General features: G+C 39.6%; 2 protein-coding genes and 2 pseudogenes across 10 annotated transcripts; 2 read left to right on the top strand and 2 right to left on the bottom strand.

Annotated features, from left to right (window-relative positions):
• Window positions 1-19,825: 19,825 nt before the first annotated feature.
• Window positions 19,826-90,018, bottom strand: PGAP1 (post-GPI attachment to proteins inositol deacylase 1). 3 transcript variants are annotated; one of them, XM_022567305.2, is made up of 27 exons: window positions 89,815-90,016; window positions 77,092-77,245; window positions 74,412-74,587; window positions 68,946-69,117; window positions 65,374-65,531; window positions 61,466-61,518; window positions 60,520-60,586; window positions 58,614-58,719; window positions 57,887-57,942; window positions 56,367-56,450; window positions 52,875-52,921; window positions 51,824-51,875; window positions 48,015-48,092; window positions 44,081-44,156; window positions 40,290-40,363; window positions 40,131-40,182; window positions 39,575-39,641; window positions 39,035-39,143; window positions 37,322-37,360; window positions 33,581-33,674; window positions 30,326-30,416; window positions 29,315-29,512; window positions 28,239-28,374; window positions 26,914-26,964; window positions 26,250-26,437; window positions 24,790-24,894; window positions 19,826-23,723 (listed from the first exon to the last, which is right to left on the bottom strand). In XM_022567305.2, exons 1-27 carry the CDS (start codon window positions 89,959-89,961, stop codon window positions 23,585-23,587), a joined length of 2,769 nt encoding a protein of 922 aa, XP_022423013.1. In that variant the 5' UTR covers window positions 89,962-90,016; the 3' UTR covers window positions 19,826-23,584. The 3 variants fall into 3 exon arrangements, with proteins under 3 accessions (XP_022423013.1, XP_022423014.1, XP_089772675.1); XM_022567306.2 differs by lacking the exons at window positions 57,887-57,942; window positions 58,614-58,719 and having other exon boundaries at window positions 89,815-90,018; XM_089916549.1 differs by lacking the exons at window positions 65,374-65,531; window positions 68,946-69,117; window positions 74,412-74,587; window positions 77,092-77,245; window positions 89,815-90,016 and adding an exon at window positions 63,150-63,252.
• A 1,643-nt stretch (window positions 90,019-91,661) lies between these two features.
• LOC149748544 (elongation factor 1-alpha 1 pseudogene) lies at window positions 91,662-103,964 on the top strand (annotated as a pseudogene).
• A 14,255-nt stretch (window positions 103,965-118,219) lies between these two features.
• ANKRD44 (ankyrin repeat domain 44) lies at window positions 118,220-445,410 on the bottom strand. 7 transcript variants are annotated; one of them, XM_089916545.1, is made up of 29 exons: window positions 445,219-445,409; window positions 443,925-443,997; window positions 323,018-323,101; window positions 285,141-285,219; window positions 260,379-260,449; window positions 246,309-246,509; window positions 245,859-245,946; window positions 243,233-243,375; window positions 241,988-242,200; window positions 234,115-234,193; window positions 224,018-224,132; window positions 214,962-215,044; window positions 213,721-213,838; window positions 211,419-211,487; window positions 209,827-209,967; window positions 208,119-208,199; window positions 205,007-205,118; window positions 157,017-157,088; window positions 148,348-148,549; window positions 144,350-144,437; window positions 142,953-143,070; window positions 141,441-141,657; window positions 137,816-137,903; window positions 131,849-131,932; window positions 130,680-130,825; window positions 130,117-130,199; window positions 128,077-128,159; window positions 127,117-127,208; window positions 120,473-124,730 (listed from the first exon to the last, which is right to left on the bottom strand). In XM_089916545.1, the coding sequence occupies exons 3-29, from the start codon at window positions 323,051-323,053 to the stop codon at window positions 124,483-124,485; spliced, it is 3,150 nt and encodes a 1,049-aa protein (XP_089772671.1). In that variant the 5' UTR covers window positions 323,054-323,101; window positions 443,925-443,997; window positions 445,219-445,409; the 3' UTR covers window positions 120,473-124,482. The 7 variants fall into 7 exon arrangements, with proteins under 7 accessions (XP_089772674.1, XP_089772671.1, XP_089772670.1 ...); XM_089916548.1 differs by lacking the exons at window positions 120,473-124,730; window positions 443,925-443,997 and adding an exon at window positions 118,220-118,565 and having other exon boundaries at window positions 445,219-445,410; XM_089916544.1 differs by lacking the exon at window positions 443,925-443,997.
• On the top strand, window positions 376,557-378,022 carry LOC111171689 (eukaryotic peptide chain release factor subunit 1-like; annotated as a pseudogene).
• Window positions 445,411-459,613: the final 14,203 nt, after the last annotated feature.

The following is a 459,613-nucleotide window of genomic DNA, read 5'->3' as shown; positions in this document are numbered from 1 at the left end:
AAACAGTGCTCACCTTTACGTTCCCCCAGTACCAGCATTGAGCCCAATGCATAGACAATGAACTTTTTAAATGGGAGAGACTGAATAAATAAGAAAAGATTTGCATAACCATTTACCTATGAATAATTTCTAACTTTAGAACCGTTTGTATGAAACCATAGCTCATTTGTTTTAAGAGCTCCCCATGTAAGAAATATTTATAGTTTCTCAAAAGAGCAATGGACTAAAAGTAACACACACATATTGTCATCTTGTTCACTAAGACTGGAGTTTTCCTGATTGTTAAAAGAAGTTATATATTTAAATAAAACTATCTTAAATTCTTGTAATTGTTTCTTAATTTCAAATCTCTGTCTTGAAAGGCAAAAACTGATGACATTTTTTTCAGAATGTATCAACACAGCACTAAGTAGGTATTTTGCAATTATTCAGTTGATAAGTTCAATCAAAAAAGAGGAAAAAAACCCAGGAGAGTTCAGGTTCCCAAACCATTAATTTCTAGTCTAAATGGCCCCACTTGGCCTCTTCATTAAATAGAGTGTGTGTAAAAGTAGCAGTTGGGATATTCAGCCTTCCACACCTAGACGCATCTGAATGAAGATCTTCGCTGGCATTTCTCAACCAGAAATTAAGAGGAAAATAGAGTACTCAGCACAGGGCTTCCACATAAAGGAAATCCAAAAAATATGTAGTGACTGAATCACAAACTTAATTAGATTATAAATTCAAACATAACGGTAGAACTACCATACGACCCAGAAATCCCACTACTGGGCATATACCCTGCGAAAACCATAATTCAAAAAGAGTCATGTACCACAATGTTCATTGCAGCTCTATTTACAATAGCTAGGACATGGAAGCAACCTAAGTGTCCATCGACAGATGAATGAATAAAGAAGATGTGGCACATATATACAATGGAATAGTAACTCAGCCATAAAAATAAACGAAATTGAGTTATTTGTAAGTGAGGTGGATGGACCTAGAGTCTGTCATACAGAGTGAAGTAAGTCAGAAATAGAAAAACAAATATCGTATGCTAACGCATATATATGGAATCTAAAAAAAAAAAAAGGTTCTGAAGAACCTAGGGGCAAGACAGGAATAAAGACGCAGACATAGAGAATGGATCTGAGGACACAAGGAGGGGAAAGGGTAAGCTGGGACAAAATGAGAGAGTGGCCTGGACATATACACACTACCAAATGTAAAACAGATAGCTAGTGGGAAGCAGCCACATAGCACAGAGAGATCAACTCAGTGCTTTGTGACCAACTAGAAGGGTGGGATAGGGAGGGTGGGAGGGAGGGAGATGCAAGAGGGAGGAGATATGGGGGTATATGTATATGTATAACTGATTCACTTTGTTATAAAGCAGAAACTAACACACCATTGTAAAGCAATTATACTCCAATAAGGATGTTAAAAATAAATTCAAACATAATGGTAAAGATGAGGAGAGGAATGAAGAGGACATTGTGGCAGGCACAGAGGGATTTTAAAACTATTGGACTGTTGGACTCTATAACCTATTCAAACCCTTCTTGTTCTTATTAGGAAAAAAAAAATGACAGAGCTGGTATAGCTATTTAGCTGTATCATGAACAGGGACGAGAATTTTACCTCCTTTTTCTTCCCGCTGGTCTGAGTAAGGGAAAGGGAAAATTACTGTTTATAGACTGCTTCCTCAGTGATGATGAGAACTTCAGAGATAAAAGAAAGGTTGCTTACACGACTAATAGAGTGTGCGAGGCAGCTTTCTGCTCACAGCAATCGTAACCGCTTTTTGTGGCAGTGGGCAGATTTCAGTTTGAAAATGACTAAAGAGAAGAGGGGGAAAAGGGATAAGCCTCTTGCCAAGCACAGAACAGACGCAAAGAGAACCCACTGTGACCTCGATGGATGGGAGAGGCTCACCCCTCATATCCTGGGGCCACATAAAGTTTCCAGATCCTGTGAGACCCTGGGGAGGTGACGGAAGGTCCAGAAACCGCTGAAATTGGATCTTTGCTCCCCAACCCCATTCGGAAAGGGGCTTAGAGCAGACAAGTTGGTTTTAAAAAACCCATGACATTCTCTAACACCTCCACAATACAGCTGACTGTTCCTTTCGGCAGTATCAGTACAGGGTAAGTACCTCTGACTGTAGAGAGTTGACCCTCAGAATTCTCTAGCTATTCACCATGGAAAAATCTGTTTTATTCTTTGCTATCCTCTATTTTGTTTAAAAAATGTGAAAGGAGTATTTTGAAGAGAAAAAGAGATCTTCCTCCAAAAACATGTTACAGCTGTTTAGGGCCAGGGTGTGTGCCAATCCTAGAAGCCAAGGCCAAGTGGGGTGGCCATCCTTCCCTGAGAGCATTTGCTTTCAAGCCCAGCTTGGTCTCAAGGCCTCTGCTTTCGTCAGGTCTCCGTTATCATCAGCTGGGGCTTCAGCAGTGGCCTCCCTTCTTCCCAAGGTCCCTCCCCTGGTTGGTCTTCCTCCCTGCCACCAGCCTTCCTGAAACACAAACACCATGGGCTAGTTAGAGAGGGACAGCCAGCACATATCTTTCAATGCTGCCCCAAGTTCCAGCTATTTCTCCTGCAACTAAGATGAAGGAGTAGAGGCAACAAAAGGTAGAAATTATAACAATCATGCTTGATCTGAAACCAGCTGGGAGACACAGAGCAAGAAAATGGACATCTAGATTCACAAGGTGACTGAAGTATCAACCAAACTCTCTCAGCCTGAGTCTGAGAACCAGGTCCCCAAACCCTTGCCACCTCAGGCCACATTGGTATCTCCAAAGTCATAAATAAGTTAAGGATTTTTCCTAAAATATAAAAGGTTAAATCATTTCTTATGACTTTGCAAAAAGCTTTTCAGCAGGCAGTATGTTTTTGTAGCAGAGAGCCTGAGGTAGTTGGTAACAAGTTTGTTTTTGCAACTGACCCTGGTGGAGAGATAACAGAACAAAAAGGTCACACAGCTCAAAAAAAGCTTACTTGCATCCCGTCCACCTCTAGTGGCTTCAGGATGCCTATAAGATAAAGTCTAAGCTCTTGACTATGATGTAAAGACCCTCAATATGACCCAGTCCTACCATTCAAGCCATTTGACCTCTCTAATGGACACCACCCACACATATACCTCAGTGCCTTTGAACACACTGTTGCTTCTGCCTGGAATGCCTTCTCTAACCCTTGTGGGTTCTCAGAACTTCTCCCTGTCCTTCAAGGCCCACCTCAAATGTCACATCTTCTGAGAAAAAGAAACCACTTAGTTACTTCAACAGCTTTTACCTTGCTGAATTTGGACGATGATATTTGCTTCCACATGTCTCATTGTTCCAAGGTGAGTTCCTTAAAGTTGGCATCATGTCTTTTTTATCATTGATTCTTCAGAGTTTGGCATAAGGCCTGGCATAGAATAGGCCAGCATATCACAAATGCTTATAGAATTAATCATTCTTTAGGTAAAACTTGAGTTCAGATTCTTGCAATTTTCTTTTGAAATTTGAGCCTTGTTACATTTCTATTTTGTACTGTCCATCTAAAGATTTACATAATGCCATATTTTAATAAGGAGGGAAGAGATAACTGTAGGTAGGCAATAAATATTTTTTGATTTGTCTTGAATATTCAGTGGACTAGTAAAGTGTAAATTAACATTCAGTCTAGCTGTTGCACACAAACCAACGGAGACTGGAGTGTGGCACTTTTATGACCACACATGCCTTTCTATTTAAATTGTTCTGGAGCTGAGGCCACAAGCCAAGGAATGTGGGCAGCTACCAGATGCTGGAGAAGGAAAGGAATAGATTCTTCCCTAGAGTCTCCAGAGGGAGCATGGCCTTGTCCACACCTTGATTTTGGCTCAGTGATACTGATTTCAGACTTTTGGCCTCCAGAACTGTGAGAGAGTAACTTTCTGTTGTTTTAAGCCACCCACTTTTTGGTAATTTTTTACAGTAGCCATTGGAAACTAAGACAAGGAATGTCAAGATGTCAGGCCAATCACAAAGGAGAAAGACCCATACTCACCACAACTGCTTTAGCCTCTACTGAATACATTGCACCATGGAGACCTAGAAGCTGTCTCTATTCCCTTTTAAGAAAGGTGAAGCTTCTTCTGTCTTCCAGTTCACAATACAAAATGGATTTGGGTTGAAATGTCTATTATGAACCTGAGGTTCTACATGAGGAAAACTATACTATAAAATGTCTCTTTGATATGAAAGGGATGAGAAAAGTTTCCATCTTAGACTATTAAATTAGATAAGACCCCACCCCTGAGTTACATAATTTTGTAATGGACCTCATATTTTAACCCATTGATAAAATTATTTAAACACCTGGAAGAAACACCATTCTTAAAATACCACCTAAATTTCCAGGTGCATATTTTGCATGATAAAGGGAGTAGTTTCAGAAAAGGGGAAAAATTGAGGACAATTCACATGGGTATTCCTTTGGATATTTTGGGGCATAATGGGCAAATGATTCATTTTCTTAGTGCTATTCATCAATTGTGAGCTCTGAAATAGAGCCAGTGAGTTTTTATTTAAAAAAATCAACAAACCCCGCTCCCTCAAACAATCCCCCCCCCACAAATCGATGGTTAGTTCCTAGTATTCTGGGAGCTCTTTAGTTCTCTAGGTGCATAAAGTGTTATACAGTTATTTTAAACAAAATAAAATAAATAGCAGACCTTTACTCTTCCAAAGTGCATTCTGTAAGTCTAGCCCTGGGGAAACTCCCAAGAAATCTCAGCAGCAGAGATGATGTCATCTTAATCCTCCAACAATAATGTGCTTCCAAGTGGCAGTGAGGACGTTCTAGGTTTCTGCTAAAAATACTACCTCCTGACTTCCGTCTTTAAAAATTCTACTTCTAAAAATTGGGTTATTTGAGGTTTTATGATTGAGTTGTAGAAGTATTTTATATATTCGGAAAACAAATCCTTTAGAGAAATATGTTTCTCTGTCTGTGGTTTGCCTGTATACTTTCTTAATGATGTCTTTTGATGAGCAGCAGTCTAATTATGATGAACTATTATTTAACAATTTTTTTTTTGGCTGCGTTGGGTCTTCATTGCTGCACGCGGGCTTTCTCTAGTTGCAGAGAGCAGGGGCTACTCTTAGTTGCTGTGCATGGGCTTCTCATTGTGGTGGCTTCTCTTGTCGTGGAGCACGGGCTCTAGGTGCGCGGGCTTCAGTAGTTGTGGCACATGGGCTCAGTACATGGGATCTTCTCGGACCAGAGATCAAACCCGTGTCCCCTGAATTGGCAGGCGGATTCTTAACCACTGCACCACCAGGGAAGTCCCCTATAATTTAACAATTTTTAAATTGTCATTGCTTTCTTTAACCTAACTATGCACATTTGCCTACCATCACATCTCAAAGTTTTCTCCTGTATTTTCTTCTAGAATCTTTATAGTTTAGCTTTTACATTTAGGTTTATGATTCATCTCGTTAGTTTTGTATATGATGTGAGGAAGGTTCCAGGCTTATTTTTTTTCCCATATAAGTATCCAGTTACTCCAGAACTGTATGTTGAAAAGATTTGCTTTTCCCATTGGAATGTTTTGGCACCTTTGTCAATAATCAATTGACCATAAACACATGGGTTTATTTTTGAACTCTTTGTTCTGTTCCACTGATGTACTTACTACTTATCTATCCTTTTGCCAATACCACACTGTCTTGATTACCATAGCTTTATAGTAAGTCTTGAAGTCACGTATTGGTGTGATTCTTTTCCAAAATTGTTGTGACTATTTGAAATTGTTTGCTTTTCTATATACATTTTAGAATCAGCTTGTAGAGTTTTAGAAAAATAGCCTGCTGGAATTTTTATTGAGATTGCATTTAATATATATATCATTTCGGAGAAAAATGACATCTTAAAAATAGTGAGTCTTCCTATCAATGAATATTATCTCTCTTTATCTTAGGGCTTTAAAATTTTCTCTAAGCAATATTTTGTAGTTTTTGGTGGAAAGACCTTGTACATATTTTTATTTATTCCTAAGTATCTTATAAATGGCATTTTATAAAAATTATTTTACAGTTGTTTGATATTTGAATATGGAAAATACTTTTTGTATATTGACCTTAAATTCTGTGACCATACCAGTCCTAGTAGTTGATTTATATATTCCTGAGGGCTTTTATAAATTACTGGATTTGATTTGCTGGTATTTCATCAAGAACTTTCACATTTATGTTAACAAGGAATGTTGGTCAGTAACTTTTTGTAATTTCTTTGTCATGCTTTGTTATCAGGCTATGCTTGCCTCATAACATGATTTGGGAAGTGGTCCCTCCTCTTTTATTTTCCAAAAGAGTTGTCAACATTGGTGTTACCCAATGTTCAACAGAATTAAAACTTCAATACAATTCACCACTGAAATAAACTGGGCCTGGAGTCTTCTTTGTGGGAAGCTTTAATTTTTCTAAGTCAGGTTTATTAGCATGTAACTTATATATCCTTTTTAGTAAAAAGTTCCACAAATTTTACATAGTTATGTAACCACCATCACAATCAAGATTTAGAACATTTCCATCACCCCCAAAGCTCCCCTCAAGCCCCTTTGGAGTCAGTTCCCCTGTAACCACTCTTATGTTTTCTGTCACTACAGTTTTTCCTTTTTCTCTCACATAAGTAGAATCACACAATATGGCATGTTAGCATACTGAACTTAAGAGTCATCAATATTATTTCACATATCAGCTGTTCACTTCTTTTTACTTGCCAAGTAATATTCTATTTTATGGATGTGCCACAAATTTTCTATCCATGCACCAGTTGGCAGACACTTGGTTTGCTTCCAGTTTGGGGAAATTATTAACAAAGCTGCTATAAATATCTACATACAGGTCTTTGTTTTGACATAGGTTTTCATTTCTTTTGAGTAAACATATGGAAGTGGTATCGCTGGTTCATATGCTAAAGGTATGTTTCACTTTCTAAGAAATTGCCACACTGTTTTCTAAAGTGACATTCTCTTTTGCATTCCCACCAGCAATGTACGAGAATTCTAGTTGCTTCAAATCTTTATCAGCACTACTGCCAGTTTTTGAAAATTTTTATTTTAGGTACTGTGGTTATAATTAGCATTCTTCTAGTGACTATGTTGGGCATCTTTTCATGTACTTAGTTTGTCACCCATGTATCTTCTCTGGTGAAGTGTTTAAGTATTTTGCTCATTATAAATTTAGTTGTTTTCTTGTTGGTGAATTTTGAAAATTCTTTATATTTATTTTAGATACAAGTTCTTTATCAGATGTATGTTTGGTTTTCTCTCACTTGCGAATTGTGTTTTCATTTTCTTAACACTGTTTTTGAGCAGTGTTGAAGTTTTTATTTTTGGTGAAGTCTAATTCATCAATTTTTGTCTTTTATGATTTGGGCTTTAAAATATTTAAAAATTTCTATTTTAATTTCTCCATTGGCATTCTAGCTATACCTCTTTGAATTATTATTTTAATGGTTGCTTTAGGGATTATAATATGTAATCTTACACATAGGGAACCACAGGTAATAATACTTTAAAATTAGCTGGGGTCAATTGTAAAAAGAAAAACTTCAATTATTTCTTAAAGTTTTTCTAAATGTATATGTATTAATCTATTTAGTAAATATAATAACTGGACCATAATTAAAATTTCTGTTATATAAAACGCCAATATATACAAAAGTAAGGAGAAAAGAATAATGCAAGTCCACGTACTTATCACTCAGCTTCAACAATTATCAACACATAGGCAATTTTGTTACAGACATAATTTTTGTTGTTAAATCAGAATTTTGAATTATCTTGGGTCACTGTTATGATTACTCATTTGAAAAAATATTTAACAAATTTCTACCATGTAAAATATGCATTGCTAAGTGTGGGACTACAAATAGGTGTATGGAAAGGGACACGATCCCTGACTGCTACGAGCAAACAATCTATATGGAGAAACAGCATGGTGTGGTGGAGTTTCAGAACCAAATTTAACCATGTTCAAAACTGGACTCTGCCATTCTCCTGGGCAAATATTATTTAATCTCTCTGCACCTCAATTTCCTCATCTGTGAAGTAACCCTACTTTGCAGTGTTGTTGTAAGATTTAGAAATGATACGTATAAAGGGCACCTGACATGTAGATGCTAAATGTCACCATTAAGAACTGCACATAATGTGACCTAATGTGATGATTCCCATAGGATATGAAACTATGACAGCAAGAGCTAGAAGTAGGGATAAGATTAGTCCTGACTGGCAATTGGTAGATTTTTACGGAGAAAATTTTGACAGCAAAGATGTGGGAAGAAGTTCTTGAGCAAAGGCAGTGAAGCAGCAAAAGGAAGACAAAGGAGATGCAGTAGCCAAGTTTGCATGTGTGGCAGACTTGGCTCATTGTTTCCTTTTATCCCTTTTGTTATGGGCGGAACTGTATTCCCCTCCCCCCAAAGTTTCATATGTTGAAGTCCTAACCCCCTATCAGCTGGCACATTGATCTTGGACTTCTCAGCCTCCAAAACTTGAAGAAATAAATTTCTGTTGCTTAAGCCACGGAGTCTGTGGAACCCTATTATAGCAGCCCAAGAAATACACCTTTCTTCTTAGATGTTGTTTGGGGTAGCACAAACCCAGCTTAAAAACTTGATTCCGCCATCTCCCTTGCATTTCTTTAGTGGTGATATTATTCTGGCCTGTGAGCTGTAAGTGGAAGTCCCTGAGAGTGGGAAAGGGAGAGGAGAGGGAGAATCCTTTCCAAATAAAAGGCAAAATTCCTTTTGCTCCTTTCCCCTCCTTCCTGGAATGGAAATATCATGCAGCCACGGTATTGTTATGAAAGCCACACATTAAGGATGGAGAACAAATGCGATAGAAGGAACTTTGGTTCTTGATGACTTCATGGAGTCTTATCCTGGACTTTCTACCTGAAACTTTGATTGTTTAAGCAACTATTTCTCAGGCTTCCTGTTTCTTGCAAACTAATCCTAACTGAAACAGCCTGTGTGGGGAGGAGATGGGTGTCTTTACGAAACGGTAGGAGAGAAGGCTGGAAATGGATCAAACTGTCAAGGAGTTCAGGCTGTTTCCTATCAAACATGGGGGAAGATTAAAAGGTTTTGAAAAAGAGAGTGATAATGCTAAATTGCTGTTTAAAAAAGGATTAATGGGAATATGCAGGAGAAAAAGGAAGAGGGTGAGACAATGAGAAGATCATTTGTGAAGCTGCTGCAAAATTAGGAATACTAGTAACGATGGTCTGAATTAGGGTGGGAGTCAGAAAAGAGTGAACTAATGTAAGGGTGGCCCTAAAGTGCTGGACTCTTCAGGGCCTGTGGTATGCAAGGAGGAACTAGATGGTAAGCAAAGGAGACATGATCAAAATGAATGGAGGTTCAACTTTAGTAGCTGGAGGATTTAAGAGAAATTTGGAAACTGAAAGGAGTTGTTAATTAGGGAGGGAGAGAAATCATAAGGTTAAATTTCAACAATGAGTTGCAACTGAATTTGTTTAGTTTGGAGGAAACTAGAGATTGCAGAGCTGGAAGAAAGCACCTATCATTTCTTGTACACAAAGGTGTAAGATGCATTTGGTTCATTAACTCATTTAATGGTAATATTTAAGATAATATTATTGTCACAATTTATGGATGAGGATACAGTCTCAGGGAGGCTAAATACATTACCACTGATTCAGAAATACTTAGATATGGAACTGAGGGAGCAAGTCTGTCTGACTTGGTGAATCATCAACCAAGAATTTAACACTGAAGTCACAGATGAAATCTCTAAGGGAAAATATAGAAAGAGTAATAAGGAAAGCTGTGGGCATATCACTGGAAACATTTTCTTCCAAAGCAAAAGGAGTAACTAGTATGGTCAGAAAAGATTTTCAGAGAGTAGGAAGTGAACTAGTATTGATAATTACATATTGCAGAACTCAGACAGTCTGGTTTGAATACTACATACGGCAAATTGCTTAATTTCTCTGAGTCTATTTCTTTTCTTGTAATGGAGGATAATAATCCTCCCTCTAAAGGTTTTTATGGAGAATGAAATGAGAAACTGAACATGAATGTGTCTGGCATGGATTCTGGTACAATAGGTACTTAGTGAATGTCTGCTGAAAGAACAAAGTATAGGTGACAAGGTGGTCTGTAGAAACCCCACAATATGGTCTAGAATGTTTTTATTGAAAGAAATTGCTTATACTTTTCAGTTTTTCTATGATTTGTTTCTTTTCCTTCAAAGTTGAATTACAGAGTATATTTCTGATTAAGGATTCCAGTTAGTTGCATTTTGGCACCTAAAGATCCTACTGCATTTTAGTCTCACTGGAACAATAAAAAAAAGTTAATTTAAAACTATAAGGTACTGCAACAAGACGAAGAAAGAACAAAATGGAGATTCAGAAAATCCATTCTCCACTTGGTCCGCTGTAGTTAAGGTACCTAGGATCTTGGGAAAAATGAAAATTAAGATAGGCTATTGGCTGGCAGCAACTTAAGACATTTTGGTTGTGTTCATAATATGCTACACACAGGGAGTCAGGCAAGGTCCCACGTCAAATCTAACACAGAAAGAGGCTTGTCTACCACATCCAATTAGTTGCTAACCCCTAAAGAGTCCCCTTACATTGTTTCACTCTTTTTTTGGCTCCCAACCTAGTTTAAATCATCATTACTAGTATTCCAAATTTTGTAGCAGTTTGATAAATGATCTCTTTCTCCTCGTCTCACCTACTTCCCTTCTATGCTGCGTATTTTATTCCCATTAATTTTTTTACACACAAAGATTTTACAAACTTCAGTATCAGAAAAGAACTCCCCAGTGCTGGCTCTACCAGTTTCATTCCTGTCTACCCTACCCAATAGATCACAGCTGAAGGACTGTAAGTCATGACGTTTAAGGTGCCTTACTCAATTCCTTTGGTCATTAAATGTTTCTAACAGTAAGCCAGCTTGGAGCGAGGCATTATTTCTGTACCCCAAGAAGGCTATCAGGGAAACAATGCCTCATGTATATTTTCATGTTTCTGCATGGTTTGGCTTCCTGAGCAAAGGAAATTGACATGCTATAAAGACATGTCTCTTTTCCCCAGAAACATTTACTCTCCAGTGCTCTTCCTCCCCATGCCTCCTGTTTGGCGGAGCCACACGCTTACATTCTATGGGAAGATGAAACCTGGAGCCGTCTGTTTACATTCGAAAAGACTGTAAAACATTTGTGAACAAAGGCTTTACTTCCTCTCTCAGGAGGGGAAGAGGGCAGCATGTAGCTTATATAAACTCCCAGATTTATAATTTCAGAGTTCCTTCCCTGTGGTGCAGAACAAAACAGAAAACCCCATTTGAACATTCAGGGTTCACCTGGCCCCCCTCACACTGCCCCAAGGGGGAAGAATGGGGCAAGGGGAACTGCCGTGGTTATTGCTTTAAGTAATAATTTTTGGTTCCTGATCCAGAAACCTCATTTTTTTGCTTTCAGGATAATATAAATATAGCTATTAAAACCTATTAAAGACAATCTCAAAGGCTTACAAAAATATATTCTAAACTAAGTTTCTTCAGAAGGGGGTTGTGTACATTCTAAGTGGTGTGCAAGGCAACATGTTGGGATGTGGGAGGAAAACAATTCATCTTCATGTTTTTAATCTAACAAATTAGTGTACCAGCATTTTATACATGAATTGATACCAATGCCCTTACTCAGCCTTCTTCATAGCTGATCATACATAGAGCGTGAGATATATTCTGAGAGAAGAGTGGGAATTCTACAGTTTGTTGGAGGATGACAGGGCACCCCACTAGTTTTCTTCATTCACTTGTTTAAGCGTATTGTGACATGGTAACATCTATGAGCCAGTTAAAATCCATGCATTATATTAAGTATTTATCACATTATCTAGTTTTAACTAACGTAACTATCACAAAATGAATAAGCAGCTTAAAAATATACCTTACAAGACACTACTCCTTACAATAAAATTTGAAAATAATACCATTAATGCAAATCAACAAAAGAAAATTTACCAGTGTCTACACTTCTACTCTTCTGTCAGGCTCATTAAGCATTAAAAACAACAGGGACTTCCCTGGTGGTCCAGTGGTAAAGAATCCGCCTTCCAACGCAGGGGACGCGGGTTAGATCCCTGGTCAGGGAACTGAGGTCCCACGTGCCACGGGACAACTCAGCCCACGGGCCACAACTACCGAGCTTGCGTGCCTCAACTAGAGCCCACGCACTCTGGAACCAGTGCACCACAACTACAGAGCCCATGCGCCCTGGAGCCTGCCCACCACAACTAGAGAAGAGAAAACCCGCATGCCACAACTAGAGAGAAGCTCACGTGCCGCAGTGAAAGATCCCGCATGCTTCAACTAAGACCCAACACAGCCAAAAATAGATAAATAAATCTTAAAAAAAGAATTAAAAACAATAATTTAACCATATCTGATAAGTTATTCCTCTATTAAAATTACATATATTACTATATACAATAAAATTATATGTAAAAGTTACATATAATTAAAGTTTACATATTATTATAGTAGTAGTATGTTTATGGGGGTAAAGTTCAAACTTTTTTAATGATAAGGGTGTGCAATCAAAAAAGTTTGGAGATCACTGTCCAAAACAATCATATTTCCTTTTACAGTACTGTGTGGATCTGTAATTTATATATGTAACTAAACCTTTTTTTTATTCTACTTAAAAATTAGCTAGAACAAAGATTTTTTAAGTGCAGTGACTGTTACACATTCCTAGTTTAAAATACAACTATCTTGCACACTTTGGTTTTCTAAAAAGAGTAAACCAAGTTCCTTTCTTAACTAAATTCCTTTTTTTCCAGTAGGTCAAACGTTTTATAGAAAGGTTTTCTTCCTCTCTCCTCCATCCCAATCTTGTATCACTTTCTTAAGGGCAACCAACCATCTCTGTAATGTCTACCACATAAAATGCTGTTATTTTCTGTAAGCCAGGGAACAAAGAGTGTGAATCACGAAGTTTCCTCTTCAAACACCTTCTAACTAAATATCTGCAATGCCAGAGTAAAAAGGCCTTTATTGTTTCAGTCAAATCTTACACTCCGGTCCCTAGATCATTCTAGCTGTTTTTCTCCACCTTCTATAATTCTTTCTTGATCAGAATGGCACAAATACTAAGGGTAAAAAGCATAATGATGGAATCTTTTTTAGCATGTGAACATACCTTATAGAACTATTTGATACTGAAGGATAGGCTGATTTACATACATGGATATTCAAATGAGCACACAACTGCAAAACCTGAAGATTTCCATTTACACAGTATACTACGATTTAAGCACATCTAGGAAGTCTAATGAAACTCAATTCTTTCTCCAAACATATTCAAGAGAAAAGCAAATCACCAGAAGCATTTTTAAAATTTCAATTTTAATATTTTATGTAATGTTGTTTGAGTTGATCATTCCTCTTGACCTATACCCAGTATGAACTTATATCTATGTTTCCATTCACTTGATAAGGTAAACTAGTCTACTATTCCTTAATTTCAGGCCATATCCAAGTTCTAACTGTTGAAAAGAAACAAGAAAGAAAACAATCTCTAAACTAATTATAATCTCACACACACACACACACACACACACACTAACCCAGGGATGGGAGACTGTTTTCATCTCTAAGGGTTGTTTAAAATTCAGTCCAAGAATTGAGGGGCTTTTCTTTCCCTGAAATATTTTATATTTAACAGCTCTTTCAATTAAAACTATGGAATAATATTATTTAAGCACAGCAATTATGAAAAAGACTTTAGTTCCCTAATATTGCATGGTAGGCATACTTCTAAAATGGCCCCCAAGAGTCTCGCTCTCTAGTGTATACACCTTGTATCATCCATGCCTCTTGAGTGTGAGCGGACAATGTGTATATGGGAATATGATGTTACCTTATATGGCAAAAAGGATTCTGCAGGTATAATTAAGGTTGACCTTGAGTTAATCAAAAGAGAAACTATCTAAAGTGGATCTGAGCTAACAAGAGACTTCTAAATCTGGGTCTAAAGGTCAGAGACAAAGGAAGTTGAAGAGATCCAAACTGTGAGAGGAATTCTCCTGCTGGTCTTGAAGGAGTAAACCAAACTTTAGTGGAGGGCTACACAGCAGGGAAAGACACAGGGAGCTAAGAAGTTGACAGCCAGCAAGAAAACAGGAACCTCCACCTGTAACAACCTGAATGAGTCTCAGATGGGACTGCAGTCCTGTTACCTTGATTCCAGAAGTGTGATTCTGAGCAGAGAACCCAGCTGGTCTGTGCCCAGACTTCTGACCTACAGAACTGTGAGTAAATAAATAGGTGTTGTTTTAAGCTGTTAAATTTGTAATCTATCTATCTACCTACCTACCTACCTATCTATCTTACAGAAAGTAAGTGAAGATGAAGTGGGAACTGATTAAAGAAGAACTAGTGGGAAAGGCCTATGAGGCTTTCATGCTGTAAACTCTAGTGGCCTCCACGTTGGGTGGTTTCAAGATAATCCTCTAAGTATCCAAGGAAAATATCAATATTAAAGCTTCTAGTTGTATATTTCTCATCTTTAAACATTTACCCTTTGGGGTATATTTAATAATATACACAATGTTAACACATGCAGATAATTTATAAATGTTCATATATTTAGAGATGCTAGTTAAAATAATTTAGAAAACACTGCTCTAATCAATGTGTAAGAAGACACTAACCCCTCAAAAGATGTCCTACCCCATTTGACTCCTGTCATCCATTCTATAATAAAGTTTAGATCTATACTAAATTCTCAAATTATGTAGTGTCACTTTAGTATCTTGTAATCCTAAAGACAGCCTTTCTAGTTGCTTCTAGAGTTCTAACAAGTTAAATTTTATTGACTAAAGCAATGTTTGAGGCAGTTGTTAAAACAGAATCCCAGGTCTCCTCCCCACAGATCAAATTTAGTACTTCTAAGATGACCAGGGAATCTGTTTTCAAAAAATGTCTAAATTATTCTTGCGTAATTTGGGAAATGGGGCACCAGACCAAGTAGAAAGCATGGTCTCTGGGAGAAACATGACTGTGCAATTCTTTAAAATAGAACGTGAACCATAAAATGTCCATACAAATGCATATGGGAAGCTACAAGATATCAAGTTGGGAAATACTAGAAATTACCTTGCTTCCAATATTTACCTGTGATGTATCTTGTTTATCATGTCCCATGCTTAGGCGTTCAAACTTCTGCAATGCTAGACATGCTATAAAGAAATCATTTTAAGGGTTCTTCCTGAGATGGTATTGTGGAGTATGTGAACTGGTAAGCAATTCTGCACCACGTGTTCTTGTTCACCAAATTTATTGTTGAACATTCCGAACACCAGATTATGACAGATAAAAAAGAAAGCACCAAAAATTGCTATACATTAATACCTGAGCAGAGACTGAAGGCAAATATTTATCTATTAAACCCTACACCATAATGTTGAAACACAGATAAAAACATTCACAACACTCTACAGAGTACAATAAATAGCACTATTTTGTGCATTACAACCAGTTAAATGTAATAAAGTTAATTATACCATAAAAAAATACACACAAAATTACACATAAATGTATTTAGTATACCATACATTGTACAAAGTACTGGAGAAGATCATGCATGTTTAAAAAGAAAAATCTGCAAGGTGACAATCATTTTTCAGTATATACTATAGGACAAATTGTTTTTACTGTTAAGTATAATTACTATGCACTGCATTTTCTGGATGAGAGTAAAATTATTGATTTGCAAATAAATGATTACTGAGTCTGTCTCAGTAAAACACATAGTTTGTCCTCTATAAACTTTTAACTATAATATAGAAACTGATGCGAGTTGACAGCCATGTATTTTATTGTATTACATACACTTCCCCAAACTATTTCCATCTCAATTTGACCACGCTTTAAGGAAAGACATGTTTTCTTTTTACATGCTTTTAGAGAAACCTATATTTTTGTCTTTGATGGGAGGCAGTGGAGGTGAAATGAGAAGAAAGAAAAGTGTGGAGTTTATGTTCAAAATTGAAATTGAAAAATATACAAAAAACTTCTGAGATGCCACACAGAGATGTGGGCATCTTTTGGCCGAGACCATGAATGTCCTATGAATGGAATAATTTGTTTTGATAGAAATTGTATGTTATTTTAAATAAGCACAGTAAAAATGTCAGTCTTTACATTAAAAGAAAAACCCACAAAAATCTGAAGCCAGTTCTCTCTTGATACCTTAAAAATAATTAGGAAGGAAAAAGTAAAAGAGAAAATGTTTAAAAATATACATGAATGTGAGTTTATATTTAACTACTGAGAAATTATTATTGACTAAATTAACTTTATCTGATACACAAATACAAGCCTCAATAATCTGAGGAACAATAAGTACAGGTTTTAGGGAAGAATTCATGTTTTTGATAGAGTATTCACTAAAAAGACAAAAAGTTACATTTGAAGATTAATTTTTCCATGTGTAATAAGTTCAGAAGTGCCAGCACCTTCTCCTAAAATAAATTTATTTTCAGAAAATTTAACCAAACTTGATTTTCTACACCTATGAAGTGTAAATCAATTTTAATCTGAAATGGGAACTGTGGAAATTAAAGGAGGCCTCTAGAGCAATAGTTCAGCAGATACTAAGGGAAATACTGATCAACTTTTATTCAAAATTTTTACTTCACAAACCTCAAAGAAAAGAATTTGGGGCCAATTTGAGAAGACCACACATAATAAATATATAGTTATAAAATTGCAGAGCATTCCTTCATCATTTTAAGGCACAGTCTGTTTTATCCCAAACAACTCTAAGTTCAAGGTCACAGTGAAAATATGCATTCAATTTTGGTCTGGTTTCTCATGGGTATGTTGCTACATTTATAGTTAGTCATAAGTTTAAGAAATGGTAATACAATCACTTCAAAATAATACATCTAAGTCATTTTTACAGTTTTAAAAATGTAAATACACAATACAATTTCCTAATATATATACACTAAAAATTGGATTTTTCTGCTTCCATAGTGGAGGCAGAGAAGATTATTTCTACCAATATTCCAACAAATACATTATCTGCTTATGTAGAAAGCATAGTTATGTTAAATACAGGCATCTCCTACTTAGGATAAAATTATTCAACAAAAAGGACAAACTCATTCCAAAAATAATGTTCACTGGATTTTAAGGTCTTGTATATCATCTTTTTATTAATAGCATCCATGTCCCTACCAGATAGTTGGATAAACTGTAACTAAATCAAGGCCAAACATTTTAATGTTTGGCTTTCTCTTTTGTCTCTTTACTTCCAAGGCTACTTATGCAAACTACATCAACATGACTGGGCAGAGAAACAGTTAAGTGACATTAAATTATGAGAAAAACCATAATATGAGGGACTGAAATTCCCTCTGAAAATTTCTGTAGGAGAGAAATTAAAGAATGTCAACCATATAAACACAACAGTTTCTGAATCTATCATATTTCTGCTTTCTCTCATGAGTACACTACCACATCAATGTTAACATTTTAGCATTAACATCTTGTTCTTATATTTTCCTTTAAGATGCATTTTACAATGTTTATTTCATTGTATTATGTTTAGTTCTAGTGGATAACTCTCGCCTATGAAACATGTGACTGTATAGAGGGACTGAATGGAAACACATAGAAAACAACAGAAATTCCACAATAAACTTTCTATTACATAAATGGGAGACACCTGTACTAAAAATGATCTGGGCAACGGAATTTAAACTTTTACAGAATGAATCTGAAGCAAGATTACCTAAATGATTTCTTCAACTAATTACTGAAAGATCATTATTGGGTAAACTAACTTTCACTCAATAAAACCAGAAAACACTATTCCAGAAATCAGAAAAAATATAATACACTATGCTCTAAGCTTTACATATTTTGAAAGAAAAATTAGGATATGGAATACAAGTTTTGATGATGTGTATTTAATATAAGTCCTAGAAGAAAAATACTGAAAAGATTATTTTTGCTTTAATCCCAATATCGTAAGAAAAGTTCATTGGCACAAATATCTGGAGGTATTTTACAGTTTCATTTAGCTTTGGTGGCAAAGTGTGTTTTTGCTAACCATATGAAAACAGTTCTATTTTCCAATGTAGAGTTTTATGCTAAAAAAAATTCAAACGCATCTTTTTTTTCCTAAAAAAGGGATGTAAAAAGTCCAATATGAAACAAAACAAGTGCAACATGAAATACAAAATATGCCTAACACTTAGGCTTTTGAACAGTTAATAGTTCTATGCTTTGTCTATAAATTTTTACTAGTAACATTTCTACTATATAAATACTAAAAACCAAGATAATACTGAAAAAAATAGCATATGAACCTTACAAAAATGGTTAGGTTTAGATTTCCTAAACTAAGATTAATGTTCCAATATGCAAACAAATTTACATAATAAAACTACCTCAACAGATACAGTTTTTCATAAGTGTTCAAAGTTACAATGTACAGAATGAGTACAGAATAAATCTGACTCACATATATCAAGTCCTACACAAAGTCATCAGAAATTAACTGGTTACTTGATATTTTAAAACATAGTCATTTTTGGCAATGTAATATGCCAAACACTTTGAGAAAGTACTGTATCTGATTTAAAATTTTTCAACTACAGACAATGTAATCAAGATGTAGCTCAGAATATCACCTAACTTTTGAAAGCAACATTACCAATTCAGGGGTACTGTTACATTTCTACTGTAAATTAAATAACAGTTTATCCTCACTATTTGCAAATTTTATTCCATTCTTAAGACTAAGTTATTAATTATAAAATTCAGTCCTCTGTATTCATAATATAATTTATTTATCAAAAATGTGAATTCTTGAGCATTTAAGAGTATACATACTCAGATTTGGATTACGGGTCTGACTTTTCTTTCCTATTATCCTTATTAAAAGTAAAGAATGGGGCTTCCCTGGTGGCACAGTGGTTGAGAGTCCGCCTGCCGATGCAGGGGACATGGGTTCGTGCCCCGGTCCGGGAAGATCCTACATGCCGCGGAGCGGCTGGGCCCGTGAGCCATGGCCGCTGAGCCTGCGCGTCCGGAGCCTGTGCTCCACAACGGGAGAGGCCACAACAGTGAGAGGCCCGCGTACCGCAAAAAAAAAAAAAAAAAAAAAGTAAAGAATGTGAGTAGCCTCATAAACTTTCTATTTCCTCAGGCTGTTAAAATATATTGTGAAATAATGCATGATTAATAATGTGTAAGTAAAAGTTCATTATAGAACTTGAAATGTTCTTTGTTCAAAAAGACAAATAAAATTTCAGCTCCCAATCATCTTACTATTTTGTAATAGTATTTTCTACATTTACCTTATGTGGCAAGAAGTTTTCTGTCTGAGTCTAATTTCATAATACAAAGATACTTTTATTGCTTCCTTTTTCCTGGGGAGTGCTATACTCTCCAAATTGACCCCCCCCCCCAAAAAAAACTACACAAGGTAACTTGTTTCCTGTAATTTCACAAATCTAAAACACAGAGAAGGGCTTCCCTGGTGGCGCAGTGGTTAAGAATCCGCCTGCCAATGCAGGGGACAGAGGTTCGATCCCTAGTCCGGGAAGATCCCACATGCCGCAGAGCAACTAAGCCCGTGTGCCACAACTACTGAGCCTGCGCTCTAGAGCCTGTGAGCCACAACTACTGAAGCCTGCGTGCCTAGAGCCCATGAGCCACAAGTGCTGAAGCCTGTATGCCTAGAGCCCGTGCTCTGCAACAAGAGAAGTCACTGCAATGAGAAGCCCATGCACCGCAACAGAGAGTAGCCCCCACTCGCTGCAACTACAGAAAGCCCGCACACAGCAACAAAGACCCAACACAACCAAAAATAAATAAATAAAACAAATTTATAAAAATAAAACACAGAGAAAAAAGTGATGATGAAAAATAATCAACAAATGCCTTAGTCGTAGAAGGTCTCAACACATTAAAAAAAATTTTCCCAACTGATTTTCATAACAAGTTCCTAAAAAATTGCAAATGCAGCACTGTAAGGTTTTGCACTAAACCTCATAATAAAGCAAGATACTACACTAATTTAGACCTAACACTTAAGATGAAAATACAGGCTAATTGAATTGTCTGGGGATTTGGGAATCAACAGCCCTAGTTTATCTCATCATCTTTGTGTTTACCCTATTTCCCCAGAGCTCTCAAGAATAAACCGAAAATTGAGTTTTACCTTTTACTGAGTTTTATTTCCCTTGACCACCTTCTGTAAGAGATGCTAATAAGCAGTGAGGTAAAAAGAATACACTATGCTATAAGTGAAAAGTCTGAAGAGTTTAGAAAAGAATGGGAACTAGATAATGAACAAATCAGACAATCTGCCTCATGTAAATATGTGTGTGTGGCGGAAATGTGTACCATCTGCATGAGTGACAGGATAATCAACAACAAACATTTACTAGGCCTACTATGGTTCTTTATTTCTTTTCCTTACTGTGTAATCATGCAGATATTATAGTGTAGTTCAAACAAGAAAACATATTCCATTATATACATCTGAATTTATCTGAGCAAAATATGAAAAAAAAATTAATTAACACATGATCAATATATATATTGAAGAGACTCAAAATCAGTGTTAACCAGGCACAAATGTTGTGTTTTTTTAGGACTACTGTTTTAAATACTTTCATTCTGGTGACAACCAAGAAAAGAGCTAGCAGAACCTGTGTAATTTCCAACATGAAAAAGATAAAGAAAAGAGAGCATTAATGATTTCTATCATATTATCTGTTCCAAATTATAATAGTAGTAACTCCAGAGGACTCTTTAGAGACACTGAAAATACTCACTGTTTGTCCTGTCCAGTCTATATTTGGTCTAGGTATCAACAATAGGATCCAGGAGTAATTTTTATAAGTTCAAAACTTATTCAAAACTCAAAAAAAAATCTAAATAAAAATGTCATAACAATAGAGCTCAGAAGTTTGCTAAATTAGATAATCCCTAACTGCCAATGAACAATTTCATTTTCGTTAACATTTCTGATAAACCTGTGCTGTTTTGCCAGCTAATAATATAGATTGTAGGCATGGCTGAAATAATGTGAATTTAAAGACAAAGGACTTTCCTCTTCTCAAGTGATAGAAACATCAGTTTTGTTAATCTTCAGACAGAGCCTACTTTCTCATCTCTGGTAGTTATTTGGTTTTAAAGTGCATTAGGACTTGATGAAGACTCTGTCAAAATGTGTGTGTGTGTATACATATACTTATAATATTAAGTATATGTAAAAAAACCCAAACTACTGCTGTTTATAACATGTTTAATGAGAATCCTTTTTGTAGTCCTAAAATAAAATATTTTGTTGGAACAAATAAGACTTTAGGACTTGATGATAATGACACTCACATGAAATTATTTTCATGGAAACTAATGTGCCTAGTCTGCTGCTTTAAAAAGCTAATGTACTACTCACAAATGAGAAATTTAAGCTTGTTACGTTTTATTCATGAGCAGGAATGACTAAACAAGGAGACTTTAGATCATCTAAACACATTGATTATGGCTGTCAATAGAAGATTCAAATTAATGAATTTTCTTAAGTTCTGTATGTGGACCTAAGTTCAAATTCAGAAATAGTTAAATGACATATTTAACCTGTAACTTGAAATATAACTACATATGGGTGAAAACTTGAAATACAACACCATATGTACAAAAGTTGTTATGAGTATATGTGTAAGCTAAACCTAGGCAGATGTGTCCTTGTTTAAATACATATGTGGTACGCCATGGGAAAGTGCATATATAACCTGGTAAGTTCTCTTTCCTTCCAGGTTTCAACACACAAGTATTCTGTATTTTATCCCTTTTCCTGCTTCTGTCAAACAAACAAGAGCCTGGTATGCCTGCCATGTCTACTATGAGGTTATCACTTACCTTTAATGATCTCAGTAAGTGAAAATATGAATACTGAACATGAAGCTGGGAAAGACAACAATGGAATCAAACAGACTTAAAACTCTCATAGATGATAGCAAGACCATCTTCAACTGATGATGAAACAGCAAGAACCCGAAGAACAAATGAGAAAAGAAGTGAGGTAACCCTCTACAGGCAGTAAAGTGGGAGTAACCTTCTAATAGGCAGTAACAGCTGAGAGGCTGTAATGGAATCCAGATGCAGTGGCACGTAAAATGAACCTGGTACTCTAGGACATCCCTGGGCACTAACAAGGACACAAGTTCACAGATACAACTGTGGAGCTACTGGGACTTAAGGACTACACTTGCAAGGTTTTGGGTATTTACAGCATACACATCTAAAGGAAGGGCTCTATCACTCAGGTATACCCCAGCCTTCAGTTAATCCTATCTTTAGGTGAAGATACCTAGCTCCATTACCTACTTCCAAAAAGTGAGCTGAAATCTGAAATGAAATATAAATATTACTCTCTATCTGTCAAATAGTAATCACCTTGGTAAATTAAGACTCCACTACTAAACCTAGTGGCTAAACAACTTATTCAGGAATTCATTGTTTATACTTATGCTATTAATGGGGTAACAATTTTTCCACTGTTATTCCATTAATAGTATAATTTTATACATTAAATGTGGTACTGCACTTCAACATGCTGATTTTCTTTCCATAGTAGATAAAAACTGTGAAAATGTAGAGCTTTTTCTGACCACTGGAATTTAGTTATTTTAACAACCACCATGACCCGAGGCACTTTTGACAACCATGGGGTCAGTGAATTGAATAAAATGGTACAGACTGAATGACTGAACTGCTCCAATGCCTATAAGTAAATATCTATGAAAATTTTCTTCCAATTTAGCAATACATCTCTTCAGTAGTCTCCTGATATTCACTAAGAATACAAAATAAGATTCTTACTTGAAAAGAACCAAGAAAATTTCATTGAGTTTTGAATTTGAATTACATTTCCATTCATCAATCTTGCTGGTTACCAAGAAAACATGTCTCCTTAGAATTTAAAGTTGTATTTTCATAAGTGTAAGAAAACAAAAGATCTACTTTGTTCACTATGGCTGCCAAAAACTGACTAAAGACTGTGGCTATTTCATTTCTGAGAAAGCAAACAGTTTAAATTTCATTAATCTTTTAAGACTTATTTTTCAACATGTATACTGTAGCAAATACAAAGTAACCCACTGTTCAGAAGAAAGTTTCATGAAATGAGAATACGTGAGGTGAGGATACAAACAGTGCTACATTTACTGAGTGTTTAGGAGAAGATCTTGGTATGGCCAATCAAGCAGACTAGCTGATATGCAGAGTCCTCAAAGACAGAGGCTACCATATCCTTTTACTGATTTTTCATAATGACTAGTACACAGATGTCATACCACAAAACAAAACCATGCTTCAACTACTTTCCTCAAGCATTACAAAACTAATTTCCTATTTTCAACATTGTAAAAATAGACTTGTCTTCTCCAAAGGATCTTGCTGCCCACACTGATGGATCTGTGTGTTCCCTCTTATTACTGGACCTAAAGGCATAACTGATCTTTATCATTCCTTAAATCCAATCTTACATAAAGTTGCATAATGCATGGAGTAAAAGAGGAATGAAGACAAAGCATGGAACCCTGTATAAGTGTGCTGACCCAAAAGCAATCACACCAACAGCCAGAGGAAGTGGAAACTGTGAAGTAGTCTTCAACAATTTACTGTAAAGAGACAGAAACACACATTATAATGTAACATATATTGTGAGCAAAAACTGAACATGTCAATCTTTTATACAGTTTTGAAAAAGTGTTCTAAGTGATTTTAGATAAAGTAATTTTTCATATAATGAATTTAGCTGTCCAAAATTTTTTAAAAGATCAATACAAGTCAATTTTGGCTAGAAAAGAGAAAAATATTCTAGTAAGTAAATAACCAGTTTTGTTTATTCTTTTAAATTTTAACCACAGAAAAGTACTAGTTGGACTTTTATTCAGCAATGCTACCTCTAGAGATTTATCCTAATAAGAAAAAAATCAATGTTTACTAAGATATAACTACAGAAATATTTATTTTCACCCTATTTAATATCAGCAAAAAACTTCAACCAAATAAAAAAGGAAACATCTTTAATTCCTAATAGGAGCATGTAAGATAAGACACTATTTTTAAAAGAAAAATACTATCAGGAAAGGCTATCACCTTTTTACTCTGAAAACAGAGAAACTGAGGGGTTAAGAAACTTACCTAAGGACACAGAGCCTTAGATTGAAACCCCAGATCTGCCTGACTTTAGAATATCTGCAGCTATCTGCCAGAATCAACTGAAAAGGCTCCCAGAGCAAACAAGCAGTCAATGAAAAGTAAAGTTTTATTATGGAAAATTTTAAACATATGCATAAGTAGATTAACAGTATAATGAACCTCATGGACCCATCAACCAGCTTCAAAAATTATCAAGTCATGGCCAATCTTACTTTACCTATATTACTGTCCACTTCCACTCCTCCTGTATTTTTTGGAAGCAAACCTTAGATACCATATCTTTCAAGGGTTAACTTTTTAAAGAAAAAAATGATTATATCCTAACAAATAAAATGCATAATTAAGGACACAAATATAATACATTTGCATATAAACTGTATTTGCACATAAACCATAATTACTATTATAGCTTTACCTTCAGGAACAGTCCAAGTAATTAGGAATGAAAGACATGTTTCAGACATGAAAGTATGATAAAGACCAGGAACAGATGTGAGAAAAAAAAAGATTAAAATACTATACCTTGATTTTATTGAAGCAGTGTAAGTATTTCCAAGAACTGCCATAGTTGGAATAAGGATAAATGCCAAAGGTTTACACGGATCAGGATTAAGTTTAAAGTAATACCTATGTCAAAAAGAAAAAAATAAAACATAAATCAACAAAGCATTGCCAATCATTTTAAATTCTCAGAATCTATCAATTAAATACACTTCAAAACGTTCCTATAGCGATATGGATATAAGAGAGCTCTAAACAGCTCAAGAAATCATTGATAAATAAATTTTGCTCTACATCTTTTTTTACTGCTGTGGCCTCTCCCGTTGCGAAGCGCAGGCTCCGGACGCGCAGGCCCAGTGTCCATGGCTCACGGGTCCAGCCGCTCCGCGGCATGCAGGACCCTCCCGGACTGGGGCACGAACCCGTGTCCCCTGCATTGGCAGGCGCACTCCCAACCACTGCGCCACCAGGGAAGCCCTCTACATCATCTTTATACTCAAGGTTTTATATGGAGAATTATGTTCAGAAACTACTAAAGGAAATGAAAATATCCCATCTGGAAGCATTTCCTTTTTACAATAAGTATATGCCTGAAAGGTCATATATAAATAATATTTTATAAAACGAATTATTCAAAACATATTTAAACTGCTCTATTTTAAAAAAGATGAAAAAAATGAAGGTTTGTATAAAGTAACTGTCTACAGCCTTCTAGAGTCATAAATTTGTGCTCCTCAAGTAATTTTCTCCCCAAATCTGCGGACAAAAATTTGCAACTTGATTAAAATAAGGGACAAAGGAAGGATATTAATATCTGGTGACCTGTGATTTAATTTACTGAACTTATTTTGATTCAGCCAACTTAAAAAAAAAAAAATTCCAGTATTTAGATAATCTGAAAGTTTTACATCATTTCTAAAAACTATATTAAGCAGGGATTAACTATTAACTGGATAACGTGGTTTTTTCAAAGACAATTTACCAATAATTAAATATTCTAGAAATAACCTTAGAGAGCATTTTTAGGCTCTCATTTAACCTAGGACACTTATCAGGTAACAAAGCAAATGACAGTTTTCTAGTAAAACAGCTGATCATTTATTTTAGTTCAACGTATAGGACACATCAGAAAAGTACACACTTCCTTCATTATTTCTATTATTTTAAATGAAATCATTTTTCTTCCCCTCAAATCTAAGAAAATATAAAATTGATCGTGAATTGAAAAATATATAAAGCACTAGCATTATGAATACTATAAGTCAGCAAAATAAAGCACATTTTTCACATATTTCTAGGCTCAAAGAAGGTTAAAGAAAATACAATCCCTCCCCTTTTGGGCAGATTTTGGGAAAGTTTATATTCTCACGGAAAAGAAGAAAATGTGAAATGTTATGAAACATTAGGAATCCTGCAAGTCTCTACTTACAGATATTTATAGTTTGAACCACATAAATTATAATTATATAAATAAAACACACCTAAGATTCTTCAGCCAATAAATTAAAGATGGCATGCTGAGTAATACAATCCATGTTAATAAGTTAATCACGGTACTGTGCATGCGAAGACTATCTTCAGCATCGCTGGCAGATAAACGGAGCTGGTATACTGTAGAGTCTTTATGGTGATTGGATTTTTTTTCACTTCTTCTAGAGTGTTTGGGGTTCTACAAAGCAATAAAGTAAAAATATCAAGATATTAAGTAAAATTTAAGTTTATTATTTTATTTAGAATCATACTCAATTATCTAACAGCTAAATAAATACATCTTTCCATTACCAAATTGATATAAAATACTGAATTATCTTGTTTGAAAGTATTTTAAAGCAGTTATCAGTTATAAAATTTTCATTCCTTTGACTTGTTATTTCCACTGCTAAGAATATATCCCCTTAAGTAATTACTTGAAATAAAATTTAAAAGATAATTGTGATAAAAACAACTTAAGGACTGACAAAGATCAAATTAAATGACAATCTAAGTCTTATTTTAATATTCATTAGGCTCGCTTTTCTTAAAGTTATTTAAATTCATAAAACCTTTTAAATACTGTAAAGTTCTAACCTTTTTTTACAAAAATAAACATATTTTTCCATGTTCTTTCATACTAAAGTGATATAGCGTTTTGAAAATAAAACTTACCACAGTCTGGCTATTTTTAAAAGTTGTTAAGCTGGCTTGCAGATGAACAATCTATGAAAAAGAAAAGACTTTAATTTTACTTTTATTTTGAGACAAAAAACATAACCATTTTTACTAAAATTGAGAAGCACTGTAATTTGAAATTTTAAAAACCTAAATAAATAAAAACTCATTTAAACACTTAAACACATTCTTTTAGAAAAGATAAATAATAACTACATGTGCTTGCTATCATGGATTAAAAAACAAACAAAATAATACAAAATTCCAGAGTATGTTGGGGCCAGGATATAATGCTATATCTTCCACACTGTGTGAGCCTATGCTTGAATGGTGCCTTGCTATCGCAACTTAAAGTGTCATGTGAGTCAAAAATTTGATTATATTCAGCATAGTATAAAGAGTTTAACATGTGTTATATAATCTAAATCTTTGAAAATCTGGAACTCAATTATATAGGGTGGTGAAATGTTTACAAGAACCTGAGAAAGTCTATAAATTTACTAGGTTTGCTTAAGTATTTGAGAAAGTTCTGCTAATTGTGTCAGTTGTTTGAAATATCCAGTTAAAAAAACTAAAAATATTATATTTATAAATCAAATTAATTTATATTTGTAAATCAAAATAATTCTAAATAGTTTTTTCTGATGGACATATTTTTCCTTTGTAAACTGAAAGTAATCTATAATGTGCATGTATTAGTGTTAAATGCAGATGCAAATAAACCTTTGTTAAAAAAAGGAAAAAATTATTATCCTTTCCAGTATCAACTGTCTCTACATAAGATTAATGTGGAGAACATGCAGTTGTATAAGGTAGATTTTCCTGAAAAGCTGTCAGCCTTCTTAGAAGTGTTTTTCATTTCCTCAGTAAAATTGTCAGCTTAATTTTATCGTGTCTTGTGATTCTTCAGCAACATTTGTAACATTCTACATTATTTCAGCATGATTGACAGCCTGATCCCACTGACATAACTTTTTGTTTTGTCTATTATCCACGTTGAAAGGGAGGTGTGAATAAAAACCGTTCTAGTAAAATGTTTTTTAAAAAGTTAACATTACTTGCCAGAGCATCAAGCAATATGGAACAGATTATATCTCCTCCCTTCCCTTTGTTTTTAACAAAGAAACTCACTCAGATTAGTAACTTCAGTTCTACAGTTAACTATATATATTTGAAATAGCTAAGATGTTAAAAAAAAACTTTACATGTAGGCCTGTTATATAACAGCAGTGATCAAAAAATTTTTTTAACAACACCCATGGTAAAGTCTATGCCTGTCTGATACAAAGCTCAGGCCTTCTGACTTTACTGATTTGACATACCTTAAACACATAGTAAAGATAAGTAAGAAGGATGGCAAATGCTCCACAAGTTGCCCAACTAACTATGATCAAAACAACTGTCAAAATGGGCAAGTCTGGTGACATTGTCTTCATATCTTTAGGAAGTTCAGAGGGCCTGGAATAACAAGAGTAAAGCTTTCAAAAGCATATTAACAGTTACCTACACAGTCGCATATAAGCAGAAAACAATACAGTGCTCTGCCAGGCTCTCCTTATTAATGTGCAAGTATTACTATAAGGTAAACAGGCTTTTTAAAATAAAGGTGAGTGGTGACACATATTTTAAAATTCTTTTATACATTGTGATAGTTTCTCTTGCATTTATATATACTATGGGTAATACGTGTACTAAAAAAGAAAAAGTATTATTAAAGATAATTATTAATTGTAGGCCCTGTGCCATACAATTCCAATCTTGATAGGAAGAGAAATACTTTTGTTCTTAAAGTCTTGAGGTCACTCAGACATGTGATGGTGTTAATGTCAGAAGCACCTCAGAAGGGTGGAGGAAGAAGCATCATACCATAATCCCCTCTGTGACAGTAAATCACATAACATGGCTGGTGAGGAAATGGAAACTAGATCACTGGTTTACCAAAAGCACATACCAGCAACTTCAAACTGTCTTGGGATCATAATAAACCTCTAGGCAATGTTTTTGGAGCTCTTATACATTTCATCTAATCTGATCCTAAATATCAAGATTGGAATCTCAGGTTTGATTGAAAATCAACATATAAAAGCATTGCCAGAGAAACACTTTGCCCTTGGAAAGATTTACAACAGTGAAATTTAAAAATACTTGTGTAATCTGTCCAACTTTTTTGATTAACTCTTGAGCACTATGGTCAAAATCAAATGTAGCATTTAACTTGAAATAAATGGTTACCTATGACAAAAACATAAGTTTGAACACTAACTCCATGTTTTGCTAGTTATACATTTTTCCTCAGAAATTATAGTTTAGTGAAAGCAAGTTAATTTTAAGGTTCCCTATCAGAATACAGTTTTTTTCTTAAGAGCAATAAGAAAGGTTTTCGTCATTCATTCTTTACCTTTTCAAAGTCAGCCACAATGAAGAAAGGAGTCTCACAGATGTAGAAGAGAGTAGACCACCCCAGTAGGCAGTACATGTTCCAAACAGAAAAAGAATCAAAGATACAAGGGGGAAACACATACTCTGACTAGTTAAAACGATGGCATCTAATTCTGGTAACAATAACATATCCCAAAATTCTTTAAACCATTTGTATCTGTGGATAAAAGAAAACATACAAAAAATAAAAGCAAATAATACAATAAAAGCCAAAAAACCCTGACAACTCTCATTAAAGGATTTAATATTTGAAGTGTTTGACCATTCACTACAGTCCCCAAAGTACCATGATATTTCATTTATAATTATACTGAAAAAACAAACTTCAATTCCTGGTAGGGAACTACTGAGTCTAGTGATCTTCAAGGATCTGAGTCTCAAGTCTCAATGCAGCTTTACTGCTCTCATTGATCCTTGTAATGAAGTAATAACTGGTCTTTTTTTTTAAGTTAGAAAGCCAATAGCTAGTTATAAAGACAGAAGAAAAGACATCTAAGTAATGTTTTTTAACCAAACAAAAACAAAGCCTGAATAAATTAAGAATGCGATGTTAAGTAGGGTAGAGAGATCTAAAATATACTTTGTATGGGAAGTAATAAAAAGTGTTCTGAGGCACTGCTTCACCAATATCCTATATTGCTTTGTGTCCATGAATCTGGGATACCCAAAGCTCATGTACCACATACATTCTTTTGAAAATGTTAAAGTCCTGGTATATTTATAGTCTAAGTTTAGACTGATATATGTGTATATATATATATATTATATATATAAGTTCAATAATTACTTCTAAACTATTGAAGTAAATGTTGATGTACTTATTAGGCCTTTGCCTAAGAGAAAAAGTCCATTTAATAAAACAAGTCAATTGTCTTATTTGTATGGAAATTTATCCTTCATATTTGAGCCAAACATAATACTTTATATATAAAACAAAATTAAAATCATTATCACAGATAATAAAACTTACCCCAACAGAAACTTAACCATAATTACAAAAGGATCAACTTTGTATGGTTTGGCTTCTTTATCCAACATAGCAGCATATTCTAAGCAGTGACCTAGTGATTTAAAAAAAAATTATATGTAGTAGAGAATTCACAGCAATTAAGTATGAGACATATTATATGCTGCATTGTTTGTAAGAGCAACATATTTCATGTCATAGAAAGCAAGGGTCTTTATTACTACCACAGAGACTCCTCTCAAAAGATTAAAAATTACCCTAATTTGAAAGACAAATCAAAACTACAATGAGGTACCACCTCACACTGGTCAGAATGGCCATCATTAAAAACTCTACAAATAGCAAATGCTGGAGAGGATGTGGAGAAAAGGGAACCCTGCTACACTGTTGGTAGGATTGTAAATTGGTGCAGCCACTATGGGAAACAGTATGGAGGTTCCTCAAAAAACTAAAAAATAGAAATAACATATGATCCAGCAATCCCACTCCTGGCTACATATCCAGACAAAACTCTAATTCAAAAAGATACATGCACCCCTATGTTCATAGCAGCACTATTCACTATAGCCAAGATGTGGAAACAACCTAAATGTCCATCAACAGACAAATAGATAAAGATGTGGTACATATATACAATGAGATATTAGCCATAAAAAAGAACAAAATAATGCCATTTGCAGTAATGTGGATGCAACTAGAGATTATCATACTAAGTGAAGTCAGTCAGAAAAAGAAAGACAAATATATGATAGCACTTATATGTGGAATCTAAAATATGACACAAATGAACCAATCTATGAAACAGACTCATGGACATAGAGAACAGACTTGTGGTTACCAAGGGGGAGGGGGTTGGGGGAGGGATGGAGTGGGAGTTTGGGATTAGCAGATTGAAGCTTTTATATATAGAATGGATAAACAACAAGGTCCTAATGTATAGCACAGAGAACTATATATCCTATGAAAAACCAAAATGGAAAAGAATATAAAAAAGAATGTATATATGTGTATGTGTGTGTGTGTGTGTGTGTGTGTGTATAACTGAATCACTTTGCTGTACAGAAGTTAACACATTATAAATCAACTATGCATCAATTTTAAAAAGTTAAAAAAAAGAAAAAAAATAAACATAAACCTACCATAAAAATTTACTCTAATTTACTGGTTCTCATACAAAAGTACATAGTCAATCATCATTTGTGAAACAAATTCAGGAAGCCAAGGCTATGGTTTTGTCATTTGTATTTTTATAAAGCTCCACAGGTGAGCTATTTTTTAAAAACCGTTTTACTGAGACATAATTCTTATAACTCAAAATTCATCCATTTAAAGTGTATCCAATTCAGTGGTTTTTTGTATATTCATAGAGTGTGCATTAACAACCACAGTCAGTCTTAAAACATTTTCATTACTCCCAAAAGAAACTGTTCCCCTTGACTGTCACCTCCAATGCCTCCCCATTCCTAGGCAACCACTAATCTACTTTCTGTCTCTATAGATTGGCTTACTCTGAAGATTTCATAAGAATGGAATCATAAAATATGTGGTCCTTTGTGACTGGCTCCTTCAACTTAGCATATTTCCAAGATTCATCTATCTTGTAGCATTCAGCACATTATCTGTCATCAGTTGACGGACATTTTGGTTGTTTCCACTTTTTGGCTATTATAAACAGTGTTTAGTGTGGATGTGTGTTTTCAGTTCTCTTGGGTCTATACCCAGGAGTTGCTGAGTCATATGGTAACTCTGTTTAACCTTTTGATGAACTGCCAAACTGCTTTCCAAAACAGCTATACCATTTTACATTCCCACTAACAGTATACAGAAGGTTGCAATTCTACAAATCCTCATTAACACTTTTTATTATCTGTCTTTTCTATTATAGCCATTCCAGTGATTTCTAATAAGCATCTTTGGTTCAGAACTACTTCTTTAATTGATTTGGGACACAATCCCACACTTAAGTCCTCTAGATTAACCAATATCATATATCTCCAGGGTCTCTGTGGACTATCTAGATATAAATCCCAAGTGTTTGAAAATCAATTGTCAAGTCACTTAAAACTAAGAAGAATGAGATGTCTCTTTTAAATTTCCAAAAATTATATTCAAGTATAGGAGATGTCATATTGCCAGAATAATCTTTTAATTAAAAGGTTGGATCTGAGCAGATCACATTAAATGTTGCTTACTTCTTCTTGGAATATAATAGGTTAAATCAGGTTAAAATGAACATTAAAGGCAGACTTGAAATTGCAAAAAAGTCACTGAAAGGAAACGAGTAGCTGTGAAAGGATTTGACACCATGGAAACGGTGGAGGGGATTTTTGGACTGCTTTTGTATGTTTTGTCCCCACTCTCTTTCCCTCTTGCCTCCTCTGATTATCATTGTACAAGCCCGGCAAGTGTGTGAGGCTCCTGGGAAATTGTTCTAACTGCTATACTCTAGAGAAGGCTTTGTCCAATGTACTATACAGTCTATATTTTCTTCTCCAGATCCATGTTCTACCCTTTACTTTGCTCTGAATTCTGGGAGGCTGACTTTTATGAACTGGCTTCTAGTTGGGTTCAGTGAATAAAGCACTGGCAGATAGGAGGATAGAAGGAAATAAAGTTAGTGTATTTATTTCCCTGCCTTCTCCCTGCTGAGCCAGACGCTGACAGTGGCCACAGCGTTTCTGTACCCAAGGCTCAGGTGCAGTACTGCTGCTCTCTCCTACAGCTCTCTAGGTTTGCTCCCTCCCTTGCCCTGATACCTAGGAGTATCAGATGGCTCTGTTGCTAATTTGGTATTTTATCATTTGTTGTTGGTTTCCCTTAACCCTATACATACCTTTGAAATAGTCCCTTCAATTAAACTCTTAATTATTCCATTCAGTGTACCAAGACCTAAATGATACAGTTGATACAGCCCAAATATTACACTGAATGCCAACTATGTGCTTGGCCCTATGTCAGGCACCGGGAATAGAACGGAGGACAAAATCCCTGTCAACCAGCTTCTATCTCTTAAGAGATCCTCAGAACAAAGGGAATAAACTTTAGACACAAGGGTATAAAATGCAGAAAACAAGTAAGGAATTTTCTTGGTAATCTCTTAAAATGTAAGAGGATCTCAAACTCCTGTAACCTTGGGAGAGAAGGGTTGTGAATTTTCAAGAAATAGATGTGTCTTCATTAGCTACACGTAGGATAAAAAAAGTAGTAATGAAGCATTGAGGAAGGAAGAGAGGGAGGGAGGAATAGAAACATTCTTACCTGTTGAGAAAAGAGAGTATAACTGTCCTCCATAAGCAAGAAGGATACTAGATATAACATAGGCAGGAAGAGCTCCACCATGAAATCTAACTACCTAGAAAATAGGCAAATCAATGGGCAACTTCTGAATGTTCATGTTAATGAAATAAATATACTTTCACATGAAATAAAAAAGTTTTTCACTTTATACATTTTCTGACATGACTAAAAGATATCTTGAGTAATGGGTATAAAAATTCTAAGCAAAATAAATGCTAAGAATATATTGCATATTAGAAACATGTTACCTGAATTTTTCATCAAAGGCATAATAGAGGCAATATATAATTGTGTAGCACATGCTACAAAATTTTTTACAAGGAATGTTTATTGAGCATTTAATATGTTCCAGGTATAATACTAAACATCTTATATGCATTATCTCATGCTCTCCTCCCCAAAATCCTTTCATATGGTTCTTATCCCTATTTTACAGACGAAGAAATTCAGGTACAGGGGGCCCAAGTAACTTGCACAATTAAGAGACAAGCGAGTTACTTACTTACTTGTTACCTCTCTTCGCTCTTAACAGTAAGATAGGGACAATAATAGTACTTACCTTACAGGTGGTTTTAAGGATTTAAACATGTTCATTTGTGTAAAGCATTTAGAATATGAACTTGAACATGATAAACTATCAAAAATATGAGCTGCTATTGTTAGGCTTTTATGTCCTTCACCATCTTTGGAAATCTTGTGGAATGGAATTTAACTCAAAGCCTAAGTTCATAACCATTATGTTATAGCACCTCAAGTCATTCTATCAGCTGATCCAATCTCCATAAAAAACATACATATAACAAAAACATAGTGTAAATTCTTCTTTTAATGTTAAAGTTTTAAAAGGAAATGACTTTAAAGCATGTTCTCCAATCCACAGAATTTTTAAGAAAATGTACAGACTCCCCTGTCAATCTAATGAAAACTATGGAAATGAATGCTTCCACAAAATGTTAAGTAAAATTTCAGCAAGTTCAAGGTCTCCCTGAAGCTCCTCTGTGGATTCCCAGATTAAAATTGATAAGACTCAAAAAACATAAAGCTCATACTCATGATTTATAGTTTGTAGCTTTGAGTGAAAGGAAAGGAGAGGAGAGTTGAGTGAAAGGGAAAAGGTCATTTTCCTACCTATTACTAAATGATGCTCACTGCCTGCTAATGATATGCTAGGAAATATACAGCATACTTTAGTTATTAAGTGTGTTGGAAAGATAGTTAAGTAGCATAACAGGCTCAGAGTCGTACTCGTGAGTTCAGACTACAGCTTTGTCTTTCACTAGCTCTTAGGCAACTTATTTTACCCCTCCTTCTCTCTAGGCCCTTATCAGTAAAATGGAGTTAAATAGCACTATCTCACAGGGAGTTTGAGGCTTAAATGTATTCATTTGTGTAAATCATTTGGAATAGTAACTGGCACAAGTAGGCTCAGAAAATATTCACTGTTATTTTTAACCTTTAATGCTCTTCACTGTTTTCAGAAATCTTGTAAGAGGTCCTACATAAAATTTCTTTTTAATGACTGAGTGTCATTGTTATGAGTAGTAAGTATGATACTGGGCCACAGATACAACAATCAACAATCATAAACTGGCCTCCATGGGTCATATTCAAATTGTATATGTGCTTCATTTGGTTTAGTATTTGGCATAGTATTTCTTAACATTTTGAATTAGATGCCAACATTGAAAAATTAAAATATTTTATCTAAAAATTCAGATTTCTAGTTTCTCTTAAAATCTAAAGATTGGGCAACACTGGGCTTCATTCCTACATGGAAATGATTTATTAAGAGTTTAAATAATTCTCTTGAGAAAGCAACTTTCAGTTTATTTTCTGTCCTCTCTTTCATAAGAGTAGACTAAACAATATGTAAGTATATTTTCCTCTTTCCTTTTTTTAAAAAAAAATTAATTTTATGAAAAAGTTATCTAATCAAAGGCTAAAGATTCTAAGTGGTTTCTCTTTAGTCCTCTTTCCAGTCTTCTTTGACTGAATCAGTTAACACTGAAAATACGTATGATTTTTAAAAGGCAAATAAGATACACAAAACCAAATTCATTCTCCTACTGTTCTCAAGCTAAATTTTGAAACAAACATGAAGGAAGAGCATCTTATATCATTCCAAACATTTGAGGACTTAACTCAATTGCCATGAATTCTTCAACATTTAAAAAAGTACCTACCTCTGATCCTGCAACACCCACACATCATCATTTTTTAGAAAAATTTCCATGTCTAAACAAGACTATTAGTCTAGATTTTTTTGGTGTATATATAATTACACCTGATTATACAGTATTAAGCAAACTTGACTTTTCTTGTCACTAATCTGAATTATGAGCCCCAGGGATGATATGGATAAGAGAGTGTGTTATATCCTCAGCCATACCACCATGTACAGTGACATACTAAAAATACTATAGCATGAATTCTTCCCTTTTATTCCAAGATACAATTTTTCTTAATAATTGATCTCTTAACATTTTAGAGTATTTATTATAACTATCCATGATGCTATTTTCCAACTTACACTAACTTTTTTTTTTTTTTTTTTGCGTTATGTGGGCCTCTCACTGTTGTGGCCTCTCCCATTGCGGAGCACGGGCTCCGGACGCGCAGGCTCAGAGGCCCAGCCGCTTCACATGTGGGATTCTCCCAGACTGGGGCACGAACCCGTGTCCCCTGCATCGGCAGGCGGACTCTCAACCACTGCGCCACCAGGGAAGCCCCTACACTAACATTTAATCTTCTCTTTCTAATGTAGCACAAAATTTTTACGTATTAGCTTAGAATTTTCTAATGTTCAGAAATTTAATAATAATCACAATCTAGTTCTTACCAGGTTGTTTTCAGGATCAAATGAGATAACATACATAAAAAGTTTCTGATTTACTTTTAACTTGTGAGTTTTATTATAATTATAGAATTAAATGACTTAAAAATTCTGCTATGCCTAGACTTCAAAACACAACAGACTTTCACAATAAAGTGAAAGTAATAAAAGACATGATAAAATTTTTAGTGAATTTTAAAACTATAATTTCTCTGACTAATCAGTATTATCTATTTATGTCCAGATTGCACAATTCTACAAATTATAATGATGTTGAATAATAATATAGTAGTTCTACAACTTGATAAATTATTTTTGTAACAGTATTTGCCTATGAATTTAAGATACTCCCCAAATGAATTTAACCTATTTCAGCATGTTTATTTTTAATATAATTTACTTTTACCTTTTACAAACTGAGCTTGCACAACATAAAAAGTTCTTGGAAAAAGCTCATTTATATGGCAGAGCCCACAGATTTTACTGGATTATGAATTATAGCATCATATGAGCAACATGAAATCTTAATATGATATCCATTTAGCCAAAAATATTAATTTTCTTGAAAATCAGGAATCAACTTTCATTTTTAGGAAGTATCAAATATGAAAGCATCACCTTAAAGCCAGGGGTGGCCAACTATGGCCTGTATGCCAAGAATGGCTTTCAGATTTTATTAACGTGAGAAAAAGAAGAAAAAAGGAGAAAGAAGAAAAAAGAAGTAGCTGCAGTAGTGGTAGCAGTGGCAAGAGACTATATATGGTCTGCTGAAATGCTAATATCTGGTGCTTTACAGAAAACGTTTACAACCCCTGCCTTACAGTTTCTATTCACAAGGCAATAAATAATCGACAAGGAGTCTCTCTTACCTGTCCAAGTATTTGTGAAAAGGAAGTCTTAACTGTCACCTAGTTTAAAACAATTATTAAAAAAAGGTTATTTTCCCTAAACTCTAGTTCACATTTTATTAAACTGAGCACTAAGCATAATCATTAATTTTTTTATAATGATGAACCTAAAGGTACTCAAGATCTTAAAAGAATTCTCTGAACCATCAACATTTAATTTGTATCAACTGTGGTTTTGCTGTTCAATATTTTTTTCTGTAATCTAATTCTTTCCCAATTGGATGAATGCTATGATATGTTGTATCATATGAGACCGAGATATGTGGTAACCCTTTACTAACTAGAATATTTAATTAATCAGAATATCTTATTACCAGATCATACAAGCTAAAGGAATTTATTGAATGATTGAGTCAGAAACTATACGTACGTCTGCTGAAAAATTAAGCAAAAATTAATCAACTTACTTATGTAACTCATACTTTAAAATCTCAAACGTGCAATCATATGGTACTAAATATAGTTAAGCTAAACCACTTCTGAGTAAATTTCATAAAAATAGGTTTCACATGATATAATACCAGGAACAAACAGATCACATGTAATAAAATTTGAGCCAAGACAACACTTTAAAAAGAAATTCATCATTAATTATCTCTGCCATAAATATACCTCTTTTGATATTAGGAAGTCTGGAAAAAGGAAATTCATCTTTCATAGGGAAGTTGTAAAATAACTATATTTTGTCAATACACGGACTTTAAAAAAAATAAAGTATTTGTAAAAATATGGACATTAAGAGAATGTGCAGTACAGGCAAATTACTAACACAATTCTTTCTATCTCTATAGTAATATTAGAAATATGAAGGCACAAGCTGAAAATCATTATATCCCTGCAAAATCCTTCAATGCTAGAAACAGAAAGCAAGATATCAAAGCATTAATAAATTCCATGAAATCTAAAATAACTCACAATATAGGTCAAACTGAAGCTTGTAGGACAGATTATATTCACTTGACCTACCAATTCTAGTTTACCCTAAGAAAGTTAGCTCTAATAAAGAATCCAAATTAAAGCAACTGAGTAGAAATAAGATATTTCACATAAACCAAAACCACCATTGAAATGTATACTTCAAGCACTTAAATCTGGAATCCTTAGAAGCTGGTATGTTCTTATACAAAGAGGAACTCTTTTAGTTCATGAATCTATATGTAAATAAAATGTTACTCTTGAGTCCATTTCCCTTCTCTCAGTGCAAAGAGATCTACTGTGATTGTAAAACAAACCCAACAGCTACTAAACTGCACATATTAATGATTAATAGAGCTTAAAATAATGAGTGAAAATAAGATCCTTAAGCTTATCCAGTAGTGCTGGAGAATATATATCATGCCAGTTACTGCAGTATAGCCATGTCAGCCAGTTTCATGAAGTTCTTCAATTTATGGATTCTGGACTTGGGCTTCCAAACTGAGAAGGTTAATCTGCAGTCTCAACTTTTATTTTATTTTCTATTACTTATTAAGATACATACTTTCAATGGTCCAGCTAAGGAAATACTGAGGTGGTGCTAACAGGCAAAATGGAGACTATTTAAAGTATCATAAGTAACTAACTCTCTCATATTAATTGGCTTTCGCATCACCATATATCTGAGGCAAATATAAAAATATATTTCCAGTTTATTCTATAACTAAATCCTAAAAACTAAGCAAACATATAACTTACCTCATACTGACAGTCTGATGATGTATACATTTTTAATAATGCTACATGGCTGTCATTTTCTGGTTGAGCAATATGGAGTTTCACAGAAATTTCTGTGGAAGATGGAACCCTGAAAAGATAAACATCAGTTCTCAAATACAAACTGCTGTGAAATAACCATGGCTAAGTCAATCCTCAGCACAACACAGTGAAATAACGTAAGGAGGCTAGATGCCACACATGTTACTATGGATTGACACTTTTCCAGTCGTATCACAGCTCCTTCTAGGACACAGAAATTGGGGGAGAGGGTGGAAAGGGGTTCATGTCTGAAGCAAGTAAGGTTTAAATTCTAGGTCGCTTAAATAAGAATACTATATGGTATCTTATAATATTATATTATCTTATGGGCACAATGTTACATAAAGGATACCTACATTTTACTAAGAGGCCCTGTAATAATTTCTCTAAAATTTTATTATGATTTAAATAAACAGTCTAAGTAGAATATGTATTATTCAAAAACAACAAAGTATAAGGTAAATCCTTTTATATACTTACTGTGCAATGGTTAGTGAATCTTCATAAGACCAGGGAATATGAAGTTTATAGATACTAGTAATTTCTTCTGTGGAAACATAAATGAAATATGTATTACTAACCTTATGTTACTAAGGTTACTACTATAATACCTAACTATTTACACAGTACTCATTTCATTAAAAAATAATCAGTAAGAGTTATGTCACACAATAAATTATGGAGATTTACTTAATAATAATGTTTAATTAGACCTACAACAAGATATTAGAGCATATGGGAAGTATAAGAAACTGGAAAAACATTAAACAGCTAAATCTCAATTATTACTACAATAAAACAGCAAGATATACAGTATTTTTAAAACATGGATATTTAAACTGAAACAGACAAAGATGCTTACTGTTAAGAAAGGGTCTATGTTAAATCCATTTGGAAATATAAACAGCTTTGCTATTATCATATATTTAATATTAATTTACATAAAATATATGGAAAAATAAGTATTACAGAAAATTCAAGTGAAGACCTAATGATTCTTCAAATGACAATACTATTTTTTCAGAAATACACTTACCTTTCACTCCTGAGCACTTGCTTACCACGTTGACTTTAAAAGCTTGGTATATCTAATAGAGTTTGACCACAAAAATTAAAAAAAAACCAAGTTTATAAGTTTGTTTAACTAAACAGTAAAGTAAAATCAAGTCCTGTTATTGTCAAGATAATTAATTACCTGTCCAAAGTTCAGAAGCTCTATATTATAGAACAGGCCACTTGTATTTAATATCACTTTCCTTGAAGACAATCCTATTGAATTAAAAGTACTGTATTACTTAGAATCCCCAAAAAAGTTTTTTTAAGTACAAAAGTACTAACTGCTTAAACAATGTCTAAAATAATGCCAACAGATTTTTAACATTAGAAAATAGTTTATAGGTTCTTGCTTTCAGTATGGAGGAGTGAACTCCTAAAAACCCAATCTTCCTTCAATAAATTTTGAACAAAGCATAACATTTATAATGACTTTCAATGACATTTATGTGTTTTAAAAAATCACTACATAGTTCCAATTTCAAAAAGGTATGCTTTCTTGGTAGTTTTTTTTTTTAACATTTTAATAAAATTTTAAAAATCGCATCCACTTACATGTGAATGCCTTTGGATAAGAATATGCAAATGCAAGTGTTCAGATGCTTCTTTGAAAAGAGAAAACAATAAGACAAACCACCACTGTGCAATAGACAGAAAAGGCTTGAAATATTTTACCAAGTATATCACTGAAATTCTATTAATTAAAAAATAAATACTGTATGATGTTAAGATTCTGTCAATCACATTTAGCACCAGTTAAAACACATAACCAGTTTTTTCATAATGTTGCATTATCATAACTATATTATAGGATGTATACTTGGAGTTAAGAAAAAAAAGACTTAGGAAATTTTATCAACATGTAAACAAATTTGCTAAGTACAAGGTGTACCATTAATCTGTGATTAATAAATCACTTTTAAAACACAATGCTAACTTACACATTCAACTACAAACCATTTTAATAAGTACCTAATGTAACCAATATTTTAAAATACAGCACTGAATTTAAGGCACCTCAAAATGAACAATAGGAGAAAAACTAGTAAATATGAAGTATACTTCACATTCTACTTAATCTAATTTAAAATACAATTCACTGTGGTACCCTTCTTCACAAGTAAGATGGTCTAACTTTTGGGTGTTTAAAACATTCTAACAGGAGTTAAGAAATAATTTAAAATTTTGCTTTCCACTATGGCAAAAGGGAAATCAGAAGCTGAACACTTTACTAATTAAAAAAAAAATTTGTTTTAGCCTGACTCACACCGTGAAGATTTTAGAAAGAACATCATTATTAAAATCTTGGGGCTTCCCTGGTGGCGCAGTGGTTGAGAGTCCGTCTGCCGATGCAGGGGACACGGGTTCATGCCCCGGTCCGGGAGGATCCCGCGTGCCGCGGAGCGGCTGGGCCCGTGAGCCATGGCCGCTGAGCCTGCGCGTCCGAAGCCTGTGCTCCGCAGCGGGAAAGGCCACAACAGTGAGAGGCCCGCATACCGCAAAAAAACAAAACCAAAACCAAAATGCTGATAGCCCCATTTGGAAGATTGTTTAACATCAACAAATAAGCCACAAGTGTTCGATTGTATTATAATTTAAAATGTGAGACATTCACCAGTAATCAAAGCATAAACTTCCCTGAATGTTCTCACTTTTAAAACAGTTCAAGTCTTAATTTATTATTAAATCTAAGATATCAAAAGTATTGGTGGACATCAGTTACATACTATTGTCAGAGTATATTTTAGCAACAATAAAATTTTCATTTTGTCACCTGAAGAAATCAAGACCCATTTTTCTTTTAATAGATTAACTTTAAAATTGCTTAGCATATTCCAGAAGCACCTATATCCATTATGTCTAGGAAAGCAGTTTCCTATCATTATACAGTATTAATCAGTTTAGCTGAGCATAAATTAAAACAAGGAGAATTTGCCTCTATGAACATGGAATTGAATATGGTATGTGTAATCATGGAGTCACAATTACAAAAATTTGAGCTAGGGAGGGTAGATCTCTTATTTTATAAGCTTGCTATTTTTAATGAGGTAGGTGGTTTACAGTTGTCATTTCTGTATTGTTCTGTGTATTCTTCAACCAAAAAAAAAAAAAAGGTGGGGGAGGGATAAAAATCTTAAAGGAAGTTTCTTCTCTCAAGTAACAGATTCTTTTCACGAATGGAATACAAAAGAAAAATATTGAAAAAACTGGGCATGCCAAAAGAGCACAAGAGCCAACTTAACAAGAGCTCCCAACATCCAAAGCTGAAGCAACTTAAGCCAAAAAAAAAAAAAAAAAAAGTAACAATATTCCATTATATCCCAATAAATAAAATAAATATCCATAAGTCCATAGTGACATAAATAAAAAATGAATAAATGGGGGAAAAGGGACAACTTTCCCTTAGGAAGAATTCCAATAATTATAAAATGCCAGTAATAATTGCTTCAGACTAGATAAACCAATGGATGCCAAAATTAGTGGGTTATTTTGAAGAAAAACAGGACACTTACACATTCTCAAAGTATCTCCCCCAAGATATTTATTAATCACAAAGAGAAAAGCAAAGCAGTAACTTTACAGTGGAGAAACCTGGCAGACAACACATTAACCAAGAAGTGATCAAGGTCCACATCATTAGTAATGAGACACAGTGACATCATGTATCCTCTGATATGATACACTAGAAGTTCACATTGTTCCTGTGATATTCTTGCCCAAAATGCATAACCTCAATCTAATTATAAGAAAGCATTAGACAAAGCCAAATAGAGAGATGTTCTACAAAATAACTGGCCAATACTCTTCAAGGGCCTCAAAGTTATAAAAGACAAAGGAAGGCTGAGAAACTATCAAAGATCAGAGGAAACTAGGGACATGACAACTAAATGCAATATGGGAACCTGGAGAACACTGGTGGAAAATCCAATGAAAACCAAATAAAACTGTAGTTAACAGTATTGTACCAGTGCTAATTTCTTAGTTTTGACAATTTTATCGTTTATGTTAAGGTGAATGAGAGCTATGTGGGAACTCTACTCTTTCTGTGATTTTTCTGTAAGTCTAAAATTATTTCAAAATAAAATTTAAAGGAATAGTTAGTTATGTGTATGTTACCGCAAGAAAAAAAAAAGGGAAATATTTAGAGCAATCTTGAAACCTTCAGACGGCAGGTAGTAATTTATATCTTTGAATAAACCTTTTATAAAAAGGGCCTATATGTAGTATAAGTTCATGTGAAAACACATACACACAGACAATTACCTGCAAATGTATATGATCATGGATAAGTTTATTTTAAAGTTCATTTCTGGGACTTCTCTCATGGTCCAGGGCTAAAGAATCCGCCTTACAACGTAGGGGACGTGGGTTCGATCCCTGGTCAGGGAACTAAGATCCCACATGCCGTGGAGCAACTAAGCCCGCGCACCACAACTGCTGAGCTCGCATGCCTCAACTGGAGAGCACACATACTGCAAACTACAGAGCCCACACGCTCTGGAACCTGTGTGCCACAGCTACAGAGCCCACGTGCCCTGGAGCCTGCACACCACAACTAGAGAGAGAAAACCCATACGCCACAACTAGAGGGAAGACCGTGTACCACAACGAAGAGCCTGGGCGCCGCAACAAAAGATCCTGCATGCTGCAACTAAGACCCAACGTGGCCAAAAATAAATGAAATAAATAAATAATAAATATTTAAATAAAGTTTATTAAAAAAAATAAGGTTCATTTCTCAGAAAATGAGTGCTGGCCCAGTTAAAAATCAAACCACTGAGCCATATCACGTGGTTATTCTAAGAACTACACTTGAAATACACAAAAACACTTAATGTTAGGGCTCTGCATTATTGCAACTAACTGGCAAAATAAATCAACACTCTTAAAAATAGAAGCAATTCTTAAGATTTCCAAAATCAAAGTACTTACCAAAGGAAAAAAGATGAGTTACAGGAAGCTGTATGGATCTTGTCTCTTTTTTAAAGAATTCACAATCTACAACAAACTGGAATATAAAACATTGATTTATTAGGAAAAAATAGAATTAAATTTATGGTAAAATATCTTCACTTGATATCTGAGTAGAAAACAAAAATCTATAAACTTCAGTTTTGAAGAAGGTATTATCTATTATCTATCACACTCTAACCCTGGTTATATTTAGGGGGCATGAATTCCTCAAGGAGAGATGCTAAGCTAAGAGAATTTGGTGACAAAGCTTAACTTAATAGATAAATTATTAGAGGGTCATTTCTGTAAGAGCAGATGCACAGCAAAGTCTTCTTGCAGCTAGTTTTAGGTGTTTATAGAAGAGGGACCATAAACGATGGATCAAAGCATTAAGAGCCAAGATTAACTCAAGATAATTAAGAATTTAGGTAATATATCTCTGAATTCTTTCATACTCAGAAAGAAATGTGATTTTGTTACATATTTTCAAAAACTGCATATTTAGTATGTTTCAGCAGTCTAATTAGACTACAAAAGGCTTTTGGAGACATACTGCCATTCATCTACAGATGGCTAATGTTATTCATGTAAGATTATTTCAGGCTAAACAGAGATTATAATAAATGGAAAAGAGATTCACTATGTACAAAGGAAAAAAAAACACTATCTCAAAAAAAGTGAACCTAAAATGTGACATCTGCATCACTGCAATCTCTGTAATGGCACTTCTTATCTAATAACATTTCTACAGTGGCATAATGAACCTTGCTCTCAGCTGTCTACAATAAGAACAGTTTCATTAAAACCATTTCCACAATCCAACCAAATTACTCTGATCTATTTATATGAGCTGAGGAAGAAATTAATCCGATGCCTAACTGTAGCTAGCAAGTAGTTTGCTGTCTACAATAAGTGGAAAGTCAGTGGGGTCTATCCTAGGCTTTTCCAGTAACTACACCTTGGATTGTATTTTAAGCTGTGTTATGTTGTTTGCCTCTTGGGTGGAGTTTTGACTGTTTTTGAAAATGAAAAACAGATGAGGGAAAATGAGAATGTACACACACGAGGGAATAAAAGAAAAAAACGAAGGGGCTCTGCTTTTATTTTTCCCTCTTTAATTAGAAGGCAAAGAACACTGTCAGATATTTTCACTACAGAAAACAGCTGTTATAGAGAAATCATTTATTCAACAGGATAATTCATTATATTTTTACAAGTATCTTTGGGTGACACATTGCCTGAGACAGGGAAGCAATTTTAAATCACTTCAACAGGTATTTAAAATAATACAACTTTTATTATTGCTTTAAAAATTTGGCCATTTCTTTATGGAATAAACCCTTACCCAAAAAAGAAAGAATTCAAGAGTCTGTCTCTGAAATATACAATGTAAGTAAATTTCTAATGGACTTAACTATTTTGTTTTCCATCATCAAAAAATGCAAGTAATTCCATATTTACACTTGGAAAACTATATTAAGATGATTAGTTGACTTAAGAAAATTTTGAACTGCCTATTTAAATATATGTATCCTGGGCTTCCCTGGTGGCGCAGTGGTTGAGAGTCCGCCTGCCGATGCAGGGGACGCGGGTTCATGCCCCGGTCCGGGAGGATCCCACATGCCGCGGAGCGGCTGGGCCCGTGAGCCATGGCCACTGAGCCTGTGCGTCCGGAGCCTGTGCTCTGCAACGGGAGAGGCCACAACGGTGGGGGGTCCGCGTGCCGCAGGAAAAAAAAAAAAATATATATATATATATATACATTTAAATATATGTATCCTTCTGATGATGGGCTATAACAGACACATAAAAATTATGAAAGGCCTAAGTTACCATCCTTGTGAGATTGGGTATGCAACACTAGAGTCAGCAGTGTTACTTTCCAAAGAGCGTTAAGACACATTAAGTATTTATTAGGCCACTAAGACTGGCTATTTGAGAAACGCTCATTAATTTCTTGGAATAACCAAGGAAGCCCTTTCCAAGTTTGGGAAGATGTTAAATTCATTCAAAACCAACTTACCTGAAAGAAAAACCCTTAAAGAGAGCTTTTAGTATTGAAGATGCTGAATTACCTCTCACTTGAGCTAAGCAAAACAAAACAATGAATCCATTATAAGGTACTCGTGAGACTCAATCTTTGAGACTTCTCCTAACTACATCCCCTTTTCTTTTTTCCTTTAAATTTTCCTATGATATTGGCCCCAAATCTCATTAACTTTCTCACTCAAGAAACACTTTTTTGAGCATTTATGTGGTAGTCACTAAAGGTTGAGGATGCAAAGTAGAGTAAAACCTATCTGGTCCTTACTCTGAATGAATTCATACTATGGTGATGGCAATAAAGACGTAAACAAATAAATTATAACTCGGTATAATATAGTCCTCAAAGAAGTTATAAACAAAATATCCTGGGAATAAGTAAGAGGTTACTGGAGTAGTCTAGAAAAGGAAAACAAGGGACACTTCGGCTAGATCTTGAAGGGTAAGTTTGCTGGGTGAAATGTGGAAAGGGGAGTAGAGGGTCTTTTACCTCCATCTTCTTCTTTCCCTGCCTACTTCTCTCAAAAATCACCATCCTTTTATTTCTACTCCCACTTCACTAGTACAAGCTTTCATAATCCTATATGAGGTGCCTGTTCTCTCTTTTTCTAATCTATCCTATACCATAAATAGATTCATTTTCCAAAATAAATAGCTCTGATCCCATTACTACTATGGTGAAAAATCTTTCACTTCCCTACTGACTCCTGAATTCTATAAAGTCCTGAATCTTCCAATCAAGGCCCTCCAGAATATGGCCATTAACTACTTTTCCAGACTTTTCTTCCACTACTATTTTACCCATGGTAGCCATCCTTTTAAAACTACTATTTACTTATTCACTATTTTCCAAACGTACTCTACACTGTCCATGTTTGGATCTTACTATTTCTTACTATTTCTTTGTCTCAACAGTGCTGTTTATTGTAACTTTCTGCAATGATGTTACTATTGAGCATCTGGAATGTGGCTAATACAACTAAGGAACTGAATTTTTACTTTAATTTTAATTAATTTAAATTTAAATCGCTACATGTGCTAGTGGCTCCTATATTAGATATCCCAGGTCTAGAATATTCATTCTACCTATAAAAACCCTAACTATCCTTTAAGGCAATTTTAAATATCACCTCATAATAATGCCTTTTTTTATTTCATCAAAGAGATATCTCCCCCTTTAACACTTTTCATGGATTTGCTATATTCTGATTTTTTTTATACATTTTGGATAACTCTTTCATTCTCACCCTTTCCCTGGCCACCAAATATATTTCTCTCCCGCTGCCCAACAGTATGCAGCTTTTTGAGAACAGGGTTCATGTCTTTCTCATTTGTGTGCCTCCTATAATTCCTGGCACATAGTCTTGCACATAAGAGAGTACTCAATAATTAACAGATTTTGGGGCTTCCCTGGTGGCGCAGTGGTTGAGAGTCCGCTGCCGATGCAGGGGACACGGGTTTGTGCCCCGGTCCGGGAAGATCCCATGTGCCGCGGAGCGGCTGGGCCCGTGAGCCATGGCCGCTGAGCCTGTGCATCCGGAGCCTGTGCTCCGCAACGGGAGAGGCCACACAGTGAGAGGGCCCGCGTACCGCAAAAACAAAAACAAAAAGAAAAACAAATAATTAACAGATTTTGAAAGACTAATAAAGTAGAACTAATTCCCACTTGAAACAAAGAGACTTGGATTTATTCTGCTTAGTTCAAGTTAGAGTAGATGATCCTAATGCTTTAAACAGTCTTAGGGGGATCACCAACCTGGCCACTGTTTCAGATAAGCCCTAAGCTGAAGAATTCATCAAAAAATAATTTTAAATATTTAGCATGAGTATCCCCAAAACATTCTGAAAACAACCTTAATTTGTTTGTTACCTTACTTCCATGAATAGATGGTACATAAACAACAAGATGAGACAAAGATGGATAGTCTTGAAGTCTTAACGTCAGAGACTAAAAAAGGATGAAAAAAAGCTGATTTTATTTCTCAGGATATATAGAGCTTAAAGCATGTTAAAAGAAAGATAAATTACAAACATTTATTTCTTACCTAGTAAGTCATGAAAAAACTGACTTCAAACTTTATGCTCAGTACTTCATAAAATGCCCATGTTTACATTTTCAGGTCAATGAGCCTGCTGAAGGTCAAATTTCTAATAATTATGTAAATATGGACTGCCAAAAATATTCCTTGAACTGTATCCCTTCATGTAAGATAAATGACATTTAACATTAAATTATTTTACATAATTATTTCCAGATTTGATGTTTCTTAAAATTTGTCTACTTGTTTTGTATAATGTTACAGTACGATTTCTACAGTTATCTTGGTAGTATACGACAAAGAGCATTCAATAGTTGATGAATGAATGGATGCTCAATATGATGGAAGAATTGCAACTTAATCTCAAATGATTCTGATCTAGCCCAAGTAATAAACAGTTGCTGGCTAATGATGTGTATGAACATCATTCCCTGGAACTTATTCAGTAAGTGACATGAACACAGTAAGTCTAATAATGCACCTCACCAAATGAGCATCTATTCTTTTCTTAAAACTAAACACCTTATCTTACAGTCCATATTTTAAGGAATGAACAGATTGGAGACTGGTCTACCTAATGAAAACCCACCAAATACAGTTTTCAAGTCTTATTTTTTTTTCCTGACAGTAGATGTGGCAAGGGTGTGAGTAGTTATATGCTGTGACAATCCGTGTGCATTAAGAAATTTCTGCACTTAATACTCTCCACCGTTCTTCCGAAGCACCAATGTGGGCAAGTTGGATAGAGGTTCTAAAGAGAACTGTCAACGAGTGGTCCTCAAACAACCTGACCAGATTCACCTGGGAGTGCTTGTTAAACTCCTGGACTGCACCTCAACTTAGTCAGCAAAGTCTCTGCAACACACTTACATATTCCAATATAAATTAAAGGGCCTTAAGAGAGCCACAGAAACCAAAGTTAAAGGCAACTGAAACCAACCAGACAGGTGGTAGACAATATGAAAGATAAATTAATTAGAAAGAACCATGGTTACTCTGTGTAGCTATCCACTGAGAACTTTTGTTATTTATTCTCAAGAATAATTTTTTTCCTCAAGAATTTTTTTTTTAGGATCAGAATACTTTAAAAAGATATCAGTGTGTCAAAATACATTTACTTATAAAGTTCACATAGAGTTACAATGTCAGTAGGAATTTGGGAAGATAATATTCATGAAATTGTTACACTGACAGGTAAGGTTAATATGAAGTTTGGAAATTTTTCAGTGTTTTAAGGGTAAAATGACCTTAATGCTGAGGCAACACACACAGAAAATCAAACACCAGTGTTTGGATGTCAGAAACCCTTCAAGTTCTGCTGCTGTGTGTAGGGCAAAGCTGTGGTGCTAAAGTATGATCTAGGCACAATAGTGACTAGGTAATTTTTCTCATTAACTTAGATTTCTTTTCAAAGTTAATTGTTTTGTTTGTTTTTAGCAATAAGTCCATTTGGGCTTACCCAATTGTTGGTCTGCTGTGGTTTCTGTCTTCATTGTACCATGACAGAAAAGTTCCATATGACTGATACTGTTAAGGCCCTAAACCGGATTTACAAGTGCTTTGCTGGAGGATTCCGTCTATTTATTAACAGTTCAGTCATCAGAGGTGCCAAAGGTGGTATGATTCTCATCTTACATTACCTTTGTTGAGATGATATAAATATGAATAAAACCCACAAGATTTTTTCACTTCAATCTTTCCTTTCCCTTCAACTTCATAGCAAAATAATTTTGTGTACTTTTTATAAATGGGCTAACACACATATATATATAATTTTGATTTTCATTACAATGGAAAAGTTTATTTGCATTTAATAATTATAATCCTTTTCAACTGAGAATGCTTAAGATAGCAGAGTATTATAATCCTCATTTTCTAACTTTTCTCTTCCAGTTTTCCCTCTAAATTCCAGTAGGCTTTTAATGCCGCCTGGCACTTTCTTCTAGTATCCACTATAAAAAAGTAAGTAGCTGGAGCTTCCCTGGTGGCGCAGTGGTGAAGAATCCGCCTGCCAATGCAGGGGACACGGGCTCAAGCCCTGGTCCGGGAAGATCCCACATGCCACGGAGCAACTAAGCCCACGCACAACTACTAAAGCCTGCGTGCCTAGAGCCCATGCTCCAAAACAAAGAGAAGCCCCCGCAATGAGAAACCCACGCACTGCAACGAAGAGTAGCCCCCGCTCGCCGCAACTAGAGAAAGCCCGCGCACAGCAACGAAGACCCAACGCAGCCGAAAATAAAATAAATACAATAAATAAATTAAAAAAAAAAAAGTAAGCAGCTGGAAGAACTTGTTCTACTACTCAGCCAGCTGTTTCTTACACTTAGAGAAAACAACACAGGGGTCTAGAACTAGACGAATACATTGTTAAATCTTTGAGACTTAAAAGAAAAAGGATATTATGATTTAAGAAATAATTTTTTAAAAATAGTAGCAAAGTAACATTTTATCGGGTTTTTTATGATTTATTTCTTCCTAACTCTTAAATTACAGACTGGAAAGGATATCCAAACTGGAAATTCAAGGAAATATTTAATATATCTTATGAATGATTGATCAGTAAGTATACCCTAATACTTCTGTTTTTGCTTTGCTCCTGCCTAGACAGTTAGGATAGAACTAGTGAGAGACCTTAAAAATGTTCTTATGAGTCAAATCACTTATTTGTCTTATCAATACAAAGCCACATGAATGAACATGCACAAAGTAAGACTGACCAAGGTGACACAAAAAATAACTGCAATCATTCCAAAGTCAAGTGTAAGTGACTTGCAATTATTCATCCTGTCATCATTCCTCTCATTGGTATAGGACAGAGTTGACTAAACATACAGATAAATAAACATTCATGAGCACATATAACTAACTGGAGTTGGGAGATGATCGGGACCAACCAGAGGACTTCACATTCAACCCTATGAATATAGTATTCATTATGACAATATATTCTAAAGTATAGATTTACTTGAAGACTAAAAACTATCAACTCTGGCATATGACTATCAGTTATAATAAATACAATTTGAAAATTAGAACAGATATTTTCATCAAATTTTAGAACTGTTTTATTTTCTCAACAATAGATTTTGTGAGTGTGCAAATTAGCCTTTTGTAAAGATGTGCTGACCTACCACAGTTGCTTAAGGAAATCATTAACAATTATTAAATAAATTCCATGGAGTACTATATAAAAGTAGATAGTTACTGAAGTGCTTAACCACAGATGACACTGAAACTGAAAACTGCTTTGTGTCTTTTTGAGATGTTTACTTCCCTACTGTAGGTCCTCCCCAAAATGAATTCTGAGTATATTCAACTTAATATTTTAAGACAGACCATTCCAAACAAACCCTCAAATTGAATCTTAAAAATTTATCTATCTCTTAGTATGATGCTATAACATATAGATTTAATTTTATTTAGGATTGATGACTTATAGTTTTCACCTCTGAAAGCTAAAAAATAATTGCATGTTATTCTCCATTAAATGTATTTCCAGAGAAAATATTTCTAAAATGTATATTAGCAAATTTCAAGCTTATTTAATACCTAGAATTAATCAAAGACCATACTGTACATGCCTATATGCTCAAATATTTTTTCACCTGGATATTAACATTCTAAATCCACAATTTACCTTAATTGTTGGCAGCAGTTCAGCTTTCCATGATAAATCAACCCCTTGCCGGCTTGGAAATAAATATGAAAATATAATTAAAGGACAAATATATTAAAGTATTATAAATTAAAAATGAGCTTCAGAGCAAAAAGAAACCATCTATAGACCTACCAAAGACAGTTCTAATGAACTCAAGTCTAATAGGTCTAACACAATACATTTTATCCACATAGTCCTTTGGGGAACAAAATGTAGTTTTTCCTAGCAAGCAACTATCAATGTTTGCAAAAATTACTAGTATGTTAATTTTCTTTATTTTTAATTTTAAAATCAATACTATAATTTAGTTTAGTAGCAAAATGAGCTTAAGAATATCTGAAGTGGGACTTCCCTGGTGGCACAGTGGTTGAGAATCCTCCTGCCAATGCAGGGGACATAGGTTCGATCCCTGGTCCAGAAGATCCCACATGCTGAGGAGCAAATAAGCCCGTGCGCCACAACTACTGAGCCTGCGCTCTAGAGCCCGCAAGCTACAACTACTGAAGCCCATGCGCCTAGAGTCCGTGCTCCACAACAAGAGAAGCCACTGCAATGAGAAGCTGGCACACCAAAACGAAGAATAGCCCCCACTCACTGCAACTAGAGAAAACCCGCACGCAGCAACAAAGACCCAACACAGCCATAAAGAAATAAATTTATATTAAAAAGAAAAAAGCAAACTGTTAAGCTTTAAAAATATATATACATCTGGGGCTTCCCTGGTGGCGCAGTGGTTGAGAGTCCGGTGCAATGGTTGAGAGTCCGCCTGCCGATGCAGGGGACACGGGTTCGTGCCCCGGTCCAGGAAGATCCCACATGCCGCGGAGCGGCTGGGCCCGTGAGCCATGGCCGCTGAGCTTGTGCGTCCGGAGCCTGTGCTCCGCAACGGGAGAGGCCACAGCAGTGAGAGGCCCGCGTACCGCAAAAAAAAAAAAAAAAAAAAAAAATCTGAAGCTATTCTGAAAGTGTGATTTGAGTATATCTTATGTTGAGAAAAATGAACAGAGGGCCTTATGTTCAAAACACTTACCACATAGAAGTGCTGTTTATGCAGCCAAAAATCCAGCTATTTGTATCCTATTGATTAATAACACAAAATAAAACACACTAAATATTGTAGAAAATAATTATATAAAACAGGCATTTCACTGTTTATGATAGGGTCAGTAGGCACAATGGAAACATAAAATAACAACTTATTGTTTAGAAATGTATTCAAAATGTTCTCAAAAGTCAAACAGGTCAAGGTGAGGCAAAGAAGTCTAATGTCAACATAGATAGGTAAAGCAAGTAACCTGGAGCAGCAGTATGAGAGAGTAACCTGATAGGTTATCTCTCCACAGCATACTGTTAAGCAATTTTCATTTCTGAACCAACACTTTTAGAGTTCAGCAATGTCCACACTTTAATTAGGTACGTACATAGAAAGTAACCTATATTTTAACAAAACTAGAAGAGAACAACTAGAGGTAGACTTTCACACAAACAGAAAAAAAAAAAAATCCAGAGCCAAGTAATTAAAAATAATCTAAGTACAGCTTTTTAGTTTATCATTTAAGTTCTCATTTGATTACTAGGCAGATAACTTTTATGCAACTGAGAATGTGCTTGGATTGAAGCACAATTCCAAGGGTTTAAGACTAAAGCTAGTTGTTACTTTACTAGTGCAGACTGGGAATGCTGCAGAGATGGTTGTGGTATTTTAACAATATTATGTATTCAGCTTCAGTCATTTAAAAGCAGTATGACCCAAGATCTTCACTCTAACTTTTAATGAAGTAGTAAGAGCAATGCTCCAAGATCTAACGATCCAACTACTGAAATCCTACCAGGGCATAAGAAAATGAGAAACACTGCTGAGACAGCTACATATATTTTTCCTTAGTATACAGACAGGACAATAAAAATATCAATCCTTTCATTCAATTAATATTTATGAAGCCCATTCCAGGGCCAAGGAATTATGCTAAGCCCTCAAGAAAAATGATGAATCAAGCAGACATAGCCTCTGCCCTCATCAAGCTTAAATAAAATTTTAAGATATTTTTCAAGAATTCAAAAAAGCAAGCTGAAAGAAAACAAACACAATGTGGTATTTCTCTACTCTCCACTGCTGGCAAAATACGTCAGTAAACTCTTTTATCAGTTACTTGTGTTTACCAGAACAACCACGTGACATTATAAAGCAAGGCAACAGAACAGATCTGCATAGCCTAGACAAAGAGAATCTAGCAACCTCTCAAGATCCAACTCACTTTTGTAATAGGTTTTTGCAGTTATTGCAACTCAAAGACAGCCCTTATGAAAATTGCCAATACTGCACACTACTTGCTTTGGTGTCTAGGGAATTCTGATTCATTCACTAACAGACTGAATAAAGTATTATTCAAATCCACCCTAAAACAGCATGTTGTTATAACCTAGAAGGTGTCAAAGAACAATTTCAGGTCATCTAGTAAACACCCCTAACTCAGCTAATTTTAAAACTTGTATTAAAAATCTTAGAAAAAGTCACTCAGAATTTACTAACTCCTGAAGTGCACAGAAAAGAAAATGCTACTTGATTATAAAATTTATAGATCTAAAAAAAAATCTATCTACAGTAAAAAATATGTCCTCGATGGCTGCTAAAATCATTAGGTGAAAGACTGACTAGGAACTTTATAATGAATGGATCATGCCAATATGACCTGAGTCCACTGATATATCAGTCCACTGATTTTTGTCACTAAAAGTGGGACAACCAGATATTATATACCTCCCAATATGATAAGTACGCAGTTCTACTTATAAAACATTCATACCATAAAAAAATGAATCTATTCAAGATTCTAGATCTAACTACCAGTTTACACAAAACAATGGATAGAAGTACATTTTAAAAGATACCACAAGAATACAATCAACTAAACCCAGGACAAATGTATGGCATGGGGGAAAAAAAGAGGGGGCTGTTAAAAAAAGACATAGGACATATGAATCGAATGCAATGTATGTACTTTTTGGATTCTGATTCAAACAAACTAACTTAAATGAACAGAGGAAAATTGAACATGGACTGGATACCACATGATATTAAGGAATAAGTAATTAATTTTGTTGGATAAAATAATATTATAATATAATATTATTAGTATTATAATAATATGTAAAATTCTTATCTGTTATAAAAACATACTGAAATATATATTGATAAAATGCCTGGATTTTGCTTTAAAAATGCTTCACTCAAAAAAAGTGAGGAAGGGATAAATCAAGTAAGAATGGCAGAATATTGATAACTGTTAAAGTTGTGTGATGGTTAAGTAAGAATTTATTATATTCTCTCTCTACTTTTGTATGTTTGAAAACTTCTATGATAAAAATTGAAAATATTTAAAACAAATTCTCCACATGACTAGTAATACTTCACCCATGGACCTTAATTACAGAAAAGGGATCCTCCAATAAGCCAAATGGATAATTTGCACTTTGGCAAGGATTTTTCTCAATATAATACTGACATTCTGATTTGGAATTTCGTAGGAGTGTGGCTATTTTAAGCCATCACTCTCAGGGCCAGATTCTCTTGGGATAAACTACCCATCCAAATTTTAGGCTGAGAGATGGTAGTCTGTCTCTGGTGAGAGATGCAATAACTGTGGCAATTCCACTAAAATTAGTATTCATTAGCACCTAGCCCACAGTGCCTGCCTACCATCTTTTCTAAAGACTTTACTATATATCAAATGGTGGTATCAACCAACTAAGTAATATATTAGATCCTAGTCCTAAAAAATACAAATAATCCAACCAAAGGGAAACGAGGGAACTTAAATTATGAAAGATGCAAATATAAAGTGAAGAATCCTAGGACATGAGGGGAAAAAAATCAGAATAGAGAGAAAGGAACCCAAATTGGGAAACAAATTCCTGAAAGTAAGAAGTGCTGATAAATTATTACTTAAACAGACCTAATATAACAAAAGCATGCTAAAGCATCTAACATATTTCTAGCATAGTAGGTACTCATTAAAAAGAAATACACAAACAAAATCATCATACTGATACTGTAAGTCTAGATAACACTGTAACAAAAAGTTACTATACTATTTTAGGGAATATTTGGTATAAAAAGTACTGCAAATTTGAGTATGGAAGCCATGGGAAAAACAGGATTTACTTTATAAAACAAAGGATAGCTTTGCTTAAATATATCTATTCTTTAAAATACTAATAGAATTTTAGAATTAAAGGAGCTCTGAACTGAATTCCTTCAACCTAAACATAGTGAAACTAAAGTAGAAAAACCTAAACTAGAGGCAAAGGTACAAGCTAATAGTATAGATATATTATCAGTTACAGAGGCATTTTGATTAGTACTTTTCAATCAATACTCTCTGTTCCAGATAAATGTTTTTCAACTAATTAGATTTAATAATAGTTCATACCTAAAGATGATACCTACTAGATACTAGTTGAATCTTAAAAATAAACAACAGTTAGCCTTTTAAATTTACATAAAGTGTATCAATTATCTTACCAGCATGGTGCTCTGACAATAGACATGAGTGTAGATTTTTCTATGATTTGCAAGGGGAAATGTAAAATATATCTTATCAGATTCCTAAAAAAAGAGGGAAAACACAATAAATTATGAGCAGATAATTTCATCATTCAAAAATTCAGATAAAGTAATGAATAATTATTCTAATTAATTATTTTAATTCTATCATTCTTGGTGTTGTTGAGAACCAATAATCTAGGAATGGGAAGAAGATACAGATGCAAGATAGATCAGGTATAAACTCTGTAGACCTGAATTTGTCTTGGAAGTATCAGTATGAATGCATGTTTTTTTTGTTTGGGTTTGGTTTTTGGCCTTATGACCAAGATAAAATACATTTCTTAGCTCTGTTTACTGAAAAGGCCTTAGAAATGCTAACTTACTAGCCATAAACATCTCTAGTACCCAAATTATGGTTTGCAGATACTGTTTCCCAAAAAATAGGAAGAGCTTCGTTGAGAAAAAGCAGATTCAAGGTCTGGGACGGGAGATGATACACAATGAGCTAAAATACTTTCTCATACTAGACAGTGAGGAAAATATCAAAGACAACTAAAGACCAGCTATATCAAAAAGATTCAGGAGCCTACCTTGAAATGGCTTCCATTGGTCAAGGACAGAACAGTTTTAATAGCAATTTTAGTATCAAAGATAGAACAATTTTAGTATTTTTGTTTAGACAGAAACACAAAAATGTTTAAGCTCATAATAACACTGGAGGAAAAACCCCCCAAAACATCTTATGGTCACTGATGGAGGGTGTTTGTGAGCCAACTCACTACTCTAAAAACCAGTAAATATAAGATCCAAAGAATTATCGTTTTTTTCCTTTGTAATTTGTTCTACTTTTGATAAATTTAGTAGATGAGAAGTTTTTCTATATAGTGTTTCAGTTAATAAATGAAGAAGGAATAATCGGGAGTCTCATTGCTCTTGTACTCCCTATTAATGACTCTAGGCCTTCTTCATCAATAGCTGCTAACATCACAAAAAGAGAGAGAGTCTAGGAAAAACAAAAACAAAACAAAAACCCGAATCTGATGAAGCATCTAGATCCAAGATCCAGCTACCAAGTCACAGGAAAGAGTAGGGAAAGGAATACACTGGATGACATTACAGGAGTGCAATCAGCAAAATCAAGACTGTGTGAAACTCTATAGGACAAATGACTAGTTTTTTTTTTTTTTTTCCCAACAAATAAACTGCAAGGAAAAAAAAGGGTGAAGGAAGTATTAGATATTAAAAGAGGAATAAGAGACATATCAACAAATAATACGTACACCTTGTTTGTACCCTGATTTAAACAAACTGGAAAACAAAGAAACAACAAAAAATTTGACAGTTATGATAAAACTGGAAAATTGAACAGACTAGATATTACTAAACTGATTTAGTATGGGAAAATAACGTTATCTTCTTTAAAAAGTCTAGCTTTGAAAAATAAATACTAAAATATTCTTGAAAAAAAAATTTAAATCCATTGGTGGTATACTTACATTGTAAGCCACATAGGTCCATTTGGACACTTTTACTGGAACCCACATAGATGTCCCTAAGGTAAAATAAATTAATTTGTTTGGCTTTTTAAAAAACATTAAGTGATTTCTTTTACTGAATCCTTCTCAATCGTAACAGGATTTGAAAAAGAAGCAGTTTCCTGAACACTGGCTATTTTAAAATAGAAAATCTAATGAGATGTTCTCTATATGCTCATCACCAAGGAGCATTCAGATCATGTAAAGCATTTAAAATCTTTCTGATGTCTAACTCTAAGAAGTATCAACAGAAGAAAACAAATATTTCATTTTCCAAACTAAGTAGAGCATGACAGATACATATAAAAACAAAATGTACCAGCAAAAGATATGCCGTTAAACCAAAAGACTGAAGAATGACACTGAGAAACTAAGTCAAGAATAATATAGAATTTATTTTACGTGACTGTCAGGAGAATAGAGACATTTAACGCTTTTAAATTTTTCTACTGTCATGTTATTTTCAGTACAAAATTTTATCAGCAACATCTTTTTACTTTTACATTTACTTTTCCCCTCCTTAGCCAAGAACCTCATAAGAAACCAGCATAGGGAAATTAATAAAATATAATAGGATTATAATACCTGAAGCATCACAGTTTCAAAGAATTTGTCTGCTAATGACAAATTTACCTAAAAATAATACTCAAAACTCTACTTAAAATTAAAACATGCTATTACTACTGACCTGTTAAGTCAGAAATTATTGATGGATTTTCCTCAAAGTGTTTTGCTGGGTGTCTTATGAAGTGGTGATTCAAAACTGACAATTTCTTCTTGGGATTTTGAGTTATCTAGAAAGAACATTGATACATTCTGTATCCTTTTATATCCACTGTGATGACCTAATGAAACTTTGTTTCAAGTAATAATAATAAGAGCCAACAGTTACTTACTGTGGGCCAGGCACTGTTCTAAGTGCTTAACATGGGACTAACTATGCTTTGAGTTAGTTTCCCTGTATATATGTTTGTTTCTCCTCCTCAACTATATGCTTCTTGAGGAGTAGGAATAATATCCTAACATTTTATTGTCTAATATTTAGTTTAGTATATCATATACACTGAGTTTGTGAAAGAGAGCCCAGTTTCATATTATTTTGATTCTTAGCAGTATTAGTCAAAAATTTCTCATTTGTCCCTTAAAATGTATCTGTAAAACACTTATCCATCCAGAATTATAATTTATTACATGCTAGTATTAGCATTCTCTCACCTTAGAATTTAATGGAAAACAAGATTTGATTTGTTAAAATTAGTTTGATGTATAATTTTTAAATAATATACCTTCATTAGTTGAAATGGGGTTTTTCCTAAACCTAACAAATGTCATTTAAAATACAAACTGGTCAAATACAAATTTTAATTGATTCTACTGTTGTATATAGTTGGACAGATTAAACACATTTGCGATAAAGTCACAATTAAAACAAGGTTGAAAAACTGAAAAACATTTACATTCCATGACTCCATGACTCCAATGTTAACAGTGTTAACTCTATGAAGCTGATTTACTTTAATAAATATACTAACTTAAATATGGTATCTTGTGGTTTAAAATGCGGTAAAACAGATCAACTTGTGTCTCTCTTTTACTGCATTCTTCAGGAGAGAGCTAAATATCTATCATTCTCCCTAATAATAGTTATGCAGCTTTCTGAAGGGTTAAGGAAAAAAATATAGACACTACCCTACTCCTAAGAGAGAATGCTTAGGAGCAAGGTTAAGACACAATGATAAGGAAGCATTACCCAGAGATCTGCTGAGAAAGAAGCCACACATAATAGTCTCTCAAAGAACTGGGGCCTCCAGGAAAAAGAATCCAAAAATATATACCATAATGGAAAAAATTACCAAAAATACAAGGAACGTTTTCTCCAAAAGGAGAAGCCAGGGTTGTAGTTCTCAAAACATGCTTCTATGGAACAGTGATGCACTGCAAAGTGACCTGAGGTGAAAGGCTGCTTTCGATGAATAATGGCAATCTGTTCCCAATTCACAGGAAAAAAAAAAATTAAGTTAATAGAATTCTCTGAATTTTGCTGAAATCCTTGGTGCCCATTACTATTTATCTGCTGGCAGACAAGAAAGAGATGAATGAGTAATATGATTTCCAGGTATCCTGCTAACTGAACAACTTAGAAAATCACTAGTTGGGAGAGTTTATATGTAAAATATCAATACAGAAAAGGTTTGACTCTAGAAGTACATAATTTAAGTTCTAGTGAGCTTGTGTTATTCAATGAATGTAGATATTTTGATCCTACTGCATAAGGATATTTGTAATAAGTATCTCCCTTAAGGTAAAAAACAAAAAGTCAGAAGGACATATATTAAATTTTAAACAGTAAAGGGGAAGAACTGAGGAAGATTTAAGGTATTCTTTCACTTTTTCATTTTTCTTGCATTCTTAATTATTAATAGTTATCAAAGATTACAGATAAAAATACAGATATTTCCATTTTCAAACTAATTACAATCAATATAAGGTGTAGGCTTCTATTTTCATCAAAGTAAAAAAACGTATTAAATCTATCACTGCTCTAACAAAAGCTTTTACTTCACTGAAATAACTTTTAGTTTAAAAATACATACTTGTTTAGTATCAGCATCAATAAGATCAAAGAATGCTCGAATTGTAGTCAATTGTAATTGTTTACACCTAAAGAATAAAATAAATGTTACAAATGAAACTTTCTTTAAAAATATACTTTTAATACAAACAAATAATTCTATTATTTAATGGAATATATGAATTTCCTTTAATGCTGCAAACTCTAAAATTATTTAACAAATTATCATTATTAAGCATATATCTTAAAGCTGAAACCTATAAAAATAAAGTAAATTAAAACTTCCTGGATATTTGAGAGTATAAGTGTCAGGCCCCCATCTTCCCTAAATCTTCCTGTCTACCCCAGGTATAGACATATTGTCTGCCCCATCTTCATATGTCTGAACTGTTGTGGTCCTTGCAAACACTACTGACTGCACAGCCAGAGGAAGGTGAGAATCTTTAAGAGATTCTTTCAGCCAATATATATAGAGATAAAAGAGAATCTTTAAGCCAATGCATATAGAGATAAAATACTAGGATTTATGTATTTCTTGGCCTTTATTTAACCTATTTCTTTATTTATATTAAGGGTAAATCTAATTCCTACTTGGTTTTCCATGTGCTGCTCTAGAATAGGCAATGCTGCATTAATCAAGTCCGAGTTTGGTGACTGGCCAAGAGCTCAGAAAGTCCTACCACAAGTATCTTTGATTCTGCCCAGCTATGACAAATTCTAAAATTTTGACATTATCATTTGAGACTGATGCTACTGGTTCTTCAGGAGATGATTTTATAGGTTGTCAAGGACACCTTGGTTAAACTGAGACAAGAACAAAGGCTGAAGTTCTAAACCCCTAAGTTAATCTTTCTCCCAAATCCTTATTTATTTATGGATAAAGCTCTAAGAAAGCTAACTAACCAATCAATTCATTGATGAGAAAAAAGGACCACCACAAATTGCCAAAATAAGTTATATTAACTTACCATACAATGGAGAGGTGGTCTGTTGAAACCCAGGTCTTAGGCACTGCTGAACTCTAAATGGAAAGAAACAAAAATCATACTTAAGAAAAATGCACTTGTTATTCTCCAAAAGGCTTGAAATTCTTATAGGCTAATATTTAGAAACATGTAACATTAGTTTCACCATTTTATGATGCGCAGAAATTTTTAAATGATGCACTCTTGTAAAAGGTGATCCAAAAATATTAAGATACTGAATATTTCCTGCATAAAATAATTCTTTGTCATTAGTCAAGCTTAAATTACCCTTTAAAATTATTAAAACATCCACAGATTACTTAATGAAGTTTACTGTCTAACTCTTCATTACTCTGATAAGAGGTTAAGTTTATGATTCTTTAATAAATCATAGTGTATATATAAATTATAAAAGATATTTCAGTAATTTTAGTTCTGACTAGACTATCACTTAATAAGTTCTAAGATGTTAATTCTAATCAGGATGTGCCTGAAAGATACCTAGGCCTGAGGAGATTTTTCAAAATAAATATGCCTAATCACAAAACTACCAAATCGGACTCTTGTAAGTGGGGTCCAGACTTATTTGGAAAAAAATCCCTAGATGATTAGCATATATACTACTGGTTAGAGACAGAAGGGCAAAAGCCTAGTAAAAAATATAAGTATTTTCAGAAGGCTTCCTAACAGTGGCACAGCACCCTCCAAGAACTAGAGACTTCGATCTATACAGGGTAATGACCTCCCTGTGAACAGCATCTTACATACAATGGGGAAACATTAAGTAAATCTGATACTATTTTTCATGTCATCTCTCTCTCTACACTGTCAAAGACACAATGAGATGCCTTCACTAGAACTGTCAAAACAAAATGAAAATAGGAAACTAACAATGCTGTATGCAAGAAAATTTAGAGGGCTAAAATGCCTCTTTGTTTTTTTTAATAAATTTATTTATTTAATTAATTTATTTTTTGGGGGGCTGCATTGGGTCTTTGTTGCTGCACATGGGCTTTCTCTAGGTGCGGCAAGCGGGGGCTACTCTTCGTTGTGGTGCACGGGCTTCTCATTGCAGTGCCTTCTCTTGTTGCGGAGCACGGGCCCTAGGCGTGCAGGCTTCAGTAGTTGTAGCATGCAGGCTCAGTAGTTGTGGCTTGCGGGCTCTAGCACGCAGGCTCAGTAGTTGTGGCGCACGGGCTTAGTTGCTCCGCGGCATGTAGGATCCTCCTGGACCAGGGCTCAAACCCACGTCCCCTGCATTGGCAGGCGGATTCTTAACCACTGCGCCACCAGGGAAGCCCTATGCCTCTTTAATTAAAAAAAAAAAAAGGTATTTGTAACAAAAAAAAGGTATTTATAACTTCTAAGGAGTCATTGAGTCATTGTCACCATTGTACTCTGCAAATATCAAAGTGTATTTGGGTTGGAGGCTCTAAAGTTGAAGGAATCTATAGATTACTTAATGAACTTATAAGCATTAGCGATCTCATTTAGGAATTGCTGCTGGCAACTTACTTTAAAAAATTAAGACAACCAGAGTTCACTGTGGTTCTAAGGTTAGATGCTCAGTAAAGTAAGAACTCACAGTAGACATCATTTACTATCAACAAGGACAAAAGCTAGTTTACTTTCATTCAGTTTAATGAATGCATCTGTGTTAGAACTGAAAAAAGGAAAGTCAACACACATTATAAAGGTAGTTGCGGGGCTTCCCTGGTGGCGCAGTGGTTGAGAGTCCGCCTGCCGATGCAGGGGACACGGGTTTGTGCCCCGGTCCGGGAAGATCACACATGCTGCCACGCGGCTGGGCCCGTGAGCCACGGCCGCTGAGCCTGTGCATCCGAAGCCTGTGCGTCCGGAACCTGTGCTCCGCAACGGGAGAGGCCACAACAGTAAGAGGCCCGCGTACTGCAAAAAAAAAATTAAATTTAATTAAATTAAAAAAAAAAAAAAAAAAAAAAGGTAGTTGCTCATGACCTTTGTGATAAAAACTGTTAAATGTCCACCAAAATCTTCTTGCTTTTTCATAGTTAACTAGAATGCATGTCTCAGCCTCTCTTATTCTATGGTGTGACTAAGTTTTCTCTAATGGGATGTGAAAAAGAGTGATGTGTGCCATTTCCAGGCCTAACTGCTCTCCTTCATGCTCTTTTCCCCTTCCTGTGGATTGAAACAGTGATGATTAGAGCAACCTTGGAAGTAAAGTATTCAAGAAGGGGGAGCCTACTATCAGCCTGGGTCCCTTAGTGAGACTCCTCAAAAACCACCCGCCACATAAACGCACACCTAGGGCAGTCATATGAGTGAAACATAAAATTCTATTGTGTTTAAGTGCCATTGCCTGCATGAGTGAATATTACAGTAGTTCAGCCTACCCTACGAATGTAACTAAAGTCTCTAACTTAAACAATTTTTCTAGTCCCAATGGATTTAATGTCATCTAACTGTTCTTGAGATAATCAGTAAAAAAAATTACTTCTTAATAATTGTTTTTTTAAAGAGAACATACATATATAAAAGACTAGATTATTTGAGAGCTAAAAGCTAAGTAATTAAATATTTAAAAACTAAATAAAACTCAGATTATACAATAACCAGCTTTGAGAAAGTTCCATAATAAGTAAAATAATATTTTCATCAGAGATAAAGATATATAAGCTGCCTTGAACACAATACATTATCAAATGGATTAGAAAATAGGGAAGGACACGTCCGCCCCCCCCCCCACCGCCACACACCATTAAAAAGACCAAATTCTTTAAAAGCTGGAGGAAAGGGTATCAATACAGCATCAAGCTCCAGACCAAGTCTAGGAAATAAGTTTTATCCAATTTTATATGACTAAAACATCTATTTTTATACTAAGGAGTTCATATTTAGAGTTTTGAGAACTTCTAGCACATATCTACCCAAAATATTCAGCATCAAAAAACAAGATTCCTACCGATGATGAGGTTTGAGAGATTTAGTAAATTAGTACTAATTACTTCCAAAGCTATTATGGCTATATCACAACTCCTTCAGTTATAAGAAAATGGTGGATAAGAGCAGAATAGCTTAATAATTTTTGTTCTATGTATGGCAAGCATTCAGTAATACCTATTTACTGAATGAACAGCAGTAGATGAACTGAGCAAAGGAGTATCTATTAAGAGAACAACTATGAAACAAAGAACTATCATCTAAAAAGCAAAAGGAATGCTATAAATTTTCTTTTTAGAAATTAAGTTATATTTGGAGATGACGTGTATACTGAGTTTAAAAGTTAAGCTCTTAACTAAAGACTTAAAGGTTAAACATACAAAAATAAGTCCTAAAAGGAAACCTGAACTTATTTTACAGAAGCTGTGTATCCCAGTTAAAGACCAAATACTTGATGTCCTAGCAGGGAAGAATAATTAGCAAATTAATTAATCAGAGCTCTATCTATACTATCAAAGCTAATTTTTAAATTTTAAAATCAGTAAACCTTCATTCAAGTTTAAAATTCAAGAGTATGTGAAATGTTTGATCTTCCATTACCACTGTATACAGCATACCACTGAGATACACCCAGGGCCCCTGGACTTCAGTCCATACTTTTTTATACTTAAAACTCTAATCAATGGATAGGCACTTATTTTGAACAAGAAACAATCATCTTCATAAGTAAGAGTCATTTGCACAAAGTTTCTAAGATCCTTTTCACCTTCCATGGATGTAAGTATCCACGCCTCTGTCTTCCCCAAATATTCATATTCATTGTTTCATGTTCTGTCTCTCTCACATACACATACACATGCACACTTGCACACACACAGTATACCAGACCAACTCAGGAATCATTTCTAACCGATTACATATCATTTCTCCTTTCATGCTCCACTGTGTCCATCATGTTACTACTTTAGTAGAATCTTTAAAAAGATTACCACAACAGATAAGGCACTGGTATGATGGCTTAATTTTGGTAGAAAAGTCAGTCCTGAACGAACTTGGTAATCCCGGAATCCTCCAGCTACAGACAGTGTGGTTAAATTTATGTGCCTAGCATTCAGAATCCAATAGTTGTTTACAGTCATATAAAAATCTGGTGGGAAATAAAAAAGACATACATTAAAAATCAGTAACCATGGTCTGCAACAATAACCCATCTATAATACTAATATTAAACTGAATTTCTGTTTAAGCCATCTGAATTGTCTATAAGCAATGCCATCCACATTTCTCTATTTTGGGTAAAGTCAGTATCTTTACACATACTCTACTTTCCCCATCAGAGTACAAATACTAAGAGTTAGTAAAGGTATCAATAAAGAAAAAAGATAACCCAATTTTATTAGCTTTGACAAGTCCATAGCAAACAGGTCTCTACATTCCACAAGGATGCTGCTTGTTTATGAGCCACATAGTATAGAAAGAAACCCCCGAAATTCTTCCAAAGATATAAGTTTACTATGCTAAGGAGTTATATCAATAGATCTTCCTAATCATGGCTGTGTCCCTGCTTATAGGGCTTAGCAACTCTCTACTGCAGCCACCGTAGTACTGGTGACCAAAGTATTAACTTCTTAAAATACAATCTATCAGGACAATGACAGTCACATTAGTCTTGGGACTCTCCACTGCGGAAAATCTGATGCTTAAGAAGATTCTATCTATTTAGTGTAACAAGTGGTGCAGACAATTTTTCCACTTTATCTATGGAAGATGAGAAAAATTTAGTGTTGAAGATCTGAGGCCAGGGCAGGGGAGTTCTCATTTCCTATTCTGATTATCAAAACGTACTGCATTTTTTATCCTGGCATTTGATCCCATTGATGGCTTTTAACATTTTGGAACAGCAAACTCTTCTCATTAAAGATTTCAGTAGTATTCACTTAGATTGAGACAAAGCAGACCCATTCCTAATACCTCCAGGGCTTGGGATAAGAGTTCCAATGAGGTATACATGCCATATGTCTAAATACTTAAAAGTCAAACTTCCAGCTAACAAACTTAAATCAAATGTATTTTCTCTGCCTACCTCAACAAATATATCATTGAAATAACCTGGAAGGCCAGGTTCAAATTAAGAATTCTAGGACACCTCAGAGTTGCACACCGGATTATGGCAGCATAGGGAGAGCATATCTCTGGCCACAGATTTCTGTGGAGATCTGCAGCAAAGGGGGAAGAGATCACTGTGCTCTCTTCTTCTTCCCATCCACATTCCATCCTGCATCAGAAAGACCTCCTGTGCACATCAAAATTCTGTCTGTACCTCATGCAGAGCCACCCCTTGGCCATAACTCAAGCTCAGGATTCTACATACCTGTCCTCAGGATAGATCCAAGTAAGAGGCTAAGGGAGTGGGCTTCAGGCATATGGGCAAGAAAAGTCTGAAGGACTGGCTACCTGGATCATAGTCCAGAAGTAAAGGTACAGTCTGTAAGTGGGGAGGCTGCTTGGCCTGTACACTCCACACCCTGTGGGGAATGGCAACATGAGAGCAGGGCCCTCTGAAGTACAGAGCTCACTGCAAGGCTTCCTTTCCCCTAGTTAAGGACAGTGTTTCCACCAAGTATAAATAGGGAATCTATTTCTGCAGGTCATATGGGTCTCCTAAAAACTTAAAATCCACCCTTGAACTTTTGTTTTTTCGTTCTAATTATGGCTTAATGCAATAAAAAATAAATACAGAATAAATGGCATAGAAGCTTGCTAATTACTGGAGAGGCTCTCTGACCCTAAGAAGCACTTTCAGCCTAAGCCATTTAGAGACAGGCCATCAGTATCCTTCAAAAACAGTAAACCTGGGCTTCCCTGGTGGTGCAGTGGTTGAGAGTCCGCCTGCCGATGAAGGGGACACGTGTTCGTGCCCCGGTCCGGGAAGATCCCACGTGCCGCGGAGCGGCTGGGCCCGTGAGCCATGGCTGCTGTGCCTGTGCTTCCGGAGCCTGTGCTCCGCAATGGGTGAGGCCGCAGCAGTGAGAGGCCCACGTACCGCAAAAAAAAAAAAAAAACAACAACAAAAAAACCCAAAAAAACAGTAAACCTGACTCTCTTGACAGTTCTTTCCTCAAAGAGATTTTTAAAATGCATTTTGAGTAATTATAATTTAATCTGCATGGCTCATCTACATATACCACATAAAATGCAGTAAGAGAAAGAATTCTCAATTGTGATGGCAAGTATTATGACTTGTCTATTATACCTTTAATTTTTTCCTAAACCTATTATAAATAATAATTTATAATTATTAGAATCAGTAAAGCATATTTAACCAACTTCAATAATAAAACTAAAAATTTTTATTAGAAGAGTTCTACAGGCAAAGTTTTAAATGTAATAAGGAAAAAAATCAAACTTCTCTTTAAGTGCTACTGCCAGATATTCCAGCAAGTTAAGTTACTCCTTGGCAATGTTATGTTAAGATGGGTGCTTTGGAAAACTACTTTGGTTTGGAGTCACTAGGGTATATGTCTCACTTATCTGTAAACAAAATTTTCACAATTAAGATAATGCAAATTTTTATAGGGTAAGAAGTTATGTAAATTTACTGATTAGGAAAAATAATTATTTCTTTCTAAAGATTTTCTTCTACACATACAGCATTCCAAAAAGCAGTGAAGATAATACTTGACTTTCTTTAATAAAAAGTTGAGATAGTAGGCATTTAATTCTTATTCTGTGACACTATCACTATTTAATTAGATGACAACAATCATAAACTCCTACTGTTCACTCAAAATTCTCTGCAACATTAAAGTATTATCCATAATTTCATTTCCTCTGTTATCGTAATGTAACTCAATTCAGAGGCAGCATACATAAATGTTAAAAGCACAGGCCCAGAAACAAGCTTGCTGGAGTCAAATACCAGCTCCACTGTTTTCTTGCCATGTGACTTTGGGCAAGAACTTTATCTTGGCCTCTTTTTTCTGTTCATGAACATGGCAATAACAATGGTACCTACCTCAAAGAACTGCCATAAGGATCAAATGATACAATAATCATGTAAAGTTCTTACCACAATATCCAAAATATAATAAGAGCTCTATAAAGATTAGCAATCCTACCTTACCTCATCATATAAAGTGTTAGCAGACCTATTTATTAAAAACAAACAAGGCATTTCTACTATTTTACTTAAATATAAGGTTATTTTGAATGAAGTACCCAGAGGAGTTAAAAAAAAAAGGAAGTATAAACATACTTTAAGAGACCAAGAGTCATCCTCAAGAATAACTAAAATGAAGCTCAGGTGCCTAGGGGTTATAAGACACATGTTTTCCATGTTAAGATGCAAAAGGGAGAGAAAATTAACAGCAGTTTCAGTTATGAGCCTAAGTTGAAAGTCACTAAAAGAGATGCTCAGAATTGGAGGTGCTGATTTAAACCTAAGCTACTTCACGCATGGATAAACCTGTAGTATACTCTAAAGGGAGTAGGAGCTGCAAGGATCTGTTTAATCCTAAACAACAATGGGGAGGTCAGTTAGTGTTTATGTAACAGTACTCACCTGTAATGAAACGATCTAATGGCATCACAGGAGCAACATGAGGTGTTGCTTGTGTAATAAGAAGATTGATCAGGTCCTGCTTAAAATTTTTCAACGTAAGCAATGCTCTTGCAACAAGGCCACCCATAGAATGACCAATTATCGCCACACTTTTTGGAGCAAATTCTTGACCCTATTTAAAAAATCACCAAGGCATGATTAAGGATTAATATCATAATAAATATACTAAATACTTCTCTCTACATATGAGCAATTTCATAGAAAAAAGAAAATTAAACTATTTATATAACCTCCCATAATAAGATACAGAAATACATTTTCATATATTTGTAATTAGTGTATACATATTTTGTGTTTTGCAAACATTTTTAACAGCTAGGCTTTGGTTTTCTGAACCAAAATCAGAACACTTGGTCTAGCAAATCATGTTTTTACCATTTGTTATATTGTATGTAAGAGGTGTAATTATATTTGGTGTATACCAGAATATTAGATTTCATTGGATATATAAAGTCAAATCATTTATTTGAAAATGGAAATAGCACAAAAAAGCCAGAACAGTTACAACTGCCACAGCAATATACTACCTCATCATATTGGTATATCCTATCTCGTCAAATTATTTCTCTATTGTGTGCCTGGGTTTAAAAGGAAGCCAGCATTCCACAACATCTATTCACTGACAATTACATATTTTATTTTTAAAATAAGTTTGTTTTTTTTTAACATTTTTATTGGGGTATAATTGCTTTACAATGGTGTGTTAGTTTCTGCTTTATAACAAAGTGAATCAGTTATACATATACATATGTTCCCATAGCTCTTCCCTCCTGCGTCTCCCTCCCTCCCACCCTCCCTATCCCACCCCTCCAGGCGGTCACAAAGCACTGAGCTGATATCCCTGTGCTATGCGGCTGCTTCCCACTAGCTATCTACCTTACGTTTGGTAGTGTATATATATCCATGCCTCTCTCTTGCTTTGTCACAGCTCACCCTTCCCCCTCCCCATATCCTCAAGTCCGTTCTCCAGTAGGTCTGTGTCTTTATTCCTGTCTTACCCCTAGGTTCTTCATGACATTTTTTTTTCTTAGATTCCATATATATGTGTTAGCATACGGTATTTGTCTTTCTCTTTCTGACTTACTTCACTCTGTATGACAGACTCTAGGTCTATCCACCTCATTACAAATAGCTCAATTTCGTTTCTTTTTATGGCTGAGTAATATTCCATTGTATATATGTGCCACATCTTCTTTATCCATTCATCCGATGATGGGCACTTAGCTTGTTTCCATCTCTGGGCCATTGTAAATAGAGCTGCAACGAACATTTTGGTACATGACTCTTTTTGAATTATGGTTTTCTCAGGGTATATGCCCAGTAGTGGGATTGCTGGGTCATATGGTAGTTCTATTTGTAGTTTTTTAAGGAACCTCCATACTGTTCTCCATAGTGGCTGTACCAATTCACATTCCCACCAGCAGTGCAAGAGTGTTCCCTTTTCTCCACACCCTCTCCAGTATTTACTGTTTCTAGATTTTTTGACGATGGCCATTCTGACCGGTGTGAGATGATACCTCATTGTACTTTTGATTTGCATTTCTCTAATGATTTGTGATGCTGAGATCATTTCATGTGTTTGTTGTCCATCTGTATGTCTTCTTTGGAGAAATGTCTATTTAGATCTTCTGCCCATTTTTGGATTGGGTTTTTTGTTTTTTTGATATTGAGCTGCATGAGCTGCTTGTATATTTTGGAGATTAATCCTTTGTCAGTTGCTTCATTTACAAATATCTTCTCCCATTCTGAGGGTTGTCTTTTTGTCTTGTTTATGGTTTCTTTTGCTGTGCAAAAGCTTTTAAGTTTCATTAAGTCCCATTTGTTCATTTTTTAAATTTCCATTTCTCTAGAAGGTGGGTCAAAAAGGATCTTGCTGTGATTTATGTCAAAGAGTGTTCTTCCTATGTTTTCCTCTAAGAGTTTTATAGTGTCTGGCCTTATATTTAGGTCTTATCTGCTTTATTGCAGCAGTCTGGAACCAAACCCACAATATCTCTGAGGTATACCTGTATTTCTCCTCCATTTGCTCTTTAGCTACATTTGCTTTTTTGTTGTTGTTACTCTAGAAATTACAATATACAGCCTTAACTTATCTACCAGAATTAATATTATACTTCTTACAGCAGTGGAATAATTCTATTTACTCCTCTTCCCATCCTTTTCACCATTAGTATATATTTTCCTTCTAAATAAATTATAAACCTCATAAGGAATTCATTACTGAAAATAAACTTTTTAACCTTTTAATTATGAACCAATTAGAGAAAAGTTGGAAAAATAGCACAGAGAGTTCCCATATACCTCTCACCCAGTTTTCCGCAATGTTAACGTTTAATATAACCATACTACAATTATCAAAAACAAGAAATTAACATTGATGCAGCAACAGAATTGACTGCAGACCTAATCTAAGTTTTACCAGTTTTCCCACTACTGTACTTTTTCTATTTCAGGGTTCCATCCAGCATCCCACCTTGCATTTATCGTTATTTCTCCTTAGTATCCTCTAATCTGTGACAGTTCTTCAGTCTTTCCTCATTTTTTATGACCTTGATGCTTTTGAAGAGTACTGGTTAGTTATTTTATAGCATGTCTCTTGATTTCGGTTTGTCTGAAGTTTTCCCATGATTAGAATGAGGTTATGCATTTTTGACAATAATGCCACAGAAACTATGGTGCAGCATGTCAGGAGATTCATGATATCAATATGTCTTATTACTGGTAATGTTAATCTTGGTTAAGATGATGTCTACCAGGTTTCTTATTGTGAAGTTCTTTCCCTTTGTAGGTAATAAATATTTTAGAAAAGATACTGTGAAACCATGTGAATATCCTTTTCCTCCTCAAACCTTCACCTACTGATTTTAGCACCCATGATGAATCTTGTCTGTAGCAATTATTACTGTGCCGTTCACCTAACAGAAATTTTTTATTTCCCTCTTTCCTTCTACTAATCACAAAACTGCCAGTTTTCGTTACTCTGACAATGTCTTTATTTTGTCCTCATTTTTGCTAGATATAGTTTTAAGTTGAGAGTCCCCTCCCACCCCATCATCCTCCAAAAACCTTTAAGATGCTGTTCTATTGTTTTGGGCTTTCATTATTTCTGATGGAGACCAGCGATAATTTTTATTGTTTTACCTGTAGGTAAAGAGTCTTTTTTTCTCTGGCTGCTTTTAAGATTTTCTCTTTACTTTGGTTTTGAACAATTTGACTAGGATAAACTTGGGTGTGATTCTGTGTTTATCCTGCTTGACATCATTGACCTTCTTGATCTGTCGGTTGAAAATTTTAATCAGAATTGTAAATTTGGGGCCTTTAGTTCTTTGAATATTATCTTTCTTTTTTTAATAAATTTATTTATTTATTTTTAGCTGTGTTGGGTCTTTGTTTCTGTGCTAGGGCTTTCTCTAGTTGCGGCAAGCGGGGGCCACTCTTCATCGCGGTGTGCGGGCCTCTCACTGTCGCGGCCTCTCTTGTTGCAGAGCACAGGCTCCAGACGCGCAGGCTCAGTAGTTGTGGCTCACGGGCCTAGTTGCTCCGCGGCACATGGGATCTTCCTAGACCAGGGCTCGAACCCGTGTCCCCTACATTGGCAGGCAGGCTCTCAACCACTGCGCCACCAGGGACGCCCAAGTTCTTTGAATATTTTTTCCTCTTATATTTCTCTCTCTTCTTCTTCTGGGGTGCCAGTTATGTATGTGTTAGCCTACTTAGTATTGTCCCACAGATTCCTGAGGCTCTGTCCTTTCCATCCTTTTATCCTCTGTGCTTCATACTTTTGATAGTTTTTAACTGTCCTGTCTTCAAATTCAATGATCTCTTGTTCTGCAGTGTTCAACCTGCTTAAAGCCTATGTACTGAATTTTTCATTTCTGTTTTATTGTTTCAGTTCTCAATTTTTCCTTTTTATTCGTTATTTATTTATTTATAGCTGCGTTGGGTCTTCGTTGCTGCACAAAGGCCTTTTCTAGTTGTGGCAAGCAGGGCTACTCTTCGTTGTGGTGTGTGGGCTTCTCATTGTGGAGCATGGGCTCTAGGGGCACGGGCTTCAGTAGCAGTGGCACACGGGCCTAGTTGCTCCATGGCATGTGGGATCTTCCCTGACCAGGGCTTGAACCCATGTCCCCTGCATTGGCAGGCAGACTCCAAACGACTGCGCCACCACGGAAGTCCCTGTTCTTTTTCTTTTTTAATAGTTTCCATGTCTCTACTGAGCTCCCTCATCTGTTCCCTTGTTGTTTGCATCTTTTATTCTAAATCCTTAACTTTGATGTTTTTGAAGCTTATACGGAAGCATTCTTAAGGTGGATCCTAGAGTAGCTCTTACTTTAGGGCTAGAGTAGCTCTATTCTTAAATCGTGTCCTTTCTTGGGTCTCAAATGAATGCCCAATGTTCAGATAAGTCTTTCTAACTAGCTGGTCAGAACTCCTGGGCACCAAGTGGCCTCTCAAATCTCAATTCAACCCACAATTCCCCATGAGCTGTTTTTGCCAGGACTTGCACAATGGTATACCAAGGGAGGAAATGACTTATCCTAGTAGGTAGTAGAATTATCCCTGACGCTGTTTAGAACTGCTGGCACAGATGAATTTGAGTCTGTTGTACTGCTCTTTTAAATTTCTCTAGGGACATATATTCCCCCTTATTCCTTGCACCTGAAGTAGACATACCCCACCACTTCCTCCTTGGTATGCTACTGCCTTGTAGCCTCTTGCCCTGTGCATACGTAGCACAGCACTCAAAGACTGAAAGATTCAAATTTCTAGAGCTCCCGTCTCTGCCTAGTTCTCTTCTTTCTCCTACCTGACCACAAATCTAGCCATTTCAGTAGTCCCAAATTCCAATCTCTGCCTTCTTCAGCTTAGTGATATCAATTTGCTGTTCTTGACCTCTAAAAATTTACCCCATGGTCTGGAAAATGCTTCCGGGCAGAAAGCCGGGCACTCACGGAGCTCACCTCACATGTTTCCCCTCTTTCAGTGGTCACAGTCCTTTACCACTTGGCTGTCCAACACCTGAAAACATGTGCTTCAGATACCTTGGCTAGTTTTATAGTTGCTTACATATGGAAGTAGTCTACTCCAGTACCAGTTATTTAGCCAAAACTAGAAGCAGAAATCCATACTAATGGCTTTAGGAAATGCACTGCACTCCTAATTTATACATAAAGTAAAAAAAATTTTTTTTCCAAAATTCACAAGATTTCTTGTAAATTGAATTTGAACTTCAAAACCCACCACTGAGTTCAAAACGACAGAGTCCCACACAGAAAAACCTTTGTGCTACCTTTGCTTCAACTTCCATACAAACAAATAATTTAAAATATGCTGAGTCCCTTTAACCAAAAAAAAAAAAAAAACCCAATAGGTTGATCACTATTGATTTGTATCATTATCTTGTACCTTATAGAGCTTGAGAATTGTTTTAATGCATTCATGCACAAACTTGGTCTGCTTCTGAAGACTTCCACCATATAGTGCCACCAGTTCTTCATTGAAATTCACACTAAAGAAGTCAAAGTGGTACTTGAAGTCAATGTCTTCAGCTTTTCTAAGTGCAATAGAGCCGATAGAACGAACTGCAGAGGAAAAAGGTGAAGTGCACATTAAACAAAAATTTTTAAAGTTTCATCTATTCTTGCTTCAAAGTCTCTTAACAAATAACTTTATCCCACATTCTGAATACAACCTATTTCAGGGTGACATCCTTAACAATAGCAATTTAGAAAAACAAACCAACATAGCAATTGTGTGTCTTGTCCTGTAAATTTTTTTAAGTTAAGTATAACGTGAATGGTTCATTCATTCTCTACCTGCTTCCCCTTCAGTAGGAGCAACAATAGCTAAAAGGGAAGGAAGGATTCCTTGAAGAATAAGAAATAGGAATTTTGTCACACTTCAGGATTTTAAGAATGAGAAAATTCCTACAAGAAACGTCTGCTCATTACAGCTCATCACAGTGGTGTAAATACTCATGCATAATTTGTCTCTTTTTCTTACACATGACATCCAATCATTAGTAAATCTTGTCATCCTCTACCTTCTAAATATATCCCCAATCAAGGCTTCTCACCATTTCCACCACCACCTTCCTAATCCAAGCACCATCATCTCTTGCCTGAACTACTCTAAGAGTTTCCTAAATGGTCTCTCTGCTTCCACTGTTTTAGGTTTTGATAAAGTAGTCCACATATATATACAACTTTTTTTTTAAGTTGCTGGTCTCTTAATTTCAAATGCATTTCTCATTTCCTGCATTTGTACTCTCTAGGTTTTGGGTTTAGCAAACAAAATAGCTGTTTGGCACTCCTTTTTTTTTAACATATATAACTCACGTACTATACAACTAATTGTATAAAGTGTACAATTCAATGATATTTTGTATAGTCAACCATTTCTGCAATCTAACTTTAGACATTTTTTAATCACCCCAGAAAGAAAACCCTGTACTCATTAGCAGTTACTCCTCATTCCTCTTCTCCTAATTCCTAGAAAGCACTAATATACATATGCGTGCATATATATATGTGTATATATATATATATATATATAGAACTGAATCACTTTACTGTACAACTGAAACTAACACAACATTGTAAATCAAATATACTTCAATTTTAAAAAAATCTAAGATGATTAAAAAAAACAGTAAAAGTTATTTTTACTAGATAAAAAAACAAAAACCCGATGTTAAGTGGAAGAAGCCAGACACAGAACAATGCATACTGAGTGATTATATTTATAGTGCAACGTTTAAAAATAGCCCCAAACAAGTAGACTATATTAGCAATGCATACATAGATGCTAAAACTATAAAGAAAGTCAAGAAAATGACTACCTTAAAGTTAGGAAGGGAGGGAGTTTTAATCAGGAAGGGGCACACAGGAGGCTTCCAGGGTGCTGGCAACCTTCTACTTCTTGACTTGGGTTTTGGTTCCATGGGTACTCACTTTATAATCATTTTTAACCTAATAGCCATATTCTATGCATTTCTCTGTATATGTGTTATATTTCAAACACAATGATTAAATTAAAAAATCAGAGTATATCATTCCTACCCAAACCCTCCAATAGTTTCCCATCACACTTAGATCAAAATTCTAAGTCTCTTCCACAGCTTTTATGACATAGCCTATGGCTACTTTTCCATCCTCATCTCTTTTCACTTTCTCTAGTCTCAGTGGCCTTGAACGCACCAAGCACGTTCCTGCCTCCGGGTCTTCCCCAAATAGTCACATACCTCAGTCCCTTGCTACATTCAAGCCTCCGCTCAAAATGTCATCTCCTCATACTGGCCTTCCCTGGCCACTTCATCTAAACTAGCCACCTCCTGATCCTGTTTATCCTTTATCCCTTACTCTGGTTTATTTTTCTTTCTAACTTTTAATATTACTGGCATACTAATATCTAGAATATCTAGAATACTGCCTGGCTCACGGTAGGTACCCCATAAATATTTGCTAGCTAAATAGATAAAATGTAAGTAATTATACTAAATGTTGAAATAATTCTATTCTCATTATACAAAAGAATACACCATTTAATAACAACAAAAAAAGAGCAGGTTTTAGCTGAAATTACTTCTAGATTGCCTGACTGTTAGGCCAAAAATAACTGCTATATTTCAATTTGGAATCTGTACACATAACTTCCCTACCCCCACCTTTCTGTGTTTCCCTCAGTATTATTTCTAGATCTAATTTAAATAGCTCCAAAACAAAGAAACCAGTCTCCTCTCTTGTTCAGCAATAACATAAACCACTGACTTACTTCTCTAATCAATGCTTTAGGTTCTGTTTTCTGTACCCTCCACTTCTAACATAAACCTCTTTCTTCTGCTGATTCCTGAATCCCTATATCATCTATTTATCCTTCCACTCCATCTTATCTTCTCCTACTTACTCTTTGCAAAGTGGCTTGCAGCTATTCTTTTTTGTGTACTTCTCACATGTACTTCTCTCAGACAAAATGTCATATATTTGTGTCTCCCAGTATACCTAGCGTAATACCTAACACAGAGTACATGTCTGATAAATTATTCAATTGAATTTCACAGCTTTCAAAATTTACTTTTGAGACTTACCTTGCTTATAACTTCCAGCATTACCGGGAAGAAAGAGAACAGGAATACCCGTTAAAGGGAGAACTTTGTGTTCTTCAGCATAGGATCCTTCTCCATAAAGATATAATTCATATGCAGGATAGCGTTTTGCCAGTTTCTTTGGAAGTTCTATTTTCTATAGAAAAAAAAAGCAACTTCACTTTAATCAGTTTTACTAATACAATTCAGTCTCACCGTACCCAATTCTGAATTTGAAATAGTACAATATAAAAATATTACTGATGATAAAACTACACTTAATGCACAAGTTCTACTTTTAGTTTACACATATGAAGACTCAATCTTGAGTTATGTGAGCTTTAAACCATGTAGTCTTCAAGAAAGCATAAAATGGGACTACTTGAAATTCTAATAAATACAAATTACTCAGAATAGCTACCGGCAAGAGAAAAACACTGGTTTATGTCAGCAAGTTCCATGTTAACATAATTGAAAATGCATTTAATTTAGTATCAGTTATCAATTATACTTAGAAATGATAAAAGCTTTCCATTATCAAATGAATTCTTTTTTGCTCTTTTAAACTGTTTTGTAATGTCTCTCTCCTTTCACTCAGGCCTAACTATATACTCCAAGCTGTTACATCATTCAAAGGAAAGTAAGTTTGTTTTATAATGCAGCTTTCTGACCTCTCAACTTAATATGCTTGACCTACAATGTGCTTAACAAATTAATCTGAACCTTACAGCCATGTCTTGGTTGAGACATGTACACTCTTCTCACCATGAACATTCCAGTGAATTAGCATCTGTTTCAGTTTTCATGGAGTTGGTGCATGGTTTATCAGCAAGCCTAAAACTACTCTGCAATTCATATTACTGTATACCAAATGAGCCAGTAATTCACATAACATTTCTTTCAGCAAAATACAAATGAAGTCTTAATGTCATCCACAAAAGGTAGGCATCTATAAAAGTGGGAGTAAAGTATAAGCTCTTCTTCTCCTTTTTTCCCCCGAAGGGATGGAGACTGTTAAAAATGAAACCAGTTACATTGAACAGTAGATTTTATTTAAGTAGGCATCAATAGATTTAATGATCTAGCAGTAATGTACACGTGCTTGGTAAAAATTTTAACTACTGAATGAATTTTGAAAATTGTAAATGGATAATGACTACTGAAAACAATCACTGTTCTAGAAAGCATAATTCTGATCATTCATGCAAATTCCTGAATATTCCTTTCAGGATAGTACCATAAACAATCTGTGCCAATAACACCATGAAAACATCTTTAGAGATTGTGACCTTATTGTTTAAGATACTAGCAACTTTATCTCCTCAAATATTCAAAATACAGAGATACCAACCCCACTATTTGCTTTATATGTGTACATGGACTTCAACTCAAATTAGTCCCAATATTAATTATGCATAGTAAATAATCAAAAATAAAAATGATATAATATTTTTTCTTTAGGTACAAATTAAGCAAAAAAAATATGAGAGAAAAAGGGAACAGTTATCTTAACTCCTCTTAATTTAGTACACCATTTGATATAGCAGTACATGCGTATTAGATCACTATTCTTTTTAGGACAGTAACTAAAAAAGTTTTGAACTCCTTGAAAATTAACTCAGAAGAACAGGAACTATCAAATATATAGAAAAAGAAATATTTAATTCTCTGGAGACAGAAAAATAAGCAAAAGAATGTTACTTGATATATTTCATAATCTACTATTATAAAGGCAATTTCATAGTTGAGACAATGTACATTTAAAAATATGAAGTCATCAGACAGCGGGGAAGATGGCGGAAGAGTAAGATGTGGAGATCACCTTCATCCCCACAGATACATCAGAAATTCATCTACACGTGGAACAACTCCTACAGAACACCTACTGAACGCTGGCAGAACACCTCAGACCTCCCAAAAGGCAAGAAAATCCCCACGTACCTGGGTAGGGCAAAAGAAAAAAGAATAAAGAGACAAAAGAATAGGGGCGGGACCTGCACCAGTGGGAGGGAGCTGTAAAGGAGGAAAGGTTTCCACACACTACGAAGCCCCTTGGAGGGCGGAGACTGCGGGTGGCGGAGGGGGGAAGCTTCAGAGCCGCGGAAGAGAGCACAGCAACCGGGGTGCGGAGGGCAAAGCAGAGAGATTCCCGCACAGAGGATCCGTGCCGACTAGCACTCACCAGCCCGAGAGGCTTGTCTGCTCACCCGCCAGGGCGGGCGGGGCTGGGAACTGAGGCTCGGGCTTTGGTCTGAGCGCAGGGAGAGGACTGGCGGCGTGAACACAGCCTGAAGGGGTTAGTGCACCACGGCTAGCCGGGAGGGAGTCCGGGAAAAAGTCTGGACCTGCAGAAGAGGCAAGAGACTTTTTCTTCCCTCTGTTTCCTGGTGCGCAAGGAGAGGGGATTCAGAGCGCTGCTTAAAGGAGCTCGAGACGGGCACGAGCCACAGCTAACAGCACAGACCCCAGAGACGGGCATGAGACAGTAAGGCTGCTGCTGCCGCCACCAAGAGGAAGCCTGTGTGCGAGCACAGGTCACTATCCACACCTCCCTTCTGGGGAGCCTGTGCAGCCCGCCACTGGCAGGTTCCCGGGATCCAGGGACAACTTCCCCGGGAGCATGCACGGCGCGCCTCAGGCTGGTGCAACGTCACGCCGGCCTCTGCCGCCGCAGGCTCGCCCCGCATCGTGCCCCTCCCTGCCCCCGGCCTGAGTGAGCCAGAGCCCCCAAATCAGCGGCTCCTTTAACCCCGTCCTGTTTGAGCGAAGAACAGACGCCCTCCGGCGACCTACACACAGAGGCGGGGCCAAATCCAAAGCTGAGCCCCGGGAACTGTGCGAACAAAAAAGAGAAAGGGAAATCTCTCCCAGCAGCCTCAGGAGCAGCGGATTAAACCTCCACAATCAACTTGATGTACCCTGCATTGGTGGAATGCCTGAATAGACAACGAATCATCCCAAATTGAGGAGGTGGACTTTGAAAGCAAGATTTATTATTTTTTCCCCTTTTCCTCTTTTTGTGAGTGTGTATGTGTATGCTTCTGTGTGAGATTCTGTCTGTATAGCTTTGCGTTCACCATTTGTCCTAGGGTTCTATCCGTCCGTTTTTTTCAGTTTTTTTTTAAATTTTACTTCTTAAAAAATTTTTTTCTAAATAATTATTTTTTATTTTAATTATTTTATTTTATCTTACTTTATTTTATCTTCTTCCTTCCTCCCTTCCTCCCTTCCTCTCTTTCTCCCTTTCTCTCTTTCTTTCTTTCTACTTTTTCTCCCTTTTATTCTGAGCCGTGTGGATGAAAGGCTATTGGTGCTACAGCCAGGAGTCAGTGCTGTGCCTCTGAGGTAGGAGAGCCAACTTCAGGGCACTGGTCCACAAGAGACCTCCCAGCTCCACGTAATATCAAATGGCGAAAATCTCCCAGGGATCTCCATCTCAATGCCAAGACCCAGCTTTACTCAACGACCATCTACAGTGCTGGACACCCTATGCCAAACAACTAGCAAGACAGGAACACAACCCCACCCATTAGCAGAGAGGCTGCCTAAAATCATAACAAGTCCACAGACACCCCCAAACACACCACCAGACATGGACCTGCCCACGTGAAAGACAAGATCCAGCCTCATCCATCAGAACACAGGCACTAGTCCCCTCCACCAGGAAGCCTACACAACCCAGTGAACCAACTTTAGCTACTGGGGACAGACACCAAAACAACGGGAACTACGAACCTGCAGCCTGCAGAAAGGAGATCCCAAACATAGTAAGACAAGCAAAATGAGAAGACAGGAAAACACACAGCAGATGAAGGAGCAAGATAAAAACCCACCAGACCCAATAAATGAAGAGGAAATAGGCAGTCTGCCTGAAAAAAAATTAAGAATAATGATAGTAAAGATGATCCAAAATCTTGGAAGTAAAATAGAGAAAATGCAAGAAACATTTAACAAGAACCTAGAAGAACTAAAGATGAAACAAGCAACAATGAACAACACAATAAATGAAATGAAAAATACTCTGGATGGGATCAATAGCAGAATAACTGAGGCAGAAGACCGGATAAGTGACCTGGAAGATAAAATAGTGGAAATAACTACTGCAGAGCAGAATAAAGAAAAAAGAATGAAAAGAACTGAGGACAGTCTCAGAGACCTCTGGGACAACATTAAATACACCAACATTCAAATCACAGGGGTTCCAGAAGAAGAAGAGAAAAAGAAAGGGACTGAGAAAATATTTGAAGAGATTATACTTGAAAACTTCCCTAATATGGGAAAGGAAATAGTTAATCAAGTCCAGGAAGCACAGAGAGTCCCATACAGGGTAAATCCAAGGAGAAACACGCCAAGACACATATTAATCAAGCTGTCAAAAATTAAATACAAAGAAAACATATTAAAAGCAGCAAGGGGAAAACAAATAACACACAAGGGAATCCCCATAAGGTTAACAGCTGATCTTTCAGCAAAAACTGTGCAAGCCAGAAGAGACTTGCAGGACATATTTAAAGTGATGAAGGAGAAAAACATACAACCAAGATTACTCTACCCAGCAAGGATCTCATTCAGATTTGATGGAGAAATTAAAACCTTTACAGACAAGCAAAAGCTGCGAGAGTTCAGCACCAACAAACTAGCTTTACAACAAATGCTAAAGGACCTTCTCTAGGCAAGAAACACAAAAGAAGGAAAAGACCTATAATAACAAACACAAAACAATTAAGAAAATGGGAATAGGAACATACATATTGATAATTACCTTAAATGTAAATGGATTAAATTCTTCCACCAAAAGAAACAGGCTGGCTGAATGGATACAAAAACAAGACCCACATATATGCTGTCTACAAGAGACCCACTTCAGACCTAGAGACACATACAGACTGAAAGTGAGGGGATAGAAAAAGATACGCCATGCAAATGGAAACCAAAAGAAAGCTAGAGTAGCAATTCTCATAAATAGACTTTAAAATAAAGACTATTAGAAGAGACAAAGAAGGACACTACATAATGATCAAGGGATCGATCCAAGAAGAAGATATAACACTTGTAAATATTTATGCACCCAACATAGGAGCACCTCAATACATAAGGCAAATACTAACAGCCATAAAAGGGGAAATCGACAGTAACACATTCATAGTAGGGGACTTTAACACCCCACTTTCACCAATGGACAGATCATCCAAAATGAAAATAAATAAAGAAACACAAGCTTTAATGATACATTAAACAAGATGGACTTAATGATATTTATAGGACATTCCATCCAAAAACAACAGAATACACATTTTTCTCAAGTGCTCATGGAACATTCTCCAGGATAGATCATATCTTGGGTCACAAATTAAGCCTTGGTAAATTTAAGATAACTGAAATTGTATCAAGTATCTTTTCTGACCCCAATGTTATGAGACTAGGTATCAATTACAGGAGAAGATCTGTAAAAAATACAAACACATGGAGGCTAAACAATACACTACTTAACGAAGTGATCACTGAAGAAATCAAAGAGGAAATCAAAAAATACCTAGAAACAAATGACAATGGAGACACGACGACCCAAAACCTATGGGATGCAGCAAAACCAGTTCTACGAGGGAAGTTTATAGCAATACAATCCTACCTTAAGAAACAGGAAACATCTTGAATAAACAACCTAATTTTGCACCTAAAGCAATTAGAAAAAGAAGAACAAAAAAACCCCAAAGTTAGCAGAAGGAAAGAAATCATAAAAATCAGATCAGAAATAAATGAAAAAGAAATGAAGGAAACAACAGCAAAGATCAATAAAACTAAAAGCTGGTTCTTTGAGAAGATAAACAAAATTGATAAACCATTAGCCAGACTCATCAGGAAAAAAAGGGAGAAGACTCAAATCAATAGAATTAGAAATGAAAAAGAGGAAGTAACAACTGACGCTGCAGAAATACAAAAGATCATGAGAGATTACTACAAGCAACGCCATGCCAATAAAATGGACAACGTGGAAGAAATGGACAAATTCTTAGAAATGCACAACCTTCCAAGACTGAATCAGGAAGAAATAGAAAATATGAACAGCCCAATCACAAGGACTGAAATTGAAACTGTGATTAAAAATCTTCCAACAAACAAAAGCCCAGGACCAGATGGCTTCACAGGCGAATTCTATCAAACATTTAGAGAAGAGCTAACACCTATCTTTCTCAAACTCTTCCAAAATATAGCAGAGGGAGGAACACTCCCAAACTGATTCTACAAGGCCACCATCACCCTGATACCAAAACCAGACAAGGATATCACAAAGAAAGAAAACTACAGGCCAATATCACTGATGAACATAGATGCAAAAATCCTCAACAAAATACTAGCAAACAGAATCCAACAGTACATTAAGAGGATCATACACCATGATCAGGTGGGGTTTATTCCAGGAATGCAAGGATTCTTCAATATATGCAAATCAATCAATGTGAAACACCATATTAACAATCTGAAGGAGTAAAACCATATGGTCATCTCAATAGATGCAGAGAAAGCTTTCAACAAAATTCAACACCCATTTATGATAAAAACCCTGCAGAAAGTAGGCATAGAGGGAACTTTCCTCAACATAATAAAGGCCATATATGACAAACCCACAGCCAACAATGTCCTCAATGGTGAAAAACTGAAAGCATTTCCACTAAGATCAGGAACAAGACAAGGTGGCCCACTCTCACCACTCTTATTTAACATAGTTTTGGAAATTTTAGCCACAGCATTCAGAGAAGAAAAGGAAATAAAAGGAATGCAAATGGGAAAAGAAGAAGTAAAGCTTTCACTGTTTGCAGATGACATGATACTATACATAGAGAATCCTAAAGATGCTACCACAAAACTACTAGAGCTAATCAATGAATTTGGTAAAGTAGCAGGATACAAAATTAATGCACAGAAATCTCTGGCGTTCCTATACACTAATGATGAAAAATCTGAAAGTGAAATCAAGAAAACACTCCCATTTACCACTGCAACAAAAAGAATAAAATATCTAGGAATAAACCTACCTAAGGAGACAAAAGACCTGTATGCAGAAAATTATAAGACACTGATGAAAGAAATTAAAGATGATACAAATAGATGGAGAGATATACCATGTTCTTGGATTCGAAGAATCAACATTGTGAAAATGACTCTACTACCCAAAGCAATCTACAGATTCAATGCAATCCCTATGAAACTACCACTGGCATTTTTCACAGAACTAAAGCAAAAAATTTCACAATTTGTATGGAAACATAGAAGACTCCGAATAACCAAAGCAATCTTGAGAACAAAAAACGGAGCTGGAGGAATCAGGCTCCCTGACTTCAGACTATACTACAAAGCTACAGTAATCAAGACAGTATGGTACTGGCACAAAAACAGAAAGATAGATCAATGGAACAGGATAGAAAGCCTAGAGATAAACCCACGCACATATGGTCACCTTATCTTTGATAAAGGAGGCACAAATGTACAGTGGAGAAAGGACAGCCTCTTTAATAAGTGGTGCTGGGAAAACTGGACAGGTACATGTAAAAGTATGAGATTAGAACACTCCCTAACACCATACACAAAAATAAGCTCAAAATGGATTAAAGACCTAAATGTAAGGCCAGAAACTATCAAACTCTTAGAGGAAAACATAGGCAGAACACTCTATGACATAAATCACAGCAAGATCCTTTTTGACCCACTTCCTAGAGAAATGGAAATAAAAACAAAAATAAACAAATGGGACCTAATGAAACTTCAAAGCTTTTGCACAGCAAAAGAAACCATAAACAAGACCAAAAGACAACCCTCAGAATGGGAGAAAAATTTGCAAATGAAGCAACTGACAGGATTAATCTCCAAAATTTACAAGCAGCTCATGCAGCTCAATAACAAAAAAACAAACAACCCAATCCAAAAATGGGCAGAAGATCTAAATAGACATTTCTCCAAAGAAGATATACAGATTGCCAACAAACACATGAAATGATCTCAGCATCACTAATCATTAGAGAAATGCAAATCAAAACTACAATGAGGTATCATCTCACACCAGTCAGAATGGCCATCGTCAAAAAGTCTAGAAACAGTAAATACTGGAGAGGGTGTGGAGAAAAGGGAACACTCTTGCACTGCTGGTGGGAATGTGAATTGGTACAGCCACTATGGAGAACAGTATGGAGGTTCCTTAAAAAACTACAAATAGAACTACCATATGACCCAGCAATCCCACTACTGGGCATATACCCTGAGAAAACCATAATTCAAAAAGAGTCATGTACCAAAATGTTCAGCTCTATTTCAGCTCTATTTACAATAACCAGAAGATGGAAACAACCTAAGTGTCCATCATCGGATGAATGGATAAAGAAGATGTGGCACATATATACAATGGAATATTACTCAGCCATAAAAAGAAATGAAATTGAGTTATTTGTAGTGAGGTGGATGGACCTAGAGTCTGTCATGCAGAGTGAAATAAGTCAGAAAGAGAAAGACAAATACAAATACCATATGCTTACACATATATATGGAATCTAAGAGAAAAAACAATGTCATGAAGAACCTGAAGCAGTAAGACAGGAATAAAGACACAGACCTACTAGAGAATGGACCTGAGGATATGGGGAGGGGGAATGGTAAGCTGTGACAAAGTGAGAGAGTGGCATGGACATATATACACTACCAAATGTCAAATAGATAGCTAGTGGGAATCAGCAGCATAGCACAGGGAGATCAACTCAGTCCTTTGTGACCACCTAGAGGGTTGGGATAGGGAGGGTGACGCAAGAGGGAAGAGATATGGGGACATATGTATATGTATAACTGATTCACTTTGTTATAAAGCAGAAACTAACACACCACTGTAAAGCAATAATACTCCAACAAAGATGTTAAAAATAAAATAAAATAAAAATATGAAGGCATATAATGTGGAGTAGAAAAAAGTATAAAGGTGGAAAAAAGAGGTGGAACAAAAATAAAATGTGGGAGTTGTAGGCAATGGCAAAGCTGCATTTCCAACAGAATTCAAGTTGGGAGTGAGTGCCAGGAAAAGACAGGAAGGGTATTGACTAGATTGAGGACAGAAAAGATGTAGGCATACAAAAAGGATAATGATGAAAGATACAGAAGAGGGTCAAAGGGTTTTAAAAAAACACTTTTATAGTAACAGGACTCCAATATATTTTAAATTATTTTATATTGATTATTTTAAATGAGAACCCTCCCCCCCCAAAAATTAAACAATCCATAGTCCATACTGCTGTCAAGAAATAACCTTGTTAAGACATACACCTTATGTGTTTCCTCACTGCATACACAGATGATAAACACTTAAGAGAGAGGTCCTTTAAAACCTCACTCTTATTATTCTTACCTATTTCCTTATAATTTATACATGCCACATTTTAAATTTTTTAATATGTTCCAAAATTCAAGATTCAACAGAGTATATACTGAAAAGGCTCTCCTACCCCTGGTTCATTAGCCATCCAGTTCCTTACCCAGAAGGTAACCAATGTTAGCAATGTTTGTGCTTCCAGAAATACCAATATTTTACATATATACAAATACAGGCAAATTTGTTTTAGGTTATTTCTCCTTTTTATATAAATGATAACATACTATAAATACTACTTATGGAATGTATCCTGGCATTCCCACCTTCACAAATGCTGTTCTTTATTCCTGCAATTTTCTTGTTTCTGCACCTTGTGAACTGTATACATACCCTCCACTGCCCAGTGCACAACCTCTTCTCGATAGCCTTTGACTACCCAAGACGAACACGGCTGCTCTCTTCTGTGAAGAGCCTCGTACACACTCTCTTACAGTGAAATTATAACATTTAACACATTATATTTTACTTATCCATTTCACTCCTGTCTCCCCCATTATATTTTAAAAACATAAATTTAAAGGCACAAGGTGTGACTCATCTCTAATTCCCTCTCACCCATACCCAGGATCTAGAATATATCTACAGAAAGAAGTCATGAAATAAATTATATGCTAAATAAACATCACACTTAATAACAAAATATATGAGTCATATTTCCCAATATCAACATTTCCTTTCAGAGGGCAATTGTCAGGTCACATATCTAAAGAGTGCCAAACAAACTGTTGCATGAAAAAACACAACACAGATGTTTTCTTATCGAATTCTACAGTTTGCCTAAAACTGTTTGCTACCAAATACAAGCTCTGCCTTGCTTTCATAATAAGGCAAGAAGCTTTAAAGGATAGTGTGTATTTTGCCTGGTAGGTGTGTGAGATGTTCAATTAACTCTGAATAAGTGAGTCTAGGAAAACTAAAGGTAGAGGATTAATAAAGATACTCAAACAATTTAAAATTCAAACAATTTTTTCAGTTTCAAATTCCTGTCCCACATTTTATTTTTAAAATGGAGAATAAAATTGAGCATGTTTCAACTAACCTTTCAAGTGCCTCTAAAATTCTGCTAAAGAATATGCAAACGAGCAGTAAAAAAGAAGAAAAGCATCAAGAAAGAGAAGAAAACCCAACAACCAGGACATCCCATATGCTGAATATCAACTTTGTGAACAATTAGAGCTTACTATAAAATATAATTAAAAGCAATATAAAAATATGTTTAGAACGCTTTTAACAAACCATTGGTTCTTAATTGGCTGACCCCAATTATCCAGAAAGCTCACATTATATTCAAAATGAATCATTTCTGTAGGCAGCTTTTAACTGTATTTGTAAAATAACTCAACCTAGTGTGCACAATAAAAAGACTAAGAGTCAAAGACAAATACTGTAGTGAATAAACACTTTTTACAGCATAAAAATAAAAATTTACTGAAAATGTGTATCAAAAACTCCTGCCACTGTAATATTACTGTGCTAACGTATTATTAACAGAAGTGTAAAACCTCAAAACAGCAAAAATAACTAAATAAGACTACCTAACAACACCAAAAAACCCAAATAGCTCTTTTGCATTAGCTACACTAATTTTCTCTGTCTTTCCAGTCAATTTTATGAGGCACGAAATGTATCTGTGAGGTCCATATGCTTTGTTCCCAACACTAAGTGATTTCTACTACTGCAAATATTAAAATAGTTTCAATAATTGTGGGTAATCCAAAAATAAACGGGAATTAGTACCGTATTGTTCCAAAATGATTTTATTTTAACCAAACTCTTCAATGCAGTACAAAACTAAAATGACCTACTTCAATCTACTGAGAGTTTCCTAATTATTAAACCATAGAAAAATGAAAGGAGATTATAAGGGCTCTATTTTCAGTTTTTTTAAAAATCTAAACTAAAAGCCCATATATTTAACTATATGTGGCCTCTGATAAACATAAACCAGCATATTCATTTAGAAATTAAAAGACAACTGTAACATGTTAAAATGTGCTCCTTCAATAGCATCTGGTATCAAATGCTTCCACTTCCTTATAAGCACTGATGCAAAACCAAGGTAAAGATCTCAAAACAAATGAAATCTAAATTCGAATTTTGCCCATGGGAAAGGATGCTGTTCAGCAATTTAAACCTTAAGTAGTTTTAAGATCTAAATAATAGCAGGAAAATCAAATAATATGCTCCTTCGTAATGACCTGTACACGGAAACAATCAGGATATGCATCCTTCACCTCAAAGAATAAATCTGCTATGGTTTTAAATGCATTGTATCAATATGTATTATAGTACACATACTTCTAAGGTAGGGAGTTATCATTACAATACATATTCCATAATTAGGAGATGCATTTATAAAGAAAAGAATCATTCAGAAGCAATTTCTTTGGACGGTTATGCAATTTGTCACCATCTCTTTTTACAGCTGGTCATGAATGAAATTCTAGCGTCTACTATGCTGAACTGGTAAAGCAACTGTGACTGAAAATATCCAAAATGGAACGAAAGAGGTGGGGGCGGAGAGAGGAAGAGAAAGAAGGGCCGGGTCTCTCTTCAATTGCAAACACAGTTGAGAAAACAAAAATAACACCATGAAATAGATCTTGTATGCAACTGGTAAGGGGCGACACGCATCAACACAGGATGCATGCACACGCACCGACCCACGACCTACAAAACAAGAGGGCTCCGCAAAACCTTCACAGGAGAGAACTGCGCTAGTTCCCCATTTATTTACTCATCAGGTTAGCCTTTCAGACGTAAACCCCTTAAGTCTCTAAGTCAACCCTGGGAACTGTGTAGCCAGTACACGCTCTGCAGAAGCTCGGTTCCTTTCTAGAAAAGCGAGAGCTGACGCGGAAACACCTGGGCGGGAGGGGAAGAATTTCGGCGCGTGGGAAGCAAAGGAGCGCCCGGGGCACCTGTTAAGGCAGGGAGGCGGGGAGGATGGGGTCTGGGTTTGGGGAGAGGGACTGGAGCTGAGTCTCTGGGGATGAGGGGCGTTGGGCCCGGCCCTTCTGATGAGCCTGTGCTTGGGATTTGGGACCGCGAAGGAACCGGGCAGCAACCTCGAGGGGGGGGCGGGAAGCATGCTCGGGGAGCCATCTATCAAACACCCCACCGTGAAGAGAGGACACAAAGGGCAGGAGAAAGGGGCCGCGGGGGGCTGCGGAGTCTTCCGGGGCGAAGCAAGCGGGGACAAGATTGGGCTAAGGGGGCAGGAGAGGCGCGGGGAGCCGACGCAGGGGAAACACACAGAAGGGCCAGGCTGGAGGGGCCCGAGCCTCGGAGCGCCCAGCGAAGGGAGGGCGAAACCTCACCTGATACTCCGGATACTCAAACATGTAGCTCATACTACACTTGTTTTCCTCAAAGCCGAAGAAGACGTCCCACAGGCCCAGGGTCGCCATGAAGACCATGAGGGCATAAAACGCCAGGTTCCAGAGATTGACGGAGTGGAGGAACATGGTGCCGCCGCCGCCGCCGCCGCCGCCGCCGCCGCGGGACCCCTAGCCCTGACTCAGGGAGCCGAAGAACGCCCGGCTGCCAGCCTGGGAGCTAAGCCCAAGCGCCGGGCGCCTGCGCGGATGCCCGGCCAGCCCGCGGGCTCGCCGCGCAGTGCGCCTGCGCGTAGCCTCTCTGCTCACTTCCCGCCTGCAGAGAGGGAGGCGGCGTTTGCTGGGGGAGCGCGAATGAGAGGGCCGAGAAGAGAGAAACCGAAGTGGGCTGGGTTGGAGGGTGAGGGGAGAGGGGGAAGGGCGCGAGGAAAAGGAAAAGGAGAAAGGGGAGGGAAGGGCAATGAGAGGCTGGCTGGAGGGAAAGAAGAAGTGGGGGGCGGGGGGTACTAGCGAAGGATGGGCGGAGCGCGGGGTCCTGCAAGCGAGGAGTGGGAAGGGCTGGGGGTGGGCGTCGGGGGCGCTAACCTGGAGACGAGGAGGCGATTAATGATGGTGAGCCAACCGGGAGGGGGGACATCAGAGCCCGGAGACCATCAGCTGTCACGTCGCGAACACCTCTCCTGAGCAGCTTAAAAACCCTAACCGTTCCATTTTGAAACGCTTCAGGCCTCCGCGATTTCGGTTCTCCCAGCGGTGGTGGAGCACATTCACAGCTCTCTGGACCAGTTAGCTTAAACAGGGAACAAATGGCTTTTTCTCCCCCTCTTTGACCGCCGACGCCGGCCCAGTAGGTAACAGCGCTTAAAAGCACGGACTCTTTAAAAACCACCAGCAGGTCGACGAGATTCTGGTCTTGGTATAAGATGAAAGCCTGAATCACAAAAAGCATCGTTAGTCTTTAACGTTACCAAATTTTTCATTAACACTGATGCTCCCGATAGGTACTGCGTGATCCGTTTATCGCTGACTTGCCTTACTCCTCAGAATCTCCTCCACCTCTTTGGAAACTGGTTCCACATTAACATGTGGAGGCAAATTCGCTCAAGCTTCCACTCAGACTCCCTCAAGTGACTTAATTCATTTAGATGAATTTCGGTTTGGTGTTGCACAAAAAGGGGGTAAAAAGCAGCTCAAAAACCATTCACAATCACATATAGCAGCTTCAAAACAGTGTCTGTTAGGAGTTAGAAAGACACGGTAGCACCCTCTAAAGCTGACCCAACAGCAGATGGGGTGTGTGCGTGTGTGTAGCTAACTGCCGAGTTCTTCTGAGGATTATTTTTGGCACTGACTGAATTTCATTTCCCTTGGGCTGATTTTCTAGTAATTTTTCTGTGCACAGGAAATTTGGCTGATACATAAAATCAAATAATTTTAAAAATAAAAGGAAGCTTATAGTTTATCTCATAGGATACTGTGATGTTCAGATATGAGAGCACCTGGGGTCCAGGGTGGAATTAGGGAGGAGTTTGTGCAGGGCATAAGGAGTCATTTGAGAAAGGATTTAAATTATACATTAAAAAGGGAATACTCAATTGTCTGGGATCTCAAGAACATCACAGGCAGGATGTTTGCGCCTTGTTTCCCCTAGCGTATCACGCTCAGCACAAATAAACCAAGGGTGAAGCTACACTCTCATCTGTTTATCCCAGTGTTTCTTAAACTTAATGTACATATGAGTCACTTGGAGATTCTGTTTTAAAAAGCAGATTCTGATTCAGTTTGGGAGTGGGACCCAAGATTCTGCATTTCTGACCATCTCCTGAGCGATGTTAGTGATGCTGGTCAGTCAAGTGCACTTTGAGAAGCAAGGATTTTATCCTTCCCGAGGACTATGCTCCGTGGAGAAACCCCTGAACCTGAAGATGACAGAGCTTACTGTTCTGGTGGCTTTCGTGAGTTGTGGTAACCTGCTGCCTTGATGGTACACTCAGAAAGGAGTCGGAGAGAGACTCAATGGACTCTATGTTTGTAATTGTTCTATCACTACCTTTTTACTTTCTTTTTTCCTATTATTATCCCCCTCCTGGATTCACTTCATTTCATGTCTAACCTAACCCAGAGCATCACTTAACCACCCTCTGCCAGTGCTGTCGACTTCCTGAACTCTTGTCTTTCATTCCTACTCTGCTTATAAACGTCCAACCCTGGGTCAATATAGTCTGGCTCTGAGCTCTGACACCAGTGTATCTGAGCACTGCTGGAGAAAATGACACAGTCACTTGAATTACTGTTCAGAAATACTTTTATATGTTTCTGGTCAACTCCCTCTCCTAGTCCTCAAACCACCTCTTTTTAGGCTGCCTACACCATCTTTTCTTTCTCTTTTAGCAGATTATCAGTACATAATTTTATCTTCATATTCACAGTGATAATTTTGATTTTCAGGTGCACATTCTTTCAACTCTTCATTTCCAGGTTCATTATCTCCATCCAGTCCTAATTCAGTTAATACATCTGAAGTGCTTGGAACAATGCTTGGCACATAGTAAGCATTAATATTATTACGATGTTGTTAGAGGACATCAAAAGCAAATCCCTGTAGTTGTGTTTTAGTTCCCATTCCTTCCTTTCTCTTCAGGAAATTAGTTCTATCAGGTTAAAGTCTCTGTCAATCTCTCTAATTCTTTTCTCTCTCCCCTGAAACATATAAGTATGCTTAGATCTTATTAATTTTATTTTTTCTTCCAGTTTTATTGAGATATAATTGACACAGCAATTTTAAGTTTAAGGTGTACCCCATAATTACATATATCATGAAATGATTTCCACAATAAGTTTAGTGAACATCCATCATCTCATATAGATACAAAATTAAATAGAAAAAAGTGTTTTTCCTGTGATGAGAACTTTTAGGATTTACTCTCTTAACAACTTTCATAGGTAACATACAGCAGTGTTCATTATATTTATCATGTTGTATGTTATATCGCTAGTACTTATTTATAACTGGAAGTTTATACCTTTTGACTACTTTTGTCCAATTCCCCTTTCCTGTACCCCAGCCTCTGGTAACCACAAATCTGGTCTCTTCTTCTGTGCGTTTATTTGTTTTTGAAGTATAATTGATCTACAACACTATGTTAGTTCCTGATGTACAACATAGTGATTTGATATTTCTATACATTTCAAAATGATCACCACGATAAGTCTAGTTACCATCTCTACCATACAAAGACATTATGTTATTATTGACTATATTCCCTACATTGTACATTTCATACCTGTGGCTCATTTATTTTGTAACTGGAAGTTTGTACCTCTTAATCCCCCTCACCTATTTCTCTTATCCTTGCACCCCACCTCCCCTCTGGCAACCACTTGTTTGTTCTCTGTATTTGTGATTCTGTGTTTTGTTATGTTTGTTCATTTGTTTTGCTTTTTTAGATTCCATATAAATGAAATCATACAGTATTTGTCTTTCTCTGTCTGACTTATTTCACTTAGCATAATATCCTCTGGGTCCATCCACGTTGTTGCAAATGGCAAGATTTCATTCTTTTTTATGGTTGAGTAATATTCCATTACATATATATATATATATACATATATATACACAAACACACATACGTGTGTGTGTGTGTGTGTGTATCACAACTTCTTTATCCATTCATCTATTGATGGGAACTTGGGTTGCTTCCATATCTTGGCTACTGTAAATAATGGTGCAATGATCATAGGGGTACATATAAATTTTTGAATTCGTGTTTTTGTTTTCTTTGGATAAATACCCAGGAGTGGAATTGCCAGATCATAGGGTGGTTCTATTTTTATTTTTTGAGGAACCTCTATACTGTTTTCCATAGTGGTTGCACCAATTTACATTCCTACCAACAGTACCACAACCTCACCAATACTTGTTTGTTGTCTTTTTGATAATAGCCATTCTGACAGATGTGATATCTCTTTGTAGTTTTGATTTGCATTAGCTTTGATTAAAATAAAAAGAAAAATCCTCCCTGCAACTATTGCCTGTAACTCTTCTCATCTCAGTCAGGGTTTTTAAAGGTGTGGCTTTTTAAACTTAAATTCATGCAACTTTCATAAAGGAAATGACCATATTATAATTATTTGACAATCACCTGTCGACTGAAATATTTAATAAATTCATTAATATATCAGTTTTTTAGGAAATCTTTTAGATTTGCTTAAGCTCCCCTTGGCTTTTGTCTGTTTTATTTACAGGAGGCAAAAACTGTCCTCTCAACACATGGTAACCACCCCCGTATTATCTAGTTTTGAATACAGGAAGAAAGAATCATGCCGTTTGGTGTGGGAATATATTTTCTTTCTAAAATTAATTTCAATAAATTATACTGATCTCAATGTACCACACTCACACTATAGGTTTTTTTTTTTAACATCTTTATTGGGGTATAATTGCTTTACAATGGTGTGTTAGTTTCTGCTTTATAACAAAGTGAATCAGTTATACATATACATATGTTCCCATATCTCTTCCCTCTTGCATCTCCCTCCCTCCCACCCTCCCTATCCCACCCCCACACTATAGGTTTTTAAATAAGCTTTATTTCCTCTCTTTCTTAAAAAATATGTATATAATAGATTGGCTCTTAGAAACTAAGATTTATTCCCCTCAATTGGTTTAAAACTTTTTCTCAAACGTGTTAGTTTTTACCTCCTAGTACCTTATATGTAATAGGCATTCAATAATATTTGTATTTTTTGTTTGTTTGTTTTTTCGGTATGCGGGCCTCTCACTGTCGTGGCCTCTACCGTTGCGGAGCACAGGCTCCAGACGCGCAGGCTCAGCGGCCATGGCTCACGGGTCCAGCCGCTCCGCGGCATGTGGGATCCTCCCGGACCGGGGCACGAACCCGTGTTCCCTGCATTGGCAGGTGGACTCTCAACCACTGCGCCACCAGGGAAGCCCTGTTTTTAATTTACTTGACAATAACTCAGATTCTATGAATTACAGTCATAAAACCTCACCTTCTTCTTTGATGCTTCAAAGCTTAAAAAGAAAACATAATGCCAGCAACTCTGTGGCTGCCAGCTCTGTTTCCAAGGAAACAGAGAATAGATCATCAAAAACAAAGTAAGGATTTTCAACCTGATCACCCTTTTTTCACCAGTTCAGTCTCCATTGCTGCAAAATGAAAGGCAACATAAACTCAGCCTTGCAATTCAGATTCTTGATTCTGTTTGTGCGTCTCTTGCTATTAAAAGCAGGCAAAAAATTTAATCTCTTAGGTTACATGTTGGTTTTCTCCTAGAGAGTTAAACTCGTTCACAAGGATGAAGAATACCTTTTGAATATAAAGTACTATGTACATTTGCTGAATAACAATATGTTTTTGCATCAAAACTGTCAAATGTTTAAATTATTGATCTCAGATTTAACATTTCTTGGGAATAATATAAGTAAGTAATGAGAATTTCTAAGAAAAGGATAAAGACTTATAGGATGAAATGTTTTATTTAAAGAAATAAGAAAGAGAGAGAGGACAGGATTAAAAAAATGATAGGAGTCAAGGGGGAAATAATTGGATTTCCATTCAACAGAGCAAAATACCATTATAACATTGTTCTTTGTTCTACATATTTGTATCTACTGTGGATAAAAATCATGATCTGGAACAATATAGATAGCTATAGATAACAAAATTTTGATTTAGCATTGTCGTATTACCTAGTGGTGCTATGTGTTTTATAAAAGCAGTATTCCTCTCGAATCAACACATTTTGCATCTTAAATTTACACAGCGTTATGTGTTAATTATATCTCAATAAAGCTGGGGGAATAAAAAGCAGTATTCCTCTATTTAAAAATGTAGTTAAAGCCAGAGGATTCTCTTTGGGGTGAAGTGCACAATAGAAATTTGCTTTAATGGAAGTACAGTTTAAGAGGCTTTAGATGGCATATTAATATTTTCAGATAATGAATACTGAAATTCAGATAATAGCTCTAGTGGGAACGAATGATTCATATCATTGTTTGGGGGCATTCCTTACATCAGTTTTCCACTTATATGTCTATTTCCCCCAAAGGATTCCAGCTTTTCAAAGGCATGGCCTATACAAGGGTCTTGATCATTTTTAATACCTACGCTCAGTACAGGGCCTAGTAATTGGAGGTATTCTTCCATAAGTGTTTTTGAATAAATATTTTTTATTTATTTACTAATACCCTATATTTTAAATAAAGGTTTTAGCCACATTTGGGTCTTTTACTATGAAATGCAGAATTTGTGGTATTCAAACACATTTTAATTGTAAACGCTAATAGCCAAAGTACACTACTTTTTGTAAAACAACTCTTAATATTTGAAAAAGTTTTTGAAAAAGACTTGGAGAATAAAATGTTAATCCAGAAATTTACCTTAGCTAACATAAAAGTCTTTATATTAAAAGAGAATACAGTACCAACATGTGAAACAAACATGTACTTATCTTGAGAACAGTAAGGCACATAGGAAAAGATGGTGAGTTTTGGCTGAAGGACATGTTCATATATTTAAGCAAAGTATGGAACTTGATAAGACCTATAGAAATATTAGCAAAGGATCTGGAAATGTGTCCTCATCTGTATGTTGAGGAGGATGGACTAAATCAGGAGTCAGCAAACTTTCTGTAAAAGGCCAGATAATATTTTCAGCCTTGTGGGCCGTAAAGTCTCTGTCACAACTACTCAACTCTTCTGTTGTAACATGAACGGGCCTATAGACAATATAGGTAAATGAATAAGTGTAGCTGTGTTCTAATAAAACTTTATTTATAAACACAGGCAGTGGGCCAGATTTGGCCTCTTGGCCATAGTTTGCTGATCCCTGGGCTAGAAGGTTCTAATTCAATATTCCAGATTCAATATTCTATACCTGTGAATATTAACATTGGCCAATGCAGATTTTCTGATTTTCCAAACTCATTAGACATTGGTCAAGAACTGTGATTAATGGTGAGATAGCAGACAAACTTAGGTGTTAAGTGTTATTTGAACTTTAGCTAAATGTGCGTCAATTTAACCAGAGTTCTCTCTATTCAATATCACCATGCATATATATATGAAATATTGTGACGCTGCTTGATATAGTATTATGACTAATCTTATTAATAGATCCATTTTAAATAACTACCTAATATATTTTATGAAGTGTATTCAAACATATGGATATAAGAAATCTCTCTAAGGAACTTTAAGGCAAAATAAATACCATTTGTTTTTATGACTCTTAAGTTTCCTCTTAGAGGGATAGGGACCAAAGTAATAGCCACTCATATGCTAGGTCATTTATAGAGCAGTATCAGAAACCTAACCCTGCACAAAGTTCCACTGTTGCCTTTCTTACCATGAGTGTCTCATCTACAAAATTCTTAATGCATACCCCTCCTGGTCCTGGTGATAGACTACCGAGATAAAAAATCACGTTTAAATAGTTTTTATGCTAAAAACAGGGTGAGCAGAGGGTTTCTATTGAACTCGAGGGACAAACTCCTGTTTAAGATAATCTCAGTAAATGGGAGATGATGCTGGAAGCAAACTGACATTTCTAGGAAGAATTGTTATAGGTATCTTGTTTTCCTTGATTAGTTAGCTTTTTAATGCTAAATTACTTATGACCTGATAAGAAGCAAGAGGGAGTTTCTAAGGAGTCCAAACTTCAAAATGAACTTTTCTCAACTAATAGCTTAATGTAAGGAGGCCTGTTTCCGTTTTTATCTCTGACTCACAATTTCTATGACTTGGGAAATTAATTTTTTTGAGCCTCAGTTTCCTCATCTGAAAAATAGGAAGAATAATTCTACTCTGGGGATTGCTGGGAAGATTACAAATATCTGTGTAAAGTGCCTGATATGTAATAGGCACTCAAAAAAATGTAACTAGTATTACTATGAGCTTCATAACACTTGGCTATTTAGAAAAACTAGTACTAGCCCCAGTAAAGTCAAAGAGACTTTCCTGGCACCAAAAGAAAAATAAAAAAGAAAGACTAATGGTACACAACTAACAGAACATAAGGACCACCATCTTTCTATCTGTCAAAGAGGCTAACATGATGTATGGCACCACACTGACATTCAGAAATAGAAACTTAATAAAAGAAGGTGGGAAGTGAGTACACTTTACTTACAGGCAGCAGAAAGATGCACCATCTTTTAGTATTTTTAGGAGCTAGGGAGTCTCCCCAAGGGAAGCACATTTCCCCAAGTGAAGGCACAGAGTTTCTGTGGACAGTTGATTTTGGACCCCTGTCACACCTATGGTCCAAGGCAGCTGTCCAGCATGTGTCTGTTTTTCTGTTTAGTGGCTCTTCCTAAAGCTGTGTGGACACTTTTTCCCCTCTGCTACTGCAAGGCTTACTGCAAACCTACGGCTGCTGTTATGCTTAAGCCCTCTCTGCTGGGCACTTGCCAGCTGCTAAAGCCCTGCTTCAAAGACCCCAAGAAATGAAACACATGGGAAGATCCCAGGCTCACTTTGCTGGATGTCAAAAGAGGCCAGTGCCGAGATAGGTACACAGAAAGGGTCCCTGGCTCTGCTGTTCTTAAAACCCTCAATTCAAAGAGTCACATTATAAAGCCTCTAGGAACTCTCCTCTGAGAGGGTCTGCGTGACTAACACCCATTTACTTCTTTGAACAGAGCCAGAGCCAGCAGACTGTCTGGGAGGGGTTAGCCTGATTTTCAGTCTATCTTTTCCTGTGTCTTGTGGGTGGGTCACATGCCATGAGCTTTAGGCAGACAGGTATGTACTGGTACCCGTGTCTGCTCAGTCTAGCCCAACATCTCCTACTCCAGTGCTCCTGACTTACCCTGATGCCTAGCCAGATGGAAGATAACGGGTCCTCTTTTCTCACAACTGGTGCTGAGATGGGTCCCTTCAAGCAGTTCGTGAAAAGAATCCAAAAAGTAGGGGCAGGACTGAGGTCAGAAACTGCGGAGGTGACAAGTGGCCAAAGTGTAGTCAGTAAAAGCAGGGTGAGGAACAGAACAGAGTCAAGGAGCCAACACAACAACCAGAGGCTCCAAGACTGAACAGAAGAAAAGGAGAGGGCCAGAGTCTAAGGGACAAAATGAAGACGATTCCTGGGGGCTTCTGGCAGAGAGACAAGAGCACAGGAACTGAAAATATAGGTAAGTTGATTATAGAGACTCGCACTGTGGTCAGATGCCAGCATGCCTTGGAGGCCCTAGATATGCCCCTATGGGCCTTTTACCCTTCCTCATCCATACCTACCTGTCCATCGTAAATATAGGGAGCACTCATGGATTAATGGTGCTGATATCATGTGTAAAAGTGGGTGATGGTTCCCAAACAGATATCTGTACACCCATGTTCATGTAAGCATTATTCACAGTAACGAAAAGTGGAAGCAACCCAAGTGTCCACTGACAGATGAATGGATAAACAAAATATGGTGTGTGTGTACACAATATATGTGTTTCTACAATGGAATATTATTCAGCCTTAAAAAGTAAGGAAATTCTGACACCTGCTACAACATAGATGAACCCTGAAGACATTATGTGAAATGAGAGAAGCCAGTCACAAAAAGATTAATACCATATGATTCCACTTACATGAGGTTCCTAGAGTAGTCAAATTCATAGCAGTAGAAAGCAGAACGTGGTTACCAGGGGTTGGGAGGGGGGAAGAGTACTCTGTAATGAGTACAGAGTTTCAGTTTTTCAAGATGAAAAGAGTTCTGGAGATGAATGGTGGTGATGGTTGCATGACAATGTGAATGTATTTAATGCTACTGAACTGTACATTAAAAAATGGTTACAAAAAAAAGGTTAAGATAGTAAATTTTATGTCGTATGTATTTTACCACAATTTTTTAAAGGGAGTGATTGCCTTGGAGGATTATCACTTTTCATAGCAATGGGTAACTGATGTGAATTAGACATGAATCCTGTCCTCAAAGCATTTTCAGTTTAGTGAGAAATCAAATGATTCTTGTTCTCAGGAAAGAGAAAGTATCGAAAGATAGTTTCAGGATGTTTTAGAATCGCTTACAAATGGAAGTGTCTTCCTTTTGGCACCACCAAGAAGCCAGTACTTTGCTGTCAAAATGATAGCTTCCGAAGGAGTAATTAAGAGTACACCTTACTATGAAAAAGAACAGGAGAGGGAAAGGAGGCAGGTTAGGATAGTGTGTCATGAAGAATGCAATGTGCTCAGGAAAAATCTGAAAAGAAAAATAGAGTAAAGGGGGAAATGAAGATAACAGAAGTGAAAAGTAGAAAGCAACATAAAATCTGAAGAAAAAGAAGAAAATGTAGCCATAGCTCTCTACTGAAGTCTGTGAACCCTCAGCAACAAGCATGACAACAAGGACCATGGAACTTTAAGGCACGATAATCTGTCGGCAGAAGAGCTCAACAGAGAAGAGATTGTGGAACAAAACAGGACTAGAGAGAGAAACTGAGCATGGACCTCAGCCCCCCTCAACCTGTGAGCTGTTGTCACCCTCTGTAGGAGAAAGGAGGCCTAAACAACGTCTATATGCTTTCTCTAGAACAGTGCTCCAACTTTTGTGTGCATCAGGATCCTCTGGAAGGCTTGTTAAAATAGAGATTGCTATGCCCACACCCAGAGATTTTTCTTTAGTAGATCTCGGTTAGGAACTGAACATTTGCATTTCTAACAAGTTCCCAGGTGATGCCAGATGCTATTGGTTTGGGGACCACACTATAAGAACCATGGCTCTAGAATTAAAGAGGTATAGAATATTAGTGATTGGTTGCATACAGTTTTTTTTTAATGCTTTAAAAGGAAGGCCCAAAGCAAGAACTGTAGTAAGGGACCGAAAATATTTAAATCCAGGTAGACCTTGTCTACCATTTGGTCTCTTAATGCAGTAGTTAAGAGTGTAAACTCTTGAGTCAGACAGACTAGGACTGTGTCACTTTCTAGCAGTGTGTCTTTGGGCAAGTTTCTTAACCTTTTTGACCCCCTATTACAGGTATTTTACAGATATTTCCCTCACCTGTAAAGTTAGAATAATATAGCACCAACCCAATGAGGTTGTGGAAAGATAAAATTGTTAATACATGTACAAGGACTTAGCACAGTACCATGGCACGTGGAAAATGCAGCAGGCATTTGTTTTGGGCAACCTTGCATCCATCTCTGCTATTTTTGTGCCAGTTGCAATTACCTCTCCACTACTGTGTATAGCCTTTTGAAATCTGAATCTTAGGAACAAAGCCAAGATAATAAACTACCACAATGATCCTCCCAATTTACCATGGAAACCGTTTCATCCTGTGGCTGGTAATTTGTAGGCAAACATATAAGGATATAAATTGTCTTTATGGAAATGTTTAATCCTTGAGTATTCCCTCCAGTGGTTACTAGAGAAGGAGAACAATAAATCAGGAGGTTTCCTGAGTGAATTAATTAGTTTTAAATTGCAATATTATTCAGTATCTTGTATTCATAGTACTGGGCTAGAAGTGTTCAAGTGAAGCAAAGGGTTTCTGTTCTTTAATTTGTGATGAAAAGCTGAAACCAGCTGATAGTATGAAATGCAATTTTTAAAATTACCTGTAAACTCAATAAAGATTATTAAATTGGGAAGAGAATAGTTTTAAGTTCAACACAACAAATGACTAATTTTAGTTCTCTTCTGTTAGAGGGTGTACTTATAGTAGTTGGGAAATGATCAGTTTAATCATTTCTCTTAAATATGCAGTCCTCCCCCAAAATGCACCAGGAATTGGTTGCAGGACACCCAGAGGATACCAAAATCTGTGATGCTCAAGTCCCTAACAGTCAGCAAGGTTGGTTGAATCCGCGGATGCGGAACCCACAGATAAGGAGGGCTGACTGTATCACGAGGGAACACTCTGGGTCAAGGCTTCAAGGCTAGTTTATATGCTATAAACTTTTAGAGGAATGCACACCTTTGCCCCCTACACCTGCCCCTTAATCCCGTAAGAAAACGAGCACTGATGTGGTTCCATTACATAAGTGCACTTCCCAGGGATACACAAGCAGGCTATGGTGTTCTAAGGGTTGGAGTTGTTGGGGATTTTTTTGCTTTTTTAAAAATGGCTCCTCTTTTTATTATGTCTTTTGGATGGCTTCATGTGTAGCAGATAGCTTTCATTGCTACCTGTAATACTTTCCTCCTTTCCTTGGGAACTGTCTTTTCTCTTCCACATAGCCCTATCCTTCAGGGAGGCCAGTCCCAGCTCCAACTCTGTGAAGGAAGGGGATGGGGTGTATTTCTTATCTTAGATTGGCATGTGACAAGGGCTTGTGACACAATTCTGGCTATGATGAGATGAGGGGAAGTCTGCTGGGGACACTTCCTCACTCTTTTTTTTTAACATCTTTATTGGAGTATAATTGCTTTACAATAGTGTGTTAGTTTCTGCTTCATAACAAAGTGAATCAGCTATGCATATACATATATCCCCATATCTCCTCCCTCTTGCGTCTCCCTCCCACCCTCCCTATCCCACCCCTCTAGGTGGTCACAAAGCACCGAGCTGGTCTCCCTGTGCTATGCGGCTGCTTCCCACTAGCTATCTATTTTACATTTGGTAGTGTATATATGTCCATGCCACTCTCTCACTTCGTCCCAGCTTACCCTCCCCCTCCCCCCATGTCCTCAAGTCCATTCTCTACGTCTGCATCTTTATTCCTGTCCTGCCCCTATTCCTCACGCTTTAAAAGGGCACACAAGAATGAAATGAGCTCTTCATCTGCTGGGCTTGTTTATGTCTGCATCTGAACTGGGATAAGAGGCAGCCATCCTGTAACCAGGAAGGGAGCTAGCCTAAAAGATGCAAGGTTAGAAGGATATAAAAGTCCCAACAGCTTGGTGATGTCACTGAGCTGCTGAACTCAGTAGCCCTAGAGGCACCCTTCCTCAGGACTCCTTGTTAAGATAGTAAAATTCCCCTATTGCTTTACCTATTTTAAGTTAGATTTTTGTTACTTGTACACAACATTATCCTAACAGTCATCTATATGATACCAATCCTTGACTGGGTGAAATATTCAAAGAGACTGGTATTCTCAAACCCAGTGTGGTGGTCACTTTTGCTCCAGTCGGCATTTCACCTGAAGTCAGTCTGTTGAAATGCACCATGAAGCTTTGAGTGAAGCTCTTCCTGGGGACAGTGTGGACTTCTAGATGTCCACATTTATCAATGTCAAGAACATGCCTGTCAAAGATGTTCATTGTGGCAATGTGGCTGGTGACAGCAAACATGGCCCACAATGGAAGCAGCTGACTTCACAGCCCAGGTGATCACCTGAACCACCCAGGCCCAATCAGTGCTGGACTGTCCCACAGCTCAATTGCTTGCAGGTTTGCTGAGCTGAAGGAGAAGATTAGCTGTCGTTCTAGGAAAAAGATGGAATATGGTCCCCAAGTCTTGAAATCTGATGATCCTGCCATCATTGATATGGTTCCTGGCAAGCCCACACGTGTCGAGAGCTTCTCTGACTATCCTCCTCTGAGTCGTCTTCCTATCGGTGACATGAGACAGATGGTTTCTGTGAGCGTCACCAAAGAAGTGGACAAGAAGGCGGTTGGTGCTTGCAGGGTCACCTGCCTGCTCAGGAAGCTCAGAAGGCTAAATGAATATCATCCCTATACCTGCCACCCTGTCTTAGTCAGTGGTGGGGGATGGTCTCAGAACTGATTGTCTCAATTGGCCATTTAAGTGAAAGGCTGATTAATGATACAGATGCATTGTAAAACCTTCAGAAGAAAAGGAGAATGTGTTGTGGACCATTTATTTTTTTTGTGCGTATGTGTGTGGCTGTTTTAAGTTATTATTTCTAAAATCAATGCTCTGTAATGGAAACAACCTATTGAAAATCGTTACAGAATTTTGGGACCCATTAAAACAGAGTTTAAAGAGAAAAAAAAAATTCTGTTATTCAGCCTGATCTATTTGAAGCCTGGTCAAAGAGATTAAAAAGGAACATGAGAAATCTTATGAGTGATGGATAACTTCACTATCTTGACTGTGGTGATGGTGTCATGGGTGTTAACATATACCACAACTTATTAAATTATACATTTTACATATGTGCAGTTTATTATCAACTATATCTCAGAGATAACTTTCTTTGACTACAAAGCAACTAAGTTAGAAATTTATAATAAAAAGAAAACTAGGAAAAATCCATAAGAAGTTTTAAAACATTTCTAAAACTTCATGAGTCAAAGAAAATCATGATAAAATTTAGAAATCTTTAGAATTCAACAATGAAAATAATACATAACAAACCTTATGAGATGCAGCTCAAATGTTACTGAGAGGTAAACTTATTGTGTTAAATGCTTATACCAGAATATAAGGAGGACATGATATTATGAATCTAAGTTAGAAATGAATGAATAATGAATAAAAGGGAGGAAATAAAAATAAGAACTGAAATGAATGAAATTGAAAATATACATATTAAAGGAAAGATCAGCAAACAAAAGCTGGTTTCTCAAGATGACTAATTAGACAAACCTTGGGCAAGTTTAATCAAGGGAGGAGAAAGAGGAATAAAGGAAATGAAAAAGCAAACAAGATGATGTAGATTAAGAAAAAAAAAAAGGATATTATGATCTACTTCTGGCCAATATGGGGTAACAGGGACAAGATTTATCATCCTGTCTAAAACAACCAAAAAGCCAGATGCCAACTTATAAAAATGCACAATGTGAGAGTTGCGAGTTAAGTTTTACTTGGGGCAAAATGAGGACTATAGCCCGGGAGACAGCATTTCAGATAGCTCTGAGAAACTGCTCCAGAGAGGTAGGGGGGAAGGTCAGTATATATGTGATTTTGGTGAAGAGGGAGTACATGCAATCAAGCACATATGTTTTTGCAGAAAGTTTCTGCTAGTCATGGGGAGCAGTTGTCACCATGAAGGATTTTAGTGCTTTTCTAAATATGAGGAAATATAAGAATTGGGCTCATAAAATCGGCTCCTGAAAATATCTAACCATCTGAAGCCCTGTTCTGCCAGTTTTTTCCAGAGCACAGAGTGCCTCGTTTCTGCTCTCCACCCTGAGCTCCTTTCAGGGGGTGTTGAAAGTCAGCAGCTGTAGTAGCACATGATGTAATTCTCGTAGAGGTGGATGGCAAGTGCCAATTTGTAGTTGACACAGACAATATATATGAAACAACGATTTCCAAGACACTGGACATCAGAGAACAAAGAACAGTGTTCCCTAAGAGATGGAAAACGAATGAGGAGAGCCCTGTGATTGGAACTTACTACCTTGAGCATTTCCAGGTCATGGCGGTGCAGGGAAGGGGAATCAAGGTGGAGTGCAGCAGGTTCCCTGAGTTGCTAAGAAGTTGATTGGCAGGAAGTACAGAGCTGGGACACTAAAGAAGCTAGAGTTTGCAAGATAGTAGCACTCGAGAACGAGAACCCTGCAGAGAGAGAACCTAGTGCATCTGCACATGAGTGTGAGGAAACTACCTGAGGCCAGAGAAGAGCATATGAAGGCCTTAAGGGAAGCAGGCTGGGAGTTCACGAAGAGCCAGGAATAGTGCCTGCTACCACCAGCCAGTTTGGAAAAATCTCATAGTTCACAGACACTGGATGGAGTACTCTGAAGGGATTACCAAGCAACACGATAAAACTTTTGGGCATGATGGATATTTTCACTCTCTGGATTGTGGTGATGGTTTCATGGATATTTACATATGTCAAAACATATCACATTGTACACTTTAATGTGCACAATTTATTGTCTGTCAACTATATCTTGAAAAAGCTGTTAAAAAAAACTTTAAAAAAGAAAAATAGAATCTAGAACACAAGCGTATAGTATATAATACAATGCATAATGTATCTTCAATAAATATTAGTTTCTTCATATGAACTTTATACAATAAATTTGAAAATGTATATGAAATAGATGAATTCTTAGAAAAATATAACTTATAAATATGACTCACAAAAGGGAAGAAGTCTGAATTGTCTATATCCCTTAAAAAAATTAAAGCAGAATTTTAAAACTGCTCCAGAAAGAAAAGCATTGTACCCAGAAAACTTCTGGCAAATATTCAAGTGGAATAAATAAAAAACACAATATAACAAGCTAAAAATAAAGCCACATGTTCAATACTTACTATATATGTAAAACACACTAAATTCAACAATTTTGAGAAAAAAAATCCATCCTTAGTGGAAGAATATCACAATTCTATCAATAATTTATAGATATATAAAAGCAGAAAAAAATCAATAAGGATAAAGATGACTTAAACAGAATAATTTCAGTCCTTACCCAAATATTTCCAGAGGATAGACATAAAGACTCTTCAGTTCATTTTATGATATTAAAATATCTTGAGGGTGTTCCCCAGCAATCCAGAGGTTGGAACTCCATGTTTTCACTGCCGAGGGCCCAGGTTTAATCCCTGGTCGGGGAACTAATATCCCACAAGCTGCATGATGCAACCAAAAAAAAAAAAATCTTGATATGAAATCCAGTACAAAAAAGGAAAAAATTACAGCTTAATCACATGCATGAACATAGATGCAAAAATACTTCTGGGCTGAACTTGCACTTGGACAAGGTTCAAGGCTTTCGGAGAAACCCAGAGGCAGAAAAGTGTTGTGCATACAGTGGTACAGGAGGTGAATCCCGCCAGCATGCCTGGAACTGTCCACCACAGCTGTGGCTGAAACCAGAAGTAGGCTGAGGGTGCACCAAAGCATCCGCTACCAGTAGAATGACAGAGCCAGATCTCACATTTGAAAAGTTTACTCATGGTGCATGGGTTACTTGTTTTAAATATCATTTGCGCAAATGTACCCTCTTGGAGATAAAAGTAGCAATGAAAAAAATTTAAGTTTTTTAACAGAACTCATTTTTTCCACCCATCTTTTAAGTTGCTGCTCAGGGCTTCATCTTCTCTGACTCCCTCTGGTTGGATGCACCCATAATTCCCTGTGCACTTTTCTGCCACTGTACTTAACCAATTACATTTTCATAGCAATATGAAATAGCAATCTGCCTATCTCTCCCACTAGATTCTGTTTTGGTCACCTTGGAATTCTGTAACCTCAGTGCTTGGCATGTAGAAGTTAACTAAACATTTGCTACATGGATGAACTGAGTAGTGAGTGAAAAACTGAATATGGAAATAAGAGTGTACCTACAGCCAGGAAATAGGAGGAGGAGACAAAAATAGAGAGAAACAAAGGAACAAAGCACAGGAAATTCAGTCTGAAATTAGATTTTCCTCATTTTAATATTCTTTTCCAAATTACTTTCCAATGTTAATATGTCTTCAATGCATCTTACTTGAATATTTTTTCTAATTGTTTTTCTTCAGGGCATCACTGAAGAAAGGTATAGCAGGTGATATCCACAGGGACAGGTACAAAACACTCCTGCTTTTCTTGCATGAGTTTTGATGAAGTAGGTATGGAGTAAGACAGATGGAGATTGACATATCGTTTTGATTACTGATAAAGCAGATACTGGAGAATGTGGTTTACGTCTGTGAGCTATACTGAGCCCCAGAATTAGACTGACACCCCACTCAGGTGTGGACCACCAGTGGCTGCCTCCACAGGGTCTAGTCCTGTAATACTGTGGCTTGCAGACATTGATGCTTCCTGTGGGCAGCTGGTCCACAAGAGGAGGAGAGGTGGAGGAGTGATGCCTTGATTGCCCAGTTCTTGCTCCCAAATTCATGGGCAGGTCACTTCTCCTTCCTAGGGTAGAGTGAAGGGATGGAGAGAATTACTCTAATTGATGTCTCTTCAGCTGGAAGAAAACACCAGGGGTGGGGAATAAGTATTCTCGCTAAAGATAGCCATATTATAGTTAAGGCAAAGTCAGTTACCCCCATAGTGGTATAATTATTTTTACAGGGAGGGGTAGCCAGCATGCAGAGTAACTTTTACAGTAACGGTAGATTACTTGAGATTTATTGGCACCATAACCAACCTGGTTCAAGTTCAACAGTAGAACAGAGAAAGACACCAGAATTTAAAGAAATAGTATCTGTCCACCTGCACTCTAGAGAAATGTTCTAAATATGTAATTTGGCAGTTCTTTCTAACACTTTTAAACTAAAATAAACCTTACTGGGGGAATAATTATCACATGCATGTGGTCCACAATTCAATGGATATAAAGTGTGTGTGGTGAAAAGTCTTTGTGCTACCCTGGTAATTACTTTTAAGGATTATTTTTCTAATTATGCATCATCAAAGGTGTGTTTTATTTCACTTGCCCTTTCATCTTGATTTGATGAAAACAAAGTCCTCAATTTACAAATGAACTTTGGGAGCACAGTTTGCAAGTCCTTTGGAATTCAGACTGCATGGTAAATTTCTAGTTTCTTAAGGAGGCTCACTAGCTTTTGATTACACCTCAAATGCAGTACATTTACACAAAACAGTATAAAATTTAACACATTTAATCACGTGGTTTCTATGCTAAATTGTGCTCTGACTTCTAACCTGGACTATCAGAAATGTATCTAATTCTCCGCCATTTAACCCTCTCCCAAATCCCAGCAGACAGTATTCCTCTTCTCTTTCAACCTCTATGCTAGAACTATCATGGAAATGGAAACAAAAATGTGTCTATGCAGAAACCAACAGCACATTAAAAGGATCATACACCATGATCAAGTGGGGTTTATCCCAGGAATGCAAGGATTCTTCAATATACGCAAATCAATCAATGTGATACACCATATTAACAAAATGAAGGAGAAAAACCATATGATCATCTCAGTAGAAGCAGAGAAAGCTTTCGACAAAATTCAACACCCATTTATGATAAAAACCCTGCAGAAAGTAGGCATAGAGGGAACTTTCCTCAACATAATAAAGGCCATATATGACAAACCCACAACCAACAATGTCCTCAATGGTGAAAAACTGAAACCATTTCCACTAAGATCAGGAACAAGACAAGGTGGCCCACTCTCACCACTCTTATCCAACATAGTTTTGGAAGTTTTAGCCACAGCAGTCAGAGAAGAAAAGGAAATAAAAGGAATCCAAATCAGAAAAGAAGTAAAGCTGTCACTGTTTGCAGATGACATGATACTATACATAGAGAATCCTAAAGATGCTACCACAAAACTACTAGAGCTAATCAATGAATTTGGTAAAGTAGCAGGATACAAAATTAATGCACAGAAATCTCTGGCGTTCCTATACACTAATGATGAAAAATATGAAAGTGAAATCAAGAAAACATTCCCATTTACCATTGCAACAAAAAGAATAAAATATCTAGGAATAAACCTACTAAGGAGACGAAAGACCTGTATGCAGAAAATTATAAGACACTGATGAAAGAAATTAAAGATGATACAAATAGATGGAGAGATATACCATGTTCTTGGATTCGAAGAATCAACATTGTGAAAATGACTCTACTACCCAAAGCAATCTACAGATTCAGTGCAATCCCTATCAAACTACCACTGGCATTTTTCACAGAACTAGAACAAAAAATTTCACAATTTGTATGGAAACACAAAAGACCCCGAATAGCCAAAGCAATCTTGAGAACAAAAAACAGAGCTGGAGGAATCAGGCTCCCTGACTTCAGACTATACTACAAAGCTACAGTAATCAAGACAGTATGGTACTGGCACAAAAACAGAAAGATAGATCAATGGAACAGGATAGAAAGCCCAGAGATAAACCCACACACATATGGTCACCTTATCTTTCATAAGGGAGACACGAATGTACAGTGGAGAAAGGACAGCCTCTTCAATAAGTGGTGCTGGGAAAACTGGACAGGTACATGTGAAAGTACGAGATTAGAACACTCCCTAACACCATACACAAAAGTAAGCTCAAAATGGATTAAAGACCTAAATGTAAGGCCAGAAACTATCAAACTCTTAGAGGAAAACATAGGCAGAACACTCTATGACATAAATCACAGCAAGATCTTTTTTGACCCACCTCCTAGAGAAATGGAAATACAAACAAAAATAAACAAATGGGACCTAATGAAACTTCAAAGCTTTTGCACAGCAAAGGAAACCATAAACAAGACCAAAAGACAACCCTCAGAATGGGAGAAAATATTTGCAAATGAAGCAACTGACAAAGGATTAATCTCCAAAATTTACAAGCAGCTCATGCAGCTCAATAACAAAAAAACAAACAACCCAATCCAAAAATGGGCAGAAGACCTAAATAGACATTTCTCCAAAGAAGATATACAGATTGCCAACAAACACATGAAAGAATGCTCAACATCATTAATCATTAGAGAAATGCAAATCAAAACTACAATGAGATATCATCTCACACCGGTCAGAATGGCCATCATCAAAAAATCTAGAAACATGGGCTTCCCTGGTGGTGCAGTGTTTGATAATCTGCCTGCCAATGCAGGGGACACGGGTTCGAGCCCTGGTCTGGGAAGATTCCACAGGCCGGGGAGAAACTGGGCCCGTGAACCACAATTACTGAGCCTGCGCGTCTGGAGCCTATGCTCCACAGAGAACAAGAGAGGGAGCGATAGTGAGAGGCCCACGCACGGCGATGAAGCGTGGCCCCCGCTTGCCACAACTAGAGAAAGCCCTCGTACAGAGACGGGGACCCAACACAGCCATAAATAAATAAATTTAAAAAAATTTAAAAAAAAATCTAGAAACAGTAGATGCTGGAGAGGGTGTGGAGAAAAGGGAACACTCTTGCACTGCTGGTGGGAATGTGAATTGGTACAGCCACTATTGAGAACAGTATGGAGGTTCCTTAAAAAACTACAAATAGAACTACCATATGACCCAGCAATCCCACTACTGGGCATATACCCTGAGAAAACCATAATTCAAAAAGAGTCATGTACCACAATGTTCATTGCAGCTCTATTTACAATAGCCAGGAGATGGAAACAACCTAAGTGTCCATCATCGGATGAATGGATAAAGAAGATGTGGCACATATATGCAATGGAATATTACTCAGCCATAAAAAGAAACGAAATTGAGTTATTTGTAGTGAGGTGGATGGACCTAGAGTCTGTCATGCAGAGTGAAGTAAGTGAGAAAGAGAAAGAGGAATACCGTATGCTAACACATACATATGGAATCTAAGAAAAAGAAAAATGTCATGAGGAACCTAGGGGTAGGATGGGAATAAAGACACAGACCTACTAGAGAATGGACTTAAGGATATGGGAAGGGGGAAGGGTAAGCTGTGACAAAGTGAGAGAATGGCATGGACATATATACACTACCAAACGTAAAATAGATAGCTAGTGGGAAGCAGCCGCACAGCACAGGGAGATCAACTCGGTGCTTTGTGACCATCTAGAGGGGTGGGATAGGGAGGGTGGGAGGGAGGGAGACGCAGGAGGGAAGAGCTATGGGAACATATGTATATGTATAACTGATTCACTTTGTTATAAAGCAGAAATTAATACACCATTGTAAAGCAATTATATTCCAATGAAGATGTAAAAAATAATAATAATATAAATAAATAAAATATTTTTTAAAAAGAAAGAAAGAAAGAAATAGGGCTTCGCTGGTGGCGCAGTGGTTGAGAATCCGCCTGCCGATGCAGGGGACACGGGTTCGTGCCCCGGTCCGGGAAGATCCCACATGCCGCGGAGCGTCTGGGCCCATGAGCCATTGCCGCTGAGCCTGCGCGTCCGGAGCCTGTGCTCTGCAACGGAAGAGGCCACAACAGTGAGAGGCCCGCGTACCGCAAAAAAAAAAAAAAAGAATAAAAGAAATAACTTGTGTTCTTCTAACACTTAGCCTGAAAGAATTCCAATGTGTTCCATAAATACTACCCAGTTCTAATTCCCACAGCAAGCACCCTTGTCTTTATTTTAAAAGTGGAAGGGGAATTTCCAGTACCTTGCTGCCAGATAAAGGGTAAGTGCTCCCAGGCAGGAAGGGCAAGGAAACTCGCTCCTCTCCCCCACCACAGCCCCTGTAGCGTGTGCAGTGTAACCCTTTGCATGCCATGGCTGGGATAAAGCACACTCTGCTTCATAACTGGTCCCTCAGGGCTCCTATTATACAGCTGACCCATGGTCTCGGATCCCGAAGGGTGAACAGCCTGGATTGTTGTTTAGAAAAATAAAAGAAAGAAAAGAAAAAGAAAACGTTCAATTATATTAATTTTCTCAAAATGCAGGATGGGAAATACTCAAATAAGGAAAATATGTACAGAAACATGATACCAGTGCCTGATTTAAATTGATGCAAACTAGATCTTTAAAAACTAACTACACAAATAATTGCATGCAATAAACAATATAGAACCCAATTTTATACAATGGCAATAAAAGCTGAGCATGCAGAATTATATATATTGGAAAAGATATTCAATAGATTGAAACTGCTAAAATTAAGAATCTGAAAAAAAATTCTCACACTTTCATGTTGTTTTCTATACCAAGGCAATAGCAATTTAAAAGACTTATCCTGGAGGAAAATTAATTAAGGAAGAATAGAAAAGACCAAATGTGGGAATGGAGTTGGTTTACCGAGAATACTTGATTTCTTCAAGGATCCTACTGAAATTGGTCCAGGAACGGGTCCCTCAAAGGGCCATTGGCTGGAAAGGTGGAAAACCAGGGAGTTTGTGTCTTACTTCAGAGCTCACTTTTACTGCACCATCTTTTTTTTTTCCTGCAAGTGTGGGACAGTGCAGAATACGGTGCCTACCAGTATGATTCCAGTACACTGACATTGGGCACCAATGTCTCTAAAGCTTGCCTTGGAGACTCTGGACAGCCCTGATATCTTGTCCTTCCATCCTGAGCTTTCACCCAGGCCCCTCTGCCTATATTCCAACCGGTGGGCAGTCCTTTCATCTCCTTTCATCTGCTGGCCAGGTCTCAAGGACCCCTAGTGTTTGAGGATTCAGCAAAGTGACACCATCTGGAAATGCTCATCATTGCTAATTTGGAAACCTGTGGCATTTTCTTGGAAGGGCCAGATACAATTCATACATTCACTTATTAAGTTATTCAGGCACTGTCTTAGGTACTGAAATAAACATGGAGTAGAATAAGAGGCAACAGATATATGTAACTAAACGCTAGGGCTCCAAGTGGCTTAGTCTCTGTGTGGGAAGCACAGTCTAGTTTCCAAGTAGTAATTAAAATATATTTCAATATTTATTTATGTTTCTCAAATAATATTAAAGCAGTCTCAATTCAATTCCTCATACGTACAGACTTTGATTACCCAGAGCCTCATATGTTAAATCCCCCCTGATGGCAATGCTACCTTTCTCCGAACTCTTTGTTATTGATAGATTTAGCTGCTTTCTCCTAGGCCCCTAGGTTTTTCTTCTCCCTTTTATTTCCTGTTTTTAAATCACCCCTTGTTCTTTCACCCAGAAAAGATCCAAACTGTCCTTTGGCATGTGGCAGGGAGGAGATGGGGAGTAAGGAGCACAGACACAAGAATACTTCATCTTTATCACATACATAATCAACATTACTATCGGCATATTCAGGGTACCTTGGAAACACAGAGGAAGAAATCATTATTTCTGCCTTTTGTCTGCAGATAAAAGTTTAGGAAACACTTGAGAAGAGGACATTTGATCTGGGTCTGAAAGGTTGAGTTCAACAGGGGAGGTGTATTCTAGGTAGAAGGACTAACAGAAATGGAGGCAGGAATATGTGAAAGAGGAGAACCTCAGTCCTTCCAAAACATCTACAGTGTAGGGTGGATAAGGGGTGCAAATGATGGGAAATGAAGAGATGGGGCAGATGCTTCTTCAGGCTACAGAGCTTGAACTTTAAAAAACACATAGTTTTGGCAGCAATTTTGAAGAAAGATTGAAGAAGGGCAAGACTGAAAGCAAAGAGATTAGTCAGGACATCACTGCAGTATCCTACAATGAGGGTCTGAAATAGGAGTAGTGGATAAAGAAATTAGGTAACTGGTTCAAAAGACATTTAGAAGGCATGGAAGGAAGAAGACTTCCTAACCAACTGGATAAGGATAGCAAAGGAGAGGAGTCTAGGATGTCTGTCTTGTTTTCAGCTTGGAGACACAGGATGAATTTTAATGCTACTGAATATGATAGGTACTATAGGTTGTTCAAGGAAGAGAGGACAAAAAGTGTGTTTGAGTATCTATGGAACAAGAAACGGGTGGAGATACTGTACATGGTGCTTCAGAGTTCTGAGCTATGGAGCACATTGGCCATCTGACATCTCTCTAACACCATCCTGGAGTGGTGATGGTCTGAAAGTCTTCAGCGAAGGGACTTTACAATCAGTCTTGTAGGAACCATGTCTACATTTACTACACATTTTTTAGATAGCTTTTCATGACTTTAAATTTGTTTTGCTGTAGTTAAAGCCCATTGATTTTCTTGCTCAGAGAAGGAAGGGCACATCTCCTTAATCTCTTCTGTCTAAAAGAAATTCTTCATCTATTAGTGGAAGGACTATTAGTGCAGTCAGCCTTCAATCATGTTTATTCCCAAGCAAATGCATATGCCCACTCTACTGCTTCAGATGCTGTAGGTGGTTGGCAGTTACTCTGTTGACTAATGGATCTAGTCTAAGAATTTAAAAAGTCAGAGCTGGAAGGATATGAGAGGTTACTGACTCAAATCTCCATATTTTACAGTTGAGGAACCCTTTAAGCTGTTTAAATTCAGTTCCTTTTACTCTTCCTAAAAGGATGCATTCTTCAATTCTTAATGTATCTGTGGTTTTTATTGGAGCATCTCCAAGTGTTCTTCATTCGTCTTTAACTAGGGAGTTTGGAGCTGGTTCTAACAAACAGAATAAACCCAGCACTCATTAGAATGACTAATATACCTCCAAGTTCCTATCTATACATTCCAGTCTATTTTTGTTTTAAAATCTGTACTGCAAAAACAATAAGCAACATAAATTCAGAGCACAAGTTGCCCACAAACCTAGAAAAATGGTACAGATGAACCAGTTTGCAGGGCAGAAATAGAGACACAGATGTAGAGAACAAACGTATGGACACCAAGCGGGGAAAGTGGTGGGGGAGGGTGGTGGTGGTGGTAGTATGAATTGGGAGATTAGGATTGACATGTATACACCAATATGTATAAATGGATAACTAATAAGAACCTGCTGTATAAAAAAATAAATAAAATAAAATTCAAAAAATAAGAAAAAAAAAGTTGCCCACAATTCTGTCACTTAATTAAATCAATGTTTTAATTTGTCTGTTACCTTCTAGCTCTTGCTCATAAACATATTCAGTTTTAACCTATTTTTGTAATATAAAACAATGTATATTCTACATTTTATTTTTTCATAATTTAACATTATATCAAGTACATTTTCCCAATTAACTACAATTTCACTACTTCCTTATACCCTCCTCCTTCAACATTGTTGGGTTAAATCCTGCTGTATCTTTGTCCATGATCATAAACATTTACACTGTATAGACACCTATAAACATAAATATGAATTTTAACAGATGTCCTCTGCTTTGTACTACCCAAGTTACTCTCATGTCATGAGGCTAGCAGCAAGGAAAATTAAGATGGATTATTAATATATACTGGAAAATATGTCCTTATCTCTAGGAAATGTTGTTAGCATCATGAAAGGCTTTTCTTTTTCAATATCTGAAATGTTGTGGGAAATTAATTAGTTTTCTCAATCTAATTTCTAGTGTCAGCTGTGACATCACAAAGCAAGCTCCCAGATGGCACCAACTGAGCCCTTTATCAGATTTTTTAGCACTGATGCCAAAATGAAGTAGGCCCAGCAGCCTCATCAAAATTTACATTGCTAATGTGTAGACCCTTTGTGGACCCTGTGAATGAAGTTAAGTAGAAAATCCATCAATTATCAGGTAACAGTCCTCTAACAAAGTTTCTACAGATTTTAAGTAATCATAAAATAGCAAGGAATAAATCTCAGGCCTGAAGAACATAAAACATGGCAAGTAACATAAAATCATGGGATGGACTTGGAAATGGAGAAATCATTTCTGCAAAAAGAAAGTCAAAAGGGAACGATAAACCCAAGTCAGCTTTCTGGTTTTTGTTGTTGTTGTTGTTGTTAAAAATTGAGATTTCAGGATAAGTGAGTATTTTAAAGCAAATTTAGATTTCACTTAAAGAGCAATACAGAATTCCAGCGAATTTAGTCTTTTGTCCTCTGTGGAAGGCCCACTGGGAAGTATTCAATTTTTCATTGTTGTCACTAAGACTGCTCCACACACTCCTTTTGTTCACTCTGCAGCTCTTAGCCATCTGTCCTGTTTTCTGGAGAGCCTCATAAACACATTTAGGTTAAACCATATGGACATAAAACCTGTCATTGTATTATAGTCAAAGTCTGGTTGTTGTTTTTGAACAGAAATGCACTTGACCATTCTCACTTCTTCAAAAGCTTCATCCTAATCCTGGAACCAAACATCAGCCTGATAATAAATCAGTTTCGAGTGTGTGTCTTAAAGTAAAACACCTGGAAAACAGATGCTTTGAAGTGGCCAAATTTTCTCATCAATTCTGCTCAAATTCTATTTTAAATGGCTTTCAAGCCATTCATTATATTGGCCTCCTCAGTTTTTTACATCTTTATCTCCAGTGCTTTTTCCTTCAATTTTCCTCAACCACCCACTCCTGTGATTACGTTCTTGACTTTGTCAACATCAAAACTGTACCACTTCTAAAATCTTTACTTCAAGCACCCCATGTTTCGCTTACCAACTCTGGTGCTACAACTCAACAATTCTTCCATCTTACCAAGCCCTTCAGTCCAGTGACTGGGCCACTTTCTCACTCTCCATCACCTCCCTCCTGTCTTCATTTCCCTCCTTACCCGGTTTAGAATCCATGATCTATACAATCATGTCTATTGAAAACACCGCAGTTCCATAACTCCCCTTGGGCTCATTTGGCAAAGCTCTATCCCTGTTTAAGTTCCACTATCTACTTACTCTATGCCTGTACCAACATTGATGAAAAAACCCACCAGGATGACTGGTACCACTTAAAATTCATGGTCATAAATCTCAAGTGTGCTAAGCCTTACTCAGCAATCCTCCTCTGAGGCTCTAAAATGTTCCTTCTAAAATTACCCTCCCATCCCTTCTCACACCTTCTTCTTGTTCACTCCCAGACATCCCCCTTAGCATTGATATACTACATACAGCATCTCCTATCTTAAAAAACAAATACTCTCTCTGGTCTTCACATCCCTCCAGCTACTGCCTTATTTTTCTTCTTCCTTTTACCTTCTCCCCTTTCTTTCCCTCATTAAACCATCCTCTTTGGACTGTTGCCCCCTCCACTCCGATGCATCTAATAAACTCTATGTTGCCAAATCCAATGGTCACGCTGCATCGTATCTTGACCTCCCAGAAGCAACTGAGACAGGAGACACAACTGACACTCCTTTCATACATTCTTTCTTTCCCGGGTTTCAGGGACATCTAGGTTTCTTGCTTTTCCTCCTGCCTCACTGGCCACTCCCTCTTGGTCTTCTCTGTTAGACCTTCTCTTCCTGACGTCTGAATGTTGGAGTGCCCACAGTTCAGGGCTCATCTCTCTCTACATTTACTCCCAGGGCAAGCTCCTCTGCTCATCTATAATTTCATTGACCTCAGCCCCAGCCTCTCTCCCAAACTCTAGACTGTTTACTTGACATAAAACCATCAGCAAGGTCAGTCAACTCTGTCTTCAAGAGTACCCAAACTGTGCCACACTCTGTTTCCCTTGTTGCTGTACCAATCCAAGCCACCATGTTTTTACTCCTCTAGACTAGTGCAGTAGCCACCTAACTACTCAGTAGGGTTCCTCTCTTGCCTCCCTACTGCAGTCAGAGTGGCCTCTTAAAAATGAAATAGGAACACAGCCATTTTTTTCTGCTTAGATTTCTCTAGTGGATCTTTATCACATTAAGAATAAAATAGAAACTCCTTCTCCTGGCTCAAAACATTTTTATAAGATCTGGCCTCAGACCACTCGTGATCTCATCTCACACCACCCTTCCCTACCCCACAAGTCTCCAGCCACACTGGCCCCATTTCTGTTCCTGGAACATGCCAAGCTCATTCCTGCTTTTGGTTGTTGGCACTGGCTGTTCCCTCTCCCTGTTTCCTCCTTTGATCTCTATATGGCTGGCCACTTCCTTCACATTCAGATTTGAGTTTAGACATTTGTAATTCTCAGGGAACCCAACTAAAAGGAATATGAGTTATTCAAGTTTTCAATTTTGCTGGGTGCTTTATCAACTGAACATAAACAGGTAAGATTTTTGTGCTCTAGGTACTGCTTCAACTTTTTACTTTTGAAAATTATAAAAATCTTCTAGATATTAAATATACTTCATTAAATTGTCTTTTAAAGGTAGAAAATGGTATTCTAGAAATTGTGTCTACCAGTGCCCAGAGAACCACATGAGCCAACAGTGGTTTCTTGCCAGATCTTGCTATGGGACTGTGGGCCAAATGTTTCTGTCTTTATGAGCAGGGTTACCCCAACTGTGAAGAGGATGCAATCATCCCTTCCTTAAGACAAGAAATATACCTGTGCAGGCTTGCGTTTGTGTGTTTAACAACAAAGGAATTAAGTATTTGTTTCAAATCTGTGTAGCACTTTCCTCCACTCACCTGCATGTGATCTCACCTGGAGAAATACACAACCAGGGAACATGTACTCGACATTGCCTTCTGAAGTTCTTTTTCTTAAGCTTGGGAGCGCTCTTTGGGAAGGGATGCATAGTAGAGCATCTTCATGCAGTTCCCTGTGAAAACAGATTTTAGAATATGGCTGGCTTCACAAGTAATACACTGATGAAGGAATGATTCAGAAAAAAGAGGAGAGCAAGTATATGAGCAGTGAGGTGGGGACGCATGGGCATTGGGGGTGGGGGGATTGTACACTGGGCTGGGTGGGACATTTGGTATCCCTGGCTCACCAAATGCTAGTAGCAAGCCCTCCCACTCCCCAGTCACCGTGCCAACCACTAATGCCCACACCTTTTCGATCACCCCCTGGAGTGCTTGAAAATGAATGAATGGCACAGCCATTATCTTTGCTGCTTCATATTTTACAGCAAATGTACCTTCAGTATGAAATCTGCTAAAGAGACAACTCATACAGTACTTTTACCCACAATATTTTTAGGTTGTGTTAAGAGCCTTTGAGCTTAATGTCTTTGGCCTTGCAAGCTAATTCTGGAACACATTAAGTGTGTTAAGTGAGGGATAGATGTATAGGGATCTAAACCTACTGAATGGCATTAGGGAGAGGAATCCTTTGACAAGCAGTTTGGAGACATAGCACCACATCGATGTCCAACAATACAATTCCAGCAGCCATCAAGGGACTGAAGCCCTCAGTCCAACAACCCATGAAGAATCCTGCCAATAACCATACGTGTGAACTGAGAAATGGAGCTTTTCCTAGCCAACACTGGGACGATAGCCTGTGAGGGACCCTGAGGCAGAAGACCCAACTGAACCACGCCTGGACTCCTGACTCACAGACACTGTTACATGATAAGCACTTGTTGTTTAAAGTCACTAAGTTTTAAGGTAATTTGCTAAACAGCACTAGATAACTAATACGCCCAGTCTGCTCCAAACTACAGGAAATAACTCATCTGCAGTCTAATTCATGCTTTATAGTCTTCAAGACTGAGAAGCACTCAGGTCTGTACACTTGAATAAGGAGTAGGCGAGGCAGAGTAGTGCAAAACCTCCCCGAACGCCTCTAGCAGAAAACAAAAAAAACCCCCACAAAACATTGTATGGCAGGTCAGCATAGAGGAGAGAACATCTACAGGCACACGTGTGTATTCAGATCACTAATTACACAAATTTGAGCAATTATATAACTTCTCTGGGATTGGATGTTTTCATGAAAAAGGTGGTGATGGGATTGGGCTAGACTGTGAGAACTGCTAACATTCTAGGACACTGTGACCTGAGGAACTGGGGAAGCCACCCCCCCGCCCCAAATCTCTTTCTCATCAGCTGGAAACCCCATAATTGGGGAGCTGTTCCTTAGTGCTTCTAGGGACTGTTCCTGAGTTACTACCCAAGGGGAGACATTTTGAATGGTGAGACAGACGGAGGAGTAATTCTATGGATATCTTTAAGGACAGTGCTGAGAAGTAGGGTCTTGTGTTACTACAGAGCACTTGAAGAGTAGTGGTGGCAGCAACAAAGGTAAGCGTGGTTGATTTCACAACTTTGAGGACCTATCAGGCTTCTTCTTTTCTGATATAGTGATCTATAGAGTTAATCACACTTCCCTCTTACTTTGGCTGTAAGGAAGTCTAGACCAAATTCAAGTTCAGTTACAGCCGCTGCATTAAATTTCAGGATTCCCATATTTGTTTGAATTCTTTTTCTTGTCCTAATTTTTCTATTTCTAGTTTCACATGTCTTTGTTGCAAGCCAGCTTAAATTTTTATGGAAAAAGTTGGAGGCATAAACAGGTAAAATAAACATAAAATATCTGTTTGAAATTTTTTGCTCTAATTGTGATTATATAAACAGAAATAGAAAATATGGAGCTACACTTCTATCTTGATTATTTTCAAAATTTCAGATTATTTGGCTTCGGCAGGGGACAAAGGTTTAAGTTAGCAGAATAAGTGGTAAAATTAGCATAACTGGAAAAATTAAAGACAACACAAATTGCAACAATATTTGTACCGCTTTTATTTGTAAAAATAACCATCTGAATGCATTTCCATAGCATATATAGTTAAGTACTTCATTACATTATTAGCATTCAGTAGTTGAAAAAGTATTAAACTGTGCTTGAGAAGATTCAGATTGGTTCAAAGTCATTTCCTCATTTTTACAGTCATGGCATTTACCAGAGTCATTCAACTCCAACTTACATAAGAAAACATTACAGACAAAAATCCCACTGAAATCATCAAACAATATTTTATGCTGTTACAAATATGTTATGCAAAATATAACACTGGCACCAGATTTGTATCATCGTGCTTTACAAAGATATATTGCACATGCTAAAGCATAAAATATATAGACAAAACTACCAAACAAAAGATATTTGCATTGAATTTTTAGATCACTGCATAAGAAACGCTTAGAATTACATTTTATACACACACTCAGATTGTCACTATCTTAAAATGCTCTTGCCCTATAACACTGACCTATGGTTTACAGTTTTGTAAAAAGAAAGCAGTTTAGCACTGCAATCCCAAACAATTCCTATAGAAAACTTTGCATCTTCATTTTCATTTCAAAGCAGGTAAAAGGGGAAGGAGTAAAAAGACACTTTATACATTCAAAGAAAGGCCATGAAAGGAAATGAAAACTCACTGGTATTATATTGCTCTGATAACACTCAAATGAAAAAAATACCAAACATTTCACAGAACATTTTCAGAATATACAAATATAAAAAGGCACTCTAACTTCATATTACAAGACAAAAAAAGGGATGAGTTCTTCAACCAACACAACAGATAAGCAAACCCAGTTGCTCAACAGTACGAAGAATTACTAGTGCAGCAAATCCATTTGATGTTCTTGTCCTAATTTAATAATAAAATAATAAACCAAGCAGCTGTTTACTGCCTAAAGTACCAAAACATACTATGGTGCCCTTTTAGTAGTGATAAATAGAAATCCCCTGAGCTATTTACTGTGGAATCATAGCAGATTTTAGGCAATTTGGAGATAGTAACATATTTACCCAGGATAGGCAGACACCGGCGAATAGGTAAGTGCGATGAAACATGATCCCCGTGGCTGTGGTTAAAATACAGTCTAAAAAGAACACATTAAGGTAAAAGCACAATGTTTTCTGTTTTTGTTTTTCTTAGAAAGCTATGTGGAAAATCTAGCTTTATTTCTAAGAGATGTATGTGAAAAGCAGAACTCATAGTTTTTAAAGTCGTTTCTTAAAGGAAAAGAATTGGTCTGGGGAAGAGGGAGAAAGAGAAAGAGAGCGCGGGCGAGAGATGGATTCAGTGAACAATTCATAGCATGATTTCATTTTGTTCCTTTGTCTTCCTTCTTTCTAGTAGTGAAAGAGTGGGGAGAAGTCAGAACGCAGCTCCGTGGAGATAATGTCGCGTGGCTTACTGTTTTGCTGCAATGTTTCTTGTTCTCTGTGCTACTCTCCGGGGAAAAATGTTAATGCTGCTTCACCATTAAAGCAGGCATCGCATATCCTGCTTTAAATGCCAACTGAGCAAGATTTCCATTCACTTCTAGAAAAAGACTCCGCAGTATATCGTGCTTCTTCAGTGTTAGATCTCCCTTATTTTCAGGGTTTTGGTAAAGATAAGGTCATTACTGCTCATTAGCAATTTATCCACTTTTTCGAAACTCATCTTCTCGAAACAAACAGAAAGGACAGAGGAAGGAGGGGAACACAACACCAAGAATTAAAAAAACAATATGGTGGTGTCAAAATTTTTCAGTGAAATTAATACCAGTTCTTAGAAGTCCTCTGAACAAGTTCTCATTTGTGAAGAACCCAGCATGAGTTTTTAATTAAATCCAGGATATTACAGAGTAAGATTAAAGTCTTTTACAATTAGATGAAATATATAATACAGTATCTGTATTTGATCCAGACATGATAGAACACTGCTTTAAAAATATCTCACATATATTATAAGACAGAAATTTTCAGGGTGAAAATGGAATCGATTATAAAATGTCGGAGAGCACTACCTTAATGCAACATGTTTCTTTCCTGTCTCTTCCTCAAGTGGAAAATAGCATGAGCTGGTGATTTTTATTTCTCTTCTTGGTACATGTGCCCACGCACTGACATAGTTTCCCATTAGGTTGCTGGGATCATGTGAGATTTTTCAGCGCATTCAGGATAATTTCTATATCTTTCTTTGGGCCACTTTTGGGCATATGATCCAGTACACACTTCAGTTTTCATCTCGCAGAAGATCACAGGACTGCAGTGTCTTTTAAGCTCTGAGCTGGCTACACACGGGCTGAGCCACTGATGTTTTACCCCTTTCCGACCGACGTGGAAGAACCTGAGGGCTGGCTGGAAACCTTAGGAGTGGAAATGCTGCTGGGCTTGGCCCCAGGACTGCGGGCCAGCCCAGGGAGAGTCCTGTGTATTTTCCGGCTTTTTCATGATTCCAAGTAAGACAAGTAGGAATTAAAACAGAGAACAAACAATGGATGTTTCCTCGGCATTTGTTTCATTTCAAATAAATACAAACACATTTACATCAAAAGTATATGCACATTTTCTCTAGTTTGGCAAAAAAATAAGCTTGTAGTCAACACATTATCAGTTACAAATGTTAAGCCATCAACTAGAAATCTGTGTCATAAGAAATATAAAACACAACAAAGACTGTTACGCAAAAAGATTACATCTTAACTCCATAGAAAAGCTATTTCAGTTCTCACTTCCACTTCGAAGGAAAACAATTTAAATCTTCCATTTCAGACGGAAGGATTTTGGTCCTCGTGGATAGCTGGTTGACGAACTACAGACATATATATATAAATACATACATATACGTGTGCATGTGTATGTGCATAATCTAAAAAGTCTCATTCTTCTTTTTGTACAGCTATTCCAGGTGTGGAACGGGGTCCATTTGACCTAGAAGCTTTGGCAGAGGGAGCAGACACGGTATTCACTACGGTGATTTCATCATCAAGCAACTTTAATTGGCCTTAATTTCCACATTGCCCATTTCTACATCGTGCTTTCACTTTGTTCCCTTTTGGAGTCACACTTCCACTCACTGGGGCATGACTTTGACCGAGAAGCTCATTTAACATTTTACTATTGATGAACAATACTGATGGTTCTTATGTTTTCATAAAGTTAGTATTTTGATTTACAGACAAATTAATAAAGGGTAGTTTCATATTATATTTGCATTATGTCTCAAAGTTTTGGTGCAATGTAATTTTCACCTGAAATGTTACTGGAGAGATTTGGGTTCGATCACTCGGGTGAAAATTAGTCACAGGCTTGTTATGGGGATCACTGAGTGCTACCTTTATGTTAAATGAAGAAAGCAAGTTCAATTTCCGTGAACTTTTCCCTTCATCTGGCAACTTTAACAAAAATCCTCAAGAAGAAGTTCTGGATATTTAAGTGCTTACTATACATAGGATATGAATAATTGGACTCCTTTAAAAAGATTATTTCTGAAGATGAAGGCATTATTTCTGAAGATGAACACCTCTACCTTTGGCTTCTAGTAAGGAAGTAAACATCAAAGTGAGAAGAGGTTTGAGGCATTTCCTACCCAGCCATTCCCTCCCCTCCTGGGGGACATGAATGTCATATTGATACACTTCTGAGAACTCACCGCCGAGCGAGTACACGAAAAAAAATCTTTTAGAGACCAGTTCCCTCTCAGTTGCACTATCCACAAAGAAAAAGAATTAAATGCATTTTTTTATTCCTTACTTAAAATGAGAGGTAGACTTTCACAGAAGTATCTCAGATCTAGGGAAAATATGAAACAAAGCAAAATCGAGGCCCATCTGTGTGAGCGCTTTGCCCTACAGCCTAGCTGCCTTCCCTCAGTTTAATTAATTCCTTCTCTACTGGCTTCTGGAAGCTCGGGCCCATAATAATACTTGAACACAACATAAACCTGGAATTCAAGCTTCTTTCCCTTCCTCCAACATGGGTGATCAAGGAAAAGCTTCTACGGTCCAAAGTCAAAACGTTTCCGAATCAGAATCATTTTCATTGTACCCATCCTCCGAGCCTACGTTGTTACTGCACAGGCTAACCATGCTACCCAGGTTGGAGAGGGTTGTCCTGCTCAAACTGTCTTTTTTAAAACAAACGAAGTTGACAGCCGTCATGGTACTGGAAGGAGAAAAAGTCATCATGGTAGCCAGAATGAGGGCCAGGCAGTCAGCCACGTCTTTGTTAGGAGCGCAAGCCAGGGCCGGGGTATGACCTGGGCGTAAATGCAGACAAGGCAGTGGTTAGTCCAGGCAATCCAGAGGTGGTGTGAGCATCCCACAGTACATCTCGAACGACCTCACACGCAGAGATGTATGTCAAGTTAGAAATCATGCCAGGCAAAGGAGTTATTTCCCCCAAGTCATGCTTAGGGTGAGGCTGGAGGGGACTGGGAATGGGAGACATTTGATGGAAGGTTTCGGTTTTTTTTCCTGCTTACATGACAACAACAAAGCATTATATTATCGGAAGTTAGGCAGAATTTCAGCCTTCGTCTAGTGAACAGAAACACGAGGGGACGGGGGTGGGACACAATTCCACAAGAAACAGCCACAGGACAATCAGAAAGATGTTTCCACCTGAGAGCACACGCACACACCATGCGCTTCGGGCTGGGGCCAGAGCACTCTCATTCTGAGAACAATGACTTTCCACTGTAGGTAATCGTGTGTCAGATTAGAAAGGATGTCAAGAATCAGATGTCTGTAAGAGTCAGTAACACCGTTCTGTCACTTCATATATATTTTCTATAAAGTATGCACAGGTAACTGGTTCTGGAGAAATGGAATCATTTGAGTAGATCAGACACAGGAAAGCACCTGCTGTATGTGATGAAATGTACTATCATTTAAAAGAAACTTAAACAGCATTTTAAGTAATATTAACACCACCAGCCAAAGTCCCAAGTCCTAAATGTAACAGATGTGTGGAAATTGCTATTTGCCATAGAGTTGTCATTCTCTGCCATTTGGACTTGATGGGTCTAGTCCAGAAAAGAAAACTATCTCAACTCACGAAGCAGGTGCCATGGGGAGGTAGATAAAGTCTTTTGACTCCATCTACTCTTATTCAACCTTTATTCTACTGGCTGGAAAGGGGTTCCAGCCCCTTGTGCTGGCTAAACTTCCTACTAACCACTCGCTCATTTATTCAGAGGCACTGGCTCAATAAAACTTAATTTTTTGCTGTGTTATCAGCATTTGACCTGATTTCTGCTCCTCTCCCCCCCTTAACAGATGATTCCTTTCCCTGGTATGAAAACAAACAAGAATGGACAGATATCTTAACATTCCGTTCCACAAAGGTCCGTGATGAGTAAAGGAATTAAGATTGTAGTGCTGTACAAAATTGTCCCAAATGTTCCTAGATCTTTGGGATGTAGCTAAGCTCGGACACAGGCTGCAGTTCTATAGGCCTGGGGCTCTTGTTCCTAAGGTTGCTGTGGGCTGGACAAGCTTCAGATACAGCAGACTTACACTAGTTTATTCTGGTCTCTTTAGTCATTTTGCAGAAAACCTGTGGGCCTCTACATGCCAACCCCAAGGTGTGTGTGTATATATATATATATATATATATATATATATATATATATATATATATATATAGTCGTGATAAGAAGGTGAGGGAGGGTGAGGCAGAAGGACCAAGGAGATGGAGTAATAGAGAACTTTCTGCACCTCCTACATGAGTCAGGTTGGGGACAGAGCGGGGTACATGCTAGGATAAATGGGGCTGCAAAACCAAAACTAATAGGAGTTAGCTAATGATGTCATATGGCTGCTTACTTCTGAGAAATAGGCATGAGCTGCTAATTCCAATACCTGTAATAAGCAGTTAATTGAGTTATGTTAATACATTTTAAAATACTTTAATTAAATGCTACAATTAATGCCACATTCAAAAAATTACTTAATTCATAAATAACCAGAAGTTCCTCTTTTGCTCCCCAAGGTTCAAAGGCATGGCAGTTTAATACAATTCTAGTATTCATTAGCTTTCAAAAGTTTTCAGGAAGCAGAGTAGAAAGCTTCTGTTAAGAGTTAGCTCATTTAGAAACGGAACGTGCTATAGATCAGAAGAAGCCTTTCAAGCCTAATGTTAATTTAAAAATTTTACTCATGTTCCCCAAATATCCATACTGGAAATATGAGTTCTGATCTGTTCTTAAAAGAATAATAATAAGAGGTTTGATCTCAGAATGAACTGAAATACAAAGATTTTGTTTTAATTCGAGCCCTTGAGCATGCACTCATGACATGTATGATCCCTAACTCTTCAGCATATGCAGTTAGAATTGGGTTTGAATGCCAAGTTGAAAGTTTTTGTGTGTGTCTAACATATTTTAACCACCACGCTGAGGAGTTTGAGACCAGCTGCTGACATTACATGCACATGGAAGGCACTGGGGGCTGCAGGGAGACTATATGTCTTACAACGACAGACAGGACAAATTATTCTTGTTTGACTGCTCACACACAGGGAACTTCCAAGGGGAAGAGAGTTCTCACTGCCTTTTTACCTAGCTCCTGGCTTTCTCATTTTCCTCTGGCTTCACCGCAGGTGCGAGGTACCTGCAGTAATGGCTTACTTTTTCCACTTACCATTTTCATCTACAGCAAGTACGCAAGCCCCTTTGGCTAGCAGCTCCTCAACGACTACCTTCAAGCCATTGCGCGCAGCAACGTGGAGGGGTCTAAAAAAGACAACAGCGAGCATCAACTATGATATATATTTGTGTGAGAATGTGGCATTTTGGGTAGTCTGAGTGGCTAAAAGGAAAAGACTTGAGAATCCATAAATAGCACATGAATATTTTTACTTTTTCAAAAAAAGATATTTGTTCACCACATCCTTTCCAGGTGCTAATGATCCAACTGTTCTTCCATGCTGGCCCAAATTTCTCTGCAGATATTACAAATACTCTACACCTCAAACAACCTTAGTGACAGGACACAAGAAGCCAGAAGAAGAACTCAAGCTCTGGTGTGTTTTCTAGAAGGTTCTTTAACCCTTGCTTTCTATGTCAGCATTTGAATCACTGTTTCACACAGTTCATCAGTATGACTGGTATCACTATCACCCATATTACATAATCTTAAGCCTCCTTGTTATTACTAAATGCAGTAAATGATGTTTTCTTGAATTTAGAATACCTTAAAGAATAATATTATACCCAATATGTTCTGCTATGCTGCTTAAGAATCTTAATGAAAAAAAATCCTAATATTCCTTTGCCCTTAAAACGAATGCATAGGTCATTTCCCAAAATGGAAAATGAAGCAGCTTTCGGGTCTTTCACGCTAAGGATTACACTGAATTATATTAAAATATAATTAAGAAAATAGCTTAGAAATGCTTCAAATGTATTCTGGGAACCTGATTTATAAAACTTGTTTTCCATTTGTAGTTATGTGACCTTAAACTTCACGAAGGAGAAGCCAGGTCTGTGCCTTTCACCACTGCGCTCCCAGCTCTAGCCTGGCATACAGCAAATTCTTATTGTTTGTTGAATAAATGACTATGAATCTGGGACTTGGTCAAACTTTAGTAGCCACACTTACGTCTGCAGTGCATTGTTTTTTGCATTAATAAGGCTCTCGTCTTGTATCTTGTCAAGTATTAACAAGGCACATTTTTCATGACCCTAATGAAAAAAAAAAGATAAGAAACATGGGACAGAGATACAGAAAAGTTCTGGAAAAATCACTTCATTATGCTTTAAAGTTAAAATGTATGCCCTGTCTAATAACAAAATAGGCTATTTTCTGAGTAATTCTTTTTTCTTCTGAAAGCAAATGGTTAAACAGCCTTAGATTTTCAAAGATTCTAAATAAGGTCTATTAGGACTTGATGAATATAAATCTGATCTAAAATATTGTTATTTCTAAGATAACGTTTATAATTAAGTCCAGAGAGCTGAAGCAGAAGCTAGCTCAGCTAGGTCAGCTGGTAAACGGAGAGTAGAATTAGGAGTGTCCTTTAAATTCTTCAGCAATGCTTTTTAAACACAAGTCAAGTCCCATATCCTTCCTCAAGCCTTCAAACACCATGTCAGTGATCCCATCACTGGAATTCCCGTTGTATCTGTTATCTGTATCATCCATCAACACTGGCTGCCTTATATTATGAAGAGAATCTTTTTCAGGAAAGGTCATTCTTTTCTTCCTCATCCAGAAGATACCTCTGTATCTTATGACTAATGATGGTTGATAACTTTTTAAAAATCAACTGATGAATCAGAGACACTTTCACAACTTCAGGTCTAGTGCCCTGTTAAGGGGTCGCCACTTCTTAAACCCTGGATACTCGAAATGTGGCCCACAGACCAGCAACATCAGCTTCACCTGGGAGTTAGAAATGCTGAATCTCAGGCTCCCATCCAGCCCTCCTAAATTAGAATTTGTATTTTAACCAGATCCTCAGGCAATTCATTTGCACAATGAAGTCTGGGAAGCACTGTACTTATACTCACAAAAACAGAAACCTTGAAATGAATTTCATGAACCTGAGCACTTTCTGTGGTTTCCAAAGGCTTCTCAGAGCGTGAAATGAGAAAATGCAACCAATGAAAGGAATAGCTGAGACTTCCGGTACCACTGGGTATAGATAACACCTTTAATACTACAACTATATTGAAACAAACCACCATCACTGGTGATAACTGGCATCATATTATAATGCCTTATAAGAGAGACACTTAAAGATAATTTTAGAAGTGTCCATGGAGTTTTCATTCTGATGTAGTGCTGGAGAAGGGTAAATGGTTGTAACCTTACTACGGGGCAATTTGGTCTTAAAAATGTTCATAGCCTTAGACTCACTAATTTCATAAATAGGAATTTATTTAGATTATTATTATCTACACTTAGCATCATTTATAGCAGCATATATTTGAAAACAAGTAAACGTTTAACAATAGGGGATGGGTTGAATAAAGGATGGCACAGCCCTAAGGCAGAATACTACACATCTTCTAAGACACTATAATATATGATGTCTAAAAGAAAGATATTCATAATACATGATTCAGTAACAAAAGCAGGTTGTCAAACAGTATGATCCCACTCTCATAAAATCATACATTTATCTTTTACAGAAGCAGGAACCTTGAGCTATATGTGAACACGATGCTATTAAAAAAAACAAGCACATTCTTTGCATTGAACTATGCACCAGAAAAAAGGGGGAGAATAGAAGCATACATGAGCACATTTATTTGCCTCATAGGAGAGTATTTTTTGGCTGTGTTATTACAATGTGTTCAAGTGGAACAAAATGAAAGCATGTGGAACTGATAACTGAGCTCCTAACCTGTGTTTAAAAGCAAAATGTGGTGCCACAACCATGAAGACAAATACAGTGGCAGCATCAAGCCAGACTGTGGCAAGACTTCAAGTGGCAAATGCCATGAAAGGCACAGCCCTTCAACCCTTGTGTGCGTCTGCCCTTTGCTTCCCCCTTTCAGTTCCACTGAGAGTGACAACAGACATCTTAATTAAGAGCCACGATACACACTTCTGAGATAGATAGATTTAGGTATTACTGTTATTATCATTATTATTATTATTCTAAATAACAGTGTTTCAAGTTCATTTACATACTTTACTACTAGCCAAATGTAAGGGTGTGTTCAAGTCCTTATCCTTTACAGCCAGGTCAGCCTGGGCACTGTTCACCAAAACATCTGCAGAAAAAGCCAAAAGAAAGTTACTCAGGCTACACGTTAATTACATGCATTTTGGAGAAGTTACTACCAAAACAATAACACATTTAAATTTGTACAGCTCACATAATCATATTTAATATTATTGAAGAAAAAAGGAGCAATTTATTGCCATAGCTGTTCTATTCAAATCCAAGGTCCATAGGCATTAATTTTAATTCCCTTTACAATTTTGTTATTTCCAGATGAAATGATCCTGCTCTATTCGGTTTCTAAATGTTGAGAGATTTCACTGTGGAAAGGTTGGCTCGGTTTGACAAAATCCATCAATAACCAAGTTAACAGGGGACTGAAGATGACTAGCAGGTAGATCAGATGGCCTAAATAAAACGTCGGTCTTTTTTCACATGTATAAACCAAGAGGATGACCAATTGCTCGATTTTCCATGCCTTTGGTTTTGGATAGGCATAAAACTCGAAGTCCACAAGTCAAGCACGTACCCACAGCGCTGGCCTGCCCGTTCTCAGCAGCCATCATCAGTGCTGTTTTCCCTGAATTGTCTGTTGCGTTCACTTGAGCATTGTGTCTCAGAAGAAGCTGCAAGCACTCCACATGATCAGCAAATGCTGCTGCATGAAGTGGTGTCCTAACGATTTAAAACAAGTATGATTTTAACTTCCTGTAAACACACTCTCTTTCTATATATGCCTGAGAAACATGTGCATGGTATCGTCTTAGGGATTTAAAACTTATCAGCTTACAGAAATGGTTATCAGGTTCCCCCAAAGGCCATTCGGGGTGGACAGTGAAGTGTCACCGATGTGAACAGCACCACCAGATTTGGGGGGTATAGGAAGTGGCCCTGATAATACAATTAGCATCCTTACGGACCCTTTAATCTTGAGTTCCAGTGACTTCTCTCTCATCTTTGATAAACATACTTCCAAAATTAAGCCTTAAATGTGTAGACAATTGGCTATTTTTTAAAAAGCCTACATTATTTAACGTGAATAGTTGATTGCTTTGGGAGGACAATTCGGCATGATTTATCAAAATTAAACACTATGACCTTTGAACCAAACAATTCCACGTCTAGGACTTTATCTCCCAGATACACTTGGTCATGTGAACAGACAAATGTACTAGACTGTTCACTGCACCACTCTCTAAAATACCAAAAATCTGAAACAACCAAATACTCTTCAAAGCAGGACAGGCTGATTAAATTATAACATATCCAGTCAATGGAATGATATGCAGCTTTAAAAAGAACATGGTAAATACACATACACATGTTCTGGTACGGAAAGAGCTCCAAGATATGCTAAAAGCAGCGCATTTCTATAGAATGTTCCCATTTGCATAAAAAGAATAGAAGCATATATATTTTTATATATTTTTGTAGCTATGTCTAGAAAATATTTGGGAGAATATAAAAATTTAGAAAGAACAGTTTAAAGTGGATTTCTCAGTGGAAGAGGCTGGGGTTTCTGGGCTAAGAGGGTCATTTCTTTAAATTATATATCGTTTATTATACTTAATTTTTTTTAAACCATGCTTTTTATATTACTTTTTCAATTAAAAAAACACAGATGTTTGGCCACTCTGCAACCACAAAGCAGACTAAGATTCATCAAGACAAGAGCCATGCTATCCTAGGATCACTTACCTGCCTTTGTCATCTCTACAATTGACAATACTGGAATCTATGGCCCCAAGTAGCAATGATGCACAATTCTCATGATCATTTATTCTAAAATGAAAATAGATTTCAAATTTTAAAATCTTGCTCTCTAAAAAATTATATATCCCCTCCTACTCCATCTTCCTATGCACTATATGTTTAATAATCTGACACATTAAAAAAAAACTGATGCAAATATCTGCGGTCTGTGTTTAATTTATGATTAAAGAAGACAATTTAGGTCATACAAATAAACTTTCTCTAACACGTTATGAAGTGGGTTGTCTCCACTCCCAAGAATTCTCAGAACTGCCTGCCTGAGGAACTATTAAATAAACTTTGTATCACCTAAATTGTCTTCTTTAATCATTTTAACAGTTTTGCCGATGGGAATGAGATTCAAAGCTGACTACTGAACGCCTGCAAGAAAGACACACAGGCAAGGTGCCTGCTGAACCCTTTGAGTTCATTGTTCCTCTTGTCATTACCGAGGGCCATGGGTAAGTCACTCTTAGACTTGAGCTCTGCTCACTTGCGTGCAGCTTTCCAATCCAAACAAACTTTACCCAAAAATTATTAAAAGAAAGGGTTTATTAAAGTTTCCAGAGAGCTTCCATAGCATAAACCACTGGGGGACATGGGGAAATAAGATAAGGGATTCAGACTGTCTTGACCAATGGCACATCAAAATCTCAGTGGGCACAAGTTAGACCACTGAAAGCCATTAGAGCATCTGCCACGATAAAGAAATCTTCTCGTGAAAAGAGCAATAGATCTATCGTTAATGAGAATCTCAGAAGCCAAAGCCTCAAAATTGGTGGACACGGACCAAGCACTGAAAAGCTGCTAGAGGGCTTGCACCTAAATCTAATTCTCCTGTGCTGGGTTAAGCTGGTCATGGAATGGTTTAGATCGACACTAGGTCACCCGAAAACCTCAAGAAAATTTCTATGCTATGAAGTACGTTGTAAAACACCACAAAATCCCCAACCCAGCAGCACATCTCTTAGGTATTAATTTGGCTCCAAGAAACTCAGGCTTAGCTAAAGAAACAGAATCCTCAAGTTTCAAAAAACTGAGTGCTCTACCTTCCAGCACACCTGCTTATTTTGCCTAAGAACTGTGGTCCCAGACGCTATATGTTCCAGTTAGACGATGATTCATTTAAGAAGTGCACTTGAAAGCAAGGGTTCCCAAATCAACAAACAGAATGGAATACTTATTTTAATCGGTATGCAGAAGCCCCCAGAAGGCTTCAAGATTCCAAAATAGCCTTACTGAAAGATTTATTGCAAAAGGCTAATGAAAAATTAAAGATGCAGAGGTACCTAAAACAAAAGACTACAAGACAAATGTGACCCTACTACTCCCCTCTGCCCTCCTTTACCTGAGTACTCAGGGTCTACTGATCCTCTACCTGAATTGCCTTTCCATTCTGAAGAGGCTACAAGACCATAAGCAAAAGTCTTCTCAAAGTTACTGGCCTTATAGCTGCAACAATTCCAAGGGCAAAAACCTAAAACACCATTGCACGGTCATCAAAACACCAGAGATTGGTGTCTCATTTGCAATCAACAGGGAAACTGGAAAAAAGATTGTCCTAGAAGGTTTTATGCAAATCCTTGGTTTAATTAAAACAGGCATGTCTTTAGACTTATCAGAATTAAATATAAGGCAGACATACAACTTCTATTCTACCTAGGTTTACTAAAAGTCAAGTAAGCCCATGTTATCTCTGTTACAGAATTTGTCAGCAAGAAAAATAACCTAAGCTGATGGTTAGTTGTTTAATGTCTCATGAAATTTTCATGAGTAATCTAAACATAATTGTTAAGAACTGTAAATTAAATAGATGTAAGTAAGATAAAAGTTTATAAATGAACTTTTCAACAAGTATGCTTTATGGTATGTCCACTTTAAATAGTTTCCAAAATGCTTTTGGTAAGTTGAAACCTTAAAGCTACACTGAGATAAATTAAATAATGGATATTCATTGAATATCTAGATCATTTCCAAATAAGATAAAATACTGAAACTTACTCAACATAAGTTTATCCACTTTTGGCTTCCTTTTACAGAGGACCTAAGATATTTGGTTCTATTAGTAAACATGTTTTGTGCCATGATGAAAAATTTGCTATAAGGAAGAATATACTTGAAAAATTACGAAGTGTATTCATAAACTTGCCAATCCACAGAGTACTAGCGTAACACAGGCCACAGTTGCTTATTTCTTAGTTTTAAGATTTAAAATTAAGGATTCTAAGGGTTAATAATTTTAGTCAATTAAAACTAATTAGAAATAAGGGTGAAAGAAAACAACTGTATATGAAAAGTAGGTAGGAAAGCAGAATATATTTTTTGGATAAGAAAATGTATGAAGGACATTTTTGTTATCGTTTGTTCATTTTATTTTGTTTTGGTAAAGGGAAAAGAGAAAGTAACTTCGTCTTAAAGTAAAATGACTGGTTATTCCAGAATTGGAAAAATAGGACAAAATCTGACTGGATGTAAGAAAGTTGTAGAAGATTTGTGGAAAGGAATCTTGGAAAAGGAAATTTACATGTGGTTGAGTTGGCTAAGATTGGAATAGACTTAAGTTTTTAAAAAATGAGGCCTTTTTGTTTTGTTTTTTTAAATCTTTATGATCCTCTTTTTTTTTTAAACTTTTTTATTGGAGTATAACTGCTTTACAATGGTGTGTTAGTTTCTGCTTTATAACGAAGTGAATCAGTTATACGCATACATGTGTCCCCATATCTCTTCCCTCTTGCGTCTCCCTCCCTCCCACCCTCCCTATCCCACCCCTCCAGGCGTTCACAAAGCACAGAGCCGATCTCCCTGTGCTATGCGGTTGCTTCCCATGTCCACATGTACACTACCATAAAAAATGAGTTTTAATATCAAAAGTACAGTAAAGCAAAATTAGAATTTGGTTTTCTCTCTGTTAAAAAGACAAAGTTTTTTTTTTTAAAGATTATTGGTGTCCTTTTAATAAGAAATTATAAACAAAGGTTTCTCTTTACCTTTTAAATAATCTGCCTGAAAAGCAAAGATTTTGTGTTTCACCAAAATAATTTACTGTGCTTCACATTGACTTTACCCGGTCTTACTTAAGAAAAACCAATCTTCTCAATATTAACAGAACTAAGGTTTGTGTTTGTTTTTGTTTTTAACTGCTATGTAATGTTCTATATTTGCCTTTGAAGTCTTTAACTGTCACTTTGGTTAAATGGATAATTAAGTATTGTTTCACAGTGACCTATGATCCTATTTGATCAAACATTTTAAAAGCTTTTGATATTCTGATAAACTTCCTAAAATCAAATTCTAAATAAAATCTTAAACTAACGTTGGGATTTTTCCACAGGGCCCCTAGAATATCTCAAAAGATTTGTTCTCTTTCTTTATCAAAAGAGAAATGTTAAACTAATTATGCTTAGTTGACATGTTAAATTACTTAGGAAGCATTGTCAAATAAGAAGTGATGTTTAACCTTCTTAGGTTATATTTGTAGGGGTCTATGTTATCTATATGTGTTCCAGAAATTGTATAAAATTCCTAAAAATCTGGTATGTCCTGGTATAATGTTATCAGTCATAATTCCAGTTATCCAGTTATTCCAGTTAAATGTTGTGTGTCACAGAAATAACCAAATTTTCTTGTTAATTCCATTATAATGAACTCTCATCAGATCTTTAACCACAGGCATTTTTAAGTCTTTTGTCATTTGTAGACAGTTAATTGTTTTGCTCTGATGCTTTTGCAAAAGAGATTCATGGAAAAGACCCTACCAAGTACTCCTGACCACTGACACTGCTGCCAAATTACAAAGTGTTGAACTTTGAGTGCATATTTCAAAACTGAAGAAGGCTCCACCTAACACCTAGTCCTCGGCAAATGCCAGAGACCTCAAAATCAAATTGACCAGAAGTAACTAACACCGAAGTAAACTGCTTCCTCCCAAGATGTTGGATCAAGAATGTTTCTTTCCATTCCTCTTCCCCTCTCTGGCCATCCTTTTCCTTATTCTTACACCATGGAGGTCTTTACAATTTTTTTATCCACCTTTGCCTTGCTCTTGCCTGGAAAGATATATCATTGTTCACATATGTCAGGCCATTGCAAAGGGGGGTAATCTAACCTCCAACCTGTTGGATTTGCTACAATGCTGGTGATCCTGTGGTTCTGCCTACAGAAACTTCCCTCTGATTGTTAATGCCTCAGTTTCTCTGGAACGAACTCACTGAATAAAGAATTCTGGGGAAATGGAGACAGAGTCACAAGGAATATAAAAATTGACCAACTGGCTTAAAGAAGTAGGTCCCTCTTTGGGATCATTTCTTGACGTATTTGATTCTAGCTGGTTTGGTTCATGGGGACCCTGGCTTAAGATTGCCCTGCAAACCTTAGGAATACTTTTACTGTTATTAATAATAATTATCTCTCTGGTCTGTTGTGTTCTCTCAAGGTTTTAGGTGAGTGTACGCAGCCATCCATCAGTCAACAAATGGTCTTTCTCCAACTGGAATGATGAATCTGATATCACTTCCTGTGAAATATATACCGAAACGCAAAGAGGCAATGGTAACTGAGAATAACTTACAACACCATCTTTGCTCAAACCTCTTGCTTGGCCAGAGGCTGATCAAAAGGGGGAATTGTCAAAATGATCTTGCATTAACCTTTCCTCAGTAGGCCAGGTGCTGCTGATCCTGAGAAAGCACGTCTGCAAAATGAAACTTAACTTTTAGTTTTCATGTTCTTGTAAATGTTCCATCTGTCTAGAGGTCAGACCATCTAGGTAGCCAGTCCATGAGCGCCAAGTTATATGGGTGACTGCCCTATTCCTATGGTACCTCAAATAAAGCCAGATATGTAACCCCAGCCAATCAGCTAGTTTTATTCCTGCTCTTCCTTGTTCCCTATTTTTCATCCTGTAAAAGCTTCCTGTCTCCTGCCCCACTTTGCAGCTCTCTGAACTCTTGAGAGTGGAGACTGCCTGCTTCATGAAGTGTAAAATCAAGTCTGCTTCAACAGTCTTCTTTAATCATTTTAACAGTTCTAAAGGCACACACTCTGTAACCGCTAGCATTTCTTCAGAACCCCCTACTTCCAGGAAGGAGTTTACTGCACGCCACTTACACAAGGCATCATGTTAGGTGTTTTGGAGATACACCAAAGTGAAGAAGACATGTTTCCTCAGATTTAAAATCACTCCCACTCATAATCTCTTATCTCTTCTTTTTTGATCCACTTTATACCTCTAATATCTTTCCAATCAAGTGACCCAGCTTCACGTGAAGCACAGAGATGAGGCAAAGACAAAGCACTCCCAAGTCTTGGGCCCCCAGGCTGTCCATCACTGCCCAGGTGAGCATGGACCCCCAGATGAACACAGGCCCAGGTGACCATGTGCCCCCCAAGCTTACCATGGAAGTCTGTCTCAAAGTCACTGTATTCTCTAAATAATGGTTCACACCATGAGACTGGAGCAAAAATTACATTTACCAAAAATGAATTTCAACATTATGAAGAATGGAGAATTACCACATATGAAAAGTCTTACTGGTACAGAATATCTTTCTAATCATCCACAGGCATATGCTGTTAACCCCAACTTTTTTTTAGAATTTGGCAGACAGATGTGAGGTACATCTGAAGAACTCTTCAGGAGGTGTGTACTGTGTTCCTCAGTCCACCCCTTCCTGCAGTTTCCCTAGATGGTCTGTGAGCCACCTTGGAACCATGGCACTCCACAAAAATTTCCTAGAAAATCATTAACGTTATGGACTGCACTTTGCTATCAGACCTATTTGCCTTTAGCAGTGAAATGGAATATATTGGTCTTATCTATAATCTAAAACCTTTTTCCTTCCCCGAAAGGCAATTTCTCTACGTGTAGTTTAAAGAATTCAAGCAACACCATTAACTTCCAGCATTTCTACTTACATTGCACAGTGCAGTGGAGTGAAGGGATTACCAGTAAATTTTCGAAAACATTTTTGCTCCAAAAGTACCTCTATGCAGTTTTCATTACCTGCAAGGAATCAAAAGAATTTAGGGAGCTTCCAAGAAAGAAACTTTGTTTAATTCAATCTATTTTTTTCATTAAGTATTGAATTCTGGCCTATGAATTTTCCTGAATTAGCTGAACATTCATTCTCCATGGAATAAAATTCACCAAATGTCAAAATGTTATTAACTATGCTCACAGGTGTTCTGAGACATAATGAATAAATAAAACAGTGAAGGCCATATGGTCTGGTGGAGAGAAAGAGAAGAGACCTCATTTACAAGCAGAATAATTCTATGTTACTCTCAGCTCTTAATAGATAGATGCCTAACATAGGTATGCCTCAGTTTGCCCATATTTATAATAGAAAGTTTCCCCTTCACCCATATGATTAGGTTCACTTATAATTATGTACCCTAGGGAAGGGAAGATGTGAGTGATAGAAAATAGTATTTAAGATAATGCCAGTGAAAGGGCTTTGACTGTAAAACACTATATAGTATTTAAAATGGCACCAAGAATAGTTCCTGGCAAATAGTATGTACCCAATAAGTATTTTTTAATAAGTAGATGAGTGAATGTGAATAATTATTTTCAACAAAATGACAGTTTTCAAGTCAACTGAATTTAAGTTAGGCCCCAGCTCTATCAGTGTAGTTGTTATGTGATCTGTGAGCCTCAGTTTCCTACACAGAAAAACTCAAAGTAGGAATACAGGCCCTACTGATGCCACAGGATGATGGGAGCTTTACTTGATAAAGGACCTAAATGAGGTTTGTGAAGCAATGTTAAATTGTTAAGGTAAGAAGGTAAAGCTATTTGGCTTTGGAATATAGGTTGCTGCCCTGGAACTTCTTCTTGGCTGAGTTCAGTGCTAACTTAGAGTTCTCTTCCAATCTACCCCAAAGTGATATAGATTGGACAATTTTAAGTATTAAAATAAAATCAAACCTTTCTTGTACCTATAAAGAAAAAAAGGTGAAACTGCTTTTAGGGAGAAGCATATGAAGTAATGAATATAAAAATCCCCTAACTTTATGTAAGTTATACTGTTTAGCTTTCCAACTATACCCAACCCTCACTCAAACAGTCCCAGACATTTCAACCCCTTTATTAGTATGAATTCCCCCAAAGTGCCTAGCTTAGGGCAGCACATACCCAAACCATCTCTTAGAGACTATATGAATTTCAATCTAAAGGTCTATGTAGGTAGGACTGGGGATCCGTGAACGACTTTCAGTATCTCAAAGTGCTCAGAGAAGGAGATTCTGGGGGGAGGGGAGCTTAAACCTCAGACCTGGAAGACTGCACTGGAAAGGACTGTTCCCTCTCCCCTGCTTGTACCTTGAGAGGCCTAAGAACAGAGAGACCTGCCATACCTACCCCACCCAACTCCGGGGAGAAAATGTGGTTTGTGGCAGGTTTTCCACCTGCCATTATAATCAACACTCTTACTGCGTCTTCCCCTTTCTGTAGGTTTTCCAGTGCCAGATAGCTCTCACAGCTTAACTCCGATGGGGGTTAGGGAGACCTCGCCCATGAGCAGGTAAATTAAAAAAGAAATCACGGGCTTCCCTAGTGGCGCAGTGGTTGAGAGTCCGCCTGCCGATGCAGGGGACACGGGTTCGTGTCCCCGTCTGGGAAGATTCCACATGCCGCGGAGCGGCTGGGCCCATGAGCCATGGCCGCTGAACCTGCGCGGCCGGAGCCTGTGCTCCACAATGGGAGAGGCTGCAACAGTGACAGGCCCACGTACCGCAAAAAAAAAAAAAAGAAATCACAATCCTCCAATGGCAGTGAGGGAGCAAAACAAAGTTGAACAAGTAGAGGATTTGACTCTTATTGAGGTCAGAACCAATGAAAAAAGGAGGACTGTAATAAAAACATAATGAAAGGTATTAAATTGATACAGTTAAGACACCATAAAACCTTTGTGGACCCAATAATCATAGTTTCTGAGTGAAAATTTTAATAGAAGAATTGGAAATGGAAAAATAAAACAACAGAAGCAGAATAAGAAATATATGGGAAAATATTCATGCTCGCTTAGGGGTAGGAGACCTTCTTAAGCAAGACTGTAAACCCAGGTACCATAAAGGAAAAATCTGACAGATTCAACTACATAAAAGTTCAAAAATCTCTGTATGGAAAAAGACATCATCAACAAGGAGCAAAGACAAATGGTAGATTGACAGAAAACGTTTGCAACCCACAGAACACACAGAGGATTCATATCCTAAGACAAGGTGCTCCTACAAATGTGTGAGAAAAGATAAACAACTCAACAGGAAAAAAAGTGAGCAACAGATGGAAAAAGTAATTTCCAGAAGAGGAAATGCAAATACATAAATCAATACACTATTAGACAAGGAAACACAAATTAAAATGAGATACCTTTTATCTGCCCTTCAAATTGACAAAAATTAAAAAGATGATAGCATTTTGGGCTGACAAAAGGTTGGGAAAGTAGTTTTATATTCATGTTTGGTGGAGTAAAAAATTATGATATACCAAAGTAATATGGTATAATTTATTAAAATTAAAAAATATACAGGCCCTGATCAATAATTTTATTTCTGGAAACTTATCTGACAGAATATAAGGTCCATAAATATGAACACACACACTGCAGCACTGTTTGTAATAGGAATAAAACCTGAAAACAATTTGAGTGTTCATCAACAGGGATCTGGCTGAATAAATATTAAATTCTGGTTTACACACTCAGACTCATGCATGTCTATACCTATTTATCTAGCTGATACAAAATACACAACTGTTAAAAAGATCAATGTATACTGATACACACTGACTTGTAAGGATATCTGCAATAGAGTGTTAAGTACACAACAAGAAAAGTTACAGAATGATATTTGTTACATGACTCTAGTTTTAAAAAAAATAGATGCACGTACATCTGTATTTCTTTACATCCTCAAGGGAAAATTATGAAAGATAAACACCAAATTACATCAGAAGGTAAGTTTGGGAATGGAGACAATTTTACCTTAGATGCCTCAGTATTTTTGAAATGTAACAATTAGCATGCATTTACTCAAATAAGCGAAACACAAATTTTTAAATCTCCTAAGTAGCAAGTGTAACTAAATAAATGCGGACTGTGAGACATAAAAAGGAAATACTGAAAGATAAATCATGCATCTACCAGCTGTCAATTGTGACAGATTATTACATCATATTGTTTTGGTTGTTTTTAGCTGTATTATTTTAATTCCTTGTAGGATCCCTGGTTGTCTCATATGGAGAAGAAACCCTGATTAAAACTGGTTATTTCAGTTCATCAGAAGTTCTGATTAGGAGTTACAGGTTACTGATCAACAAAAAGAGTAAAGTGAATTTTCACTCCATTATGGCATCATGGTAGCCACGGAGGGAAAAATATCAAAAAAATAAAAAGGTATCTTTTTTGAGGTACTCTGAATGCAGAAAGATTGGAAACCCTGGTTTACAGCTTGACGCTTTGTTCCCACCTCCTCTGAGATCACAGTGGTGTTGGGGCAGGAAGTCTGATGGAATTCAGCCCAATGACAGTTAACTCACCATTGTAACAAGCCCAGTGCAGCGGTGTGTAGCCCTGGTTATCTTTGAAAGAACAGTCCTCCTCGGAAAGTGCTATCTGCAGCAGCTCACTCAGCCACGTGGCGTGGCCACGAGCAGCCGCATAGTGCAAGGGTGTCCTCCCTCTGGAGTCTTTACACAGAATCGACACTTCTTGTTCCAGCAGCATTTGCACACATTCCTCATGTCCTGTCATAATCTGATGCATTGCAATGAAAAACACAACACAAATCTGAGAAGACTCAGGAAGCGAAGCAGTTGGCTAAGGGAGGCTGGGCTCAGAGTGAGTGGACATACGCCGGGGTCTTAAGGGAAACAGACTCTATCCTCCTTGGGAGGAGAGAGGCAGGACAACCTAGCAGGATTCATAACAGAAAGGTCTGTGTGAACACCAGCATTTTAGAAACGTCTCTTGACTCTCCAAACATAACCATGAAACGGAATAGTGATATAGTGGAAAGCATCAGCTTTAAAATCAGGAAGATGTCAGTTAAATTCTGGCTCCCTCTTATAAAACTTGGACAAGTCAATTTGTCTCTCTATGCCTCACTTTACCCACCTGTAAATGGGGATAGTAATAAGGACCTCACAGCCTGTTTTGAGGGCTCACGAGATATGTAAAGGCTCTCAGCCTGCTGTGCGGCCCGCAGGAAGTACCCAAGAAATAAGATCCATGATTATGGCGTTAACCACTCATAGTTCCTCTTCTTTTCATTGATCACGGTGGTCAGCACCATCTTCAAATAGCAATTTTCTGATTTCTACTTTTGTTTCATTTGGATTATTTGACAGGCTTTAAAAAACAGTTCAGCAGGTGTGTATGAAGAATTACCCACAGGATACATATTTCAGCAGGATACATATTTCAGGTGGGGAATGGGCCTACACTGTATAAAGAACAATTAAAAACAGCATGGCTACTCAAAACTAGGTAACCGTTGGAATAAATTATGACACCTGTACACAGTGGAGGATGAAAAATGATAGGGCAGGAAAACATTTAGTGATATGGAAAAAGGTACTTGATATACTAAGAGAAAAAAAAGCAGGTTCCAAATAGCATCTTCAGTATTCTCTCTTTTTAAAATTTAAAACAAATCTATATTTAGAAAAAAAGATTGGTGATATATACACCAAAAAGTGGTTATCTCTAGGAGGTGGGATTACTAGCGATTATGATTTTCTTATTTGTGCTTTAAAAAAATTTTTGCAAATCTCCTATGATGTGCATGCAATCAGAAAGAACCAATTCTACCAACAGTAGGTGTTCATGTATCTATTATCACAATCAAATGCGGCAACTCAAGAGCAGGACCTAAGAGTACCTGCCATTATTTTACCTTTGCAAAAGATTTTGTAATTTCTGTTTGGCTGACTGAGGTTAATTGGTTATCTCAGGAAACAATTTTCTTACTAAAAATTCATATGGGCAGGGGGAGAAGAAACAAGCTCACTATGAAATTGCTTGACTAAAGCTGAGGAAAATACACATACCCCTCTGTGTAAAGCTGTGCAGCCCATGATGTCAACAGCATCCACATTTGCTTCCTTTTCAAGTAACAACGAAACAGCATCAATGTGTCCATATGCTACTGCAAGCATCAGCGGGGTTCTAGGAAAAGAGGGAAATTAGGCTTTTAAAAAGATTAAAAAAAATACTCACCACTTCCAGTGGGAGGATCTCCCTCTCTCCATCTCTCTGTCTCTCTCTTTCTCAGTCTCTCTCCCCTCCTGACAATTGCTTGATATTTTCTGAGGGTCCCCAACTTGCTATCTGTCACTTGGAACAAGCTATTTGCCTCTGGTCTCTAACGGCCACATGGAATGGCGGCAGTGGACTGATCAATACGGGTGGGGCACAGGAAGGTTCCACCTCAAAATGTTCATTTGAATTCTATCATTTTCAGAACTATGTAGCACTGACCAAATATCAATTGAGTAAGGAGTGTGTATATGTAAGAGATGCTCTTGCTTCTATCAGGGCAGCTCTACTTTCATGGTTTTCTATGTTGGACTTTGGCTCAAGATTTTAGTTGAACAAAGAGCTTCACTGCCTTAAAGAAAAGTCAGACAAGCCCAGAGACGAAAGATCCAAGTGCTGGGATCCAGAAGGTGAGGTTCCAGCTTTGGCTTCGACATGAACTCATATATCTGGGGTGAGTCACTAGTGCTTTATTGCTCTGTGTTTCCTATTTGTAAGAGAAGACTGGGTGGGGGAACGGGCTAACAGATGGAAAATACTTGGGAAAAACAAACTCAGGAAGGATAAAAATATGAAGGATTTTTACAGTGGAGATAACTTCTTGAGGTCTGTCCTATTACATTATTCATTAAAAAAATGAGACTGTAGGGCTTTTCTGGTGGCGCAGTGGTTGAGAGTCCACCTGCCGATGCAGGGGACACGGGTTCGTGCCCCGGTCCGGGAGGATCCCACATGCCGTGGAGCGGCCGGGCCCGTGAGCCATGGCCGCTGAGCCTGCGCGTCCGGAGCCTGTGCTCCGCAACGGGAGAGGCCACAACAGTGAGAGGCCCGCGTATCGCAAAAAAAAAAAAAAAAAAAAAATATGAGACTGTAGCAGCTTCAGAAGAGGGTAAAAATGGATAGAAAGGAACAAAGGAGGAAATATTTTAAAAAGGCAAGAGCACATGGCTACAGACATAAAACGTTGGCTGTTTTTCATCAAGATACACACACACACACACACACATTTTTCTTGAATATACACTCCAGTGCAAAGCCACTGCATTACTCTAGGACCCTCACCCATGAATTTCACCCCAATATATACCCCCAACCTAGAATTCAGCAGTCAGCCCTCCTAGCTATTTAACAAATTAACCAGTCACCTGCAGTGATTTGAAATGTCAACCCCAAGCATATGAACACTTACTGTCCTTTGGCATCTTTCACGTCAACCACTTCTGGGTTGTCTGCAATTTCTAGTAATAGCCGCAAACACAGTGTGTGACCATTAATTACTGAAAAAGAAAATAATGGACATTCTTTTAACAGACCACACATATCCCTCCAAAGTGAACTTTACTGGGACTTCAAATGGGTGGTTTTCAATTGTTGCTAACAGACATCTCCGGGTTTCCAGGTCGTGCCAGCTGCTGGGCAAAGCACACAATGTGTATGTTACCAACCCATCTTCCCCTTTCTTCCTATAGGGCACTTTGGTCTTCAACTAACTTTTTTCCCTGGTTGCTGTATACAGGCTTTTTTCCTTAAACAGGACATTCTTATCTCCTCCTATGGGACTGATCATCTCTCTCCACTTTCCAGTTATCCTTTCTGTTCCTCTAAGAGAGCCTCTCAATTCTGTATAATCATCCTGTGTCTAGCCTGCCTCCAGCCCTTTGTAAAAAGAAGGCAGAAGGGAAGAGGAGTGGGGAGGGGAGCAGAGGAGGGGAAGAAGGGAGACGGGAACAGATCTCACCTCTTTTCCCCATCATTTTACATTCTGAGGTAGACGTTGAAGCAGTTATTCTGCCCCAACTGATTAGTGGTGACTTAAAGCAAAACGTCAAGCCAGCAAGGTGTACATGAGCCATTGGCTCACTGCTCTTTGACTGGCACCCCCAGGAGACTCACAGATGGACCCCCAGTAGCTGGAGGACTCCTCCATCTGAGTTCCTCAAATCAAAGCCTTCATTTCTCTGCCTTCTCCCGGTGGCCTCCCACCCCACCCCACCCCCATCGCCTCTGTCCCCCGCTTCCTTCCCTGCCAAGCTCTGACTGGGGTGTGGCAGGCCCTCACTCTGCCCCTCCATCACCCAGCTGCCCAGGTAGGGACTGGCAAGGGGCAGGAAGTGTGGCCCCAACCTTGGGTTGGCCTTGACCGGCCAGGGCAGAACCCATACAGGGCAGGGCGAGCACCAGGCAAGATGCTTCTTTTAGGAGCTGCGGTGCCCCAGGGCCCGGAAGCAAACCTCCCTCCGGGGACGACAATCCTTGAGGTGAGGTACTTTCCTCCAGCTTGCTGAATGGAACCCACAGCCTTACAAAAGGCATGGCTTTCCATTCAGGGCGTAGGATAGGAACAAATGTGTTTAAAATTCCAAACGTGACCTTCTCTCCTCTCTGAACAATGAGAACACCATAAAATACATTGCATTAACCTCGTTATGGATGTGGAGAGAGAAGGGAATAGATGCAGCTATGTTAGGTTGATAGAGGCTCTTCTAAGAGCTGCGTTTTACAGCCCTTTTTATTGCATGCCAGTTACGAGAGAAGGCTAATTTAACAAGGACACATTTTTCAGGGACAATACATATTAGAATTAGGTCACATTCATCGACACCACTCAAATTAACTACAGGAATAATACCCGCATTTTGGAGACGTTGCATACAGCGAACGCTCAGCAACATCCCATTTATGTACCTCAGGAGGAAATTTTGTGGAAATATTGTTGTTGCTGTTGTGTTGCTTTTTGTTTTAAAAATTACATTAAATCTGTTACCAATGGTGAAATATGCAAGGGGTTTAATGTATGCTCAAAAGTAAATAATTAGCAGAGGACTGATAGCTAAATACTACAGGTGGTGGTATTTTATAATGCTCATGAAATGGAGGTACAGCATATTTTGATTGATTCCTCTTTCTATAGCAATTTGATATTCTTTAAATACTCATAATCATAATGGTTCCAAGGATTTTGATTTCTGCCTAAACAGAAAAAGGGGGGAAAAATCATCTAAGTTCATATCACTCATCCAGGATGCTGGAGAGCAAACCAATTTCTTCAGTAGTGTGTCTTTTTTTGGGGGGGGCAGTGAGGGGTGGGAGGTGAGGCCGTGTACAGTAGCTTTTTGAACTTAGCTAATAGCCCTCAGTAAATATAATTCCCCCTTATCGTAAAAGTGTAGCTACCCTAGGATTCTCGTTGGCTTCCCACAAACTATGTTTTTCCGCAATTGCCTTCCAACAAAAAGATGCTACCATCTCCTTTAGCTGTGCACTGCCAAGTCCAGCTTTGTTTCAGACGAGCTCAGCCTCTCCCTGACTATGAGTGACAGCCATTTCTCATGCTGCTCAAAGACCACAACTGTCATTACAACTAGCTGTGCCAAACCCTCTAAAATCCATCCTGGTTCCTCTTCCTCACAGTACTCTCAGGATTTGAAACAAACAAAAATATTGGCATCTCAAATGAGCTGGAAAAGATTCTGGAAAAGCAGATTCTCAAAGCACAGGCTAAAGCTTCTGCACAGCAGACATTTTGTGGAGAACAGAGTCAAATGACAGCCTGCATCTTTTTAATGAATGACACGAGGGAAACCCAAAAGGAGTGAGTCCTCTTGACCACTAGGGGGCCCCATTGGACCGCAACCAATATCACAGTGGCAAATGAATGACTGATTATTCTTCATTGTTTACCTGTCCACAAGGGTGATTTTCCACAATCAAAACAGGCCCTTTGTAATTGTCAGGAAGTACATGGTAACTAAAGCACAATGCTTTCCTTAATAATAGGCAGCTACTCTTTAAAAAGGAGAACTAAATGTAAACTTTAATACCAAGAAAGCCTAGAATACCAAACTTTATAATAATACTTATAAATACCAAAAATACCAAAAAGACTAAATGTGATGATGGGAAATAAGAATTTATAACTTAACCATACCAAATATTGCTAAAGTTTTTTTCCAGGAACAATCATTTCCAGGTAATGAGGCAACACCGTGTTTTTCAATCTCCATATTGTTTTTCTTCAGTGGTTTGGAAATTCAGGGATGTGGATGGCAACACTTCCACAAAATCTAACATTCCAAGAACATTTTCCCAAGTACAAGAACCATAAAGTCTTTCGGAAACTGCTTTCACTCCTTTGCTTCCTCAATACATCCATTATTTCATGGTTATTTCTCTTTATAAGATGCTATCTGCTTTCCTGGTCAAAGGCCATTATCACTGAATTCCTGAGTCCAAAGGAAATTATGCCTTAGCTGAGCTAGAAACTCTTCCACATTACCTTTACATCTGTGTATATGTCTAGAAGTGTATGGACACAGTTTTTTTTTTTTTAATGTATATTGAAGAAGAGTCACAGAAAAGGCAAATTACTTACTTCTTGAAAAATACATGCACTTTTTAACAGTCCCTATTTTTACACCCGATGCATCAAGAATCAGAGCAAAAGTGAAGAAGTGCCATTCAGGCTGCACAATAACGTACCGAGTAGATTGCTGTCTGACAACTCCTTTTATGAAGTAGCTGTGAAATATCATTAATTTTGTGCTTCGAAATGCTGTGTGATTTTATTCTGTGTAATTTGTCTGAAGATCATAATACATCTTGCCCTTTTTTCAGAAAGTTTTGTGACTGCCATTGGCCAGAGGTTCAGAACTCTCTTTGGAGTTAAGGGGAAGGCCAGATGCAGCACAGAGCGTTTTTAGGGCAGAATGATGGATACATGCCATCATACATTTGTCCAAATTCATAGGATGTACAACACCGAGAATGGACCCTAATGTAAACTATGGACTTTGGATGATTATGGTGTGTCAATGTAGGTTCATCCATTGTAATAAATGTTCCACTCTGGTGAGGGATGTTGATAATGGGGGAGGCTATGCACATGTGGGAGACAGGGGGTATGTGGAAAATCTCTGTACCTTCTTTTCAATTTTCCTGTGAACCTAAAACTGCTCTAAAGAAAAACTGTCTTTAAAGAAGAAGGCCAGAGGCTCTCTGGCCATAGAACACCAGTTATCACCAAGTGGATAGTAAGCCAAAAGCATTTTGGAAGAGTGTAGGCATGTCTGATGTAGAAAGAAAATAGGTATTTTAAGAATTGGGATGAAAGAAAATGCTGCCATCCTTTTACTTGAACTTATAAGTGGGCCACAGAACTAGGGTAACCAGACTCTTGACAAGACCTACCTGAGGCATGAAGTGGGGTTCTTTTGGTTACATTGTCTTTCACAAAGATGGATGCACCCTGATTGATAAGCGCTTCCACACATTCTGTGTGTCCCTTAAAGGCAGCCAGATCCAGAGCAGTGCGGCCTTTCTCATCCCTGATGTCCAGGTCCACCAGAGACTGCAGGAGGACTTCCAAGGCCTGGTGGTGCCCATTGTAGGCCTGCAAGGGAGAAACCAACCGCTCAAATGCTTGCTCACCTTAAATCCCACAACAATCCACGGGAGGGGCTGAGGCTCTCAGATCACATGGTGACCACTCCAGAGAGCACATCGGAAAGATGCTTGGGATAATTATTGAAACACAGGCAAAACCACAGTTAGGTGGAAATAACGCACAGACCTCACAGTTACATATGCATTTCTTCATGTTCTTCCTCTTTTGTCAAATAATTTATTCCAAAGGTACTAAATGTATCAATGTATTCTTAAATCTATTGATCTAATAATCTAATGTAGACTAATAGCTGAATGAATCAATATATTTTTTCATCTGCTAGTTCAGTCCTAAACCTATTAACACAATCAGAATATTTTTTCAGGAGGCTTTTCTGTTAAACCTCGAGGGGAAAAAAACACTAAAAACACCGTGGACTTTGTAATTCAACAGAGGCATAGTGACCTTCTGCCACAGTCCAACATTTTAAATTTCAACCTTGTGATCCTAGGTGAGTTTCTTAATTTCACTTAGACTTTGTTTCCTCATCTATAAGTGAGATCAGTAAAAGCTGCCTTCCAGAGAAGACGAGAAGAGATAAAATTGCACCGGATTTGCACAGTGTCTTATACATAGTTGATGCTTCCTCTTCTCTCCTTTGTTTCCTCCATTGATTATAATGAAAACATAAAACCAGTTATGGAAGTACAGTCCATACATCAGTGCCAAGTTCAGGCCTATTCTGAAGTCTTATGCTGCATTAAAGTTAGGAGGCTTCATACTAAAACACAAAACAAAGTCCGAAAGGTAATTTTTACTAAGTCTATAAGGTTAAAAAAAAATGTAAATGCACATGTAAGGCCAAGGACATTGAAATAAAAGAAAGAAAACAGATAAGGATATGGTGGGGGTGGGGATTTGGTGGAGGGAAGTAAAGAAGGAGACAGAGGAAAAGCCTGTCCCCAGTGTCGTCAGCAGCCAAAGTTTCCTCTTATGTCTCCTGCACTTTCTGTTTTTCTCCTGCAGCAATTACTCAAGGCACGATTTATTTGAAAAACGGCTTAGCACAGACAAAAGACTAATTTCCTTAATACACAAAGAACTTATACAAACCATTCTAAAAACTAGGAAAATGTGTAAAGGACATTGAAAAGGCAGCTCACAGAAAAAGAAATATAAAAGGTCAATACACGTACGAAAAAAACCATGTAAACTTTGAGGGTACTATTTTTCAACTACCAAATGGCAATGATTAAGTTTGGGCATGTCCAGTATTAGATAAGACATGGTGATAAAAAGTAAACTATGCTCTGGTGGTGGGAGTATACACTGGTGTGACATTTGTGGAGGGTGATTTGACAAAACTCTATCAAAAATTGTAAAAAAGTTGTAAATAGTACATATAACAATTTTATAAAAAGCAAATATATCCAGATAGACACATATCTGTATCTATGTATATTTCTGTATTCACAGAAAATTTTAGGATACAAAGGAAACTGTTAACAGTGGTTACCTCTAGAAATGGGAGGTAAAGTAATGAACTTGTGGACTCATTTCACCTTATCTTTTTTTTTTTTTTTTTGCGGTACGCGGGCCTCTCACCGCTGTGGCCTCTCCCGCTGCGGAGCACAGGCTCCGGATGCGCAGGCTCAGCGGCCATGGTCCACGGGCCCAGCCGCTCCGCGGCACGTGGGATCCTCCCGGACCAGGGCACGAACCCGCGTCCCCTGCATTGGCAGGCGGACCCCCAACCACTGCGCCACCAGGGAAGCCCTCACCTTACCTTTTAAAAAACCATTTGAATGTTTTTCCCAAGTACATGTCAACCACAACAATAACAAAAACTAGATTAAAAGGACCCACAAGATTTAAGAGTGCTGATAGGAACTGCTTTTAAAAGCTTCTCATTATATTATTTTTGTAAATGATTATGATTATTATGCTACATATTAAACATATATATGTAGTATAATAACTCATATGCTGATGAATCCCAAATTTATATCCCAGTTCTAACTATTTCTTTTACTTTGCAAGACATATATATTCAACTGTCTATTGAAATTTCCACTTGAATACCTAATATGCATCTCAAGCTTAACATGTCCCAAACTGAGCTCCATCTCAGTAAATGGCAATTTTGTTCTTCTAGTTGCTCAGGCCCAATAATTTGGAGTCCTCTTTTGTCTTCCCTCTTAAGCCCAGGTAGCCCTACACAAGGGCTCTGGGACATTGGGGCAAGGGGGTGCTAACAAGTAGCTTCTCCACCCCTTCCCACTGCCTTGCCATGCCCTGGTACAGGGATGTGTCTGCTGAGAGGAACGGACACTTCTGCTAACCACACAGAGGTGTCATCAGGTTCTCGGGCATCCGGCAGGAAATAGCTATCCATATCCCTGTTGTAATTCACACACAGGTGTTGGGTGACTAGTAGCAGCCCCCAATGCCACGATCATCTCTACTTCCAAGCCATCATCATCTCTACTCTTTCTTTAAAATATATCCAGAATCTATCCAGTTCTCACTATACCACATCCTCTGTTGCCAGGATTATGGCAAAAGCTTCCCTTTCTGTCCTTGCCCTCCTGCAAACGATTACTGAGCAGCCACAGGATGAAATCTTTTGAAACTCAAGTTGGATAGAGCACTCCTTGATGAAAACACATTGATAATTCCCTCACTGATAATAAAATCCCAAACTTCTCATGGCCATTCAGGCCCTTAGGATGTGGCCTCCCTCGACCCTGTCCATCAGCATAGCCCCCCACTCACTCTGTTCCAACCACTCTAGCCTGCCCTCTGCACCCCCTATGATTAAGTAATGCCTGTCCTCCTCTGGGCCACTGCATCTGTCCTTTCTGTTTCCCCTGCCTGGAAAGCCCTTCCCCCAAAGAGCCACAAGGCTTTTTCAGTAATTCTGCTTCATCTGTCCCCTTATCTGGCGGCTTCTCAGAGCCCATATAAAATAGCCCACTACCCTTCTCCTCAACGTATCGGATACTCTACACGCCACTTTCCTGCTTTATTTTAGCTTTATAGCTTTATATATCACTTGATATCTGTTACATATCTATTGATTTGTTTGTTATCTAAGACTGATGGTACTTTATGTGTATTGCTCACCGCTGTATTCTAGACTCGTGCACGGCACAGACACTCAACAATTATTTGATGAATAAATGAATGAATGTAATGACTGCTATTATCATTTATTAGTATTAGTGATAAGAATATACTTTAAAAATAGCAACTATTTATTGAGGGCACTGTGTTGAGCTCTAATCTTTGCACACATCCTTTTTATAGATGAAAAAAACCAAAACAAGCAATGTTAATTAATTCACCCAAGATCACTGAAGCTAGTAAGTGACAAAGTCAGGTTTGAAACCCACAATCTGTGACCACTAGAATCTATGTTTTTAGGCAATGTCTTATAATTTTTCCCAGTAATTCCATTTAATTGACTTTCAAGCAAAATACTTTTGTGCCTATGTGTAATGGATCAGGGAGCTTAATAATAAATATTGAATCAGAAATCTAGGATGGAAAGCCTTTAGTCTAACCTAACTTCTGAAGCAATAATTTCATTGAGTACTTCCTGTGTGTCAGGCAGGACTAGACACGTAGCACCTTATTTAGTTACTACGACAAGCCATGGTTTGGATGCTATCGTTATCCCCATCTCACCAACAGGGACACAGGAAGGCTGAGATGTTACTCAGCCCTCAGCCTTATGTGGTGGAGCTGGAATTCAAAGGCAGACCAGTCAGATCCCAGAGCCTGAGCTGTGGGCTTCTCATGAGCTCCTACTATGGATAGGATGCAACAAGACCGTAAGATATATGCTTCTTTAACTTTTTCTTACAGGAAGTTTCAAATTTATATAAAGAACAGAGGATAGTGTCACAAATTCCCAAACACCCATCACCTAGTTTCGGCTATCATCAACTCGCCATTGGTGATTTTAAGCCAACTTGGGAGCACCTATCCTCCTATAAAGGGCTGTGGCAACAGGAGCATCTACATCAGGGTGTAAGTCAGTCTATCTCATTTGACTCTGGGCTTGAGTCTGTGGCTTATTTTTGCATAACACCTCTTCTAATTTTAAATTGTAATGGTAGTGACTGATTCAGCTTATGTAGAAATCCTGACTTTACATCAAAGGGAAATGAGTCCATGTAGATAATAGATGGTTCTAGATGCTATTTGCAAATGCTTGTTCCTTCAGTGGCAGTTACTATGATGACAAAGATAGTAAACATTTACAAGTTCTGTCAATTTGACTTAGCCTAGGAAAATAGAATTGGCAACCTATAAACTGCATGCGTATCTACAAAGCACCATGGCTCACATATTTAGATTTTAATAAAGAGAAAACCCAGGGCAAAGAGAAACATATTCAGGAAGGAAGGTGATGTAGACAGATCAGCACTGTCCAGGACAGCAGAGTCACATCAAAGGGCACTTAACTTAGGCGCTGACTTAACTCCTGTAAAAGATCCCTGCAGTTTCTCCTTTAATTCTCACAACAAAAAATAAACCCGTTTGCATGTGTTAAAGTTAAAGAGGCTTAACATTAAAATAAAATGGAGTGAACCCTACTGAAGGAAAGCATCAGAATTCCAATCGATATTTTCTTCTATATCAGGCACTTAAAAATTCAAAGACAGGATGGTTGAAAGGCCAGATTTATATATAGAATTCCCTTTGTTTCTTCCATTCGTCAAGCCTGCAGCTCTTGAATTTTAGTATCCAAAAGCATTACGATATGGAGTTGAAGACATAAAACTACGTATACTATACTTCCAGGGCAATTTAAGGGAAATAATAAAGGTAAATTTGCTAATACAAGAATTTTCACTTACCTTCACACTTTAGGGCTTAACCCTAGAAACAAACTACCACATAATATGGAATTCTATTCTGTGGTTAAATGCATGATTCTGTCTTTAGGCAGTTATGTGGTTCTTAGAGTCTATAAGAAAGTATAAAATAAAGCTTTAAACTCTCTGAAAGAGACTCAGGTAGTCAGGAAAGAAGACCTTTCTCATATCAGCAGTGCATGACGAACACTGTCTTATTTTTCTTTCTATTCCCATCCTAAATCAGGTGTTTAGTGGGTAAGTCCACAAATAATTTCTAAAATATCTCCAGGAAGAAGTAATCACACAAAAGAGCAAATATGCTGGTTCAAAAAGCATGTAGTATTTTGGCTTTCGATAGACAACCCAGTTTAAGCCTTCACTAGAGGTGGCAATCAAACATTTCAAATTTGTTTTACAAAAGACTTTAAAAAATCTCCTTAAGTAACTTAAATACTTCTTAAACATAATTTCTTTGAACTTTTTAGATTGGAACTGAGGGCAGCAAGGAGAAAGAATTTGGGATCTCAATAGAATCCATGAAACAATGGGTCAATCTGGAAATCTCGACAGCTGGAGCGTTTCATTTGCATAGCCGTGTTTCTTGATTTAATTTTTTTCAAGTGGATGAAATGCTTATGAAATTCACTGGGCAGATAACCCTGGAGATTTGACTCATTCAACCAGGAAATAGTAACTTAAGGCCGTTCAGGTTTCTTGGGGTAGTCAAGGTTTGGGGACATCTGGTTCTCTTTCACTGTAGAATCTTCCACAGAAGAAATAATGTGCCTTGGGTTTTAATCAAGTTAATTGCTACAGGGGGCCCTGGGGAGGGCGATGGGCATACTTGCGGGGTTCTTGGAGCAAATAATAATTTCTTTAAAACGTATTAGCTTTTAGAGGGAAAACACAAAATAGTTTTAGAATTGACCCACTGCTATCACCCTGGTCAAAGTTATCACCATCATCGCTTGCCTGGTTGTCTAGTTTCTGCTTTGTTCCCTGACAATTTAAACTCAATGCAGACGTTAAAGGGATCCTTCTAAGATAAAAGTCGTATCACATCATCTGTCTCCTCAAAACCCTCCAAACGGTTTCCTCTTTTGCTCAGTGAAGAAGTCAAAGTTCCCCCTGGAGTCTGTGGCCCTCCTCCGCCTCCCTGCCCCCTCTACAACACTCAGACCCCTACCACCCTCCCTGCATCACTGTGCTGCAGCCATGGTGGCCTTGCTGTTCTGGGAACATGCCAAGTGTGCTCTCACCCTGGGGACTCTGCACTTCTGCCCAGAGCATTCTTCTGTCCGAGACCAAATGGTTAGCTCGTCGCATCCCCGGTCAAACGTGAGATGCTATGTTGTGGGAAACAGCGCCCAGTCTGCCACCTCGATGCTCTCTGTCTCACTGCTCCCATTTGCAGCAGCACTTCTGACCACCTGCCACGTTGTATATTTACTTGTCTACTGTCTCTCCTAGACTGCACACTCTACAAGGACAGTGGCTGGGTTTTGTTTGTTGCCATCTCTCCAGCTCCCGAAACAGTGTTTGGTACGTGCACAGTCAGTATATGTCAAAGGAAAGAATGTTAGTGATGTTACTAATAGCGAGGATGATAGTGCCAGGTGCTGTTCTAACTGCTTTACATGCATTAACCCAGGCCATCCCCCCAGTGGCCCTATGACAGAGGTACTGCTATTCTCCCCGTATTATGAGTGGGAAAACTGAGACACAAGAGGTTAGGTACTTGGCCAAAATCATACAAAAAACAATTAAATAAATTAACAAATTGGAAAGGGTTTGGGGATCCTTAACTGACTCACTCCTTTTAATTTACAGATGGAAAAACCATGTCCAGGCGAGTTGCTAATGAGAAGACTGGTGGCTAGGATCCCCTAGGTGTAGAACTACCAAAGCCCAACTCTCTCCAATGATACTGTACCACCCTGTCTTTACAGGACTGGGAACCCACAACACTTAGCAGAGCACCTGGCACCCAGTAAGCACTCAACAATAATTTTTGAAAGAAAAAAAAAAAAGAAGAATGAGAGATGATAGAATTTTTTGGAAGCTAGGAAAGTCTCTTCTCCTATTACCAGCAGGCTTAGCAATGCAATCAACCCCACCTTCATAGGGCATGAGAATTCTACCTGAGATAACCTTTCCAATAGGCCTCTCCCAGCTTTGGGGTAACTTCCCCAGGCACAGCAGATGGCTGGGCAGAGATTCTAGGGTCAACCTTTAGAGCAACCTGTACTAAAAGCCAACTGGTATGAAATTTTATACATGTAAATATCCCGCCCTCCATCCGCCTTTTCTACTCTAAGCCCATGTCTGGAAGAAAGACGAATGGACATTTTAGCCTGATTTCACTGGACTCAGTGTGTACGTGTATCCGTGTGTATAGTTCTGCGTTGGTAGATGTGGCAGAGGGTGGTGAGTGGGATGTTATCAGGTGTGCTGGTGAGTGTGTGGGGAGACTGGCAAAGACGCGAGGGCTCCATGAGTGTGATCGGTTCATCCCAATCCTTGTGGGATGGCCTCATCCTTTCTTACCTTGCCTGACTGCTTAAGTATGCCATCAGTAAAACACTCCTCTCTGCTCTCCAAAATCTCCATCTCAATTTTTCATCAGAAGGAAACTGAATAAGTGCTTATGTGTGCGTGGTACTGAGTGAAATGTCATAACCATTAAACACAGAGACCCAGCATCCTACTCTTCCCAACATCCAGTCTCTGGGTGCATCCAAACACCTTCCTGATGGCCCTGGACCGAGGCCTCACAGCTCAGCAGAGCCCTGTGTAGGTGAGCTGGCTGTTGCCAGTCTGAGAGGTCCCTAGGGAACAGCTGCTGCTGATCAACGGTTAGCAAGACCTTAACTGAATTAGAGCGGTAGTGAGCTTCCCAGCTCGGTCACCCTCAGAGAGAGTTTGGGGATCCTCACTCTGAGCGACTGCATTTCTCTTCAATGACTGGGATGTGGAAAGGAGGCTTTCCTAGTGGCAGAATAACTCCTGTTCCCCTCCCTCACAGATCTCACCCAGTACAAGAATCAGCCCCTGATACCTCCTCTGAGACCCCGATTCCAAGCCCAGGCAGAAGCAGCAGAGTTGCAATTATGCATATTTTCATCTTGCTCTCACAAGTCTGTATTTAAATATCTCAAGTTTTTCATTGTGGCATTCGATTACCTGTAAGTTCAGTACTTGCTGTCTATACTTAAATCTCTAAAACCAAAATAAAACATTTCCTCAGTTTACTGATTTAACTACTAGATAATAATAATTTAGAGACTTAAAATTTATAACAATCATTATTCTTAAGGGCACTGTGATATGGCTTCATGCACGTTGTCTCTTTTCCTGTATCCTCACTTCACAGATGGGGAAATCGAGGCTCAGCCAGGGTAAGTCATGTGTCTGAGGTCACCAGTGAGAAGCTGGGATTGGAATTTGAGACATGCTTTCTCACCGCAGCCTCAGCCTTCACCCATGTACTGTTTCCATTATGAGTTATTATGCATTGCTATGTTTCCCTTTTAAGAGCAGCCTAGTTTTAGGAACACTTAGGTTCTTTTTGTAACGGGGGAAGCTGCCCACAGCATCTCACTTACAGCTAAGTGGAGCGGACTCTTGGTAGCACCAGCATCTGACTCTTCAAAAACACTGTTGGTTCTTTCCAAAAGCTGTGGAGACACAAAGAAAACAACAGTACGTGAGTGTAATTTGCAGAAGGAATCCTACTTTATGGATACAACTGTTGACATAAATGAGAAAGGAGGCTTCAGAAACTTAAGAAATCATACAACTTCTCAGAAACATAAGAAATCTGATATAGCATATCTAAAACAAATATGCTAACTGAATATTTCAACTTCTAGGTCATCTTAGCATTTGTTATTCAAAAGAAATCTTTCATACTTGAAAAGTTGCTCAGCTTCACCAATCTAGGCAAATAATTCACGTTAAATCCACTTCCCACCCAGCAGATCATCACAACGAGAAAATTACAATACTCAGGGTCTATTCCATTATCAAACACACACTTATGGAGATAGCGTTGCAAAAGACTTAGGAAGCTCTTGTTCTCACGGAGCTTACATTCTAGAGCAGGAAAGCACAGACAAACAAATAAACAACATACACATAAGAAGATATCTGGTAGTGAAATATGCTGTAATGAAAGTAAAGTGGGGTGATGTGAAATGGAGTGACTGGGAAGTTACTCTACAGCTGATGGCCAGGGAAGACCTCTCCAAGCAAGGAGATGACAGTTCAAGTGAGACCTGAATAAGAAGAGTGACATCAAGTCAAAATGTGGCAGGAGAGCATTCTGGGAGCAGGAAGGAGTCAGGGCAAATGCATCAAGTGGGGATGAACACGGTGAGTTCAAGGAATGGAATGGATGGTGTGACTAGGGTATGATGTTGGTGAGGGTGTCAGGCAAAAGACATTTCATTGACCCTTGTTGGGAGAACAAATTGTTAAAACCTTCCCGGGCAATTTTGTGCGTATCTTTGACCCTAGGAATTAATCCCCAGTAAATAATTAGACAAGTGCACAATGACACATGTATAAAGAAATATATTCATTCAACAAACACTTGATGAATGACTACCAATGTGCCCAGATACTGTTCCATGCACCGATTCAATAATAAAAAATATATTCAAAAATCAATTTTTTCATGGGGGGCAGGGCAGGCAATAGAAAAAAGAAGTTATATAATTAATTAGAAGGCCGTAGGTGCGGTGGAGAAAGATAAAACAGAGAAGGAGGGTTCAGAAGGCTGGAGGAGAGGTCCATTTGTAACTTTAAATACAGAGACCAGGAAAGGCCTTACTGAGCAGGTGATGGCTGAACAACATCTGGGGGCGATGAGAGAGCCCTGTGGATATCTGGAGGAAGAGCATTCTAAGCAGAGGGGCCAGCAATTGCCGAGTCCTTTAGCGACAGAGATGCTTAAGATCATCAGTGAGACTGGAGCAAGGTGATCAAGGATGAGAATGACAGGAAAGGAAATCAGAAAGATGGTGGCACTGTGGGTGGTAGTATCACAAGGAGCCTTCTGGGTTGTTGTAAAAACTCTGTGACTTCTATCCTGAGTGAGACAGAATTTCACTGGAGTGCTTTGAGCAGAAGGGTGACATGTTCTAACTTTTAGACTCTAGGGAGGGCACAGAGACCACTGAAGAGCTGGGGCAAAAGTCCAAGAGAGAAATAATGGTGGCTTGGACCAGCAGGGAGCAAGTGGGGACGGAGAAAAGTGTTGGACTGTGGATATTTTTGGAGGCAGAGTCAACAGGATTTGCTGATGGATTGAATGTGAATGTGAGAGAGAGAAGTAAAGGATGACACTCAGGATTTTGTTGTAAGCAACCTGAAAGATGGAGGTTCCACAAACTGAAATGGAGAAGTGAGTGGAATATATGTAGCAGGAAAAAGCAGAAGTTCGATTTTGGAAATGTTAGGTTTGAGATGTTTTTAAAGCATCAAAAGTACATGTTAGGGCTTCCCTGGTGGCGCAGTGGTTGAGAGTCTGCCTGCCGATGCAGGGAACGTGGGTTCGTGCCCCGGTCCGGGAAGATCCCACATGCCGCGGAGCGGCTAGGCCCGTGAGCCGTGGCCGCTGAGCCTGCGCGTCCGGAGCCTGTGCTCCGCAACGGGAGAGGCCGCGGCAGTGAGAGGCCCGCGTACCTCAAAAAATAAAAAAAAAAGTACATGTTAATCGGCAGCTGTAGGATACACGGGTGTGGACTTCAGGGTATTTAAAGCCATAAGGCTGGATGAGATGAGCCAGGGAGTACACAGAGGAGGGAGACTGGATCCTGGGCACACAACATTAAGAGCTAGAGAGATGAGAAGGAACCAGCAGGGAGATGCAGATTGAGCAGGTGAGCTAGAAAGAACATCAGGAGAGCAGGAGGTTCTGAAACCAAGTGAAGGAAGAGTTTTAAGGAGAGAATGCATAGCCGTGTCAAAAGTCCTGACAGGTCAAGTAAAATGGGGCCTGAGAATTGCCCATTGGGTTTAGGAACATGGAGGCTATTAGTGACTCTGCTAAGAGCAGTTTATAAAGACACTGTTTATATGGAAAAAAAAACCCAACCAACAGAAAATGAATAAAGAGCAATAGGGATGGAGTAAATAAATTGTAGTGGTATATGTCACCACTTCTGATAAGCTCTCCCTCTTTATGTTGCTGTTAAGTTCTTCTCTGTATAGTGATGCATCCAAAAGGGACAAAAACCCAACACCCAAAGCCTTGATGTGTGGTGAATATGGCAGTATTCAATGTCCACTCCAGCCTCCTGACTGATGGGATTGGGCTGCCCTATACTGCAGAGACTAGACAGCTCTAAACTACATTTCCTAGACTCCCCTGAACTAGGGTTTCAGATCTGATGTAGGTTCTGCCAACTGGATGCAGTCTGAAATTTTAGAGGCAGAAGTGAGCAGACGGCATCTCTGATTTCTGATGGTATGCAGAGTCATGGAGACTTTAGCTTGTCTTTTAGCTAAAGGTAGAGAAGCAAGACAGGGGTGCAGGCATCCGTTTTTGGCAGTGTGAATTAAGCAGATGCTGTGTGGCTCTAGGGCCAGTAGCAGTGGCAGTGACAAGTCTGTCCCCGTACGTCAGCTGGGGTGGTGTGTCTATGGAGCAGCCATTCCAGGGCTGCTTTCTGATTCCCCATCTCCCTGATCATGAGGAAGGGGCAGCCACCCTGGCAGTCCAAGTGCAGTTTAGGTTTATTTCTGGAGGATCAGCCTAGGGCACCCTCTTCTAGACCTCCCAACAATATTATAAACACCTTTTTTTTTTTGCGGTACGTGGGCCTCTCACTGCTGTGGCCCCTCCCGTTGCGGAGCACAGGCTCCGGACGTGCAGGCCCAGCGGCCATGGCTCACGGGCCCAGCCGCTCCGCGGCATGTGGGATCTTCCCAGACCGGGGCAGGAACCTGTGTCCCCTGCATCGGCAGGCCGACTCTCAACCCCTGTGCCACCAGAGAAGCCCTATAAACACCTATTTAAAAAAAAATCAAATCTTCTTCTGCTTAAAACAGCTAGCATGGCTTCTGTTTCCTTCGAATGCACCCTGACTGATTCAAAAAGTAATACAGGTTATTTAAGTTTTCTTAATGGGGATGGTGAAGGGGAAATTACACCACTCAACACACTAGAAAGCAAAACTTCCTAACATGCTCTTTACCCACTTTTTTTCTCCCGGAAAGTCCCAAACTTGTCAAGTGGAAAAACACATTTTAAAGCCATATGTGTGGAATGATACCATTTCCATTTAAAAAACTGTATTGATATGACTACACATGCAGAAAAAAAGACGAGAAATATATACCCTAAAATGTTTAACACAGTAACCTAAATGTGGGAATACAAATGATTTTCATTTTCTTCTTTGTCTTTCCTGATTTTCTTTTGGGGCCATGAATGTGTATTGTTTTGGGTTTTTTTTGTTCATTTGTTTGTTTGTTTGCGGTACGCGGGCCTCTCACTGTTGTGGCCTCTCCTGTTGCGGAGCACAGGCTCCAGATGCGCAGGCTCAGTGGCCATGGCTCACAGGCTTAGCCGCTCCACGGCATGTGGGATCTTCCCGGACCAGGGCACGAACCCACGTCCCCTGCATCGGCAGGCGGACTCTCAACCACTGCGCCACCAGGGAAGCCCTGTGTATTGTTTTTGTAATAAAAACACTAAAGCTATTTCTGTTTGGAATAAAAGCCATTAACCTTCCTTTTCACTTAATAGAATGATGTACACAGACCCCTAGATAGGTCCAGATCTCCTTTCTAGTCAATGCATGTGAAACAAAATGTTTGCATTCTCTGGTAGATCAAGGAACAGTGTAAAATTTACCATCTAAAAGCACACAATTTCAAGTTTTCAAATAATACAATACAAATAATTATATCGGAAGTATGAGACATTTTATGTTTGTTTTCATTAGTGCGAGAATAGAATTTAGAACTTAAGCAATCTAGGATACATTAGAATAATGAGAGCAAATTTAATTTTAACTTCAAAACTAATAACTTTAAAACCATCTGCCACATATAGTTGAAATAAAAGTAGCTTCAACTGCTTGAAAAGGCTAGAAAACAGCTGTTCTTTGCTTTGTTTTGCAACATTATCACCTGCAAGAGTTCCTGGAATTGACAGTGCGTACCAACTCCAAATCCTGTCCTAGGATGAACTTTTAATCAAAGGAACACAGAATCATTTCCACCATTATCACAAACACGATGAACAGAGGCAAGAAGACAATGTACTGTTTACAGTCAAAAGTTAGGCATATTCCCAGAAGATTTATTGTGGCAGATTTTTCCATACGTGTACTTTGATCATTCTAATAGCATGTGATTTTTACTTCAGTCATTCACTACACGTTTGCTAAATGTCATCTCTGTCAGGGAGCCTGGGTTAGGCACCAGGATTCAACTGTGCAGCGAACAGATGTGGTCACTGACCTGAGAGAACTTAGAGGCTAGTGGTGAACCCACAGAAGTTAACGGGTAGTGAAAACAGTGAGGCAAGAGCTAGGATGCAAGATGCTATGGGAACATGAAGGAAGAGGTACCTGACATAACCCTGGCGGTCAGAGAAGACTATTCTGTAAAGGAAGGTTTAGCCTGAGACCCGGATGGTAGGAATCTGTGAGGCAAAGAGAGAAGGGAATTTCTAGGCAGAAGGAAGAGCATGTGAGAACACAACAAATACGAAAAGCTTTAAGTTTAATAAGACTAGATAGCATGTAGGGGTAAGGAAAGAATGAGGAGCAATTAGGCTGGAAACGTAAGCAGACGACAGATTAGGTATAGGGTGATCATATCATTATCGCCCAATTCAGGACATTTATGAGACTGACAACTGCGCCGGGATAACAGCTGTAAGCCAGGACATCAAATCAGGATAATTAGTGAGAGTCATCGTAGTGCTTTCAGCCGGGAAGAGGCATGATCACGATCAGATTCTTGGGTTTCATGAAAATCTCTCTGTGCAGTGTGGTAAATGAGCTGCAGTGGTGCTGGGGGTGAGGACTGCAACCCTAGAAGCAGGGAGATCAGTTAGGATATTTCAACTATGGGATTTCTAAATTATGAATTAAGTTGTTAAGAACGGACGGTGGCCTATACTACAGAAGAGGCAGAGGAAATGGAAGGAAGTGGGAATATTCAGGACTTTCATTCACTCCTTTATTCATTCATTCAATAGTTATTGAGTACTGTGCTAGGCACTGAGATTTCCAGTTCTAAAATGGTCCTTACCCACATGAACCTGAGAGCCTAGAAGGTGTAATAGACATCATTCATCAATTGAACGGTGGAGGGAGGGGAAAGTGTAGAGTCAAGGATGACACCCAATTTTCTTGCTTTGGTAACAGGGTGAATTGTGATGCCTTCTTTAAGATAAGAAACAAAGAGAAGGCACAAGGTCAGGGGAGGGAAATTGTGTTGAGCTTTAGTCTGGAGTGCTGCTGGGACATTTAAGGGGACATGTCCAGTGGACAGATGGATATAATGTTTGAAGCTTAGAAGAGCAATCTCGGCTGGAGTAATGGATTTGGGAATCAGCAGCAATGGCTGAGACAGGAAGCCCCCACTGTGGATGAGGCTGCCAGGGAGAATGTGTAGTGAGAGAGGGCGTAAACCTCAGGAATCCCAGTATTTAGGGTTTGGAAGAGGAAGAGAGTCTGCAAAAGGGGTTGTGAGTAGGGGGTAGAAGGAAAACCAGGGGAGTGAGGTGATGGTGATGGTGATGGTGATGTGATGGTGATGGTGATGGTGATGGTGATGGTGATGGTGACTGGTGGCGGTGGAGGCTGTGATGACCATGATATGAAGGTGCTGGTGGTGATAAGTGATAATGACGAAGATTCTCACTGATGACAACCGAAAGGTATTAAGCATTTACTATGAGCTGAGATTCCATGGATCACCTCAATCTATCCTCAAGTAATCCATTAAGTAACTTGCTCAAGTTCACACAGCCTGGAAAATACAGATGAGGAAACTGAACCAGGTCTAATTCAAAACCCATGTTATCTACCCCACAAAACAATGTCTTCCTATCAACTGATAAGCCGAAACTTTTTCCTGATATTAAAAAAAAAAACAAACACAAAAACCCAACAGGGATGAGGGTAGGAGACAAGAAGAGTTTTTGTGTGTGTGTGTGTGCATGTGTGTGTGTGTTTTTAAAGTATGTGGGTCTTTTTTATGCCTCTAACTTCAACAATTCCCTTTGATCTTTGAGATTTTCCTCTTTGTTTCCTAGGAGTGCTAAGTAGTCATTTTAGTTACACAGCAGTCACAGGGGACCTTAATTGGAATCTAGCTCCTCTAATATTCCTCTTCCTTTAGCGATTCTTCTTTGTTAGTTAAGAAGGCAATGTGAAAAAAGTGGGGAGAAAAGCAATTTGTAAGTCATTCAAAATTGACGTTTATGTTTAGAATTTTCTTTCTAATTTAAAATTGATTCTAAACATATAGAGTCCAAGGGATGATGCAGATACACAGCACTGCTCAGAGACTCCACTCTGCACAAACGACTCAGGGGAAGAATATGGGGGCCGGAGGGAGACAGAGAGCTCCTACCATGACTCATTATACAAACTCGTACTTCAGCCTGTGGTCGGCAATATTACTGGAAAATAACATTGCTCTACAGAGATCACCAGCAACCTACCTTGTCAAAATCCGAAATAGAATGGCTCTTTTGAAACACAGTTACAGCTAAGAATACGTGCCAAACAAGCAGTATCATAAAAAGGCAATGAGTTCTGCACAGAAAGCTTGCAGTTATAAATCAAAGAATATAATTTATACGTAACATTTACACAATCCATGCATTCACATGCTAGTTTTCACGTTGAATTACACTCATAAATCCAATGTACACGTCCAATATGTCACCATCAGTTTCTACTGGCTCAATAAAAAATTTGCACTCATTCCAAGGATCGACTTGGTCCTCTGCCTAAAAAATCTATTAAAATGGCTGCTTTAATAAAGCCTTTATCTGGACTACTTAATCTTATTCCTTGTTATCTCCAAAATCCCAGAATTGCTTCTTTTCTCATTTGATCAATCATTTATGAACCTTGTATGGAGAATCTAGCACTGCTTGACCTCTACCTCTTCTCCCACAGCGTCCTCCTACCACCTTGCGTTTGCCAAGACTCTCTTGGCTGAAAAAAACAGAAGGTCTGAGATTCAAGCTACTCCCAACCCCCACTGACAAGTAAAGATGGGCATCTGAAGTGGGAATTGAGAGAAGAAAGCTAAGATGAGAGCAAGCAGGCTTTTCAACCATCTTATTCGTAAAACGTGAACTCTCTGATCCAGCTCGGGGTGGGGGATGGCTGGGATGCTCTATAACTTTGGGGGGCCTGAGAAAACGATTGTATTTAAGATTATAACAATTGATAGGACATTTTCTGAATTTGGAAGGCAATACCACAGGACCGGAGGACTCACACAAAGAACACCTCAACGTCTTGGATTTTAAAACAGCAGAGATAATAGAAGGCCAAGTTTAAGCCTCTTTCTCTAAAAAGTGAATCTGTGATAAAAAAATCAAGAATAAATATGAACTTGACCATAAGCCAATGGGCCCGCTAGGTTAACAAAACAGTGATCTGATCCAAAATTGCAAGGAAACACACAAATATTACCCTTTAGCTGGGAACCCAAGCTTTGTAAGTAGTATAGCTTATGACTAGTTATTTGAAAATATGGCAGGAAAAAAATCCAGGGATTTCAAGAGACCTTCAGCTGAACTAAACCAGTTTCTAAATGTGCTATTTAAGAAAGCAGAAACCGAGTATGGTTCGGAATATAAAAACAGAAAGGTGTAGCCAGTGGGTCTGTGAGGTAACCCTTGCTCTTGTCAGTGCTGGTTAGACTTGGACTACATAACTAGTTTCCACAGGTGAGGAGGGAGAATAGGAGTTAGAAAACCAATCAGAAAATATCCATGGGGACCATGTCAACGAGGTGCTCTGAGGAAAGTTTTAAAAATGGATTTATTTATCTTTTAGCAGTGAGGACATTTATGAGTCTTCAAGTCAAAGGCCTGGAAGCAGACCAAGGTCCCTGGAAAGTTGGCACCTCTGTCAGAAATTCTATTTCACATTCCACTTGTCTGTGCTTGAGAATGAGATGCTGTTTAGGTAACCTCAAGGCCGATCCTGAGTCCACTGTGCTGTGACCTGACTCTGGCTCAGGCCAGAAGAGGGGGCTGAGTCTGCAGAAGTTTCAGACCACCCAGCCTATGTCAACGCTCCATTCAGAGGCTCCCAGGGGCACAGGATAGAGCTCGGGGGATCCCACAGGTCTTCCAGTCTCAGGCTTAATATAATGTTTCAGGCCATACTGGACCTCAGTGGACGCCAGGCCTTTGAGCCTAGCCCAAAATAAACTAGCTCCCTTCATGATGGCACTTCAGTAACAGCAGTGACTGTTTCTCAGGATTCTGTTCGCACCCCTTCACAGCTATTAGAGAAAGCCGTGTTGCTTGAAATTGTTAGTAACAACAATTACTGGAGACTCAGTGGTTCCTAGAAATGCATGAATCTAATCTAATTTCTGCCTTCTCCACTCAATTCTGTAAGTAAGGAGCCATTAACTTTCTATACTTGTGTAAGTCAAGGTCCATGCAACTTCAAAAGGAGATAACACATTTGTGAGGAGGGCACTACTAGAAGCTTAGCTAGATTAAGTTTCCAACTCTTCTTGGGAGCTGGTTTTGATAACTCTGCTTATCTCCTCCCTCCAGTGTATATTCAGTTCCTGGTGATTTCCTTGCCAATTAAAAGGCAGAAGAGCCTGTAGTATGTGTAAGGAAGGCTAATGAAACCTGCTGTGAAGATAAAGGCAAAAGCAAGGTACAAAATGCGTGGTGTTCAAAAACTATCTTGCAAGAGCCTTAAAAATGTTCATGTACTTTGACCCATAAACCTACTTCAGACTCTATCCTGAGAAAGTTTTAAGCCCGAAGCCATCCAACAGTGAAACAGTATAAACAACCTAAATAGAAGAATGTCTAAGTTATGACTGATCCAATAGTTGAACATTATTTAGCTTAAAAAATGTTTACCAAGAGTTTTTAATAGCACTGGGAAAGGATCATGTCAGAACAATTTATGGAAAAATAATCAATGCATAAAATTGCATATTTAATACTATCTCATGTATGTAAAAAATAAAATATGTGAGAAGGAGACTGGAAGGAAATATACCAAAAGAGTTAATAATAACTGCTTTGTAGTGGAGGGACTTTGGGTGTTTGATTTCTTTCCACTTTTCTACATATTCTAAACTTTCTACAACAAATATAGATTAATAAAGAATAACATAAATTTCTATTTAAAAGTGAGATGGTTGAGTCAGATGATTTCCAAGGTCCCTTTAGCATCCTACCCAGTCAAAATTTAGGCAGGGGGAGGTCAATGTTTTCATGACCATGAGTAGTATATCTTTATTAAATCAATAACACCATTCTGGCTAGTATTACTATTGGTTGAGTACATTCCTTCATGGCCCTTAAACTGCAAATTCCTTAGGGGCAGGGACTACCTATATCTTGTAGGAGGTGTTCAATACTGTTTATTGAATTTAATTTAAATCTGATAAGTGAATGAGAGAGCACTAGTGGTTAATTACAGGGTGATAACACATTTGCTGCCTTGACACTGCAGAACTATCAAAAACATTACTGGGATCTTATATTTTGGATGGATTTTTCCCTTTAGAAAAACAATGTGAATACCATATGCATTGCTACATTTAATAAATCGACCAACCAGCAAAACAAACAAACAAACCTGACCTTTCATAGAACATGGTCTTGTAACTGAAAAATGCTCTAGGCTAAGTGTGTCTTTCTAAACCAGGATGTCAGTTTGCTGTTGCCAGGTAGTGGTAGAACTCATCCTGAGGTGACACTCTGGCCTTCTGTCATAAGGAAGTAAAGAAGACTAATGTCAAATTAAATTTTGATACAATCGATGTACCAATACTATGAAGAAGGTAAGATACTAGTAAAAGAATTCGAAACACATTTTCTGGTTGTAAATACCTAAATCAGTCCAGAGAAAGCCAGATAATATGTTTTTGAAATAATGAAACAGTAGAATTCTTTTCATCTTGCCATGAGTGAGCCTTCTTGATAAGGAAGAGCATTAAAATTAACTCGTAAGAAATATCACTCTCTTTAGGGAAAAGATAACCATGGTTCCTGAAAACACAAGGACTTATCCAAGGTTGAAGCCAAAACTGATTATGGAGAGAACAAGGGTTTTAACCCACTGAAGGAGTTGCAAAGAATCGCTGCAGAAGCTATCGCAAATGTGAAAAAAATCATCAAAGTGCTCCCTATTATTTTCGAGGTTCCCTGGCAGCTTTGGATTTAAATGATTTAACTAATGCTCAGAATTCCTAAATTCACTTTTTCCTAAGCAGGATAAAAATATGAAATGACTATATCTGGGTTAAATAGAATCAGAAGGCATAATTCACCATAATAAAGAAATTATTCTCTTTGGTTCCACAGTTTTCTATAACCGAATTTGGTTTCATTCTTTTGTGTGGGCAGTGAGCCAAAAGAGGGAAGGAATGCTGATGGCTTTGAGACAGGATAGAAAAGAGAGATAGCTGAAAAGGGTCCTTAAGAAAATCTCTGAGGGAATAGGCTGCAGTCACCAGCAAATTCCAGAAGCAGGAATCTCAGATAAAGTATGCGCTGGGGGTACCCTTAATATATCCACTAGGGATGTGATAGTGAGTATGGCAAGCCCTCTTGGATCTAGCAATAATTACTGCAAGGAATTTTCTGTACAACAAAAAACTTGGCCTATTCCCTTGATATTCATAGTAAAGGAATTAGCCTAGACCATGCCTACAACCTCCTGAATTTTGCAGAATAATTCAGAAGTTAAGTTCACCCTTCTATATCAGCAGTGAGTTCAACACATTGGTGTATTCGGTCAGAGCCACCTGACTCTTCTCTTTTGGATCCTGGCATTACATGTGTGTTGTGGTGATGCTGGGATATGTGTGTGTGAGTAAAGGGGCACAGGGGAGGAAGATAAAAGCAAAATCAAAATTGTGCTAATCAACCACAATCACACGTGGATAACATGAGTTTAAGGAAAAAGAATAAGAGGGATAAATATCAAGAGGTACTAGACGAGATTCCCTATTGTTCAGAAAAATGATCCAAAACTTGTAAATAAGGCAAAGAGGCTAATTCCATGTCCTTTTTTTTTTTTTTTTTTTTGTGGTACGCGGGCCTCTCACTGTTGTGGCCTCTCCCGTTGCTGAGCACAGGCTCCAGACGCGCAGGCTCAGCGGCCATGGCTCACGGGCCTAGCCGCTCCGCAACATGTAGGATCTTCCCGGACCGGGGCACGAACCCGTGTCCCCTGCATCGGCAGGCGGACTCTCAACCACTGTGCCACCAGGGAAGCCCCCATGTCCTTTTAAGAATCATACTGAGGCACTGTTTTAACAGGTCCACCCAAGGATTAATTTTTAGTAAAATGTTAATTAAGAGCGCAGTCTCTGTGAAGTTACATGTTAACTTGTAGATCTGTTTCCTGCAGAAATACACATTATTTCTATGTGGTAGAAAAGATAACTCTAGAAATTATAGCTTATTGCTATTTTGGATGGTAACAAGTTTTGTATCTTACCTAGCAATCTTACTCTAATATTATTTTATTAAAGTCTCTATAAATGCTCTGTTCCTCAAATGATCCCTGAATAAACTTTAGCATCTTAGTGGTTCCATCATTACTTAATGAGATTTTAATAAAAATCTTTAACACATGTTCTTTTTCTCCTTTTATAAGAGTCTCATTCTAAATTTTTTGAGAAGTATACTTTGACACCACCCATCGGCTCCAATCTTAATACAAGACCTCAAACGTCTTAATATCCTTTGGAAATGCCTATAACAATCTCCCCCGTCAATGTCGTTCCACAATGGACTCTCCATGGGAACACTGAGAGAACTTGAAAAGATGCCTTCCTCTCCTTCCAAAGAAACTTGTGCAGATACAGGGCAGACAGAGCTATGCTGTCCCACGATCAGAAAATCAGTCCCACTGAATTTCCAATGAACCCTTCTCAGGCTCTGAGACTGAGGAATCATGGGCTCCCCTCCGCTCTTCAAGTGTCTACTTTATCCAGAGAATCATAGTAGTGGCCAGGAACTCTTCATTTGGGCTGAAGGCCTTATGGTCCGCATTTGCTCATTTTTATCCCAGGAACAGACTGCAGTTGCCATATACCAACACTGTCCTCTTCTCACCCCCCCCCCCAGTCTAAGAGAGGAGGCATAGCCTTGGAGGGCTATGTCCCATCAGCATACTTGGGGGGTCTCACAGTGGACCACCTCTTCTCTCTCTCTGGCCTCCTTCCTGACTTAGAATCCTCAGCAGAACTGCAGGGAGCCTCACCCCTGGGGCAGACGCCTGTAAGACATAAACCTCAGATCACCTACTACCCAAGAGGCAGACTCCTCTCTCCTCCTCCATCTCACCTCTCTTTAAAAATAAATCTCTCTGCAGAAGAAAATGAAATTCACAATAAAGCACAGATCATTTAGGACTGAAAGCAAGAGCACATTAATTTCATTTAAGTGAAATAAGATAATTCAAAGCATTGTTTCTCTCAAAGCTCATAAAATTTCATTTCATTAAATCCTGTTTTCATTTATGTAAGATGACTGTTCTGCCATGGTTATTTTATAGGTATAGGAATTACAAAAATATAAGAAAATTATGGTTTTAGATTTACAGAAGGTATAACATACACAAAAATCACAACAGAGTTCTATTTTCTTTAGTATAATGAAATTATGATGCTCCTCAGCCTGATTTTTTGTGTGTCAGTTTTAAAAATGGTTTCTTCTGTGGGTCTTTCCGCTGTGGACCCCACCTTAGCCACACACTCTACCCTTAATTGAAGGGGTCGCTGGGGGCAGCTTGTAGGCTGGCATTTTGGCAAATCTAGCCTTCCTGGATTCTCCTTCTATGAGGTGTTAGGCCATCTACCCATCTGACTCTGACTCCTGTTATCTTGTCCTTTGGCTATTATTGGACAGGAGATATTGACCCTTCCTTCCAGAGCAGCCAACATTCTTGGAAGAGAAGGAAAGACCCTGTCCTTAGGGATTAATTCCTGTTCCTTTCAATTTCATCCTCCCATTCCACAGTTTCCCCCTCCACTACAACAAGGAAAACCAAAACCCCTTTCCTGCCTCCAGGGCACATATGTAAATAACCACCATTCTCTTGGGGAACACATGTACCTTGCTTCCCATCCACCACCACAATACAAAATATAACTTGCCATCAAAACCAAGAGAGCCCATGGATAACTCATGAATTTTAATGAGTTTTAAAATCAGGTCCTAAACTATTTTGTCTGCCTTTTACTTTCACAGACCCAGCAATTCTAAAAATTAGTCATGTTGACAGCTGATGGCAAGAATGAAGCATCTTTAGCAAACAGCTAAAACACGCTAAAATTTGTGAATTTGAGCCACCAGGATACAAAGAGAGCCATTTCATCAATTTGGGAGTGTCTATGCCTCCTTTCCCATCTGTTGTCTTTTCTTTCTAGCTGTTAATTAGCTCTTTGAACAGAAGGTGTGAGAGGTGGGGTATTTAATTACATAAAGTACATGACTATGGTCCGCACAGTTCTAAGAGGGACCATTCTCACTGCTTGCTGTTACCTTCAATAAAGGGATTAAGAAGACAGGTGAAACTATTGATTAAAATTAAGTTTTTGTATCACCCATGCACTTAGCCTAGTACATCATCCCTATTAATGAAAGAAAACCTTAGAATGTTGTGTAACTTTATGTCACTCAAATGAACAATTTAAAAGAAATCTATACTCTTGTAAAGCTTTTTCCTTGTTGCTCCCAATTATCTATCAGAATGACTTTGCTGTGGTTTTAACAAGGCTTTATTAAAAAAAACTACTTCATATGCATTCTTTAAAAACTATGGAAAACTCTAATTTGGATGCAGTCCTGTTTTAATTTTTTTTTTTTAATTTGGAGCTTCAAACACGTCAGTGTACAGCTGAAAGGCAGCTGAAAAAAATTCAGAGTTCCATTTAAGAAAATAGGCACTGACGCTGTTAGCTCTGCACAGTTTAAACTAACCTAACTTCATTTGCTGTACAAGAGCACAGGTGTCAAATTTAGACCCTTTTGTTTTTCCCTTTGAGGACACACACTGTACCATGGATTCTTTAGAGTATGGATGAGTTAGGAACACATTTGAAATAAAAGCGGTAGTTTCACTTCTGATTACCACGTTCATAAATTAGATTGCTGAAAGTTAGATCAGAATGATCTATTTACAAAATCTAGCAGCAAATATAAAAGTGGTTGTAATAGAAGTGTTTTCAGTTTTTGACTTTTTTTCTTTTAAAGTCAAGGGATCAGTGATCAAAAGACTAAAATCAAGAAAGCATATCTTAAAAGAATAAAATCGCATCTTGCAGGACATTTTCTTTTTTGTTTACTCACTATATCCTTTGGAGTTTTAATGACTAATACAAATGGCAATTGAACATAACTGCATAAAAACTGGGGAGAGACCTCTGTGTTACCACAGTAAAAAGGTGTTGTGTTTTTTTTTTTCAGAATTTCTCTTACATACCAAATTGCTCTGAAATTATCTGAATGGTTGATAAACATGGTGAGTGCTAAATTGCACACCAATTCCTGTAGCTTCTGGTTGCATGTTCCAGTTTTAAAGTCTGGCCCATAATGAATGTTTTCCTCAGGAGGGTGCTTTACATTTATTTATGATGATCAATTTTTAAGTATATGCCTGAAAAGTATGTGACATGATCCTGATAAATGCCCAAACATGCCAAAGCACAGGCTGAGATTTCACCTGGTCCTAAAATATTAAAGTAAGCCATCAATTCATAAATAGCTTATGCAGATTCCTAGCTCTGCCATAAAAGAGGTATAAGAAGGAAGTTTTAGGTCTAAGCAAAAAAATTTAAATATACCTTAATTTTAGCGTTTATTTGCTGAAACAGCTTTGAAAAAAGTTTCTGAGTTGGTGCTCAGGGAGAGTGCTGGATTGGAAAGATTAACTCAAAAGTATTAAAATTAAATATTAATGGTAGATTTTATTAAAATGCCAAAAGAATTATCAAATTATCTAATAATTTCACAAATAGTCGCACAGCTTGAACCATCACTTGGATTTGTTTCCTTTCTTTTTTTTTCTTTTCTGCTCTTCCACTTAGGCAATAGGAAGTCAGAGCAACTCTATCAGTGGGGCTGTAAGCTTGTGCTATGTTGCTTTCAAAGCCATCTTCTGTTTATTCTGCTGAACGTACAGGAGCTCTTCTTTTTATGCTTCTACATGCTGATGACTCTGTCTTCATTTTACTTTCCTTCCTCAATTGCAGTAAAGAAGTTGTACTGTTGTGCTTTCTCTGCTACATTAATGAGGTTAGGTTACTGCAATCTACAATGCTCTGAAGGTATTTTATTTTTAACAGGATCCATCCCTTAACAACAGGGACTTAAAATCCTCCTCCGGAACTCTGAGATAATCCCACCTGCAGTGTGGTGTTTATCTCCACCCCTGTGTTCACTTTCCCTGGCAGGTAGCCTAAAAGCATCCTCAGGAGGAGGAAGGGTGAGAGAAGGAGTTGGAAGTTCAGGTCATTGTTATTCTTCCTCTGTCTAGAGACAGGCTTCTAGATACCACTGGTCTCTCTGATGAGCTTAATTTTCCTTTAAAGTCAACTTTTAAGTTTTGAAATTTTTTTCCATTGGCTTTTTAAAAATTTTATTTATTTTTTAATTTTTGGCTGCGTTGGGTCTTCGTTGCTGCGCACAGGCTTTCTCTAGTTGTGGCGAGTGGGGGCTACTCTTTGGGGCGGTGCATAGGCTTCTCATTGCGGTGGCTTTTCTTGTTGTGGAGCACAGGCTCTAGGTGCGTGGGCTTCAGTAGTTGTGGCACACGGGCTCAGTAGTTGTGGCACACGGGCTTCGTTGCTCTGAGGCATGTGGGATCTTCCCAGACCAGGGCTTGAACCCGTGTCCCCTGCATTGGCAGGCTGATTCTTAACCACTGTGCCACCAAGGAAACCCTCCACTGACTTTTAAAATATAATTTTTAAAGAAGAGGTACTCAGGAAGGCATGCATTATTTAACATGGTGCCTGACTCTAGAACAGTATCTTGCCCAGAGGAGGTATTCCATAAATTTGTTTCAATGCATGAATTTAAAAAATGAAAGAACTGTAAACTAATCTTTAAAATGTAAGTCAAAAAGCCACACACACACACACACACACACACACACACACACCAAAAAACCCCAAAATGTGGTCCCTAAAAACTGTAATGGCAACAGCCAGAGATAACCAGATAAATTTTGGTATGTGCCCTCTTAGCCATATAACAGCTCATAAACACACATAAATCATGATGTATGTATTATTTTATAACTTTCCTTTTTGTGCTATTTTAACATGCAGTGAATATATTTGCACACATTAAATATTCTTTTGCAATGTCATTTTAATGACTACACAGCATTCAGTAAATCAGTAAAATAATCTCTCAATAATTTACCTTTCTCCCCTATTTTTGAACTTTAAGGTTGTCCCCTTCTTGGTATTATTATTATTATTATTAACAGGTAATGAACATTTGTGTGGCTGAATCTTTATGGATGTTCGTGATGGTTTCCTGATGATAAACTGCATGAAGCAGAATATTTAAGGTTTTGATTCATAATTGGCAAAATCTTTCTGGTAATTTAAATCAACTTTTGGTGTAGCTTGAGGTACAGTGCCTGCAGCTTTGCTGGGTCTTAGTTCATCATTTCCAATACTATTTACCCCTATCTCTGATTTTATATATTCAAGGCTCATCAAAGCAGTCATTCACCAAGGAGCCAGTTACTGAACCCTCAGAGAGGGCAGGAAACTCGTATCTCTTTCATTAAAAACAGCTCCATGGGTATTTCCAGCTGTTCTTTCATGCCCAGCTGGAGTAGTGTACATGTCTTTCAATTCTTTTTCTCGTAGCAATTCTAAAATGAATCTTGTACTCTTACAACTTTTCTAATCTTGACTGTGTTCATCCTTAATAAGTGAAGTAAAATGTGAATTTATTCATGTTTAAACTAAAACAAACATAACCTGATATTTTCCACTCACTTAATAAAAATAAATTTCAACTTACAAGAAAAGAATAAAAAGGTAGCCTTTCTTTAAAAATAATAGAATTTATGGCTATCTATGAATAACTGTCTCTAGAAGACTATTAAAATTTTCTTTAAACATTCATCTCCAGTTGGTAAAATATTTAGAATTGCTATTTTAAGATGATAACCAATCCTCTCAAACATGACTGGACACAAAATAATATGGCATCTAACTGGCTACTCACATTTAAAATTTAGCCTTAACTATTCTTATTGGGCTCAGAGTGGTCACCTGAGTAATTAAATGGCTTGTTCATTTTATTAGTAACCACTATAAATTAATGAAAAAAGGATTTCTTATCTTATAGGACTAGTGCCACAATGTTTCTAGTAATGACAGAGATACTCAGTGTGCTTTAGAAGAACTTAGTAGAGAAGGACTTGAAACCTTTTCCAAAAAGTAGAGGGTAGGGTAAGAGGGTAAGAGGTAAGAATTTAAGAGTGATTTCAGTGAATTTTTTGAATGCCTATGACAAAAGCCCTCTGGAACTAAAAATATCTGCCTTCAAGAGAGAAAAATAAACACTCATGCACAATTTCTTTGTTGAAATACTTCTAGCTGCTCCTTTAAGAACTTAAATCTTAAACCTTACTTTTAGCTCTATGAGTATTTTACATGGACTTCCTGTAAGTTATGAAATAATTTATCGTCTACATCGTGCTTTTCTTAATTAATTAATTAATTTGCGTCAGGTCTTAGTTAACGGTATGTGGGATCTTCATTGCTGCGTGCAGGATCTTCACTGCAGCATGTGGGATCTTTTCAGTGGTGGCATGTGGGCTCTTAGATGTGGCATGCAGGATCTAGTTCCCTGACCAAGGGTGGAACCCGGGCCCCTACATTGGGAGCACAAAGTCTTAACTGCTTGACCACCAGGGAAGTCCCTACATTGTGCTTTTCTAAATAGATCTATTTTCATGTATCCAATCAATAGAGATCTTTCATCTTCTAAAAATTTAGGTGCAAAGGATTTTTCCATAATCTTTACAAGTTCACAGGACACTACTATGAAGGACAGCTGGATCTTCCAAATATGTGCATGACAGCAAGCAATCCTTGTTTTACCCTCCATAACATCCATACAACCAGACGCTAATATTTAAGTTCTATGCTGTTAAGGAACATTCTCATTGCTTACTTAATTTTTAAAAAAATTTTTTTAATTTTATTTTTTTATACAGCAGGTTCTTATTAGTCATCAATTTTATACACATCAGTGTATACATGTCAATCCCAACTGCCCAATTCATCACACCACCATCCCCAACCCCCGTGGCTTTCCACCCTTGGTGTCCATATGTTTGTTCTCAACATCTGTGTCTCAACTTCTGCCTGCAAACTGGTTCATCTGTACCATTTTTCTACGTTCCACATACATGCGTTAATATACAATATTTGTTTTTCTCTTTCTGACTTACTTCACTCTGTATGACAGTCTCTAGATCCATCCACATCTCAACAAATGACCCAGTTTCGTTCCTTTTTACGGCTGAGTAATATTCCATTGTATATATGTACCACAACTTCTTTACCCATTTGTCTGTCGATGGGCATTTAGGTTGCTTCCATGACCTGGCTACCATAAATAGTGCTGCAACGAACATTGGGGTGCATGTGTCTTTTTGAATTATGGTTTCCTCTGGGTATATGCCCAGTAGTGGGATTGCTGGATCATACGATAATTCTATTTTTAGTTTTTAAGGAACCTCCATACTGTTCTCCATAGTGGCTGTATCAATTTATATCCCCACCAACAGTGCAAGAGGGTTCTCTTTTCTCCACACCCTCTCTAGCATTTGTTGTTTGTAGATTTTCTGATGATGCCCATTCTAACTGGTGTGAGGTGATACCTCACTGCAGTTTTGATTTGCATTTCTCTAATAATTAGTGATGTTGAGCAGCTTTTCATGTGCTTCTTGGCCATCTATATGTCTTCTTTGGAGAAATATCTATTTAGGTCTTCTGCCCATTTTTGGAATGGGTTGATTCTTTAATATTGAGCTGCATGAGCTGTTTATATATTTTGGAGATTAATCCTTTGTCCGTTGATTCATTTGCGAATATTTTCTCCCATTCTGAGGGTTGCCTTTTCATCTTGTTTATGGTTTCCTTTGCTGTGCAAAAGCTTTGAAGTTTCATTAGGTCCCATTTGTTTATTTTTGTTTTTACTTCCATTACTCTAAGAGGTGGATCAAAAAAGATCTTGCTGTGATTTATGTCAGAGAGTGTCCTTCCTATGTTTTCCTCTAAAAGTTTTATAGCGTCCGGGCTTACATTTAGGTATCAAATCATCATGAGTTTATTTTTGTGTATGGTGTTAGGGAGTGTTCTAATTTCATTCTTTTACACGTAGCTGTCCAGTTTTCCCAGCACCACTTATTGAAGAGACTGTCTTTTTTCCATTGTATATCCATGCCTCCTTTGTCACAGATTAGTTGACCATAGGTGCGTGGGTTTATCTCTGGGCTTTCTATCTTGTTCCATTGATCTATGTTTCTGTTTTTGTGCCAGTACCATATTGTCTTGATTACCATAGCTTTGTAGTATAGTCTGAAGTCAGGGAGTCTGATTCCTCCAGCTCCGTCTTTTTCCCTCAAGACTGCTTTGGCTATTCGGGGTATTTTGTGTCTCCATACAAATTTTAAGATTTTTTGTTCTAGTTCTGTAAAAAATGCCATTGGTAATTTGATAGGGACTGCATTGAATCTGTAGATTGCTTTGTGTAGTAGAGTCATTTTCACAATATTGATTCTTCCAATCGAAGAGCATGGTATATCTTTCCATCTGTTGATATCATCTTTAATTTCTTTCATCAGTGTCTTATAGTTTTTTGAATACAGGTCTGTGGTCTCCCTAGGTAGGTTTATTCCTAGGTATTTTATTCTTTTTGTTGCAATGGTAAATGGGAGTGTTTCCTTAAACTCTCTTTCAGATTTTTCATCATTAGTGTATAGGAATGCAAGAGATTTCTGTGCATTTTGTATCCTGCAACTTTACCAAATTCATTGATTAGCTCTAGTAGTTTTATGGTGGCATTTTTAGGATTCTCTATGTATAGTATCATGTCATCTGCAAACAGTACAGTTTTACTTCTTCTTTTCCAATTTGTTTTTATTTTATTTCTTTTGCATCTCTGATTGCCATGGCTAGGACTTCCAAAACTATGCTGAATAACAGTGGTGAGAGTGGACATCCTTGTCTTGTTCCTGATCTTAGAGGAAATGCTTTCAGTTTTTCACCATTTAGAATGATGTTTGCTGTGGGTTTGTCATATATGGCCTTTATTATGTTGAGGTACGTTCCCTCTATGCCCACTTTCTGGAGAGTTTTTATCATAAATGGGTGTTGAATTTTGCCAAAAGCTTTTTCTGCATCTACTGAGATGATCATGTGGTTTTTACTCTTCAATTTGTTAATATGGTGTATCACATTGATTTATTTGCGTATATTGAAGAATCCTTGCATCCCTGGGATAATACCCACTTGATCGTGGTGTATGATCCTTTAATGTGTTGTTGGATTCTGTTTGCTAGTATTTTGTTGAGGATTTTTGAATCTATATTCATGAATGATATTGGTCTGTAATTTTCTTTTTCTGTAGTATCTTTGTCTGGTTTTGGTATCAGGGTGATTGTGGCCTCACAGAATGAGTTTGGGAGTTTTCCTTCCTCTGCAATTTTTTGGAAGAGTTTAAGAAGGATGGGTATTAGCTCTTCTCTAAATGCTTGATAGAATTCACCTGTGAAGCCATCTGGTCCTGGACTTTTGTTTGTTGGAAGACTTTTAATCACAGTTTCAATTTCATTACTTGTGATTGGTCTGTTCATATTTTCTATTTCTTCCTGGTTCAGACTTGGAAGGTTATACCTTTCTAAGAATTTGTCCATTTCTTCCAGGTTGTCCATTTTATTGGCATAGAGTTGCTTTTAGTAGTCTCTTAGGATGTTTTGTATTTCTGTGGTGTCTACTGTAACTTCTTTTTCATTTCTAATTTTATTGATTTGAGTCCTCTCCCTCTTTTTCTTGATGAGTCTGGCTAATTGTTTATCAATTTAGTTTATCTTCTCAAAGAACAAGCTTTTAGTTTTACTGATCTTTGCTATTGCTTTCTTTGTTTCTATTTCATTTATTTCTGCTCGATCTTTATGATTTCTTTCCTTCTGCTAACTTTGGGCTTTGTTTGTTCTTCTTTCTCTAGTTTCTTTAGGTGTAAGGTTAGATTGTTTGAGATTTTTCTTGTTTCTTGATGTAGGCTTGTATAGCTATAAACTTCCCTCTTAGAACTGCTTTTGCTGCATCCCATAGTTTTGGATCGTCGTGTTATCATTGTCATTTGTCTCTTCGTATTTTTTGATTTCCTCTCTGATTTCTTCGGTGATCTCTTGGTTATTTAGTAACGTATTGTTTAGTCTCCATGTGTTTGTGTTTTTGACTTTTTTTTCCCTGTAATTCATTTCTAATCTCATAGTGTTGTGGTCAGAAAAGATGCTTGATATGATTTCAATTTTCTTAAATTTACTGAGGCTTGATTTGTGACCCAAGATGTGATCTATTTTGGAGAATGTTCTGTGCACACTTGAGAAGAAAGTGTAATCTGCTGTTTTTGGATGGAATGTCCTATAAATATCAATTAAATCTATCTGGTCTATTGTGTCATTTAAAGCTTCTGTTTCCTTGTTTATTTTCATTTTGGATGATATGTCCATTGTTGTAAGTGAGGTGTTAAAGTCCCCCACTATTACTGTGTTACTGTCGATTTCCTCTTTTGTAGCTGTTAGCAGTTGCCTTATGTATTGAGGTGCTCCTATGTTGGGTGCATATATATTTATAATTGTTATATCTTCTTCTTGGATTGATCCCCTAATCATTATGTAGTGTCCTTCCTGGTCTCTTGTAACATTCTTTATTTTAAAGTCTATTTTATATGATATGAGTATTGCTACTCCAGCTTTCTTTTGATTTCCATTTGCATGGAATATCTTTTTCCATCCCCTCACTTTCAGTCTGTATGTGTCCCTAGGTGTGAAGTGGGTCTCTTGTAGACAGCATATATTATGGGTCTTTTTATATATGGGTTTTTGTATCCATTCAGCACGCCTGTGTCTTTTGGTTGGAGCATTTAATCCATTCACGTTTAAGGTAATTATTGATATATATGTTCCTATGACCATTTTCTTAATTGTTTTGGGTTTTTTTGTAGGTCCTTTTCTTCTCTTGTGTTTCCCACTTACAGAAGTGCCTTTAGCATTTGCTGTAGAGCTGGTTTGGTGGTGCTGAATTCTCTTAGCTTTTGCTTGTCTGTAAAGCTTTTGATTTCTCCACTGAATCTGAATGAGATCTTTGCTGGGTAGAGTAATTTGGGTGTAGGTTCTTCCCTTTCATCACTTAAGTATATCATACCACTCCCTTCTGGCTTGTAGAATTTCTGCTGAGAAATCAACTGTTAACCTTATGGGAGTTCCCTTGTATGTTATTTGTCGTTCTTCCCTTGCTGCTTTCAATAATTTTTCTTTGTCTTTAATTTTTGCCAGTTTGATTACTACGTGTCTTGGCATGTTTCTCCTTGGGTTTATCCTGTATGGGACTCTCTGCACTTCCTGGACTTGGGTGGCTATTTCCTTTCCCATGTTAGGGAAGTTTTCTACTATAATCTCTTCAAACATTTTCTCTGGTCCTTTCTCTCTCTCTTCTCCTTCTGGGACCCCTATAATGTGAATATTGTTTCATTTAATTTTGTCCCAGAGGTCTCTTAGGCTGTCTTCATTTCTTTTCATTCTTTATTCTGTTCCTCAGCAGTGAATTCCACCATTCTGTCTTCCAGGTCACTTATCCGTTCTTCTGCCTCAGTTATTCTGCTATTGATTCCTTCTAATGTAGTTTTCATTTCAGTTATTGTATTGTTCATCTCTGTTTGTTTGTTCTTTAATTCTTCTAGGTCTTTGCTAAACATTTCTTGCATCTTCTCGATCTTTGCCTCCATTCTTTTTCCGAGGTCCTGGATCGTCTTCACTATCATTATTCTGAATTGTTTTTCTGGAAGGTTGCCTCTCTCCACTTCATTTCGTTGTTTTTCTGGGGTTTTATCTTGCTCCTTCATCTGGTAGATAGCCCTCTGCCTTTTCATCTTGTCTATCTTTCTGTGAATGTGGTTTTTGTTCCACAGGCTGCAGGATTGTAGTTCTTCTTGCTTCTGCTGTCTGCCCTCTCTAACTTTTATATTTTCTTGTCAGCTATGCTTCAAATGTTCTTGCTTTATATACACCTTAGGATAACCAGATGTTCTTCCGAATTCCTACCTTAAGAATTTGACCTTAGCAGTGATTTTAATCAAGGAAGAAAGAAGATTCCTGGAGCATGTTTTCCTGTTTAACATACATTATTCTCCCTTCTAAACTAATCCAATGGCCTTTCTCTGGATCTTGGCCAGGACACACCTTGACCACCAATAACAAAGCATCCTCTTTCTCCCTCATTCCCAATTCACAATATCCTTTGTTGCAATTAAAACCTTTCTCCACAAATAATTAGTTACTTTGGGCCAATTAAATTCGAGCCTCCTTCTGTTGGCAAACCACCAGGTTATTTTTTGAAAGTTCTTGCCTACAGAAAGTCGTATAAATAAACCACAGTTATTCCTAGCTGTGCTTGGGCTCTGTGAGAGCACAGCCCTCTCAGAAGCAGATCTGAGCCCCTGGGATGAGCACTTCAATGTGTGGAATTATTCATATGCCTCCCTTTTGTATCTGTAAAGTGCTGATGACTCATAAACAGTAGGACCCAAGCTTCTCAAAACTGTAAGCTTCTACCAAATCCAGCTACTAGGAGGTACCAGCTTGTTTAAATCAGAATATGTGTTCAGTCAACTGCTCTCCACATGTGCCTTCTGAATTATTTAACAGTAACTTTGCTGAAGAGATGCATTCATCTCTTCCCAGTACTAGCTTGAAATCCCAGCTATAGCTCATGGATAAATAAAGATCTACTTTAACTTACTGTGACCACTGACACATGAATACTATTCTGTAGGCCAGATGTTCTCAACAAGGCTGATTATAACCTCTAACAGACATCTAGCGATGTCTGGGGACATTTCTGACTGTCGAAAATTAGAGGGGGCATTGGTTCCTACTGGCGTTGAGTGAGGAGAAGCCAGGGATGCTACAAGGCATCCTACAATGCACAGGATAGCCCACACAACAAAGAGTCATCCTGTTCAATATGTCAACAGTGCCAAGGTTGAGAAAGCCCGCTGTAAGGGAATGAAATAAAAGCAGGTAAAAGAAAAGTATTCCCATTGAAACTTTAGAAAGTGTTACCATCCAAGAAGTATAGAGATCTGACTTAGAACTTCCTAATAGGAAGACAAGTTTCTAAATAGAAGTCCTATGATGGGAGTGCCCTAGTAGATTCTTATAAAGGAGTTTAGTAAACTTGAATCCACTGGCATATAGACCAAGCTCCAGAGAAAGTGTAATCATTAACTTGATAGTGTTCATAACTAGTGAGAAACTCATCCTTCACATTTAATTTGACTGCACAGAAAATGTGTGAGTTGAATGAAGAAGAAAATAGAAAACAGAGGCTAACTAAACCATCTAAAAGACTTTAGGTATAGCCTTTTAAAAATCCATTTTAAATCTTTTCTCCTTTGGGGCTGTGTTGGGCTTGGAGGATGGAGTACAAATAAATATCTTCGGTTGTGACACAGGAGAAAACCTCCAGCTATTTTCAGACTTTAATCATCTTACCCACATTACAGATACCGGCTGTCTGGCAGATGCTCAGAGGAAAGAGCCTTATCAGCCCTCAGCATCTAATTACTTATCTTAGAGAAAATCAGGCAAGATTCCAAGCCTACGGAAGACTCATGCTCTGTTGGGAGTTATTAATTACAAGCAGACTTAAGAAGCATTCATTTGTTTTGGTAATCATGCCAGAGAGTGTACAGCTCTGCCAAACAACATGGGAAGAGAAGACTGGGGAGAAGGTGAGCTGCTCGTCTCAGCTGGTAAAGGGGGGATTAAAACCAGATGGACCCAATTTGTCTCCTTTAGCCAAGTTCCAAATAAAATATTCCTTTGCCGAAATTTAAATTAAACTGATGCATGACTGCCCCACTCCTGAGTAAGAATTTAAATCAATTCCTTTTTTAAAATGATTTCCTATTTTATTGTTATTGTTGTTCTGAAGACCTTGAGAGAGTTAAAACATCACAAACACACACACACACACACATCTGCATACACATGGGAAAGAAGACTGGAAGAAAACAGACCAAAATTTAAACAGGGGTTATCTCTGGATGGTGGGATTATAGGGGATTTCAAGTTTCTTTTTATATTTCTATAATGTTTCCAAATTTTCTACAATTAAGCACATATTAGTTTTATAATCAGAAAACAACCTGCAATAGGGTAATTATACCTCTCTGCCTTTCTATTCCATTCCCTAACTATAATCCAATTCTACCTCCACTGCTATCCTTTAAATATTGACATGAGTACTTATGCTGAAAAAGGGTAAATAACCATTGATACTAGATCAAATCAGATGAAAATCTCACCCAGTATTACCTATTTATAGAGCTGACTGTATAACATGTTGTTTAGTGGGTAACACGTTAACATGTTACTGAAGAACTAGTTTATCCAAGGACCTCTCAAATTCTATCTTCCACAGTACACATACCCTTATATTCTGGCAACGGACAGTGAGAAGGAAAGGATGAAAGAAAATAGAAAAGAGTCACAACCAGGCCAATTATAGGACATACTGAAGATACGAGGCTCAAACCTTGAAAAGGATCTGAAGTATAATTATGTTTTAGCTCAGTGTCCCAAGTTGTATGCAATGTATGCATTCAATGAAATAATTTGATACACTGATGATATAAGGTGTCTGATGGTGGCCTAAGCAAAGCACCAAAAAATTCTGCAATATAGAACACAGATTTACCTAAATTTCACGGTCATTAGAGAATTGAGAGAAAGTATTTGTTTTGCTATCATCCTAAGAAAACTCAAATGACTGAATTTATGCATATCAAAGCAAGAATTGATAATCTGACCTCAAAAAAAAAGTCAACAACATTTAAGGTTCAAAGGCAGAGCCACATCAAACATTAATAGGTATTACCACTGAAGACAAATACATCCTCTTAAAATTAAAGTCTAGATAGTTAAGCAAAAGATAATGAAATTCCTGTGTAAGTATCAATACAAACTGAAGAAAATACCTGTGCCTACCACTCAGTTAATGAGGCTTTCTTGATATAAGTCAATAAGTGAGCAATAAATTATGCCCACAATGATCCTGGAAGCAGGTAAGCGATCCTGTCCTAACTAGCTATTTCTAGTTCCATGGTGTTAACAATGGGGAATTCTTGGGCATATACCCAGAGAAAACCATAATTCAAAAAGATACATGTACCCCAATGTTCACTGCACTACTATTTACAATAGCCAGGTCATGGAAGCAACCTAAATGCCCATCAACAGACGAATGGATAAAGAAGATGTGGTACATATATACAATGGAATATTACTCAGCCATAAAAAGGAATGAAATTAGGTCGTTTGTAGAGACGTGGTGGGACCCAGAGACTGCCATACAGAGTGAAGTAACTCAGAAAGAGAAAAACAAATATCGTACATTAATGCATATATGTAGAATCTAGAAAAATGGTACAGATGAACTGGTTTGCAAGGCAGAAACAGAGACACAGATGTAGAGAACAAACATATGGACACAAAAGGGGAAAAGCCGGGGGCAGGGGTGGTGGTGGGATGAATTGGGAGATTGGGATTGACATATATACACTAATATTTATAAAATGGATAACTAATAAGAACCTGCTGTATTAAATAAATAAATAAAATTAAATTTAAAAAAAAAACCCAAAACAATGGGGAATTCTTATTTGATTTATAACAATTTCCTCATGACTACAGGGCCATATGGATATTCCCAGAGCTCTTTTAGAATAATAGTCCTAGTAACTTCGTGGTTAAAGCATCACTTACAGAATGCCTTCTGTACAGATACTATGGTGACAGATGTTTTGAGGTCACAGAATATGGAAAAGATATGGGTCCGGGTGACATCAACCTGAGGCAGACATGGAAAAATTGGACTAATACTTTGGACCAGTACTCCCTCATCCTCTCGATGCTCTTACGTTGGCCTCTAGCTGTGCAAGTCTCCCCCACAGAGCAAAATTTATGCCCTTTTTCTCATTCTCTCAAGCTTTTGCTGTCTCAGAGCTCAGATGTCAGCAGGTAGTAATATGTTCCCTTCTAGGACATTAATTTTCAGTTTAACTGAAACATAATACCTTGACCCAGCAGAATCATTCCAGTATCAAGAATTCTATGCAAGCAGCACACAGATCAAGATACACAACATTACTAATGATTCAAAGTCCTTCTCATGCCCCCCCTTGCAATCATTAATCCCTTCCATGAGTAAACACTATCCTGACCTCTAACAACATAGATTAGCTTGGCTCATTTCTGAGCTCTTTTTAAAGGGTATCATAAAGCATGTATTCTTTTGTATCTGGCTTCTTTTGCTCACCATTATGTACGTGAGATTAACCCATGTTGCAATGTGTAGCTGTAAATCACTCATTCTCTGCTTGCTTTATAGTATCTCACTTTAACTACACCACGATATATTTTACCATTCTACTGTGGAAGAGCACTGGGTAATTTCCAGTTTGGGGTTGTTATGAATAGTACTTCCTGAACATTCTTTGCATGTCTTTTGGTAGTCAGATTTAGACATTCTTGTTGGGTGTATACCTATGTGTAGAATTGTTGGGTCAGGGGGCATGCATAGTTTTAGCTTTAATTTACATTGCCAGTTTTCTAAAGGGTTTCATCATTCTGCTTTCACTTAGGATTCTGAAAGCTACAAGAGCACACTGCTCCTACCCTAACAATGGGAAAAAAGATAGTCTACACAATCATCACTTTTCTTGAGCTCATCAGAGAGCTGAGGTCACAAGGCAACTAAGTAAATTAATTCAGAAGAGTAATAAGCCCATCCAAGGAGAAAAGGGACACATGAACTGTCTCACCTATGGCACAGCATGTGTGAAAGTAGTGACGTCCATAAAAAAGCAGGAAAAAAGAAATCAACTCAAATTTCTAATGAATTCTTAAAGGCCAAGCTGTCTTTTAGAATAGCTGGGAATATCAGACACAAGGGGAGTTTGCACTCAACTTGAAATTTCTTTACCATAGGTCTCCACTGGGTGCTTATTAGCAAGACTGGGGGCAGAATGGGAGACCAAGGAGAACCCTCCTTGGTGGAGGAGGTATGGAGGAGGTGATTGGCTGCCACTGCAAGATAAACAGGAAACGCTGCCTGTTTCCCTGGATTCTTCTCTCATACAGAGTAAAAGTCTTAGGCCAGCAGGATGGGGCGACAACTCTTTCATCCCTAGGACCCAGACAATATTCCACTAGTTCTGGTGGAGGGGTAAAAGCAAAATCAGTCTTCCTCTAAAGAGGGGCAGAAGCAAAAATCCTCTGCCCCTGGGGACGGCAGAAAATCCTTTTAGGCCTATATGTTATATCTACAAAAAGCAGAGTTCTGCTATCACTCAGGGAGTGGCAGGAACCTCTCTCTTACTCAAGAACCACCATAGATATAGTGCTGCGTTTGTCTATCAAAGGGTAGAAGAGTAGGAATGCTGGGAATTCCCTGGTGGTCCAGTGGTTAGGACTCTGCACTTCCACTTCAGGGGGCCTGGGTTTGATCCCGGTTGGGGAACTAAGATCCTGCAAGCTGCAGCATGGTCAAAAAAAAAAAGCAATCTACTGCAGATGTAACAGCATGGAAAAGGACCACTCCTGTGGAACAGGGATGCAGGGACTGCTGAAAGGTGAGAGTGAAGAAGAAATACTGAGAAAAACCTTTTGGCAGCTCAGTTTCCACTTTAAGCTCAAGGTAGCAATGGCTTGTTCCAGAGGAATTTTAAGTCTCTGGTGTACTGAAGATAACCATGCCAACAACAAAACTCAAACCCAGCTCAGTTCCTGACTAGACTGATGCATGCTCACACTAACACTGAGAAGAAGAGGCCTATCCATTTCCAGCTGTGATTATTATTTACCTCAGTCTCTACTGTTCTTCCACACAAAACACTGACCATTCACTCAAAAATTATGAGAGATACAAAAGGCAAGAACACCCCCTCAACCTATTTTTAAGAGATAAAGCAATACAGAACCAGACTCAAAGACGGATGACCCAAATGGGTGAAACGATCATGTATGGACTTTAAAATACCTAAGTTAACTAATGTTAAAGAATTCAGTGGAAAAGGTAGAAAATATGTATGAATAAATGTGGAATTTCAGCAGATAGATGAAAATTATAGAAAGAATTAAATGGAAACACTAGACAAAGAGTCATGATATCAGAGATGAAGAATTCCTTCTACGGGTTCATCAGCAGACTAAATACATACTATGGAAGAAAGAATCGGTGAACTTGAAGACAGGTCAATCTGAATGATCCAAACATTTGAAATAGAGGGGAAAAAAGAGTGAAAGAGAAAAATAACAAAGTATCCACAGCTATCAAACAGTCTAACATACATGTAACTGGAGTCCCAGAAGATGAAACAAGAATGAGCCAGCAAAATACTTGAAGAATTTCCCAAAACTGAAAAACAAACAACCCCCCAAAAAACCATAGATCAAAAAATCCCAGAGAATTTCAAGCAGTTTAAATATCAAAGCAGGGGAAACACACCTATATACATGTTAGTCAAACTGCTGAAACCTATAGATAAGAGAAAATCTTGAAGGCAACCAGAGAAAAAAAAGAAAGATTACATCCAGAGAAACAAAGAATTATAGCAGATTTCTCATCAGAAATTTTGTGAGCCCGAACCATGGAGTGACATTAGGAAAGTACTGAAATAAAAAAAGTTGTCAACACAGCATTCTATAACCAGTGAAAATCTCTTTAAAAATGAAGGGTGAACAAAAGGGCTTTTTAAGACAAAGTGGTTTTTCTCTTAACAACTGTATGAGTGTGATACTTGTTCCACATCCTTACCAATACTTGGTATTTTCTTTTTCATTGGTCATTTTGGTGGGTGTGAAGTTGTAAGCATATTGTAGACCGAAGATGTCCATGTTCTAATTCCCAGAACATGTGACTATACTACCTTACATGACAAAAGAGAATACACAGATGTGATTAAGGTTATGGACCTTGAAATTGAGAGATGATTGTGAATTATTTGGGTGAGCCTAACCTAATCATGCAAGTCTTTTGAAGTGGAGAACCTTTTTCAGCTGTGGACACAGACAGATATGATGATGGAAGAAGGGTCAGAGAGATACAACATTGCTGGTTTTAAAAATGGAGGAAGGGGGTAGACCCAAGGAATGAGGGCAGCCTCTAGAAGCTGAAAAGGCAGGGAAGTGAGTTCTTCCCTAGGGCCTCCAGAAAGGAATGCAGTGCTACTGACACTTTTAGTGCAGTCAGGTCTGTGTTGGACTTCTAACCTACAGAACTGTAAAGTAATAAATTTGTGTTGTTTTAAGACACTAAATTTGTGGTAATTTGTTATATCACACTAATACAATAGAACACTAATTTATGTTTCCCTAATGACTAATAGAGTTGAACAACTTTTAATGTATTTATTGGATATCCTCTTTTCTGAAGTGCCTGTTCACACCTTTTGCCCATTTTTCTACTGGGTTTCCTATTGTTTTCTTAATGGTTTTTAAGGCTTCTTTATATATTCTGTAAGAGTTCTGTACACATTCTGAATACAAGACCTTTGTCATATTGCACTCTGAATGTTGCCTTTACACTCTCTTAGTGGTGTCCTTTAATGAACAAAATTTTAATGTTAATATATTCCAATCTATCCAATTTTTCCTTGTGGTTTATTAGTTTTGTGTCTTATTTAAGAAATCTTTTCCTCTGAGTCATGAAGAAGTTCTCCTATGTTTTCTTCTAAAAGCTTTATTATTGTAACTTTCACATCTAGATTTGCAATTCATCTTGAATTGTTTTGTAGATGATAAAAAAATTCATTTTCCCCATATGCATATTCAATTAAAATTTAGTGAAAAGACCCTTTTGCCACATTTATCATAAATCAGGATAGTATATGTGTGGATCTATTTTTCAACTCTCCATTCTGTCCCATTGTAAGTTACCTATCTTCACTCCAAAGCCATGCTATTTTCATTACTACAGCTTCGTAACAGATTTTGATATCTGAAAGTGTAAGACCCCAGGTTTTTCTTTTTTCAAGACTGCCTTGTATAATCTTTGCCCTTTGCACTTCTATATAAAATTTTAAATCAGCTTTTCAATTTACACACATGTACAAAGCCCTACAGGGAGTCTGATGAGTCTGTGTCAGTTTGGGGAGAGTTGTTATCTTTACAACATTGAGTCTTAATCAATGGAAAGAATCTATTTTTCCATTTACTGAAGTACAGTTAATTTTTTTGAAGTATAGTAAATTTTATGGTATGGGCATTTAATATATTTATGCTACTGAAAATTGTAATTGTTAAAGTAGTATCTTTTTAAAATTTCATTTTCTGTTTGTTGTTACTAGGATATAGAAAAGCAATTGATTTTTAACATATTAACCTTATACATGGTAAGATAAGGGCATTTATTTAGGTCATCTTTAATTTTTCTTAATAATGTTTTATAGTTTTTATAGAAAGATAATTTACATAACATTTTAGATGCTGATGCAAATTAAAATATTTTTGTAAATGATATCTTTAAAAATGTGTATATCCTATTTGTTTTGTTGCTGGTATACAGAAATATAATTGCTTTTTGTATGTTGACCTTATACCCTTATCAATCCATCTTTTTTTGTTGTTGTTTATAAATTTATTTATTTTTATCTTTGGCTGTGTTGGGTTTTTGTTGCTGCACGTAGGCTTTCTCTAGTTGCAGTGAGCAGGGCCTACTCTTCATTGCGGTGCACGGGCTTCTCATTGCGTCGGCTTCTCTTGTCGCAGAGCACAGGCTCTAGGCACACAGGCTTCAGTAGTTGTGGCACGTGGGCTCAGTAGTTGTGGTTCGTGGGCTCTAGAGCACTGGCTTAGTAGTTGTGGAGCACGGTCTTAGCTGCTCCATGGCATGTGGGATCTCCCCGGACCAGGGCTCAAACCCGTGTCCCCTGCATTGGCAGGCGGATTCTTAACCACTGTGCCACCACGGAAGTCCTTCAATCCATCTTGAATTGAGTTTTGTATGTGGTGTGAGGTAGAAGAAAAGATTCATTTCTCCCTATAGGCATATGCAATTGACCTGCCACCTATCTTAATATCTGTAACTTAATTACATTTGCAAAGACCCTTTTACCACGTAAGGTAGCATATTCAAAGGTTTCAAGAATGAGGGCGTGAACATCACTTGAGGGCCATTCTGTCTACCACACTTAATGCCTTTTCTTCCCTTACTTCACCAGCTTGGACTCCCAGTCTAATGTTGAATAGAAGGGGACACAACAGGCATATTTGTCTGTTTCCCACTGTAAGGAAAAAAATCTTTTAATATTTCACTCTTAAGTACGATGTGTGCCACAGACATTTTGCAGATAATCTTTATCAGATTAATGAAGTCCCTTTCCATTCCTAGTTTGCTAAGCCTTTTAAAAATCATAACTGGACACTGAGTTTTACCAAATATTTTTGCTACATTGATGGAGATGTTTATCTGATATTTTTCTTCTTTTTCTGTTAATGTGGTAAATTGCCTTCATTGATTTTCTAATGCTAAACTACATTTGTATCCCTAGAATACTCCCACTCAATTATCTCAATTACGATGCAGGTCTTCTCTTATTCCATACATTGTTGCATTTAATTTGCCAACATTTTGTTTAGGATTGTCAGTACTTTTGAGTGGACGTTTTCAGTCTAAAAAATATTCAGCCTAAAAAAATCTACCTTAAGCAACATAAGAACTGTAGATAACATTAAAAAAAGAATAGATCTTTAACCCCAAGCCCTTTATATTATTCTGAATCTTGTCTACAGTGATCTAACCACATAACAGTTCTGTTTGTTTTTATCTAAAGTTTTTTGTGATATCTTTATCTAAATGAAATGAAACATGTTGAGGGTTGAGATAAGACAAAGAATCTTATAGAAACCACATACTTCCAACAGAAAAGTTCTTTCATTTATTGCCTGCATTTTTGGCAGTTCACAACATATGCTGAGTCCATTGGGATGGAGCTGGGTCCACTTTATAGTGAGCAGTACCCGGTATAGTATATGTTCTCAATAAACATGCAGTGAATTGAAAATGAAACCACCAGATGGTGCCACTGCAGGTGATAGTCCAATTCTTCGTTCAACAGTAAAGAATGTTATCTTTTTAAGTACTATCTGGAAAAATGTCTTGGGATTGTAGTTATGCATATACTAATAACTAACTACCCCTTCATCTCATCCTTGACACTGCAGGTCTCCAAAGTCACCAAATATTTAAATCAATGTGGCTTAAAGTTAACAGAAAAAAGCACTAGAGTTGAACTGGGGGATTCAAAGAGATGCTCTCTCTACATTTAGACTGTGAATCTTTTTTTTTTTCCCAGCATTTAATTGTTTATTGCCCTGTGTTCTGCAAATTAAAACCTTTTAAACAGAGAAGGGATACCATACAAGATGAAAAGAGATAATCGATAATTTTAATGAAAATTGAAGTAGCCTAGATTTTGTCAGTCTGCTTAATTATTTTACCTCCCAGGGTATTAGTAGTTCACTGATAAAATGTGAATGCTTATCTACAAAGGCTTTGATTATTAGAGAGTCTTTATATAACTCTGGGGCTTAATCACCACTATAAGTTGGCATCTAAAACAAAAAGGCAGCAGGTCTCCTGGATTTCATACTATTTAAAATGTATTCAGTCCCCTACCCATTATCCACCTATCTATCAACAAAAATACTCATCTGAGAGCTAATTCAGTTGAAGTTCTGCACTGCAAAACATTTGATTGCATTAAGTGACAGACATATTTAAATGGTGACAAGTAGTCAACCCTGTAAAATATTCAGGGTCATGGGTGTTACATTTGATCAATTCCACTTGCTGAGCACATCCAGTTCTTTGTGTATTACCAGGCAAAACAGTAACATTGCCCTCATGTTTCCATGGTGACTTCTGAGAGCAATTCTTAAGTTTAAGTAATTCTCTTCTAGATGATATTCTTAGTTTACCCTAAATTATATTATCATTGTGTTAATTTACTTTCTGCCTCAGCACAAGGTGAAATTTATTTGCCTAGGACAAGGGAGGTTTTATTTGAGAGGCAGGGGTAGGTTGGAGAGGGATGTAAAATCTGAGGGACATGGTAATATGATTAAAAACTGCAGAAAAAGAGAAAAAAGGAAATACTAGATTTGAATACACTTTTTTTTTTTAATAATTAAAAAAAACTATGTGATAGTAAAAGTACCCTGCTTCAGAAAGGCATTTTGCTTACCTGGTCTCAGTCCCCACAAAAGCTGTATAAACCAACATAAATGTATCTTCAGATACCATTTTTAATCTTAAATTACAGTATAAATTACCCACTCTAAGCATCAATTAACATTTTAGTGATTCTAGCTCAGTCATTAAAATATACAGCTTTAAAGAAAATTTCTACTGATTCAATTAAAGCTAATCTTGGTGGGATTCTGAAACTCTAGCTAAACACCACAGACTACCTCTGGCTAATGAACATTAAAAGAATCAACGCAGATTCAATTAAGTGGGTAAAGAAAGCTGTTATTATTTTAAGCAAAATTAAAACAGATGGGAGAGACTGACACACATATATTCAGATGTGTACCTGCCTCACGTTTAATCTTTTATGAATGACTGATCCCAGATGGTAATGGGATTCAGGAGCACAATTTGAGATACAGTATCCATTTGCCTTTTACTCCAATGTACGATGTCAGTTACAACTTTTCTATTTAGTGGATGATGCAAATATCATCAAAAGGAAAGAAACCATCATGAAAACTTCTGATATCCTGAAAATGACATGTTGGTCAATTGGTCTAACCAAGTCCAAACATCTACCCACATTCTCCATCATTCAACTCATTTCAGATTTGGTGCTACTATCCCACATTCACACAAATGGGGAGGGGGGGGTGGCGGTGATCAGACAAGAAATCTAGAGAGACAAACACAGCAAATGCATTGTGTTGACGAGTGTCGGGTAATCTCTCATTAACCACTGAACCCAGAATGGGATGTGCCCTCCCCTGAACTCTCACAGCATAGCACCTGTACTCTTCTGGAAGATCACATTTTATTTTGGATAATGATAAAAATAACAAAAATACAAAATCCTAACAGACCAACAATACAGTTGACCCTTGAACAACATGAGTTTGAACTGCACAGGTTCAGTAATACGTGGACTTTTTTCACTAAATGCATACTACAGGACTACGTGACCTGCAGCAGCTGGCTGAATCCTTGAATTGGGGGGGAAAAATGCTATGAAGTTGTCACTCTATACTAAATGGCCTCCCAGTGATCAATTGAATGTTATTGTTTACCATTAACAAAACTACTTTTCCAAGTACAGAATGGCCCACAGAATTTAAATCCAGTGATGTTATCACTTAGGTTATAGGGATCTGCTCATAAGAGAAAATAAATCTTAGTTATTGCTGAGTGGTTTGGTTTTTCTAAATATTCCTTTCAGCTGTTACAGATGGCTGGGCCTCTACCCTTCTTTGGAATCTCAGAAGGGCCCTTTGTTCTTTGTGAGCATCATCACCCCATGACCTGGAGGCACAGGTGTGTATGTGAGCACTTAGTCTGATTTAAAAATGCTCGGGCCTCTACATTTTCTGTTACTGAATGAGGGTCAAGAAGGGAAGTGATTATCAGAGGGACCTGGTCTAGACCTCACAAGCCAGGAGTCCTTGGCGGCTGCCAAGAATAAAGTGTCTTTGGAGAAACAATCTTGCTGGGAAGTCCCTCCCCCTCACTCCCACCCACTCCACCCCCAGCTGGAAAGGGTCATCCCTGGCAGCTGCTATCATAAGAAGAGTGAGGCCAAGCTGACAGCAGCTGTTACAAACATACTGAACAGAGATTTCAGGAGGAAGGCTGGGCCCAAGGAAGAGTGCTTTTATGAAAATACGTGAGGTCCAGCGGTCAGCGCTGCAGATTTCCAATAATGGCACGTACTTCAGAACTGTAGCTAGGGTGCTTTTACCCATCACAGGATAGGGAATGCTATAAGGTAGTTCTGTTCTCCTGACACAAAAGGAAAATGCAGACTGCCTTGCCTAAGGCTTTCCAGAGAAATGGATGACACAGACATAACCGATACTGGTACTGTCTGAGGTCCTCCTGCTTCCCTTTGACAAAGCTGAAACACTGCTCATCTCAGTGATATCTTGTTTGGACATCACTCTCTTGGTTGATGTGAATTCAGATCCTCTGGGACAGCTTTGTCTTTTAAAGTCTGGAGTTTGCCAGTCCTCCAGACAGTAGAGCATATGGTTAAAAGCCTGGAATTTAGAGTTAGATAAACATGGATTTGAGTCCCGCTTCTATATCACACCAACTGTAAGGCCCAGGGCAAGTTACTCCATTTCGTTGTACTTTAGGATACTCACGTGTGAAACATGGATTAGAAACAGGAGTTATTTCACAGTGCTGTTGTGAGAATTAAATGAGATGATGTAGGCACAGGGTCTACCCCAATATGCTTACAATAAATGTCCATTATTATGACTTTATTAAAAATAAGCATGGTTGTTAAACTTGTCCCCCATGAGAAAAGGCTTTGAAAGAGAATTAGGGCTTTGTTTTGCATGAGGGATTGATTCTTTCAAGGACCGAGGGTCTGTTGACCTTGTATTTTTGGTCAAAATTCCATGAAATTTGGTGCCATAAAGTTCAGGACCCACTCAGGTTCCAGAAGGACCTCTGCATAGGGGTATCTATAAGGCCATTTGACAGATGAGCCTGGGCCTTGGAGAGGATTGAGGTTAGAGATACAGATTTGGAAGTTTCTTCCAGGGGAACTTGAGTGTGCAACTGAGTGGGCTGTGCTGTGCAGTGGAGCCATTTTTCTAATGGCTAATGATGTTGAACATCATTTCAGGTGCTTATTTGCCACTTGTTTATCTTCTTCAGTGAAATGTCTGTTAGTGCCTTTTGCTCACTTTCTAATGGGTTTGTTTATCTGTTGACTTTTGAGAATTCTTTATATATTCTAGATATTAGTCCTTTCTCAGACATGTGGTTTGCACATATTTTCTTCCATCCTTCAGCTTGTTTCTTCATTCTCTTAACAGGGTCTTTCACAGAGCAAAAGTTTTTAATTTTGATGGAGTCCAATTTATCAATTTTTTTAAAAATTGGTATTAAGAACTCTTTGCCTATTAAGACTTTTAGTTGGTATTAAGACTCTTAGTCTTAGATCCTGGAGATTTTTTCCTATGTTTTATGTTTTACCTTTAAGTCTATGATCCATTTTGAGTTCACTTTTATATAAGGTGTGAGACTTAGATTAAGGCTCATTGTTGTTTGCCTATGCTATCCAACTGCTCCAGCACCATTTGTTGCAAACTCTACATTTCCTCTATTGAATGTCTTTTGCACCTTTGTCAAAATTAGTTGGGCATATTTGTGTGTGGCTATGACTGGGTTGTCTATTCTGTTCCACTGATCTATGTATCTTAAGACTGCCAATACCTGACAATCTTGATTACTGTAGCTATAAGTCTTGAAATTGGGTAAACTGATTTCTCCCACTTTTTCTTTCTCAAAATTGTTTTAGCTATTCTAGTTCCTTTGCCATTCCATATAAAGTTTAGAAAAATATTACCTCTATTATAAAAAAACTTTGCTGTTATTTTGATAGGAATTTGATAGGAATTTCATTAAGCTTACAGATTAACTGGGGGAGAACTGGGGGAGAATCTTTATTATGCTGAGTCTTCCAATCCATGAACATGGTCTCTCCATCATTTTATATCTTTTTTGATTTCTTTCATCAGCATTTTGTAGTTTTTAGCATATAATCCCATATTTCATTTTTGCGGGGGCAGTTGTAAATAATATTGTATTTTTAATTTGATGTCCACATGTTCATTTCTAGTATACTGAAATGCAATTGATTTTGGTGTGTTTGTCTTGCATCTTGTGACCTTGCTGAAATCACTTATAATTTCTAGTTGTTTTTTCTTGATTCCTTGGGATTTTCTATGTAGACAGTCGTCAGCTGCAAAGAGGAAAAGTTGTTTTTTTTTTTTTCCTTTCTGATCTTTATGCCTTTCACTGCTTTTTCTTGCCCTATTGCCCTGGCTAGAACTTCCAGCACAATGTCAAGTAGGAGCAGTGAAAGCAGACATCCTTGCCTTCTTCCTGATTTCAGGTGAAAACATTTAGTCTTTTACCATTAAGTACAATGTTAGCTGTTCTTTATTAAGTTGTTAAATGCTCTTTACCAAGTTGAAGTTCCCCTCCTTTCCTTTTTTTCTGAGAGTTTGAAAATTGTTAATGGCTGTTGAATTTTGTCAAACATTTTTTCTACAGCGTTTGACACAGTCATGTGATTTTTCTTCTTTATCCTGTTAATATGATGAATTACATTGACTGATTTTCAAATATCAAAATAGGCTTTCCTGGTAATAAATCCCACTCAGTTATGGTATATAATTCTTACTGAATTCTATTTGTTAATATTTAAGGATTTTTTTGCATATATATATACATACACTTCTTTTTTTGTACTACCATTGTTTGCTTTTAGTATCAGGGTATTAGCTTCACATATGAATTAAAAAGTGTTCCCTCCTCTTCTATATTTCAGAAGAGATTGGGTAGAAATGGTGTTAATTCCTCCTTAAATATTTGGTAGAATTCTCCAGTGATACCATCTAGACCTAGAGATTTCTTTTGGGAAAGTTTTAAAATTCAACTTTTAAAATAGTTATACACTATTCAAACGATCAGTACTTCATATTGGTAAATTGCAGTAGTTTGTGTTGTTTTATAAATTGGTCCATTTCACCTAAGTTGTCAAATTTCTTTGCGTAGAGTTATTCACAATGTTCCTTTATTATCTTTTTGATGTCTGCAAGGTCTGTAGTAATATACCCTACTTCATTTGTTGAGTTTTCAAAAAACCATGTCATTGTTTCATTGATTTTCTCCATTGTTTTCTGTTTTATTTATTTATGCTCCCATCTCTATTATTTCCTTTTTCTGCTTATCTTGAGTTTATTTTGCTCTGCTTTCTTCTAGATTCTTGAGGTAGAAACTTACTGAATTGAGACTTTCCCTCTATTCTAATGTAAACATTTAGTGTTACAATTTTTTTCAGCACTAATATGTGTCCCCAAATTTTGATTTGTTGTATTTTCATTCAGTTCAGTGTAGTTTGGGGGATTTCCCTTGAGATGTCCTCTTTGACCCGTGGATTACTTAGAAGTCTGTTGTTTAATTTCCAAGTACTGGAGATTTTCCTGGTATCTTTCTGTTATCGATTTCTAGTTTTACTTCATTGTGGTGGGAGAACACACTCTATATGATTCCAATTCTTTCAGTTTTGTTGAGGTTTGGTTTATGGTTCAGGATATGATGGGCACTTGAAAAAAATACGCATTCTGTTGCTGGGTGGAACAGTCTATAAATGTTGATTAGGTCATCTTGGCTGATTGTATTATTGAGTTTTTCTATACGCTTGATGATTTTCTATCTAGTTGTTTTATCAATTGTTAAAAGAGAGGTGCTAAAGTCTCCAACTATAATTGTGGATTTCTCCATCTTTTCAGTTCTATCAGTTTTTGCTTCATATATGCTACAGTCTGTTGTTTAGTGTATATACATTTAGGACACTCTCCCTGAATAAGTTCCAATCTTTATTGGGCTGCTTTCCTGATATCCTTTTCCTTGGGCCCCAGCTGGACTGCCTTCCTACCCTCCTCAGGCCTGCCTAATGGGTCTGTAATTGCGTAGGAGGAAAAGAAGAAAGGAAGGGAGAGAAGGAGGGAGGGATGGAGGGGAAGGAGGAAGAAAGGAAGGAGGGAAGGGAGGGAGGGAGGGAGGGAGGAAGGAAGGAAGGAAGGAAGGAAGGAAGGAAGGAAGGAAGGAAGGAAGGAAGGTAGGCCAGATAAACTTCTTTTAGGCTAACGTTTAAGTTATATTCTCTAAGAAATCTTCCTTTCTGCTACATCATTGAGTCCTTAAAGCTCCCATATCAGGAGCAATGATTCCTCTTCTTTGAATCCCTTAGTGCCGACTAGCTATTTATAAGAAATTACAGGAAGTGTGTATACATGTGTATGTGCGTGTAATTTTAATTTTGTAGATGTCTTCATACCAATTTGATGCATCAGTACAGCTTTTTAGATCTTGAAAAAAAAATAAAGGAGAGGTTGCAATAAAATTTGGCGTTGGTGTTGGGAAGTAATCAAATCTACAGAAAAGGCCAAGCTACAGAACAGTACATTTTCATTTTCTCTCTCACCTGTGGATTCTATGAAATACCTTCCTAACAGGATAGTCACCATAATACTTATAAACTAGCATTTAAGTTTTATCACTAAGTCAGGCTTTATCATTCACAAGTGTGATTCATTTTTTCAACAGTTTGGTACCTGATAAGTGCTTGGCATTACTAGAACCTATGTCTTATAAAGTTGATATTTAAATTCGCATATATTTAAAGGGTAACAGTTTTTTTTTCTTTAGAGCTGAGTGTTAATCTTTCCTAAAATAATGACTGTAAATGTGTGACTCTGTACTGAACCAGTGAGTCATGGGGTATAATCAAACAATAACTTTATTCTCCCTTTCCTATACCTGGTATAATCTTTATGAGACTCCTTCTTTTCCTGCCACCTCAGATAAAATCTCCAACAAATAACAAAAAGTTCTCCAGGCACTTTAGTCACAAACATAACTTCATGTCAGTAATTACAATGTCTGTTACGTAGTAACAAACCCTGAATGCTTTTTAGCACCGAAGCTCCTCTCCGCCTCCCCCAGTGGGGAAGGAAACAAGGCTGGCTTCTCTCTTTCCCAGACTATGGCTTCTCCTCCTCCTTTCCCCTCTTGGCTGCCTCTGCCTCCCTCAGGACTAAAGAGAAGAGGGAAAAGGAGGACACCAAGGGTACAGGGACAATGGTCTTACTGACTGGCACCCTTCTGGCAGTGATCCTCTGACTGGGTCAGATGTTTAAAACTGTCTCTCGGATGCTTATTTAGGTTCTCCAACAACTTCCCAACTTCCCTGGGTGACTGCCCCTCTCTGCTGGTAGCTCACATTCCCCTCTCCCCAACCCCAGGCATCCTACACCTCCCCATACTTCCAGGCAGCCCTCTTGAGTCGCAGCCAGGAGAACTCCAGGGCAGCTCTGGCCCTTGGCTCACACTTGGACATTGGGAAACATACACTCTTGACCTATCATTGGTGGGGGTAGAATATTTCTCAACCACAGCCCTCTTTTTTATTTAACTTCCCAGCAAGCAAGCTCTAATCAGAGCCATTCAGTCTTTAGATTCATCACATGCCAGTCCACTCAGCCCCCTAAAGTGTGTGGAATTCATATCAGATATCCAAGCAATCTCCTTGAAGCTTCTCTCACTGGGCTTGGGATCAGGATTTCTCCCCTGCTATAGGGGCAGGGGAGTGGTGATGGGATGTGAAGCAGAACTATCTCCAAAGAAATCTGCTCTCTGATCTCTTAAATGGGCATGGGGGCCATGGGTTGAAAACTGGTACGTGACTTTGAAACGTGGGGGCAATGGCTCCACTGTCCTGAGCACTCAACTGAAGGTGAAACTGAAATTGTTTATTTTAATACATCCTATTGAATGGTTCTTTCATCAAGTGCCAAATTCATTCATGGTAAAGCCAAAAAAATTTCTTTTTTGCTCTATTACAAAGAGATAAGTGGAACATTTTGTCCTAAAATATTGTCTACTCCAATGTTCTGAACATAGACTCACATCCAAATTCTGATTCAAAACTTGTGGGCTTATATTTTTACTCACAGCAGTGAGGAGGCTGCCAACAGCATCAAAGTATCTGTGCCCACACCTCTGCTCCCTCCCTTAATGAGAGTTCTCTATAAGATTTTATGTTTCTCTTCAACTGAATTAACTAGAAGAAAAAACAAGACTAGCATTGTTGAAGTTTCCACTGCCCATTGGAAGTCCGCCTACTGGGAGGTCATGTTCACCCCCAGTTCCATCTCTTAGCAGAACCTCTGAGGACAGAGAAAAGCCATCAGAGACTTGTTTGGGGCTGGGGTTCAAGTTCACTGGGTTTTCATCGTGTCCTCAGCTGACTGCTAAGTAGCTCTCCTTTTCTTTTTTTTCTAAACCCCTCTTCTATATTCTGCTTTCTCAGTCTTGAGAAGCTTAATTAGACACTGCCAATGTGAGTACATCTTATACAAAGCCAGGTGGTAATGGTTTCCTAAAGCCCTATGATAAATACAAGACACATTTAAAAAGCAGCATAATTTCAGTGTTCAGTTGCCCAAGATACAACTGTCTTCAGAGAATCCCAGAAATTCCTAGAATATACACACAGGGGCGTTTGTCACCCCTATAAACTCTCCCAGTTGAAGTTCAAATTATCTCATAACAGCGAAAGGGAGAGAAGGTCCCAAGGAAGCAGCCAAATTCCAAGTGATTTGGCATGGTAGAATCTTGGACTGAATTTAATCAGAGGCCTAGAGTTTTCAAACAATCTCTCTAAATTTCCGTAGATAATTTATATAATTATACTGGCACATACATTTTTCCATTTCAGTAACAAAGCCACAAAGATATTTCTTTCACAGACAAATTTTTAACGTTGTAAGAGAAAAACAGTGTGCCCATATAAACTCACAAATTCCAAGTAGGGGCACGACTCTGACTTTCCTCTCCAGAGTCGGTAAGAATGCATTCCAGATAAAGGAAAAGGGAGGCACAGAGCTCTCCTTTGCCAACTCCCTTCCTCCACTCAAACATAAGTCTTATTCAGACACAAGATGCTTTATTAGCCAAGTCTCCTCTGTTCCGCTTTGATATTTTGATCCCAATTGAATATGACTGATGACAGCTCTCAGCATATACTTGTGGGCAGATTTTTGCTTGCACACACGGTACGTACATCTTTGATCAAGCCCAGCTGAAAACACTGGCCTAAGTAGCCAGACGTGGCAGAATTCTGAACCTGTTCTATCAAGGCTAAGGGGTTCACCCTACTTTCTAGAAGTTATTTTGCTCATTGAATGAATTCAATAGTACTTTGTATAAGGGAAATAGAATGAAAACAACTTAAATAATTTCTGTTCCCTTTTGATTATAGCAAAATGGACTGAACACAAAGGATGGTTTACAAATTCCAAGCTTATGATCACAGACAGGAGCCGTAAACCACGAATGCCAAGTAAACACACACTAAGAGTCAAATAAAATATGCATCAAAAGTAATGATATGCATAATCACAGTAATTGCTCTCTGGGAAAAGAGGCAAAAGACAAATTTTACCAACCTCACAAATCAGCTGTCTCTGATGCCACCCATCTTTTTTAATCCTACTGCTACTCCAAAGCACAAAGGCCCCGGTCTGCTACGGGAGGCCCAGGGGCCACAAATACTCATCTACTCTCTCCACACCTTCCACAGGCCAGAGACATAGGCTAGGAAATGTGACTTAAAGAAAGGTCTCCCTGGAATCTCCTGGTGGTCCAATGGTTAGGACTCTGTGCTTCCACTGCAGGGGGCACAGGTTTGATCCCTGGTCCTGGTCGGGGAACAAAGATCCTGCATGCCGTGCAGTGCGGCCAAAAAAAAAAAAAAGGTCTCCCTGAATAATTCTTGCTCAGAGGCTCAAGTAAGCCATTCAGAGCTACCAGAATCATGTCTTTCATTGTCATAATTCTAGCATCTAACACAGAGTCAGAACCAACTTGTAAAACAGATAACCCCCTAGGAGGACTGAGGTGTTTGTGTCATGAGATAAGGGAGAAGATTGGCATGGTGGTAGTGAGTCTTAGGTACGTACCTCCTAGTGCATATTGGTTAAGTGGCTTGCTTTCCTAACACCTAGTCCTCAAAGAAATGGGAGTTTTAAGGAGCATGAGTGCACGGATGTCCTAGTCGAGAGAAAGTTAAAGTTAGAAAAGATGCCCTTCAAAAAGTCCTTATTGTTCAAAAGCAGTCCTTATTTTCATCACAAGGAAAAAATCTTTTTCTTCCTTTCTCTCTCTCTCTACTTCCTTCCTTCCTTCCTTCTTTCTCTCTTATCTATATGAAATGATTGATGTTAACTAAATTTATTATGGTACTCATTTCACAATATATGTAAGTCAAGTCACTATGCTGTACACCTTAGAATTATACAGTGCTGTATGTCAAGTATGTACATAATTTCCAATAATCATTATTGCTTTGTAAATCACAGTGTTGACCTAATCAAGGGGATAATTTCATTATCATATAGCACTTGTGAAACTTTCTGTAGACAGAAAACCTTTTCATTGGATAACAGAAATAATGGCCCTGAAAGGGCTTTCCTGAAAAAGGAAAATAATGTGCCATATATCATTTACATAGAAAAAAAGGTATTATGGGTAAATCATTATCAGAGTTATTATACTATTGGATTAAAGATAACTCATCAAAGTACTTTAAAACAGCACAAGTTATCAAGACTATAATAATCTTTGAAATAAAAGTTCATATGTCCAATGATGACATATGGTTTTCATAGAGAAAACCAATTAAAGACAGCTGTGTCTTAAGTAAACTTTGGAATGCAGGCTCATATGGGTAGTTACAGTAGTAAACCTTCACTCTGCCACTGATTCTCACACACACACACACACACATACACACAAACACCCCTTTCTTTGTGGGATCTAAACACAAATCCTATTTGCTGATAGGTCTAGATCAACTTCCACTGCTGGTGTTAGAAGGAAGAAGTGATATTGCCTTATATCTTAACCAAGTCCTACCAAGATTTTGCCCTATGTTGAAAAGCTCTGGATGGTGGTAGAGCTTTGACCAGCAACGGAAGGCAGCATGATGTGGTAAAAAAAAAAAAAATTTTTTTTTCAAATCAGGGATCCTGATTCATGGTACCACTTCCTCTACTGACCAGAGCTATGACTTTGGACAACCTAGTAAATGCCCCTGTGGTTTGGTTTGTTCATCTGTAAGATAAGAGATTGCCCCTTGGCCACTTGTGATTCTACTTTAAATTCAGTTTATAGAAGGCTCTGACGTCACTGGCTTCCTACATCTTCCTATGCAACTATGTGGTTTAAAAATATGTCCACAAATTCTTTGATACTCCTGCGCTTGGAAGGCGGCATCTACTTCACCCCTCTGGATTTTGTGACTGCGGCAATGAACAGATGCCGCAGAAATGTGAACTTCAAGGCTAAACCGTTGAAAGTAATGCGGTCTCTTTCTTTTACTTGCTCACACTCTCACTCACACTCTCTCCCAGGGTGGATATACCTTTAGCAACCCGAGCCAGCAGGTAAGATAGCCAGCTATTCTGAAAACACCATGCTAGAGAAAACCGCAAAAAGGAACCACATGGAGACGGAGAGAAAGGCCCAAGGAACATCAGCAATTCGATTCTTCCTACCCACGTGATTGACAAATGAGAGAAGAAGCCTTTGAGATTATGCCAGCCCCGACACTGTAATCTCATAGGGTATTAACTAGAACTGCTCAGCTAAACCACACCTGAATGCCTGACCAGAAACAAATAAGTGATGAGTGTTGTTTTAAGCCACTAACTTTGAGGGTAATTTGTTATGCAGCCACAGTAACTGGAAGAGGAACCATGATGGAATTAAAACGGGAGAGAAAAAAAAATGCCACCCCCAAGGTCAAGCAAAGAAATCTTTATCATCCACAAGAACCTCAGGAAAAGCAGACTTGGAAGTCCGCAGAAATGATGAAGGTACTTACAATTCACCAATAAATGTCACAAAAATCAATACCAGAATAATCACCTTTTTATTTCCAAACTGGGTGATCTTTATGAACATTTTCCCACATTCATAGTTAAAACAAATATAGTAAGAAAGATCCTAAGTGGAACCATTTGAAAAACCAGGAGCAAGGCCAAAGGTAAAGGGCCTCACTGGGGCATCGAGTCATTTCTATGTAGGCGCTCACACCATTGCTTGCGGGCTCTCTGCCTCATGCCTTTCTCAATAAACTATGCAGTTGATGAAGGGCAAGTGTTTCACCAAACACACCTTCAAATAACTCTGAAAAGTAGGACTTCTCCTTTAAAAGAACAAGGAAAACAGTTGGAGTCCAGTAAGGAAGGTGGCACCTATCACTGGACCAGAGATGGTGAGTTTGGGATACCCCATGTATCCTGGTGAAGCTGAATCAAGGGTGATGCTCAGAAGACAGCAAATGATGGCCTGCAGTCAGGATTCAGCCACAAACCCATAATTTTTCTTTCTAACCCACCCAGTGTTTTCAAAGCAGGAAATTCCACACAAAAAGTCTAGAGTTGTAGCTTCTCTTGAAACAGTGGAATTCTAGCAAACCTGGGTCTGCAGTACCATCTGGTCTCCATCAGCTGCAGCTGACTAGCTCTTTCTCCCCTCAGACAGAACGTGTCCTATTCGCCACAGTCCCCACCACTCCCTATTATCCACACCTGGGCTCACTTCACTTGTTTTTCATATTCCTGTGCCTGTAGACATTTGAGTTTGCATCTGGTAACCTACACCAAGAGAGGAGTTTCAGACTCCAAATCAAGTGTTTCTTGATCACTAATGGGTTTGAAATTTGGGGTGGTTTAGAAATTCCAGTAAATTCTGCTGTTATACCCTTGCCGATTTCTTTTCCTAAACCACAGATGTGGGACTATAACAAACCCATACGCCTAATAGTTCCGTAAGTCATCTTATGACACTGTTACTGGATATTGGGGTGCTAAGTGTGACTCTGGAAATATATACTAAGCTTATTTGATACATCCAAATTATCTTCAAAATACAAACTGTGTCCACAACGGGGTCTAAAATTCCTAGTCCAAGTTGATGCGGAAAAGAATCAATTGTTAGTCAGCTCTGAGATTAGAATGGGCAGAAATGGAACAAAAAGACCTACATATTGTAAAGGGAAACAATTTAATAGCTTACCACAGAATATCTTTCCAGGTGAGTTCCCGTGGGGACTGAATTAGGCAGTGAGGGCACATTTGTTGAGAGATTAAGACCAGCATTTTCAGGTTTGGGTGTATGTGTGTTTGTGTGAGAGAGAACAAATCAAGACAAAACAGCTCACCAATTCCAGACATTGTCTGTGGCCATAGGCAGCAGCATAATGTATGCTATTGTAGCCTTCCTTGTCCCGGATAGATGCATTTGCATCATGTTGAAGCAGAAACTCTAGACATCTGTAAGTATAAAGATGAGATGTTATTTCAGAAAACATCTCTGGACCAAAAGGGATAATTAATGTAAATGTTCTCTGAAAACATCTCTGGACCAAAAGGGATAATTAATGTAAATGTTCTCTTATTATAAGTGTTCCACAAAGCACTTTGTGAGTTGAAGTGTTTCTTTAAAAATCCTACAGCAATGAGGGTTTATGTACTGGATGTTTTTTGTGTGTTTTCTGCAGCTATCTTTATTTCAACTTAAACTTTTTTGGCCAAGCCACGCAGCATGTGGGATCTTAGTTCCCTGACCAGGGACTGAACCTGCACCCCCTGCAGTGGAAACGCAGAGTCTTAACCACTGGCCCACCAGGGAAGTCCCCTCCTTCAGCTTAAAATAGCCATTCTAGAATTCAGGAAAAGCTTTAGGAACTAGAGGGTAATTAAGGTTTTTTTTCCCTTCTCATCTTAAGGTACAGAATCTGCCTGTCATCAAGATTACTGAATAATAAGCTTTAGAGCTCCACGTCCAAAAGACAAGTTCTCAGCATAATAAAGAAGTGGTCAAGATACTGCAATGGGATAAACCTCAAGAGAGGGGTGTTTATTTTTAACCTTGCTACTGGAGACTCTGAGATCAAAAGGTTGGAAAAATAAATAAAATAATATTAAATTTTATAATAATAAAATTTAAAATAATATTTAAAGTAATAAAAGCCTTTTCTGACACAGTTGTAATTTTTCTGGAAAAAAACACCATCTTTGCAATAGGTAAGAGGAAGGGGAGTGGCGCCACCTCCGCTGAAGAGCCCCAGGCTCCAAGACACAGGTACTCGGGGACGTAATGTGTTCTGTTCAGGGCGTGTTGCAAATGGGACCATCCTGCTGGTCAAAGAGGGAAGAACTAGACAGGGAGCAACGTTCCACGATTTCGGTTTTATTTCTGTGACAGTGGGACAAACATGTCCTCTACAAGGCCAGGGTGATTCAATTTCATACTCAAATCAAAACTGTAAGATCCTAAATATAAGCTTGTATATTAAATAAGACCCTCCAATGGACAATTTCTACAGTTTACTCAAAAACCTTAAAATGACCCTTACCTAAGGCAAAAGGAGTAAATAAAGCACACACACATAGAGAGATGAAAACAGACATTTTAATTTCTAGAAAACCTGATGAAAGAGAAATTTTTTAAACCGAATACCTACATATCACATGATTCATCCATAAAATTCTCTGTAATAAATCAAACTATTATTGGAGTGCTGATGTATCAGGCTGTCTTTGGTGATTTATACCTTAAAAGGAAGTCTTTTTTTATTTTTGTAATTAAATGTCCATGGACTGAATCCTAGGTGTGACTCATTTTAAACTGAATTTGGCTCCTGAAATAAAATCACTCAGTAGGAATAGCATTCTAGTGGACACACAATTCCCAGCTTCTGAAAGGATTATACTCTAAAAATCAGTTGATAAATTTAATATGTAATCTGGAAAGTACTGGGATTACTCCCAAAGAGCTATTTAATGCAGAACACAGCTGAACTATAACTGTCAACAGTACTATTAGAAATAACAACGATACTACAGAACGTGAATATTCTCCACATTGTTCCTAAGGGAAAATGAAATCCAGTCTTAACTGGGAATGCTTGTCTTCTTTACCACCCAGGGCCCTGACTAGTAATTTTGGCACCTAAGCTGCAAAATCAAGAGAGGCGCATTAGGTCAGGGGTGTATTTGGACAAGGGGAGTAGCATTTCATTGCATGAAACAGATCTCCAGCAGGCTGGTCCCTGCCTTCCCCTGCCTCTCCTGCTCCTTCCCTCTCCATCAGATGTAGAGAGGGCTGCTCTGGCCCAGGGCAAGCTTGCATTTCACTGGAGAAGGGAGCATCTGCTGAGGTGGCTTAAAATTCTACAGTCTTTGAATACCATTATTTTAATTTTGGACTATTAGGGCAAAACCTTTGTTATTCTGATTTACTCACAGAGGTGTTTCCTGTGCTCACCCCAGGAACAGTCAAAGTTATGTCCCCACAACTTGCACTGGGGCCTCACTTTCTAACCACACCTTTCCACAACGGTCTGGACAAAGGAGGAGAGCCCAGTGGGCAGTGGGAAGACCCCAAAGTGGACATGAGCATTCAAGTCATTGAGAAACGGGTCCCTCTGACAGCAGGAGAAGAGAATAAGCAAGTTAAGGACTGTGTGTGTGCAGACTCTTAGAGCACTACATCCACTGAGCCTCACAGGGGCAGGACACAAACTGTGGGCACCAGTTATTCAAGTGTTCATTCATTCAACAAACAGTTACTGATCACCAGCTACCTACTGGGCACTGCACTGGGCAGAGCACAACCTTCTCACTGCCACTTCCAGTGCACGAAGGGCTCTCAGAGGAGGAAGCATTAGGGGTTCCCACGTTATCCACAGCCCTGGGTGCTGGCAATCACTCCATCACAGTAATAGCTGAATCTCTGTCAGATACCAGAGCAGGGCAAGTGGGATGAGGGGTGACAGAGCAGCTGTCTGCAAGAAGCAAGGAGCTGTTTGTAAGTTGATGGGTGTCTTCTGGGGAGAAGGGGAGAGTACGACTGGTGCATTTCACACCAAAATCTCAAAACATTTATTCATAGAGTCTGCTAAATAGTTATCCTCAGGTCACAAAACGAGAGCCTGAGGCCCTCAGAGGAGGCTTAATATGTCCCCTGAGGCATACTACATGGCAGAGTCAGAAACTATATTTAAGGTACCTAGTCCTAAAAACTGCTGACCAATCACAGTGATGGTCACGGCAAAGGTTCCAATTTTAGAAAGAGTTCCTTGTGTGAAAACAGCATATTTGAAGGATATATTAAAAGAATAGTTTCTTCTTCAACAAAGGCAAGCCCACATCACTTCTGCAAGAGCCCAAGTGAGACCCCAAAATAGTAAGGCTGGCCCACGCGCAACCCAGAGCAGCAGACAGAGCATCAGTAACTACACCTTGTTCTTAAGCTGAGAAGAAACTTACAATGCAGCTTCCTTTTCTTTCAGCTCTCTGTCTCTTTCAAGTTCTTCGGAATTTTCATGGGCGTTTCCTAAGATAGTCTTACTTCTCAGCATAAGGGAAAGAAAAAAAATTACAATTAGTGGCAAAGTTGCTAATGATTTTGGTGCAGTTTATATCTTAACAATTTCTCCCCCAACTCAAAAGAAGCAAGCGCTACTGATTTTTCATGGAGGATATACACGGTTCTCCCCAAGGCCATCCAGTGAGTCTATTCTCTCCCAAGGAATCCGACTGAGAACATGACTTTCCTAAAACTTCCACCGAGGTATCAGTGATTAAGACAGCAATCATGCTGCCCACCCTTCCATGAGTATTCTAAACTCCCCATGGAAAGAGGAAGTGACTAGCTTAAACTTCCCTGGCTTCTACAACATTCCTTGCTGCCTCCTTGGCAGTTGAGCATCTCATTTATCCAGGAATAAATGGGTTCCTAAGTACCCCTTATCTGCCAGAGCAATTCTTCACCATCTAGGATTCCTCTGCCAGCTCTTAACAGATGAAGTATATTTGTCTCCCATTCTATTCCAAGTGAACAGCATAGAGCTTGGCATATAGTAGATGCTCAATAAGTGTTTGTTGAATTAATAACATGTGGCCCTGGGATCCTGAGGCTACAACAGTCTTGCCAGTACTATATGAAGGAAAAAAAGCTATGTTTTCCAAACTGTGGAAATATGGATCATAATCCATTACTGAATTGTGAAATCAATTTAGCGGGTTGAAGTCAGTAGGGTTTTTTTAATGAAATAAAAGTATATCAAAATGCATCCCACAGAGCAAAAGTAAATATGGTTTTATGAAATCTTTGTTTCCATTTTCCATACATATGTATAAAACATATATATGTGAGTGTGTGTATTGGGTCATGATGTAAAATGTATTGCTTAGTGTGGGTCATTGTCTAATACATTTGAACGCCATTGCTCTACAAGAAAAGGAGTTAGTACTGACCCCGAAGCAACTCCATAGCACAGGGCAGCAAATAACTCAGTAGTTCTCCAAACAGGATCACTGAAAAGTATTCCTATGAAGGAAGGCCTGGTCCTCAAGTCTTTGAGAACAGTCTCATAAACTGTGGGTACCTCTTCCACCTTTTCCCCCTGAACTGGTTCACTTAATTCTGCTTTCCATTCCTAGCCACCTAGAATCCAAATATGATCGGGGTACCCAACTTTCTGTACTCCAGCTCCTGAAAGAGTATTCATGCCCAGGTTTGAACAACAGTGCCTATTTTAAAATACTGATGCTGCATTTGAAGACTATTAGGATTATGCATAGATGGATATTTTTGACACATGACATATTTATTAGCAAATGTAAGTTTTACAGCAAATGAAGCGTGTAAGTGGTGATGATGAAAACCGCAGTATATGACAAAACAAATTACGACAGATTTTGAATGAATTGAAAACCTGGGCTTGACAGCTCCACTTGGCATTCAACCCAAAGAACAGAGAGGAGAAGTAATTGCGCAGTGACACATACTAATCAAACGTAAAGAGAGCAGAATGGGAAACCCGGGGCTAGGGATGAAGCAATTCTAACTCCTTCAGGTCTGGGTGAGAGGGATTCTTCATTCACACTCTCTGTGAGGCGGTATGAAGAAAACTTAGCAACCTGCCCCCACCTCCCCCACCCTGAGAGGAAACAGAAGTAAGGCTGTTTTTACTTTCTATCCATGTCTGATGCAGCAGCATAGTGCAAAGCGGTGCGGCCCCAGTCATCGGTTTCATTAACGCTGGCCCCTGTGGTCACTAATGTCTCAATACAGTGGAAATGACAATTTGCAGCTGCATAGTGCAGAGGGGTCCTGAAAAACAAAGAGCAGTCTATTACTTCATTCAGTCTGCAGAACAGACGCCCATCACTACACCAGCACAGACAGCAGTATTCCTAGGGGTGTTGGCTCTCAGTGTGGAGGCCAAGAGACATGCCTTTCTCTGACTTTATGTTACAACGAAGGCTGCAAAGATGGTGGCTTCAGACAAGGCCACCCACCTGTAGGTCTCTCCTTTCTCTCCATTCCTAGTGCCTATCCTGGTTCGGGTCTACATTACTGCTCCTTTGGACTCTTGCAATACCACCCCTTTTGGCCTCCTTTGCCCTAATGCAACTTCCACGTAACTTTTAGTCGGCATCAATGAAGAACTGGATTTTCTAAGGTCCAATACCTCCATATAACAAACCTGTACTAAAACCTTCAGTCCGCCCCAGTGAACAAAGCCTTCATTTTTTAGTTTGGAATTGAAGACTTTCCCAAGCTAGCCCTGGTCTATCTTTATAAAGTCTCTCTCTCTCCCCTAAATGTGTCTAATGCTGTTTCCAAACTGAATGACCTGAGGTTTTCTTGATCATGTCCTCACTTCCTCCACCTTTCCTCGTGCTGTTTTCTTCCCTGTACCAGCTAGTATTATGGCATGATTTAGCTATGCATGCAAAGGACAAATAAGGTAAGAAAAGTTCTATGACCCATCCCAATAGCCAAAGGGGCTATAGGTGGCGTGTGTGTGTTTCATGTTTTATTTATTTATTTATTTAAATTGGGGTATAGTTGCTTTACAATGCTGTGTTAGTTTCTGCTGTACAGCGAAGAGAATCATACATATATCCCTCTTTTTTGGTACCTTCCCATTTAGGTCAGCACAGAGCATTGAGTAGAGTTCCCTGTGCTATACAGCAGGTTCTCATTAGTTATGATTCATGTTTTAAATGTGTCTAAAGATTTATCCCAAAATGAAATGTTCAATAAATACAATAAAGTGCTCCAGATCTTGTGACCAAATTCTGGGTTGGAAGGGCTGAAGTGTTTTACTCTACTTTATTTATCCCAAAATGAAATGTTCAATAAATACAATAAAGTGCTCCAGATCTTGTGACCAAATTCTGGGTTGGAAGGGCTGAAGTGTTTTACTCTACTACAGACAGAATTTTCTAAACTATGTCCATGTGGGAAATTACATATTTTACAGAAACAAATATATATGCACATATAAAATATGTAATCCTCCACATGGATACAGTTATATATATATATTGGAAGCATCAGAGAAACAACTGGCACTTCTAAACAGAAGCAGGGAGAGGAGACTCTTTCCTTGTGCCTTGTGCCTGCTTTGTTGGTGTAGAAGGGGTTTCCTTCTGAGAATGGAATCTCCCCAGCTAGCTTCCCTGTTTACCATTTCAACATAACACGATTTCCAGATGGACTGCTCCCCACTCCTTTTATTTAGGCACTTGAAGCAGAGTTCCCTGTTTACATACCTCCCACACTTGTCCTTTTTATGGAAATCTGCTCCGCTGCTCTGCAAGAGTTTTATACATTCCACATTACTAGAAAGACAGGGAAAACATCATTAAGATGGTGGAGGTCAACTGCTGGGCTATCTTCAGAAAGAGCTGTTTTCTGCAGAGCGCATGCCCAGATGAAATGAGAGCACTAGCTTTAAATTCTGCTAACACAAAAATAACCTGAACACATTAGAGTAATGCCATATCGTAAGGATCTAAAGTTCCCACAATTCCTTTTTCAAAGCTAATATATCAATACGTTAGAGAGCTTGATGGAACATTTTCAATTCCATGACTAAAGAATTTAATGATTATTACATGATGAAACTTTTCAGTGATGGTTTTCATCATTTACCCTAAAATTCTCTTTCAAAACCATCAAGAGTTTATGAAACAACCCCTTAAACCTAGAATAATTTCATGTCACCTTTAAACAATAAGCCAGAATGGATGAGCGTTACCTTTTATCACAGCAGAATGAATTCACTATGATAACCATTTTCGACCCAGACTCTCCTTAATGGAAAATAAAACAGCAGCATTTCCCTGTCTTGGTAATCTAGGTAAATGAACGTGCAGAACCAAGGCCGAAAATGATGTAATGGAGCGTAGTGATCTTCCAAAGCTTCTTTGTCATTTGCAGAAGCAATAAATCATGTTTAGTAGAGAGAAAAGAACCCACTGAAGTGAATTTTCCTACTGAAGGGCATATAGCTAAATACTAATCCTAATAGGGGTTTCAGACATGAATCCAGAATGGTTTGTTGCCACTTTTCTGTACAGGTCTGATATTTTTTACAATGGGGGCATAAAAAGAGACACTCATCCATCATTGTTCTAAACTTAGGACGCTAAGAAGTGGCCTAGGATTTATGACTTTATTATCGTTTAAATAAGAAAAATGATCTCATTAATGATAAACGTGAGGAGGGCTTCTCCCCACCCCACTTCCACCCTTTATAGCCACCTTTCGCAGAGAACTAGCGACTAGTTTAAGTCATAAAATATAAGAACTTTATGAGGTCATTATGTGTTGGTGTAACATGTCAGCTGATGTAAAGCACCTGTCTCTTTGAGCCAAAGGATCAAAGACAGAGACAGATCCAAGTTGCGTGGCTCAGGAAGTTCATACAATTTGAGGAAATGGGGTGAGGAGAAGGAGGTTCTCTTTAAAAAAATAATAACAAAATTATGAATATAAAACTAGATACAACGGGCTTCCCTGGTGGCGCAGTGGTTGAGAGTCCGCCTGCCAATGCAGGGAACACGGGTTCGTGCCCCGGTCCGGGAGGATCCCACATGCCGCGGAGCGGCTGGGCCCGTGAGCCATGGCCGCTGAGCCTGCGCGTCCGGAGCCTGTGCTCCGCAACGGGAGAGGCCACAACAGTGACAGGCCCGCGTACCAAAAAAAAAACAAAAACAGAAAAACAAAAAACTAGATACAAGACTTTGGAAGGGAGCCATGCAAATAAAGGGCCCTAAAGATTCACAGTCAATCCACCTCTGTTAAATAGGTAATACCTTTGGCCATATACAGTTGACACATGGAGAAGCACTGCTGTTCCTTAAGACTAGGAAACTGATTAAGAACCAACACCTTATCCAAACGAGGACATCCAAAGGAAACCATGTTTGGCCAATGTGTGGTCATATATCAATAATATATTGATCAGAGCCTTAATCTAACCACTTATATGAAAAAGAGTATCTGAAGAAAAATTCTCTTTACAACTTAAAAAAAAAGGCAAGGATTAATTCACGTTTTGCCTATCCTTTGGGTTTCTTGACCTTTGTTCACATTTAATCATTATAAGGACATAAAAATCAGTTTTGAAATAAGGACCAAAATGTCTGTAAATGAACATGAATTAGCTCAACCCTGGATTCCCTTGATCATCAACCACCTTCCAGCAACGAAAGAGGAAAAACTTAGGAACAAATCTCAAATTATTTTCTTTTGGTGGAAGAGGTACCAAGTAAGTATATATTCTATAGGCTAAAGACCTACAATTTAAAATAAGAAAAAAAAAAAAGAGTGAGAGAAGAGAAAACAAAAGAAAAAATATTTTCTATATGAGATGGGCTAACACTTTTTCTTCGGAAAAACAAACGCACGAGTAATCTGGAAATTCAACATAGTGATATTTGGTATTGGTAGAAAGAGTTCTTACCCGTCTTACAAAAGAAGTTGCCTTTGATCCACAGACAACTTAAGTCAGTTAAGATGAATTAGTAATCGTTCATAAGATAACAACTAAAATTGTTAACTACTCACCCTCCTGCAGCAGCAGCGTGAAGGCATGTTCTTCCAAATTTATCTGGGGTGTCTATTTCAAAGCCTGCAGACAGCACGTGCTCATTACTAAACAAGGATACTATGCTATACTTTTGTCCTAGTTAAACCACAAGAAACATTGCAGAGACAGAAAAATCAGTTAGTAGAAAAACCAGAACGCAAGCCACTGTAGTCAGAAAGAGGTTGTCATGGAAACGATCGGTAACTGCTCAAGCTTGGCAATTTTATAGGAAGAACCGTGAAGTCAAGAAGAATTTATTTTCACATTCAGCCCTGGGTGAACTACAGCCCCATATTTCAATCCCAGGATAGAAATTTATGAAACCAGTTTGAGATAAGTAGGACAATAGACAGGCAGACAGAACACATGGAGAAAACATGGAAGGCAAAGGAGTAATCGTAGCATGCTAGAAGAGATATTTTCTTAAGTGTATTATTAGCTTTCAGTTGGTTTAAGATTTGGGAAACGTGCTTTCATGCAGGGGTTATTGTTAAACATGCCAAAAGCAGCGAAAGCAGAATCAATCATAAGTAAAGAACTTAAAAAAAAAAAAACGCCTCTGGGATATCTGTTGAATGAATTCTTAAGCAATCTTTGCCTTGCAGACCTCTATCACCTTTGAAAGCCAGGAACTTCTAAATACATGGAGGTTGGCAGAAGCACTGATAAGAAAGATTAGCAAAGCTCCAAACCAGAAAGAATTTCTTGGTTCCAAACAGACCCGCATTAAAAAAATAAAAATGAAACCTAGTTGGAGGGGTATCAACCACAGCAATTTTTCAGAGCTCAAGGAGTGGGATGGTAATTTGACATTTTCTACCATTAAAACGTAGGGGATTCGGCCTTTTCCCTTTGTTGAAAAATATGAAATGTTATGCCACCAATTTAATCCTCAAAGATGTTTTCTCCTTCTATGAGAAACTTCCTGTAAGCTATGGCCATCCCTGCCTGCCTCTCACTCTGGATCACATGAGCTTTAACTTGATAAACAGACAAGACTCTCATTCTGGGGCAGGAATATTGACATTCAAACAGCTTCAACACCATGAGCCGCTGGGAGCTGTCACATGCAGTTAGCTGTGGACACAGCTCATCCTGCCAAGTCGGGTCATGGATGACATGAAGCACAGGCAGCCGCTCATGCTGACCAGACACCTGAAGCCACACGGCTCATTTACAGGACATGTTAAGCCTGATCTGTGGTAATGGAGTTACTTACCCGATGACAGTAGCTTTCTGCAGCAGTCAGAGTGAGCATTGAGGGCAGCTAAATGTAAGGGGAACATGCTATGGATTCCACACCTGAGGAGGAAAAAAACAGAGCAGCTCACGGTAACAGATCTCAAGATACCCGCAGAAGGGGGATGATCTTTCTATAAGTTCTCTGATGAAAATTAAACCCATGAGACCTTGCTTAGGGACTCTTGGCTGAAATAATTAGGCAATCATTTCTATCTTAAAATAATAAAATCCTGGACCTAAACCACAACGAAAAGCCCATAACAATAGAAATAGATATTTTTAAGAAAACATTTCACATAAACAGTGACTCTAAGCATTTAAAATTAATTTCTTTTTCTTTCAGCTTAGCAATTTTGTCCCATTCACTCACTCATTCATTCATCTGTTTAACACTTTATAAGCATCGGATACCATGCTAAGTGGAGAAAACATGAAACTGACAAACCCTTGACTTTGAAAAGCAACCTGTTCTATTCCTTGAGTTGATAAACAAATATTTATTATTGGCCTATTATGTACCAAGCACTTTGCTAAGAGTTAATAATGGCTGTATTACTGGAAATAAAATTTTGGATGAGAATTAAAGCTCATTCTTTATATTCTTCCTCATTCTTTATATACATGTATACAGAAATATTTAATATGTATAAATATTCACCTTCGGCAAGTGAAACTTCATCTTCCTAATAGCCTTTTATTTTGCACGTTAACCCACACAAGAATAACAGTCACAAAATAGTTAATAGCTATCTTGCATATATTTCATAAATCTAGCATATTTTCCCTAACAGCATTACAGAAAGAATCCACTTCTTAGACTGACCCCTGCCATAACACAGTCCCTGGAACAACCCCCTGAGAGACAGGCAGCTTTCTGATGGCAGTGCTCTGGGGCTTAGAATTAAATCTTCCTCCTCCTGCCCATCCCCTCTCCCCAAACAAGGACCCAAAGTCAAAGTCGTGAGCTGAATTGTAGTTCAAATCAAACAGCACCATCAGGAGGTTCCTGTGTACTTAGAAGCGTGTTAGTGATCCCTTCTCATAACATCCCATTTTATTCAAATAATATATTTCAGATTTTGTAAATCCTTTACATAACACAAGGAGTATGAGACTATTTATATTTACACCTGCAGCATGAATCATCTAAGTTTCTTCCCTAGCACAAAGTGGCCCGTTTCCAGATTCTATCCTGAATGAAAAACTACATGTGATTTGAATTTGTTAAGCTTGAGACACATGAATTTTATTTGCTATCTCAAAAGTTGTTATGATGTGCGTGAGTATGTGAAAGTATATACATGTTCACAGATCATGGCATTCAGTGTTCTGCAAAATTCGAGTCTGCTAACAATTAACCGCCTCTCTCTTTGCATGAAAACTTCCTTTTATTTGTTGGTGTTTTTGTTCAGTCTTCCCTCTGTTCGTTTTCCTTTCCCTATATGGAGATTTCCAACCCAGTGTATATAATCGCTGGCATCCATCAAGAGATGCAATTTGCCCGTCTTCCGGGTAGTGTCACGGGGAGGAGAACTGCTTGTAATTGCCTCTCTTGTCATTTACAAAAAAAAATAATAATTCGGAAAAGCAATCGCATCAGTGACAACCTTGATGCTCGTGAAAAGGAAGAGAGAATTGGGGGATGGGAGAGAAGCTTTTTATTCGTGCTGCTATTTATACTGTTCCCTCCCTATGCCAATGAAACACACTAATTTTTTTTGATGTATAACATGTTTTAAAAGCTCTTTACTAAATGGAACTTTAAGCTAATGGGATTTTACCTAACCATTTTATTTGTTTGGGGGAGTTAAGGCAAAAATCTTTGATTAAATATTTCTGGACATTTGCAAGAAGAAAATGGATAGACTATTTTCTAGGATGGTTGTGAGTTCCTGTAAGAACATACCTAAAACAAGGAGTGGATTTGTCAAGATTTCTTTGAGTCTTCCTCATTCTTTATATACATGTATACACAAATATTTAATATGTATAAAAATATAAATACTTCTAGTATTTTAAATATTTTAATATTTTCTATATATATACACATATATAGACACAATATTTATGATATAGTTTATATAGGTACATAAAATATACAACTTTATATTAAATAATACAAGCAAATGAATTAGAGAAAAGAGTATCAAACTCTATAATAAAACAATCAAGAAAAACATAAAGTATGAGATATTTTAACAGCCTCAGTATAACATATTTCATAAACTTCATTATTAACACTTCTAACCAACCTTACCATTTAACACCATTGTCTTTAGGTAATTTGTCACACTCTACATTAGCTAATATTTTCATTTTTTTCTGCTGCTACTTATAAACCTGAGAAGGGAGGCAGAACTCTAAAAGGCCTAACAAAAATTCTCTTTGATATATATTTTTTATTCCATAGTTAATAAAAAGTCACTACCTCAGTGCAGGTTTTGAAACATATTAATTGAGACTCAAGTACTACTGGCATTTGAACTTGAATATGATGCTCTGGTTCAAAGAGAAAAACTAAGTATCAGGCCGAGATGGGAAAGAAAGTAAAAGTAGAATTCAGAATCTCTGAATCACTTCAGAAATGATTCATGCGTTTCAAAATAAAATTTCTCCTTTGTTGTTATAAAATAAGACTGCTTATAAAGAAAGGATCTTAAAACCTTTAGCAGGAAACTTAGGATTTGGCTGTCTCAGTCAAATAAGAAGCATTGCTCTGATTTCATCAGGTCTACATCAAGGAAGATCAAGAAATAAAGATATCAGATAACACTAAACTTAACAATGCATAAATTACAGGAAAGGGAAGACCAATTCCAGTTAATTTGCTACATTTATTTGAGCAGTCATAAAATTAATGGAACGTGTTTGTATTAGCTATTTCTAATTTAGCTGTTAGCTGGCATCTCCTACCCAGTTATCTCAGAATAAATGAGGTCAGAATAAATTGTAGAGAGCCATCAGAGGTGAGGAACGGGTTTTTGCACCATTAGAATATCAGTTTTTTTAAGTTTTCCCCTTGGCATCGGGGGACATGGCTGTCCCTTTCCATACCCAGGCTTTTCTAGAGCCTTCCCTTAGGCCATATGGTAAAAAACACTGTGGTTAAGGTGATGGGGTCAGAACCTTTGGGTTTCAGTTCTAGCTTTGCCATGTGCTAGCTATTTGATCTTTGGCAAATACATAATGCTTCCCTCACCTGGAAAATAAAGATAATAACAGTGTCAATCTTATAGAACAATTGTAAGGACTAATTGAGATAATGTGCATAAAGTGCTAAATAGAACATCTGACCCACGATTAAGCCTTCACCATACATGTTAGTGGTATTTTTGCCCTTGCAATTATTATTAGCTTAGTTGGATAACCAGCAGTCTGTGAGTTTTGAAGTGGTAATCAGGTTGTACTTCCTTAAAATCAGGTGTGTGATTCCTTAAAACCCAAGAATGAAGTGTGATCAACTAGCATTTCTGTTCTCTCTATATATTTCAAAATGCTTTACAATACTTATCTCTCAACTCTCCCAGGGAAGGTGGGATTGGTTTAGTTTTGCCCACCAAGTGGGCGAGACAAAAAATTTGATGATTTTCGATCATCAAATGATTTTATGATTCTTACTCAACTGATCACACCAAACCCTAAAACAAACTTCTTATTAATTTTATCTATGCCATTCCAAGTATTTATCACACACCCTTAAGTTACAGGCACTTGGGATAACTGACAACAATGAGGCCTGGTCCTTGCTATTTACGACCTACAGACATTTTCAGTGGTTCCTTCTGTATCAAGTCCAAACACTCTAACGTGGCTTACAAGGCCCTTTCTGGATCTGACTGTTGCTTAATCTCTGTGACCTTCTGTCCATTCCTCCTGGAAGAGCCAGGCTCTGCCCAGCCCTAGGTTTTCACAGGCAGGGCCCCCCTGAAACTCTTCCCATTCTCTCCTGCTTCTCCCAGCGTTTCTCAAACTAGTCAGTGCATCTCTGAGGGTTGCTGGAAATATCTTAGGGCTTTTATGAGGTCTCTGTGGCAATTTTTTTTTTTTTTTGCGGTATGCAGGCCTCTCACTGTTGTGGCCTCTCCCGTTGCGGAGCACAGGCTCCAGATGTGCAGGCTCAGCGGCCATGGCTCACGGGCCCAGCCGCTCTGTGGCATGTGGGATCTTCCCGGACCGGGTCACGAACCCCCATCCCCTGCATCGGCAGGCGGACTCTCAACCACTGCGCCACCAGGGAAGCCCTCTGTGGCAATTTTTAAATTGTCTTTTCCTTTTGATGGTAATCTATAACAGCTGGCATCAAAGCATATTTCAGCTCATCTGAAGGACCACCATATCATCACACACCTCTGTCAAATTTCAGCGCCCACATTTGTACTTAGGATCACAGCTGTGCTGGTATTCCGACTTTAATTGCCAGGGGCTAATGAGAAAAGAAGGTGGACTTAATAGAAAATGAAATGTCTGAGTCTAGGGAGGGCCAATGATAATGTAGCACACTGGGCCTCCTGGATGCGCGGAATTTGGCAGTAGTCTGAGTAAAGATCTCTGCGTCATATGACGGGTCCACTGCCCACCACTTTAAGTCACTGCAAAACCTCCACTCCCATGGTGTGTACTGGATCCTAAAGACTCAGCACCTTAGCCACCAGGACCATAATCCCATGCAAAATGTGAAATATCACATCATCCACTACAAAGAAGGGCAGCAAGCCTCCTGCCCAGGATCCAGACAGCCGAGGATGGAGTCCCATTTCCGCCCACTAGTTCTATGACCTCAGGTCGGTAACTGAACCTCTCTGTGCCTCCTTTGCTTCACCTGTAAGATGGGCATAATCATAGCACTTACCCCATGGGGTTGTTGTGACAGTTAAATGTAACCTCTCAGAGTGGGGCGTAGCATAGGTAAGCACTCATGAGTGTTTGTTACTATTGTTGTCCCGTGCAGTTAATGTGAACATTGGTGGTTTCTGTTTGCATGTATTTTGTAATTTTTTTTGATTTATTGCTATATTAGAGTCAAAAGCCTAAGGAGTTTCTATCTAGTCTTATATTTATACATATTCAAACATTATAATAAAAATAATCTAAGTTGATGCTTGGGATCTGAAAGACTTTCAATGACATAACTAATCACTACTTGTCCTACAGGTTAACATTCCTCTTCCTGGAAGCTTTGCTGGCCCTGCTGTCTCCCAGATATGTTTTCCTGTATCCCAGTGGCACCTGGCGACTGTTCTGGCATCACACTTAGCATGTGTGATTGTCATTGCCTGTTTACTTCTTTCCCCCACCTCCGTAGGCTATCAATTCCTTGGCAGGGAGCTCTGTGACCCCAGAACCTGACACAGTGGGTGACACTTAACAAGCTATCAACAGATATCTAGTGAATATAAGAATGTCAGAACCAGTTACCTGTAAAACTACAATACTGCTAATTCTGCTGCAATTGAGGCAGAAAAAGCAGTGAGAGCATAATTGGTAAGACGGAAGACAAATTAAAATCCTAGAGACAAACACCCCAAACCTAACAAAGTTAAAGAAGAAAAAACCCAATGGCTCCGATACCACGTAAAGTTGCGTAAGCACAGAGTCACGCTGCAGAAACTTCTCTGACTTAAAGTTCAGAGAAGCAAAAAGAATAACAAAGAACATTCAATCAAGGCCTGAGAATAAGATGCAAATAAGTTCATCAGAAAGTAATGACCATAAAACTTGTCATAAAGATATCTTTAAAAATACATTGGCCATATTGTTTATGAATGAAAATGGGTTATTTTCATAAATGCTCTTTGTTCACTTATTTACAGAAGGAAAGGCCTGCTTTTCTCCTCTTTAAGGAGCTCTCCTACATAAATCTACAAGGAGCCCAGAAAACAGTGACTTTCTGGGGAGTCTAGCAAATTTAATCTTCTCCAACTCTCCTCCCCCTCACTTGGATATTTTTTCCTTAGATGACTTCCCTTTCCACAAACTATACACACTCAGACACACACACACACACACACATACACACACACAATTGCCGCTTTAATGAACCACTGTTACTGAAGGGAGCATGCCTTAACCCCAGATAACGCTGTGACAGAAGAAAGCATACGTATGTGGCTCTTTGAGTCTGGGACAATGTTTCCCTTGTCATTGTCCCCAGGACACAGCATCGTCAATGGAAGGAAAGGCTACTTGAACAACAATGTCATTCATAAGGCATTTTTGCCACAAAGTTTGTATTCACATAAATTGAAGAGAAAATAATTACGAGGAAATAGACTTTGTGTTTATTGAGTTAAATGTGTTTTTTCAGACATTTTACATAAGTACTGGGCCCAGTTGATCTCTATCCCTCAAACGAGTTCAAATCTGAAAGAAAATCAGAAATTCGTGGTTCTTTGGCTAAAACTCCCCAAATAACCCAGAGTTGAAAGAAAAACATCACTGAAAATATTAACATACCATAGGTGAAGCTGGTTTGTGCCTAATATTTTATTTCTGCTTAACTGACACTGAGCATTTAAAATCTCTGGCTTTGGGTAGCCATGGCCTGCTTGGGAACTCTAGAATCTGATGAAAGCCTCCTGAATCCTAGTACACGGCTCTTTCCCGGAAACTGAGCTGCTTCTTTTTTTTCAAGGTTTTTCTTTTCTTTTTTAATGTGGACCATTTTTAAAGTCTTTACTGAATTTGTTACAATACTGCTTCTGTTTTATGTTTTGGGTTTGTGGCCACGAGCCATGTGGGATCTTAGCTCCCCGACCAGGGATCGAACCCGCACTCCCCGCATTGGAAGGCAAAGTCTTAACCACTGGACCACCAGGGAGGTCCCGAGCTGCTTCTTTTGATTTGCAATCTCCCAGTCAAAAAGGTCCATTGGCTTGAAGCAGATTCCTTTCTCTTCTGAGACAACCCACTGTTCTTGCTATTTGTCAGTACGCCCCCTCCTCTGTCCACCCTCAGTCTTGTCCTTAGCCTGAGCCCTCATCTTTTCTTCTCTGGACATTTGCAAGAGGCTGCAAAGTGTTTCTAGCCTGGACCACCTCCAATCTGTCTGGACTGCTATGAGAGCGATCTTTCTTACACACAAATGGGAGCATTAGACGCAACCTACCCTACACCCACTTATAATTCTTTAACAGCTTCCGAATGCCTCAGAATGCAATCTAACTCCTTAGCAAGACATTCGAGGTCCTCTGAAATGTGGTTCTTCCTACCTTTCCACCTCATCTCTTTCCACTCCCCCTAACATGTTAGATAATCCGGCCTTGTGAATCTGCTTTCAACATATTCACATGTTTGTGCCTTTGTAAATACTGTTCCCTCTTCCTGGAATGTCTTTCTTTGCTTCCCCTTCTATCTTTTTTATCTCACACAATTCTGTCCACCTGGCAAACTCCTATCCATCCTTCTTCTTGATGAAATGTCACCTCTTCTGCGGAACCTAGAGACAGTGTTGCCCTATCCAAACCTCCATCATAACACATCTCATGATGCTGCACTCACATTTGCCCTTGATCTTATCTCCACCACTGGACTGGGAGCTCCAAGGGCCACTGGAACCCACCACGCCCTCCCTGGACCATTTAAACTTTGGCTCATTCTCCACCAAGATTTTCAATTCTGTTGCACAACCCTTGACAAATAAATTAGAATTCCTAATGTAACACTGCCCTCATATTTTGCCTTTCCTAAAGATTCAGTTATTGTTACCCCCAGTCTCTATAATAAGGCCAAACTATTTAAGCATTTAAGGCCCTCTTTAATTAGGTTCTCCCACCTATTATGAAGTAATAAAGCCATAGTCAACATTTATTGATAGCTTACTATGTGCCAGGCACTGTTCAAAGAGCTTTTAACGTGGATTATCTTACTGAATAAACCTTAGCAGATGTATTTACATAACTCATACTCACACTGATCTTAACATATACCAGAGAATTTTAATGGTGATTAAGTCCTTTAATCTTCAATAACAAACCTATGGTAGGTACTATTATTACTCCCATTTTTCAAATGAGGAAATCAAAGCACAGACAGATTGAGCAACAGGCTCAAGGTCACACAGCTCACAAGTGAGGCAGCTTGGACTGGAGCCCAGCTAGTGCCCAAGAAAGCCTGGGCCCCCGCACCGATATAACAGTGCCTCTGGGCAGAGCATGGCACTGTCACAGGCCTGCCAGGCCAAGCTCCTCCCAGAGCTGGGTCTGTTCCTGCTTTCCTCCCTGCCTGGGATGTCTGCCACACTCTGCTCTACTCACATAATTCTTATCCTTCAAAGCCTACCTAAAACTCACCTTTTCCTTGAAAACAGTGGCCACCTTTGAGCTCTATCCTTCCTGTCTACACTCTGTGGCATACACTGTCTACACCAAACATTTTGCCATTAAAGTCCTGTTTCATTTTGAACTTTATTAAATACGATCTTGCATGGTTCTTTGTCTTAAGTGGGCCTTGGGCCTCCAACAAAATTATGAGCTCCTGGAAGGTACCAACCAGTTAACTTACTTCTGAAATTTCCCACAGCACCTAACATTGCAACAGACTCATATAGATGCGTTATATATTCTTGTTGAATTAAAGTACAAAATGAAGCCAGGTCCCCCCTTCCCAGTGTAGCAGATTTACTCAATTGCACTGTATAAGCGTATCATTAATATGGGTCATTAATACATGCAAAACAGCACCCTGAATAAATTCTGAGTTTGCCCAATTATGCCTTATTTTTCCTGCTTAACTAACACTGCACATTGGAAAAAACAGAAGAATATTAAAATGCAGAGTTAGGAATAAAGTCCAAGTTTCCTTAATTAAAACCACTGAAATAGGCCTCTTTCTGATACAGCTGAAAAATAAAACTGGTTCTTCCTGGCAACTGTCATTAAAAGTCACTTAATTTAGTTCAAATTTAATCTGTGTTTAGCATAATGGTGAAGATCTACTTAACCTGGATAAATGGGAACTATCTACGGCATGGCAGAATCCCTTTGGCAGTATTCCCACATGTGGAAATTATTCCACCATATTTTTGCAGTAACCTACTTGGCTGTGTCAGCTCCACTGGTTATTAAGGTGTTAATCAAAAGTTCATGACCGTATCTTGCAGCCACATGGAGAGGAGTGTTGCCATCCTTATCCACACAGTCAATTTCACCTCCTGAAAAAGACGTTTTAATACAGAATTACATAAGGATTCAGGTTGACGCAGATACTACATTTTATGCTAGTCACTCACATTACCAAGTGTTGGTATCGTTTCTACTCTGTGCATCTCTGCTCTCAAGGACAAGAATGCTTTTTAAGGGGACAAGTTACCATCTGAGGTAGCAGTATTATTAAATCTGCATGGAGGGAAGTCTATTAGAAGTGCTTTTAGCTAGAAACAATAAACGCTAGAAAGGGTGTGGTGAAAAGGGAACCCTCTCCTACCCTCTCCTGGTGGGAATGTAAATTGATACAACCACTCTGGAAAATAGTACGGAGGTTCCTTAAAAAACTAAAAATAGAACTACCATATGACCCAGCGATCCCACTACTGGGAATATACCCTGAGAAAATCATAATTCAAAAAGAGATATGCACCACAACGTTCATTGCAGCACTATTTACAATAGTCAGGACATGGAACTAACCTAAATGTCCATCGACAGATGAATGGATAAAGAAGATGGGACACGTATAGACAATGGAATATTACTCAGCCATAAAAAGAAACGAATTGAATTATTTGTAGTGAGGTGGATGGACCTAGAGTCTGTCATACAGAGTGAAGTAAGTCAGAAAGAGAAAAACAAATACTGTATGCTAACACATATACATGGAATCTAAAAAAAAAAAAATGGTACTGATGAACCTAGTTGCAGGGCAGGAATAAAGAGGTAGACATAGAGAATGGACTTGATGACATGGGGTGGGAGGGCTAAGTGAGAGTAGCATGGACATATATACACTACCGAATGTAAAATAGTTGGCTGGTGGGAAGCAGCTGCATAGCACAGGGAGATCAGCTTCGTGCTTTGTGACCACCTAGAGGAGTGGGATAGGGAGGGTGGGAGGGAGGCTCAAGAGGGAGGGGATATGGGGACATGTGTATGCATATGGCTGATTTGCTTTGCTGTGCAACAGAAACTAACATGGTATTGTGAAGCTATTACACTCCAATAAAGATCTATTAAAAAAAAAAAGATACATGCAACAACAACAACAAAAAGAAATGCTTTTAAAAGACCTTTCCACAAAAAAGAAAATTAAAAAACAAAACAAAAATAAAACCTTTCCACATTGTCTTATTTAAGGTTCTAAAATCTTACAACTAGATTCCCTCTGAATAAATAATGTAATCAAATTCCACAAAATGTAACTCTGAAGACACATTCAATTTTAGTTTTACTTGCTTAATTAAAGACCTATGTAAATAAACCTTATGCTGAAACATAAGAACCAGAAGGAATAGAGTTCAGGAAAAGCTTTTATGTAGTTTGATTATCTAAATGCTGATGAGTAAAAGCATCAGCCATAAACTGAAAAATCTGTATTTATTAAAACCATAACATTAACCATCACTTTAGTAACACAGTAAACATCTTATTTTATTTTGCCTTCTTTTTCCCCTAATTTTTATCTTACTACATTTCTTTCTTTCCCTCACCTTTTCATATATATATGAAAAGTTATATATAATACATAATATGAAAGATAAGTAGTCCATTCATTCATTTGAAGAACCATTTAGAAATAAGTCAGACATCATGACATTTCACCCCTAAGAACAAAGACAGTCTCCCACATAATTTCATCATCATATCCAAGAAATATAACACTGATACCATAATTTTACATAATATAAGTGCATATTCCAATTTCTCCAATTGTTCCCCCAAATGTGCTTTATAACTGTTTTTTTTTTAAATCCAGGATCCAATCAGAGATTCTGATAGAATTTGGTTGTCATGTCTCTTTAGTTTCCTTTCATCTAAAACAATCCTCCTGCCTTTTATGTACTTATATATTTATCTACCATGTCATTGATATTTTTGGAGACCATGCCAGGAGTCATGTAGGATATACTGCATTCTGGAATTGTCTGATTATTTCCTCATTACTAGATTCAGGCTAAACATTTTGGCAAGAATACCCCAGAGTTGAATTGCACTTCCCATCACATCTCCACAGCACACACATAAGGTCAAGTTTTTCCATTACTGGGTGATGCAACTTTTGATTACTTGCAATAGGTACAGAGTGTCAGTTTGGGAACATGAAAAAGTAAGTTCTGGAGGTGGGTAGTGGTGATGGCCGCACAACAATGTGAATGTACTTATTAGTGCCACTTAAACGTAGTTTAAATGGTAAATTTTTTGTACCACAATAAAAAAAAAAAAGGCTTGATTATCAGTAAGAAAATATCAGTAAGCTGATATTTTAAAACTAAAATACGCAATTTTAAGCTACTAATACTATAATGTTTAGTTTGTATATCTGAACTATACATACACATTTATGTCTTCCAGAATAAGAAATACAAGAGATGCCGGCCAGCACTCTCCACTGTACAAATGTCTTTTCTCCTTTTGTAATTAACAAGGAACTTGTGGGTGATACTTCCAGACTGTGAAAATACTCTATTTCCCAACAAAGTTTCCTATAATGATTTTAGCATATACAGCGAGTACTTCGTTCAAAAGTTATCTGAATTCTTTATTCTGTGTGCTTATATTATCAATTTGATACACAGGTTCATTGGATTTTGTTTTCAAAACGTTTACCAGCTTTAATTTTATTAATATGTAACACACGTTTCAAAAGTCAAAAATTCTATACTTTTAACAAGTCCCACTCTCATTTCTATCCCTTTCACTTCACCCTCAACCACTTCCTATGGTAATTAATCACTTTCTTTAGTTTTGGTTTATGCTTTCTGTGTTTCTCTTTGCAAAAACAAGCACAATACAATCTTTTATACCATGCTTTTTTTGTTGTTTTTCACTTAACAACATACCCTCGAATTCACTCCTAGAGATCCCTTCTTGGAAATCTTCCTCATTTTTGTACAGCTTAATTATTTTTCATTGCATGGATGTATTAGTTAAGTACACCAGTCGGGTATGGATGAGCATTTAGGTGGTAAAAATCATTTTGCTAATATCAGGAATGTTGTAGTGAATAACCTCATTTTGCAAGTGTTTTGTATTTGTTGGGTCTATCTTCAGAATAAATTCCTAGAAAGGGGATTTCTAGGTTACAGAAATGAGTATGTGGTTTTGTTAGATTTTGCCACGTTTCCCTCTTTAGGTGCTGTGCAATTTTGCACTCACACAAGCAATGTATGAGAGTGCCTTTTCTCCTCCCCAGCCTTGTCAATCTTTTGAATACATACCACGTAATGAGTGAGAACTGGTATCTCACTGTAGTCTTTTCATTTCTCTTGTTAAGGAAGTTGAGAATCTTTTAATATATTAAAGGGCCATTTGTTTACCTTTTTCTATGAACCATTTTTTCATGACTTCTGCCCATTTTTCTAAGAGTGAGTGTGTGTGTGTGTGTGTGTGTGAGATCTTTTATTCCTTAATTTTTAAAGGTTCTTAAAATATCTGGGAGATTGCCCATTTATCAGTAATACATGTTGCAAATATTTTTGGCCTAGATTTTCATTTGTCTTTGGTGTTCTACACTGAAAAAAATTCTTTTTTGTAATTTATGTCTTTTATTGTATTTAGATTTTGCATTGTAGTTAAAAAGGCTTTCCCCACATCCTAGCAATAAGGAAACTAACATATGTGAAAATATTTGCTACATGCATTAGTGATAATTGGGTAAGCTTCCAAGTAGTTTAAGAGTCCTTGAAAATCATGAAATAAGGAGAAATCAAGGAGAGGGAGGAATGGCGAGTGACTGCTAACTGGGATAAAGATTTTGGAGGGGTGTGATGAAAATGTTCTGGAATTACATAATGGTGATGGTTGTAAAGCCTTGTGAAAATACTGAAATCCACTGAACTGTACAATTTAAAATGGTGACTTTTATAGTATATGAATTACACCCCAGTCAAAAAGGAAGGGCCTGAGGAAAGTAGGAAAAGGGGAGGGAGTAAAGGACAGGGAAGCACACCAAGGAGAAAAATCACATAGTGTGTACTCTTGCTTATGTAAGCCCACACGCACTTATGCTTTTGATAAAAGAAAGCACCTAGGATATTGGGGCACCAAATATAAATTTTTCTAAGGTTTTATTTCCTGACTATCCTGTTCATAAACAAATCTCTGCATCATTATGGAAAGCAGTAAGTTATTGAATTGTCAGCTCATGCTCTTAGATATCAGGTACTTTAGAATAGGTCAAATCTTAAGCTTTACTCCCATCATCAATTATATTGGACTCAAGTAAGCTGATATTTTAAAACTAAAATACATAATTTTAAGATACTAATACTATAATGTTTAGTTTATATATCTAAACTACACATACACATTTATATATTCCAGAATAAGAAATACAAAATCCTGAGAAATGCAAATATTATATAAATGGCTTAGATCAATCTAAAAAGATATTAAGCATTTACTTTAAATAATACTTATTACTGAGAAAGTAATTTTCTCACTGTAGAAAATTTAGAAGATGCAGTAAAATACAAAGAAGAAAACAGAAGTCATCTATAAATTCACTGATTATCCGAGATAATCAGTATTAATACTCTGGATATATTCTTCCAGTTGTTTGTATGTGTGTGTGCATTTGTGTGTGAAGACATTTCCCATGGTTGAGATCATAGGGTAGAAAGAGTTTTGTATCCCCATTTCCCCCTTAATATTATATCACAAACACTTCCCATGTCATTAATTAGTCTCATTAACACAACTGTAAATGACTACATGATATCAGTATTTAGAGAATTCACTCAACAAGTCCCCAGTTACTAGGCATTTAGGCTATGCCCAAATTTTGCCATTAGGAAAAACACAGGAACGAACATAATTATACATAATCTTTATCCACCATTTCAGACGATCTCCTTCAGCAATATTTTTACAAGTAGAACTACTAGATCACAAGTATGAATGTTTTTAAGGCTCTTGATGGACACTGGCAAATTGCTTTTGAGAAAGGCTGTGCCCATTTGCACACCCATCAGAGGTATACTTGAGTACCAAAAGGAAGCCGTTGAGAGTCTTTTCAGATCTGAGGAAAAAGCAGTAACTTCCAGGCCAAGACACTATTTCTTATAATATGACCATTATAAAATCTTCACGATAATATCTGTACGGTCCTTCATTCTAATGAATCCTAACTGTGACCACCAACTCCCTAAGATTTATTTCCAGCAAACAATATATTTTCTAGCCAGGTGTACTGGCACAACAGAGTTAATGAACGAGAATCTCTCCTAAAAAGTGAAATAATTACAAGTATGTGTGAGCTTTGTAGAAGGGGAAGATGTTAAGAAAAAAAAAAACAAACTCCAATTAGTACATATGTTTACACAGGATTTAAGATGCTTCACTCTGCAGCCATGACTTTGGCATGTAGAGTTTAGCTGCTGCCAATAACTTTGCACATTTGGAGTTTGCAACTTAATAGCTGTTTACAAAAAGGTAACCCCTTTTTAACTTTGTGACAGAGAAATATAAATGGCCACCTGAATACAAACGCTGATCTTTCCTCATATCTTTGTGTCTGTGGCACAGTAGTGATTTTTAAAATCAGTTGTTCAAATAAATGGACTACAATCATTTCTGTAAAAGTAATAATTATGTATCTTTATATATACATTCTGAAATACACAGAAAAATCTGGAAGTTTCACCAAACTGTCAATAGAAATTCTTGGGATGGGGTTAGGGAGACACATTGATGGGGGTCATGGGGGAATCTCTTTAATAAGTTAATTTTATTGTACAGTGAGCACGTACTAATTTTATAATCAAGAAAAATTAAAATAAAATTAGTTATTAAAAACTTCTAGGGACTCAAGAAATAGTTCACAGTAATCTAAATTTAGAAGTATCCAATTTAGATCATTTTTATGCCTTGGGGAAAGGCAGCCACCTGGTCTCCATGGATACCTCAGAGCAATCCAGGGTACATGTATCCATGTGAGAGCTGCCCACAGTGGTCAGCCTGAAAGGTCCACCCACGGAGCTGATGCGGGGAACTGTGGGAGACAGATCCCCAGACTTCAAAGAAGTCTTTCAAACACTACATTGCTCATGTCCTTCCCAGCCAAGAGTAGGGGCTCCATGTTTACCAGCCTCAAATATGCCAAAAATTGGATAGGAAAAGAGAAGAGTGAAAAATACTGGAAACGATGGAATAGAGGGTCTGAGCTGATAAAGTTTCCTGTTGTTACTGTCATTTCATAAGTCAATTTAAAACTGTAAAAATATGGGTAATTATCTTGGTCATTTAAGATATACTTCTAGAAAACATCATAACTTAGAAAAAGAAGAGAATATTTGTTATTTAGAAATATGTTTTATATTAAAGTAGGACCTCTAGATGAATGAATTTCTATCTTATAGTCACTCCTGAAGCCTTTCCATTTTCATTTGCTTGGAATGCAAATTACATATCTTTTTAAAAAATTTTATTGGGGTATAGTTGATTTACTACATTGTGTTAGTTTCAGGTGTACAGCAAAATGAATCAGTTCTACATATACATATACCTACTCTTTATTTTAGATTCTTTTCTCATATGCTTATATGCTTATATGCTTTTCTCATATGCTTACAGAGTAATGTAATACAGCAACCTGTGCTATACAGCAGGTCCTTATTAGTTATCTTTTTTTTTAGCAAATTAAATATCTTTACTATTCATTTGAAGGTTGCAAGTTAAATGTTGGTTATCGATCATTGATTATTAGTGAGGAAAATAAATATCCATGAGTTCAGACATACGCAGAGCACGTCAGAAGGGATGATTTATGTAGCATTATCTAGGCATTCATCTGAAATTAGTTTTTCATTGCACAAACAAGAATAGTTATATTAAGTTGCCTCAGAAAGTTTGTGAGCCCAAAGGTCAAAAACCTCACAATGAATCATCCTATCACTTCACTCTTCCTTTTCAAACTTTTATTTTTAAAGCTTCTGTGAAAAAAAAACATCATTTTGAACTTTTGTAACCTGCTGGACAGCATCTGAGGCAGCTGCCTGTGCAAAAGGCCAGATCAAAGGCCTTCTGATATCAGATTGTGTTTTCGTTTACTTCCTTCCCTCTCTGGCTCTGACAACACAGCTTCAGACAACAAACAACGTGATTGAACCGCAGAGGTAGTCTTTGCTTATTAACTTAAAAAAGAAAAGAGTCTTTTGGGTTTTTTTCTTAAACGATCACCTTACCAAAGCTGAATGCTTCTGAAAAAAAAAAGTTATTATAAAGAATTAATAACCCTGACCAGAGATCAGTCAGAGAAGCAGAGAAATGCTGTACAAAGTCCAAACATCAGAGCCATTTAACAAAACAAATAAATAAACATCAAGAAGGTTCCTCAGCAGGTCTTAAGAGCCAAGTGATGTCCCCATGGGGGACGGGCATTCCAGGTCCTGTCGTGTGGTTACCCACTCTGGAGGACAGACACCAGGCCCTGGGGGTGTGGGCCTCTGGGCTTTTCCCAGAAAGAAACCAACAAACAGAAGAAAAGAAAAGAGCTTCCTATTCTTGTCCCTAAGGGCATTTTTTTTTTTTTTTTTTTTGCAGTATGCGGGCCTCTCACTGTTGTGGCCTCTCCCTTCACGGAGCACAGGCTCCGGATGCGCAGGCCCAGCGGCCATGGCTCACGGGCCCAGCCGCTCCGCGGCATGTGGGATCCTCCCGGAACGGGGCACGAACCCGTGTCCCCTGCATCGGCAGGCGGACTCTCAACCACTGCACCACCAGGGAAGCCCCATGGCATTTTTTTTAAAAAGTCGAATGGAAGAACTCGCAGTTCTCACATCTGCAATGAATGCAAAGAACTGTCGGCTGAGAGAATTCCAAATCATCCTTTTACAGGGATAAATAACTCTGCCAAATGCAAGCGACTCTTAGAGTAAATAGAATTCAAGTTAAAACCATTTTAACCTGTCATTGTTCATACAGAGAAGAGTGGTTGAGAGTTCAGTCTCCAGTGTTAGACTTCCTAGGTTCTAATCTCTGTTCCTCAACATACGTGCCATGTATCCCAGCAGAAGTGACAACCTCTCCGCCTCAGTTTCCCTATCTTGGAAATGGAGATAATAATAGCACCTCTTTTTCATGGGGTGGTTGGAAGGATTTATGTGGCGTGCTTAGCCAAGTGCCTGGCACAATGTGAAGAACACTCAACCAATGTTAGCTTTATCATTATATATAAGTTATGTATTATAGCCACTATATCCTCAGCATTATAGGACCCAGGATCCCACTCAACCCACAAGCAAGATGCCAGGCCAGCCAAGAATGAGATAGGCTCTGAGACAAGCTCCTTGATCACAGAGGACAAGACATAAGGTCTCTTTCAGGGGTCGTCCCAACTCAAAAGTCTAGCAAGAATGTCCAGAGAGGGCATGAAAGTCTTCAAGTCCACAAGGATAGTTTTTAGAGAGGTCAAAGCAGCCAGCAGCACCCCCAAGACTGTTGTAAGCACACTAGCATGACACAGGTCTGGCCCGCGGTGATGGACCTGTAGGAAGGCAGTGCTTACAAGGTGAAGAACTGCTCTTTCTCTGATCTGGTCACTAGTGCTTGAAATTATTCTAACAGGGAACAATGCTTTTTAATGCCACAGAGCTAAGCCCTGGTGATTATGTTCACATTAAATTTTTAAAAATGGATACCAAATAGCTCCCTAGTTTTGTTTAGTTTTAAGGCAGTGGACACTGTTTCTGAAAAACAGTTGAGAAAGACAGTGGGATGAGGAAAGCGTGCAGAGGAGAGATGCTAGGGTCCCTCCCCACCTCCCCTTTACTTCAAGCAAAACAAAACAATTAAAGTGGCCTTTCAATAAAGTAAATGACAAAGGCATATCACATATTTCAAACTAGAATTAATGGGTGTTGTGCAGTTCATTTTCAGTTACCTGCATTTGCTCACTGGAAATTTGTTGCGATTTCTTTTCTTCTACAGTTTCACTGAAATGCTTATAAATTTCCTGTGCTTTGCTGCAGGTATTTTGCTTCCTCAGCATCATTTCCCTGGCTGGTCTTCCATCCAAATGTCAAATGACTTTTTAGTTTTACGACTTCAGTGCCTAAGACATAACTTAGTACCACTGACAATTCAAGTGTATGTCATCCAGTATTCTTACAGATGAGAAAAAGATAGGTCTAAAAAAACTGACTAATGCCAGAATTTTGAGAACTAGAAATGTGGGTCAACTAAAGATAGTTTAGGAACTGCTGGATTCACCTGGAATGTCAGCATAAAATCTGAACTAAACCTGTTTTTTTAAAATTGTCTTTAAGATTTGCTAAAAGAATAGAAGTTGCGTTGTCAAAGTCAATCCACTCACAGATTCTGGCCATGACCCTCTAATAGTAACGTGAACCATGCTGTGAAGTGACACTCCCTAGTACTTTGGCTGCAGAGACAACCCAATGGTTCAAACACACCTTTATTGTAAGCCTGGGAAATTACTAGATTATGTGATTTTCCAAGGTCTCTATCAAGCCTGTGATTTTATGATCCTTTATATCATGTATGTACCCGCTTTTCCTCTGAGTCACTCATTTTTCTTACCTTTTGCCCAAGTAGCTTAACGAGTTTTAACTTATGGAACTATGGCGAATTCAAAAATTTTTAAATAATTCAGATTTCCTGCTAGAAAATGTCTGATACTTATTTTTATTAGTTTCAGAGTGAAAAATGCAGGATCTTGAGCCTATATAAGTAGATCATTTCCAGTTTCAAAACTCACATGTTCTTTGACTGATTGGGAATTGACTGTGAAACTTAGTGGCTCTATGTCCTCTTTTTTTTTTTTTTTTTTTTTTTTAATGTCCTCACTCTTAAGTGAATTGGTGATGACGTGTCTAAGAGCTTTTAGCAAAGTTCATCAAAGGACAGTATAAATCCAAGCTTAATAAACTCTAAAACAGAGCATCATATTTCACATTCAACCAAACTCAGTCACAACAGGAAACTGTTCCAGTAATGACACTGCAGAAGAATCTCACATACCATTCTGAATGAGGGTTTGTGACCGTGTGAACCTTCCGTGGACAGCTGTCATGTGCAGAGGACTTTTACCATCTTTACTCTAAAAAATGAGAGAGAGAGAAACAATGGGCCAGTGACATCAATCTGAAACATTCCTATGGACATTGCCGGCAATGCTCAATAAAGTGTATGTGATACCGCAAGTTATTGCCTAACTTCACATTTTTTTATTGAAGTATTTACACGTGATATCACAAGTTATTGCCTAACTTTACATTTTATTTATTGAAGTATTTACAATGTTGTGTTAGTTTCAGGTATTCAGCAAAGTGATTCAATTATACATATATATATTCTTTTTCAGATTCATTTCCATTATAGGTTATTGCAAAATACTGAATATAGTTCCCTGTGCTATACAGTAGGTCCTGTTATTTATCTATAACATCACATTTTAAAGAAGTTTCGAGACGTGGAAATTATTCTTGAGAAGAAATGGGAAATTTTTAGTTACACGGACAATTTTTAAACTACCCTGGTTTAAACTGAGGAAATCATCTAAAACATTTTTTCATCTCCTGTGATCTACTGGTGAAGGTTTCCTTCAAGGAGTTTTATTTTTCAACTTTAAAAAAAAATTGAAGTATAGTTAATTTACAACGTTGCGTTAGTTTCTAGTGTATAGCAAAGTGACTCAGTTATACATATATAGTGTATATTATTTTTCATGTTCTTTTCCATTATACAGTATAATGGATAGTATATGTATAGTTTATTACAGTGTTTTTTTCACCTTTTCTCTATAGTACATGAAAAAAAGGCAAATGATGTATTAACTTGTTTGGCCCTGTTTGACCTGAAGATGACTAACTTGCTATAAATCACTTCAACTCTCAAACCTGACCTGAAATCCTCCACCATTCTCTACATTCTAATTCCACAGAGAAACACCACTTTCGATTATTCCAAAAGAGACACATTTGCTGCACTTAACTCATTAGAAATCATAGGATTAAGATATGCAAATTGCCATGTTAATGATTATCTGGAAATATGCGCTGAATTTATACGTCTCTTTATTATTCAAGATATAAATGATGGCATTCTCTCTCACACATTAAGCCAAAAGATTAAAAATGTACAGAATCCATACATTAGTCATCATTACACCAAATACCAAAGTCCTACACATTTGATTCAGAAATAATCATTTACAGAATTTCTTCTAAAAATAGTGATATCCAAACAAAAATATTACTGTTATTTTAGACCCAAAGTATCCCCAACTGAGAGAATATATTATGTATTCTTTCATTCAGATATTATTTAAAAAAGAAAAGAAAATAAAGAAATTTATGTAACTATTCTTTTTCTAAGTCTCAGAAGAAACGTTTCCCTAAGCCTGAGGTTAAAATATGAGATTTCAAAAACACAAGTTCATTTTTGTGATGAAATTTAAATACGTGTGCTTTAAAATGATTCTTTCAAAAACTCTACAATGGAAAACAAATAATCACTTAAATATTTCTCAGAGTGAACCACAGACTCCTGCATCTGAATCACCCAGAATTCTTGTTAGAGATGTGAATTCTGTGCCCTAACCCAGACCTAAACTGAATCAGAATTGATTTCATTTCTAACTTTCACAGCACATTAAAGTTTAGGAGCCACTGGAATAGCTTATAAAACCACAAGGTTTAACAGAAGAATATTTATTATATCCTATAAGTCTATTCCTTAGACTTAAGAAAGGAACTATGCACAATCTGTGCCAAGGGAAGAGTTAGTCAGAGTGGTAACTGCATGTTGAGTGAAGTAAATAATCATTATAGTGAAAGGTTCTCAGGCTGATGGGGAAAAAAATAGAAAAAATAGGATTTTTTCTCCATCTTAATCTTGTATGATTATAACCTGAATTAGAAAAGATTGAGAAAGGAAAGGAAGATGGAAGTAAGCTTGAAGCTTTACTGAAATTACGTCTTTAGGGAAAAGGAGAATTAGTCAAGAAAATGAGGATATGATGCCATCACCAATCATAAGACATGATGGAGAAGAGCTCCTAAAAGCTTTCTGATTCCAGAGCCTGGGTCTTAGCTGGGATAAATACAGACAATTCAAAAGACTAAAAAGTCTGGGAACCACTTAGAAATAAGGAGTTAAGACATACTCCCTCCAACAAAAAAGTGATGACAGCCCAAGGCTCTTAGGGAGAGAGAAAACAGAAATTGCAGAGCTGACATTCATTTGTCCCTAGATGGTGCTATTTCTTTAAATTTTGCTCCAGTATTTTCTCTTAAATTTAAGATGAAAACATAACTTACTAGCATTTAGTTAAATATATATAAAGCTGTAAATATTTCAGCGTTTAGATAATATCTTTATAAATATTTAACCAAGCACTTTTCCATGCCTAGAAAAGAGCTTAAAGGCTAGGAGTAACCACCAACCTGGTGGTCACTAACTAAATTGCAGCCAGAGAGCCAAAGCAGACGTCACCAGTTTCTACACTATATAGTTTACAAAGCTGGTCCCATTTCAAGGACAGTAAACACCATACCCTTTTCCTCCCTTGGAGTGCTTGTGCTTTTGGGAAAGGGACAAACAGACATGACCAAAGTTAGGTTAAATGAAAAGGATGGCAATATGGTCAATGGTGACGCTTGCTTCAGATCTACCCTTGCAGATCTTTGCCTGAGTTCACATGCCACTGAAGACAGACCTTAGCTGACTTTTTTTTTTCTCACTGGGATACGGGTGGCAGGGGGTCGGGAATTAGGGACAGGAAGCATTAAGGGTATCACAGCAGTCATTTTGGGGCAGCTTTGTTTATACGGTATAGGTGTAAAGGGAACTCATTTCAAAAAGCCATTGAAAACCAATGAAGGTCAAAAGACTAGTACTTTTTATTTAGCCTTTACAAGTTAGAACTCAGAATATTCAGGTTGAGACTGAGGATCCTACTGAGTTTCATTATCTGCCTGAGAAATTTTTCACATGGGGGTGGGGTCGGGTGGCAGGGAACTTGCCATTGCTGCTGCTGGCCCTAGAACTTCAGATACCAAACATTCCCTGAATGCTCAAAGGAGAAGAAATGATCAGTTCTCCCACTTATTCAAAGCTTTGCTTTTAGAAGAACTTCTTCATTTCTAGCCTCCTTCCAATTTCTAGGTGCATTCTCCCAGAGCAGATTTAGGGCTTGGAAATTTTTGTGACCTTGAGAACTTGCTTAATAGCTCTCCTATTGACTTATGGTTCAGCCATAGTCATGAAAGAAAACCAGTGAGGACTAAGAATATTTTATGACAAATATTAGTATTCTTTCAGGGCAGAATTCACCATCATCCAAGGAAGATTAATCCTTGAATTAGTGAAGCGTTTCCATTCTCAGAAATCCATTCATTCTTTTCTTCCACTTCTAATGCCTTCTTTCCTCCTCCTCCCATAAACCTTCTCTAAACTTAAATACACAGTTACTCCCCAGGAAGGTGAAGGCACTGTGTTCTCTGTGGCACAGTGCCCCATGGCGCCACAAAGCTCAGTGGCTCTGGTGGAGGGCAATAAAGTCTCTATAAAATAAATATAGCCAGAAACCCCAAAGGGCTTCCTAATTCAATGGAAGAGCAATCTAATACCCTGGTGTGCAAAAAGCCATATACAGTCTAATTTTTTTAATGCTTCTAAAGGCTGGAGATGGCACGTGGTTGGCTCAGACGTTCACCCCCCTCCTTTCCTCATTTCCTCTCTTAAGATCCAAGGGCCATGTTGCTATTACTGCTTACTCTTGCCTATTCCAGTTTCATCTTCAACCTCTGCAATGCAATTATAGAATATAACTTGGTCCTGGTGCATACAAAGAAGGGAGCTGGTCCACTTCAGTAAATGTGTGATGGGCTTCAGTTCCAGTCTCTTAGGGTTAAGTGATCTAAAGGGCCCGTGCACAGAAAAGAACTGAGACCACAGGCAGGCGGAATGTTAGGTAGGCAATGGTAATTTCTGAATCTATCTTTCTAAGTCATATCCAGCATGGCCACGTGTTTACTGTCTTCTTTAATGCTTAGTTTGAGTGCTTCCAAAAAGAGCCTTGAGATGCTACAAAAATTACAACGTGGTCTCTGATGGAGAAAGGAAATTATTTCATATTTCCTCATGCTCTTCCTATTTGCAAAAAAAAAGTAAACTTTCAACAGATTATTGTATTAAGTATTGTGTCTCTATTATTTTATAATAATTAAACTTTGTGATATCACAATATTCGAAATCAAGGACAGGGCCATGGTCAATCTAAGCAAAATGAGGGACTGTAAAATGCATGCAGGACACATAACCTTCCTCCCCTCTCCATCATCTTGCAATTTCTCATGAAGATGTCACTTTTTGTGTTTTGTGAGGACAGAGGAAAACAAAGTGAACACGTGAGTAGGTATTGGCTACATTTCAATCTGCTATTTTCTTCTAACTTTGGAAAATCTAAACAAATACAAATTGTCTTGCAATCTACAAACACTTTCAAAATCCAAGGGCAATGTGGTGCAGAGAGATAACAACCTCCAGTCAGACCGAATGGCTCCACGGAAATGTTAGATGATCCATGCACCCAGAGTTAACTAATAAAGATTCAAGAGAATTAGGATGTAGATAGAGTAGATGGGGAGACTGAGGGAGAAGGCTAGATTTGATTCAAAATCCCATTTACACAGATTAGGTAATACGTAAACCCAAGTCTCAGGCTATTTTTTTAATGGTGCTTCTTATACTCTATTGATGATTAGCAGTCTACAGGAAAAAATTAACTATTAAAATTAAGTAGCTATGCTTTCCATGTCCATTTTGTGGGGGAGAAGAGAAGGCTGCCATAAACCAAGGCACCATACCTAGTTGAAGCCTCTTATCCGATCAGAACTGGCTGCTAGTCAGTTACCTGGGAGAAGTAGGTAGGTATGCCAGAAAGTGGCCTTCTAACCTCAGTATCGGGCACACTGAAAGCATCAGTTGGCATGTTTTACAGAGGAAATGGAAAGCATCAGATAACCCTGTGAATTAATTAAGGTTGGTAAAGAGAGATACTTTATCTAACTTCAATAATGTTCCTTCCTTTAGAGGAACCACAGGATGTCCCTCAGACATTAGGATGGCAAGAAAAGTGTCACAAGTCTTGGGGACACTGACGGTTGAGCCACCTGTTTGCCTCCTGTCCTCCACCACCCTCCTCTTAGACTCTAACCCCACATGTTGGCTCTTTCCCCACCTTGGTTGCTTTGTTGCCCCTAAAGACCTTCATCCTACCTCCACGTAGGACCTTGGATGGGGTCCCCTTACAAGATCCGGAACTCTGAAATTCTCCTCAGCTAGTTTACTTTTTCATTTCTGCCTGCTTTCTACCTTCATGAAGACACTCCATCCCCTTCGTTTCCTTCCTCTCTTCCCTAACTCTTCTTTTTTTTTTTTTTTTTTTTTGCGGCACGTGGGCCTCTCACTGTTGTGGCCTCTCCCGTTGCGGAGCACAGGCTCCGGACACGCAGGGTCAGCGGCCACGGCTCACGGGCCCAGCCGCTCCGCGGCATGTGGGATCTTCCCGGACCGGGGCACGAACCCGTGTCCCCTGCACCGGCAGGCGGACTCTCAACCACTGTGCCACCAGGGAAGCCCAGATTTCAATTCTTATACTCATCTTTATCTCCTCCATTTCTTGTCCAATGAAATCCCAGAGATTTCCTTTCTGCAAAGCCTCTCCCTCCGTTGGCTGTCCCCATCCCCCTGTCCTCATTACCTCTTATCCAGACCCATTTCATTGACTTCCAGTTATCTTCTACTTGTCCCCTCCCTAGGTCCACTATATCTGAAATTTTTTTTTATAAAAATGAAAATAGCTTTTCTTTTTCTTTTGGATATAAAAATAACACATACTTATGGCATCACAATAAGAAGATTAAAACAAATATATTGAAAAGCAACTAAAAATCCAAATCATAATTTTGCCTTGCTGGAGTGATAACTGTTGCTAGGATACTGATGTAGATTCCAGATATTTTTCTCTTTCTATGCACATACATAGACACATACTTTTTGAAATTATAAAACTGGATCATATTTACTTATTGCATTTTAATTTTTCATTGATTACACTGGGCATTGCTAGTCTTTTTGATACTTGCCAATTTTAAAGGCAAATATTAATGTATTAGTATTATAAACGTATTAGTTTGCATTTCTCTAATGACTAGTAATACTGAATATCTTTTCATAAGTTTAATGGATATTGTATTCTCTCTCTTGTGATCTGCATTTGCCCATTATTTTCTAGTAGACTATCAGACTTTTTCTTATTGATTTTTATGAGCTCTTACATATTAAATATGTTAACTCCTTGCTTATATGTATATTGCAGAAAAATTTCCAAGTTGCTCCCCTTTCAATTTTATGTTAAGGTTTTTGTTTTTGTCTTTTTTGTTGTTTTGTTTTGTTATATAAAAGTTTTAAAATTTTATGTAGTCATATATACATTTTTTTCTTTATGTTTTCTGTCTCTGGTTTTCTGTGGCCAGATTACCGTTTCTAATGCTCAGTTCTGATCATGTGGCCTCTATAATGATTAGCGGACCCACACCCTATAGAGGCCCCAACTCCTTGGGCAGTAGATAAGTGCTCATTATTGGTCAGGTCACATTTCAGCTTGTTCCTGGCTCCTTTCTTTCATATGATTTGTACTCCAATCACAATAAATCGCTATTCTGAGAATTTGTCTCATATTTCCCCACTATTATAAATTAAATGAAAAAATATAAAAGGACTTTAACAGTGAATAGAGGAGATCATTAAAATAGACTGATCCAATATTCTTGAAATTAAATCTTGGAAATAACAATTTTTCAAAAGCAGAGACAGAATACACTGAGACCTTGCTTTACAATTCCTGTGTGCTTGGGAGAAGGGAAGCTGAGGATGCGAACAAGGTCACTTGGTATAAATCAGGATATTGTGCTACAATCTAAATGCATCTGAGTGATGTAACCTGGATCATGAAGGCTACCTGCAAAAGTTCCTCTTGGTTATCTGTTACAATGAGCAGACTGGTTACCTAAAGTTTACCTGTCAAGACCTCTCAACTCCTTTGCTTGCCATTCTATGTATCTGGAATGTCCTCTCTCAAATTCTCTCTATCCCTCCTCATCTCAAGTGATATCAATCTTCAGCTCAAAAGCAATCTCTAGTTTTGATGCCCAAGCAAAAAGCAAGTCAATACTTAACTTCTTACAGTCTGCAGCACTTTATTAATTTCTCATGCCACTCATGACACTCTCTCTTGCCCCATGATTATCTGAGTACATTATCTCCTTGCCATATCGTAAATTCCTTGAGGGCACCTTGGAGTATACACCCAGTACCAAACAGAGGGCACTAGGTAGTCCTCAGTAAGTTTGCTGAGTAAAGGAATTACCATTAAAACCAGATTAATATCATATACTTGAAGCCACTATCTGGGGTTTACTCCAGGAAACCATTTGAGAAACTCCTTGGAGGGCCTTGCGGGTTGGAAGCAGACCTGAGATCGTTAGGTTAGGCTTCCTCTTCATGCTCAGCATCTCTGCCCCATCAGCTCAACATTCACCTCAGTATTAGAATCTCGGCCAAGTCCACATCCCTGAGACCCAGTATTTGCTCCCATATATTCACTAAGCTACCGAGGGCACGTGGCTAGAACCTCAGTGTCATCCACTGGTACCACCACTGCTGCAGAAGTTTCCACATCACGACAATATAGGATAAGTCCGCAAGAATCAGGACGCTTAGAGTTACAATTCACTAATTGTAATTTACAGCAGGTGAGTTTGCTCAAACAGAGGCTCAACGCAAAGGTACTTCACACTGAGAGAGGGAGACTGAGAGAGAGTCATACCTGAATGTTAACATCCGCCCCGTTGTTTACTAATAGTTCAAGACACAAAGCACCGTGTGTGGAGGCAGCAGCAAAATGCAACGGGGTGAACCCGCTGGTATTGGGCTGGTTCACATTAGCACCGTAGTCGGTCAGCTCGTTGACTACAGCATCCTGCCCATTGTAGCAGGCCAGGTGGAGGGCCGTGTTTCCATACACGTTGATTTCATCAATCTGCAAATGAGTCCAACACAGGCGATTAAAAGCACTGAAGCCAATTTACTCCATTTCCCACCAAAAGCCTACCAGCTGTGCTGGAGAAAGGAAATACCCTTCTGTCAGTGTGATCATTCAGAGCTTACTCTTGCCCCAGCGTGGTCATCCTGGGAAGCTTCTCACGCGGAGGTAAAGCTCAGCAAAACGTGAAAGTGACAAAAAGTGAGCTGGGAGGAAGAGTGAGAGGTTTCCACTTGTGGCAAGATATCTTTCAGCTAGGGAAGGGACAAAAAGGGAGAGGCAAAGCTGCCTCAAAACGCCAGAGGAGAAATGAATCGGGGGAGCAAGAAACGAGCCCGGATCTCAACAGCGAACAGAAGAGGAAAGGGTGGGAGGTGCTCAGGGAGCTGCTGTGGGGCCTGAACTCAGAACCCGCTCTGCTGACACCTCAAGAGGCCACATTCTGGTGGCTGGGCTGTGGAGCTGCCCTGGTCATTTAGCCCCCAGCTCCCTCTTGCTCTCCCAGACCTGCCCTGACTGCTGTTATCACCATCTCACTATCGCAGCTTGCTTTTCCTTTCCTCCGGGACAGCCTCACTACTGCTCCCACCCTGCTACCTAAGGAGAAGGGGGTGAGGTCTACTTCTCCAGCTCAGCATGTTTGTCATTCATTTCTGCTTGGAAGCCACGATTTAGAAGGCTAGGTTCTAAAGATGGGATGATGAAACCTCGCCAGTCTTTTAAAAATGACTGGTGGATATGTATCCTAGATGTTAAAATATTTCTCTATGTTGATATAGAAAGTTAGTCTGTTTCTGGCTCTCTATGACTTAGCGTATGCCCCATTGCCCTTCATCAGTTGCCCATGTAAACTCAAAAAAGACAGGATGGTAAGAAATGAGGGTTGTTTTTTTTTTTCCCTCTTGAATTAAAATGCAAACAGGATTTAATTTCAGAACAACAGAAAACCCACAAAGACACAGGATTTAATTTCCGAACGACAGAAAACCCACAAATGCACCATGGGGTGATGCCTGAATCATAGCTCACCTCCACCCCCAGATTCAGGAGATGCTTGACAACGCTGATCTGCCCGTTGGAGGCCGCAGCATGCAGGGGCGTGTAGCCCTTCTTATCCTTACACGTCACTTCCGCGCCATGGTTAACGAGCAAAGCCACAACGTCCAGGTGGCCTGTAGAAACAAAGCAGCAGAAAACATCGTTAACCTTTATAGGACAATTTGACAATTCATTCCACCTGAATTATCACCATCAGCTTTTACTGCCGCCAGCATCTTGCTAAGCTGTTTATAAAAAGCTGCTTCATGGCAAATATCCAACAAATATTTAGGGAGTACGTACTATGTGTCAGGCATCATGTAAGTGCTGTGGGAAGAAAGAAGATGATTCACATGTGAGCCTTCTCTTTAAGGAGGTCGATGCCTGTTTACAAATAAATAATGTGGAGGTCCTGCCAATATGTTAGAACCAGAGACTAAAAAAAAAATCACGTCAAATGAAAGCAATGCTTTTGAAACCAATTGCCATTCTTCACTGAAAAGTCTAACAATGACAGTTTGGTTTGGAAAAACTAATGAAAGAAAAAAAGATCAATTAATCAGAACAGCTCCAGATTATTGTTAAATCATATGCAACTGCTGCTGTTTGACCCTTTTCTGGGCCCACAAAAATGGCAACTTCCTATGGTTCAACTTCAAGTTCTCATGAATTGCTGGCTAAACTGAAAACCCTTCTAGTTACAACTCCTGTTGGCATATTTTCTAGAATATCTTCCTTTGTTCTCTATCTTGCTACATATACAGCGATAAATGTATTTGACCTTTATTTCCTGACTAAAGATTGTTCGATGCTTCAAGATCATTGCTCTAAACATTGTTGATAACTGAAGGGTAGAAGATGAGTACTGGCTCCAGGGCCTAAAGAGTGTGTGTGTGTGTGTGTGTGTGTGTGTGTGTGTGTGTGTGTGTGTGTGTGTGTGTGTGTGTGTGTGTGTGTGTGTGTGTGTGTGTGTGTGTGTATACAAGAGAGACAGAGTTTTGTCTTGGCTAGTTTTATGAAGACTTATGTACAGAAAAAAACTATTTTGAATTACTGGCGGTGCTATCTTGAGCTCTTTGCCCTGGTTTTGTCCATTAGTCCCTAAAGATAGTCATCTGTATATGTTTTCCTATATGTGTCCCGATGACACACAAAAATGTAACTTTATTGCTTTAAAGCAATTCTACACATATGTTTTAGCCATGTATCAGCAAAGAACAAACGTGAAACTCCAGGTTCTTTGAGTCCCACGTCACACTAGCTCAGTGTGTGCTCTGCCTAAACATCATCTGGCAAACGCTCACTGGCTCCAGTCCTGCAGGGACCATGCAGACATCCAACCTGCTTCAGACAACTCGAAAGTCCATGTCACCTTGTAAAAAAGGATAATGCGTGCAAAATCTTAAGATTCTGTTTCTTTAAGTCCAAGAATTCACTCAGGCCTATCTATAGCCACAGAATTTATTTCATCCCTGCCCCAACCCATTCTCTTTTTTCTCCCCACAATTAACATTACTATTTTTTTATGATAATAAAAGGTCCGTAGACTTATTAAAAAGGATTCAGAAAAGGCAAAAAGGTGTTAAAAGGAAACCAAAATCATCCACAATCCCTTGAGATACTCAGTTAATATTTCAGTGTTTAATACATCCCAGGTTGTTTTCATTTTATAGATATTTTTAACAAAAATGAGGATTGTATTATTCATACTGTATTATGATCTGTTTTCACTTAACATATCACAGAATCTTTCTATATTAAGAAAATACTAATGATATCACCACTGTAGTTACTGCATAGTGTCCCACTGTGTAGATCTTTCACAATCTCCTGTGTTGTGATGGGCAGTCAGGGTGTTTATAACTTGGTGCTGATAGAATCCTGCTTTTCTGCTTTTCTAATTGCAGGATGTTCTCCAATTAGAAACACAAAGGAAGGATCTTAGTTCTTTTAGTTCTTCATTTCCCAAGAGTCAACACTGAGAATAAACTCTATGAGGGCTCTCATTTGTCAGTGGTATTAGTGCCAACAAAAGTGAAGAGGAAAAGCACAGAAATGTAATGTCTTCCTTTGTCTTCCGCACCCAAGCTGGCAGAAACAAGGAGCAAGCCCCAGCTCTGTCGGCAGTGCAGTAGCAGAATCACCCACAGTGACTCTGGGCACCTCCACCTACACGACAGTCAGGGTGTTGTCCTTTATTCCTTCCTTTTTGTTTCTTTCAGGAATATTTATAAATAAAAAGACAAATGAAATTTACATCCTTGCTTTGCTAGCCCGTCCTTCTCTCTCTTTAAACACCTTATTTTGCTGCCATAACAAGTTAAAATAAGCACAATTTGTGCAGCTTTCCAATCCAGATTGAAACACATTCAATGAAGGCCATGCCATGATTCATCCCTCCTGCTCTTTGTAGGATAAATAAATCTCTGACAAAGCAACTGCCCAATTAGAGTGCTCTGTGCATGCCAGTACAAGGACCAAATCTTAATTCAACTGAATCCCAAGCTTGAAAAGAAGTCAGGCTCGCCCAAGAGAAAACCTGCGTGGTCAGTGAGAAACCCGGGGCTTTTGTAGTTCAAGTTATCTGCACTTTGCTCTCCATTCACGGAATCCTTACCCATATAAGCTGCCCAGTGCAGAGCACGCCGGTCCTTCTTGTCAAACGCATTGATGTTTGCCCCTTTGGCCAAGAGTAAATTAACCATCTGAAAGATAACCGACAGTGAAATCAAGCGTATACTCTGTAATGGTGAGGGGTCCTCACCCTCAGCAGGTGATGTGAGCCAAATTCATGTCCAATCTAAAGACAGGTCAGAGATCTGAAGTTCAAAGTAGGAAGACACCACGGCCAACCTGCGGCATGTGTGTCAGAGGGAAAGACTGAGGTGTCGGCTACTTTTTCAATTCATTGTGGCTCTAAATTTAAAAATAGGTACAGTTGCCTAAGGCTTGGTGTACAAATATTATTGTCACATTATCTAAAAGCCTCAGCAATGAGATTAGGTTCCACATGGGGCTAAGAGGGTCTGTGGGGAGGATTCTTGCTCTCAATGATGAGGACACTGACCTCCACATGGCCATTCAGAGCGGCGTGGTGCAAGGCTGTGCGTCCCCCTCGGTCAGAGACATTGACGCTGCTCAGCAGGGGAATGATGACTTCTGCACACTTGACAGCCTTATTGGCTGCTGCCACGTGGAGTGGGGTCTGCCAGTTCTTGTCCCTCGCATTGACGTCAGCCGAGTGCTTAATCAACACTTGCACTGCTTCCTACAACAAAAGCAGAATTTGCAGGGGTCACTGACAAACACTCAGTCAATTCTTATTGCGTATAAGATGCTTCACCAGACCCTGGAACTACAGAAAGGGAAAGGCTCCCTTTCTGGCTCATGACAGCCTGGCTCATGACATATATTCTTCTGAGACAAGCAAGGTCATACGGGATGAAGATTAAAAGAGTGGCACAGATTAAAACAGATTCACTCTCCCTTTCTCTGTTAGGCCAAGAGCCCTGGCAAAACTCCAAAACCAAATAAACTTCCAAGTGTAAGGTTTCCTTACGAAATATAAGGTATCTTTAGGCCAAACGAGAGCACTCATGTCCAAGTGTGCACAGCAGGTTACAACAGCCATAGACCAAAGGGCCCCCAAAGATCCCCCGAGGTTAGCCACATTTGTCGGTAAGCCTCCATCTTCCAAAGCCAAAGGCCCCAAAGCTCTCCAGACGTTCTTGGATCAATTTATAAATCTTTGGTTCTCTTGGTCAAATCTCAACCCTCCCTGTGTTGATCAATAAGCGGTCAAGGGTAGAGGATGTCTATTACCACCATCAACTTGAAGTTACGAAATTGTTCCTTCTTTCCCCAATATTTTCTATGTTAAAATGAGACTTCTTTTCTGCTATTGAGTCCCTTCACCCTTCCTGAGTCTCCCACTTTTGATTTTCCTTCTATCGACCTAATCATCTTATTAGCCTCTTGAACTATAACTCTCCACCTTGGCTGTGCAATGGAATCACCTGGGGAGTAAAAATACACATGACGGTTCAGTATTGATTCTAACTGGCCTCAGAATGTCTGTAAAGCTCCCTGGGGACTCTGTTATGCAGCCAGGATTGAGGACACTCTTCTCTTTACTCAAGTAAAGGACATAGCTTCTCTCGAGAGAAGGGAACGGCTGTCGGTTGTTTCTCTTTATGTCTAGAGACATCCCTGAGACCAGTTGGATGTCCCTGGCTCCTTTATGGACATCTTGTCAATGTGGCATCAATAGACCAATGAAAGGCATTAGTGCCACATTCCTGCCACCCTTCATGGACAAAGAACTTACCCGTGTCCACCTTAATCCCCAAAGACCTGGACTGTCTATCAACTTTATCATGCAGGTATATAAAGAATCCCAAAAAAGAGGTTGATTTGAACTCTCAGAATTAACATTTTAACCAGGGACATAAATGATGAAATAAAAAAAATGTTCCATGAATCAGTAGTGGCAATATATTGAGATGAATGGCTAACTTGAACAGTAGAATGAGAGCAAAAAGAAGTTAACTTTGCAAATTAGAGAATACACTTTAAGAAAACAATGGGGCTCCATTTAGATGCTGTAAATAAAGGGCAATAAACTGATAGGATCCAAGCAAACAATCAATTTGTTAAGATTACCAAAAAGGAAAAAAAAAAGATATATGCCACCCATCCTCAGCACAACTGATGATAATGACTATTAAATAGTCCTTGAGCCCATTTTAGAGTGAAACATGTGTACATGTATTATTAACGCTTGCTTACTATGTAAAAAACACCGTTAGAACTATGGAAGATTGAAGGAAACATTAGTCAGGCTCTATCCTAAAAACTAGGTGGGTGAACAAAAAATAAAAGAAAAGCTGGATCACAATATAAGCATTAAGATTTAAATAAGAGAAAAATAATATTTTTATCAACTTTCATCTCATAAATTATGCAGTTTATGTAGATGTGCAGTCAATTGTGATATGGGAAGAAAATATTGGAACCTCCATTTATATTTTATTTCTTTAAAAAGGAAAGCATTTAACTGGCATTTAACTTCTGGATTGGTGTCCTGCCCTCAGTCAGCTCCATGGAAGATCTTGCCTCACAGTGTTGGAGATGCCCTCAGGGAGGGGTAGGGCTTCCACAGTGCTGGGGGGGGTGGGGCTTGCCCTCTCCATTCATTCACTTTGAGTGCACTGAAATACAGAGTGATGGCCTGCCGAGTCCATTTACAGATTGTAATACGTATCCTTAACCTAAAAACACCCTAAAATGGACAAGATTTATGCAAGGAACCCACAGATTAAAGATAATAATAATACCAATGCAAGCATAAATGATGTGAAAGTCACAGAGCTGACACCTCTACTCCTCGTAAAAGCTTTCTATCATCTACATTACAAGGTAAAAGTAATGACAAATTTAATCAGATCTGACAAGAGCTTGGCAAAAACAGAGAAATCATCAAAAGTCTATTATCTAGGGCTCCCCTGGTGGCACAGTGGTTAAGAATCCACCTGCCGGTGCAGGGGACACAGGTTCGAGCTCTGGTCCGGGAAGATCCCACATGCCATGGAGCAACTAAGCCCGTGCGCCACAATTACTGAGCCTGCACTCTAGAGCCCGTGAGCTACAACTACTGAGCCCACATAATGCAACTACCGAAGCCCATGCGCCTAGAGCCCATACTCCGCAACAAGGGAAGCCACTGCAATGAGAAGCCCACGCACTGCAAGGAAGAGTAGCCCCCGCTCGCCGCAAATAGAGAAAGCCCGTGCGCAGCAACGAAGGCCCAACGCAGCCAAAAATAAACAAATAAATTTATATATAAAACAAAAGTCTATTATCTATATGGTTATTTAAGACTAGGACAAATGAAAAGCCTCACTTTAACATTTCACCTGTGCCTTGAAATATTATCTAATGATAGTAGTTCTTATATATAATTTATAAATAAATGAGATGCATATTCTGGAGATGCATGCTGCAAACGTTTTGCAGATACGTGGCCAAAAGGGTTGGAGATAACCATCTCAAAAGCAGTACTATAAAAAACGGTATATATCCTTTTCACACATTCACAGCAAAATAACAATACATACTGTCTCTTTAATACCTTTGCTTTGCATATTATTTTACTGTACTTGTACAGATTCTTGTTTTGCATTAAATATTATGTAAATTCAGGATAGACTAACAAGACAGAAAATGTACAGAAACATTTCACAACTTTATATTATAAGACCAATTCATGGGAAATTTGTTTTTTAAAGGTAACAAAATGTGATTGCTCTTAGAGTAACTGCGACTAGGTGAATGAGATATTACCTAGGAGAGGCCCTACTTTTAAACGAATGTTTAGGAATGATTTGCATTGTACACACAGCAATACTTTAAGCAAAGAAAATATACATTCATATGCCAGTTATGGTTTATATATAAATAAGTGCTTTTAGAGTTTGTGGGGAAAAAAATGTATTCTTAAGGAGACAATACTTCTACAAATATTTTAATCAGATAAATTTTGGTTTGGTTTTGTAAATAAAATTTTATTGGAACACAGCCTCATTCATTTGTTTACATATTATCTATGGTTGCTTTCAAATTATAACAGCAGAGTTGAGTATTTGTGACAGAGACCACATGCAGCCATCAAAGCTTAAAATATTTACTATCTCACCCTTCATGGAAAAAGTTTGCAGACCCCCCTGGACTAGCTCTCTGTTTGAATTACCACAAACTATAAATTATCAAATCTGGTTAAAATAAAATATTGTTATTTACCAGCATGAAAAAATACTATTTTTAAGTCCAAATAGTCTATTAAGGAGGGCAGGTCCTATGAAAAGAGTCAGAGGCCTCTGAGTTCAGCTCTTGCTATGTGATGGTGGGTCTACAGTGAATTTTGGGAGGGGGCCAAACAGAGTTGCATTGCTCTGCATGATAGAGTGGGAAGCATTTAGAGCTTGGCAGGAAGGAAGGGATGAGGACAGAGAGACTGCAGAGAGGACGTGGTCCTGCATCCCAGGGAGGAGGTGTACATCTGGGTGGGAACAGAGTCAACAGGCCAAGAGGGAAGAGGAGAAAGCTGATGCATAAACCCAATGAGTGCAGCAAGAGCAGGCTTGTGGAGCCAGGCAACCAAAACTTCAATCTCCAGGAATTCTTTGGAATTGTTGGGAGAATATCAGACTTTGAACAAGTGGTTTCTGGTCAGTCATATCCATTTAGAAGGCTAGATGCCCCTGACCAACATCTGGGTTATACCTAAAAAATTAGAAAAGGAAAAGGTTCAAGTTCATTGATCAGATAGGAAAAAAAGAAGTGGGTAGGGTCTCTAATAAATTTCTTTTCATGTGAACTTTACATAATTCCCACGTGAGTGCCCATTTCACCACGTGTCTTTTCTGCGGTACGCGGGCCTCTCACTGTTGCGACCTCTCCCGTTGAGGAGCACAGGCTCCGGAGGCGCAGGCTCAGCGGCCATGGCTCGTGGGCGCAGCCACTCCGCGGCATGTGGGATCTTCCCAGACCGGGGCACGAACCCGTGTCCCCTGCATTGGCAGGCAGACTCTCAACCACTGTGCCACCAGGGAAGCCCACACCATGTGTCTTTTGTACCAACACTCACTTTCACAGTTCAAGGACACCTAGAATAACCGTTACTTTTATTTCTCCAATTTTATAAAATGTTTTAACTTTGCCATTCTCCATTTTTACTTTTATATCTGCTTATATAGTGAATTGAACAGTTTTCATCTTACTTGACAAGAAAGGACTCTATCAAGGAATACTTAGTATACAAAGGAGGGGTTCTTATTCAATTTCCAAGGATTAACCTTTTTTAAAAAAATGAAAATGCAAGTATAAAATGATTATGGAATTAAATTCACAGATATACCGGATATTAGAAGTAGAAAAGGCCTCAGGGGTCTTCTGGATTGCCCCCTCATTTGATAGGCAGCTTCATTTTATAGGGAAGATGGCTGAAGATGGTTTGCCAGCCTGGGTTTAAGGGCTCATGCACTTTCTACTAGGTCAGAGCTTACTCAGCACACAGTAACAGCCAAGCACCCTGACATAAATACTTTGAAATGTTAATTCTCCTTAGTTATTTACATTTTTTAACTCTGAAGTTTTAGCCTGACAAACTGGCTTCCTACATTTAATAGAAATGTAGTACAATGTTTTCACAAAAACGAAGCTTTGATTTAAAAAGACTACAATTTCCTTTTTCAAAGTTGCACTTCTCTTTCAAAAATTTTAATCTTGTAAGCATTTTAACTTGGTTTTAAGAGGAAGTAATTCTATGGCTATTTAGGGAATTACTGATTTTTGTAATCAAAAGAAGTCTCTCTTTTCCTGTATTACACGTTGGTTAAAAAATTAACAGCTAGGAGTTTGCGCTGACAGAAACTTTCAAGGTTAAAAAGAAGCTAATGTGGGGGAAGGGAAGCTGAACAATTTCTGAATCAAGAAAGGATACTAAAACAGTACTTTTCAAACTATCTGTGGTGAAGGGACAGGTTTTTTTTTGAATTATTATTATTTCAAATTCATCATGAGTAATTAGAAGAATAATAAAATGAAAAAAGACAAAGAAATTATAAACTCAATTATTTTATCATTTAATTTAGCAGGCATGAAATTACTCTATCACATTTCTCTAAAAGTTGCTAAATGCTCACTCATGTCACAAAAGGAAAGACAAAAAGACTCAGACTAGTCACAAGCCACACTGTGAGCAATGCTGCTTCAAAGCCTTGATTTCTTTTTTAATGAACAAGCATGTGTGAGGATTCCGGCATTTCTCCTGAGTGGAGGGATCAGCCTAGTTAGCATTCAGCCTTAGGGCTGTAGGCCTTGTTGGATTACACTCCACAGTAGGCTGTCCCATATGAGACACAGAAATAACAGACAGAGGGAGGAACTGTCACGGGATGTGACACAGGAGGGAACTGGAGATGGCATCTGCAGTCATATTATTTCTACTTTTTATGACTTTCTCCTTTTATAAAAAGTCACTCCAACCCTGTATAAGAAGTAGAAACATACACTGTGGCACATGGAAAAGATGAGAAGAAATAGGATACATGTGCCTTAAAAACTGCTGCCTCTAATATTTGTTTTTCTTACTCTCAAATGTGCATTGCATTTAAGTGATCATAAATTACTCATGGAAAAGTAATGCTTTATGACTATACAGAGTCCTTGTAGGCATAAACAATGTCAAATTTTATAAATGGTAAGTTGCTTTAGACCAGGGTCTGAGTCTCATACAATTTTCTATACTTGCCACAAAGCCTGGCAGGTATCTGGCACCTAATGTATATTCAATAAATTTGGGTAGAATAAATATATTGGTATAATCATTAGCAAACTCTCTAAGTAATAATATGCAAAAACTAACATGACTTTTTTTTATATACAGCAGGAAAATTAACAAGACATTTACATGGGCTGAGGTCCCTGGGGCTGCACTCGAGTCCCGAAGGCATTCACTCTATTAATGTAAAATAATAACCAGTTGGGGCTTTTACCCTCTATTGATCATAGTAATTTCATATCCTGTAAGAATTGTATAAATTGGTGCTTAATTTGTTCAAATTAATCAAATTATTCTTCTAAAAGTACCTATTATTAAACTAAACTTGCACTTTATTATTATAATTATTATTAGAGTACAATTATTCTAAGAACTAGTAGTACAAAGGGAAGACTTGGGGATGGGAAAGAATTCAAACTGTTCAAGAACCACTGGGGGACTTCCCTGGCGGTCCAGTGGTAAATAATCTCCCTTCCAATGCAGGGGACGCGGGTTTGATCCTTGGTCGAGGAACTAAGATCCCACATGCCGCGGGGCAACTAAGCCCGCACCCTTCAACTACTGAGCTCGCCTGCCTCAACGAGAGAGCCCGCGTGCCGCAAATTACAGAGTCCAGACGCCCTGGAGCTGGCGCGCCACAACTAGAGAGAAGGCTGCGCGCCGCAAGGAAGGGCCCACACATCGCAGCAAAAAAGATCCGGGACGCCTCAACGAAGATCCCGCGTGCCGCAACTAAGACCAGACGCAGCCAAAAAATAAAGAAAATAAATAATATAATAAAATAAATAAGTATTAAAAAAAAAAAGAACCACTGGCTTTAAACATTGGGAAGGCCAAATACGAAAGTATTTCCAATCTTTAATCTCTGGTCTCAAAGTGTGGTATGTAGACCACATGCATCAGAATCTTCTTTCTGAAATACAGATTTCCAGGCTCAATTACAGGCTTCATCAAAATCACCGGGGGTGAGGTTCTAGAAGAGGTACTTTGTGTGTGTGCATAATTTTTTTAATTTATTTTTTAAATTGAAGTATAGTTGATTTACAACGTTGTGTTAGTTTCAAGTGTACAGCAAAGTGATTCAGCTATATATATACATGAAATTACAAAATATTGAGTATAGTTCCCTGTGCTATACAGTAGGTCCTTGTTGTTTATCTATTTTATATATAGCGGTGTTAGAACAGTTACTTAACAAGCACTGCAGATGATCTCAATGCACACTAAATCTGAATACTACTCATCTACCTTCTAATAGGTTATAAGATGCTTACTTTCTTCCCATTCCAGGTACGATATATGTTCTATATGTGACCATCATTTTATAATCATAAAGATAATTTATGGAAAGCAATAACATTCAAGTCTCCCATATAATTTTTCCGATTCTCCTGTCTATTAGCATTTAGCCCACCATAATGACAACGTTTTTCAGAGGGAAGGGGAAAATGTGATGTTTAAAATTTAAGCTATAAAATAAAATGCTTCTCCTGATCAGATCTGGGAAGCATTTTTATACCTGTCAGACTTTTGTCTGCACAGACACAAAAATAGATGCATCTTATTAGTTGGACCAGTATCCCTAGGGGTGCCCATGTGACGTGAGGGCAGCAGTGGAGCACGGCAGTTAGGAGAGCAGGTTTTCGGGTTACACCCTCCTCCACTTACTGGCTGTGGTGTCTTAGGCTTGTTCCTTAACTTCTCTGAGATCACGTTTCCTCAATTAGGATTAATAACGGTGTCAATCTCCGAGAGTGATTCAGAGGCTAAAATGCAATAATGTGCAGAAAGTGCTTAGCACACTGCCTAGCACACAGTAAGTGCTCAATAAATGTTCACGTGACAATACATATTTGAACACAGTATCCTCAATTCTACACCCCAAAGACAGGATACAACTATTTTCAACATTTCTAACCACAAAATAGCCTCCAGAACAGAAAAGCGACAAGTTCAGCAAATCCTTTGGTGCTACTCTCAGTTCATTGGAGAAGAAAATGCATGTGTGAAAGGTCAAACACATTTGGACACAGGCCACAGTAGGCTCTATGGTTGTGTACTGGTTGTGTACTGGTTGTCTGCCCTCCACACACTGTCCAGGAAGGGACACTTTGTACCCCCTTAAGGTCCACACTTAACACTGCGCCTTCCACAGAGTGGGCTTCAATAAACATGTGTCAAACCCTCCAGGTTGGCATGCGTTTCATTCCTTTCCCCTACAGCTGTTCTTTTCCACGGGAAACAAAAAAGCAACAAGAATAAGCTAAACAGGGGAAACGATATGAAATAATTCACAGCAGCACTTCAGATAATTCTCCCTGGCAGCCCCAAGTCTTGCTCGTGTATGTTATCTAGCATTGCAAAATAAGTTTCCCTAATATTTTCATATGAGACTCTCTTCATTTCTTCACAGCTGTGGGAGCAGTCAGAGAAAGAGGGGGATGAATGGTGGCCTGGGCGGGTCAGTGAGAACACAGCACTGGTAGGCTCCAATTATCTGTTTGGTGTTTCCTCCCTGGGAATCCCAGGCATGGGGAGCAGGTGGTGGCGGGAGGAGGAGGGGACTGGGCCTAGAAGGGAGCACACAGTGCAGCCTGGTCAGTACCAAGTTAAGCCTTAAAGGTTCATCTCCACAACCCAATCTATTTTGGACAGTTTTTAAGGGATATGACCATTTCTTGATCTACTTTCTTGTCTGCAGAGGAGCTTTTATAATGTCAAGCATGGGTGGATGTTTAATCAGTATTATGACCTGACACTCCTATTGCTATAACAGGCTCAGGAAATGAATTTAGCAAATGAACACTATTTTTCCAGGCATAGAAATCCAAACATGAAATTTGCCTGATGGAAAGAAGGCTCAGAAATGTTGACGTATACTGATAACTTTGACTTAACCTGATATCTTGTTGCATGCTATTTTTGAAACTTGTTCTGATTTTGCAGGATCCAGTGGCTTAACTTGCTTTTAGTGCCACGCTCCCATAAACAAACTTCAAGTTAGTTTACCTTGCATGCATGAAAGATGATTACCACCAGCGTTCTCTGTGCTGTATACTAGCTCCAGGTTAGCAGTTTTACAGAGAACCAGGTTAACACAGCTTACGTGGAAAACCCAGTCTTTAATGAGTCACTCAAAAAACAATTGTCTCCTGTGCAGGCTAGATGCTAAACATACAATGACAAGCAATAGGCATGCCACTCATTGCAAAGAACTTACTGCCTAGAAGATCTTTTTAATTAAAACAGAAGAACAATTTCAATGGTAGTTTTATATTGTGCTGTGTTAGCCAAGCTGAGTGACATTTTGCAGAGTTCCCTCCGCTGTACTGTTCCATTTAGGGTTGGTGCTGGAGAAATCTGCATGAGTTTTGGAAGGCATACGTGAAACCACAGACTGACTGGCATGTTGGGTGCCAGGTTTGAGGCAGCTTGTGCACGGTGTCACAGACCAGCTGCATCACTGTGTTGGCAAAGGGCAGTACCAGGTTGATGCGTCTTCAGATCCTGCCATATCTTCTTCAGTTTCTCCCATTCCTGGGCCAGGTGCATGCAAGCTCAGAGGTGAAGCACACAGCTGCTTCTGCAAGGCACCCACATCTACGATGCAGAGGCAGTGAGAGACAGACAGGGGTTCCAGTTTATCCCTGTTTTCCCCCATTTCATGTTTAGCTTTTCTTTTCAACTGCAGACCCTGCTGGCCTACAGTGACTTTAGGACCACACAGAAACCAAGGGGATAGCCTTACATAAACTTCTTCAGCAGCTCACACAACTGTGTAAGCTCTAATTCCTATAATAAACGTCCTATCTATATTTCTTATTGTGGTTCGGCTTCCCTGATTGAACCCCGAACCTTGAAGCCCTGAGAGAGATCAATTACCCACATTTTAGAAGCACAGGGGTTTTGAAGACAATATAGAGTTTATAAGCCTTTCAATGAAGAAATGGCTTTTAAAACATATTTGTGTAAGGAGTATCACTGTTTGCCCCGTCTAAGCAATAGACAGATGTGCCAGCTCTCTTACTGAACACACGTATCTTCTTTGGCAAGTGCTAATAGCAAAACTCCAAAAGACCAGCCCAAACCTTCTCTGTTCTTCCCCTCTCGAGCATGCTTCCCTTTCCCCAGCTATTTTATAGGGGAGGCATAAAGTAATGGCTATAGGATAGAATTCACAAAAGGAAGGATGGGATGTAGCCAAGATGGCAGAGTGGGAAGACCCTGAACTCACCTTCTCCCAATGGCACAACAAAATTGCAACTACTTACAGAGCAACTATCTATGAGAATGACCTGAAGACAGCAGAAAAGATTTCCCACAACTAAAGATATAAAGAAGGAACTACAATGAGATGGATGGGAGGGGCTAAGGTGCAGTATACTCAGGACCCATACACCTGGGTCAGCAACCCAGAAGTGGGAAGAATATCACAATGGCAGAGGTCCTCCCCAAGGAGCAAGGGGTCCAAGCCGCACATTGGGCTCCCCAGCCCAGGATCCTGCATCAGGAAGATGGGCTCCCAGAAGTTCTGCTTTGAAAACCAGTGGGGCTTATGTTCAGGAGAGCCAGAGAGCTTAGGAACCAGACTGCTCCTAAAGGGCATGTAGAAAATCTCACACACTCCAAGTCCCAGTGCAGAGGCAGTAGTTTAAAAGGAGCCTGGGTCAGACCTACTTGCTATTCTTGGAGAGCCTCTCAGAGAGGCAGAAGGCAACCGGGACTCCATCTGAGGATAAAGACACCGGTGGCAGCCATTTGAGGGAGTTCATTCTACAATGACGTCAGCACTGCCAAGTGCCATTTTGGAATCCTCCTGATAGCCTATTAGTGCTGGGGGACTTACCTGCCCTCCAGCACCAGCCCGACACCCGCAAGGCTGCACAGCTAACTGCTTGGGGAAACTACCCATCCTCCAGTGGGCCCACAGCTACTCCATGAGGCAGAACCTCACAGCCTACCAAGTGGGAGCCAGCCCCGCCTCCCAGCAAACCCACAATAATTGGACCCGCTCCAACAGAGGGGGGCCCACATCCCAGATGGGGGCACCCCTAGAGCATATAGCTCTGGTGACCAGAGGGAAGCATGCTGTTGGACCCCATAGGGCATCTCCTACATAAGGCCACTTCTTTAAGATCAGGAAATGTAACTGACCTACCTAATACATAGAAATAAACACAGAGAATTAGGCAAAATGAGGAGATAGAGGAGTATGTTCCAAATGAAGAAACAAGACAAAACTTCAGAAAGAGAACTAAATGAAGTAGAGATAAGCAATCAACCCAATAAATAGTTCAAGGTAATGATCATAAAGATGCCCAATGAACTCAGGAGAAGAATGGATGAACACAGCGAGCATTTTAACAAAGAGTTAGAAGATATAAAGAAGAACCAAACAAAGCTGAAGAATACAATAACTGAAATGAAAAATATACTAGAAGGAATCAACAGTAGGTTAGATGACACAGAGGAATGGATCAGCAATCTGGAAGTCAGAGTAGTGGAAATCACCCAAGCTGAACAGAAAAGAGAAAAAAAGAATTTAAAAAAATGAGGATAGTTTAAGAGACCTCTGGGACAACATCAAGTGTACTAACATTTCCAATATAGGAGTCCCAGAAGGAGAAGAGAAAGAGAAAGGGGCAGAGAAGTAATAGCTAAAAACTCCCTTAACCTGGGGAAGGAAACAGATATCCAGGTCCAGGAATCCCAGAGAATCCCAAACAAAGTAAACCCAAAGAGGTCCACACCAAGACACAATGTAATTAAAATGACAAAAATTAAAGAAAAAAAGAGAATCTTAAAAACAGCAATAGCTTGCTGGGGGAGAGGGAGGGGGAGCGGGTGGGGAGGGATGGATTGGGAATTTGGGATTAGCAAATGCAAACTATTATATATAGAATGGATAAACAACAAGGTCCTACTGTATAGCACCGGGAACTATATTCAATATCCTGTGATAAACCGTAATGGAAAAGAATATGAAAAAGAATGTATACATATGTATAACTGAGTCACTTTGCTATAGAGCAAAAAGTAGCATAACATTGTAAATCAACTATACTTCAATAAAATAAATTTCTAAAAATATATTAAAAAATTAAAAATAATAATAAAAAATAAAAGCAGCAAGAGAAAAGCAGCTAGTCATGTACAAGGGACATGATAATCAGCAGACTTTCAGCAGAAACTTGGCAGGCCAGAAGGGAGTAGCACTTTACATTCAAAGCAATGAAAGGAAAAAACGTACAACTGAGAATACTCTACCTGGCAAGGTTATCATTCAGATTTGAAGGACAGACAAAGAGTTTTACAGAGAAGCAAAAGCTAAAAGAATTCAGCACCAGTAACCCAGCTTTACAAGAAATGTTCACGGGACTTCTCTTAGTGGAAAAGAAAAGGCCACAAGTAGAAATATGAAGAGTATGAAAGGAAAAATCTCATTGGTAAAGGCAAACATAAACTAAAGGTAGTAGATCAACCACTTGTAAAGCTAGTAGAAAGGCTAAAAGACAAAAGTAGCAAAATCATCTATATCCACAATAAGTAGTTAAGGGATACACAAAACAAAAAGATGTAAAATATGATGTCAAAAACATTAAATATAGCAGGGGGAGGAAAAATTCGGAGTTGTTAGAATATGTTTGAAATTAAGAGATCATCAACATATACGTATATGGTAACCACAAACCAAAAACCTACAACAGATACACGTAGAAAAATAGAAAAGAATCTAAACATAACACTAAACAAAGTCATCAAATCACAATGAAAGAGAGCAAAAGAAGAAAAAAAACAAAAAAGAACTACAAAAACAACCAGAAAACAATTAATGAAATGGCATTAAGTACATACCTATCAATAATTACTTTAAATGTAAATGGACAAAATGTTCCAATTAAAAGACATATTTGCCATCCTCACCCAAATTTCCAGCATTCAAAATAAATTCTTTCTTGAACACCTACAATGTACCAGGCTTGGGTTACATCAGGAAACAAAACAAAATTCCTGCCATCATGGTGCTCACATTCCAGTGACATGTTTGCCAAACTCAGCATGTTCAAACAGAAATGATTAACTTCCCCAGCCCTTGCTCCTTTGCCTCTGCCTTCCATTGGGTTACCAATGGTAATGGTGTTACCATTCACCCAATGGCTTCTTTTCCATCTCACCCTCACAAGTTCCAAATCCTGTCAGGTTCACAACTTATCTCTGCTGTCAACACTCCCCGCTGCTCAGAGGACACCCAGCCCTCTGCTATTGGACCCAGCCTCTACTATCAGACTTATCTTCTACTACAGCCTGTGTTCCAGCTACATCCAACTGAACCCACCATTCAATCACTTCCATGACCCTTGTCCTACAGCATGTTTCTCCTCCTGCCTCAGCCCTCTCTCCTTTTCCTGGCCTGGTAAGTCCCTATCATCCTCTAAGGACTAGCTCAACTGACATGTCTTCTTGGAAGACTTCGTCTATTCAAGAAGACAGTTATTTGCTTCCTCCTCCAATTCAGTTATGGTACTGTACAGATCTGCTTACCTGTTTGCACCCCCTTCAGACTGAGAACTCACTGAAGTCAAGAATCACACCGTCCATCCTGGACCACCCCAGTCAGCCCCTAGCACCATGGCTGACACACAGGAGGTGCTTGAACAAACAGCTGTTCAATTTGGTAACCCTCTTGCATTACAAGTCAAAGCCTTTTGCTCACCAGTGAGAATCCCTAATTCAGCAGAAAGCATTTTTCTCTTTCTAGGAACTGGAGGTGCTAGATTAAATAAGATAATCACTCACTTCACTTCTGGAGGCAACAGCCCGGTGCAGTGGGGTCAGCCACATGTTGTCCTTGGCATTCACACGAGCTCCTGGAACCAAACAGCACAGGTTAGAGGCACAATGCAATTCTGCTGATGTGAAGTCAGATGCTGTATCTTGTGCTCTCGTTTGCCGGGTACAACCAACACATTTTGTTTCGTTTTTTCCTTTCTGTGAGTCATGTGCTTTCTAGCCACCAAACAAGGAGAAGACGTTGAATGCAGTAGAAGGAGCAAGGTCAGGAGCTGAGAATGTCACAAGAATCGGGCCAAGACCAGAAGAGAAATAACAGTGTCTCACTGGGTAGGAGATACAGTTGTAAGAAAGCTGAGATTCTCCAGAACTATAGAAATGTAGGTTCTGAAGAATGAAGAACTTTTCAGGGGTGTGTATGCATGTGTGTGTGTGTGTGTGTGTGTGTGTGTGTGTTCGTGTTCCGGAATGTTACATTCCTGAATATAAAATATAGAATCATATACATTATTTTATTTTTAGTCATTAAGCACATTTATCTCACAGGGCACACAACATCCTTCTTGGAAAACTGTTAGCGATGAGCAGCCTTCCAACAAGCATATACTAGAGGCCAGTGAAGTTGAGTTCTGATGAGATTTGATCTGGGCTAAAGGGATTAGCAGAAATCCGTTTTATCCAAGAATCCCAATTATTTCTCTGGACTAGCCAAATATTTTGGTAGGAAGAAGCCAGGTTCCATGGAGCTTTTGGACAGACACAACATGAAGCCTATGTAGGCTGCTCACGGCTCGCTCATACTATGGGGTGGGCATACAGGCTGACACACGAGCCAGAGCCCGGTCATACTCAGGGAGGTGCCCGTGCTCAGCTCCCTGGGAGCCACATCACAATCACGGAGCAGAAGCTCCACAGGAACAGATTCCCGGAAAGTAGAGTATGCCCTCCGCCCATGACACCTGCACAATTCTCCACGTGTACACGTCCACCAAGCTACAACTGAACCACTACAACACCCAATATGAGCTTCCTCTTTTTTGGAATCTGGATTTTGATCAGTCTTCTGGTCAGAGATGGAAAGTTTTATAAAAGGGCTGCAAAAGGAGAGGAGGAGGAAATATCTATGATATCTTTGCAGATGCAGTAAGAGGAGCCTGTTTTAGCCTTAGGACAACAAGGAAGGAAGCTCAAAGAAACTAGAAAGTAAGGCAGAGGAGGGGAAGTGCAAAGGAGGTGGCTCTGAGACAAGGGCCGAGAAAGTGAGTCAAGTGTAAGCAGAGGCTGACCAATCTCTGTGAGGCCAAGGCCAGCTGACAGCTAAAAAACAGGAACCGTGTTTAGAAGAAGAAAAAAAAGGCAGCAGGAGACTTCCATGGATAAAAGTGTGCTAGAAATTTAATTTAATCATAGAACTTACAATGTTTTTTCTCTTTAACTGAAGAAGAAATACCATCAACCATACTAATGATAGAAAACAAGAACATAATAATCCCTAAAACAAAGAGAGAGAGAATGTCTCTTCTACCCTCATTCTGATTTCATTAGTTGGAGGTGGGACCAGGCACAGGTATTTTTTAAAAACTCCCCAGGACCCACGGTTATTGTTATAGGCTGTTAAGATTGAGAGCCACTGGTAAATTGTTGCTTAGTTTATCAAGCTTAAAATTATTTGAATCCTAATTCTACTAACTTCATCCAGGCAGCTTACCTGAAAAGGTTCAAGCCCCTTACATCAGTAAGAACCAAACAAAATCAGTTTGGTGGTGCTAAGACGCCAAGGCAGCAGACATCTCACTCCCCAGTAGCAGGATGTCCTGGGCTAAATGCTCTGGAGTGAAATGAATGAGGTCTGGGAAGGACAGTGGGATTCATGGTCAGAAGACCCAGATTTGATTCTGATTTCAGCACCTACTGGCCCAGCTACCAAAAGCCACTACTCTGTAAAATGAGGCCAACAACAACATAATAATAATAACATAATAATAATACTTCTCTACCCACCTTATGAGGTGGTTGGGAGAATCAAGTGAATTTGAAGGTGCTTTGTAAATTGCAAAGCACTAGAAAAATATTAGCAGTTCTTATTTCCAAATCCCCTCTAATGTCATATTTACTTCTAAATCTATGACTCAGGTCTTCAAGGAAGTGAGAGGCATAGTCTTTGCCCAGGAAAGTAGGGGGAAGTCAAACATATAGATTTAAGAACGCAAAGAACCATCACCTAGAGACTGCACAAACAGGTATCTTTTGAAGATTAAGAGAGGCTCAGATGCTACAGAATGCCAGGGAGGAGGAAACCCAGATGTAATTGAGAGCAGAAAATATTGTGAATTTTAAAACAAAATTTTCCCTACCAGAAAACAAATTTTAGCTTTCCTCTCCTAAGTCTTAGTTCCAAGGGAGCACCAGATGACTGTTACAAAGCCTACCTTTCTGGTTTAGAAACAAACAGTATTTATCCCTCAGGTCCTAGTATTTCTTCTACCAACATTCAGCTATTCAGCCCTTCTAAAATTACCCATCTTTTTGTCAGGCCTTTACCCGGGTCATAAATATGTCTATTTTACCACATTGTGCTTATACCTGCATATCAGAAGACAGACCTTTTATTCTCTCTCGTAACTCAAATGTATACTTGTTACTTAATCCCAGGCTGTTTCTTTGACACGTCACAAACATCACCCAGATTTCACAAAGACCTGGATTCAAGTCTCATTCCCTACTGGTAGAGATGGCTGTATCAGGGTGTCCCTTCAGATTCCCTGTCCACGTTTAAGGGACTTCCGTGTCACGAAGTCAAATCAGTCATCTGAGATGAAGAACATCTGGCCGTAAGTTCCCTCTGTTTCTGGGTTTGAATTTTCACCTGGCTGTCTACATGATGTTCTTATCAACACTTTAGTACGTTTGTAGGAAGGAATGCTACATGGGACAGATTGATACCCGCTATGGGTAGCATATCAGTTCTGCCTCAGAGCCTCTAAATCAGTGCTGCCCAGTGGAAATATAATGTGAACCAAGTAACTGAAAATTTTCTAGTAACCACACTAAAAAGGGTATAAAAAACAAGTAAACTAACTTCAGTAATATATTTTACTTACTTAACTCAATATATCCAAAATATTATCATGTAATTGAATTTTTTAATTATTGAGATAATTTGCATTCTTTTTTTTCATGCTAAAGCTTCAAAATCCCACGTGTATTTCACACTCACAGCACATCTCCATTCAATCGGGCCACACTTCAAGTGTTCAACAGCCACAGCTGGAGTGTGGCTACCATACTGAACAGTGCAGCTCTAAATGCTAGGTGGCAGAGCCCAGGCTTGGCTACTCGTTTGCTTGAGTAGCTCTCTTCAGTTCTAAGGAGCTATGATTCTACCATTAGAGCTGTGAAACTGCTAAGAGCCGTGTTAAGAATGGCTAACGTGATCTGAACGCTGACTCTCTATACTAACGTATGTGTAATCCATTTAATAAAAGGGAGATACTCTTATTATGCCAGTTTTATAGATGAGGGAACCAAGGCCATGAGAAATAATATGCTCCAGGTCCCCAGCTAGGAAATGGTAGATTTGAACCCAGGTAGTCTGACTTCAAAGCCAAGCTCTAGGGCAGTGTGCCTCACTTCAAAACTAGCTACATTCACACAGCATTCAGCTAACACTGATTGCATTTTCCCCATCTTTCTCTCTGGTCCTTAGAGTCACTCTTCTCTCCCTCTTTCTCCACTTTCATGTACATATTTTTCATATATATGTATATATTCCCCTTGATTTCATGCCTCCTCTCTCATATTTTTCCTTCTAGTTCCAAACACTGGTTATAATAATATGGAACAGAAATACATATTTTGTTATTCATGGTCTTTCACAGAGTAAATATTGTGTATAAACTTAAAAAGCTAATGCAAGAAGAAGAAACCCAAATGGTAAGACACATGTGAAAAGATACTTCTCAAAATTCATCAGGGAGAAGCCAATGAAAGCAACATTAACAAAGCATATTGCACACATCAAATTGGGGAAAATTTTGAAGTGTGAAATGCCAAGAGTTAGCAAGGATATGGAGCAACAGGGAAACATGGATACAGATGGTGAGAGTGTGAATTGGCACAACCCCCTTTGGAAACAGGGTGGTGCTACCTAATAAAACTGATGACGTGTGTGCCCTACCACCCAGCAATTCCACCCAGTCATATACCCTAGAGAAACTCTCATACATGTACAAGAATATTCACTGAAGCATGTTTGCAACAGCAAGATATTGGGATCCCAAATGGTGATCAAGAAGAGAATGGAAAAATACACTGTGGTATATTTGTACAACGGAATGCTACACTGTCATGGAAATGAACAGACTGAAGTTACATATATAAATATATGCACTTCAAAAACACAACATTGAATGAACAAATGAAGTTGCAGATTAATACCAACGGCTTAATACCAGTTACATAAAGTTTCTAAATTTACAAAACAAAGCAATATGTTGTTTATAGATGCACAGATTGAAATAAAAGTAATAAATATGGCTAAAGAAAACAACTACCAATTCTGGCTAGTGGTTGCCTCTTGGGAGGGAGGGTGTGAAAGGATAAGGAAAGGATTCAATGGGCTTCAACTGTGTCTTCAATGCATTACTTCCTTTTCAAAAAGATATAATGCAAGTATAGAAAAATCTTAAGACTTCTTAAAGCTTGATATATATGGGCATTAATTACATTATTCTCCATACTTTTCTATATGTTTGAAATATTTTCTAATAAAATACTTTTTCTTTTTTTAGATGGTGGGGGTAGGAGTTTTAGTAATTTATTTATTTATTTTTGCTGTGTTGGGTCTTCGTTTCAGTGTGAGGGCTTTCTCTAGTTGTGGCAAGCGGGGGCCACTCTTCATTGCAGTGCGCAGGCCTCTCACTATCGCGGCCTCTCTTGTTGTGGAGCACAAGCTCCAGACGCGCAGGCTCAGTAGTTGTGGCTCACAGGCCTAGTTGCTCCGCGGCATGTGGGATCTTCCCAGACCAGGGCTCGAACCCGTGTCCCCTGCATTAGCAGGCAGATTCTCAACCACTGTGCCACCAGGGAAGCCCTAAAATACTTTTAAGAAAGCTAGTACACTTAAAGTTTTATGTCTCTTAATGAAAATGGTTCAGGGGGGATTAAGTTGCTTTTTCTTACACTACTTTTTCTTGGTTAGTCGCCCTTCTTGTTAGAAAAATGACACTTTCATATAAAATGGCCCATTCGTAGTCTCTTCCAGGACTTTCCTAAGGCTCATCCAAGGTGAGTAAGGAAAGACGAGTAAGAGTTGCTGTTGGATTTGCAGATGACCTCATTTGTACAGTCCATTTTTTTTTTTTTTTGCGGTATGCAGGCCTCTCACTGTTGTGGCCTCTCCCGTTGCGGAGCACAGGCTCCGGACGCGCTGGCTCAGCGGCCATGGCTCACGGGCCCAGCCGCTCTGCGGCATGTGGGATCTTCCCAGACCGGGGCACGAACCCATGTCCCCTGCATCGGCAGGCGGACTCTCAACCACTGCGCCACCAGGGAAGCCCTGTACAGTCCATTTTGATTAGAAAATTTCAAGTTAACAACGTGTTATTTGCTGGTCTTATTGTCATTTTTTTCTCATGCTGTCCTCTCTCCACAATCACTATCGCTGATCTCCCCAGCTGTTGAATAGAGGCAAGTCAGCACGTGCAGGAAAGGCAGGACCTCAGAAGTTTGTGCCTCTTGGGATGAAGATGGCCGAGTAGAAGGACGTGCACACACTCCCTCTTGTGAGAGCACTGGAATCACAACTAACTGCTGAAAAATCATAGATAGGAGACACTGGAACTCATCAAAAAAGATAACCCCACATCCAAAGACAAAGGAGAAGCCACAATGAGACAACAGGAGGGGTGCAATCACAATAAAATCAAATCCCATAACTGCTGGGTGGGTGACTCACAAACTGGAGAACAATTATACCACAGAAGTCCACCCACTGCAGTGAGGGTTCTGAACCCCATGTCAGGCTTCCCAACCTAGCGATCCGGCAACAGGAGGAGGAATTCCCAGAGAATCAGACTTTGAAGGCTAGCAGGATTTGACTGCAGGACTTTGACAGGACTGGGGGAAACAGAGACTCTATTTTTGAAGGGCACACACAAAGCATCAGGACCCAGGGGAAGGAGCAGTGACCCCATAGGAGACTGAACCAGACCTACCTGCTAGTGTTGGAGGGTCTCCTACAGAGGCAGCGGGTGGCTGTGGCTCACTGCAGGGACAAGGACACCAACTGCACAAGTTCTGGGAAGCACTCCTTGGTGTGAGCCCTCCCAGAGTCTGCCATTAGCCCCACCAAAGAGCCTGTGGCCTCCAGTGCTGGGTTGCCTCAGGCCAAACAACCAACAGGGAGGGAACTCAGCCCCATCCATCAGCAGACAAGTGGATTAAAGTTTTACTGAGCTCTGCCCACCAGAGCAACACCCAGCTCTACCAACCACCAGTCCCTCCCATCAGGAAGCTTGCAAAAGTCTCTTAGATAGCCTCATCCACTAGAGGGCAGACAGCAGAAGCAAGAAGAACTACAATTCTGCAGCCTGTGGAATGAAAACCACATTCACAGAAAGAGAGACAAAATGAAAAGGCAGAGGACTATGTACCAGATGAAGAAACAAGATAAAACCCCAGAAAAACAGCTAAATGAAGTGGACAGAGGCAACCCTCCAGAAAAAGAATTCGGAATAATGACAGTGAAGATGATCCAGGACCTTGGAAAAAGAATGGAGGCAAAAACTGAAAAGATGCAAGAAATGTTTAACAAAGACCTAAAAGATTAAAGAACAAACACCTAGAAGAATTAAAGAACAAACAAACAGAGATGAACAATACAATAACTGAAACGAAAAATACGCTAGAAGGAATCAACAGCAGAATAACTGAGGCAGAAGAACGGATAAATAACTGAGGCAGAAGAACGGATAAGTGACCTGGAAGACAGAATGGTGGAATTCACTGTTGCAGAACAGAATAAAGAAAAAAGAATGAAAAGAAATGAAGACAGCCTAAGAGACCTCTGGGACAACATTAAATGCACCAACATCTGCATCATAGGGGTCCCAGGAGGAGAAGAGAGAGAGAAAGGACCCGAGAAAATATGTGAAGGGATTATAGTTGAAAACTTCCCTCACATGGGAAAGGAAATAGCCACCCAAGTCCACGAAGTGCAGAGAGTCCCAAGGAGGATAAACCAAAGGAGAAACATGCCAAGACACACAGTGATCAAATTGACAAAATTTAAAGACAAAGAAAAAGTATTAAAAGCAAGAAGGGAAAAACGACAAATAACATACAAGGGAACTCCCATGAGGTTAACAGCTGATTTCTCAGCAGCAACTCTACAAGCCAGAAGGGAGTGGCACGATATATTTAAAGTGATGAAAGGGAAAAAACTACAACCAAGATTACTCTACACAGCAAGGATCTCATTCAGATTCGAGGGAGAAATCAAAAGATTTACAGACAACCAAAAGCTAAAAGAATTCAGCATCAGCTCTACAACAAATGCTAAAGGAACTTCTGTAAGTGGGAAACACAAGACAAGAAAAGGACCTATAAAAACAAACCCAAAACAATTCATAAAATGGTCATAGGAACATACATATCGATAATTACCTTAAATGTGAATGGATTAAATGCTCCAACCAAAAGACACAGGCTCACTGAATGGATACAAAAACAAGGCCCATCTATATGCTGTCTACAAGGGACCCACTTCAGACCTAGGGGCACATACAGACTGAAAGTGACAGGATAGAAAAACATATTTCATGCAAGTGGAAGTCAAAAGAAAGCTGGAGTAGCAATACTCATATCAGATAAAATAGACTTTAAAATAAAGAATGTTCTAAGAGACAAGGAAGGACACTACATAATGATCAAGGGATCAACCCAAGAAGAAGATATAACGATTATAAATATATATACACCCAACATAGGAGCACCTCAATACATAAGGCAAATGCTAACAGCTACAAAAGAGGAAGTCGGCAGTAACACAAAAATAATGGGGGACTTTAACACCTCACTTACACCAATGGACAGACCATCCAGACAGAAAATTAATAAGGAAACACAAGCTTTAAGTGACACAACAAACCAGACAGATTTAATTGATATTTATAGGACATTCCATCCAAAAACAACAGATTACACTTTCTTCTCAAGTGCACATGGAACATACTCCAGGACAGATCACATCTTGGGTCACAAATCAAGCCTTGATAAATTTAAGAAAATTGAAATCATATCAAGCATCTTTTCTGACCACAACGCTATGAAGTGAGAAATAAATTACAGGGAAAAAAACATAAAAAACACAAACACATGGAGGCTAAACAATACGTTACTAAATAACCAAGAGATCACTGAAGAAATCAAAGAGGAAATCAAAAAATACCTAGAGACAAAAGACAACGAAAACACGATAATCCAAAACCTAAGGTATGCAGCAAAAGCAGTTCTAAGCGGGAAGTTTAGAGCAATATAATCCTACCTCAAGAAACAAGAAACACTTCAAATAAACAATCTAACCTCACACCTAAAGGAACTAGAGAAAGAAGAACAAACAAAACCCAAAGTTAGTAGAAGGAAAGAAATCATAAAGATTAGAGTAGAAATAAATAAAATAGAAACAAAGAAAACAATAGCAAAGATCAACAAAACCAGAAGGTGGTTTTTTGAGAAGGTAAACAAAATTGATAAACCATTAGCCAGACTCATCAAGAAAAAGAGGGAGAGGACTCAAATCAATAAAATTAGAAAAGAAAAGTTACAATGGACACCGCAGAAATACAAAGCATCATGACAGACTACTACAAGCAACTCTATGCCAATAAAATGAACAACCTGGAAGAAATGGACAAATGCTTAGAAAGGTACAACCTTCTGAGACTGAACCAGGAAGGGACAGAAAATATGAACAGACCAATCAAAAGTAATGAAATTGAAACTGTGATTAAAAATCTTCCAACAGGGCTTCCCTGGTGGCGCAGTGGTTGAGAGTCTGCCTGCTGATGCAGGGGACATGGGTTCGCGCCCCGGTCCGGGAAGGTCCCACATGCCGCGGAGTGGCTAGGCCCGTGAGCCGTGGCCGTTGAGCCTGCGCATCCAGAGCCTGTGCTCCGCAACAGGAGAAGCCACAACAGTGAGAAGCCTGCATACTGCAAAAAAAACAAAACAAAAAAAATGGGCAGAAGACCTAAATAGACATCTCTCCAAAGAAGACATACAGATGGCCAAGAGGCACATGAAAAGCTGCTCAACATCACTAATTATTAGAGAAATGCAAATCAAAACTGCAATGAGGTATCACCTCACACCGGTTAGAATGGGCATCATCAGAAAATCTACAAACAACAAATGCTAGAGAGGGTGTGGAGAAAAGGGAACCCTCTTGCACTGTTGGTGGGAATGTAAATTGATACAGCCACTATGGAGAACAGTATGGAGGTTCCTTAAAAAACTAAAAATAGAATTACTATATGACCCAGCAATCCCACTACTGGGCATATACCCAGAGAAAACCATAATTCAAAAACACACATGCACCCCAATGTTCACTGCAGCACTATTTACAATAGCCAGGTCATGGAAGCAATCTAAATGCCCATCGACAGATGAATGGATAAAGAATATGTGGTACATATATACAATGGAATATTACTCAGCCATAAAAAGGCACAAAACTGGGTCATTTGTAGAGACGTAGATGGACCTAGAGACTGTCATACAGAGTGAAGTAAGTCAGAAAGAGAAAAACAAATATGGTATATTAACGCATATATGTGGAATCTAGAAAAATGGTACAGATGAACTGGTTTGCAAGGCAGAAATAGAGACACAGATGTAGAGAACAAATGTATGGACACCAAGGGGGGAAAGCGGGGACAGGGGAGGGTGGTGGTGGGATGAATTGGGAGATTGGGATTGACACGTATAGAGTAATATGTATAAAATAGATATTATCTAATAAGAACCTGCTGTATAAAAAAAAAATAAAAAATAAAAAGTAAGTTTGTGCCTACCCAAAAGTGCAAGGGCTCTAGAACCTTAGCGAATCTTTTGCTGTCTTTCCACATGCCATTTTATCACCACATTTTGAATCTAAGCATCTCATCTCAGTAGCTCCCTCACCAGCCAAACCACCAGCATACTGACAAGGGCAGAGGACGTGTGTAGTACATGCCTGACCTGTGTGTACCTGCTTTTGCCACTGCAGGTTCAAATCTTACCTTCCCAGCTGCATGGCACAGGGAGATCAGCTCGGTGCTTTGTGACCACCTAGAGGGGTGGGATAGGGAGGGTGGGAGGGAGACGCAAGAGGGAGGGGATATGGGGATATACATATGCATATAGCTGATTCACTTTGTTATACAGCAGAAACTAACAACACTGTAAAGCAATTATACTCCAATAAAGATGTTAAACAAAAAAACCAAAACTCTTACCTTCCATCCTCCTCTCTTTCTCCTCCCTCCTCCTTCTCTCTCTCATATACACAACCTATTTTTGTCTTTGTATGTGTGTATTAGAATGCTCTATCGTAAGGAAATAACTTTAGGTAAATGTTAAGACTAATCTTTTAAGGATGCTTTAAGAAAGGTTAGTCATAAAAGTAAAATATTGGAAACAACTTTGGCATTAGACAAAGGGTTTGGTTAAATAAGTTACCATACAGCCACATGACGTAGCTGCGATGCTTTTTCAGAATACTTAATAGAACACTTCCGGGAAGATGGCGGAAGAGTAAGACGCGGAGATCACCTTCCTCCCCACAGATACACCAGAAATACATCTACGCGTGGAACAACTCCTACGGAGCACCTACTGAACGCTGGCAGAAGACCTCAGACCTCCCAAAAGGCAAGGAACCTCCCACGTACCTGGTTAGGGCAAAAGAAAAAAATAAACAGAGACAAAAGGATAGGGACGGGTCCTGCACCAGCAGGAGGGAGCTGTGAAGGAGGAAAAGTGTCCACACACTAGGAAGCCCCTTCGCGGGCGGAGACTGCGGGTGGCGGAGTGGGGGAGCTTCAGAGCCGCGGAGGAGAGCACAGCAACAGGGGTGCGGAGGGCAAAGCGGGGAGATTCCAGCGGAGAGGATCGGGGCCGACCGGCACTCACCAGCCGAGAGGCTTGTCTGCTCGCCCGCCGAGGCGGGCGGGGCTGGGAGCTGAGGCTCCGGCTTCGGTCGGAGCGCCGGGAGAGGACTGGGGCTGGCGGCGTGAACACAGCCTGCAGGGCGTTAGTGCACCGCGGCTAGCCGGGAGAGAGTCCGGGGAAAAGTCTGGACCTGCCGAAGAGGCAAGAGACTTTTTCTTCCCTCTTTGTTTCCTGGTGCGCGAGGAGAGGGGATTAAGAATGCTGCTTAAGGGAGCTCCAGAGACGGGCGTGAGCCGCGGCTAAAAGTGCGGGCCCCAGAGACAGACATGAGACGCTAAGGCCGCTGCTGCCGCCACCAAGAAGCCTGTGTGAGAACACAGGTCACTATCCACACCCCCCTTCCGGGGAGCCTGTGCAGCCCGCCACTGCCAGGGTCCCGGGACCCAGGGACAACTCCCCCGGGAGAACGCACGGTGCGCCTCAGGCTGGCAACATCACGCTGGCCTCTGCCGCCACAGGCCCACCCCGCACTCCGTGACCCTCCCTACCCCAGGCCTGAGTGAGCCAGAGCCTCCGAATCAGCGGCTCCTTTAACCCCGTCCTGTCTGAGCAAAGAACAGACGCCCTCTGGCGACCTACACGCACAGGCGGGGCCAAATCCAAAGCTGAGCCCCTGGGAGCTGTGAGAACAAAGAAGAGAAAGGGAAATCTCTCCCAGCAGCCTCAGAAGCAGCGGATTAAAGCTCCACAATCAACTTGATGTACCCTGCATCTGTGGAATACATGAATAGACAACGAATCATCCCAAATTAAGGAGCCGTGTGGATGAAAGGCTCTTGGTGCTGCAGCCAGGAGTTACTGCTGTGCCTCTGAGGTGGGAGAGCCAACTTCAGGACACTGGTCCACAAGAGACCTCCCAGCTCCACATAATATCAAATGGCGAAAATCTCCCAGAGATCTCCATCTCAACGCCAGCACCCAGCTTCACTCAACGGCCAGCAAGCTACAGTGCTGGACATCCTATGCCAAACAACTAGCAAGACAGGAACACAACCCCATCCATTAGCAGAGAGGCTGCCCAAAATCATAATAAGTCTACAGACACCCCAAAACACACCACCAGACGTGGACCTGCCCACCAGAAAGACAAGATCCAGCCTCATCCACCAGAACACAGGCACTAGTCCCCTCCACCAGGAAGCCTACACAACCCACTGAACCAACCTTAGCCACTGGGGACAGACACCAAAAACAACAGGAACTACAAACCTTCAGCCTGCAAAAAGGAGACCCCAAACACAGTAAAATAAGCAAAATGAAAAGACAGAAAAACACACAGCAGATGAAGGAGCAAGATAAAAACCCACCAGACCTAACAAATGAAGAGGAAATAGGCAGTCTACCTGAAAAAGAATTCAGAATAATGATAGTAAAGATGATCCAAAATCTTGGAAATAGAATAGACAAAATGCAAGAAACAGTTAACAAGGACCTAGAAGAACTAAAGATGAAACAAACAATGATGAACAACACAATAAATGAAATTAAAAATACTCTAGATGGGATCAATAGGAGAATAACTGAGGCAGAAGAACGGATAAGTGACCTGGAAGATAAAATAGTGGAAATAACTAATGCAGAGCAGAATAAACAAAAAAGAATGAAAAGAACTGAGGACAGTCTCAGAGACATCTGGGACAACATTAAACGCACCAACATTCGAATTATAGGGGTTCCAGAAGAAGAAGAGAAAAAGAAAGGAACTGAGAAAATATTTGAAGAGATTATAGTTGAAAACTTCCCTAATATGGGAAAGGAAATAGTTAATCAAGTCCAGGAAGCACAGAGAGTCCCATACAGGATAAATCCAAGGAGAAATACGCCAAGACACATATTAATCAAACTGTCAAAAATTAAATACAAAGAAAGCATATTAAAAGCAGCAGGGGAAAAACAACAAATAACACACAAGGGAATCCCCATAAGGTTAACAGCTGATCTTTCAGCAGAAACTCTGCAAGCCAGAAGGGCGTGGCAGGACATATTGAAAGTGTTGAAGGAGAAAAACCTGCAACCAAGATTACTCTACCCAGCAAGGATCTCATTCAGATTTGATGGAAAAATTAAAACCTTTACAGACAAGCAAAAGCTGCGAGAGTTCAGCACCACCAAACCAGCTCTACAACAACTGCTAAAGGAACTTCTCTAGGCAAGAAACACAAAAGAAGGAAAAGACCTACAATAACGAACCCAAAACAATTAAGAAAATGGGAATGGGAACACACATATCGATAATTACCTTAAATGTAAATGGACTAAATGCTCCCACCAAAAGACACAGATTGCCTGAATGGATACAAAAACAAGACGCATATATTTGCTGTCTACAAGAGACCCACTTCAGACCTAGAGACACATACAGACTGAAAGTAAGGGGATGGAAAAAGGTATTTCATGCAAGTGGAAGTCAAAAGAAAGCTGGAGTAGCAATTCTCATATCAGACAAAATAGACTTTAAAATAAAGACTATTAGAAGAGACAAAGAAGGACACTACATAATGATCAAGGGATTGATCCAAGAAGAAGATATAACAATTGTAAATATTTATGCACCCAACAAAGGAGCACCTCAATACATAAGGCAAATACTAACAGCCATAAAAGGGGAAATCGACAGTAACACATTCATAGTAGGGGACTTTAACACCCCACTTTCACCAATGGACAGATCATCCAAAATGAAAATAAATAAGGAAACACAAGCTTTAAATGATACACTAAACAAGATGGACTTAATTGATATTTATAGGACATTCCATCCAAAAACAACAGAATACACATTTTTCTCAAGTGCTCATGGAACGCTCTCCAGGATAGATCATATCTTGGGTCACAAATCAAGCCTTGGTAAATTTAAGAAAATTGAAATTGTATCAAGTATCTTTTCTGACCACAACGCTATGAGACTAGATATCAATTACAGGAAAAGATCTGTAAAAAATACAAACACATGGAGGCTAAGCAATACACTACTTAATAAGAAGTGATCACTGAAGAAATCAAAGAGGAAGTCAAAAAAATACCTAGAAACAAATGACAATGGAGACACGACAACTCAAAATCTATGGGATGCAGCAAAAGCAGTTCTAAGAGGGAAGTTTATAGCAATACAATCCTACCTTAAGAAACAGGAAACATCTCGAATAAACAACCTAACCTTGCACCTAAAGCAATTAGAGAAAGAAGAACAAAAAAATCCCAAAGTTAGCAGAAGGAAAGAAATCATAAAAATCAGATCAGAAATAAATGAAAAAGAAATGAAGGAAAGGATAGCAAAGATCAATAAAACTAAAAGCTGGTTCTTTGAAAGGATAAACAAAATTGATAAACCATTAGCCAGACTCATCAAGAAAAAAAGGGAGAAGACTCAAATCAATAGAATTAGAAATGAAAAAGGAGAAGTAACAACTGACACTGCAGAAATACAAAAGATCATGAGAGAGTACTACAAGCAACTCTATGCCAATAAAATGGACAACCTGGAAGAAATGGACAAATTCTTAGAAATGCACAACCTGCCAAGACTGAATCAGGAAGAAATAGAAAATATGAACAGACCAATCACAAGCACTGAAATTGAAACTGTGATTAAAAATCTTCCAACAAGCAAAAGCCCAGGACCAGATGGCTTCACAGGCGAATTCTATCAAACATTTAGAGAAGAGCTAACATCTATCGTTCTCAAATTCTTCCAAAATATAGCAGAGGGAGGAACACTCCCAAATTCATTCTACGAGGCCACCATCACCCTGATACCAAAACCAGACAAGGATGTCACAAAGAAAGAAAACTACAGGCCAATATCACTGATGAACATAGATGCAAAAATCCTCAACAAAATACTAGCAAACAGAATCCAACAGCAGATTAAACGGATCATACACCATGATCAAGTGGGGTTTATTCCAGGAATGCAAGGATTCTTCAATATACGCAAATCAATCAACGTGATACACCATATTAACAAATTGAAGGAGAAAAACCATATGATCATCTCAATAGATGCAGAGAAAGCTTCTGACAAAATTCAACACCCATTTATGATAAAAACCCTGCAGAAAGCAGGTATAGAGGGAACTTTCCTCAACATAATAAAGGCCATATATGACAAACCCACAGCCAACATCATCCTCAATGGTGAAAAACTGAAAGCATTTCCACTAAGATCAGGAACAAGACAAGGTGGCCCACTCTCACCACTCTTATTCAACATAGTTTTGGAAGTTTTAGCTACAGCAATCAGAGAAGAAAAGGAAATAAAAGGAATCCAAATCGGAAAAGAAGAAGTAAAGCTGTCACTCTTTGCAGATGACATGATACTATACATAGAGAATCCTAAAGATGCTACCACAAAACTACTAGAGCTAATCAATGAATTTGGTAAAGTAGCAGGAAACAAAATTAATGCACAGAAATCTCTGGCATTCCTATACACTAAGGATGAAAAATCTGAAAGTGAAATCAAGAAAACACTCCCATTTACCATTGCAGCAAAAAGAATAAAATATCTAGGAATAAACCTACCTAAGGAGACAAAAGACCTGTATGCAGAAAATTATAAGACACTGATGAAAGAAATTAAAGATGATACAAATAGATGGAGAGATATACCATGTTCTTGGATTGGAAGAATCAACATTGTGAAAATGACTCTACTACCCAAAGCAATCTACAGATTCAATGCAATCCCTATCAAACTACCACTGGCATTTTTCACAGAACTGGAACAAAAAAATTTCACAATTTGTATGGAAACACAAAAGACCCCAAATAGCCAAAGCAATCTTGAGAATGAAAAACGGAGCTGGAGGAATCAGGCTCCCTGACTTCAGACTATACTACAAAGCTACAGTAATCAAGACAGTATGATACTGGCACAAAAACAGAAATATAGATCAATGGAACAGGATAGAAAGCCCAGAGATAAACCCACGCACATATGGTCACCTTATCTTTGATAAAGGAGGCAGGAATGTACAGTGGAGAAAGGACAGCCTCTTCAATAAGTGGTGCTGGGAAAACTGGACAGCTACATGTAAAAGTATGAGATTAGATCACTCCCTAACACCATACACAAAAATAAGCTCAAAATGGATTAAAGACCTAAATGTAAGGCCAGAAACTATCAAACTCTTAGAGGAAAACATAGGCAGGACACTCTATGACATAAATCACAGCAAGGTCCTTTTTGACCCAGCTCCTAGAGAAATGGAAATAAAAACAAAAATAAACAAATGGGACCTAATGAAACTTCAAAGCTTTTGCACAGCAAAGGAAACCATAAAGAAGACCAAAAGACAACCCTCAGAATGGGAGAAAATATTTGCAAATGAAGCAACTGACAAAGGATTAATCTCCAAAATTTATAAGCAGCTCATGCAGCTTAATAACAAAAAAACAAACAACCCAATCCAAAAATGGGCAGAAGACCTAAATAGACATTTCTCCAAAGAAGATATACAGACTGCCAACAAACACATGAAAGAATGCTCAACATCACTAATCATTAGAGAAATGCAAATCAAAACTACAATGAGATACCATCTCACAACAGTCAGAATGGCCATCATCAAAAAATCTAGAAACAATAAATGCTGGAGAGGGTGTGGAGAAAATGGAACCCTCTTACACTGTTGGTGGGAATGTAAATTGATACAGGCACTGTGGAGAACAGTATGGAGGTTCCTTAAAAAACTACAAATAGAACTACCATACGACCCAGCAATCCCACTACTGGGCATATACCCTGAGAAAACCATAATTCAAAAAGAGTCATGTACCAAAATGTTCATTGCAGCTCTATTTACAATAGCCCAGAGATGGAAACAACCTAAGTGTCCATCATCGGATGAATGGGTAAAGAAGATGTGGCACATATATGCAATGGAATATTACTCAGCCATAAAAAGAAACGAAATTGAGCTATTTGTAATGAGGTGGTTAGACCTAGAGTCTGTCATACAGAGTGAAGTAAGTCAGAAAGAGAGAGACAAATACCGTATGCTAACACATATATATGGAATTTAAGAAAAAAAAATGTCATGAAAAACCTAGGGGTGAAACAGGAATAAAGACACAGACTTACTAGAGAATGGACTTGAGGCTATGGGAAGGGGGAAGGGTAAACTGTGACAAAGCGAGAGAGAGGCATGGACATATGTACACTACCAAACGTAAGGTAGATAGCTAGTGGGAAGCAGCCGCATAGCACAGGGAGATCAGCTCGGTGCTTTGTGACCGCCTGGAGGGGTGGGATAGGGAGGGTGGGAGAGGGAGGGTGGGAGGGAGGGAGACGCAAGCGGGAGGAGATATGGGAACATATGTATATATATAACTGATTCATTTTGTTGTGAGGCTGAAACTAACATACCATTGTAAAGCAATTATACTCCAATAAAGATGTTAAAATAAAAATTTTAAAAAAAAGACATACAGATGGCCAAGAAGCACATGAAAAGCTGCTCAACATCACTAATTATTAGAGAAATGCAAATCAAAACTACAGTGAGGTATCACCTCACACCAGTTAGAATGGGCATCATCAGAAAATCTACAAACAACAAAAGCTGGAGAGGGTGTGGAGAAAAGGGAACCCTCTTGCAGTGTTGGTGGGAATGTAAATTGATACAGCCACTATGGAGAACAGTATGGAAGTTCCTTAAGAAACTAAAACTAGAACTACCATATGACCCAGCAATCCCACTACTGGACATATACCCAGGGAAAACCATAATTCAAAAAGACACATGCACCCCAATGTTCACTGCAGCACTATTTACAATAGCCAGGTCATGGAAGCAACCTAAATGCCCATCGACAGGTGAATGGATAAAGAAGATGTGGTACATATATACAATGGAATATTACTCAGCCATAAAAAGGAACAAAATTGGGTCATTTGTAGAGACGTGGATGAATCTAGAGACTGTCATACAGAGTGAAGTAAGTCAGAAAGAGAAAAACAAATATGGTATATTAACGCATATATGTGGAACCTAGAAAAATGGTACAGATGAACTGGTTTGCGGGGGGGGTGGTGGTGGGATGAATTGGGAGATTGGGATTGATATATATACACTAATATGTATAAAATAGATAACTGATAAGAACCTGCTATATAAAAAAATAAAATAAAATTCAAAAAAAGAAAAAAAAAGAATGCTTAATAATGTGGAGAGATGTTCACAAACTATGGTTGTGCGCAAAAAGCAAGTACTAAAACACTATGAATGAATGAACCCATTTTTGTAAAAACACTAAACATTCTAGAAGGATGTACCACAAAAGCCCTGAGATCACTTCCTGGCACATGGTAAACACTGTATACTTGCTTGCTAACTATTATCGAAGTAGAGTCAGGGAACTAAGGGATAGAGACCGGGGTATCTACCACTGACACAGTTCTGAGTCCAGCTCAGACCTTAGTTAACAGTTGCCACATGAAGGATGCTTTCTGGTTAAAAGAGAGATCCAGCAATGTCTCCTCAACTGAACTGGCTTGAACCAGAGCTATGAAAATGTGCCTATCACCATGAATAGCAGCAGACCTATTTTACTTCATGTTTTGATCATATGAGTAATACATGAATGCACTCTTCTTTTAAAAGATAGGTTGTTGGGCTTCCCTGGTGGCGCAGTGGTTGAGAGTCCGCCTGCCAATGCAGGGGACACAGGTTCGTGCCCCGGTCCAGAAAGATCCCACATGCCGCGGAGCGGCTGGGCCCGTGAGCCATGGCCGCTGAGCCTGTGCGTCCGGAGCCTGTGCTCCGCAACGGGAGAGGCCACAGCAGTGAGAGGCCCGCGTACCGCAAAAAAAAAAAAAAAGATAGATTGTTAAAGATTTACGTAAAGTCCCCTTGAGAATCATCCCCAATGCTGGACTCTCTTCACTCCCTGAAGAAAACTACTACTCTGAATTTGGTTGGTGAGCTTCCAGTTTCTTTTATGTCTTCATATACAAATATGTGTACCCATAGAAAATCAGAGAATTAAGCTGAGTGGCCAATACAATAGTCTTCTTGTTTTTTAAAATATTACACAATTTTTAAAAATTTATAGCACTATTTCATAAGTGTGCTTTTACATTAATGTGTCATATTGTAATAACACTGAATTTCCTTGTTTCATTCAATAATACATTTTTCATATCTGTTTATGTTGAAACTTAGAGAATGAGTCAATTCTCTTTATTTGCCACATGTATTCCAACATATAAATACACATTTTTTTAGACATTCTCTCTATTGATGGGTATTTCAATTGTTTCCAGTGTTTCACTAGTCAAACAATGCTGCTATGAACATCCAGAAAATGACTGCTTACGCAAATGTCCAAGTATTTGTCTAGGATAGATAATTAGAAACGGACTTTCTGTGTCAACAGTCATGCACACTTTTGGTTTTCATAGTCTGAACCCTCCAAATTGTATCAGGGTACACACTCACAGTGTATGATTGCTTAATTTCCCCACATTCTCATCAACACTTGATATTATCAGTTATTTAAAATATTGCAGGACTTCCCTGGTGACGCAGTGGTTAAGAATCCGCCTGACAGTGCAGGGGACACGGGTTCGAGCCCTGGTCCAGGAGGATCCCACATGCCGTGGAGCAACTAAGCCCATGTATCACAACTACTGAACCTACGCTCTAGAGGCTGAGTGCCACAACTACTGAAGCCTGCGCACCTAGAGCTCTTGTGCTCTGCAACGAGCAGCCACCGCAATGAGAAGCCCACGCACCACAACGAAGAGTAGCCCCGACTCACTGCAACTGGAGAAAGCCCGCACACAGCAATGAAGACCCAATGCAGCCAAAAATAAAGAAATAAAATAAAATAGTGCAAATCTGATTGGAGAAAAATGGTCTCACATTTTTGTGTTTCCTGTTTTAACAGTGAGGTTGGGCATCTTCTAATATGTTTGTTTACTGGTCATTTATAATTCATTCTCTGAGAACCATTTATTTATATTCTTTGCCTATTTCTCCTATTTTTCTACTATGTTTTTCTTATAATTTATATGTATACAATCATATTGTATTGTCATTATTTTTTTAATTTAATTTAATTTATTTTTTATACAGCAGGTTCTTATTAGTTATCTATTTTACACATATTAGTGTATATATGTCAATCCCAATCTCCCGATTCATCCCTCCACCTTGACCCTGAGCTTGCTGCGCAGCATACAGCAACACATGCCCCGCGTGTAACAAACACCAGCACTGTGTTCATGCAGCTTTGGGGTCACTTGAGGAATTGAAAGATAATTAGAAATTTAGGAAGTAGATTCTTTCAGTTACTATTTAAGTCCTCCATTCCTCTACTAATCCTCCTCCAAAAGGTTGAAGAGGCAGCTGCCAAGGAAACCTCTCCCAGAGCAACAAAATTATTAGGACAAAAGCAGAGTTATCTGAATGGGGACACAGTATTTCATCAGTGTCATCCCGTGAGACCGGCTTCCTCATCCTCTTCTTCCGTCTGTCTGAGTCTTGTTTACATGTCAGAGGGAGACATCAGATGGTTTCGAGTTGAATATTTATAACTGATTTTTCTAAAGGAAGCTTCATGTTATTTACCTGCCTGTCAGGCACCATTGTGCACTGAAGGACACAGAGTCTGCATGTCTCATGATTTAAAGGCAAATGCTTTTTCCCCCAAGGACATTTTAAAGCTTATCATTTTTTTTTTTTAAAGCACTAGGCTATGCTGGTTCTGCAGAAACAAAGACACAACTAAAAGTTATCAAGCATAAACTCTAATTACAAATTAAGTACCTTTTTTTTAATCTTACCCCTATTAACACCTGATTTTATTTTCATAGATACCAGGAGTAAAGAGAACTCTGGGCATCTCTTCCAGAGGCAATATTTCTGTTCTCTTAGCCCTGTCATCTAGGAAGAAGTAGAATAAAGAAAAAAGGTAGACCAAATGACTAAAACTCTTACAGGTCAGAGAGAACAACTGACTCTTAAGGAGGGTTTAGCCAATGTTTCGCTTTTAATTATAGAAATAAATATGGGGACTTCCCTGGTGGCGCAGTGGTTAAGAATCCACCTGCCAATGCAGGGGACACAGGTTTGAGCCCTGGTCCGGGAAGATCCCACATGCTGCGGAGCAACTAAGCCTGTGCGCCTCAACTACTGAGCTCACGTGCCACAGCTACCGAAGACCACGCACCTAGAGCCCGTGCTCTGCAACAAAGAGAAGCCACCACAATGAGAAGCCCGCACACCACAAAGAAGAGTAGCCCCACTCACCACAACTAGAGAAAGCCCACGCACAGCAACGAAGACCCAACACAGCCAAAAAAATAGATAAACAAATTAATTTAAAAGAAAAAGAAATATGAAAGAAAGATCATATGAAGTATGATTATAATACAGTGAGATCAGCTTGCTTTTGATTTTTTTTTTTTAAACAAACAGACCAAATCTTATTACAGCCCAGGAGCACTGTCCTTCAAAGCAATGACCTTGGAACACTGTATGATAATTCCATGTATGTAGCATTGTCCAAAGCATTTTAAAAACTCCCCTTGGAGCTGCCTTTGGAACCAATTTATATACCCATCAGCAAATGGCCCATTACTTTATAACTGCACTACATTGGAGGCCAAAATCAGCATTGACTCATTTAATCACCCCTCTTTCTCTAGACCAAAAAAAATACCAAATCCAACCTCAAAGGATGAATATTTGTTATGCATGAGATAATCAAAAGAATGACCTGCTACCAGCTCTGGAGGCAATTTGCACTGGGAATAGTAATCACATTTTGAACAATCACAGGAAATAATTTTACAGGAATACCACTTGTTTGGTGGCCTATGTTCTAATAAATTTACTATTTTTAATTAGTAAATTAAAAACACCCTCACAAACACTCCCATTTTAGAGGGTGGGTACTTCTGGTTTTCTTCCTTCAGCCCAGAACTCTCTTGCGTGTCTCCAGAGTTTCTCTACAGGGTCTCGTTACTGTGGCTGTTTCTCTGTGTGCTCTGTTTTCTATATCTCAAGCCTAGGCTCTTAACTCTTGGTCACTGATTGGTTCACATTGATCTCATTCATCCATCTCCAGGCAAACGATTTAGCAAGCCCTTGACCTTGTATTTGCCTTAATCCTGACTCGGCCAGTTCCAAAACAGAAGCTAGAAGCAGGTGGGGAAAACAAAGCCAGAATGTGGACTGACAGTTAGAAGAAGAGGAAATCTGCAAGGCCTGAAATTCCTCGCTGTCTGCTCAGAGGTATTCAGGGTTCCATCTGCCTGGCTAATGGGAGATAATGTCAGTAGGAATTCAGCGGGCTTGGGTTACACTATGCTCTGTAAGTTAATACAACAATGCAGAACACAGCTGTAATGGGCAATTCTGGCAAAGCCAAGTGATTTGTCCAACGTGGGAATTGTTAGCACCTCATTCATTATTAAATTGGAAAACAGTTTGGTTGGATTCCCTAAAGGGTCAGCTGCCAGATGTAAGCTCAGAGATGAAATCATTGCTCTTGCAATGATATTTCTTATACATATTGAATAAAGGACCTTTTGGGGAAATTAAAACCATGAGAATTCCAAGAATTCGCCTAAGTTTCCACAGCTGAATAACATTTCTGAAGAACTTTCCCAATGCTCTCCCATGCCCTTAGTCTTCCTAATTTGATGAGGGAAGTAGGAAAAATTCCATAGCATGTGCCACCCAAAATTATACTAGAGACATTAATAGCCAGTGATTCTTCCTAGATGACTGGGCTAAGAAAACAGGTGTACAGATCTAGATATACAGAACAGTTTCTCCTGGCTCTACTGAATAAGCCCCGTTTAAAAGAAGCTGGTGTACTCCATGCCCACGTGAAGGGGAGGTGAAATCAAGTTTCTTGATCACCAGGCCCCAGATGCCTGAAAAAAAAACAGATGGGTCCTTCATGCTGAAGAATTAAAACCTTCCCCTTCGAATGTGGAGAAACAAACCAAAAACCAAAAAACCAAAGCTGGGGATCTAAAACAAGGTTTTGAATTTGTACATTCATGAATCAGACATTCCTCTGAGACCCAGATCTGTCTCTTAATACAACATTTAGATGGTGAATACAGCGGGTCGGGACCATTAGGTGTCATACCACAAAACTCTTTCTTTTTCACCCTCACCAATTCTGCCTATAATTTTCCGTGGGCCAAATTTCTACTGTTGGGGCGACCAGCCAGGTGTGCGCTGGCTGTTAGCCATAGACTGTGCCAGCCTCAAACAGTACATTTTCTGTTTGGAACACAGCCCTGAAACATCTTTAGAATTATCAGAATGAAGGCCTGTTCTCAAGAGCACCAGAAGTACTACGTGGAATCTAACTTAAGTTCCACGAGATTGTCAAGAGCACAGGGCACAAACATTGTAAGGCACAAAATATTTGTTTCCTGGGAAAACCCACCTCAAGGACACGAACACAACAAAAATGAGGGCAATGTGAGTCTTCTTTGTGTATCACAGCACAATGCTTGCTTCTTTTTCATAATGTTCTCCACATCTGCTCGAATACCATGTCAGTTCCTACCTTTGCATAGATGACTTTAGAATTCTACAGTTTCCCTACTGCATACAAAGGTAAAACCTTACTATAGGCCTTTTGCATAGTCTGTGGGAAGAGGCATTGCCTCCAGATTTGAATCTCCCCAAACCAAAAGAAGGAGGAAGAAAGCCAGCTGGCCTGCATACAATCCACACTGAGACACGTGCACGTGCTCAGATTCATTCTGGGGATTTGTCTAGCAAATACTCAAGGGAGAAAGCACATACTGGTTTTGGAAACCTGTTTGGTTAGATGTACCAAGCATACAGATTTCCAAAAATGAAAACACTGACATTTAAAAAATCTGATGAAATATTTAAAATACATCGAAAAATAAAGAGAATAATATCACAAAGACCAGTACACACACAAATCTGATTTAACATGTGTTGGCCATATTTACTCCAATTTTTAAAAAATAAAAAATTTTACAGAGTTATAGTCTCTTTCATACCCTCCTCTGAAGACATCTCTCACTCAGTTGTTCTCCTCAGAGGTAACCACTATCCAGAAATGGATATGTTTCCTCTCCTTCCATATTTTTATTATTTGATTATATCATTACAGTAATGTATCCATAAGCAAAACATAGTATTGTTTTGTAATGCAATTTAAATATATGTAAATACACATACACATTTACATGTGTTCACGTAGACCTTAAGAAAACAGCTTTCTTGTTTGTTCTTTGTTTTTTTACAATGAAAAAAAATTAAAAGATATCCAAATGTACTGAATTCATTTACAATACTGGGCCTGGTTAGACAGTCAGGAATCAGACTTCCAAAGCAATATAAAAGTTTCACTGGAGAAGTCATTTTTCAATAAGAAGAAGGTCTTGCATTGTCCCTTGTCTACTGATAAACTCCATGATCAAATAAACTTCCACGAGCACAGTAAAGAAATTTTGTTTGGGTTCATTGTAGTAGTCAATCCAGTAAATTGGTCATTTAAATTTTTATCTGCAATTGACTTTTAAGTACAGCTGATATTTACCTGACAGAATCAGGAGTTCAATGATATCTGCATCTCCCAGAAACGCAGCCACGTGAAGCGGGGTTCGCTTCTCAGAATCCTGAAACAATGGCAAAGATAAACAAGTCAGTGGCAGCCGGAGGTATCTTTTGTAGTTATAGTACGACATGTCACTCACTCTGAGATTAATGCTTGTGACAGAGAGTGAAGGCCAAACACCTACTCAGGTGAGTTCTGGTTACACATTTCTCTCAGCATCTCCCACAGTCACGTGTACGAAAGATCCTGATTTCTGTGTCTGTGTGTCGTATTTGCCTCCCTGCTCCTTTTATTGAAGCCCAGTTCAGGTCAAGGATGGACCACCATGCACTGGATGATGAAATTCAACTTATTTTTAAACCTTCAGTATGGTTAAAAAAAAAAAAAATTCAAATCTTTCTACCTACCTTAACAGCATAGTTCAAAGCTTTCAATGATTTATTTTCTTTCTAAGAGAACCTAGTGGAATTGTTCACAAGGACATTTTCCGTCAACTGTTGCCTAGACCACCGCCCATTCAGGTAGTACTTATTGAATGCCTACTAGGTGCCAGAAGCCAGATTCTGGGGACAGGGAGGGTGACCACGACAGGCCCAGTCCCTGGCTTCATGAAACTCACAATCATGTGGGGAGGCCGACAATAGTCATGTAAGCCAATGGCACATGAGATCCTTTCAGATGGTGATAAAGGCCATAACAAAATAAAAACAGGATAATGAGATCAAGTGACTGGGGAGATGGGAAAAAGAGTCCTTAGAGTGGTTGAGTAAGGCCTTTCAGAGGATGTTGACCTTGAAGCTGAGAGGTGAGGTAGATATTACTGTTTCAAAGATGAGAAACTATGGCTCAAATAAATTAAGAAATGTCCTCAAGACCCCATAGGTATATAGCAGAGTCAAGATTAGACCTTCGCCTGTCAGATTCCAGCCTCGGTCCTCGGCAAGGCATTTAACATATTGTGCTGAGAGGCAGCATGCTAACAGGCAGGGGAAGAAATACTGCTTTCCCATTTGTAAACTGGAGATGATAGTATCTCCCTAGAGAACTGATAAGAACATTCAAGATAATGTAAGTAAATAAGTCCTAGGCAGGCATGAGGCTTGGCGCATGCCCAGCAAGTGCTCCGTAGCAGCCATTATTGTCACAGCATAGATAGTTGTGCGATAGTGTAACCCAACAGGACCCTATGGGGCCTTCCTGGGACAGGACCCACGTCCCTGTCCTCTACCTGCCTCTTGTTTGTAGAAAAACGTTAGCCTCCTAGGCCTTCCCCGAGTTCCAAAGAATAAATTTAATCAAAGAAGTGAGAAAGAAAGAAACAAAGAAAAGTAAGAGAAAATAATAATAGTTTAGCCATTAAACAAAGTCTAGGACCTTTAGTTCCTCCTCAAGTGCTATAGAAAATATCCTGAGCCACATCCTTGAGTTGTTTTACAGATACTGAAACCCCCACCAAGAGGAAGAAGTTAACTGCATGCTGACCACAAGCACGTAGACCCCAGATAAGTTGGAACCAGAAGGTTGATGATGTTGATTCCCAATTACCTCACCACCAACCAATCAGAAGAATGTCCACAAGCTGGTCACACATCCCAAAACCGTCTCCCTCACCCTGACTTTAAAAACCTTTCCCCGAAAGCCATTGAGGAGTGCAGGCATTTTGAGCATTAGCCACCCCTTGCTAAGGCAAGTACCCCTTGCTTGGTCTTGTGATAAACGCTGCACCTTCCTTCACTACAGCCCAGTATCAGTAGATGGTCTTTACTGCACGTAGGCGAGCAGACCCAAGTTTGGTTTGGTTACATCTTCCCTCTAAGACTGAGAACTCTCATAGAGTAAAGAACAGGTCTTACTCCCCTCTCTCCCCACAGTAGCAGCACAGTAGGTGCTCAGCATAAACTGACCAAACTGAACTAGTCTATGTGTGTGGTCTCTTCCACAAACTTCCATCAACTGTCCCATAACAACAGTAACCAAAGCCTATATGCTATCTTAAAGGTTTCTCCTGAAACTAGCATGCATTTTAGTTTCGAGATTTGTGGATTCACTACTGATTTGAATCCTCATTCCTATCATCACTTGATTAGACAACATACCTAACAGTCTTTGTAGCCTAAGGATTCTGTTATTCTGTTTGCAGACAGTTCAGGCCCTCTGCTCTCAGTCTCTCTCAGACCATAGCTTGTAGGCATTTCATGACTCACTAATATCTAAAACAGATGGCAGGCAGGGAACATGACAAGAACTGATCTTCAGACCCGTCTATTTGTTAGGAGGTCTGGTAAATAGGTTTTATGAATGGATTAACTAACTTTTCAGTGGATCAAAAGAGGGGGGTTGAGTTAGCTGGGAATTTATGTTGTCTATGTATGCTGCAGGCAATCACTACAGATAAGAGGAAATAGGGCAGTCATGTTAACTATTCCATATTAAATAATGGTATGCCTTGGAAAATTCAGTAAGATATACAACCATGGTTAACCCCCTTATTGCTATATCATCCTTTCTGTGAAAATAAAGTTTCAATATTTAAAAACATGTTTGCATCTTTGAGAATCAAGTGTATTAATTTGTGCAATGAACTATACAAATAACTGAGACCAGACTTCCACAAATGTCTTCTATTTCTATTTCTTCTACTGATATTTCTACAAGCACTTTCCTTTTTAGCTTCATATTCCCTTTGAATCCTCATTATATCAACTGAAAAGTATCTCTTGGGTCTTAGGATAAAAGTTATATAATTATATGCTCTTTTGTGAATTGAACTGGTTCCAGAGTTTTGTTCAAAAATTAAACCTCACCTAAGTGATTTAAACAAGGACTAACCCAACGCAAATTATAACTTTAATTTGACCTGAAGCAAAGTCAATGCTCTGTTTGAGAACTTGGCCTCAAATAAAAGCCAAGAAAACACCAATATCCAAATCTGGTTGGTCCATCATTATACAACTGGCTTTGCTCATTCTGCGGCCCCTTTTATGACACGACTTGTTCAAACTGAAGTTTTTATATTATAAAATGGGTGTGTTACATGAGATCATATTGTAAAAACTCCTTGATTGTAAATCCCAGTGTTCCTGTTAATATGCATTTAAAGGTTTCCTGTAGCTTCCTGAACATCTATGCCAATTGACACTCTCCTTCAGTGACAAGCCATAGACAGGTAACTGCAGAGAAGATCTGTATTCAGGAAGTAGTTGTTTGGTTCGCTGAAGCAGCAGAATCATATAAATCATTTCATGTGCTATTAAGACCTTATCCAAAATAACAATGCATTACTACTACTGACCAACGCCTGCTCTCTAGCAAGGAACCCGAGTGATGTACAGGATCATGAGTCGAGGGGTGAATAACAGAGTCACATTCATCACCATACCCAATAAGGTGAAACCAGCCAGGTTTCACCAACTGCAGTTCATCCTCTGCCTAAGTATAGGGCCACTCTACTTGCCATAAGCTAGACAAATGGAGTAGGAGATGCAATGGTAGAAGAAGGAGGGGGAAGGCTCTGGGGAAAACAGAATACTAGTAATAATACTAGTAAAAATAGGTCCTAGGCCAATGATACCCCTATGGCATCTAAAAGAAGAAACAAAACCTATCTGGTGCAGATGTAGAGAATGGACTTGAGGACACGGGGAGGGGGAAGGGTAAGCTGGGACGAAGTGAGAGAGTGGCATGGACATATATACACTACCAAATGTAAAATAGATCGCTAGTGGGAAGCAGCCACATAGCACAGGGAGATCAGCTCGGTGCTTTGTGACCACCTAGAGGGGTGGGATAGGGAGGGTGGGAGGGAGACACAAGAGGGAGGGGATATGGGGATACATGTATATGTATAGCTGATTCACTTTGTTATAAAGCGGGACAGTTGTAAAGCAATTATACTCCAATAAAGATGTTAAAAAAAAAAAAACCTATCTGGTACTTATGCAGGGCTTTTAATTTTTTTTCAAAATGTCTTTTCATGTCTTCTATTACTTAAATCTCATAATATCCCTATCAGAGGAGACACACCTTTCAGAACTGTGTTGTTAAGTCTTGTTACCACTATTTAAAAGATAGGGAATCTGACCCCTAGATTATATGACTTGCCCAACACAGCAAACTGATGTCAAAGAATTAGGTGTGTTGGCTACCAACCTAAAACTGTTTTCTTTATAAAAATGGAAGCAAGAACATCATCTTAGAAGTTGCCTTGAGAGTCTAAAAAACTTTCCATTAATTATAATCCCTAAGAGATTCTGGGGAAAATGTGATACACATATAGTAAACATTCATTTAAATGAGCTTACAGTAAGTTGAAGTAATAGTCTGGGGCCAGAAATGAAGAGTAAAGTGAGAACCAAAGCTGGAAGCACATGAGCTTATTACCCTGCAGGGAGAAGTCATACCCCAGGAGCCTGGGACTGAACACTTGCTCAGGGATGGGAGGTGAGGTAGAGAACTGGAACTGGAAGACCCATGAAGTGGTCTTGAAGAAAGATCCTTGAAGTACAATGGTGGGCTCGAGAAAAAGCCAGACACTCCATGGGCAGATGGCAAAGCGATGCCTTGGCCTAGATTCTTGGTGGAAGAACAAAAGTGTCCCCGCTGAGCACCCACGTCCACAGAGTCTGCCCTCGTGTGGTCTGGGGTTTTGAATTCACAATACCATTGTAGTCTAGAAACTTTCAAGCTAAAAAATCGGCATAAAAATTGGTTCTAAGCCAAGGATACCCCTAGGGTGCCAAGAAGAAGAAACAAAATCTATCTGGACAGACGTGCCCTCAATCCAAGCAATCCAGGATTCCCACATATTAAACCTCCGCTGAAGATGAGCTCACCAGCCTAAACCACAGACCCACGTAGAAACAATTAATTTCCCATAAGCCAGGGTTAGCAGGCATAACAACCAGCAAGAGCCTGAGATAGTATTATAGAAGAAGCAGACAGAGATATGAGTAATGTCTAAAATCATTTAAACATGAAGGACAAAGCCCAAGGGGGAAAACAAGACCTTCTCTTTTTTTAACTGAACAAAATTTGGGGGAAGAGGTATGAAGGAAGAGTTACAGGAAGCAGTACAAATGATGCTAGAAACCATGTAAGGCTTTGGTCTAAGAGAGATGAAAACAAAAGTTAAAAAAAGAAAATTGGAGAAGGATAAAATAAGTACCGTGACTTTGGGATATGTTTTACAACCATTTATTCAGCCATATTTTCTAGGCACAGACATTTATTGAGAAGGTATTATCTCCCAGACATTGTGGTAGATGTTAGGAATGGAAAATTTAAAACATCCAGTCCTCACCCTAAAGACACAGTCCAGTTACCAGTTTCCAAATTTAGGACATCAGAACAGAAACAAAAGCAGGGACATGGTAATTAGTGATATTCGTGATGTTAAAACATTTGTGAAAATAAACTGAGACAAATGTTGTAGTAAATATTGCCCCAAAACCTGTCCAATTCTGACCAAGCCTGGGCAGGAAGTCTAAACCGACAAGAAAAAAAGTCTCTCCTGAACTGGGAAGTAAACAAATTTTGCCCAGGACTCTCGAGAGGCCCCACTGGCTCCAGCTTAAATGGGAACTTTGGAAGCCCTGGATCAGACTTCCAGGTCAGTCACAGAGCCCAGCCTGTATCTTACAGGCTGCCTTAGGGGTAGTTTCTGGATCGAAATTAGAATCTAGGACCAGGCTAGGACCAGAGTAGCCTTCGGGCAGAGTGGCCGAGCTACATGTTCTGCACCATTTGCATTCACTTCTGTTACCCAAGTGGATTCTCTGTGATGGCCAATAGCTCATGAATGGTTGTGTAGGTCTTTACAACACTCAGGAATACAAGAGGAGAAAACAATTCAAAAGCAAGCACAGATTAGAAATAACTCATCAATGTAGTTTTTAAATAGACTGTCAAGAACCACAAAAAGAGAGATCTTTTTCCATTCCCCAGGAGCTCCCATTCCAAATAGCCCTTGGCAAACAGATTCGGACCCATGGAAAAAAATCAGGTTTCTTCCGAAGGAAGGAAGGTAAACCCTCCCTTTCTATGCATAGCCAAAGACACACAGCCAGCTGGCGTCTGAGCTAAATTTGCAGTATGTCACAGAAAGATCAGGCAGAGGAAGTTTCTGTCGTCTGTTTACCAAAGAAGCAGATGAAAGAAAATAGGGAACTAGAAGTATGTCCATGTAAAGTGAGCTTGACATGGGCAGAGAGTCCGTTCTGGCAGCTGAAAATACTGTGTAGGCAGGCCGACTGAGAGGGCACCCCAAGCCTCTCTTTTGAAGATTAAGAACTGTTTATTACATGCTTTGGAAATTCTCAGCTAGAAGTGCATGATCTAATCTTCATTGTAAGTATCTGTCATACACTAAAACAAACATCCCTCCCTACAAAGAAATAGCTTATATACCAAGACGGGCAGGTGGAGCAATATCAGAAAACAAACTCTGCAAGCCTCTCCTGTCGTGAAATACAAAAGTTAAGTTCCAATCGTCAACTCAAACTCCCACCAATACCAAAGAAGCGAAGAAATAACTAACAACTTAGGCCCAACCAGCGTATGTGATATTGAACGGAGATCACTAGAAGCAAGCAGATATCTAAAGAACTCTGGACACAAAATATGTACCTTGGAGATACTTCAAATCATATGAGGAAAAGAGCCAAAGACACATTAAAGATTTAAATCAAACAGAACGGGAAAGATGTTTAGTCTGAAGGTGGGGAATTAAAAGAAATTTGTGAAGAAGAAAGCAAAGGAGGGAAACAAAAATCATGTTTCTTTTTAACATCTCACAAATACAGAGGAGTACAGAAAATACCAGATGTATATGCTCCCACCAGCAAAATCAAAAATGTCAAACATGTTAACATTTTTTACATCTGCTTCAGAACTCTGTTTTTAAAAAATAGCTTTAGGGGTAAAATGTCATGAGTATTGTGACTTGCAAATGGTCCTGATAATATATAACTTGTGTGTGTGTGTGTGTGTGTGTGTGTGTGTGTGAGAGAGAGAGAGAGACAGAGACAGAGAGAAAGACAGAGACAGAGAAAGAGACAGAAACAGAGAGAGACACAGAAACAGAGATATGTTAGGTTAGGCAGTTTTCAGTTCTTCACTACCACAAATGATGTTGCAATGTACATTCTGTACGTGTGTCTCTGGGAATATGTATGAGAATTTCCCTAGAGCAGATACCAAGAAATGAAAGGGCTGGATCTTAGGGAATATTCACATTCAACTTTATTAGGTATTGCCAAATAGCTTTCAAAAAATGGTTCACCAATTTATACTCCCACCAGTCAAATATTAATTAGTTCCTCTCCCTGATATCCTTGCCAATATTTGCTGTTATCAACCTTATTACTCTTTGCCAATATGATATACCTAACATGGTATTTCATTGTGGCTTTGATTTATATTTCACTAAATACAGGTCAGGTTAAGATTCTTTTCATATGTTTACTAAAAGTTCTGGCTTCTTCAACTGCAAACTGCCTGTACATATCCTTTATCCATTTCCAAATTCAGTTATTAGTCTTTTTCTTATGATGTGCAGAGGGATTTTTAAAATATTGCTTAATTCAACTTTCAATGAAAACTCGTTATGCCTTCACCTAGACACAGCAGAGATGGGTCAATGTCTACCCCAAGTCACCATAAGAGAAAAATTCAGATTTACAATCGTCATTCTTCCTCCATGCATAAGTGATCCCATGGAGCTGGATTTTCCTTGGCTGGAATTTTCTATGCCTCAAAAGTGATGGTTAATATCTGCCCCTATACACCCGCACCATTGAACAACCTCATTCAACTATCACTCCGTTGGTATTTCAACCCATCCATCTGAATGTAACACAGATGTATGGGAAACACTAGTACATTTTGCTATATCAAAAATGTTCAGGGCTTCCCTGGTGGTGCAGTGGTTGAGAGTCTGCCTGCCAATGCAGGGGACACGGGTTCGTGCCCCGGTCCAGGAAGATCCCACATGCCGTGGAGTGGCTGGGCCCGTGCCCGTGAGCCATGGCCGCTGAGCCTGTGCATCCGGAGCCTGTGCTCCGCAACGGGAGAGGCCACAGCAGTGAGAGGCCCGCGTACCGCAAAAAAAAAAAAAAAAAGTTCAAATTCAAACCTCAAAACTATACCTAATTATAGAAACTAAACAATAATCACTCAAAAGACTTTAAAATGAGATTTTAAAGTCTTATTAAAAGACTGTAAATAAAATACAGGAACTCCCTTGCGGGAATTGGCCCAGTGGTTATAACTTGGTGCTGTCATTGCCAGGTCCCAGGTTTGATCCCTGGTTGGGGAACTAAGATCCTGCAAGCTGTGTGGCCAAAAGAAAAAAGATGAAATAAGAGAAATGAGAATGCCAAAGACATTTTGATTATATGTGCCTTAGGTAACTAAATACTATATATTTTATTGCATTAATTTTTAACTAAATTAATGTATATTAAGCAAAAATTATATCAGAGATTTTTATATTTTCTAAGTTGTTCCTTAAAACAATACTGTGAGGTAAATATTATCATCCCTATTTTACAGTGGAGGAGCCTGAAACTTTGAGATGATAAGTAACTTGACCAGAGTCACACAGCTAATTAGTGGCAGAACCAGGATTCAGAACCAGATCTGATTCCATTGCTCATGCTCTTGCTGACTCTCTGAAGAGTTATAAGTAAACAAAGTGAAAGTTATTGTTTGTTATAATTGGTACTCTTGCCCTAATACTCCAGACCTAAGAACAAAATTCTCATAAGTAAAAAGTACTAGTAGGCAAGAAGAATAAAGCTGGAGAATGAATACTACCTGATTTTGAGACTTATCATAAAGCTCCAGTAATCAAGACAATTTGGAATTGGTGCAAAGGCACATATATGGACAACACATGATCTTCGAAGAAGGTGCAAGGGCAACTCACTGGTAAAAAGACAGCCTTTTCAACAAATGGCACTGAAACAATTAGATATCCATAAGCAAAAACAAACAAAAAACCTCCAACCCAAACCCTGCACACTAGACAAAAATTAAATCAAGGTGGAACGTAGAACTAAATGTAAAACTTAAAATTCTAAAGGAAACATCGGAGAAATCCCTTGTGACCTTAGGTTAGACAAAGATTTCTTATATATAACACCAAAGCGTGACCCATAAAAGTACAAATTGATAAATTCAATTGCATCAAAAATAATAATTTCTGCTCTTTGAAACACATTGTTGAAAGAATGAGAAGACAAGCCACAGAGTCAAAGAAAATATTTTAAAGTATATATCAGATAAAGGACTTCTATCTAAAATATACCCCAAAAAAATCTTAAAACTCACTAATATGAAAACAATCCAATCAAAAAGTAGGCAAAAGATGTGAACAGATATTTCACCAAAGAAGGTACACAGATAGCAAATAAGCACATGAAGTAATGCTCAATGACATTGATCATTCAACCTATATGATCCAGATATTCTACTCTTAGGTATTTACCCAAGAGAAAAGAAAGCATACGTCCACACAAAGGCCTGTACATGAATGCCTGTAACAGCTTTATTTTTTTTAATTTATTTTATTGAAGTATAGTTGATTTACAATGTTGTATTAGTTTCTGCTGTACAGCAAAGTGATTCACTTATGTATATATTATATATATTCTTTTTCATATTCTTTTCCATTATAGTTTAGTACAGGATATTGAATATAGTTCCCTGTGCTATACAGTAGGACCTTGTTCTTTATCCATTCTGTATACAACAGTTTGCATCTGCTAATCCTAAACTCCCAATCCACCCCTCCCTCAGCCCCCTCCCCCGCCTTGGTAGCCACAAGTCATAACAGCTTTGTTTTAATAGTCAAAAATTGGAAACAATCCAAATTTGTATCAACAGATGAATGGATAAACAAACTGTGGTATTTTCATACAATGGAACACTACTCAGCAGTTAAAAGGAATGAACTATTGCTACATGTTACAACATGGATGAATTAAAGTAATTTTGTTGCATGAAAGGAGCCAGGCAAGAAAGAGTATGTACTGTATGAATCCATTTACATAAAAATGCCGGGAAATGCAGACTAATGTACAGTGACAGAAAGCAGATCAGGGTTTGCCTGAGGAGGCTGGAAGGGAGATTGGAAAGGGTGGGAGGAAGGGGTTGCCAAGGGGCACAAGGAAGCTTCTGGGGGTGATGGATGTATTCATTATCTTGATTGTGGTGATGGTTTCATGAGCGTAAACATGTCAAAACTGCAAATTTTTGTTTGCTGTATGTCAATTATATCTCAATAAAGCTGCTTTTAAAATACACAAGCAGGCAAATGAAACATATTCTTTTTTGCATAACATAAAGAGGTCTATATTTAAGAGTTAAAAAAATACACCTACGCAACAATTCAGTTACGAGGAAGAAAAGAAATGGCAAAGTCATGAAAGGAAATGAGGCAATTCATGTTATGTCCTGCTCATGTACAGACATAAAAGTGAAGTTCTGGCAAAAGAAGGGGGTGTTGGATTAAAGTCTATATGCTTTAGAAACAGGCAAAAGCAAGATTTCTCTGCAAAACCTCTTAGGACGTTTACATTTCCTCAATGAAACCTTTGACAAATGTGGATTGGGTAAGGATGTAGAAAAATAAATCTAGAAAACTAAGTACAAGCATGAAAGTGAATGGTTTATGCCTAACCTGTGGGTCCACTGCAACATGTCACCAGCAGATTACCAGAGCACCCTTGGGATCTTACCACAGCGCTCAGAAATTCCCAAATGACAGAAGTCCTTTTAGGGCAGACTCTGCCTGGGGAAACTGATGGGGCATCAACTATTTATTCTGTTGCCCTCATTTCGTTTGGCCAGAAACATTTCTTGAGAGTCAGTGGAAACAGAACATAGAAAAGGGTTCTAGTCCTCTAGTCCTACAGATTGGAAAACTGGCCAACATGCTTGGGTTTTGTTGCCAGTGAAACAGTAATACACATCCACCCACTGCAAAGGCAATCATCCAGAGCTTCTGATGAAACCAAGGCAGATCTTCCCAGCACTACCTCCCCCTGCATCCTAAAAGCTAATAAAGTTCACAGATGCTCTGTGCAGCATCCCAAGTATAAGAAGAAGCAGTGTCTTTAAACTTAACGCATTGGGTAAATAGTTTCTCATGGAGAAACCGTAACTCTTGAATACATGGTGGGAAGGTTTTACTGCTAAGGATATTTAAGGGAGCCCACAGTTTGGAACTGACCTTGGTTCCAATGAGCTAACCAACAACATGAGAAGTCTAGTTTCTGTTAGGGCCCCACCCCAGGCTTCCTGTCTCTTTTAATTAGATCATTAACCAATTTCTTCAACAAAGGTGGCTAATAGGAGAGGCAGATAACTCAGAAAATCAGTTCATTACTTGGAAAATTATCTCCTATTGATAAAAGGATGGAGAAAAGGCAGTTGCTAGGTTTTCACATCTTTAAGGGGATAGCAATGGTGAAAGTTTGTCATCAGGTATATGACCACACAGTGTCAGAATCAAAATCTCAGGAGAGGAAGCCTAGAATTATAAAATATCTAAAGTGGAAGGGTATTATAGACATCCAGAGAATTTAACTGATTGGCCCAAAGTCACATAGCTGCTAATGGCAGTGGTGGAACCTTTCATTCATACAAATGACAAAATATCTACTGGAGCCTACTATGTGCTGGGCACGATGCTCAGTCCTGGGATGCAGTAGCATTCAAGAGAGGGTCCCTGCCTTCACAGAACCTCAAAGAATCTCACTTTCTTGGCTCCAGGCTATTTACAACAATGGGCTATTTACTACAGTGGACTAATTTTAGATTAATCACACCCATCAGCAAAGAGCAGACACACACTTACAGCAGTGTTAGAAAATGGCAAACAGAGAAAGAAAGAGTGTGGCATGAAAGGAGACAATGCTCAAAGGAAGCTACTCTGGACACAACAATAACTCTTAGTTACTGGGTCTGTTTCTTGCTATCTCTCTTTTTTATTTGGCAGTGTGGGAGGGGAATTAACAGCGAAAGCTTATAAAAACAGTTTCTGTGGTCCACAAAATCATCTTAACAAAAAAGATAAAAAGCATCTTAACTAAAATAATTAGTATCTCTTTACAAGTTATTTTTTTTCAGCCTCCAGGTGAATATTATAGAAACTGAGTTAATGTACAATACCGATTATAAAAATCACCAATGCAGTTATCAGGACCTAAGATATCAGATTGGCTCAATAAACCAAGATGTTAACAATGATAACCTCTGGGTGAAGAATATTATGGGTGTTCTTCACTTTCTTCTTTCTTTGCCTGTATTTCAAGATTTATATTAACACAGTTTAGAAACAGAAAAACCAAAATTCCTTTTGTAAATAAGAAAGACTTTCCTATTTAAAAAACAAAACAGAAACAAAACAAACAAAAAAAACAGGCCTGCTCTAACAAGAGCTAGTTGTAAGTAATTAAATATAAATAGCAAAGCACTGGACGTTATCTCCTGTCCAAAACCTTTGTTATCTTGTAGTAAGGTTTTAAATGATTGATATGCAAATGTGTTTCTTTGCAAATGACAAAATATTATGTTTATGAATAAACCTGGAAAAACTGTAATTTGTATAATGCTCCACAGAGTTGCCAAAGCATCATCCTACACAATGCATCACAGGAAGTCAGGGAGACTGATCAAGTAGGTATTGTTATCCCCATTTAACAGGACAGCAATCAAGGCCAACCTAGAGAGTTGAATGACTTGCCAAGTGTCACACACCAACTTTTGGTGACTCTGGGTGTCTTGATTCCACATTCTCTGCGTTCTCTCACAATACTACACAGGGCTGTACTAGCTGGTATGAATTCCTCGCCAAGGAAGAACCTGCTTCCACCCTTCTCATGGCACTTTGGACCTTTGGTCCTACTCTGACCTTTCCTGTCAAGTGACCTGCAGGATAGGGATGGACACATGCATGCACGCGCACACACACACACACTTTCATTAGAGGCATCCTCCTGTGGCCTAAAGAACATACACTCTGGAGTCAGAATGACCTGACTTTGAATCCCTCCTCTGCCACTTAGGAGCTGTGTGACTTTGGCCAAATAAATCAGCCTCTCTGAGACCTATTTTCCTTTTCTGTAAAATGAAAACAGGATCACCTCCCTTGCAGTCACAAATCAGATGTCCAATAAATATCAGCCATCTTATTATTATTACTGTCATCTTTGTGGCTTATCCTAATTTTTTTAGCTCCCCTTGGTGATTAGACTAAATAAGGAGATTCAGAACAGTTTCTGGGGAAACAGTTTTTTACTGTTAAGAAATGGTATTTGTTTACCAGAAGAAGGGCTGGCAATGCCTGCTCAAAGTTGGCCCACAGCAGTGCTTTGCCTGCTTCCTCTCCGGCCTAAAGCAGCCAACTCGGTGGGCTAGGCCATTGTTACCTGTCCCACCTCAACCAAAGTAACCAAAGCTTCTCCCAGACTCCAGAGTCGGGCCTCGCATAATTCGTCCTTCATCTCGTGGGACCCACAGTGGAGTCTTTTCCTCTCATGGAACCACCTAAAACACCTACCCCCCCAGCAGCTCTAAACCCTTGCTGAGAATGTATCTCTGCTGCCACGAAGGCCTCCTTTCTCATCCAGTGTCGGTAGCTCAGCAGAGTCAGCAACCTAGACAGATGGGAGCTGCCCTTGGGGGTTGGATGCTGTGCCCTTTCTCTCCTCCCCCAAAGCTGAAAAGCTTCGAACTAGGCATCGCCAAGCTAGAAAGCTCACTAAACCTTTCTGACACTTGACAGGAGAGTTTTGCTATCCAAGACACCTACGCTATTAATCAACATCTCCCTTATTAACTTATTAGAAAGAAGTAAAGCCACCACAGAATCATTAAAGGTACTCAGGAAAATAAACAGGGGGCCACTTTCTACAACAAAAGGCAAAGGAGCACTCATCTACGCCCTTCCTAAATTGAGCTAATAGTACAGAAAGCCAAACACACTGCAATGATTCAATACAGAGCATTCTGCTTAGCGAGGGAAGGCTGCAAGATGACAGGCCTCCCAAGCCCTCTAATTAGAGACTGATGTGAGTGGTCCCAGAACGTGGAGATGGTTACATAACAGCACTTCTTGGAGACAAGGGAAACAGAAGATGCACCGCTCCACCTTCAGGACAATCTCAAAAAAACCCATACCACTTGAGAACAACCATCAGAGAAAAAGGTCACTGGGGACACAACTGGCCTTCTTAACGGTGGACTATAGGGGATATTTTCCCCCAACTTCAAATTGCTTAGTATTTCCAGACTAACTAATACTTTTTCACATGAGTTAAGAGCCCCTTAGGATCCTCACTTGAAAATCTGGCTTCTGAGAGTATACAGAAGGCAAGAATGGGATCTTCCCCCAGAAGATCTCAAATACCCTACTCAACACCACAGGACATGGGGACATGGCATTCCATGGATGGGTTAAACACTAATACATATTTGGTTGGTTTCCTTGCTTGCAAGTGTTACCTTTTCTCTACTGACCTTATGTATTCATGGAAGGGAATAATTTTTAATTTAAATGATCTTGCTTTGCATACCATATGTGTTTCTGAAAGCGGTCTACACGTTAAAATTGTGTAAAATTTATTATTTTTTCCATTGAATTATAAAATAATGACAAGATAACAAAAGAGGACATGAGGTTGGCTAGTATCAAAAAGACCACAAATAACAAGTGCTGGCAAGGATGTGGAAGTGTGAGGGCGTTGAGACAGTCAACACAAAACATTCCCCCTTGAGAAGAAGCAGGGACAGTTGACGTAACATAAGGCAACATTTATTTTAATATCACAAAACAGGGAGCCCCTGATTTGGGTTTTTGGAGTTGCCTGGGAGAGTCTTTTCACATGCAGCTCAACTGACCTTTCGTCTGAAACCTCTTCTGATTCTCTACCCCAGCCCCTCTATTCTACAATCTTCTTTCGTGGCACCATCACAGCTGATTGTCTGCCCTCCTTTTTTCCTGACTCCTACTAACCAGGCTGTGAGCTCAGGGCAGAGATAGTCTTACTCATTTCTGTATCAGCCTAGTACCACATCTGGCATACAGTAGGTGCTCAATATACATTTCTTGGAGGAATAAGAGAGAGTCATGTCTTGATTTATTTTAGACTCTATCAAAACCTAAACTCCAACAAGGAAAGGGTCTGGATGAGGGTAGCCTGCAGGTTTCTGTGGTGAGGCAGAGAACTGCTGTCTACAGGGGGATAGGGATGCCAAAGAGTCTGGATGGGTGTGTGGCACGGTTGTTTGTGGCTCTCATCCACCTCTAACACTGACTGAGGATAGCAACCCCCTCAGTCCATCACAGGTAGGGGCTGGCCTTGTTTCAAAGCTGTCTGACCATCCCAGGACCCCTCAGCCCTTCAGACTTCCTATCCATTCTGTTGCTCTCAAAAGAGGGCCTTGATTTGGTACCTCACTCACCCAGTGGATGAGAAGGCTTGCTAAGAAGGTGGTAACAAAAAGCTATGAGGCTCAGCTAGCGTCGTTTCTTATCAATAAAGCTCACCTGTGCCCCCTCCAGTGAGGGCTGCCTGCTGTGCAGTTCTGGTTTCTGTGAGACAATAAGACCTAGAGAGGGACATTCATGTCCACGGCCAGTCCACAAATACCAGTTCCTGGGAACCCAGTGGCTTGTAGAACTAGGGGACCAAAACTGAATTTTTTAAAAATGTGGAACATTTATTTCCTTGTCTCTGGCTAACCCAAACCTGTATATGAAATTATTAGAGGCTCCTATTAAAATGAAACTACTAGTGTGGATAGTTCCAGGCATAGGAAATCTAGTTGTTTGGGACAGGCATAGAAAGGAGAAGGCATGGGCTGGTCACCTTTTTAATTTATATATTTTTATTATTTATTTGGTTGCACCACGTCTTAGTTGCGGCAGGCGGGCTCCTTAGTTGCAGCTCGCCAGCTCCATAGTAGTGGCACATGGGCTCCTTAGTTGTGGCAATGTGAACTCTTAGTTGTGGCATGCGTGTGGGATCTAGTTCCCTGAGCAGAGATCGAACCCAGGCCCCCTGCATTGGGAGTGCGGAGTCTTAACCACTGCGCCACCAGGGAAGTCCTTGGTCACCTTAACAGGCCAGTGCAGGCCCAGTGCTGGGGAGGGATGCTGGTGACAGAGAACACCAACACTGTTTCTTAAAAGGAGAGGGCTGAAGAGATTACAGCGGGGCTGCGGGTCCTTCAAAGTGCTTTATGAAGGACAAGTAAAGGAAGTGGGGTCACAGGTAGTACCTACCGCTTCTCAATCCCTCAAGAATTTCCCAGAAGGATGGATTTCCCAAAAAGGTTGAGGTGTATTGGGGGACCCACATCCCAGTCCAGCCATGTCCCTCAGCTAGGACCGGAGTTGCTAGGGAAATTTTATTCAGGGGTGAGACCGACTTGATTTCCAACTTGGCTGAGCGGGGACTTTTCCACATTCCTCAGGTCACTGGAGGTCTGGCCTCAGATGCTACCAGCTGTGTCTGGGTATCAGACCCCTCTCTGGCAGCACGAGGTCAAGGGTGTGGGGAAGAGGGAAGGAAGTACAGCTGCTGTGTTCCTGGAGTTCCCAGGCGGCCTGACACGGGAAGCCCTTTCCCTCGGTTCTGGTTCTCCGGAGCCACGCTGTGGGGTCAGGCAGGTCAGGCACTTCCTCCAGCCAAAGAGCAGCTCTCTAGAGAGCCCTTCCCCACAGCGTGGTCTCTTGGGGGAAGAAGGAAGGGCAGGCTTTGCCTCCACAGTGGGCATGCGCAGTGATGACGTCATCCCTACTCGGAGAGGCAGCTTTCTATGGGAGGGTGACGGTCGCCCTGCCTCAGGATTCTCTCACCTCCTACTGCTCCCCTCCCTGCAGCCCGCCTCTACCCGCCCCCCCCAACCCCCACATACCTCTCACCCCCACCCCCTGCCAAGGGACACTCTCAGCCCCAGAGCACTGGCTTTCCTGGCCCCAGACCTCTGCTCAATCAGGCCTGCCTCTTAACCAGAGCCGCCTTCCTCCCCCGCGTCTCTCCACCCCTAAGATGTCTTAACTTTAGAAGGCACAGCCCTCAACCTCCTCCAGGCCCTCTCAGCAATGCCTTCCCAGCAACATCTCTCAATAGCAGTAGTTCCTCCCCTCCCTGGTCCCTGAAATTTGTTTGTACTCAGTTGATTCTGCCTTGGATTTTAGCCATCTCTAAGGATGACAGTGCAACAGTGGGCTCTGGAAGCAGAGGGATCTGGTTCCAATCCCGGCCCTGACACCCAGAGCCATGTGGTCTCAGGCAAATTACTGGAGCCTCCATTTCTTTGTCTGTAAAATGGGAATTTGTGAGATGGAATCAAATGATGCTAATAAAGCACAGTTGCTAGTATATGGTTAGCACTCAAAAAATATTGCCTGTATTATGTAATCCATGTTTTTACTCCTTCTCCCATTCTGGTTGGCTGATGGGAAGAGGGAAAGAAGTCAGGTGGGACAGAGGTGGGGAAGGATAAGGTGTCCCACCCAGTCTCACCTAAGTTCCAGGGTAATCAGGATGTCCAAGGGCCAGATAAACATCCTCTCTAGTAGACTCTGTGACTGGAGATGCACAGGATCAGATGAACGAAATCAAAATATGACAACATGGCGGGAGGTGTCACCTGACAGGGGAGCTGACCAGACAAGCTTTTCATCTTTGGTGAACAAAATCTGACTGCTGCCACAGGCACCTATAATTACCAGGGTGCCAGAAAGGTGGACTGAACACCAACCACAGCGAGTGGGTCACATGCTGCATCTCATTTCCTGTGGGTGAGCACCTGTGAGCCGGGTGAGCACCTGTGAGCCAGGTGAGCACCTGTGAGCCAGGTGAGCTAGGAATAGGAAGTGGTAACCAGGAGGTCATATGTAAGAAGAGCCCTAAACACTAGAGAAGCTCAGAAAATGCAGTTCTGTGTCTAAAAGACACAAAGCTTTCTGATACTTCATATCCTGAGATAAATCACTTTGTCCAAGAATAAAAGCATAACATGTATCAATGATAGGTCTAGTTTCCCAGCTATTGGAAATTAATAAATTTGGCATTTTGGCTGATAAATCATTCTCTTGTGAGCTGAGTGTGAATCAATTCCCCAAATTCTAATCACTCTTGCACTGAGCTGAGAAAAATCAAGTTTCTCTAGGTGATTTTCATAATAAAGTTTGAAAAGCATTAGCAACAAGGAATAAATGTGCTAAAACACGCCTTTAAGCTGTACTCCATCAGCAAAAAACAACTTTTTGAGCACAAACAAAATTATTTTTTTAATTAACCAATCATAAATTTCATACCTGCATTACATATTTAATATTCTATAAGACACACACAAAATATATATTAAATTTTTTTTTTAAGAAATAGAGGTAGGTATTCCATTGCCCTCAATGAATCAACTTGAACACTTCTTGGGAGGCCTATACTCCCCTTTTTGGAATCTACGGCCTTAGGCCAAGGATTTTATCTTAGGGTTAGACCATCCAACTCAGACTGGTGTCTTCTAGTCATCAAGGGCTACCCGAGATCCACATCAAGAACCATTTCTAAGGAAGCATTGTGCCTTGCTACTTCATGGATGAAACTCACCAGAATGGATCTATGAATAGAGGTTTTGGGAAATCTGAATCCATGTAATGTTTTTAAATAATTCCAAACCAGTTCTTCTATGTCCTAGTTTATAAACATCCTCTTATTATCCGATAAGCATGAACTATGCTTGGTTGCTTCACCCCTGAGAGCTAGGCAAGTAGAAGAGGCTGGAAAAATACTTGTTTATCACATGACTGGCTCACAGCCAAAGCGAGAATATCCTTGTCATCTGTTCTAATGCAAAACAGCCAGCTCTTTCCCTAAAGCAGGCTCTTCTTCCCAAATTATCCCCGAGGCAGCATGCAAGCAAGGCAATCTCTTTCTAATCTAGCATTCTATTAAACAGAACATGAATTCAGCAACCTGTTTCGTATAATTCAAACATTCAAGATCTTTGCAATGATGACTCGCCTTTGGAGCCCTGAGCTGCCATGTCAGAAGTTCAACGATCGTGTAGGGGCTGAGAAGTGAGGAAGCCCAGGCCATGTGGAGAGCCCACATGGAGGTGCTCAGGCCGACACCCAGCATCACTGCCAGGCACGTGAGTGAAGACATCTCCAGATGATTCCAGCCCCCATCTGTCAAGTCCCCCCGGCTGACAAGTCTTTCCAGCTGAGCCCAGACACCATGGAACAGAGAGAAGCTATCCCGCTGTGCCCTGTCTGAATTCCTAACCCACAAAATCCGTGAGCATAATACAATGGCTGTTTTATGCCACTAAGCTGTGAGGTGGTCTGTTACACAGCAATAGTAACAGTCTCTGTGAGGTTCTGAAGTGCTCTCTGAATTATTAGAGAAAGACAACATTATGCTTAGTGTTAAATGGCCTTATTTGTTTTCTAATTCTGGGCTACCAGGCAACCACTGATACACAACATATAGAGCAACTCTCTCATAAGGGTATTTATTAAACCCCAATATCATTTCTTTTGTGTACCAGCAAACAGCCGATTACTATATTTGCAGAATAATGGGCTGTGGTCACTTCACTGTCACCCTGAAAAGTAACTGTTTAGTTCCCGCCTCGCTCTCTGAAATGAACTCGTTCCTACTCCTGCAGCTCTTCCCCTTCTCTGTTGCTCAGGGGTAATTCCTGGCACCTGTCTGTTCCTTGCCCCTCACAACTTAACCCATCACCAAATCTGGGATGATCTACCTCCGAGATACGCTGGGAAGCAATCCACATCTCTCCACTGCTAACAGCCACAAGTAATCCCTGTGAGTGGCGCCCCCTAGAGCTCATGAGTATGTGGCTGCCTGACCACCACCACTGCCCTACCCCAGTCAAATCATCTCTACCCTGACTCCAGCTATGGTCTTCCTGCTGGTCTCACAGCTTTTACTCTTCCCCTTACAATCCTTCCTTCACACAACACCCAGAGTGACTGTTTACAATAGTCACCAGAACCTTTCGCATTTAGAATTAAACCCAAACTGCCTCATTCAGCTCCAGTGACCCGGCCCTTCCTAGTCTCCTCTCCAACCTCTTCTTCTTCCATACTCTCTCTCTCTCTCTCTCACTGTCCTCCAGCCATCCTGGCCTTCTTTCCATTCCCAGAACTTGCTACTCTCCCCCGCCCACCACCACCCCCCCAGGGCCTTTGCTCATGGCCTTATCCAGACTGAAACATCATCCCCATCTTCTCATGGCCCCCCGGTTTCTCATGGCCAGTCTCAGCTGCAATGTCCCTGCCACCTCAGAGAGATCTTTCCCGACCACCTTTTATTCAGGATCATAGCACACACACTGCTGGCTTCCTTCACAGAAGTCTTCTCAATTCATATGGACCTATGACTCATTTCCTTTACCCATTTACTGTCTCTCTCTCCACTACACTGTAAGATCGTGAACGCAAGGATCATCTCCAGCGCCTAGCATGGTGCCAGACACACAGCAGGTTTGATCAGTATATCTTGCATGAGTACACTAACTCCTATACTGTACAGCAGCGCACCTGTGGTACCACCCCCATCCCCCATAACTTTTGTTTCCTTCCAGTTTGAACATGGACTAGTGGTTCTCAAAGTGTGGCCCCCAACCAGCATCAACAACATTGCCTGGGAACTTATTAGAAAAAGAGATTCTCAAGCCCCACCCTGGACCTCCCAAATCAGAAACTACGGGGGTGAGACCCAGCAACCTGTATTTTAACAAGTCCTCCAGGATTCTAATGCACAGTCAAGTTCAAGAACCATTGCCACAGAGACTATTCCAGAGACTCTCATTCTACAACATGATATCCCAAAGTGTAAGTATATCCCATTGGCTCTGAGGGTTGGCTCCAGATGTTACATTAGAATTAAAAAAAAAAAAGTAGGCATTTGAAGCCAAATGAATTTGAAACACTGTGTTGAAGAAAGTTAAACAGGTTTTCTTATGGCAGGAATTCCCAGAGCCTTTAATATAGCAATACACATTGTAAATCACTAAAACAAGGAAATTTGCAGTAGAAGTGCTTCCCAATTTTATTTAGCCTCAAAATATCTTTTTTCCCCCTTCTAAACACTAGTCAAATTTATTGTGGCCTCTGAGAAACACACTTTGGAAAATGTTGTCATGATGCATTCTTCCCCGGAGAAAATCGTTCTAACACCATTCCAATTCCTTGTGCCCACAGCGATATTAATAACGTCTGAGTCACTGGCGGTAACTGCTTTAAGCTTTTTGCATCTTTATCTTTTATGCTCTTTCCTAGATTTGAAAATAAAAGCGTAATATTAAGCACATCTTCCTACTGATTTGTAAGTATCAGTAAAAGGAAATCTGATCTTTGTTAAAGCCTGAAATGTTTATAAAGGCAAATAAGGAGGGATAGAAATGGTGGCAATTTCAAGTTGAATTAGAAAGAGAGCAGAGTTTAGTCTCTTGTCCTGCACTGGAGTAGGCAGCAATGAGATTCACTACTTCAATTGCAAGAGAAAAAAAAAATGGTTCTGAAGAACCTAGGGGCAGGACAGGAATAAAGACACAGACACAGACACAGAGAATGGACGTGAGGAAAGGGGGAGGGGGAAGGGGAAGCTGGGACGAAGTGAGAGAGTGGCATGGACATATATACAGTACCAAATGTAAAATAGCTAGCTAGCGGGAAGCAGCTGCATGGCACAGGGAGATCAGCTCCGTGCTTTGTGTCCACCTAGGGGGGTGGGATAGGGAGGGTGGGAGGGAGACGCAAGAGGGCGGAGATATGGGGATGTATGTATATGTACAGCTGATTCACTTTGTCATAAAGCAGAAACTAACATATCATTGTAAAGCAATTATATTCCAGTAAAGATGTTTAAAAAAAAAAAAGTCCTCTAATGAGCATCAGAGAACAGCTTCATGTCTGGGACTCTAGGAGAGCCCTGGTTTTCTTCCCCAGTTGAATGGGGGAGGGGAGGAGATTCTCTGATGATGGAGTGGAAAACTGTACAGGTGACTGAAAAATTATCGGTGCCAGCTGACCATCAGTAACCTTGAGAAGGCTAAGCCAGCCTGGAAATAGAAAATTAAAATATTCATGCCAAACATCCACTGTTTACTTAATCAGGGCTAATGATTAGCTTCTTAATGAAATTTTACAAGCTCAGTTGGACACAGAAAACATTTGCTTCCCTAAAAGCAAATAGGTCTGTTTATACTGTAATCAGACATTTGGAGCACAGAAGACCCCCAACCCTCAGCAGTACAAAGGCGATTCTGTTTGGAGACTTCCAACCTTTTTATAAAGACAAGGGTGGTCAAAGTGTGATGGGAAAGGGAGGATGGTGAACAAAAAGTTGACCATGAACACATCTACCACATTCAATGGTTCTGAAACCGCAGAATTTAATGCCACAGACTCTAACATAAACTGTGAGCATTTGCGCTAAACACAGCAGCTCTCACGTAGAGGCGTGGATGACCAAAGGAAGTAACATAGCAGTGACTCCAAAATGTGTTTGGGAGGGCTTTGGTGTGACAGTCTAGTTGGAGCCGCTTTTGCATTTCAGGCCAACTGCTCTTACTTAGGTTATATGTAAAGTTTAATAAAACAGAGACAGGGCGGGATGAATAGGCAGAGCACAGAGGATTTGGGGGATAGTGAAACTGTTCTATATGATACTATAACTGCAGATACATGTCCTTATACATTAGTCAAAACCTACAGAATGTACCACACCAAGAGTAAATATTAAGGTAAACTGTGGATTTTGAGGGGAATGTCAGTGCAGGCTCACAGACTGTAATAAATGTACTACTCTGTCCGGGGATGTTGACAGCAAGAGAGGCTGTGCATATGTGGGGACAGAGGGTATCCTCTGCTCCATTTTGCTGTGAACCTGAAACTGCTATTAAAAATAAAGTCTATTTTTAATTCAATAAAATAAAAGTTTCTATAGATGATTTTAGTCATACTTTATATAAGATTGAGAAAAGATCAATTGCCCAAATCAAAAACTACCATCATTATTATTATTGGCAGCTTGGAGAAGGAAGTTGATGAAGATGGTGGGTAGGTTTAAAAGCTCTCCTCCCATCACCACCTTCACACCTGCCCATGCACTTCCTGGCACTGTTGCTGAGGGTAGTAGTCTATTGCTCTAAGAGTCCTGGCCACACAGGGAGCGTGCAGTAACAGGACGATTCTACTTCTATTGTAGCATTGACCACTTCCTTTGATAACTTGGATAAATATCTGTCTCAGCCACCTGATTATGTGGTCCAGGAGGACCAGAACCCTGTTCTATTCATCTTATAGTCCCAGCCCTGGCACAGTGCTGGGAACATGGTAGATGCCCAATAAACATCTGCTGATTGAACTGAAGTGAAACAGCCACGGTTAGATAGTTAATTTAACTGCCAAATATGTTTTAAATAGTGTTTTTAAGTATTCAAGTTTAGTAGGGCTTGGGGAAATATACCAATCAAATTTAAGAAATGTAGTAACAGGACCTGTTTTGAAACTGATAAATAGCTCATTAAATCTGACTGTATCTCTAGAAACAAGACATTCATGGGACAGCCCGGATGGATTTTTATGAGCAAAATGAAAAACAGGGTCAATCGTGTGATCTTTCTAGAACAGTTTCACATTTAGCCAAGGTCTACTGAGTCATTATTCAAAATTATGGGTGATAAATCTTCCTTAACTTTTCCAATTGTACCTATAATTATATCTGCAAAATGCTTTATAAATAAAGCTTTGTCCTCTAACAAGTCTGCTTTTAATAGGAAGCGTGGAAAGAGAATATTTGAATATGTCTTAAAGAAAACCCAGGCACTCAGTTAATCTGTACCGATGTGTGAAGTCAAGTTGTCATGCTGTTGCAAAAACAGACTTCCCTGAACATTTAGAATCTTGTCAAAAGCCAAGAATTCTGAATATTACTTTAGGGCAACTCAATATATTTGTTCTCAAGTTTTCTCTCCTTAGGAGGAAAGCCATTAAAGGTTCTCTAATACGGGATAACTATACATTGAAATATGTGATTTATCTCTGAGGGAATTCTATTTTTTTCCAGCTTCATTGAGATATAATTGACAATAATTTAGATATTTGAAATATACAATGAGATGATCTGATATAGATATACATTGTGAAAAGATTCTCCCATCAAGTTAATTAACACATCTGTCACCTCACATATTTACCTTTTTTTTGTATTCCACATGTAAGTGATACCCTGTGGTATTTGTCTTTCTCTGTCTGGTTTATTGCACTTAGCGTAATGTCCTCCAGGTTCATCCATGTTATTGCAAATGACAGGATTTCCTTCTTTTTTAAGGTTGAATAAGATTCCAATGTACATATATACCATGTTTTCTTTATCCATCCACCCATCCACGGATACTAAGCTTGTTTCTACACCTTGGCTACTGTAAATAATGCTGCTATGAACATGGGAGTGCAGAGGTCTCTTCAAGACAATGATTTCCTTTCCTCTGGATATACACCCAGAAATGGAATTGCTGGATCATATTGATAGGTCTATTTTTAATTTTTTGAGGAACCTCCATACTGTTTTCCATAGCAGCTACACCTGCTTACATTCCCTCCAACAGTATAGAAGGGTTGGTTCCCTGTTATCCACATCCTTGCCAGCATTTGTTACCTCTGGTCTTTTTGATAATAGCCATTCTAACAGGTGTGAGGTGATATCTCATTGTGGTTTTGATTTTCACTTCCCTGATTAGTAATGTTGACCATCTTTTCATGTACCTGTTGGTCATTTGTATGTCTTCTTTGAGGGAATTCTAGTTTCTAAGGTATAAAGAACAAAATCACAATTCCTTGAAAAAGCTACTGTTATAATTAAATGTATTCAATGGTGAGTAAAATTAAGTCTCTAAAATTACCATTAACAATGATTTTACTTTTACAAAGAATACAAGCCTTATTGGTGCCCCTTTTAACTCATTTTTTCCTAAATGTATAATTTAATAAGTTTTTTAAAAATTTTAAAAATTGTGGTAAAACACACATAACAAAATTTACCATCTTAATTTTTTAGCCCATTTCTAGGATTTGTGCAATTGTTACCACAGATCAGATTCAGAGAGTCCCTGACAAAAGAAGGGTAATATAGCCATTATTAAAAGGCTGTGGACCCACTGTGATAAAATCCTAGAAGGAATATTGTAGGAATATGAAATATATGAAGTAAATTCTTGTGGGCATGTATCCACATAGATAAATCTCGAACACATAATGTTGAACAAGAAAAAGCAAGTTACAGAGGATATAAACAGCTTGCTTAGTTAATGTATTTAAAGATACACAACACCATCTATTGTTTTGGCATCTATGTACACACATGCACACACACAGATTTAAAGGTATAAATAAAATTAGAGTATATAAAGACAAGGATGGGAAGAGTATTTAAACTTCAGGACAGTGGTTCCCCCGGGGAGAGAGACATGGAGGGAGATGATGGGTCAGGACAGGTCAGAACAGAACATCTCTGTTCATCTGATCCTAGTTGATGCCAGATGAGGGTGATTCAATGGGAACAAAGCCATGTCCCAGCTCTCACAGAGCAGACATGCTAGGAGGGAGACAGACAGAAGACAGAAAAATGCACTGTATATGTCAGGTGGTGAAAGTGCTAGCAAGAGAGGTTAGAGGCTGATGGAGCGAGGCTCTTTTACAAAGGAAGTTCGGGGACGGTGTCTCAGATAAGGTGGTGCTAATGCAAAGAGATGAATGACACAAGGAGCATGTATTTATATGAGGAAAACTCTACAGCTATAAAATTTCATTTTGTTTTTTTAAGTAAATATGGCAAAATGTTAACATTTGTTCCATTTCAGTAGTGGGCTCGTGGTTGTTTTCTGAATGTTTGAAATTTTTCATAATAAAAGAAACAAGAAGATTAAAAAAAAAAAAAGCCCACCACTGTTAATTCTTGAAAGATTACAAGGAAGGATGTCAGACATTTCCAGATCCTTTCCAAATGGAGTATCTTGAGCCTGTGACTGCAGATCCTATTTCCTTAGGGATTCTGCACACATCGGGGTCCCCTGAGAACAGTAATAACCCCAGTACTGGACAATGCTGCCTGGCCTTTAGGTTATGCATGCTTACTTGCATACCCATCCACCCACCCGCCCACTACTTGATCTATCTATCCATCCATCCATCCATCTTTGCCTCCCAAATAAAACAAAGGCTTGTTCAAACAGAGTGTTCCCTGTTTGAAAGGGAGAGGGCAGATGATAACGAGACAATCCAGCACATCTGTTTTAAATAGAGGGAAAGGCATATACACAAAGCAAGTAGGGACACAAGATGTAAAGCAACATGAAGCACTGATGACAAAAGACAGGACCTCTGAGAACTGGAGGGGAAAACACAGTGTCTGTACTGGTGAGCTAGAAAGCTGCCATTTACAACATGCTCCAATGTCACCCTTCTCCTTCCCTTCTCCCAAATAGAGGAATATGGTATCTTAGTGATGTTATGTTCCCACATGCACAGCAAAGCAGGAAGCAGGGAGGGAATCACAGCTACATGGATCTCTCAAACCCTTTTTTGGAAATAACATAAACTAAGAAAATGTGAGAAAGCATATGGGGTGTCAGCTCTAGTGCTACACCTCTAGCAGGTATTTAATAAATATTTGGTGAATGGATGAATGTATATGTGGTTGCCTCACAGTCATATTACATAAATAATGTAGTTTTTTGGACTCAGAGTATTTCCCAGGTCACAAAAGTCTTTCAAAGGTCATGGCAAAGACTGTTGGTTTGCCCCAACATCTCTTTCTTTCATAAAAAACAATTATTTTTAGCTGAGTACATGAACATATGATGAGGTTCTAGACAATACATAAGCAATCGTTTCCTCAGTGGAAGTGTCCTTGGGGTAGGGTGGGGGTGGAATTCCCTTCATCCACCTTCCTGCTATCTGGAATTTGGATGTGATGGCTGGAGCTCAAGTGGACATTTTGGACAATGAGATGGAAGCCACCTACCAAGGATGGCAGCACAAAAGGAAACAAAGACTAGCTCCTACCATCATTGAGTACCGGCAAACCTTGTTTTACTGTGCTTTGCTTTATTGCTTTTTTCAGATACTGAGTTTCTTTTTGTTTTTACAAATTGAAGGTTTGTGGCAACTTTGAGTTGAGCAGGTCTATTGGTGCCATTTTTCCAGCAGCATTTGCCCACTTCATGTCTCTGTGTCACATTTTGGCAATTCTTGCAATATTTTGAAGTTTGCCATTATTATTATATTTGTCATGGTGATCTGTGATCAGTGATCTTTGATGTTACTACTGCAAAAAGATTATGACTCGCTGAAGGCTCAGATGATGGTTAAGCACTTTTTAGCAATAAAGTATTTTTTATTAAGGTATGTACATTGCTTTTTAGATGTAATGCTATTGCACACTTAACAGACTACATTATAATGTAAACATAACTTTTCTATGCACTGGGAAACCAAAAAATTTATGTGATTTGCTTTATTGTGAGACTTGGTTTATTGCAGTGATCTGAAACCAAACTCGCAGTATCTCTGAGGTATGCCTGTACCACGCTAGTCTTGGACAGTCTATCTCTGTACTTGCACATAGGAAATAAATAAAGTTCTATTTTATTCAAAACCGCTATATTTTAGTGAAATAAGCTTTTATTTTACTACAAGCTACCATTTTACTATTATCTATTTTCTCTCTAATGCAGCCAAATCTAATCCTAACAGATATACACATAGCATCTCTCCAACCAAAACCTTATTAAAAGTTTGTTATCATACTCATTTTATAGACAGGGAACTGAGCCCAGAGTAGATTAACTGACTCAAAAACACACAGAACCCAAGGCTTCTGCCTCTGAGCTAAACTTAGTACCCTTTTCCCTACACCACAGTTGCATTTTGGTGTGACTGATAGGGATTATGTACTCACAAATAAAGTATATCAAGCAGGGACATATAAGGGTTGGTTGTGAAGGTGTTACATCAAAAATTCTGATCAGGTGCGTGTTGGAGTAGGAAGTAGGAAGGAGTTTAGGAAGGGGCTGAAGGAGAAGGAGAATGTGGCCTGTGTTACACTCAGGGTGACTTCGGAAAGTACATAGCAAGAAACCCATAGCTGCCCTAGACTGACTGCCAGGAACATCTCTTTAAGCAGAAAGTTGGCAACTGACTTGACTACAACCAGCTATGCAACCTCCTGGGGAAAAAATCCCACCCAGCCCCCCAGGCTTCTACCCTAATTAAATAAAACATACATTTAAGCTCTTTGCATTTCTTTTCTTTTCAAGTCAGTTGCAATGATAATACATCTATAAAACTACAAATGGAAAGTCCTCTGGCTGTCATAATTATATAGTTATTTAACATTTGAAACCAAAAGCAGTATCTCCTTGGTAAAAATCACAGCTGACACAACTAATTGATCTAAAATATATGTTATATCCTTTTAATTTGCGTATATCTCCTAAGAATGATCTGGGCATATGGTTATCTCTGCCCAATTCATCTTAAATATGAGTTAGCTCTTTTCAACAAAGCTTTAAATGTTTTTTTCTGATTATAAGTATATTCTAATTATAAAAGAAATTAGAAAATAAAGAAGCCCAAAAAGCACCTGGAAACTTTCACTTCATTTTTTACCCTAATCGAAACAAGCAATCAAAAATTATTTTTCCGTAATTTATGATATGACATGTGGTTCATAAACCTAAGTAAAAAGACATGAAATTATATGATATTGCCCTCTAGAACCTCATTCATACACATTTCCAGTCTTAAATGCCGATGAATGGGGTCCTCCCTGAAATTCCTCCAAAGAAGGAAGCATGATGGTAGAAGAAAAGGACTCTACTGAGATGCCAACATCTCCCACCACCACGAGAAAGGCCCCTGTAACGTAATAAAAGGTGGGAGCACCTCTCTGCTTATCACTATGGGTAGTAAGTACCATACCATTGAAGTATGCTCTATACTTATTCAAACAAATAAAACAAGTGCATTTTAGCAGTCATATACTAAATATGAACAACTTTGGAACCAGGTTTGTTGGCTTTCTTTTGCATGTGGCTTCTTGATATAAATGTATTAGTCTTTATCATTTATCAACACAATACCTGGTCAGTGTAAAAAATCTTTATAACACATAAAGGAATAAAGAAAAAAGCGGAAATCCTACTACCCAGATTCAACCATAATTAACCTTTTGGACCTCTTCTTAAAACTTATATGCACACATGACATATGCTGTTTAGCAACTGGCTGTTTCACTCAAAAATATATCTTGAGGGACTTCCCTGGTGGCGCAGTGGTTAAGAATCCGCCTGCCAACGCAGGGGACACAGGTTCGATCCCTGGTCTGGGAAGATCCCACATGCCGCGGAGCAACTAAGCCCGTGCGCCACAACTACTGAGCCTGTGCTCTAGAGCCCGCGAGCCACAACTACTGAGCCTGCGTACCACAACTACTTAAGCCTGCGCACCTAGAGCCCGTGCTCCACAAGAGAAGCCACCGCAATGAGAAGCCTGTGCACCGCAACGAAGAGTAGCCCCTGCTCGCTGCAATTAGAGAAAAGCCTGTGTACAGCAACAAAGACCCAATACAGCCAAAAAAAAAAAATAGACCTTGAAGATCTTACCCATCAATAAATATATGTAATAGGTAAAAATTGATACAAATCACCCTTTTAAAAGATGGTATGATATTACTACATATGGATATGCTGTAACATATTTCAGAAATAAACTATTGGTAATTTCTAATCTCCTGTTATTATAAACCACAGAGCAACAAGCATTTTTTGTATATATAGTTGTCCAGTGATTTCCCTTAGGGTAAATTCCCCAGCATAGTACTGCTCTGTCAAAGGATATACTCTGTTGAATGTTGATACAGATGTCAAACTGCCCTCCAAAGGCTAGTACAAATCACACTTTCCCCAAAAAGGCATCAAAGTGTCCCTTTGTCTACACCCTCCTTGAGATCTTATTTTCATCTTTGCTGATTTGACAAGTAAATAATGGCACCGTATGGCTGTCATATGAATTCTTAGATCTCAGGTGAGATTGAGACTGGACACCCTTTCATATACGTGTTGGCTATCTACAGTTTCTTTGGTGAGTGGCCTCTGCATATTCTTTGCCCGTTTCTCTACTTGGGTGTTTATCTTTTCCTAAATAATTTGCAAGAGTTCTTTATATATATTAGGAACATTAACACTTTTCACATATATTGTACATACCTTTAGTTTATCTTTTAACCTTGTTTATGGAGATTTAATATATAGAAGTTTACAGGTTTTATATATTCAAAGATATCTTTTCCATTATGATGTCTATCTTTGCTATTATGCTTAGAAAGTCCTCCCTCACACCAGGATTAAAAAAGTATTTCCCCCCTTGTATTCCATTACTTTCATCTTTTTATTTTCTACCTCTAGAATTTACCTTGGTATAAGAAATCAGGGAAGGATTCAGCTTTTTACCAGCCAGTTGTCTCAACACCATTTATTAAATAATCCATTTCATTCTAGTAGTTTCAAATGCTTCCTTTATTTTATACCAAATGACCATATACACTTGAGTCTAATTCTGGACTCACTATATCTGTTTCACTGTTTCTATTCCTATGCCAGTTAACACATTGTTTTAATTTCTATACTTTTGTAACTTGTTTTACTATATTTGGTGAAATTCTCTCCTCACTGATTTTCTTTTTCAAGAGTTTCCTCATATATTTATTCCTCTGGATAAAGCTTAAAATGATCTTGTCAAGTTTCCCCAATCCAAGTCTTACCACCCAAATCAAATGCACTGAATTTATACATTAATTTCTAACAAGTGAGTCTTCTTTCCATCTGAGAATGATGCAGCTCATTTATTCACATTTTCATCCTTCCCCCAAACTTAACAGCTAACGTGGAAAACCATAACCCTTTATCTTAGAGATGTTCACATTTTCAAGCTATATACAAAGTACATCTTTTAATTCAAGACTTTTTTGTGCTGTAAAAATGTCTAGCAACTGTAAAATAATACTAATGCCATTATACTTGGAATTTTCCCATAGCTCCAAAATACCCATCTCTACTATCTGGAGGGTGCACGTCGAATACCTTTATAAGATTTCTCTTTCACAGAGGATGGCTTTCTGGCCTCCAAGGCCAGTGCTGGAGAAATGGGGCCTCAGCTGCTAAGCGTCCCGGAGGACAATTAGGAATGATGCTAACCAGACTTGCCTTCACACATCGTAAATGCCCTGAAGCCACATCGCTGCAGCTTGCTCAGAGACGTCTGGAGTTCATGAATCATTCTCTACGGAACATAGGTCATGGCTTCCAAACCACAGCCCCACATCCTGGGCAGTGGTCCAACAAGGAGCAGGGTGACAGTATTGCCTGGCATACACTGAGAGATGGGCACCTACCCTCAGGACAAAAAGCACCCCTCCCAGAGCTGTGAAGGGGCTGCCAGCCTACCCATGGGCCAGGGAGCCAGAAGTGTTATCCATGCTTGCAGAACACGGGTCATTGCTCTCCCCAGAACCCCGGACCCTCTGCCTCAGGACCATGCTTTAGATTTCCAGATGCAGGTGGCCAGAGGAACCTTAACTGCTAAATATTTGCTGATCTCATCCACAGTTAGCAAAACAGTGGCCGGCAAGCTGGATTTGGCCCACAGATGTGTTTTCTTTGGCCTGAATGATGTTGGATCATTTTTTTGGAACCAACATTTAACAATTTAGAGAGTTCCTGTATTTTCTCTTAAAAACTTAAGTCTGGGCCACGCTGCGCCTGCATTCTTGTGCAGGAACATTCAGTGAGAGTTGAGAGGGTCATCACCCCCAGTGACAGTGTGCTTCTATATTTATGGGACTTTGCTTTGGGGGTTGTCCCCCTACCCTTGCTTGCAGCCTCCTTACTCCAAGCAGCTTCTGATTTAGGTCTAATTTAGAGGGTGTACAGGTCTCTAAGCTAACAAAACACCTCAAGTCTTTATTACCATATCAAATTCCTCATTAAAAAAGAAAAAATCAACTAAGATATATATAGGTGAGGGAAAATACACAAAAATCTAGAAGTGTAAAAGCCCGTGCTCTACAGTTTGTATTTCTCATGTTCTCATGACATGATAGAATGAAGCTGAGAAAAGTTTAGAGAGGATATTGAATTTATCACTCAAAGTTCTTTAGGTAGAGTCAGATTGCAGCCTTCTGGATGGATTCAAAAGATATACTCTATTTTTAAAGAAATAATGCAAATTTCCAGTTATAAAATAAGTAAGTCATGCAGATGTAATGTACAGCATGGTAACCATAGTTAATAATACTGTATTGCACATTTGAAAGTTGCTAAGAAAGTAGATCTTGAAAGTTCTAATCATAAAAAATTTTTTTGTAACTATGTATGATGTACTTTTTGTAGGTATAGTAACACACACATGAGAACAAATTATAAATTTACTATTGATAATTTGTCTTATTTATTGAAAAAAATCCCCTCATCATACAATGTTGATACAGTTTCTTTTTTCTCACTTGGATCTTGAGACTAGCAGGCCACCATCCCCTGAATTAATGCTCATAGTCAAGAACCACAGCTTTAATGCTTTTCTCCCTTTTTTTCACTTTAAGTACTTTGCTAACATAAGCTTAGCTTTCATCTCAAGATTTATTCTAGTAGATGCAAACATCATCCCTTCCTACCCTGGAACTGAAGAGAGTAAGCAAAATGCACCAATATACTTGGGCCAGATCCTATTATGGCAAATAATAAACATTAACTGCTTGGCAAAATCTTTTTTTTTTTTGTATAAAATAGATGCATTAAATTAATCAACACAGGGACAACCCAATTGTGAAAAGGCATTCCTGAAACTACTGGGACAAAATAAAACTGAATATGCACTGGATATTAGGTGATACTGAGGAATTATTGCAAATTTTATTTAGTATGACAATGATTTTGTGTGTGTGTATATGTGTGTGTGTGTTCATTATCTCCTGGTGATACTTTAAAAAAGAAATAAACTCCATGGGTTTGCTATCACGTGGGACTTACAAATCTTAGAATTGTAGTTTTTCACAGTTTTAAGAGACTATAAGCATCACCTAGTCCAGGCATGGGAAGAAGATTTCAATTTATAGGCCAATTCTAATTTAATAGTGCTGTCCTGAGAAGGAATTTAGGCCTTTAAGACTAAGAGGGGAAAAAAAGGTCATGAACCATTAGCAATGCCAGCCAAGGGCACAAGACAGGAGAGTGGGGCAATGTGTGTTACTACTACTAGCTACCTTTAGAATCTCTAGTCTAGTGGTCTTTCAGGGAACTTAATACTTGTCAAGTCAACTCATTACTTCTTTAGACAGCTCTATGAAGTTATTTCTTATATTCTGACCCAAAATCTTATTTTCTGCAGCTTACAACCACGAGACATATAAGAAGAGCTCCACTTTAACTTGACAGTGCTTGAACTATTTCAGACAGTTCTCCTGTCCTTCCCAAGTCTAAACCATCACCAGTTTCTTCAGCCATTCCTCACTGGGCATGGTTCCTTCCCTGTCCTCACCACTCGCTATTGACAGGCACCGATTTGTCTCTGTCCTTGCTTCAGTGCGGTGCCTGGTAAAACGGTCTGTTGATGTCATGTTGTCAGGACACAATCCCCAAAATGCCTTTATTGAGTTCAAATTTTGGCTTTCAGACTCTCTGCATTCATTTAGACTTCACATGCTCCACCTCAAGTTAATTAGTCTCATGGAGGCTTCTAAATCTTTCTATTATCAGCTACAGCTGGGTCAACTTCAATGGCTTTCTCAGAACATATAACTGTCTTCCCACCTTTCCAGCCCCTGGCATGCCACCGGCCAGAGAAACCACAAAAAAGACTCAGAGTGGGCTTCCCTGGTGGCGCAGTGGTTGAGAGTCCCCCTGCCGATGCGGGGGACGCGGGTTCGTGCCCCGGTCTGGGAGGATCCCGCATGCCGCGGAGCGGCTGGGCCCGTGGGCCATGACCACTGAGCCTGCGCGTCCGGGGCCTGTGCTCCGCAGCGGGAGAGGCCACAGCAATGGGAGGCCTGCGTACCACAAAAAAAAAAAAAAAGACTCAGAGTACCCTTCCCGATCCTTCAGTGGCTCCTCAAATCCATCTACAGATTTTCAATCTTATGAAGAGAACTTTCAATCTTACAACTGAGAACTGAGGGCCACTAACTAAGCCAGAACTATCTGGCAACTTGTCCTCATTGGCAGAGATGAAAAACAGGCAACCACAAACTGGCTCAACATAAGTAATAAAGCAGGCCTAGTCACTCACTCGACAAGTGTTGCAAGGACTGGACTGAGCCACTGAGCAAATCAGAATGAATGACACAGCAATCATGTTATCAAACACATAGTTTCACAAAAGTAAAACACAGACATAAATAACTCAAGTCAAGTGATCAGTAAGGTGCAAAGAGCTATGGGAGTTGGGAGGTGGCACAGAAGGCGGCAGAAAGGAAGCTGAGAATCAGGCCAACTTATCAGAGGAAGCAGTAGGCCTGGAAGGACAGGTGGGATTGGAACAGTGGAGAAGTGAGCAAAGAATAAAATACCAGTGGGTTGAGTAATTTGGTTTGGTTGATGCATAGGGTCCATGAATACGACTACTGGGAAGTAAAGTTTGGAAACACACAGACAGGCAAAGCTGGATGAGACTCTTCCTCTATCAGGATCAGCTAATCAAAGGGTATTTATACCAAAGAACAGGCAACCCATCCAAAGATACAGAAAGGTGGGGAAGGAAAAAGAAGGCAAAAAAGTCAGAACCTAAGGCAGAAAGGAAAAATTAAGTGAATAAATAGGGGTAAAGAGAGAAAAGCAAAAGGTGAGAAGGGAAGACAAATACTGTCTTCCCACTAACAAGAGGCTCCTCCACGATTTATTTCCCTTCCTTGACACTGAAATGTACTGGAGCAGCCTCTCTTGTATCCTAAAATGAACCTCTAGGCTTAGATTTCTAAACCTTATTTATCTTCCATCTCCCTATGCCCTTTATTAACAGCCACTTCCCCTAAACTGCCTAATCCACCTCCCACAAACAGTCCCTGTGACTGATCCCTACGGAGTGCTGGTAAAGGAAGATCGTGACATGAAGAGGACAGCTCAGTGTCTCCAACATACCTGATAACAGAGTAGGGGAGCAAATGATCCTTATGCTCACCTGAGAGAAGGGAACGGGAGACATGAAGAGGGAGTCTTAAGAGGTGAGAGTGGAGGAAAGGGGCTGTGGACCCAGAAAAGCCACGTGATCAACATAAGGAACTCAGGCTCCCCTTGTGTGTGTTCATTCACTCATTCAACCACTCATTCATTCATATATTCCTCTCCCTCCCTTTATCCCACCGTTTTCTGCTGCCACACATCCAACAGGCTACAAATAAAAATCAACTTCCTCAGTAGTCTCATTAATCGCTCATGATTAGGCCCCTACATAGTGCCCTGGATTTTCCCTCAGAAATACACCAAGGTATGATTTCTCATTTGTTGCTTCTCTGCCACGATGTAAGCTCATGAGGGAAAGAGCTATCTTCTCACTGCTGTATCCCTAGCACCTAACACAGGGTCCGAACTCAGTAAATAACTGTCGAATGAACAAGACACTGTACAGACAAGTAAGAGGTATTCCCTAGAATTCTCTAAGACCAAAAATTGGTGTGGCCAAAATTGCTAATTGTTCACCCAAGTCCCTGTTCTCTGACTCTTTGGGGCCACAGCTACACTAGTTTCCCAACCTCCCTTGTAGGTAAGTTTGGCACATGACTGAGTTCTGGGCAGTGGGACGTGGGTGGAAGTGAATTAAATCACTGCCAAGCGGACCCATGAAAATCCTCCCACGCTTTGCCTCCACACTCTTTTTTCCCTTCTGGTTGGACTAGAGACAAACCCTCTGAGTGACCTTAGAAGCTACATGTTGATACCTGGGACTCTATGTGGAAGAGAGCCACCCCTCTCATCTGTTCATAAGAAAATCAACCTTCTCCTATGTTTGAGCCATCAGACACTTAGGAATCTATGTGTTCAGGAGTAAACCTCTCTAATTCAGTCACACAGTTAGGTGACAACTCAAGTTAGGCTCTCCTAATCTTTACCAGCCAGCGGACGTTTGTCACTTTCCTAAGGAGAAATAAAGGCCATTCAGAGGACAGTCCAATCTTTCTTGGGATGTATGACTGAACGAAAGTCCTGTTTACTCATGATCCTCAGAAAAAGCCACAAAACAGGCTGGGCAAATTCTGGTGATGTCAGAACCATAGATGATCAGCTTCCTTGCCTCGCCTCCTCTCAGAAGTACAGGGCCCCGCAGTCCCTGCACAAGTGCCCAACTGCCTTCTCAAGTAGTCTGGCCCTAGCCTCATCTGTGCTTACCTTGCAAAAATGTCACAGCACATTGCTCCGTTCTTTTCAGTGCCAGCTGGCGAGAAATGGCCCAAAGCTTTTTCAAAAAGCCACAGCAACCTACACTGCCACAGAACAATGGCTGCACCAATGACTCGCCTTCTGAATAAAGCATTCAGCCAACCGGATAGTGATGCAACCTCAGACAGAATTCATTTCCCGGTGGCAAAGCTCTTCTTACCCCGATGTGTCTGACTCTGTTGTTCCTACCGAACACTAGAGACTTCAAAGAAAACTCCTCTCCCCGATGGACTGGAGCATTTAAGTAATTGAGTTACATTAAGAAAATTAGTAGCATGTACTGTACATAATTGCCTGTTTAATCTAGGTCTAGAAAACTATTAACAGGGTAAATGATTGACTAACTCTTTTCACCTTTCTTCATTGCAGGTTTCTTTATTTCAAGAACTTCCAGATCCAGTGGTTCTTAATCTTTGGGGGGGGGGGGGTCATAGACCCGTTTAAGAATTTGATGAAATGCCTTGACCCTTTCACAGAAAAAAATATGTCCACAAGTGCACACACATATTACACACGATTTCAGGGTGCACACAGAATGCCAAGTCTATCCACTGATTCCAGGTTCATGGACCCTCCAGAGCAGAGGGCAGCAAAATTTCCCTCTAAAGGGCCAGAGAGTGAATACTTTTGGCTTTTCAGGCCACATACTGTCTCTGTCACAGCGACTCAACTCTGCTGCTGCAGTATGAAGGCTGCGTTGCCCGTACTCCAACCAAACTTTACTTGTAGATATCAGAATTTGCATTTCATAGAGTTTCCCTGTGTCACAAAGTATTCTTTTTTCATTCTTTTTTCGGCTATTTAAAAAATAAAAACCATTCTTAGCTGGTAGTCTGTACGAAAACAGGTGACACAGCATAGTTTGTCAATCCCTGCTGTAGGGCAAGGGTTCTAGATGTACACATTTTCTGTCTCTATTTTCACTAACTTCTAATGGAAACTCCACGTTTCTTCACATTATGAATGCGGGCAGCAAACCTCAGTAGTGTCAGCAGAAATCACATTCATACCACATTAGAGTGGTAGCAGGTAGCACAAAATATTCATCAGGCTCACCACTATTTTTAAATTATGGTCACTATTAGATCTCCGACTGTATCTTGCCATTTAAATGTGCTGATAAACACATATATTATTATAGGAAAAATCTGATTTGATAACTGAATTTCAATATAATTGATTTCCATTCGAACCCTATATATTTTATTTAGTGCATTTAAAAACAGAATTCTGAGAAGCAGGACAGGGCTTTCACCAGACACCAGAGAGGTCCATGGCACAGAAAGGGTTAAGAGGGTCTGAGCCAGAAAAGCCAGAGCATCTCCTACCAGAGCATTCACATCTTCCGTTTTGTAGATGAGCATCCGTATCTCCTCTGGATCACCGCTGAAGATTGCTTGGACCAATGGTGGCTGTAAACACAGGAGAATTTGAATTAGAACTATAATTAAATAATTGGATTGCATTCAGATGCAGATGGCTAGAAGATATATGTTCCCCCAAAAGTTTATTCAACAATTATCAATTGGCAGACAAAGATGAATATGGCTCAGGCTTACCCTCACTCGAAGTCTAGTAGGGGGTGTATTTGCAGAAAGAACTAACTATAATACGATTTGAAAGCCATGACAGACAGTCACATCTAACCTGGGGCTATGAATATAACATGAAAATCACCCCTAGTTGAAGATGTCCTTGAAAGGCCCTTAAATTACCTATCAAGGAAACTACCAAATCTATGCTTTTGTGCATAGAGTCCCCTGTCCTTCCCCCCATCTCTCAGTAGACAATGTTGCCTGGTCCCTTTAAACAATTCTGTTCCTAGAGGATGTTAATGGCCACGTTTCTGGCCTCCTGAATGATTCTTTGTCAATGTTTGCACAACCCTTTAAATCATTCCTGAATGCTTCCCATAGCTTTAGCCAACAAGCACTGAGTGTTTTAGATGTGATTACTTCCCATCTATTTAAAGTAAGTGGCTATTCAACGCTAACATTTCTGTTTGTCATATGTAGTAGAATAAAAAATAAATAAATAAATAAAAATAAATAAAGTGGTACAATGGCGGGGTGGGGAGCAAGAAGGGAGGCATTACTGAGCAGGTATCATTGAACTCACCTATATTAAACAAGACCCAACATATGATAGAAGGATTTGTAAAGCTTGATGGAAACCCAGCTGAAAGACAAACTGTCTCTGCTTGGGTGGTAGAGTGAGAAGAGTATCCAGAGAAGCTTCATGGAAGGCACCTTAATGAATGGGTTTGAGTGTGCAGACAGGGAAGGAGGGACACGTAGGCAGAGGGATCGTGGTGTGCAAAGGTGTGGGTATGCAAATCCATGTTACAAATGCTGCCATCAACCTGGTGATCAGGGTGTGGGGGGAAAAGAGAAAAAGGCGTGGGCTCAGAGGTCAGTGTTGGGCTTGCCCACATGGTGAAGGATCCTGTTCAAAGCCAGTTCTGCCACTTGCCAGCTACATGTGGAGCACACTTCCCATGTGTAACCTGGGGCCGAACATGATCTTTGTTGCCCAGCCCCTCAAACGGTTGGTATAAGGAACAATTGAGATAATATATGAGAAAACCCTCTGTAACTCTACAACCCTACACAAATAACAGATGTTTTCACTAAGAAATGTTTATAATGCCAATACGGGCTATTTGACTATTTTTTTTCAAACTTTAAAAACCTTGGCAATAACACACACACACACACACACACACACACAACTTTTGGAAATATTTTAGTCCTAGTAGGCAATAGGATGATGGCAGTTTCTCAAACTTGTCCGAAGCTAAGAATCCCCTGAGATGCTTGTTAAAACTGTATTCCCAGATCCCTTCCCTGGAGATCCTGGGGTGGGATCTGAGAACCCAGATTTTTAATAAACACCCACTTAGCTCTTGGGAACTGCAGAGCACTGGCCTAAGGTGACATGGTTAGCATTACCTGCCTCAACCACTCCCCGTGGAATCTATGTGAGACTCCGAGTCCTGATTTTCCCTACAAACTGTTGCCTCTCTTACATGTTTTGAAGGTGTTCCTTGTTATTTGCGGTGACCAATATAAGTATTGTCAGTAGGAATATAGTAAGACTCCCTGAGGAAACATTATATAAAAAATGTTAAATTGCAGATAAATATTTCCATATGCCAGGAATTTGTCCACAGTTTTCCCTCTGCCATTAAAGTTTCCAGCGAGTGGACATTTGTATCTCTTTTTTGTCCCCAATACGCTCTTAATCCTACCCTCTTGCCAAGGTGTATGATTCAAAGATAGTTTCTCAAATTGCCAACAATTAAGTAGCAGGAAAGAAGTCTTGAAAAGAATGCAAGTTTGACTAGTTTGGTGTCAGCTGGCACTCTGCCCAAGACAAGGACTTCCTTCCCACACTTGCTGACTACCTGCTAACCACGTCTCCAGGCTATCTGCCCCATGGCAAGGACCATATTTCATGTAAAAAAAGGCAGTCACACAATGTCAGGATTTCAACAAAAATATTGAATCTTGGATATCTATTTCATAATTCTCTATCTGCTCTGCTTGTGGCCAAATGCTTGTGTATACTTTTCTGCCTTTTTGAACCTTAAGAGAAAGCAAATAACAAACCCCAATAACCATGGGATGAGAAGCAGAGGCAGACAAGATTTTAGTGTTGAGTCAACAGTGGTCAATCAACAGTTGAAAAGTTAAGATCCTGAGAAACAAACCCATCCCAGTTTAATGCACCACTATTTAGTCATTTTAAGGAAACAGAGCTAGGTAAGCAAAGCCTCTCTTCACTCATGAGTCTAAGGAATGCATGAAGATATTCAGTCCTCACACTTCTCAAGAAAGACAAGGGTTCCAAGCTATGGCTGGAATGTTCCCAAGGAGAGCCACCCTGTAATGCTGCCAGACAAAGATGCCAGCACAGTCCTTCAGGGAGTGGTATGTGGAACTTCCCAGTCCCGGTCTCTGAGACTGCTGGAAGGGTATCACCAGTGCAGAGAATTCCCAGCAGAGAATGGTATGCACACTTCCCCAATGCCTCCCAGCTTCCCTCTGCTAAAAGCTGCTTTGGGAAGCATTGTCAACGCCCAGAATTCCTAGCATCCATTGGGAAGAAGCTGAGCCACTGCTGTAACTCTTCCAAAGCTGCAGTCACATACATACATGAATATACCCACATGTACATGCCTACATTTGTACATGTATGTACACATCTGTATCTACCTTCATGTGCGTATACACAGAGATACATGCTGATTCACTCGCGAATCCCTCACACTCCCTGTGGAATAGAAAAGTGCCGGTTCCCCAAAGCCCGAAGTCTTGCTAAATGGACATCTCCACCCCAGCTGGGCTGTGCGGCCACTGTGACATCTCTGTCTTCACAACTGTTAATCCAGGCATTATGAGATTCCAAACCAGAACTTCACAGATACATGCTTTGCTTGAATGGAAGCCGTGTGTTTGCATGGATGTAGTTCTTGAACTAAATTTCTGTAACTCTTGAGCCAGTGGTATTTTAAAAAAACAAACAAAAACAAAACAGTACGGGTGTTTCTTTTCTTCTCCACACTCCCAAATAAAACATGCCCATAGAACACTTCGGCATTCCCTTTTGTTGGGATTTTAATCAGATCCTGCTCTTTTATTTTTCCCTAGGTAAACACTTGCCCTGAGAATAAATATTTTGAAAAATATTTCTAAATACGGTCGCTATTACATGATTTTAAGAAAGGGGGGATATTCTAAATACAATATTCTTGCTCATAAGTACCAAGTACTTATATTCTGTTGACTATTCATTTGGCGATCACTGTATCTTTTACACCTTTTACCTTGACCTTGACAAGGCCTTACTTGCAAAAGAACAGAGCCCTAAGCCTTGGCATGTACAAAAATTTTTTAGACGTTTCACACATTTCAACGCTAGCATATACAAAATAGGAGTGCTTTGTGTGCAAATTTGAATAAACACAAATTTATTACAAGGGTCAAAGTTGTGAAAAACAAATAGGGGCAGGAAAAAGAGATTCTGATGCGGTGAAACCATGGGTTATCATTCCCTAAAGAAACTTAAATTCTTAAGAAGAGATATACAGTAATTTCAGCTTCAATTACTGGCATTTTTTAAGCATGTTTAGCAGCTGTACACTGGAAATGACTGCCACGTGCTGTGGATACTGGCACAGTCCCTCATGTAGATCGAGAAGGTAGAAGGATACTTCCTGGGCCTACTTTACCAATGGCACAAGTGGGAGTCAACATTCAGATGGGACCAGTCCTTGTCTTTCAATATCACCAACTCTCAACACGGTACCATCTTTGCCAGGAGTGTTAACAGCTGCCTTCTAGAGGTGACTGTCTTCCAGGCTGATGACATTTGACCCCTCTAAGACAGAAGTGCAGAGCAGAAGCTGCTTGAATTTGGCAGCCACTATGAACGAAGTAGCCAACCTTGCTGACACTAGGAACTGAAAATTTATCAGCAAAACGCCAATTTTGCTACCCACATCCCCTATCGGCCCACTCAATGCAATATTTTTCTATTTTATTCTCAGTGTTTGAGAACAAACTAGGAAAACATCCAATTCCCCAAAATAAGATGCTAAATCAAACTTGTACTGATAACAGTGTTCTTAAACTTTGAAGCAGAGTTACAATTCCACTAGGGGGAGCAAGACGGTAATTTGTTACCTGGGAGATAAGAGTAAATGTTCAGGTTGCGGAATAAGGTAGCTGGAGGATCCACTTTGTTCAAGACATAAAAGAATTTAAGCTTCTGAGAGAGCACTTAGTAATAAGTAAACACAAACATTATTATACCCAAAAACAAAAATTTTAAAACCTTTCCTATTGATTCCTGAGGGTCCAGGTTTTTAGGAAGTAAGAATAAAGCCATTTAAAACCCAGGTGTTAAAGAATTATTTTTATCATGTGCAAAACCCAATTCAATTATTTCCTCAATTTCACTTTTAAAAAGTGCTACTAGTGGCATCAGATATGCCACTGGTTTAGGAATAAAGCCCATCAGGGGTTCTATGAAGAAAGCACAGCTGGTTTAGAGGATCCACCCCATCCTGTCCTGCAATGAGGTCGCGGGTCACCCCTCCAAAATCTCCTAATGAAACCATCAATTTGATTTTGGCTAAAACCACTGTACAGTGCATTTCACTTTCTCTTTGTCAGAGCTGCGTGTTCTTTACTAACACTTTGGCTTTGGAAGATAAACAGAGTGACAGAGGCTGTCACTGAGCAACTGGAAATACAGTCCATGGTAAGAAGTCCAAGAAGATGCTCCCGCATTACATTCCAAATTCTTGATGTGTTGCTTGTCTTTTTCTAATTAGATTGGGTAATTAAAGGCTCCAAGTCTAAAAGAAAACATCTTGCATTCTAATCAGGGGTGGGTGTTGGGAGTCAATCAATAGCCAAGAGGGAAAAATGATATTCCTAAACATCTGGCCACACTTAAGTATTCTGAGTACAGAATGTCATTAAAGCAGGATGGGAGCATGTTATTAGCAGCTAATAGCTGATGCAGCAATAATCTGGCCATAAGAAACTATCAACATATATGAACATGCTGAAATACTTCATTAGGTAACAACTGGTTTTTGTGTAAGGCAGTGCTTACATTTTTACAAAAGGATAATAAAAATTCGTTCAAGTCACTAGATTTAACGGACAGAACTTGTTAGCTCTACTCATGTGGCTCCTGCTGTGTGATCCACTGAAAGGATGCCATTGAGTGCTTCCTGAATATAGATCACTCTACTTGGGGAGAAGTTCACTCCATCATAGAAAGACAATGATGATAATAAAATCAAAATCTGTTTCCCTTAAGAACTGTACAAGATATACTGAGTCCTCATAAACATTTTTTAATGCAAGACTACATGTCTGAAAATGCTGCAGAGTCAAACTATGCTGCAGAGTAAGTGTCTATAATATTTCCGATTATTAAAAACAGAAGCATAAAATTCCAAGTATCAGTAATACCCTCCCTATAGGTAGCTATTTATTAACTTTATACTTAAATACTGTGAAAGAAGAACTATATTTAATCAGAAAGTGGAAAAATTAATTTATCTAACCTTTTCCAAAATGAAAATAACACATAGGCATTGACTATGATATAGTTATTCAAGGACCAATTATTCAGTTTTTGGAAAATTCACATCCTTTGTCGCACCTTCCTTTCCTGAGATCCTCCTTGGCTATTTCTCTGCTTTTTAAGAGCGCTCATCAGCACCTTCACGAGAGGAGAGCTGGTCCGAGGGAAAATGAAACCCAGGCGTGTCAACTTTGCTACTAGTTACTCACAAAAGGTTAGGTAAAAGGAAATGACGAAACAACAGTATCGGTTAGCTTGAAATCTGGAAGCAATGTTGATTTTACATACCTGAGATCTCTCTCTTTTTTTCTGCCATAGGAGGGAGATTCCTCCTATGTTTGGTATCAGACTGACTTGGGATTAAATCTTAGCCATAGTTTCCTCATCTACAAAATAGGGCTACTGTAGCCATTTTATAAGATGTGTTTTAAGAAATGACATAATATATGCAGTGCCTCCTGTACAGGGCCAATGCTTAATAAAAATAGCGATTAGTGTGGATTTTGAGGTAACAAGCTCAAAAACTTTCATAGACAAGTGCATTTATGTCCATCCATCCTACAGTAGGAAAAATAAGGGATCCAGGGAGATTTCCTTAAAAATTACAGAGCATATAAATCAAGTTAGGATGATAACCCACTCAACACCACCAGTAAAGCGGAGGGGCCCATCACACTGGGGAAAAAAGCGTTTACATACAGGAAGGGGAGTAAAAATCACACCGAGCTTGATTTGGCCTTTGTTACCCTGGCCAACCTCAAAAATGGTGCACAACCTCTCTGTACTCAGGGGTCTAATCTATAAAACCAAAAGAACAGCAACTCACCTGAATAATACATCATCTCTCTTGACTAATCCGGCTGTGCCGCATATCTATGTCCACTGGATGGGACGTGCAATCATAATTTTACTATTTAAGGTTATTGTAAATAAGCACGATTATACTTTTCCTTTATGCTCTCCTGATGGTCATAAAGGAGATTAATCCCGTTTGGAGCTGTGAGGGGGTGGAATGATTTGCCTGTTAGTGGCAAAGTTGAGACTAGGATTTAGTTTTCCAGATTCTCCCACTTCAGTACTTTCTCTCTCTCACATGTCATGTTAATACAATACAATAAATACAATATAATACAATTAATACAGAATATATTATATATAATTCTTAACCAGTAATTCAGCCTCAATTTCAATGAACTTTCTATGGAGAAATTTACACCTAACAACTCACTAAGGGAAAATGCTACCATATCTATTCTCTCTCTATGCGTGCGTGTATACACCATATAGTGACGATATACGTATATATATTTCTAGATACAGTCACTCCTAACAAAATAACTAACAATAAAACAATCTTGCCAAAAGTTAGAAAACAAATAGCTACGATCTTTCAAACTTGGGGCGGGCGGTAGGTCCGTGTGGATTGAGTTGTCAGAAAGGAGACATAGGTATTAAGCTGGATTTTGAATGAGACTGTGGAGAATATCTTTCATGCTGGAGAATAGTAGATGATGAGGTTAGAAAAAAATAAATAAATAAATAACTGGGTTAGGGGAAGCTCCATGCCAGCAGAAGGAGATCTTTGTTTAACATCTTTATTGGAGCATAATTGCTTTACAGTGTTGTGTTAGTGTCTGCTTTATAACAAAGTGAATCAGCTATATGCATACGTATACCCCCATATCCCCTCCCTCTTGCATCTCCCTCCCAACCTCCTTATCCCACCCCTCTAGGTGGTCGCAAAGCACGGAGCTCATCTCCCTGTGTCATGCAGCCAACAGAAGGAGGTTTTTTGGGTTTTTTTATTTTTTATTTATTTTTTAACATCTTTATTGCGGTATAATTGCTTTACAGTGGTGTGTTAGTTTCTGCTTTATAACAAAGTGAATCAGTTATACATATACATATGTTCCCATATCTCTTCCCTCTTGAGTCTCCCTCCCTCCCACCCTCCCTATGCCACCCCTCTAGGTGGTCACAAAGCACCGAGCTGATCTCCCTGTGCTATGCGGCTGCTTCCCACTAGCTATCTACCTTACGTTTGGTAGTGTATATATGTCCACGCCTCTCTCGCTTTGTCACAGCTCACCCTTCCCCCTCCCCATATCCTCAAGTCCGTTCTCTAGTAGGTCTGTGTCTTTATTCCTGTCTTACCCCTAGGTTCTTCATGACACTTTTTTTCTTAAATTCCATATATATGTGTTAGCATACGGTATTTGTCTTTCTCTTTCTGACTTACTTCACTCTGTATGACAGGCTCTAGGTCTATTGTGGCACATATATACAATGGAATATTACTCAGCCATAATCAGAAGGAGTTTTAACCTAATCTTCTGGGCAAAACAGGAACTGGAGGTCTTGAGCAAGAAAATAGCACAGAGGCTTTGCAAACCCCTATCTGGCCAAAGTGTGGGCTGAGCATTGGAGGAGGAGAGTGGAGTTAGAGAACCCAGTTAGAAGACCATCGCCACAACCCAAGGCATCTCAGGAGAGAACTTTCCGATCTCCATTTATCTCGGGCTCCCCGATTACAACTTACAGGGATACAGTGGAAACGACAGATACTGTTTCTAGTTCTTTGATGTTGCTCTGTTCCTGGATTCAAATTTGGCTCAGCAGCTGCGCCACTTTCCTTTATAGCCCAAATCTCCTGCCCCGAGACACTACTGTTTCCAGGTGAAATTGAGGTTACTTCCTTTAGTGCCTGGAACACTTCCACCTTTCCCCCAACAGAACCTCCAGGGAAATAAGTTCTGTTTCGTCAGACTTGTCACTTGGGCACTGAATTTAAATCATAGCATTTCAAAAATAGGCCACAACCATAAAGAGAAAAGCAAAGCAAAACAGCACAGACCTAGTTTGCCAAATGCCATATTTGTATTGGGATCTGCTGCCAACTCCCCACATCTTTTTTCACTCCGTCTAGCTCGAAATGGCTTGAGACCAAATCTCAACTTTAGCTAAGTTAATTAAACAGTGTTCAGGAGTTAACCTTTAAAAAAAGTTAATTTAAGCAAGAGCACACTGGATCCAATAGGTTAGTGTGTGCAGCGTATTTAAATCAATGTAATTTTAGTGAAACAAAAAGAACATACTTCTACAACAGTTTCTTGTTTTGAGAAATTTTTATAGCGGTTTTATTTCCTATCTTAGTGTTTTATTTACATTCTTTGTATAACTGTATCTTAGAGTATACTGAATTAATGTGGTTTCAAATATTTTTTTAATGTGGGGTGAGTTAATAATGTTAATCAATAAAAGCCATTTTAGTGATTTTTGTGGGGAAAAAATTATATATGGCCAGAAGATGGTTTTCAGGGTGATAAGTGTATTCAGTGTAATTTCTTTGTTCAGATACAGAAAGCGGTTCTCAGTTTTAGGATGCATTGTACAAACACAACTTTTTATTAATATCTGGTATGTACATCCCTTATCATAAGGACAATGGTAAAATAGTATTCCTAAAGAAAAAACATGACAGAAGGTTACTTACAGTAATATCCTCTTGCGATCTAGAGTAATAATAACTTTTGAGAATTACTGGAAACTGGAAGCTAAATAAAGCAATTCAAGCAGCCTTTAAAAACAAAATCGATGTGTAGAAATAAAAGGCATTCATCAGAAAGGTGGCAATTTCTTGTTATATCTGAGGGGGATGGAATGACCACACATGAGAGATATGAACTAACTCAATCACATAAAGTTATTCATGATTCGGGCAAACTCCAAATTGGGTTTGTCTAATTTGTTAGAACCTGGATTCTCTCAAAAGCCACCTTTTGCCCAATCAAGTCTTTCCAAAGCCCATGAGATTTTTCCCTTTAAACCTCTCCTTCCTTTCTGTAATCCTTTTTCTTTGAATTCCATACGCATTCCTTGGAAAGGGAGATAGCAGTTAAACTCTCACCACTTCTCCACAGGGAGCCAGGTGAGGGATTATGGAGATGTGCAAAACGGACTCAAGTTCCTGGCCTTGGCTACTCAAACCACTCTCAAATCTAAGGCGGTGGGTTGACCAGGACCTCCATTAGTCTCTGCCTGAGATGCCTGAAGGGTCCCCTGCTGCCCACAAAACCAGGAAAGTTACAAGGAATGCAAATCTATAAGGGACCCTGTCAGGGTAGTCTTCTTGGAGGCATCTTTCCAATTTCCCCATCCAGTGTCATGGCAAGGGCACTCCATGACAGATATCAAAGGGAAATGATAAGACGGCAGGAAGAAAGCAGTCCAAGAGACTGAAAAACATTAGATAATATAAAATGGGAACTTTTGCAAAAAAGGAGAGTCACATGGTATTTCCTTGCAGGGACACCAACCCAGTTCATATTTCCTTTATTTCTCTGCACAGCACCCTGCCAACAAGAAGTGAATGATATGTTTTTTAAAAATTAATCTGGTACATTTCAGATAACAACCACATTCAATTCAAGTCAACAAAGACTGATTAAATGTAGGAAATTTACTAAGGGTGAGAAATTCAGACAGTGAGATGTTATAGCCAGTCTCCCCCTTGATGAAGTTACCAAGGTGCAAGAAGAAGTAGACAACCTGAGTGTAAGGTAAGTACCATAGAAGAAGTACATGAAGAAGAAAGAGAAAGAGGTTACACCTGGCTTCCTGAAAGATGTAGCCTTTGAAACGAATATTGAAGCTTAGAGAGGATTTAAACAGGTAGAGATGGATGAATGGGAAGGGAGTGCTCCCACCTCAGGAGAACGTGAACAGAAGACTGAACATGCACAGGAACACTTTCATTTGGCCGGAGCCTGAGAGAAGTGAGGTAAGCTGAGAAGTAGACAGGGATCCTATTCTAGAAGGCTTTGAATGTCAGGTTTAGAGATTTGGACTCTCCTCTCTAGAGCTGGGGAGCCATGCATGTTTTTGAGCAAGGGAGTTACCTAAGAGCTGTGCTTTAGAGCAATCATTCTGGAAATGGATTGTATGATGAACTGGAAGAAAAGACTAGAGTGGTTCAACAAGTTAGGAGACCACAACAACAGTCTGGGTGAGAGGTCCTGGGATGGAGTCCCTTAGTTATTAGGGACTAAAAGGTAAAAGAGCTACCTCCACCTTTAATGTAACAAGGGCAAGTCAGCTCAAGCATGGCCGTCTCCATTCAGAAAGGCTCTCACCAAATTCCTGGGTGACATGCAGGGCTCTCTGGAGCAGAGCCGCCCCGACCATCGGCGGAGCAGCACCGAAAGTTCTGCAGCATTTGCTTTCTTCCCTTTTCCACTTGTGCAAGCATCTCCAGTTGCCTACTCTGTTCTGTTCAGCTCTGGGATAGGAAGTTCCTAGGGCTCTGAAGTCAGTTGGCATCCTACATCTGTACAACCAACCTGCTACTTCTCTCCCCACTCCACCACAGAAACCAGAGCGCCAGGCTTTCGGTTTTGGTGCTACCTTCATAGTTTAGGTTTTGGTGAAAAGAGAACTTATCTTTATGTCATAAGCTCAAAAAGCAAAAAAACAACAAAAAAAGACCCAACTTAAGTATAATGCTGTCTTTATTTCCTAATTCTAAAATTTAGACAAAGAATAAAACTAATTTTTTTAATCATGCAAAGTTTGAAAAGTAGAAGTATTACGGGAAAGGGACTTTCTAATACATAAAAACCTGTATGCATTTTCTCTTTGTCTTATATTTGCTAATTTTTTTTGTTTGTTTGTTGGTTTTGTTTTTTTGCAGTACGCGGGCCTCTCACTGTTGTGGCCTCTCCTGTTGCGGAGCACAGGCTCCAGACGCGCAGGCTCAGCGGCCATGGCTCATGGGCCTATACGCTCTGCGGCATGTGGGATCTTCCCGGACCGGGGCACGAACCCGTGTCCCCCGCATCGGCAGGCATACTCTCAACCACTGAGCCACCAGGGAAGCCCTATTTGCTAGTTTTTAATCTTAGTAGTTTCCCTGTTGCAAGAATACCAAAGACAGGGTAAAGAAAAAAATGTAATAACCTTTTCCGTCACCAGCATTAACAGCCTAATGTGCACCTTCCACATCTTTCCCCAAGTCCTTGCTGATATATCAAAATATAGATACAGATATAGGAGGCTACACTGTTATCTCCAAGGTGAGATATTACTATTTCCCTTTCTTGGTATTTGCAAGGACAATAATATATTGAGGACATCCCCCAGGTCACTAGCTATAGGATTAACTCATTTCTTTTCATAGCTATGTGATGCTCCACGATATGGATAGACAATAATATACTCCCCTGTGGCTGCGCATTCAGGTTGTTTCTAATTGGTGGCACAGCAAACAGCCTCTAACAGTGTCCATCCTGGCCAGTGCATTTCACAGAAGAGTGCTACCAGAGCGGAAAGCATTTTCTGAGGACCTACTACAGGCTATTTTTATGAAATATGCAGAAGAAATGTGTGACAGTCCCTCCCTCAGAGAATGCCAAATATAGATGAGGAAGTAAGCCTAGCCCACACAGAACAATTAAACCGTGTAAGACGGGACTGAGCCACGTTCTACAGACTTCACACAAGTGGATGCCAGGTTTTCCTCCAGCACAACGATAGCTCGGTGGTCCCTTTAGCCCTAACATTCTAGGAAGCTTCTCTGATTCAGAAAAGGGGGAAACAGGAAAGGCTAAGAAATCAAGGCGGTATCTGCAGAGGAGGCAGTACTTGACCAAGGCCTGAGAACAGTTTAGATGGATGGAGAAAAAGCAATTGTATTTCAGAGACAAATGAGCCAGGGTACAGCACTGACTTGAGCCATGTATATGCTCAGGAGAGTGACAGTAAGCAGGCCCTTCTCTAGGTCACTGCATTTCCAAACATGCCCTCTCGTATTCCTCTACGCCCACCCAGCCTCTGCTTAAAGACATAAAAAAATCCCAAGTTTAGCTGCCACAGAGCACTACACTAACATTGATTTAAATGTACTACTTCCAGCCAGCGTAAGCTTGAAAATACTCCCCAGGTCTCTTCTCTCCCCAGCCTCTCTACACACCCCTCCCCAGCCCTGCACATGCACACACACACACACACCCCACGTTGTTCTGTGCCCTGTAAACAATAGCAGTTGTTTAAACTGTTCCTGTCCATCTGGGAAAGAACATGAGTAACACGGAAGAAAGTAATAATGAAGTTGAAGTGACTGTAGTGTAACCAAAAAACTGAGCTCTTTTGAGAATCAAAAACCCTATTAAAAATGCTGTTATATTGGGCTTCCCTGGTGGCACAGTGGTTGAGAGTCCGCCTGCCGATGCAGGGGACACGGGTTCGTGACCCGGTCCAGGAAGATCCCACATGCCGTGGAGCAGCTGGGCCCGTGAGCCATGGCCGCTGAGCCTGCGCGTCCGGAGCCTGTGCTCCGCAACGGGAGAGGCCACAACAGTGAGAGGCCCGTGTAGCGAAAAAAAAAAAAAAAAAAATGCTGTTATTGATAAACTGACCACTACACTGTTAGTCTTTGACTCTATGCTACAATGCTACGTTTGCAACTTACCAAGTTCATCTAAATATAAAATATACCTAATACCATGTTTTAAATTTTATCATATTGGTAACTAAGATTTGAGAGTTCCATGTGTATGCCAGATAGGTATTATGCCTTGATACTGAACATAAGTGGCTCTGTGACACAATTTTGCAAATGAATTCAGCATACGTAAATTAATGTCCCTTTCATCTCAAAGTCTTGAGATTTAAAAGTTACAAGCAATTTTTAACGGAGGTGGAGCCACAGGGAAATCTACAATTTTCTTTGTTTTCACTACCCTTCCCGGTCTACAATTAGCTTTGAACATATTTTTTTAAACTTTAGGAAAACAAGATTCACTCCCAGGATGTTAACTTGAATGCCAAGTTCAAAGACATAATCTTGACAGCCATAGCACAGAAAATAAGGGTTTTTAACAAGGAGAGGGAATTATTGAGTTTAAATAAAACCTAATTTGCTGTGTGTTTCTATTTAGCAGTAGGAAAAAAAACCAAAAAAAGCCCTTGACCTCCACTGTACCAGCCCATCCACAAAGACAACTGAGTGAGGTCTGAGTCTGGGTACCAGCGAGGCAACCAGTGTCCTGATGCCTCCTATGGCCCGAATGACGGTAACTGAGGTGGTCTTTTTCTTGGTGCCTCCACACTCCCTTCTCCTCACCAACACTCTCCCTGACATTGGCACTAAATGGTATGGAGACCTCATGAGTGTCTTTGGAGATGAAATCTAGATTTGGGAATCTGCCCTGCACATCTAACGTCAAAACTTTTTGCAACCGTTACCCAGTTACCACATTACGCTCCAGTGGTTTAAAAGGCACCATATGATCACGGTTCTTTAGAGATCACAGTCCCGCTGTCCCAGCCGAGGAGGACTTTTGGCTGCCCTTCTTCCTCCCAGGGATAGAACTGGGCTTGGCCAAAGGCAGTAAAACCAAGGTTTCGTGTGACAGACACGGCCTGCCCAGACGTGTTGAAGCCTGTTCCCTCTTTTACAGACCCTGAGTACATTTGGCATGTGCGACTACATTTGACTTCTTGGATCATGACCAATCAAAAATGTCGAAACGAGGTCACTGAGGGAAGTAGAAAAATTACCTGAGAAGCCAGAGGCCTGGTTTTGCTTTGTCTCTGGCGAGTAGGTGTTATAAAACTAGGGCAAGTCATAAGGCTAACAGAAACCTCTGTTACCTCACCAGAAAAAAAATGGGTTCAAAACAATCAACTCCCAAAGAACAAGAAGGGGAAGACCAGATTTTACGAGGAAAAAAATCCACCGAGGGGGTTCAGGTGATGGTAAGCTCACTTTGCCAACGGACCATGTTGCTCACAGCTGGGGAAGTAGCAGGACCAGTCTGCTTGGAACTGGTCAGGGTACTGGGACAGTCAATAGTGTGGAGTTCTCAAGTGCTTCTTCTTCTTCTTCTTCTTTTTTTTAAAGACCTACATCATGGGTGCAGAAGAAATTTGGCTAATGAGTGATAGCTGGGTTGCATATCAGAATCTCCTGGGAAAGTGGGTCACACCCCAATGAGCCTGATGCAGTAAGTCAGAAATGGAAATCCTAGCAAAGGCACTTGAAAAGGCTTTCCAGGCAACTTATATGTGCTCCTCAAACATGCAGTACTGAATCTGATCCTTCATATCAATACCTTAGAAATAGCACACCTTTGACCCCATAATCGCACTTCAAGGAAGCCATCCTACAAAAATAACTAGATATGCACACAATTTTTATATAGAGATATTAATAACACCAATATTCATGAGAGCAAAAGTTAGAAAGGAACCAGTGTAAAAGCGGGAAATTATTAAATAAGTTACAAAACATAAGGCCCCAAACGATATACAAATGGGTGCCATGCACACAAAAAGAAGCTCAACGTCGTTAGTCATCAGAGAAATACAAAACAAAACCACAGCGAGACACCACTGCAGACACACTAGGATGGCTAAAACAAAATAAAACAAAAAGTAAGCGTTTGTGAGAATGTGGAGAAACTAGAACATGGCTGATGGGAGTACGAAATGGTGTAACCACCGCGGAAAATAATCTGGAGGCTCCTCAATAAGGTAAACATAGAACCCCTGTATGACCTGGAAGTCCCATTCCGGGATGTATTCTCAAAAGAATTGAAAATGGGCATTCAAATAAAAACGTGTACACAAATGTTCATAGCAGCACTATTCCAATAGCCAAAAGGTGGAAATAATCCAAATGCCCATCAACTGATGAACAGATAGGCAAAATGCAGTATAGCCGTAAAATGGAATGTTATTCAGCCATGAAAAGGAATGACATATAGTGATAGATAGCACAACATGGACAAACCCTGAAAATATCACGCTAAGTGAAAGAAGCCACAAAGGTCACAAAAAGGTCACACGTTGTATGATTCCATTTATATGAAATATCTGGATTAAGCAAATACAGGGAGTAAGCAAATCAGTGGTTGTCAGGGATTGGGAAGAAGAGGGAATGAAAGTGACTGCTTGATGGAGACGGGGCTTCCTTTTGGAAATGTTCTGGAATGGGTTGTGGGGTTAGCGGCACAACACTGCAAATGCCACTGAACTGTACACTTTAAAAAGGTTGTTCCCTGGTGGCCTAGTGGTTAAGATTCGGCCCTTCCCTGCCGTGGCCCAGGTTCAATCCCTGGTCGGGGAGCAGAGATCCCATAAGCCGCATGGCACGGCCACAGAAATAAAAATAAATAAAATAAAATGGTTAAAATGGTACATTTTATTCATGTTATGTGTATTTTACCACCATCAGAAAAAGGCACAATACATAAAACAGCATCTTTTAGTTATTAAAATTGATCTTGTGAGGGAATTTAATGAGATGCGGAAAATATGGAAAAAGCACTCTATGAAACTACTTCTAGTGTGATCCCAGCTTCACAATACATAAATATGCACAGAAGAACAAGCGCTGGAAGGAAATGTATAAAATTGTCACACAGGGTATGTGGACAGATACATTTTCTGTCTTACATTTTTCCATAATTTCCCAAATTTCCTATTGTTTTTATTATTAAATATCATTAAATTATTATTAAATATTATTCTTATAATCATAAAAATAAAGAACTTTTTTAAAAAATGAGACCACTTGACACTCTGGAGCACAGATAGGAAAAGGTAACAGGAGTAACGAAAGGTCTGAAAAACCCATGATGTAACGATTTAATTACCGGGGGTGAGACAAAACTATGGAGTGTTTGAGAGTGCAACAATCTGGAGAACTTACATCCCACCCAAAGCTGGAACTGCGGCTCCAGATCTTTTGAGTTTTCAAGAGATGCTAGAGCTCCAGACTTTTCAGCAAATGCCCTGATTTTTAAACGTTGGAAACTTATTCAGTATTTTTCAAACACCCCAGGCCAAACAAAATACATCTGTGGACCGGATGTAGCCCACAGGCGCCAGTCAGCAAACTCCAGTTTATAGGAACAGGAATGTTTAGCCTGGAAAAGAAAAACCTTTGAAGGGACATGGTAGTAACTTCAAATATCTGAAGAATGGCTATGGGAAGACGTGTGAACTTAATCCATTTGTCTCTAGGAGGCAGACCCAGAACTAAAGGCTAGGTGTCATTTGGAAGCAGAATTAGGCCCAGTAGGTAAGTGAGGGTTTCTAACATTCAAGGAGCTGCCCGACAGCAAACAGAACTCCAAAATGCACTGAGCTGCCCATCCCCAAGGTGTTCCAGCAAGGGCTATGTAAGTGGGATTCCTGTTATTGGTCACAAGTTGGACTAGGTCAAAGGTTCCCAATCATGGCTGAGTACAAGCAATCTGAAAAAGATACAGATTCCTGGACCCCATCCCAGAACCATGGGGTGAGGCCCCGGAGTGTGTACTTTTAAAAGGTGTCTTAGCCGCCTGGCAGATGGTTTAGAACCACTGCCGTGAACCTGACTCTGATGCGGGAATTCTATGACTCTAATCCATGGCTTGACCTAGCTGGCAAGGAAGGCGGGGAGGGACGGAAGGAAGGAAGAACAACTTACTGGAGCTCATTACAGGACAGGCTCTGTGCTAAATGCTTTCTTATATCATCTCATGGAATTTTCACAACGATTGCTGGAGGTCAGAAGCGATGTCCTCCATCCCATTTCCCAGAGAGAGAAACTGAGACTTGGGGAATTTGAGTATGATCCAAGTTAACTGCTAGTTACTGAGAAGATCTTTCCGGCTCTGATTCACATACTAGTTGAACTCCACCACAGTGCCCTCTTCCACCAGCTCAACAAACATCTCTCAGTTGCCCCTGAGGAGCCAGGCAGGGCAATGGCTGAGGGGATTCAGCAATGATTAAGACACAGTCCCCAGCCTCAGGAAGCTTTGGAATCTAGCAAGGCAGAAAAGTAAGCAATTACATCCCAGTGAGAACTAGGGGGTCACACGAGAGGGGCACCCAACCCAGCCTTGAGTTATCAGGGAAGGCTTCCAGGAGGAGGTAACATCAAACCCAGAGTCCTAAGGTGACCAGACAAAAGGGATTCCAGGCTGAGGGTGCAACATCTACAGAGGCCCAGAGGCCAGCGGGAGCCTAGCATGTGTGGGGAAATGCGAGCAGCTCAGGGTGGCTAGAGAAAAGGATGCAAGGAAAGGAGTGGCAAGACCTGGGGCTGGCCAAGTGGGCAAGGTAGAGCCCCAAGCACTTGTGTGCCACGCTAAGACTTCATCATTTGTCCTCAGGGAAACAGAAAGGGTTGAGGCTTAACACAAAGGAGTGATATATTCAGAATCACATCTTAACAAAGATCCGCCTGGCTGTGGTGTGGAAACAGACTGGCAGGGCAGGACTGACTAGAGGCAGGGGGAACACAGGGAAGACTGGGGCAATAATTTCAGCTAAGAGGGGATGGTCATCCTTACAAAGATGGTGGCAGGGCAGATGCTGTGAAGCAGAGAGATGACTGTACCCCTTCCTTCCTCCTGCCCCCTTCCTTCCTTCTTTCTGTAAACAATATTACAGAGCCCTGGCTATGTACTGGCCACTCTGCCAGAGCTAGATGTACAAGGATGGGCAAAAACAAACACAGTCTTGCTGACGTGGAGTTCACCCTCTGCCGGGCAAAAGATGCTTGTGGAAGTATTTTCAAAAGTATTAAATAATATACAAAAAGTAGACTAGTTATGTTATCAATAATAATATAATAGTTAAAGGACATTAGGGGGCTGCCTTCTCCCTCCTCCATCATCAATTCTGAAAGAGTCATTAAGTATAAGAGCCCCGTAAGATAACCCTAAACAGCTATATCCTCAGCAAGCCAGTATTTTTCAGCACTATGTTTCTAATATTCATACGTGAAACTGTAAAGCAGACTGCCTACTCTCGGTGTATTTCATTCATGCGAAGTAAGAAGAATTTACCCCCATTTTAATACATCGTTCCTTGAACAGAAATGATCGACGAGGAAAAAAATGGGAATGGCATATTAAATTAATAAATCAGAAGCATTATTAACAATTTACTAAATGTGGTCTCATACTAAATTAAATGAAAACCCTTCTTGTATTCGGGATAGATGCTAGGTGGTCTGGGAACAAGTTTGGAGTTATCCAAAAACAGACCACGGAACGAGCCACCAGAGAATCACGACTTGTGTGTATGTGCGTGTACGGGGGCGTTGTCTGAAGGTTCTCCCCACTCAGGACCTTTCAGGTCTGGAGGGGACTCCCGGTGCTCTGACCCATGGTCTCCAGAAGTCTGCTCAGTCCCAGGTCACTGGTGAGGTCAGGACGCTCCTACGAGAGAGCCCTTGTGCTTTAAGTCACAGCCACGACATTCTGTTCATTCCTTTACTTGATTCCAGTATAAGAATGACCCTGGCTTAAACAGCTGTGCTTGTGGATGGCACATTAAGCTGCTTCTCTTTTAGAGGTGATTTTAATTTCTTTGTGGCTCCTCGGATGTCTCCTCTGATCTTTTAGCATTCCAGCAAGAAAAAAAGTACGTTATCAAATGAATGTGTTCCCTCCCCTCTCCCTTTTTAAATACCAGCTCAGGTAATTCACACCTAGGTCAGGTCACTGAGAAAGCCCTCTTGTAGTTTCTTCTTTTGCCATGATGATCTTTCATGCCTGTCATACACCTTTCCTTGGTCCACCAGCAAAGGAGCTCATATACTTCTGGTTAGTAGTACTGAGTCAAAATCTGCTTTCCCAGAAATGTTACAGAAAAAAAGAACTGGTGCCCCATATGGCTGAATAATCCTAACCTTTGCATTTTAGAGGAAAACTAGGCAACATTTAGGCAAATTAGAGGAGAACAGAAATGAGGATGAGGTATACATTCCCCGGGTACTTATGAGCCTGCCTCCAAGCAGAATCAGCTTATAAAAAATATATCAGACTCCTAAAAGTAAGATGTTAAAGTCCCCCTCCCCCTTTTATACGCTATACAGCAAGGAAAGAGGAAGAGGAGATGCCAAATGGTGATGGGAGTTTTGTTGCTATTATTGGATTATCGTTGTACAGTAGCCTTGGATAGTATTGATAAACTTTAAAAAATTTGCTTTCTTCCAACTTTCTAAATATATATTTTACTCTGGAGGATGTTCAAAGAGATGCTCAAGATTTGTTAAGTATTTTAGATATTTTCTCAGTAACTCCACAGAAGAGCCTCAAAACCAAGGTATGACCTAAACCTGCCTGCAGTTACGCTAGCGGAGGACACTTGGTACCAGTAACCACCCACAGACACGCCAACAGTGCAGAAAAAAATGGAGGTCAGAGAGAGCTGGCCAGTTTCTCCTAAATTCACGGAAAAACTTATCTGACTATCCACCCCACCTCTCCTCCCACCCTGGGGAAGAAAAGAGGATAAACAACACTTGGGGGAAGAGCTGTTAGCCCTTCGACTTTCAACATCCAAAGACTAGTTCAGTTTCCCAGTGGGAGAGGTGAGCGGGCAAAGCTAAGCCATGCCACACAGCGGGTGCCTATTTTTCAAGAATGGCTTTCATTTTAATATTTTCAAATGGGTTCTAATGGTAACCTTGGAGAAGAATAACCCGAAACCCCATGTAAGTGACCCATCTTCTCCAGGCTGTTTTCCTGCTTCTCTCGGAACATAGTGTGATTCATCCATCAGGCTACCTGGAAAACAAGCATTTAGAATAAAGGCAAAGTGGATACAACAGCCAATACTATTAGAGGCAGCTCTTTGGTTTGCTTTGTGCTGTTCAAGTGATTCATGAATGCAATTCATTTCCTTGCCTACGGTTCACATGCTCACGGTTCTTTAGAGATGAAAAGGCAAGATCTTCTGAGTAGTTTCTCTGAATGAACCAAATCCTGATGCTGTTTATGGACCCCAGGATCCAAAAACCCTGACTTTATAAGAACTCTTAATTATTCATATGAATGGACCTCAAGAATAGGATAATTATGAAATCTACAGAAAATAAGTTTTAGTTGGCGTCATGCTTCAGCCAGGCTAAATCATTACCAGAGTAAACCTGGCTTGCAAGTACCTTCTTTGATATCCCAACCGCACTCAACTGGGAGAGCAAACGAAGAGAGAAATGATGAAATGACTAATATCTAGAGAGTTGGAGAGAGGCATGACAAATAATGTAGTCAGCACTGCACTTCCCTTCCTGTGTCTCTAGCAGACATCACTAATCAAGCATGACATGTTTTTCGATCTCAAATAGACACAACCTCAGAAGCTTTCTCAACACTCAAGTACCCCAGGCAATGATTAACAACCAAGAACAGTTGGCCTGTTTGCCACTCTGGTTTAAGAGAAAGCTAGACAATCCACTGGTGATAGACAAAGATAAAAAGTTGACCAGTCTTTTATTTAACTATTTATTTTATTTTCCTCTAAGAAGTGGAATAGTTTATGGAAATCACCATGAAAAGCTAGAAAGAGTTAAACGCTAAAACTGTTACTTCTGATTTCTGTAAGATGAATAGATAAGCAAGCTGCCTCAGCACACAGCCCAAGAGGAGGACTAAGAATCAGGAGAACAAATTATCAGGGCAAGAGTTTTAGTCTAGGGCTTCCCTGGTGGCGCAGTGGTTGAGAATCTGCCTGCTAATGCAGGGGACACGGGTTCGAGCCCTGGTCTGGGAGGATCCCACATGCCGCAGAGCAACTGGGCCCGTGAGCCACAACTACTGAGCCTGCATGTCTGGAGCCTGTGCTCCACAACAAGAGAGGCCGCGATAGTGAGAGGCCCGTGCACCGCGATGAAGAGCGGCCCCCGCTTGCCACAACTAGAGAAGGCCCTCGCACAGAAACGAAGACCCAACACAGCAAAAATAAATTAATTAATTAATAAGCTCCTACCCTCAACATCTTCTTTAAAAAAAAAAAAAAAAAGAGTTTTAGTCCAAGAGGGAGTGAAAACAGGGCTACAGCTACAAGGTGAGGATTGCAGGGGAGAGAGGGCACGTTGGGGCCTCACTTGGGGGAACATGGGTAAAGCAGAAAACTGCTCAGAAACCATGGGAACCCACGCCTACTACCTGAAAGACTTCTCTTAGTAACAGAAATTCCCTTGAGTTAAAGTTTCCCCTTTAGGCTGAAATCACCTCTCAGCGAGTTAGATTATCATTTAGTCACATCTTATGGAGAATTATTTAGGTTTTTTTTCCCCCTTGACTCCGAAATAGAGATCAGCAGTAACGGGAGGATAAGTGTTTTCAATAGAGACAAGGAAAGAAAATAAATGTGATCTGGAGCCTCCTGAGAAGGGCTGCCCTGTACCCGAGACTGGGCTTGGGGACTGTAGGGCATCCGTGAGGGGCACTTTTCAGTTGGCTACTACATGCCAAGCCCTTTGTGTACATCATCTTGCTTCTTCCTCATCACTAACAGTGAGTTATTATTAACATCATCCTTTTACAGATGAGGCAAATGAGGCTCAGAAATTTAAGTAACCTGACCAATGATACAAGGGTAGCAAGGGACTAAGGCTGGAGCAGATCCTGATCTGTGCAGTTCCAACACTGGCGCCCTTCCCACTACACTGAGCTGCGTCCTTTGGAATGGCATCAAAGACACACTTGGCACACTCAAAAATTCTCCTTAAGGCCGATGCCTGTCTTACTGCATCGCCTTCTTCCAGAGATTAAGAAGGAAGGAAATTCTCCTCTTATAAGATAGGTCTTAAAAGAGAAGGATTGCCCACCTGTTGGAACATCTTGTCTTGGAGAGATTAGGGTGCCAGGGCTATGCGGACTGGAATGGCATGTGTCAGCTTCCTTCGGCTCAAATATCATTCCTCCCGCATGGAGAGATGCAGCTTCAAAGGAGGTCAGAAACAGAAGCTGAGCATGGCCTCAGCTCCACGTAGAGAAGAATGAAAGGGTCAAGGGACAAATGTCTTCCTGCAGCCTCTGATGCAGCAGAAAGCAACCAGGGTGGAATCTGCTCTGGTCTGTGTGGTAGCCTATGAGCTAATCCTGGCCTGCTCCATCAGTGGGTTCACCTAGGGACTACAGACACCCCGTCACATTCAGGAGGCTCCACTGCATGCCTGGATGCCAAGAGAGGGTGTCGGGCCAGGGGGACGCTGGCCCCTTCTCTAAAGGAGGCAGATGCCTCCCATTCTGATGTCACGAAGCTGGCCACAGCCGCTCTCCATCCCTCTTCACATGCCTCATTCCCACACTATTCGGCCCCAGGATTCTGATGGGCCACAGGATCTGCCCTTTGAGCAGGTCCAAGGAAACCCAGGATTAATGTCCGCAGCGCTTGTGGACCGGGTAGGCATGCAAGAGGGGTGACACAAGGAGCAGAGAACCTCCGGCGCGAGTGATAACACAGGGGGCAGCTGGGGGCAGCAGGGACCAGGGAGGGAGGGCAACCAACATGCACTGCGTGTGCTTCTTACATCTCAAACAACTGCACCAAGGAGCCAGGGTTCAGCCAGGCCTGTTTCAACTCTTCCTCCAAAGTCCTTGTAACAGAAGACAAGAGTGAACGTATCCCTCTGGGTGTCTGCCTCAAAAATAATTTAACTTAAACTTCGTGTAGGGGGCTTCCCTGGTGGCGCAGCGGTTGAGAACCTGCCTGCCAATGCAGGGGACACAGGTTCGAGCCCTGATCTGGGAAGATCCCACATGCCGCGGAGCAACTAGGCCCGTGAGCCACAACAACTGAGCCTGCGCGTCTGGAGCCTGTGCTCCGCAACAAGGAAGGCCGCGACAGTGAGAGGCCCGTGCACCGCGATGAAGAGCGGCCCCCGCCCGCCGCAACTAGAGAAAGCCCTCACACAGAAACGAAGACCCAAAAATAAATAAATAAAATTTTAAAAAAACTTCGTGTAAATTTTGTAGTCTATGCCTTAAGATATCCAGGCTTGTTTCAATGTAAAAATAATGTTTTTAGGTGACTGACAAAAAAAATTAACTGCCTGGGAAGATAAATCATGTTAATCCTGTGGATTATGTGGACCCTGGCATACCTTGAGGCGTTCATCCTGGCATCCATCTTGAGGGGCACAAGAATCTTGGACCAAGTCAGGGCCACACGGTCCTGCTGCCCCACCCCACCATGAGATTCTCCTTCTTTACCAACTTTGGAGGGTCCAGGTGTTCATTTAGAAAGACTGGAGGTTATAAACCATAACTCAGATAAGAAGAATAGTGAGAGACAGCAAGCAGGAGACGACATGGCACAAGGAAGCCCCAAGAAAGGTGAACAGCAAGAGAGCCAAAGGAACACACACAATGGGGGCCCAAACACTTTGCCCTCTTCTCCAGGTGTGCAACCATCACTCTAATGATGAAGGATCAGTAATCACAAGTCAACTCTCATGCACAGGAATGTGCTTCGTTGAGTCTGCTTCTCTCTCACACACACACGTACACACACGCACACACAATCTACCACCACCACTTCGGGAGAAGCAGAGGAGATATGACAGGCATGCAGATCCTGAGACTGAAGAGCTGGAGTGAGGAGTTGCTGGTGCCAGTGGACACAGAAGAGGCCAGCGATCAGGCAGTACTTGAGCTGAGTTTGAAACCGGGTAGGTGGTGATGCAGTGAGAGCACGCCGGCATCAGACAGGAAGGTCAACTGGCCTCTGAGGTTGGTTATTATGTCAGTAGCCGTGTGAGCTTAGGTAATGGATAGCTCTCAAAGAAACCATGTTCATCATACAGTCCCAAATCAAGAACCCCAAATAAGCATTTTCTGCACCAAATATTTAGTCCTTATAGGTGTAATGATTATCTAGTCAGTCCACTGTTGTCTAGGCAAAGGCACACTCTCAAGGACCTACCAAGACCATAAGTTCCAGAAGAGCAGGGATGGTCACTACTGTGTCCCTAAGTCCTAGCATGTAGTAGGCTCTCAATAAATCTCTGCTCACTGAATGTAGGGAAAGGAAAGTTATAGTATTATTATAGGTTAGTTGCAAAGTAACACATTCCTTCCTCCTTCCTCTTCTACTCTGCTTTCATAGTGTGTACTGAACAATAAGGTCACTGGAAGGTCTCACAGAAGAACTTCTCCATGGGTAAAAATTCTGCATCATGGCAACTGCTGTGGTGTCACGTCACACATGCCTTCTCTCAAAAGAATTCAATTATACCTACCATGAGGGAGGGAGACAGGCAGACAGACACACGCACCAGCCAACCCACTCAATGACCTCACGCCCCAGGGTAAAGAAGAGAAGGCAACATCATTCCTCAGCTCCCTCAGTCAGTCTCATCCCAGTGAGTTCCTCCCTGTGTGGACATCTCAGATCTGAGCGGGATCCTGGTGGGAAATATATTCTTCATACAAGTTGGCCCTTACACTCAAGCCAACTGCTTGTCTGGTGCTCAAAGAAACAGCAGTGAATTCCAACTCTGCAGGCAAAACTGGCTGTGTTGGCCTCCAAGGTGGGGCCTTCCAAAGAGACTCTCAAGGGTAATTTTGATTTTACATGACTTCTGCCTCCTATACACACTCACAAATCTAGCCACTTGGTAAGCCGTGATCGATACATCACCCACAACAAGAGTAGGCTGAATAAGGAGTACCTTCCAAAGGAGAGGACTGGACATCTGCTTCCACAAGTGGTCTATAAAAAGAAGGGCTGATAATATAGACAATTTTATTTTATTTTTATTTTTATTTTTTTTGCAGTACACGGGCCTCTCACTGTTGTGGCCTCTCCCGTTGCGGAGCACAGGCTCCGGACGCGCAGGCTCAGCGGCCATGGCTCACAGGCCCAGCCGCTCCGCGGCATGTGGGGTCCTCCCGGACCAGGGCACGAACCCACGTCCCCTGCACCGGCAGGCGGACTCTCAACCAGTGTGCCACCAGGGAAGCCCCTAGACAATATTATTTTTGGCATGGGTTAGGATTCAGTACGTTTTCTTCCAACCAGTTTTCTGGTTTTTCTAAGATGAACCAAAATAATATCTGCATGGTGACTACTCCACAGCAAGCCTATTTGGAATTTTTCTGCATTTCTTCTAACTGATTTCAGCACATGTTATTTTAAAACTTCTTTTAAATATATTAAACACATTTAACCTTAGCTAAAATAAATCTGGCTAATTAAATGATATAAAGAACAGCTCATTAGCAGAGCACTGGTAAATATATCTCTACTCCAGCTAAGCAAGGCTTATTATACACTCGAGCACTATGCAATCTTATGATGCCACAATTATCAGCCTTAGATGCTAAGCCTCAGCATAAAAATCTGTTATTAAGCAAATAATGGAATTGGGCCCGTACATTGCTAAGCTTTTGGCGACTGGTTCATACGATCTTTTAATGGTCAATTGAAATCAACTGTAAGTTTTCATAAACAAGACAATTCCAGCACTTCTAATGATCTGTTTTAATAGACTTTTTGAGTAAACAAACTTAGGACACTTTCATTCCTAAGTAAAGAAACATATCTCAACCACAGCCACTTTAAGAGATTAAATGTTTGTATCTTTGGGAGTACAGAATCTTTCCTAAAGCATATTTTAGGTTTTTGTAATGCTGTGTAAGTGTTAGGATCACATTAAAGCAATCCACATCACTTTAGGGGACAAAGAATCATAGAATAAGATGGAGGTTACAGCTGAAGGGTACACTCGAATGCGCTGCACGTGTCTTCACAGCCTTTATTCCTGTAATTCTTGTGGGAAATTGCCCTAAGGAAACAATCAGGGATGAGCACAAAGATTTATGTTCGACATGTTGAGTGGGGTGTTGTTTATTATAGAAAATAATTGGAATCTTCTTAATAATCTTAGGGATATAATGAAATAAAATATGGCACCCATCCAAATGGTAGAATACTATGCAGCTACCAAAAATTATATTTCAAAGAATTTTTAAAGACTTGGAGAAATATTTGTTATATAAGATTGAGTGAGAAAAAAGGTAAACAAAACCACATCCAAGCCCTGGCACATGGCATACATGCAAAAAGCATTTTGTCACACTAAGTAACACATACAATGAAATAGCAAGCCTATATTTTAAAGTACATAAACACATAAACAAGCATAAAGAAAACAGGAAAAATATCAACAAGTCAATAGTACTTCTCTTAGTGATTAGATTACAGATGAGTTATTTTCTCCTTTTTTTTCTTTTTCTCATGTGTATATTCTAAATTTACAGTTAATATCCATCACTGATATACTTGAGAGAGAAAAGAAACATTATAAACCCTAAACATGAAAACAGATGTCTAAATGAAATTGCAATTTAAATGTAACTTTTGAAGAGTGACTGGAACACAGAAGCCCAGCGACATCAACAGCTACAGCAGAAGCAAAGCCTCAGACCACAGATCAGGGCTGCTTCTCCCTAGATGGATGCTCCAAGTCAGGCCAAACCAGAATTCAGGGACTAGAATAACCAACAGCTATATTTTAAAAGCAAGTTGAGGGGCTTCCCTGGTGGCGCAGTGGTTGGGAGTCCACCTGCCGATGCAGGGGATGAGGGTTCGTGCCCCGGTCAGGGAAGATCCACATGCCGCGGAGCAGCTGGACCCGTGAGCCATGGCCGCTGAGCATGCGTGTCCAGAGCCTGTGCTCCGCAACGGGAGAGGCCACAATGGTGAAAAAAAAAAAAAGAAGCAAGTTGATACGTCATCATTAGTTTTGCATCAGAACTTTCTATGTTGGGGTGATATATTAAATCTAAGCAAAATGTGATAGCTTATTTCACTCTGTTCACTGAAAAACACTAAGAAGTAAATAGTCAGCTCCAGTTTTTCAACTGAAGCTTTTTCTCGCTTTTGAGTGAGAAAAGGCCATTTTGTCTGGCATCAGCTGGACTACAGAAACCTCAGGTTTGGGCAGCACAAGGGTCTCCTGGTGCCGGGGTTAAACCAATACCTCAGTTTAACACTTGAAAGGGGAAAGTGTGAGGCAGTGAATCCACAGTTTCCAATTTAACCCATCCCTAAAAAAACACAGATTAGAGAACATCTCCCCAAATAATTATGATGGCCTCACATGGCTTCAATTAACAGAAAGAAACATGTCTATGTACTGTTAATGAGGAAGAAACATACTCTTGGTTGACCAAGTATCTGAAAAAAATATCTGGTACTTTAAAAGATACATATTAAGTCCTGTTACTAAGTAGCCATTTAATTAAAGTAAATGTCTCAACATAAATCCTACTGGCAAGGGGCATGCAGTTTTAGAAATCAACCTGCAATTAGGTCTTTGGTCCTAATTATGTGACAACAAACAGAGAGATCCTAAGAGCCAAGACATATTGAAGGTATTTTAAAAGCCTTAAACTTTTGTGTCAGGATTTATGAGGCTGTTTCCTCCATACTCCGGTCTCAATTTGTATTTAAATTCACAATCTTGATTAATAGTAGCACACACCGGTTCTCTGACAAGCAGCTAGGGTGTAGAGGAAAGAACACAAAAAGTCACGCAGACTTGGGTTCAAGGATTTGTTCAGCCCCCTGCCGCCTCTGAAACTTCACCCCTTGTTGCCTGTTTCTTTATTGCTAAAACCGAGAGGAAATCACCTAGCTCTTCTGGCTGTAACTCACGTGAAGGTACAGAGCACAAAATCATCCTTCGAAATATAGTGTGTCTGGTATTGTTCTCAAAAACTATTGTCCTGATCTGGAAGTAATCTACAAGAATGGTACTTCCACTCAACAGAGAAGATGAGTTGATACTTCACCCTGAAAGTCTCTCACTTGGGCAGAAACACACTATTTCCTTGGCTCATCCTATAAGTGACCCAACAAATTTCTGAGGCTTACCTACTGTGAACTATTCGATGCCCTCCAAAGGATCAGTGTCACTGCAGGGAAAATCCGGGACCTTTTTTAGTCTGTCCTACCTCCCTCCAATTTTAGGAACCGTCCCCCCTAAATCCCTGTGATTCCAATGAAATCTTTCATTAAAACACTTCCCTCAGCTGTCCTCACCACCAGGGCAAGCACATGACGCAGGCTGACCAGTCAGAGTTCTTTTTAGAAATTGATTTGGATCCTGGGAGGAGAGCAAGGGTGACCTCTCTCTAAGACACTGAGTAAAGGCACGTTTCACCGTCTTCCTCTTGCCCTTCTCTAACTGGAAGACAGTAGACATCCCATTCTGCCTAACATCGCCTCACACAAAACTACCTTTTCTTGCTTTTTTCCAGCAGAAAAGCATTGCTGCCATCACAAGCATCAACTTCTAGGAAACACTACCTTACTGCCCTGAAATAGCATGAAATCTAAGGCAGCCAGTGGCTAGTGTAAGCAAGCACATTGATAGAAAAACAACCAACCAAAATCACTCTCTTGACTGAAAAAAAAGACACAATCACCATCACAAATAAAAAGGCAGAGCTGGCTGATCTGTAAAAGCTCCCATGCCTAAGATAAAGAAGTGATGACTATTTTCTCATCACTGCCAAGTGAGCCTGGCTTTGCTCATGAATAGAGATCATTTCATTTTCCTCCCACTTTTTTCGTGGCCCAATTATCTTCCACATTACTAGGTTATCTAGATAATCACCATTACCTCCTGTTTGCTGATTGATTCATATACTTTTCCATGAAAACCCATAAAGAAGCAAAGAAAAATCCAGGGTGCCAGATATGATGTAAATACCACCAGGACTTCATTCAAAGGCTCTAAAACCACGCAGAGATACAGATTTTCACTAAGGTTGGATGGCTCCCCAAACAGATTTCAATAGGGGAACACATTAGTGTTCTTTAATACAGAAAATATTAGTGTCATTCCAGCCCACCAAACTTCAAGTGACTCAACCAGAGAAAGTCTAGTACTTGCTTAAATGACATAATAGACTCTCCTGCAGAGAGGCAGCAAAAGTATCACACTCGACTCTGTACCTCAGAGATACTTGAAATTGTTGTGTAAAACAATTGAGAAATTAAGCAACAGGAAAACAGGCAGATAACAAGTCCAGAGAGCGTATTTTCCACTTTGGGACAGAGCAATAATGGTTCTGAATCATTCACCTGCTCTTCCTCTAGGTGCACCCTTGAGACTTTTATCCTTTGAGGTAATAAACACATGATAGGGTTATTTAACCACTGTGGGGTCCAGTTTTTTCATCTGTTAAATGAGCAGGTTGGATGGCTTGGGTTTGGGGGTTTTTCTAACATCTTTATTGGAGTGTAATTGCTTTACAATGGTGTGTTCGTTTCTGCTGTATAACAAAGTGAATCAGCTATATGTATACATATATCCCCATATCCCCTCCCTCTTGCATCTCCCTCCCACCCTCCCTATCCCACCCCTCTAGGTGGTCACAAAGCACTGAGCTGATCTCCCTGTGCTATGCGGCTGCCTCCCACTAGCTATCTATTTTACATTTGGTTGGCTTAGGGGTTTTTTTTGAGGTTTGTTTTGTTTTGTTTTTTAGGTCTTTTCCACATCTAAAGAGTCTACAGTTCAACTCAAAACACATTTCCCACAGAGTTTCCAGAAAAACATCTGAGTAATTGTCCCCAAAGGAAAAAAATATTTAGCAACAAAGCCCTCCACTCCTAGACTAAAATATTCCCTCTGCTTCCTATGGATGGATAAAATAAGATTAGCAATAGCATGAGGGTTTAGGTTATAAATAAGAAAATTTACAGGCAGAGTTAAAACACGAGAATGAGAAGGAAAGGATCATTCTTGAGATCAGGACACCAGAAGAGGAAGGATTCTTATTTGCTTGGGATACTTTAAAAGAGATCCTGTAAAATGGCAGAGACATGGAAAGATTATCCTATAAATGAAAACATAAAAAAGACATTTGAATAGAAGGAACGAAAAATGTTTACTGAGATGATCCTTCTCCAACACTCCTTCCCCTGAAAAATTCCCCAGAGCAGGAGTCTCTGCCTTCTTTCTGAGGCCACTATCCCAGTCCTCGTGTTCACCCTCCATCCTCCAGGGGTGTCTAAAATACCAGTGGGACTCACTGCTATTCCCGGCCACCTTTCTTGAACTCAGCTATACCACACCCCTTCACTCTGCACACATGGTACAGGGCATTTGAGAGCCAAAGTGGACTATTTTCCTGCATTTTCCCATCTTCACGCCCTTGCTCAAGCTGATCAGTTTACTTTGAGAACTTTTCTTTTAACTGCTCCCAAGCCAATAACCACAGTTCAGTAGCCAGCTTCTCCATGAAATCACCTGGGACCCATCCCACAGTACACTCCCACCTCCCACATGAATCTGTCACATACGGAAGGAAACCTGCACTTCTGAAACTTAAAAAAGAAATGATGAGAAGTTAAACATTGGGTGTCCAAGGAATAAAATGAAAAAAAAAGTTTCCTGAAGCCCTTTTAGACGTCCCAGTACAGGGGGGCCCATAAAGTCACTTTTTAAAAGTGTACAGTTCTGGGCTTCCCTGGTGGCGCAGTGGTTGAGAGTCCGCCTGCCGATGCAGGGGACACGGGTTCGTGCCCCGGTCCGGGAAGATCCCACATGCCGCGGAGCAGCTGGGCTCGTGAGCCATGGCCGCTGAGCCTGCGCGTCCGGAGCCTGTGCTCCACAACGGGAGAGGCCACAACAGTGAGAGGCCCGCGTACTGCAAAAAATAAATAAAGTGTACAGTTCTGTGGCATTAAGTACATCCACGCTGCTTTACAACCATCACTACCATCCGTCTCCAAAACGTGACATTTTTGCTTAAACTAGTTTGAGAGGGATTTCTGTCACTTGCATCCAACAAAATCCTGACTAATAAATAAATGCAGAGTATAGAGTGATAAATACAAGAAATTCACAAAGGATATGAGGGGTTTTTTTAAAAACAATGAATAAAACAAAATTTTCTGGCACTGTGAAAGCAAATGGGACCCTGATTATTCTTGAAAATAATCAGAGTCTGGGAAGACCAGAAGACAATTAACCAAATGGATCATGTAGTGTAAATCGCTAAAAAGAAGATTCTTTGCTTTTATATATGTAATAGGAGAAAGCACTAACACAAAAAGGAAGCTTGCATCTCATCTCCCAAGGGAAGATATTCTACAGAGGAAATTAGAATCAGGCCAAACAGACAAATCTCCTAAGGCAGGGAAAAGCCTTAGAGAATATGGAAGGAAGGAACGAAAGAGAGTAAAAGCTTAGCAGAAAAGACTCCCTTTATTTTAACAAGCTTTAGAAAGCTGCCCTGTTTATTGTCCTTACCTACACAAATAATTGTGTAGGTAAGAAACAGGAGGAATATTCCTGGAGCACTTTTCTTCATGTCAGCAGAAAAGTCAGTGCCGTATAAATTACTTTGAAATTAATGTACTTGTACAAGATACTTGTTTTCTTTTCTAGTCTTAAACTGTGACATACTTAAAGCATACGAAAAAATTTAGATAATTACAGACCTACTAACCACTTTAAGAAGTGAAACATGACATCCTTGTACCTACTAACCAGTTTAAGAAGTGAAACATAACAGATGTTAAGTAAAGCCCCACACCCATCACCCATCTTCCACTCCACAGTAAACCACTACCCTGATATCGGTAGTCATCAATCCCATACATGTTTTAAAATATTTACTGGGTGTGTTTATAACCATGAACAACATAATGTTTTAAAGGTTTATGTGGAGTCACAGTATCCATATTCTCCTGAAGCTTGCCTTTTCCGTTCAATAAAATGTTTTGGAGATTTATTTATGTTGGTGCTCATAGTTCTACTTAATCCATTTTTACACCTGTATAGTATTCCACTGCATGAAAAATAACCACTCTATTTCTCCATTTCAGTTAGGTTTGTTTCCAGTTTGTCTGTTTTTCATTACAAACAATGCTGTGGTGAACACTCTTGTACTTGTTTCCTTAAACACAGATGCAAGGGTTTCCTATGGGTATAGACCCAGGAATGGAATCACTAGGTTGTAGGGTGTACACAGCTTCAACTTGACCATCTCCAAATTACTCTCCAAATGGTTGTAACACTTTACACTCCCAGAAGCAGTATTGTGAGAGTTTCTGTGTACCTACAGCCTCTCCAACATTTGTTATTTTCAGATTTTAATTCTTGTAAATCTGATGGTTATGTCTATTTGTATGCTTCCACTTATTACTTATACAACAAATGCACGCTTCCCCTTATTACTTATAAAACAAACAAGTTTTTGAATTCCAAAAAAACTTTTAAAGAAAAAAGTCTGATGAAGGAATAAATCTATGACTCTACAAATGTGTAAGCAAGCCCCCCAAAGTGGGAGATGCACCTCCACATGTGTAATAGACTGCATGTAGGAAAAGAATTTTCTATCTGTATTTATGAAATATTGGCTTCTGAGATATTGATTACAACTAGAGAAAGGATCTTGGTCCCTTAAACTGCTCCCTGAGCACATTCTGCATTCTAGAAGGCAACTCATGTCCTAGGCTTCAACAGGCAGAGTACAAGAACCACCACCACCACCGTCATTGCTCTGAGGGAAGTGGTTCTCCATGGCTTAAATCCTGACCATAGTTTAAAGAGAATTAAGGGGGAGAAAAAACTGAACAAATGAAAAAGGAAGGAGAACAAACAGGAAAATCAGTTTCAATACACTGTATGCACAATTGGCATTTTCCTCCTTATAAACTTATTAATTTTAATCTGAAACACTATATATATAAAGTTGCATAATCTTTCGGGTATTAAAACCAAAATCTGTAAATCAACTCTAGTCCAATTAAAAACAAAACAAAACAAAACAAATTCTACTTTTCTGAGCTGATCCCAAAGGGCAGTTCTGGAAAAGGAGCAGAATGAGATGGTCTTGAGATGAGTTCTTCAGAACCTAAGATAATAATTCACAATTTTCATAGCAGTCTAGCTACTTAGCAAGCATAATGAGAACTTTCTACAGTTTAGGTCCCCAAAATTCTGTGATATACAGCATAGAGAAATGGTTTATGAGTTGGGCCTTGGAAGCCAGGTGACCTGAGTTCAAATCTCAGCCCTGCTGCATATTAACCATGACCTTGGATAAATTATTTAGCATCTTTTCTCATTTGTAAGGTGAGGATAATAATAGTATCTACCTTGTAATAGTTGTTAGAGAATTAGAAGTTAGAATAGGAATTGGCACCTAAGTGGGCAAAAAAAGAAAAAAATTAGTTATTATATTCTAGTCTCATTTTTTAAATTAAAAAAAAAGTTATCTATTAAGAGTAGATATCTAAGGGCTTCCGTGGTGGCACAGTGGTTGAGAGTCCGCCTGCCGATGCAGGGGACACGGGTTCGTACCGAGGTCCGGGAAGATCCCACATGCCGCGGAGCAGCTGGGCCCGTGAGCCATGGCCGCTGAGCCTGCGCGTCCGGAGCCTGTGCTCCACAACAGGAGAGCCCACAACAGTGAGAGGCCCACGTACCGCAAAAAAAAAAAAAAAAAAATAGATATCTAAGAACCAAATCACTTTGCTGTACAGCAGAAATTAACAGAATATTGTAAATCAACTATACTTATTTTTTTTTAAAAAAGTAGATATCTAAGGAGTAGTCTTTTGTGCCTGTTTTGGACATTTGAGTTTCTAATGTTTACAGGATTACCTGGGTGATGAATTTGGGGTCATTTTTCTTTTCTTCATTATGCTTTTCTGTACTTAAAAAACTAACACCTGATTTTTTTTTTTTTAAGCCTCATAGAATTTTCAAATACAAACTCAATTTTCTTTTTAGGAAAAGGAGTCAAGGGCTAGTAATAAGTAGAAACGTTGATTGTTTTAAAAGTGCCTCTTATCTAATTATATCTGTTCCTACCCGATGCCACATGAGGTCAGTTACTATCCTTTCCTGGTATAGGATTGTTATAGCTCACAGGCTTCAAAACAAATGTGAAGTTTATCATGGCTATAGATGGTGCCTTCCTGTTTGCAAGAAACAACAGTTCTCAATCTTGCCTAGATTCTTCTGACACAAAAGAGGATTACATAGCCAGAGCTTTTTATGTGTGTGGTGGGGAGGGAGCGAGGGACGGAAGAGAGGTGACCTTGGGCTTTGGATTTACTATGACCGGCTTATGTGCTGGATGATAACCACCTTTGGGGATCCAAGGAACCAAAGGCTTGAACAGAAAGTACTTGTGAGGAAACCTTCAGTATCAAATTTGATGCCACATCTCTTAATTTTTCTTTTGATATCCAAGTATAAACTATGAAATCATTCAGCCCAATTCCTATATGGTTAATAATTTGAAACTAAGTAAATAAAAGGAATGTTCAATTAATCTTATGTTTTCCAGTGCATTGCCTTTAAAAATAAATCTGGTTTGGGGGAATTTGATTCCCAAGGAAGGGTAATTTGCTTTAGCAAGGACTGGAATTTTGACCCCAAACCAGACCTAATAATCTGGCATTTATAAAAATATGATTTCTGCCTTGGGATTTAAAAAGAGGTATCGGTTAGAAATTACTATGCTTACCTTAAAAGTAATTTGCAACCCAAACATTCTCTTCTAGGCCTATGAACCAGTTCTCCCAACATAAACTCTGAGGAAAAACACTTTCAGTTACCTAAAAACAGCAATTCCTCCCTTCTGGCTATGTTAAACTCTCTTTCTCCTATCCTCCATGCCTCATAGAAGAAAACTTTTATGGCTTCCCCTGCAGAATTAGCTTATTGTACAAATCAATGACATAGCTTCAATAACTCTTTAATAACTTTTCTATGTTTTTCAAGACAAAAATGATCAGTGTTCTTCATTATAGTAAACCCATTTACAAGCTGTTGTGTAGCTTATAAATTCCTTGGTAAGAGACCAGCTATATATATTTTAGAATAGACTGTTACGGCTAGAGGGTATTTTAGAGTTGATCCAACTGGGCTGCACATTTGAATCCCCTGCAGAACTTTTAGAAATACCGATGCTGGGCGTACCCCACAGCAATTAAATCAGAGTCTCTATGGATGAGGCTGGGGTGTATTTTTTTTAGGCACTCCTCAGGTGATCCTGATGCATAGTGAGGGTCAGGTATCACAGATGTGATCCAACCACCTCATTCTACAGGTCAGGAAGTTGAGGCCCAGAGCTGTGAAGTGACATTCCTAAAGTCACATAGGTAATTAGCCCATAATAACGTGGGAGTTAGAATCCATGTCTTCAGATTCTTCTCTATTACATTACTTTCTTTCATAACTCTATTTCTCCTTATGAAATTAGATCTCAGAGTCTGATTTTAAAAAGGGATCCCAATTTGGACCCAATTCCCTGAGAGCTTCCAGTGACCAGCTACACAATAGTCAGTCTAACTGTGGCCTGGACGCCCAGCCATTGGCTACTGTTATAACAACCACATCACCATGTGAGCTGGAAAACGCCCACTGCTGCCATCTTCACCAGGAAGCAGCAGCGTAATTGGCAATCTATTTTAATGGTTTTCTTTATTGCTTCCATCAACCCCTGTCCTGATACTTCTCCTTAAAAGAAATAATAACAACCGCCTCTAAAAAACTTCATTTGGTGGTAAACTGAATTTCTAGGGTAGGGATGAACTAAAAGCTTTCATGTAAAGAAATGGCTTCGGGGCAACTTCTTGAAAAAGAAATTATTTGCTAATGGGTGGTCTGAAGCTTTGCTTTCAGGAAGAGCTGACATGGGACTGCAAAAATAGTGTATGGAGCTAGAATGGGCCAAGCTCCTCAAGAGCTGGGTGTCATGTGGCATCGCTGGTCCGTTTCCAGATTCTGGAAAGGGATACGCACAATGACCCCACCTGGGGTTTCATGAATAGCTCCCGATTCACACAACTTAAGGTGTGAAAACCCCTGGAAAGCAGTCTCCTCTGCTTGTCCTGCCTGATATCACCATGTGCATGTCCCAATCCTGCTTACCTATTAAAAATAACCAAGAAAGGGCTCCCCTGGTGGCGCAATGGTTGAGAGTCCACCTGCCGATGCATGGGACACAGGTTAGTGCCCCGGTCCGCGAAGATCCCACATGCGGTGGAGCGGCTAGGCCCGTGAGCCACGGCTGCTAAGCCTGCGCGTCCGGAGGCTGTGCTCCGCAACAGGAGAGGCCACAACAGTGAGAGGCCCGTGTACCGCAAAAAAAAAAAAACAAAAAAAAACAAGAAAATGTTTTTGTTTTAACCAAAAGTTATCCTCTTGGGGCAGGAAGAAAAAGACAGGTGACCTGTGAGAAAGAGGAGTCAGAACCACGGCAGAGTAGAACGAGAACTGGCCCAGGGGTCCGAAGACCTCAGTTCCAGCCCTGCTCCTGCCACTTACTGGTGGCATATGTTGGGGCAAGTCCATTTCATTCTTTTCTTTTTGGCTGCGTTCGGTCTTCGTTGCTGCATCTGGGCATTCTCTAGTTGTGGCAAGCGGGGGCTACACTTCGTTGTGTTGCATGGGCTTCTCATTGCGGTGGCTTCTCTTGTTGCAGAGCATGGACTCAAGCAATGTGGGCTTCAGTAGTTGCAGCGCATGGGCTTAGATGCTCCGCGGCATGTGGGATCTTCCTGGACCAGGGCTCGAACCCGTGTCCCCTGCAATGGCAGGCGGATTCTTAACCACTACACCACCAGGGAAGTCCCGGAGCAAGTCCATTTCTAGTGGCTTATTTTACTCATGGGCAAAGCTGGGATCACACCTGATGGGTTGGTTATGAAGACCAAGCAGATAAATTAACAGATAATTTATATTTTAAGAAATCCTTATAGAAGAATCTAGCCCAGAGAGGAACCAAGATGGCGGAGTAGAAGGACGTGCTCTCACTCCCTTTTGCAAGAACACCAGAATCACAACTAGCTGCTGGACAACCATCGACAGGAAGACATTGGACCTCACCAAAAAAGATACCTGACATCCAAAGACAAAGGAGAAGCCACAATGAGATGGTAGGAGGGGCGCAATCACAGTAAAATCAAATCCCATAATTGGTGGGTGGGTGACTCACAGACTGGAGAACACTTATACCACAGAAGTCCACCCACTGGAGTGAAGGTTCTGAGCCCCACGTCAGGCTTCCCAACCTGGGGGTCTGGCAACGGGAGGAGGAATTCCTAGAGAATCAGACTTTGAAGCCTAGTGGGAATTGATTGCAGGACTTTGACAGGACTAGGGGAAACAGAGACTCCACTCTTGGAGGGCACACACAAAGTGGTGTGTGCATCGGGACCCAGGGGAAGGAGCAGTGACCACAGGGGAGACTGAACCAGACCCACCTGCTAGTGTTGGAGGGTGTCCTGCAGAGGAAGGGGGTGGCTGTGGCTCACTGTGGGGACAAGGACACTGGCAAAAGTTCTGGGAAGTACTCCTTGGTGTGAGCCCTCCCAGAGTCTGCCATTAGCCCCAGCAAAGAGCCCAGGTAGGCTCCAGTGTTGGGTTGCCTCAGGCCAAACAACCAACAGAGAGGGAACCCAGCCCCACCCAACAGCAGTCAAGTGGATTAAACTTTTACTGAGCTCTGCCCACCAGGGCAACAGTCAGCTCTACCCACCACCAGTCCCTCCCATTAGGAAACTTACACAAGCCTCTTAGAGAGCCTCATCCACCAGAGGGCAGACAGCAGAAGCAAGAAGAACTACAATCCTGCAGCCTGTGGAACAAAAACCACATTCACAGAAAGACAGACAAGATGAAAAGGCAGAGGACTATGTACCAGATGAAGGAACAGGATAAAATCCCAGAAAAACAAGTAAATAAAGTGGAGATAGGCAACCTTCCAGAAAAAGAATTCAGAATAATGATAGTGAAGATGATCCAGGACCTCGGAAAAAGAATGGAGGCAAAGATCGAGAAGATGCAAGAAATGTTTAACAAAGACCTAGAAGAATAAAAGAACAAAAAAACAGATATGAATAATACAATAACTGAAATGAAAACTACACTAGAAGGAATCAATAGCAGAATAACTGAGGCAGAAGAACGGATAAGTGACCTGGAAGACAGAATGGTGGAATTCACTGCTGTGGAACAGAATAAAGAAAAAAGAATGAAAAGAAATGAAGACAGCCTAAGAGACCTCTGGGACAACATTAAAGGCAACAATATTCACATTATAGGGGTCCCAGAAGGAGAAGAGAGAGAGAAAGGACCCGAGAAAATATTTGAAGAGATTATAGTCGAAAACTTCCCTAACGTGGGAAAGGAAATAGCCACCCAAGTCCAGGAGGCGCAGCAAGTCCCGTACAGGATAAACCCAAGGAGAAACACGCCGGGACACATAGTAATCAAATTGACAAAAATTAAAGACAAAGAAAAATTATTGAAAGCAGCAAGGGAAAAACGACAAATAACATACAAGGGAACTCCCATAAGGTTAACAGCTGATTTCTCAGCAGAAACTCTACAAGCCAGAAGGGAGTGGCATGATATACTTAAAGTAATGAAAGGGAAGAAACTACAACCAAAATTACCCTACCTGACAAGGATCTCATTCAGATTCAATGGAGAAATCAAAAGCTTTACAGACAAGCAAAAGCTAAGAGAATTCGGCACCACCAAACCAGCTCTACAACAAATGCTAAAGGAACTTCTCTAAGTTGGAAACACAAAAGAAGAAAAGGACCTCCAAAAACAAACCCAAAACAATTAAGAAAATGGTCACAGGAACATACATATCGATAATTACCTTAAACGTGAATGGATTAAATGCTCCAACCAAAAGACACAGGCTTGCTGAATGGATACAAAAACGAGACCCATATATATGCTGTCTACAAGAGACCCACTTCACACCTAGGGACACAAACAGACTGAAAGTAAGGGGATGGAAAAAGATATTCCATGCAAATGGAAAACAAAAGAAAGCTGGAGTAGCAATACTCATATCAGATAAAATAGACTTTAAAATAAAGAATGTTACAAGAGACAAGGAAGGACACTACATAATGATCAGGGGATCAATCCAAGAAGAAGATATAACAATTATAAATATATATGCACCCAACATAGGAGCACCTCAATACATAAGGTGACTGCTAACAGCTACAAAAGAGGAAATTGACAGTAACACCATACTAATGGGGAACTTTAACACCTCACTCACACCACTGAACAGATCATCCAAAATGAAAATAAATAAGGAAACAGAAGCTTTAAATGACACAACAGACCAGATAGATTTAATTGATGTTTATAGGACATTCCATCCAAAAACAGCAGATTACACTTTCTTCTCAGGTGCGCACGGAACCTTCTCCAGGATAGATCACACCTTGGGTCTCAGATCAAGCCTCAGTAAATTTAAGAAAACTGAAATCATATCAAGCATCTTTTCTGACCACAACGCTATGAGATTAGAAATGAATTACAGGGAAAGGAACGTAAGAAACACAAACACATGAAGGCTAAACAATACGTTACTAAATAACCAAGAGATCACTGAAGAAATCAAAGGGGAAGTCAAAAAACACCTAGAGACAAATGACAATGAAACCATGATGATCCAAAACCTATGGGATGCAGCAAAAGCAGTTCTAAGAGGGAAGTTTATAGCTATACAAGCCTACCTCAAGAAACAAGAAAAATCTCAAGTAAACAATCTAACCTTATACCTAAAGGAACTAGAGAAAGGAGAACAAACAAAACCCTAAGTCAGCAGAAGGAAAGAAATCATAAACATCAGAGCAGAAATAAATGAAATAGAAACAAAGAAAACAGTAGCAAAGATCAATAAAACGAAAGGCTGGTTCTTTGAGAAGATAAAGAAAATTGATAAACCATTAGCCACACTCATCAAGAAAAAGAAGGAGAGGACTCATATCAATTAAATTAGAAATGAAAAAAGGAGAAGTTACAACAGACACTGAAGAAATACAAAGTATCCTAAGAGACTACTACAAGCAACTCTATGCCAATAAAATGGACAACCTGGAAGAAATGGACAAATTCTTAGAAAGGCACAACCTGCCAAGACTGAACCAGGAAGAAACAGAAAATATGAACAGACCAAGCACAAGTAATGAAATTGAAACTGTGATTAAAACTCTTCCAACAAACAAAAGTCCAGGACCAGATGGCTCCACAGGTGAATTCTATCAAACATTTAGAGAAGAGCTAACACCCATCCTTCTCAAAATCCCAAAAAATTGCAGAGGAAGGAAAACTCCCAAACTCATTCTATGAGCCCACCATCACTCTGATACCAAAACCAGACAAGAATACTACAGAAAAAGAAAATTACAGACCAATATCACTGATGAATATATATGCAAAAATCCTCAACAAAATTAATACTAGCGAACAGAATCCAACAGCACATTAAAAGGATCATACACCATGATCAAGTGGGATTTATCCCAGGGATGCATGGATTCTTCAATATACGCATATCAATCAATGTGATACACCATATTAAAAAATTGAAGAAGAAAAACCATATGATCATCTCAGTAGATGCAGAGAAAGCTTTTGACAAAATTCAACACCTATTTATGATAAAAACTCTCCAGAAAGTGGGCAAAGAGGAAAACTACGTCAACATAATAAAGGCCGTATACAACAAACCCACAGCAAACATCATTCTCAATGGTGAAAAACTGAAAGCATTTCCACTAATACGAGGAACAAGATAAGGATGTCCACTCTCACCAGTATTATTCAACATAGTTTTGGAAGTCCTAGTCATGGCAATCAGAGAAGAAAAAGAAATAAAAGGAATACAAATTGGAAAAGAAGAAGTAAAACTGTCACTGTTTGCAGATGACATGATACATAGAGAATCCTAAAAATGCCACCAGAAAACTTATAGAGCTAATCAATGAATTTGGTAAAGTTGCAGGATACAAGATTAATGCACAGAAATCTCTTGCATTCCTATACACTAATGATGAAAAATCTGAAAGAGAAATTATGGAAACACTCCCATTTACCATTGCAACAAAAAGAATAAAATACCTAGGAATAAACTTACTTAGGGAAACAAAAGACCTGCCTGCAGAAAACTATAAGACACTGATGAAAGAAATTAAAGATGGTACCAACAGATGGAGAGATATACTATGTTCTTGGATTGGCAGAATCAATATTGTGAAAATGACTCTACTACCCAAAGCAATCTACAGATTCAATGCAATCCCTATCAAATTACCAATGGCATTTTTTTTACAGAACTAGAACAAATCATCTCAAAATTTGTACGGAGACACAAAAGACCGCAAATAGCCAAAGCAGTCTTGGAGGAGAAAAACGGGGCTGGAGGAATCAGACTCCCTGACTTCAGACTATACTACAAAGCTACAGTAATCAAGACAATATGGTACTGGCACAAAAAGAGAAACATAGATCAATGGAACAAGATAGAAAGCCCAGAGATAAACCCATGCACCCATGGTCAGCTAATCTATGACAAAGGAGACAAAGATATACGATAGAGAAGAGACGGTCTCTTCAATAAGTGGTGCTGGGAAAACTGGACAGCTACATGTAAAAGAATGAAATTAGAACACTCCCTAACACCATACACAAAAACAAACTCAAAATGGATTCGAGACCTAAATGTAAGACCAGACACTATAAAACTCTTAGAGGAAAACCTAGGCAGAACACTCTTTGACATAAATCACAGCAAGATCTTTTTTGACCCACCTCCTAGAGAAATGGAAATAAAAACAAAAATAAACAAATGGGACCTAATGAAACGTCAAAGCTTTTGCACAGCAAAGGAAACCATAAACCTGATGAAAAGACAACCCTCAGAATGGGAGAAAATATTTGCAAACGAATCAACGGACAAAGGATTAATCTCCAAAATATATAAACAGCTCATGCAGCTCAATATTAAAGAAACAAAGAACCCCATCCAAAAACGGGCAGAAGACCTAAATAGATATTTCTCCAAAGAAGACATACAGATGGCCAAGAAGCACATGAAAAGCTGCTCAACATCACTAATTAGAGAAATGCAAATCAAAACTACAATGAGGTATCACCTCACACCAGTTAGAATAGGCATCATCAGAAATTCTACTAACAACAAATGCTGGAGAGGGTGTGGAGAACAGGGAACCCTCTTGCACTGTTGGTGGGAATGTACATTGATACAGCCACTATGGAGAACAGTATGGAGGTTCCTTAAAAAACTAAAAATAGAATTACCATATGATCCAGCAATCCCACTGCTGGGCATATACCCAGAGAAAACCATAATTCAAAAAGACACATGCACCCTAATGTTCACTGCAGCACTATTTACAAGAGCCAGGTCATGGAAGCAACCTAAATGCCCACAGACAGACAAGCGGATAAAGGAGTTGTGGTACATATATACAATGGAATATTACTCAGCCATAAAAAGGAACGAAACTGAGTCATTTGTTGAGACGTGGATGGATCTAGAGACTGTCATACAGAGTGAAGTAATTTGAAAGAGAAAAACAAATATCGTATATTAACGCATGTATGTGGAACCTAGACAAATGTTACAGATGAACCAGTTTGCAGGGCAAAAGTTGAGACACAGATGTAGAGAACAAACGTATGGACACCAAGGGGGGAAAACCGTGGTGGGGTGGGGATGGTTGTGTGATGAATTGGGCAATTGGGATTGACATGTATACGCTGATGTGTATAAAATTGATGACTAATAAGAATCTGCAGTATAAAAAAACAAACAAACAGAAAAAACCAACTAATACTAAACTTTCTTTGGGTTATTTGTATGGAAATATGTTAATATAAATGTTTCAGACATTACATGAAATTTCTAAAAATCTTATATGTTCTGGTATAATGTCTTAAGTCATAATTGTAGTTATTACTTTAAAATGTATATATCATAAACAACTAAATTTCCTTGTCAATTGCATTATTATGAACTTTCATCAGATCTTTAACCGTGGTCATTTGTAAGTCTTTGGTCATTTACAGACAGTTCTGGGTGTACTCTGATGCCTTTGCAAAAATGTTCCTATAAAAGGGTTTCATCATCAAGGAATTCATGGAAAAGGCTCTGACAAGTACAGTTTTTTGGTAGCTGACTCTACTGCTGAACTGAGTGAATAAGCATTTTCAGAACTCTGATGGAAAACTGATGAATTCATAAAAGTGCTAACGAAAGATCAAGATGAAAAAAATTAATTACATGGGACTGAGTGAACTCATGAGGATGATTATAATTTTTGTGACTTTGTTTGAATTTGAAAAAAAATCCCACAAGGACTCAGAGGCAAAAAATATACAAATCAATTTTCACTGCAAAGTAAAGGAGCTATTACAGTGGAGGACTACTGGACTGAATGTCAATATTATGATATAGAAAAAATATATATATATATATGTGTCATCTTGGGCATGTTACTTAACTTCTTGTCTCATACGTAAAATGGGATAGTAGTAGTATTGTTGGGAAATTATGTGAGATAGTATATGTAATGTAGAGCACTTAGAATGGTACATGGTTCAACCAAAAATTAAAAAAAAGAAGAAGAAATCCTTATAGAACTGCACATAAGGGCTTCCCTGGTGGCACAGTGGTTGAGAGTCCACCTGCCGATGCAGGGGATGCAGGTTCGTGCCCCAGTCTGGGAGGATCTCACATGCCGTGGGGCGGCTGGGCCCCGTGAGCCATGGCCGCTGAGCCTGCGCGTCCGGAGCCTGTGCTCCACAACAGGAGAGGCTACAACAGTGAGAGGCTCGCGTACAGCCAAAAAAAAAAAAAAAGAATTGCACATAAATGTAAGTGTTACTGGGAAGAGCGAAGGAAATGAAAAGAGACTTACATCAGCAGATAAAAAGATAAAACATTCAGGAGTACTAAATTCCTAAAAAAAGGATTTGACTATAGAACACGAAATGTCAAAAATATTAGTCCTTCTTCTGTTAAAACAAACTCTACAAGTAATATAGGCTCATGTGCAGAGACTAGAAAAATGCACATGAGAAAATTTTCAGTGAATTAAGATTATCCATAATCAAACCTCCCAGAGATGATGCTATGAAATTTTGGAATTCATTTTTTTATACTTCCTCCTGTCTGTGTATATATAAAAATAAAAAATTTTCCCCAAACTGAGTTGTAATAACTCTAGCTAATTAAGTCCTTTAAAAGCACAGAGGAAGTTTCAAGACCTAATGAATTAAATAATAACTAGTTTCTCCTTTTGATTACCATGTAATTAAAATATATGAAAAATACAGAGCACAGAAACACTGAAGGATAACATTTATAAAGCACTTATATTGTGCCAGGCACACACCTAAAGTCCATACACAAATTAACCCTTTTGGTTCTCACAATAGCTCCATGAAGTGGGTACAATTATTGTCCTGAAAGCAAGGCCCAGTGAAGTTAAGCAACTTGACCCAAGGTCACACAGTAGGTAAAATGCTAAACTGGGATTAGAACCTAGGCAGTAGGGCTCCAGAGTCCACGTTCTTAACCACTTTGCTATGCTGCCTCTCAAATAGAGATACAATATTGTCACTGTAGATACAGTATTATCATGATTAGAAAAAAAAACTCCCTTATGCTTATCTATAACTTGGCAGCAAATGATATATAAAATAGGGATTGCTAAGCTAATCATAAAACTGTCCAACATGTTGAAATTCATAACCCAAATAATGTAGCAAATAAATACTGATTAAATAGAACTTGCATTTCACAAGCATAGATGGAAGGATGATCTTGGAGGAGGGATACTGGTGACAAATGTAGCCAATACAAGCTTTCTTCAAGGATGCACTGTCTGTGTTTAGGTTTATGACGTAAAGGGTTAAACTGCCAAGAATTTTTAAAAAGGTTGATGCATCTGTGGCTGCATTTCCCCAGAGCACCATAACCCGTAGTCTTGCCAAAATTAAATAAAAGGATTGACTGTCCTCTTTCTTCCTCTGCCTTCAGAATGTCACCATTTGAACCGTGTGGGGAATAAAGCTACTATGAACTCAGCATTCAGGAAGAATTTTCTGCTTGGATTGCAACCAAAACTCCTATTCCATGACCAGGTCCCAGGAGACTCAGACAGCACTAGAGGCAGATTCAAACACTCATCCCTTCCAAGGAAGACTTTGAAAAGGAAAAGCACGTGAGATAAGAAGGTATACAATTAATTATATCATAGGTACTGCTAAGAAAGGGCTATATCCTAGGTTATGACATGTGCATGTCACCAGAGTGACCAAAGAGAAGTAACATTAAGTAGTATTTTTATGACATGTGAGAGGTACCCAATAAAGGAAAGGGAGCAAGGGAGAGTATATTAATCAAGAAAGCTAACTACTATGCCAAACATCCCCTAAATGTCAGTACTATTGCACAGTAAGTTTGTTTCTTTCTCGTGTTACAGTCCAATGCGGATTAGGAGAAGGCAGGGATCCACGTGGCCATTCAGGGTCTCAGGCCTCTTCCTCCAGGGCTTCCCTCACCTTCCAGGACCTCAGGGTCCTCTTCTGGATTCTGTGCTTACAGTCAACAAGCCATGAAAGACAAAGTAAAGGAACATGTGGGAGGTTTTATAGGGACGAGGCCAGAAAGTGACCACATTCTACTGGCCAGAGCTCAGTCACCTGGCCCCACCCAACTGAAAGGAAGACTGGAAAATTGGACCCAGAGAGAAAAGAATACAGGGTTTGATGGAATATTTTCTCTGCAGTGAGGAGAAGGAAGGAAATCAATCCAGATTTGGACAAGAATGCCTTTAGCTAAGTCATTGTCAGCAGCCATACTTCTTGGGGGTAAACTGAGCTGAACCTGAATTATCAATCAATTAAGAATGTCCTACCATGAATACCTTTCCCTAGCCCTGCCAAACATGGAATGATAATCCCATGTTCCTCTAGGCCAATGGTTCTTAACCAAGGGTGATGTTGCCCTGTCAGGGGCATTTGGCAACGCCTGAAGACATTTTTGATAGTCACAGTTGGGTGAGGAGTGCCACAGGCATCTAGTAGGTAGAGGCCAGGCATACTGCTAAACATCCTACAGTGCACAAGACAATCCCCCATAAGAGAGAATTATCTGGCCCAAAATGTCAATAGCACCATGGTTAAGAAGCTCTGCTCTAGGCTTTGAATCTAGGGTCTTGTTCATACACCTATTATAATACTTCCATTCATGGGCCATTTCTGTGTACCTAGTATGTGCCCGCTGCTTCACCTAGCACATTGTAATGGAATAGTTATTTCCATGTCTCTTCTTCCCCTTCCCCACTAGATTATGAGTTCAGGGCAAGAACAGAATTGGTTTTTGTATCCATCACCACCCTCCAGCGTCCACTAATATCAGGCATATAATACATGTTGAATGAGTAGATGGGTGGATGACCCTGAACAACTGTGTCCCACACTCTCACCTTCTGAATAAATGAAGGTATTTGGTTCTCAAGACTTCCCGTTTTGAAAACCTAACAAAACAACAACAAGGAGGTGATAATCCAGTCTGTCCTTAAGAAATCCAATTCTCAAAGGAGCACATGGCCTTAGAGGCTGGTAATGAAGCACAAAGCCTCACCTTCATAAGTCAGCTCTTCACAAACCCTCATCCAGACCCAAAGATATAGGAAGTTGTACCCATGTGGCAGCTGTCTGTTGAACTTCCTTTGATCTGAGCTCTGTATATGCAACTACCATCCCAGCTCCAATCACAGCACATGGGGATGGACACAATGACAAAACTGTTTGTCATTCAAAATCTGTCCACACAAGAGAAGAAAAGGGGAGCCCCTAAGGTCTGGAGTAAGGCCCACTTCCTTCTAGAAAGTAGCTTCCCTTAATGGCAGTGAGTTCACTGATCCAAACAGAAGTCATCCCATGAGGTTCCTTTCCTGGTTCTCTTCCCTCCTCATCTCTCCCCATCCTCTGCATCAACTTTTGAATCTAAAAGACAGTAGAGGGCTTCCCTGGTGGCGCAGTGGTTGAGAGTCCGACCGCCAATGCAGGGGACACGGGTTCGTGCCCCGGTCCGGGAGGATCCCACATGCCGCGGAGCGGCTGGGCCCGTGAGCCATGGCCGCTGAGCCTGAGCGTCTGGGGCCTGTGCTCCGCAACGGGAGAGGCCACAACAGTGAGAGGCCTGCGTACTGCAAAAAAAAAGACAGTAGAGCTCTCAGGCACATCTCAAAGCATGTCAAGGACAGATAGAACGTGTTGTTATACCACTCATCACCAAAACACCACCTCACTTTGAAAAACTTTTTCCAAGAAAGTTCTTTCATATTTGTTATCTTATTTGACACTCATCCTCTTCCTTCAAGCCTAATATTCTCTCACAACACTTTTCAGTGGTTTGAAGCTTTACTGGGACAAAACATGGTCCCAGTACATTTTACCCTGGGCAGCTCCACTATGGTGCACACCCTCATGCTGGGTGGAGACAGAACAAAATTTGAAACCAGAGAGCCTGGCTCCATCCAACTGCTGATGCTGTCACTTACCAGCTCTATGGCTCAGTTTATGTCATCATCTTCTGTGGGTCCATCGCCTCCTATATGAAGCAGAATCAGTGCCTCCTGTGCTACTTCATCCATTGCTCTTAAAAGGATCCAGTGGGATACACCATGCAAAAGCATTTCATAATGTGGTGTCCTAGCTTCTTCCCAGAAATGATTAATATGCCTCTCAGCCACTGAATGTCTCTGACTAAGGTTGAACTGCTAGAAAGTACAAATTAGATCACATAAATGATATTATTAAACTAAGGGCTGTACTTTTTTCTTCAACCAATATCTGATGATTTCTAAATTGACTTAACAAAGGGAATAAACAGAAACTGCTTATATTCTCTTTCATATCACAGCTTCTCATTGTTTAGCAATAACTCCAGTGTAACCGCACTCATCTTTGGCCAAGATAACTAATGCAATGAAACAATTCAAAACCATACACTGTTCTTTCAGTTTTCTCTCCTAAGACACCACAAAACTGGAATGACAGAGGAATGTCTTGGGACCACTGGATGTACTTTTTTTCATAATGAGTAATATATAAACATATTATCTGTTTAAAAGTCTCACACGATACAAAAATATAGAGTAAACAAAAAACCCCACCCATCTTCACTCCCCAGAGGTAATCAGCCATCAGTCTGTCTGGTGTGCATCCTGCCAGACTTCTTTCTGCAAATAGCTATATGTGTTTATATACAGAAATCTCGTATTCTGTTTTGTTATATAATAGAGATCATACTTTAAGAGCTGTCCTACAACTTGCTCTTTTGACATTTTGTATATTTTCCCATGTCATCCATGCCTATCCACCTCATCTTTTTAATAGCATATGGTTTTCTGTTAGGTAAATACCCCAAACTTTACTTAACCTTAATGGTCCTCGATTTCCAAAATTACAAAACTTTGCTAAACTTTAAAACTTTTAAATCTCCATTTGATTGCCTCTCTCCAAATTTCACCTGAAAACCACTTCCAGTAAGTTCTAATATCTCCTTTCAATAGAGTCATTTTAAGAAAAGGCTGAAGAGAGGGTTAGCAGTCTACACTCAATGCTAAATCTTTCAAACTTCACTCCTTATTCATTGCTAACAGCATTTGTTCAATTAGTCCTACGTTTCACCTTCAGAGAGAATCGGCCTATACCTATGGGCTTTCCATGTTAAGCATTACAAACTTCAGCCTCAACACACACACACACACACACACACACACACACAATGCTAAGACGAAAGAAAGAAGGCTTGCATGTGAAAATCTTAGTAAGCTATATGGAATTGTTTACCCAGTTAAGCGTGGTCTTGGGTTCTATAAAGGAACTAAATAGAATGATATTGCTAGAATTTTCCACAAGAGAAAAACTATCTTCACTTGGAATTTCCAAATTCAAATATTTGTTGATTGCCTACTATATGCTGAGAGGGGATCAAAAGTAGTCTGAGATTCAACCTCTGCCTTCTAGAAGCTATAAAACAGCTGGGGAGGTGAGGTTTACAGGAATAAAACAAGTAACTAACAATGCAAAGTAGTCCAAAGTCATTCATTTGAGTGAGCAAATGAATGGTTCACGCAATGGTGCTCCAGGCGGAGCTCTCAGGGACAGTAAATCAAGGGAAGTAACACCACACAATTCACTCTGAATAGGGCCCTCAGCACTGCAGTGAGGGCTTGAAACATAGAGTCAATTGATGAGGGCTATTTGTTACATGACCATCAAATAGTAATTCTGAGTCTAAGACACTCCTGGACAAATGAATAGAAGTATAAGTGCACATCTGGTAGAAACAGGACATAATGCTCCAATAGGTGAAAACCCAAAAGATGCCACCTAGATGCTCAATACAGACCCAGAGCTATATCCAGAATCTCCCAACCCCTGCCCCTTCTATGGGTCAAAAAGGCTGCAAAGCACTATCTCTGCAAAGCTTTCTTGGCGGGATCAGAATTTAAGTTGTAGGCACTTTTCCTCTCCTGAAGGCTGACTGCATGTAAATACATTTAAAAACCATCACTAAGCATCTACTATGTGTCTGTTGCCTAAGTTAAGAGCAGATTAAGAAGACACATGGTTCTTACCTTGAAAGCGTTCACAAGTATCTGAACAACTGAACCCACCTCCCCAGCTAATGAATGGTAGAGTCTGAACACATTGAAAAAAAGGAGCAACAGGAGAACATATGCAAAAAATATTTCTGTAGGCCAATAAAAAGAGGATATTACAAAAGATTTCTTGTGTTCGCTGATTCTTACAATGTTGAGCCTTATCATGCACAGGGCCTAGTTGTTTCTTTCAACTCTATGGACAGAACTGTTGTCTATCTATATATCCCTTTAATGGAGCTTTTAAATAAGTTTCCATTTTCTTTCTCCATTCATCACAAAGGTAGCCTCAATCTAAGCCCCAAACTGCCAATATCTCCTCAACAAATGACTAAAAAAATAAAGAAAGGAGGGAAGGAAGGAAGGGAGGGAGGGAGGGAAAGGGAGAGAAAGAAAGAAAGAAAAGAAAAGAAAAGAAAAGGAAAGAAAGAAAGGAAGGAAGGAAGAAAGGAAGGAAGGAAGGAAGGAAGGAAGGAAGGAAGGAAGGAAGGGAAGAAGGAAGGAAGGAAGGAAGAAAGAAAAATTTTACAGTAGCTATGAGAAAAAGAGAACTGCTGTACCACATCAAGTCCAAGTTTGTACAGAGCACATGGTAAGAAGAAATACACTATACTGTAATTAAAATGACTTACAGAAGCAGCAAAGGCATAGCAGCATTCAGAAACACTAGAGGGAAAATCGAGAGAAGCAAGACATTACGGACTGTCTCTCACTAGAAGTCAAGGAAATAGGCGAAACAAAGTGTTCTTTGATGGCTTGGCAGCAGCAAAGATGGCAACAGTGTAGAACTGAGCTGATGAGAGGCAGCATAGACTCATTTCTGGAGCAAATTCGACTTCTTTAAGTTGCTTGCCATCGACTGTGAGTCTCATATAATAGCTGATTTTTTCCCCTAAGAATAGACCTTTGTTCTCATATAGTACTGCACTCTTGAATGTTTCAGTACTAGTTACGGCGCTTAAGAAAGGCACCAAACACTATATTTGTTCAAAACAAAGAAGGAATCAATTATTAAATCATCTTTTCTAAGAACTCACCAACCTATAAATAAAATGTGTTTGGAAAACAAATATTTTCCTGCCTCTGCTGTTTTTACTTTCAGTAGCATTAACTTAAAAGGTACCATTTCAGGGCTTCTCTGGTGGCACAGTGTTTGAGAGTCCGCCTGCCGATGCAGGGGACACGGGTTCGTGCCCCGGTCCGGGAAGATCCCACATGCCGCGGAGCAGCTGGGCCTGTGAGCCATGGCCGCTGGGCCTGCGCATCCAGAGAGGGCCTCTGCAACGGGAGAGGCCACAACAGTGAGAGGCCCACATACCGCAAAAAAAAAAAAAAAAAAAGGTACCATTTCAGCAATATTTTTCTCAAAAAACGAGACGTATCAACTCACTTGCATTCAAGCCACTCTGGTCCTCTCCCTTTTTTTTTTTTTAGGAATGAAGCTCTATTCAAGGGAGCCTATGCTCATTAAAAATATCTCACAGCATTAATGTTCTCATTAGAAGCGTCAATGGGTGTGATGTCTTTAATGCTGGCTCTGTTTGTGTCTACTGTCCACCTGTGCAAATGTCTAAATGACAGTTGATAAACAATATATAAATCACTGCAAAAGAGAATCATGCAGAAAAACCTGGAGCTTAATTACATGTCCCAGAGCATCACCTCCAAAGATACAAAAGGTCTGATGGTTTTATCTATCTTGTGATAGATTTGGAATTAAGTGATCAGATCCTCTACAATAATATTGTAATAAAAGATAATACTTAATTCCTTACAAAAGTGACATCCTTACCAAATAAGCTTAGTTTATTCCCGCCGTTTTCCCTTATTTACTGTGCACCAGTAATGCAGGGGAATGCAGCTGCTTCCCTTCCACTCCTGAAATGCATCAGCCCTCTCCCTTCTCACAGCTTCTGCACAATTCCCTCTGTTTAGAACATTCTATACACTCTTCCTCACCTAGTTAAATCCAATTCACCTTCCAGATCTCAATTCAAAAGGCTCTTGTCCAAAACGCCCTTCCCTCACCACCCTACCACTGTCCCATCTAGATGAGATTCCCGTTACATAGGTTCTTGCAGCTTCCTGTGCTTTTCCCTCAGAGCACTTAACAGCCTGTAGAGTAATTATGTAACTGTGTGTGTTATTTGACTAATATCCATGTTTCTACACCAGACTCTAAGCCCTGTCAGAACAGAGACTATGGCTGTTTTGCTTTCACTGGATTCTTGGAGCCTAACGCAATGCCTGGAATATAGTAGGCACTCAATTTGCTGAATGAATTTAGTAAGCAGACTCCATCATGTCCTGACACCCTGCCATATAAATGGTCAGGCCAAATAAAGATGAAGTGAAGAAAACAGTGTTCTGAAAACTGTCTGATCAAGCGGCTTGACATAGTGCTAGTAAGTAGATTCTTCTTGGCGAATTTAGTTTATCTTGATCTATGCTATGGTCATGACCCTGACAAAGAACTGGTTTAGTCCTAAGGATAGCATAATATGATAGATTAGGTTCAGCAGTGTAGTTCAGAAAATCCCAAACAGCAGTGGCTTAAACAAGATAGATGCATATTTCTCCCTCACTGTAAACAAGGTCTAAATACGAAGTTACCCAGGACTACTACAGTGATCTGCAGTCAGAAGACCCAGGTTCCATCTATCTTGCTGCAAAACTCTCCTTAGCATCTACTTTATGCTTCTACTTCATGATCCATCAAGGCTGCTCAAGTCCAGCCATCCCATCCAATTCTAGGCATCAGTAAGAAAGAAAGGTAAAAAAGCTTCCCCCTTTCTAGAAATTTCACACATAAGTCCTTTAGTCAGAATGCAGTCATACAGCCATACCTAGAGGCAAGGGAAGCTAGAAAATATAGTCTGTATTCTAGAAGAAGTTTATATTAATAACAAAGAAAGGAAGGCTGGATACTGGGAGACAATCAGTAGTTTCTGCCACAAATTGCAAAAATATTTGAGGGGATCTCGTTTGCTGTTCCTGGTAACAGCAGGTCCCTCCTCAAATGGATGTCATTTAAGCAAGACAGACCAAACGGGAGAAAGAAACCTGTATGTCCAACAACGGAATGTAATTCGAGCCTTGATATGAACAAACAAGTTAGTCTCCATGCAAGATAACCAAGTATCACCGTCACATGAGTTCTGAAATGTGTTTTTAGTTTTGCTTTGATTTTATTTTCTATTTTCATAAAATGTTTGTACCATTTACACGGTCCCAGAGCAGACTTAGAGTTTCATGTTTTATAGCCTGACAATTCTACTGCATACCACCTTTGCTTCGGTCTTTGAACTATTTTTTTAGTCTTTGGGAGTTTCAATACCCCTCATGGATTTCAGATCATGAACAAGAGATGAAAATGTGACCAGGGGAACACTCATGTAAAAACCAAATGCAGGGTGTCCTACATCAGAGACACCGCCCGGGAGGAGCAGCCGCCGCCACCAAAGAGTGGGCCCTGAGGGAGAAGGCAGCGAGAACACAGCAGATGACCCCAGCGCTGCCAACAGGAACATGGAGATCTGGAAGAGTAGGAAGCTCATTAAGAGTTTGGAGGCGGCCCACAGCAAAGGCACAGGCATGATATCACTGACCATCCCTCCCAAAGACCAGATTTCACGAGTGGCAAAAATGTTAGCAGAGGAGTTTGGAACTTTAAGTTACTTTAAGTTACTAGCAAACTTTAAGTTACTAGCAAACTTTAAGTAACTTTTAAGTTACTTTAAGTTACTAGCAAACCGCCTTTCAGTCCTGGGAGCCATTATATCTGTACAACAAAGACTCAAGTTTTATAATGGAAGTACATCCAAATGGCCTGGTAGTTTACCGTGCTACAACTGTAACAGAAGAGGGAAAGGAAAAGAAAGTCAACATTGACCTTGAACCTTTCAAACCGGCTGATACGTCACTGTATTTGTGGGACAACCAATTCCATCCAGAGGCTCTTACAGCAGTGCTTCCAGAAGACAGCCAGCTGGCATCATTGTAACAGATGGTAGTGGTGACTTTTTGGCACACTCCAAGGAAATACAAGAGAAGTCCTGCACAAATTCACTGTGGCTCTCCCAAAGAAACATGGTGAAGGAGGTCAACCAGCCTGCATCTTGCCCATTTAAGAATGGGAACTTACTAGCTCTATCTGGAAAGTAGCTCAGACTGCGGGGCAGCTGTTTATTTCTGGGGACAAAGTGAATGTGACTGGTCTCGTTTTAGCTGGATCAGCTGACTAAAACTGAACTAAGTCTATGTTTGATCTGAGGTTACAATCAAAAGTTTTTAAATTAGTTGATACATCCTACGGTGGTAAAAATGGATTCAACCAAGGTATTGAGATATCTACTGAAGTCCTCTCCAACGTGAAGCTCATTCAAGAGAAGAAGTTAATAGAGCGATACTTTGATGACGTCAGCCAGAGAGATGTTCCTCATTGGCAAAGCACAGGAAAGGACAAAATTGTCTATCAACTCCAGAGAAAGAGAAGGATAAATCTCATTTTACAGACAAAGAGACACGACAAGAACATGAGCATGATGCCCCTGCTGGAATGGTTTGCTGACAACTATAAAAAAAAATTTGGAGCTATGTTGGAAATTGTCACAGATAAGGCACAAGAAGGATCCCAGTCTGTGAAAGGATTTGGTGCAATTGGAGGTATCTTGCAGTACCGAGCAGATTTCCAGGGAATGGAATACCAAGGAGGAGACAATGAATTTTTTGACTTTGATGATTACTAGGTAGTTGACATGGGTCTGGCGAAACGTGCCTCACCCTCCAGCATCCAACCCAAGGAACATACCCGTGGTGGAATCCAAACAGATCCCTGCCTTACAATTGGAACATTTCTAGAACTTAATCCACGAGCACTGGATATTGAAAAGAAAACCGAAACAAAACCTGACCCAACCCTATACTTTGGTTTGTCATGGTATCAGCACAGCAGCCTACAGCTAAGTTCCTAAATGCCACTTTGGGCTAATTTTTAAATCCTAGTTTTTATTTTTATTTGACAGTGAAATTGGTTGCTCTTGTATTTTATAAAAAAAAAAGATGTTTTTAAACTTCATACATAGAAGCAAAAATACTTCCACTGCTGTAAACCTTCAAAAGTTAATAGAAATGAGATCGTCCGATTGGAGAAAAATTAAAATTGCTGCATTTCACAGTGACCCATTTACATGGCATCCTCAGATTAGACTGCATAAGAAGAAATATATGTGGTGAATACTGGACAAAAAAATACCAAATACAATCAGTCTAATTCTTCTCAAATGGCTTCAATGTGGGTTTTCAGTCAGGAGAGGGGCTTTTCATTTTTCTGCTAATCTCTCAAACACTCCCTTATAATATATGCATTTGGGGTCATATGACTTCTGCATTTCCTAAAATACCAATGGTTGAATTGTTAATTATGGAATAAAACTTACATAGAAAAATATACTCAAGAGGTAAGTCAAACCAGATTGGTACCTTCTTAAAAAAAAAAAAAAGAGGGCTTCCCTGGTGGAGCAGTGTCTGAGAGTCCGCCTGCCGATGCAGGGGACACGAGTTCGTGCCCCGGTCTGTGAATATCACACATGCCGCGGAGCGGCTGGGCCCGTGAGCCATGGCCGCTGAGCCTGTGCGTCCGGAGCCTGTGCCCCACAACGGGAGAGGCCACGACAGTGAGAGGCCCGCGTACCGCAAAAAAAAGAAAGAGCTGGTCAGACTTCAACTACTAAACTCGAGGTATTTCAGAAATTAAGAGGAAGAGCTGGGCAAGAAGCAAGATGGGAATCCCCGAAACTGTTCTAAAAATGGCAAGCTAGTGACACCAGTGACAGCGGCTAGAAGCGTAAAGGAAACCTTCACAAAATTGCTAGATTCGACCTCACTTGTTTCTAGCGAGTCCTTCTCTGAGAGAAACAACGTTCTGTGCCCAGTTTAGATTTAATGTGGCTACAGCAGTCTTAAAGTAAGTTTTTTTGATTAACCACAGCAGCATGTGGTAATGTTTTACTGCAGATAAGTCATCTCAGAAAGACAGATCCGAGGACATGGTATACTGCATAATAACCAAACCTCACAATTTTCTGGCCCATTCTCCAGCCCACCCTAACACACACCCATCCTCTCTTAAAAGTAACTGTCTACTCTTTGCAGTCAGGAAATTCTACAACAAGCCAGCCTGTGATCAAAGGCCTCTCCATCAGCTTTCCCCAGATACATAATCTGCAGCTGGCAAAGACTCAGAAACATCCTCTTGACCACGAATAAATTTGATTTTTTGGACTGGAGGTATGCAAAATCATGTTATACAGCCCACAGTGGTCATGCATTTGAAGATTACTCCTCCTTTCCAGGACAAATTCTCTCTTTCTGAATCTCCGTCCTGTTTCTGAGGTGTACCAAGACATCAGGTCTGAAAAATTAGAGGAGAATTTCCCATTGCCAGGGAAGTCTGTCAGAAAAGCTCATGACTTAAAAGGAGAAAAGGAAAATAGAATTAAATTTGTCAATGTGTGAAGATGCCAATAGGCATTACACACACACCCGTACGCGCACAAACACACACAGTGCTAGGAGTCAAATACGCTTAGGAAACACTAACTGAAAGGTTTCTTTCCTGCAGACCTTCTCAGAGCCTTTAATATTGCCTACATGCATTATGGATCTCCAAGAGGGGCACAGTAGACAGATCTTCTACTTCAACTCTTGTTCATCTTATATGGCAAATGCTCTGTAGAATATACATGGCAACATACTAGAATGGAAAGAAATGTATCAAGATTAAACAGGGCTGTCTCTGGGTAATAAAGTTTACAGGTAATTTTAATTCTCTGTATCTCTAAATTCTCTATCATGAATTGCTATTGCTTTTACAATCTGAAAAAACTTAAGGATGAGAAAGAAAAACTAACATTTGAATCTATATTGTTTTAATATTTTTAAAAATCAGAAGTAGCTGAAAGTGAGATTTTTTTCTTTCTTTTAAGAAACAGAGGTGCTTATTGTTCTTCAAGATTTACCGTATACCTCCAGTATGCCAGGTTCTAATGTAGGAGTAATAAAAAGGAAGAATTTATTTTGATGATTCACTACATAGTTCCAGTAGCCTGAAAGAGGAAAAGAAACTCTTCAAAGGTCTTCCCACTATGAGCTAATAAATAAACTAAAGCCTGCAAACATAATAAAAATACTTGTACAATATCAATATAAAAATATACATTTATGCTACTGTGCTTTTTCCCCCTAATCATTTAAAAGATCTCCTTTAAATATAACCTCTTGATTTATTTTGTAACAGTACCCTATATATAAAAACTTGAATTGGAAATAAAACGTTATCAATAGACCCTTAAACTCTATCATTCATTCTTTCATCAAGTTATTAAATGCTTATTACATACTGGGAAATACGTGATTATTCTTGGAGAATTCCATGAAAGCATGTCCTTCTTCATGATTAGTTATTTTAGCAGGTTATTATCTAAATAAATCTAATACTATTTATAAAATTAGAAAGAGAAAAATTAGCATAGAGAAACTAAAGTTATAACAGACCTACGTAGCAAATATTTTATGATATGATCTGTTGCTTTGTCTTATTTTCAGTTTAATAATCATGGTAACTTGGACTATCCAGAAAAGTAAAACCAAATTCTAATTCTGGCCAAAAGAAAACAATTTCAGTATGCTTGGTCCCAAGGCTTCCTACGTTTCCAGTTATGCCACGTTTAGCAAAAGAGACAGGAGGAGCCAGGCATCAAAGTCCATCTTTAGGGCTTCCCTGGTGGCGCAGTGGTTGGGAGTCCGCCTGCCGATGCAGGGAACGCGGGTTCATGCCCCGGTCTGGGAGGATCCCACATGCCGCGGAGCGGCTGGGCCCGTGAGCCATGGCCGCTGGGCCTGCGCATCCGGAGCCTGTGCTCCGCGATGGGAGAGGCCACGGCAGTGAGAGGCCCACGTACCGCAAAAAAAAAAAAAAAAAAAAGTCCACCTTCAGCAATTCTACAAACCACTTACTTGTCAAGGCGTTTCTGTCCCCAGTTACAACCACAGCGACTAGGTTAAACTAGCAAAGCCACCTCTCCAGGTTCACCATGAAGAAAAGAACTCTTCTTCTAACCCCTCCAGGCTATTCTTCCCATGGAATGTTTTCAGACAGTTCTGGGAATGACCCCCTTCCTCTCAGCTAGGGGGAAGGTCAAGAATGGTCAACAGGACACTCTAATGTAGGCAGACTTTGGGACTTGATTCACCCATCAAGGGAGGCAAAGGACATGCTTCTATTTATGTCATCTCCCAAGATGAGACCAGAAAACCTCTGTGTAGTCTCTCTACAACTCAAAGGGGAGGAGCCCAGGGAAATTATGTCAGCTGGAAGCCCCAGTGTGGAAATTCTCAGTCCACCAGGTTAACCACACATGGAAGGGCCACAAATAAGTACAAGTTCCTTTGCTTCGAGACCTGAATAAAGAGGCCTAAATTTTGTGACTAGCCAAATAAGCAGCAAACTTATTTGCTCAGGGAAATAATATTGCCCTGCTCTAATTACAGCTCTGCTGGAACGGAGTTTCTATGAAGTGCTGAGATTTCCTTCAATTTCACTGAGCAAGAATTCCAATGACTAAAGTGGACCCACAACACCGTACTAGAAAAGCCATTCAGAGGAATAAATTTCCACAAATCAAACCAAAGCAAAACAAAAATAAACTAAGTCTACCATTTTTGAGTATTTACTATACACATATATTCACTAAATATGCAATGTGTTTCTAGTTCACACTACTGAATTTGTCTTACGATGTCAACAGCAGCAAGAAAGTCTGTAAGACTAGCTCAAAAGGATTCCTAGAGAGCCTAAGAAACAAGGAATCCAGTGCCTCAGAAGTACAACTTTTTTTTAAGACCGAAAAAAAGAAAAAAAAATTGTTTTATAAGTAAGAGAAACTTGGGCCTGAACTCTAAATTTTGTGTTAATTGAATCAATGTTAATAAGTTCAAGCTAGTTGGGGCTTCCTAAAACTCACTTGTTAAAACAAATAAATGAAGGCCAAGAAAACATACAAAGAGGAAATATTTGTGGGCCCAAAACAAGGGAGTTAAGAAATCAAACAGCACTATGAATAGGCACAGAACTATTGTTTATGTCACCCACGAACACAGACGTGAAATGACCTATGTATAAAAGTTAGCGAACAGTCATTGACATTATATACTCCAAGGCAAAAATATCAAAATAACCAAATGCTTCTCACACATGGGAGCCACATCTTAAAAATGAAAAGAAATTCAAAATAACTTAGGTGGCTATAAATGACAAAGGAAGCAGCTGCTGTTAAAGTTTCAAGTTTCTTAATAGCTCATGTCAGCAGCCACATTAAAAAACAGGGTAATTGTTTAGATGCTTGGGCACAACTCTCTTAAGGAACTACCCATGGTATAATGGGAAAATTGAGATAAATCTGTACATCAAGGGATACAATGGCATTAGGAGAAAATTGCTTCCCACTCTCTTACTAATTTAGCAGATAAGAAGAATGTGTCAGCCTCAGATTGGTCAGTATCTAAGTAGTGGGCAGTAATTTTTATTTACTCCCGTCTTTCTGAAGAATTTAGAACGCTTCTAATATTATTTGCTAATAATCATTTCTATTCATTGCCACCAGGCATATGTCAGGATAGAGGTGGGACAGAATACCGTGTGTGTCTCTTATGTTAATTGAAGCGGTTGCTGAGGAGATAGAAAAACAGAAAATGGGGGAAATGACAACATGTACAGAGACTATTTACTATTTGCTTTCTACCCTCAACAAAGTTTTGGCTTGACAATTTTTTAAAGAAAGCCACCTCTACATCTCAAGCAGTGATGCAAATTATCTCTTCAGCTAACCCCCTGCTCTATCAAGATGATTGATCACTCCATTCCTGGTAAAAATACATGGATAGGTGGGTAAGTCTGTGGGTAGCCAATCTTGAAGGCTGGCTACCCACAGGTTGGCTACACACACTGCTTGTTTTAAGAAAATATATGGAAATGTCCAATTACAAAACAGATTAACTCAAGGGTGCTCATTTACCTTACAAAATAAAGAGGCTGTTTGGTATAGTTTTTTATCAGGTCAAGGGGAAGAGGAAACTTGAGAGCAAAGTTGTTCATGGAGTTATTTTTCGTAACAGTGGTAGCAGTTGCTGGGCCATCCCGTGAGAATCAGCACAATGATTCTGCACTCGTCACTCGAGTCAGGAGGCAGTTGGAGCATCACAACTGGCTGTGACTCCTAAGGACACGGGAATGTCTTCACGTTCAGGAAAAGCTAAAAGCATCGAGGCCATTCAAATCAAAGTTGTACCTAAATTCCTCCAGGAACATTTTAAAAACTAGGAAGGCAAGAGAAATAAAATATATTCCCTAATATAGCACTCAGATGATCATGCAACCTCTTTTATCTCATTGAAATGGAAATAGAAAACACAGGGGAAAAAATGGGAAAAGGGAGGAGTATTTTGGATTCTCCCCCAATGCTCCATTCCTACTGTTTTGTTCTGTCCCCAAACCAGAAAATGACATCGGGAACGTGAACACAATGCAGCCACGTGAGCCCTGATGAAGGCCAGGCTTTGATGAAGGAAAAGGAAGGAAGAGAATAGGCAAAATATGAAGTCCAGTTATAAGGCCACGAATAACTATGCCCTGCCGCACATAAACCATTCCTACATTCTTAAACCATTCCGCCCAGCCAGCCTACAAAGGGAGCTTGAATTCCTGGGCCCCTGGTGCTGCCAAGTATCCCGCTTTTACTGTAACAGTCTCCCCATCACCACCCTCGTCAGCCCTTCCCATTGTAGCACCTTACCCTCATGCTGCTGCCAGATTTGCTTCCTAACACATATTTTCTAGAGCTCAAACGCCTACAGCAGCTCCCCAGGGTCAGGCACTATGCTAAGGGCTTTTTGTGCATTATCTCATTTCATCCTCACTACAGTGCTATGAGCTATATTCTCATTCTTTCCATTTCACAGATGAAGAAATTGAGGCACACAGTAGTTTCATAATTTACCCAAAATTACACAGCTAGGGTACAGCGAAACACTCACAACCCCCACGTTTTAACACCAACAAAATAAAATCCAAACTCTCCAGCCTTGCCACCAAGCATCTCCGTATCTTTCCAGTCTTATTTCCATCTCTTCCCTTTCGTTTCTTCCTTACTACCTGGCACAGCACAATGCAGTCCTCGTGATGAATTCGTGTTGACTGAATGAAATGTCCAAGCTAATGAATGATCAGTCAGTTTTTATTTCATTCAAACATGGTCCTTATTTTCAATGTCACGGGGAAAAAATTGTTTCAGCGTCTTCCCAGGAAATCTCATCTTTGAACATGACACCAGGCAACAAAGAAATTGCACAAGACCGTGTTAGGTTAATTATTCATCTCCTCACTGTCAGCAAGGGCTTCCAAGCAAGGCAGCGGTAACAGATCTACACCCAGACGTGTTACAAGTCACACTAGGGTGGGGCATGGTTGTTGAATATGGGTCCCCAATCCAGGAAACAAACTCCTTACAATACACCCTTTTGTTCCTTGAAAGAAAATTTGTCAAATCTATCATAGGGCAATCATACTGGCAGTAGTCCTGAGTACCTAGAGCAAAATCGATTGCTTTATATAAATTAGGTTTTGCTTGGTGCCAACAAGTAGGATAAAGTAAAAACCCAAACTTAATCCATACAGTACTTCACAGGATACAAATCACTTACACATAACCTCTGACATCATCCCCATGGCAACGTTCTGAGGCCTTATTATTCTCCCCATTTGGCAGGGGAGGAAACTGAGTGCAAAGATGATGAGTAATGTACCCAAAACCACACAAAAGACAAGAGACCAAGTCTTCTCTCTCCAAGTCCAGCCTGAGGGTCCCAGGTGTGAAGAGCAGTTATTTTCTAACAGACCTTTCCCTCTACATACAGCCTCTTCCATGATAAAGAAAGGTTCTGCCCAACTTAGTACAAGAGTCCAAGCTGAGGAGCAGAGGCACCCAAGAAGAACCAGGAAACGGCTGGCAACAGGTTTCTGCAGGCTTAAGACGTTGGCTCCATCAACTGTACATGCTAAGTAATGGTTCTGGACAGGGTCCCTTCCTCCTCCTTGTCCCCCCTCCTCCTCCCTGCTCCCCAAAATACCTGAACAACCCAGAAGCAGAAAAGAAGAAAGTAGCAACATCCACACTTGTCCCTCCTGGCTTCCTACCCAATGCTGCAGTAAGAGCAGAGAGCAGAGCCTCATTACCTTCAACCTGGGGAGGGGGATGGGAGGGGAACTGTGATGGTTAATTTTATGTGTCAACTTGGAGGGTGTGTTTGGATTAGATTAATGTTTAAATGGATGAACTCTGGGTAAAGCAGATTGCCCTCCATAATGCTGGTGGGCTTCATCCAATCAGTTGAAGGCCTGAATAGAGCAGAAAGACCAGCCTCCCCAAGCAAGGGGCAATTCTCCAGCAGACTGCCTTGGGACTGGAGCTGCAGCCATTCCAGTGAGAGCTGCATTAGCTCCCCTGGGTATACAGGCTGCTGGCCCACATTGCAGATTTTGGACTTTCCATAATCATGTGAACCAATTCCTTATTAAAAATGCCATATAGATAGATCATATATATATGGATAATTTATATATATATATATATAAAATAGTGTGTGTGTGTGTGTGATTATACATATATATATATCCCATTGGCTCTGTTTCTCTGGAGAACCATTATTAACACAGGGACCAATTGGCAATGGTGGAATATTACGGGAGCAGATCTTTGCTACAGATGAAGAAGGATCTCTGGGATGATGAAAAGGAACTCAAAGCAGAGAGAGCATGTGGTGTCCACGTGGAGGGAAGTACTGATGTACATGTACTTTGAGGAATGACGGTGGGGGGGTGCTGGAATTGAGAAAAGTTTTGCTTAGGGAGAACTAACATTTTTAGTTATACAAGGAGAAAGTTTATTATTCTTGAAAATTAGATAATATGTAAGAAAAATGTGGTCTAAAACTCACTTTGATTATAAAAATCCCAATAGAAAACATATTTGACAATTTTTATCAATTTAACCTTCTTAAAAGAGGACAAGATTCACATTATGAAAGAGGAAGAACTTCCCAATTTTGCTCTATGTGTGGAATAATCAAGTGGCCACCAGCATACTTTTATTCAAACAGTATGCTGGGAAACAAAAAAGTTTTTATGACAGAGCAAAGGGAAAACACAACTTCCTATTTGTTTTAGATATGTAATTTAAGCAAACACAACCATTAAAACACATAATCTCTTCATCAGCTGCACTAAAGTTTATTTTTAAACAGATATTCAAAATATTTAAGCCATAATCCTATCACAGCTGCAGCTGGATCATCAATTGTCGAGTTACAGGTCTACATCACTACAGTATTTATTTTGAGGATATTTTTCATGTGGATAATTAAAAGCATACAAGTCCACATACATTTCACTTTTATTATCAAAGTAGTTTTCAAAGATGTTTCTAGGCCCAAAATATACGATAGGTGTTAACTAAGGTTAAATTCTAAAAGTATTCTTTCCATAATGAAAATCTGCACCTATAATAAAACACTAATAGGAGAATGCTGACTTATTTCAGAAATTTTAATCTACTCATGAAAACCAATTTCTTTTGGTGGCATAATTTTAAAATCACTACACTAGACAATGACAGTTAAACTTATCTATCAGTTGGGATGTTTTCAGCTGCAAACATCAGAAAAAACAACTAAAATTGGCTTAAGCAATCTGGACATTTATATCTCTCTTAGCAAAACCTTTTGAGGTAGGTTGTTCTAGCCTGAGTAGGTCAGTGGTGCAGTGATGTCATCCTTTTGCTCTGCATCTTTGGTAGTTGCTGACCACCTCCTTATGATTGGCAAAATGGTGGCAAAAGCTCCAAACAACACATCATCACACAAGAATGTCCAAAGTAGGAACACTGGAGGCAGGGAGAGGTAAGGAGTATGTACTCCCTGAACCCTCTCTCTTTTTTATAAGGGAGAAATATCTTTCCCAGAAGCCCCCAGTCTTCCAGTAAATCTCCTGGACCAGAATGAAGTCACATGACCCCTTCTAAACGAATTTGTGCCAAATGGGAATAGGATTGCCATGATCTGCTAAGAGGTCTTCATTCATCCCCTGGGGTTGGGCACATTGCAGCCGGATGCCTGAACAAAATTGGGATTCTGTTAACAAAGGAGAAAGCGGGATGGGCAATCAAGAGTCACTTCCAAAGATGGATAAAGAATAGCTTATATTATTGAATGCTTTTAGTACCACTCACCTTATTATGCACTGTTTATACATTATATCATTTAGTTCTCACCAGTCAGAGGCCATTATTATCTCCATTTTCCAGATGAAGAAACCAAAGCACAGAGTGGTCATATAGTTTTTCCAGGTAAGTGATAGAAATAGGACTGAAATCCAGACAGTCTGACCCCACAGTCAGCAAAGGCTTGGTTTGGGTGGCTACAAAAATTTTAAAGCAGAAAAGACAACTGAGGTGGCTATAAAATTCATCTGGGGAGGTAAGCTAGTAAAAGGAGAAAAGTTTTAGGGGCTTCCCTGGTGGCACAGTGGTTAAGAATCCACCTGCCAGTGCAGGGGACACGGGTTCGATGCCTGGTCCAGGAAGCTCCCACATGCTGCAGAGCAACTAAGCCCGTGCGCCACAACTACTGAGCCTGTGCTCTAGAGTCCTCGAGCCACAACTACTGAAGCCCGCACACCCTAGAGCCCATGCACCACAACTACTGAGCCCACACGCCGCGACTACTGAAGCCCGCATGCTCTAGGGCCCGTGTGCCGCAACTAACGAGACCGTGTGCTGCAACTACTGAAGCCCTCATGCCTAGAGCCTGTGCTCCACAACAGGAGAAGGCACTGCAACGAGAAGCCCACACACCACAATGAAGAGTAGCCCCCACTCGCCACAACTAGAGAAAGCCCACGTGCAGCAACGAAGACCCAACGCAGCCAATAAATAAATAAATATTTTTTTAAAAGGAGAAAAGTTTTAAAGCCCCTCAAATTTCAAATAAAAGGCATCTTATTTCAGTCTTATTTCACCCATTTTTACTGCATTAAGGCAAAGAAGGAAGAAAAATTATTCCAGCGTTCCACTTTAGAACGCTCCTCTTAAAATATCTTTTATTTATTGCTAAAACTTTTTGTTTTAAACTTCACATATATTGCCAACACCATAAAATAAAACTGTTTATTTCTTGATAATCTTTTTACATATTTTATTACAATATATAAACACATACATTTTACTTTGCTTTCTTCCAAATCTTTTTCACTTCCAGTCTTCCTGAATATCATTTGGAATAGCTAAAAGAAAATTCCAATTTTATCTCTCGATTGTTGTCCACCTACATTCCTTCTAATTTTTCACCATCAGAAATAACAATACAATAAATGGGGGGTTTTCCTTATAGCTTTTTTTCTTCTTTAGCAGTTTGTCTTTAGAATAGGTTCCAAGAAGTGGAATGGCCAGGTCAAAGGGTCTGACCATTTGTATGACTTTTAACATCCACTGTCGATGGGCTTCAAAAAGAACTGAGCTATTAACATTGCTGCCAGAAATGTAAGAATGTACTCATTTTCTCAGGTCACATTAGCTTTGTTTTATTTATATTTGTATTCATTAAGTAGCCATAAAATGGTTTCTCATTACTTTTTTACTTCCATTTCTTTGATTTGGAGTGGAGCATTTCCCCATAGGCGTGTGTGCAAGTATTTCCTCCTGTGAAAAACCTGTTCCTATTCCCTGCTCATTAATCCTTCTGGGTTTTGGTGCTGTTGTGATTCACATATTCCAAAACAAAGTTGGCTTAATTTCATTTCTGCAAACTGCATGCAGACTAAATGACTGGTTTATCTAGACTTACACTTGGGTGGACCCAAATTCCAGCTTGTTTCCCAGAATTCCTAGGTTTCAACAACTGAGGCATAACTGTCCATCTTAGTGATAAAAATATGAACAAGAATGTTTCCACTGCTTATTTTTTCCCCCAAGACACATATTAAGACCACTACACTCAAAAATTCTAAGAGTAATATTAACATATATACATCAATCCTTGTTTTCATTGTCAACTACACTCTGTAGATAAAGGATCATCCTTTCGCTATGGGATAATAGCCTTTATAAGATTTCTTTTGTGCTTTTATCCCAAAATTGCTAGGTAGGTGCAAACTCCTAGGGGAAAAAAAAAACAGTATCTTCAGATTTTGTTTTCCTTAAGTATATAAAGAGGAAAAAAAAGCCTCCTCAAAACAACATATACAATAAACTCTTCAATCATCTTTTAGCAAAAAAGAAAAGGCATACAAAGGGGCAAGAAGGATAAACTAGGAGTTTGGGATTAACGTATAGCACAGGGACCTATATTCAATATCTTGTAATAACCTACAGTAATGGAAAAGAATCTGGAAAAGTATATATATATATTATATATAATATATATATATATATGAACCACTTTGCTGTACACCTGAAACTAACACATTGTAAATCAACTATACTTCAATACAAAAAGAAAAAGTAAAAGCATAAGGCACATTGTTATAAACACTTTTTTTAGACTCTACCACTTTGCCTCTTATCTCCTTCTGTTACCTAAATATTTATTCTCAAACCAGAATCACTAAGAGAGCCTTTTAAAAATATAGATTCCCACCCCATGCCCCAAATCCGCGGGGCTGCAGCCTAATAATCTATACTTTTAAAATATTCCCCAAGTTTCCAAATCTTTTAGCTGCAAAATTCTCATTTTAAACTAACTCTTAACAAGAACCATAAGGCTAACATTTAAATTGATTTTAAATCCTGCTAAGCAAAAGATCTGCATTTACTTCTGTAGTGTTTTGGAAAAAGCTCTTGAAAGATAATTTACACTCTTAATTAATCTTTTACCTAAGAAAGAGCAGAGGCCAGAGACAAACATTTTTGACCCTCAGCCCTTTGCAAGGTAAAGTAAGGATCACATGGTATCCAGGACCAACACTGGTACCAATTTACCCTCATAGTGCTTCCTGAAGGAAGTATTCAGGAATCCTTAGTCCTATTGCAAAGGGCTTGTTATTGTTTTTTCTTTGTTTGCTTGTTTACAAATAACCAAAATCAACTTGTATGAGGGTAGTTAACCATAAGTAATTTTATTTTTTCAAACTTTTCCTTGATGTTATGGGGAAGTTATTTTTTATGTTTCAGGAGAAAATGAAAGGGGATTCGTAAAAAACCTAGGTGGCATTCCCCATTTATTCACTGGCTGCTTTTGAATTCTCTTTGCTGTCAGGCATTATTAGAATCTTATTCTAAGATGTCCCAAAGCACAGTGGATAGTTTATTAATGCCTTCAGTAATGCTGATTTCTGCATTATTCTATGAATATCAGTTATTCTATATGTACGTATTCCACATATGTATATAAAGAGAAACTTGGATGCACTTGAAAACCAGAAGAATGTTAATGCAGAAGCCTTCATAAGTCAGTGCTTTACTAACTCTCCAGCGTATTTCCACATAGGTATTTAAATCACAGAAAATCACTTCAGCTGCAGCCTCAGCTGGGTGGAGAAAAGGCCCTGTGGTTAGAGTTTTATCTTCTTTCTGTAGCCAAGAAAAAGAAAGTCACACTATGTTAGGTGGACGCTCAGCAGACAAGGGCAACACTATGTGGTCCTACAGTCAACAAGCAAAAGGGTTAACTGTGGCCTCCTGCACTGACTCAGTCTTATTATTCAGCCTCATTCCAGAAACAATATTAATAAGCAGGGGTTCCTTGAAAGATTAATGTTTCTGAGCTCAGCCACCCCCAGTGGGAGTATTCTCTATCCAATTCTATAACACGCAGGCTGCAAATCTTCTGGCCTCATTGAACTAAAACAGGTAAAAGCACTCAGTATCTTCCTCCATGGTTTCATGTTAAGCTTTCAGCTCCCGCCTGTAATCGGCCAGAAATTTTGGTGCTTCCTGAACTATCCTACTGAAGCATCCTAACAGCAGAGGAGCAGATCCCAAATACAAAATTAAATTACTCTCCCTTGGGGTTATCTTAAGATATCTTGTATATGTTCCATCTTAGTCTCTGTTGTATTAATGCATTTGCTTTAATAGCAAATAATGTTTCTTCTAAAACTCTAGGAAAAATGGATACTCCAGAAGGAGGAAGATGTATTACAGCACTTCGTGTACCCAGTGGGGTGCACACCCATCAGATTGTCTGCCTTATTCAAAACGTTCCCCTTCCCAATTACAAACCACCTCCACAAAGCAAGTTCCTGAGAGCCATTTGTGCAATATGCTGCCCCAGGCCCTCACCGTGTTAACCGAACCACAAGGCCCAGGGGGGGACCAGGAGGTTCCCCATCCAGGGAATGTGAGGAGATGGAGAGCAAGACGTCTCTCTCTTTGGCTGGAGCTGTAGCCACGTGTCCCCCTATGTAATCCGAGGAGACAAGAAATGTAGTCTTCAGAAAGGCAGCAAATGAAGAAAACAGAGAGAAGCAGAGGCGAGAGGTAGAGTGAAAATGCCACCTGGGTCCCCGAGATGTCCAGTCAGGGGGGCCAACCTTCCTGGAACTGGACTCCATCAATTTGGAAGCTTAGCTCTCTGAGTAGTTCACCTCAGCGCGCCACAGGGAACTGCACTTTGGGAAACACGAGCTAAAGTGATGGAAAAGGCAACCCAGGGCCTTGTTCATCATAAGGTGAATCACTTTTGCTGTGGGTGCGACCTTTGTTCAAACAGCAATTCTTTTTTTTTTTTTAATGTTTACTTATTTTTTCTTATTAGTCACCCATTTTATACACATCAGTGTATACATGTCAATCCCAATCTTCCAACTCATCACACCACCACCCCCACCACACGCCGCTTCCCCCCCCTTGGTATCCATACGTTTGTTCTCTACATCTGTGTCTCAATTTCTGCTCTGCAAACCAGTTCATCTGTACCATTTTCTAGGTTCCACATATATGTGTTAATATCCAATATTTGTTTTTCTCTTTCTGATTTACTTCACTCTATATGAAAGTCTCTCAGTCTATCCACATCTCTAAAATGGCCCAATTTCGTTCCTTTTTATGCCTGAGTAATATTCCACTGTACATATATGTACCACATCTTCATTACTCATTCTTCTGTCGATGGGCATTTAGGTTCCTTCCATGACCTGGCTATTGTAAATAGTGCTGCCATGAACACTGGGGTTCATGTGTCTTTTTGAATTATGGTTTTCTCTGGGTATATGCCCAGTAGTGGGATTGCTGAGTCATATGGTAATTCTTTTTTAGGTTCCTTAAGGAACCTCCATACTGTTCCCCACAGTGGCTGTATCAATTTACATTGTCACCAACAGTGCAAGAGGGTTCCCTTTTCTCCACACCCTCTCCAGCATTTGTTGTTAGTAGAATTTCTGATGATGCTCATTCTAACTGGTGTGAGGTGATACCTCATTGTAGTTTTGATTTGCATTTCTCTAATAATTAGTGATGTTGAGCAGCTTTTCATGTGATTCTTGGCCATCTGTATGTCTTCTTTGGAGAGATGTCTATTTAGGTCTTCTGCCCATTTCTGGATTGGGTTGTTTGTTTCTTTAATACTGAGTTACATGATCTGTTTATATATTTTGGAGAATAATCCTTTGTCCATTGATTCATTTGCAAATATTTTCTCCCATTCTGAGCATTGTCTTTTCGTGTTGTTTATGGTTGCCTTTGCTGTGCAAAAGCTTTGAAGTTTCATTAGGTCCCATTTGTTTATTTTTGTTTTTAAATCCATTACTCTAGGAGGTGGATTGAAAAAGATCTTGCTGTGATTTATGTCAAAGAGTGTTCTGCCTAGGTTTTCCTCTAAGAGTTTTATAGTGTCTGGTCTTACATTTAGGTCTCGAATCCATTTTGAGTTTGTTTTTGTGTATGGTGTTAGGGAGTATTCTAGTTTCATTCTTCTACATGCAGCTGTCCAGTTTTCCCAGCACCACTTACTGAAGAGACTATCTTTCCTCCATTGTATATCTTTGCCCCTTTGTCATAGATTAGTTGACCATAGGTGCGTGGGTTTATCTCTGGGCTTTCTATCTTGTTCCACTGATCTATGTTTTTGTTTTTGTGCCAGTACCATACTGTCTTGATTACTGTAGCTTTGTAGTATAGTCTGAAGTCAGGGAGTCTGATTCCTCCAGCTCCGTTTTTTTCCCTCAAGACTGCTTTGGCTATTCGGGGTCTTTGGTGTCTCCATACAAATTTTAAGATGATTTGTTCTAGTTCTGTAAAAAAAATGCCATTGGTAATTTGATAGGGATTGCATTGAATCTGTAGATTGCTTTGGGTAGTAGAGTCATTTTCACAATATTGATTCTTCCAATCCAAGAACATGGTATATCTCTCCATCTGTTGGTGTCATCTTTAAGTTCTTTCATCAGTGTCTTATAGTTTTCTGCATACAGGTCTTTTGTTTCCCTAGGTAGGTTTATTCCTAGGTATTTTATTCTTTTTGTTGCAATGGTAAATGAGAGTGTTTCCATAATTTCTCTTTCAGATTTTTCATTAGTGTATAGGAATGCAAGAGATTTCTGTGCATTAATTTTGTATCTTGCAACTTTACCAAATTCATTGAATAGCTCTAGAAGTTTTCTGGTGGCATTTTTAGGATTCTCTATGTATAGTATCATGTCATCTGCAAACAGTGACAGTTTTACCTCTTCTTTTCCAATCTGTATTACTTTTACTTCTTTTTCTTCTCTGATTGCTGTGACTAGGACTTCCAAAACTATGTTGAATAATACTGGTGAGAGTGGACATCCTTGTCTTGTTCCTGATCTTAGAAGTAATGCTTTCAGTTTTTCACCATTGAGAATGATGTTTGCTGTGAGTTTGTCTATTATGTTGAGGTAGTTTCCCTCTATGCTCACTTTCTGGAGAGTTTTTATCATAAATGGGTGTTGAATTTTATCAAAAGCTTTTTCTGCACCTACTGAGATGATCATATGGTTTTTCTTCTTCAATTTGTTAATATGGTGTATCACATTGATTGATTTGCATATATTGAAGAATCCTTACATTGCTGGGATAAATCCCACTTGATCAAGCTGTATGATCCTTTTAATGTGTTGTTGGATTCTATTTGCTAGTATTTATTTTGTTGAGGATTTCTGCATCGTTGAGGTTTTTTGCATCTATATTCATCAGTGATATTGGTCTGTAATTTTCTTTTTCTATAGTATCTGTCTGGTTTTGGTATCAGCATGATGGTGGCCTCATAGAATGAGTTTGGGAGTGTTCCTTCCCCTGCAATTTTTTGGAAGAGTTTGAGAAGGATGGATGTTAGCTCTTCTCTAAATGTTTGATAGAATTCACCTGTGAAGCCATCTGGTCCTCGACTTTTGTTTGTTGGAAGAGTTTTAATCACAGTCTCAATTTCATTACTTGTGATTGGTCTGTTCATATTTTCTATTTCTTCCTGGTTCAGTCTTGGAAGTTTATACCTTTCTAAGAATTTGTCCATTTCTTCCAGGTTGTCCATTTTATTGGCATAGAGTTGCTTGTAGTAGTCTCTCAGGATGCTTTGTATTTCTGCAGTGTCTGTTGTAAATTCTCCTTTTTCACTTCTAATTTAATTGATTTGAGTCCTCTCCCTCTTTTTCTTGATGAGTTTGGCTAATGGTTTATCAATTTTCTTTATCTTCTCAAAGAACCAGCTTTTAGTTTTTTTGATCTTTGCTATTGTTTTCTTTGTTTCTATTTCATTTATTTCTGCTCTGATGTTTATGATTTCTTTCCTTCTGCTAACTTAGGGTTTTGTTTATTCTTCTTTCTCTAGTTCCTTTAGGTGTAACGTTAGATTCTTAGAGATTTTTCTTGTTTCTTGAGGTAGGATTGTATAGCTATAAACTTCCCTCTTAGAACTGCTTTTGCTGCATCCCACAGGTTTTGGATCATCATGGTTTCATTGTCATTTGTCTCTAGGTGTTTTTTGACTTCCTCTTTGATTTCTTCAGTGATCTCTTGGTTATTTAGTAACGTATTGTTTAGCCTCCATGTGTTTGTGTTTTTTACGTTTCTTTCCCTGTAATTGATTTCTAATCTCATAGTGTTGTGGTCATAAAAGATGCTTGACATGACTTCAATTTTCTTAAATTTACTGAGGCTTGATTGGTGACCCAAGATGTGATCTATCCTGGAGAATGTTCCATGCACACTTGAGAAGAAAGTGTAGTCTGCTATTTTTGGATGAATGTTCTATAAATATCAATTAAATCTATCTGGTCTGTTGTATCACTTAAAGCTTGTGTTTCCTTATTAATTTTCTGTCTGGATGATCTGTCCGTTGGTGTAAGTGAGGTGTTAAAGTCCCCCACTATTATTATGTTATTGTCAATTTCCTCTTTTATAGCTGTTCGCATTTGCCTTATGTATTGAGGTGCTCCTATGTTGGGTGCATATATATTTATAATTGTTATATCTTCTTCTTGGATTGATCCCTTGATCATTACATAGTGTCCTTCCTTGCCTCTTGTAACATTCTTTATTTTAAAGTCTATTTTATCTGATATGAGTATTGCTACTCCAGCTTTCTTTTGATTTCCATTTGCATGGAATATCTTTTTCCATCCCCTCACTTTGTCTGTATGTGTCCCTAGGTCTGAAGTGGGTCTCTTGTAGACAGCATATATATGGGTTTGTTTTTGTATCCATTCAGCAAGCCTGTCTTTTCTTTTGGTTAGTGTATTTAATCTATTCACATTTAAGGTAATTATCGATATGTATGTTCCTATGACCATTTTCTTAACTTTGGGAGGTTTCTTTTTGTAGGTCCTTTTCTCCTCTTGTGCTTCCCACTTAGAGAAGTTCCTTTAGCATTTGTTGTAGAGCTGGTTTGGTGGTGCCGAATTCTCTTAGCTTTTGCTTGTCTGTCAACTTTTGATTTCTCCATTGAATCTGAATGAGATCCTTGCCAGGTAGAGTAATCTTGGTTGTAGGTTCTTCCCTTTCATCACTTTAAGTATGTCATGCCACTCCCCTTCTGGCTTGTAGAGTTTCTGCTGAGAAATCAGCTGTTAACCTTATGGGAGTTCCCTTGTATGCTATTTGTCGTTTTTCCCTTGCTGCTTTCAATAATTTTTCTTTGTCTTTAACTTTTGCCAATTTTACTATGTGTCTCGGCCTGTTTCTCCTTGGGTTTATCTTGTATTGGACTCTCTGCACTTCCTGGACTTGGGTGGCTATTTCCTTTCCCATGTTAGGGATGTTTTCTACTATAATCTCTTCAAATATTTTCTCGGGTCCTTTCTCTCTCTCTTCTCCTTCTGTGACCCCTGTAATGTGAATATTGTTGCCTTTAATGTTGTCCCAGAGGTCTCTTAGGCTGTCTTCATTTCTTTTCATTCTTTTTTCTTCATTCTGTTCTGCAGCAGTGAATTCCACCATTCTGTCTTCCAGGTCACTTATCCATTCTTCTGCCTCAGTTATTCTGCTATTGATTCCTTCTAGTCTATTTTTCATTTCAGTTATTGTATTGTTCATCTCTGTTTTTTTGTTCTCTAATTCTTCTAGATCTTTGTTAAACATTCCTTGCATCTTCTCGATCTTTGCCTCCATTCTTTTTCCGAGGTCCAGGATCATCTTCACTATCATTATTCTGAATTCTCTTTCTGGAAGATTTCCTATCTCCATTTTATTTCGTTGTTTTTCTCAGGTTTTATCTTGTTCCTTCATCTGGTACATAGCCCTCTGCCTTTTCATCTTGTCTATCTTTCTGTGACGTGGTTTTTGTTCCACAGGCTGCAGGATTGTAGTTCTTGCTTCTGCTGTCTGCCCTCTGGTCCAACAGCAATTCTTAATTTAAAAAAATTAAAAACGAAGAGACACAAGGGCAGTAAAACTAAATTAGTAACCAGACAGGCTCCTATTTGGATAGAAATTAGGTATTCCTTCTTACCTAGCAAGAAGGAACCAATCTAACCTGCCTTGCCTTAAACTGTCATAGTTTTGGAATTGATAATCTATAAATTATAAGTTGGGAGCATAAAAATTTTAAAAAGAGGAAGAAGTGCAGGCCTGTGCTTAGTCTTTAGCAGGACTATGAACTTCCCTTTTCTCCAGGTTGTTATGTGCTCTGCTGTTGTCAGCACCGTCAGTGTGCAAAGAGGCTGCCCCACTACAGACTGCCACGTGTCCACCAGCACAAGAAAGCCAGAGAAAGCAGGGCTAGAGCGCTGATGAAGAGTAACAGTGCACCTCCTCCAGTCACATCATGGAAGCCAGAGCAGACACCATGCTTAATGGAAGGACACCCACCAAACAGAGAAATGCTTCATCATGCGTCTGTGGTGTTCATTGCAGGAGACCTTTTAAATGGGTGGTTACTAAGTACAGTTTAAAAATAGTAAGGGGGCTTCCCTGGTGGCACAGTGGTTGAGAGTCCGCCTGCTGATGCAGGGGACACGGGTTCATGCCCCGGTCCGGGAAGATCCCACATGCCGCGGAGCGGCTGGGCCCATAAGCCATGGCCACTGAGCCTGTGCATCCGGAGCCTGTGCTCCGCAATGGGAGAGGCCACAACAGTGAGAGGCCCACGTACCGCAAAAAAATAGTAAGGAATCTTAATCCATCTGTTCTAAATCAAGAAAAATGACTGAAGGAAATTCTTATCATATTCTGAATTTATATTTTTGTAATGGGGGCTGTCTTTTGTACACATGGTTTGAGAGAAAATGTATGGATGACCTATAACTTGAACCCATTTTCAAATCTAAAATACAGAGTCTTTGAATTCATACCACTTTCACTTATTGTTCTAAACAGCAGAAAATAAGACAAATGGGGAAAGTAATTTAAAAAAGAGAGATTTCAGATAAAGAACGAGTTTCTAGCAAATGCCCAACAGTGGACCAGGCTGGACCAGGCTGGTTTCTAAATCACTAGGAGTGTGAACTTAAAACAGTTAGGACAGTTAGCCCCTGTCAGGAGCACCGGTAGAAGAGATTCCTGTCTTTCTGTGTCTTTAACTGTGTGCCTTTAAAAGACACTTTAACTTTAAAACCAACATTTAGATATTCTCCACATATCAACAGTTTTACAAAAGGTACATGTAGGCACAACAGAGCCAAAGGTAAGACAGTTTGAATACAAGCATCTACGTACAACAAAGTTAACAAAACCAAAGTGCATTATAGTCATTACATCAGGAAATAAATCAGCCTGGGGAAGGCAAAGGGGAAATTTTATATGTATATATATATATAGATAGATAGATAGATAGAGATATATTTATATTTATATAGTTATATATTCATATATATATATGGTAGATGTTTAACTTTAGGAAATATATATATATATATATATATTTCCTAAAGTTAAACATCTACCTTCCAGGCTCAAGTTTTCTAAAAAATACACTTTAAGACTCATTCTGAATGGAGATACTAATTGCTCCTAACTTAAAAGGATTCTTCTATTAAATGACTTAATTTTTTGTTAAAAAAAACAGATTATTTCTGAAGAAGACATCACTAATCTCCTGTAGAATGGATTTAAAGCAAAGGCCTAGGTGTTTCAGAAAATGGCACAAGAAAAGAAGGGGGTATAAGGCTCTACACATAAATAACAAATCGAGAAGCTCATATTCTGAGCCAATTATTTCCTATGAAATTTGAGCAGCCACATGCCCCTAGTCCAAGACTTCTACATATCCCCAATAAACAGTGAACTGTGCTGTGAGGGGCTTCAAACCTTCTCAACCTTCTTTTGTTCAACACAGAATGTGACAAAGTGAGAGAGTGGCATGGACATATATACACTACCAAAGGTAAAATAGATAGCTAGTGGGAAGCAGCTGCATAGCACAGGGAGATCAGCTCGGTGCTTTGTTACCACCTAGAGGGGTGGGATAGGGAGGGTGGGAGGGTGGGAGACTCAAGAGGGAAGAGATATGGGAACATATGTATATGTATAACTGATTCACTTTGTTATAAAGCAGAAACTAACACACCATTGTAAAGCAATTATACTCCAATAAAGATGTTAAAAAATAATAATAAATAAATAAATAAATATGGTCTTGTCTCTGGTGAAAAAAAAAGATAAAGACTATACAAAGAGAGGAAGGAAAAAAAAAAAAACTGGACTCATGCTGTGGGTGCCTCAGGAGGTGTAGAAAATAGAGAAGTCAGTAGATGTCTCCAAATCTCAGAGAGCAGCCTGCCTTCATAAAAATGGAGGAAAAAGTGAAAACATGAACCCAGCCCCTAAGAAACGAGCACACCGCTTGCACAGGTTTAGGGTTTAAAATGCAGGTGCCTGAGCTTAAGCAGATTTCGGGACTGGCTTGGAGGCAGCTGCAGTAACTGCAGATTTCTTTACAGTCAAGGTAGTCAGCTTTCTTTTAGGTCACTGTGCAAAGGAAGTCAGTTAGCCAAACATGGGGACCAATGTAGACCCACAGAAAGCTGGATATTTGCCAGTTCAACATGATTCGACAATAGTTTTAAGAAGTATTCTTTTAAAAAAAAAAAGCTAAAGCCACACAGAATATTTTTACTTGATAAAACTTAGAATCAACACACAATACTAGTCTGCTTTTTACTGATTATTATAAATCTTTAGGAAAAAACCGTCATGACTTTCTTCAGTTCCATTTTCCTGCTCTTTTTCTTTTAGTATCTTAAAACACATTTTTTGCACAAATATTTTTTACTGAGGTAAAATATACATAACATTAACTTTACCAGTTTAAGCATTTTCAAGTGTACAATTCAGCGGCATTAACAACATTGTTATGCAACCATCACCACTATCTCCAGAATTGTTCCATTATCCTATATGGAAACTCTGTACCTATTAAACAACAACTTCCCCCTTGCCTCCTACCCCTACCCCTGGTAAGCACTATTCTACTTTCCATTTCTACGAATTTGACTACCATGTAAGTGGGATGTTGCAATATTTGTCCTTTTCTGTCTGGCTTATTTCAGTTAGCATAATGTCTTCGAGATTCATCCATGTTGTGGCATGTTTCAGAAATTCACTCCTTTTGAATGCTAACATTCCATTGTATGTATATACACATTTTGTTTATACATTCATCTGTCGATGGACATGTGAGTTGTTTCCATCTTTAGGCTATGTGAATAATACTGCTCTGATCATTGGTATACCACTATCTGTTCAAGTCTCAGCTTTCAATTATTGTGGATATATATGCAGAAGTGGAGTTGTTGGGTCAAATGTCTTCACTGCTGCGTGCAGGCTTTCTGTAGTTGCGGCAAGCAGGGGCTACTCTTCGTTGCGGTGCCCGGGTTTCTCACTGCGGTGGCTTCTCTTGCTGCGGAGCACGGGCTCTAGGCGCACGGGCTTCAGTAGCTGTGGCATGTGGGCTCAGTAGCTGTGTCTCGGGGACCGGGGATCGAACCCATGTGCCCTGCACTGGCAGGCGGATTCTTAACCACTGTGCCACCAGGGAAGTCCTCAAATGGTAATTCTGTGGTATATTTTTTGAGGAAATGCCATACTGTTTTCCACAGCAGCTATACCATTTTTACATTCCCACCAGCAATGCACAAGGGCTCCAGTTTCTCTGTGACCTAACCAACACTTACTGTTTTCTGTTTTCTTTTGATAACAGCCATCTTAATGGGTACGAAGTGATATCTCATGGTGGTTTTGAGTTGCATTTCCCCAGTCATTAGTGACCGTTCCAGTTTCTTTTAAATGGTGTTTCAAAATACGTCTTCTTATTTTGCTTCGGTATCTCTTTCTATATGACAGAAATGTAGTCACTGCTCTAAGGAGATAATCATGAAATGCTCTGGGAGCTCTGAAAAACTTCCAACACACTCAAACTAAGAAGCCAAAGTTTCCACTATCTAGGTCTCAACCAGTGCCAAATCCCTGGGGCCTGGACATAAAGGGTACTTCCAAAAACTCCTTCCAGGTTCTTAAAGACGAGGTAAAACAGCCTTAAGCACAGTCCTCCTATATTGCCAATAATGTCTTTGTTGTCAAGATTAACTAGCTAGCTGAGTGAGAGGAAAGCAGGATGGGCCCAGGGCTCTGGGGTCATGAGGCTGGTGCGCTGAGTCAGGTACTCCTACTCCTACCCGAGGCCTTAGTTGATCAGCTCCTGCTCATGCATGCACACGCGTGTGTTCACGTGTGCACACATGCATTCTCTGGCACCCCTCCCAAAGCCACAGCCTAACAACACAACCCAGCAATAGATTCAACCTCCTCATTATAAAAGTAACTTCGTAAACCTGAGACGCGAAGACAAATTCAGGCACTTAAAAGATCTTGGAATTAAAAGTCCTGCTGTGAGATAACTCCTTGCGAAATTCTCTGCATCTGGGTCCCTCTTTGTCTAGCCCGCCATGACTCTGCAAATCCTATAAATAATCTCTCTTTCCCTTCTCCATCTAAGCTAACCTAACTGTCTTTAGGCTGCCTGAGAAAATTTCCCTGTCAAATCTTTTCTCTTCCTTTTTCTTTATTAAACTGTCCTCCAATTCACAGTCTTTAATTCCACAGGCAACATGCATACGCTGCAGACCCCTGTGTGCTAGAGGCTGAGCTTGGTGCTGGTGATACCATGACGCGAGCAGCAAGGACTCTCCATGGAGAATGTCTGCCTTCTCTGGGTTCCTACTTTACCTAAAATCCTGAAGTATCTCTGGGGGCTTATAACCACTCTTTCTTCATCTATAAACAGAGGGTCACTTATACTATAACTCATTGAAAAATAATGTGGTGCAATAAAAAGGCCATGCAGCCTTATAGGTCCTTGAGCAAAATCAAGCATCTCGATGGCCTCCCCAGAAAAATGGTAATAATACCTTTCCTGGAAGCAGAGACCTGAACCAAACAGTCTTTTAAAAGGAAATTCATCAAAGGCTTTCTTGGTAAGAACAACAACAATCAAAAAGACATAGACAGTCTTTTCTAAAAACTTTCACCCAAAGTCTCTATGCTAAAGAGGAAACTTTGATGACAGCTGATACCCTGTCTCTTCGGTAGTAGCTGTCATTACCGCTGAGTCTCCTAAAGAAGGTTTAAGGTGGAGTGACAACAAGGGACCCTAGAGACTCTGAAACTTCACGGCCAAACCAAAGACCAGAACAAAGCTGGAAACACAATATATACTACTACTAAGCCAGCAAGAACACTTGCCTCATATCAAACAAGAGACAAGGCCTGCTAACTTTCCACAGATGGCCAGAAGAGAGAGCCTGCAAGTCTAGTTCACTCTTACGAGGAAAAGAGAATCTGAAGCTCAGATGTCAAAACCACCTTTGCTGTGTGTGATGAAATAAGAGAAAACCCAAGGGCAAAATGCAAACACGCACACAACTAGGAATCTCAACTAAAAATCTGTAACGTATGGTATGTGCCAGGCTTTGCAGTACGAATTTAGGTATCAGCAACGGCTCACTTCCTACCGACAAGAACAAAATATTCACGTACTTTTATACAAACCAACCTTCCTGACCATACAGTAGTTCCCTCTGATAGAGCATTCTGGGCAGAGAGCAGGAAGCAAAATCCAGACAGGAAGTAGCCAGAAAGAAGAAACGGCAGAGCTTTCTGGCACTATCTTCTTGTAGAAAAAACAAGAAACATCACTCTTATATTTTAATAAAATTATTTTAGAACCCAGACCCTAAAATTACTTATTAATATGGTTACTCACAGGGGGTGGGGGAGTTATAAATGAGTCTGTAATGTTTTGGCTCCATTCCTAGGATTTGCATAATCAAGTCAGCCCTAATTACAGACCACTAACAACTGCAGAATCAAATTCCCATCCCGAATGAAAATTTTTGACCTATTCCCCTGAGGTTGTCCTTTGAAGGCTTTTCTCACTTTGATGCATATGGATTTGTGCTAATGGAAATTCTCTGTGAAAATTCCAACTTGCCAAAATGAGTCCATTCTTTCCACAAAAGAACGTTTAAAGAAAGTATAATGACTTTTAACTTAAGAATGACAATACACCCAGAAGGAGAAAGTCTTTCCTTCTACCTGGCATCCATCTCATCCATATAAGATGGATCTCATATTGTCTTCATCATCCCTCCATCGAGAAAGGTAGGACACACCTGGGAACTTCCTTCACATCTTTTAGAAAATGAGAACCTTATCTTAACTTCTCCCAGACCCCTGAGGGTAAAGAGAAAAATCACCTTTTTATAGTTCAGGAAGTCAAAATCCATGACTCCAGATAACAGGACAAAATACTTAGGATAAAGTTAACAGGTCAGATTTCATAGGTTCTTAAAAACTAAAAACTCATCATAACGTCGATGTAGATTCATCAGTTGTAACAAATGTACCACTCAGCGGGGATGTTGATAATGGGGGTTATGCACGTGTCAGGGGCCAGGGGGTATGTGGGAAATCTCTGTACCTTCCTCTCAAATTGGCTATGAACCTAAAACTGCTCTTTAAAAAAAAACTCTCTCTCTCTCTCTCTCTACACACACACACACACACACACACTCTGCTTTAAAAGAAACTAAACTTTCTCAAATTTGTAGTAGTCATTACCACTTACAGAATGAAAATGATAGTTGGCTCAATGACAAGAAGGGTGAAAGAGTCAGCAGCCAAAAAACACTGAGAAAACCCAGTAAGACTCCTGCAGAATTGAGTCCTCATAGAATTGTTCTGTCCTATATCAACCCCTAATCTCCCTCTAGCCAAAAACCCAACTAAGGGCAAACACATCATTAACCCATTCCACACACCAGATAGCTTTTTCTTATTTTAGTCACAGAAATGCAAATGCACTTGCTTAAGTAAAAGCTTTTTTAAAATGAAAGCTTGCGTTGTCTCCTTTTTTTCTTTTTTCTTTACTGCCCCTGCCTTGTCTAATAAAAATGATTGAGTGTTTTGTTCTGTGATTCTTTAACTCCTAAGTGTGGGATATCTCATATGCAGAGAGTATTGCAGTTGAGACCACTTATGAACACAGCACATTAAATGTTGCCATGAGAATACCACAAACCAATAGGTATCACTTTCCTTTAACATTTGAAAGAGCACATGATTCCATGATATTAAAAAAAAAAGACAATATTGTACAACACAGGGAATATAGCCAATATTTTATAATAACTATAAATGGAGCATAACCTTCAAAAAAGTTGTGAATCTCTATATTGTACACCTGTAACATTTAATATTGTACATCTACTACACTTCAATTTTAAAAACAAAATAAATGGTTTTTTAATCCTATTTCAACCCTTTGGCTTTATTAGCAGCATAAAAGAAGAGCTCTAATCTGAACCACCTATGTTTTCATAAACTGAACTCCAGTAGTGAAAGTATTTTATCACACCCTCCAAGGGCTAAAATTTAAAACATATTTGGCTTGAGGTAATTAAAAATCCATCTAGAATCTATACTCCATAAAGCATATGACATATCCCTGTATAAAAAAAAATGAACTTTAGTTAAAAAAACAAAAAAAAGAAGAAGAAAGAAATCAAATGCTCACTCTCCAAGCAAAAAGTCACGAACTGGATGCAGGCCAGGAAAAAGCTGTACATGAAGGCAGCAAAGTGACTGCTCGGGCAGGTGGAACCTATCTGAAGATATGGTGGCTGCCTGGGGACCAACCAGAGGTGACCATCTAAAAAATTTTCCATCAAACACCACCATTTTCAGTTCTTTCTGATTAAGGATCAAAATAAAAGCTGTGGTAGCTGTTTCATTTTAATCATTTAGAAAGCCCCAAGTAACAGCTAAGAGATTTCTATAACATTGCCAGAGGGAAGGGGGGCAAAAGGAAAATTACACTTGAAATTATATCCTTCAGAGATCCAGTTAAGCCACTAATGTACAAGCCATGGGTGAGGAATTCATTTTAGGACTGATTACATGAACGTTAAATCACTCCATTTTTTTTAACCTTTCATATTTAAAATTTGGACTTTTTTACCCCTTATTCTTTACACAACTGAACAATGGTCCCAACCCAGGAACTTGAACTTGGAAGTGGGAAATCTTCCAGTCTGAGCATTGAAGAGTGTCACTAACCCTGTATAACCTCAGGCAAGTCATTACACCTCTCCATTCTGCCATTTCCCCACCTGCAAAAAAACAAACCACAATTCGTACTTCCTGTTGTGATGAAAAATAACTAGGGTAAGTCAAGCTCCAAAGAGACTTTCAACATGGTATATGACATTCATGCAACCAGTTTTGAAAGTCTTAGAAATAATCTCTTCCATTTAATCTATTTGCAACATAGAAAAACTTCCCATATAATCTATTAAAAATAATAAAGGAAAAGGCTTGACCCTCTCAAGTCACAGAGAATTATTCACTCTGGATAGCCTAGTTTTCTAGATTAATCTCCAAGAGGGCAGGGATTTTGTATTTTGCTTTGTAATATATCTTCAGCACCTAGAACAGTGTCCAGCACATAACAGGTGCTCATTATATATTAGATGAACAAATGAATAAAAGTTTAGCCCTCATAAATGTGGGAATGCTTTTTATTTTAGCCATTTCAGGTGGAGATTTCCTTAAAATGTGTACTACAGTAGCACCCTCTCTTACCTTCTTTAAAAGATTATAAGGATAGTAATCGCACACTTTGCTGACAGCAGAAGGTCACCGTTATATACATCCTATACTTCAAAGATGTTCTTAGCATGCTTTAAAATACTAAATCACTCCAGCATTTTTCATGCAATTTCTCAGTTATTTTATGCTTTTGTCATTTTTCCTTACTTTCCCTCTCTGTTGGGTTATCATTTCTCCCTATTGTAAACAGCCTAAAATTGGCTGTTTCTGGGTTACTGCACACTTAAAAGGCAATCAACCACAGCAGTATGTCTCAAGTAAAAGCACAAGGCTCTAAGTGAGAGCCTGGGAGTAAAGAATCCTTAGACCTTGCAATATCTAGGTGTGCCTGATCACAAGCTCTGGTTTTCAGACTACTTCCTGACTCTCCACCTTATTTTGGATAGGTAAGAGGCCAGAAAGCCAAGTTCCAAAAAGGGCATTTTAAATGAACTCATGCTACTTCAGTACGACATTTCCAGGGGCTAAGAGGCGATTGTTCCACTAGGCAGGGTATCTGGAAATTATGGCCCCAGATAACTGGTGGTTATCTAAGTAAGCAGCTGGTCTAGGGCTGGAATGGGGGTGTCCAAAACAAAACCCCTGGAGTGCAGGGAAGCCTGTCTGTCAGGAGTGGAAACCCCATTCTCGACACTGGGGTTCTGAGGGAGGAAGTCATTCCAGAAAAGGGAGGAGCTGAGAAAGAGTCATCAGAGTCGGGTGCAAGGTAGACATGACAACTTAGGAACAAAACCAAAGCCCAGGGCTTCCCTGGTGGCGCAGTGGTTAAGAATCCGCCTGCCAATGCAGGGGACACGGGTTCAAGCCCTGGTCTGGGAAGATCCCACATGCCGCGGAGCAACTAAGCCCGTGCGCCACAACTACTGAGGCTGCGTTCTAGAACCTGCAAGCCACAACTACTGAGCCAGCGTGCCACAACTACTGAAGCCCGCGCGCCTAGAGCCCGTGCTCCGCAACAAGAGAAGCCACCGCAGTGAGAAGCCCACACACCGCAACGAAAAGTAGCCCCCCGGCTAGCCGCAACTAGAGAAAAGCCCGCGCACAGCAACGAAGACCCAACGCAGCCAAAAATAAAATTAATAAATAAATTTAGAAAAACAAAACAAAAAAGCCCAATTTTCCAACGTGACACAGCGTCCCCGAGTTCAGCTGAAGCTCCTTAAATCCTCCAAGCCAAATGGGACAGGACCTACAGGTAGGGGTCAAATGTCTCAGGTTGTGGCAAAGCTGAGGAACCCAGCAGATTATGTCAGGAAAACAGGGGCAGGGGGCTGCCAACCACCCCTTTCTCCATGGCCCACAGGCATCACCTTCTCCAGGGCCCAAGGGCAAAGTGGCCTCTGTGTTTGAAATGCCCAAATGGGTGACCTATGAGAGGGCATTGCCAGTGGGTGATACAGGGGCAGGAAAACCTAAGGCACACCAAAGGGACAACTGGCCAGCCTGGAGGAAGCTACATATGTCTCCCAAACACCTATATTTGTCTCAAACATACTATATATGTCACTCCAACACTTCTCTACACGCATTACAGTGCGGTCACCTCATTTATTCCCTGAAATAACACAGTTCTCAACATGGCAGTTATGAATGATAAGCCAGAGGCTCTAGGGCCAACTTAGGAAGTCCTTCAAAGCCAGGCTTTAGCATACACATACCATGAAAATCTACTGATCTTTTTGAGAAGGGAAGAGCAAAAGTGGAAGTAGTGGTTTGGAAAGATAAATCTGGAGGGACCAGCATTGGAGATGAATTGGGGCAGGGGAAGCAGGAGCAAAGAGATCACATAGGTGACAACAGTTATCCAGGAATAATGTGATGAAAGCTCTGACAATTTTCAACTTTGGGTGAGAAAAGAGAGGGAACTATTGCTTATTTCTGTGAACGAAGCAAAATGCTGGTGTGTTTCACATTCATTATCTCATTCATTCCTCACATTAAGTCTACAAGAGGAGTATATTATTCCCACTTTACAGATGAGGAAATTGAAAACCAGAGAGGTTGAAAAGAATTGCCACACAGCATGGGTGACAGGTGGGATTTATTCCAGAATGATCTGATTCCTAAATCCCACTCGCACCAAGTGATATACAGGAGACATGACAAGGAAGGAAAGAAGGGAGGGAGGGAGGGAGGAAAGAAGGGAGAAAAATATGGAGGAATGGAGTGAGGAGAGGGGGCTCTATGTCTGTGTGCATCCGTTTCATGTGAATCATCAGCCTGCACTGAGGAAACAGCCGGGACTGAGGCCTTCCTCGTATGCATTGCTTTCAAAGAACAGAATGAGTCCATCAGACTGAAGCAGCTGATCCACAGGGAACCTCCCTAATGCCAGAGAACTAGCATTTTTAAATGGTATTTTAAATAGGAATGACCTAAAGCTCCCTATATAACCTGTGGGTTGAATGCCCAGGGGTCTTAAATCAGGCCCCATCTTACAGGGTCTTAGATTAGTATTGGTTTGGGAAAGAAATGTGATTCTTAGATAAAACATCAACAAGAAATGCACATTAGAAAAAAAATCCAACAGTTCCATGAAAAATCATTAAGCTTTGAGGTGCTGTTTATTGATCTGGGTGCTACGTACACAGGTGCCTTCATGGAGATATACACTTATTATACGTGTTCTCTTCTATATGTATAGTATGCTTCAATAAAAAGTGTTAAAATTGTCAGAGCAGAGTAATAGTTTATCCTTGCCCTATTCGAATGTAAACTGGCCTTTTATAAGCAATAAAGCAGGGTAAGTTTGAATATGGAGATAGAAGCCATTCAGACTCCTCTCTCCGAATGGAGATCCACTAAGAGAAGCACTCTACTCATAACCAGAAGGCTGTTGCCTTGGAAACAGGAGCTGTAACTACTGCAATCACACCTCGGGAGCAAAGATGGCCAAGATCTATTTCAGTTCTTAGATGCCTCGAGGAACCGCAGATGACTGTAACTATGGAAGACGGCCGATCTGTAGTAATGAAGAAGCGCATGCCAGAGTTAGAGAGACTGCAATAAAGAAAGGAAAAAAGAGAGAGAGGCGGGGACGGAGGAAGGAGAAGATGAAATTCAAGTGCAGCAAGTAAAGCCCATCTAAGGACTGACTGGCTGCCAGGCTCTGGGATTCATTCATTTCAGCCAATCCGCCCTCTTTATGGTGACCTCACAGTAGTACCTGCCAACCCCATGCCAGGTGCAGGAAACGCAAAGCTGTATAAGACTTGCCCTTCTGGGGCTTCCCTGGTGGCGCAGTGGTTGAGAGTCCGCCTGCCGATGCAGGGGACACGGTTTCGTGCCCTGGTCTGGGAGGATCCCATATGCCGCGAAGCGGCTGGGCCCGTGAGCCATGGCCGCTGAGCCTGCGCGTCCGGAGCCTGTGCTCCGCAGCGGGAGAGGCCACAACAGTGAGAGGCCCACGTACCGCAAAAAAAAAAAAAAAAAAAAAAAAAAAAGACTGGCCCTTCTGCAGGGAAAGGCACGCTCAGAGAAGTGCTCCACTCGAGGTACCAGTGCCTGGAACAAAGCAGGGAACCAACTACCCTCAGCATGAAACGGGTGCTGGAGGCTTCAGAGAGAAGGTGGCATCTTTTTAAAACTAGAATTAAAAGAATATGTGGGAGTTCCCCAGGCTGGGGTCGAGGAGGAGCGTCTCAAGCCAAGGGAATGCAGGTACAAAGGACAGAGGCATGACACAGCCCCATTCTGCTTCTCAACAGGGTGGCTACTGCAGTTCTGGGTGGGACAATTCCCCTTTAAGAGAATGTCCCACACACTGCAGGATATTTGCCATCTCTGACCCTACCCGCTAATCCCAACCGTTATGATAACTAATGTAACGCCCCCTACATTTCTAAAGGTACCAAGGAGTGCGGGTGTGCTACTGCTCGCAGCTGAGAAGCCCAAGAACCTAGGAAAACAGATGCGTGGCTGGAGCAGGGGTTGGGATGGGTGGGAGGGTGGGAGCTGAGGGTAAGGCGCAGGTGGGGACCAGAATGAAGGGCCTTGCATCCCTGCCAAGGAGTCAGACTGTCTGCCAGACGTGGAGAAGAGACAACAGATTCAAAGTAGTTACGTAGGAGGCCAAGCCCATAAGACTTGGCAGCTCACGGGCTATGAGGAGGTGGGGAAGAAGGAAGAATGGAAGAATAAAGAATAACCCCCGCAGTTTTAAGCTGGGCCAACTGAGTAAACAGTAGTGGCACTAACCAAAGGGATGACTATAGGAGTCCGAGCAGGGCTGGAGGGGATGGGAAGGCGAGGTGGAAAAGGAGTCTGAAGCACACAAGTGACATCCAGGTGGAAGGTCTAAGAAGTAATAAATAGACGAATGCTGGGGGGAGACATATGGGTTGGAAGTAAGAGAAACCTTAGCATTTACTCGCTAAGCCATTCCAAGCCATTCCTCAAGGGGCCCCCAGGAGGAGTGTTCCCCAGGTTGCTAAACAAGCCAGGAAGAGGGGCAACTGCAGGTGAAAAAGCTGAGTGCCTGGAGCCAGGCATAACTACGTGGGCAACACAGCAGAAACCAGGCACAGGCAGGCAGGAGCTAAGGAAGTAGAGCCAGCTGGCCGGGTGGAGGTGAGCAGACTAGAGATGGAATGACTGAATACAGGTGGTTTGGAACCAGCTCCCCGTTGCTGAGTGTCTACAGCCACCCTTACACACGAATCTTGGCACATGTTAGAACAGTGGCCTTCCAACTTATATGCCTGTCACTCACAGTAAGAAAATAATTTGACATCTGAACCCAGGTTAGACACAAACATCCACACCAGGGCTGGCTACACGGGCCTGTAAGCTGGGCAGCTGCACAGGGTCCCACGCTCAGAAGGGCCCCCCTCTTGGTTACGCGCTCTGCTGTTGCCATCTTGAAATCTCCAGTAATTTTTTAACAAAAGGTCCCCCATCTTCATGTTGTACAGGATCCCGCAAATTATGAGGGCAATCTTGACACATACAAATACCTTTAACCAAAGTTTCATAAAACAGTATCTCCCAACCACATGCGATAAAAAATTATATTTTCTGTTCTATTTTATTTTATTAATGCAGTTTTTTTTCCCCAGACCATTACATTCACAACCCACACATGGGTTGCAAATCACAGTTTTAAAATACTCTCTTGGGGTAAGTCAATACTAAAGGTTTGTTTGTTTTGTTTGCTGTGGTGGAAGGGGTGTGCAGATTCTTTTGAAAATTTATATTCTCTTTCCTCCACAAAGAATTTGAGGCAGTATACAGAAAATAGTGAGGGTAGCTGAAGACAAAGGAATGGCTGAAATTAACCAAGGGAAGCAGAGAGTCAGAGAAGGATTCACGAGGAACCAACACTGAGTTGGGAGGTGGGGCATTGAGGAGGAATGGTCAGAAAGGTAAAAAGAAAACTAAGAAAAAATAGGCCAAATCAAGGGAGCCAAAGAGCTTCCAGAAGGGAGTAGTCAATGAGGTCAAGAGCCCCAGAGAATATCAGACTAAGGTGAGAGCTGCATCCTGAGGCCATTGAGAAGGAACTATATCAGTCCTGGGCCACGTGGGAGAAGCGTGAGTGCAGGATGCCAAGGGACCAGGAAGACAGAAAGCGGAGAAATCAAAGACAGCACACAAAAAGGAGAGATCAAGGAACTTGGAGGAAAAGCAGAACGGGGTAAATGTTTTCTTTTTAAGAATTCTGGGAGATTCAAGGGTGAGTAAAAATCTTCCAAGACCACCAACCATTCTTTCACTTAGAAGCCCTGCTCCCCACCATATTAAACATGTAAAAATATGCCCACCTCCCACATTAAATATACATTACTTTTATCTGCGTTATAACTATATATTGAGTTGAGTTGCAAATGACTAGTTGACGTAAATGTTACGTTTTATAGGCATTTGATTAAACATATATTACCTTTTTAATATTTATTTATTTGGTTGCACCGGGTGTTAGTTGCGGCAGGTGGGCTCCCCAGTTGTGGCATGCATGGGGGATCTAGTTCCCTGACCAGGGATCCAACCCGGGCACCCTGCATTGGGAGCGTGGAGTCCTATCCACTGCGCCACCAGGGAAGTCCCCAAAAATAGATAACTTTTGATTTTAAAGTTTTCTTTCAGTATTCAAGAGGCCGACATAAACTCTTTTTTTTTCCTGATTTCAGACATATTTTTAGGCCTTTGAAAAGCTCACAGGACCAAGGCTCATAATTCCTAAGGATTAACGAAGGCTGGATGTCTCTGCAGCTTAAGGAAAGAAGTCTGGAGAGACTGAAGAAAGATGAAGAGAAAAACAAGTCAGGAAATACAAGAGGGAATGGACTGTGATAGATACAGAGCTGCTACAAAATGGTCAGAAGAGGCCGGATAACCCCACTTTTTTTAATGGCAAAGTCCGTGAATAAGCAATCCAAGGAAGAGAAACAGAGAAGGTCAATGAATGTATAAAAAGCTGCCTGCCCTCCTCAGCACTCAGGGAAACTTCCATTTTTCACATATGGGATTGGCAAAATGTTGCAAGACTAAAGACCCCCCCTAGAGCTAAGGGGGGTGTGGGGAAGCAGGGCATCCAAGACACTGCTGGGTGGAGTGTGCATTGCTAGAACTTCTGCAGAAGGTCATGGTGGCAGGCTCCAGTAACGGATGCCCCCAGGATACGAGTCTAACCTCCTCACATGCACCACTCACTGCAGGGCTGTCTCCCTGGTCCTGTGGTCTTGGCATAAATTACCTCCTGAAAGAGGCCTTTGCTCTAATGTGGAATCCTGCTTTATTTTACTCAGAGCCCTTATCTCTGCTATTTCCTACTTTATGAACGGCTTTACCTGTTTATACATAGCTTCCCCACCACCACAATGTAAACTTCTAGAAAGCAGGGAGCACCTCCCTCCCTCCCCCTTCCCCCTACCCTTTCTCTCATTCACCTCCTATTCCCAGCTCTGAGATGCCTGTAGAAGCACTATTTGGACTAACAATTTTCACTGCAGCATTGTTTTAAAAACAAAAACTGGAAACAATCTGAAAGCCCATCAACAGGGGAAATGGTTGAATAAATCACGACACATCCACACTATGGAATATTATGAAGCTAGATACTGACCTGGGGTGGGAGGGATGTCCATAATATATTGTTTTGTGGATAAAGCAATTTATAAAATATTTAGAATCATACTTCCATTTAAAAGGAAAGGAAAAACCCATGTGGTCAGTAGAGTTGCACATGTTTGAATAAGCACAGGGAAAGGTAGGAAAGGAAATGTACACAATGTTAATACTGATAGCCTTAAGGGTATGATGGCATTGGAGGGGACAGGAGATTTCATTGCTAAAGTGAGCTTATATTTTGTAATTTTAAAAAATTAAACTATTTTAAAAGAATTCTGGCCTCAAGAATATTAAACTATCATACTTTGTGTTTATTCCACCTGCTGGGGTTAACAAGGCTGACCACCCTAAGGGTTCACTGGACTTGCCTACGGCCAGCCTCGTAGCCTAGTCATCTCCCACTTGATTTGTGAAAAAGCCAAAATTATTCCAACACCCTGTAGCAGAAATGTCTTGCCTTTGATTAGAGACAGTAGTTCCCCCTGGGGGACCTGGAAATAATCTGAAAGTCTTTTCAATGGGCCACTGAGAGTCCAAACCGAAGGTGCCCAGCAAAGAGAGAGGAAGAGAGCAAAGGGTGGAGGACCCGGCCGGCGAACCTAGTAGCCAGAGCTTCCTGTGTGCATGTCAGGTTCCCAAAGCAGCTGCCAGCCACCGATTCTCCACTTGGCTGGAGACTGGGAAGTGATACTGTATCTGGAAGGCCCGAGGCACTCTTTTCAAGAGGCCCTAAATCAAAGGTCCTTGTCTCTGCCAAAAACAACCTATAAGGAAAATCTTATCACAAAACAAGCTCTCCAGCACATCAAGGATTTTTCTAATTAATTCCTTACGCTGATCAAGTGATAAAGCAAGATATTTAAAAGGACTCAGATATTTCTACCTCACTGTGCTAATCTACCTGTACGCTACTCAACCATGAAAGAAACAGTATGAATGGGAGAGGCTTTAGCAGCTCACCTGTCCCACACAGCATGGGGCACGGCACCTCACATCAACCAAATGAATGGGACTGAATAAATGAAAGAATGGGGCTTCCCTGGTGGCGCAGTGGTTGAGAGTCCGCCTGCCGATGCAGGGGACACAGGTTAGTGCCCCGGTCCGCCAAGATCCCACATGCCGCAGAGCAGCTGGGCCCGTGAGCCATGGCCGCTGGGCCTGCGTGTCCGGAGCCTGTGCTCCGCAACGGGAGAGGCCACAACAGTGAGAGGCCCGCGTACCACAAAAAAAAAAAAGAATGAATGAGAATCATCACGCTCACGTGGACATCACTGAGGGGACCTGACATTTAGAAGGCCTAGAATCCAATCCTCACTGAGATACTAGGTAGGTACCTAAACCATGGAAATTAGTGAACATTCTCTCAGCCTCAGTTTCCTCATCTATGAAATGGGAATGATAACTGTGCCTCTCCTAGGGCTACTGGGAGACACAAATGAGGATATACATGAAAGCCTGTGGTAGACGAAGGTGAGCTGCCCAGATCCCCCTTCGGGGAAGGACTTGCCTCCCAACTATGGGTAGTGTGATCGTACAAGGCTTCCAGCCACCCACTCCTTCAGGGTCTTCCTCACGGGCAGAGAGATGCCTCCCATGAGATCATGCCCTCCCTGTTGGGCCTGAGACAATCTGCATCTGGTGACTGAGGCCCAGCAGTTCTGGCCCAAAGCAGGACACCATGACTGCAAGTACTCACCCCAGGGTTTCCCACCAAGTTGGCTGAGGCCTTTTCAACCCCTTCCTCTGCCCAATCCTGCTTCTTTCCCTTCCTGGGTACCAGTTTCTAATGAGCATCTTCTACCCCAAATTCCATGCATCTGCTTCCAGAGAACCCAACCTGCAACAAAGCCCTTTGGCTGTCTACAGTACCTCACAGCTTCCATAATGTGACAAAGAGCAAAGGCCAATTCTGGTTTAGGAAGAAAAAAATATATCATGCTCATAAACTTTTTTTTTTTTTTTTTTGGCATAGGTGCCATTTATTTCGAAGTATTCCAAGTCTGGTAATTCATTCATATTCACCACATGTGTACACAACATCATGTCCTGGGGCCAACCTGCTGGGGGCCACAAGGGCTCTGTAATGATTATAGTTTAGGGCTGATGTCTATCTCCTTGGTGTGGCTCTTGGTGGGGGGTCACGTCCCTAGAGGCTTTGGAATTGGGTAAGCAGCTTTTGGTTGTTACACTGATTGCAGGGCTCTGCTGGCATTTGCGGATGGAGAAGCAGAAATGCTAAATGCCTACAATGCTCCAGAAGGCCCCTCTTGATAATGGATTGTCCCATGTCCCACACGACTTTCAAAAAAGAGAACAAAAGTTTGTATCATCATCTGACTCTAGGTCTCAACTCTACATTTCACAAAAGTGTTTTGTTCAGTTTTAAATACACTGAATTTTCTAAGAATTCAATTATCCTATAAATCGAGGGAAAGGTGTACTTTATTCTATTAAGGACTTTACCAACAGTTTTTTTTATCATCTCCAAAAGTCATGACAGTTTCAGGAGTGTCACTTACGATTATTGAGTCACCTCTATAACATACCTGTGTTGGTCTGTATTTGTAGCTATCTTAGTCTTAGTGATAAACATAAAGATTTATTTAGCCTTTATTTCTAAGGTTTTATATACGATTTCTGATAATATTCAACTGAACTAGTCCTTAAATCCAAACTGATTTATGATAAGAGCAAATATCTCTCTCATTATGTCTTCTAATGTAACTGTGCACATATTGAAATACAAGCTATTTTATTATGAATTATTTTCATGTTACTTCTCTATATTACAGTTAGAGGCTTATGTTGTTGTTGTTGTTTATACTGTGTGTAAGTGAGGCCTATTATCTGTGAGTTTCATTTCAGGAAGTAAAGAGGATGTTACAAAATATATAAAAGGGGATGTTAGGTTTGATGGCTTATAGAATTGATTCTAAAACTGGGGTGTGAGACCCACCCTCAGCAGAAACATCTGTGGCATTCATAAAAAAATCAAGGTTCCGGGCTTCCCTGGTGGCGCAGTGGTTGAGAATCTGCCTGCTAATGCAGGGGACATGGGTTCGAGCCCTGGTCTGGGAGGATCCCACATGCCGCGGAGCAACTGGGCCCGTGAGCCACAATTACTGAGCCTGCGCGTCTGGAGCCTGTGCTCCGCAACAAGAGAGGCCACGACAGTGAGAGGCCCGCGCACCGCGATGAAGAGTGGCCCCCGCTTGCCACAACTAGAGAAAGCCCTCGCACAGAAACGAAGACCCAACACAGCCAAAAATAAATAAATTTATTTTAAAAAAAAAATCAAGGTTCCCAGGTTCCAACCCAGACTCACCAGAATGTTCTCTGGGGCTAGAACCCAGGAATCTGTATTTTTTCAAAGCTCCTCAGGTGATTCTGATGCTCATCCAGGCTTTGTAGCCACAGCCATGGAGGAGAGAGGGGACACCAAGCCATCGCCTAGCCTGGAGGTGTAACCATAACATTAGGCACTTAATCGGCAAATGTGTACTAACAAAGTGCTATGGGAATTCAAGAAAGGGAGATGCTAGCCTGGGGGAGGTGTCTTGAAGAGGGCGCACTGGCGTGGGGATCTGAAAAACAGTGATCCCGGGAGCCTCATCTCTGGGGAGCATCACTGCAGGAGCCCTTTACATAAAATTAGCTCTGTCAATACTCACGGCTACCCTCTGGGTAAATATCATTCCTGTCCAGGTCTTTCAGAAGAAAATACTGAGGCCCAGGGAAGTCAGGTAACTTAAGGTTTCAAACTCAGCTCTTACAGCCCCAGAGGACAGGGCTTAACCATCCAGCTAACACTTGGGACCTGGCCCAGGGGAAAGGAGGTGGGTTTGGGGGAGGGCCCAAGGATTTTCAAGAAGGATGATTTCTATTCAAAAACTGCATTTCCATCTTGCTATCTGCCTTGTCACCAACATTCAGGATGGCAAAAGGATATCACTGTGATGAGGGATTCTGAACATGTATCATTCACATAAGGCTGGAAACACTCTAGGAGAACTGGCATTCAGCAGTCACCATGCTAATGAGCCACGAAGCACAGAAAAGTAACTTGACTGAGGCAACAGCAAAATGGAAGGAGGCTCAGAATGAGAAGCTCTCCGGTTGCTTCGCCTGATCTAGCAACAGCACAAAGCAGCTTCTGCTTAATCAATTCCCACCTAACCAGAGGGCCATCGTGGCCCCGTCTCCCAGAGCTGCTAATCGGCCTAATAGTGAGTGACTGCAGCAATCAGCAGGGCACTGGTGGAAAGGGCGGGGGTGGAAACATGCTCGGAGGAAAAGCGATTGGCTAGTGCTAAGGGGTTAAGTGGTTTTTAACTAGCTGTTAAATTGCAAGTGCTAAGCTTCCCCATTCTAACGCAGAAACTGTCAACAACGAATAGAAATGAAGATGAAATGCATCAGGTTGTTCTTATTCTTGCATCCTAGGTGTGCATCCAGGTAGATACAAAACTTATTTTTTAACACTTCATAGGGAAAGATCAAGGCTCTTTGTAAGCCAAACCAAACATTTCTCAAATTCAGACACTGGGAATTTCGCATGCATTTAGAATCACTTAGGGAGCTTGTGAAAACAAAGATGGCTGGGCCCACCCCCAGAGTTTCCCACTGGGTAGATCCTAGGTAGGGCCCTAAAATTTACCTTTCTTAACAATTTGCAGGGGGTGCTGTTTCTGCTGATCTGGGGACCACACTGTGAGAACCACTGCTCAGAATGTCTCAGGAGCCATTTGGAAGAGGGGGTGGGAGAACGAAGGAGCAGCTGAAGGGCGGATAGGGAGCGAGGTGATCTCAGCAAGCAACCGAGGGTACTCTTAATAACACAGGGAAGCTTCCATGTACTCTTTAAACCAATGATTTGTCATTTCGTTTAAGAATAAAGAGGCTATAACTATAAGCAATAGCATAATGGCTGCCACATGTCTGTGGAGAATGAGGACGAAATGGCAAGGAAAACAGTGGAAGGCTGCACTTTTCATAGATGTTAAAAGAGATTGGCTAATCAAAGGGGAAGTCAGAATACGTCACCAGGGACAAGAGGTCCCAGATCCGAGATAGCTGAGTGGCTACTTCTCTGTCTACAGGACTCTAAGGAAAATTCACTGGTTCTACATTGCTCCTTCCCAGTGTCGACCTATGTTCCCACTATGACTGATAACCCTGGGTCCACAGTTGGAAGAGGACCAGGCTTCTGCAATGAATGAAATCTTGGTCTGACCGAGATTCAGCACCCATTGGCAAAAATCAAACTTCAGGCTCTTTTGGACCAGCCTTCACCAACCTGGCAGAGGCGATGCAGGTAGGGCAGGACCAATTATTCCGTGTATCACCATGGGCAATGAGGATTTCTCCTGCTAAGATGGTGCAAGACTAACACCAATGTACCACACCCCATTCCCACAGCTCCCCAACTTCCAGGTGCATTGTCTGGAGACCAAATGCTTCTGGAGGAAGATTTCCAATCAAAGCACTACTTTGTGGCCCCAGCTTATATTAACCAAAAGACCAAAGGCTCTCTGCCCATCAGCTCTTCCCCTCCATCCTCTTCCCTTCCCTCAGGAAGGGCATGTGGGTCAGCAGCAAGCAAGTGCCTCAAATCTGCGAGGCAGAGACCCTTGGCCTTGGAAACATTTGGAGCAGAAACAGGTGGTGTGCTCTGGAGCCAACATTCAAGAGAACGAATGTACCTCCTACACAACTCTAAGAATCCCTCCACATGGAATTCTTATTTGCATTGCATGCAGTCAGCGGTTCTCCAGTTCTTCCACATCCCTTCAAAGACTAGGCTCTCATATTGTGTGTTGTGAGTAGATCAGGCTAAGAGGGTTTTTTTCTTACGGTTTCAGGCTGGATAATATTTCATAACCGCATGACTGCAGGGCTGAGCTTAGCAGTGATGTATTTAAGAGTCGACTGCATATCCATCATTCAGCCCACACTTCAAGGACTCATATTGCCTCCTTGGATTTAAGAGAAGCTGGTAATAAAAACATTTCCCTCTCCTAACAAGATCATGAGGGTCAGTTCCTGATACAATGCCAGGGGGCCCACCTGCATACAATAAAAATGCATTTCTAACTGAGCGATAGCTCAAGAAACACACAGTCAAGGCAGTAAATAAGCCATTGGTGCTCTACATCGTGGTTAGATTATTTGTCCTAAAACACTACTTTGCACACATCACAGCCCTGATCAAGTCTTCCACGGCTCCCCATGGAACCCAAACTCCTCAGCGTTTTTTCTGGGGCGCTGCCCATTCTCTCCAATCCATCTCCCACAGTCACCTGTGCAAACGCTTGGCTTCAGTCAACTGATGTCATTGCTCCTGAAAACCCAGCGCAGAGCTTCCTTTTTCTCTCTTGCTTTGCTGACCTCTGTCCCAAATGCCCCCTTCCTCCTTCTTCCCAGTTTGTCAGGCTCCTACCATGAGGCATTTAAAAATCAGCTCAACTCTCATATCCTCCACAAAGCTGCATTTCAGGAAATGTCCTGCCCTGGATCTCTCTCTCCCTGAGTTACCATGACAGTAATCAGCTGGCATTGTACGTGCTGTGCATCGTGGGCTTCTTATTCCCTTATCCCGGAACCCGCCCCAGGTGGATGGTGCAGCTCCTGGGCACAGCTCCCCGCACCGACTTCCCCAGCATCACCTGCTCCCCTCACACAGCCGATGCTCACGAGAGCCCTGCTGCCCTCACTTTTCAGCAATCACCACTATCTGGGTCCTCCCTGGGACTTACGGTTTATGAGATACTTCTGTCTGTAAATCATCTTACTTCTCCTCCTCGCTGTCCCATCACTGCCCTCTCTTTTGGCCCGAGCATGTGACAGGACTGCCGATTCACTCTGTCCCTAGGGCTGTCAAATAGCTTAATGAGTGTTTAACGAAAGAATCCTAAGAGGCGACTGCCAGGTCGGAAAATCACCCTGGGTCCCACAGGACCATGTTCGGTCTGCAGACACGAAACAGGCAACACAAGAAAGAGATTAGCATAAAGGAAAAGTAGGCTATGGCTCCTCTCCACCTCCGTCAGCAATCCCTCTAAGTAACAAAAAAGAAAGCAAGCATCTGGATAGTACCTGGGCAAACACTGCTGAGATGGGAAAACTGTACATGAAACGAAAGCACAAAGGCTTTGTAAGGGGCAGATTTAGCTCCCCGCCTCCAATCACCAAAACTCAAGAAGAGAACTAGCAGTTTTCACTCAGCACATCTGTTTTCAGTTACCTGTGCCTGAACCACAAACTTAACAGAAATGGAGAGATCTCGAGCTGACTCCACCGTTTCAGGTCTGTAGGGGCGGAGTGTGGAGGCTTTGAGCAACAGCTCGACAACATCCATGGTCCTCACTGAAGACAGTGTGGTGGACCAGGAATTGTGCTGTTGATTTGATTGCTGAAAAGGTAACAGCTGCCCAGGGGTATAGCGGCATCACTTGAGAAACACAGCTACCCATGTTAGTCAATCACTAATTAAGAGATTAATCTTACCAATTAACAGTCACATGTTACCAATCGATACCCAACATACTTAGCCTTTCTCTCTCCATTACAGTAGTCCCCCTACCCGCTGTTTCGGTTACCCAAGGTCAACAGCAGTCGGAAGACATTAAATGGAAAATTCCAGAAACAGACAATATGTAAGTTTTGAATTTTACATTGAGCGCCATTCTGAGTAGTGCAGTGAAATCTAGCACCATCCGGCTCTGTCCTGCCTGGGACATGAATCATCCCTTTGTCTACGTATCCTTCCAGCTAGTCACTTAGTAGGCATCTGGGTTATCAACTGTCACAGTATCGCAGTGCTTGTGTTCAAGTAACCCTTATTTTACTTAATGATGGCCGAAGAGCAAAGAGGAGTGATGCTGGCAATTCAGATATTCTCTTATTGTGCCTAATTTATAAAATAAACTTTATCATAGGTATGTATGTATAGGAAAAAACATAGTCGGTACTACCTGCAGTTTCAGGCATCCACTGGGCGTCTCGGAATGTATTCCCCCCGCGCATAAGACGGGACCACTGTATTCTATGTTGCTACTACCTTCCTAAATCTCTCCAGCTAAGATTTTGGTTTTCTTTATATAAAGTCTTTGACTACTAGAATGTTCTTTACCCTAAAGTCTTAAGCCCTGGTTCTATGCACAACATTGTCTTTCTAAGCTCATAAAAATATTTCCAAAATAATATTCCCTTCTTTTCAGTGAACTGAGGATACCGAGTACTGTCCATAAGTAGATGCTGAAAAACGGGAAAGGTAATTAATGGGGTTCCTCCTTTGATAAAACCCTTCCACATCTGGTGCCCATTTAAGTATAAGAACACTGATACCACCGAGCTACTCTTTGAAACAGTGCAATACTAGAAATCTCTCCACACCAAAATCTAAACCCCTCCCTTATCAGACGGCACCCTGACCTACTCCAGCCAGATGCAGTGCCCAAGCCTTACCTTCCCCTGCTTATTGCTGTAAAATGGTTGCAAGAGGGAAATGTAATTTTAAAAATCCACTTCGGTAACAGAGATTCCAATGACTTCACTGTTACATTAAACTTTTCTAAGAAACCATCCCATAAATTGTTAAAATATATTATTAATATATATGATATTATACTAAAATATATGTTGATTTGATAATTATTGTCATCCAGGTACTTAACTTGTCACATTTTCAACAGTTAGGTTTCTATTAAGACTACGATTATTTTGTATTTACTACCTCACGCTAGCGACTGTTTCACTTAATTTTTACTTGAATTGCTTTACATGCGAACGTGGAGATTAATACTGAAATTTCAGTACAACAGGTATTGAAAGACATATCAAAGTGCTCTGCCCACAGACGGGCGTAAAATTTTATAGGACTCAATAAATATTTACTGGTGGAAAATGAATTGTATTCCATTTTGTTTGTTCCTAGGGTAATTCATCATAATGGTTTTTTTTAATTTAATAGGCCTCACTGTAAGGAAATCTTAGTTCCTGGAACTAAGAGCCTGCATGGCCACAAAAAACATTAATAAAATAAAATAAAATAATTTACCTATATCCAAATGCCAGATTCATCCTCAAACTCTTAAACATACACTGCCACACACCCTGTACCAGCCCAATACTATAAACTGCCAAGTTCGGCATTCAAGATGCACACACACCATCAACAACCATCCCTCGCTGCAGCCTCTTCTCTCTAATGCCTCCAAGTAAAGACTTTCACTGGAAAACATGGTAGACACTGCAGTTTCCATATTTGTATCAGAATCATTTTAGAGGGTTTTAGACAGAACACCTTTAGAACTAGCACCTACCAGTAAGTCTCATAGTATAGAATATATTACCTAGGGGCTGGTGCCTTATACGAGGGCTGCCAATGGTTTTCCAGTTTCAATTACGTGAAGTAATTACCAGTTGGTGATGTGGAAGAAAATGAATAGAAAGTCAGACAACTATCTCCCAAAAAGGTCCAGGACATTGTCTCTTTGCTGGATTGAGGGGTGCAGGGAAACTAAAACTGAAGTGCTTTCGTAGAGTTTACAATCTTGAAATATCTACATTTTACTCTGGAGAAAATAAAGCATCAGGCCTTATATGAACAGGCATGTAACATGTTCATTTGGTATGAGATCATCTTCCAAAGTACCTCCAAAGGTGGACAGACATCTATACCTAGTGACATTAAGAGATGGAACTCACTTTAGTGAGATCCATTTGCAAACAATATCAAAGAATTGCACACGCAGAACGAAGGTCTCCCAGGCTTCTGACAGGCTACCAGGATTCCTCGGAATTTCCCCTGCATTTTGATCTAGAGGTTTCCAACTACTGTCCCTCAGGCTACCCATGTTCTATGACCAGGTCCAAGTTGCCTCACCATGAAAATCAAACAATGGAGTCTTTTTCCCAATTCTTAGAAGGAAAAAAAATAATTTTATATAGTGTCATATAGATATATGACATTTATTCTTTTAAAGTTTTCCCATTAATTTCTGTAAAATCTTAGCACCTACCACCACATGATCTCACAAGAAATGAAGGCAACATATACTCAAAAACTACGTGTGTATTTAAACAAAATTCTAGAAATGATTGTTAAATTTTAACTACTTACAATAGAAATATATTTTCTTCTAGTTGAGCAGCGTCTTTTTCTTATGACAGAAGCAGTGATTTTCCAATTTTGTGGCACTCTGAGCAATGCACACCTCGAAGCCCACCCAGGAGCTTTAACCCCTGAACAAATATATCACTCACTAGTCTCTAGTGAAATCCCTAGGCCCACCTACAAACATTCTGCAGGAAGCGATGAAAAGTTAGGGAGTTTGAGTTGTGCAAGACCTGTAGGCCCTGGTGAGTTCCAGTTGCAAGATGTCCATCAACTAGTTCCACAAATCCTCCTGCTGTAGGAATGCATCTGGAACCATGGAAGCCAAGAGTCAGTCAATGGAACATGTGTGATTCCATAAAATGCTACCTGTGGCATCAAGCTCCCCTCTGCTCCTCCTCTGGGTTGTGATCCATACACAGTAGCCTGCCTGTGATGGAGCAACTGGAGAAACAGGATCAAAGTGTAGGAAGCCAAGGGTTAAAGTGACTTGCCAAACTATGGGAAATATTCTAGTTGGATGCTGGAGCTTTAATGCTTAGCTCTAATGAGGTAATGACTCTCACTCCTTCCTCATAAACATGCTAAGTAGATTTTTACTTTCTCAAGAAACTAAATCCTTCTGTGACTTTATGACTTACTTCCATAACGAAGAGCCTCTTAAGCTATTAACAGCCTAGTGTCACAGCCCTAAAGACGTGGCCTGTTAGTCTCAGATATGCCCCCCATCACAAGTTCCTGCAAAATAAACCCTGGTTAAACAGATTACAGAAAAACAAAAAGGAAAGAAAACACAAAACCCCATTTGTGGCTGACAAAGAACCTGTACAGAGCTTAACGAAATGAATAAAATAATACAGTATCAGATGCTTAAAGAAAAGAAGAGACGTCGATGTGGTCACCTCTTGGACAAAATCAAGGCTGCCAGTTTTATCACTGGGCTCTAGTGGAAGTGATTCAACAATACCACCTCCCACACTAAATGCCTGAACCCCAGAGCTAATTCTGGGTGAGTCTGATAGCACTACCACCACAATTTACAGAGTAAAGGGGCAAGCTGGACAATTATTTGGCACAAGGAAGAGAACTCTTCCATTCGGTCATTGTAGCTGGCTGGCCAACATAGTCGTTTGCTACTCTACAAGAGTTCTCCATGACTATTAAAGCACATTATCCCTTCCAAACGTCTTTTGCCTCAATAGAGTCCATTTCCACCTTGCAATAAAACTGAACATATTTCTATTTAATACTAGTTCATTCAATCTGAAAGCAATCTCTTTTTATTTAATCAAAGATCTCCCTTAATGCTATCAAAATGGCAACCAAAGTTGGTGTAAGAATTCTTTAAGGAGTTTTTAAGGAAAGAATCTCTTTCTACTTCCTACACCTTGATTTTTTTTTTTAATGCTTCTCCTTACTTCTCCTAGAAATATTTAACTTGCCTTTAAACAATGTAAAGTATGCTTTTGCTTGTGAAGCTGAACATTTGGTTTTTATCTGAACTGTTAAAAAATATGTAACTTTGGTAAGCATGAAAAAGCCACCGAATGGAAACAGTCTAAGATTCCTTAAAGTTCCCAAATTCTCTTATCCTATTATTTCTTTTTTAAAAAGAATCTATCCAACTATATGACATTCCAGAAAAGGCAAGACTATGGAGACAATATAAAGACCAGTGGTTGCTAGGAGTTAGGGAGGAGGGATTAATGGGCAGAGCACAGAGGATTTTTCGGGTAATGAAACTACTCTGTATGATACTATAATGGTGGACGCCTGTCATTAAATATTTGTCAAAACCCACAAAACACACAACACCGAGAGTGAACCCTAAGGTAAACTATGGACTCTGGGTGATAATGAGGTGTCAATCCAGGTTTGGGGATTGTAACAAATGTACCACTCTGTTTCCAGATGTTGAGAGTGGGTGAGGTTGTACAGGTAGGGGACTGGGAGTGTAAGTGAACTCTGTACTTTTTGCTCATTTCTGCTGTGAACCCAAAACTGCTCTAAAAAATAAAATCTGTTTTTTGAAAAAGAAATAACAGTACTGAATATCCTAAATAATGTAATAGTATGTATCCTCCAACTGAAAAAAATGGGTAGAATAGTTGAGGAAGAGGTTAAACCTCCTGCAGCCAGAAAAGGAAAAGCCGCTGTGCTGTCGGGCCTGCCTTGGGACATAACAGAATACCTGGCAGAGAGGATGTGTTTCTGTTTGGCCTAGAGATGAGCAAGAGAGGAACCAGCAACACTAGTCATCAGAGATCAGCATTCTCTCTAAAGAACTATGTTTGATGCTGTTGAAACACTGCACAGAAAAGCCAGATGAAGCCATTCGACATATACATACAACAATATATCATTTTTAATTTTATGTCTAGTTATTTCACCTCATTTCTGGTAAAGTAACTGCCCAGATATAATATCTATTTCCAACTTAGGGAATCAGGGGATTCGATAGCTCATTCCAAAACTGACAAACAAACCAAAGTAGCTGTCAGATGTCCTCCCACAAGCAGCCGGTTTGCCAAAAATCATTATAAGAGCAGGATCTGGGTCTTTAAATATAAGAAATGGGCTTTCCAAGACACTGAATTCTAATTAAATTTTAAAATTTAATGAGAGGGGCTTCCCTGGTGGCGCAGTGGTTGAGAGTCCGCCTGCCGACGCAGGGGACACAGGTTCATGCCCCGGTCCGGGAAGATCCCACATGCCGCGGAGCGGCTGGACCCGTGAGCCATGGCCGCTGAGCCTGTGCGTCCGGAGCCTGTTGCTCCGCAACGGGAGAGACCACAACAGTGACAGGCCCGCGTACCGCAAAAAAAAAAAAAAAAATTTAATGAGAAACACCATTGCTAACATCCCATGATTATTACGGCACAGAGTGGAATATGAGGACGGGTACTATATAGACACCAGATTCAACACATCTGAGACGAAGGCTTCCCAAGCGTCAAATAAAGTTTCACATGTCGGAGGGATAAGTTGTCCAAACATCCATACACATGAAACTGACTTTTAATCAAGGATCTAGTTACTAGAATTATCTTTCAGAAACACAGAAATCATGAAAGAAATGTTATTTGGGTGAATTAGTTTTAAATATCTTTTAAGTGAGAATTTATCTAAAGCCCTATTACATATCCCTCTACCTTACCTTCAAAAGTTAAAGTTTTAACACATATGAGCCTAGTGTTTCAAAATTGCAAGCACAAGCTTTCAAAGAAGATCTGTATTGCCTATGAGAGTTGACTAATGTGTCTCATTCACACTTGAGGTGACCTGGTGACCCAGCTGGCCCACAGGAATGCAGGATGCCCCCCAGGACGACATCAGCTCTTCTAGGGCTGCCTCTCTAGAGCTGTGACTTCACGTAGGGGCCCTGCACCCCCTGGAGCACAGGAAGCCTTTGTGAGGGGTTTGCAGACACAGGCTGTGTGTGGGAATCGCGATCCACAGCCTCAGCTTGCAAATGTCCACCTTCCTAAAAGGCATCGGTTCAGGAGACCTGCTGCTGCTTTTTTCACACATCTCTCCTGGGGAGCTTTCATCTCCCACGTGACAAAAGGTAGACTTACCTCTCCGCCATTCTGATTCTGGGAACTGCCCGCAAGGTGTTAAACGTGCTGGTGCCAAAGAAAGGGCACGTTCAAAATACTACAGGTCAGGAGAACTTCCTTTAAAGAACATATGTATCGTCCGAGCAGTAAGTTACGTTCTCCACAAATACTCAAACTAATTTAAAACAAGAAAGCAAGCCTCATCCAGAGATTAAGAAAGGCATTTCAAACAATGTCTTACTTTGCAGGTTCTGTTAATAATGTATTGAACTTTGTACTATATTGATATTTAAGTTCTGACAAATTGTTAATAATTATTATACAGATTAACTCAATCCAGAAATTTATATAATTCTTACCACCTTGGGATCATATTTTTATTGCAAAGTATCATTGGATAATCAGGGTTTTTAACATATTACACTTGGGTAAAATTCTGTGTGAGGAAGTAAAATGAAAGTATGAATTCAAGGAGAAAAAAGAACAATAAAAAATTTCCTTCTATTAAAGAACTGCTTGCTCAGGTATTTTTGATGATGGGACATATCAAATCACAACAGTGTTTAAATTCCATTCAATACATTTTAAACAGTGATATAACATTTTTATTTTAAAAGTCAATATTTACATTATGCCAGTAATCACACCCTTTGTATCTTTCTAACTTTATGATGAAAACCTAAAAAATGTGCAAGGGAATACATAGTTGTAAAAATCTTTCAGAGGTAAAAGTTGAGGATAAAAAATGTTGCAGAGCTGTTCGTGAGCATCATTAGATGGCCCGGCTTGGCCCTCCCTTTGGTCCACCCAGGATCAATGGTGGGAATCATATTCTGCCTCCTTTGGGTCCATATAAGCTTGGTACCAAGCACCCACATTAACAGTGACTTCCTGTGCAAGTCTTTATTTTATTTTTTTTATTTATTTATTTTGGCTGTGTTGGGTCTTTGTTGCTGTGCGCAGGCTTTCTCTAGTTGTAGTGAGTGGGGGCTACTCTTCGTTGCAGGGCGCAGGCTTCTCATTGCGGTGGCTTCTCTTGTTGCGGAGCACAGGCTCTACGTGCACGGGCTTCAGCAGCTGTGGCTCGCGGGCTCTAGAGCACAGGCTCAGTAGCTGTGGCGCACGGGCTTAGTTGCTCCGCGGCATATGGGATCTTCCCGGACCAGGGCTCGAACCTGTGTCCCCTGCACTGGCAGGCGGATTCTTAACCACTGCGCCACCAGGGAAGTCCCTGTGCAAGTCTTTAATGACCTGTCTCAGTTAAAACCCATCTAAAATCTTGTAACTATAAAAAAAAATGATAACTGAACATTTCCTCCTGTGCTATTTCCTTGACTGGGAGTGAGGGAAGCTGATTCAGATCTGCTCGTGTCATGACACGATGAGCTATCAGTCACACAATTCTTGATTATACATATTTAACAGAGAACCAAGAAAGAAAATCCACCAAAAAACTTGACAATATTTTCCACCACCAATCCTTTTACTAGGGCTATTTATATAACAAAATATTAATCATGTCCTGACCTTTCTGGCTTCATTTTAATGATTTCAGGAAGAGGAAAGAAAGTAAATATTAAGGAACTGGGAAGGATGGTGGGGAAGGAGAAAACATAGCAGCAGAAACTGGCACTGGATCATTCATTCATTCAGTTAGTAGTTACTGATAACCTACTATCAGGTTCACCAGAGCCCTGCATACTAAAAAGTGGGCATGCAAGCACTTTCCCCCCACCCCCTGAAGTGAAGAGTAAACGAACGGCTTAGCGCCCACCTTCCCAAGCCACACACTAATCAAGGAGCTAAACATGGCTTGAAACCAGAAGTGAGAGGCTCAACCAAGAAACTCGCCCCTGTCCACGTAAGAAGGAAAATGAAAGTACTCGTTAACTACATCTGCATTTAGCCACATCTAGAGATTAAGCAGTTCTGTGACAAACATTCCCTTCAGATGGCAATTTCGGATACTTCTCAGGAAATTCGAAAAAAGAAAACAAAGCACACTGTGGAGGTATTCTGGGGGTCAGAGCGTGGGAAAGCCTTAGTATTTCAGCACTTTTCCCAGTTACGAGTGTTTTCAAACAAGGATGAAGTTCCACGGCCTTCTGTATATCACAAGGTTCTTAACCCAAAGGGGAACCATGAGGCAATATCCTTTCGGCCCTGTACACAAGGGGCTCCCTCTTCTAGACCAACTTAAAACTGGGTGATCCAGTTCTAATCTGGATAACACAGACAACATGACACTAGAACCACATAACAATTACCAGGCAGCAGACTTCAGTATTCTATCCTGGGGTGTTTATGCAGTGTTTCAAGCTGTATCCTAAATATAACTGTAGAAACAACACATGTTTTTACAAGTGCTGTTTAAGAACAGGACAGGCAAATGAAATGCACCTCAGACTGAGCCAGAGGAAAAACAAGAGCTCTAACCCGACTGAGAGTCTGCAAGCCCAGGAACAGCCTCTGGCCTCGGTTTCTCCCTCTGAAAAATGGGGATTCTCGTGTTCGCCTCCTGTCTCCCCCAGAGGATTTATAATATTGTTCAGGAAATGCTGGAGGTCTTCAGGTACTTTAGGTACGAAGTCACTGTCAATGTTTTCTAAAGTTATACACTATGAGAATTTCTTTTCAAATCTTTATCAGCAAGTCCCTTCAGTCTTAATTCTTTCTCTCTGTAGGCTCAGAAGAGAAAAATGAAGCTAACTTTTAGAAGAAAGATGACATGTGTTGATTAACTGCCCTCTGCTCCTCACTAACCAGTTCAAGGTACCCATCTACTCCCAAGATCAAAAGGAACTCCCGGCCTAGGAGGAGTTTTAGAATAACTCAAATGACTCTGGAAGCTCAAGAGTGGGAGGCAAATCCTCTTTACAATTATAATGACATAAATACTGGAAACCACACACACACACACACACACACACGCACACACTCACCCAAACTCATAACTCACACAGAAATTACAAGACTTAGCTTCAGAGAGAACTTCCTAGAATAAGGAGAAACATTAGATAAGTAGATACTATTGATATTTATTTCTTAATTTTATGATTTCTATGTATAATAATTAAGTGTATCTTTTAAATGTATTTAATTGTTTAAATTGGCTTTCCATAAAAATTAAAACCATTTTCATCCCCACATTAATCTGGAGTCCCTACTCAAAGAAACTAAAAATGGCATTTTCAGCACACAGTAGGAAATAGAAAATCTTAAGATTTCTGTTTCACTCTCAAATATAAGCGGTAAACATAGCACAGGGAGATCAGCTTGGTGCTTTGTGACCACCTAGAGGGGTGGGGTAGGGAAAGGGGGAGGGAGGGAGACGCAAGAGGGAAGAGATATGGGGATACATGTACATTTATAGCTGATTCACTTTGTTATAAACCAGAACCTAACACACCATTGTAAAGCAATTATACTCCAGTAAAGATGTTAAAAAAAAAAAAGAAGAAAAAATATATATATATAACTGGTAAAGCTCTCCTCTCCCATCTCAGCTCTTTGAGAGCATCAAAAGTACATTTTAACTGTTTCTGAGTCCACATCTGGAGTTTAAAAATCCAGTTTACAAGGCAAATGATTTAAAAATATAAACTTATGGCTTCCTTTTCTACAGTGATTCCTAGAGGGAGAAAAAAAAAGTCTGAGTACAAACAAAATATTGTTTTAAAGAGGATTTTTTTTTTTAATTAAAAGCATACCAAGAAAGCTAACTAAGCTTCTACTTTCTCCTGGAGAAAATAATAAAGGCAAGACTCTCCCATCTTAATCTAATTAAGTCTAGATCAAAGTTCAGTTTAGGTAATACTAAGGCTGTAAGAAGGCAGCACTCAATTTCTGAAGAGTACTGTCCCAAGTGTGTGCTCAGGTTAGAGCAGGCAATGGTACACTTTCTGCAAAAAGCCAGATAGTAAATATTTTCAACGTCGCGGGCCATATAGGTTCTGTCACAAGGACTCCTCTCCGCTCTCAGGGCCCGAAGGCAGCCACAGACAGTACATAAATAAATGAGGGAGGCCATGTTCTGTTTTATTTATGGACACTGAAATTTGAATGTCATATAATTTTTATGTGTCAAAATATTATTCTTTTGATCTCTTTCAACCATGTAAAAATGTAAAAACTATTCTTGGCTCACAGGCCATGTAAACAGGCGGCAGGCTGGATCTGACCTGTGCACAGTGAGTGGTCTGCCAGCCTCTGGGTCAAAGTCATAGAAGAGTAGAGTGGCAGCTGGCTCACCTAAGCCAACATCCTCGTCACTTAGAGGAAAGTGAGGCCCAGAGAGGTGTGATGACTGCCAGGGTCTCCCTGCCAATTCACGGGAGAAATGGAGTTGAGAATTAGATCTCTGGGAAGGATCATTGAAAAGGTATGGCAGTGGTGAAGAAATGTCCTTGAGTTCAATTCACACGGACGTGGGTGCTTAACACCAGAGATGTCACAGGAAACTAGTCACCAGTCATAGGAGCCTTCAGTACCTGCCTGCCCACTATGTAAAACAACTTATGATCTGCCAGCCACTGCACCGATTCTGAGGGCTCTATATCAGCAGCAAGGACCCAAAGGATGAGCCAGATACCCACCAGCCTGATTCTTTCCACTCTTCTGGGTACATAGCTCTGCTCATTTCTTCTGCAGCCTAAGTAACAACCTCCACTTTGGTTACTCTGATTCTAGAACTCCAAGAAATAAGGGTCAAGGTGGCTGAAGAGCAGAGATCGATGTTAAAAATTATTTCAAAGAACAGAGAGAGCAGGGACGACCACCTCAAGCTACGTTCAACAGCATCTCCAACATTCACCTCAGAAAGCAACATGCTCAGCCTCCCTCCCATTCCTACTTCCTTCCTTCTTTTTTTAAAATATGTTTCTCTCCTATTTTTCTTTCTTTAATCTACTCTTTTTCTTTTTTTTTGGTACCAATTCTTATTTTCATTTTCCCGTGACCCTTTTTATTTTGCCCTACACCTTCACTGGGTATAAACTCAAACTGAAATACACTTTAAAATTAATATACACACATGTATCCAATGATGTTTAACTTAGCTCCTGTCCTAAATAGCATTCTGCAGTTTTAAGAAAAAAAGGGACTCTAAAGTGACTTTTTACACAGGATCTGTCATCTGACTTTTTTTAACCACATTTTTTTTCAGAGAAATTTAGGGTTTCCTATCCTGTTATGTATTCATTCAAGGCTTGAAGTTTTACACTGATGTTTTTCAGAAATTACACCATGATTTTTTTTTTATCGAGATTGCTCTATCAACTATTTTGTTCTTACTTCCTCAAAAAGACACCATTATATACTTCTGCAAAGAGGAAATGGCGTTCTCGTAAGTAATTTTCAGTTCTTTTTGACAACTTAAATCAAGAATGACTGCAAATGCCTCAGAATTTTTTAAACGCACAGTTATTCTCCTATCTAAACATAAGATTCTTCAGTCAAATAAACTAAGTCAATCGATTTGTTTAAGATGAAAGAAAAATACACCTCCTAAAGTTGTAGGGGGACCAAAATGCTACAATTCAAACCTACCGATGGAAATTTCACACAAAAATAAAACAAACACACACTCTCTACCCATGCTGTTTAAGTTAGAGAGAAGGAAGACCAGACAAATGGGCATAAACTTAAAACAAAACATACCTAAAATCATATTCTTTTTTTTTTTTTTTTTTTGCGGTACGCGGGTCTCTCACTGTTGTGGCCTCTCCCGTTGCGGAGCACAGGCTCCGGGCGCACGGGCTCAGCGGCCATGGCTCACGGGCCCAGCCGCTCCGCGGCATGTGGGATCTTCCCGGACCGGGGCACGAACCCGTGTCCCCTGCATCGGCAGGCGGACTCTCAACCACTGCGCCACCAGGGAAGCCCTAAAATCATATTCTTATAGAGCTGAAATTAATCCTAGAGAGCTAGTCTCTTTAATTAGACAAATGAGGAACCTACTAGAGATTCAAAGACTATTTATTGAGTTCCTACCATGAGCCACTTGCTGGACAAAGACTCTTCCCACTTGATTATCACAACTTTCCCATCAAGCAAGTATTATTATACCCATTCTATAATCGAGAAAAGTTATGTCACAGGAAGAATGACACAGCTAGTTAGGAGAAGAGATATGCTTATAGCCTAGATCTCCAGACATCAATTCAGTGTTCTCTTAACTATGCCACTCCCATGTAATATTTTTGGAAACTGTTCATTGAGATGCCACAATATTTTTTTTATTATTATTATTTTTAACATCTTTATTGGGGTATAATTGCTTTACAATGGTATGTTAGTTTCTGCTTTATAACAAAGTGAATCAGTTATACATATACATATGTTCCCATATCTCTTCCCTCTTGCGTCTCCCTCCCTCCCACCCTCCCTATCCCACCCCTCCAGGCGGTCACAAAAACCGAGCTGATCTCCCTGTGCTATGTGGCTGCTTCCCACTAGCTATCTACCTTACGTTTGGTAGTGTATATATGTCCATGCCTCTCTCTCGCTTTGTCACAGCTCACCCTTTCCCCTCCCCATATCCTCAAGTCTATTCTCTAGTAGGTCTGTGTCTTTATTCCTGTCTTACCCCTAGGTTCTTCATGACATTTTTTTTTCTTAAATTCCATATATATGTGTTAGCATACGGTATTTGTCTTTCTCTTTCTGACTTACTTCACTCTGTATGACAGACTCTAGGTCTATCCACCTCATTACAAATAGCTCAATTTCGTTTCTTTTTATGGCTGAGTAATATTCCATTGTATGTATGTGCCACATCTTCTTTATCCATTCATCTGATGATGGGCACTTAGGTTGTTACCATCTCCGGGCTATTGTAAATAGAGCTGCAATGAACATTTTGGTACATGACTCTTTTTGAATTATGGTTTTCTCAGGGTATATGCCCAGTAGTGGGATTGCTGGGTCATATGGTAATTCTATTTGTAGTTTTTTAAGGAACCTCCATACCGTTCTCCATAGTGGCTGTACCAATTCACATTCCCACCAGCAGTGCAAGAGTGTTCCCTTTTCTCCACACCCTCTCCAGCATTTATTGTTGAGATGCCACAATATTTTAAAACATTACGAACACAGTAATAGAGTACCCTAGAACCCTGACATAAGACTCTTTGCTAAAGAGCAGAGCTTCTCAAAACAAGATTGTTCCTTCTTGGCTGCTAAGAAATGGAGCATTAGCAACTAAACGTTACACTCGCCTCAGAGGCCCCAAGACATAATTGTACTGAGGCTCCAGGGCATCTAAAACCCTATTCACTTGGCTTCTAAATAACTTATGACCCTATCATTTACTCAGGATGCAGTTGGCCAATTCTCAAGCTTACAGTCTATTCTGAAATCTGGACTCCATTAAGAAGGATATGGAAAGATTTTCACACTTGTAGGAATAAACGAAGATATTTCAGCATGCATAAAGCAACACAAATCCCTGGGACAACGACCAACACCCACTTCCTGTTCAGGTAAGAAGAGAGGGGAGGAGGCAGGGTCATTAAAATTGAGACCTTATAACTGCTTGCTGTTTTTAAAAACTAGCCAGGTTAGACAGAAACAGGGTTAAAAAGTTAATATAACAAAATGACTTCTTGGCAACTCTAATATCTGAATTCCCCTGGAAAAACCTCACCCTGAAATATTTCACAAGGACAGCCAAATCCAGGTCTTCCTTACACACACAAGATGTGATTTTTAAGGCAGACACTCAAATATCTGACTGGAGTCATGAGCGCCGCTTAGACTAAGTCAACAGGCGGGTGAACCTCACAACTAATTCAGAAGCGTATTTCTTTAGGCAACAGAACTAGCAGAATTGTGTGCTTTTCTGACAATCAATCAGAAAGGACTCTAAAAACTCTATTGAAGATATTCTATCAGGTGAGAGTGAAGGGCTTGGAGGAGAACAAAAGGAGCAGGAAGAAGTAAAAAGAAAGAGAAACAGTTTCCAAAAAAGAGTGAGTCAACTAAAATACTTCAGTGCCCTGGGCAAATGCTAAGGTTTCATGGGGCTTTTTCTTGTTTTGTAAGATAAGGATTCTCTTTTTAAACATAATCACAATACTATATTCATACTTTAAGTCACCAGCCAGTCAGCATCCAAATTTCTCCAACTGTCTCTCAGAAGTGTGTTTTTTAAGTGTGTTTGCATCAGAATCCAATTAGTCTTAATTCTCATTTAATCTACATATTTCCCCTCCATCTTTTTTTTTCTTGCAATTTTTCTTTAAAGAAATGGGATCTTGTTATTGTAGAATCCCCACAGTCTCTATTTTTTTAAGTAATTTTTTTTTAATTTAAAAAGTGTGTTAGGTTAAAAACAGGCCATCTCTAGACCTACTACATTTTTCCACCAATGTCCTGCAGCATGATGACCACCCAGCCTCTTTCAATGAAGTCCATGCTACTCCAGGATACATGTTTGTCCACAAAATGTTGCCATGCAAGTAATATATGCAACATTCTATTCAAGCAGAGGGTGTCATGGAGACAGAAGAACCCATAGGTAACAGCTTACCTTATGCTTTAGTACTTTTTGGAACAAGGTGGGGTACATGTTAGTTTTTAAAAGTTCATGCCTAAGCAACAAATGGGAATAACGAGTTCTGTCCAGATACAAACTCATTAATTTAGGTCTCCAGGAGAGGACACGTAGTACCTATCAGAAGAACTCAAGTGAGAAAGATCTGTTAATATACAAACACCTCTCCTACCAAGTTTGCATGTTAACTATTTCTTCCTTTTGCTCTTCTGCCTTCCTAGCATGAACCCTATGCTTCAGTAAATTCACAGTCCTCAGGTTACCCCGACAGGTACATGGCACGTCACTCATCTGGGATACCTTCCACTCCCATCTGCTGCCTAAATCATTCCTTTCCTCAACGACCAGTTGGGCTCCCTCCAGCTCCCTGAAGCCTTTCTTAATAACTCTGCCCATCTCTGGACTCCTGTAGTCCCTAATCAGTACCCCAAAATACAGTCTAAACCTGCGCTATGGCTGGTTTGAGAGCTGTTTCATATATCACATGTATTCAACAAAGATTTGAGGTGGGCCTTCCACATACAAGGCATTCACAGTCATCTCTAACAAGACCATGACCTCCACAGGGAAAAGGGTCTCTTGTGATGCTACACCTATGTCAGGAGGCCAGAAGCACAGTGGCTAAGAATGTGCACCTTGGAGTCAAGCTTGCCCAGATGTGAACCCCAGAGTCATGTGACCCTGAATAATTACTTAATCTCTCAGTTCTCAATTTCATCAAATAGAATAGAATAATAAAATAGAATATTAGCCACTCCTTCACAGATATGTTGTTAGGATCAAATCACATAAAGCGTGAGTATTATCTTGTCTCCTTATTACCAATTCTCTGTCTGGTCTCTATTGTATTGTACCTAGTCTTACCTGTTCTTACGCTTTGTGGAAAGGGGGAGTAGAGGACTCCAGCTGAGTCACTGCCATGGAGATGGAGTTCATTAAACACTCCTCGATTGCTTGAATGCATAGAAGATCCACTTTGCCATGGGTGTGAGTGTCCCTTCCCAACATATTTAGGGTCCCTTTTCCTAGTGTCACCCTGATACTTCCCCTGTAAAGAATTGGAACTTGCTCAGAACTAAATACAGTGTTAACCCATCTTCATCCCAATTTAAAAAGAGAGGAAACAACCGGAAAAAAAAAAAAAAAAGACCAAAAGTGATCTTTTATCTTCTGATGGGGCCAAAAATTTACTCTGAATTTTGTTTGAATGGAAACTCAATATCCCAGTGTACAGATAGAAGCTCCGTTTACAGAAGTTTTTCCAAATTTTTTTCTTTGAGTACCTCATAAGTAAAAACATTTGAACACATACAAATATATACACATACATACATATTCATTTCATTCACTTAACAAATATTTACTGAGCATTCACTATGCGCCTCACACTGCTCTAAGTGCTGAAGACACAGAAGGAAATGAAAAAAATATATATCTTTGCCCTGTTACTTGTGGCTCTCCTACACGTAAGTTTTTATTTAAAAAAATATGTATATTATATATATATATATATAAAACATATGGTATAAAGGATATGTACCATGGAGAAAAGAAAGAAACAGTGGCAAGAAGTGTGTGGAGTGGGAATTTTAACTGGAGCAGCCAGAAAAGAATTCACCAAGAGGGTAATATTCAAGCAAAGATCTGAGAGAGGTGAGGGTGGACCATGCAGACACCTGGGGAAGAGCTTCACAGGAAGCAGGAGGCTCGGGGCCTGAGGCAGGAGCGCACCTGGCACATCCACTGAATAGTGAGGAGGCCGCTGTGCTGGAGCCAAGGAGCCAGGGAGAGACTGGAAGAGACACGCTGGACAGGTGAGTGGTAGGACTGGGAGGAGGGGGTCCGGGGCATCACTGTAGGATGTTAGCTACATGATCTGAGAGCCATCACCCTGAGAGCTATGTTGGATAGAGTGCGGGGGCCAAGGCTGGATGGGGAGGACCAGTCAGAAGGCCACTGCAGGCATCTAAGTTGTGGTTTGGCCAAGGTGGCCAAAAGCGGAAAGTAGAGCTAAGAGGGTTTTATAGTACTAGCATATAATATACATTAAAAGTACACACAAACAAAATTTTTAAGGTATTTTTTTAAGAAATATTCTGATATTTTCTTTCTCAAAATCAATAAGGCATCCTGTTCACCCCTGGAGTAGAGGTGCCCCCCGTCCTCTTTAGGAGGCCATTGTTTAACAAAAATTGGTTGGCTGATTTGTATCAGTTGACCTGAATTTCTGCCTGGCCTTCTGCTGTGACACTTGTCCTGTGCTCACTTCCTATCTTCTTCTTCATTCTGCCAGTCTTAGATACCAAAACAAGTTTCCTCCACAGACGGAGTGTATCTACACATGTTGATCTCATGCAAGAAATTCCTCCTTGTGAAAGTTTATGGGCTTTGGGTCAACTGCACCCAATATCTGGGGCCAATGGTTGGGAAACAGACTTCTTAGACCCAGATATTATTGTGGAGTTCAATAAAACAGGATTAAGGAGAGAGCCCAGGCTCTTTGCTAAAGCAGACCCTATGAGGAAGGCTACAGAGGGCCCCCCAGCTCACCACAGCTCTCAACAGACAAACATGGGGTCTGAAAGTTTGCTCCCCTTGCCCTGCAAGATGCTCAAGGGAGTCTCAAAAGGCCACACTGAGAAAAGCCCCAGGGGTTCTGTGTCCCCAAAACCAAGCTCCTGGAGACACTAGAAGATGGAACTTTGGGGGAAAGGACCCCTGACTCAAGCAGAACTGTGGGTGCTGGAGGGAAAATCAGAAGTTCATGGAAGGCAGATACTTTTTGAAACCAGATTCCAAGACTTGAGAAGAGGTTGACATTGAAATACCTGGGGTGCTCTCTTAGAACATTAGAATGCTGAAAGAATTTAGAGGACTCTCCACCCACCCACTCCCATTTCACAAAGAAACTAAGGCCAGGACCTGCCCAAAGCAACACAACTATTAGAAAAAGAACCATGAGTAGAATCCAGATCTTCGGATTCCCAATCAAGTGTTATTTTAAAAATAAGTGAAAGCAAAACTAAAGCAATTTAACATGGAAATCTTTAGAAACAGGTTAGAACTGTGATTAAATGTTGTGTGTCTAGGCCTCAGATGTTTCTGCACACCTCTAATTTTAGGAGTTGGTTGGGGTCGGGGTGGGGGGCTCCCTTGGGGCAAAATGGCCTCTTGGCATTGAAGATACCTTAGAAAGTTACGTGGCGGTGCTTATGACTCATGAGGGTGTGTTTGAGGGGATAAGAGACAAATGAAAACCAAGAAATACAAGCAAACATTGGCTTAGTAAAGCCTGAAATGGCCCAAAGATGGATTATATGCTTCTTTTCTTTGCTTGGCCCAATTAATAGAGTACTAGACAAATTTTCAGTTTTCAAAAGGAGAGACAAGTGAAAGGATCCTTAAAAGTTATGAATATCATCATAAAAAATTAGAGTCATGAATCATTCATTTCAACCTCTTGGGCGACCAACTCTTTCAGAAGCATCAACATTGATAAGAGAAAATACCTGCTCTACTAACTTTCCAAATGCAGAGCAGAGGGCAAAGATGATGCTGGTGGCAAAAGGGTAGTAAAGGAATAATCAATAAAATGGATAATCTATAAAATGAAGAATCTTAGATAATCTTGGGTTATCTATAAAATGAAAGCCAGGGACAGGGCAGGAATCAGTTCCTGAATTACTGACGTCGGTTAAAACTCTTTTCTGGAGCCAGAAATTAACTGTTTGACTTCGTTACCTGGGGAGCTCAGTTAGAGCTCATCTGCAAAACACACCCTTCTCAGCCACTACACCCATGCAGGGGTGAGTCACAGAGGGAGAGAGTGGAGCCCAGGCACTGGAAAGGCGCCCAGTCCAACCTCTTCATTTTACAAAGAGGAACCTGAGGCCCACAGAGGGTAATCTGACTGGCCAAGGGTTGGCTAAGGCACAATATATGCTACCTCTCCTTTACCTTATACCCACAGCAAACACTGATTATCAATCATCACATTTTCCCCCATCTCTGGCTGCAAGAGCCACAATGCTCCTGACATATTGCTCCTGCAACCCCTGACCAACTGGTCAGAGCTGATGTGTGAGAAAGAAGCCAGTTTCCAACTCGGGCCTTGCATAAGGTTATAAAACAGTCTTTATCATACCAGCTCCCGTGTAAATCTGACTGGAAAGACGGTGACTAGTCTACTAGCCAAACTAGTTCACTATTACTGTCACTTCAATACTGAAGTGAGCAAACATAGTTTATGTGGTGTGACCTTGTGTCCAGGTTTACCTGGGACAGCCCTGACTCACACCTGTTTCCTCAATGTGATATTTAATGGTACCCCCATCATCCTCAAAGGTGTCCCAGTTTGGATTAACATGATATGGTCATCCAAATTCTATGTAACTCCTAATCACCTACAAACACTTATAAATGTTTATTTGTTTTCTGAGTACACAGTGTGTCAGGAAAAGAACCACTGATCCAGTCACCAGTAGTTTTGCAAAACACTTTCAAATAATACTAAACCCAAATAATCTTTGAAAGGGCCTCAGGGACCACTACCCTCATCAACCTCTTTTATATATTGAGCTTTAATACGGAATTTTCCTTGGGAAAAAAACAAAAAGGAGAGCCATAGCTTATGCAATTTTGGAAACCACAGGATTATAAGATTTCTGTAGCCCTTGCCTATTTTTAAATTTCATGTTATAGTTTCGCCTATAAAAATTCACATTGGACTTCCCTGGTGGCGCAGTGGTTAAGAATCCGCCTGCCAATACAGGGGACACAGGTTCGAGCCCTGGTCTGGGAAGATCCCACATGCCATGGAGCAACTAAGCCTGTGCGCCACAACTACTGAGTCTGTGCTCTAGAGCCCGCGAGCCACAACTGCTGAGCCCGAGTGCCACAACTACTGAAGCCCACACACCTAGAGCCCGTGTTACTGCAACAAAGAGAAGCCACCTCAATGAGAAGCCTGCGCACTGCAACGAAGAGTAGCCCCCGCTCGCCGCAACTAGAGAAAGCCCACGCTCAACAAAGACACAATGCAGCCAAAAGTAAATTTAAATAAATAATTGCTTGTAACACAACACTGTAAATCAACTATACTCCAATAAAAAAATTTTTTTTAAATTCACATTATATTGTTGAAATAGAAATCTTTTTAAAGAATGTTTCAGGCTGGGCTTCCCTGGTGGCGCAGTTGTTGAGACTCCACCTGCCGATGAAGGGGACACGGGTTCGTGCCCCGGCCCGGGAGGATCCCACATGCCGTGGAGCGGCTGGGCCCGTGAGCCATGGCCGCTGAGCCTGTGCTCCGCAACGGGAGAGGCCACAACAGTGAGAGGTCCGCGTAATGCAAAAAAAAAAAAGAATGTTTCAGGCCTATTTCTGGCACAAACAAGTGTGCCTTTCTGAGTTTATATTTACTCTCTGTTTAGAAGAAAAGAAGAAGTAAAAGTTGAAACCTTAAAAAAAATTTTTCAATCAATCCAGGGCTAGACCTTGTGTACCACTGCTGGATTTACACTAAAGCGGCCAGTTGTTAGCTGAGAGGCATAAATTCAGTTTATTTGGAAAACCCATTGGTCTAGACATCACAGGTATCACGTTGATGCTCAAGGGAAAGATACCAATATCATCATGTGGAATGTTTAAAATTCTTACCTGGCTACCTAGACAGAAGCTAGAAGGAAATATATCAAGCTGCCAAGAGTAGCTCTCTCTCCGAGTACAGAGACTTCAGATGGTTTTAACTGTTTTTGCTTATCTAGCTTTCTGATTTTTCTACAATGACCACAGTTTATTTGTTAATGACCAAGAAAAGAACCACCAAGCTACCAACCAACACATCATTCTCCAGGGTAGGGAGGTGAAAGGCAAATGGGATAAGCCAGGCCCCCAGTGTGGCAGAAGCAGAGGCCTCAGAGCAGCTCCTGACTCTGCCAGACCTGGTTCTGGCCCCCGAGCCTGGAGGAATGCGGGAGTGTGGCTCACCCGGAGCCTTCCCGGTAAATAAGAACAGGCATCTGTGAGTCCTACGGTGCACTGCCCTTTCAACTATCACAAGTATAGCTTTGTGGTCAGAGTCCTACCTGTGCAATCAGACTGCCAGGGTAGGACACTGCACTCCATCACTTCCTGGGTGTGTGACCTTCAACAAGTCAATTAGCCTCTTTATTCCTGTTTTCTCATCTGTAAAGTAAGAATCACACAACCACCTACCTCCTAGCATGGCTGTGAGGATTAAAACAGACGATTCATGGCAAGGGCCCAGCATACAATAAGATCACAATAATGTAAGCCATTATTAGGTCTCTGCCATGAAACACCAGTCCTCAAGTGCCCTCCCCAAACCACGTGACTGCATCCCAAGACAACTAGAGAAGGGTCCAAAGAATAAAGCCTTTATTTTCCCTTCTTCTCTGCTGAAGTCAGAACTGGACACAGAGTTTGCTGTAAGCCCAGTGCTGCCAGGAGCCCCGGAAGGACAAGGGCAGCCCAGTAAAATATGTAATGTGTCCCAAGACCCCACACTACGGGCTAGAAATGCTTCTTTCAAAGTTACAGGATTTCTAGTTTCTTGCCACTGCCACGGCTGCCAGCCACTGCCTTTGGCAAGGAGGTGGGTGACTCAAGTGTGAGCTATAGGACTTGGCAAGAGGACACCAAACCAAAAGGCCTCCAGGCAGGAAGCTCCAAAAAGGGCCCCCTGCAGAAAGAGTTTGTCTACAGGCAGCCCTCGAGATCGAGATGGCATTCCGCTGTCACTAGCAAATTCAGGAAGAAGAGTGAATATTTCAAAGGTCCAATAGCACTTACCATTCTGCTTCAGAATTTTGAAAAACTTTTCTGGGGGGGCCAGGCTAAAGATACGACCACACTCTTAAAATCACTGCAGTGCCTTAACTACATGACATAAAGAACACCCCCCGCAGCCCTGCAAAGTTCAATATCAAATAAAATTGCAAAGAATTTCACGTCTATCTTGAAACAAAATGTATTACATTTGGATGCAATGAAATTTTCTTTCCCAAACTTAAAATTACCTCACTTTACCAAAGATATAAATAAACCTCCCAACGTCCATCTATGAGGAAATAATTACATTATTAACGTTAATTACATAGGTGAGTGTGTGCTGTGCTGTATAGGGTGATCAACTTGACCTGATTTGCCTAGAATGTCCTGGTTTTAGCACCAAAAGTCCCACATCCTCGAAAACCCCTCAGTCCTTGGCAAACCAGGAAGACTGGTCCCCCTAACACTGCAAGAAAATTGATGTGTGTTTTGTGAAGGGGAAAACAGAAGAGACAGTTAAAATGCAGAAGTACTCAATGCGAAGTCTGTTTGCAGCAACAGCTCCCAGTTCCTTTTCATAGTAAAAAAGAAAAAAAAAAAAAACACCACACTTGCCTCTCCCTTCCCCCTTTCTTTCTACTCTCCCAAAACAGAGTTAGGAAAAGGCATTTTCCTCCTCTTGCATGATGGAGATGTCAGCACAGGACTGACTGTTGAGGTGTTGACCGTCATCGCCAGCAAGCTCCCGCACCCAGCTTCAGCGGGACCGGAAACGTCACCTGCTTTCATGTACACGTGAGACTTATGTGATGTTACGAATCAATGTTACCTCACTTTAAAAAATAACAAAATAAAACTCAAAAAAACAAACAAAACCAAAATAATAAAACAAACAACTAGTGATTCAGGTTATCAACAGCAAGAATGTGTCCTCAAACTAAAAATCCAAGAACCCTGGCAAAAATAAGATCCACCTTGCAAATAGGGTGTTAAACAGATGAGAGGGAATTAACAAGTGACTGCTTTACAAACAGCTGAGTGGAGACCTAGGCACTCTTCTACAAACTCTAAGGCCCAGATTCAAAGCAGGTGGCTCCCTACGCACAATAGTGAAGCAAAGCTCCTGCGACAGGAGTTTAAGCAAAGGGTTTTTAAGCCTCTGGTGAGGTTAAGAACCAGCTTCTAAGAATTTAGTTTCAAACTGAAAGGTAAGACCATCTAAGGCAAGAAAGACCACACACTTCCTGGACCTAAAGCCTCGCAGAAACCATCACTGTTCACCACTCCATGGCACCCAGTCTACCTCCTCACCCAACCTCCCTCCGGTTTTGCCCCAAGATAGGCTGGCCATTTTTAGATGCTCTTGAATCTTAGAACTCCTTAGTTTCCCTTTATGCATCAGTAAATGGAACCAAATGAAGGTCATACAACTTCTTTCCCCCCCACAGTAATACTAGTTTGTTGGGGGAAGGGTTGGGATGTATTCAGAAACCCTTTAAAAGAGAAACTATCTTTGAAAGTCCTACTGTGATAAGTCCTGGAGAATAACTTCCTTTCTTTCTAAGACCAAGTACAGTTTTCACTAGTGTTGATCTGATTGAGGAGAGGATGCCTTCTTGTCAGCTTTTCAACACATCCAATGACAAGATGGAGGGAGGTATCTTAACCCCTAGAAGAAAGCACAGGAACCTGGAAGGCAGGAGCCAGGAGTGCATCTCTACCCTACAAGTCAACAGCTGGGTCCTTGAGGAAGACATGCTTCCCTTCTCTATACCTCAGTTTCTTCATTTAAAAAATCAAGGATCTGGGTGAAGATCATCTTTGGCATTCCTTCCAGCTCTAAAATTCTATGTGAAATTCCTCTGTGTATGTGAAAATGACAACGCCTATTAGAAGCATTTTTTTGTACTCTGAAGATGAAGATTTAGGCATTAACAGAGAAATATAGTAACTTGCACTGGCAAAGATAACAAGACCAAGGCAGACTAAACTTGGAAGATTTAAAACAAGCAAATGTCTAACAGTTGTTAAGTATGTGACCAAAAGGTTGAGGGGAAGCCTAAACTAGTATCAACTTACAAGCACTCTTCAATGCTCTGGAACCAATGCGAACAAGTAGATTCATCACGATTACCAGCTGCTGCTCCCCCTGCTAAATTTAACGATAACGTGAATTTTAATTCAGTGATCCCTCCCCCACACAAAAAAGAAAATTTTAAAAGCCTGAAAATACTTATGGAAAGCAAAGCAAAACTTTGACTCTAAAGGCAGGAGAAAAATTATCGTGGTGACTGACTGCATTTAAGTCGCAGGAAGTTCTGGCTGGATGCTGAGGACAGCGAGGCACGAGGCGCAACCCACTGGATAAGTATGAGATGTTTAACACCAAGAACTGGCATGTTTGACCGTGTGTGTCAAAGTCAAGACTGCCTTGCCGCCTACCAGGACCGCAAAACAATGTTCATTTCACTATCCATGAATAAATGGCAGAAGAAAAAAAAGCAAGCTGTTTCCTTTTTTCGTAGGACGAGCTGCAGAGTTTTGTCATGCAACTTGGTTGGGCGCCTGTGAGTGTCAATGCCCTCAGAGCAGCGGAGTCCGCAAAGGTAGGGTGTTTCCATTCCACAGACCTGAAGTGAGGACTGTCAACCGAGCCAGCAAATAGCCCCACCTTTCCGAGCAAAGGACTCCAGAGCTACCCTGTGCGGTAGCCCACAGTCTGTGAGTGAAGCCCCGGGCCGGACTTCACTCCTCTTGGGAGAGCCGCGCCAGGGGCCCCCATCGCGCACCACGCACACACAGCCTCTGGGCTACTAAAGAGGAAGTCAGGATGTCATGTCAAAAGGGTAAAGACAGCCCGACCACACGAGAGCCGCGGTATGGGCCGGTCTCCGGCTTGGCTGGGGGTCTCTTGGCTTGTCCCAGGCTGCCATCCCTTCTCCCTCTCCATCCACGGTCCTCCTCCCGGAGGCGCGGACCAGCCTCCCCTCGGCCCACCGGGGCTGGCGGAGCCCACGCTGCGCAGCGCCACAGGAGCCGGAGGAGCACCTCGAACCTCCCCTCCCCCTGCCCAGCCCGGGCCCTCGGACAACGCACTCCCGCGCACCCCCGCACGCCAGCGGGAGCCCCGCCGCCCCTTCCCCAGCCCCCGGGGCGCCCCGGCCGCCGAGCCGAGCGCGCAGTTCCGACGGCCCAGGGCGGGGACCGAGCCGGGGAGCAGAGCTGCAGCCGCCGGCTTTCGGAGCAGCCGGCGGCCGCACACACTCCTCCCCTTCGCCGCGAGTAAACAGCTCGCTGGCATGCTCCGCGCCGCGCCCCCATCCCCCCGCCGCGGCTCCGCGCCGCCCCGCGCGCCGGCGCCGCCGCCCCCTACCTGGTCGGTGAGTTTGAGCACTGCCATTCTTCCGCTCCTTGGCGCGCACACACATACAGGTCCCCGGCCCGCAGATGTCACGCCAGGAGCCGGGGAAGCGGAAGGGACTGCCAGGGGAAAGGAAAAAAAATCTGGCTCCCGAATTTGACAGCCCTCCCCCTGCTCCTCCTCCGCCGCCTCCTCCTCCTCCCGCCGAGAGGCTGACACTGGCTAGTAGGGTTTGCAGCCGAGCCCGCCCGCCTTTATACAGGAAGTACCGGCTGCTGCCAGCCGGGCCGCCACTGACATCACCGCGCGCTGCCTCGCTCGCCGCCTCGACGCCTGGGCCGACGCTGCCTCCTGCCGCCCGCGGCCGCGCCTCGCAACCCGCGGCCCTCGGCGCCCGCCCACGCCCGCGCCCGCGCCCTCCCCCGCCCCCGCCCCCGGCGCGCCGCCGTGGGGCCGGACTGCCGCCTGCTTCCGCACCTGCACTCTGCGCAGGGGTGAGCGGGACCGGGGCCCGTGGCCGCCCCCGCTGCCCCCACCTAGGGCATGCACGATTAGAGGCCCCTCTCCCGGGGGGCTGATCGTGACCCCCCCCACCCTCGCCCTGTCTCACACAAACACCCACAAACACAACCTGACGAGCAAGCCCTGTGGACACACCCCGAGGGACAAGAAAGGCTGCACTCACACGCAGCCAACTTCAACCCTGGAGATTGGATCACACGCCTTCCCCTAAACCTCTCCCCCTAATCCGGAATCAGACTGCACAGCACTTCAACTTATCCCACCTGGGCAAGGGGCCACTATGCTGATGCTCTCTTTGTGTAATACGGGAAGGCCCCGACGCTAATTCTTTAGCGAGTGTTTGTCAAACATTTGGAGGGTGGGGACAAGGGCTCTGGCCCTTGCATCTTGTTCTCCGGCCACCTCCCAGTTGGACACGCGCAGAACCCCATCATTAAATTCAAACTTTGGGTGTTGATTTGGGGAGGAAGGAGGTGGAGCGGAGTTACCAGAGAAGAAAAGAGGTCTTAAATTACCGCATTAATTGGGCTTTTGAGGATTTCCACCGGTTCTGACTCATTCATTTCTACAAAATCCAGTTACCATGCTCTTCAACAGATAGAAGACCCAGCTGTCAAACAGCATGGGATACACGCACAACGGTAATAGTCATAATCAGAGTAAAGTGTTAATACTTGTGGAATCTGAAGCAAACGCTTATTCATTTAATAACCATGTACTGAGTGCTGACTTTGTACCGGATACTGGCTTGACACGGTAGGGGAGCATAAACATCTAAGATACCTAGTCTTAGGAGGTCTCTGACATAAATAGTCATCACTAATGAATGTAATTACAGAATGAGATAAGGGATCACAGGGGGAAAATAATACTTGTGAAGGAATCCATGACAGAGGAATCAGGCCAGACTGGTAGGTGAGGATGGGCTTCCCTGAGAAAGAGACAAAGAGTTGAGATTCTTCAGGAGAAAGGGTTAAGTGGGCAAGTGTATGGGGTGATGCTCCCAGGCAGCCCCACGTGCCCCTGGCATGCCATGGAACAAACCTACAGTTGAACGGCAAACCAAAACCACAGTATCTACCCTTCATTCACAAACCAAATGTGGACTCTTCCTCCCCACTTTCAGAACCTCCCCAAAGAGTCTCTGTGAGAAAGGAGAGGAGGGATGGTAGCTTTTGCTTAGTATCCTCCCATTTATTGTCTAACCATGGGCTTGGAATTCAGTCACACAGGCAAGGGGAACCAAGAAAGCACTCTCCTGGCTTCCACTCCACTATCCTCAGTGATGCACAGAGACAAAAAAAATTTCACTCCAAGGCCTCCCTCAAACACAAAATAGTTTGCTTTTGCTGCATCTATGAAGCAGTTCTTCAGTGCTGTTGTTGGTATATCTATTTATTAATATCATCCTGCATGGCTTTGTAACTGAACAGGACACTGACTTCTCTACCTAAATATAGCTGTCTTTCAGAAGAGTGATAACATATGATTTGATTTGGCAGATGTACTCAAGATCCACTTGCTTCATCATGGGCATGCCTACAGGTAAGTTCTTGGGACCTGGTTTGAAAGGAGGAGCAAGCAGTTCTCAACCCTTTCAGACCCATCATCCCTTTTTATAACTAGTATTTTTAACACTCATTACTATGAAATGAAATCCATAGGAAATTTACCTACCTATGCAAATTTCCCTCCAAATCAATATAATGTCCTAATTGTATAATAAAGGAAAAATAAAAGGGAAGCAATTTATAATTAATGTGTATTTCAATAAGTAAATGCTATAGCACAACTCGATTGGAAGACAAATAGTAAGATGCTTGCACCTGTATGTAGAACCATTGTGAATGAGAGAACGACAAACGCAATCCAACTTGAATGTTTTATTAGCAACTCACATATCAACATTGGTGTTGTCATTGGTGACATGATTTTGTGAAAGGTTGAATAGTTCCTGGTCAAGTTCCAAACAAAATAAAGAGCGGAAGATTAAGCTAAATTTGCTGATATGGGTGCATTTACCAGAAAGTCTGGATTTAATGTGTGAGCTCATGAATTGAAAGTAACTCCAACAGTTTGCTTCATTGGTTAAAAAAACTCAGACTCAGTGGTGGTCTATATTTGATGAGACGGAGATGACAGAATGTCCCTGGTACAACGTAGAGGAAAAAAAATCCAAAGGTTTATGGAGACGGGAATGTTGGAGTGATTTTATCATGCATACTGTATACCCACCCCCAAACTATAAACCCCTACAGTAAGGCATTGAAAAATACATTAGTGGGACTTCCCTGGTGGCGCAGTGGCTAAGAATCCGCCTGCCAATGCAGGGGACACAGGTTCAAGCCCTGGTCTGGGAAGATACCACATGCCACGGAGCAGCTAAGCCCGTGTGCCACAACTATTGAGCCTACACTGTAGAGCCCACGAGCTACAACTACTGAGCCCGCGTGCCACAACTACTGAAGCCTGCGTGCCTAGAGCCCGTGCTCGGCAACAAGAGAAGCCACCGCAATGAGAAGCCCACGCACCGCAACCAAGGGTAGCCCCCGCTTGCTGCAACTAGAGAAAGCCCGCATGCAGCAATGAAGACCCAACGCAGCCAAAAATAAATAAATAAAAATTTTTTTAAAAAGGAAAATACATTAGTAAGGGGAGCACCAGAAAAGCTCTGTGGTAACTGGATATGATGGTGGGAGATGCTTCCATTGAGACGACTCCCTGATTTCTGCGAGAGTGGGATCCTGGGATGTCAAAGGCCAAGTGGCAGCACTTAACTGGCAGGGACCAGGCAGACACTTACTATACTGGGTAGCAGGGACAAAGTGGTACTCAAAGGTCGTGACCTACAGGGATATTTCGTAATGCCCTAGGTGGCCACAGGAATTAAATATATGGAGAGACTTCTGAAATATTCTTTGATTTCTTTAACAAGCAAAACTCTAGGTCTGCTGCCTGAAACCTGACTTGAGCCATCAAATGAAATCATTCTTCTCATCCAGTTTCCATACCTCAGCCAGTTCACAGACACAGAGACCTTGATTGAAAGGGTAGCTGGTCCCCTTGAAGAAGAATCTTGCAGCATTGCCATAAATATATATACAAATCTTCATCCAAGCCTTCCCCAGGGGAACCTGATGCCATTTATTAGGGTGACCATACACTGGGAAAAAGGAAGTACCCATCTATTTCAAGGATTATTTGATATTGTTTCTGAATTAATGTTAATTCCTGAGGATCCAAAAATATCACTGGGTCCACCAATCAAAGTGCAGCCTTATGGTAGTCAGATGGTAAATGGAGTTTTCACCCAAGTATATATCACCATGGATCCAGTGGGTTTGCAGACCCACCCTGTGGTTATTGCCCTACCTTTTTTTTTTTTGGCGGTACGCGGGCCTCTCACTGTTGTGGCCTCTCCCGTTGCGGAGCACAGGCTCCGGACGCGCAGGCTCAGCGGCCATGGCTCATAGGCCCAGCCGCTCCGCGGCATGTGGGATCCTCCCGTACCGGGGCACGAACCCGTGTCCCCTGCATTGGCAGGCGGACTCTCAGCCACTGTGACACCAGGGAAGCCCCTGCCCTACTTCTTGAATATATAATTAGAATTGACATGCCCAATTACTGGCAGAATCACCACATTATTTCTCTGACCTACAAAGTGAAAGCTATTGTAGTAGGAAGGGCCAAGTGGAAGCCTCTGGAAATTTCCTCTTGCTACCAGGATAGAAAACCAAAAGCAATACCATATCCCTGGAGAGATATAGAAATTAGGACCACCATAAAAGATGTGGATGATGCAAAAGTGGTGATACTATCACTTCCCACTCTTAACACACCTGTTTGACCTATCTAGTGGCAGGTGGATTTTAGAGAATAATTATGAATTGTTATGAACTTAATCAGATGGTAATGCCAGTTGCAACTGCAATTCTATATGTGCTATCTTCATCTATTCCAATTTGCACTAAATCTATTTTCTTTTATGTGGCGAGGCCAGCAGCATACCTTTATAGTCTTGTCTGTGGGATATAAACTCCTTTGCTCTCTGTCATAATCTAGTCTGCAGAGATCTTGATCACTATGTTAGATTCGTCAAGCTGATTAGACCTAATAAACAGGAAGTAACAAATACTTTAGACTTTTTTTTTTTTTTTGGCCATGCACGCGACATGCAGGATCTCAGTGCCCCGTCCAGGGATGGAAACTGTGCCCCCTGCAGTGGAAGTGCAGAGTCTTAACCACTGGACTGCCAGGGAAGTCTTAAAATTCACCATCTTAGTGAAGTTTCTGGAGATCCAAGTGATCTGAAAGATATCAAGATATCCCTCCAAGGTGAAAAACAAGTTGCTGCACCTTGTACCACCTACCACTAAAAATGAGACACAATACTTGTTGGGCCTCTTTGGATTTTGGAAGAAATATATACTGCATTTGAGTGTGGTGCTCTGACCCATCTACCCAGTAACTCATAAGGCTGGCATTTTTTATCAGGAGTAAAGAAAAAGAAGACTCTGTAACAGGACTTTATGATCCAGAGGAATCCCATGGTACTTGAAGTGTCTGTGGCAAATATATATATATATACATCTGCCACTGGCAAACTCTAACAGAAGATCCACAATGCAGCTTTCTTTAGTTTCACTGCAAAGCCATGCCCTCTTCTGCAGATAACAATTCTCCACTTGAGAAACTGTACCTAGCTTGCTACTGAATTTGAACGACTGGCCATGAGACATCAAGTGACTGTGCAACCTCAGCTGCCCATTATGAACTGGATGTTATCTGACCCATCAGCCCATAAGGTTGGGCATGCACTAGAGCAATCCCTCATCAAATGGAAGTGGTATGTAAGAGAGAGCTTGAGCTGGTCCAGAAAGCACAAGTTGCCTTAGCCAGTGACTTAGATTCCTTTGATTCTTACTCCTGGTATATTGCCTCCTCATCATCTTCAATCAGTTAACTGGTTTACATACAGTTCTCCTCAGTACACTGGCACAAGCTGGAAGTGGTCTGTTCTAGCATTAGAACTCCCATGAGGGATGCCCCTGATGGTAGTACTGAAGGGAAATTCTCTCAGCACAAAGAATGTCCTGCAGTGCATTGGGTGTCTACTTTGTCTGGATTGAGAGATGGCCAGAGGTATAGACCTACACTCATTCATGGGCAATAGCTGATGGTTTTCCTGAATGGTCAATAACTTTACATACAGTTCTCCTCAATACACTAGACCTACACTCATTCATGGGCAATAGCTGATGGTTTTCCTGAATGGTCAATAACTTTACATACAGTTCTCCTCAATACACTAGACCTACACTCATTCATGGGCAATAGCTGATGGTTTTCCTGAATGGTCAATAACTTGGAAAGAAAAGATTGGGAGACTGATGACAAGGAGGTCTAGGGAAGAGGTATATGGATGCACTTCTCAGAGTGGGCACAAAGTGTGAGGATATTTGTGTACACCAAAGGGCATCCACTCAGAGAAGGCTTTCAAAATCAGGGGGATGACACATTTGATGGAGTTGGCCTCTTTTCCCCCCTACTGCAGTGCTTGCACAAAGTAGCCATGCAGTCAGGAGCAAAGGATATTCATGGGCTCAAGAACATGGGCTTCCCCACAGTAAGGTTCATATCTACCAACATCAGAGATCACACATTGAGTTCCAATATGGCACTATTTCCAGGAGAAAATAGCCAGTAACCTAGTAACAGATTGATTGATTATACTGGACCCCTTCCATCATGGAAGGGACAGCTATTTGTCTTCCTGGAATAAACACATATTTTGGATATAGATTTGCTTTCTATGCTCAGAATATTTCTGATATTATTACCAACCATGAACTCATTATACCTTACTCACTGTTATGATATTCTACATATTACTTCTTTCCAGGGAACTCATTTCATAGTAAAAGAAATGCAGCAATGGACTCGTGCAAATGGAATTTGGGGGGGGAGGACGGTGCCACACTGCACAGCTTATGGGATCTTAGTTCCCTGACCAGGGATTGAACCTGGGTACTCAGCAGCGAAAGTGCAGAGTCCTAACCACTGGACCACCAGGGAATTCCCTGGAATTTGCTAGTCTTATCATATGCCCCACCAGCCAGAAGCTCCTGGAAGGATGATGGAATAGCCCACTGAGTTCTGGTGCCAGTTAGGAAATAACATGTTAAAAACTGAAGTTCCGTTGTATAGGATGCAGTATATGCTTTGAGTCAGTGCCAATACATAGTACTGTTTCTTTCAAAATACACAGGTTCAAGAATCAAGGGGTGGGGAAGGTGGAAGTGGTTCCTCTCATCATTATACCCAATAATCCACTCACACAATTTCTGTTTCCAGTTCCTGTAACTTTGAGCCCTGATGGTTTGGAGATTTTACTTCCCAACAGAGGAATATTTCCACCAGGGATCACAACTATGGTTCCACTGAGGTTGAGGTTGAGATGGTACCTCGGCACTTTGGGCTCCTCATACTATAGAAAAAAATCAGGTGAAGAAGGGGGTGCTGTCCTGGCTGGGGTGATTGGTTCCAATTGCCAAGAGGAAATTGGCTTTGCTGCTTCACAGTGGGGACAGGGAAGACTATGGGGACAAAAGGAGTGCATTCTTGGGCTTCCCTGGTGGCGCAGTGGTTGAGAGTCCGCCTGCCGATGCAGGGGACACGGGTTCGTGCCCCGGTCTGGGAGGATCCCACATGCCGCGGAGCGGCTGGGCCGTGAGCCATGGCCGCTGAGCCTGCACGTCCGGAGCCTGTGCTCTGCAACGGGAGAGGCCACAACAGTGAGAGGCCCGCGTACCGCAAAAAAAAAAAAGGGTGCATTCTTGATTTTCTGTGATACCTCTTAGCACTTCCGTGTCCTATAGTAAAAGTTAATGGAAAGCTACTATAATTTTTTTTAAAAGAGTTTAAAAGTAGATTCACACCCTTCAGGAATGAAGGTGTGAGTCTTGCACACTTTTAGTTCTGGTAACTAAACTTTTCCCTTTGTTCCCCAGCCCAATTGATGCCTCTGCTTCCCTCTTTGCTTTTTCAGTCCTCCAACACCTGTTTCAGCAATTCTCCATATTAAATTATTTGTGGTTTGTTTTCCCGACTAGATCCTGTCTGCTACAACAACAGAGGTGCATCCCTGAATTTAAAAAAAATTCACTGAATATTAAAACCATATAAAACAAAACAAAAATATTATGTTTACATGTAAAGTGGGTTAAGCTCTAGGCTAAGATAATTAAAAACAGATTTTTTTCACCTACATGAATATTCAGTGGGACATTTGAAATTCGACATTGCATGACACCTAGTATCTCTGATCCCCACCAGATAAATGCTTGGGACTTCCCTACTCTTTGTGACAACCAAATACACTCCCTCAAATTTCAAAAATATTCCCTAAGAGGCAACCCTCAGATCTACTGTACTGCAGTGATCACTACCTATGATTTTAATAAATCCACCCAACTTACTATGTCACATTTCACCATGGTTGTTTTCTTTACTTGAGTTATGTTTTTTTTTTTGGCCACACCACGTGGCATGTGGGATCTTAGTTCCCAACCAGGGATCGAACCGTGCTCTGTGCCATGGAAGCATAGTAGTCTTAACCACTGGACCGCCAGGGAAGTCCCCTGACTTATGCATCTTAAACTTGTATAAATATAAATACACACATAAATATATGCTTGCCTATATACCCATGTATGTCTATATGAATAAATATGCCTGTGAATATACAAAACATATGAATGTATAATGTATATCACTGTAGTGGACGCTGTGGTGTGCCACCCAGTTCCTACCTTCAAGACCAAAGCCCTCGCTCCACCAACTCCTGAGAATGTTGCCTGCTGACAGCCTGCATTTGTCTTCCCCACAAGAACTGGCCTCAGCCAAGTGTAATCGCCTCACCCGAGATTACAACACCTCCCTGGAGGTATTGCTATCCAGTGAGTGGAAGGGAACAGAGGCCCAACCCCCTAACCTCAATTTGGGACATTTTAGCCCCAGAGCTCCCCCAGGATCATCTGAGGCCTATGCTGCAACTTCATAGTAGATCAGCTTCTCCCTCATTCCCCACAGGTGGTGACCCTAAAAACCAATAAATCCCAGCATGCCAGTCTCCACCTCAGAGACTGTTCCTGAGAAACCCGACCCAACGTAATCATCTATTTTGACTTCACGCTGGTGGTTTAGATAGTTGATCCCCTGTTTGTAAAAAAATCAGAGCCACCCTCCCAGCCTAGGTGAAAGCCACTAGCAGAGCTGTGTAAATGACTGCCGAATGAGGATAAATTTTGAATGAGGTTACCTCACTATGTCAGTGTGGAGACTTTTCAGTTTTGAAGCTGGTGTGGCCTTTGATGGAACAGTTAAGCCACAGGAGGTTCCAGGGTATCAGGGCTACAGGTGATCCCCACAAAGCACAACCCGGGGCCTAGCAGTCGAGGCTAAGGAGATTAGGAAGTTTTGTCAGTGTATTTTTATAAGTTTTCATTTATAAGCGCTATTTATTTCTGCACACACCATGCTTCCTGGATTCTAAACAGCCATGGGGTTTATGTTTGTACCAATGGTTTAATAGTACTTTTTCAGGGAGGAGAAGATGAAATATTTCCACCCCATTAAATGATCCATATTAACGAGTCAACACATATGAAGCACTTAGTACCTTGTACAAAGCCAGTGCAAGATGAATGCTAGCCATTATATCTATTGTTGTAAAATGTGAAAAGATGACATCTTAGAATTGAAGAAATATAGTAGTTTTTTAAAATAAATATTGTAAAATTATTTTCGGTGTTAATTTATTGGAAGTTATGTTCTTTAGACCAGGGAATGCCTTCCGCGGCTCTTGTTCTTTACTGTCCTTGACCTTCTAGCACACGTGTAATTAGTAGCATTCAGTGTAGTACCTCATTGTTTTATTTGCTATTATTCATCTATTGTATTTAATTGTTCTGTGAGCATCAATTTTCTAATGACTTTTTGTATTTTATTTTGTACTTGTTTTGTTTCCCTTATTATGTTAGAAACTTCTAGTGGGCACTGACCATGGCTTATACTTCTTTGGTATCCCCTATAGTGCTGGCTACTAAGTACAAATTCGATAAATAATGGCACACTATCTGATTTTAAAAGCATGAAAGTGGAGGGAATGATGGCTGCAAATGTAGTAATTCTACTCAATATGTACTAAGATTTTTTTCTTTAAATACTTACTCAAAATCCTACTTTCCTCCCCAAAGTGTAAAAGTCAGCAACACAAAAAACTTTTCAGATGTAGAACAAAGTAGAAAGAGCTAAGTTATTACAGTGATTTAGAAACAAAGTATTTAAAGTTTTCCTGTGAGGGGTTGCTACAATGAATATTGCATTTGCTCTGGGTTAAGGCTTCCATTGTTTACTGTGGTTTCTAAAATTCCATTTATTTTCAACTTTTTTAGACAGCTGTGTTGGAAAAGCAAATCAAAAACAAGAGATGAGAAAGACTCACCTTAAAATACAAAGGGATGGGCAATAAAGGAGAGAAGAGAAGCTGCAAAGAAATGTCAAAGAGGTGAAGTCGGTGGAGGTATCTCCATTAAAAGAGAAACCCCTCCCTGGTGGCGCAGTGGTTGAGAGTCCGTCTGCCGATGCAGGGGACTCGGGTGCATGCCCCGGTCCGGTCCGGGAAGATCCCACATGCCGTGCGGAGCGGCTGGGCCCGTGAGCCATGGCCGCTGAGCCTGCTCATCCGGACCCTGTGCTCCGCAGCGGGAGAGGCCACAACAGTGAGAGGCCCGCGTACCGCAAAAAAAAAAGAGAAACTCCTGATGGGGCATTTTAACATGCAGTGGTGGTCCTTCAGCTTCACTGGGACGCTGTAGAATCCGAGGCACCATTCTCAACCTTCCTCCAGAAAAATGATTATGCAAATTCACAAAATTTGTTAACTGCCCCTCTTTCTTCTCCTTCACAGCCAAACTTCTCACAAGGGATGTCTCTTTTTTCTTATCTCCCCTTCCTCACCTCCACATCCCTCTCCAACTCCCCTGAGCCACTCCCCTGAAAACATAGCAGCTCTGACCAGCTCCACTCGGGCACATGCTGACAAACACTTTGTCTTTGGCCCAGAATGCATTTCTGTGTCTCAGGGCAACCGTATTTCTCCTGATCTCCATACCATCCAACTCCTCTCTTGGATGTGGCAAAATCACCTCATACACGGCATATCCAAAAAGAATTAATAATGTTCCCCTAAACCCATTCCTCCTCCTGTGTCTCCATCTCAGTAAATGACACTACCATGGACCTAGTTTGGTCTAAAAACAAAAGCTGAGGCTCTTCCAGGTCTGATCAATTCTGGTTTTGTCATATCTTTTAAATCTATCACTTATTCTGATACCAATCTCCAGGACTTCACTTCAGGACAGTCTCCATGTATACCCACCTTATTGGAGCAGCCTCCTAGCTGGTTTCCCTGGATCTATTCTCCATCCCACAGGCAGTACAATCTTTCTAAACTGCAAGCCTGATCAAGTCACTCTCCTTCAATGGCTTTCCATTACCTTCAGGCTATTGGCAAACACCTTAGCATGCTTGGTTTTCAAAGTCCTGCACTCTCCCCACCCACCCTTCTTCTTGCAGGGAAGCCAGGTTGCTCAATTCTGGAGCCACCATTTCCATCCTGGTCTATGTGAATGATGACTGCTGGAGTAGTGCAGTGCACAACCTGTGAGATTAAACATGGCAGCCTCGCCTCTTTCTCACACATCGTATACTGTGCTAAAAGCAGCTTCCCTGACACATCGTATTTCCCCTCACTCTGAGCCTTTGCATATCGCTGTTTCCCATTTATAATTTCGTCCAACTCCATGTCGTCTTCATCTGGTTAATTGTACTCGTCCTTTAGATCTCAATTTAGATATCACTTACCAAGAAAGCTCTCCCTTACTCACACTGTCTCCCAGTTTTGGAATAAGAATTTCCCTAAGGCTTATGTTTAGTGCCCTCTGCTTAAATCCTATTTTTGTACTTATCCCTTGATCCTATAATTGTCTGTTTACTTTCTTGACTCCTCTTTTAGAGCAGGGACTGTGTTTTACTTACTTTTGTGTCTCTAGTTCATTGTACAGAGTCTGGCACATGGTAGATACAAAGTAAATACTTTTGAATGAATGCAACTTTCGGTAAATCGTTTAACCTAACTAAACCTTAGTTTATGGCTGGTCAAATAAGGCTAAGAATGTCTGTCCTCAATATTTTACAGAACAATATGACAAAATGTATGTGAAAGATGCTTTGAAAGTGGAAAGAAATAAAGAGATGGGAGAGAGAACAATTGTCATGGCATTACCATAAAGAGAAAGTGACAAGGAAAGGGATGATTCTAAGGAAAGGCATGAGACATACCGTTCCACTCCATCATGTGTAAGACTTTAATGCCTGTGCTGCTGAAGTGAGCACAGATTCTGTGCCTTGTCTTAAATTAGAATGAGCAGCCATAGTGCTTCAAAGAGACAACAAGTGGGAAATGAGGAATGTAGTAAAGAAGCCATTGTATCAGTTCATCAACTGGTCATACGATCTGTGAGATACAAATAATTATTTCTTTCTTGAAGACCAAGCTGTTCATAATGGTGTACCCAGGGCTCAGGAAATCACAGGATAAACTCAGTTCTTCTTCCTGGAACATCATTTTTACTTGATGATTCAGGAAATTAAATCATTTACTTGGTAAGTAACCTGAAGCAGTATTTTCATATTTATATAAATAAATGGGTATGTTATAGCTTGGACTGTAGCACTTGCATACCTCTTTTAAATAAACCTAAGACTTCAAACATTTTGTATTTCCAGTGGACAATAGTCCCACACTGTCTCCCTTCACTCCCCCTACCAAACCTCCATACTCCCAAGCCCTAGGAGTAAGTCTTTACCCAGCTATGCTCTTGGGATGCTTAGGAAAAGTTTAATAAGTACTGCTTTTAGAACTCTGGTAGGCTTCCATACTGCTGAAATGAAACAGAGACAGAAGAACCTTCAGCAAATATGCTCAGTTCATTTACCACAAGTTTATAGTTGAGCATTGATTTGTGTGTCTGTTCTTTGCTCCTTGCTTGCCCATTGCACTGGTCAGCAATTTTGTAAATATTGATCACGAGTCCCCAGAAGAATCGAAAAAAATTTTAATGCAGCAGAATCCATATTAACTTAACACTCAACAAGGAAAGAATTCGAACTCCATATCCCCTTGACATTTGGCCAGCAGAATCATAATTTTTGCATATAAACGTCAACATATTATATCTAAAGGAAGGGGAAAAGGGAACTAACATTTTCTGAGCCTCTACTATATACCAGGCACAGTGCCAGGTGCTGTACGTTCCCTCACCATCCTCCCTCACCACCCCAGACACACTTAATCCTGCCTCCCTTTGTATGATTCCTGTACTTTATCTAATCTCTTACTACTTGGTCTAACACTTTAAATATTGATGATTTGTTTGTTTCTCACTCTACTGTGAACTCCTTGAGGGCAGGTCCATGTCAAATTCATCTTTTTATCTCAAGCACATTCAGTGCCTGGTCCCATAATATTCACTCAGTCAAATTTTTATTAACTGAACTAAAATTATATCTTCTAATGTATAAGATGTTGTTAAGAAGATAATTCTTTCATACTCCAAAAATTCTTCTCTAAATCACCTTGAACAGATTCATCAGCCACTAAAGAAATATAGAGCATAGCAGTTATATCAGTTTTTTGCCATTTTCAGGTCCTGGAACATTTCCAAGTCTCCTTCCTGTCCCCCAACAGTAACAACAACAACAAATATATATAATCATATATGATTAGCATATAAAATAATAAACCATACACACTTTTTAATTATCTTTGCAAAGCACTCTTTTCAATAATATGTTAAGTAATCTGTGAAATATATCTTTAAAAAACAATCACTAAGTGTAAATGTCCCCTATTTCAGTGGCTTTAACAAATGACAACAAACAGGACCAAATGGTGCAGCCACTATGGAAAACAGTATGAAATATTAAAAACAGAACTGCCATATGATCCAGCAATTCCACTTCTGGGTATTTTTCCAAAGAAAACAAAAACACTCATTGGAAAAGATACATGCACCCCCATGTTCATTGCAGCATCATTTACAATAGCCAAACTATGGAGGCAACCTAAGTGTCCACCAACAGATGAATGGATAAAGAAGTTGTGAGATATATATACATATATATATGTATATATATACACACACACATATATATATATACATACACACACACACACACACACACACATATATATATAAGGGAATACTACTCAGCCATAAAAAATGAAACCTTGGACTTCCCTGGCGATCCAGTGGTTTAGAATCTGCGCTTGCACTGCAGGGGGCACAGGTTCAATCTCTGGTCGGGGAACTAAGATCTGGCATGCCACGTGGTGGGGCCAAAAATTACAAAAAAAAAAGAAGGAAATCCTGCCATTTGTGACAACATGGATGTAGCTAGAGGGTATTACGTTAAGTGAAATAAGTCAGACAGAGGAAGACAAATATCATGCTATCTCACTTAAATGTGGAATCTAAAAACAAACAAACCAACCAAACAAAATGAATAGACTCATAGTTACAGAGAACAAACAGGTAGTTGCCAGAGGGGAGAGGGTGTGGGTGTGGGTGAAATAGATGAAGGGGATTAAGAGGTACAAACCTCCCGTTACAAAATAAATAAGCTATGGGGCTGTAATATATGGCATAATAAATATCATCAATAATACTGTAATAATTTGCTATAGGGACGGATGGTTACTAGACCTATCATGGTGATCATTTTATAATGTATGCAAATGTCAAATCACTATGTAGTACAC

The sequence above is a fragment of the Delphinapterus leucas genome, chromosome 8 (assembly GCF_059928025.1).
Source record: "Delphinapterus leucas isolate spDelLeu-1000000601 "Yukka" chromosome 8, BTC_Dleu_Yukka2, whole genome shotgun sequence".
NCBI lineage: Eukaryota > Metazoa > Chordata > Mammalia > Artiodactyla > Monodontidae > Delphinapterus > Delphinapterus leucas.
The sequence above is the reverse complement of the archived record's forward strand: the minus strand, read 5'-3'. Positions and strand labels throughout refer to the sequence as shown.

Excerpts from the sequence above, each read along its gene's own strand:
- PGAP1 (XM_022567305.2), bottom strand. The coding sequence starts at position 89,961 with ATGTTCCTCCACTCCGTCAATCTCTGGAACCTGGCGTTTTATGCCCTC. Across the intron at positions 61,519-65,373 it reads CCAGTGCCTTATCTGTTGTG|AGTTCAGCAGTGCCTAAGAC; the intron begins GTAATCTTTTTA and ends CTTTCCATTTAG. Across the intron at positions 28,375-29,314 it reads TTGTGGCTGACTTTGAAAAG|GCCCTCTGAACTTCCTAAAG; the intron begins GTAAAGAATGAA and ends TTGTTATTCCAG.
- ANKRD44 (XM_089916544.1), bottom strand. The coding sequence starts at position 445,245 with ATGGCAGTGCTCAAACTCACCGACCAG. Across the intron at positions 148,550-157,016 it reads AGAGTCCGCTCCACTTAGCT|GCCTACAATGGGCACCACCA; the intron begins GTAAGTGAGATG and ends TCTCCCTTGCAG. Across the intron at positions 130,826-131,848 it reads TGTAGAGATGACAAAGGCAG|GACACCACTTCATGCAGCAG; the intron begins GTAAGTGATCCT and ends TTAAATCGTTAG.